Genomic DNA, 555,402 nt, shown 5'->3' on the forward strand with positions numbered 1-555,402 from the left:
AGAGCAGGTGTCTTGTTCACAAACTCTGTCATTGTCTGTTTGTCAGAGAATATTTTAAGCTCTCCCTCATATTTTAAGGACAGTTTTGCCAGAAATAGGATCCTTGGTTGGTGGTTTTTCTGTTTCAGTATCTTAAATGTATCACCCCACTTCCTTCTTGCCATGCCTAGAGAACAGAAAACTACAACCTACACTAAGAAAAATGAAGATATGGCCCAAAGGAACAAACTTACACTTCAACTAAGATACAGGAATTTTAACAACTAATAGTAAATCAGTTCAAAAAGTTTAGGTTTCTATTGAGAAATTCACGCATAGTCTTGTCAAGCTTTCTTTGTATGTGATGGATTGCTTTTCTCTTACTGCTTTTAGGATTCTCTCTTTATCTTTGATGTTTGATAATCTGATTATTAAATGTCTTAGCATAGGCCTATTCAGATCTATTCTGTTTGGGGTATGCTGTGCTTCTTGGGTCTGTAATTTTATGTCTTTCATAAGAGATGGGAAATTTTCATTGATTATTTCCTCTATTATTGCTTCTGACCCTTTTCCCTTCTCTTCTCCTTCTGGGACTCCCATGACATGTACATTCCTGCTTTTCATTTTGTCCTTAAGTTCCCAGAGAAGTTGCTCATATTTTCCCACTCTTTTCTCTATCTGTTCTTTTGTGTGTGGGCTTTCAGGTGTCTTGTCCTCCAGTTCCTGAGTGTTTTCTTCACTTCTTGAGATCTGCTGTTGTATGTTTCCATTGTGTCTTTCATCTCTTGTGTTGTGCCCTTCATTTCCATAGATTCTGCCAGTTAGTTTTTCGAACTTTCAATTTCTACATTATGCATGCCCAGCATTTTCATTATATGGTTCATCTCTTTTGGCATATTTTCCCTAAGTGTTTTGAACTGATTTAGCATTAGTTGTGTAAATTCCTGTATCTCAGTTGAAGTGTAAGTTTGTTCCTTTGACTGGGCCATAACTTCATTTTTCTTAGTGTAGGTTGTAGTTTTCTGTTGTCTAGGCATGGTTTCCTTGGTTACCACATTCAGGTTTTCTCAGTCCAAAACTGGCTCAGGTCCCAGAAGGAGGAAATATTTAGTATCCAGTTTCCCTGAGGGTGTGTCTTAGAAAATTGGTGCAACCTGTGAGGCCTCAAGTCACTTTGCTTTTCTGTCTAGCAGGTGGTGCCTGTCAGCCTGTAGCTCCAGACTGGTGTAAGGAGATGTGGCCTGTGGCTGTTTTCCCCCAGCTCTGGGGTCTGGTTCTGAATGGAAGGGGGGTAGTAGAGCTGGGCCCCACTTCTTCCCTCTTAGGGAAGATAGAACCCCTAGGGTGAGGTAATTAGCATTTGAATTGTCTCTCTGCTAACTTCACCCTTGTCTGGGTCAGAGCACTGGGAACTGAGAATGGCTGAGGCTTTCTCCACTGAGCTGAAATAGGGACAGAAAGCCCTCTTCAGGGCCAGTCCATGGCCACCTTCTGGTTCTCCAAGGTCAGTCATCACCCTAAGCCTGTGTCTGCTTATTAGGGATTTGTAGCTTGTATTGAGCAGTCCACGTTTGTTAATTAAAGCCCCAATTAGAGCTCAGCTGAGCTGTATTCACTTGCTTGGAGAGAGCTGCTCTCTAGCACCATGAGGCTTTGCAGCTCAGGCTGTGGGGGGAGGGGACTTCTGACTTGGATCTGCAGTTTTTACTTACAGATTTTATGCTGCTATCTTGGGCATTACTCCCAATTCAGGTTGGTGTATGATGAGTGGATGGTCACGTTTGTCCCCCCATAGTTATTCCAGGCTATTTACTAGTTGTTCCTGGTTGTTTGTTAGTTGTTCCAGAGGGACTAACTAGCTTTCACTCCTCTGTATGCTGCCATCTTAGAGCCCTCACCTTCATTGTTGAAGAATGGTTTTGCCAGATATAGAATTCATGGCTGGCCGTTTTTCTCTTTCAGCACTTTAAATATGTTGTGCTACTGACTTTCATCTCCATGGTTTCTGATGAGAAATTAGTACCTAATCTTATTGAGGATCCCACAATAGGTGATAAGGCTTAAAGACAAAAGTCATTCAAGCAAACATTATATCCTGCTACTCAAAGTGTCCTTAGACAACCACATCAGCATCACCTGGCAATTTGCTAGAAATACAGTGTCAGGATCCACCCCAGACTTGCTGAATCAGAATCTACATTTTAGCAAGATCTCATGTGAATCTTGTGCGCTGCACTAAAGCTGTGGTTCTCAAACTTCAGCAGGCCTAAAACTCATATGAGAAGCTTGTTAAAAGTGAAAGTTCCTAGATCTTTACACAAAATGCTAATTCAGTAGGTCTAGGGTGAAGTCTGGGTATTTTCATTTTTAACAAACAATCTAGTGGATTCTGATAGAGGCAATTAAGGACCACACTTAGAAGAACACTCTCTGTTTTGGATTCCTGGCTGCTGAAACACCTACCTTACAATGGGCTGGATTAAATAATGGGAATCTATTGGCTCACCATTTTGAGGCTACAAGAAGTCCAAAATAGAGGCATCATCAAGGCAATGCTTTTCTCCCCAAAGACTTTGGCATTCTGGGGCTGGCTGTTGGCAGTCCTTAGTCTTTGGCTTTTCTATCACATGGCAGGGCACATGTTGACATCTTCTCCTTTCTCTTCTGGGTTCCATTGATGTTCAGCTTCTGGCCACTCCTCATGGCTTCTCTCTTCCCTGTCCAAGTTCTTTTGCTTATAAGAACTTCAGCCATCTTGGATTAAGGCCTAACTGTGGTGGTTTGAAGCTGTATGTACCCCCAGAAAAACATCTTCTTAAATGTAATCCATTCCTATGGGTGTGAGCCCACTGTAAGTAGGACTTCTCGATGAGGTTACTTCAGTTAAGTTGTGACCCACCTCAATTGGGATGGGTCTTAATGCTAATATTGGAGTCCTTTGTAAGCAGAATAGAAGGATAGCAGAGAAAGCCAAAGGAGCAGCCAAAAGCTGAAACTCAGTGGAACCTGGAAGAGAATGAAGAGGTAAGGAGAGGCCACCATGTACTGTGTGCATTACCATGTGACAGAGGAGCCAAGGACCAAGGATCACCAGCAGCCAGACCCAGAATGCCACAGTCTCTGGGGAGAAACCATCGCCTTGATGATGCCTTGATTTGGACATTTTTCTGGAAGATAATAAATTCCCATTGTTTACCCCAACCCATTTCATGGTATTTGCTTGATTAGCAAAGGAAAATAAAACACCACTCTTGTTCACTTTGGGCATACCTTAACTAATAACATCTTCAGGGGTCCTATTTATAAATCAGGCCACACCCACAGGACTTGGGCATGCTTTAGGTGGGGGCATGTTCCATCTCATACACTGTCCTAAGATGTAAATAATGGAAATCAAAACTTTTGGAGCAGCTGGTCTGCACAAGTATGAGAAACTCTGAATGCCTTAAAATGTCAAATTGGGCTATAAAAGGAAAGACCCAATGAAGCTTTAGGCATAAGTAGGTGGGGCTCTGGTCCTGGATGCCCTCCTTCAGGGCAAAAGGATCTTTGACTAGATCCATGTTACTAGATTCCTCTGCTTGGTGTCTACCTAGTCTTCCACCTAGCTAATGACTCCCCTGGGAGATCAATTATTTTTCAGCCCACAACATTTAGTGAGAGTTGAATATTACACAAGTGTGCATGAAAGAAGGAATCCCCAAAGTATATCTTAATATATGATCTAACCAATCTACTACAGGAAAAAAAAAATATTTTTAATTGTCAAAAGAAATATCCAAGGATAAAAGCTTAATTCAGCAGTGATCCTTGAAATCTGAGCATTTTAAGTAAAAAAAAAAATAAAAGAAACTATGAAATGGCATCCCCTCCAACCTTAACACATTTAGCCTGTCAGCCAGGCTAAGGTGCGTGGAATGTTCAATAGGAAGGGGCATTTGAGATGTCTTAACTCTTTAGCTTACTGCAAATCTATCAAATGATTTTGGGATTGTGTGGTGGACTGGGATCCCCCAAGGAAAATCTAATCATCTCAAACTATATTGTGTCAGCTGAGTAAAAACAAAGAAAAAAATCATCTATTTATTGAGAAAAATCAGTCAAATTGAATTTTTGTATTACATAAATTAAACAACTAATTCACTCATGAAACATTTCCCTACTCTCCTAATTGTGCAGGAGTCATAGCGGGTTGGCAACCCAGGGAATGGAGTTGATGACAATATAGTGCTAAGAATAGAAATTCAGCAGATTGGACTGTTTGGGCTTAGACAAGATACTTATATTCTCAGCTTCCTTTTAGGGTTGATGTGATGATTTAAGAACATAGCACATGCAAACACACAGTACCCAACAAAAAGTAGGAACTTACAAATTATTCAGAAGGATCTTCCATACCAGAGTATAATATAAAATTAACCACCATGTTATTTTTTTTCACTTGTAGAAACAACTTGCGTGAAAATAAGTTAATATTTCATTTACAAAAAGTGATTGCAAAGTTATGTTTAATGAAACAAAAAAAAAAGGCCAGGTTAATTTATTATCACCATTATATGAAGTTCTCCAAAAAGAGTAATTTTTGTGTGAATAATTTATTTTTCCTTCTTAAAATGCAGCCTCTGAGGACAAGCTATACCATCAAAATGTTAGGATATTTTCATTCAACTAAGTTTTTGTAAGGTGAAAATGAATGAAGGCCAGGAAGCTGATAGCTTTCACACTTTGAGGTATTTAGTTAGAATTTTCTTTGGGAAATAAAAATAGTGTTATATAGAAATCAGTTGTATCTAACCTCATACATACAGCTATAAATGACTTGCAAATCCTACACTCTGAGTGACTGTGACAAATCCCACAGAAGGAAATATTACAGTAAAACATGGCTATCCTAGAAAGTTTGGGAATGAGTTGTCCAGTATAGCTAAATGTTCTAGAAAACTGATTTAAAATAGCAAAACATTGAACATTATGACTATTTGGATCAAAGCATTTTCTAATTGTATCATGTACTTATTTTGTATTAAACAGGTTATATATGAATTATGAAGCAATTTTTTCTTAATGGCTCATGATATGTAACTTTTTGGCCTAGATGCTAAGAAATCAGGTCCAGATCTTGGTATTTGAATTATTCCCTTCACTTGGTTTCCCTTTTCTTCTTATGGATTTTCCAAAAGCACAAGATATAATGATTCCAGTGACATTGTCCTGGCAGGAGTACTATCCAGAAGAGCAAAGATGGAGGTTTTAACATACCAATTTTGTACCATATTCTCCTCTTGTCATTTCTGCAAGGTCCTCCATGATCTGGCCTCTGTCTTCTGATGTACAACCAAGAAAGGAACTCAGGGATTGATGAGGAGGCATAAAGAACCAGGGTCATTGTCTTCAACAGTTTCTTTGGGTCAGTTGAATGGATTTTGCGCATCTGGAGAGACGTCACTTAAACTGCTCCAGTCTACATACTCATTGTTAAGTGCAGATGTGTGAAACCATTTATCATATGTTAGCAGGTAGAGAGTGGGGTGGCAAAGTCAATAAGTTCGACTGGCCTTGGCTGCTGCCATCCCATATTGACTTGCATCACAAATGGGCATGGGGGAGAGAGGAGATTAAAATCTTCTCTAAATAAAAAAGAAGATCTAGGGCAAGAATTGGCAAACGCTACCTTGTGGGCCAAATCTACCCTGCCACCTGTTTTGTATAGTTCAGAAGTTAAGAATGGTTTTTCCATCTTTTAAGTGGTTGGAAAAAAATCTAAAGAAGAATAATAGTCTGTGACAGGTGAAAATTATAAGAAATTCAAATTCCAGTGCCCATAAATAAAGGCTCATTGATAGAATGAGCCATGTCCATTCGTTTATGTATCATCTGCGGCTGCTTTTGTGCTACAACATCAGAGTTGAGTAGTCTGACAGAGACCATATGGCCTGCAAAACCTTAAATATTGATTTGGCTTTTTTAAATAAAAAATTTGCTGACCACTGGTCTAGGAGAATAACTTTTCTTTGTCTTCTGCCTAAGGATTTCTTTTTCTGGGCTGGGAAGTAGGGCCACTTCCATGCTTATAAAGGCGTACCCACTCATAAAAAATGGTGAGGAACTGTCCTGGAATCTCACAGCGGATATACCAAGTATGCATGTGCATGTGTGTGTCTGCGTGTTCAGGCACTGAGTATTTAAAATAGGCTTAGGAGACCACCATGTGTGATGGTAATTATGGACATGAATTACTTTTGTAACAGGATAATGCTTATTAAATTATGTTGATAATTTTTTAGTGTTTTTTGATTTTTTTATCTTCCCCTTAGTCAACCAAGGGCATCTGTCCATTTACCTCAGAGTGTTCAGAATGTGTTAAAACAGGAAAGAAAAAGAAAGGGTCAGTGCCCAGGATTTGATTACCACCAAGGGATATTTTTTAAGGCCACAGAGTGAAGGTCTTAAGAACCTTGAGAAGTTTCTAAATTCCTTACACTCCCCTTTACTTACTAAGACCTATGACAGTGTGACTTTGGGTTTATGATAAGTCATACATTAAAAAAAACCAACATTTTAAATGAGGTAAGAGAAGTCCCTGGTCCATGGGAAGAAAGAAAAGCCAGACCCATCCAACCCCAGTGGAGTGTGGGTAGCAAAGGGTACAAATGTAAAGGAGCAATTGATGAGAAAAGTGTGTTTCAGATACTCCTTTCCAAGCCCAAATCCCACAATGGAGCAAAGAAATGAGAGGGTATTAGAAAATTCAGCATAAAGTCAGAAGCAGAGCAGGGTTTGCCCCTTTTTCTTTATGGGACTCTTGGAAGAGGCTGCCATGACATGTGTCCCTGCTGCAAAGTGGGGACACCACCTAAAATGACAGTGTGCAGTGGACAGGCAGAGAGAGAAGGTGCGTTAGCACTCTAGAGTCTCTTTGGCACCGTGCATTGTGGAAGGATCCAGAAATTCCCTCACGCTCTATGGGGATACGTGGAAGATAGTTGATAATGCTGGCTGGCAAGGTTACTGTGTTGAGGATGATGTGACCCTGTATTCAATGGCCAGGGAGTCAGTGCTCATCACAAGCAGGAGTCAGAGGAAGGTGGAGGTATCTACGTCACAGTGAGAGCCAACGAGAGGCCAGCTAAGAAGTCAGGGGTCATGGGCTCTTTCCAAGCCTAGGGAACAAGCCACATGTTTGGCAACCACAGTAGATCCATCCCAGAAACCAGAACAGACCAAACCCTCTGCAGCAGATAACAATGAGGATTTGAAGAGCAGTATGTGCATCCCAGACTCTCTCCTGCCCTCATAAGAGGAGGTTCTGCTTCTTGCCTGCACCCCATACATCCGGGGGAGGACCAGGAGAACAAACAGCCTTGATAAACAGATGAACTTTGAACTAACTGAATAAACACCTCAAAGGAAGAAGTGTTAAATGAGAAGAGTCTGACACACCTTTAATTAACAATTATAATTCTGTATGTCCTCCCACATGCAGGTACTAGCAAGAGGAGAGCTAAAATATCAGTTATGGAAAATAGGCAGCTACATTTTTGTAGAATTTATAAATAGTAATGTGCTAAATTTTTTTGACTCTTCTACTCTATTTAATGTTGTAATGCAGTGCTTAGACAAAAGCAGTGACTTTCAAATGTTTTGATCATGACTCTCAGTATAAATGAAATTTTATATCACTACCCAGAACATACATACTTACACATATACCTGAAGTAAAATGTCATCAAACTTACCTTTACTATGTGTAGTGCACTATTTTCTATCCTATTGTTTTTTTTAAAAGAATAAAATCTTTTAAAAACTGCTACTCATGCCCACTAAATTGATTTCATGACCCACACAATGTGTTGTTACCTACAGCTTGAAATACATGGCCCTAAGGACCTAATGAGGTGAATTGAACATTTTTCCCTTCATGATGCAGTTCCACATTCTGTGCTTTCATTATCATTCTGTTTTGACAGTAAGTATCCCCAAGTGCTGGCAGCAGTCATTTATTAAAGTTGTCTCCATAATATTTATTGTAGCAGTTAAGATGCCTTCAGTTATATGTGATCAAATTCCCACTTAAATTGGCTTACACCAAAGGGAATGTATTGCCTCATGCAACAGGAAAGACCAGGATAGCGCTAGTTTCAAGCACAGTTGGATCCAGGTACTCAGCTTTTTTAGGTCTCTCCCTTTTGCTCCTTCCTTTTTCCCTGTGAATTGGTCTTGTTCTCAAGAAAGCCTACTCTACAATGCAGGGATGGTGCTTTTGACTGCCTCAAACAAACATCCTCGTGTTCAGAGTCTAAAGGGAAGAGAAGGGTTCTCTCTTTCTCAGGCACATGCACACGCACACACACAGAGTCCACACTTCAAATCTCATGGAGGGATTCTGGCCATGAGTTATATGCACACCTGTGAACCAATCCCAAAGTCCAGAGAAATAAGGAACTCGGATTGGTTTACTAAAATATCAGGTCCAACAGGAGTGCTATGATTGACAGTTCTACCAGGCCTACAGGAATTGGAGGAGGGGAAGGTGGGGAGGGGAGTACCCCAAGGAAAAGTGGGGCACTATTACTAGAATAAGGAGGAGAAGTTCTGCTCAGGCCAAGATAAAAAAACAATTCAGAGATCGGGGGAGGGGGTGGGAAGTAAGGAAGAAGGAAGGAAGTTTGGTCAGTCCTGAGTTAGGATATAAATCATTCACTTATCAATAAAGCTAACTTTAGTACTTGTGCTGGTTTGAATCTGTTATGTAACCCATAAAAGACTATGTTCTTTTAATCCACTCTTGTTGGGGCAGACCTATTGTGGGTGGGACCCTTTGATTAGATTCTTTCCATGAAGGTATGACCCCATCCATTCAAGGTAGGTCTTAATTAGTTTACTGGAGTCCTTAAGAGAACTCAGAGAGAGAGAGAGAGAGAGAGAACTCAGAGCTGACACAGACCCAGACATTTGGACATGCAGACAGAAAGATGTTTGGACATGCTAAGCTAAGAGATGAAGCCCAGAGTTTGCCCTGGAGAAGCTAAGTGAGAAACCACAGATGTTTAAGAGAAAGCCACTGGAATCAGAAGCTGAAAGCCACACAACCTGGGAGCGAAGGACCAGCAGACACCAGCCACATGCCTACCCAGCTGACAGAAATGTTCCAGATGCCGTCAGCCTTTATTCAGTGAGGGTATCCTCTTGTTGATGCCTTATTCTGGACACTTTTATGGCCTTAGAACTATAAATTTGTAACCTAATAAATCCCCTTTATAAAAGCCAATCCATTTCTGGTATATTGCATTTTGGCGGCTTTAACAAACCAAAACAGCACTGGACTTTGGCACTTTTATACCTTTTTAGGAAGACTGTGGTGAGGATGAGTGTGCAGTGAGGGTTATTTTCTAGTTTTCCCCTCTCTACAAGAAAGTTGAGGTTGCCAAATAGCTAAGTTCTAGATGGAAATGACAGTACAAAATATAAATGTAAGACACCGAATTCCAGTTTTTTACATGCTAAATGGAACGGCAGTGCAGACAGCCAGAGATTTGGTCTTTACTTTCAAGCTAAATTCAAGTGGAGAAGTAAAGAAAGATGCCAAGGAAGAATTTTCTTATTTTCCTTGATTACAAAGAGCACATTAAAGAAGTATAAAGTGGGAATGCAAGAGAGACTTCCAGGGAAGATGGCAGAGTAGGGTGTTCCCACCCAAACAGCTATTAAAAAGGCAGAAATGTTTGAAAAAATTGTTCTGGGGCTCCAGAGACCAGAAGAACACTGTATAGCATCCAAGGGAGAGAAAGAGGAAGAGGTTTATGAATGAAGGTGAGGAACAGTGAGTTGCTTTCTCTGCATGGTGGCTACCAGCACCCATCCTTCAGTCCCATGGCAGGCCACCTTGGGGTCCAGTCCCAGGCTAGCTCACTGGGAAAAGAAAGGGACATAAAAATCCTCTTCTCCAAGAAAGGTGTGGGCATGGTGGGTCCTGGATCATGGCTTTTTATTAGTGAATTTGGATTGTTGGGTCCTGGCTTTAAGCTAGTGTTTTGACCAGCCCCCCAAAAGGGGCAGAGACAGTGGAGATTTAAAGATGCAGGCCTCCATGGGACTGCTAGCGGAAGGGCTGCATTTTCTGGGCAGGTCAGGAAAGCACAGATTTGAGGAGCTGTCAAAGAGGCGCCCCTCCTGATATCCTCCCTAAGGCACTTTGGAACCAGTCAGCATCATGTTTGTGAGTTCCTGACCCTGTTTTGGTTGAGAAATACTGACTTGGGAAAGTCCTCTCCTGGGTGATGCTCTTCCCAGCATTTGCCCTCCGGGCAAAAGCAGCTAGGGACAAAGAAAGGAGTATATAAGAACTATAGAGGCAAAACAAAAACAAACAGAACACATCAAGATTCCCAGAGAAGGAATAGAGGAAAGGAAGCTTTCTCCTGGAGGTGAAACAGTTGCACAAAAAGTGCAATATTAAAAATAGTACCGCATATCTAGGGCATGAATCAAATGAAGAGCAGAAAACATCTGATCGGTTAAACATGGCTATTCTAAAGAATAGAAGAAGGCAGTCTACACATTAAAGAAGAGCCTTAACACAAAGCCAGTCAACAATAAAACTCTAGGAAAGAGAGAGAAATTGACTTTCAGAGTAAACTCTTCAAGATAATCAGATTCCTAGAATTGGCAAAAAATTACAAGCCATACCAAGAAATGGGAAGATACAGCCAGTCAAGGGAACTACTTAAAACTTCAGAGGAGAAACAGAATTTGGAAAAATTAATCAAAGAAGTTCAAACAAATGTCCTACATCAGCTCAAGGAGATGAAGTAAACCATGGCTAAAGAGATAAAGGATATTAAGAAGACACTGGATGAGCATAAAGAAGAATTTGAAAGTATAAAAAGAAACATAGAAATTATGGGAATGAAAGGCACAATAGAAAAGATTAAAATACACTAGAGGCATACAACAGCAGATTTGAGCATGCAGAAGAAAGAATCAACAAGAAGACAGGACAATCAAAATCATGCAGACAGAGAACAGGTAGAGAAAAGAATGGAAGAAATGAGCAGGGTCTCAGGAATTTGAATGACAGCACAAAGCACACAATCATACACATCATAGGTGTCCCAGATGGAGGAGAGAAGGGAAAAGGGGCAGAAAGAATATCAGAGGAAATAATGGCTGAAAATGTACTAACTCTTAAGAAAGACATAAATATACATATCCAAAAAGTGCAACACACTCCAAACAAAATAAATCCTAATAGACTACTCCAAAACACATACTAATCACAACTTCAAATGCCAAAGAAAAAGAGAGAATCCTGAAAGCAGCAAGAGGAAAGCAATTCACTACATACAAGACTAAGTGTTAATTTCTCATCAGAAACAATGGAGACAAGAAGGCATTGTTATGATATCTTTAAGGTACTGAAGCAGAAAACGGCAGCCCCAAATTCTTTATCTAGAAAAACAGAACTTCAAAAATGAGGGAGAGTTTATAATATTCACAGATAGACAAAATTTGAGAGTGTCCATCAATAAGAAATCTACTCTATAAGAAATACTCAAGGGAGTTATATAGGGTGAAAGGAAAAGACAGGAGAGAGTGGCTTGTAGTGGTGAGAAGAAATGAAGATCTGCAGTAAGGGTAACTAAAAGGATAAAAAGAGACAAAAAAAAAAAAAAAAAAAGAGAGAAAGATTTGACATATAAAAACCAAAGGATAAAATTGTGGAAGTAAGCACTGCCTTTATAGCAATAACCTTGAATGTTAATGGATTAAATTACCCGATCAAAAGACACAGATTGGCAGAATGGATAAAGAAAACATGATCCAACTATATGCTGTTTATAAGAGACTCACCTTAGACTCAAAGACACAAATAGGTTGAAAGTGAAAGGTTGGATAAAGATATTCCGGGCAAATAGTAAACAAACAAACAAACAGAAAACACAAACAGCTAGAGTATCTACACTAATATCAGATAAAATAGACTTTAAACGCAAAACTGATAAAAGAGACAAAGGACACTATGTGTTAATAAAAAGTGCAATCCACCAAGAAGAAATAACAAACATAAATATTTATGTACCTAACCATGGTGCCCCAAAACATATAAAGCAAACACTAGTAAAACTGAATGAGGAAATAGTTGCATGTACAATAATAGTTGGAGATTCAATACACCACTCTCATCAATAGAGTATCTAGACAGAGGACCAATGGAAAACAGAGAACTTGAATAATATGGTAAATGAACTAGATATCACAGACATATACAGAATATTGCACCCCAGAACAGCAGAATATACATACTTCTTGAGTGCCCAGATAGTTCTCCAGGATAGACTACATGCTGGGTCACAAAACCAGTCTCAATAAATTTAAAAAGATTGAAATCCTACAAAGCACTTTCTCTGACCATAACAGAATGAAGTTGGAAAACAACAGCAGTCAGAGAACTGGAAAATTCACAAGTATATGGAAGTTAAACAAGACACTCTTAAGCAATCAGTAAGTCAAGGAAGAAATTGCAAGGGAAATCAGTAAAAAGCTTAAGATGAATAAACATGAGAACATAACATATCAATACTTATGGAATGTAGCAAAGGCATGCTGAGGTGGAAATTTATAGCCCTAAATACTTACATTTAAAAAGAAGAAAAAGCTAAATGAAAGACCCAACTGCACATCTGCAGGAGCTAGAAAAAGAACAGCAAACTAAACCCAAAGCAAACTGAAGGAAAGAAATAGCAAAGACTAGAGCAAGAAGAAATGAAATTGAGATTAAAAAAACAATACAAGAATTAACAAAACCAAAATTTGCTTCTTTGGGAAGATCAACAAAATGATAAATCCTTAGTTAGACTGATGAAGAAAAAAAGAGAGGAGAAGCAAATAAAATAAGAAATGAGAGAGGGAAATATTACTAACATCTCAGAAATAAAAAGGATTATAAGAGGATATTATGAACAACTGTAGGCCAACAAATTAGACAAGTTAGATGAAATGGACAAACTCCTAGAAACACATGAACAACCTACACTGACTTGAGAAGAAACTGAAGATCTAAATAGACCAATTATAAGTAAAGAGATTGACTCAGTTATCAAAACCCTTCCACCAAAGAAAACCCAGGACCAGATGGATTCACAGACGAATTCTACCAATCATTCCAAGAAGAATTAACACTAATCTTCCTCAAACTCTTCCAAAAAATTGAAGAGGAGGAGCATTACCTAACTCATTCTATGAAGCCAACATCACCTTAATACCAAAGCCAGATAAACATACTACAAGAAAAAAAATTACTAACCAATTTGTTTTATGAACATAGATGCAAAATCCTCAACAAAATACTTGCCAATAAAATCCAACAGCACAATAAAAGAATTATACATGATGATCAAGTGGGTTTTATCCCAGGTATGCAAGTGTGGTTCAACATAAGAAAATCAATTAATGTAATAATACATCCATTAACAAAACAAAGGGGAAAAAACCACGTGATCATCTCGATTGACACAGAGAAGTCATTTGACAAAAGCCAGCATCGTTTCTTGATAAAACACTTTGAAGGATAGGAATAGCTTCTTCAACCCACAGCTAACATTGCATTCAACGGTGAAAGAATAAAAGCTTTCCCTCTACGATCTAGAAGAAGACAAGGATGCCCACTGTCACCACTATTATTGAACATTTTGCTGGAAATTCTGGCCAGAGCAATTAGGCAAGAAAAATAAATAAAAGACATCCAAATTGGAAAGGAAGAAGTAAAACTTTTTGTATTTTCAAATGACATGGTCTTATATACAGAAAGACCCTTAAAAACCTACAACAAAGCTACTAGAGCTAATAAACAAGTTCAGCAAAGTGGCAGGATACAGAATCAGCACAAAAAAAATCAGTAGCATTTCTATACGCTAGTAATGAGCAATCTGAGGAGGAAATCAAGAAAAAAATTCCATTTACAATGGCAACTAAAATAATCAAATATCTAGAAATCAATTTAATCAAGCATGTACAGGACTTATACATAGAAAACTACAAAACATTGCTAAAAGAAATCAAAGAAGACCTAAATAAATGGAAGGACATGTCATTTTCATAAATTGGAAAACTAAATATCTTTAAGGTGTCAATTTTACCTAAACTGATTTATAGATTCAATGCAATCCCAATCAAAATTCTAACAGCCTACTTTGCAGAAACAGAAAAGTCAATTATCAAATTTGTTATTAATGGTACGGGGCCCTGAATAGCCAAAACCTCTTTAAAAAGAAGAATGAAGTTTGGAGGATTCACACTTCCTGACTTTAAAACGTATTTCAAAGCTACAGTGGTCAAAACAGCATGCACTGGCATAAAGATAGATACATTGACCAATGGAAATGAATTGAGAGTTCAGAAATAGACCCTCACATATATACCCAACTGATTTTTGAAAATGCAGTTTTATTGAGATATATTCACATACCGCACAGTCACCCAAAGTGTAGAATCAATTGTTCACAGTATCATCATATGGTTGTATATTCATCACCACAATCAATTTTTTGAACATTTTCATTACTCCAAAAAATAAAAATGAAAATAGGAATAAAAATGAAGGTAAACGAGAACACCCAAAAGATCTCATACTCATTTTCCTCCCCAATTATTCATTTACTATTTGTGCCGGTCTGAATGTATTGTGTCCCCCAAATGCCATTATCTTTGTGGTCTTGTGGGACAGACGTTTTGGTGCTGGTTAGATTTGCTTGGAATGTGCCCCACCCAGCTGTGGGTGGTGACTTCGGTGGGATACTCCTATGGAGGTGTGACCCCACCAATTCAGGGTGGGCCTTGATCAGTGGAGCCATATAAAACATGCTGACTCAAAGAGACTGAACGGAGTGCAGCTGTGAGTGACGTTTTGGAGAAGAGCAAGCTTGCTAGAGAGGAATGTCCTGGGAGAAAGCCATTTTGAAACCAGAACTTTGGAGCAGATGCCAGCCACGTGCCTTCCCAGCTAACAGAGGTTTTCCGGATGCCATTGGCCATCTTCCAGTGAAGGTACCCGATTACTGATGTGTTTGTTACTTTGGATACTTTATGGCCTTAAGACTGTAACTGTATAGCCAAATAAACCCCCTTTTTATAAAAGCCAATCCATCTCTGGTGTTTTGCATTCCGCAGCATTAGCAAACTAGAACACTATTTGTCCCCCCTTTTTTCTACTAATCTTTCTATATATTGGATTAAGGGAGTATAAGCCACAAGGTTTTCACAATTGCACAGTCACACCATACAAGCTATATAGCTATATAATCATCTTCAAGAATCAAGGATACCAGATTGCAGTTCAACAGTTTCAAGTATTTCCTTCTAGCTATCTTAATAGACAAAAACTAAAAAGGAATATCTATATAATGCATAAGAGTTACCTGCAGAATGACCTCTCAACTCCAACTGAAACCTTTCAGCCACTGAAACCTGATTTTGTTTCATTTCTCTTCCCCCTTTTGGTCAAGAAGACTTTCTCAATCCCATGATGCTGGGACCAGGCTCATCCCCGGGAGTCATGTCCCGCATTGCCAGGGAGATTTACACCCCTGGGGGTCATGTCCCACATAGTGGGGAGGGCAGTGAGTTTACCTGCTGAGTGGGCTTTGAGAGAGACAGGCCACATCTGAGCAGCAAAAGAGTTTCTTTGAGGGTGACTCAGGCAAAATTATAAGTAGGCTTAGCCTCTCCTTTGCAGTAACAAGCTTCATAAGAGCAAGCCCCAAGATGGAGGGCTTGGCCTACTACAACGGTAGTCCCTGATTTTTGTGAGAATATCAGGAATTCCCTAGGTGGGGAAGTTTAATATTTCCACATTTTTCCCAAGGCCCTCAAGGGGGCTTTGCAATTACTTTTTATTCTCTGCCCAAATTATTTTGGGATGTATCAGGGTTTCACACCAACCTGTACAAACCAACCAGATCTCATCCCCATTCAAGGTTCCATGTAATTATGGTGTGGGGGAATCCTGTATTTTGTACATGATTGTTTTGTGAACCTACAACTTCTCTAATAAAAAGCAAAAAGAAGTATAAAGTGAGATTACTGTGCAGAATGAATTGTTGAACAAAATTAAGTGGTGGGGCAGATAAAGCAGAATCCCCAAAGCACAGCTCTGCAGATGGAATGAAGGGTATACGAATGCTAGGATTAAAATGGCATCATCATTTAAAAAGATAACAATGTTTATTGACTCCTTTGTTATAGGGATGTATAGGATTGAGTTCATTTTCCACTCTGCCTATTTGTGTCTGTTATGTTAAATCCAAGTTCTCTGGCTGATGTCTTCAAATAACTCTCAGCAGGTATCTGCATACCAAGGTCAAGTGTGCACTCTGTATTCCTGAGACAAAGGACACTTAATTGACTCACAGGGTCACTAAAACCCCACTTTGCCTCGTTGGTCCATTACGTTCCCAACAGAGCCAACCAAACACAGACAAATTGAAAGGGATAAAATTTTTTTAAAAAGACATCTTTGACAGCAATTATATGGTAGCTTTTAAAAGAACTCCCCAAGAATTAAAAACTCTAAAGTTGACAAAAATTTTCAAAATATTTTGTTATGGCTGGTAAAGGTGAGAAGGGGAGTAAGAAGACAGACATAAGACAAGAATCCTCTGTGTTTTCTTTCTCCTCTAAAAACTTTTCCCTCACCAAATGAACACATGGCCACTGAGCAGCAACTTGCCATTTTTCCAGGGTCAGTTCACTTTCTGAGTTGCTCTAAACCCTGCTGAAAGCCAGTTCCTTGGGGAGCTCCAGGAATTGCGGCCAGCCTTTCTTCTGTGTCTGCAAGCACTCAGAAGGAAATGCCCCTTGCTGAGAAAGGGGTAGCATTGGGGGAGAATCCATCTACTGTCAAGGAAGTTTCAATTAAATATGGATGCCAATTAATTTAATTTATATTTCTGTATGAAAAGTGTCATTCGATTATACATATATTGGAAGGATGCCAGGAGCCTAGGCTAATAAATTACACCTCTACTGACATAATATGGAATCACAGACTAATCAGATACTTATTAAATGCCCACCTGTGCTTGGGGCTACACCCTGTAGAAATCCAGCTGAAATAAGGTCTGTCCAGCAGGGACTATTCCTAAACTGTGATCATCTGACACCCACCCTCATCCCCTTCTGCTCTTAGTAAGGCATGTCTCAGGAGAACAACTCTAAAAATGAATAATCAGTATTCAATTGCCAGTGGTTATGAATGGGCACAGTGAATGAATAAGGGAATGAATGATGGGAAACTGTAAATAATCCACCCAAATTAATCAGGGCATAGGCCTGTTCTGGTTAGAGGGAAACTTGCCATGAGGATTCAACTATAGATTCAAACCAGCTGGAGTGAGTAACAATAATAATATCTACCAGTTTTGAAGCCCCTACTCTGTGCCAGACTCTATATGTTGTATTTTGAGTCCTTACAATGGTCCTTCAGACTAGGTCTTATTCCCTCCCCACTCCCTCCTTTTAGAGACAAGGAAGTGTGGTTCAGTAAGTGGAAATGACTTTCCTTGTGGTCACATGATCCTAAGTTGTACCCTCAAACCCAGCCTTTTCTGACTCAAAACCAGAGTGTTCTTCTATTGTGCTGACAGGCTTTCTCTGTGTATAGCCCTAGTCTCTTGGACAAATGTCACCAGTTGTCTCCATGGGGAATGGGCTGGTGACTGCCCGGTTTTGACAGGGCTGACACACTGCACAGTTCTTGATGAGCTATAGTTAAATTTAATTCATCTGGGGTTGACTCTACACCCCTTACCCCCAGCTTTAGAAATTCACCTTGCTCTCCACCGTGCAGTTCCAAGATACTCATTTGCTGCGGATCTATATAGTAAGCGAATCAGTTGCAACAAGTTCTCAACCAATCATCCATGGTTTACAGTCAGTTATTTATTCAACAAATGTCTAAGCACCCAGTATGTGCCAGACACTCTTCAAGTTCCCACAATTCAATAGTGAAAAAAGAGGTCAGTCTAATGGGAAAGGCAGACACCATAACACAAAATTAGAACACGGTGTATTAAATGCTGTGGAATTACTAAGGGAAGAACATTCATTTATTCAATCATTCATTTATTCACCCCATGACTATTTGCTGGGACCCTACTGGCCAGGCAGTAGGCCCCCTCTAACATTTGTGAGCAAGGACAAGTGTGGAAATGGAGGCCACTTCCAGCTTGAGTCTGCCCCACCCCTTTTTCTTCCCATCTCTGACTCCAGCTGACACTGTGGGGGTAAGTGTTTGCGCACTCCAGCTTGCATCTACAAGTTTTCAACTACCTCCCTCTAGAGCCTCTTATGACAACGGAGAGGCTCCAGCGGGTCCTAGAAGCAAGTTTTGGCCTCTCTGAGTAGGGAGTTTTGGGATCCCAGCTCCCTGGAGAGTGGCACAGAAAGGGAGACAATGGCCTTCGGGTATGCATGTCCCTTCAGCCCCATCCATTCCTTCCCCTGGGCACAGGTAAGGACAGAGGGAGGCTAGAAAGGGCAGCGTAGGGTGCTCAGATCAGCAGCAGCAGGCATCACTTGGGAACTAGTTAGAAATGCAGAATCTCAGACCCCACTGCAGACGCAGTGAATCAGAATCTGCATTTTAACAAGACTCCCAGGTGATTCGTATGCACATTACGGTTTGAGAAACACGGTGCTAAGGGACCTAAATCTAAATGAAGAGACTGCGGCTGGCTAAAGTTTAAGGTGGGAGGAGGGGCCTGACTTGGGGCTCAGGTTGCCAGGGCCAAACAGTCTACTTCTGGGCACCTTGCTATTTTCTCATGGCGAATAAGTGCAAAAGCAAATTTGAGGAAAAAATACCTTTCCAGTAACTCAGATTGACAGGGGCTTGGAATAAGAGATTTTTAGTGAGTGATCCAAGGGAGAGAATTCCATTAAGTCAAGGGCAAAGTAATTAAAAGAAGGTAAGCGATAACAAATCACTCCAGGGAAGGAACTTGAGGCAACGTTGAGGAATTTTTTGTTTTCTATTTTACTTTTTAGGTCCAACACAAATGAGCTGGAGGGGACTTCCACAGCCAAAGTTTTTTGTCCTTTTTTGTTTTCTTTTTTTTTTTTTTTTTTTACTTCTGCATTCCTTTGGCCTTTTCTCCCCCTTTCCTTAGTATGAGTTGAGTTCCCACCCTGTTCTGAGGCATGTATTTTGACTTGTTAACTTCACTTCTCTCTTTCTGCTTTCCTCAAATCTCTCTCACTCTGTTTCCTTGATCCAATGAACATAAAGCAAAAAGAAATGAACTGAACACGGTTTAGAAATATGGTCCAGAGCTCGTTTCATGCTGCTACAGATTCCTACTGATATTTTCCAAAAAAAACATTTTACCATGTAGTTTCTATCTATACAGAAAAATAGAGAGGATAGCCTATCCATTTTGCAAGAACCCCTCACCCAGACCTAACAATAACTATTATCAGTTGTGTATGCTGCCGGTTGTGTTTCATCTACCCCCTCACCACTTTTCCCTACTTTTTTTTTTTTTGGTTGGTGTTTATTAAAGCAAATCCCAGACATCATATCATTTAACTCATTTCCTATAGAATTTCCTGGAGTCAGGGCCACAAGAGAGTGTAAGCTAGGGGAAATGATCTCGTATAATGTATTCTTCCCCAAAATATCAAATTGTGTTACTGAGATAAGGAAAAATATAGAATTTCTAAAACCTTTATGTAATATCCCTCCCAGATGTTGTAGATTTTATTTTCCACCTCCATGTCCACTCCCTAGAGTCTTTGAGGGGGGTCTATGAGAATTTTTCAATTGTTCTTTACTATTAAAATAGTAACAGAATAACAGAAACTTCTGGTGTTTATAAACCTAAAAATAGTTGTATAGTCTCTGGTTGTCGAAGTCTCAGAACATCATTTTTTTGACACATTAAATTTTGAGTAGATCTTCTATGACAAGGAACCACTTTTCCTTTTTCTTTCTTTCTTTTTTTTTTCTTTTTTCTTTTCTGTGCAAACCCCCTGAGCTGATGGCTGGAATGTTTTTAAAAGCACTTTGGATCAAGACCTAGAAATGATAGCATGGTGCAGTTTTAATGCTCACACATGTCAGGTCTATGCAGTTATCAAGCAATTTTAACGTTTAGTTATTTTCCATTAGTAAATATCATCCAACTAAATTTGGGTAAAATGCCCTTTCAATAAGTCAAATAGACAGGGGCTTTGAATGAGGGAATTAATTATAGCTGGTGTCCTAAGGAAAGGAATCCCACTGTGGGACCGAGAATGTAATTAATGGGAGGTAAGAGCCAACAAATCACTCCTTAAAATATTAATGCTATCAAAGAACAGCTGGATAATGAGAGAAACTTGACCCTTGGGGGGACCAGCAAATGTTGCTGTGGCTGCTGCAGAACTTTATACAGTTGTGATGTAATGAAATTCCTCTAAATTTAACAAAAATAATATTAAAAGGTGTGGTTCTGGGAAACTTATTAGCAGTAAACATGTCTTCCTAGTTTTATCACCTTATGATCAATATATCTCACTTTTGTTTGTTCCTAAATAAGTTTTCTCCTTACTTGCTCAGGATGTATTTACAATCCAAGCAATACTTCTTAAAGACAACTAAAAAAAAACCTTCAAGTCTGGCAATTTTCTTTTTTGTAAATAAAAACACAGTACTCAAGAAATTTCTGTAAAACAATTTTCCATATGCTTAAATTAAATTCTTTAAGTGAAGAAAAACTGTCCACTGTTTGTGGATAAAAGCTCAAACATAACTCGGTTTTACCTACTAGTTTATTATTATTGTCCCAATAAATATCTATTTCCAGGACAGCAATAAAGTTAAATATTTACACAGTCCGTCTAAACATGTGCAAAATTGGACATTTACTCTCCATTCTTATAACTGAAAGCTAATCCCAATATTTAGAATTAGAAATCAGAAGTAAATCTTTACTTGGAATATACTTTAACTTAGATTTTAGAAAAGAAATCGTTGTTCTCTAGACCCACTGGGACAATAAGGAAGCTACGGGCGTGATAAATGCTTTTGACCGCACGCTTTTATTGCTGGTGACCAGCACACTTTGTTCCTTTTGTTTCCCTCAACTTGCCAACATCTAAATCAGAGACACGGGCATTCAGCGCGTTTGACACATAGGTTGAGATACGCCGAACATAGTCACACATATCAATAAACGATGAGAGGAAGTTCAGGATGCAGTAAAAATAAATTCTTAAGTTAAGCCCAGGTTTCACATAATACCAGTTTCATAAGGCACTTACGTAACGAAAGGAGAAGTGCCCCTGAAAATGGCACTCAGGGGACATATCATTTAAATCAATGTGTTTCTTTGCCCGAACAGAAGTTCAGATCTACTCAATTCATTAATTTTGTTCCTTTATTTCCTTTGCCAGCGTGAACAGAGAAGTCATGCTCTTTGAGGTTTTGCGAGCTGCCCTCGGCTGGTAGAGGTGACCCGCTACTCTTCAACCAGCGGCGTGCGGGTTAGGCGTGGGAGAGAGAGTGTGAGGGCTCGTATATTTGTGTAATTGTGCTGTTGCACCCAGAAAAAAAGTGGAAACGAAGGTGGCAAGCTCAGGGCAAATGTTGGCGACCCCTAAAAAATTATGGTATCCGTCCTGAACCCTTAAAACCAGCGTCCCAGGAACGAGTCCGGATGTGTGCAACAGGCGGCAGATGATTCGACAGACCTCAGCCACCAGGCTTGTTTTTGTTGCATCCATAAAAGGGAAAACGTGGGTCTGGACCCGCGCACCAACGCGCGTGGATAGATGCAGAAAGCCGGAGACCTCTTATCCTGCGGAGTTTTCTGGGCTATGTGAGAGTTGGGGGAGCATGGCCTGATCCTCTCAGGTTTAGATTCAAGTCCTAAGGGAGTGCGGTGGGCGGGGGTGGCCCGCAGATGCAAAGGATGGAGCTCGAACCAGAAAGCGTAAAGGACACAGCGGCCCGCGCCGCGCGCTTGGTGATTAGCTCCAGCGGCACGACCCAGGAGGGCGGACTCTTTTAACCCTCGCTGTCTTCCCCTCCCTCTTCCTTTTTAAAGGACGCCTTCCAGGCAGAGCTGTCAGCAGCCGGAGAGGCCGTTTGTATTTGGTTGCTGCCGGGCCTACTCCTACTCGCCTAACAGACGGGCGGGGCTGAGCGGCAGCTAGTCCCCGGGACCCGCACGTGAGAAAGTCTTTTCCCTACCGGCTCCGCAACGGACCCACGAGTCGGGGTGCTGTGCAGCCCTGCAGCTGCCACTTCTGGGCGCGACGGCTCCTGTGAGGGGTGGGGAGGAAGGTAGCAGGGGGGTTGGCGCGCCCCTTGCGCCAAGAGAGCTATGAGCCGGGCAAAGGGCAGCAGCAGCCTCAGCAACAACCTCGGCCGGCGCCTCCCGCGGTCCCTCCGGGCGCCCTCGCCAACACGCCCCCGTGCACCATGCTGACCCCCGGCCTCCAAAATCCGCTCTGCTGTTCTTGCCGCCTCCCCGGCCCCTGCTAACCCGCGCGGAAGAGGCCTCGCCGCCCGGGGAGGCGGAACCGAGGTGCGTCCGGAGTCGCCCGGTCCACGAGCCCAGGCTCGGCCCCTCGTTCTCCAGCTGTGTTCCCCTCCCCGCCGCCCAGGGCATCCTGCGGCGATGGGGGCGCTGCTGGCACTCTGCCTTCTCCTAGGCTGGCTGCGCTGGGGTCCGGCGGGCGCTCAGCAGTCAGGAGAGTACTGCCATGGTTGGGTGGACGTGCAGGGCAACTATCACGAGGGCTTCCAGTGCCCGGAGGGTTTCGACACGCTGGACGCCACCATCTGCTGCGGCTCCTGCGCGCTGCGCTACTGCTGCGCCGCGGCTGACGCCAGGCTGGAGCAGGGAGGCTGCACCAACGACCGCGGGGAGTTGGAGCACCCCGGCATCACCGCCCGTAAGTGCGTGGCCCTCGAGGCCGGTCACCGCTAGCCTCCTGGAGACTGTGTGAGCTGCGCGAGCGGGAGGGCGGGAGGACGCACCTGGCCTTCCTGGATCTGTGCGCAGCCCCTCTCCCTGTGCGTAAAGTGGGGGAATCAAAGGACAAGTGGGCAGTCGCGTTTCAACTTCCGGGAGACCCCATTCCTTTGCATTCCCGCTTCCCACCACACGCCGTCTCCGCGGCTTGGCCCAAGGGAGAGTTTGTAAGGGACAGAGGGGACCGCGGGGCTGGCGCGGGTAGCCTTGGGGAAAACAGCTGGGACTCCTGGGAGCCCCCGCAATGCGAGGAAAGGCGGTGGGGGCAGTGCCAGTCTGGGCTTAGGGTTTTCAGGGGTGGTAAGAGCACTTCATTGAGCGCCCAAGTCACTCTAGGAGCTTCGGGAAGTGCCTACCACTCCGGGAACGTAACTCTTGTGCGCTCATTCCCAGCACGCAGAACTGGAGAACTTCAGCCACGTTCTTTCCACCCCTTCGCCTTTGGTAGCGTTTCTAAGCCTCTGCCCCATTCTCCCGATTTCCTTTCATTTCTTTGCATCGAATTACTTTCTCTTGGCCCACCCCCTATTGTCATGCCTTTCAGAAATGTCCAGACTCTCGAGGTGGAGATTTAGGAACCAGGGTCCCAGGAGCTTCCCCGCTCCCTAGTCTCACATCGGAAAACAAGGGTCAAATTTCCGCTCACTTCAGAGCCGAATAAATCACGACCTAGACAGGGAACTTTACACCTAAAAAATAAAAAAAAAAAGTTTTCCACCTGAATCGGAATATCAAGCAAACACTTTAGAGCTCGAGGCGATGGTTTTATGACCTGGAAACCGGAGGAGCCGGCGGAGCTGAGAGCGGGTGACACCCCAGGACACCAGAGCGGAGGTCTGAAGCCGACGAGTGAAGGTCCCCGGAGAAAGGCGAGGAGGGGCTGGAGAGAGAATTAATGGTGCAGGAGGGGGCCCCCGAGGAGACTTATAACTCAGAGGAAATGGGAGCCTGCTCTCCTTTAGCGCTCCATTAGACTCTCAAGGAATTTAACTTTGGGGGTTAAATTTTCCAAGATAAAGGAGTTGGGGAAGTGGTTTCTGGAGGAAAAAAATACTCAATGGAAAGTATAGAGCTCCACATCATCCTGGTCTGTTAGAAAAATACAGACCGTTCCCCAGGGCTTCAGTCCAGCACCCGGGGGGGTTCCTTTCCTCCCAGCAGTGTAAATATAATTGCCCTGACTGTAGCCAGGGCCTCGGAGCGTCCTCATTCATCTTAGAGAACAGCAGGGAATAGGAGACATCGCTGCACTCACTAAGGCTGGGACCAGGCAAACCCAGATGAACCTTCACTCTATTACTTGCTAGCTGTGCAACCTTGGGCAAGTTACATAACTGTTCTGGGCATCTCTAAGAAGTTAGGATCAAATGAGTGCATGAATCAGTAAGTGGTAGTTGGCTTTCCCCTTGCCTTCCACATGGGTGCTACTAAACATGGGAGAGTGGGTGGTACACTGAAAATTTCACCCCTAGGAGTGGACAGATCTTGGGGGTTGATTAGATACCTGTCACTCAATGACTGTATGTCTTTGGGAAAGTAAAAAGCTCTCTGGTTTGTTTCCTTATCTGGAAAATCAAGCTTATTATGCCCAACTTACAGGCTCTTTATGAGACTTGAATCAGACAATGAATAAGGAAGAGCCAGGCATACAGGATTTTAGTGCAGATTTTCTTCCTTCTACTTCTAATTCGGGATAAGTCCAGTGTGGCTCTCAGTCAGGGCAGATACCTGGAGAACTGTCCAGGTGATGCCTCTAGGGTTTATGCCTTCCATGCAAATAGAGGAGGAAGCTGGGTTTGGCTCTGTTTGAAGGATGCTCCATAAACAGTCTGTGCTGCCAACATCAAGAACTGCATCCTGGTCTATCCGAGGTTCAGCCTGACCCTTCCAGAGATTGGAGGGAATTGAGAGACCGAGGTGTGGCAGCTGGAGTAGGCATCCCAAACCATTTCTGGAAAGAGGTGATGGTAGTTGACAATTTATGACAAGGTAGGAAACACAGTAAATTGGGACCCACTATGAATTTCTTTATACTGTTCTTTCCAGAGTCCCCCTCTCCTGGGGGTCTCATTTAACAGGTCTGGGCTTCTTTGCTTAGATTGGAGATTATTGGATGGGAGGTGGAGTTCAGTCTAAGAGATGGGTCAAAGCCCTAAATGCCCAACAGTGATAAAACTACTAAAACCTGGATTTAAAGCCAGAGCTATAGTAACCCCCCAGATTCACCCTTTCCCTCCATTGCATGGACAGGAGGATAGATTCCGTTCTTTTCTGATTTCCAGATGTGCAATAGGAGTGCTAATTGCTAGCAGAGACTACAGTATCAGCTTGCTTCCTCCCCCACTAGGAGTAGCCAGAATATTCCATCATCACAGTTTGCACTTCAGAGGTTACGAGTAACAAGGTCTGAAAATTGACCTGACAGCAGCAGTATTACTGAGAACCCCACTCCCAAACCTGAGCTGCCCCAGCAGAGCCTGCAGTTTGGGAGACCCTTGTCGAGCATCTGTGTATGTCTGTTTTTTGCCTTTTAGAGCCTGTCTATGTCCCCTTCCTGATCGTCGGCTCCATCTTCATCGCATTCATCATCCTGGGCTCTTTAGTGGCGATTTATTGCTGTACCTGCTTGAGACCCAAGGAGCCCTCGCAGCAACCAATCCGCTTCTCGCTGCGCAGCTATCAGACAGAGACCCTGCCCATGATCTTGACTTCCACAAGCCTCAGGGCACCTTCTAGGCAATCCAGCACAGCCACCAGTTCCAGCTCCACGGGGGGCTCCATCCGCCGGTTCTCCTTTGCCAGGGCTGAGCCAGGCTGCCTGGTGCCCTCACCACCCCCACCTTATACCACTGGCCACCCAATCCACCTGACCCAGCCATCTGGTTTCTTGGTGTCACCCCAATACTTTGCTTACCCCCTCCAGCAGGAGCCCCCTCTGCCTGGGAAGAGCTGCCCAGACTTCAGTTCCAGTTGACTGGCCCCAGCCATGAATCCACCCCATAGTAAAATGGTGGACAGGTGCAATGCTGCTGCCATTGTCACGTGCATTTCTGAGGAAATTCCCCTTAAACAGAGCAGTGTCATGGAGGAAAGTGCACCTGCTGCTCTTTAGGTTCCTGGCTCCAATCTTGACATATCCATGTTAGGTAACGGCTTTCTGGCTTCGAACACATGGTGGTCATCAGATTTCAACTTACATTACTTTCACTCAAAATATGCAGCAGTTCAACTTTAAAGAAGTAAACTGTCTGAAAATGTTTTACTGGAATACTCAGCTATACGTTTTAGAAAAGGGCTTAGAAAAGTTCCTTTTTCAACATAAGGTGTTTATTGAGTTGTAATTCAATAAATGTATACATAGATAAAGAAAAATACCTGATTGTAATAATCAAAGATTCATTTAAAAAATTAATAACTAAGTAAACTGAGGGGGCAGTGAATAATCTATTTATGATTTGGGGATTAACCTAACCATGAATAATACTAGCATGATGGGAATTTACTTTAAAAATTAATAACTAAATTTTGCTTAAAATGAGTCCACCCAGAAAACCAGGTTTGAATAACCATATGAGATGTTTAAGGTTTTAGATATTTACTCAGATATTCACTGTAACACAGATCCTATGTAAAAGCATCACACCACCCACCTGAGGGAGTATTTATTTCAGACTTTTTGTTCAGCAGCATTTAATGTTTAAATGAAAGTTGGACAGCTGGGTCTTAAAGCATTTATTTGTAAAATGAGTTATGTACAAATGTAAAGATTTGTAATTTAATGTATTTACCACATTGACGGTACTAATTATTTAGTAGTCACACTGTAATTTTTTTTATGTTAATAACTCTGGTGTTCAAAGTCCAGCTATTGGCTATAACCATCTAACATTATATAGTGTCACTGAATCCATGTCTGATGACCACATATATCCTGCTGGGTTTGAATGAATGAAATACTTTATGTTTTCATGAAATCTATTTGAAATTTTAAATCAAAGCACTTCATATTACCTCTCTAATGATACTCCTTGCTATTCAATAAAAGGAAATGTCTTTATTTAACACATACATGTATCCTACCTTGATTTTGAATTGCATTAGAAAGCTGTTTTTCTGTATCAGCGTTTGTGAAAGCAGCTGAGGAAGTGAATTTTTATAGTGGTCTCGATTTGTGGACTGATACAGCCCTGAGATGTGACTTTTGGCCTGCCCAGATGTAAAATTCAGGACATTTCTCGTAAGAATCTGGATTTCTGGCTTCTCAGACACACGGTCAGAAGAGTGGCTCACAGAGCCTGCCCTGCAGCAGGGACAGGCCAGCCTTCTTTGGACAGGACACCTGCCATTTGCCACCCTCCTCGGCCTCCCCAGCTTGCTCACCTCCATTTATGTCACCTGCCTAGTCCCTGGGGGTATGGCTTGGGAGTCCAGGTTTTATGTGAAATTCATATTATCATAGTCATTCTTAACAGTTCCTTTCAAATATAGCTGGTTAGAGGTAGAATTCCAACATGATTGAGCCCCTTGGCCCTGCCTCTGTTTTCCAGTTGAGGAAACACGTTCAAAGATATCGTGCCTTTGCCCAGGGTAATGGCAGAGGGGCCTCTGACTTCTGGTCTCCTGCTTTCTCCTGTATCTAACAGTGGCCTGACTTCCCAAATTATTCAAAATATCTTATGAGAGGAAAGAAAGAAGGAAAGAAGGTATGGCAGGTTGAACATAAATGAACATTTGTGAGCATGTTCTAGTCTGCATCATTAGACTCATGTTTGCTGTATGCTGCTGCTTTTATATTTTTCAGCTAAATATTTTGGGCTCTTATCATAAGCCAAGTGCTGTTCTAAGTATTTATATGTATTAACTCATTTTGTCCTTCAAACTACCTAACAAGGAAGTATTATAATCTCTATTTTACAGATTTAGAAACAAGGCACAGTGGTAAAGTAACTTACCCAAGGTCCCACAGCTAGTTAGTATGGAGTTGGCATCTCCAAACAGATTCAACTATCAGGGGAACACCTGCTTTGAGGTTCTGATGCCCTCTGTGCACAAAATCTGCTGGAGATTTTGAGTATGAGGTCCAGTCCTTCCCTTTAAGAAAGGAAGTAATTTCCAATGCTGCTGGGCCCAATGATCTCTCCTTTAAAACAAATACTTTGTCATGTCCATTTACTGTCTGAAAATGAAATTCATAGATAACTCATTGCACATGTAATTTAAAAAATCATCACAGTGCCCTAACAGGAAAGAGAAAGAAATAAAAGTCTTGGGCAGACTTCACAAAGGACTCAGATGCTAACCCCTTATGTAGTCTCAACCATGATGTGACAGATTCAAATGCAAACTGATGTAGGTTTGTTAGACTGGCAACTCAAACCCTATAGTCACGCTGCTGCTTTGCATGTGATTTTCCAAACAAAGCACAGCTTAATTTCCTTTTATTTACACAGTAGTTATATGTCTGGAAAATTCAGTGTATGTTAAGGTAGTGCAAAGAAATGCTTTATAGGTAAAACGGAGTTAGGTCTTTCACTGAATTGAATAGTGGGATGTCCTAAGTCATGTAAGATGGACCTCAATTCTGTTGCATGGACTGTCCCATGCATTGCAGGATCTCTGTTATAACCAAGTCCCATCCAATGAATTCCAGTAGCAACCTGTCCCTTGCACCTCCAAACATTCTAATGCCAAAGATGCCCCTGCCCAATGCAAAAATGCACTCTAGGGGCAGAACTGTTCATATGGAATTCCATCCAGTTACTTTCTCTAGTAGCTACACTTACTTGCCATCCCTTGGGGAGTAGTCTACGTCCATTAAGCAGAATAATGCTAAGGAATTAATAGAGGGCTCTTGTCTGCAGCCTTCCTCTCTTTAGAATTCCCCAACTGGCCGCAGACTACTTAAAATTAGGGAGATATTGTGTACCTTATTGTGATAAGGCATTCAGTGGCACTGAATCATATCCCGTCCTTGTGCACTCGGCATATTGTATGTCTTTGAATTTCTCTCTGGAAGCTACGTACATGATGATAATATTCAATTCCAATGTAAAAAGGCCATCCTGTGATAGATTTCTAGGCATTGTTCCATTCAGTGAGCATTTGTTGAACAGTGCTTGGGTCAGGCACTGTGCTAGGGTTTCAGAATATCAAGGTGAATAAGAAGCAGTTCTGACTAAGAAGCCACTGTCTACTACAGATATGGAATGACAAAAAATACTTGTTTATAGTAAGTGCTTTATAAAAGTGTGTGAGGCGCACAGTCATGTAGGGGAAAACGAATCCATAAAACAACACTTAGGATTCATTATGTGCCTGTAGATTTATTTCATGTTTTGCCTTAGAAAAATGTATTTTAATATAGTAAATTTGCTTTAAAAATGGTTATTCATTTCAAAACCAGCAAACAGATATTCCTTTGTTTATATGGATAGATTTTTGCTTATTTTGCTCACCTGTTAACTCTCTATTGTTGTTACTATCAGCTACTTGTCATGGTAGAGAACTTACCAGATTGACTTGAATCCATAGGAAATTTTCTAAAATGAGATAACCAAAAAGCTTCTTGAAGATATACACAGTAGCAATTAGCAATTTGGTACCCATTTCACTGGGTTGGGATCAGTTTACCTTTGCACAATCTAAAAAGTTTATTTAGAACATCTTCAGGAAAAATAAGGATTCATGGACTTGTTAAACTATTAAGGGAAGAAGCTATCAACATATTTTTATGTGTATTTTAAGACTGCAATGAAACATTAGTTTTAATGAGATTATACTGACAGGAAATTTTTATTTGAATTGCTGGTTACATAGTTTGTACTTGAAAGTAATAAAAATTGGTAAAAAAAAATTCATATATCCCAACAGTTTTTATTAGCCTACCTGGGAAATTATCCAGGTTAGGAAGGTTTTTCCTAATTAAAATGAGGTAGCCGAGTGTTACTGAAATAGGAGCTTTAAGTTAGAGATGCCCTAAGCATATAAAAACAAACTGAAATGGGGATGACGTATTGAATTAATGAGCAATATATTTCTAGTTTGCTTTTCTTCATTAGAGGCATCTTAAAACTACAGTCAGTATAAACAGTGCTTTAAGGGGAATAGAACTGAATGTGCAAATTACAATCATATACAATGCAGAGGTAACTTTACTGTAAATTCTTTCGCTGTGGTTTTGTAGGGGGACCCACACCTAATCTGTGTCCCTGGAAACTGTGGGAGAGGACAAGGGACCCCAGACAGCTAAGCACATTTGACCTCATTCTAATAAAGCCAAGGGCTCCTCAAATTTTTCTCCAGGGCCTCAATATGAACGAATCCTACTCTTTCAGGTTACCAAACTGTAGCTTCAGCCATTTTTCTTTCTTTCCTTTTTTTTTTTTTAACCAAAGGACATTTATTTTTGATAAAGCTATCTACCGATTTCTGATGTTTCCTGTGAGTTTTGTCTTATATGCTCAATTTTATTATTTCATATTAGTTCCTTCTAATGTTATTGGCTAACCGTGACCACTTTCTCATGAACTTAAAAATTAGTAGGTTTATAAAACTTAAGATTCTCATCCTATATGAAAGGATAAGGATGAAGCATGAATTGTTTACTTGCAAGCTGATTTAATATGTAATGGGGACAATCCCAGGAAGCTTTTCTTACAGAAGAATCAAAATAGAGTACTTTTATTAGAAAATTATTTTTTGATACTTAATTATCAAAGCTATTCCTCCTCCCAAATTAGAGTTAATATATACCATTTCATGTTTCATTTGGCTGGATAAAAAAAGGGGATATTTTATGTATCACTAGAGTTGCAAACAAAACAGGTTAAAAAGTTATTAAATGGATATACCTTCTCAGACTGTAGTCAAAGTAGGTTATGAAGGTTTTATAAAGTGATATAGTTTTTGAAACTAGCAATCAAAACTGCAACAATTTTCTTTATGTAATGGTAAAGTTTATTTCATTTTTAATAACAATTAGAGGACAAAATGTTTAAAATTTGCAGTTTAAAACATGCACACTCACAAAAGGCCAATGACATGTAACACTGCATAGAACTGAATGCCACTCAACTTAAATAACTATTTATTAAACACAGTGCATTGAACATTGAAATAAACAAACCTGAGAAAACTACTATAATCACAGATTCAAAACTCTCCACTCATGCAGCGTCAGAATTTCTACAGCAGTTTCATCAGGAATGGTTTCTCATGGAGCTGGAAATACTACTTCATCTTTAATGCAAACTGTAGTTTTCCATAGTAGCTCCCTTCTGTGGCTGCCTTTTTTTTTTTTTTACCTAATAACCTTCAAAATGTCAAAAATGAAGCTTGAAGTATTTGAACAAACAGTATTCACTGCATTTATGGCTTCTATTCTAAAACATAAAAAATATGCATATTTTAATATTCTGCTCACATCTTCGCAAGAACAGATTAACCTATGACAAGTTGCTATTAACTCAAAGTAAGCAAATATGAAATCTAGCATTTTTTTTCCTATTTAAGGGAGATTTATTTGCTGACAAATTTTGTGAACCTTTTTTACAGAAAGTTCTTAGAGGCAAGCTAAACAAAAGATTCAATTAAACTTGTTCAAATTAATTTGTAAAATAATTTACATATGAAAAAAAAGTTGTGCAGAGGACCAATTAATTTGTCCACTGAAAATTAAATTTCAGGTAGGCCATGAAAGAATTTTATAAGGCAGAAATCAACATAAAGATTTACAGCAATAGTCATGCATTGGCCTAGATCACTTTTAAATATTTCATGCAAACCATAAACCCATCAAAAACACAGCTGCTCTCATACAGAAAGTAAATCAAGACAAAAACGGAAAACATTCATTTCCTTTCCTTCAAAATTTAACTTACATTCCACTTTAATAGCTGTTGAAGGTTAATTAAAATGCAGCAAAATACAACTAAGTTTCACAACTGACTAGTTATTTTAATGTGAGAAAAATCAGACTAGGTATCTTTAAGAGGCATTATAGAAATGTTCATCATTGGAAAGCATTTATTAGGCACCACACAGCATGGTGTTACATTAAGTAATTTACAAAAAGAATTCCACAGACCTGGTCCATGTGATATGAACAGGGTAAGCATTTTTCTTGGAAAATTTTGTGGACACTGATTATTTATAAGAATGTAGATTTATTTGATGAAATAGGCTTTAAAACCAGGAACTATCAAAGAGCAACCACACAAAAATAAACACTAATGATTATTTAGCTTTGTAATAATTATGACACTGTTATAAATAATTTAAAAACTGCAAATATACAATCTATTACTTTCTAGCTAGCATTCATTTCCCGAAAGAACATTTTAAATGACAGCTTGTGAGTGTTGAACAGTGTATACAACGCAGAACAAATTATCATGTGACTTTCATTTTGGATATTAGAATGCTGAATTGCAAAATTAAAATCTAAAATGTAATGATCAGAATAAACATATACTGGTTTCTCTAACTCGTTTTCCCTGGAAGTTACAAGGAAACACTGATTCCATTTAAAGACCACACAATTCATGTAAATGGCTAACATTATTTAGAATACATGTACACCTGACTTGATTAGAAAAAGTTTTCCATTAAGTTAGCAATACTGCTGAAGCAGTCTCACATTAGAATGCAGAATGGGGTGGGAGGGCAGGAGCCATGAACATAATTTTCAAATTTACTTCCTGAGAAACACCATTTTTATGCTCATAATTTCTGCCATATAGCATCTTTCTGGGTGCGAGACATCAATATATTTTTATATGTATAAATATAACATTTTACAAGTCCATGATCAATACCACTGTTTACTATTCAATATTAAAGAAGCAACTTTCAGCTTCTCAATGCTAAATGAATGAGGAGCGTCCACAGTAAGTAATAACTTCTGAATTGTAAACATTGTAAAGCAACCGTGTCAGCATTTGCCAGCATCCTTACAAGGGACTTTTTAATTGAAGAGGACACGTCCCTTTATTTCAGAAAATACATATTAAAAGTCACTTCAACTCTTTATTGTAATCCTGGTAAAATCGTGTTACTTTTTCCTCTATTAGGAAGGTTAAAAAACACACAGAAGGTTTTCTGGAATTTAAACTAACACTACAAAGTCACTGCAATTGCAATGGTGTATTTTAAGTTTTACCAAGGAGATTAAACTCTCACTGTCCCCCCCCCCCAGCCTGCCCCCCAGTAACAAGCAGAGAATGACAATGCTGATCATTCAAAAATAGGACTATAGGACAAAAGGGCATAAATTAGTCACATTTCACGCTGTGATCCTATACATTCACTTATTAGCCATAAGCGTCATGTTGAAGAAACAAACGTTTCAAGATAAAAAGAATACATTAAGTTTTCTTGAAAATTCAGTTCTGTTATATTCACAATGTTTTGATGTTAAAATTTTTAAGAAGGCTGCCACTGACAAGCTGAGGGCCAATGGCAGCAGCTCTTTGCTGTAACTATGAGCTACAGCACCTCATTCCTGTACCTCATTCCTGTTTTTTTATTTTTGTGGCTCGACTTCAACTATCACGACTGGGAGGCCCAAGAAAAGCTGCTTTGAATATCTAATTGGTAGACAAAGCCTGCGACTTTAGACTTTTGAAGATGACCTTAGATTCTTAAACAGGTGGTCTTGCTAGATGTTTTGATTCACAATTCCCTTATTCAGAACATCAAATGGGAAGACTCTAGGAAGTGAAGTATGTAAACTCCTTGCTCCCTTTACATTAAAATTATGTAAGTGTTACAATTTGTAGATGTGGGAGGCATACTGGTAACTAAATAGCTGAAGATACAGTGAAGGAAAGGATGTATATACTAATTATAAATCTAGATTAAGAAAAAAAGGATGTAACATTAAACTCATGGGTGATTCAGAAAACCACCTCTCTTCACAATTCTAGTCGCCCTTTTTTTTTTTTCAAAAAAAAAGGAAGCTCTGCCTATTTTGCTGGTAAGTCCACTTAAAGGCAAACAGGCTTTTGAATAAAAGGCAAATGTTTGCTTCACTCTCTGAAGTGTATCTGAAAACTAAAATTCCTTTTTGTTTTTTAAAAAATGAAAGCAATATTTTTAAGAGTGTAGAAACTGTGGTTTTTAAAACAGCCCTCATCATTTATTGGTGGGTAGCAAAACAGGCATTTTCAGGAGATGTTTTGGAAATGCTGAAAATAATTAAACTCAACATACATTTTTAAACATATTAATGATACCTACTCAAAATGAAAAAACAGCCTTTGTTAATTAAGTTATAACCTTGAGTACAACAGGTGAGTTTTTAAAATGAGGAAATGTATAACTTACTTGTCCCAATTACAGCACGTGACTAATTTTAGGAACTCCTTGACAAAGTGAACTGTGAAACAATTCTCAGTCTTAAGCAGAGGGGCAGTCACTCTAATACCGGCTGTGCTACCTAAGACAGCAGGAAACTTTAGTGGAAACAAATAGGGAGAACATAAACACATTACAAATGCTGAGCCTATGGACATTACGAAAGCCCACGCATTTATCCAATATGTGATTCCAAACACTTGACAGAAGCTTTGGAAATCCCAAATAAACATGTAAGCATATTTTTCTTAAGAAGAAACTTGAAGACAAAATGACATAAATCAATCTAGAGCAGAAGCCAGATTTTTAGAAAAATCTCAGGGATGATGAAACCTTTATCAGGAATGACTGAGAGACATAAATACAATATCAAAAATCAGTATTGTAACAAAACAACAGAGTCACATTAACATGTGTGCCCCCTAACTTGAACGAATTAACAAGACAAACAAGAAGCATTTTTAAGGCCAAAGGTGCAACATCACAGATTTTAGTAGCAAATGCCTTGAAATACTCATTTTTGCAAATCACTCTTAAATTTGAAAAGTCAAGCATGCAGATCTCACAGCAGAACTGGAATTAAATTTTCTTTTAAATTTCTGGGCAAATGACTACTGAATGAGAAATACACTTACGGAACTTCTTTGGCAAACATTTATCAAGACAATTTTTCACACAACACTTATTAATGCCTTGTTTAGAAATTTTGCTCAGTAAGGTGAGTCAGTTTCTTAAGAAGGCTGTTTTTTTTTTTTTTTTTTTTTTTTTTTTCAGCATATCCTGAAATCTGAATTCTGGATATCAAGAGTTCCTTTAACTTAATACACCACTGTAGAATTTTTAAATGGTTGGTCGCCTCATGGTATGTCTAATAAATTGATAGTTACAGCCTAGAGTGAAGGCCTAAGAGCACTGACCTCTCCTCAATTTAAGAAAGCACTCTGGCCGGATACAAGGTCATTTCAATTTCTGTTTACAGGGACTTAGCAAATACTTTTAAAAATCTGGGAGAGATGGTGTTACAGTAGAGTTGCACAGTGCTTATGTCTATAAATACACATGAATCTGAATGTCAGTCAATGAGATGAGCTCAGATCCACCTCTCCCCACGCAAACCAGACTGGAGTCGGTCAGCAGATTCCAGTGAAGACGTGGAAGCTGGTCTGAGAGATGTAGCAGAGTCTGCTTCTCAGCCATTCTCCATCACCATTCTTCTGGTCTCTGTTTTGTGGTATCGTATGCTCTAATCACTTCAGACTGTGAAACGATTCCATTTTCATCTTGAGAGAAAGCATACCCATCTGTAGATTAACGATAAAACAGAAATTATCATCACGAAAGTGCTGGAAATCCCTTATTCTGCATTTTGAATATGCATTTTCTAATTTGGGGAACAAATGCTTGCTTTCAGCATCACGCTATATATTATGCTCCCCGCAGACTAAGCAGGCGCCCTCAAGCCCCCTTGATTTTCTGTTCAGTGTCTCCAGTCCACCCCATTTAATTTTTGCTTTCCTCCGACTTGAGGAAGTGACTGGGTGCAGTCAAGCGGGCACGTGTATTTCCATATGTGCCAGGTGAAGTGAGAGGGAAGGCAGAAATACAACTGAGGAGGGGGGGAGAAACACACAGGAATGTTAGTGGTGGAAAAGGGGTCTCCTTCCCTCAGGGAGCATCTTCCTTTGCTCTCAGCATCTACAAATAAAGCCACTGATGCCCCCACATGGTTGGAGGGGGTGTGGGGATAAGAAGTGATCCCCAAGGCGGGTAATTATTCATGGCTTTCTCTAGTCTTTGGATCACATATTTAGAGAAGGCCATGTGAGGTTAAAGGAACAAAAGCATTAAACATGAGTATATATAAATCAAAATAAATTACATGTGGAAATAACATGAAACAAAAGATATATTACCAACACAAACAAATTTACTACAGGGCTTTATATATTTTATTTCTTTTTAGATCCTTGAAACATTAAGAGGGGGTGATACCTAAAAATTTCTTACAACTCGAAATATTCATAAATATTTTTGAAAGGAAAAATATGTTTCATCGTGCTGTAAGAAAGCTGAAAAAACTCTTGCAAAGTTATTCAAGTAGAAAAATACAATACAAATGCTTTTAAGAGTTAAGATTTACTTGACTATTCTTTCTAAGTCGTAAGGAAGCAGGGAGCATGTGGAAATATTGTCTTTCTTTAAGTGAAACTAAAATTTTAAAATGCTCCCAAAAAGTTAGACGGCTGTGGTCAAAGGGGTCTCTGACTATTTTAGTCAGGTGTTCATTTTAAAGAGTTAAATACCCCTAAAGTCAAAATACTGCTCTGATAAATGGTATGATGAAGTAATGGCAGAGAATTTTTTGAAAAATAAGAACTCAAATACTTACGGAGCAGGTTTTGTTGCAACGATTCAGACCGGTACAAGTTCATGTGGTTCTTCTTAAAGACATTCTTGAGCAATTGTGCCCTCTCGGTGAGGCTGCAGGGCAGGTGCAAATGTGCGAAATGAATTATCAACTCGGCTGAGACCCCAGAGTGCCCACAGGGCCACCAAAGAGAGGGTGGACTTAAGCAAAAGATTGCATGAGAAATCTGTATTCTAGCCATTCTTTTGACCCTATTTTCCCAGATAGAAATGAGATTTCAAGTATTTAGACAGACACTTTTGAGGCTATTTTTTCCCAGAGCTAAACATTAGGAAACTTATTTCCAATACTCTAATCAAAAGTAACATTTTTGTACCTCCCACTTACGTTTAAGTTAAATGGAGATACAGAATTGCATGACACAATCAATAAAAAATAAAAAATCTTCTGGTTGTGGTGTTAGCTTCTAAAAACCTGGTTGACTTATTGCATGTATTCTAAACATAGCAATTTTTAGAATAAAAAACTTAATTATCACCATGCATTTTTCATACTTTGCACATATTTTGGTGCAAAGTATATTTTAGCTATGTTAAAGAATCCTTAAGAATTATGCAAAGAAGAAATCTTACCTAGATTTTTAAATTAGCAAAATTAGAAAAATATGGTATGAAATGTGTTTCTGAATTTCATTTTAAAATAAACTATTTTCAGAAAATAGTTATACTAGGAAAAATGACAGGGAAAAATTTATTTTTCAATTCAAAATTCAAAATTCAATAAATTTTTTTTTCAATTCAAAATTCAATAAATTTTGAGAATAGTCTTCTCCAAAGATACAAATCCATATAATTATTAATTTCTAAAAACACATTGCAAGACATAATACATCTGCTTCTTTCCACTGCACATAGAACAGTGCCTCACACAGTGGGAGCTCAAATATTTGTTGAATAAATGAATTTGAGTAATAATTCTGAAATGCACTTATAAACATTATCAATCTTCTCAATCAAGCCATTTCTTCATTGGTTGATTTATAAAACTTTGCTATCAAAGAACATAAGTATGAGGAACAAATAAGTAATCCACATGCTTTGCAGCAAATGTTTATGCAATTTTGTTTTAATCACTGGAACAGACTCAGTTGAAAATTTTCTATCTTGTATTTTCCCTACTATAAAAGCTTAAGTTAAGTCGCTGTAAGTTATGTTAGCTCTGTATTTTGCCAAATTTTTTTGAGACTCTGAAACATTCTTTATCATATCCAAAAAAAAAAAGGATCCTCTGCATAATGAACTCATAATTAAATAAACATTTAGGCAAAATTTGAAGGAAAAATATTTAGAAATGTTGACATTTGTAATAATCCTCCATACATATTTATTAAAGTCAAGGGATGTTAACTGGCACTTCTTATTAGACATACTTTTTTGTCATTGGGAATTAGCTACATTAGGCTAGAAAGCTAATTAATCTAAAACTCCAGTGGTTCTGCAAATAGTTGTAAAACTTGCTTTTGCTAGTGAAATAAACAGATATGGGGAACGAGAAGGGGCCATTTTTACGGAGTCACTTTTCCTATTCTACTCTTTAAATGATCTAACATTACAGACCCCAGTACCCTGAGGGACACTAAAATGTGTAACTGCTTTGAGGAAGTCCGCAGCTTTAGCAGCAGGTGGTCTGATTTTGTTAGCAGAACACTGTGGACGAGGTGCTGGGAAGTCTCTGGTGTTTAAAACTGAAATAACCACAGACGGCTGGAGGATGGCAATGTATCATTATGCAGCTTCTTCTTCCCCAAATACATTTTCCAGGTTTCATGCTCGCTTTTCTAAATGCGTAATACCTTAATAATAAAACACTAAAGTGGTAAGAAGGCAAATGTGAGAATTTTATCCTACATATTATGGCAACCTCAATATGTAAGATAATTTTGTTTTGTAATGGTTCTTATAATGTTATACTCTCACACAGCAGTTACATCTAGTTAAAGTTCAGTGTTCAAAAATAAAAGCAGAAATAACAAAGTCTCTTTCTCGGGAAACCTTTTTCTCAGTCATTTTCCTATATAACAAGAGGACAAATACGTAACCCAGGCAGACTGTGAGGATGCAGGGAGTTATGTACAGCACCCAGCACAGTGAGTGGCAATTAGGAAGCAGTCAAAGATGCCAGTCCCTTCCCCTCTAATACCCTCCCTGCCACCCCACCCCCCTATTCCCAAGGAATTTCTTATTTAAAAAATCAGCTACAACAGAGATAATCAGAAACAGAAGATACTTTGTGAGGATCATTTTTGATGCCTTGGTTTACATTCTACTTTATTACAACATGAGATATCTATTGCTACATATGAGTTTCAATTTATAAAGTCCCCACTCTGTTTTTAGCAGGAAGACAAGTAAGGTTGGGTTTTTGTTTTGTTTTGTGTTTGCCTTAGCTATGCTGAACGTCTTGCTTTAGTCCTTGTTGAGCAGAGTTCCTCCCATGGAATAAAAATGCTATTCTTGGGAGGATGCTTAATAAACAATAAGTGATGATGAGTTGTAGTTCTCTAGTCTTATTCTACCCTTAGGGAATTACTCATTATTTAAACATGCATGCAATTCTATGTGATCCATGCTTATGGGTACTGGCAATACTATCAAGTTATATTATAAAATACACTGTGGTAACAATAACATTGAGAGATTTATTAAAAATTTGGTTTTTGTTGAACAACCCAACACAGTATGAGAAGAAATATTTCCACTAGACACAAAGATACCCTCTCACTAAAACCACATCTTTTTTGCAAACCTTTGGAAAAACCACAGACTTAAGGAAAAGATTTGGCCAGTGGTTTTACTCAATCTATTATGGTCTTTTGTTTATATACCAAGTTGTACAAATTATGAATCTGTTTAATGCAATTATACAACTGTATATAATACTGTTACCTTATTTCCAAACTTACTAATTATTGCAGCTTAGATATTTGGTGGAGTTGAGGTGTAAAAATATTATTTTAAAATAACATTTTGTTTAGAAACACTAAAAAAGTTAGTGTAGGTAAAAAGCCATTTACTGTCCCGGAACATGTGGTCATCTTTGAAGAGTGGTGAATTTACATTTGTCCTTATATTGGCTTGGCAAGCTATTTTGGTTGACTCATTAAAACAGGTCTCTAGAAAGTAAATAAACATTCATTCAAAGAATGTTTTAATATGTATCAGGTAATAGTTGTCCTGTTTTAGGTGGTGGTGTGGGGGTGATGAACGATGAATACAACAGGCCTAAAACCTGCTCTGAAGAACATGACATTTTGTTGTTCTGTCATTTTTCATTACAAACGTTGGACAAAATTGTTATTATAGTGATGAAAGTAGGCTGGAGGAAAATATTTGAGAGATCCCTCTATTCTCAAACCCCACCAAGAGATTTATATAATATTGATGTAAAATCCAGTGTAAAAACCAAGAAGCATAGTTTTTTCCTATTAATTCTGGGGCAATGTTGAAATTGCTTTTCATTAACATAAACAATGTAGAGAAAGATCTGGAGAGACCATCATCACCATCCACATGACCTCCCCTTACTTCCCCACTCTCTACTTTAAAGCTAAGGCTATGGGCCAACTAAGGTGATGGAACCAGTTAATGAGGACTGATCTGAAGAAGTTGGGCTAAAAGTCTGTTTAGTAATGGCTGATGATGAGAAGCGGGCTAATGTCTAGTTAGAAATAAAAATTATTAGTTTCATTATCATATTTTCCTGTTGGTAAGATATATAGCTTCATACACACAAAAAAGAGATTGAAAAATAAGTATCTTTTCCCAATTAATCCACAGTACCCACAAGCCCTTATTTTAAACCTTTGGGTTTTTAAAGTTTACTTCTTTTTTAGCTCAGTTTTGTTTTTAAAAAGGTAAGATGTTACATGATCCTAGATATGTAAGATACCCAATTGGGGGATGGGGACCCATATTAAAAAACTTAGCATTTCTGATGTAAGATGTGTAAACATTTACATTAAGTAGAAAAAATAAAACACTATAAATGGTCTTAAATTCATAAAACCATTAATACAGATTATTCTTTAGTCTCAAAGCTTCATGTAGAAGGTCAACGGCATGAGCAGCATAAGGACATTAGCTAGCATATTGAGTCTTCTCAACAAAGATTAATTTTCTTCAAATTCATGTTGTGGAAATAATGGAACCAAGTCATAAAATGCAGGGGACCTGGAGCTTTTCTTGAAGACTGCTGTGACTCAGATACAGGACAAGGTAGGTAAGAAGGAAGGTAAGAAGTCTGCCAAAGGCCTTAGAATGTGTATGAATTGATTTTGGCTAGAGGTGTTCTAGTATTGTTTAAATTGCAAAGTACCTGAAGGCAAAACATATTTGTTCAATTTTATAAAACAATGCTTAATGATTAGTTTTCATTTTGAACATAAAATCATGTAATGGACTTCTGAGGGACCTTAAAGAGTATTACTTCATCTTATACTATTTATTAAGACTACCAACACAGTTATGTAGTGCCTACACTGTTATATTTAATTAATTGCTATTTAATAAAGCCAATATAAAATTGGCGCCAACTCAGGTACCAGGACTGATTCACCCACGCAACACTCAGTCATCCATTCACTACCCACCACTTAACCATCCATCACTCAACCATCCACATACCCACCTACAACCATCCTTCCACCATTTCCATCCATCCATTCACTCATCCTTTCATTCATTCCCTCATTTATTGCTTCCTTCATTCAACTATTTATTTAACCATTTGTTCACTCAATGACTATTTATCCAGTGCTACTCTAAGTTCCAGGCTCTATGCTAGGTGCTGGGTTAGAGCCATGACTAAGACATACTAGCTCAAACTAGTAGAAATGTACATGTAAAGAAATACATTGTAATACAATGCAATAAATTTAACAATGGAAGTTTACACAAATACAGTGACAGCAGAGTAGGAATTAATTAATTTCATCTGCGGAGAGTTAAGGACATTGCATCTGAATTGGGTTTTGCAAGCTGGGAACTGGAATGCCCAGTCTGTAAGAGCAGTATGGGCTCCTAGACAAGAAAACAGTGTATATGAACGCTTAGGGGGTATAAAATAGCGTAATGTCTTGGAACTGAAGGAAGTCTGATATTGCTAGAATACACAGAAATCACATTTTCTAACATTTTGTTAACTTTTTTGAAATTTGACATCAGTCTTATTCTCTAAGATTCCTGGTAGTAAAATCAGACCTGCAATTTCTTTAACTGCCCTAGAATGTCTTAGCATGAAGACTTTACCATCAGTTGCAGTTTTCTCCTTTCATAGATATCATGTAGCTGGAAGGGACTATGCTTATCCTGACGACCACCATCCTTTCTGATTACCAGTGGGCAGCAGAGACAATGCGGGGTTCCCGTCATACCAGGTCTGCGGTATTCAGCTAACAGCTAACATTTCCATGTTCTTGATGAAAAGTTGAATAGCCATTTCAGACAAATGAGCAGGGCAGTGGCAGGAAATTTATCTGATAGCATTTTCTTAGGAGAAGTTGGTGGTGATTTAGGGTTGAATCCACTTTCCCTTTTAGGCGCTCTGACTTATTTTAATTTGTGGGAGGGGCTCTGTGCATCCTAGACTCAGGGAATCATTAGGACCTAGAGAGCATCACATTCACCCCTCAGCCTGATTTACAAATTGTCAAAGTCACTGATACACTGAGCAAACTAAATATCATGTGGAGGGGCAAGTTTTACTCTTGCAAATATGAGAGATTTATTCCTACAGATAGTAACACTGATAGTATTATTACTTAATAATTGTCTATAAATGATTCTATTTATACTTTTGTGAGCTAGAACCTTTACCGTATCTTTTTAAAGGTGTGTGTGTTGTGTGTGTGTGTGTGTGTGTGAGAGAGAGAGAGAGAGAGAGAGAGAGAGAGGGAGAGAGAGAGAGAGAGAGAGAGAGAGAGAGAAATTTACCGAGGGACAATTTGTGGCAGGCAATTGGATAGAGATCCTTTCCTACAACAAAGCCTGTGATAAGGTTTCAGATGAAAGGATAGAGATGAAGGGGATGGTGGAGGCAGGAGGGGAAATGCTAACATTTTCTGAGTACTCACTCTGTCTCATAGACTGTCTAGGCATTTACACTCTTCATTTTACTGAATCCTTACTACAAGCTCAAAGGTAGGTATTACTTTTCCCATCACATATACAGAGAAACTGATTTAGGGAGGTCAAGTACTTCATTAGTTTTATTCTCTTTTTGCTGCTACACCCCATTCTTGAAAATGCAGCAAAAGGAGGCAGGGCAGTGAATGAGTAGGAGCTAGGGCTCTAGAATCAAAAGACATGGATCTGAGGCCCAGCTCTGTCACTTACGACCTTGGGAACTTAGTCACACCTAACTCCAGTTTTCTCATCTGGGAAACATGGGCTGTTGTAAGGATTAAATCAGATAGCACATGTGAAATGTTAACTGCAGACCCTGGTATGAAGTTAAGTGCTCAACAAACGCCAGTGACATTATTTTTAAAATGTGTGATGTGCCCCACAGGCCTAGTGAGAGGAAGTGAGAGGTGGAAGTGAGGGTCTCAGCTTGAGTTCCCAGTCTGACACTTACGCCATTGTGTCAAATTGAGTAACAGTGAATCCTGATAAAGGTGACATATACTGGAGCAAAACATTTGCTATGATTTAGGCAAAACCAGGCTAGCTCATTCTAGCATGATGGAAGAGATAAAAAACAAACAAATAAACAAACAAATTCTTGGTGCTATCTCCACAGTTGTATTTTATTATTCTCTGCTTTCAACTAATTTTTATTTCTTTTTTATAATGCTTTGTGAATTTAATGAATTTGAGTAGCGTTCTAACCTTGCTTCTTTTGGGGGGGAGAGTGGGGGAGTAAGGAAGAGGATTTTGATGACATAACTTGCTTCATATATGATATATGTCTAGGTCAGTTCCTAATAACAGATTTAATCACAAATGCAATTGCATGGCAGTTTGGCTGATTGTCAAGCTCTGATTTTGAGTACATGCTATGTATTTTGGATACTGTTTCAAGCTAAAAAAAGTCTTCTTTTTCCTGTTTAGTTTTATAACACAATAACATTGTTCTCTACCATTCATTTAATGCTCATTAAGCACCAGGCACTACCCTATGAGCTTTATCTACAGTATTTTACTCAATTTTCACAACTAGCCATGAGGGAGATATTCTCACCCCCATTTTATACGTGAGGAAATTGAGGCTCAGTGACATCAAGCAATTGGCTAAGGTCACACAGTTTAGTGAGTGACAGATTCGATTTTGAATCCACATCTCTCAGATTCTAAAATAAGCTCCAGGTTGACTGATCAAAACAGGTTTACCACTTACGCCCAACCACTGGTAAAAGACAAATCGAAAGTTCACTGGAGAAGAACACATTTAGTGTATATTTTACCTTTTTCCAAGCACAACTGCTCCTGGGTCTTGAGACTTTGCCTCTAGCTCCTGCACTTCATCTACTAATGTTTTAAAAGCAGTCCTCTTGATACTGAAAAAAAAAAAAAAAAGTTGCACGGAAATACTCTTGTGAAGACTTAAAACTTTACAAAATTAGATATCTGGTTTACTATCATGCTGTTGATAAATACAACAGTACCCAAAGTACAAGCAATTTTTCAATAGAATCTAAAAAATTAGTCACTTTTGAGCACTATGTAATTAGAGAAATGTCTTAAAATAACTGGTTTCCATTTGCAATATTAAAACTTTAAATATTAAATAAACATATAATTAACTTTAATGATACCTTTTGTTGTGGTAAGAGTTAACATTTTAAAACATAACACGTGAGAAAAATTAGTAAGGTTTTTGTTTCTTACAGTCTATATTTTACGTATGTTTAGAGTCAGGCAAACACAACAATTATTTACTAAGAAAAAATTATGTCTTTGGAGATAATAGAATCCTTTCTTCTACCTTGTATTGGTTTTCAGGCTAATTTCTTAAAAAAAAAAAAACCTCTCTAATATAATTCTCTCCAATGCATTTCTTCCTGGTGTTAACTAGAACTACCTGCTTTCCTTCTCATTCAGTCTTCTAAACTAATTCAGTTTTCTAGTTCCTCAATGACTCTTTTCTTCTTTATTAATTTATTTATTTAGAATGAATTAATATTTCCAGTTTCTATTCTGCAAACTACGTTCTTAAGCTGATGTTAAAACAGAGAAGGCTGAGAATGAATATGCATCTATATTTTTTGCATACATAACTGAGTATTATACTTACACCTTATATGCCACATCGAGAAGCAAAGAAGCCACAGGGATAAATAACAGGCCCATCCAAAAGACTCCCGAACTAAACAACATGGCTGCCTGAGAAAATCATCAAAAGCAATATTACTTTAAAAACTAAGACAAATACCACTCATTTAATTTTTATATGATTTTAATACCACTCACATTTAATTTTTATATGATTTTAAGTAAAATCATTTTAAGAATATTATTCTGCAAGACAGTAATATAATAACTCTGAATTCAAATTTGTGAAATGTGTTAAAATAAGCATTTACTACCTATTTTTTTTCCTCAAGCAGCTAATATAGCAAAGATTTATTATGTGCCAAATCTTTTCATAATTTAAAGTGAAATTCTTATTATTGTGGCCAATGCATGGAGGATTAAACATTGACTTTTTATTTTTTTATAATTTAGAATATCAAAATCAGTGTTTTTGAGCCAGCTTCAAACATATTCTGGATTACATTCTCTTATAATGCTAGCACATAAAATAAATCCTATTTTGAAACAAGTTTACTTTTCTGGCAAATGAAAAATAACTTTACTTTTGTAAAATATTATTTAATAAATCATGCAGATACATCATGAAAGTAGTATAATCAAATTATCTCTGAAAATGAAGTAATTTGATTATTTTTGGCTGATATTAGGTAGGAATAATTCTAATATTAAAAATAACTTTAATCCTTCATTGTGTGTTAAATCTCACATTGCTTTATTAGAGCCTTTTGGGTTGCAAAGGAAATGATTCGATGATGAAAAATTAATAACTTCTATTCGTTGTTTGCAATTACAATAAAAAATTTCTTTGTAATGTAATTAGATTATAAAAGGTTTAAAAGGAATAGTGTATGATAAAGCTGAAATATTTTGTTTCTCTTCTTTAGTTCTATTAGTTTTATCAAAAGTAAATTTGTAATATCTATTTAAATTCATAAATGTATTGCTATAACTTCTTTAAAAAGTAGCCAACCAATGGATGCACACTGACAACCTACTGGAAATCACACAGGCAAATTTTCGTTTTACCAGGGATGATTCAGAAATTAAGAGTAATCTCGAGTTTAATTCTTATGTAGGCAGTTTCACAATTACACACAAACAATTACACACAAACAATCCTCATCAATGAATTCTTATCAAATATAAAGATTTCTAATTTAAAATTATTTTTCAGATTACCTATTCATTTGGACTCTCAACTGAGGACAAGGAACTGTTAAAATTCTTTTGTACATTGACATGGGCTAATGGTAGAGTTCAAGGATGCTAAGTTTTTTCCCAGATAGCATAAAATAGCTCTGAACACTTATTTTAAAAATAAAACCATACCATTACCAAAAATTTCAGAAAATACATTTTGCCACGTGGGTTCAATGGAATAATACCCATATTCTAAATGAAAACCAGTCACATAAAAGTCACTTTATTTTATAAGCAAAACATGAGCTTTGACACGTTTGCTGACATCCTCAATAGTGAAAACCAACAATAACTATGTAATAGGAAATGTCTATCAAGGCAATGGGTTTTGTTTAAATCGAAAGAAGCTTTCTAGGAAGGTAACAACTGTAAAAAAAAAAAAAAACAAACATTTCTTTTTCCTTCTGGGGGGAAGAGGTAAAATCAGATTCTAAGTCATGTAACTGAAAATACGAAGCTTACTTGGCTTAATTTTAATATATTTTAATTTGGGGGTAAGAGAAGAAAGATTTATGCTTGCCTTTGCTACCTTGCATTAAATGTCCCCTGGTGGAAAAGGCAAAAATGGTGGTGGAGCCTGGAGGCTGCTAATTCTGACTATTGTGATGCTAACTATCAATGGAGGAACAACTGGCACCCACTATTCAGTCCACCCAGCCTTTGGCTTTACAAATGAACCACATGAATTGAGGGGAAAAAAAAAAAAGGTTTTCTGCATCATATCTGAAAGCCTGTCAGATTTTTTTTTCTTGTGCAGAGGTTAATCCAAACCTAAAAGATTTAAAGCCGACATTCGCATTAAAGACAGAGTCTCTTTGTATTTTTTGGATGAAGAGGGGGAAAAAATAAAATCCCACAGAGGTATTTCCTTCCTTTCTGGACCAAGAAAGCTCCCCCTCACTCTGTAGAAACCATTTTTGTCTGTAACTTTTCACATCTCTCCCCTCGCAGGCAGGTCATCTGGGAAAAGCCGAACGGATCCCCACAGACAATGGTGGTAACAGGAGCAGCTTGTTTGGGGCTGGGCTCTGACTCCCTCCAAGAGCGGTTTGCAAATTGCTTCTAATGTGGGGGACTTGTGGGTCATGCCAAGCAGCCCCCATCACCCCTCCTCTGGGCCCTGTGAAACCAAATGGAATCTGCCACAAAAGTGGCTCCTGGAGGGAGCTGAGAAAGGCTGAGTCAAAAGCTCTGCAAAGCTGGTAAACTGGAGGGCACAGGCCCTGAGTGGGGAACAAACAACCGCTTGTCTCTGCAGAAATACGTTGGCACCACACGGGCTTCAAAAATAAACCTACGCTGCCCGAAAATGCACATTTCCGCAAAGGAATTGTTCTGAAATCTCCCTGTGAACTTGCAGAGAAAGGAGGTTTGCGAAAGCATGAGCTCATCTGCATTTAGCTAAGCCAGGGAGGCTTGACCAGATAAGAGGGGCTTACCTTCTGACCCACAATGGGGTGAACCCTGAGCAACCTAGATTCCCACACCAGGCAGAGAAGCACTTCTGCAGCATTCAGTGTTTCCAAGTTCAATCTTGTACGAGACATAATTTAAATGTGGTACTTGTCTAAAAGCCTTCAGCGATGCGGTTTTAAAAATCTACCTCTACATTTTACGTTATAAATGTCAGAGTTGAGCGCTGTGACTCTTACTCTTGGGTAATATATGGACACCTTCTAAAAGAGAAGCCTTTTGGGGAACTCCAGGACTATATCCCTGGACTCCAATTTGAGTAGGTCTGGCGGTAAACAACCCTGGTAACATCTGGCTTGGCCCTTCTCAGCTAACACACTTTGTGGAAGTAACTTCTGAGTCTCAGTTTCCTCGGCTTTAAAACGTCCCCCCTCCCAGGATTATTAGAATTCAACCAAAGAATGTTTGTAAAGCGGCTGCTTTTATTATTAACATTGATTGTAACAAACTCTCAGTTATTCATTTAATTTTCAATTGTTTTTAAACACTCTTATTTTTCTAGTGATCTGTCTAGCCATTTCCCATACCATAAACTTCAAGGAAGGAAATCTTTATCATATCATATTAAATGTAAGTCATTTTATAAATTTCATGGTTTTCATCACAATAATATCACAATACATACTTGTCTCAGCTAATATTTTGAAATGCAGTATTGAAATGTAGACCGAGGTAACTGATGACTAATAAACACGCATCTTAATTTGCTAATTTTGGAAATGGAGATAAATTATTTTTTTCATAGAAATTATTAAAGACTGCATGAGCATAACAATTTGCGAAGGGAATATTATTCAAAAAATAGTGCTGCAAAGCATGCTTAGTTATTTTTTTCTGGAGAGGGCAGGAAGATAAATTAAAATACATTTCACGACAAAGAATTAATGTTAACAACAATAATTTAAAAAAACACCAAAAGTGGTTATTTATTAAGTGCCTGGATAAAGCTTTAGTTAAGGTCTTTCCAAGCTTAAAAACAGCGAGAAAACTACCAAAGGAAATGCTTTAAAGAAATGATTTAAATTCCCACACATTCAAAAAGGATATTTCTTAAAAGAAAATGATAAACCAGAAACTAGGAGAATGACAGCTACAAATATATGAAATTCTGGGTTAAAATCTGATTATAAAAATAGCCCATTCATCTTCATAAAAATAGCAAAGATCTCAACAGATAGGCAAAATATCTGAGAAGGTATTCACAAAAGAAGAAACAAGTAATAAATAAAATGGAAAAGCACTGAGCCTCTCTGTAGTCACAGAAACACTGTCAAACTAGACTGGATTAAAAAATTCACTTTTACAGATGGGTGTAGGTGGGGATGATGCTGAAACAGATATCTGTAACAATTTATATTCCCACCAACAAAGTACTAGCCTTTGGGAAAGGTAACTGGCAATGTGAACCAAGGTCACAAACGTTCATTCCCTTTAATTTGATGATTCAATTTCTGGAGTAAGGTGTTTGTGTGGCTTGGAGTTACATACCCCCAAAAACATGTTCTTAATCCATTCCTTGGGGTGTGAACCCATTGTAAATAGGACCTCTTAATGAGGTGACTTTGGTTAAGGTATGGCCCAATGGAATCAGGATAGGGTCTTAATCCTATCACTGGAGTTCCTATAGAGAAAGCACAGATGGAGAAGCCACAGGGCACAGCCAGAAGCTGGAAACCAATAGAACCCAGAAGAGAAAGGAGAAGATGCCGCCTTGTATGCTGCGATGAGATGGAAAAGCCAAGGAACCCCAATGATTGCTGGCCATCTAGAAGATACCAGCCCGGAAGGAAGCAAGCCTTGAAGCCTCTGAAACCGTGAGCCAATACAGTCCTAATGTTAAACCAACCCACTGCATTGTATTTGTTTTAGTAACTGGGAAACTAAAGCAGTGTTGAAATTTGATACAGCTTTTGCATTTAGATTAGTATCTAATTAGACTGTCTGTGGGCACTAGTCTTGCAAAATTCTCCCCCAAAATGGGCCCCCTGGCCAAGATTTAGTTAAAAGCGTAAACCATGGCAGTCCCTTCTTAGAAAATCACAGTGCTGAGTTACAACAGTTAAGGCTTTGAGAAATCAGAGTAAAGAACAGTATCTGATAGTTTTTTAAAGCAAGGTTTCCCAAATGTATTTTTTGACTATGGAACCCTTTTCCCCACATGCTGCTTCCTAACAATCAAGGAATTAATATCGGGGAATGCAAATGTTCACAGTGGGTTCTTTTAAATAGCAGAACATTAGAGAAAACTAATATGACACTATTTGGCTGGTTCAGTAACTGTACATCTATATGAAAGAATATTATCTGAGCTGTTAAAGATGTTCACAGAATGCAATTATTAGAAAACTGATGGTTCGGAAGAGACCCGAGTAAAGGGAAAGATAAAATATTCTTGGTATTCTCTCTGGAGCCTTAGCCTTCTGTTATCATTTTTAAACAACCTCCCTAGGAGGGCTGGCAGGTTCCATTATCATCTAATGGGGCTCTCCCACAAATCCTGTGGCCAAGGTCTCACCTGTACTTCAAAGACACTCTCCAGCTCTGAACTTGAATGTTGCCCAGGCACTTCGAATCTGACACATCCCAAACTGAACACAGATTGTCTTCCCCTAAAAGCCTTTTATCCTCCCTATTCAGAGAAAGATATCACCATCACATACCTCAGACAGAAATATGGGCCCCATTTTTGAATCGCCTCTACACCACATACAATATATTGCCAAGTTCTTTCGCGTGTACTCTATAATAACTTTAGACCTACCCACTTCTTGCCAACCCTGCTGCCACGATCCCAGTCCAAATATCCGGTCTTGCTCCAATAGCCTCATAGCTGGACTCCCTGACTCCAGTCTTGTTCTACTTCTAGCCATGGTCTATGCTACAGCCAGAGGGATATTTCTAAAGTACAAATTAGATTTTAGCAGTTTCTACATGAAGCCCTTTCAATGGCTTCACACTGCACTCAGGATAAAGTACAAAATCCTTAACATGGTTTCAAGACCTCTCCTAACTGACTTGATTGCTTCCCCAATATCATCCATCTCTCAAGCCAGCTCCCATCTCCAGCTACATGTATGTGTTTCAGTTCCTGGGATGTCCCCTTGCTTACTCTTATCCCTTTTATGACTCCTACATGCCCTTCAATGTTCATATCAGATGTCACTATCACTTCCTTCCTCAGACGGGGTTAGCTGATCCTACTCTGTGCTTCCATTATGGTGCCATCTATCTCCCATTTTCTAAAAGCTCCTTATGATTTCTGTAAGGGAAGGAAATATATGTTGATTAATTCTCATAACCCAAGTGCTTAACCACCCAGTGGCTGCTCAAAAAATAACTTGTATAATTCATTTCTTACAATCTAGCATTTAGAGAGATTAAAAGTCAAAAACACCAGTGCCTTGAGACTAGGTTTATGAAATTTGGTGGTAGCAGTTTGCTTGGTTTTCTTGTGCTCTGGCATAGATTTATTCAGGATGGAGTTATAGCTTGCCATTTGCGTGACCCGGGAGAGGGAAGAAGTTGATCTGATTCCCTAACCATTCCTTTCCAATGTATGTTGTCTTTTCTGTTAAAAAAGCTGAGCAACATGGATTAAAAGCTAAACATGTTAAGCTATCTTTTTTTTTTTTTTTTTTTGCAACATGAATCAACAGAACTATTTCATGAATCCAGGGAAGGTATGTTACCTAGAAATAATGGTAGTGTGTGTTGGGGGGTATTGAATGGGCAGGAAGAGAAGGAAGATCTGGTACAAGTATTAATGAAGACTTTACTAGCTACACAACACAATACTTAGCTATGTTAAACAAAAAGCAGCAGAATATAAAATCACACAATCTTCCCTAGTCCCAAATATGAACTTTAGACTTCCAGCCACTCAGGCCCAAAACTTAGAGGAGTCATCCTTGCTTCCCTCTTTTCTCTCATACCACACGTCTCAGCAAATCCTATCTGCTCTATTTTAAAAGTATATCCAGAATATATCCACTTCATACCCCCTCCGCCCTTGCCCAAGCACCCATCATCTCTTGCCTGGATGACTACAAGAGCCTTCTGCATGGTCTGACTTTTCCCTGTCCCCCTAGGGTCTATTTCTAACAGAGCAGCCAGATCATGGCTCCTCTATTCAGCCCTCAGGCACTTTCCAACCCACTCAGAATCAAAGCAACAGTCTTTATTCTTGGCCCCGAGGCTCTGGATGATCTGCCTCCATCTCTGCCTCTGCAGTCCCAACCTCTGAACTGTTTTTACCACTCTTCCCCTCCCTGGTTCTGCTTCAGCCACGCTGGTCTCTTCAGGGCCCTTGGCCTTTGTACCCCCTGATAGCCGGTGTTCCTGCTCACACACCTTGAGACCTCTGCTCAAATGTCATCTTTCCAGCCCCACTCCCACTTCAGTATTCCTCTCCCCTTCCCTATGTTATACTCCACCATTTGGTGAGCAATGTAATATACCTATATCTGTTTGCTTTCTATCTTCTCAAGAATATAAGCTCTTCGAGGGCAGGATTTTTCTTTTTGTCACTGCTTTATCCCTAACTATGGTTAGGTGCTTTGCAGTATATTTGTTGAAAGAATAAACTGTTTAATCAAAGATAAACATATAAAGTAAGGGTAGAAAAAGACTGAAAATACACTAATATATCTCTTATATTTCTCTCATTTTTGTTAAATTTTCTAATTTTCTCTCCAGTGACTATATACATGTCTGGCTAAGATTTCTCCATACTGCTGCTGTGAGACCTTTCATCTTTCTTTGTGTTGGGGGCTATTTTGTCTTTGAAGATTTAGGGCTTTTCCAAGAGAGTTAATAACACATTAGGGAAAAAAGCTGCAAAAGTGTAGAAATCATCCATTAGTATTTCTTATCATTTGATCAGGTATGGTGTCAGATCCGATTATTCTTTCTGGCTATCGCTCCTTTGAAACATCTTGGTAATGTTAATGCTTCAGAGGTGGTTTGTACTATGGTATTTAATCCCCCCAAATCTGAAACTCCCACTTTTCTCTTTTTTAAAGCTATCTACCCTGTTATAGGATTAATCAACTTCTCTTGCATTTTTCTATGTCTCAGTTAATCCTTCCGGTCTCCTCAAGAAAATCTGCTTAGCATCTTCTTCATGAAATCATCATCAAAAAAAAGTTCAATGCACAACTGCAGGGTTGCAGGTATTGTTTCTTTTCATAAAAACTTTCTGGATCTGCCCAACCAAATTGTAGCTCTTCTTCACCTTCTTCTCCTTTAGGCTTCCTCTGCGCTCTATCGGCTAGACATCTCTTCAGAAAAGATATCATCTCTGTTGCTATATTCCAATTTAAGCCCATCTCATCCAACCTCAGGGATACCCATAAAGTCTTTTCTCCTTGCGTTCCCTTCCTCAGTTTCCCACCCTCAATGGACTGGGATAGAAGAGCTGATTCACCAAAACTGAGAAACAATGAGATCCTTTAGTACCGTGAATGCTGACATCCACAACTTTAACACATTTTTCTGGAAAAATGTAAGTTTTATATATATAGAATGCTATCGTATCAAGATGTGTCCTTTCCTGGAACCACTACTACTGATGTATGGGAACTTCACATCAGCCCATCAAAAATCAGTTCTGCTTTCAGACATTAAAATATTGTGCCATCTGAATTTAAACTTGCAAATATTTCTGACAGTGTCTTTGGTTCAGGCCTCTGAAATACCATGATGTGACATGATGTCTAAGCCTTTCTCAGAGGCATGGACCTGTCTGAATTCACTGCAGCACCTGGGCATGGGGTTAACTATGGTGGTGCACAAGCATCACTGGGTGAGCACTAAGTGGCAAACTGGCCCCTTTGCACTTTAATCAGAAACAAATCCCAAGCGCATATGAACTGTGGCTTGAAGACGTGAACACTGGATTTCTTCAGTGTCCCCACATCTTGGGTAATTTGGCTCAAAACTTCCTTCTGATAAAACCTAAAGACAGAGGACTGCAAACCTGAAGTTCTACATTCTGGGGCTTACCATTGAGTAATGTCTTTGACGTGTCCTACTTTAGCTGAAAAGAATTTGTGCACATTTTCAAGTATATTACATAATATATATACACACCTGTGTAAAAATTAAAGAAAGTTCTTCATGACACACTAGTTTATCACTCGTATTTAATTACCACTTCTGCTTCAAATCTTTATTCTATGGCTTCAGATACTTTCTGGAATACTCTGTATCTTATAACAAAAAGCCATCCTCCATGGCTTAAAGTAATGACATTAATGACATGCATGTAACTTTCTGTGACCTGGTTTCTGCTTAACCTGCCAAGTCCAGCACCAGCCATTCCCTGCTTCCTACCTTAGCAACATCAAACTCCTTCTTTGCTTGAGCTGTTCTCTACCTGGAAAGTCCTTCTTACTTGTCTTCTTGGATAGCTTTGGTAACAGCAGCACCAATAAACCTTTCTAAACTGCTGCTTGTGAGGTGAGTGTCTTCTCTCTTTAGCCCCTGTATATCCCAAGCATAATGATTAGCAGCATCTCAGATTCTAATTATCTGTTGATCTATGTGTTTGCTCCAAGAGACTCAAGCTCCTCAGAGTGGACTCTTTTTTCCAACTATTAAACCACTGACACCCACTCTAGGCCCTAACACACAGGGCATTTCACAGATCTCAGCTGAATTGGAAAATTATACAGGATGAATTATTACTTTCCCCTAAAAATAGAGCAGAACACCCAGAAAATAATTAAAGAGAAGGGTGTTTTGGATAAATCCCAATATGTTTACAATTATTCCCTGCAGCTCTTGATTATCTTGATTACTCAGAGACAAAGAAAACCATTGTTTGAATTACTCCAAACAAACAAAAATCTTAAAAAATATACAAATTGTCCCAAACAAAGAAAACCTTAGAAAATATGTAAATTTGATACCAGTCCACAGCATTTATATGCTTTTTTTTCCCCTTGGAAATGTCTGGGGGGTGGTGAGGGGTTGGAGGAGGGGCATTCACCCTAATAATAAGCCAGTGGGGTTCAGAATCAATATTCAGTCTAGCTGAATGATACAAGAAATAATTAGAAAGACATCCAGAGGAAAAGTAGGAAGAGCTAGCTTGACCTGGATCAATTAGAAGCTAATTTTTCCACAAAAAAGTAAAATTTGACTATATATCAATAGATGGTGAGAACTAAACACTCCAAAGAAAACAGTTTTTCTAAAGAGGAATTAAGAGCACTAGGTAATGTGTGGTTCTGGAAATTTCTTTTCTAGGAATGTAGTTCCCAGAAGAGTAAAAATAATTAAGAACAGAATTTGTTTTGTTTTATTTTACTCTCCTTTATCGTTTTATTTAAAAAACTTAAGAATAACAGAAAAATGAGGACAGAATGAGTAACAAAATATTTATTATGACAAATACAATTAAAAAATGTTATATTTCTCAATAAGGTTGTATAAAACAGGGTACATTATCTCAGTGCTCAATATTTTTAGTTATTACATCATTCTTACAGGTTTCCATAATTTTGTGATGGTCTGTATTTTATAGTTTTAAAAATCATCTCATAAAACATCAATTGTTTGATTACTAGTAATTTAGTGTGGAAAAGAGAATGCGCTATATTTTAATATTGTTGAAAATTATTTTTGAAAAACTCAAAACTTCAAAAAGCACTCAGGTATAAACAGACATATAAAAGCTGATATATGGCTTTATTCTATGGCTTCAGGTACTTTCTGGAATACTGTGTATCTTATAACAAAAAGCCATCTGTATTAATACTAAGTGTATGTCTATCGTGCAAGTTTCTAGAAATGATTAAATAGACAAAAGCAAAAGGCTATAAAGGAAAGGGATAGTAGATATAGTTCAACAAATAAAAGTTTGTCTGAATCAAAGAAGAAAAATCACTGACATCCATGTCTGACACTTCTAGCTGCCTCCCAACACATCCCCTCTTCCCTTCTTCCTTAGATGCAACCACTCTGATTCTTGGATGGAAACACTGTCCTCCTTGTCACCACTATATTCCTCTGGCTCTCTTCTTACACTTGGATGTGGCCATGTGATTAGCTTTTGGCCAGTGTGGAAATGCAATGTCCAGGAAGGAGCCTGTGGTGGTGTGAAGCTGTATGTACCACAGAAAAACATGTTCTTAAATCTCATCCATTCCTGTGGGGGTGAACCTATTGTAAGTAGGACCTTTGATGAGGTTACTTCACTTCAGGCATGGCCCAACTAGATCAGGATGGGTCTTATTCCTCGTACTGGAGTCCTTAACGAGAATGAAATTTATACAGAGAAAGAGAAATCCACAGAAGCAAGAAGCTAAAATCAGTGAAACCCAGAAGAGAAGGGAGAGACTGTTAAGCACTGCTATGTGCCTTGCCATGTGAGAGAAGAACCAAGAATTGCTGGCAGGTGGTCACTGGGGGGAAAAAGGCATCGCCTTGATTTGGACATTTTCCTGGCTTCAAAACTGTAAGCTAATGAATTCCCATTGTTTAAGCTGACACATTTCACGGTGTTTCAGTTTGCTAAAGCTGCTGGAATGCAAAATACCAGAAATGGATTGGCTTTTAAAAGGAGATTTATTAGGTTAAAAATTTACAGTTCTAAAGCCATAAACGTGTCCAGACTAAGGCATCAACAAGAGGATACCTTCACTTAAGAAAGACTGATGGTGTCCAGAACATTTCTGTCAGCTGGGAAGGCACATGGCTGGCATCTGCCAGTCCTTTGCTCCCAGGTTCTGGTTTCAAAATGGCTTTCTTCAAAATGTCTCTGGGCTTCTGTCTTTCTTTGTTTCTCTTTTTCAGCTCCTGTGCATATTTGCTTCTTCTCCTAGGACATTTCTCTCTAAGCATCCGGGAGTCCTGTCTTAGCTTCTCTGGGGTAAACTCTGGGCTTCATCTCTTAGCTTAGCATCTCCAAGTATCTTTCTGTCTGCATCTCCCAATGTCTCCAAGTGTCTGGGTCTGTTTTGACTCTTAGCTCTCTTAACAACTCCAGTGATCTAATTAAGACTCACCTATTCAGGTCATACCTCCATGGAAATGATCTAATCAAAATGTCTCACCTAAAGTTGGATGGGTCACATCTCCATGGAAACAACCTAATAAAAAAGTCCCACCCTAATCAAAAGACTAATAAGTCTGCCCCCACAAGAATGCATTAAAGAACATGGCTTTTGTGGGAGACATAATAGATTCAAATCAGCATTTGAATTTATTTCCTTCAGCAGCCTAGGAAACTATAACAAAGCCTTAAAAAGAAAAGGCTAATCCTAATCCCTTTCTTGCAGCTGGAATTTTTGTAAAATGACTAGAGCTTATGCAGTGATTCTGGACCATGAGTAAGCACATTAAGGTTGGTAATGGAGCAAGATAGAAGAAACCTGGTCCATGATGACAGTACAGCTACCATACCAGGCCTGGACTGCCTGCTACCCACCTGACTTCTTTTAGAGAGAAAGAAATTTCTATACTGTCTAATCCACAGTTACCACATTTTTTAAAATACTGAAAAATATGTCATAAAATAACTTGCTTTGGGTGATACACACTAAGAAGCCTAAGTGATAATGTGGAACAAAGATGCTTTTGAATGCTCGTTGATGAACTCTTTCTCTTATTATACCATGGAATACAAGAATTGTGTCCAATTATGAGCAGATGGCACAGTGACATCCATGTCTCCCTTTATGAGCATTCTGATAGAATCCCTGGCATGTAATGCAAATACAAGGTATATTGGTCTTCCGAGTTAGAATGGTCAAGGGGTGACCTGCAGTCTGCCTGCCTTGCTGAGCCCATCGCATAGTGCTTCTTCCTGCCCTCCCTGCTCCAGCCACCCTGACTTTCCATATCTTCACCAGTAGGGCTCATTCCTGCCCCAGAGCACTGGCACCTGTTGTTCCCTCAGCCTGAGATGCTGCTCTTCACACAACAGGTATCTCTGCCTCACTTGGGTTGTGCCTTCTTCAAAGAGCCCATTAGGGTCTTGTCCCTCTATCCTATCACCCTACTCTCTTCCTGTCACTTACTACTTTGTGAAATTATCTTTAGTCATTCCTCATTTAGTCATTTGTTAACTGATTAAGTGATTGTTTCTTCCTCCTATTCTCTGTTCCCCATGATCCAAATGCCAGTGGGAATCCTGCCTAATAAACCCATGTGCTAGGAACAATGCCTGGCATGAATTAAGCCCTCAGCACTTACTTATGGAATGACTGAATGTGAGAATGAATGCCTCTGAAGGAGTAACTAAAGCTATGCCATATTAAGAGCAGGCTCCATTCAGCTTCCCATGCCTTGCATCTCACATCTATGACATCGATGCCCCATTACTGACAAGACCGTTAAGGGCAAGGACCAATTCTACTAGCGTACCACACATCAGACGCTCAATATACATTTGTTCAATAGTGTAGGAAAAGATGCAGTGCCTATAAAATGCAATGCTAATTCCCATAATGATTCTAAAGAGAGCTCTAACTTTCAAGTGTGTGCACATGTCCTGATTCATGATGACACTTGTCACACCTATGTCTCTCTTTCCTTCTAGGTGTTTCCGTAGAGGCCTCTCTTTACCACACGGGCTCAGAAGTACCTATGCAGCCAGCTGTCTCAGGAAGTGTGAGGGTCTGCCTGTGTCATTTACTGTCAGGGGCATGAGGACTGTGACCAACAGCATGTTTTACCGGAGAGGCTCACAAGTGCTGGCTCATTGACGAACATCTGACAAGAAAGAGTTCAGGGTATTGTCCCCTGCAGGCTAATTGGCTAAACATAGAAATCTTGGATGAAACTCCATCGTATCATAACACTGACCCACCCCATCAACAAGGGCTGACCTTATGACCAATAAATTATTCTATGCTATCTAAGTAATTAAAAGCTGATAAGACAAAGAAGGACTGCTTTAACCAGGAAATTCCTCATATGAAAAGTAATTTATTATGCCGGATAAAACAGGCAACAGCATAATTTAAGAAAATCACATCACTAATGTAGTTTATTAATACCTTTCCTACATGGGTGACACCAAAGAGTTCAACAAAGATTTTTATTGTTTTTTTTCAGAGACTCTACAAACCTCAATCAAGAGATCTGAAATTCGGTAAAACACATGCTCATTCCTTAACTTCAATTTCCTTCAATAGTTTTATAGATCCCTTAGGCCAGGGGGAGCAGAAACAGATGGTGCCCAGGAGAACTTTACAGTGCCTGTCTGCAATGCCACCATAAATTTAAAAGGTTTGCTGATTCTAAGCTTCTGGTATTAATCCTGATATGAAATGATCCTTGATGTAGCTTGTTTTTTATTTTTTAATCTGGTTTACTAATCACATTGGTTAGAATATTTTCTTCTGGCAATTCAGAAAATACCCAGTAACATCATTTACACAAGTCAGAAAAGCAGGCCAGCATATGTTTATATAATATAGTACTTTTCCCCAGGGCCTGCCTTGCCCCATAAATTGTTGTACTGGTGTGAAAAAAATACAAGCAAGCACTGAAAAAAAAAAAAGTTCCATATTTGTGAAAGGACAGGAAGACAGCGACATATTTAGTCGCAGCTAAGCTTGTCACATTATTTTCTCTTATTTTCTTTTCCAGAATAATCTCTTATTGTTGTATTTTCTAATTGTCTACTTATGCATAATCCATGTTTTTTGTTTTTGTCATAATTCCTTTTTAAAAGGGAAATATTTAAGTAATTTGTGGTACTGGGATACTTGCTAATCATTATCATTTATTTGAATCTGTATTATAGGCAGATATGTAGTCACTGCAGTGGAAACAAAGCACAAAACTTTACAAGGGACTGTTTCTCAAATGGGAACACCCTGCCCAACAACTGAGAATGACCCACTCTGGCTGTGGCTAGAGTTGCTGAAGTCTGTACTAAACCCTGAGATATTTGGGGAACAGCTTTCTGGTAACTTCAGACATGCAGAATGTGCTGCAGTAAGGGAGACAAAGAAACTATCTGGTTGTGTGAAATGATCAGTGATAAAGGCAGCTAAGAAAAGCTGAAGATGGAAATATTATATGTAGACAACGAATTGCTTAGTTTACCAACCAGATGGAAATAAGTACTTTGACCTGTGGCAATGACACAACAAGGCGCTCGAACCTTTACAGTTGATGAGGCTCGGAGAAGGGCCATATTGGTGAGGAAAGAAAAGGTGAGAGAAGAAATGTAAAGGAACAGATAGCAGTGTGGACAGTGGTTAATGGCAGACTCTGGCTGGCTTCAAATCACAGCTCCGACGCTTACTAGCTACATGACCTTGAGAAAGTTATTTAACCACTCTATGTCTATGAAAAATGTATAATAGGACCTCCTGTCCAGGGTTGCTGGAATATTAAATGAGGTAACACATGTAAAGTATATGTGGTCCTCAATAAATGAGGTCCTCAATAAATGAGGCTTTATTATAGCAGAGTCATAACTGTATGTTCCCTGATGATGTCTGATGACTGGGATTTTCAATTTAATAGCGTTTTTTTTTTCCTTTTTAATACAAGGGGTATTATTTATATTAATATTGCTGTTAAAAAGATGTGAGAAGCTAGGATATGAGATGGAATTTCTACAAATGGGGTAGGGCATTGAGAGAGTTAGGTGGGTGTCAGAAATGGGGGGTGGGCACTTTTTAAAAATGGTGGGAACACTTTTGTATCTGGCTAACTTAGAACTGATCCTGGGAAAAAAGCAAATAAATCAGGGAAATCAATAGAATGCAAGGAAGATGGTTGTAGGAAGAAAAGAGTTTCCACTTGAGAACAAGAACCTCAATAGACCCCAAAGAGAAGATATTTATTTCCTTAGGATGTTAGAGGAAAGGCAATGGGATTTGAAAAGACAGACCTGGGTTGAATTCGCTGGGTCACTTGCTATTGCTTTGTGATATGGATTTAAATAAAACAAGGAATGCCTAGCACCAAGCATAGTGCCTGGAGAACAGGGTGGGTGCACAATAAATTTTGGCTCTCTTCAACCTCCCCATGCCCCAGTTTTAGTGAGTAAGGATTTTCTTTCAACATCTTGAGTGAACTGGCTCTGTCTTTGGGTGGAGGGTGCAAAGGTGAACCAGGAACGTAAACTAGAAATGACTATAAAATCCTGATCTATGTGTGAAGCTACATCAGGCTGAATATAGAAGCATGAGACCTGTACTTGCAAGATGCCTAATTTGTATCTAATTTGCACCCTGAGATTCTGCTAACTAGAGCAAAATAGTCTGTGCCCTTTAAATGTTTAAGATGTTCCTTTGGAACAAACAGAGTGAAGAGAAGCACACAAGGCATTATTTCAATTTTAGGAGTTGGAAGGCAGCCTCAGAGGTATAACATGGATAAACCTCTGCTTAAGTATCACTAGCGGCCAAGGGCTCACTGCTGACTGGCAGGGGAAGGGTTAATTAAGGGAGCCCAGCATCGTGTTCTGCTGTTGGAAATCTCTAGATGTTGGAAAGATTATCTTATTTGAGTAAAATATGCCTCTCTGTTACTTCTATCCACTGCTTCTCATTTTTTTTTTTGTTCACCACAAATAAGCAATTAAAAATCATCTACTAACAATCTATTTATTTACTGGGCATTATGTCAGAGTGAATAAGTGAAGAAACGAGCCAGCAGACATCTGCAAGGAGTTTAAGCATTCTGGAAAGGTTACTTGGCATTGAGGTAGAGGTTGGACTAAGGAAAACAAGACCAGTGCAATGCCTGTAGCGAGGAAAACAGTGGAGAGAAGAAATGTGGAGGAGGTAATGCTTCAGCAATACAGAAAGCAGAGATTTTCCATTCTACACAAATCCCTGAAGTACCTGCAAAGAGTGATAGTCCCTTTAGACTCCTAATTTCCAGGTTAAATATCCTGGCTTCTTCTCAATAACTATTATCCAAGAAGCAGCATAGAGAAGTGTTTAAGGTATCAGGCTCTGGAACCAGACATCTAAGTCAAAATCTCATCTCTGACAATAACAGTGTGATGTCAAAGAAGGTTCTTAATTCCTCTGTGCCTCCATTTCCTCATCTGTAAAATGGTTATAATAACAAGCTTGCTGTGAGGGTCAGGTGAGTTAATGATCCTCACAGCATTTCAGGGAAACACAATGGACCTCACCTTGACCTCTTTTTCTCTCACTCCTCATATCCAATCTGACAGCACATTCTATTGGCTTTACCTTTAAAATATATTCAGAATCTGATCACTTTTCACCACAGCTGCCCTCGTGACCCACACTACCATTATCTCTCACCTAGCTTATTTGCAATAGCCTCCTAAATGGTTAGTAACCTAACAGTCAGAGTCCTGCTATGCAAAAATAAGTCAGGTCACAAGTATTCTCTCTCAAACCCCTCTAATGGCTTTTCATCTGACATGAGTAAAAGTCACAAGGCTCTAAGGAAACAAAACTGAAAACTTGGCTCTGGGTTCCCCTTACCTGCTGTATTCTTTTCTATAGCACTTATATCCACCTACATATTTCACTTAATTAATTAATTAATTTTCTCCTTCCACTAGAAAAGTCTGCTACAAGAGGCCAAGGACTTCAGTCTATTTTAATCACCACTGAGTCCCCAGTGCTTAGAACCGTGCACATAAAAGGATCTCAATCAAGAGTTGTTCAATCGATTGAATGTATGTAAAATATTTGGAGCAGTACCTGGGGTTTGTTAAGTGTTCAAGATGTATTAGTTATTACCGGTGTTTTTATTCTTACTAGGTCTTGGTGGCCTTCTTGAAGAACTCCCGTATTGCGTCAATGCCTCTTCAAAACCACACAGTATCCCACCCTCCGATTGCCACCCGAACCAACACAGACCGAACAGGGCTGCTAGTTTCAGTCTGTCTGCTCCCCTCTGCTACACCACCTTGAAGCCCTCAGTAAACTTTCAGGCAACAGAAACATGTATTTATGTATGTATTGTGTGCCAGTTTGAATGTATTATATCCTCCAAAACGCCTTTATCTTTGATGCAGTCTTTGTGGGCAGGAAACACATTGGCATTGATTGGGCTGGAGACTTTTGATTGGATGTTTCCATGGAGATGTGGTCACTCAACTATGGGCGAGATCTTTCATTGGATAATTTCCATGGAGGTGTGTCTCCGCTCATTCAGCAAGGGCCTTGATTAGTTTAGTGGAGCACTATATAAGCTCAAACAGAAGGAGCGAGCTTGTGACAGCTACGAGGGACACTCTGAAGAACGCACAGGAGCTGAGAGTGACATTTTGAAGAGGAGCTGCAGCTAAGAGAGGACAAAACGCCCCAAGAGCAACTGAGAGTGACATTTTGAAAAAAAAGCTGAAGCCTAGAGAGAAACACCCTGGGAGAAAGCCATTTTGAAACCAGAACTTGGAGCAGACGCCAGCCACATGTCTTCCCAGCTAACAGAGGTTTTTGGACATCATTGGCCATCCTCCAGTGAAGGTACCCGATTTTTGATGCGTTATCTTGGACACTTTAGGGTCTTAAGACTGTAACTGTGTAAACAAATAAACCCCCTTTATTTAAGCCAATCCATTTCTGGTGTTTTGCATTCCGGCAGCATTAGCAAACCAGAACGTATATGTATATGTATATGTATATGTATATGTATATGTATATGTATAGATTTATTTATTTTTGGAAGAATGGCTGCCAAATCAAAACCTAGGAAAGGACTGGGATCCTTGAGGTACAGTCTTTGGTGGAGACACTTATGACCCTGTTAATGGCAGTGACAGAAATGTTACTTCCATACCAGAAATCCTATGGTAACCTCAGGTTCTGAGGGATGCCCTTGGCTGTGTTTCATTATGTGGATTACATAAAATATGTCAAATCAGCAAATGCTAATATTTCTACATCTCCCGGTGTTACTTATATAGAGTCTACATGCTGCTTAGACTCACATTTTCCTCCAAATAACAATATATTGCTTTGAAAGTTAAAGATGAATAAATGAATTTTATTCAAGATGGTAGGCTTATTTCACATATTTACATACAGATATAAATACTGGCCCATAAATAGATTTTTCATACACACACATAAACAATTGGCTATAATCTTAAGTGGAATACAGATTTTTTAGAAGGTTATAAAAAATCGGAGCCTAAAGGTAGTCACTTCTTTCTGAAAACAGAATTAGTGACTCTGTACTTATACTAAAAATGTTCAAAAATTAAGTATAGCTACATCATTTTTTGGGACCTATTTTCCTAGTGCCCAGGAAACAGTAAAGTGAGACAATCAATTCTTGGAATTTGAGTGGTATTCTTGTTATCTCCCTACTTTGGATTTGTTGTGAGGCTTCATTCCCCTCCTTCTAGCCCTCCCACCCTACTCTGTATATACATCAAAATGCTTTGCAAGCACTGAAGTACTACATACCTTTTAAGTATTATTCTTTCCTTTGAATATATTAAACTGATTTACATTTTGGACAAGCTAATAAAATCAGCTGCATGAATCCACATTCTTCATAATTTCAATGAAGCGCCAGCTACTTACACATTATATTCAAAATACCAGTAGTAACAAAACAATAAGAAAAAGAACCTCCTGTTAGCACTTCCCACTGTATATGAAGTGAACAGAAACGTGATGGAGCACTGACATTCATTTCACGTTGAATTAAACAGAGCATTACCAGTCTCAAGAGATGATATTAAGTTTTGTGTTTGGGTAATACTGGAATTCTATAGGCAAGGGTAGAATTATATTTGGCTGGCAAAAAGCCAGTCGAACTTCACACTTGTCCTAAAAGTAGGTGGTCAAAAGCTCAACTCCTGTCATCAAAGCCATTGGCCATGGCTGCTTAAACTACCTGGATCTTGCAATCTTTTGTGCTACTCATTTTACAGATGAAATAAACATTAAGAAATGAGATAAAGTTGGGCAAAGATCATTAGGTCTAGTGAAAAAGATATTAAGTTAGAATCAACCTCTGGGCGGGGGATGTGTAGGGAGAAAAAAGGCCGAATCAGACAGAGCACATCAAATAAAAACAAAGAATAAAATCAGATTTTCCAAGAGGCATCATCAGATGTCTAGTCTGATTTTATTTCTTCAGGAAAAAGGACTCAGAAACCAAGGCAAAGAGGGAGATGTATTCACAGCTTTCTCTCTACCCTTCTCAAAATACATGCTGTAAATTTTCTAGGGTTCACAGTACATGTTTCAAAAGAAGTCTTTACTTTTGGGGGAAGGAAGTACATGTTCCTTGATATGTCTGGTTTCACTGTAGTAGTATCTAATGCCTCTCTCTAATAAATTTAACCAGAATTTTTTTTTAACATGCCTGCATTCTGCTAATTTATAAAAAGCAGGATGCTGTCAGATAAAATTTCATGAAAATGATCTATAAACCAGACTCTCAAAAGTGAAAGGTACTCAGGCAGTACTTAGGGGCAACTAATACACAGAAACCACTGAAGGGTTTCCGGTGACTGTGGTAAAACAATGTACTGAAACGGAGCTCACATTACCTTGATTTGCAAGTTACTGTGAGGTCACAGGAAATCCTGAAATGTTTTCCACATTTTCTTCTATACATTTTATGTCAAATTTCCTGAAATTGAAATCACAAACCCTCCTACTGCTGGAACCTCTTCTGAAGGAAAGGAGATCTTCTGACACTCCCCCGTGAACACCTAATAACTCAATTCCTACAGGAGACTGAAAGAATTGAAAATGGACTTTGATAAGGCTGAAATGTCAGATGCCCTAACTGTTTCAACATGAAAACCAAACTGATGCCATTAAGACAACTCTAGAAGTGCATTTAATCTAGTGACAACAGACTTTTCTTTACAACAAGAGATAACAGAAGAAATGACTGACTGAACCAAAGACGCAAACTTACTGTTTCCCCAGATCTCTTATCCAAAATCTACTTGTGGATTTATGGTCTAATTTTAAAATGCCATATTCCATCTAGATATTCTTAATCTGATTCAAGCTCCTTACAACCATATTTTATTGTTCCAGCTATGTTTGTGAAAGGATAACTCAGATTTAAGGGAAATGTACAAGTTTAAATTATTCTCTGAAGATTTACCACTCCCAACTGTGGAATTTAAGAATAGCTTCTAAATGGTCAATGCTATTTTGATACAAATCAACAAAATGGAAAGTTACACCGAAACGATTACGGTTCATTGCTGAACGCCGATTTTTAAGGTTTTGTTGGATAATGAGTTATTAGCACACATTACCTCTCCTGACATATCAGGGGCCATCGGAACAGCAGGCCACAGAGATGAGTAGATTCCAAAAAACACCACCCAGAGAGCGATGCTACCCCATATTGCGATGTGGCTGAACTGTGAAGGAAGGAAATCCGAGTCAAAGAACTTTTAGGTAGTCTGTGTACACAAACACGAATCATGCTTTTACAGATTCCCTTGTTAACTTCTTATTACATCCCTAAAAATACTATCTACAGGAATTTTTAAATATAGTTTTCTGTTTTTACTGGGTCTTTCATTAATTGCTAATCTTCTCCACAACTGCTAATGTTTGTGGTACCGGAATTTAGGACTCACCAAAAAACTTCATTTTGTGTAGTAAATGAAAAAGGAAGAAATGTCATTTCATGTACGTTCCCCCAAAAGTCCCCTCTGGATTAAGAGACAACTGCCAAGTGAGAGCCTGTGTGCGTGTCTCTGTGCATGTGAGTTAATGAGGCAGACGGCTCCGTTTCATTCTCTCTGCCATTGAAGACTGTCCCAGGCTCTTGACTTGGTATCCACCTTTATTCCCCTATTTCATAGCCATTCCTTCACAACGAGCACTTCTTTTATCTCCTCAATATCAGTGTTTGCTACTCTGCAGCTATCTCATTGTCTCATGGTTGTATTAACTTAAGAGCCTTAGAGGAGAGCTACCTTGCCCCATCTCACCTGCCACTGAATCCTCCCTCACATTAACACAATCAGTCATAAACTCTGTTTTTAAAAAGCTGTGGCTCCTCTTCAAGCACCTACAGGCTTTTTCTACTGAGAGAGAGTGGTGTTTCCACAGAAGAAAAATGGCGGGCTGAGGAGACTTTCTGGGACTGAAAACAGCATCGACAAAGAGTTAAAAAAGTCATTTTTATAGGGACTGAATGTCAGGAAATTTATAAAATACTATTTGAATAATTAGCTTTTTTAAGATAAGAAAATTACACTGATTTAAATAAAATTTTTCTGGGGATAAAGACATGAACATCTCATCAACAGGTTAAATATTTCATTTAAACAAGGCATTTTTATATCACAGAAGAGATGATATATTCCATTTATGTAGGAAAAATTTCCATTGTCTTTGTCCAAATAAAATTTTTCTCATTGTATCAATCTTCAATTTCTTTTTATGAACTAATGGGCTTGAGTACATTTCAGAAGACAAAGAAAAAGATTACTATAATAATGAAGTATAATAAAAGTCTATTATTTTTGTCTTCATAAAAGATTATGAGGCTATTATTGCATTCTCTTTTGGAAAGTTAGAGATGATGGTAAGACTCAAAGAACCAGCTTTTAGGATATGAACTTAGCATCTACATAGGACCTATCTCAAAATGCCCCACAATGATGTGGGAGGTGAGAAGGTTCAGGGAAAAGTGGTCTGGAGCAGAATGACTTGGCTTTGATTCTCGTATCCATTTCTATGCATCTAGGTAACTCTGGACAAATTACTTAACCTTGCTGAGCCTCCGTCTCCTCGTTGGCAAAATGGCGTAAAAAATAGTTTATATAGCTGTTGAAGGATTAAATCAGGCAATATACGTAAAAACAAGCTGAGTACCAGGCCGCAGTAGGAATAAAATAGTGGTGCATGATTATTTCCTGACTTCTTCATTCTCCTGGACTTCTCTAACTCTTGGTGCTCTTCCTGATTTAGCATTTCCTAAAACACTCCCCCTGTGTAGCTACTAAGATGCAAATCTCTTGGCTTTCCATCCACTTCCAAGATGGTTCCTTCTCTCTCTTTAGTGGTTCTCTCTTCTTATCTTTTTGTATTCTCTATCACCTCCAAACCTCCTTTATTTTTGCTCTGTATGACATCAGTGAAAGATTTACTATACCCATTAGAATATGCCGATGACTGTCAAATCCAAATTTCTTGTGCCAGCTTTTCCCTTGAGCATCAAATTTTAATTTAATTTTGTTACTGGGTCTTTCTACCTGGATTTGCTGAAAATACTTTAAAACTAACTTTTCTAAAATGCAAGGTGCTTTATCCAGACTGAGTATTTACAAGTCTGAAGACAAATCTTTCACTAATATTATTGGTTTTCAGACTCATTTTCTAATGGGTTTTCTGTAGAATGCCAGTCTTAGGGCACATTCTATTAAAAAAGGACTCCTTGTCAAATATTTAAGTTTGAATGCCTTCCCCTTTTGCAGGATATTCACATTATACAATAATATATTAAAGGCTCTGAGATGTCTTGTGTTAAATAAACTTTTTTACGTTTATTCAAATTTAGTGTTTCCAAACCAGAATTCCCAGTTCTTCTCTCCACTCCTTGCAACCCACCCCCAACTCCCACAATTAACAACCTGTGGAACTAGGATAATGGGACACATGAAGTTAGAATGAAAAAGAAACAAACAAAATGGAGATCATGCCTAAGTAAATGTGACATTTCTGGGTTGTGGGTAGAGATACTCTTACCCATGTCCAGTATGATGTCTCTAATCCAGCTTTCAAACACACAGTTATCACCACGAACTAAAAGAGAAGGGAAATGTTATTTCATGAACATGCCAGTTTGTCAAATAACTGTTCTTTGAATGACTGAAAGTGAGATCTGTAAACACAGATATCTTTGGATCAGACCATGGGACCGGTAGATGATTCACAGCCTGCTTTGGTCTCCAACAAGCGGGGGAACAAGTGAATTAGCTGGGCAGTTATGGCCGTCATCAGTCAGGACAGCCTCTGGCAGCACTGCACACCTACACCTGCCCTTCCCGCCTCTCCCCACCTTCACAGCCCTTGGGTCCTGGCCAACTGTGAGGCTCCTGAGCACAGGCTCCCTGCCTTTTTGTACAATTTTCATGAAACGGCAGTGGAGGGTATACGTCTACATCAACAAGGGTTTTTGAGTTTGCTTTAACTTTATTTGATGTCATCTTTAATAGGTAAAAAGTCCAACTTTCTGGATTTTAAAGATGAATTATAAAACTAAAATAATAGATATTTAGAAATCTAAGCACTCTGTAACTGCAAAGTGGGATGTAATAACCTTTTACTCCCTCCATGATATACAGACCCCATTGGTGGTAATTACGTCACTAATTCTGAGATAAGGGAACAAGGGCTTAATTAACTGCTCTGTCTTCTAGTATACAATAATGATTAAATACACATGTGCTGGAGGTGGATTATCTGTGTGTAAGACTCCATCACTTATTAGCTGTTTAGGTTAACTAACAAGGCAAGCTATTTGACCTTTCTGTGTCTCAGCTCCATCATTTGTAAACTGGGACTAATAAAGCATATTTACACAGTTCTTTGAGTGTTAAACAGTAAATGTAAAAAACTTAGAATAGTGCCTGGCACTGGAATAACTACAGCCCATTATTATTGTTATTATAATAGGCATATAGTAATAACAATAAAATTATTAATATTAATTTAATAACATTAAAAATACAGTTAGTAGTCAAGTGACCTCTGGGCACTTTTCAATTATTGGTGGCACTGGGAGTGTGAGGTTTGTTTAGCACTGGTGATTAATAAATGCTTGAAGTGCCTACTCATACTTTCAGGCACTTAAGGGTTTGTGCATAATATTTGCTTAGAACTTCCCAGTGGGGTTGTGAAGTTAGGTTTAAGTTGGGCTTCCTCAGTGAGAGATCTAATGGCAATTTAGGATTAATATCTGTGAAAATAAAACTCATACCAAAATGTAAATATTAATTCACTTAAGCTATATAAAATGCCTGTAAATAAGAGGTATGGCTGAAAATAAAATTAAAGAAACACACCCTCTTGGGACTTGTGTATTTTAAAATAGCCCCAGGAGACATCCATGATGTATACTCTGATTAGTTTCTAACCTACTCCATCAAGTATTTATGTATTTATGTTTTTGCATTCATGTTGTTAGAGAACAAACCAGCAGACCCCTAAATATACTTTTGCTTTTCTTACTACTTCAGTGGATTGATGTCAATGGAAAGGAGACCCCAGAAAGGACAAAACTTTTAATCCCTCTTTTGTCTACCAAGCTTAACTCCCTATCATTCAGTTATTTATACACATGACACTTGAATACCATATTTAGTTTTCCTACCAACCGAGTCAGCCATACTGAGAGCTCTTTAGCACGTAGAACGGGATGTTGCCCTCCCATACAGAAGGAGCTTTATCACAGAGCAGGGCCCAGGAGTACAGAGAAAAGAGCAATGGATGGAAAATTCAGAAAGGAAAGGTGGCATAAAGTTTTATCAGATACTAACTGTATGATCTTGTGCTTTTGTATTCAAGTAGTAGTGCTTTTGACTTTTAAGGGAAAAATGGTTTAAAAGCGTTTTTTGTTCATCGATGGTGGGGATGAGCTCTCACGGATCTGTGTATCCCCCATGAGTGCTTGCCTTAGTGACTCACACAGTGGGTTCCCTACCATGTAGGGGTTCAAAGCCCCCAAAGCTTAGAGATTTCTCTCTCATTTTAGCTATCATGAGGCTCCAGAAGAATTACTGGTTACATGCCCAAGAACAGTTTGATAATATTTGCTATAAATTCACAAAAGCAAGAAAGTATTAACAACAGGGGTAAAATGACACTGAGGAAAATAGACAAGAAAGTGAAAATGGACAATAAGAGTAAAGAGGGAATACTGAAAACAGCAAGTGAAGTCCTATAAAATCAGACATTTAAAAACCTAATGTAAAATAATCTCTTAAAAGTCAAAACAACTAGGGTGTAAACAACCCTTAAATCTAGAAACGCACACATTTAAATTTGAAGAAAATAAAAGCACATATGACAGGATTCAGTTTTACATGCAAACCAGGCAAATGTTCTGCACTCACAGTGTAAACGAAGTTTCCCAGCAGCAGATAATCGGAGGTCTTCCCATTTCCAAACACAGTACCTGTAGGAAAAGAAGAGGTTGTTAGGGAAGAAAATAGATGAAGTTCTTTCAGAATCCTTTCAAAGGTAAAGATGGGCCACAAATTAAAACCAATTTCTAATAGCCAAAGAAGGACACCTGGGTTATTAACCAAGTCTCAAGAGTCCAGAAGATTTAAAAAAAAAAAAGAAAAAAAAATCAAACTAATTGTTCAAGCAAAGGGCACTCTGAACCCTAATAAGGAACTTTGTTAACAGCTTGGATGAGGGTCTTAGGGAGCTTTCTTACTATCTCAATAAAGTTGCTGGAATTGGACCTGAAAGAAGTCATAAAAAAATTCACAGAGGGCTGGGAAACAGCAATATGATTCCAGATAAATGGCTCTTTGAGGGCCTGGTAGAATTCAGAGATCTATTTTCAAGTATTATGTTATTCCAGTAATGACAAACAAACATGGCTCTAGATAAAGGGAGTGGTATCTTACAAACAAAAAATTACTATTACTGATAAAAAAATAAAAATAACTGAATAATTAAATTGAGAGTGCTGATAAATTTAAAGAACCCAAGGTATGTTTAATGGAATACTTTATTTATTCACATATTCAGAAATATTTATTCAAAGCCTAGTATGTAAGGACAAAGTGTGTTGGAATAAAGTATGAGATGAGACAGGGTGAGTGGTGCTGCTATGAAAAGGAAACATAGTCAGATAAGCTTTGGAAACAGACCAGGTTTAGTTCTGTCACTAGTAGTGTCAACTTCGGTTATTTATAATCATCCCCTATTTTTTCCTAAAAGATAGAGTAAAACCAGCTACCCTTGAATGAGGCTACGGATGTTATGCACCAAGTGCAGGGCGTGGTGCATAGCAGATGTTCAATAAATGCAACACCTTCCCCTCTCTAAAGGTTTTGGTTAAACGTAGCCAGGAAGGGCTGCTTAAGAGCCAGCCATGGGCAGCCTGGGAACCTTTCTCTGCTGGGGGTGGTTCGTGATTCAAGACATAAGATCTACGTCTTTTGGGTACACTGTGTACAATTTACAAATGAACACCTACAATTAATCTACAAATTTCCAGAGAACTGAATTAACAAAATCAGAAATCCACAAAATACCTGAAAATATCTTATGATTACTTCCTGCCTTGCATGATTCTGCTATGTGGTAAGATGCCTTGAACAATGTATGCAAATTATCAAAAATAATCATATTTGGGTCCAACTAAGCTGCCCAGTCACAACTGATTAGATAATGATTAGGATGATTCAGGTAAATCAGTGGTTCTCACAATTTTTGGTCTCTGGAATCCTTTACACTCTTAAAAGTTATTGAGGACCCCCAAAATGTTTGCTGATGTAGGATGATGTGTATCAATATTAATCAAGTTAGACATTAAAACAGAAAATTAAAAATTTACATTGATTCATCTAAAATAACAGTGATAAACGTAATGAAAGGAAATTTTTGAAAAATAACTATTTTAAAAAATTTAGTGAGAAAATCGGTATTGTTTTACACTGTTATAATCTCTTTAATGCCTGGCTTAATAGAATGTTGTTTTGGTTGAAATATATGAGGAAAATTCAGACTTATGGAGTTATAAAGAGGAGTAGTATTTCAATAATATTCTCCAATAATTGTGGATATTCTTTGATACCACATCAAAACTTGAAGGTGGTAAGCTTCTTCAAGGTTAGCTGCAGTATGGAATCTGAAATTAAATCAATGAACATTTTATATTCTGTTACATTTAAATCCATTGGTCTGCCTTACACTTTGAGTGGATCTTTTTTAATCTCACATGATTCTGTGACACCTGCAGTGTTCTTATGAAAAATAGCAGTTCACTGAGTCATGCAAATTGTCCATATGTTGACAGAGGTCATTATATAACATCAAAATATCATGATCTTAGAAGTCTTTAAGTATTGGGAAGCTGTGAAATTTATGGTACTGGATACAAGTTTTCTAAAATTCTAATTTTTGCTCAGAATTAGAATTTTTGCTCACATTTTATCATTGGCAAAAAATACTGCCAGCTGTTTTCCTTGAAGTGATGGGCTCACTTCATTTATTTCTGAGAAAACATCTGTCAAATATCCAAGTCTGAACAATCAAGGTTGCCTGTCTGTTCTTTGAAGCGAAAATGGTGTTTTTTGAAAAAGCAGCTGGTTCAGCTCACAACTCAACCATAATACTTCAGTATGCAGAAGTGCTTTAGACATACTTCCAATTTTGCCAAACAGAATATTAATAAGATGTGTTCCAAGGTTCGAGGTTTAATAAAATTATTAGTTTCTACTGCGTCATCAAGGACATTCTCAAGTGAAACTAGATTTTTAAAAAATGTGAATGCATGGTGGTGAAGTATATAATGACTACTAGTACAGTGATAACACTGTTTGTGATAAGACACCAGCAATTTTACCCATTATTGCTTTTGTATCATCAGTGAAAATGATAAACGATGTCATAGGAATATTATGAAAATTTTGAAACCATGAAATTTTGACCTCATGGATTTTAAAAGGTCTTGGATATTTCTCAGGGGATATTTCTTGGGAAACACTGAGGCAAGTGAATAAATGAATATTTAGCTAAACATTATACAGCATGTCTATATATATATTTTTGTATCTCCATCCTTTCAAAAGCTAAAAACTAAACCTTATTTAAGGATGAAAAACAAAACAAAACAACTACAAAACCCTCAATATCAGAATGGCAAAACAAAATTTGTTAGATACCCATTTCTTAAGAAAAGAAATCAAGTGCTCTTTGAACTTGGCAACGTGTGAGTACCCCTATGAACTCCCTCTGCAGAAGCTGGGTGGCTTAGCTAGTTTCCCAAAAGCAAAGGGAGACCTAGGATCTGCTCTTCAGGAGCAGAAATTACATGGGAATTTCTGTCAAGCCCTGTTATTGCTAAGGTATTTTAGATACTATGCGGTTTGAGCCACTTTGGATATTAGATTTATTTCTTCTAATTTAGAATGTTGAAATAGCAGTTTACAGATGGACATACGTATTCATAATACCTACATTGATTTTGAATCTTGAAAATAAACTTTACCTGGAGAATTTATCTAAGACCAGCATATCCTGAATTGTACCTTGGGACTTCAAATCCCATTGCTTGCAAAAAGTAGAAACAATCCAAATATCCATTAACTGATAAATGAATAGAATGTGGCATATCCAATCAATGGATTATTATTCAGGCATAAAAAGGAGTGAAGTACTGATTCATGTTGGAACATGGATGAATCTTGAAAACATTATAAGTGAAAGAAGCCAGACAAAAAGGGCCACATATTGCATAACTCCATTTATATGCAATATAGGCAAATCTATAGTGACAGGAAGTAGATTAGAGGTTGCCAGGGGCTGGGGGTGTGGGGATGGGGTGGTGGGGGGAGGGATAAGGAGTGACTACTAATGGGTACGGGGTTTCTTTTTGGGTTGCTGAAAACATTCTGAAATTAGGTAGTGGTGACGGTTGCACAATTTTGTGAATTGTAAAACCCACTGAATTGCACGCTTTAAAAGGGGGAAGTTTTATGGTCTGTGAATTGTATCTCCAAAAATGTACATCCCATTGCTGTTCTCTTAGCCTCCTGGGTCAATATTCTTTACTTGAATTTAATTTTCTTATCACACTCATTTCCATGGCTTAGACATTGAGAAGTATTTACTCTTGCACTGGTGGAAACATTAATTAAGAGATGAGATTAAAGTCCTATCTAGGACATGAAGCTACTGCCTTCTCTGTTATACTAACTCATCTCACTTGTCCCACATGCTCTTATTAGTTCATTGACAATTTATTGAGGGTCTACAGTGAGTCAGGTACTGTTCCAAGCAGTGTGGATATAATAGTGAACTAAACTGGAGCTTTGATTCTAACAGAGGAAATTAAATAAAAAAAATAAACAAATATACCCTGTTAGGTAAGTATTATGAAGAACAATGAATGATGACAAGAGGCTAGAGTGATAGCGGCAGCGGGGAAGCGTTGGCCGCACTTTCGGATGGAGATAATCTGGGACGGTCTCTGTGGTGAGTTAGAGCTATGTACCCCAGAAAAAGATATTCTTAAACTTAATCCATTTCTGTTGGCATGACCTCTCATAAACAGGGCCTTTTGATGAGGTTTCCTCAGTTTAGGTGTGGCCCAGCTGAATCAGGATGGGTCTTAATCTTAATACAGGAGGCCTTATAGGGAAGGGGTGTGTGTGTGTGTGTGTGTGTGTGTGTGTGTGTGTGTGAGAGAGAGAGAGAGAGAGAGAGAGAGAGAGAGAGAGGGAGAGAGGGAGGGAGAGAGAGAGAGAGAGAGAGAGAGAGAGAGAGAGGCAAGGAGAGGCCGCCATGTGCATTGCCATGTGACAGAAAAGCCAAGGACCACGGATCGCCAGCAGCCACCCCAAGCACTACAATCTTCGGGGGGAAAGCATCACCTTAATGACACCTTGATTTTGGACGTCTTCTAGTCCCAAAACCATGAGCTGATAAATTCCCATTGTTTGCACTAACCACTGCATGGTATTGATTTAGCAGCCAGGAAACTAAAACAGCCTCCCTGAGCAGAGTCCTGAGGGAAGTGAGGCTGAGAGCCACCCGCATATGTGGTGAAGAATGAGGGAGCAGCAAGGTAGGGTCAGTGGGCGGAAGCACGGTGAGGAGGAAACATGGAAGAAAATTCAGGCTGGGGAGTTAGCCAAGATCAGGGTTGTGGATTTTGTTCCAAAAGTGATAGAAGTCTTTGTGGGTTTTTGAGGAGGGAAGCACCTGGTCTGATTTACGGTTTACAAGGATCACTCTGGCTGCCTTTGGAGAGAACTGTAGGTGGGCAAGAGCAGACTGCACGCTCTTCTGTTGGCAATCATTAACTCAGGCAGTGAGGTATGGCCTGTACTCATAAAGGACTGGCACATCCTTGGGTAGAGGGTGTATCGTGTTTTTAATCATGGCAGTTTTGAAGCAGAGGTACTGAATGGTTGGCTGTCTTCCCCACGATCTCTCCGGGAAACCTGTTCAAGCATTGCAGGGATCTCTTTCTTAAGGTGGCTACTTAATCATTTTTACATGTATAGGAAATACACCACAGTCCTCTCTCTCAAAACTGACAGAAAATCACTCCCTCAAAATGAGCAGAGAAAAAGCTTACTCTCCAAGATGAACATAAAAACATATTAAAATCTCATTCAAAACATTGGCTCCAGTATACTTGAAAATACTAGCATGTCTGATTAACTTTAGTATAAAGAGCTTGAGACAAGCCTCATAGGTACAATAAATAGACTACATAAAATATTATCACTTATTGTCTTCAAACTATACATTGACAGAGGGAAAAATAAGAACCCTAAAATGTAACTCTCCCAAGTTTGGAAAACTTGAGAAGCAAAGAAGAAAGGCTTTGCATATATTAAATCACTTTGCTCCCAAAGGAATAATAAAAATCCTTAAAGTGTGTACAACTTTTGCACGCATTTTAGTTAAGGAAAATATCTTAAAATGAAACACTGCTTCAATTTTTAACACATATTGGCAATGAGATATTTTTCTTAAAAAAGTAGAAAAGTCATCTCTTAGCATTCATATCCTTTCTACTTACCATACTGAAGGGCTTTTAGTGGAAACCAAAACAGAATAACTGAGTGGAAGAGGCCATTTAAACAATGAACCCAGAAAACCTGAGGGAAAACAAAAATCCATGAGAACCATTTGCGATAAACTAGCTCTGTGACCTCTGACCTTTCTTTTTATCTGTGAGCTAGATTCACAAAATGTGTTTCTGTCGGGCCACCACAGTGAATTAATAGAACTGACAGACACTTTCTGCCTCTTGGACCTTCATGGGTCATTTATTTATTTTTATGCTTATCAAAATGTTTTTTCAGCTTCAGCTTAATTTTTCCTACTTTTAAAAAACCAAGTCTTAAAAGTTTAAATTTTTGCCTGAAACAGAAAATAGAATTTAACATAAATGCAGACCATTAAATTCCTTAAGTGGGACTATTTTCTTAATTCCAGAAGAACAGACTTTTGGAAACATCGTCCTTTGGGGAAACCTCTACTTTCTCTCTCCTTGTGCAGTAAAAAGTGTACACTTTTCAGTGGTAAGAATGGAATGCATTATCTCTCCCTAGATATCCACATATTACATACTAAAACACCAAGTATAACATTTAAAGTGGGTAAGCCTTAAAATAAAGCCTTGTGACTGCCTATATTTATAAAAGGGTCTGACAAATTTTTAACACCTGTCAATATGGAGTTTCATATAATTATAACATCAGGTAATAGTTATTACTTTCCCACATCAATTGCATTTTAAGAACAAGAGAGCAAGTATTACTGGTCCTTTCTTTGTAAATCTGGATGTGAAAGATTAAGTCATAGAAAAAACTGTTTAGAATTTTTATGGCCCTCTGAACAGTTGTAGTGTTGTCATTTAAAAGTGCTTCTTGCAAACAAAACTTATGCTTAATAAAATGGGCATGTATTAATAGTTTAAAGCTGTTCAAACAACAGAAATTAAGTTGCCTGCCTTCCAAAATTTTCCACTGTGATCTCAATCTCCTTTGTTAGTTCGCACAGCCACACTGGATTGTATGATCCAATTTACGCTCCAATACATTACACATTTGAACTTGTGTTACTCATTAACCTTTGTCTCTTCTCCTCACTATGTCATTACCACAAGTTTTTATTTGACAGAAAGCACAGGTGGGTGCAAGAAAAATTAGTTCTACTTTTCCATTTTCCTGACCGATACTTATTGTCACATGCTAATCCTTTAACCCCTGTCACGACCTCAGAACCCCTGACCCTTTTTACCATAACAAACGTGAGCATCATTATTCAGGGTAACAATGCTGCTATACTTGGACCGCAGCAACTGCTGTGTATACAACTATGCATTTTGTAGCCACTTGTCCTTGAATTTTAAAACACTTTCATGGGATTTAATCAAAGAATTTTGATAGAAATCATTAGAACAATCCACAAACCCTCTAAAACATGGTTGGCAACTTGTGCATATAAATAGGATATTCAAATAGATATGGAAATTACATAACCTATTTTGGTTGATCTGATGATTTTCTAAATGCATGGGCTCTACAGATAATGACATACTTTTTAAATAACAAAAGAGTAGCAAAGGATACTTTGCTAATGATGCTCTCACATTAAAACTCTATACTACCTGCTATACACTTTCCCTGGCGGCAAAACTGTATCTAAGTTGCCATGTGCAGAGGTGTAAGGGCATGAAAGGATGTGGTTTTCCGGGAACAGCTTTAGGTAATCCTGTGAGGATCAATTTATGTTTTTAAGCAAGAGTGACATGGTCAAGTTTGTGGCTGGGAAGTTAACTTCTGAGACAGCACCTTGGAGACTGAGCTACAGTAGACGGTGACCTGAGGCTTAGCTTGATGCAAATGTCCCAGTTGGTGAGAATTACTGCTAGAATACCAGTAGGTCTGGAATATTCCTAGCCCCAAACCACTTTTTCAATGAAACAAGAGCTATAATCCATTGTATCTAACCCAACCGTGGCTTCCCCGCAGTTGAAAAACCCTACTATAGGTAATGAAAAACATTACAGCCATGTGGCAGAATTTAATACAAACTAGTCATCATAAATAAATTCAAAAATAAAAACTCTAAAAATAAGAGCATAGACACGGCATATTATAAAGACTAAAAGAGACCACTAAAAATACTTTTCAAAACCAACAGTATATGTCAAAGTACTCTTTGGTCTGTTTTATTAATTGGCTACAGTCATGTAAAACAATGTCATCAAATTGTGTGAATACATACTGGACACGCACACACAGCACATTTCATTAAGACCCAGTCCTAGAAGAAGAATAACCTTCTGGCTATAAAGTTAGCACTATCATTTACAGTGGAAGGTCAGAGGTACTAAAACACCTGTTTCCCTTTATGCTCTTGACATACTGAGGATAAATGTCATTGGGGGGTTTAATGAATTAATAAATATAAAAATATCCTACATTAACTATCATAAATTCAAGATATGGGATTTGGTCTACAACTAAGTATTATTAACATGCTAATGTAATAAGTATTAATATCGGTAAAATGCAAATCTAAGTATTAGTAACATGCTAATAAACAGGCACTATATTAAATGAACAATTTTAAGAAAGTGTATTTATTTGTTGCTTTTATAATACTTATAAAAAATACACAAATCTAAAGTTTGAAAATGGCATCTACTTTGTTTTAAAATTAAAAAAAAAAATCTACCTCACATTTAACAGGTAACTGAATTATTAACAACACCAGAAGAGACACTTTAGAATATATACTTGCAGGAAAGTGAACTGCTCAGAAAATGAGATATTTTTGTTGCTGGGATGAATAAATACAATGATTCACAAGAGAAGACCACAGCCCACAGCTAGTTATGTAGAACATAAACTCAGAATATGGTTGCAGATAAAATACTGGATTTTTTAACTTGTATTTTTAATCTTAGGGCTTGGAAATACTGAGTATTATGACTAAGTAAGTTACTTCCCAGCAACTATAATTTTAATACCTGCCACAACCTAAATTTCCAGTCAGGGCAATGTTATTTCACAAAACATAAAATTAATAAAGAATGATATAATACCCCTGACATCTTTATAATAGTAAAGATACCCTTTGTCAGTCCTGGATTACTGAGACCCAGGAGAAACGAGCATTTCCCTGTGACAATCATATCTGTATCCCAGGCTCAGATTTATTACTGCCTAGCAAATCTCAGTGAGTTGTGGTTGCATTTTAATTTTATATATAAAATAAAAACAACAACAACAAAAAACTCCAAACAAACAAAACCTTTTCAGGCCATAGCAGAATCTTAAGCAAATATGACTTTTGCCATAGGCGGTCACCTGGAGTTATTTCTGGCGAGAGTTGCCTTGGCTTTGGAAGATCAGATGTCCCACATAATCAGAACAGTAAGAACGAGCCCCACCAAATGCATGTCCTACCTTAGTGTTGAAGTCCAGAGCGCTCTGAGATGTTTTGTATAATTCAGGGTACTTGAGCATATTCTCTTTTCTGCATGATCTCTCAAATATCCCGAGAGTTAAGGGAGGCATTGCTGTAAACATCTGAAGTCACAAACTGGTCATTATGCCAAGTTGCCAAATGCAGACGAAACATTTATCTTAAAGTTTTCAATAATCAAATGTCTCAAACTTACCACATTATAAAGGCCTATACACCATCTTTCAAAGAGAATCTGTCCAGAAAAGCCATTAACAAAGGCAAACCAGATCTAGGAGAAAAACCCCAAAATTAGAACATAAAAACATAAATACATCACCTGAAATCTCTTGTATATTCAACCACTGCATAACAAACAACAGCACTGACATTATTTTCACAACTTTCTTAAAAATGACATTTCCTTGCTTTATCTTTTAATTTATCTTTTAAATTAAAGTATCTTTAATACTTTCATAAAGTATTTGCTATTTATGTCAGAATTTGTTCCACTTGAATCAAGAAAAGAACTATGTGAACAGGCAATTATTGGTTTTAAAAAAATAAATACAACTTTTAGGCACTTTAGGGAATATATTTATATGCTGTTAAATATTTAGGAGCTTTAATTCCTTTTTAAAATATCAGGATGTAGTTACTAAAAGTTTTTTTTTGGTAATAAAAGTAACACTAGCTTATTTAAAAAATACAGAAAATAAAAAATAATTTCCTGTAACAACATAATCATTATTTTCTTCTGTATTGGCAGTATTCATATAATTCAGTTATGTACATTCACAAATTTACTTTCCTGGAAACCTACTTGTATAGTGCTATATCTTGTTCCTCCCCTCAAAAGTTTATAAAATGCATTAAGTTGCTGCATATCCTTCCCAATTATGTTAATGAATGTATAACCTTTACAATATGAATAGAACAATTTATTTTTGAACATTTAGCTTGCTTCCAGTTTTTGCTAACATAAATAATTTTGAACTGAAAATTCTTGTACAGAAATCCTATACATCTCTATTTCCTTAAGATGGATTCTTAGAAGTAGAATTAATGGGTCAAGGTAGATGAGCCCTTTTGTAGTTCTTGATAATCACTGCCATCAGAATGTTAAAATTGAATTTAAATATTAAAAATAATTAACTTAAATTTTATGTTTTGATAAAAAATACAAAATTTTAACTACTAGCTCATAACATTCTTACATATTTTGTAATTGTCTTAAAAACATAAACCTTAACTATGAATACAAAAATAAAGGGCATCATAGACAAACTTTTCTCCAACATGCTTAAACCAAATGGAAAATTACAGTGAACATTAGTAAATCAATAAGACCATTATTTTTTAAAAAGCAGACCTAAAACATAATTAAAAATCACGTTGACCTGGAAGAATAAAGAGGCTGCCCCAGCAATGACATTACATAAACACAAACACAAACACAAAATTTAACAACAACAACAACAACAACAAAAACTGTTAAAGGAAAGCTGTCTTGACATGATGGTCAAGCGTATTTTTGCATCTGAGTTGCAGGGTCTTGACTATACTTCACGTTTCATTTAACCTCATTATAGAAGCATGAATTGCTACAAATTCACCATTTATCAATATGCACCCAGGCTGGCCGCCTTATGAACAGGTTCTATACTCATGCTCATTTTCTTCCTTTTTATAGTGGGAGGGAATGATTGAACATGTATAAAAAAAAGAATGTCTGTTTCATGAGATGGAAAAGAAAACAAAGGAGCAATAGCACATGAGAAATAAGTTCGAATTGTGTTAGGGTTGTAATACACATAACGACAATCATAACAAAAGCATAGAAGTCCCTAGTCAAACCTGAAATTCTTATTTCCTTTGCTTCATATATTTACAGAAAAAATATGGACTTTTGACTTAAATTAGGGGCACGCAAACTTTAAAGAACCTAAGTAGGTTTACTCCTTAGGGTAGTGTTGCTGACTTTTTTTTTTTTAAGCATAAGTATGCACAAGTTGACAAGACAGACTTTAATGCTCTCTATTGTGTTTTCACATTTGGCCTTTTTGGGATGTGGATTATGTAAATACATATCTGCGATATTCAGGGTGAAGGCAATGTTCTCCCTGAGGGCTACTGATCCGTTGTAGTAATACGTATTAAGAAGCTCTTGCAGATTTCTTGGGGATTGATGAAATAAAAGGCGTTTTTAAACACAAACTTTCAGTTATAACCTCTCTAGTATAGAAGATGTGGTCCAATTTTTGTTTGTCTGAAGAAAGCTGAGGCTCTATGCATTCCAAATTCATCTAATGGACATGATTTGGCTCAAGGGTTGTACTTACAAATGCATTTGCAATGATCAATACTGTATTATATGAGAAGTTTATGTTGTTATATTTGTAAATGTGGATAATTTCTTAGCTTCCTTGTACATAACATTTGGTGCTGATTCAAAGGCTACTCCGAGCCTGAAATTTAAGACACTCTTTCAAACCAATGAATTTTTAAGGGAAGTTTCAAGTTAAAATAATTTGCAAATAAACTGACATATCTAGGTTCAAAGTTAATTTTGCAATGCATAAATTAAGAGCTTTACAAAAGAAATGCAGAAAATTTTAAGTGGGATGCTATCAACACATTTTTCTACCTTTTTGTTTCTCCTATTGAAAAACATGTAAACATGTTTTTAGAAATTCTCTTCCTGTGTTTTTAAAAGTAAATATTCTAAGTTCTATTTTTACAAAAAGGAGGTAGAAATAATGAGATAAGAACAGAACTTTTCAATATAGTACAAACACCTTCACATAAATATTTTGGCATTCAAGTTTACATATTTTAAAGGAGGAAAAATAGATCTTTAACAGGGAAGAAACCTACTAGAAGGCTGATTTCAGGTTAGTCTGACATTTGTAGTTAAAAGACATATTAGAAATATATCTCATGCTAAATAAAACATGTAAATTACTGTAAACACTTAGAAGCCCCTCCTTAGACTCAACCCAAACCACAGATGCAGAAAGGAAACACCAGCCCCTTTGGGGAGGTAACCAGATTATTTAAATTCAGGGAGAATCCATCTTCCAGCACACCTGGCTGGCAAATCATCAATTTATCAACTTTAATCAAAGCTTCTGAAAATTAGAAGTGTTACATTGTCTTAGGATCTTACTGGAAGGAAAATTTAGATGTGACCAATCATTTTAAAGAAAAGGCCTTACTTTGTTAGGAAGGAGTTAGTCGTTTCAGAGAAATAAAATTTCTTATAGAAAGACCCAAAAATTGAAATGAACACCTAGGGGGGGTTGCTGGGTGGTTACTGTAAGTAAGTGCTCTATACCAGCCATATCAGATCTATATTCATTTGTTTGGCTATAATTTAAGGCAACGGAAGAGTGAGATAGTGACATTCCTGGAAATACAGCAATGGGAAAAGCAGTTTTTGCAGATATTCTATGACACCCATAGTATCTGAGACTATTCCTTTATCAGCAAAGAAACTTCAGACCTTCCTCTGTTGGTATTATTTTCTAAGTTCCACGTCCTAGCAGAGGCGTGGCAGCTAAAGCTTCACAGACATTTTCCTGATGGAGCATTGCTGCATATTAAACAGCAGCTTACAAATAGTCAATGAGTCTTTGGCTCCCACGCCTGATCAGCACAAAAAACTGAAAGGAAAGACTCAAGACTGGCAGTTGTCCTCACTAGAGACATTCAGTGATGTGTTTTCTGTCTATTCATTCACAGTATTGACATGATCCATTAACATCTGCAGAGCTTGTTTTAGCTGGCAAAGGTTGGGTATCTGGGAATTGATTTGAAAGGTCAATTCCTTTCCAAGTTAGTTGAATTATATTCAAAATACATTACCATAAAGCACCAAGAGAAAAATAGCTTAAAAATGAGATTTCCAGTAAAGTTCAGAATATACTTCTTTTTCAAAGTGTGAAGAATTTGATCAGTGTTAAATATCTCATGAAGAGCCTTTAAATTAAAAGCTAAGTGAAATTTAGGGCTAATCAACCACAAGTCACATGACTGGATGTGAAACAGTGTTCAGATTTACTTTTTCATTTGCGTTTAACTTACTTATTTCCCCCACCAGCACTTAAGTTTTTCCCATTTCATTGTTGCTTGTCAAATAACCTAGATCTAAAAAGTGGCCAGTTGAGTACTCTTATTTCATTTTACAAAATTAAATTTTTACAAGAATATTTATTGCTGGCAGTGGCTTTAAACTCCTGCTATCTCCAAAAGTCTATTTAGGCAAAGAACATAAATTGATATTTCTTTGCACGTCAATGTTTTGGGATGAGAAGAAAACATAATTTGAAAAGCTAAAAATATAGAGGAAATCAGGAATGAAAAATAATTATTTTAGGAAATAATTACAACTTTTTTTTGGATATTATAAGCTATTTTGGAAGTGCATTTTGTTTCAAAACATAGAGTGATCCAGACCAAATACAGCAGTGATGAACAAAAAAGTTCATGAATTATCCTGGACTAAGTTCCAGAATCTGCATGATTATTTTATCAAATGAGGCGTAACTTAATTACAGATTTTTTAGTAACAGAGAACAGAAACTGCCTGTATACTTCAAAAGTAACTTTCAGTTTTACTTGCCTAACTCACAATAATGACTAGGTTCAGTCAACATTTTAATACGGAGGCATAAAGAACAGCTAAGAAAAACATACAGTAATTTCCAACTGAAATGTCAGTAGGGTAAGTATGGGATCTACTGATTACTTTTCTCCATTGTAAATAAGGAATGTTATTTCCATACAGAAATGATTAGGCTGTGTTTCTTCTGATAGATGTATAGAAACAGTCAACAGATTAGAGGACAAGGTGGCACAAACAAACATCTGTTTGGGAGCCCTTGACGGATTTACAAGGGTATGGGCGGCTCCCCTGACAGCAGTGCCAGCTGGGGGAGGGGTTTCTTAATAAGCTGTGGAGAACTTACTGCCATGCTCTGCAGAGCTGGAAGAGGAGTATGAAACTGATAACACCTATAGCTTAGGGATTACAAATATAGCCTCTGATGATAAAAAGCTCATATTTTTAAAATAAAAGGTAAAGGTTTATTTATCACATCCTAATTGATTAATCATTCAGTTCACTTATTTATCTACTAGTGTTGCGTTAATACGGTAGCCATTGGTCATATGTTGCTCTTGATTATGTGAAACATGATTGGTCCAAATCTGTTATATTGATTACCTGTTAAAATGATGTTTTGGATATATTGGATTAAAGGAAATGTTTTATTAAAATTAATTTGACCTTTACTTTTTGCTAATGTGGCTCCCAGATAAGTTTAAATTATACATGCCCTTATACTGTATTTCTATTGGCAAGTTCCTGAAACATAGATACTATGCTTGATGTACTGGGTAGCCCATTGGACCAAGGGTAGTGCCTGGCACCAAATATGTGCTTAACAAATCTCTGAAAAACAAAACATGTCCTTTTAGAAGTTATATTCCTAACCCATGTTAAGTTTTCATTTTAAAAATGATGTCATATTTGATACATGAAAGGAATATAGAAATCCCTTGCTATGCAAACACAGGATCTGAATATTCCGATAATTTTCAGAGGAAATCCTCAGTATCTGAACTCTTGCTGCTCATCAAACTCAGAAACCAAAAGAGTTATGGATAACAAGGGACACTCGTATATCACATACATCTAAGTTGTGAAATCTAAAAGAACTAAGACATGACAAAGCTACCTGAGTCCTTCCTGATTCCATCCCACTGCCTCCCCCGAAACTAGAACCACTCATGTTTGTGTTTATCATTCCTTTATTTTTCTTATTTAATACAGTTTTCCACATATGCATTATCTCTAGACAGTGTGTTTTTTTCAGTTGTGTGGTTCTGAATTTCACAAAAAGAAAGCAATACAATTTGTACTTTTTAAAAACTGAAAATGCTATTTCATTTAGCAATTCTAATTCAACATTTCTTACTTAAGCAAGATAATCTTTTTAGCTAGAATTTGAACATTAATTATTTTCTTTGGCTGACAAACCTTTTAATACCTTTAGAAGTTATAAAAAGTAACTGGGCAAGTATTAAGAAAAACAATGAAAAATATCCTCTTTCTTGAAATACATCTGTAAGTAATAAGGACTTTAAACTTAACATGCTAGTACCTCAATAATATAGAGGACGATATTCTTGTAGAAGCAGTACAGGATGCACTTGGAGACTCTGTTATAGTTCCAGGCACCATGAACCATCAATAAATTCTTCAAATACTTGAACTAAAATAAGAGTAGAAAAAAATTAATAGTTTCCTCTTCCTGGTGTCAGCTGACTGAAACGAAGGGTGTGTTTTGCAGAAATGATGCTTTACCTGAGCTATGGAGTAATCAGAAGAATTAGCTGCCTGGAGACCTTCGTTGCCACTTATCCCAACACCGACATGTGCCGTTTGTATCATGCTGACGTCATTTGCGCCATCACCAATTGCAAGTGTTATGACTTTGACTTGTTTCTTAACCATCTCAACAACTTCAGATTTTTGAAGAGGAGAGACCCTTAAATTAAAACAAATGATCAATTACTCTGTTTTCTGGAAGGAAAAAAAGGAATTTTGAAATGTCACTGTCTCAAAAAAGATAAAGGCCGTAGAAGAGCCAAATGAATAGTTCTTTGAAGAACCATTACAGAAAAATCTTAGGTTTGCAAATGTTTAGTTGTCTGTTAATCTGGTTGCCATGTAAACAGATGAGAGCTAGACGCTAGGATGCCTTGTTAAGTGCTCCCTTACCAGGATGTTTGCATTAATTTACTGAAGAAATAACATTTCAGTTCAGAAATTCCCCTATGTTTTAACAAAATAGTATCAGAATTTCTAATTCTCCACTTTTGATTTAAAAAAAAATCATAAAGACTGTTAAATAGTTGGAAAATAGAAGTTTTGAGTCACTGCAAGCTGGCTTAGATAATATACCATAAGCTTAAAACAACCTAAAATTCTATTTAAATCAACAGCAGAGAACTGGCTAACCTTCTGACCTATTCTCAGATACCACGAAGAACTGGGGAATCTCAACCTAAGTAAATACCAAGTATTTGATTATAGTTCATGTTCTTCATTTTTCTTCCAAAGTTAATGCTGGCAAAGTAGAAATCAGACAACTTTTTATACAAATGTGGGTCAGAAACAGAAAACACCAGCATCCGTACCAACATCAATTTTTGGTACTAACTTTGGAGCAACTTTATAACAGACTTTTAAAAGGCCATTTAAGAAGAGAAATAAACCCAAGACAATAAGAGAAGGGTTGAAAGGCAGAATGCATCATTAGTGTAATTAATTTAATATAGTGCCCATATGTAATTGGAGGTTGTAGAGAAAGAAAGGAAGAACAAAGAAAGAATTGCCTAGTAAAGTATTAAGACAGTAATTAAATGGTAGGAAACAATTAATCCATAATGTTAGTGGACAAGAAAAATATTTCAGAGCTATAGTCTTTAAGAAAGTTAAGTGGAATAGGTGTCTATTATATATTTGCTGGAACATCTGGTAAATCATTTATTATTCTATTTATTATTATTTCTGTTTAATGAAGATTATTACTCTGAAAAAATCTACACACTTTTGTACATTTTTCTGATTATTTCCTTAGGAAAAATTTCTAGAAGTAGACAACTTGTGCAAATATATGGCTTATAGGGGCCCCACTGCCCCCCTGAAAGGCTGTGTCCAGGGAAGCGCTGGTTTTTATTTCAAGTTTGAGAATCATCGCATTAGACTGCGAGCTGTTTGCAGAGTGAATGAGTCTCCTCATCTCAGTACACCTAATGCCTGATCCAGGGTAGGTATGTGATAAATGTTTGCTATATAAAGAATTATTTTTAATTTTTTCTTTGGATTTCCTTTCTGAGTCTGGCAGTAGTACAAAACGACACAACTGTGAACACAGCAGGGGAATGAATGAGTACCAGGCCATTAATGGGCAATTTCACTGTTAGCCCCCATTTTTCTTCAAAGCAATTTTCATTTCATTTTCACATTGTATTTAATTTTTCTTAACAGGCTAATATAAATTGGTAAGTCCACTGGCTCTAGGCCCATATTCTAAACATGGAATACAGCTGACATTTAATAAAATGTCAAGAAAGAATGCTAACCAAGAAGCGCTCTAAAAAGCAAATGGGAAATGGGCATGAATAGAGTGAAGCAATAAAAAATATTTATCAAGTTCCCTTCACAGTTTAACAGGTTCACAACGTAAATATATTATGAAGTCACACCATGGGATCGGTGGAGAGGGAACAGCAGTACTTTTTCATGAGCTGAATGTATAGGAAAGGAGAAATCTCTGCATGGTGAGCTAATATTAGTGATTTAAAGAAGCATCAGAAAAGAAGTGGACTAACTTTGTTTTCTTTCTTCATGGCTAGCACACCCAGCTACGGCTTTCTCAGCTTGACAGTGCAATTTTCAATACCTCAAATTAAAATCTGCACCACGATTTCCACCTACCTTCGTGGGTCTGGTTAACTCTGGTGCTAGAAATAAAGAGTATGAATGCCCTTGGCAAGAATGCTACCTCAACAGGTGGCTGGTTTGTATATATACACCCAAAAAGATACTGTAGTGAGACATACCCAAAACTACACCATAGCTGCAACTAGGGAGGGTGTTTGTGTCCATGACCAAGCTAAAAGATGACTGGTTTGGAACAAGATTCAAGAAACAATAGATGCCCTTGTATATGATGAGTATGAAATAGCAAGATGGTTGTTAGACAAAGATGTCAGATTTAAGTGGGGATGCATAAAAAATAAAATACCAATATTTAAAACATTTAACAAAATGTAAATGTACAAACTTGTGATGTAAAGCAAAGAAAACTGCTTTGGACAGGGGTCTGCTATTTGAAATATGCATATCTTGGCTGCAGGAACCTTACAAATGAGGCAGCGTCCATGATTTCTTTCATTAAAGTGGAGACTAGAATGTAATGGTTCCCCCTCCACCTTGGTTTAAAGTTATCTTACCTACACCAAGTTCAACAGCAAATTTTTTAGCAACTCAAAAAGTCTTTCTAGAGCCTTGAACTTGTTTTTGTTAGCAACAGCAATTTTTACTAAGTTATTATTTCAGTGATTGATGAAATATTTAATTAAATGATGATTACTTTAAGAAGGACAACAGGAATAGGGAACAAGCATCAGTTATTTCTGATTAGCACCCAAGTCAAATCACAGAAGCAAAAGTGCGAGCTCCCATCAAAGAATGTCCTCCTAGCTCTGAGCACTTGGTGTGCCGTGAGCACCCATCGGGATGTCTTATGGCAGGAATGTGGTTTGAGGCTACTCAAGTTAGACAGCCTAAAGTCAGGAAAAAAGATCTTCTACTGTTTTTACAATCCTCCATTAAAAAAAAAAATGTTCCTTGCTACAAGGACCTACAATTTAGCAAAATGAAATTAAAGACATTAAATAATAAGTGTAGCATAAAGCTGTTGGATATGATTGCCAGTACTTAATAATTTCAGAGGTTGTAGAAATCAGCATGGGCTGAGAGAGGCTTCTCTGATGAGTTAGAATCTGACTTGGCCTGGACAAGGACAGGAGAGCTCTCACTTCAGGAATAAGAAATAGCACATATTAAATTTCTTTAACTTCATGTTCAAAATTCTCCAGACTATATTCTTTTTCTACTGCTGTGTTTTCACCTCTTAAAAGTCACTCACTTCACTCATTAGGGTTTATTTACTTTCTTTACTTTTGTACTGGCTTCTATATTTGTACAATTTTCATAACAGTCTAGAACAACCTTACCACACAAGTGAGTTCTTCCAAATGTCTTTCAAAAACAACATATTCATGACTGAGAATATCTAACACTTAAATTTTACAAACACCAATAAATGACCCAATGCATAATTCTGATTCATAAAAGCTCTCTCTCTTCTCCCCTAGACATTTTTACCACCCAAGGGTCTGCATCAGAGCTTAAATTATTCACAGTTCTCTTTTCTTCCACTGTTGCTCTTTCTTCTTTGGGAGAAGTAAGGGCCTCTATGGAAAAAGACTACTTATCCAGAGCGTACTGTAAAGGTCCAGTTTTCTTCCCCGTTGATCCACAAATAGAGGGTGGTCTTTTACAAAACAACCTGGAAGTGCCGAATGCAATATGCTTTTCAGATATTATTTTGGCTGTAGTTTCTGCACATGTTATTCATTATTTTTCATATTTGCTAAGTAGTAACTCTCACTGTGCTGTGAACATGAGAATAGAGCACTGGAATTTTTTTACTACTTAAGCTGAGAAGTATATGGGGTGGCCAATCTTCTATAAGCCTCGTTTTGCACTCTTTTAATGGAATTAACTAAATGAATCACCTTTTGGATGGAACATGGATGAAGATTATATGTGCATGCATATAAACAGACACACAATAAAAAATATTTTGATGGATTATTTTATAGGAAGCCAAAGGATAAAATTATTTATCCTATGGGATTGTGTTTAGGAAGTATTAACCTAAAAAAATTCTGATACATGAAAAAGTATACTGATAAAACAGTATTTCCTCAAAGATATACTGTAAGTTTAAATGTTATTAAGCATTTGCATTTCGAAGGCATATCTAGCAAAATTTTTAAGAACAAAATGAAGGGAGATAGTATGTATTACAGTATTTATTTATTTACTATAATCAGCATTATAGTATTTCTTAATTATCTGGAAGTGTCTCATATAGTGACCGAACACCTATATTTACTAAGCTTGTGGCCCGTCCCTGGTGACTATTTAGATGTCAGGATTTTTTTTTTTGGTGTATCTGCTATACTTCGCTTCACAACAAACATCTGTAGGTTTCTCTTATGATTATTCGTCTATTCCCCATTCAGTCACTCTGCTGACCAATAAAATAAATTATGAAAAGGTAGAAAAACCTAACTTATGAGATTTTCCTCGAGTCTTCTTTGAACTAAAATTTGTTAGGTTCATTTATGAAGTTTTGAGTTAAGAAGGCATTAAAATATGGCAAAAAATCTGGGTTATATGTATGAAAATTACATAAATATTGTAACTCTTCTAGAAACTCACCATCAATTTATTACTGGAATGAAAACAGCAACTTATACAGCAAGTCCTAAAAATGATACTTAGTGTAATGGTACATAATGATACATTCAACCACTTCTAGGTAAGAAAACTGTGTTATTCAAATAACTGATGAGTAAGTGCTTTCCTAGCCTCCAAAACCAACATATGCTGATATGCTATACAGTTACAAGTATCAAGGAGACCTTACAATATAAAGATTGAGTCTAACAGAAAGAAAATACAGATAGTCTTTCCACAGGACAAAAAAAAATCAACTTTTAAAAAGATTCCCTTTTGTAATGCATTTTTGATACAAAACTTCTCTTTTGTGGAATTTTATATTGTTATAGTAAACTACCACTACCTTTAGCTCAATGGTTATGGTAATATTTAAATAAGGACCGTTCATATTGATTAGTGTGTATTTAAGTACACGTGTGTGTGTGTGTGTGTGTGTATGCACACAAGCACCCCAAAGTACTAATTGGCAAATATACCTTGAAATAAGAAAAACTCTTATGACCCCCAAAATACCATTTTGATGCAGTCTTGTGTGGGCAGACGTATTAGTGTTCATTAGATGGTAATTCTTTGATTGTTTCCATGGAGATGTGATCCACCTAACTGTAGCTGATAACTCTGTTTGGATAATTTCCATGGAGGTGTGGCCCTGCCCATTCAGCCTGGGCCTTGATTAGTTTACTAGAGCACTGTACAAGCTCAGACAGAAGGAGCAAGCTTGCTACAGCCGAGAGGGACACTTTGAAGAACGTGCAGGAGCTGAGAAAGGAGCTTTAGCTTACAGAGACATTTTGGAGATGGCCTTTGAAATCAGACTTTTGCTCCGGACAAGCTAAGAGAGAACAAACACCCCGAGAGAAACTAACAGTGTCATTTTTGAAGAGTTGAGAGAGGAACGTCCTGGGAGAAAGCCATTTTGAAACCAGAATTCCAGAGCAGATGCCAGCCACGTGCCTTCCCAGCTAACATGTTTTCCAGACGCCACTGGCCATCCTCCAGTGAAGGTACCCGATTGTTGATGCCTTACCTTGGACACTTTATGGCCTTCAGACTGTAACTTTGTAACCAAATAAACCCCCTTTATAAAAGCCAATCCATTTCTGGTGTTTTGCAAAAGGGCAGCATTAGCAAACTGGAACATCCTCCTATTAGAAACTTTTATTATAGTTCTCACATCAGAGAACATAGCTTGTCTACAATGCTAGTTTCATTTTCTTTTTTTAACAAGTATCATCTAATTTTTTGGATCTAGCACTGTACTTGGCACACAGCAGATGTAAAAATATTAGAGGAACTGAATAAATGGAAATTTTACAAGAGAGAGAAATTCATATCATCATCCCATGATACTAACATTGAAAATCATTCATTTTTAATTGTTCACTGTTAGGAGGCAAAGTCTGTTTTAATCTGCTTTCTGTACCTAGAATACTCTGTAAAGGATATTAAATTCTCTAAGACTTTCTTACATGGGTGGGAAACACAGGTGAAAAATTATTAGGGGTAGAAGGGAATATATTACTTCTTCAAGGGAAAGTGGACTTATTCAGAGTAGATTTGAGCCAGATGATAGGGTGATTCTGCATGTCACGATAAGAAATTTTCTGCATCATATCTAAGGAAGTTTCTACATCATAGCTAACTCTAAGCAATAGGAGATGTTAAAAGCTTTGAGCCAAAAAGAACATGGTGGAAGCAGATTCTTAGAAATTAAGTGTCAAGTTTATACATTGCTTAAACACATCTGGGTTAAAGACAACGAAAATGAAAGGACATATGGAAGTGGGGGGGATGCATTTGAATGAAAGTGAATTCAGAGATGACCCTGAGGTTTCAGATTTGGGTGACTGAGAGAAAGATGGTTTAAACATAAATAGAAAAGGCAGGAGGAAGATTTACAGAGGAAAGTGACCAGGTAAGTTCTAGACACTCTGAAGTTCAGAGAATAGTGTGGCATCTAAGTGGAATCATTAAGTAGGCTCACTGACAAGGTGGAACACAGCTTAGAAAGAATACAGAGCTGAGTGTCATTCATTTATCAAATATTTACTGATCTTTTAGTATGGAATGAAATTTCTATGGAAGAATATAAGAACTTAGAGGCCTTGGGGCCTTCCTTCTGCCCCCTAAGAGTTTTTAATTTCAGGACCTTTATTAGCAACTGTCTCAGGGGTTAAATGTTAAGAGCCTATTTGGCAGTGGTCTCTCTAAGGTCTCTGGCTTCAAGGAGACAGCAGTGGTAGAGGGAGAGACAGGAAGTGCCCAGCCATCTCTCTCTTCTGGGGGGTCTTGCCATGGGACTGTTGTGTTCCATACCGGGAAGCTTCTCTACTCAAGTATACCTGGAGTCCTTTCCTCTTCTTGCTCTGTGCTTTCATGACCTTGCTCTCAGCGTGTAAGACCTATGATCTCCATCTTTTCCCATTTTCAATATTTGAGTGGAACCCATGGAGACTTAGCTCTCTTCCCTTTTCCCATGAGCCTGGATAGGTGAGGAAGGGCTAGAGCTTCTTTAGTGGACAAAAATGAGCTCTCTTTCTCACCTACCCTTTTTTTTTAACCCTCTCCTGTGTGGACTTGTTTCTCCAAGGGGACTTCTTTCATCTTAGAAATACTTAGTGGAAGATGGAAAAATCGGTAGCACAGGCTACTGACAAGAATTGCAACACAATTCTGAAGATGCCAGGAGGAAAAATAAGGAGGCTGACAAATTTCAGGACAGCCATTAGCAACTTACACAAAATCTCTGAGAAACCTTTGGGGAAACATAAATTCTCGGAGACCTGATAGAAGGTAAATGGCATGGAGGGAGAGCGGTGTGCCAGGGGCTGCAGATGAACAGACAGGTGGGAAAAGCATCCAACTCCACCCATTTCCTCCCCATTGTGCCCTGTGTGAGCCCACACTGACTACTGTGAGGGGGTAAGACCAGGTTAGATGGACTAAGGGACTCATCCCTCAGTGCAACTGTAAACTTCAGTTTGGCTTTGGAACTTGTGTAAACTCAACACCCCCAAAATAAAGTATCTGTAAAATAAATCATAAAGCCCCAATTGCAGAAGCATATTTAGTGTCCTAAAGCTAAGACCCCAGGAACAACTCCTACCTCATGCCTTGGAACAGAAAAGTCAGATCCTTCTGGTTAACCTAAAGCTTGGGGACACGTGCCAACAGTGTGGGTGTGTTAAGTGACCCTGAAATGTTACCCTACCCAGGCAACTCAATCAAATGTGCCCACCTCTCAGAAGGCAAAGCTTGGGATAAAGGATCTGGGGGGAAATAGGAATTCACTGAGGTCAGACTCAGCCCCATCTCCAAATTTAGTTCAAGCTAGAACCTAGGCTTTCACCCCTTCCCCAAAGAAGGCATTACTGCCTGTTAGGGCATTGGGAAAAAATGGTCTTGCAAGGAAAGCTTTTACGACAGGAGAAAATCTTGGGCACAAAAATGGATGCAACAATGTGAGAGGAAGCAGAACTTGTAAGGACAGACAGAACAAGAATTTAAAATAAGCATGATAAATATTACTGGAGCAATATGGGAAGATACTAGAAACACGAAACTGGAATAAGTTATGATGAAGAACCAATGGAAAAGAACACATTAAAAATATAACTGCTTAAAGAAAAACCCAATGATGAGGTGAGTAGCAAAATGATAGAACAAAAGAGTGTATTTTTAAATTGAAATTAAAAAACTGTCCCTGAAGTTAACAGGAAAGTAAATGAAATACTGAGAGAAAAATGAAAAGAAATAGAGGATAGAGGTGACAACACATACAAAATGTGAGTCCAAGGTGAGAATAAAAGGAAAAATAAGACAAAAAATAATGACTAATAATTTTCCAGAATTAAAGAAGGCTTATCTTTAGACTGAAAGGGCTCATAGAGTGTTAAAAAGATAGATAAGAAAAAGACACCTACAACTAGATACATCATGGTTAAATTAAGATTAAGGAAAATTTCTAAAGCGTCTAGAGAAAAAGCAGGTTACTTACAAAGGAACAAGATCAGACTGACACTGAATGCACACACAAAAAATCTAAATATCATCATTTATGATCTACTTATTTAGGGGTGTATGGTGGGAGAGGAAGTTATACAAAAACATACAGACATCTAAAGAGGAAAATAAGCACAGGTATGATTATCAAAACTTTAGAAACAACCAGATAGAATAAATACAGAGTATAAAACTTTCAAACCAGCAGAAAATTTGATCTAGACAGTGGAAGGCAGAAGACAAAAAAAAAAAAAGAAAAGAAAAGAAAAATGAGGCCTAATACAGAAACAATTATAACAAATACAAATGGGTTAAATTCATTGATTGAAAAACAAAAGATCCTCAGGTTTGACAGAAACAAAAAGATTCAGCACTGTGGTCTAAGAGAGACATTCTTTGTAATAACAGCTAATATTAGATAGCTCTTATTTGCACTTACTATATTCTAAAATCTTTACTTGTTTTAACTCATTCATTCCTCAGAAGAACCCTGTGCCGGTTTGAATGTATTATGTCCCCCAGAAAAAGCCATATTCTTTGACGTAATCTTGTGGGGCAGACAGAATAGTGGGGATTAAGTTGGAACGTTTGAATTAGGTTGTTTGCATCGAGATGCGCCCCACCCAACTGCAGATGATAACTGATGGGATATTTCCATGGAGGCGTGGCCCCACCCATTCAGGGTGGGCCTTGATCAGTGGAGCCATATAAATGAGCTGGCTCAAGGAGAGGAAACGGAGTGCATCTGTGAGTGACCTTTTGAAGAGGAGCAAGCTTGCTAGAGAGGAACGTCCTGGGAGAAAGCCATTTTGAAACCAGAACTTTGGAGCAGACGCCAGCCACATGCCTTCCCAGCTAACAGAGGTTTTCCGGACGCCATCGGCCATCCTCCAGTGAAGGTACCCGATTACTGATGTGTTACCTTGGACACTTTATGGCCTTAAGACTGTAACTGTGTAGCCAAATAAACCCCCTTTTTATAAAAGCCTATCCATCTCTGGTGTTTTGCATTCTGCAGCATTAGCAAACTAGAACAAACCCTATGAGATAAGTTCCTATAATTGCTATTTTATAATGAAGAAACTGAGGCACAGACAGGTAATAGAGCTCATCTAAGGTAACACAGCAAGTAAGTGGTGAAGCCAGGATTCAAGCCTAAGCAATGTGGATTCAGAGACAGCATTCTTACCCACTATATTGTACAAAAAATAAGGATTTAGGAAAAAAGAGAAGGTATATATGAAACAGAGGAAAGCCAGGGTAGCCATTTTAATATCATATAAAACAGACTTTAAGACACAGGAAAGGCCATAATGATAATATTCCTCTCTCCATAAGTAAGCAATTAGGCAATATAAAAGATAATTAGGTAACATTTGTAAGAGCAAAAATATTTAATAACAGCTAACATGTATTGTGTATATGTATTAACTCATTTATTCTTCACAACTCTATGAGAGCAGTTGCTATTTTTATCTCCATTTCAAAGATGAAAAAACTGAAGCAAGAGAAGTTAAGTAACTTATCAAAGGACACTCAGTTACTAAGTGATGAAGTGTGGGTTTGGACTCCGGGGAGTCTGGTCCCAGAACCAATATTCTATACTGTATGGCACCACAAGCAGAGGGGAAAGTGTGGACTGTTTAGTCATAAATATTGGAAGAATGTGTTCATTATGTAAAATGAATAACACTGGATTCCTCTTCCTTTCTACCATATACAAAACAGTAACAACACAAAAAATCTCCATATGGATTAAAAAACTATATGGAAAACACAAAACTATAAAGTCAACAGAATAAAATGTAGGAGGATATATTTGCGAGTGAGGAATTCTTAAGTAATATCCAAAAAAACACAAACCATATAGGGAAAATTAATGGAGTCTGACCATGTCAAAATCAGTGATTTCTGGGAGCCACACTAGAAGCTATCTGCCACATCTATAATCAGCAATGAATAGAGATCCAGAACATACAAAGAATTCTTGTACTCAAGGAGGAAAAGTTAAGAAACTCAACTAAAAGTTATGCATCTCTATTCCTCTTCAATACATTATTTTTCTTCATAACAATTATTACCATTAACTTTATATATATAGAAATTATTACTTTTTGAATATATATGTATATATGTGTATGTACATTTGTATATTTTATTGTGTAATAGCTACAATGTAACAGCAGGAATTACTTTTTCCTGTTGTTAACTGCTCTATTTGTAGCACCTATACAAGTACCTGGCACATCGTGAATGCTCAAAAAAAATTTTGTTGGGTGAATGAATGAATGAACAATGAACGATTTCCAAAAGAAGAAACCTAGAGAGGTAAAAAGTTATATGAAAAGATGCTCAAACACCGAAGTAATCAGTGAAATGAAAATCAAAACAGTGAGGTACCATTTTACGGACCATCAAACTGGCAAAATTATACATTCAGGAATGCCAAATGTTGGTGAAAAAGAAGGGAAACAGCAACCCTCCTGCATGGATCATGGGAATATACACTAGAGCAGCTGTTTTGGAGCAATCTGGCATCTCTTTTAGGAAAAAAGAGAAGGTATATATGAAACAGAGGAAAGCCAGGGTAGCCATTTTAATATCATATATAACAGACTTTAAGACACAGGAAAAGCCATAATGATAATATGCATCTCTATCCCTTTTCAATGCATTATTTTTCTTCATAACAATTATTATCATTAACTTTATATATATAGAAATTACCTTTTGAATATATATATATGTGTACATATATGTATGTACATTTGTATATTTTATTGTGTAATAGCTACAATGTAAAAGCAGGAATTACTTTTTCCTGTTGTTAACTGCTCTATTTGTACCACTTATAAAAGTACCTGACACATAGTGGGTATAATATAAGTAATACTTGAGTACTCACGTACCTCAAGTATTACCATTATTGGGTATATATCCTAGAAAAACTTTTGCATGGGTGCACAGGAGAATATTCATTGCAGCATTATTCATGGTGGTAAAGATTAAGAGCCAATGTAGATGGCCATCACTCTGGGAACAGATACATAAATTGATACATATGTTTACAATATACTACTGAGCAGTGGTCAGAAGAAATAAACTTGCTCTAGACATGGTAACATGGGCAGTTCTCAAACATGTAGAAAAATAAAAATCAGAAACATTTTATGCTGGAATAGCATTATGCATGTTTGCCTATCCCTCAATTCAATGCAGTATAAATTTTCATATACACATATATGCAAATAAAGTATGGCAGCTGGATGGGAACATAGTATGTGAGAACGTTTTTTTAAGGTAGATTGAGGAGAACAGGACTGGGGATAAAGGGCGAAAACTAAAATAAATATCAAAGAGGAGCTTACTTTAATTCAAGAGTCTAGGATGCTCCTAGCTTAGGTAGAAGGCTAGCTTGCATATCTCCCTGCCTGGTTCATTTGCTGACACGTCCCCCTGGGACACAGGGAAGGCATCGTGGTGACAGAACAGGGTCAGGTGGTCATGGTCCTGGGTTCCTCATATTCCTCTTGCTGACATATGTAAATATCTATTAACACCTCACTTTAAAACAAATCAATCTCTGGAAATATCTTTATTTTAAGGTTTTTTTTTTTTTTTTTTTTGGTTCAAGTGCACAAGGAAATTTAATGGGACCATCAGACTGTGCATCTGTCACCACAGAAAGAATATTAATTCTTTTTGATGAATCATGGAAAAAGAAAAACATGCCAGGTGAGTAGACATGGGGAAATATCTCAGTTTTCAAGAGGAGAAAAGAAAGGATCTGGAAATTACAGACTAGGGAGTTTGGGGTGAACTCTACCAATACTCTACAAAAGTACTGTCAGAAGTGATTTCCTCCATATTTACTCATGAGCCATAGACACTCTCTAACAGAGTTCAACAGACTATGGCCTGCAGGTCTAATTCAGGCTGCAACCTGTTTTTGTACGTAAGGTCTTTTTGGAACACAGGCATGCCATTCATTTACATATTGTGTAGAGCTGCTTTCATGCTATAATGGCAAAGTTGAGTGGTTGTGTGACAGAGACTGCATGGCCTGCAAAGCCTAAAATATTAACTAACTGGCCCATTACAGAAAAATTTTGCCAACCCCATGTTTTAGAAAATGCTTGTTTCCTCTAGGGAATGTTACCTCGAACTATCTCCTTTGTCATGCATCAATTTACAGACTCTTGTTTTATGTCCATTTCTAGTCTCTGCCTATTCCCTTCTTGATGTGTCTTTTGGTTTCCAAGACCATCTTTCCCCTAGGATGCTGTCTCTCCTTTCTTTTTGCTCCATGCCCTAGTCTCCTGCCTGGTCTTTACTCTTGGAACTACACCCTGGTTCAAAAAATGAAGCCTTTAACTTGCACTGTGTGGGGATTGTTCAGACATGTTCATTAAAAAGAAGGTAATTACTGGAAACCATCACTGGTTCATGGGAAACCAGACATGCCAAACTAACTCTGCTTCCCTTTCCAATAATGCCATTAAACTAACAGATAAGAGATGTGGTAGGTTCCATATAGCATGACCTTAGCAAATCATCAGACGAATGCTGTCATTCAAGCGCTGCAGCCATGGGGAAGAACAGAATCCATCTATCAGGCAGATTTGCATTTGACTGAAGCATATACGAGAGTGCCAAGAGTGCCGATTTACTGATTTATGTAAAGCTGTAGGGAGGACTTCAGTGGAATTCTGCAGAGCTTTGTATTTAAAATTGCTGAGCAGAAAAGGATCATCAAGAATTTGGATGTAGTTATGGAAGAGAAGTTTGTTCAAAGTTAGTAAAATGCAAAACAGAGATAATTTAGAGGTGAGAATTAGGATTTTACAAGCTCTACAGTTTAGGGGGAAAAGACTAAAATAAAAAAGATATAATGTAGGAGGGATGGTGATGGAAAGAAAGATAGTAGTTACTCTTAGGGGAATAATAACTGAAAGGAGTGTGAGGGGTCTTCTAGGGTGATGGCCATGTTTGGGTGATGGATACATGGGAATGTTCTCTTCATGATCATTCACTGATCTGTACACTTATGCTTTACTTTTACTGTCCACTACAGGCTAACTCTATTCTTGCAGAACTACATAATCTGGCATTGTGATTTGTGTGTGTGTGGCAGGGGGAAGGGGGCTGGTGATAGCGGAGGTGGTGGTGATGGGGGTTTAACTAATTTTAGTGATACCTAAAACTATATAATGTTGAGTTACAATGGGATTCTATAGCATTTAGATTTCTCATATATTTTTAGAGTACTATAGTCAAATTTGAACTTTGCTGGTAGCATACATCATAATTGGCTACTAGGCTGTAATACAGCCATGCAGTTTGTTTAACATTACATTATTCAGTAGAGCTGGAATAGCAAATGAGATGGGTAAGGCTAAACAGCTGATTATTATATTAAGGCAAAATATGGGCATTTTATAAAGTTATAAAATGTATTCAGTGTCCCCTTTCAGCCAAACACGTATGAAAGAAATATTCTCTCAACATTTTCAGCATTTATTCATATTTTCTTGGACACAAATATAGGGTCGACATTCATTAACAGTTTGTAAGACTTCTCAAAGCCAAACATCTGCTTGGCATCCTATGGTGTTCATAAATTTTTTTCTTTAAAGGAATGTCTGTTGAGCCTTTATTAGCTTCATTTGTGCTTTCTGACTTCCCTTTAAGTAGAACGTTTACTTAGACATTCTTAAAGTTAAAGATAATCCCAAAAGACTCAAAAAGTAGATCTGCCTTGGCCCTTTATTTAAGGCACTCATGCTATGACGTGAAGTATTCAAAGTGTCCCTTTAGGCTGCTCCTGGAGAACCCCTTGATCGGGCTAAGGTGAAAGGTTTTGCCTGGAATGCCACTCCCAAATGACAACACTCACCGAAGTCAAGTATTTTCTTTTTATACACTATGGGAGAAATGGCCTAAAAAGGGGTTAAACTTTGATTAGAAATGTTGCAAAGTAAGGAAAATTGCTTACTTCATTTTGACTTCTGCTTCTGAGAAGACATGAGTACATAAATTATGTAGAAGAACGGTGATTACTAGACAGTCTAAAAGCTGGAGGCTCTAAGCCAATTTTCAACCAACTGTCACAGAATGTAAGTCTCAAAATATGTTTAAACTAAACTGACAACTACAGAAAAAATGTAAAATTCTTTGAAAGGCTGGGATATGTGAACTGACTAGGACCTTAGGACACACATGCTATTTAACACACAGCAAGACTTCACTGTAACATTCCCACTCCCTTCTTGAGGGAATATTAAAAGAGGTAGAACAGATGCTTCCCCAAATTAAGCTGATCCAAGCAGTAGAAAGACTATTCCCAGCACAGAGTAGCCCAGTAGAAGTAGGGTTCATCCAAAAACTGATAGGGATATGAGAGGTTCACTGATTCTAAAGTGTTCAAATTGGAAGGAGATAATCTAGGCAGGGTGCATGCATCTCTCTCCCTCTCTCTCCCTCTCTCTCTCTCTGTGTGTGTGTGTGTGTGTATTTCCCTTTTTCTATGCCAGATAAGCTCCACTCTTAGGTGCTTTATATATCCAGGACCCCTGCAGGATTTGAATCACTGCTATATTCCAATCTCTTTATCTTAAATTTCACACAACCAAAGCCATAGAGATTTTAAATACCCAAAGTGCTCTTGGGGCAGAGCTAGAATAAGAATTTCATGAATCCCCAAATGCCTTTACACCAATTATAAAAGCTGCAAGAGCTTAGGACATAAAGCATTTGTAACTGAGGTCAGGAATAATTTATCTGGTACAATTACTCTCCAAGATCACTCTTGATTTTGGTTGTGTACACAAAACTTCCACATGAATTTTAGAGCAAGCTTCCCCCCCCCCCCACCTGGTATTCAAGGAGTTTCAGGGAGTCTGAAACCCCTAAAACGGTGCATTTAATTTTGAATGTGTTGGTGTGTATGTGTATCTTCCTTGGAGAAAGTCTGTAGCTTTTGTTTATTCTTTAAAAGTATCTGTGACCACCCCAATGATAAGATCAGTGTCCCTGTGCAAGGAAATAGAATGGACGTAGGAACACAAAGGAGTTGTTTATGTCTATAACCAGGAAAACTTACCAGAAACTACCCCCAAACCTGGATGCCTGTTTCCTATTAACTACTCAGGTGACACAGGTCAATGTGCACTATGGTAAAAACCTAAAAGCTACAGAGTATCTATGAAAATACAGTACTTGTTAGACAGATAAAAACCGATTTCATTATACTTCTTGGTTTTACATACTTAAAAAATTATTTGAGGTATAACATGTAACTTTCACTTTGTAAAACAAAACCAGGACTCCAAAGCCCTAAATAATTTTGGGGTGGGGGATTAGTTCTGTCTCTGAGTATTCCTTTCAGAAAATGGTGCTGAATGAAAGACATAATGCCACCAACTGAGAATAACAGTCTCTTTCAATTCAACTGTAGACTCTTCAGGGAAATCTCTCATCTTTGTAACTGTCTATTAGGCAAACACTAAAATCTGTCTTTGCCCTTTATGTTGACAATGCCAGGGAAGAAAGTGGCTGATGCAATCCTGAAACTGGAACTACTACTGAGAGCCTCATTATCTATTACGGAAAGGCTTTCCCTCCACTTCCACAATAGCTACAATTAAAGAGAAGACTACAGGGGAAGATCGGATTCTGAATTGTCTTCATGTGTGGACGGACCAGAACTAGATTGGAATGTAGTTTAAATTTGAGGAGGAAACTCGAAAAGCCAGAATGAACACAAACAAATTTGGGAAACAGTACTGTACTGTGTTTTGAAATAATATTCAGTATTTATCTGGAGTGTCTGTCTTATAATGGGGTAAAATAGAGAATTTCCTGAGGCTGGGAGATTGTAATCATCTGAGAAACATGGAGTGGCACTTTTGTTTAATTGTATAGAATGACATACAGAGTCACCTACCAATTCCTCTCCAGTGGTAGACGCATTATCATGGAAATTATACTTAGAGGTCAGAAAGCAAATGACAAGAAGATGGTCTGGGCCAACAGTTTAAATGCCAAGAGGCACCAGGCCAATGCTTTTGGTGCCAAGATGGTGCACAGACATAAATCCTGCAGTGGCACTGATGTAATTATGAGCTTAGACCGATTCTCAAAGGCAGGCCGGAAGCTGAACCACAGTCCTTATGGGAAAAGAGAGCGTATGAAGGCAATTAGAAGGAAAAAGCCAAGGAAAGAAATTTTACTTAAAAAAACAAAACAAAACAAAAAACCAAAAAAACCCCCACAACTCTAAATAAAACTCTAAATAAAACTCAGTGTCTGCAGAGGGACCTTCATGGTCTTCAAGCATACATAAAACAGGGCTGAGGCAGGAAGGGGCCACACACATCTTTATAAGCTCAGTTTCAGAGCTGAGCTGCACGTGCACAGCAGAATGATTCCCTCCCAGGGGTCTGGGGCCTGAAGAAGCCCCCACCTCCATGTGACTTGTGAGCATCCAGAACAGGAATCTCGGGAAGAATTTCATAAGCACACAACATATTTTTTTTCTCCCTTGACTCTGCTTGCTAGTTTTTCTCACCCTCTGCTATTGTTTAATGTTGTGGTTCAACTTTTTGAAGAATGGTGGGAGGTACTGTGTTAAGCAATGCTCTAAGAATGAGCTCAGCTGTGATGACTGAAAATGGGCCTCCCACATCTTTCAAACCAATTATGATTCCATTTAACACAAATCAAGAAAGATACATGGAGGGGGCAGGTAGAAAGCCTCATGTTCATCATTGTATGTGCAACACCTACGGTCAGCACGTAGTAGGCACGATAACAGATACTGAATGAACTAAACCGGTCATTTTATCTGAATAGCTTTGTGCTCTGTTTCCAAAGAGGGGCCAACAGCCATGTTAGTTATGTGCATTTAAACAATCTTTTGTTGATCCTTATTAGTGAAAGTGTCAAAGCAAGCAAATCTGGCACAGAATTTTCCTGATGGAAGAGTCAGAGTTAAATATTACTACAACTCTATCAAGAGTTTAAGAAGGAACCATGAAAAGTCACTGCAAAAGCAGATTTTAAAAGACATGAGGATAACAAAGTGAAAATGCAAGTCAACATGAAATAATTTCCAGCTCTTTTATCATGTTTAAGCAAAAAGCCTGATTGTTACTGTTTTCGTTTCCTAGCTACTAACACAAATACCATTCAATGGATTGACTTAACAACGGGAATTTATCTGCTCACAGTTTTAGAGGCTAGAAGTCTGGCTTCATCTTGGATTTGGTATGAGCTGGCTGGCTGGCAATCTTTGGGGTTCCTTGGCTTTTCTGTCACATGGAAATGCACATAGTAGTGTCTTCTCCTTTGTCTCCTGGGTTCTGCTGACTGCTAGCTCCTGGCTGCTCCCTGTGGATTCCATCTCAGTGTCCAATTCCTATGCTCATAAGGACTTCGGCCATATTGGATTAAGCCCCCTCCACCCCTCCTCATTCAGTTTGGGCACATCTCAACTAATAACATCTTCAAAGGTCCTATTTACAAATGGGTTCACACCCACAGGACCAGGGGTTGGGACCTGAATATGCCTTTTGTAGGGGACATGATTTTGTCACCAACAATTACTAATATTAAACATCTGTGCAATATATTGGCCAAGAGCTTTATAGTGAGATTATTTATTAATATATGCCATGGAGAAGAAAAAAGAACTTAAATGACTAAAATAATTAGATTCCTGGGAATAATAAGCAACTCTTAATTCTCTCAATCGGATATAATTTTGTAGGCTGAAATAATGCTTAGAAAGGATATTTATTGAGTATGATTTAAATTATATTAGAAAAAGCACATTTCAATTCAAACTTAGAAAATACCTATAAGGTGTGGCTTATAAGGTTGAAGGAAACATTTTATACAGGATACTTACGTGAATAAGCCTTGACAAAGAAAGGTTTGAAACGTCTAACATTCCTTTATTAGTAAATACCTTTCTAAAGACAATAATAAAAGTAAATAGAACAGTTTTTAAAATGCTGTACACAGATTCAGAGAAGTTCTTCAGAAGTCCTGCTAACAATTCATCTCCCAAGAAGAGAAAGCATTTCGAGACATCGCTACCCTGGATCTAGTTTGAAGAGTTGGTAAGATTCAATTAGTGAATGGAAAAGAGGAATGTCCTTAGACTTCATGGTAACCAGAAGGGAAGAAGAAAGTACGCAAAGTCATGCACATACTTTAGACTTGAGAAAGACATAGTTTAAACAATTTAGAGACAAAGAGATAGGAAAGGTTCCCTGTCAAGAAACTCAGGAAGGATTGGAGTGAAATTGTTTATAAAAATCCCATTCTATGGATTAGGCCTTGATAACTCAAACCAGATTTTAATTTAAGATATTGGCAATATTATAAATTAGAGGGTGAAGGACAGTATAGTCAATAACCAGTCCTCAGAAAAATGCTCTGCTATTTGGAAAATGACTGAGTTAGAGTCTCCCATCACGCCCTTCCCCCAAATAAGTGCTCACAGGAAGATCAAAGATTTAAGTGCAGAAAATAGAACCTTTAAAAAGGAGCCTGGAGGAACACACAGCTAAATAATCCAATTCAAACACAGAAAATAGCAATAAGACTGGCAATACAAATTATGTATAATAATTGTTACGACTGACTTCCAAAAACTCTGCTAACAAATTCTATTTCAGTTTATGAACCTTGAGTCTTGAGTGAATTAATTAATAAATAACCCCAAATTTACAAATTCTATGCAGAGTAACTTCAAGGAACTTTAAAAATCAAGGATTCAGGATCAAGTCACTCTTTACTGAAGTCTGACGATATTAAGGAGAGTTGAACTTACCTGCAGCAAATCACAGCTTTGCACGACAAAGCTAAGTCCAGGAAATACTGTCGTACACCAAAGGTTAAGGCGTACTTGAGGGTTTTCCCGTCAATTATAAGAGCAAAATCATTCTCTTTCTGAAGAGCATCACCAAGGGTAGTACAGTGATGACTGAGAGTTTCCCTTGTCCCCTGTAAAATTAAACAAAAAAAACATGTACCTCAAAATTTATTTTGAGTTTGTTTCAGTCTATGAAGATGACTTAAGGATGTTTAATAATTAAGTTTATTTTTCGTGCTTTATATGCTTCAAACTGCTTTCACGTACCTCTGCTCACCTAATTCTCACATAAGCGCCTCAGAGGAGATTGGATACATGTTATCAGAAAAAGTAAGTTATTCACTTGAAATCACACATCTGTTTCTGGGCGGGTTGAAACTAGACTATAAGTCACCCATTCCTCAGTTGTCTCCCACTTTCTTAGCTCTTTATTCTAACCACACAATCACAACACTGCAAAAATGTTTTCAGTAAATTATCTTGTTAAAAAAACAACATTGTCCTAATTTATTAACTAGTCAAAATTGCTTAGCCAGGAACCACGGGAAAAGTTATAGAGGATAATTTAAATAATTTATGTGTATTCTTTCAAAAGTACTCAATGCTTCTGAAACTTAATTCCCAGTGACTGAGAAGAGGAAATGCAGTATCTGTAATCTCTTACCACTTCATGGATTGGCTTCTATAATTTAACTGTGATTTCACCATGTTGTATTTTAACTGGGGATGGTGACATTTGGCTTGGTAATCTTGATGGATCAAATACGAGAACCCCTTTCATCAATGAAGAGTTCACTTGCTGGTACAATAAAAACCTCTGGTGTCAAGGAAAGCTTTGTTCATGTCAACTATACAGAGGAGATGCATTTGTCTCCCTCTGTCAAGAACTGCTTTCCCAGCTCTTCAAAGGGAAAATGTAACAAGATGTTTAGTTTTTCTCCCCAAATTCTGTAGACTCTTCCTATAACCTAATGGAGCCAGCTTTCTGTTTCACAACAGCCCTAACACTGCAAAGAAACAGAACATTGGCCTTATACAAGGAAATACAAGGAACGATTTCCTTCCTATTAGATGTGTTTCCTAAGTGTTAATATCTTAGCCTGTAGTTATATATTTATATAATACATGCAAATATATTTTTATATAATAAATACAAATATACATAATGGAAATATAATTATATGATAATTTTTATTATGTTCATGGAAAATAATTATTGTTCCAAGTTGAGAATGCAGTACAATTATTTTCCAGTTATTTTCACAAAGCAGGAAGTAAAGGCATAGATAATTAAATTTTTATACTGGGCATTTTCAAAAGTGTTTCTGCATTTATGTTTAAATGTGGTTCAAACTAAGTTTGGGAATTTCAGAATCTGTAATCAAAACAATAAAACCATGTTGTACTGTAAAGTCAGGGTGCCCAACTTCTCCTGTACTGAAACTTCATTTAATACCTCCCCTGTTTCCCTTTAAACAGCAAGTGACCCAAAGGACTAACATATAGCAGCATTCTATGCAAATGAAACTTACAATGACAAATCTATAGACTATCCTGGATTATTCTAAAAGCAAATTTACATAGATTAAATGAACAAGCAAATGAACTGAGGAAAAAATTAAAAAATAAAAAAGAGCAGGTGACATTAATTTAGCATGTACTACATACCAGACTACACATATAGATACAACATTTTAACACTTGCTACAACCCTATGCTGGAGGAACAGCTGTTATCTCCATTCTGCAGGTGGGGAAGAGTAGAAGAGATTTTAAGGTCCTTACCCAAGAATATATGGCCACCAAGAAGTGAAATCAAATCTAGAAATAAATCTGTATTATCCTGTCTTTATCTAATTCGGCAAAAACAAATCAAACTTTAGACAGTGCCAGGCATAACAAGTTAGAATGCCCACTCCATTCCTGCCGGTTTTCCCAGAGCTCTCACCATCTGTCTCTCGTCTTGCCTTTACCGCCAGAGAAGAATTCTCTTTATAAAACAAATTTAAAACAAAAATCATGTCACTTCTTGCTTGAAAATCTTAAAAAGGCTTTTCACTGCCTGCAAAAGTCTAAACTCCTTAAAAGGGCATCTAAAGCTTTCCACCATCTCACCCAACCTGACTTTCCTTCACATTCCCTTCTGCCTCATCTTTCCACCAGTATGCACTTCACATGACTCCTTTCTCTAGAATGCCCTTCTCACCAGCAGTCACCCCCCTTCTAAAACCAAGCTTACCCTACCAAGCCCTCCAAGGCTCACTCCACTGCTACCAAGCGCGACTTCCTCTATGTTAGCAAAATCCTTAGTTCCTTGAGGGGGGACATTGAGTCTAATCTTTTCCCAGCAACGAACACAGTGCCTGCACATTACAGATGCTTGGGAAATACACACTTATTGAATGAGAGCACTGATAAATTCTTTTCATCTCATGGGCAGCATGGCACCCCCCACCCCCCATTATCACTTCTGATTTTAATGAGAGAAAAAATGTCTTCTCCTTCTTGCTCTCTGATTTTCCAGAGAACAAATAATCCATTACTTCAAAGTCTTTCAAACCAAGGCATTGTTCACTAAAATGCCTCTGTATTTTTTTAAAGCTATTGCCCAAGTGACTCCTGAGCTGAAAACTTGAAATGAGACCCGAGATGGACCTCAGGAAGATTTCAAATTTCTTTAAAAATGAACTACAAAGCAAGACTGAAAGTGAGGTAAATTCTAGAACCTTGCAAAGGCCCTCCTTAACCAACCTGTCGGATGCAGTCCTGTACTCCCCACTCCTTTCTAAGGTGTTCTCGAACACCTTTATATTTGTTAAAAACTCTCTATTTCTGGCATCAGTGTCCCTGGGTTTCCTTGGTGATTATCACAGATCTTCACCAAATCAAAAGGTGTCAGGAGATGTAACAGAGATAACGTTTCAGACAGTGAGTCAAAATTTCCCACTGTGAACTGTCCTGCCAGCCCACCTAGGGTGTAAGATAACAACAAAAAAGCTGCAAAATTTTTTATTTTAGTTTACAGTTTTATTTTATAAGTAGCTCTGTTGTTGGCAGTGTGCTACCTGTTACAAGTTATATTTTACTCTTATTTACTGCCAGGAGTATTTTAAAATTCTTTTATTTATGGAAGTTTATTGCTTCCCCTCTAAGGTCAGGAGCCATACTTTAAGGCCATATTGCATTGGAGCTTATCTCCTGTAGCCAGAAATAAATTTATTACTACATTAGCTGTTGCTTTGTTTCCTTTTTAGCTACTGGAGGGGGAAATGTTTAAACACTTAAACTTAGTGACTTGTGAAAGTGAAAATATATAAATGAGAAGCGAAATTAGAAAAAGGATAAGACCACATAATATGACAAAGTAAAAGATCGATTTATTTGTGGGCTAAAAGAAAAGGAACATTTGTTGCTAAAATCAGGGACATTCTGAGGTAAAGGCAACTTGGGGAGATAGGTATGCAAGGGGAAAACAGAAAGGATAAGATTGAGGCAGCCAGCCAGGTAACCGAGGGAGCCACAGGGAAAGTGGGATTTGCTTGCACCTCCCCCAGCCAGCACCCCATTTGGACATTCATTCAACTCTTCTCTTCCTACACACAAAGCCTTACACCAGCCCGTTGCCTTCTGACCTCCCCTACCTTGCCAATTCCCAATTGAAGCAACACTTTTCCTTGGTGCTTAGACAACACAGAGAAAAAGAAAAAAACCCATCTCACCATGAGGGCAGGCTCTACTACAGCTCTCTTTTCTTCTATGGGTGCTCATTACCACTGATCTATACTTATTTCTGTGCCTAGTAGATTCCATTTTCCTCTACTGCTACCACAGGCCTCTTCTTCTCTCCTCCAATGATTCCAGGTTTGATCCCTGTACCGGTTTGGATGTACTGTGGCCCCAAAATGCCATTATCTTTGATGCAATCTTGTGGGGCAGATTCATTACTTTTTGATTAGTGTGTGACCTTCTGATTGGATGTTTCCTTGGAGATGTGACCCACCCAACTGTGGGTGATCACTCTGGATAATTTCCATGGAGGTGGGTCTAAATTAAATCATTGGAGCCATACAAATGAGCTGACAAACAGAAGGAACTCAGTGCAGCTGTGAGTGACATTTTGAAGAGCAACTAAGAGTGACATTTTGAAGAGGTGCTACAGCTAAGTGGGACACTTTTAATACTGCACAGGAGCTGAAAGAGGGGCTGTAACTTAGAGAGACATTTTGAAGACTGTCTGCCATTGAAAGCAGACACCAGCTACATGCCTTCCCAGCAAACAGAGGTTTTCCGGAAGCCATTGGCCATACTCCAGTGAAGGTACCCTATTGTTGATGACCTACCTTGGACATTTTATGGCCTTATGGCCTTAAGACTGTAACTTTGTAACCAAATAAACCCTTTATAAAAGCCAATCCATTTCTGGTATTTTGCATAAAGTAGCATCAGCAAACTAGAACAATCCCCATCACTTTAACAAACATGCATTTGCTTTACTGAGGAAATTCATATCAGAAAGGGCTCAATTCTCCTCCCCTAACCTCAAAACTTTCCTTTACTGAATCCCTCCTAACTTTTGACCCAGGGGAAAGATCTCACTTCTTTTCTTCACTTGTGTTCTTCCCACTTCTCTCCTGCATCTTTATTCTCCCCACTGTCACTATTTCTTTCCTTTTAAGTCTACATAAAAAGGTCATTGATTTTCTTATTCTAAAAACAACAAACAAATATATAAATCAAGAAGCTTCCCCTTGGCTCTGCTTTCCCTGACTTCTCCAGGTGGCGTGAATATTTCCATTTTCTTAGTTCCCAATATTTTGTGCGTACCTGCGCAAGGTAGCACAGGATGTATACTAGCTTACCTGTCTGTCTCTCTCCCTATCCTTTGAGACCAAGGCCTGTGATGAAAAGATGAAATAAAATGAATAAAAGCTTCATAACTGAAAGAATAGCAAAGTTATTACTGATTGGAGAATACCCTGTGGGAAGTTAAAATGGTTTTCTTGTGTGACCATTGTGAGGATTGTTTTCCTGCTGCCTATAAAACTCCTAAACAATCTTGGAGACACTGAACTGGAATAATGAAGAAGTTTATGTGCTTATCTTATTACAGAGGATAAGGAGAATAAAGAGAGAGTTATGATCCAACATCTATTTATGCCTCAACTAATTAATAAAAATTGTCTAATGAACTAATGGAATGAATACCTAGGCTACCTATCCAGTGATAAAGCCACTAGTATTTATTTGGCTTTTATGAAACATACTTGAAAAAAAAAGAGAGAGAGAGAGAGAGAGAGAGAGAGAGAGAGAGAGAGAGAAGAGAAAGAAAATCTCTTGGCAGATAATTAGGCCAACTATAATTCCTCACTAAAGATAAATGTGACCAGAAATCATTAATGAAGTTCCTGTTGAATGTTTAGGGTAAAGCCTGGTAAAATAGCCAATATGTTCACATAACACCCTCCAATAAAATAAAATAAAACAAACAACAGCAATCTTTAAGAAATCAGAGCCTGGCAGCTTTATGGTAATCTTTTTTCATCACTTTTACATGAACTTGAGTGAAGAAACTCTTGATAAAATCACAGAGAGCGCCCTAGACAATGAAATCTGACACAGTTTCATAGTGAAATAAACAGAAATCCCTGGTTTGTTTGGAAAGTATCAAAGTATACAAGTTGTCATTTTAATTTTGGCAAAACTCTGCTTAGAACAGTCTATAGAACCCAGAGGCCAGATGTACAAAAAACATGTTAGGCCACCTAAGAACTCAGTTTTTGACAGCCCAAACTATAATTCTGCAGACAGCACCTGCATAAAAACAACACTTTTCAGCTTTTAACTTTTTGTTTTTTTTTCCTGATTCCTTTCAGAGGTTTACAGGACAGTTTTACTTAGGAACAAGTCCAAGGAATGTCCTAGGAGAAAATGTGAAAATATCCCTAAGGGAAGGCAATGAAAAGTCTCTAGCTTTCAGTTAGAAGACCGGCTAGCCAAGTGGTCACAGAGCAGAGATGAAGTGAAGACTATGAATCAACAGTCCAACATGTAACACCTAACACCTTGCTCCAGAGAGGCAGTGATTTACTTGCAGTGACAGTAAGTAACATGTCATCACTTATATACATCCCAGAGGGCATAATCAGTAATGCTCACCCCAAATAGTGAATGTTAAAGGAAAAAAGCCTGCCATATTTATTTGGTTCAGCATATATTGGTGTTTGGATCTGTCTGTCCCCGACATTTATATTTCTACCTGGGAATGTGTTAAATGTCTACAGGTCAAATGGTAAACTTAAAAGGGGGATTCTGTTCCCAGAAAGAGGAAAAATTGATCAAAATTCTGAATTATGCTTTGACTCTGAGACACAATATTTAACAATGAACTTCACTGTTCTCTGCTTTGTTCTTTTTCTTCACAACTGTACAGAGTTCACCACCTGTTAAGTCCCATGAGCATACAGCTGGGGCTAATGATGAATCACTTTTGTCAGACCACATAGCTTTCATTTTGTCAGAACGGACACAAGTTTATGAAGTCTGCAGTTACTAGTGTAGTATCAGCCCCACAGGTTTCTGTTTTCATTTACTTTCCACAGAAACGGCAAAATGCAACACAAGTTACAAAACACCTGCAGAAATCTTGCTGAGCGAAAAGAGCCACTGTGCTGAAACAATGTAACTGGCTAAACTCTTCAGCACGTCAGTGGATGTGCAGAAGTCACTAGCAGCTTAGAGAAAGCAGCTTTTCATCATGGTATAATAGGCAAATGAGCACCTATATAAAAGTGAAGCATGAGAAAGCTGAGGCTGGTCTGTGAGGGTACATTTGAAACCAAATGATGCCAGGTGGTAAAGAACTAAAGTTCTAGAAGCTGAAAACTAACCCAGTGGCTCAGAATCAAGGCTTTCTTCAATTTCATACTCACGTGGATGCAAAGTATCAACTAAAGATAAGTTAATCAAGCTATTTTTACCTTCTTTGAAAAGGAAAAACAGTATTTTATTTTGAAAAAATTTCCGTAATGATGTGAAAGGGAAAAATTAAATGAGAAATAATGAACACTTTCAACTGCTAACTTAAGTCAATACAGCAAGATCTCCAAATCCTTTTTGGATCAGGTGGCTACACAGGCTTAGAGTTCTGGAAAAGATTATATCACACACTATCTGAAAAAGTATCATGTGTGAGTCCATTTCATTCATGGTCTATTAATAAACTTTTCTGCCTGGAGCATACATGTAGCTTACATGTAATCCAATCTATGTTATGTTATGTTATGTTGGTGGGGTGAGGTGTAATGTGATATTTTATTTTATTATTTTATTTTGTTTTATGCTTTCATTTGACTAACTCTAAAAGGCAATTTGGTATCAGAAAGGCTAGGATTGAACCCTAGCTCTACTACTCACCGGCTATCTTTCCTGAGGCAGGTTCCTTAACTTCTCTGAATCACAGGTTCTCGTTCTTTCATTCACAACAGTTGGTTAATACCTATTTTGCAGGGAGACTGTGGTAACTCCTTTATAAATACATAAATAAAATGTGCTTACTCCTTTGTGAGTAAAGTGCCTGCTCAGCATCTGGCACGGAGTTTAAATCCAAGAGAGACTAGTTCCTTCCCTTCCTCTAATGTCAGGTCTAACAGAGGTACCAATATATGATGAAGAAAGAGCTTCAAACTGTCAAACACTGTACATTAGTACAATCCAAGTCATGTATTAAGATAATTTAAAGTTTCCTTCTGAAATCTCCCAATTGGTAATTTTATTTCAATCCACCTTTTGATTGCTAACACTCAACTCTGCCAACTACTTGTATTATATAAAAAGAATCGAAATCCATCTTCCTTTCAATTCTAGAAGAGACAGTACTATCTCCTCTCAAATAGCATACAACTCTTGGTGCATGATAGGACAAATATTTACATAACTAACCTAGATTGTTTCTACTTATCTCTTACTTTTTTTCTCTAACTTGATACAATTCTTAATTTGAAAATAACTTGTGAAGTTACAAATTGATTTGCTATTTCTCTTTTACTATCTGTATGTTTTTTTGCATAGATGATCATATCAACATGTCAGACTTTATATATTCCTATATTAAGAATATAAAATCCCTTATATATAAATAGAAATGCAAAATTACATAAAAATAGCACTACGTGCAAAAGAGTTTCATAAATATTTGGCATAAAATAATGATACAGAAAACATACAGAGTTTGTTTTGCTGGCACACTTCAGATATTATACCATCAATTTTAAATTCTTGGGTATTGATTTGTTTTCAAAAGCAGAGAAATAAATAATCAATGGGGAAAACAAACTGGTGTGTTAAGTCTACATTTTAAAACCTACTATAAATTAATTTAGAATTTCAAGTAACAGGATCTATATGTAAGAATCTTACATTAACATATTTTACTAGCTTGTTTTGGTGGTTTGTGACCCTATGTCATCTTTTAAGACATGATGTTGTCGCAGTCCATGAGGGCCATGCCAGTCCAGAGGCTAAAGAAGACAACAAGCATTTTCTGATACATGAATTTTTATTCAGGGCTTACTTACAGGGTGAGAAGTCGTGTTTGCAGGGAGGACGACCCAACAATGCAAAAAGGGCAGAAAGCCTTTTATAAGGGTTTAAGACAAAGGCCTTCCTAAGGGTGGGGGGTGCATAGATGCAGGAATAGGTCATTCTGACCTGGGGGGTGGTGCAGGAAGGACTAGAATAACACTTGAACAATCACATTTTGCTCTTTTTGTGAGACTTAAGAGCCTCTCACTTCCTGCCTGCTTGCATAAAGTTACATTTTAAGGTCAATTTACCCTTTTTGTCTTTACTGGCTTAGAAAGACAATAGGTTAAACATTTAGCTGCCTAGGTCATGCAGACTGCTGTGCACCAAAGATCTGCAGGCCTGTTTTGCTCAGGCCATGGATTGCCACAGATGTATTCATGAATTTATGGCAAATAATGTTTCATTCTTTTCTCTACATTTATATTCTCCACATTTTCACACCCTAAAATTGCAAATTAATGGAACATTCCAAGTACACGCTCAATAATACATTATGACCATTTCAAGTATGGACAATATTAGCACATTCTTTAAGAGTGAGTTATGACTCCCCAAGTAGCCACATGGATAAACCATTGGGTTTTACTTATTTTTCTACAACCTGTTACTGATTTGGTGGAACACTGGACATTCCATATACTCCTATGCAATGCATCTATCAACTACTCTTCCAGCTACTGCAGACGGTAGTAAGAGAATACTTTTAAGGAACAGATGTCTGAGAGTTGACATATATATACCTCCAAATGGGCCATCCAGTCAGGATCACACACTATGATGGAGCTTTTGATTAAAAAGCTTTGGTGTTTCTAAACTACTAGCCTATACCAGAACATGCCTTTTAAAAACATATTCATAGAGAACCAACGAAAACAAAGTAATTTTTCCAAAATAGGTAGTAAGGGGAGACAGAAGGTGAAGTCATTAGAAACATATGGTCAAATAGGTCCTCCAAAACAGTTGGTGGAAAGCAGCCAAACAAATGCATTTAATCAATATATATTGCTAACGATAATGGAGAGGCAAAGAGGTAAAAAAAGATTTCCATGCTTTGTTGCTACACAGATATTGGATTTCCAGGGCAGGGTTAGATATAAAACACTATAATTGAGGAAATGGTCCAATCTCCCAGTAGGGCTATGCCATCTGAAAAAGGTCAAGGGTCACAAAATGGGAGCTGGTAAGAAGAGGAAGCTGTAGAGCTGGATAAATTGCTCCTGGCCCCTCAGCTGAGGTTTGGGATTTGGGATTATGATAGGTTCCATCAGGCAAATAACGCCTCGTGAGGCATTTAGTCTCAGGATACACTAGAGAGATGGACAGAGACGTGCCAATTCTGTGTGCAAGTCTGTGTTTTATTGTTAACAGGGTTGGGGCACATAGCAAAGAAAGACAAATCCAGGGAAAGGAAGGAAGAGTGAGGTAGGGGATATAATCATATAATTAAATAGTTTTGTGGATAGAAGCTTTTACCAAAGCCCTCATGGTAATTATTTTAAACCACTACTGAAAGCCTCCTAAGTACTTAGTTTGAGCTTTGTATGAAATCCTCTCCAGAGGTGGCAGTGACTGAAATTCAGAACGAAGCTTTCTGGGAGGACCTGGGTTGGCAGACATTCAGATTCCTGCTATTCCCTTCAATTCAGCTAGGAAAAGGCTGCTCAGAATACTGTATATAATCAGTTGTCTGAAAATAATAAGTAAATGACCCAATCATTAGTCTGAAGAAGGTAACAACTGGGACCTGTGAAACTGTTTCCCAGGATCACATTCTTGTATCTGTAGGAAAACAGAGAAAACTAATGTTGGGTCCAGTTTTCTTAAAACGTGAATTAATTTAGGAATACAGAAGAATTATTATCTGCTGTATTTTATTAGTGCAAACAGCAAGGCACACACCATTTCCATGAATACATATGTAAGATTGTTAAAAGAATGTTTATATTCAATTGCTATATTAGTAAAATTCAATGAAGGCCTTTACTGAATTCCATAAATACAAGATGCCCTAAACATTGCTATTTCTAGAAAGGCATTTCTCTTTCAGCTGCTTTTCAGTCCTAGTGGTGAGTGGGAGAGGAAGTAGGAAGGTGAAAAAGAAGGGTAAAGGGAGTTTAATGAAGTAAGTCGGAAACTCTGGAGGCTGGAAAGGTCACAAGGTGTAGCTAGCTTTCTAAAAAAAGCTTTGGACTCAGAAAAACCTAGGTTTAAATTCAGGGTCCTGCACTCACTAGCTATGTGAATTCAAAGTGTCTATCTGTAATTAAGACAAATGCCAGCCATGTAGGAGTACAGAACAACGCATGCAGGCACAGATGGTATATAGTAGATTTCCTATAAAGTGTCATTCCCCTTCTCTCATGATTGAGTGACTTATCGAAAGATATGGGTGACAGAGATGCAAAGAAGTTATAGGCACAGCTTGCTCCCCTCAAAATGTCAACAAGCTATGGGCAGAGTAGCAAGGGGGCAAACTGGTTAGAAAGCATTTATTTGTAATTCTAGGTCTCAGGGAGCTTAAAGACGAGTTCTGATATTTAGCCAAAAAGGAGATAAAGAATATTCAGGCTTGGGTGGAGGAAGAATTTCTCAAAACAGAAACACTATATAACTTGTGAACAACTTCACTTAGTTTTCTGCACATGAGCCAGCCTTAACACATTTTGTTTTAAAAAAGGGGACACATTTAGTTTTTATGAGACCAAACAATGGGTCGATGGCACTTTTTCAACCACATACTTTGGCTTAAGGCAGTCACAGTCTTAAATCAGGGGAAAGGAGAACAGATTATTCGTTCATATGCTATATTCATTTTTTGGGGGTAGTGTTTACATTTTTTACTAACCCATTTCTAACAAATGTCGCAAAGTTGGCTTTCTTCACTGGGAGCTACTTGGAGCAAGCTACTTGCCAGATTGTACTTGAGCAATCTTCTTATGACAGAACTTTAAAAATAAAGTGTCTTTCCTTCTGGTAAGGACACATTAGCACATTGAAAATTAAACTAAGATCTTAACCAACATTTCCAGGGCAAAACACTGAAACAGCTTTGTTAATGGTAAAAGAAAAATTCATGGTACTTCAGCACCAATTTTGGCAGTGGAGGAAAACTCCATGTGGTTTAAAACCTGCCTAAACTATTTTTCAAAGCAATACAAAATGTATTGTATTAGACTCATGGGACATATCAAAACAAAACCTGAGGTAGCCCAAATTCTTTTTTTCCTTCCTTTTCTGGAGTCAAGTCAATAACTTGCTTATTCTGGATTTCTTTCAGGAGCCATTCAACAGTGGCGGGTTCCCAAAACAGTGAGGTTTGTCTGCATAATACATATATGCCGAGCTTAAAAGGATACAGATGACAACTTTAGCATTTATGTCCTGAATGTCCTATAAGTTAAATTTGAAGCTTATATGGTGTTAGAAAATCAAATTCAGTTAGAAAAATTAGCAATTCCATAAAGGACTTTCTTTTACCATGGTGTTGAAAAACATATATTCTTGGGCTTGTTAATCTAATATCAAATGTGGTTAACAACCCATTTTCTGTAACATGTAACAGTGAAGGGAAACTTTGATATCTTTAATAAAACCTACAGCTGGTTTGAGGTCACATTCTCAAATTAAGCAGAGAAATTTAAATAGTGAGCTGGTAGGCTGTTCAAAATCACCTCTTAAAGCAGCTGAGAATGAGGAACTTTCCTCCCCCAGGAAACATATGTTAATATAAATAATAGAAATAATAATAAAGAAGATCTTGAGAATGACCAGTAAATTTTGAATACTTACTATATGCTGGGCACTGTTTTTTTTTTTTTTTACACATTTTTTTTTAAACGCAATATATTCACATACCATACAATCATCCAAAGTGTACAATCAATTGTTCACAGTATCATCATATAGCTGTACATTCATTATCATGATCAATTTTTGAACATTTTCACTACTCCAAAAAAAAGAATAAAGATAAAAAGTAAAAAAGAACACCCAAGACATCCCTTTACCCTTCCTTCCTCCCCCCATTATTCATTTAATTTTTGTCCCCATTTTTCTACTCATCTGTTCATACACCGAATAAAGGGAGTGTGAGCCATAAGGTTTTCACAGTCACATGGTCACACCGTATAAGCTATACAGTTATATGAACGTCTTCAAGAATCATGGATACCAGATTGCAGTTGAACAGTTTCAGGTTTTTCCTTCTAGCTATTCTAACACACTAAAAACTAAAAAGGGGTATCTATATAACGCGTAAGAATAACCTCCAGAATGACCTCTTGACTCCATTTGAAATCTCTCACCCACTGACACTTTATTTTGTTTCATTTCTCTTCCCCCTTTTGGTCCAGAAGGCTTTCTCAATTCTACCATGCCAGGTCCATACTCATCCCTGGGGGTCATATCCCACATTGCCAGGGAGATTTATATCCCTGGGAGTCATGTCCTACATACGGGGGAGGGCAGTGAGTCCACCTGCCCAGTTGGCTTAGAGAATGGGCATTGCTTTTAAGTATTTAAGAAGTATTGTTTTGTTCAGTCCTCACAACATTCGTTAGTATGGATATTTTACTGTTGTGGGGTTTTTTTGTTTTGTTTTTTTAAATGTGACAACTGAGGCTTAGAAAAACTCATTTGCCTAGACTCTGGCATTGAATGACTTAGAGATAGCTTCCAGTATGGCTTAGCTGTCTGTGACAGATTCTTCTCTGTAAAATGGGCATAACAGTACCTGTCTACCAATCTTTTCAGATGCAAATGTGGCCGTTTCGGTAAAGTCCTTAATTTAGTTCCTAGTACAAAATAATAAGTGCTTAATAAACATAAGCTATTGTTTTTGTTATGACTATAGCAGTAAAGTTGAAAACCCCTGTTAGGGGTCACTGAATTCCCTTCTCACTGAAAGTCAGAAAGTTGCATTTTGGGGTGGATACACTGTTCTCCATGCCTCTTTCCATATATTAGATGGTGGTCTGGGATCAGGCAGAATGTGAATGTCGAGAGCAGCAGAGACAAGCTAGGAAATCACTGCCCAGATAATCAGGAGAGGTAGGTGGGCAGGCTTCTCAGGAGTTATACGGACTTTGATTTCTTCAAACTATCTATGTACTTAAGCTATCATTCTTGCTGATTCAATAAATGCATAGTGACTCTTTTTCCTCCCTGCCCCTTTTCGTTTCCTAAGAAAGCCAGGCAGTAGAAAGGAGGAAGGAAAAACAATAAGAATGGATTTGAGATTCATCTTTACCTGCCAGGACAGATCCCACACTCTCCCCCATGACGATGCTGGAGGAAGGTGACACAGGCTAAGGATATTACCATGTGGGATGCAAGGTAGATAGCTTGGGCACCTAGAAGGCATCTGTTTCACTAAGCAGCACTGTTAATGGCTTAAGAAATTAGGGTCCCTCCCATTCACCCTGGCCTTGACAGATGAAACAGTGATGAAATCCTGAGCTATCGCAACAAAACAAGTCTTCAAAATTTTTCTACCTTCTAGAAGAAACTTAAGACCATAAAAGTTAAAAATATTTATATATATTTTGAGTGCTTCAAAGTATTTCCAGACATGCTAGACTTGGAGTGTTATAAGGGATTGGAACAATATGACAACAGTACTCCTTAATATGATATAAATCCAATCCTTCCAGAACTGTTTTAGTACATTCTAAAAGACCTTAATTAGAAACTGAGAGCTAAAGATAGGTTACAGCATGAGATTGCCTAGTTCTTAGCTAACATTTTAGATGTTTCCAGCTTTAATAAACTTTGAATAAATTATTTTATGACTAAAATTATAAAAGACCTGCAAGAATAATCCCCTGGACCTAGGTCACTAAGTGGAAGTGGTACCAAGAGGTTCACAGCATATTTCCTGGGTGCTGCTGTGCAGTTAGGGAAGAAGTACATATACACTTCAAGTCAGTAATTCAAAATTCCTGCCTCTGCAGATTCTTCAGGAAATGTCTCCCATCAAGAACATAATCGGAACTAATAAAATGGTTCAAGGTGGCATGACAATGAAAATTACACAAATTTATTTGCAAATACCTGGCAGTCACGTTTTGATCAAATTTAATGTTTCTTCATGATGCTTACCCATGAAATTCTTACTTTCTAAATTAAAAAAAATTTTCCATCAATCCTCCTGCCTAAGAAATACTTTCGCTGACACTGTGAATATTGACATAACCTGGCAGGTAACTGGAGAGAGCACCGGCTTTGCTCTTGGGCATCAGCCTAGCAGCCAGCCGCTCATTTACAGATGGAGCTGGGAATGAGCAGAGGCAGAAAACCCCGCTGGGTTTCCATATTAGACCTATAGAACAAGACTTCCTTCTGTTCACTGTATTTCCTATTTCCAACTGTAGATCAGTTTTATCTGTTTATCTAAAGAACTTAAAAAACGCTGAAGAGCTATTAATGTTCCAAGTAAGACAACCACATTGAAAGTCAAAAAGAGAAAATTAGAAAGTCAAATAGTCTTTTTTGAGATGATCTGGATCATCAAAAGACCATCAACACCAGGAGAAAGGTTTTTCTATTTTACATTTTAAAAGCCTCAAATATGATATTTTATTTATAATAGTTCAACACAAGAAAAGGAGATTCAGCTTTTAAATGTTAACACTATTACAAATAATATTTTGATGGAAGATCTGTACAGTTTATAGCAATATGCATCACTTCCACAAGAGGACCTCCATTTATAACTTGCTACATTGTGAAAAAATTGAATGAAGGAAAAATAATATAACCTTCATAATAAAGTGATCATTATGCAAAGCCACTTGCAAACTATTTTTCTACTAAATTTCGTAACATCTCCTTTTTACCTGTGCCATGCGCTGTGCTAATCATACCTATCCTATGCTAAAGGTAACATAATCCTCACTTTATGGGTGGCAAAACTGAGGCTCAGAGAAGTTACTTAATTTTAATTTGCCAGGTGAGGGCAGAACTGTGCTCCTTACCTCTGTGTTGTTTCACAGAATTATTTGAATACACATTAAAATTATCACCTGCAACACACACACACATTTACAATGAAATCTGTTTCCTATTATATAATTTCCCAAGATATATGTTCCTAAGGTAATTACTTAAATGTTAATTATTCTTTGGGCTGATGGAATGACAATCCTATTTCTTATTCTTTGCTGTTAGTACAATTTCAACACAGACAGAATTCTTTCCTTTTCCATGACAAAGAAATAAAAGTATCGATTTACTTACAGGCATTCTAACACATCTCATGATTTGCCTGAACTCAGCCATGGATTTTATGACATGATCTGAAGTAGCTATGCAAAGTGATGTTTCCTTCCTGCTGAGAAACAAATGAGTGCACCACACTGGGTCTGACCCCAAACAGCTAGATTTGTAAAGTCACCACTTAACTCCCTGGAAGAAAAACCTTTCCCAGGCAGCAGTGCTAGAATGCTTGTCAGACCAGAGCTGAACAAATGAGCGTTAATCCATTCAGCTATGGCCTTTGCCTGTGATATTCCAAACCAAACTGCCACTTGACTTGCTAAGGAGATTTTAACCATCTTAGTTTTAAATTATCAGATGAGATAAATTACCAACAAACTTAAAACTGATATAAAAATTTTTTAAAAAAGGGGGAAGCTCTTAATTTAAATTTACTCAGAGACTTCTCAAATATTTATGGAATACTTACTACGTGCTAGGTAATTGGCAGGACATTGAAATAGAAAAGTAAACCAAAACAGACACAGTCTCTGCTTTCATTAAAATCAAGAATTCACCTGAGACTCCTTATCTGTCTGCTCTAGTTATAACTGGCAGTGTGAGTACCTTTAACGTATTTGTTAATTTCTAACTTCCACCTTGGAAAACTCGAAATAAAAATAAATGCCTTAACAATACACTGATGAACTACATTAAATTATTTTGGCACTTCACTCTTCTTTTCCTTTTTTCTTGAGATTACCATTTACACTACTTGATTCTTAAAATACTTAAAGAACATTCATTTATCTAAGAATTGGAGAAAAATGATGAAATATTTAAAAAAATAGAAGCAATGATACCACACACTACACAGGGTAAAAGCCTAAATCCAAACAAAAAGGAACACGTGTGAAATCAAACATGGCTTGTCATGTTTTTTTTTATTTCAACACGACAGGTCCTACCTCTTATTTCCAAGTGTGAGAAAAAATGTAACTCAGGTGTAATCCATGTTAGTGACAAAGGCATAAACTTCTACAGGGACTATGGCAAGCATTCATTTCCCTTTTCACAATGCCATGGACAACTGCAACCCAGTTCTGGAATCACCCTCGATGCTCCTTCTCCAGAGACTACTTTGGAGGATGCACTTTAAATTTCTCTCATTATCACTGGCATGATGCACTTTAAATTTCTCTCATTATCACTGGCATTGGTGCACCCAGGTTTTTATCTGACTCCTGTCCTGGGCTCCTGCCTGCGCTCCGTGCCTCTCTACTCTTTCAAACTAGCCTACGTACAATTGCCTCTACATGCTCTTCAAGCACAAGGCTGATGAAAGGTGCTTCCCCTGACCATGAAGGCAAGTCCTCAAACCTGGCCCAGCCTTCCACAATTAGACTCCCTTTATGGTTTTAACTTTGTCATGTCTTGGCAGGTACCTTATCAATACTGTGCAACCATTAAAAAAGAATGTTAGCTTTATATATACTATTACAGAACAATCTCTAAAACACATTACATCAAGTGAGAAAAACAAAGTGCATAGGAAGGAGTGTGTCGAGTGTGCTATAATTTGTATTTAACAACAAAGGATATGGACATACACATATATCTTTCAAATATGGCATAACATCTCTGTAAGAACTCACAAGAAATTGGCTGTATCTGGGGAGGTAAATTTGGTGGCTTGGGTATAAGGGTGGGGGGTTTTCTGTTTTGCCATCTAGATTTTTTCCCTTTTGTAACTTCTGAATTTTACATTATGTGCCTATATCTATTCAAACAAAAAAAATTACAACCTTGGGTTCAAACCAAATGTTCCTCTTTCCATGCTACAAACATGCCTTAAGCTTAGGAACAATAACTTGCCTCAAGCCATTTTTTCTGCTTGAAATAATCCCCTCTACTCAGTTAATCACCTCCATCTAATTAAATGCTATTTAATTCATAAATATTTCCCTAAACTTTATAATATTTTCATAGCAAACTATATGCTTCAGTTATATACCTGGTTTATACTAGTGTTTGCAGACATTTTATTTCCCTTATTATTTTGTAAACTTTGGGATAGCAGAATGGTTTTAGTCCTAATTTGTCACAGCATAATAACTTGGATATAATATACATAAATCAATATACAATGGGGTGGAGAATGAAGACAAATATAAGCTATAAGGGAGCACAGCCCTTTATGTTCTTGGTTAGTTACGCATTCTCAGTGCCTAACAGAGCCTGGTGAACGAATAAATAAAAAGGAAAGACTTATAACTACAGGCTGGATATTTTTGGTTTGTGTTTTAGGATTAAAGCTTGGGTCACTTCTCCAATAATTAATGGTGTAAACGACTTACTAGTTGAGAAACCATTTATTATCCTTTAGGCCACAAATTACTCAAAGATTTCACAGTCAAGGAAATGGTATCAGCAGGATTGTTTTGAGGACAAATAATTAAGAGATCACTATTTCAATTTTAAAAATCTGAAGTTAAATTCTTCTTATATATCATTTCTGTTCTATACCTGACTTCTAAACATTCCTTCTTCACTTACCTCTTCATCATCCCTTCTACATATTTGGCCTCTCAGCTTCACCAATATTCCTAATTATCAGGGTTTCTTAGCTTTTCTCTTTATATACAGTGACACAAAGGGAATTTTAAACAGTTGAACAATCACCTCTCCTGTTCTGTCTTCCACTTTGAATTACAAAGAGTCACCTTTATTTTAAAATATATACAGTTCATTTGACCTATATATTTTTCTGTTAAATTTTACTTCACACTGCATTCCTAACAAATCTTTCCCCTTCTTTCGAGTATAACTTCATGTCATCATAAATATTTAACACAGCCATAAAAAAATACACACTAGAAATTTATATTTCAGCCAAGAAGTTAGGAAATTTAAAAAGAATCTTTCCTGTTAGGAACAGTTATTTTGTATTGCTCAATAGCTTTTACAAAAATTTTTAAGACGCAAAATAGATATCAACACTGGAAGCTAAAGCCAATATAACATGCTTAATATATTAAATACCCAAAAATACATGAAAGAGTTGCGGTCACTCAGCAACCACCTTGCATAGTCCTTTTAGAAAGAGGCTTTTCTGGCCTCAAAACATTAAGCCAATCATTTAGCAATTTCTCATAGCTTGAATCTATTCATATCAACATGGCTCAAAAGAGTGTACATATTAAATATGAAAGCAGAACAATGGTACTAAGGTATTTTTTTTTAACTTTTTATTTTGAAACAACAGACTTACAGGACTGTTGCAAAAATAATAAAAATCCCATATGGAGAACTCCAACATACTCCCACCTCTCGACACCACCCCTGCACCCCCCACCCCCGACTGCCACCTTTTTTCCCTTCTTTCTTTACTTTTTTTCCTTCCCTCCCTCCCTCTCTCTTTTCCTTCCTTCCCTTCTTCCCTCCCACCCACCCATGCACCCGTCCAATTTATGAACATCTGAGATCAGGTTGCAGACATCAGAATCCTGTATGGTATCTTTTAACCTCAGGACAATAAAGTATTTCTACAGTTATCTGAATATAAAATAAAACCCTATAAGATGATTAAATTATTAAAGTTAAAAAAAATACTTTTACTTACATCAAGCGAGCCTTCATTTATAACAATCATTCCCATGTTCTTCTTCAGAAGTTTGCAGGAGTGTCCTATGTATAAAAAGACAATACATGAGTTGATGTATTAATTTTTCTGGAGAGAAGAGGTGAGGAAGTTAAAGTAATAAAACTTCCAAAATATCTAGTCTTTTATTAGGATTTGTGATGGTTTGGAGGTTTTATGAACCCCAGAAGAGACCATGTTCTTAAAGCTAATTCATTCCTGTAGGTGTAGACCTATTGTGGGTGGGTCCTTTTGATTAGGTTATTTCAGTTGAGGCATGCCCCAGGTGGGTCTTAATCCTCTTACTGGAGTCCTTTACAAGAGATGAAATTCAGAGACGCACACAGAGAAGCTGAGAGAGAAGGACACACAGAAAACAGAGAAGCTACAGAAACAGATAGGAAGCCACTGAAGCCAGAAGCTGGAAACAACACCTGGGAGAGAAGGGAGAAACCAGCAGACATCACCATGTGCCTTGAGGATCGCTGGTAGCCTGTCTTCAGGGAGAAAGCATTGCTTGTTGATGCCTTGATTTGGACATTTTCACGGCCTCAGAAATGTAAGCTTGTAAATTAATAAATTCCCATTGTAAAAGCCAACCCATTGCTGGTATACTGCACTTTGGCAACTTTAGCAAACAGAAACAGGAGTGATGGAGTTAGCAGTTTTCCAGGTTTAAAGGAAGTTAAAAAAGAAATGCTCTTGTGTTCTGGGAGGGATATGATACAAGACCAACACCTAGCATGTTAAGGCTATCTTCACAAACAGATATGGAAAGAGATTGTAGTAGTGATTCGCAATCATAAAAACTGACAAATGTATATGGACTATTCTTCACCATGACCAAGCCTGCCATAAGCCCAGTCTCCCAGCTTTTACAGACAACTGCAGATGGGAGATGAGGTAGGCAGAGATGCACAGGTGAGAGAGGGTATTACATGGTTACAAGTGCTAAAGTTAGGTCATACCATAAAACCACTGCAATTTTAAAAGGGGCACTGGGGCCACAAGTAAATAGATAAGCCCAATAATGTTACAGCTGTTTCAAATCCTGAACTATTTCAAAACCATTCTTCTAAAGTATATCAACCTGTTAAAAGCATCAAGATTTAAAGCGTGAATTAGGTGAATTACCAATATTAATAGCAGTTTCTTGCTTGTCTCCTGTAAGGATCCAGATTTTGATGTCTGCTTTCATTAGAGTTTCTATGGTTTCAGGTACTTGATCTTGTAATTTATCCTCGATGGCTGTAGCTCCAAGTAGTTGAAGATTCTGGGGAAAATGAGTGATAAAATTTTTTTTTCTCATTTTTTTTTTTTTTTCTGAAATAATTTCAAAGTTTCAGGGAAGTTGCAAAAATAATACAAAACCCATTTAGAGAACTCTAACATACTCGTTCCCCCAGATACCCAGATCCACCAACTTTTAAGATGTTGCCACATTTGCCATATCATTTTATCCATCCATCCATCCATCCATCCGTCCACCTGTCTATTTTCTAAACATTTGAGAGTAGGATGTATACATCATGCTGGTGAACACTTAATTCTTCCATGTAACTTTCCTTAAAACAAGGTAACACTTATGTAACCACCTTAAGTACAGTTATAAGCTCAAGAAATTTAACACTGCTATAAAATTTACAGTCCATATTCCAATTTTTCCATATGCCCCCAAAATGTCCTTTTGGGCCTTTTCTCCTCCATTAGATCTAGTCCAGTATCATTTATTGTATTTAATTGTTATTTAATTGTCTTTGGTTTCTCTCTTTTTTTTTTTTTTTTTTGCAATTGTGGAAATACATGCACAACATAACCTTTCCCATCTCAACACCTCCAAGCATGTCCATCAGTGGGATTAGCCACATTCACAATGTTGCGCTGCCCTCACTGCCATCCTAAATAGGACTGCTGGGTCATATGGTAGTTCTATGTTTTATTTTATTAGTAACCGCCAAACTGTTCTCCAGGGTGGCTGCACCATTTTACACTCCCACTAACAACGTAATAAATAAAGTTCCCATTTCTCCACATCTTTGCTAGCACTTGTTATTCTCCATTTTTTTTTTCACTTTTTTTAAAAAATTCAGTTTTATTGAGAAATATTCACATACTATATAATCATCCATGGTGTACAATCAACTGTTCACAGTACCATCTTATAGTTGTGCATTCATCACCCCAATCTATTTTTGAACATTTTCCTTACACCAGAAAGAATAAGAATCAGAATAAAAAATAAAAATAAAAACAAACAGAAGAGGCGGGGCAAGATGGCGGACTGGTGAGCTGTATGTTTTAGTTACTCCTCCAGGAAAGTAGGTAGAAAGCCAGGAACTGCGTGGACTGGACACCACAGAGCAATTTGACTTTGGGCATACTTCATACAACACTCATGAAAACGTGGAACTGCTGAGATCAGCGAAAACTGTAAGTTTTTGTGGCCAGGGGACCCGCACCCCTCCCTGCCAGGCTCAGTCCCGTGGGAGGAGGGGCTGTAAGCTCCCGGAAAGAGAAGGGAGAACTGCAGTGGCAGCTCTTACCGGAAACTCATTCTACTGATCCAAACTCCAACCATAGACAGACTGAGACCAGACACCAGAGAATCTGAGAGCAGCCAGCCCAGCAGAGAGGAGACAGGCATAGAAAAAAACAACACGAAAAACTCCAAAATAAAAGCGGAGGATTTTTGGAGTTCTGGTGAACATCGAAAGGGGAAGGGCAGAGCCCAGGCCCTGAGGCTCATATGCAAATTCCGAAGAAAAGCTGATCTCTCTGCCCTGTGTACCTTTCCTTAATGGCCCTAATTGCTTTGTCTCTTAGCATTTCAATAGCCCATTAGATCTCTGAGGAGGGCCCTTTTTTTTAATTCTTTTTTCTTTTTCTACAACAATTACTCTAAGAAGCCCAATACAGAAAGCTTCAAAGACTTGCAGTTTGGGCAGGTCAAGACAAGAGCAGAACTAAGAGAGCTCTGAGACAAAAGGCAATAATCCAGTGGCTGAGAAAATTCACTAAACACCACAACTTCCCAAGAAAAGGGGGGTGTCCGCTCACAGCCATCATCCTGCTGGACAGGAAACACTCCTGCCCATCGCCAGCCCCATAGCCCAGAGCTGCCCCAGACAACCCAGTGACGGAAGTGCTTCAAATAACAGGCACACACCACAAAACTGGCCGTGGACATTAGCCTTCCCTGCAACCTCAGCTGATTGTCCCAGAGTTGGGAAGGTGGAGCAGTGTGAATTAACAGAGCCCCATTCAGTCATCATTTCAGCAGACTGGGAGCCTCCCTACACAGCCCAGCAGCCCAGAACTGCCCTGGGGGGACGGCACTCACCTGTGACATAGCACAGTCATCCCTCAACAGAGGACCCGGGGTGCACAGCCTGCAAGAGGGGCCCACTTGCAAGTCTCAGGAGCCATACGCCAATACCAAGGACTTGTGGGTCAGTGGCAGAGACAAACTGTGGCAGGACTGAACTGAAGGATTAGACTATTGCAGCAGCTTTAAAACTCTAGGATCACCAGGGAGATTTGATTGTTAGAGCTACCCCCCCTCCCTGACTGCCCAGAAACACGCCCCATATACAGGGCGGGCAACACCAACTACACACGCAAGCTTGGTACACCAATTGGACCCCACAAGACTCACTCCCCCACTCACCAAAAAGGCTAAGCAGGGGAGAACTGGCTTGTGGAGAACAGGTGGCTCGTGGATGCCACCTGCTGGTTAGTTAGAGAAAGTGTATGCCACGAATCTGTAGATCTGATAAATTAGAGATAAGGACTTCAGTTGGTCTACAAATCCTAAAAGAACCCTATCAAGTTCAGCAAATGCCAAGAGGCCAAAAACAACAGAAAATTATAAAGCATAGGGAAAAACCAGACGATATGGATAACCCAAGCCCAAGCACCCAAATCAAAACATCAGAAGAGACACAGCACCTAGAGCAGCTACTCAAAGAACTAAAGATGAACAATGAGACCATAGTACGGGATACAAAGGATATCAAAAAGACCCTAGAAGAGCATAAAGAAGACATTGCAAGACTAACTAAAAAAATGGATGATCTTATGGAAATTAAAGAAATTGTAGGCCAAATTAAAAAGATTCTGGACACTCATAGTACAAGACTAGAGGAAGCTGAACAACGAATCAGTGACCTGGAAGATGACAGAATGGAAAATGAAAGCATAAAAGAAAGAATGGGGAAAAAAATTGAAAAAATCGAAATGGACCTCAGGGATATGATAGATAATATGAAACGTCCGAATATAAGACTCATTGGTGTTCCAGAAGGGGAAGAAAAGGGTAAAGGTCTAGGAAGAATATTCAAAGAAATTGTTGGGGAAAACTTCCCAAATCTTCTAAACAACATAAATACACAAATCATAAATGCTCAGTGAACTCCAAATAGAATAAATCCAAATAAACCCACTCCGAGACATATTCTGATCACACTGTCAAACACAGAAGAGAAGGAGCAAGTTCTGAAAGCAGCAAGAGAAAAGCAATTCACCACATACAAAGGAAACAGCATAAGACTAAGTAGTGACTACTCAGCAGCCACCATGGAGGCGAGAAGGCAGTGGCACGATATATTTAAAATTCTGAGTGAGAAAAATTTCCAGCCAAGAATACTTTATCCAGCAAAGCTCTCCTTCAAATTTGAGGGAGAGCTTAAATTTTTCACAGACAAAAACAAACAAACAAACAAACAAAAAACAGATTCCTCCCCTCTCCATCCCACCCTATTTTTCATTTAGGTTTTGTCCCCATTTTTCTACTTATCCATCCACACACCAGATAAAGGAGTGCGATCCACAGGGTTTTCACAATCACACTGTCACCCATTGTAAGCTACATTGTTATACAATCATCTTGTCAAGGCTACTGGGTTGCAGTTTGGTAGTTTCAGATATTTACTTCTAGCTATTCCAATATATTAAAAACTAAAAAGTGTTATCAGTATAGTGCATAAGAATGTCTACCAGAGTGACCTCTTGACTCCATCTGAAATCTCTCAGCAACTGAAGCTTTATTTTGTTTCATTCTGTATCCCCCTTTTGATCAAGAAGATGTTCTCAATCCCATGGTGTGGGTCCAGATTCATCCCTGGGAGTCATATCCTGCATTGCCAGGGAGATTTACACCCCTGGGAGGCAGGTCCCACATAGTGGGGAGGGCAGCAAGATCACCCGCCAAGGTGACTTAGAGAGAGAAGGCCACATCTGAGCAACAAAGAGGCACTCAGGGGGAGACTCTTAGGCACAATTATAAGCAGGGTTAGCCTGTCCTTGCAGCAACAAGCTTCATAGGGGCAGCCCCAAGACAGAGGGCTCAGCACATCAAGCCGTCAGTCCCCAATGTTTGTGAGAACATCAGCAATAATCCAGGTGAGGAAGTCCAACACCTCTGCATCCTCCCCCAGCTCTTCAGGGGGGCCCTGAATATATATTTTTATTTTCCACTCAAATTACTTTAGGATGTGTTGCTATTTCATTCTAATTTATACAGACCTACCATAGCTCACTTCCTATACAAAGTTCCATGTAATTGTAGTGTTTGAACCAACTGACTGTTATTCTCTATTTCTTAATAGTAGCCATTTGAGTGGGTGTGAGGTGGTATCTTGTGGTTTTGATTTGCATTTCCCTAAAGGCTAATGATGTTGAACATCTTTTAAGTTGTTTATTGGACATCTGTATATCTTTGGAGAAATGTCAAGTCCTTTGCCCATTTTAAAATGGAATGGTTTGTCTCCTTGTTGCTGAGCTATAGGAGTTCTTTACATATTCTGGATATTAAATAGTTAAAAATATATGTTTTCCAAATATTTTCTTCCATTCTGTTGGTTGTAGTTGAGTGATAAAAAATTTAAGAGGAAAACCAGTTTAGATTCTTTGTTAAGAACAAAGAATTGAAGTGTGTATAAGTTTTTAAATCAGACTAAAACCATCGGCTTTGGTGTAAAAACGAACTGTCTCGGTGAATTTTCTCTCTTAAGGATCTCTGACTTTCATCTAGTACTTTGGCATGAGACTAAGGCTCCCCGAAACTACTGTCTTACCTTATTCCTCCCTAAGGTCAGGAACTAATTCTAAAAAACACATATAGAAGGGGGAAAATTGAAAGTCATTTAAAAAGCAGCAGGCAGATTTAAAAACCAAAACTAAAACCCCCAAACCGTGGAAGATCACCACAGGGAAGACGCAATTTTGGTGCCCTGTTTCAAAAAGAGTAAGAATATATGTTGATGCTATTAAATTGTAATTTGATTTAGTGTTAGGAAATTTATACAAGTGATACAATTAGAAATTATGAGGAAGAGAACAATAAAGTGATAGCATCTGTTTCTGTTAAAAGGAACAGGTTGAGTGTTTTTCACATTTTCCCACATTTGAGTGGTGGAAGGTCAGAATGCATTAAAGACTCTTGCTCATTTGAAGATGATATCTTTCAAGCAAGATCTAACATGAATGGATTCTATTCTGATCTTCCTGAATGAAGGAAAAACAACAACAACAATCTCTAGGCTATTAGAGAAACTTGGCTTGCCAAATGGACACAGGTAATGGTGATCACCTGGTTCTGATACATAGGAATGCACAGTGATGGACTAACATTTAAACCTCTCTTTTAAACCTCTCCTTCCATCGTGTGACCACACCCTGAAACTAGCTGGAAACCCTTCCCAGCAGTGCTCTGCAGAGCCAATACCGATTGATTCTCAGTCTTACCCCATTCTCCCCATAATCTAACCTCCAGCAAGATCCACTGCAGCATTCATTTTTCTTATCAACCTTTCTTCTCCTCCTTCCTTTGCCTTCATTTTTATTTAAAATATTAGATAAGGAGAAGATGGATGCAAAGGAAATTAAGTGCTCAGAATGGTGTCAGGGTTGGTATAACACAGAAAACATTACAGTTTTTATTTTCCCTCCAACTTTAAGCCCTCTTTAGTTTTCAGCAAAATTGAGGCTTAAACATAGTCCCAGTCTTGGTGGGCCTGGAGAATAAAGCTAAATATGTATACAAACACTCACAAGTGTGTATGTGTGTCTGTGAGTGTAATTTATATGTGTATTAGTTAGGAATGCTTTTGACTGCATGTAATAGATAAGTCTGACTAATGGCTTAAACAAAGGTTTAGTTTTCCCTCACTTAAATAATACTGAATTAGGCTGCTCAGGTATTAAGTAGTGGCTCAGCCATATTACAACCCATTCTCCTGGTCTCTCAATGTCTCAAGTTGGCTGTTACTATTATAGCTGTAAAAGCCATGTTCAAGGCAAGAAGAAGATAATAAAACTGTATATGTCTCTTATTTGAAAAGCAAGTGTTTCCCAAAGCCCCCAGCATATTTCTTATTATGGCCAACTGGCCAGATTGTGCTACATGTTTACCCCAGCAATGAGTATTTAGCTTTCCTAGTCTCTATAGTAGACATGGCAAGGGAAAAGGAGGTTGGGAATGGGTGTTGAATTAGTCACCCAACAGTGATATACCATGCAACAATTGCAGACAAATGGACATGCATACATCTCCTACCATCTTGCTCAGTGAAACTCAGCTAGTACTTTAAGGCCAAATTCAGAATTTTTGCTCCTTTGAAGTGTTCTCTTACTGTTTAAAACATGCTTTTCCCCTCTGCTGTGCTCCAGTTGCACTTTGCTCACCTTTGCACATCTTAAATGTCTTCATATTAGGATTAGTTGTTTAAATGTATGAATCTAGCAGATGTGTCTTCACGTTGTGTTCATATTTATATCTCCAGAGCATTGACAGTGAACATTCAGAGTGTGTGCTGTGAGAACTAACACCAAAAAAAATTAATTCAAATTTTATAAAATAATGCTGCAATCTTTCTTTCCAATATATTCCAAAATCACTGTACAGCTATTAAATACATTTGATGCATGCCAGCTTAAAATACAATATATAAAACAGGAAGGCAAATTTCCTTCTTTAAGGAGATAGTATTATTTTATTATCTTTAATGAGGAGTTTTGAAATCTTTCATAACCTGATGAATAATTATCATCAAGAAGTTCAAGAATGAAAAGGAAGAACAGTTCAGCATTGACATGCCGACATCATAATTGCTGTATTTCAACATTTAGACAATGATCTAATCAACTCTTTAAACTACTTTTAGGACATTTGCAACTAAATCATTCTGGCCCACATCCCAGTTAGGATCAGCATCTAGCTGTGTTCAAATATCAAATATTCTAAAAAAGTTATGATGCAGTTCTTTAATGATCACAGGGATAATTCATTGAGTAATACAAGTCCTCAAAATTTTCTAAATTAAAAAAAATTCTACATAATCTGCTTGACAAAACACTTAGAACACTGTGAGAGCTGAGACTTGGAACACGTTCATTAGAAATACATAAACAAACATGGCTGTATAGTTGTTAGCACTACTCTAAGGGAAGAAATGAACTCAAGGTATACAGGTATGCATTACGATGCACAAATCTAATACAAATAAAATGACTTCAGTGGGAGATCATATTGAAAATATAATTGAAAGAATGAAAGCATCTGGTTTGACACAGGTAAAAGGGAAACAGACTTCAAACCAGAAAATAAATAAATAAATAAAGGACTGCAGGGGTAGAGCCAGCAAGGCATCTGCTAAGGAAAGTTACAAGTAGCTTTACATGGAGTGTGTTGGTGGTTACGACAACAGGGAATTTCTAAAAAGGGTGAAAAAACATTTCTGAATATTAAGCAAAATTGTAGTGGGTCTACTTTGATTCCTATAAAGGAAATGCTCTGCCCCAAGTCTGTTAATTTTCCCTTTATCCAAAGAGCTCTTTGAGTGCAGCACTTATTAATTCCAGTGGAAGGCTCTACCAACTCCTTTCCTTTTTCCCTGGTATCATTTATTGTGAGATTAGGATCTTAAGTGATAAGCTGTTCTGTCTCTGTAAATTAATATCTTTGGCTACAGTTTACAATTTCATAGTGATCGTTAGAAAAAAAGACTTGAACTTTGCAGGCTTTTCCTGATCATGACACAAGAGTGTTTAGACCGTAATCAGTTTCTTCCCAAATATGTGTGCCTTATACAGATGGCCACTAATGGGCACTATGGGAATTAGATATTTAGCAAGTGCTGAAACATGATAAAATTCCCATGGCATTTATGGAATTAAAAAAAAAAAAAATCCCAAATGCTAATTTTACTTTCAAAATATCACTGTGCCAAAAGTTATGAAGGTTTCAGGTTGACAATTCTTTGACATAATATAGATTTAGTTATCACTGAAAAATCATGAAATAATATTTATTCACCCAGTAAAGTCCCCAGTAATCTTATTTTCTCTTTCAGATATTCATAATGCTGGCAGAATTTTTTAAAACTGCATATTAAATGTAAAATTTCTACCCTAGTGAAGATAAAAAACAGCTTCATGGACACTATTCAACAAATTATATGGCAAAATATGCCATGAAAACCTTAGAAATTATGTTTTTCCCAATACAGGTATATTTTTGTAAATATCAGAGCCTCAAAATGACAGATTTCCATATTAGTAAATATTTTGTAAGTCTTAGATCAGTTATTTTTTAAAAATTGTAGTATGTTCCTAAGCAAGAAAAAAATACATAAGAAACGCATAGCAAGTTGGCTTCAGATTACAATGCGGGCTACTTGGCAAGTTTCTTTAAAGGCAAATAAATAAAGAAAAATTTTCCCACTGTAATAAATATGGATTGAAAATGTGTAAAATATATTAACCTTTATTTCAATATGAAATAAAATTGTGACCAGGAGGATGAAGATTAAGAAGCAACTAACATTTCCTGAACACAGGACACCTGATATTGCCAAATGCTTTACATTTATTAATCTAGTTAAGAGCTTTGGAGAGTAAAGTAAATTGACCAAGGTCAAAAAGAGATAGAGCTGAACTATGATGACAAGAACAAGGTACCAAGAATCAAGAAAAACCAAAAGGAAGTGAATGGAAAGTAAAAGTGGATTAAATAAATGTTAGAAATGTCTTCTGATCATTAGGTTTTTAATCTTTGTCTCTATCCTTCAGTCTTCAATAACACTTTGTTTCCATGAATAGGTTTCAGCCTCAGCCATGAGCCATTCCTGATAGGTATACCCATTTTCCTGTTTCTACCTGCAGGTCCCAGTGATTCATATTTCAGGAATGGTTTCTTTCCCAGCATGCCTGCCTGCAATCATTCATTCATTTACAAATTCACACTGAGTATGTAGTTCTGGGCAGCCTGCTGGGGATACAAAGAGCCCTTCCTAAAATTTATATTTCAGTATGCATCATTAGAGACTCTTTTTTGGACTCCTCCTGCCTTGGCTTCTGATTGTATCACCTTGCCTTTTACTGCTATCTGCTTCTCCTAGCTTCTTCCCGGCTGCTGTCATCAAGCCCCAAGTAATAAGCCTCTTAATTGTAATAGAGAATTACCATCAGAGAGAAACAGCCCCTCCACACCAAAATAATTACATTACTTTATGTTATACATTATCTTAAAATTAAACACAAACTTTTACAGGAGCACAAAGGATAAGCAAGGGAAAAGGCATCTTAGTCTGTGTGGCTCAAAAACCAAAAAAAAAAAAAAAAAAAAAAAAAAAAAACCATCCAAGAGTCAACACATGACTTAGATCTTAAATGATGAATCTGAGTTAGCCAGACAATCGGGAGAGGTGGGCAGGGCTTGGGAGAGGGAATTCCAAACAGAAAAAATCACATATGCTAAGACAGGGGTATGAGAAAGCCTGAGTTTGAGAAGTTGCAATGTAGTCAATATGGAAACAATAAATGAAGTGAGGTGTGGCGGTGAGGAAGATGAGGCTGGAAAAACTGGAAGGGAACAGAATTCAAAGGGTCTGTGTGTTATGCTCAGGATTCCAAAGACAAAGGGCATCCGGTGAAGCATTTTATTAGGGGAGAGGCAGGTCAGAGTCACAGTTCAGAAAGTTCACAGGTGACCCATAGGGGATGGGATGGAAGAACAGAGAATGCAAGACCAGTGAAGAGGCTACTGCAGTCTTCAGTCTTCTTCAGCTTTAAAATATGGATGTGCTAACGGCTACGGGATTCACAGAGTCATTCCAAAACGCTGGCTCTCCAGGATCTCCAGGGATCTTCTCTGCTCTGCATTCCACTGGGAATCATTCACTCTTGTACTTTCTCTCCTTGACAACTTTTAGCACACAAAGATGGGGTTTTATTTAAAGAAGAGAACCTCATATCTCCTTTCCTTTCTGATCAAGCCCAGCTTCGTATTAAGACTAAGAGCAACAAACTTTGGCATGGCTCATTTGCCTGGTTCTGGAGAAATCACATGCTCGATTTTATTTTATTCTTTGACAAGGCCAAGGTTTTAACTTGCTGCTTTTTGAACCACAGAAATGACATCTGAACTCTCAAAAAGTCAAGAGCTTGGCAAATAAAACCAGAATTCTCACACACAAACACAAGCTGAAGGGAATGAGGATTTGAGAGGCACTTGGGTGTAGCTTGCAAAAACAACACATCCATCTTATCTGAGTGAGAAGACAGCAATATGCAGTGTGGAAAGTCCACCAGGAAGCATTTGTAATAAGGAATCTATCATGCCAGATAGGAGGAATGGGTTGGAGATCTAAAGAAAGCATAAATACTTTAAATAAGAAGATCCTAAAGAGCAGTTGAGGAAAATCATGAAAAATGCATTTCACCTTACAAAATAAATTTCTAAGGAAAACAGAGTACATTACATTACATAGAGTACATAGACGCTGCCTGACACTAATTAGATGTGTCCTGAACATGCCAATGCCTCCCTGCCCCAAGTATGTACTCAGAGACTATACAACTAAACAGTTGGTGACGTTCTATTATTCCAAGTCTCCAACATTTGATGGACATTCTTGCTTTCTTCTAAACCAAGTTAGCAGTAAAACATACTGATTATTAATATGGGATTTGGAATTAAGGCAGAACTGGGGCGTCAATCCCTGCTCTGCCAACCACCAGATACGTGTCCTTCAGCAAGTAGCTTAACTTACCTCAGAATCAATTTCCATATCAACATAAAGCTAGTGATACTGATTTAACGGGATCTGTTCTGAGTATGAAATTAGATCAGTCATCTCAAATTTTTTTGAGTATTGTATTAGGAAAAAAAATTAAACCTCTTTCTATGGCATTATAGTTTTGTAGAACATACGTGTTCTAATATTAATAAATTATGCACATTATAAAATCTCCAGAGATTAGACAAAACATAAATAGAAACGAAAGTTCCAAAATTTTCTTCCTCACTCCAATGTATTATCTTGTGTATCCCACTTTAGAGCCCCTTGGACTAAATAATAAGGGTAAAGGGCTTAGCAGTGCTTGCAGCTTAGTAAATGCTCCCCAAAGTGGCACATTTTATTAGTAGATGACCTAACAGCAAATGTTCTTAAGCAAGTAGTGTACAGGAAACTACTGAAATTTTAACCACAAAATCAGCAAGATCATGTAAATTTTCATCTAGTTTTTAGTACAAATGCAAGTGGTAATTGCAGCTACTAAGAATAGAAGTTGCAGTTTCATCTGAAAGAGCCTTCCATTCTAATACAAGTTCCTATGAACTTGGCAGTCATAAATGTTCAAGAAAAGTAGTGTTTTCTATTAAGTTTTATATTTCTCTAGGAATCTTCTAAACCTCATTGCCACATGTTGCAGAGAGAGCAAAACGGTTGTATTTAGTCACACTGAGTGTAATGGTTGGTCTGTATTATACCACATCAAGGCAATCTTTAAAAATCTCAGAAATATCAACACTATTTTGAGGAGGAGTACAGGAAATAATGTTAAAAAAAGGTGTTCTTAAAATTCTTGGTTAATAAAAAGGGTTATTAAGCCAGTCAGCACCGTACATGTACCTACAAACCAGCTAGCTTTTTATTCTAGGCCCTTTCAGAATTGGGTTTTTAAATTTCCAAGTGACTCAGTTTAGATACTTTATGATTTTAATGTACAAGGTACAGATGCATTTTGCATGAATCTCATCAATGTTGTGCCCTTTCAGGAAACAGTAGTTTTGGGTTCTTGTAAGAGTAAGATGCTGGAAGATACTCACTCAATAAAGATTTACAGAGCACCTACCATATGCCAAGATCCAAGCTACGTATTTAATGCTGCCATTTTTTAAAAACCTTTAACTGAAATAACATATTTAACTTTTATTTTGAAATAATTTCAAACTTACAAGATAACTTTTAAAATAATAGAAAACCCATAGAGAACCCCAACATATCCACCTCTTCGCCAATACCCTGATCTACGAACTTTTAACAGTTTGCCATATTTGCCATATCGTTTTTCCTATCTATTTTCTTAATATTGAGAGTAGGTTGTATACATCATGCTCGTTTAACACTTAATAATTCCATGTACATTGCCTGAGATATGTTATCATTTTTAATATTCCTACTAATCCTGTGAGCTAGGTACTCATTTTGGAGATATGAAAACAGTTACAGAATTTAACTGTCCAAGGTTATAGGTATCAAGAGTAGGGACATTACCCCACATCTCCCTCTCTCCAAAGCCCGTGACTTTTCCCATTAAGTCAGACTGCTGTCAGGAGACCCTAATCTAGGAGGAGAGACAAATATGGAAACAGATAAACTACAGTTTATCCTGGCAGATGCCAATGGGACACAAGGGATGTTCCTTCTGTAGAAGACAAGGAGATTTCATCTCTGGGATCTGGAAAAGGCAGCACTTCCTTCAGCAGGGTCTGCCATACAGAGATAGGTAGGAAGGCCATCCCAGATTCAGGGAGCAGCAAATGCAAAGGCCCATTTTCATGAAAGGCTCATTCCCATGAAGCAATCAGGGGTGATGAAAGTTCTGGGGTTCAGTGAGGGGGTGAGAAGGACTAGAGGGTGAATGGGAAGTGAGAAGGTGGGAAAAGTAGGGCTGAGATTAGATTTCAAAGCCCTGTATGTCCCGCATGTCGTCTCTGTAAGTGATGGAGAGCCTCCCAAGGTTTTAGAGCAGAGACATGCAGGAACCATGTTTGTTTCTAGGAAGAATAGGAAAGACTGTATGCATTAAGAAGAGGTGGGAGGTAGGAAGTCAGGCTTCCATTCTGGCCCCACTCCAGGCTCACCAACCTAGTTGGCACTCCAGCTGCCTTTCCACCCCTCCTCACTTCTCTGGCCTCAGGGCTTTTGCATATGTTGTAAGCTAGACCCGGCCTGCTCTTCTTTCCCTCCGTCTCCTACTCATTGAATTTGCAGCTGAAGTATCAACTCCTCTTCTGAGCTCCCTAGTAAAGGAAGAGTGCCCATCCCTCCCCAGTCATTGCCTTACTGTGGTCACACCCCGAGTGCCTTATCTCATGCCCAGGGCACTAAATGCTGCCTGGAATTATATTTCTTGTTTACAAGTTTACTGCCTATCTTCCACTACTAACACAAAGGCAGGGATTTTTTTTTTTCTCTTTCTTTGCTGCTGTGTTCTGGGGCCCAGAGCACAGCCTGCCATGCAGTAGAGTTCAACATGTGCTGCTAAGTATTTCCAACCATATCCATTTGCATTTATACATTAAAGTAACTTTGAAGACAGGTTTTAAAATTGATGAGTCTAAACTTCTAAAGAATTCATTCTGTAAATTTATTAACTCCTTTTCTAACATGTTCCTAAATGACTTCCATAGTGCCATCACCTTTGATGTTAGCGTCCTGGATGTGCAGAAAGCATGAACTATATCAGCAATAGTGGCCAGGATTTCATTAAGCGAGTACTTACTAAGCTCCAGCATCTAAATAAATTATTTGAGTCATTCATTTATTCATCAAATATTTATTGAGTTATTCCCATGGGCCAGACAGGCACTGGTAATACAGTGATGAATGATAAAATATGGTCCCTACTCTCATAATGCTTCAATCTAGTGAAGGGTGTACATTAATCACACATTATCAAGTGCTTGTCAAATACAATATGCCTATGTGATTCGAAGGAAAGCTAGGTGATGACAGAATTACATCTTTCTGATTACTCTTAAGTAATCAGAAAGAGTTCTTAAAGAGTAATCAGTGACCCATAATCTATAAAAAAAATTTAACAGATAAAAGCATTATTTAAGTTTTAATTAAAAAAAAAATATTTCCCAATCCATGCCTCATAAAAAAAGAACAATTTTATCACCAGGGGAATGCCGCTTCAAATCACTGCCCAATCTGGATACGTACTATACCTCACATTGTTTTCTGTTTTTCTGCAATGCCCAAGATAATTTACCTTTGTAAACATTAGAAGCTATTAATAGGCAATCTACACAATGCTAAAGATATATTTTTCTATTGAAGCAAGTGAAATGAACAATTCTCAAAAACTATATTTACCATGAGGGCTCACCTTCACACTTTAACCAATTATTTAATTATAAAATCTTCTCTGTTATGTATGATCACAGCCATCTGTATTTTATTAATTTTCAAAGGAATTCAGCATGGCACGAATATAATGCAGAAAATAACTTATGTGTTTTAGAAATATGTTAGAATAAAAGTAAAGTGGCAGATTAAAAAGGTGAAAAATTTCTGAGAAACCACTGCTAATGAGATATTAAAGCTTTGTTATTCTGTTACCTATTTACAATCTTTTCCTATCCAAATACAAATGAATTTTTAAAATAATCTGATTTTTAAAAGATATAGACCAATACTAGCAGTGGTTTCATAATTTAAAGTTATGAGGCCAAATATGTTTGTTGTCTTTGAAAAGAATGAGGTTAAGAAAGGTAAAACAGGTCAAGTAGTTTGTCATCTGAAAGAATGAGACAACTGTAAATTCTCTCAAGTGGTAATGAAGAGGGATTGCAAGGTGTTACTGTCCACAATACCCAAGGCAAAGCTGTAATTCTCCTCCTAAAATTGGGTCAAGACAACTGAAGCATCTGATATGATTCTAATAACCCCTTCGGTGTTTACGTGAACTTTTTTGTTCCTGAACAAGTTAGGCACCCCTAGTAATACATATCTCCTCTTAGCTTATATTTAGTAAAAGAATAAAGACGCTTCAGTAACTGATTCTTGAACCTACTATAGCCTTAAATATATTTTAATATCCTGAAAAGTTTACCATAAGACTATAAGTGTTCGAGTTCACACCAAACAATTCTGTAGCAGAGATGATGATTATATCTTACAGATGAATTTAAAAGCCCAATTCCTCTCCTCTAATAATGATTGTTAATGAGGATGACAATAACCGAGAACTATTTCAAACCCCAGGTAGAAAACTAACAAAGCACTGCATCAAGGGACAGATATCAGCATCTTCTTAGAATCTTCTTGGCATATGTGAATACTTTTTCAACTTATGCTAGGAGTTATAGCTCCCAAAGGAATAATGCTTTAATTAAATTTTAAAAACTGAATTATGGGTTGGAACAAACATTGGAGGGATAAGATAGAGAGCAAAGTTTAAAAGTACAACCTTAATCATTTTGTAAAATTTTCATTCATTTTGTAACATATTAAAAACATTCTTGTTTGCAGGAAAAGCTCTACAAATCTTTCAAATTTTGAATATCTTTAATATAATACAGTCTCATGGATTAATGTGTCAAGGGCATTTTGTATCATTAATTCAAATGTTCAGAAACATATTTCATGTAACCACAATGTTCTGATCTTCTGTTGACAAGTGAGGGTAAATGTCAATAGTCATGCTACAACATACATTTTCTAAAACACACACATATGTAATATTATACAGTTTTCAAACTGCTCAGTGCAGCTCCAGAGTTGTTCAGATCCCCTCACTGACCACCAGGATGGCAAGACGGAGGGGGTGGGGAGAGCTAATTAGGGGCAACTTCCTACTCCCTCTACTCTTAAACCAGAGCAGCTCTGCTTTTACCAGTTACATATTATGATCCAGGCAAGATTTTGTTTGGAAAATGGGCTCTGCTCTAACAAAATACACCAGACTTGAAAACCACTCTCAGTTTAAAAATTCACCATCTTCTATGCCAAGTCCAGTATTATTACGTCTACATAAAAAATTGATTCCAACCACATAAAAATAGATCACATAATCAATATGTCTAAGATAACACAGCAAAGTAAAAAGCAGAAATGGCTGAACCCTAAGACTGTGGCAGCTAAACTGAAAGCCAGGGTGATACTGGACCCTGAGCTGGGTCCAGGATCGTGGTCAGACAAGCTGATGGTGCCTGACCACGCTGGTTTCAATGGCAGTAACCCAGACTTCTAGTTAACACTAATCCCAGGTGATTTTAACAAAAACAAAAACAAAAAACAAACCCAAAAAACAAAAACACAAACACACACACACACACACACACACACACACACACACACACACACACACGAAAAGCTCAGACCAAGAAAGAAGTGCTATCACCCTGGCTGTAGATATATCAAAAACCCCTGAAGTCCTCAAATTATCAGGCTAGGAGAAGTGTTTTCAGGAAAATCACTCTCCGTCTCAGAGATCACTGTGTCATTATTGCCCATCCTTCTCCCTGAAAAGCCCTTCTGTCCTCCTCTACCTGGTAAAGTAATCTTTTGAGGCCCATTTCAAAAGTTACCACTTCTCTGAAAACTTCCTTAGGGCCAAGTTCGTGGGTCCTTCTGTTCCTCACTTAAGGAATCTGTTCAGACCATGACACCCAGTGGGCCTTTTTTGCTTGTGCAGCCCCAATAACTAGCATGTAAAGCTACTCAGTGAGAGTCTATTAAATGAATAACTGAGTGAAACTCCAGTTTCAGGGGCAGGGATGGTATTGTGGGTTGAATTGCATGCCCCCTAAAAGATGTGCTGATGTTATTTGGAAACAGAGGCTTTGCGGATGTACTCAAGTTAAGATGAAGTCACAGTGGTTTAGGGTGGGCCCTAAATCCAATGACTATTGTCCTCATAGGAAGGCCATGCCTCACACAGGGGCACGAAGGAGAACACAGGCCGAGGAATACGGAGAATCACCAGCAACCACCAGGAGCCAGGAGAGAGGCAAGGAACGGTTCATGCCTCAGAGTCCGCAGAAGGAACCACATCTGCCCACACCTTGATGTTGGACATCCAGCCTCCAGAACTGTGAGAGGCCACATTCCCGTCATTTTAAGCTACCCAGTTTGTAGTAATTTGTTTCAGTAACCTTAGAAACTAATATAGATGGATATAGAAAGCCAGTTATTTAGAATGAGCTGGCTGAGCAAGAGATCTCTTTACTTTTCTGGGTCTTAGAAGTTTCAACAAAAGTTAGAGAGCATGGCCTATCATAAAGTAAAGATGAATGAGCTATAACTTCTCTTTTTCATTTATTTTAGGTAAGAGGGAATCATAACGGAGGTGTCTGCATTTGGAACCTAAAAAATATACATATACTTTCACTGGATTTCCACAAGGCAACTTAAATTTCATTGTGACTCACTACTGCCATCTGCTGGAAAAAGGTTGATGTACTGCAGGGAAAGGAGTTACAAGACTTCACAGATATTTAAAAAAAACAAACCTGTTAAATGTAGAAAATCTAATCTATAAACTCTAGGACATTCAGATTAAGAATGCTAGGCACACTCTATATGCAATACCTCGAATATTTTTTACAGTGGGCTTCCACTGGAAGCAATTTTAATATATTTGGAATCCATTTTCAAATATATTTGTATTGACACTATATATTAATTCTATCTCATTAGATATGAGGGAAACAGCTACATTATATTCAGACTGGGTATAAAAGGAGACAAAAGCCATTTCCAAAGAGGGTAATTATATATTTATTTCTTGAGAAAGGAAGAAAAGCAAAAGTTTAAAAGTCAACACCATGAGTGCTTTATGACAGTATGTGTCTTTCGTTGGAAAGAGATTAAAGGAGATTATGGTCACAGCCTCAAATTATTTTTGCCACATAATACCTCTAAGAAAGAATCATATAAAAGTATGTTAGGAAGCGGCAAAAAAAAAAAAAAAAAGATTTAGTATGTTGAGCAATAAGCCCCCTGCTGTGAACACCTCTAAAATTGGGGGTGGGGAGCACCAAGTTGTAAAGTACCATATAAACTATCACAAATCTTCTTGGAAATATGCAGGATACAAAATTAAATTCAAGTATAAGGAGGTATGAGAAACCACCAGCTTTTAAAGCAATCACAATCTATTGAGGACATAGGAAAACAAAATCTAAGTAACATGTAGCGAGTGTAATCAACAGAGAAACCACCTGCAGTTGGAGCATGGCATTTCCCAGCAGTGTACAGGGGAAAGGGCAGATGAAGAGGGAAACGGGGTGATAATCCAGGGAGCTATCTGTAGCGCCGCTACCTTTAAAGATAGAAACACCATGGTTTGAGGAAGGAGGAAAGAAATGGCAGCTTTACTTACCTGGGCACAAGATCAAGTCAGCAGTGTGGCTAACAGGCAAGCTTGAGCATAGCTGAAGGAATTAAGTAATTGGGGAGTTATTTAATGGGAGGCTAAAGGTCATAATGAAGGTATCTGAGTGGTTAAGGGCATGAACTCTGGAGCCACAGGGGGAATTCTGGCTCATACTCTTACTAGCTGTTGTACTCTTGGTCAAGTTACTTAAGTGTCTCTGCTGCCTTGATTTCTCTGTCTATAAAATAGGGCGACTCCTACCTCAAAGGGATGTTGTGAGGATTAAATTGGTTAATAGATGTATGTCCTTTGAAGGGCATCTGGCATGTAGTAAGTAATACATAAAATGTTTGCCATTCTTATTTAAGGAAGCAACATGTTTTGCTGTTTATACAGTATCAATCATAGGGTAGCCATTGCTTTCTTGCTGAATAATTGTTTCCTTATTGTTAAAATGAGGATATTTATAGTTATGCACAGAAATGATATATGTTTAAGTGTAACACAGTGACTACTGGTCAGGTGTAAGTACTCAATTATTCACAACATTTATTATCAATTACAATATATTATATTCACAGCTATATCATGTAATTATTTTACATTATGTATTATACATATGTTTAAACTACATATGCAAGCATGTGCAAGTAACGTGTATAGGTATGCATTTGTGTGTATGTGCATGTATGTGTGTGTGGGTGCGTGTGTGTGTAGGAATGCTCTGTATTCTCAGTAATGCAGAGTAATGGAATATGTTGGCAAGGAGATTGCTAGCCTAACCTTGATCTAAAAATTGTGAAAACGGTGAAGATCTACACTCAATAATGCTGAAGTCCAAAGACTTTTCAGCAAAAACTTCAACCTGTATTAAGAGTTGTCAGTGGTTAAACAGACAATGAAAGGAAAGTCCACAGTAAGGAGCGTATCAAGAAATTTTGGTTTTTATTCCATTGGTCCCTTGAATAAAGATAGAAAATTCCCAGAAACAAATCTTCCGATACAATGAACAAAATAGTCTCCCACCTACCTTTTCAATTAACTCGTAACTCTCTTCGAGTTTGAGTAGCCTGTTCTGTACAGACGTTGATGCACGCTGATAGACTGCTCGCCACTCCTCAAAGTCGCTCTCTGAAATCTCAGCCACGGCAAAACATAATGTCCTCAACCCTGAAAAAGGTAGCATACACCACCACCAATACCAAATAAGATTGTATTCAGAAGTCTGAGGTTTCCATAATTATTTAACAACGTCTCATTCTGGAAAGACTCATAAAATTCAAATAATAGGCTGAAATTCATGACAAGGCCCTAGAATAGAATACATACTAAGGTTTCCCTAGTCTTTACAACTGGCACTCTGCTTTCATTTTCCAACCTTTCAAATTCATCCCCCAGACCTGGAGTGACTTTTCTAAAATCTTAATGCTAACAGGTTATTCCTTCACTTGAAATCTTCCAACAGTTCTCCAGGATGAAGTCCAAACCCCAAAGTATGGCTCATATACATTTTATCAACTGCCTTCAACCCCATTCCCTGTCATTCCCTTCCTACATACCAAGGGTCTTATATTCTTGCTTTGCACATACTGGTCACTCTTTCTCCTTACACTCCACCTCCCTCCAGTACCCACCTTTAATCTACTCTAAGATCTAGATTAATAATCATCTCTTTGAAGCCAGCTCTCCCCACGAGACCCCATAGGCTGAAATCCCAAAACACTCCTGTGTCGTGAACGAGTTTCATACTGTTTTTCTTGTGGTCTCTTATTGTCAATAAAAGCTCCTATGGGGTAAGGTCCTTGATTTCTTTATACCTTTAACTCAAGTACTTTGCGCTGGCTCTTAAGTGGACGGCTTGTCATAGTAGTTCACAGAAGCTTATGAAGGATAGAAGTGGGGGACCCTCGTGGGGAGTCTCTTGGGAAAGCCACCTTTCTCTTGCTGGGATATATGACTGTATTTAGCATTGCTCTTTACCACTGTAAATCTGTAGTATAAAGAGTTTAAGTATAGTTGAGGGATAGTGGCAAAAGAGAACAGCTTATCAGAAATGCCTTGGGAAAACAGTCAAAGATGATGTCTGACGTGGCCTACCCCCAGTGCTATCAATTTCATCACTTACTTGGAGACTATTCTCAGCCAGGAAAAAGTAAATGAACTGGAACAGTTAGGAGGAAAAGCATTTGTCAGCCACAGAAGGAAGCAGTTATCTAGGTTCACAAGAAGACATCCTCACTCAAGGTAACTGAACTCTTAGAATGACTATGACCAGATGCATGCCCTAAAGATCTCTAGTTGAATCAAACATGGCTGGGAGACTAGGTCAGAAGGAAGAAGCAAAAGGTAGACATATGGTAGTCAGAGGACTATACCTTCTATGAAAGGAGCAGAGTTGTCTATTGCCAGATCACTGAGCATGGAACTTAAAACTTTCAGGGCCATATTTGTAATGCTTTTCTTTTTTAGAAACTTGGCTGGAGAACTTAACTCCAGGCTGGCTATGTAGTAGAAGTGTCATTCAGCTCAGGGCCAGAGAGAATGGGGTGCAGGTGGGGACAAAGCCAGTTCAAATCTGTCTAGGAATTGGAGTATCTTTGTTTACCATCCAACCAGAGAGGAAAAAAGACAGTCCTCCCTCACACTCCCAAAAGAACCTGTGCTGTGTGCTGGGTAGGTTATACATGCCAGCCTGTCTGAGGCTGTGCCTTATGGAATCTGAACTCTAGGGACATGTGTGTTTCCAAGCTCCTGCATTTTGGAGGAAAATTGTGAGCGGGTTCTTTGTGGGCTTGCTTTCAAAAGCCTAGTACTTTAAAAAACATTCCTATCTTTTCCCAGCTTGGATTAGGAGGAAAAAAGATTTGATCAAAGGTCAGGCTTGGTGCCATAGACAACAGTTCTAGCTGAAGCAAAAGGGTGAAACCTTAGATGGAAGATTTAGATACAGCTCTGACCACCGTGATTAAGTTTAAAGGTAAGTCTCTACACATTCTTCTAAGAACTAACCATAGAACTTAACAACCCTCACTTACTTTCATCTAATGTAGATCATCCCACTTGACTATCTCCTGTTTTGTCTTCCAGGTCACATCATTTCAGGACAGAGACAATGCTAATTTTGTTCATGATGGATTTCCAGGCCTCACACAAAGTCTGGCATGTGGTAGGGGCTTTACAAAAAGTCTTGTGCTGAAACTAAATTGAATAACTATTCAATAGTTATCTAGTTTAACTGATCTCTCTTTCTTAAGCAGAGTAGACAATCTCAGTTGTTTGACTTTTACTTTTTTTCCTAATGAATTGCCCGAGAAATTGTATATTTAAATTGTAAACAGTACCCATTCTAAAGAGTGAATCAGATTTCTAGGCCCTACCCCACAAAATGTGGGGACAAATCTCTCAACATTTTAATCAATACACTTTTAGGAAAGTAAAATAAAAATACTGGCTGGGAACAGCAGATAGTATAATCTAAACTATCAACAATAATCAATATCCTACTTTAAAAATCTCTAAGTGAAATAAAAATGATCCTGCAACATAACAAGAGTAATGATTTTGTTTTATTTTAATCACACTTTATTGCCATGTTACACTCACCTTCTGTAGCAAACTGCTCCAAATGTTTCAGGGTAATTTCTTTGTATTTTGAAGTCTCAGCCAGTCGATCATAAATTACAGTGTCCTGGAAAATAAACAGATGGCAATTAATTAAGCTTAATTAAGCCTTATGAGTTTAATGAAGTTGATGCTGGCAACATTATTAGTAGCAAAGCAGTATAAAAACAACCAATCACTTTTAGCATTAATATGAAAGCATGAAATATTTTTCCTAAATATATATATTTAATGATATATTTCCTAAATAAGGTTCTAAAGCTATATTTTTCCATGTTTCTTCTTACTGAATAAATCCCTAATTACTCTAATATTAAAAATCTCATATTCTAACAATACCTCACAACTCCCACATGCTGCAAGATCTACCCCCATTCCTGAAGGTTTGGTAGAACGCTGCAGGGTGTTCACAGGTGTGACAAAGAAGGGTCCAGCAGTCAGTGAAGTTTTGGAAAATGCTGGACTGAACAAAGCTAAAGAGCTTGCCCTGCTGCAACACTTCTAAGAGTCTTTAAAATGCTAGTGTATATGGTGGATCTCTAAAAGGGCAAATTGCTATATGTCCTAATCTCTTTTGATCATGGAATGTTTTAGGGGTTAGAGCATCTTTCTTTACACAATGATACAGAGGAAAAGACTGAGAAACACTGAGCTAAATCCACTGCAAAGGCCAGTTGGGTATACTAGAAAAGAACCCGAGCAAAACTGTGTTATTTCTGACTGAATCACTCAAGACTTTAAGATTTGATTTACTTAATCTGTAAAATGCAATTACAGGGTTATCCTGAAAGTCCTTTTCAACTTTTGCTTTAGGTACCACTTATGTTCATCCAGTTTTTCCTCTCTTTATAAAGTGCCTATTGATCCTTTAGTTATTCTTTTGCTTTGGCTTAATGTCTTAAGAATTTTAGTGTTCAGCCTTCATGGTTTTATTAGACCAGGAAAAAATAAATCGTTTACCTGCAATTACTTTCTCAGTGGTATTACCCACTTTTTTGGTCCCCAGTCTCAAGGCTGCAATTTGGAAGCAGACTAATGGAATATGATTTAGAACCCAGGAGAGCAATAGAACATAGTGACCTCAGAACAGATGGAATAATCCAGGTCCCAATTATGAATTTCTTTTCATTTTTCAGTGGCAGAATGGGAAGGGGGCGGGGCAAAGCAAAAGGAAATGATAATTTCCCCTCATGTCTCCCTGAGAATATGAGGTATAACTTATGAACTCTACTTTTTCCGGAGGCTAATGAAATTTTTAATAAAATTAAAATGAGCCATTACAAAACTATAAAAATCTTTAAAAAATTTTTCTAAAATCTTGTAAACAAAAGTGATAACTGAAAAGGTCAGGAAGATTACATTCTGCAATGTATCCAAACATTCTAATGGAAGAAACTGATGTTCAGAATAGGAGAAATTAATTTTCTACTTTTATTTACGGTATCAGGAGAAACAGTGGCCTTCTGCATTAAACATAAGGTATGTTTTTACAATGAAAATCACAATTGGGTGTGCTTACATGTGAAAAATGAGAATAAAGACATGTAGACACTTTTCCACTCATAGTAATACTCACGTGTTCAGAGGGCTACATCAACTATTTGGTCCATTGTTAGGAACCGAAAAAGGTTTCTTTGCAAGAACTAAAGCATGTGCATCCCCCCACTGCCACCCCCGGAATAGACTTAGAACCTAGTGAGGCTACTTTTATGAAAAACCCTAATTGGATTTAGTTATCTAGTGTTGTGGCCCTTGGCAACATAAAAATAGAAAATAATGGTGAGGGGATATTGTTGGAAAGGCACAGCATAAATTATAGTCACTTACGTAAAGAGCCTAGGGCTTCAAGGAGAGTCAAAATCCATGGTTAGCAATTCATCTTAGGTGAATTTTTGTGAAAAACTTATTTTCCTACTTATCTTTCAGACTGACGTTTAAACACTGCTCTGTCTTTATCACCTACGGTGCCTTGTAGGTGTTCAATAAACATTTGTTAAATGAATAAAATGCCTGATGTGATCCTCAATCATCCCAACATTTCACTTGAATGGCATGCTACATATAATATTGCCAAATAAACAAGGACTGCACAGTAAAATTCAAGAGTCAACAAAAAAAAGGTAGCTGTGAAAAAAAGGAGGTCTTACATAGTTCCTTATCCAAGCATGCAATTTATACTGAAGTAATCTAGATAATCTTGCTATAAATTAGCCAGTTATCATCCAGGAATCTGATCTTGCTGTCAGGTTAACCAATGACACAAGAGTGACCTGCAGCATAAAGCTTGGTCCCCTGTGAACTGAAATGTTTGCTAAAAGCATTAGACACACCCATATTTAAAGACAGACAAACATTTTCTGTGTTTATATGTGTTATTCAGAATCCTCTATCCTTTGCCTCTGATGTGGTGGCGAACTGCTAAAAATAACTACTTTCAGATGTGGTCTTCTATGTATTATGGCACTAAGTGTATTTAAAGGACACTTAATTTGAAATTTCCAAACATTCCTTCAGTCACTTTAAAGTCTCTAAGGCATTAAGTTTATTTGCCAAGTTTCTAATTGCCTATAGTATATAAGTCTTGGAGTAGAATTTTTATTTTTCTTGAACAAACTAAATTTTTTATTTATGTAAATATAGCTTTTCCTAAATGGGCTACTATTACAGATGTAATTTTTTCCCTTTTTTATCACTTGAAAATTAACAAAGCCAGAAATCTTCATTGTAGAATATCTGGGAAGAAGCAGAAAGACAAACAGATGTACACACACATACACACACACAGTCACCCTCTCTTTGTGCTGTATTCTAGATGAACTCTTCAATACTATTTTCCAATTCTGTAACAGCACCCCCATCCCTTCAACGGTGTCTAATCGAGTTTGTTCCATTGAGTGGGTTTTTTTTTTAAACATGTTTACAATTTCTAATTTATTTTACATAGATTCCCACTTTTATTTCCTGATGTTTTACTATTTCAAAACAGTTGTAATTTCTGTATCATGTTGAGCTGTAAATATTCTTTGTCAGACTGGTCTATACAACTGATTTAATCTGGAGTGAATTCATGTTCCAGTTGTTTACGTTGCTTTTTATTTTTCTTGCCATGAGTTTCCTCATGTGTCTCTGACCTATGTTCTCGCTATCTCCCTTTCTGCCTGCATCCCAATCTAGTGGTTTTATAGTTGCCTCTTCTTTGCTTCCTATTTAGAACCCAGACTTCAGTAGTGAGCTGAAAAATACTAAAGGTATTGCTAATTCAATACTCAGTCAGAATCTGTTTCTACATCTCTAGCCCCACAGCTGCCTTCCCCGAGAAAGGCTGGCATGCGTTTCCCTCAGACTCTTCTCATGACTGGGAAATCTTGCCAATGTCTTAGGTTTCAAAGCAGGGAGACTGGTTCCTGTCTACATTTTACTTAATGTAGGAGTTACTTCTATTGCTCCACAATAGCCAAACTCCCAGCTACTGCTTCAATTTTGAACCCAGAGCCTGAGACCCCCACAACAACCAGCTCATTCAATGTGTTGCTTTGATTTTCTATTCTTATTTTGGTCTACAAAGACATTTATGTCCTTTTTGAGCTTGGCTTTACCTTTCTATTTTCTCTTCATACTATATCCATCATTGCCATGATTTTGGAATAGAGGAGATACATCAAAGTATGAACATATTATGCTACCTTAACTGAAAACTATTATCATATTGCTTCCTAATTTTACTACTTAAGTTTTCTGTGGCATTTGTCATTTAATTATTTACCCTTCCATGGAATCAACAGACCCCCAAGACTCTACTAATTGCAAGCTCCCTTCTTGGATCTTATACTTTTCACCTTTAGACCGCTCCTCTTTTTATGAAAAAAAATTTTATTTTGAGATAATTTTAAACTCCAATATACCCCCACACGAATATCTGGATTCACCAACTTTTAATGTATTGCCATGTTTGCTATATCATTCATTCTGTCTACCTACCTGTTTATCTACCTAGATTAGGTAGATCTACCTAGAGCAGACTGCATACATCCTGCTCCTTTAACACGCAATACTTCCATGCATATGACCTAAGAACAAGGATATTCACTTACGTAACCACATTAAGTGTAGTTACCAAGTTCAAGAAATTTAACATGGCCATAAAGCATATGGTTTATATTCCATTGTTTCTGATTGTCCCAATAATGTCCTTTTGGGCATTTTCTTCTCCATTACTTGATCCAGTCCAGGATCATGTATCACATTGTCATCCCTCTTTAGTCTCTCTCTCTCTTTTTTAAAATTTTGATAACATATATACAACCTAAAATTTCCCATGTCAACCACTCCCAATTCAATAGGATTAATCACATTCATTATGTTCTGCTACCATCACCAACATCCATAACCCAAACTTTCCCATAACCCCAAACAGAAACCCTATACCCATATGTTTTAATTTCCCATTCCCCTTCCCCTGCCCCTGGCAAACTATACTTTACTTTCTGTCTCTATGAATTCACATATTCTAGGTACTTCATAAAGTGGAATTACACTATATCTGTCCCTCTGTGTCTGGCCTATTTGGGTAATCATGGACACACTTAGCAGCTGTTTCCCAGCCCCTGACTAACACCTACTTTCCCCTCTTGTTGTCTGCATGCAGGTGCTTGGTATGCTTTCAATCTTGATGCTTTGCCTGCAGGTGTTAGGTTTGTTTCCATTTTGCAAGCTTCTGCAAGCAGCCCAGGGGAAGATGTTAAATCTCAAAGAGCTGCAGCTGCCTGCCAGGGCATAAAGGTTGCTTGATGAATGTTTTTTTGCTCACTGCCAGGGACTCCTCACTCTGAGGTGTATAAAAGCGCAACACTTGCATGGCACAAGTGTCCCTTATCTCTGACATAAAGTGGGGTATATGGAGCTGCCGTCCAGACCTGAGCAGTTGGCCTCCCTGGGGAACTGGCTACAGTGAGACCTCTTCTCCTGTTCTTTTGGACCCTTTGTTCTGTGTAAATAATAAAGAAGTCATTTGCTGAAAGTCTCTGTGTGCCTGGGCCTATATTCCCATGATGCACTGTATAAGATCTCTCTCTATACTGTTCACTAAACGTGATGTCTCCAAGGCTCAACTATGCTGCAACACGTGTATCAGAACCTCACTCCCTCTCATGGCCAAAATATACTCAACTGCATGGACATACTGCATTCTGCCCATCCACTCGCTCACCAATGGACACCCAGGCTGCCTCAATCCTTTGGATATCATGAATAATGCTGCTATGAACATTGGGGTGCAAATATCTGCTGAAGTCCCTGCTTTCAACTCCCCTGGGTGTACATTCATAAGTGGGATCATGGGGTAACACTGCAGCAATATGGTTACCTCCCAAAGAACCACCAAACTTCCCCCCACAGTGGCTGCACCAGTCCACATTTCCATCAAAGCTGTTGGATTTTAAGCATGGGAGTAAAATTTCAACCCTAGTTTTGTCACATTGGGATTCATAATTTTTCCTTAATTTTTCTAATTTTAGAAACTCAAAATTATTTATTAGTTGTTTTATTTTGCAACTTCTTTTATATTTGTTATAGGTTAATAAATCTTCTCCCAAATATCAAACTTAGAAGAGTGGTCTACAACTTTTTACCTTTACTTCTTTAATACCTTATCCCTTTCTAGTCTGGCTTCAGGCTTTGCCTTTGAAATTGCTCCTTTATTAGCCCTCTTCTCTTTTCATGTAGTATCTTCTTTATACTAGATCCTATCAAACCCTTGCTTTTACTTTCAAGCTACACTTTTTAGCTCCTACATATGTATGTGAACCCCAGGTTTCTTCCCCCTGAAATTCAGTTATCTCTGCCTTGGTGGTCCAGAGGTAACTCCCAGCTCTCTAAGTGGCATGAATTGATCTACTCAGTCAGCCAAGCAAGGTTCTGGTAGTAATCCTTGATAATCTTTTTTCCTCATCACCCACATGCAATCAAATACTAAGTCCTATATCTCACTCCTCTCAACTTCTTGCAACCATCTAGGTTCAGATCCTAATTGACTCCTGCCTGGACTATAGTCAATAGCCTCAACTGACAGTTCTGTATTCATCTCTTTTCAGCTCTAAACCATCTTCTTAAGTGGCATCAGAATGATCATGAAAAAGAAAATACAAGTTCTTGAGTCTGGAAAAAAAAAAAGCATGAACTATTACACAGCCACCTTTCATCCTACTATTCTGTTATTATGTCCTCCCAAGCTACAAATAGTTCTCGAACGTTCCATGCTGTGTGTGTGTGTGTGTGTGTGTGTGTGTGTGTGTGTGTGTGTGTGTGTGTGTGGTTAGCTACATAGTGTTTTACATGTTTATGCAATTTTATTACCTAACCACATTCCATAGCCCATTTGGCACTGGGGGGAAACAATGTAATAAACAAGTTAATATATGCAAACCATCCCCATAGTTATTCAAAAAGGAGGTTAAATGCTTTTATTTTTTGTTCAATGCCTCAACAAAGTTTCTAGGTAGAAGACTACTAAAAACTAACAGAAAGGATGTGAGCTGGTTGCAGTAAACTGGACATATATCATCTATATAAAACGAGAGTTCTTAAAGGCTCTTTTTATTCCCTTATCACTGAATGTTACAGTTTGCAAAGACTGTTTACTTTTTATGTTTTATAAAAAGGATTCACATTGGGATGTGGAAAATCTATACACTATCCCTTAACATAGTCTCTTAATAGTCTCTTTACATATATTTCCCTGACTCATCTTAAGCTCCTGACAAATCTTGGGACTTACTTATCTTTGTATCTCCAAAACCCTGTTCAAAATCTGGTAGATAAAATGTACACAGAAAACATTAGATGTTTGAATCAATCAGGATATACAACCAAGGGAATTCTAAAACTAAATTCTTGCAACATCATGAAATAACTCTACCAAAAGTCTTTAAAGCCAAGGCTTTCAAAAATTTTATCTCAAGTTTTTAAAATCAAGGCATCAAAAAACATTTCAATAGAAATTTTTAAAAATTGGCTTTATATTTTTAGTAAACTCAGTTTCCAAGTTTACATGTATAAAGCAAGGTTACTGATGCAATTCAAAATTGGGAAGTTCCAACTGGGAAGTTCATAAACCAGGTTCCCAGAAAAGACTATTTAACAAGAAAATTTATCTTAATAACAAACAAACAAAAAGGCCCTGGTCAATGGATTTCTCATTTGTCCATGATTTTAAACATCTTTTATTAGGAAAATTCCATTAGAATGACATATTACTATTTCTGTCAATACCACCTGCCAATATACAAATGCCAACTAATTGTTAAAAATTCAGTTACGGCTTATGGTTGATCAAGATGGTAGCATAAGCAGGGGTGTTGGGCTTCCCCACCTCCATGGTTGCTGATGTGCTCACAGACATAGGGGACTGGTGGTTTGATGGGTTCAGCCCTCTACCATGGGACTTGCCCTTGGGAAGACGGTTGCTGCAAAGGAGAGTCTAGGCCTCCCTATAATTGTGCCTAAGAGCCTCCTCCCGAATGCCTCTTTGTTGCTCAGATGTGGCCCTCTCTCTCTAGCTAAGCCAACTTGGCAGGTGAAATCACTGCCCTCCCCACTACGTGGGATCAGACACCCAGGGAAGTGAATCTCCCTGGCAACGTGGAATATGACTCCCGGGGAGGAATGTAGACCCGGCATCGTGGGATGGAGAACATCTTCTTGACCAAAAGGGGGATGTGAAAGGAAATGAAATAAGCTTCAGTGGCAGAGAGATTCCAAAACGAGCCGAGAGTTCACTCTGGTGGGCACTCTTACGCACACTTTAGACAACCCTTTTTAGGTTCTAAAGAATTGGGGTAGCTGGTGGTGGATACCTGAAACTATTAAACTACAACCCAGAACCCATGAATCTCGAAGACAGTTGTATAAAAATGTAGCTTATGAGGGGTGACAGTGGGATTGGGAATGCCATAAGGACCAAACTCCACTTTGTCTAGTTTATGGATGGATGTGTAGAAAAGTAGGGGAAGCAAACAAACAGACAAAGGTACCCAGTATTCTTTTTTACTTCAATTGCTCTTTTTCACTCTAATTATTATTCTTGTTATTTTTGTGTGTGTGCTACTGAAGGTGTCAGGGATTGATTTAGGTGATGAATGTACAACTATGTAATGGTACTGTAAACAATCGAAAGTACAATTTGTTTTGTATGACTGCGTGGTATGTGAATATATCTCAATAAAATGATGATTAAAAAAAAAAAAAAAAAAAAAAGAAAGGAAATGAAATAAGCTTCAGTGGCAGAGAGATTTCAAAAGGAGCCGAGAGGTCACTCTGGTGGGCACTCTTATGCACAATATAGACAACCCTTTTTAGGTTCTAATGAATTGGGGTAGCTGGTGGTGGATACCTGAAACTATCCCACTACAACCCAGAACCCATGAATCTTGAAGGCGATTGTATAAAAATGTAGCTTATGAGGGGTGACAATGCTATTGGGAAAGCCATATGGACCACACTCCCCTTTGTCCAGTGTATGGATGAATGAGTAGAAAAATGGGGGAAGGAAACAAACAAACAAACAAACAGACAAAGGCACCCAGTGTTCTTTTTTACTTTAATTGCTCTTTTTCACTTTAATTATTATTCTTGTTATTTTTGTGTGTGTGGTAATGAAGGTGTCAGGGATTGATTTTGGTGATGAATGCACAACTATGTAATGGTACTGTGAACAATCGAATGTACACTTTGTTTTGTATGACTGTGTGGTATGTGAATATATCTCAATAAAATTGAATTTAAAAAAAAAAAGATGGCAGCATAAGGCTCTCTGAGGTGCCATTGCCTGACAGAATCATTGAACAGCTAGTAAAAACTGGCAGAGCCATATTCCTCAAAACTCCAGAAAACAGTTGGTTGCAGTAACTGGGTGAGTGCCAAATCAAGAAACACAGCTTTAAAACTGGTAGGAGAAGCTCATGGCACCCTTGCTGTCCCCTCCTTCATACCTTGCCTGGCACTGTGTGAAGCAAGCTGCCTACACTCCCATAGTGGGTCCTGACCCTCTTCTGGAAGGAACAGAGTAACCCCTGTGCACATACCAGGATGCCTGTATGCTAATCTACTGGGTGGCAGCCTGAAAGACTGAACCAATACATTCCTCTCTGGCTCACCATCCCAGAACTTGTCCTACAGAGAGAAGCAGAGGACAGTTAAAGCAGTGTAAGAAACAATTAAGTCAAAGTGGCCTGGGGCAAAGGATTACCTCCTTTAAGACAGTCAACAGAGCACCCAGATTTGAGGAATTCTATTTCATAGGAAGTAGAAGAGGCACTGGAATTCCTGTAAATGGGGGAATTCCTAAGGCCACAAGGAAGCAGGCACAAGCCCAAGACAAAACACAGTCTCAGAAAACAAAGGACTCTGCCTTTCACTTTCACCTGGGAGCTTGATCTTCTTGAGAGGAGGGTTAATCTCCGAAAGAAAGCACCAGCCAATGCAGAACCAATTTGCAAAGACTGTGAAATGTGTTTTTTGCATTGATTCCTTTGTTTTTATTGGCTCTTGGCACTAAAGAAAATCTCTGTCATATCACTGGCTAGATACCAACTTAAGAAAGAGATGGCTCAGAGACTAAATCCCAGAGTTAACATGTTAAATATTAAAGTGTACAGTGTGCAACAAAAGGTTACAAGACAAACAAAGAAGCAGGAAATGATTCTCATCCAAAAGTAAGATAAAAATCCAGAAGCCATCAATGAAGACCAGACTTTGGACATATTAGACAAAGACTTTAACAAAATGATTTTCAATATGTTCAAGGAGATAAAGTAAAACTGGGAGAAAGAACTAAAGGGTATCAGGAAAGCAATGAATGAACAATATGAGAATCTAAATAAAGAGCTAGACTTATGAGGGGTGACAATGGGATTGGGAAAGCCATAAGGACCAAACACCACTTTGTCTAGTTTATGGATGGATGTGTAGAAAAGTAGGGGAAGGAAACAAACAGACAAAGGTACCCAGTGTTCTTTTTTACTTCAATTGCTCTTTTTCACTCTAATTATTATTCTTGTTATTTTTGTGTGTGTGCTAATGAAGGTGTCAGGGATTGATTTAGGTGATGAATGTACAACTATGTAATGGTACTGTAAACAATCAAAAGTACAATTTGTTTTGTATGACTGCGTGGTATGTGAATATATCTCAATAAAATGATGATTAAAAAAAAAAAAAAATAAATAAATAAATAAATAAAGAGCTAGAAATGTTGAGAAAGGAACAAATCTGTTGGGAGAGATTAAGACATTCCCAGATAAACAAAAGCTGCAACAGTTAGTCACCATTAGACCTGCTCTACAACCAATGCTAAAAGGAGTTCTTTAGACTGAAAGGAAAGAACACTAGGCATAGACTGAGGAGGTATAAAGAAATAAGGACCTCCAGAAAAGGTTCTAAAATGCAAATGCATAAAAAGTAATGATAAATCTACTGTTTTGGATATAAAATGTGTAAAGAGGTGTAAAATGTGTAAAGACATTTGTACAACAAAAAGGTGGGGGGCAGAGATATAGGAACAGTGGATGCGAATACTATTCAAGTTAAGCTGGTATCAAATCAAACATGATGTTTTAGATTTAAGGTGTTAAATTTAAGCCCCACGGTAAATACAAAGAAAATATCTGAAAAATATATACAGAAGGAAATCAGAAAGGACTCAAAATGATACACTACAAAAAAACAAATAAATATGAAAGAAGGCATTAATGGAAGAATTGAAGACAAAAAAGTATGATACTTTCAAAGCAAATAGCAAAACCACAGAAGAAATTCTTGTGTTATCAGTAGTGACTTTAAATTAAATAGATTAAATCATCTTGTGAAAAGGCAGAGGCCAGCAGCAGAATGGAAAAAAAAGCACAACCCAACAATATGGGTCTTTTTAAAATCAGGGATGCATGTATGTTAAGAGTGAAAGGATGGAGAAAAATATACCATGCAAACAGTAACCAAAAGAGAACTAGAAAAGCTATACTAATATCAGATAAAACAGACTTTGTCAATAACTGATGTAAGGATTAAAGAAGGTCACTATATACTGATAAAGGGGTCAATTCAACAGGAAGACATAATAATTAAAATATATGCTCACTTTATGGCAGAACCCTACAATATATGGAGCAAATATTGACAGATTTCTCCTACTACATTAATAGCGGGAGACTTCAATACACCATTTTCAATAATTGATAAAACATCTAGACAGAAAATCAGTACGGAAACTTCAATAATACCATAAACCAACTAGACCACACAGACATATATGGAACACTTCATCCAACAGCAGCAGAAAAGAAATCAAAGAAGCCTTAAACAAATGGAAGGACATTCCATGTTCATGGACTAGAAGACTAAATATTGTTAAGACGTCAATTCTACTCAAAGCAATTTATGAAGCTGAGGATTCATACAAAACTTTTTACAAAGGTATAGTCATCAAAACATCATGATACTGGCACAAGGACAGACTTATAGACCAAGGGATTCAGAGTACAGAAATAAACCTTCACATCTATGGCAAATTGAATTTGGAAAAGGGGCCATATGCAAGACAAATAATAATCACTACACAAAGAAATTATTGCAGTACTTTTGATCCTTTTTTATTTCTATGGTCTTTAGAAAATTATTCTCAAACTGGTGTAGATAACTACTTTCTAATATAATTTAAAATATTTACTGCATTTCAATGTTTTCTAACATAGTTTATATAATGTAAGCCTCAAATATTATATGTCAATGGGGAAAAAATAGTCTCTCCAACAAATGATGCTGGGAAAACCGATCTCCAAAGCAAAAGAATGAAGGGGGACCCCACCTTATACTATTTACAAAATTTAACTCAAAATGGATCAAAGACCTAAATATAAGAACCCAAACTATAAAACTCCTAGAAGAAAACATTGGGAAGCATCTTCAGGACTTTGCGTTAGGCAATAGTTTCTTGGACTTTACACCGAAAGTATGAGCCACAAAAGAAAAAATACATAAATGAGACCTCATCAAAATTTAAAATTTTTGTGCAAAGGACTTTGTCAAGAAAGTAAAAAGATGACATTCACAATAGGAGAAAATACTTGGAAACGACATGTCTGATAAAGGTTTAATATCCAGTATTCATAAAGAAATCCCATAATGCAACACAAAAAGGCAAACATCCCAATTTTAAAATGGGCAAAAGAACAGATATTACTCCAAGAAGATATATGAATGACTAATAATCACACGAAAAGATGCTCAACACCATTGGACATTAAGGAAATGCAAATTAAAACCACAATGAGATAATGTTTCATATCCATTAGAATGTATACTATTAAAAAACGGAAAAATAACAAGTATTAGAGAGGATGTAGAGAAATAGGAACACTCATTCATTGTTGGTGAGAATGTAAAATGGCAGTTCTTCAGAAAGTTAAAATTACAATTACCATATGACCTGGCAATCCTACGTCTAGCTATATGCCCCAAAGAACTGAAAACAGGGACTTGAACAGACATTTTCACACTGATATTCAGAGCAGCATTATTATTCGTTACGAAAAGATAGAAGCAACCCAACTGTCCATCAACAGATGAATGGATAAACAAAATGTGGTATATACATACAATGGAATATTATTCAGCTGTAAAAAGTAATGAAGTTCTGAAGACATCACATTGAGTAAAATAAGCCAGACACAAAAGGACAAATATTGTATAAACTCATTGATTAAAATATTGAGAATAAGTGAATACACAGAGTCACAAACTCGAATAGAGGTTACGAGGGGCCAGTGGCTGGCGAATGGGGAGTAAATGCTTAATAGATACAGAGTTTCTGTTTGGGGTGATGAAAAAGTTTTGGATGGTGGAAATAGTAGCACAACATGGTGAATGTAATTAACACCATAGAATTATATAAGGGAAATTTTAGGTTACATATTTGTTACTAGAATAAAAATTAAAAAAAAAATAAGGCAGTAGCTTTCTCAAAAAAATTCTGTTATAATTAAAGCAGTGCAAGACAAATAATAATCACTACACAAAGAAATTATTGCAGTACTTTTGATCCTTTTTTTATTTCTATGGTCTTTAGAAAATTATTCTCAAACTGGTGCAGATAACTACTTTCTAATATAATTTAAAATATTTACTGCATTTCAATGTTTTCTAACATAGTTTATATAATGTAAGCCTCAATATTATATATCAAAAATTGTATTACAAAAATAATGTAGGCCAAACTTTTTCACAGCACCAAATTCACCCAGAAGGAATTCCACATTTCACCAAAAGCAGCTGAACTCTGTTACTATAAAACACCAACAGAAGTGGATGTCAGCAACTTCATGCTAAACACCTGGGATACATTTCCATAGCAGAATGGTAACAGATACATTAAAAATAACCATAAATCAAAACTGTAAAAGACAAAAGTAAAAACTTACAGCTCCTTTGCAGTAAAGTCGTAACTTCCCGGATGGAGTACGAACAATCACTGACATTCGTTTTCTAGAGCTGAAAGAAAGAGATTTTCTATAATGTGTCATCATACTGGGAATGTGCATATATATGTTTGCCATGCCTCACATATTTTAATACACTCAGTGAAAAAATAAATTTGAGCAAATTATGAGTCCTATTCTTCTCACAAACTATCCACTCAATGTATAGTGGACATCTTTGAATGTTATATTACGTTATTTTAGGCACCAGGGTACCATCTACTGCCCTGGATTAATAATTTACAGAAAGGCTCCCTGGAAACCTGCAAGAGTTAATACCCACCACAGTAGAGACAAGCTCTGGTTCAATGTTTTCAGATTGGGAAAAAAAAAAAATATTTAAACTGGTATCTTAAAGATGAACCGTATGTCACAGCTTTTATTTAAAATAGAAATGCTAACTAATTTTAAGTACATATCCAATCACATATAAAGGCAAAAACTTTAGAAAGTCTTAACTTAAGCATTCACAACTACTAATTTTCAGTGAATGTTAGCAAACCTCTAGCATTATGCAAAAATTCAATTTATACTAGTGAAATAAACTAATGAGCATAAACATTTCAACATTGTGGCTGCCAATATAAAACAGTCTAATAAAAACTTGTTAGTCAAACACACAACATCTTTGAACATATTAGCAAAGAAACAGCAAAGACACTGAGAGACCAAACTGACACAACAGCATTTATAGTATTGAGTCTCATTCAAAACTGTGTGTATAAACACTGCCTCCAGAACTGGGGGGCAAAAGGGACTTCTCAAGTGTGTGTATCAATTTGTTTTACTTTATGACTTTCTGTGCTAAGGAACTGAGATGAGTCCAATACGCAGTAGTAGTCAGGTATGATAACATAGCAAACAGCCAGGAATTTTTTCCAGTGGTATCTACAAATCTTTAGGTTCTCTCTTTATCTATAATCCCGATTGTATTATTGCCTCCAACCTACATCCCTGCACATTATGAATACATTTAATTGGGCCTCATTTACAATGAGGCCTATACATTCTCTACCTTCTATTCTTGATTTAAGCCTCTTTTAATCCAGTTTTGATAACATGGTCCTCAAATCCTCAACTCCTCTGATTTTCTCTCCTGGCAAAGTCCCCAAATCCTGGATCAACGGGATCCCTTTTCTGTGGCTAGATGAGAGCAAGTGGACCGACATTGCTAGAGAAAAGTCACCCAGCAATGGAGGTTAGGAAACGTGACATTCAACATCCACTGGGGATCCCATACTGGCCAACAATCCATTATATTACTCTAATAAGCTTGCTCTTTCACTTTCTGCAGGACTATGGCATACCTTCTCCATTTCCCAAATTTTAAATGTTCCCTCATCACCAGAGACCCATGGAATTTTCACAATTAACTTGTTTGGAAGCCTCAGATAGGAAATCTCTTTTTGCCTCAAAACCTACACACCCATCTACATGTATACCATCCTCTATGTCTTTTTCCCTGGTGTAATGGAGGAAATATTTCTCTTCCTATCAGAGGCCTTCCTTCCACATGTGCTGTGAACCTTCTCCATCTCAGTTTCTCAGTCACTTCACTCTAAAGGTTACCCCACTCTCCCCAGAGCCTGTGTTTTCTTCCATATTGGATCTTTCTCATCAGCATTTAAACATGTTCTTACATGTTCCCTACAAATCTGGCCCCAATCACCAACCCCCTCCGTCTGCCAACTCCATACCCACTTTCAACTCTCTCTATTCTACTTCACAGCTTAACTTCTCAAAACGATCATTATACACACTGTCTTCAGTTACCTCCTCTTCATTCTCCAGGCCATTCTCCTCTTGCTTCTCTCCCCACCATTCCATTGAATGGCTAAACCCAACACACAGTATCAGCCTTCAGTGTACCTAACCTTGCAGCAGCCTCCGATGTAGATGACCGTGCTCTTCCTGAAAGCCTCTCTCCTCTTGGCTCTGTGGTACTATCTGTGTGATACTATCCGTCCTCTACTTCCTCAACCACAAACCAGTCTCTTTTGCTGATTCCTAGTTTTCGAATCAGCCATTAAAAGCTGAATTATTAACAGCTCAGTCCTCAGCCATTCTTTTTGCCCTTACTCTGCATTTTATCTCTAGGTGATCCAATTCATTTTCATGGCTTTAAACACGATTTACAGGTCAACGACTGCCAAATTTTTATTTCAGGCATGGACTTCTCTGTTACGCTTTAGACCCTTATATACAATGTTATCTCCAATTCTATGTCTCACAGGCATTCAAATGCTAATGATTCTTAATATCTCATCCTCCAAATTTGCTTCTATTTTAGCTCTTCTATCTGTGTAAATAGTATCTCTAGCTACCCAGTTGCTCATGTTGGAGATTCTAACTCCTCCCTGTTTTCACCCTCCACATCCAATCCAAGAGAAACCTCCACTGACATCCCTCAAAAATGTATCTGGATTCTATTCACTTCTTTTTATTTTCACTACCATCATCCTGGCCTAAGCAACTAACTTAGAGACTAATTTAACAGCATCATATGCAGTTTTCTTACTTCCACCCTTAAGCCTACCCTCTTCATAGCATCCTGAAAGAACTTAAAACTCCTAATCATGCTTTATTTTTCTTCATGGTACTTATCACCTAGCACAGTACTTTCTAAGTGTGTGTTTAATAAACGAACATTTCCAAATTCCAATTAGTATACTGGAAAATGGCAGGTATAGTACAAGTAGGCTTAGGGAAAATAGTCACTTTGACACGAAAAGAGACAGGGATGCACTTTGGGTTTACTCAACTCTAGTTTCCTCTTATTCATCTTTCCTTGGGCCTTTCAGGATATACAAGCAAAAAAGAATAGTGTGCAAATAATAAGTTGGACACATCCCCTTGTTTTTGTTATTAACCCCTGGCAGGTGGTCACTCTAACCAATTCAGCAACCAAAGTTGGCTAGTCAGCATGCTAGTTTGCCCTACAAAGGAGAAAGGTCAAGAGAAAAGGTGAACACTTATTTCCTTGGGCAACAGCACTACTTCTTGATCACAATCATTAAGATAGTTAAAAGTGCCCATGAATGGTGATGCAATCTTTAAACACCCTCTTGCCTGTAGCTGAGGCTGTCTGCCTCAAGAACATAGAGGCAAGAAGTCCCCACACATATAGACCCTGAATCCAAGCAAGAATTTCCCACAAAATATATCTGAATGTAGTTAAAAGAGAAACTGATAGGTTGTATATGTGGTAATAGAATAGAACCTAACAAAAATTCATGGAACTGCACCATATAAATAGCCTGAGTTAAACCATGGACTACAGTTAATTATATAAAGATAAAAATGCTTTCGCCAATTTTAACAAATGTACCACACCAATACAGAGTATTAATAATAGGGTGGTATATGGGAATCTTGTATTTGATGCATGATTGTTCTGTAAACCCACAACTTCTCTAATAAAAGAAGGAACATAGGTTACTTGGGAAACTGCATGGTCACATAGAAGTAATAAGCCAAAAACTCAAAGAAGTATCACTGACTATAATTGAAGGCTTCTATTATTGACCTTAAGAAACAAAGCCAGTAGAAGAATCACCGTGCTCTCTGTTCTTTCCTTCTAAGTAACTGGTTTATACCCAATAGAGAAATGGATATGGTTTCTGAAATCATTATATTTAAGGACAATTAGATATAATGACCACATTATTAGAATGGTGGGTTCCTGACTCTGATTCACCTTCATTTCACATAAATCTTAGCATCTGTAAGTATAACATTTTCACTTCTGGGTCCTATATACTAGAGCTGTGATGCAGACCATTATATTTCAGAAATATTTTTTAGTTGCCCTCACAAATCATGTGTTGCAACACTCAGAAGACAAGGCGTTTATGACTTACCTACAGAAAAGCCAATTAAAATCTGTACTGAAGATTTTAATCTAATATTTTATTTAAACAAAATTAAGTTAAATAAAAACAAAGCATACCTTCTAGTTATTCAAAAGGGAGAAATAAAAATGGGCAGCAATTTATCTATGCATACAAATTGCAGGGCAGATGTCTTACCTAGTGAACTCCAGGACATTGAGCAATTCATATCTTTCTTCCTGCCCCAGCTATGAAAGAAAAGGAAGCAGTATTACATAAAGCCAAATACGTACAGCAGTGGTGGGAAAAGCTAAGCACCAACCCTACTGGTATCACATAATCCTCAAAAGCCGTAAGGAAGTGAAGTACCAGATAGACCTAGATTCATGGGATAAAAGAGAGGTCTAAAATAGGAGGACTGGGTCAGGGCTAAGAGCCACAGGTTTCTACTCTATAAGAGATAAAACAGGACCCTTCACCTGGAAATTGGTAGGCATGGTTGAAGATAGTGGCCTTATGATCATATTAAATGATACATATATTATCATTATACTATATGCTGGATGGACTCCAATCTCCTAACCTACTCAGCTCCCTACATTCTGGCAGCCAGACCTTTCCAAAAAGAAATTGGGAGATTTCTCTCTGAGGAATCCAACCAGTCCAAGAGAAGACCTAAAGATACAGAGACCAGGACTTCACAGATGAATCCCACCCAAATCAGCTTTCAAGTTCTCCATTCTTAACCATGTGAAAACCAAAGATTGACACATATCTGAGGAAAGTTTTGAACGTGTTAAGATAGATACCCCAAATAAACAGATTAAACCAACTTAAAGGAAGCAGAATTCAAGAAGAAAACTTCAAAAGACTATCATTATTCAGAGATAACATAAATACAACATTCATGAAACAAGAACAGGATACTATAAAAACAGAAATACTGAAAGAACAAAAAAGCCCTTGGAAACCAAAACTTGATAGGAGAAATGAAAAAATAAACAGAAGGCTAAAAAGATAAAGTAGAGGAAAACTTCCAAAAAGTAGAGTAAAAAGGCAAGTACATGAAAAGCAGAAGAGAAAAGATAAAAGATTAGTCCAAGGACTCAAGAAAAAGGGAGGAGAGAAAATAAATAGAATAATTAAGAAAAATTTCCAGAATGGACAGACACCAATTTCCACACTTAAAAAGATCTACCCTGTGCTCAGTACAGGATGAAAATACTTGCACTAAGTCACACTGCCATGAAAGTTTAGAACTCTCAGGACAAAGAAGATCTCAGGACAATCTTCCAGAGAGACAGGGAGGGAGAGGGAGGGAGAGAGAGAGTAAAGTAACAAAATATCTGCAATCACAGTAATGGCTTCTGACTTCTCAACAGGCGCACTGGAAGCAACTTGATAGAGGAGAAATATCATCAAAATTCTCAAGTAAAATGAGTCCTCCCCTGGTGTTCTATATTCAGCCCAATTACCAAGTAAATATAATGGTAGAATACAAATATGTTTAGACCTGGAAGGACTGAAAAAAAAAAAGTTACTTCCTGTGCACCTTTTCACAAGAAGCCACTAAAAAGTGTGTTGCACCAAAACAAGAGACCAAACCAAGAAAGAGGAAGAAACAAATATAGGAAATAGAAGATCTAACATATGAGAGACATAAAGGAGGAAGTCCCCAGGTAGGATGAGAGAGCAGGTTCAGAATGGTAACTGCGAACCTTAGTTAGAAGTCAATTAGTCCAGATAAGAGCTGGGTGATTCAGGAATCTGACACAAGAAAGTGTTCCATCAAACAAGGGAGATGACTAAAAATGAAGATTTGAGATTCAGGAAATAGGAAATCAAAAGCAGGATAAAGTCAAAAGAAATTCCAGCTGCTAGAGAAGCAGGACTTAGAAAGCAATCAGCCCACAAGAAATAGAGTGGGGACTTCAAGACGGTGTCTCAAGAAAAGAACTGCACACTGATATATGACCTGGTGTGACTGTATTGAAAAAAGTTTACTGAGAAGGTATGGAAACAATTAGTAGTAAGTACAAAGAAAATTAAGCAATTAAAAAAAGGCAATTAATTTTAGGAAACACAAAAAACATTAAAAAAAGAAAATAATTATTGTATATGAAAATGCTCAGCTATGATTATACTTGCATTGGCATAATAATATAAGGATTGTTTAATGAAGCAAAATTTATATGCAATGAAACATACAAATCTTAAGTGCACATTGCAACAAAAATTGTATGTTCTGTGTAACCACAACCCCAATTAAGAAGTAGAATATTCTCATCACTCTACAAGTTCCCTTGTGTCCCTTTTCAATCAATCTCCCCCTACCCTTTTCCCTGAGGCAATCACTGAGTTCCATCACCATAGACACATGACTTTTGATGGATCTTGAACTGCATATTAATAACATAAAAGAATATACACTCTTTTGTATATGGCTTTTGTACTCAATATAATGCTTTTGAGATTCACCCATGCTGCTGATGAATCAATAGATCATTCTTTTTTACTGTTTAGATATTTCTAAACAATATATGAATATATCACAATTTGTTTATCCATTCTCCTGTTGATATATATTCGGATGTTTTCAGTTTTTGACTATTCTGAATAAATCTGCTATGGACATTCCATTACAAATATTTTGGTGGACATAAGTTTTCATTTCTCCTGTAAATACCTATGAGTATTTACATTTATTAGAAAATGCTAAAAAGGTTTTCCAAATGGATCATACCATTTTACACTTCTATTAGCAATATATATAATTGTTCCAGCTTTTCTACATTCTCCTTAACATCTGGTGTTGTCAATATTTTTAAGTTTAGCTCCTCTGGTGAGTGTGTAGTGGGATCTCATCATTGTTTTGATGTGGGGTTTTTTTTCATGCACTTATTGGCTTTTCCTATATATTTTTTGTGAAGTGCCTGTTCAGGTCTTTTGCCCATTTTAAAAACTGGGTCTGAATACTTATTTAATAAAAAATTGTAATAAAATTATATTGGGAATACGGGGAAGAAAAAGAAAAAGAGATGGTGATCCAAGAGACACAGATCCTCATTTAACATAATGGAATAGCAAGTCAGTAGATATGACTCAAATTGAAGAATCAAAATATATATCATTAATCATTACTAAAAAAAAAATTCAAGATGTATAAATGCCTGGGAAAATAGCTGAAAGAATAGGAAGTGGTTGCCTCTGAGGAGGGAAACTGGAGTAGGGAACTTCTATTTCATCATGGACCTTTTACTTACTTTATTTTTAAAGCTGTATATACATATTACTTTGATTAAAAAAAAAAAAAACCTTAAAAATAAATAACTTACTGAATCTATAATCACTGAGTCAGGTGTTCTTCCAGTAAAAACAAAATTCAATTGCTTGGCTGCTCTGACCAATGCTCCCTCATCTGTGTTAGGAAAACAGGGGAAAGCAAATTAATAATGATGATAATTATCCAAAATGCAAAGAAATACATTAGTGAAATACAATTTTCTGTTTAACTGAAATTATTTTTATTCTGGCCCCTATTTTTGTGTGTGTGTGGGTGTGTGTTTTTTTTCAATTTTATTGAGATATATTCACATACCATACAATAATCCAAAGTGTACAATCAATTGTTCACAGTACCATTACATAGTTGTACATTCATCATCACAACAAATTTTGAACATTTTCATTACCGCAAAAAAAAAAAAAAAAAAAGAATAAGAATAAAAATTAAAGTAAAAAAGAAGACCCAAAATATCCCACCCACCCCCATCTCTCCCTATTATTCATTTATTTCTTGTTGCCATTTCTCTGTTTATCTGTCCATACACTGGATAAAGGGAGTGGGAGCCACAAGGTTTTCACAATCCAGTCACATAGTCACATAGTGTAAGCTATATAGTTATACAATCGTCTTCAAGAATCAAGGCTACTGGGCTGCAGTTCAACAGTTTCAGGTATTTCTTTCTAGCTATTCCAATACACTAAAAACTACAAAGGGATATCTATCTAATGCATAAGAATAACCTCCAGAATGTCCTCTCAATTCCATTTGAAATATCCCCAGCCACTGAAACTTTATTTTGTTTCATTTCTCCTCCTCCTTTTGGTCAACAAGGCTTTCTCAATCCCATGATGCCTGGTCCAGGTTCATCCCCGGGAGTCAAGTCCGATGCTGCCAGGGAGATTTACACCCCTGGAAGTCACGTCCCCTGCAGTGGGGGGGGGAGGGTGGGGCAGTGAGTTTACCTGCAGAGTTGGTTTAGAGAGAGAGGCTACATCTGAGCAGCAAAAGAGGTTCTCTGGGGGTGACTTTTAGGCACAATTTTAAGTAGGCCTAGCCTCTACTTTGCAGTAACAAGCTTTATAAGGGCAAGCCCCAAGATAAAGGGCTCTAAACTGGTAGTCCCCAATGCTTTTGAGAATACTGGTAATGTCCTATGTGGGGAAGTTTAGTATTTCCACATTTTTCCCCAGTTCCTCAAGGGGCTTTGCAAATATATTTTTCTTCTCTGCCCAAGTTACTCTGGGGTGTAGTGGGGCTTCACACTAACCTATACAAGTCAACCAGATCTCACTTCCTATTCAAAGTTCCATATAATTATGGTGTTTGAATAAACTGACCATACAAGTTCAATTATATAAAGTGCTACAGAAAATATAGATTTTGCAGCAAATAAACATCTCTTCCTTTGGTCTCACAAAGAAAAGTTTTAAAACACTGTCCCTGGTATAATCACATAGTTATGCATTCACCACCACAATCTATATGAGGACATTTCTGTTTCTTCCACAAAGAAAGAGGAAGAGGAGAAAAAAGAAAAAAAAGAAAAAAAAATGACAACAACAACAACAAAAAATACAATAAAAAGTTCATACACCACCACCAATGCCAAGAGTCCCACACTTCTCTCTTATATCCCCCTCTTATAGACATTTAGCTTTGGTATATTGCCTTTGTTACAATTAATGGAAGCATATTACAGTGTTAGTATTAATTTTAAGCTCTGGTTTGCATTGATTGTATTTTTTCCCCAATGCCATCCCATTTTCAACACACTGCAAAGTTGACATTCATTTGTTCTCCCTCATATAAAAACATTCTCATATTTGTACATTTAATCACAATCACTGACCTCTCTAGGTTTCACCAAGTTATACAGTTCTGGTCTTTATCTTCTATCTTTCCTTCTGGTGTCATACCTACCCCTAACCTTCCTCTTTCAACCATACTCACAGTCATCTTTGTTCAGTGTACTTACAATATTGTGCTACCATCACACAGTATTGTGCTATCTATTGCTGGATCTATGCAATCAGTCCTCTTGAACATTCTATACTCCTTCAGCATCAAATGCCCGATCTTTACCTTCTTTCTATCTCCTGAAATCTTCATTTCTATGTTCATCTCCAAACCTCTCTCTCCTGTCTTTTCCTATCTGCCTATAGCACTTAGTAGCTTGTAGAGGAGGTCTCCAGTTCACGAACTCTCTCAGTGTCTGTTTATCTATAAATATTTTAAACTCTCCCTCATTTTTGAAGGACCGTTTTGCCAGATATATAACTCTTGGTTGGCAGTTTTTTTCTCTTTCAGTATCTTGAATATATCATACCACTTTCTTCTCACCTCCATGGTTTCTGCTGAGAGATCCGCACTCAGTCTTATTAAGTTTCCCTTGTATGTGATGGATTGCTTTTCTCTTGCTGCTTTCAGAATTCTCTCTTTGTCTTTGACGTTTGAAAATCTGAGTGTCTTGGAGTAGGTCTATTTGGATCAATTCTGTCTGGGATATGCTGCGTTTCTTGGACTTGTAATTTTATGTCTTTCATAAGAGTTGGGAAATTTTCATTGATTATTTCTTCTATTATTCTTTCTGCCCCTTTTCCCTTCTCTTCTCCCTCTGTGACATCTGATATTCTTCTCTTTCTTCAACTTGGCATTTTCAGGGTCCTTCTCCAGTCTATATTCTCTTCCAGAGTTTCAGACAATTCAGAATTGTCATTTTTTTTTTTGAATCTCTAGAGAGAAGTTTTCAGTAGCTGTTTATGTCACATGTTGATGTCAGCCCTCTCTGGCCCCTCTTTTTGAAATCTATTTCTTTTAAATTATATAACAATCCCAAAAGAAATGAGCAGCATAAAAGAAATGCCTAGATACTTATAGATGACAGGATTACATTTCTGAATATTAAATCATATTGTTAGTCATACATTACCTAAAAAGGATGATTTACATGTATCATTGGTCAAAAGCATATTCTCTAGAAAACCTTTCTCAAAATGAATGGCACAAAATTGCTTTCTTAAGTTATATTGTTTTTCTTCTAAAAAGTTGAATTGAGGATTTGAATTAGGTGGATTCAAATGAACTGACAGTTTCATTATATTATACATTTATTACTTTCATTACCACGATATAGCAAACCTTGTCTTTGGCAAGGGTGAGGTGTGGGATAAGAAAACATTAATATGGTTTGTATCCTAACAATATGAAATGTAATATTTCTTATATCTTTAAGGAATTTGATACATTATACAAGATTACTGTTAGGATATACTTTAAAATACTTTTTCACCATTACAACATATAACAAAATTCTCCAAAGTGTGCTTCTTCTTTTCTAAAATGTTACAATCATCAAATTGACTAGAGGAGGTCTTAATTTTATATTGAAACTAAGTCTAAAGTTAAATCTCAATATTAAATGTTAATAACTATACTAATAAATACATTATGGAAATTCTTCAAATTTGTATACTCTCTTCACCCAAATAAATATACAATAAGCTCCTTGATCATCATGTTTAAAAGAGGAAAGTAAAATTTGGGACATCAAGTCATATATACTCACTGATTTTAGGCAAACAGCTCTTCCTTTTCCTGACTGCTTATATGCAAAAACAGTTTATGACTAGTATTTTAGACCTAGTTATTTATAAAGAAGGGAAAATTACTATATGTATATAATTAAGTACATTTTTCTCCATGTGTGAATTTTAATTAAAATTTGTTATTCAAATCATCACTGAAATTTCCATGTAACTTTAATTATATACCAAAAATTACATCTATAAAATAATGTACTTTAACACAATGTAAATTTAACCCTGAAAGCCAAGTAAATACAACTTTTATCTAAAAAACATACTCAATTTGGTTATGTTATGTTTTCAAAAAAATTGATTTTTTTTCCTCCCAGCAATCCTAAATTTCAGAACAGCTTTCAAAAGAAAAAGAATTCACAATGGCTTCATTTGTACCTGGGGATGCTGCTTGATAAATAATTTTATCACCTTCTCGCTCTGGTACTGCTGTGTGACAGACTGCCATCATTGTAAGAAATTCACATATTATAGGTGCAGTTGGCTGTAAAAAATAAACATACTTCAGCCCTTTTCATTAAACGTTTTGACACTAAAGACAGTAGTAGTATTTCATGTCTATCTATTTAGACTATAGCTATAAAGGGATGGGATATGTAGCCAACTAAGAAGTCAATATCTATTACAAATAAAATTCATTTTATCTCAAATCATTCTTGTAATTGTTCATTTACTCTCTAAATAGTTATAAAACAACTTTGTGTTGTCAAGATAGCACAGTAAAAATGCAGATCTTGCCCTGATAGGATAGAAGAGATTCTAAAGTGTTAATTTTATCTGGTTGTAATTCCTGATTTAAATTTTAGGCATCTAATCTCAATGTGGTTTTATTAGTCTGGGTTGGAGGGATAATGACAGGGGATTCCTCTGCAATGCAGTCTCCCCCATAACCCCCTACAAAAATGGCCACTTTAATCTGATACATATTTTACTAAAAAAAAAAAAAATTAAAAGAAATTGATCAAACAACTTCTATGTACAATGGGTTATCAGAGGCTATGGAAGACAAGTAGCTTAGATTCTAAAGGAGAAAAGAAGCCTGATGTTCTTAATTAAACCTCTTCCTGTCTGGCAGGTGAGGGGTAGGGATGTGAAGTGATTAGAAAAAGTAAATTAGAACATTATTTCAATAAACTGTGTTAGGGCTAGAACAGTGGACAAACCAGACATGGTCACTGACTCCACTTAGACTCATAGGGAAGATAGTACACAAATAAATACTGGAGTATTATTTAATTAAAGTATATAGGGCTGTAAAGAATAGAATGGGCAACGATCATGTAATGAGATTTGGGGGAGTCCATGGTTGTTGGTTGTTCTCAAGTTAATATAATATTTAAGCTTATGAGATTTTGGCCTCATGAAGAAATGAACAAAGAATATTCCATCAAACAGGAAAGGGTCAGTGACTGCAACGATCCTGAAGAAGGAAAGAAAGACGTGTGCTTGACAAATAAAGAAGGCCAGTGTATCCCGATGAGAAGGGGTGAAAGGGAGTCCAGCTCAAAGTAAGGCTGGACTTAGGCAGGGACCAGATCATGTAACTTTGCAAGTTCAGAGGGAAGCCAGAGAATTTTTTTTTTAAGCAAATAAATTAGCACGTTTTATTGAATCTATGATGTCATCACTTTCAAGGAGTACCAACACATCTAGCACCACTAAGAAAGAAAAAAAATATATTGACAATTAAATTATATGATTATAGAATGCAACCAGACTTTAGGGATGTTCAAGTGTGGAGAAAAAGTGTGGATCTGACAATCTACAAGATACAGTACATGGCTGTCAGAAGGAGGTAAGCGCTGTAGAAAAAGCAAAAATAAATCAAGATAAGATGGGTCACGAGTATAGCACATTGGAGGGTACAGGCTGTAGTACAGAACAGGGTGTTTCAGAGTAGATTCCATTGAGAAGATGAGATTTGAGCAAAAAATGGAAAGAAGTGAGAAATGTAGCCAGTCAGGTGTTGGTGAAAGAGAACTGCAGGTAGAAGGAAGAGTTAGAGCAAAGGTCCTAAGGCAGAGCACGTGTGGCATGTTGAAGGGACAGCAAGGAGGCAGTGCCACGGGACTAGGGAGAGAGACAGGAGAATAGTCAACTATGAGGTCAAAAGACAGGAGCCACATCTTGTGGAGTAATGCTTCTCAGACTTCCATGTGCATGCAACTCACTTGGGGATCTTGTTAAAACGCAGATTCTGACTCAGTAATCAAGTGTGGGGCCCGAGATTCTGCATTTATAGCAAGCTTCCAGGTGATTCCTGTGCTACCTTTCAAACTAACTTACTGCCCCTAAGGGATAGATCTAAATTAACATGTATCTCTCTTTCTCTCGATGCTGAAGTATTTTAAAGAGGATATAGATAATATAACACTATTGTTTGCCTTAAATCTGTCTCATTGGGGGATCGATTGCAAGGTGATTCACATGCACTTTGAATTGAGAAGCAATTCACACTTCAGAGGATGCTAGCATCTGAAAGGTTTCCATCAGCAGTCTATACCCCATTTAGCTATCTATAACTCAGATCCAATACCAGTGGCTTTAAGGATGTCAGAAGTGAATTTTCATTGCCAAAATGAGTAATTTTGAGATGAATAAAATGGATAGAAATACAGAGAATGGTTTTTAAAGGGGAAGTAATCAGACTGGATTTCCATCTGTATCATTCCATCTGCCACATGCAACAAGAACTGCAGGGGAGTCAAATGGAAACAAGGAGACTATTAGGGATCTGCTACAGTAACCTACACCGGGGATGAGGATGGGCTGGCCAAGGGTCCCGGGGGTGGGGATGAAGTGAAGCAGGCACACTCAGCACATATTCTAGGAGTCAGTGTCGACAAGGTCATGGTGACTAATTACAGATCCAGAGTGAGGGAAAGGGAGGCATCCAAGGCACCTTAAGTTGCTAGAATAGGATGGGTGATGGTGCAATTTTTTGAAACAGAACACGAGAGGAGACGGTAGGTCTAGATACTGGTTTTGTGAAGCTAATTTTATGTTGGGGTGTCTCTTTAAGGAAAAAAGATACAAAAGGATATAAAAGCTCCCATGGGAACACTGCTCCCGCCCCTCCCTCAGCCAGGGAAGGGGCCTTAAGGCTTCATTAGTTTTAGGGTAAATCTGACTGTGCTTGAGAAGGGGCCTGCTTTGGCAATGCTCATGAGTTCAGGTTTCAACTGGAGGTGCTTGTTAGAACAAGACCTGGTTGTTAAACTCCAGGAAACCACATAATTTGAATGAAACGTTAGTAATTTCACGAACACAATGGGTTCACAATGGCGACAGAAGTTTGGAGCTCCTGGCACTACACTATGATTTGGGGCAAGTAATTCACTTCTACAGATATTTTTAAATCATCAATAGTGAGTTAATTATTCTATAATTATTTAAAGTAAAATATTTTGAAAAGATAGAATACCACTTAATGATAATATTAAAACTATATTTCTAACAAACAAGAATTCTATGTTGGCCAGGCAATAATAGATAAAGCGATAATAGTTTTTATAGTTACTAAAATGATCATGAATGTAAAAAAAAAAAGGAAAATACAAACATGGAAGACAGTTCTTCAAACACTCAGTAGCTTTCATTTATTAATGAAAAGATAATGGCTTTCTGTCACTTACATGATTATTCTGAAGATTTTCCAGTAATGATGAATCACTAAATGTTTTTTCATCTCCAAACTGTGAGCTCTGCCTAAAGGGGAAAAAAATGGAGCATGTCTGATTCATTTACATAAGCACACTGATCTATTTGCAACTCACTTTTAAAATAAATTTTATGCCTGCCAACCCTTAATAAATTAAATGTAATTTGGTCTGTATTTCTAAATAAGATATCTCAGTGCTCATGATTGAATGATAAAATGTATTTAAGGATACTAAAATGTGACAGACTTCAGCCATGTAATGAAAAAGTATTTTATAGTTCATTTTCCCTCAGTAAAATTATATTGTCATATAAAGTTTAAAAAATTAAATTAAGAAAATGTAAGCAATAAAACTGCTGAAACACCAGGAATTGGACTCCTGTTAGTTCCATAATTTTTAAAATTTTAGAATTAATGAATAATTATTAAAAAATAAATATTGATAAATTCTTTTACCTAAGCCATGAGAAATCTTTACTTACACTGACTGACATTGTATGATTATCATATGAGTAACTTTAATAATAAACTGTTTACATTACACTTTATCACTAACACATATCTGAGCAAATATTTATGCCCATATTTTTTTTTTTAATATGTATAAGGACAATAGTTCATAGAAGTGTATAGGATAGTTTGTGTTGTGGCCTTCTTTGGATCATGTAACACATTATGTTCCTTATGCAAAACAAAAGGTGTTACAGCTAACTGTAATCTAGCTATCATTAATCTCATGGCCACACAATTTAATACATCAAAATACTGAGATTCAAAGGAAAAACAAGGAAAATTTAAGTTGGAATGCCAAACCCAAAGGGTATACTTTGCAATGCTCAGTCAAATATCTATATCTATCTATCTATCTATCTATCTATCTATCTATCTATATCAGAGCTTTTATTCTCAAGAGAAGAAAATTTCAGAATTAATTCATTGAGGAGAAAAATGATGTGTCCACTACCAAATAAAACTATAATCCAGAAAGCTTTAAATCATTTTTTAATAGGTTAGAAAGCATAACAAAAATGCCACGATGTGTCAAAAATCAAGAGTTTCTTATTTTAAAGCCAGCAGCTTGAAAGGAAGGAGAAATTATTGAAGACAATAGAACTTGAAATAATAGACAATAATAATAACAAAAGATACACAGTTTCTTCAATGAAATACATAAACCAAAGGAGGAAGCTACAATGTTGATAATAAAATACATCTTTATTTACATGTAGTTCAGAATTCTCAAAACATCCCGGAAAGGCAGAATAAAGACATTATATTATTATTATTATTATTATTATTATTATTATTATTATTATCATCATTATTGCTGTTTCTATAGTTTTAAGATAGAAGTCCACTAAATTTTAAACAACTTATCAAGGGCAGACAGAAAAATTAACATAAATTTCTCCTTCACATATTATCATTTCTTAAATATAGTTTATTACTTGGAGTTCTAAGAAATTTCTCTTATTACAATATATGCATTAATAATTCCTAGGTATACTTTCCTATTTGATAGACATACTGAGATATCACAGAATATTCTCAGTAACATTTCAGATGCAGAGGTCTATTTCCTATCCAAAGCATTCCAGATTAAAAGACCCCATAAATTCTGGAGGATATGTTTGATTATCTCAGTAATAATTCTCTAATTTTATAAATCACAGGTTCCATAACTGATATAACTTTCAAATATATTCATAATCAAGTAACACTAGATATACAACTGAAATACTTGTGGCATGTTCCACCCCTTGGCACCAATGAAGGCTTCCACCATGGATAATGCTAAATAAGAACTCTTTTCCTAAAAGGTGACTTCCTTTTCAAGGTCATAAAAAACAATAAACAATTCATTGGCTATTCAGCCTGGGCTGACAGATAGGCTGGATAACTCAGTCCTGGCGCTCCCACCACCTTACCCAACATCTTACGAAATGATCACTTAAAGTAAAAATAAACAGATAAAATCAGGATGTTCATGCCATTTATAAATAAGATCTAACTTCACTAAAAGTAAAAATAATAGTTTGCAAACTGCTTACAAATAAAAGTGCAAACCAACATCAATATTTTGTTAAATATTCCCCTAGAAATTTTCAAGTGGCACTTTGCCCCAAGGGGAAAAAAAAATTATAGTGTCTTGCAAGAAGTGAAGAGGCAGGGACAGAGGAGTTACAGTAAAGAGGACTATGAGCAGGTAGCTTACAATGCCCTATAATTTGCAGATTCTCACAGACTGATTTAAAAGCTATAATACATTCTCAATAATTATTTCCTGATCATACAAAACTGAAGAATTCCCACAACAAAAAAAAGGGGGATAAAATTTAGAAAGTATATGGCTTAATTAGTATTAGCTATCTTTCAAATATGACAGTATGAACTATAAACTTTTTTTCAAAATTCACAATTGACATCAATAGGATAGCTATTTGAAAAAAAAGAAGGAAAAAAAGTTGAAACCATACTTTTCACCTTAAACCAAAATAAACTCCAGATGTTATCAAAAATTTAATAAAAGTACTAAAGTTATGGGAGAATTTAAAAAATAATTTGGGAGTGGGAAAGGCCTAGATATCATATATAATTAGAAAACATAACAAATAGATACACCTGACTGATGAAGTTAAGACATTTCTTAGCAAAAACTACCATAAGCAAAGTCAAAAGACAAATGACAAATTGGAAAAAATATTTTCAACTCATATCAAAAGTTTAATATCCCTGAAATAAAAAGAACTCATAAAAATCAGTAAGAAAAAGACCAATAATGCAGTAGATAAATGGCCAAAGGATACAAAGACTCAGTTCAAAGCAGAGGAAATACAAATGGCTTTAAATATACACTCAATACTACCTCATAACGAGAGAAATGAAATTTAAATACACACATAGATATGTTTAATTATCAATTTGGAAAAAAATGTTTGATTACACTGTGCTATTGTGGTTGTCAGAAAACAATTAAGTCCTAAATCACTGGTGAGAATGTAAATTGGCACAACTTCTAAACAGAGCAACTGGGCAATTTCTATCAAAATTTAAAACTCACACATCCTTTGATCCAACAATTCCAGGTCTAGGAATTTATACTAATTACACACTGAAAAATGCTGTATGTACAAATTTATTCTTTTCAGCACTTTTTTAATAGCAAAAGATTAAAAACATCCTAAATTTCTATCAGGGACGCTACTAGAATAAATTGAGGAACATGCACATAACAGAGTACAACACAAAAAATGGGAAGCTCTTTATGAAATATAGGAAAATCTTAAAGGTGTATTGTTAAATGAAAAACTGATTCAAAAGAGCACATACAGTATGCTTCACTTTCCGCAAAAATATGAGAGAAAAAATACAGGTTAAGTATATGCATAGAATAGACATGGAAGGATACATCTGACATTGGTTACATTGGCTGCCTTCAGTAGGGAAAATGGATGTCCCTAAGACAGGGATGGGAAGGAAACCTTTTCCTCTTTTCCCCTTTTGAATTTTTAACATATTAATGCACTATGAACTTAAAAAATACATCAAATTTAAAAGTTAAAAACAAAGAAACAAAATCTATGAAAATCCATGGTCGCCACCTGAAATATATACATTCTTTATTTATATACACACACTACACATACGCACACACAGGAAAACAAAGGCCATGTGACTGCAAATCATGGTTTTTTGAAAGGGTCTGCACCTCATGGTTTTGAATGGCCTTCCTGGTTTCAAATAAAAATCACTTGAAAGGAGATCTGATTTTTAGAAATGAATGTGTTATTCCAAGTTGAGTCCAGTGAATATGAGCAAGTGATTGAATTCAATAATAATATTTTGGTCAGACAGTAGTTTTGAGCAAAGTAATAAAACCCTGTTTCTTGTGGGGTTCAAAGTATTTCTGACAGCAACTACAAAACAGGAGTTTCAGAAATATTCTGTGAAATGGCAGCATCATTGGAATAAATAAATTACCTACCGAAGTGACTACTTTGAATGTGCTAGATCTCATTACTAATCTGGATGTGTTAGATCTCATTATTATACAGTCACACCTGAAAAGAATATTTTAGTGTGCCTTGCTTTTGCAACAAAATAAATAAATACCACTCACTCCATATATAATTATAGATGAGAAATTTGAAATTAAAACCAGAAAATAGTAAAATCCACTGACACTGTGATAATACTAAAAACCACAGTGAAATTGAATGACTTAGCACAGAACACTTTAAGGCAATCCCTCTGGAGAATCAACCCCTCCAGCATTTACTTTAAGAAAAATCAGAAAGAATAATGTGGAACCATGTTAAATAGATAAGAAAAACTGAAATAATGTTATCTGGCATTTGCTTCAAAACAATAGTGGTGGAAAGGTACAGATGAATTGAAATTGGCCTTGAGTGCCTATTATTGAAGCTAGGTTATGAGTACATCTGTCTAAATCTGCTTATGCTTGAAAATTCCCACAATAAAAATGAGGAAAAGAAAAAAAATGGTTATGGAAATAGACAGTTTGGAAAATAAGCACATCTTAAGGTTACAAGGATGCTGAGAATAAACAAAACTTTTCCTCAATTCCAAAAATATTGATACTATGAATTTAGGTATCAGTGGTAGATTCGTAATCTGTAAGGTCCTATGTTAGCTGGTGGCATTGGCAATAACAACAGAACTGTATTGATTTGGTGGTAAGTGGCTACTGGTTGGGGCAATTATTTCATCTCTGTAAACTATATCAATAGCATTTTAAGAGAGTAAAGCTACAGCCATCAACCATTTACCTTTAATGTCAACAGGGTATGTTTGAGAGGGTGAATACATTACAGGTTAAAGTCTAGTAAACTTAAGAATGTCAAATAATCTATAGACATCAACATGCTAAATATTATGGGTTTTTTAACTTGACATTTTTGTGGCCAATACTGGTTCAAAGTAGAGCAGTAAAATACAGATAGCCCACGGATGTTATATATGAAATTCAATGAACTTCACATCGCAAGGTGAAGCTGCTGAAGAGGCAGATGGGGATGCACTTACAGAAGTAACTTTGGATTTATAGAGTTATCTACACTCTCAAGTTTACCCCTGAAGAACAGAAGCACGAAGATGTGGTCAGGTGCCCAGAGCTAAATAACGGTATTCAACCAGGATCACACTTTTGATCTTAGTTTCTTTGGCAACATGAATCCAATTGGACGAGTTTGGGCAAAAGCCAGATTTATGAAAGTGCAAAGTTGTGTCTCCCGTGCTAACTTTCCTCAGGTCAGTTGGTTAAGTTTTACCTGCTTTGCTACCTTAACAAAACAAGAAAAAAGAAACCAAAAAAGTTAAATGACTTTGAAAATGCAAGGCTATCCTGTGCCCTAAAAGTGCAGATGCTCTTTAAAGTTCCTTAAAATCTGTAGACTGTCATGTACATAACCAGGCTGAGCAAGGTTTTAACTTGGGTTTCCATGTCGACTGGTTATATAATTTGGGACAGGTTACTAGCTTCTTTGCCTAGATTTCACATCTTTAAAATGACAATGCCCATAACAACTCAAATATGTCATGAAGATTAAATGAGAGAGATTAAAGCTAACACTGTGAGCTCACTATGCCCAGGTACTAGTCTAAGCACTTCGAAAATAATAGCTACTACTATGATCCACATTCTACTAGATGAAGACACCCAAGCAAAGAGGTTTGGTAACTTGTTCAAGGGCACTAACAGGACCACGATCTGAGCTCAGGAGGTCAGAGGCAGAAGTCGTTATCCCGGCAGAGCTGAGTAATTGAAACAGAGACCACTGGGCCTGCAAAGCCTAAAATAATTACTGTCTGTCCCCTTACAGACAAAGGTTGCCGGCCCCTGGTCTAGAGCTACACATATCAACATGGGTAAATCCCACACAAATATTTCATGAAAAAACATGTTGCAGAGGAACATATACCATATGATATCATTTGGCTAAAGTATAAAAACATTCAATACAATACTATATATTGCTTAACTATTCACGCATATGATGCACCAATATAAATAATGCTTGGGAAGGGTAAACATCAATGCAGGCCAGTGATTACCCTAGTAAGGGGGGAGCAGGTTGCAAATGGGGACAGGAGCCCAGGGGTCATCTACAGTGTTGAGTGGGTGGGTGATGGAGGTAGTACATGGGTACTGATTACATTGTTATTTATACTTTTACATAGGTCCTAATTATTTCATTATAGGAAAGCAAAAAGAGTTAGGGAGCACAGATGGTGATGCAGGTATAGGGGCATGAGAAAGATGAAGCCTTCGTTGACTAGAGTGGCCGAAGCATGAAATGCATAGGGAAGTCAGAAATTCAGCTTCATACCAAGGAAAAGGGAAAATTTAAAAAAAAAAAAAAAAAAAAAAAAAAAGTCAGTATCCTTGACCACTGCATACAATAGTAGACACCCCCAAAACAGTTGTCCTCAACTACTGAATAGATGGCGTATTCAAGCACACATTTAAATTAAAGCTCGTTTTATTATAAAGGTAGCTTAAGCCTTCCCTAGTGCTTATTTTTAAAAATAAATGATTTTTTAAAAAAAATCATTAATATCTTAGTTTACATTTTAGTTAATTCTGCAAGCAGAATTGCACCAACAATTTATGGAAAAGCTGGCATTTTTAAAACTTGGAATTAATTAGAATGCCAAATCTCAAATTTTTCAGAACACTGTTAAAAAAAGAACTCATTAAACTAGACTAAAATAACATTCTTTCTTTCCAAGAGTGATCAAAAGCAGAATATTTTAAATGATCTGAGTAAAGAAACACCAATTTTTAACATTTATATCCAATCTTAAGACAAACATAGTGAAGGTAAATTTCCTCTGTAAGAATGAATGAGTTTATGTGAATATATCCCAATAAAATTGCATAAAAAAATGAGTTACCTTAGAGAAAATGTGTATCAATTCTACATTAACAAAAGATGCTTAAAATTAAGAGAATAATATTAATGTTACGGAAAAAAACAAACAGATATTTTAACTACATTCTCAAAGGATTAAATAAAAGGGTATATGTAAATCATTAAACTTGAATTATTCACCAACAATAAGATACTTTGGCACATTTTTAAAATACTAAAAATGATTCAGTGGTACGTGCCAAAATATATGATACTCCAAGCTTAAATATGATGTCACACTAACCAAACAGCTGCCTCTGTCATTAGCCACAGGTATTAGGAGATTTAATGCAAATTTTTACCAAATCTCCATTTTACAGAAATACATTCCAGGTTGAAAAACATTATATGATGGTTACTGGACTTCAATGCATATTGGAAATGTGGCTTAATCATAAAATATATGTGTAATGTGAAAATAAAAAAGTAACCATTTATAAAGCCACATGTTTTCTAAATTTACCAGCTTTTAAAGGAACCTATTTTCCAAAAGTTCATTTGCTAAGAAATCATGATAAATTATGGAAATATCAAAATAAACTTATTATATCATAGGTGAAAAATGTAAATCCATGGGGAAGATTTTAAGGTAAAATTAGAAACATCTCCAAAAAGTATTCAAATTAAATCTATAAAATGCAGTCTTTAAAAATTCTATAATGTCCTTAATAGTCCTTGGTAGCGTAGTCTTCCAACATTTTCCACAGATCATTTTTTTAATGTTAATTTTCTAGCCCTCAAAGAGACATTAAATTGATGAAAAGAAATACAAAAGGGAACTTCCTCTTCTGAGGTACGTTTCAGTATACCACCTTTTTGCAGCTGCAAGTGGATACATAGTGCCAGAAGGTGGCAGTGCTGAGTTAAAAATACATTAAAAAAGTGTCAGGCGCTTTAATAGTCCACAGCCCAGGGACTCTGGAGTTCATAATTACAAACCTTATTATGGACATATAATGTAAAGCTCTAGCAAGCCTAACCTTTAAAGCAAATGTATATAAAATGACTAAATCAATATATTCAACAGACTTCAAGAAACACCTACTATACAGCATTGTCACCCTACCTATCAGTAATGTTTTTTTAAAAGTAGAGAACTGTCTAACAAAACAATGAAATGCAAGTATTTTAAAGAAATAAATGAAGAGACAGGAAGGGGCAAACAGCTTACCACTCCTCAGGAGAGCAGCCATAATCTTCAGGTTCAGGGACATGGCTTCATAGAAAGCAAGGAGGTGGACAGAAAGAGAGGAAAAATAATCACAGACAGGCTAGAAACATAAAAACATGAATACAGGAAGTATCGAAGGATGGATTGCCAAAAAGCTAAGAAAATGAATGTTAAGTTGATTCTGAAAGAATGGCAATTAGTACATTAAGAAGAACATGATAACGTGTGGTAACTAAGCAGTTTGAAAAATTACCCTAAAATTGGATTACCAAACTTACCTCTTCGCCATGAAATTTGCTGATTTGATACATAGAATTTCAAGGGTCAGTAGGCAATATCTGAACTTAGCAGTTTAAACGCAAACTAAAGCCAAAGGAAAATTAATCAGATATATTATATAACCAGAATAAAGTGACTGAATGAAGGAAACTTGCTAATACTTAGGAATAAACTGTGACACTGATAAAATGTGCCAAATACATTTTAGATGTAGCTTTAACTACCATAAGATAATGGTTTTTTAAACAGGCACATTAAAGTGAAAGTTAGTTACATTCCTATTATTAGAAATGAAACCACATTTTACAAGATTAAGTGATACTCAGAAATTTGGACAAACACAGCACACACACTCATCACGTTTTATCCATCAGTTCCTCTGAGCGTGAGGAAAGTCGGATCAATGTTCAGATTTCATTTTAACCAGGCAGTCATGCATTCAGTGGGAAGTGGCCCATAGACATGACAGGGCAGATTTTACTTCCCATTTCTTTCACTGTATATGATCATTCAGTATTTTTCATTTAAATTAAATTTATTAGCCATATATGAAAATTTTAAAACGAAGCATTCACACAAATGTAAAGTCATTGTTTTTGATAAATATGCAATGCACTTTGTTGAAAACTCATGGCATCCTTCCACTCCTTACATGCCCATCCCACTTTCTTTACCCTTTCTCCAACTGGGCTACAACATGGATCTTATCATCCCAAAGAACCTCTTCTAGCTCCAAAACATCAAACTGCCTCCAGTGCAGTGTTTAATTGTCTTCACTTCAACCACACAGGAGGTGGTCCCTTTTACACACCATTTTCTCTGCTATCAAAGAGCTTTTATACATGCTTCAGAAGGGCTAATCAAAGCCCCTTGTGGGCTGGACTCCCAGAAAAAGGGTTGGTCTACTGCAAACCTTTGTGAAAACTGCCTACAGCCCAGAGCTCATGGCAATTGCTTCTGATCAACCTCAGGGCTTAGAGTCCATCCTTAGACTGTGCCAGGGGTGCCCCTAGTGTTTCCAAGTCAACAAACACTGAGCCAAGGTGCTGCCAGGTCACACTGCTGTTGTAGCTCTGCCCAGGGCAGGGGCCAGTGCTTCCACAGTCATGCAGCTTAAAAGCTCCAGAGCCCAAGGGTCCCTCTCCCAGAGTATGCTCCAGCCCTGGCAGAATGCCAAGCACGATTCGGAGTGTGATGAGCAGCAGGCAACCTGTACATCAGGAAATGCTGTCTGCACGAGTTTCCCCACCCTCTGGTGTGTATGCACCATCTCTTTGGGGCTACTTGCTCCTGTTGCATGTCAGTGCTATTGTACCTGCCTGGTAAGTTCTTCACTTAATCAAATTCATCCTTAGATCTCATCTCAAGTAACACTTTCTGAGGGAGCTACATAAATTTTCACATATAGCTAATAAATTTAGTTTAAAGGAAAAATATTGAATGATCATATCCAATGAAAGAATGGGAAATAAAATCTGCTCTGTCATGTACTATGGGCCACTTTCCACTGAATGCATGACTGCCTGGTTAAAATGAAATTTGTCCCCTCAAATCATATAGACCTGTGTGCATTGTGTCAGAACTTTATATGTCTCTATTTGATTACTTGAGTAAGAACCATTAACCCCCAATTAGACAATAAACTCCAGGAGGACAGGTAATTTTGCTGATCATTACATCCCCATCATCTAACAAAGTGCCATATTCATAGAAGGTGACTGATAAACATTTGTTGAGTTATGTATTAAATGAACGATGTTTACCAATTTCTACCACCAGTCATGGTGAGCAGTAAGACAAACCTGTTAGTTATAACCTAGACCTAGCAACTAAGTATTATGAGACTTGTGAGGTTTCTCTCTTGGCAAATCTCTTCTTGGGGTTAAAAAAATAGCTGATCCTCTCAGCAAATATATTGCCAAATAGAATACTGCCAAAGTAAAGCTACTCATGTACTACATTATCTTGTTTTTAAGCACATCTACTTTTTTACTTAAAGGAAAATGTACATGAAATGTTTTCAGTACTGATTAAATTCCCTGCCCATGAAAAAACATCCTGTTTAATTTACTTAATTTTTTTTTCTTAACCTCAGAGACTATACCATTATTAAGCCTCAACCGGCCCGTCACTCCATTCTAATAGTAAGATCTAAATTATCGATAAAGATGGTACTTGGGATTGTATCCCCGAATCACCACAGTGAGAATCATGGCCACTGAACATAAAAGCATGCTTATTTCTGATATTCAAGTAGCTGTGATAAAACTGACTTATTCCTCCAGGAAGTAATCTGCTGAAATGATACTTTAACAAATATTTAAGCACAGAATTTTTAGTTTGTAATAAGCTAAACTTCAAAGGATATCACAACTCACTTATATTTAACTATACTCACCTCATAGAAGAAGACCTAATGAAATAATTTGATAAGTTAAGCACAGTGCATCCCTGATACAAAGTTCGACTCTACCAAATAACCATCATCTGTGAGTATGGACAAATCTTTTTATTCTGCTGCCTCTCATGCACACAATTGGAGCAAAGTCTATTTTGAATGAATGAAAATTGTCAAGATTAGATTTTTGAAGTATTTAGTTTTAAAAGTTATCTTCTTGCAAACCTATGGGATATACAGAACTAGCTAAAGATCGTGGTATCAGGAGACTTCAAATCTTGCCTTGTAGATGATAAAACCCAACCGAACTCAACTTTGCCTCTATTGAGGGTAAAAACTGGGCTTTATTTTCTTAAAAATGCTGAAGAAACATCAGCTACTTGAAACCCAACGGCAAGTGTCAATGTATGAAAGTTCCCATTCCTCTCCTTTGTTTTGCCATATCCTGGGGGGATTACATCATGCTTTCTTCTGCTGAGCTGGAGGTGCACATGCATAATATTTCCTCATACTAAACAACCATTCAACACAGCCATGGGGCAAATGGGATAGCAAAACCATGTTATTACCCTGCCTACGTTCCTATAACCCAAGAGTGCCCAGTGAAAATTCCCACAAAAAAGACAGGTGACAGTAATTCCTGTTTCCTGTGTCCCTTACTGGAGAACATGGTTTCTTCAAAGCCTTCATGTATCAACAAGTCTGTATAATGCTGACATTGCAAGTGTTCACTGGACACAGAGGGCTCAGGGAAGGGGATGTTGATAAAAACGTCATCAGGGTCAAGGACGCCCAAGAGTATACACACAAACAACACAGGATTATGGAAGTGTTTAACAACTAGCTTCACTGGGCATGGATCGTGGTATTTCAAAACACTGACGTATGATCTAAAGAGGAAACATAGTTCTGTTTGTATAGTGTATAGTTAAAATTTGGAAACAAAGAAATTCCTGATTTTTATTTCTAAACATACTAGAGTTTAACATATGAAAAAGGATGTTAGAGAGCATCTGGTCTCACGGTCTTCATTTTAGAGGGTCAAGAATATTTGAAAAGGAATTGGGTAAGGTCACATGGTGAATTACTGACAATCAAGACTAGAACACATGCCTTATAACTTATTGATTGAACTGAACCTCCATATTAGAAATGTTATTTTCCCAAGAGGAAATCTGTTTCACTAGGAGTTTAATCCAAAATGATGACAATACTTAACTCTTAATATTATTTTCATATTTACCAGTCTAAACCTACCCTCTCCTGTAACTGGTGTTGATGATAATGTAACCAAACAGACACGGGAAGAACATAGCTCTTTAGTACTGCCTCCAAATGTTTAAGGACCTATTCCGAGAATAAGAAAAAACCTGATAAAAAGCAGAGGAAAAGAGAGGCTAGATATTAAGTTTAGCTTTCTGTTCTGATAACTTCACAATCAGTACTACATCTGAATACTTGCTTACTCAGTTGGAAATTGGAAAAAGTAAAGAAGTAAAGTGATCAATTATTAACCAGATCACTCTGGAAATAGCACTCATGAATGAATGCAGAGTTTGTGCAAAAGCAAATATCATGCTAAATCTGTAAGCAAGTATAATACAACAAACTCTAGAATCACAGTAGGCCTTTCTTTCCTCTGGACAATTATGGGCAGAATATACAAGCACAAGATGTCAAAGAGTGTGGCCGTGATTCTGTTGCTCCAGCAGCTGATCAAAGAACATGGGTCTATAGCAACTGGGATTAGGGGACAGAGTGATAAGACTATCTCTCTTCTCTAAGAGAATTAGGAAATCTTCAGATAAAGAGTAAAGATGCAAAATAGCATCCCACCCCAGAAATGGTAAGTTTGCTTCTTACATCAACAGCCAGTCCTTACATTGCGAAAAAGCCATTCAATAATTGTCTTTTTAACTTCATTTACACACATAGTTTGAAGTCATTTTGTCTCCAGGGTATCTGACTTGATCTATTTATCCTTGGAGACCCTATGTAAGGCAGTAACCATATACATTTAGAATTTTTTATCAAATGGTTACTTCTTTATAACTTTAAGGCATTTTTAAAATTCAATACACTATTTTTATACAGGCGCACTGCTTAGAGGCAAAATATGAGTTGGGAAGAATGGGTGCAAGCCAGAAAACCCCAAAGCAAGTGCCCTTGCTAGTCTGGTTAAGAGATCGATATTTAATCGTCTCACTTGCAGAGAAGGGTAACTGGAATATCCAGTAACAGGCCAATGTCAATCAACCAGGAGGGTGTTTCACATTTTAATCATGTTTTCTAGGAAACACAGAAATTAATTTTCTCACATTACCCAATAACGAATTTCAAAATGAAGTAAGCATATTTGCAAGTAAAGGAAATAAATTAAATGGGTATGCAACAAGTACACATACTAAAGGGCGTTAATAACCTGAATGGTTGCGATGATATTCATTATCCCCTTGATTTCAGAGTTTTATGTCCCTAGCTCCTTCTTGTCACCAGAATTTTAGACTGCTCTGGGGTTGCGAAGAGGTGAGATGGTAGAAGAGAAAAATAAATCAAAGGGATTCAGAGAGACAATATTTTAACTTGAAAAATGCAAAAGGCCAGATGACATAATTCTTACTACGTGTAATCTATAATAGTGAAGTGCATTTGTACTTTATTACCAGGACCACGTAGAAACCATCAGCAAACCTAAACACTGCAAAAATTATTGGGCAGAGGCTCCACCTCTGCAATTCTAAAGGAAACAATACCAAGCTACAAAATACAAATTAAAACAGCTGCTTTCTAGTTTAAAAAAAATAAAAAATAAAAAAAGAATTCCTAAATATATCAAACAGTTTAAGCACTAATTAAATGTGTATTTCATATTTTAATTAAAAGGAAAAAACTCACCCATAAGCAACTCCTGCTATGGTGCACTTCTTAAACTGCATTACATTGCATGTCAGAGTACCAGTTTTGTCAGAAAATATGTATTTAACCTAAAAAGGGTTTAAATATCTCATTAAAATCACAAAAGTCTTTTTATGCCAGGCTTTATACAGAGGGGGAAAATTCCTTAAGATTATAATTTTTATTAATCATATTACATGTTAGGGTTACAATGAATGTGACCAACTACTTTCTGCACATTCATCAAGGAATATGTCCAACTCCTTTTTAGTATTTTAGCCATGAATCATTTCATATATGAATACTAAAGACTATCAAGATATTAGAAAAACTACAGTCACGTAGAAACCTGCCTTGTACGGTTTGCATATCCATTAGAAAGTGCCACTAGTACTTAATCATAGCGCTCTAAAACATTTCTCAATGTAACAGCTGTACAACTGACAATAGCTTGTGTAATTAACTTACCTTCATACAAAAACTTGAATTAATAAGAAAAAGGATAACTCAAGTTGCTATTTGAAAAGTAAGAGGTGGCAAATGGTAATGATATGAAAAAAGAAAAATCTTTACCCAGCTAGCATGTATAAATGGATTCCAATGATATAGATATATGTGAATACAATATGAATTAAAAATCTAGAATTTCTATTGACTACTAGTATACTTAAGGCTCATACAACTTCATCGATGGACTTGAACTTTTCCTTCCTTCCTGGCTGAAAGTTATGAACTATCCTAATACAACTAAAAAATAGCCAAAACTTTACATACTAATCAGACTATATACTGAGGGACACTCCTACCCTTGCGTAGTGTATAGTACCTTTATCCTGAGAGCAAAATCTGTTTTAAATGTTGTTTTAAACTTTATTTACTAAAAATGAAAATTTAGTCATATACTAACAAATGCATTCAAACCAAATATTCAAATAATGGAAAAGTAAGAGCGGTCAGTTCATCTGAAGTTACTATGTATGACAGAAATTACACTGAATACGACTGCTAATTCAACATATTAACAAGAGCTTGAGTTTACCTGGCCAAGTTCCTCGTTAAGATTAGATGTTCGAGCCATGGCAGAAGTGTCTGTGGGATCATAGTGCATGTCGAGATCCTATTTTTTTTAAAAAATAAAAGGAATAGTTTAATACAGCTGGTAATAAGAGGTTGGGTGAAATTTTAAAAGAAAACAACTAGTATTTTCATTCAAGCCACTGTTTGATGAATTATATATATATATATATATGTATATATAAATACATATATACACATACACAACTCTCATCTCTTGACATACTCATACAATTTCAGTTGATTTCCCTGAAAAGTATTCAATTGAGAGTATTGTCTGGAATTAGGCAATCTACATTTACTATCATTCCACCATTTACTAGATATGAGCTCTACTGTAAGGGCTAAAATAAGATAATGCACATAATAAGGTAAGTGCTTAGTAATGTGAGCTAAAAACAAACAAACCACCAACAACAAAAAAACTAAAATTACTCAAACAATTAGGACTTCAAACTCCTGTAAAATTTACCCAAGAGATTCTGTTTGGTTGTATTTTTTTGGCCAAGTTTCCTGCTCTGTATATACTTGAAAGCAGAACAGTGCACTTCTTAAAACTAAAATGAAATCATGTATTTTTTTTTAACCAACTTGTATTTGCCTCACATTCATAGTGGTTTGGGTATGTTATCTTATAAAAATTCGTGTTTTCTATTGAAAATTTTATTTTATTGATAAGGCAGGGTTGTAGTTTATTATTTTCACATATCAAATGAAAAGGACAAAATCTAAATCAAAGCTGATCTTTCATATCCATGTTCTAGACTGATCAATACCTCTTCTGGAATCAGCTACTGCGGTTTAGGCGCCACGTTTTACATTTTAAAAAGGATATTAACCAACTGGGTCATGTTCAGAGAAGAGTGACTGGAATGGTAATTAATCTGGAAATCATGTTAAATGCAGAACAGTGGAAGATGGGGATAGTTAATCAGGGGAAAAAAAGATGATAGAAGAACAGTCATGATACCTGAGTTCAAATATTTTGCAAGGCTATAATTCAGAAAGAAGATTAGGCATTTCCATAATAGACCCTTTGGGCAGAATGATAATCAAAGGAAAGCAGTTACTAATCTCACTTCCACAAAGAAGCTGCCTTGTAAGGGAAGACTAAAAAAACCAGTCTTCACTCTGTCAGATATGTTATAAAATCTCTATATATTATATAGCTGGTTGAAAAGATTAAGCCTGCTGGGTTGATCCAACACTAAAATATAATTATTTGAAGCAAATATTATTTTTGAAAACCCAAATCAAAAATAACAAGTGAAAGACTAGTTCTTTGACTTTCACAATCACAATAGGTTACCTTATTATTTGCATAACGAGTTCTAACTGAACTCAACGAGTTCTAACTGAATTTACACAAGTTTGATTACACAATTTTTTAGCAACACACTTTCTTCCACATGAAGTGAGCTATGTTTGCAGCTCATTTTAGATTTCTAAATTATAGTGACATTTTGCCAATGAATTAAGAGATTGACAGTTGAGGTGGATCATTTACCATCAGAAGATAATGAGCAGTTACAAAATTATTATCAGTTATCTTTTTACAAATCCAAATACTGTTCACATCAAAACACTTTAAAATTTGCTAAAAAAGAAATATCAAAAGATAGTGACAAAATTTATCAAAATAAAAGAAAAGTTATACTTTCTGGCAGATTAGGCCTGAAGATGTATTCAATTTTCACAAATTCATTAATTTTAACTTTAGTAAAAATTAAAACATTAGAAAGGCAATATATTTCATAAACAAAACATTTAGGATATAGATATCTTGGATATTTTTTCCAAGATTGAAAAAATATTTAAGAAGGAAACATTAAGAAGAAATATTTAGTCACAGTGAAAATTGTTTATGGTATGGAAAAGTAAACTGCATAGATGTATACAACATGATAGACAACCTTGTTGTTACAAGTAGTGAGTACTACTCGTAAATAGTATTATTTGTATAGTGCTTGAAAGTTTATGAAGCTCTTTGCCATGTTATGAGATTCTTTTGATCCATACACTCACTGTGAGATGCAGGTAAAGCATGTTTTATTATTCCTGTTAGCATCCAAGAATTGGCAAATTTCACACATAGGTAAACAATAAAACTAAAACTACAATTCAGATATTTTGAGTCCGAACCCCAGGGCCCTCCTTTCTCCCTGTATAGTCCAAAATAGGGTTCCTGAACTACAGACTTATTTTCCCCAACATGTCTGTTCTGTAAACTTGTGTGATTCTGAAATGGGGGGGGCTTTGTTACAATTATATGTGGCTCAAAAATATTGTGAAATGTCATCCTGTAGCCAATAAAAGATAGGTATAATTAATATTTTTTTCCCTGAGAGACCAAAACATTCTATGATAGGAAACAAGACAAAACATATGCTTATGTTGATGAAGAATAACAATAATAATTCATATTTACCCAATTTATGAAATATGCCTGGGTAAACTTTACCACTTCTAATGTGACCAATAAGCTGATGGGTATAAGATTGTTGAAAAGGATGATGAAGGTCAAGAAATTCAATCCAAAATTATTAGCACCACCATCTGTTGGAGGACGTGGGAAGAATGCCATTTAGTTTTATATTTCATTTGCATTGAACAAAACTTTAACATAAAAAAGAATTTTCCATATTATACAGCATATATGTAGATAATTTGAGAGGAACACTGTGCTGATAACATATCTTTATTTTCAAACATATTCTTCTGGATGGAATAGCATTATTTGTGTTCAATTTGTTGTTAACCTTATTAAGAACTGCATGATGATATTAAAAATGAAAGTACTATCAAGTATTTCAAATCCCATTCCAAACAGGAAGTTTAGAAATAATAGGGATAGGATAGGAATGCAGGTTTATAAATGTAAAATGTAAGTTGAGTAGAATCACCTTTATATAAATTTTTGAAAAACATTTCCAATTTAAACACACTTTAAAAGTGTGTTTAAAAAAAAAACAACAGGAGCAAAAGCAACACAAACCATATGGTACTTATTCAGCCTTAGGTAAATTATATACTTCCTCCTCAATAATGAAAATAAAAAAGCTAATCTAGATACACTGTAAAGTATATGAAGAAACAAATTGATGGTAGTGGTAATGGTTTTAATGTTGAAATAGCAAGTCAGTGATTTTAAAAGCAATTTAGAATAGTTGCAAAGCTAAATAAATAATTTTTAAAAATGGGAAAGTAAGTTTTTGCTATAAGATTTTACTAGAATTTGTTTTCACACCTTTGGAAATGAAGTATTTATTGCTAAGTACTCATCAATTGGAAATGTGAATTCACTTCCTACAAATATCCAGAGACAGCAGATTAATCCAATAACAGTAAAAGGATAGATGCTCCAAAGCGAATCTACTTTATAGTGTTTTCTCTAGGACAAGATGACCTCTAACAAAGAAATTCATTGCATTCATGAGTTCAAATTAAAGTACATTCAATTTAAATACTTTTAAAGTATATAATCTTTTTATTGCTTTAAAATATATTCACATATATTTATTACTACCTCCACACATACTCGATCTGTTTTACCAGATAGCTACATATCTGTGCTAAAAATATTTTTAAAGAACAGTTTTATGTATGCATATTAATGGGTATATTTACTGACCATTTGCGTTTTTAAGAAATTTTTTTTTTTTGAGATTCTAAAATTTTACTTTTACTGGAAATCTCATTGTAAAATGAGGAATAAATGCCCACTACCTTTGCAACAAGATGTTCTTTTTAGACACAATAAGAGATTCCACAAAATAAATCAAGATCAATTGTGAAACAAATACATGCTTTAATGAAAGAAAAAAGTGTTTAGTAAGTACTTTAAAGCTTACAGTTTAGGTTGAGATACCAGTCCTTTCCAGAATGCCTTCGATTCCAAATGGCTGAGCCCACAGAACAGATAAGAGACATGGCAATTAAGATACAAAATAAAATCAAAATTTGTACATTTGTAATCCGTTCCACATTTGAGAGCTTAAGTGGCGGACTTGTTGAATTCTGTGAAAACAAATAAAATAATAAAAAAAAGTGTACAAATGATTCAGCATGTATTTAGTATTGATGACAGTGACAAAATAAATCATATCTCAAGATGGGACATGAAAATTATACAGGAAACAATCAGATGTAGTATGTTGTCAATGGCTAGCCACCTCTCTTTTTTTATCGCTACTTACTATAAAACCCAAGTCTTCTTCTAGGAAGTAAAACAATAAGAAGGAAAAAGAGAAAAAAATAACATTCCTTTTGTAGACATAGTTTTTACATTATGGCAGGTAGGATGAACAATGCACTACTCTGCTATTTAAGCAGACAGAGTCAAGAGGCCTGGAAATTTCCAAAGTATGAAGATAATACTTTAAGGGTCTCTGATTTTCAAGTAATCCTGGCTATAAAAAAATATAAAAGGCATGTTTCCTCAGTTATACCTGATGATTCTGTGCCAGAATTTGCCAGCACAGATTCTGCTAGATCTGTGCTAACTAAGTCATCCACAGGAGAGAAAATTAAATCTGTCATAATCAATATACAGGCAGACCTCATTTTATTGCACTTAACTTTATTGTGATTCTCAGATACTGCCTTTTTTTCTTTTTAACAAATTGAAGGTTTGTGGCAACCCTGCATTGAGCAAGTGTATCAACACCATTTTTCCAACAGCATGTGCTCACTTTGTGTCTCTGGGTCATATTTTAATTAAGGTATACACATTGTTTCTTTAGACATAATGTTACTGTACTGCACACTTAACAGACTACAGTATAGTTTAAACATAACTTTTATATGCCCTGGGATGGCAAAAAAATTTGTATGACTCACTTTATTGTGGTGGTATGGAACCAAACTTATGGTGTCTCCAAGACATGCCTGTTAAATGATTTATAGAATCCATAGAATGGCTAGGGGTGGAAACATTAATGGCAATCTTGGCTGGCTTATGTTAACATCTTTGCACCTTCATAATGTACAAAGTTACTAGTCCTTAGAGCAGATTTTCATTTAGTATCTTAAAACTGAGTTTCTCACAGTCATCTGAGCACCTAACACGGATTAGGTTATAATGCAGAGAAGAGTCTGCACGCATGCATAAACAATCTACGGGCTGGGATTAAAGTTGCTGGAAAAATGGCCTACATATAAATGCTGAAAAAAATGGTCAACATCTGATTCAAAGGTTTTTCTTTCAATTTTATGAAAATATATTTTAAAATTTAATCATTTATTAAAATAAAATTATAAAACAGAATAATGCACAGCACTCACTGTTAAACGGACAACTTATATCAAACTCTGCAATAGTTAGTAAATGCTGCTAATAGACTGTGGTGGTTTGGAGCTATTATATACACAAGAAAAGGCCGTGTTCTTTTAATCCATTCTTGTGGGTGCAGAGCTATGGTGGATGAGATCTTTTAGCTAAGTTGTTTCAATCAGGATGTGAACCTGCCCATTCAAGATGGAACTTAATCCTTTACTGGAGCCCTTTATGAGAGGATAAAAGGCAGAAACACACACAGAGAGAGGGCACAGAGAGAAACGCCCAGAGAATCAAGAAGGACCCCCAGGAACTGAGAGAGAGAGAGAGCCATTGAAACCAGGACCCAGGTGAAAAGGACCAGCAGACATTGCCATGTGCCTTCCCCTGTGACAGAGGAACCCTGGATGCCAGCAGCCTTTTTTCAGAGAAGGTATCCTCTTGTCAATGTTTTAATTTGGACATTTTTCATGGCCTTAGAATTGTAACTTGTAACCTAATAAATCCCCATTGCTAGAAGCCATTCCATTACTAGTATATTGCATTCTGCCAGTGTTAGCAAACCGAAACATAGATCAACATACAAAAATATCAAGAATTAATGCATCAGATGCTCTCTGGTGAAACTTTTCAGCTTTCCCATGTGAGGTGAGCCATTTCTGGATAGGGAGGTAATTTCAGGGTCTCACCCACAGGAGAAGCTGATTCTGGATATGTGGAGTGGGGCTCAGGAATCTGTGAGAAATGGCCTGCAATATTAGGGGCTACTAAACAGAGAGCAACAAAGAATACATTTTCAAAAGATTAGGTCCAAAAGATTTTCATAGATAAAAATCCCACCTGCATCAGCTTGGTGTCATGTCCAGTGTAGACAACTATTCCATGAACCCACTGTGTATTTCTCAACTGAGCTCCTCGCAGAAGAATCTGATCTGCTCCCAGGGGAACAGTGCTGTGACAGATCATGTTAACATTAGAAACAACATTTTCTAAAAGGCTTAAGAATTCTATAACCATTATATAGTTATGAAATGTTTTGTTATTGAAAACTTCTTACACTTACTATATTTTTTGGAAAAAAAGTAATTTTTATACCAATAAAAATAATTTTCTTACACGAACAGCTGGAAGGAAGCATTTAAGTTGCTTCTTTTTAAATACAAAACCCACCATTTCCTACAACTTCACTATGCAAAATTATAAGCAATGCTTTGTAATTTAGAGGCTGATTTTCAACCCTATTTATGACTTTTCCTGAATTATTAAGTCCATTTAGCTTTCTGGGATGTTTAGATGTGGTGGGATAGGGGCTCTATTCCCTCTGCCCACACATACACACATTTCCTTTGAAAAGGTTCAAAAAAGGCAAGATAAATCTCTACTTTCCAGAGACAAGTCCTTGTTCGTAAAACGTCCCTAACATTCATTTTATCGTATTTGAAAATTAGTTCTCCAAGAACTGAAAGTTTTTCCAATGGATGGTAACCACTTAACAATTCTTAAATGTCTCCAAATGACTGCAAATTGAAGCTTCCATTCTATATAATTTAAACCATATTTTTTATAAGTAAGGCTCAAGTTAGGTCCTTTGTGAGGTTTCTGCAAGGCTCCCCACTTTGGGAGGTTGTTGGCTGATAAGACGTCACACAAGGCTATCGGAAGGGTACAAAATGCATGAAAATAATGGACCAAGGATTCTCATTAAAAAAAAAGGCAAAAAGCAAAAGTCAAATATAAAGAAAAAATACATTAAAAATTTTTTCCTGGGAAAAAAAAGGAAAAGATTCCCCAAGAAAGGTCTATGAACAAAGAACTTCTCTGTCACTGGTAGTAAAGTGAAACTAAAGGCTTCATTTCTGGTGGGCTTCTATGGTCTAGAGGCTCTAAGGCTAGTAGTAGCTTGGGCTTCAGACTTTGTTTCAGGAACTACCTGAATGCCACTGGCTCAGATGAAATCAATCCAGATACGTGGTTAATAACAGCACTGAAGGCTTCCCTTCTACATTTTTAGAATGCGATATATTTCAACTTAGAAAACAACAAAGCAACTATAACCCTTATTCATTGTGCACAATAGCATGACTTCAGGGCCCCTATAGGAGGGGAGCCCCTTTCATGCATGTTTCAATATTTGGGGTGCATTTCAAACTTGGGAGGTGCCTCAGGACTAAAGCAGGTTTCCAAGAGGTTCTTGGGAAGTTGCTGGACTATGTCCTAGATAACATCTCTGCCAACTGTTCCTCACCCATCAAATGGGGTATAATATGGCAACTGTCACCTAAGTATTTGTGGGGTGGATTGACTGGAATTAGGCTCAAATTTTCAAAAGCAAAAAAAAGTACTACTTTCCAGTTTACAAGGACTCAAAAAGAGTTTGGTTATTATTTGTCTTCATCAGAACTGTAATTCCAAAGTTTATGGCATTAGACAATGACACTTATCCTTAAGGAATCAGTGTATACCTGTTTCAAACACAAAGTCTCCAAAGAGCTCTGGACAATCACAGTGAAACTCAAATGTGCTATAAATACAAAAATCAAATCGGCTTCTATCTTTCATACAAAGTTAAGCATATTATATAAATTCTATCTGCACCCTAAATCTTGGCACCATCACACAAAATTTCTCCTTCGCAGCATGGATTTGCTAGGCATCAGTTTGATGGGGAACTGATAACAAATGGAAGTTGGCCAGTTAGGAGTGTCAGAATACAGAAAGAGTACTGGTATAAATGGCCAAATCTATCATTAGCCTATAGCCATATATTAATGGAAAAATCACTCTGCTATTTGTGGAACAATTACTTAAAAAATCACATGAAAGCTTTTGGTGAGTCTGAGTGAGAATGAGGGTTCAGGGTACCTTGACCTGTCCTACAGAATTCAAATAATCTAATTCAATTACAAAACAATGAAAACACTGATAACATTCTCTCAGGCAAGTAGGCTGAACTAGTGCATTTAGCTGACATTAAATTGGCCACTACAAAATGCCTGGTTGGTATACTGTAAAGTAGGGGAGGCAGGAAAAAAGGGGAAATGAGAGAGGGGGGAAGCAGAAAAGACCCCAACTTCCCTGCCAGCTACCACCCCATTTCTTTGCTCCTCTTTGTAACAAAATCCCTTGAAAAGAGCTGATTTTACTTGCTATTTTCAATTCCTTTCCTTCCATTATCTCAAACTCATTCTCATCAGGCTGCACTGAAATTGTTCTAATCAAGCTCAATGATCTCCAATTGCTAAACCCAACAAGTAATTCTGGTCTCATTGTACCTGACCATCAGCAACATCTGACCCAATTTATTTACTACCTTTACCTCGGTGCAGTTTCTTCAATCTGTTCTGATTTCCATGCTACCAACTTGGTCTCAGTCTCTTTCATTAGTGGTTCCACTTTTCCCAACTTCTTAATGTTAGACTCTCAAGACAGCCCTTGGGGTGCTTCTTTTTCCATTTATACTCATCACCCTTGGTGATCTCTTCCCGTCCCATGGCCTTAAATATCTAGGCAAACAATACCAAATTTATCTCATGACCCAGACCTCTCTCCCAAACTCCAGACACATTCAACTGCCTCCTTGACATCCGTTTGGACATCACAAACTTACTAAGTTCAAAATTGAACTGCATATCTCCCCCCTCCAAAGCTCTCCAATGGATTCACTTTCAGTCAGAATATAACCCCTACAATGCCTATAAAGTCTTACCTGATCTGGCTAACTATTTCTCGGCCCCATTTTAGTCACACTCTTACTTGGTCATTCCATTCCAGTCATACTGGCCTCCTTGACATTCCATAAATACCCCAGGCACCGTCCTACTCTGAGATCATGTAATGTTATAATAATGAATAATTTCCTTCTGCCTGGAATCCATCCTCTCTGCAGATATTCGCATAGCTAACTTCCTCACCTCCTACTCACTTTTGCTCAAATGTTTCCTTCGCAAGGAGGCTTACTTGGGCCACTCTCCCAAGGACTTTCAATCTCCCTTATCCTGTGCTATTTTTTCCAAACCATTCTTCACTTTCTAACATACTATGGAATTTACTTATTTATCATTTAATTGTTTATCTGTTTGTGCTTCCCTCAGACAAGAAAGCAAGTTTGCAAAAGCAGGAATATTTATCTGCTTTGTTTGTTGCTGTATCTTTAACACCTGGAACTAGGCAACCTACAGAGTATTGGTTGAATGGAAGAGGCAGAAAAGAAGAGAGGATGAGAGAAGGGCAGAAAGCAAGTGACAACCAAAGATGACTATAGATGATAACATGGCGTAGAAAAGAGCATATGGAACTATATAGAGAAGGTGGCAAAAAATGATCCAGTACAATGAATCCCTTAGGGGTAGAATCTGAACTTCTTGACGCTTCTGAGGATCACAGGAAAAGAGTCCAGACCATGGAGATTGTCTATAACTACACCGAGAGTTACAATGTAACTATCTGGGTCAAATAAAAAGTCACAGGTTATTTACCCACATTTATTTATAATATTCCAGAAATCTGGACCCATATATCCCTGTAAACATCCACTTATCAGGTTGGCAGGAATCCTGAGGAGGTCTTCAGCTATGCCTTCTACCTTTTGAGTCTAAAAGCCTAGTATTTTCACAAATGCTCTAGACTCTGGATAGCATACAGTAATCCTTAAAAAAATTTTTGAGTAATCAAACTCAGAGCACAAGAAAATATGTACATAAGCTTGGAAGAAACTCAGCAATACAATGTCACAAAGAGAATTCTGTATTTTTATGAAGACAATTTTACATACCTATGTCCATCGAGCCTTATGTTTCCAACAAAATCATAGAGATGTCTGTTTGGACTTTCACACTCAATTTTTCCAGAAATTCTCATCAAACTGTCAATGTCTTTTATGTCTGATGTTGCTGGTAAGCCCTGTTTAAAAATTTTTAAACAAGTAAAGAGCATATTAAATAAGTTGCAGGGCAGGGAGGGAAGGCTTCTGAATTCATCTAGGCATACAGAAGTCTCATATCTAAGAAACCCTGCTATTTTATAAGCAATTCTTCCCCCTTTTACAGTACTCTCCCTAGAACACAGAGTTTAGCATAAGAATAGCGCAGCTTTTTGGAAAGCTGTAAACTATATTTAAAGAGACTATATACTAGTCTGTAAAGATATTTTGAAGTAAGTTCCCAAAGAACTGTTTGCCTCCAAAAAATAAAATTAATATTGAGCATTTAGTGCTGAATCACAAAAAGGATATGAATAACAAATGAAAAAACTCCAAAACAGTTCTTGCCTAAATGATCTAATTCCACCACATCCCAACTTTTCACAGTTCATTTTCACCATTGACCTGGAAACTAAGGGAATACATTTTCAAAGTCCATTTTAAATCTTCAAAAAGAAAACCTTACAGTTGTTTCATTCTAGGGATGGTATGAAAAGTAAATAAAGAAATCTAACTTGTTTTTTGAGATCAGTGAAAATTTTAAAACAGCAATGGGAACTACATCATTTCAATCTGGCAAAGCAAAATAGTAATTTGGGTCAGGTGAACAGGAGAAAGTAAGTACACTATGACTTAGAACTATTATTCTATCATCAGTGTTGGCTATTATATAAAGCATTTTTTAGAAGTACAAATAGTATCTTTATGATAGACCATGTCTTATCAGGCAAGTGAGTCTAAGTCTTCCATAGTAGTTAATGATACCAGTTTATGAAACTTCAGTTAAACTGGTTCAATGAGAAAATATTTGTAATTGGTACACTAACACTGAGAAACAAAGCCTTTAATTCCACATAATAGAACAGCAATAATTATGATAAACCTGTATTAGATCTTACCTGTCTAATTTTCAGGTTTGTTTCACCATCTAAATTGGATGTTTCAATGTAACACATGGCCTGGGGCTCACTGTTGTTTAAAATAGAGATGCACAAAGATTTAGAGGGGATGGGAAAACATAATAAAAATAAACACTTATTTAAATGCTCAGACCACTGAAGCCTTTCATTCTAGACAGCACTATGGTCGCCTAGCTTCTTGACAATTTTCAGTCTAACAGCAAGATGCCATGAGGCAGAGCCCATGCAGGACAACTTATGGATCAGTTGTTCAGCCAGGAGGACTCAAAAGCAATTTCCTTACAAAAATCACTACTGGTCTTCAAGATAATGTAAATGAATAGATTTGTCACATTATATCTAATTTTTTCATCTACACAGACACAACACAGACCATGTCTGAAATGCAAAGCAGCTCTGTGTCCAAATGTATCTCTAGCTCAAAAATATCAAATGAGATTTCATGCTTATGGTCCACATGTAAATTGGTTACAGAAAGTAGTTGATTAGAAAATTCCAGCTTGTTGCTTCTACAAACTTATATTTACTACTCTTTCAGATATGATGAATAATATCATAGGAACTGTAACATTAAATTGTATGAACAGATTTTATAATCAAAGTGGATATATACTTTTCTCTCTCATATTTTTTTCTGTTCCTGCTCTCCTATTACTCTTATTTGCTTCAGAGATTCCTGTGGCAGCAAAAGCTAAAACTCAGTTCAGCCAACCTGACCATATTTTCCCTTGACCTGAATTAGAAGATGCACTTGATGAGCCCCCACCACAGTGTTTTAGTAAAACCTGGAGTGGAATGACTATGGTAAGGGGAATGGGTTCTCCAGTCTGACCACTGGCACCACATCCCCAACTGTCTTATATCCTGCCCATTTTCACACAGACTTTATTTGCCCAGAAATGACAGACATGCAAATTTGTAGCCCAGCTGTATAATCTGCTCGATTATAAGGAGACGCATTCTGAAGTTAAATCAATCTTATTAGCACTTGGTAATATAATAAGCCTAATTGGCTAATGTCATGTAAGTAACTATGAATGTAATTTGCAATAAGCAGGTGTACTCTAAAAACAAAGAAATTTTCAAGTCATAAACACCAGGAATTTTCTAATCAGCTTCCAATTTGTACATGTGCAAAAATAGACTATTCCATGTTTTAGAAATGAGCATTTAGCTTAATTTTGTGACCTGAAGATTTGTGAAATATACCTGGACATTAATCAATATTTTACACTCATTTTAAAATTATGCTGCAAGCTTTTCAGTTTATTTGATGGACTTTTCTTTCTTAAGGGCTACTTTTCCCCAACTAAAGAAATCGTTCAATATTTTCCTTATCACTCTATCCTTTAGTCAAAGTTTTACTTTCTATCGCTGTCACCATGGCAATTTGGCTGCAGCAATTGCTCCTAAGTTGTAACTTGCTTATGTATATGTTTAAATATAAATGGCTTGCACAATTATAAAATACATCTTCTGATAATATGGAAGCATGATGATGAACAAATGCTAAATGAACAATATTGATTCCATGTTCTGGCAGGAAAACGCATTAAAATTTTACTGATGAATATACTTATCCAAAGCCATTCTCACATTAAAATGAGAATAACATTCTAATTCTACATCTATCTTTTTTTCATAAAGCAACTTTTCTAGGAAGTTAAATGGCTGACTTCTATTTCAAGTAGGGCAAATAAAAAATATCCATCCAAATTCAGAACATTGTAAATAATTGCCTAAGACAGCTGTTACTGAAGCAGTTCTTAATAGTGCTGTGAAAAGGTAGCAAGAAGTTTCAGATAAGGAATCATGCTAGATAATAAATATTTCAGCAAATTATGACATCCAAAAACAAACTACAGTCAGAGAGGTAAAGCAGGCTTTTGAATTAGTTAAGTGGAGAAATTAAACAAGATGCATATCACAATACAAACACTAGAAGACAGCTGAAATTTATCACAGTAACGTGCACTTTGCCACTAGTTACAAGTGAGATAAAAACTGATCCCGAAGCATGCGGTACAAAATGTACAACATCCAGCTTTGTGCAGGGGGTCCTCTATAAACCCTATACAAGCCCAAATTATAGTCTCAATCACTGAAGGGACTCTATAGAATTTATAGAAATTTTCAAATGTAAGAATAAAACAATTATATTGAAAAATCTTAATTTCTCAATAACCATTTGCCTCATGAAAGCTTAACATAGTTACAAACAATATCCTGGGGTGGTAATAAATTAAGCCTTAGTATTTCAGGCATGTTGCTAAATAAGAATACATATTAATAAATGTAATAGGAAATCAAAATCTCTTCAATGTCTTTAAAATTAATGTCTTTTGGACTCCTATTGATACCAATAGGAGTTGAATCAGCCCAGTGAGGGACAAACACCATCCAAGATTGTAATCATAAAAGGCCTTTAAGATATCTGTGAAGTGCCCATCATGAAGAAATATTTTTAAGTTTATGTTTTAAAGGAAGAGGCCCAGAACTCAACCGTATTTGGGTACAACTAATCTCTGGTTTAGGGTGAGGACCCACATACACGCATCCTGTACAACTTGGTAGGTTCTAACCTTGAGGACAGACTGATGAGATCTGCTGGGAGATGCTCCCCATTGGTCACTTTCACTATTTCCCCTACTGCCACCTATGTGTCCCAGTTTAAAATAATTAAAACGGAAAAAAAAATGAATAACAGAGGAAAAAAAACACACAAACAAATGGACAAAAGAGACAGGAAGTTTGAAATTATTGTAGAAAATAATACATGTTAATAAAATGTCTAATGCCAATTTTTTCAAAACTTATTTTGATCAGGTCTAAAAGCATAAGAAAACATTTAATATTTAAGGAATATTCATTTGCTATTAAGCTCAATTTTCAATTTTTAGTGTGAAAACTTTTGATTGTTAAATTTTTCTCAAAACTTATCAAATTAAAATAAAAACATTTTTATAGCGAGAGCAAATATATTTTATATCTTTTCCCTCCTCTAACTCCTCACCCCCATGCCACCCACTTTATGCCCCTTCCTACCCAAGAAGGAAAGAAATAATTGTGGAAACCATTTTTAGGTTTTTGAAAAGCAAAGCATACTAAACTCGGTTTTCCTCCATTAAAACAAGAAATTTGTTAAAAAAATTTCTGAGTCCAAAACATTTTCGAAGTTAATTACATAAATACCATATTAATGTCAATGTAAAGCTGCAGAGACATGGATCACAGGAAATTAGAAGGAATAACTGCAGTCTTGTTAGTAATTTAATAATAAGTTGTTTTGGGAGGGTAAGCCTATTCTTAAATCCACGGCAAATTTTTCAGAAATGGTATGAAAGAAACATTCCAAGAACCTATCTTAACTTGAATTATTTTATTCTATTTTATACTTTCTAAATACATAAATTTGTTTGTTTGTTATATGTGATATTTTTCATTTCTTCATGTCAAAACTGAAGTCAATGAAACACAATAACTTCCAACCATTTTCATGCTTTAATTCAAATTACTTCACCAAAGATGCACTAGTAGTAATTAATAACTGAAAAATTAAAATATTAATATTAATAACAGGGAAATTAAAATATTACAAACTTGTTTATTCTTACTGCTAATTGGTTCTCACTTACAGGTGAACATTATTTGATAATGGACAGCACGGCATAATGAAAATGACAGATTAGAAGTTAAGTATTCTAACCTTGACCTAGTCATTAACTACAGTGGCTAAAAATAAGACTTGAAGTCAAAATTTCTACATCTGTAAAATGATGATTAAAAATCCCTTCAAGAAAAAAAAAATGACTGTAGGGTGGTATTTGGCCATATCGATAGAAATTTTTGTCTAATATCACAACTTTTGTACTATTCTTTGAATCCCACTAAATAACAAAAAACAATGAATCAGATAATGTTTTTAAAAACAATAATCTTTGGAGGAGATTTGGATGATGTATTAAGATACAGAAACTGCTCTAATCTACCAATACTGATAACATCAGTCAATTCTTTTAATGTTTAGAAAATAAATCCAGTGAAAATGCTTTAAAGTTTAAGAAATATATGCACTAAGCTTGCTGAGGAGTTTCAAGGATTAGATAGAGACAGATGACAAATATTTTGAAAACTTTCAACTTAGAATTTAGTATAAAGTCAGGGCAAGATATTAATTATCTTCAAAATTTTGAGCAGATAACAATATTGTAATTAATAATTCAGCATATATGGTTCTCTCTATGATAAAAGAAGGGGTCTCAGAGTTTAACCAATAAACACCAACAATTTCTTAAATTGCTGAGAGCTTGACTATCATTTTTAACTTTCTTAGATAAATACAACATTCAATTGGTCAATCATTCAATACAATTAAACTGTTACTTAGTACCATTAAGTGTAAGTGATTCCATTGGTTACATTTTCTTGAAGTTTAAAATAAAGATTATCAATTCAAAGGAAAAGAAGGCTCAGGGAATATTAGAGTTTGATGATTTATCCATCGTCTTCATTTAGAATATGCGAGATCAAGGCATAGAGAAATATGTAGTTTGCTCAAAAGCACCAAGCCAGGATAAGAACCTTGGCCTCCTAACCCCCAAGAAGAGCTCTTTCTAGTACCCCATGCTAATACCTAGAATGTCATGTGTGGACATTATCTTTGCTTCAGCTTTAGAAACTTACCCTGATAATTATAAGCAAAGAAACTAATAAGAGACAGATTGATTAAAAGTGTCTGTAATAATTGCATGGAACTTTGAATAGGAAGTGAGATACGGTAGGTTAGTATAGGCTGGAGTGAAATAGTGACACATCCTAGAGTAATTTGGGCAGATAATAAAAAATATATTTACAGCCTCCCCCTCCCCAGCCCTGAGGATCTGGGGGAAGGTGCAGATGTGTTGGACATCCACACCTGGACTGGTGCTGATGTTGTCACAAACACTGGGACTGGCGGTTTGATGTGCTGAGCCCTCGAGCATGGGACTTGCCCTTATGAAGCTCATTACCACAAAGGAGAGTCTAAAGTTGTATGTAATGGTGCCTAAGAGTCTCCCCCTGAGTACCTCTTTGTTGCTCAGATGTGGCCCTATCTCTCTCTAACTGAGCCATCTTGACAGGTGAACTCACTGCCCTCCCCCCTACGTGGGATCCGACTCCCAGGGGTGTAAATCTCCCTGGCAACGCAGAGTATGACTCACGGGGATGAATGTGGACCCGGCATCGTGGGACTGAGAGTATCTTCTTGGCTAAAAGGGGGATGCAAAATGAGACGAAATAGTTTCAGTGGCTGAGAGATTCCAAATGGTGTCGAGAGGTCACTCTGGTGGACATTCTTATGCACTATATAGATAACACCTCTTAGGTTTTAATGTATTGGAATAGCTAGAAGTAAATACCTGAAACTACCAAACTCCAACCCAGCAGTCTGGACTCCTGAAGACAATTATATAATAATGTAGATTACAAGGGGTGACAGTGTGATTGTGAAGACCTTGTGGATCACACCCCCTTTATCTAGTGTATGGATGAGTGGAGGAATGGGGATAAAAACTAAAGGACAAATGGGGTGGGATGGGGGGATGATTTGGGTGTTCTTTTTTCACTTCTATTTTTTATTCTCGTTCTGGTTCTTTCTGATGTAAGGAAAATGTTCAGAGATAGATTGTGGTGATGAACGCATAACTATGTTATCATACTGTGGACAGTGGATTGTATATCATGGATGATTGTATGGTGTGTGAATGTATTTCAATAAAACTGAATTTAAAAAAAAAACCCCAATAAACCAAAAAAAAAAAAAGTGTCTGTAATAATTTTTCCTGTAATCCAAGTCTCTAACTCCATCAAAATTGAAAACCTACAGGAAAAAGGCACTAACTATAAATATGGAACTATAACTACCTGCAGTTACTTTAACTACCTATAGACCAACTTGTTTAAATATCTGGATAATTTTTCTTTATTCAATTAAGTTTTAGTAGTTTGCCATAAATTGATCCACTTTAAGTAATGACCTGATTAAACAGATTTTGAAAAAAAAGGCACAGTCCATATTCATATGTGGGTTTTACAAATAAAACTGTCCAAGGAAATGATGATAAACAACCTTGAAATATTAAAAATGTTTTTCTTAATTTATATTAGTACTAGTTTTACAACATTTAAACCTAAAACCATCTGAAAGTCACATTCTTTAAAGAGGTAGAGTATCATATGTTCTGTGAATACTAACTGCTATCTTTAAATGAGTAAAACAAAAATTATTTAATTTCAATAACTACAAGAACTTAAAAGAAAGAGCAAAGTACTTATTTTTTTCTTAGAAGACTATGGCAATTCAAAATGTATGATAAAAAAAAGGAATCATTTATTCCACTTTCTTATTACTGCTTCACCATTAAGAACAAGAAACTTGGCAGGGAGATATAAAGGAGTTTAGCATGAGCAAAGATTACAAGATAAAATCAATAGAGCCTAATGCATGTATTATATAAAATAAATGATAGGAAATCTTAAAAGAGTTTGTGACCCACATAAAAGGATCTGGACATACCCTCCCTAGAGGGAAAGTAAACTCTTAATTATAAAATATAGTTCCTATCACTTATTTTATACAGTAAACAGCAAAGAGTCCTTTGAGTCCAATCAACACATTTTTTAATGCTTAATTCAAAATCATTAGAGAGGTTCAAAATTCTTCGTTTATTCCTTATTTCCTTGGAGCAATCACAAGGTCAATGCAGGGTAGAGAAACCATCCTCTACGCTGTTTGAGCATCAGTAGGTATCTCTACCTTGATGAGAGAAGTACAGTGTCAGCAGGTATATACTCTTTGCCTTTTATTATAACTATATCTCCAACATTTACCTGAAAGAAAACTGGGAATTGGTTAATTATCTGCATTGAAAGGTAGTTACAATTCTAAAACCCGTTGCAGCACAGAATACAGTAAAAAAGTTTATTGGCAAACAAGAGCCACTGATCTTCTCAAAATTTATCTTAATAAACTAATCTATCCATTCTTTCCACTCAATTGACATCTCAACTTCTCATATTCTCTTCCTGATGTAAAAATAAAAAAGAGGAATTTATTAATTTAGATATCAACGCTATTTAAGTAAATCTCAACACAAGCGGAGAAAATATCAGTGACATACACATGGTCAGTACTCTTCACAATGACACTATGAAACAGGTATCAGTTATAATTCGTAATTTAAAGATGAGGAAAGTGAGTTGTATATTAAGTTACTGACCCAAGATCACAGTGAGTGGAAAAGCTTAAACTCAAACCCACATTTGACTATCTGCAAAGCCTGATCTTGCACAAGTATATTTAATGGGACTATCACTGTATTTTAAATTAAAAATAAATTCTTTCTCACTTTACTGTTAGCATTTTCTAAGAATGGCATGAAGACAAACTAAAGATGCAGGAAGGCCAAAAACTACTAGAATTAATTCAGATAATAGGTTTGTCATATAGCTTTTGGCAAACAATACAGCACCAAATAGGTAATGCCTTGTCTTAACTGAATTGACCAATGTGCTGGTTTTAAGCTGTTATGTACCCCAGAAAAATGTCATGGTCTTGAAATCCATTCCTGTGGGTGCAGATCTATTGTGGGTGGGACCTTTTGATTAGGTTGTTTCAATTGAGACGTGACCCACTCAATACAAGGTGGGTCTTAATCCTTTACTGGAGCCCTTTATGAGGATAAAAGCTAGAAAAAAAAGCTGAGAGCTGAGAGAGAAATACCCAGAGAGCTTAGGGAGAGAAACACCCAGAGAAGTCTGGAGAGAGCAGAGAGAGAGAGAGAGAGAGAGAGAGAGAGAGAGAGAGAGAGAGAGAGAGGGAGATAAGGCCCCTGAGATGCTAGGAGAGAACCCACAGAGGCTCAGAGAAGAGACCACTGAAACCAGAAGCTGAAAGAAAGGAGACTCGGAAGCGAAGGGCCAGTAGATGCTGGCCATGTGCCTTCCCAAGTGACAGAGGTGCCCGAGATGCCCACAGCCTTCCCTCAGAGTCCAGGTATCATCATGGTGATGCCATAATTGAGACATTTTCATAGCCCTAGAACTGTAAATCTGTAAACCAATAAATCCCCATTGTAAAAGCCAACCCATTTCTGGTATATTGCATTCTGGCAGCTTTAGCAAACTGAAACAACCAAGTTATACTGATTGCCACTCACATTACATTATGAAAGTTGCCTTCTCTCTTGGTAGCCAAAGGAACCTCAAAATAAGTTTCAATACTTAACCAAGAGAAGAAAAGCCTCCTTAGTTCTTCACCCTCCTTACATCTCCTTGAACCCTAAAATAATTCTTTATTTGGGGAAGGAGAGAACAGGGCTTTCAGTGGGAATCATGATAAGAAATCACTGCAGAGACAGCCCACCGAATTCTACTTTATACACTGGTGGAGGACAAGATTAAGGAAGAGGAGTGCCCTTCCTATCTGTAGGATGCACACTGATTATCCAGGTAGGGAAGCTCTGGATACCTTGATTCAGAAAAGATCAATTTCAGCATAAATCTGAAATTTGGAGTATCTGAAATTGACAAATTGCCAGGGGCCTTGGAATCAAATCCTCCCTCTTTCAAAAAGGGGCAAACAATAAAAATAAAAGAACAGCAAATATTAATGTAAACCAGTCCTTCAAATACTGTGCTGTGAAAATGCTCTGATAGTACTAACTGAAAGCAAGGTAACAAAATAGAAGTTCTCTGCAGTCACTGCACTTAGAGAAGATGAGACTCTGGTTACCATTTAACTGTTCTTAATCTCCTCCTGTGTGTCAATGTTTTCTCTCCCACTATACTACATGCTTCAGAAAATCATGATCAATTTGTCTATAATATGGTATTAAAGTCTAACAGACTTACAAAAACCCCTAAATGACTGCACTGCTTTCCAAATTATTCACTGTATGACAAAAGAAGGACTTGTGATTATTAAATTAAAGGCTAATATGGTATAATGTAGTTGGCTCCGTGACCTGAGAAAATCAAGGGCTCCCTTGCTATATAGTTGTTCTCCTCACATCATTGTAAGGAAAGCAGGAACTTAACTCACTTCCTCCTTACGATGCCTACGTTTTAGATCACTTTCTCAAAGAGACCCAAGACTTCTCTTTCCTTTTGGGTTCTGGGCCCCTTATATGGTATTCTCCAATCCATATAAATCTGCTTTGTGCATAAGAGGAACAGACACAAGCAAACATCAAGATGGCAAAAATGCTTTGAACACCTATTTCAATTGGAGGACATCAATGACAAAGCAATTTTAGTCCTCAAATCATGGTAGCTGACCAATATTTAGAGCTTTCAGTCTACTATCTAGAGATTTCTCAAGTCACAATAGCAACTATGAGATTATGGAAAGAGCAAGAATATTAAACCATAATAAACTCATATAAAATCAAACCGTTTGTCTAATTCTAGACCTCAACATATTTATATTTTTATTAAGAGCTTTTTATTAAGTCTTTATCCAAGGACATATATTTCATGGAGGACACTTCATGCATTAAAGCAGCTTTGAAGAGTGACTTTTATACATGCATACACCCTACCACTTTTATGTTTCTCTACATAGCCAGAAGAATGTGTTGATTCCAAGATGCTTTGCCTAAATTCTCCACCTGTACCTATCTCAAAAACCTATGAACAGTATCAGTTGCATCTCAACTTGAAGAACTTTTCTTTGTGGCGAGGGCAGTGATGGCAGCTGGTTGCATTTCAAGAGTGGAGATGTGGTTCCTTGTGCATGACTTAATTGCAATATTTTCTTTTAAAGTTGGATATTTGCAACTTAACCCTTTGCAACAGGAAAAAGGCTTCAGGGCAATAACTGTAGAGATGAACTGTTAATGTTTGAGAGCTGAAGTCTGCCCAAATCTGAATGACTAGTGCATCCTGGGCAAATCTGTAGGTTCTTTGAGGACCATTAAAAAGCAACCACAAACTGAGAGTATCTTCTTGACCAAAAGGGGGATGCAAAATGAGACGAAATAGTTTCAGTGGCTGAGAGATTTCAAATGGATTCGAGAGGTCACTCTGGTGGACATTCTTAGGCACTATATAGATAACACCTCTTAGGTTTTAATGTATTGGAATAGCTAGAAGTAAATACCTGAAACTACCAAACTCCAACCCAGCAGTCTGGACTCCTGAAGACAATTATATAATAATGTAGATTACAAGGGGTGACAGTGTGATTGTGAAAACCTTGTGGATCACACCCCCTTTATCTAGTGTATGGATGAGTGGAGGAATGGGGATAAAAACTAAAGGACAAATGGGGTGGGATGGGGGGATGATTTGGGTGTTCTTTTTTCACTTCTATTTTTTATTCTCGTTCTGGTTCTTTCTGATGTAAGGAAAATGTTCAGAGATAGATTGTGGTGATGAACGCATAACTATGTTATCATACTGTGGACAGTGGATTGTATATCATGGATGATTGTATGGTGTGTGAATGTATTTCAATAAAACTGAATTTAATAAAAAAAAAAAAAAAGCAACCACAGTTGCCACATATTTACAAAGGCAAAGAAAGAATGCTAAACTAAATCCATTTGATTTAAGTTTATCATATTACAGTGGCTTGTGGATCAGACTCCTGGTTTCGTTTTATTGATTTTATTTTTAACTGTACAAAATATTATATAAGCCAAAAAAAAAGGAAGACTTGTTCCACAATCTGGCTAATCCAACAAGTAAGTCTGCTTTCAAACCTGTCCACTTATTGTTCAAGAAACCATTTTTACATAGCTGACATCTCAGTGTACACGATTCTCTTCTTTTGACCTATGATTACACTTTATGATGCAGGAACCCTCATATGTCTTGCTTGCTGCTGTGAGCTCACTGCCATGAGCTCAATAAATCTTTGTTGAATGAAATGAATAAAATTTTTCTGTGTTGCCACAGCATTTGAAATTACAATATTGACTTGTCACAAAATAGACCAACCATAATTTATTTATGAAACCTTTTCTCTGTTGTAGGATATCCATGTATTCTAATTTTTCACTATAATAAATAATTCTACAAATAAACATTTTTATACATGAAGGGATTTTCCCCTACTTCTGATTATTTTCTTAGGATAAAATTCCAGAATGCCCTTATTATGGTTCCTAATACGAATATCCAAAGTACTGATTCATAATAGTGTACAAGTGAAATATCCCAGAAAAATAAAAATTATGAAATATAAGTTTCTTTTCATTTATTGAACAGAGAGCAAATGAGACCTCTCTGTTGTTTTAATCTGCAACTTTTATTATGTTGAATATGTCACTGAATCTGGTTTCTTTTCATATTTCCTATTTATATAACAACAATCCTAATCTTTTGTCAGATTTGATGCAAATATTTTCTATTCTCTGCCTACTTATTTTTTGTATTTTTTGTTGTGTTCTAGTTTTAAAATTTATATAATATTCTATAGATCTTGAATTATAGAACTACTTCTATTAAAACAAAATTTAGAACATTTTGCCTCTGCAGATATTTAATAAAGTCTTTATTCAATTTTGTATATTTTTTAAAAACAATATTTTAACATTTTACTCTTTTAGTCAGCTGGAGTTTATTTTAGCATAGGCTGTGAGTTAGGTACAAAATGTTTTATTTCTGAAATCTGTGATCCCACTATCATTTATTAATCCTCTAAACAATTATTTTTGCCTCCACTATCAAATACTAAATGGGCTTTATTCCAGGGATATCTATTCTATTCTACTAATCTATGTCTATTTTTGCAAAACAGATACATACACACTATTTTAATTACTTTTTCTCTCTATTCTACTTTCAGCTAATCCTTACTCATTGTTTTTTGTTTTTTCAAATATTTTTCTATTTTCTCAACTGTTTGTTTTTCAAAATAACATTAATAATTTAGTCAACTCTTGAGAAAAAAATTATAATTTCCCTGGGATATTACATTAATAATTTAGAACAACAGATATTTTTATCTTTTTTTTTTTTTTAGGAATATGGTATATCTGGATATTTATGTGAATTTGTATAACTAAGTTTTGATGCTTTCTTTAAAAAGTTCATATGCATATTTTAAGTTTCTTTGTGAGCATTTCATAATGCCACTAGGAATGAGAACTCTTTTTCACTATATTTTTATAAATCTGATATTGCTGACATAAGAATGCTACTAATTCCTGACTATTTATCTTGAATTCACCACCAAACCAACTTCTTGTTAATTCTAATAGTTGGAGCAACTTCTCTTTGCAAGTGCATTAAGCCTTACTGCTTTTGGGAAATCCTGATCAAAAAAGGTAAAGACCAATAAAAAAGAAAAACATTTTTTCATCATATTCTGAGTTAATGCTGCTTTATCTTTCATGTGAAGAATATTTACCACATCTTGGAGGAATACCATGTTAATCAAGATAGACTCTTAAAAATTATTTCACTAAATCATTTAGGCTCACTTTGGTCAAACGACCTTTGTTAAGAAATTAAAATCCATCCCTGGGTTTTTCTGCGTCTCAAAATGGAATGTACAGGCAAGGTGTGGCAACAATCTCCAAGATGACTGAAAATGCTAACATTATGGGTAATTGTGACTAGTGACTTAATTTTTGTCTGAAAAATTGCAAACGTAAGAGCTACAACAATCCAGTTATCATAAACTTGAAACAATGATTGTCTAGTAAGAATTAAGACATTTTACAGGTTAATTTTAGATTGAAATAGTATACAATTATCTTCTGACTTTATAACTGTTTATTTCTGAACAAGCAGTTTAGGGTAAGAAGGTAAGAAACTGATATATCAATTTGTTAGGAAATGCATTATGCTAACTGAATTGACCAACCCCAGTATAGAAAATATATTTATAATAAAATTCAATTTATCATACTTGATTATATCTTACCAGTCTTCTCTCTATAATGATTAAATTTCCGAGTGTCACAAAAGGAACTTTTTTTGGAACAGTTCTCAGGCTTTTTTAGTTTTTAATCTTACACTTCAGAAAAAGAGGTGACTATCAGAGATAAGAAAAGCACAAACGAGGCATCTTCCTCTTTGTTACTCTTACGTCAAATACCAAAGAGAGGGATGTGAATTTTCAAATATGTAGAAGAGGAGATGTCAATCTCTATTCTAGCTTGTGATTAATAATCAACAAAAATGTAATTAACTCAGAGTTGACTTTATTCCTTATAGGGATGTAAAGTGACCATGAACATCACATAAAAGACTCCAGAATAGGGCTTTTAAGCTGCTGGGAAATACTGGAGTGCAGATAAATACCTTTATTTTCCTGGAAAAGATTCTTCAAACCCAGAAAACAAAGTCCTGGGTAGAACGCCCTGGCCTCTAAAAAACCTTTTACCAAGATACAAATATTTTTCAGTTGTGGATGACTACAGGTTAAATGTTCTTCCAAAACCAAGGGAGAACAAATAATAATTGCTTACCTTTTGAAAGTGAGGTCTGGAAAGAATAAACACTAGAATAATACTTGTTAAATTAGCCTCAACTCATTCACTGCCACATTAGAGGACCTGTAAACAAACTAAACCCTTGATATTATGGAACTGATTTCTGGCTCATTAAAAGATGATGTTTAATTTTTAAGATTTATTTTTTTTAAAGGACTTAACAGTGAGCAAATATGATTAGTCACAATACAAGAATTTGAGTAAAATATACAAATATAAAATATCAGAACTTTTCTTTTTACTTGGACAATAGATGTTCAAAGCAAAAAATTACAACACAAAACAGTTCATGGTTGAATGAAATCTATGAAAACAGTACTCAAAGGTATACTATGAAAGAAACAAAAAATTCAAAATACTACTTTTAAAAATAATAGCCTTTCTATCATATTGCAGATAAACTAAATGGAGGTGACTACCTGAGGACTCCATGTGTGTCTGCAACATAAATTACTAAATAGCTTTCATTTCAGAATTCTTAGCAGTGGCTCATATCATATAAAAAATTACATTTACTAGAATATACATCTAGGCATTTCTTCTCCCATAACAAAACAAAAATCAATGCATACCTTTTCCCAGTGAACAATTTCCCAAGCACCATTTCTCAAAACTGGAAAGAGAAAAAGTGACAGTGTCAAGGAGAGTTTCACCACCTGTCAAAAAGCTATTTCTGATGAAATGACTATTTTAAATGAATAGTTGCAAATAAATTGACTAATTAGCATTTCTGTGGGTTTAAAAACTAATTATGACAGCAAGTTATAAGTAAACTTACACAAAGAATTAGAAACAGCCAATGTACATTTTAGATCCCACAATGTGCATCACTAACAGAGGGCAATCTCACTGGCAAGGGCTTTCTTCAATGCACAGAGGAAATGTTAGGCTTGACTGCAGAGAAAGTCACAAAAATGATATGAACAATGGAGTGGCAAACTTAAAAATCTTTTCATATGCTACAATAGCAACAATGTTAAAAAAAAATAAAAAAAGGATCACAAGTATGGAAGGAAGTAGATTTCTAATTGGTTAATAAAAATTTAACACATAAAGCCAGCAGATAAAAAGTCTGTACCCTCGGGTTTATAATATTGCATTCTTGTGGAAAAGTGAAAGAGGAGGCTACTACCAAATTATAATAGAAGGGCAGACATTTCTTTGTATTTCATTACTGCTTTGCTGCAATAAAATTACTTAGTATGCCATCCCCCGCCACCCCCTATTATGGATCTATGGAATAATACTGAATATACCAATCAAAACTAAGATAAAAAACAAATAGTAGGACAAGAAAATAATGTAAAGTAGGTGGTACAGCACTTGGCACTTAGGAAAAGGAGTAAGTGAAAGTCAGTCAACAAGTTATCCAGACAGTAAATTCCAAGAGGGCAAAACTACTGTTTTCTTTGTTTACCACTATAATACCTGGAAACAGCACAGCACCCTGCACAAAGTAGCTGCTCAGGAAATATTCGCTGAATGGATAATTTATAGGTACACAAACAGTAGGTTCAGTTTCTTTGGATGTTAGGGAGAAAAAGCCTGAACTCTTTGACATAAATCATAAGGATAATAATCCCCAAAATGTGAAATAGAAAATCTAACATTAATTACATACCAACAAGTTTTCAAAGCAGTAATATAATACAAATTATTTTAATCTGAATATAATCACTGTGTTTCAAAATTTTCAGAACATATGGGCCATGTCTTATTAACTCCTTTATCTCTAGCCTTCCCAGCACTCTTGCTACATAAGAGACTCAAATTTTTGCTAAACAAATGAATAAATGCAAACGCATTTTGGTTAATCAACTTTATTAATTTAAAGCATAACAATAATTCCAAGGTGAAGAGGTAAAACCAAAATATTTTGGTGCAATACCAGTTACTAAATAAACGAGTCAAGTTAGGGGTCAAGGATCCAAACCACAGGCACCTAAAACTGATCAGTCTATCCTAATACACAAAACTTGAATCCCCCATAGCATTTACCCAAATCGATCCCAGGAGTAAATATGCTTCTTGATGTTGTTTGAGTTCTAAAAATTCAGAGCATGTGATTTGGAAACAGAAAGTCATGGGTTTGGATGCCATCTCTGCCACTGAGTTGGGGAAAAACACTTTCTCAAAATTAGTTGTCAGATCACAGTAGCCAAAAAATGAAACCAAACCAAGCGTTCACTGACAGATAAACGGATAAAAATGTGGTATGTACATAAAATGGAATATCATTCAGCCATGGAAACAATGAGGTTACCACACGGATAAACCTTGAAAACATTACATGAAGTGAAATAAACCAGACACAAAAGGATAAATATTGTATGACTCCACCTATATGCTATATCTAGAAAAAACAAATTCATAGAAACAGAAAGTAGATTAGAGGCTACCAGGGGCAGAGAGGAGGGAAGAATGGGCAGTTAGTGCTTAATGGGGACTGAGTTTCTGTTTTGGGTAATGAAAAAGCTTTGGTAGTGGATAGGCGGTGATTGTAGCAAAACACTGTAAATTTAATTGGTGCCACTGAATTATACACTTAAAAATGGATTAAATGGCAATGTTTTGGTATATGGATGTTACTCCAAAAAAATAAAATAAAATAAATTAGTTGTTAGAAGAACAAATTAGAGTGGTCTCCCTTTAATGCATTTAACCCAGTGCCTACAATTAAGTACTCAACAAAGAAAGCAGGCCAAATGCTGCTCAAATAAACTACAGCCAAGATTAACTGACACTGAATGACTGGGCTATTAAGTTTGCATTCATTTAAATGAGAAAAATGTTCAGTAGCAGCTTGAGCTATTTATTGCTGTTTTTTCTTCTGATTCCATCTCATGTTAGTAGTCATTCCCTACATGCTATACTTGTTTGTTTTTTTTACATCAGTCTCCAATATTTTTAAAATCAAGAGATTTGACATGAAATTTAAGATTTCAGGCTCATCTGGAAAGCTCAGAAGCTCAGGCAACACTGGTTTCAATTTGTGTACTTCAACACATGCCTGGCACAAAGTGATGGACAGCTGTTTACATGGGGCTTGTCAGCCCACCACTGTTTCCATGGTCCCCTGCTGTCTTACACCCAGGCTGCTTTCTTTATTTAGGGCACTTGCCTGGCTCGTGCTCATGAGGAACTTACAACAAAATGCATAGATCTTCAGCGTTCAATGAGTTTTGAAAAATTTAAATACCTATGTATTCACCAATCAAGACAAGATAAAGAACTCCAGAAAGATCCCTGTGCTGGTTTGGATATATTATGTTCCCCAAAAAATTCATGATCTTTTAACCCAATCTTTTTGAAATCTCTTGACTGAATATTTCCATGGAGATGTGATTCACCCAACTGTGAGTGATACCTTTGATTAAATTATTTCCATGGAGGTGTGGATCCCGACCACTCAGGGTGGGTCTTGACTGGTTCACTGGATTACTAAAGAGAACTCAAGAGCCAACACAGACACTTGTTGACACTGGGAAATGCAGACAGAAGAACATTTGGAGGTGCTAAGCTAAGAAATGAAGCCCAGGGTTTGCCCCCCAGAGAAGCTAAGAGAGGACTCTCAGACGCTTAGAGAGAAATGCCCTGGGAGAACAAGCAAGGATGCACAGAGGCTGAGAGAGAGATGCTGAGAGAGACAGAAGCCCAGAGACATTTTGGAGAAAGCCACTTTGAAACCGGAAGCCGGGAGCAAAGGACCAGTAGACACCAGCCACGTGCCTTCCCTGCTGATGAGGTGTTCCAGATGCCATCGGCCTTTGTTCAGTGAGGGTATCCTCTTGTTGATGCTTTAGTTTGGACACTTTTATGGCGTTAGAACTGTAAATTTGTAACCTCATAAATCCCTTTAATAAAAGCCAATCCATTTCTGGTATTTGGCATAATGGCAGCTTTAGCAAACTGGAACAATCCCTTATGCCCTTCTTCAATCCCTCCATCCCCCAGATTTCTATCACCACATATTACACATATTAGTCTTGCATTTCCTATACATTGACTCACATGGTAAATATGTATTTTTGTATTAAGCTCTCAATCAACATAGGTAAGATTCTGCTTAAAAGATTTTCTTTCCCCCATTAAACTGATGTGGCACTATGATGAATCAATTTCTGGATTCGATCCACTGATTCCATGGCTCTATTTGCATATCTTTATACCATCTTGATCATTGTAACTTTATAGTAAGTCTTGAATTTGGATGGTGTAATTCCTCCAACTATGTTCTTTATCAATATTGTTTTAGCTATTCTAAGTCTTTTGCATTTCCATTTAATTTTAGAATCAAACTGTCAATTCTTGAAAAACAAAACTTCCTGGGATTTTGATTTGGGGAGAAGGCATATCTTAGCAATCAATATTGAGTCTTCCAATTCATGAACAAGGCATATCTATCTCTCCATTTATTCATGTCTTTGTTAATTTCTGTCAGATGCATTTTTGTAGTTTTCAGTGTACAGGTCTTTCATTGGATTGATTCCTTGATATCTAATGGGTTTTTCCTTAATATTGTAAATATTTTGTATTCTACTTTCCAATCAGCCTTGACAGTATTTGAAAATGCATTAAACTTTTAATCCATACATCCTTAGACACACACAAACATACACACACATGATTAGGTCACCCCTCTGCTCAAAACCTTTCAGCTGGCTTCCCTAGGCTCATAAAACTAGGTCAGACATCTACAGGGCTTTTTTTGAGGCAGCCTTACCTAGGCCCCATCATCACCTCTTGCCACTCCCATCCTTTCTTCCCATGGTGAAAGTGCCATACCTTTCCCTACTTCAAACTTTCACACATTACCCATGTCCAGAACACTCTTTCCCTCTATCCTCACCTATATAACTTCTATACATCTTCTAAATCTCAGCTTTACATCACTTTCTCAGGGGAGCTTTGGATGACACCCACTCTTTCACCACTACCCCCAAATCTAAATGAGCTCCCTGCACTTTTCCTTCCGAGAACTATCACAGATGCTGTAAACATTTATTTGAAGGAGGATTTATCTAAGGCCCATGTCCTCCCACAGACTCTATTTTGCTCAGGCCGTATCTCCAGGGTCATGACGCAGCAATACAAAGGTGTGCAGCAAGTACTTACTGGATTGAAGGTTGGATCCACTAATAAGCCTGTGTTTGGGACTATATGAAACTATAATGATACTTATAAAGATTGACTCAAGATACAATCCACTTCCTACTAGATATCATGTTAAAAACAATATAAACATGATACTTAAAAATAGCTATAAAGGGAAAGTTTGACAGTTCCTCAAAGAGTTAAAGAATTACCACATACCCAAGAGAACTGAAAACATATGTTCCTGCAAAAACTTGTACATGAATGTTCACAGCAGCTTTATTCATAATAGACAAAAAGTAGAAATAAACCAAATGTCCATCCACTGAGGAATGGACAAATAAAATGTGTCAAAAATGTAGTATAGCCATACAATGGAACATTATTGAACCACATAAAGCCTGAAGTACTGACACATGCTACGACATGGATGAATCTTGAGAACATCATGCTAAGAGAAATAAGCCAGACACAAAAGACCACACATTTTATGATTCCTTTATATAAAATATCCAGACTAAGTAAATCCATAGAGACAGAAAGTAGATGAGCAGTTGCCAGGGGCTGGGGGAAAGGGGAATGGATATGACTGCTAATCGGTATGGGGTTTCTTTTTGGGGAAAAAAAAAATGATCTGGAATTAGACAGTGAGAATGGTTGTGACAACCTTATAAATATACTAAAACCACTGAATTGTATACTTTGTGAGTTTTATGGTATGTGAATTATATCTCAATTTTAAAAATCTATGTAAAAAGATACCAAGCAACTATTTAAACATTTACTTAAAATAGACTTCTCAGTTTTGTAAGTTACTAAAATGATTTCCAGTGCAAACATATGAAGACCATTGTGTAACCACTGGATGCACTAACATGAGCTGTCCTCCCATGTCAGTGAAGGGCACCCCTTCCAGTTCTGTAATCCAAACTAGCCCTTTCCTGTAATGCTGCCACTTCTCAGATGTTTATTAGTTCACATCTAAAAATAGCCCCAAACCACTCTACTCAGTTCACTTAGCATGACAGAAGTGTCACCACAGGCCTCTACAACTCAACAGACCACCCTAGGCAGTCTACACTCCACTAGGAAGGGTGGAAGCCAGTGGTACAGAACCATGGAAAACCACAGAAAATGATCCTCCAGATCTGCTTCACTTCTCCATCCTCCACACCTCTCCTTTCCTCTCAGCCTTGCTCTGATTGCTTCCTTCTCCAAATGCAAACCATCTACCCCCTTTCCCTAAAAGACCTTTCCTGCACATCCCTCTCTCTCAATTAAAGTATCCTCCTAAAATATCCTAAGGGATTTCTGCCTCCACTCAAGCAATACATTCTCCTATTCGCCTGTTCTCTGCTCTCCCCACAAATGTTGTTTCTTTATTAATCACTGAAGAAATGCACTGGAAAATGAGGCCTGCCGCAAAAATATGCATGTCTAAGGAACTTTTCAAATATATACTAAGTTGCTGCATTTTTATTAAACTACAAAACCAATATATGTTTGCATCAAGATACAGAAGTATACAAAGTAAAAGCCCATACAGCTTTCCTTATCTCAATTCCACTGTTTCAAGATAACAAATACTAACCAATGATGCATACATGCACACCTTTCTCTAGAGAAACAAATATATATGCACATTCCTCCCCTTTTTCTTTCCTTTTGAAAATTCATTTATCTGCAACTTGCTTTTCCACTGAGTATCACAGACACTTTCAGGACAAAATAGAAAGATTCAACTCATTTTTGAAAAAGATCTACATAATAGCCCATTAAATGGATGTATCAACTACTTAGGGTCAGAAAATTGAAAGGACTCACAAGGTTCCTCAGGATGGACTCAAAGGAGGTTTTAATCAAGGTAAAAGGAGCTAGTACAGTGGGAAAAAGAAGGTTCAGGCAAGCAGCAGGGGCCTGAGAGACTTCCAGGCACAGCTCCCCAAGGTCCCTCATTCCCACAGGGCAAGGATGATGAACCCCCATGATACATTCCAGGAATCTTGGTTTCAGAGAACTCAGGGCAAAAGTTTCTATCAGGGTCTTTTACAACCCACCAATCAGTTAGCCAAATCAGGCTGTGTGGCTAATACAGGTAAGCTGTCAATCTGTAGGCCTTAAACAAAGTAGAGAAGCCAGTCACGGGTGCCTCCAACGGAGTTTCAAAGTTCAAACGGCACGTTACACATCACCAGCTAGTTCTTTTCCTCCTTTTCTTGGCCAAGGCACAGCATAGCTCCTCCACACATCCAGGAGATGAGCACAGGGATGTCCCAGTCCAGCTGTGAGATAACTCTATTTTACACAATTGCCATATCATAATTTATTCAACTACTCTCCTCTTGATGGGAAATTCTGATTTCCCTTTCTTTTTTTCCACCACCACAGACAAAACTGAAATACATTTACATGTTTTTCTCCTACTTGAGAGAACCAAAAATAAGCATTCAACTGTTGGCTCCAGGACATTTGTGTTTTTATTTTTATCAGATACAACCAGATTGTTTCCTTAAGAACGTACAGCCATCCACACTCGCCAGCAATGTATCAAGTTCCACTGACTATAAACCCAGATCAGAAGAAACTGTTAATCATTTGAATTCTGTCAATGTGATGTATGTTTAGTATTTATGCAATAGGCTACAATGGCCTGAATTAATCAAACTGTAAATTACCTTTACATCCCTAAACTGAGTTAAAATCCTGACTAAATAGAACAACACGTCCTTTAAAGCACCACAGAACCCTGCTTTTCAACATGTAGTTTATGGACCAGCAGCATTGCCATCACTTGGAGACCTGTTAGAAATGATGCCATGTTTTTTACCTCTAGCCACTCCCCCCATCCCTACCCCGCCCCCTCAAGATTCCTTTTGTTCTTGAAATACAAAAGCAGAACACAGAAATAAAGAATGTAAGTGCATAGCTTCTTCAAACTTGAGGCTAGACCCATCTTAGGAAAAAGACAGAATTCTGGTGAAATTAAAAACCAGCTCACAATATACAAAAAGTTTCTGGGCAAATCAAAGCTTGAACTTTGGCCAAGGATAAAAGTCATTCATAAAACTCATTGAGGTCTTCCTTTGCAACTGCTTCCTAAAGGCCCAACTCTTAGAACAATCAAAATAAACAAGATCACATGTATTAGGCTGGTGACTGAAATAGCAACCTTGTTATTTTTAATCACTGATCTCCTCTGACCCAGCTTCAGCCACACTTAGAGGAAGCAAGAAAGGATGCTGGGTCTTGGTTTCAGAGTTTCGCTTTCTCAGGCTAAAGAAAATAGCAGTTCAAAAAAGTGAGCCACAGCAGAGGAAATGATAGTGATGCCTGGTGAAGGGGAGCAAAAGGAAAGCTGTGACAATTACCAGAATGGCCTTTCTCTTCATACAGTGCTATAACATCTCATTCTTATAAATGTAAAAATCCTCCCCCTCTCCCCAGTTCCACCCAAACACACCTGCTGTAGTTTCCACACTGCCTAATTAGTCTGACAGAATGCATGGGAGTTCTGAGACTTTAAACACACACTTCACATGTAACCTGTTTTTACTTAGCAGGATACTAGTCAACAGATTTGTTATAATGGGCTTATTTTTTGAAGTGAAAACATTCTGGGAATTTCCTAATCAAAGGCCCTTGAGGAAGTGGCAATCTCTCAGGACTCAATCAAATGCTGTGCAGATGCAGGTGCTCATTCAGCGTCTAACACTGGATTCTCAAAGAGAAGCATGCAATCACCCCAGTCAGAAATGGTCTACCACTGGGACATTACCAAAAGAGTTCCTGGGATGCTGGGTGCAACCTAAGTGGGTCAAATGAGGTGAGTCATCCAAAAGGACAGCGGGAGCTATCAAGGTCACAGAAGACAGAAAAACCCATAGAAAAGTTAGTATGCGCCAATATGTATCTGCGAGTAAGCATTTAAGAATTTTAGTGCATCAAGGAGGGTTGGAGTGTGGCTGAGAGTGTGGTTTTGAACTGGGCAAAGAAGGTTAAGCAATGTGCCTATTGTTAATCCATTCACTGTTTATACCCTTACCTCCACAGAAGATTCTAAGGCAAAAACGTCATTGTAGCACAAATTGACATTGCACAAGAGTCTTTTCCATAAACTTGCCTATACAGTCAAAATTAAACTACTATCTGCTTGGCCAAAAGACAAAGGGAACTCTCAGAAATCCCCCTCTCAACCAAACAAAACGTATGGTATCAAATGAATTGATACTGCTTCTATCACCCCCTCAGAAAACTTTAACAGTGGTCCTCAAAGGTGGTCCTTTACCAACAGCATCAGTATCATTAGGAATTTCTCAGAAATATAAATTACAGGGTCCTACCCCAACCCACAGAAACTCTAGGGTGAGACCCAGTCATCTGTGTTTCAACAAGCCCTCAAAGGGGATTCTGATGCACATTCAAGTTTGAAAACCAATGGCTTATGAAACAGACATCAGTGAGATGTGATCACAACACAAGGGTTAGCAAACCCCTACTTCCAGAAAGCTTCCCCTCAACCTTGCTCACACTCATGAATCCTTTTTTCCTTTTTAAAATTTCTCAAATAAATACCTCTCTCCACTGCCTCACCAACTAATCACTCCACAACTCCTTGCAATCTGGCTTCTGTTCTCACAACTCCTATACTGCTCTCCAGGTTACTTCCTAAACACAGGATTTTGTGTCTTAGTCTTGGTCTTCCTTTACTTCTGCAGCATTTGGTGTTTGACAGTGTTTCTGCTCCCTTCCCAAGTCCAGCTGAATCTATCCACGGTGTGTTTTCCTTGCCTTCTCACTTTGCCATGCTAGTTCAAGCCCGTAATTACCAGTGATTCAGACCTCCTCCCTAGTTAATCAAAAATCAATCTCTTTGATTGTAAAGTTTTGGTAATGGATGGTGGTGACGGCAGCACAATGTGGTTAAAAGGGGCAATTTTAGGTTGTATGTATGTTACTAGAATAAACATTAAAAAAAATAAGGACTACGACACAGTGAACTCCTTTGTAAGCAAAGGACTATAGTTACTGGCACAATTATAAAAACGTTCTTTCATGAATTGTAACAAATGTACTACACTAATGCAAGGTGTTATTAATACGGTGTAGGGAAACTGTATTTTATGCATGGCTTTCTGTAAACCACACTTTCTCTAAAAAATACAACCAATCTTTTTATCTGTGCCCTAGGCCCCTTCCACCTACTGCCACCAAATTCTTCTTCCTAAAGTACAACTAGGAAACTATGACCGTTCTTCATTAATTTTCTCCAAGCTTCTCGCCCAGGTTTTCAAAGGCCTCTGAGATAGGACTCCAGCTTGCCTTTTATCCCTGCCCTCACTGCTCCTGACATCTATACTATGTTTTGGCTGAAATAGACTACTAGCTATTCCCAGAACATACCAAATATTTTCCCACTTCCACAATAAGGCCTATATCTGTGAGCATTTTATCTTCACTGTCAGATTATCATTTCCTGTAGGGGCTAAAGTAAAGACTTCTTTCTCTCTGCATTTTTTGCACTAGGTCTTACTTACACAAGGTCAAAATTCAATAAAAGCTTACTGACATGAAATAATAAATGTTCTAACTTTGACTCATAACCTGTTTTCTCCAGGAAATATGGAGATGCAATATATTTGGGTTTGGCAAAAACAGATGGGAGGATACAAAGAGGATAGAGATCAGGCATTTGATGCTGAAGGACTACAGAATGTTCAGCAGGATTGACTGCATAGATCCAGAAATAGATAGCACAATACTGTGTGAAGGTAGCACAATATTGTAAGTACAGTGAACAAAGATGTCTGTGAGTAAAGCTGAAAGAGGTGGGACAGGGAAATATAAGACACCAGAGGTAAAGATAGATGATAAAGACTGGGACTACAACTTGGCAAAAACTGGTGTGGCCAATGACTGCTGCTAAATGTACAAATATAAAAATGTTTTTACATGTGGGAGAACAAATGAATGCCAACCATGCAGAGCGTTGAAAAAGGGATAGTATTTGGGAAAAAACATAATCAAAGCAAACTGGAGTCTATGGTCAACAGTAGCACTGTAATATGCTTCCATTAAATGTAACAAAGGCAATATACCAAAGCTAAATGTGTATGAGAGGGGGATATAAAGGAGGGATATGGGATTCTTGGTAGTGGTACTGTTTTCTGTTCTTACTATTATATTGTATTATATGACATTTTATTATTATTATCTTTTTTATTACTCGCCAAAAAAAAAACTTTTTCATAGTAATCGATATATTCAAGTGCTGACTGTGGTGATAAATGTACAACTATATAATGATACCATGAACTGGCTGTATACTGTGGATAATTGTATGGTATGTGAATATATCTCTATAAAATTGTAGGAAAAAATGTAAGTATGGGTAAAAGTGCTGGAGAAAACATGGAGAGAGGGATGTACCCATTTACAGTTGATGAGACAGAATGGTGTAGCCTTTCTGGAGGTCAGTGTGGTAGTTCCACAAGAAGCTAAGTATGTGGGTGCCATAAGGTCCTGCAACCTCATTATGGGGTATGTACTTGGAAGAACTGAGAGCAAAGACATGGACATTTGCACACTGGTGTTCATGGAGACAGTATTCATGATTTGCAATGTATGGAGGTGGCCTAAGAGTACACCAACTGAGGAAAAGAATGGTGAACTGTGGTGAATGCATACAATGCAATATTGAGCAACTAAGAGAAAGAGTGAAGCTGTGAGACATGCCATGAGGTGAATGGATCTTGTAAAGAGCATTTTGAGTGAAGGATGCCAGAAACCAAGGCAAATAATATAATGTCTCACCAATATGAACTAACTACAATGTGTAAACTCAGAATTGAATCTTAGAGCACAGCCTAACAGGGAAATGCTTATAATTGTGCCTAAGAGTCTCCCCAGGTGCCTCTTTGTTGCTCAGATGTGGCCCTCTCTTCCCAACTAAGCCACCTCGGAGGATGATCTCGCTGCCCTCCCCTCAACGTGGGACCCGACTCCCAGGGGTGTAAATCTCCCTAGCAATGTGGGACGTGACTCCCAGGGATGAATCTGGACCTGGCATCGTGGGATTGAGAACATCTTCTTGACCAAAAGGGGGATGTGAAATGAAATGAAATAAAGCTTCAGTGGCTGAGAGACTTCAAATGGAGTCGAGAGGTCACTCTAGTGGACACTCTGACGCACTATATAGATAACACTTTTTAGGTTTTAATGTACTGAAATAGCTAGAAGTAAATACCTGAAATTATCAAACTCCAAACCGGTAGCCTTGACTCGAAGATGACTGTAGCTTACAAGGGGTGACAGTATGATTGTGAAAACCTTGTGGATCGCACTCCTTTTACCCAGTATATGGGTGGATGATTTAGGTGTTCTTTTTTACTTTTATTTCTTACTCTTATTCTGATTCTTTCTGGTGTAAGGAAAGTGATCAAAAATAGATAGGGGTGATGAAGGCATAACTATATGATGGTACTGTGAACAGTTGATTGTACACCATGGATGACTGTATGGTATGTGAATATATCTCAATAAAACTGAACTTAATGAAAAGAAAAAAAGTAAATCAACAATGGAGGAGGAGGGGAATGGAATGTTTTGGATGTTCTTTTTTATTTTAATTTTTATTTTATCTTTTGGAGTAATGAAAATGTTCCAAGATTGATTATGGTGATGAATGCACAACTATATGATGATACTGTGAACAACTGATTATACACTTTGAAGGATTGTATGTTATGTGAATATGTCTCAATAAAATTGCATTAAAAAAAAAAACACAAAAAACAGATAGGAGGAAAGTGCCCATGAAAGCAGAATACCTGGTTTAAATTCAGGAATAAAAGGCAAAGTGAATGAGGTACATGTTGGAAATGTAGCCAAGAGCAAAGTCATAAAGTCTGAATTTTGTCCTCTCATTTTAACTGTGTCCCTAAATCTCTGAAGTGGATTTTGCTCCTCTGTATGCAACTTTTATTTATCTTTACTTTATATTTACTTTTATTCATTTTTAATGAAAAACAATCTAGGTCTGTACTTCCCCACAAATAAATATCATCTCTCTATCCAGAGCCCTTGCTGAAGATACACCTAAGCAGCTCAATTTATATAATCCTAAAGTCTCTGTGATATTTTGAAAATACTAACAATCTTGTAGGTGCCTGAAATTATTTAGGCTGGTATTCTCTTCATATATGTGCTCCTATATTAAGCCCTAGGATCATGGAAATACTACACTCTAAGAACTATTTATAGCTAAGTTGATATATGGGTGGCAAAGTATATGTTCAGGCCCAATGGATGGATTGATGTAGGGAGCACCTCTTGGGAAGCCAAAGGCAGCAGATTCTCTTGTTCAATACAACCAGGAAAGTGGTACTATTCTAAGTCTCTTAGCATAATACCATGGCTCCTTTGTATAGCATGGAATGAATTAAACCGAACGAACTTAGCCCTACTCTATTAGTCAGAGTTCCCCAGAGAAACAGAACTAACATATGTAGGTAAATATTAAGAGATTTATTATATCAGGGTCGGGCAAGATGGCGGCATAGAGAGGAGTGGAAGCTAAGTAGTCCCCCTGGAACAACTACAAAAAACCAGAAACAACTAGTAAATAATCCAGAATAACTGCGGGGGGACAAACGAGACCATCCACTCATCATACACCAACCTGAATTGGGAGGAATGCCCGAGAACACAGCATAAAATCTGTAAGTAAAACCTGCGGAACCAGGTCGGGAGACCCCCTCCCCCATAGCCCGAGCTGCGGAGCCGCGTGGTGCCAGAGAGAAGCTCTCTCCCAGCAAGCGAATACAGCTCAGCTCAGCTCCAACTGGGGTTTTAAGTAGCTAGTGTGAACTGCTCACTACAGGTACGTAGCCCCAAAAAACAGACAGAGGCTTTGGGTGACGACTGACCCGAGAGAGCCGGAGGGTCGCCTTGGACTGGGTTTGAAGGGGACTATCTGTTTCTTTTTTGGCTCAGTGGAGAAAGCCCCAGTCATTTTCAGTTTCCAGGGCTGTGACTCTGGGAAGGGTGGAGACAGCACAAGCAGAGAGCGAGACCATTGAAATACTAATGACCTCCACCTGAGGGGTCTGTCTTCTCTAGGGGCCCTTTCCATTCAGAACCAGACCCCAGAGCCTGGGGCAACACAGCCATACCTCCTCACACCAGTCAAGAATTATAGGCTAACAGTCGTCACCTGCTGGGCAGAAAAGCACAGTGACCCCAGGCATCAAAGGGTGGAGCAATTTTCTAAGACACACCCTCAGGGAAACCAGATACTGAATATTTCTTCCCTCTGGACCCTGAGCCTGTTCTGGTCTGGGAAAACCTGATTTGGATAACCAAGGAAACCATGCCTAGACAACAGAAAATTACAACCTACACTAAGAAAAACAAAGTTATGGCCCAGTCAAAGGAACAAACGTACACTTCAACTGAGATACAGGAATTTAAACAACTAATGCTAAATCAATTCAAAAAGTTTAGAGAAGATATTGCAAAAGAGAGAGGCTGTAAAGGAAGCACTGGACATGTATATGGCAGAAATCAAAAGTTCAAAAAAACAACTAGTAGAATCTATGGAAATGAAAGGCACAACACAAGAGATGAAAGACACAATGGAAACATACAACAGCAGATCTCAAGAGGCAGAAGAAAACACTCAGGAACTAGAGAACAAAACACCTGAAAGCCTACACGCAAAGGAGCAGATGGAGAAAAGAATGAAAAAATATGAGCAACGTCTCCGGGAACTCAAGGATGAAACAAAGTACAATAATGTACGTATCATTGGTGTCCTGGAAGGAGAAGAGAAGGGAAAGGGGGCAGAAGCAATAATAGAGGAAATAATCAATGAAAACTTCCCATCTCTTATGAAAGACATAAAATTACAGATCCAAGAAGCGCAGCGTACTCCAAACAGAAGAGATATGAATAGGCCTACGCCAAGACACTTAATAATCAGATTATCAAATGTCAAAGACAAAGAGAGAATCCTGAAAGCAGCAAGAGAAAAGCGATCCATCACATACAAAGGAAGCTTAATAAGACTTTGTGCGGATCTCTCAGCAGAAACCATGGAGGCAAGAAGGAAGTGGTGTGACATATTTAAGATACTAAAAGAGAAAAACCACCAACCAAGAATCCTGTATCTAGCAAAGCTGTCCTTCAAATATGAGGGAGAGCTCAAAATATTTTCTGACAAACAGACAATGAGAGACTTTGTGAACAAGACACCTGCCCTACAGGAAATACTAAAGGGAGCACTACAGGGTGATAGAAGACAGGACTGTGTGGTTTGGAACACAATTTTGGGAGATGGTAGCACAACAATGTAAGTACACTGAACAAAGGTAACTATGAATACGGTTGAGAGAGGAAGATGGGGAGCATGTGAGACACCACAAGAAAGGAGGAAAGATAACAACTGGGACTGTGTAACTTGGTGAAATCTAGAGTATTCAACAATTGTGATAAAATGTACAAATACGTTCTTTTACGAGGGAGAACAAGCAAATGTCAACCTTGCAGGGTGTTAAAAACGGGGAGGCATTGGGGGAGGGATGCAATCAGCATAAACTAAAGACTGTAACTAATAGAAAAAAAAAAAAAAGAGAGAGAGATTTATTATAGGAAGTGGCTCATGCAACCTTGGGGATTGGCAAGTCCGAATTCCACATGGCAGGTCGCAACTTGGGAGCTCCGATGAAAGTTCTGAGGAATTCCCCAGCAGAAGCTGGCTGACTGATCTAGAGCTAGAAGTTCTTCTTTCTGACTGCTGAAATCAACAGTTCTCCCTTTAAATAAAGCCTTCAAGTGATTGGCTGAGACTCCTCTCAGTGTTGAAGGCAGTCTCCTCAGTTGATCATAGATATAATCAGCCACAGAGACAATCAGCTGATTGGTGATTTAAATCCAGGAAATATCCACACAGTAACAATCAGGCAAGTACCTGCTTGACCAAACAACTGGACACCATAATCTGGCCAAGCTGACACATGAATCTAACCATCACACCTGCTAAAAGGTCATTTCAGGTTTAAAAATACAAAACATATTCAATTCACATCAATTTAACGTGTTTTTCACAAAGGACATTAAGGGTGAAACGGTCTCCAGTCAGAGATAAGCAGCTATGTGCCCTGCAAGGAAGTAGCCTTGTTAGTAGCTATCAGCCACTGCCAACTCAATTCTACTTCCGAAAAGGCCAGTATAGCTCAGGGAAGGAAGATGTAGGTGGATGAGTAAGTTTACTATTTTAAGCTATGTGCCTGGTTTTAAAAATTTCATGTTGCCCTTTTAAAAATTAAATTAAAACAGCAAAATTGCTTTATTAAACTGTGCTGGTTTGAATCTGTTATATACACCATAAAAGACTGTTCTTTTAATCCAGTCTTGCAGATGCAGACTTATTGTGGGTGGGATATTTTGATTAGGTTGTTTCCATGGAGATGTGACCCACCCAATCGTAGGTGGGAACTTTTTGATTAGACTGTTTTCATGGAGATGTGACCCTGTCCATTCAAAGTGTGTCTTAATTAGTTTACTGGAGTCCTTAAGAAAGCTCAGGGAGAGAGAGAGAGCTCAGAGCTGACATAGACCTAGAAACTTAAAGATGCAGATAGAAAGATGTTTGGAGATGCTAAGCTAAGAGATGAAGCCCACAGTTTGCCCTGGAGAACCTAAGTGAGAACCCACAGGTACTTAAAGAGAAAGCCACTGGAATCGGAAGCCGAAAGCAACATAACCCAGGAGGAAAGGACCATTAGATGCCAGCCATGTGCCTTTCTGACTGGCCAGAGGTATTCTGGACACCATCGGCCTTTCTTCAGTAAAGGTATCCTTTTGGTTGATGCCTTAGTTTGGACTTTTATGGCCTCAGAACTGTAAATTTGTAAGCTAATAAATCCCCTTTATAAAAGCCAGTCCATTTCTGGTATATCGCATTTTGGCAGCTTTCACAAACCAGAACACAAAGCAAGACTTATTCTAATGTAATACCTACTGTCATATTAAAACAAGGTTTTTAAAAAAAATCTGAGTTTGGGAATGGTGGCCTTCATTCAACTACAGTATCAAACCAGGTGATCAGTGTGCTACAAGACGTCACAGCCATTTCATCCATACATGCAGAATGTTCACACATCATCCTTCAAGGAATACATCTAAACCTGGGATGATTTAAAACCAAATATATTTCATTAGGAGGTATTTTTAATTTTCCAAAATATTTACCTTGGTTCTGCACTTGAACCCCATCCTTTTCCCAAACCTCCATGCTGTGTTTTTAGGTGAAAGTATGTCATTCCACTCGAAACACTGGCACACTAGCTATATTGGCATTTCATAAAAATTAAAGCATATTTTTACAATTTTAAAAGTGAAGTAACTCAACCACCACAATAAATTAAAATAGGATCAGCTCCAATTTACATATTACATTGACAATTACAAATGTGTAGTTTATAAATATCTGTAGGGATAAATTTAGTAAAAGAACTCAGTTTGGGAGGAAAAAATGAGAGACTGCGTCTAGTGTGTGTGTGTAGACACATGGAAGAAGATATGTCAAATTCTGAGTTAAAATATTGAGGGAAGAAATAGAAGATAATGAAAATAAATTTTGAACTGGAAAAACAAAGGTATTCAGAAAATGACAATTCTCTGGGGGTTTGGCTAATGGAAATGATAAGGGAACAGGAGGTAAAGCAAGGATAAAATGATAATAGAATCACTTCAATAAAGAAGGTAAAGAGGAAGCAAACACTTCTGCCACATTAGAATTTAACCAGTGCCTATGAAACAGTCCTGGAACAAAGTGTTATGAAGATATTACTTATCATCTCATCTTGCTCACACACTAGAATATTAATTTTCAAGAAGGCCCCTTTCTATTTCTAGTCTCATTTCTCCCTTCTTTATCTGTAGTAGAGTAGGGGAATGGTTCATTCACTTGTTTATTTACCAGGCATGTATAAAGCACCTGTGAAGAACAGGACCCTGAGCTAAGAGCTATGGAGAACACAAAGGTTAAATAAGAAGTTGGAACTGTCCTCTGCAGTGCTCCAATCTAGTACACACAAACCATTACAGAAAAAAATGTGGAAATAAAAAGTGTTCATAGTTGTTTGGGAGCAGTAGATCAAAAACTCATGAAGACTCACACTCCCCAAATTTCTATTTACTCTGCCCTCCCTGGAAACTAGATCCTCATTAAGAAACAGACAATTTTGTATTCGCAAGTCCAACCAATGATCTACTGAACCAGCTTATGTATCTCCAGGGCAAGAAATGTGTGATTTTCAAAAGTGATTTTGACGATAGTCAAAATATAAACTTTCTTTTGACTCTGTATCAGAACATGAATTTCTGAATTAGATACAATATCCACAATTTGAACCCTGATTGAATTCAATAACTGGTGAAAACAAGACATCAGACAGGCACCAGTCTACAGTTAAATGGTTGAAAGTGTTGGAAAGAAATTCTGAATTTACATTTCTAAAGTTGCTAGGGACTGACAGCAGCAGCAGCAACAACAAATCACTCTTTAATAACTCAATGCAAAATATGAAGTAAAATATTCATTTCTCTAAGAATAACAAGGGTTAATATTTACATATGAGAGAAAAGTGTCCTCTGACATATTATGTGGTTTTTGTAAACATTTGGAAAATGAAAGTTGAAGTTTAATACTTCAAATACCTGTCAAAAATTATCTGTCAAAAATACCTCCTGCTTACTCCTTCACACCCACTCCTACCTCAATTCAGGAAAGAAAACTGAATTTCATTCTGGTCTAATGACAACAGATGGCTTTCATATTAAGCAATTTGAGTTATCTGACAGCAAACAATATCCTACTCAAACATTTTGCTACCTCTTCTCAACTGCCAAACTAAAAAGAAGACCAATACTCAAACTAGGCAAATAAAGATTCTATTTTCTTAGAAAACAGTAATTTCAATTATCAACCTAAAAGTCATAATTTCTTGGGTATGAGATTTCCAAAGTAATCTGCTAATTAAAATGTTTTTTTTCTTTTCTTGCTGTTAAGCCCTAATATTTTGAAATGAATTTTATGAATTTTATATATACTTCCTATAGATGTCTTCCCTCTCATTTTCCTATTCTTCGTGGAGAGCAAATTTCAGTGATAGGGTTATTCCTGTTAATTCATGAAGCGGATGGATGTACCAAATACGATAACCAAGAAAGAATATCTTCTCTGCTTGGCAACAAAGGGGGTATTCTTAGAAGAAAATAGAAGCACTCATCAATGAAGCTGCAGTAGTCTAAAATCATCATAAATATGATGGTTACTCTTCAACTGTACCAAATTGCCTTCATGGGCCAAGACTTGCAGATAAACAACTGCTGGTCCCTGCTACAAGAAGCATTGTATGTTGGGGATTGGGGGTGGGAATTACCTATTTTTGTGTAATAAAACTAAAACCACATACGGCCTAATATACCAGCCCCCAAAGCATCTGGTTTACTTCCCTTTCAATTCCTATGGTTATCCCTTCACACCTAAACTCATACTCATGGAATAACTCTGTCCCCATGCTTCTAACAACCTCCTACTCAAATTCATTCTGTTCTCTATCCTTAACTAACACTTTTATTCTGTCTCTTTTTCACCCTTACACCTTCAACAGCTACTCAGCATACTAAAGAATAGTGGGAATCCCCTTGGTCTGGCGTTCAAGGCCCAGTAAAATCTGGCCCCACCTTGGCTTTTTAATCATGTGTTTGCTTCCTTCTGATATGAACTCCTCTCTTCACCTGGTGTGCCAGTTTGAATATATTGTGTCCCCCAAACGCCATTATCTTTGATGTAATCTCGTGTGGGCAGATGTTATCAGTGTTGATTAGATTGTAATTCTTTGAGTGTTTCTGTGGAGATGCACCCCACCCAACTGTGGGTGATGACTCTAATTGGGTAATTTCCATGGAGTGTTGGCCCGCCCACTGAGTGAGCCTTGATCTGTGGAGCCATATAAATGAGCTGACGGGCAGAGGGAACTCAGTGCAGCTGTCTGTGAGTGATGTTTTGGAGAGGAGCTACAGCCAAGAGGGACACTTTGAAGAAAGCACAGGAGCTGCAGATGAGAAAGCAGACTCTTGCTCTGGAGAAGCTGAGAGAGGACAAATATCCCAAGTGCAACTAAGAGTGACATTTTTGAGGAACTGCAGCCTAGAGAGGAACGTCCTGGGAGAAAGCCATTTTGAAACCAGAACTTTGGAGCAGATGCCAGCCACATGCCCTCCCAGCCAACAGAGGTTTTCCAGACACCACTGGCCATCCTCCAGTGAAGGTACCCGATTGCTGATGTGTTACCTTGGACACTTTATGGCCTTAAGACTGTAACTGTGTAACCAAATAAACCCCCTTTTATAAAAGCCCATCCGTCTCTCGTGTTCTGCATTCTGGCAGCATTAGCAAACTAGAATACCTGGCATTCTGATAATGGTCCCACAAAGCAATCCAACAGTCTTGTTCACCTCTATTTATGATAACCCCTCCTCTCTCTTCCTAAACTCACATATATATGATGTCTTCCCCATGACTCTCTGCTCATCCAAATACTTACCATAATTCAACATCTAGCTCAAGGTGCCCCACAATTTTCTCTGCTCTTGAATTCCTATAGCGTTTGACATAGGAACCATTATTTGCCACAAAAAGCTAGAGACTTTGAGATCATCTAGTCCCAACCCCTCACTTTCCACAAAAGAACAGGAAGCTGTTTCTGACGTTGAGCTTTTATATGTCTCTTCATGCACTTATCTCAACAAGGTAAGGTTCACCTCTTATACTTACTTGTATGTCCCACAACAAAAAATACAATCTCAATAAATGTACTGTAAATTTATTAGGTGATAGTATATCAATGTACTTCCTAAAATGTATCAAAAATTCTCTTGATGGTAAGAAGAGAAGCAGAGCATTTGACAGGGCCTCATAAAAATAACAGCTGTACAGTACAAAAATACTGTTCTTAATTACCATATAATGTTTACAGACATTGCTGATCCTTATCACATCAGGAGACTTGAGAGAAAAATGAGACTCTTAGATGGGGTGAGGTTCACAAATGGGATAAGATGCCTGTTTTGCACATTGCTGGGTATTTTTTTTTAATCTGAGAGTTTGATGGTCTATGCTTGTGTTTAGTTTCTGGCTTTGTCAAAGTGTCACTCACAGCAAAACAGTCACATCAAAATGCCACGCAACCCCAAAAAACCAGTCTGGTTTTATTCATTTATTTCTGGAGCATAAATCATTTGCAGGTACATTATAGCAGATTATTTCTAATATGCCTTTTACTCAAATAACATTACATCTGATTATTTTCTATAAATCTTTCCTAGAATAACATCTGTGATCACAAACAAAATATAACAATGTTATAGAATCAAAGAGTCAAAACAACTGCAGATGTTACGAACAGTTGCAAGTACAGCCTTGCTGTGAGGCACCTTAATATATTAAAAAGGCTGCTGCCTTTGAAATGTATTACTACTGTAAATTACTCTAATGCGAATTTAAGTGACATGAGAATAAGGGTTACAAAGCAGGAATAAACCCCGGAACAAAAACTTAAGAGGTAGACCACATACTCATTGAATTACATGTAATTGATGTGATTTGAATATATTACTGTGAGTGTATTTGGCAAATATGAGAAGTAAGTTGTAAAATTCTTACCTTGGGTCTGTTTCCTGTTCACAGCATTATCAGCTTTATGTCGTTTCTAAAGTGTAAAAACAAAAGGAACAACTCTGAAAAAGTGAATGAGATTAATAAAACAAAATAGCACCCTCACCAAAAAAGAGATTTCTTTTATGTTTCTCAATGCTTTTCTCCTTTCATGTGCATATTAGTTTTATAAGTAAGCATCAACATGGGTGTGTGATAATGGGAAGAATCAGAGGATACTCAGGAATTTAAAAATTGAAAACACAATCCACAGCACTTTTATACAGTACTTTCCTACTGGGAACACAGGCTTGAGTTCTCAGAAGGATCTTAAATTAGTCTATAGGTAAGATTAAAATTTTAATGCACTAGAAAAGTTTCAGTTGAACGGCTGATTTAGACTTTTGCTTAAATAACTCACCTAAGAAAAATTAACCAAGAGAACAATCTATAATAACTATCATTTAACAACGGTATTGAAATATTTTCAGCTTCTTATAAAATTCACTATCTAATTAAGCTGAGTAGATCCTCTACAATTTAATGATGCGCCGATGTCTCTCAATGACTAAAACCATATACGTCTGCTATTTGCATACAGCCTCTTCTGTCAGCTGCTCCCCAGTATCATCCCCACCCCAATCAATAAGACATGGAATCATATGAGCCTACTTTCTCCCTCCTCCCAAAAGCACCTAAAAAAATTACTTGGTAAATAGATGAGTGAGTCTAAGTCTAGGTGCGTGAGTTTGAGGAGTCAAATAAACCCAGATTTTATAACAAGGAGTATGAAAAAGATATGGAAGGTCAAAGGAAAGGTGAGAATTCGAGTGGCCAGGGCAAGCTACCTTCTCAAAGGTTCAACAAGAAGTTTTCCATGGCTTCCATCTAAACTTACAGCATTGTGTATATGTAACACATCCTACTCTGTTAACAATGCAGAAAAGTGCTGTGCAATAACTGGCTCTGTGCTCAAAGATTCTATCACAGAAAGCCCAAGGTCAAATTCAGCTGCACATACTTGCCTCTAAGGTGGATAGGAAAATATGAAGTACAAACAAGTTCCTAAATTTTCCATCTGAGAAGAGATAGGGTGTTAGAATCATATGGCATTAGAATCACAGTGCACAACTGGGAAAAGTCTCCCCGAGAAAAGTCTAGAGCTGTGGATTTGCTCTTCTCCAAGACACAGCAATATTCAGAAGAGGCATAATTGCTGGCAGTGTGAATTCAGCCCATCCAAACAATCAGCTTCTGAACTGCACAAAATGCAAATAAGGCATTCAAAATGCCTCTGTGGAAGAATTGTTGACAATGATTCTTGTCACATCCATACACAGAAAACAACAGAACAGTTTCTCAGAGTAAAATAGTCACTAGTAAAAATGTAATAATATAGATTTTTGATAGGCAGTTTATTGCTTCCAAAAGTCAGCACATATTCTCACCAGCTAATCTTCTTACACGAAGTTTTTCAACTCCGTTAAATTTTCTTAATCAGAATATTTTATCATTGATAAAACTGTAAAATCCTTACTCTTTATTAATAAAAACATTAAGAAAATGATGAAGTAACCAAAAACAAATTTTGGTCCAAAATAATGGTCCAAAATAAACTTAGATATTTGGATAAGATACAAATATTTCAAAAATAATGCACATCTATTACAAACAATGGTTAGATTTCAACTGAGGGAGATAAATAAAAGCTAATTAACTAAACAGTCCACTTCAAACAGGAAACCTAATCTTAGTGAAACCTAAGGAGATTCTAAACATCACTTTTCATTTACAGAGAATTCTTGCACATGAGCATCACTTTCCTCAACCTTCCTGCCACAGAATAAATTAGGTTACTTGTCAAGAAACAACTATATTGAATGTAAATGTAAGGATCCATCTAAATAGGCAGATTTTTATCTTATGACTACAAAAAAGAAAGCAACTCATCTCTGTATCCTAAAGGAGGTAATTTTTCCTTCTAAAATTAATGGTTTAGGAAAAATATAGCTATTTTCTGAGCTCAAACACTACCTCTTCCCACCACCACTTGGTCTGTTACCAGAATTCATCCAGTAACACTGAGAGCTAGTAAATTATACCATACTATCACTATTTGATTGATACTACAGCAATAAACTGCATTGTAGAAATAATGCCGTGAGCTTTTAAAAAGGATATTTAAGTGTGCTAAATGTTCATTGCTCCCCCTTTCTGGAAATCCTTCCCTTTCTTGGCATTACTTACCGTATCACTCCCAGGCTTCCTACCTGCAACTCGGGTCCCTTCTCTCAATCAGACCTGCAACTTCAATTATAAATGAAACCTAAATATATATATCTGCCATGACTCTCTTCTGTGCTCCAGACAGCTCCTTGACATAATCCTCTGGCATCTTCCTCAAGATACGTCAAATTATGTCCAAAAAGCAACCTATGACCTTAAACTCCCAACACTTTTTCCTTGTCTGACATGGAGCCATAGACCAACCACTTGCACAAAACAGGAACTTGAGAGTCATCTTTGTACCTTCTTCTCCCTCTCACTCCTACCCAATCCATTCCTTCACTCGATAAACAAGATATTTATTGAATACTTAGATATTAGTATTCAATGATATATTAGTATTCAATACTTAGTGCCAGGCACTCTTCCTAGTGCTGAGGATTCAACAATGAACAAAAGAGACAAAACCCCTTGTTCTCAAGGAGCTTACATTCTAGTAGGTGGAGACCGAATATGAACAAAATAAGTAAGACATTCAACATGTGGGATGGTGACAAGTTTTGTCAATTTTATTCCTATATATAGAGAGAGTTCATCTTTCTACTTTGCTCCATCTCCACCATTCTACTTAGTCTAAGATACACTCATTTTTCACAACTACTAGACTATTATTCTAATTTGTCTACCCAAATACTGCTTCCCTTTCAACCCATTTTCCATATTTTAGCCAAAGTTATGTTTTAAAAATGTAAACCTGATCATACCATCCATCCATTTAAAATTCTTCCAGTTTGATACTAGGATGATGACAACATAGTTGATATTCATTCATCACTTACTAAAAGCCATGCATCGTTCATAGGACTTCATCTGCATCATTTAACTCTCATAATAGGCCCATGCAGTTACTAGATTAATGTCTGTCCCTTCTTCTGGACTGCAAGCCCCATCATGGCTATTTTACTTCCTAGCATATCCCCAGTATTTGGTCCTTGCACCCTGTAGACACTGAATAAATGCTTTATAATGAATAAAGTCTACCAGTGTTTAAGTTAACCAGCGTATAGCAAAGTAGACATAATTTTAGTGGTGAATGTTTTTCAATTCAACAACCTTGATCCTTAGCATAAGAATTAATATTTACTATGACACAGCTTTTAAAAGAAAACATAACAAAACTAAGCATTCTCTATCAATTTTAGAGTATTTTCAAGTAAGAATATAAATCATTTGTTACTTATATGTAAAAACTGGATATTATGTTAAGTTGTCCAAAGCATCAACAGTTAAAATGCACTAGGGTGGTTAAGCCTGAGTGTTTCACCTGGGGGCAATTCTTATGTTTTATTCTAAATTAAAAAAAAATAACAATAACCTTATTTAATAGAATATGAAGGAATGTCTCCTAGAATGTAAGCTCGGTTTTATTCACTGATATAAGTCTGGTAGATTTTACTAATCCTCATCCATACTCAGTTCTCCTTTACTTCTGTGGACACCCCTCACTCCCCCCTTGCCATGTCACTAGTTTTAATATTGAGCCTTCAGCACATGCATGGATCCTTTATATGCCAGAGCATCGAAGGGAGATCTTGATTCTCTCTTTCCACTATTGCCAAGATCACCAGTGTTTCACACAACAGAGCCTTAAGTCAGGCTGGATCCCCGAGGAACTTCATGGAAGACAGGCATCTCCCAACCTACCTCTCTCCCCAGGAAAATCTGCAGTGTCCTTGAGTGAGTGGAAAAATAAACTTATATGTTAAGCCACAGACATTTGGGACAGGATTATTACTGCAGCAAAAGCTTAACCCAACCTAATTACATATCCTAAAGAACCCTGGCACTTAATAGTGATTTATTTGTTGAATGAATAAATGAATATATACATACGCATTACAATTACCAATACAGATAGTTCTTGATTATTCAACTACCTAAACTACAATTTTTTGTTTCCTTTTCTAGGAAGTAGTATTTCAAAATTTCTAATACTTTAGACTTTGATATAAACTTCCTAAATCATTCTTTTAGACAATGTTTTTTTTAAATTTCTTAACTCCCTAACTTCACTGGAAAACTAACTCACACAATACTATCATTACATTCTTCCGGGGCTGCCCGATTAGCTGCTTTCTAATTATATCCTGTGACTACATCTTGCCATTAGGGATACTATTTAAAAAAAAAATCTTCCTGGATGCCATTTTATTTACCATATATTTTCAAAGTCAGGTGTACAAGAAACCACAGTTAGAGAGTTTATACCTTCAAGAAGAAAAAGGAAAACAGATAGGGGAGGCAGTTTAGAGTAGTAATTTTAGATCGAGGTAGGGCTCTAGAGCTAAAATGCCAGGTTTGAATCCCAACAGCCCCAGTTATTAGCTGTGTGACCTTGAACAAGTTACCTTACCCCTCTGTGCCTCTTCCCCCTCATCTGTAAAATGGGGATAATATCAATACTATCTTAGAGGATTGTTAATCTGATTTAACAAATTAGAGTCTATAGAGCAAGCACGAGACCCCCAGAAGCTCAACAAATATTATCATTGGCGGCTCTTTACAATACCATGGAAAGAATTCAAATTACATTCTTTCATTACTAAACTTCAAAAATAAGAGAACACATTAACAAAATTAATCTCACAGAAATCAACAGGGATTAATGCTGGGGACGGATTCTATGTACTTTTAAGTCAAATGGGCATTTTAAACAGCCTGTGTCAACAATTAAATAACTTAAGAAGAAACTAATATATTTGAAAATACGTATTAAAAATAACAAAAAGTCACATTTGTTTATGAAAAAATTAAATACTTACAATATCTTCTATAATCTCTTTGACAGCTGCCACAGCTAAAATAAATAAGAGAGGAACCAGTGTTGTGTAACGACCTGTAGGTGATACATCAGGTATTTGCTATTTCAAGGGAAAAAAAACAAAAGAAAAAGAAATCCAGTGAAAAATAGTTTATAATAGATTTTAAAACAACAAAGTCATAGTACTGTCTAATATACGCCTCACTGATTTTACTATCTTGGCAGACTGACACTGGGCTAGGCAAATTGTTTACACCCATTATTACACGAGCAAAGCAGATTACAAAACAGTATGAATTATATGACCCCATTTTTGTAAACTGAATCAAATAAACTCCTTGGGAGAAAATTTTAAAAATTAGAAGTATATACACTCAGATTTTAACAGTAGTGGTTTCTGGGTGGTAGGATTAAGAGTTTTTAATTTTTTTCTTTATGCTTTGTTGTATGTTCTAATTCTTTTTTACAATGAACGTATGCTACTTTTAAACAAAATATAGCATTCTTTTTCTGAAGACAGTGAACTCAAATACAAGGAGAAACAAGAATTAAAGTGGTAATAAGACCTTATATTCTAAGGCTCAGAATTGACACTTTGTAGTTATCAAAATAAGTCAATATTTTAAGTAAAAGTCCCAGCCCCTTCATGACACAATATAACCAGTCCTAGCTATTATCAAATTTACAGAATGTTTAAACTAAGCTGATGAAAATAAATCAAATAGGCTCGACAAGGTAGTGGGATTCTGACACTGCTTGCAGCAGAGCCAGAAATGTCTGCCAAAATCAGCTTATCTCTCTGTGTTAGATAAGCTTCAGAGGATTAGTCAGGGGCTTAACAAAAACATTTATTAATACCTGAGCATTTGACTTTGAATTCAAATTTACAATGTGACTTTACCTGAAGCAGTGCAATAAAGAGAAAAAATGAATTAGCAGCTCTTCTGAACTGAGAGTAGAGAAATCTTGGAAGGAATGTGATTATGTTGTATTTTGCAGTGCTGGAAAATAAAAATGAAAAGTAGTATAAAACCAGATTACTCTGCAATCAGCACCTAAATTTACAAAGTTCTGCTGTCACTTATAAAAAATTAGATCATCAACATGTGCCTGCTGTTTCAAATTGGGAGAATATTCCAAAGGGTCATGAACGTAAAAGAAAAAAAGTGAAAGGAACTGGCTAAATAGTAAAGACCAAATACCACAGGTTTTATTTGCTGCGTATTATCTTTTGGCCTCTTTGGGCAAACTCGCTTAACTTTATTGGGAGTAGCCTACAAAGAAGAGCACCTTTAGTTAATATGGTGTGTATGATACGTTAATAAAAATAAAAACTTGCAAAATAACATCAGTAATTTGAGCAGGACCAGAAGATTGTAAACAGAAATACCTCCCTTGGATAACTTCAAGGAAATGGGGCATTTTCTGGGGTTCTGCCTGAATTTTCTTCATGGCCCCTCAAGGAACTTGGCCAGGACTCCACACTAAACACACCAGACATGCCCACCGACCGTCAGCGAGTTTCACTGCTCAGGTCTTAGACACACCCAGATCTTCCTCTCGTTTATCAAAGGGAGAGAGCTTTCCGTTACACCAGTAATGTTAATCTTGAAAGGAGATTAAAGAAGACACACGGGACACTCCCTAAACTGAAAAGCGTTACTACAGAATCTGAAGTAAACGTCAATGTTAAATCGTCATTTCTCAAATCCAGGAATTCTGTCACTGGAGAAACGCTCTATTGGTGCCGGGAACGGTCACTTAGTCCCAGAGGCCACAAGGCAGTATTGAGTGACCAGAGCTTATGCTGACACTGTTTATATTATTACTCAAAAGAAAACATGACACTGAAGTAATTCTCACAGTCCTCCAACCCTCAACACTACAGTAAATGTCCCAACTATCAAAAGTCAATATTTAAAGACTATTGAACCTAAAGGAGTTCTCAGTGGAGCTGCAACGACTTCTCCTAATGTTAAACCCCCTGTTAACTGTTAGGCAAAACTCCTCACTCTCAACACATACACAACACACCCTTAGAAGCTCTCCCACAACAGACATGACTGTTTACATAAAACCCACTCTTAGCTAAGGCAGCAGTCTGAGCAAGAACATAAACAAAAATTTTCCTTAATGTAATAACCTCCCTGATGTCAACTCCTTATCTTACCCTGAGCAAACCAATCCCCTGACATCCACTCCTCACTCCTCTATCTTACCCACCAACAATTATTCCCCCAATCCCCCTCCCAAAAAGCTATAAAACTGTACTCCTACTTTGTTCCAGGCTGTCACCAATTTTAGGCTTCAGTCTGCTTGTGCATGGCTACAATAAAACTTTCTCCAATTGAGTTTTGATCTCTTCTCTTCCCAGTGAAAAGACCTAACATTAACCAAAACCAATAATATGCTGTTCCATTAACAAGTTTAACACAAAGTTATTTACCCATGAGCAGCTTTCATTATTCAGACACTATATATAGAATCGGTAGAGTATGAGTGTGTGCTTTTTCAGCTTCTTCCTGCTTCCAAGTTCTTATTAACAGCTCATTTATTGGCTAGAAGACTGGAGAAAGAGTCTATTCACTGAGCCACCAGTGAGCTCTTAACATATTAGCTGGAATAACTGAAAGCCCTTTGCAAGCATTTTCTTCTGGGCCGGCGCCAGGGGAGGTGGCCTGGGGAGAGAGGGCACGTCCTATGGGGTCCTGCTGTGAGGGCTGGCCCCACAGCATCCTTTGGTAGAGCCTACCTGACGTGGTTATTGCAGAATTTTGTCAGCTGGGGCTGGTTGATGAATATAGTCCTTACTTCCTCCTGATCAGCTAGTGAAGTCTTCTCTGAAACATCATCAGTCTTCTCATAACCTTAAAAAGGGATAATTTTCTTATTTGATAAGAAATATTTCATTTTATTATTGGGAGCAAAAACATTTCATAACTATTTGAGAATCTAAAATATGTTGAAAGTTACATGCTTGTTTTTTAATAATAAAAAGGAAAATGTCCACACCTAATATTTCTACTAGATTAAAAGATAGCATTTAATAGTTATGTAAAAAGTTGATTCATTTTCAAAAACAACAACACCAATCTTCATTTTTTACCCCCATAGATGCTCAACTTAGTTCCTCCGATTACATAAAAGATGTCCAAAAGCAACAAAGAATTTTAAACTGGTTTATAGTTTTAGACAAGACTGAGATAAAGGAAATAAAAAGTATATTCAAAAATTTTAACACAAACTTTTAATATTTTTTGTGTTTGGTTTTTTTTTTTTAATTCTTTTTGGATGAAGAAAGAAGCAAAAATAAATATTAAGATTCATGAAGGCAACTGCCACAATTATCTAACTTACCATGATCAACTAATCTTTTTCCTCCAATTAGAACTTATGTTCATAAATTTTTACATTTCTTAAGATTCTGAGATTACAAATCATCTCACAATCACCTTAACAATGCAACAGGTTCAGGCTATTTCAATCAGGTACGACTTTGTTGCAATGTCATCAATGCTTTTTAAAATATATGGAGTTCTAGAAATACCGAGAATGAACAGGAAAATTTTTAAACAGTTTATTTTACTTTCTAGTGAGAATTAAATGAGATTAGATTAAATCAGTCCCTCACTCCTTTACTAGAAAGGGACAGCAATAGCACTCACCCATTTTTTTCTCTTTTCTGCCAACCCAATGCCAAGTCTTCCCCTAAGACCCACCAAAATGTGTCAAAGTCAGCGAACCTTCTCTGTGCTCCCAGCCTTCTGTGCCCATCCCCTCCCTAGGAAAGCACTTACGAGAAGGTTCTACTGCTGTTTTTTTATGAGTCTGCCTCCGCTTACCTGAATGGGAACTCCCTGAGACAACAGATGGTGTGTTACTCATCTTCCTAACACCAGTATTAACAGAGAACAGGCACTTAATAAATGTTTGACAAATAAATAGGACCAAGTGACAAAGGAGTGGTTACTTTTTTTTTTTTTTTGAGGGCAACAAGCAAAAGGTTCTCCACCCACTGATAAGGACACAGGGAAGGACAGCCAAGTGCTGTGACAAATTCTACCAGAAAAGCATGCCTTTGGGGGTTCTGTTATAATATGAAACCAGAAAATCATTTAATCTTTTTACAAAAGAGAGGAGCGTGAACAAAGGCACCAGGGGTGTAGGGGGATATGGGTCTGGGGAAATTGTGGGGTGTGAGAACATGTGAAGGGAGCTATGAACAAGTTGGCATTACTGAAGTACAGAGGGCAAGGTAAGGATGGGTGAGACATGACGCTGAAAAAATACACAGGGCCAGAACACAGGACTCATGCTGGTGAAGAAGTCTGGATCTCATCCTGCAGCTGGCAGCGAGCCCCTGAACGCCTTCCAAGAACAGGTGCAGGATGAGTGTCACATTTTATACTCCTTGTAACAGAGGCCATGGGCCCAAATTAGGTATGGCCATACCCATTATACCAGCTTTGCCCAAGGTCCCATACACATTAATTATAGTGCCAGTTTGAATATATTGTGTCCCCCAAATGCCATTATCTTTGATGTAATCATGTGTGGGCAGAGGTATCAGTGTTGATTAGACTGTAATTCTTTGAGCGTTTCTTTGGAATACGCCCCACCCAGCTGTGGGTGATGACTCTGATTGGCTAATTTCCATGGAGGTGTTGCTCTGCCCATTCGGGGTGGGTCTAAGTTGATTACTGGATCCATATAAATGAGCTGACATATCAGAAGGAACTCAGTGCTGCTGTGAGTGATGTTTTGCAGAGGAGCTACAGCCAAGAGGGACACTTGAAGAAAGCACAGAAGCTGCAGATGAGAGACAGCCGTTGAAAGCAGACTTTTGCTCCAGAGAAGCTGAGAGAGGGCAAATACCCCAAGTGCACCTAAGAGTGACATTCTTGAGGAACTGCAGCCTAGAGAGAAATGTCCTGGGAGAAAGCCCATTTTGAAACCACAACTTTGGAGCAGATGCCAGCCATGTGCCTTCCCAGCTAACAGAGGTTTCCCAGACACCACTGGCCATCCTCCAGTGAAGGTACCCAATTGCTGATGTGTTACCTTGGACACTTTATGGCCTTAAGACTGTAACTGTGTAACCAAATAAACCCCCTTTTATAAAAGCCAATCCATCTCTGGTGTTTTGCATTCCCGCAGCATTAGCAAACTAGAACAATTATCTTTTACTCTATCATGTTTGAGATACAACAGAAGCTTTTCCCCATTTTATATAATCAAAATTATACATATCAATTGTCAAATAGAGGCACAGCAATTTTAAAAACTCTTAAAAAAAATCCTTTATTAGACTGTCCTTAACCACAGTCCAGACGAGAACCACAGGGGACTGTTTCAGCACCTGGAATGGACAGACAGCTTCATTTAAACCAGCTCTCTGCTCATCACTCTGCTCTGAGCTGACTGATGTCTTCAGGTTGCACCTGCTTTGTGTGACTGGGCTTTTTTTTTGCCTGGTGAGGGTCTGGCCCTCAGATGTTCTTAGCTGAGGAGTTAGGTGTCACTTCTCACCCCACCATTACACTTACATTGGGGTCTCAAATGCTGCCTGGTCGAGATGGACATCATATCTCTCCCTCACTTATTAATTTGTGTTCAGGAATCTCTATGGGGCAAAGGACCCTCCTGGGACAAAAGGAATCAACCCCTTCCCTTAAATGGGAATCAGAGTAATTATAAAGCAACCCTAATGGACTTGTAGTATCCCAATCAAGGTCAGATAATAAGAGACCCTAAGGAAAAAACTCACCAAAATGAGAGGGACAGTGGTGACCTGTCCTCTCTTGCTCTCAAAGGTAGGGCCATTAAAGTGGGTTGATGGTTCTAGGCACAGAATACTGCTCTTCACCCAGGCACCTGCGCAGTATGGAAAAGTCTCAGGAAGACAATGTACATGAACCTGAATTTGTGGAATGAAAATCTTCCGGCTCAGCTAGTTCAGCTCCGGTATGCCCTAATGAAGTATGACACCAAGGAAGAGCAAGGAAGAGATCTACAGCAGAAGCAGGGAGTGAGGTACTCGGCCAATGGGAGCTGACGGCCACCCTGCCCTGTCTCCAGAGGGTTGTCAGAGCTTCAGTGCGCTCGGCTGCACAGGCACCCTCACCAGAGGTGACACGGTGATCCCATATGTAACTGAGGCCCACTCATGGGACGTCCAGAAGGCCAGAGGCTGCGGGCACCTCCTTGTTGTATGCATCTTGATTTCCTATTTATTTGTAACAGGTGGCCCCAGCTAGCAGTAAGCAAGCTTGATAACCTCAGGGCCTCAGGACTATTCAGGTGAGGGCACCTGGGAAAAAGGCCAGCACTCTTACTAATTTGCAAGGTGGGTGTTCACAATAATTATAATTTGAATCTTCAAGGAACTCGTATTGCACATTGTAGGAATGGGCAGGTTAGGTCTGGACATAGGGGTAACAACAACCCAGACTCCTTCCAGGATGAAGAAAAATAAGGCTCTTCTATTTGAATTAATAAGACAACACTTTGATGGAGATGAGAACAATCTGGATCTCATTCCGCTTCTGGGTTAAAGGTGAAAACACATTCCCTATATTCAATTTGAAAGTCACTCATTATGCACCAGACAACTCTATTTTATGCTTCTGTTTTTTTCTCTATAGCTTCCTTTTCAGAATTTATAACATTTATTGCAATCACCACCCTCGTTAGCTTTGATGACCATGTGAAGAGCTCTGTGCTCCCACTCGGGCAATGCCTTCACTGAGATATTGCTATATAGTGGTGGCAAAGGCAGTCAAAGGGAGAATCCCCTCACCACCCCACCCCAAACCCCAAAGAAGGTAAAACTAAGGTGGTTCAGCTGCCATTCCTTGCCATATGCAGTTCTTTCTACGGAACCTTTGTTTTGAGGAGGGAAGCCGTGTCTCTTAGAGGTTCGTTGAATAATTTAGAGGGCTTCTTCACATAGGTCATTAAAATTTACTAGTAGCTCTGAATCCACCTTAATGCTCCTAGGGTGTCCTAAGAACCGAGTCTGCTTTTGTGTCATCCCCTCACAGACTGAGGGGCAGGGAGGGAGCTAGCGGCAGTTCTCACTGAGTCTTCCTGGAAGTTCAGGCCTTTAGAAGCCTCCTTTGTCATTGGGTCATCCTAAATGTGAAGTATTTTGAAAGAAAGAAATACATCTTAAGCATGCTCTCTGGGATCCCTTAGAGCTTTTCCTGGCACAATGTTGCACCTAGTGGGCATGTAATACTCTCACCTTTAATGGAAATGGACCCCAAGGGATTTGGCACACTGATTCTGCGATCTCCTCGGTAACCATCCTCATTGGGTCAATACCAAGGCAGTCCAGAGTGACCTCTGAAGCCCACAGTAACAATCTGAATAATGGCCCCCCAAAATATCAGGTCCTAATCTCTGGACCCAGTGAATGTTATCTTTGCAGGTGTGATTTAGCTAAGGATTCTGAGATGGAGAGAGTATCCTGGATTGCCCAGGTGGGTCCTAAATGCAATCACAAGTGCCATTAAAAGACAGAGGTGGAGGGAGATTAGACAACAGGAGAAGGCCAAGGGAAGATGGAGGCAGAGACTGGAGTGAAGCAGCCACAGTCAAGGAAGGCCAGAGCCACCGGAAACTAGGAGAGACAGCAATGGATTCTCTCCTAGACCTCCTGGATGGAACACAACCCTGACGACATCCTGACTTTGGCCCAGGGGCACTGATCTCAGACTTTGGCCTCCGGAACTGTGAGAGAATGAATTTGTTTTAAGGCACCAAGTTTGTGGTAATTTGTTACAGCAGTCACAGGAAACTAAAACATCACCATGGAATGAGTTCAAACCCCACATCAAGTAGAGTCAAATGGATATTATTTGGTAAATGGCAAAAACCAGGAATAAAATGTGATCTTAGACAAGTTATGTACCATTATTAAGTTTCAGTTTCCTAGCCTATAAAGTAGAAATATATTGTATGCACCTCTTGGTATAGTTGGTATTAAATGAAAAAGTATATGCAAAATGCTCAAAAAAAGTCAAAAATTTATTAATTACATAATAAGTGTGTCCTAGTTTGCTAATGCTGCAGAATGCAAAACACCAGAGATGGATAGGCTTTTATAAAACGGGGGTTTATTTCGCTACACAGTTACAGTCTTAAGGCCACAAAACGTCCAAGGTAACACCTCAGCAATCGGGTACCTTCACCGGAGGATAGCCAACGGCATCTGGAAAAACCTCTGCTAGCTAGGAAGGCAGCTGGCATCCGCTCCAAAGCTCCAGCCTCAAAACAGCTTTCTCCCAGGACGCTCCTCTCTAGCAAGCTTGCTCCTCTTCAAAACATCACTCCCAGCTGCACTCCGTTTCCTCCCCCCAAGTCAGCTCATCTATATAGCTCCACCGATCAAGGCCCACCCTGAATGGGCGGGGCCACGCCTCCATGGGAACATCTCATCAGAATCATCTCCCACAGCTGGGTGGGGCACATTCCAAGCAAATCCAACCAGCACCAAAAACTTCTGCCCCACAAAACTACAAAGATAATGGCATTTGGGGGACACAATACATTCAAACCAGCACATTCCACCCCCTGGACCCCAAAATGACACTATCTTTCCAAATACAAAATGCATTCATTCCATCACAATATCACAAAAACTTAAATCATTTCAGTAACAAAAATTAAGCACAAAATCCCATCAAAATCAATTTAGGCGTGGTCAGTCCCAAGGCACAATCTTTCTTTAGCTGTGGATCTGTGAACTTAGAACAAGTTATGTGCTCCCAATATACAAAGGAAAGACATTCACAGGATAAACATTTCCATTGCCATAAGGAGAAACAGTAAGGAAAACAGTGTTAACAGGACCAAAACAGTTCCTAAAACCTGCAGGACAAACTCCATTAGATTTCAAAGTCCGAGAGTCATTTACAGAACAATGTTGCATCCTTGGGGTTTGAGAGAGCGGGAGCCTAACCCTTCCCAAGGGCCTTTTTGGCAGCTGTTTCCTCTCCAAATGCTTGGGTGAGTGCTCCAACATATCCACACATTGGGGAGACCACCTTCTTGGCCCCACCCTCCTCAAACATCGGGGCAGCTCCAGGATTCCCTTCCATCTCCGGGGCACACGCTCAACCCCTTCAGAACAGTATGGTGGCAGCCAGGCTCTCCGCAATTCCCTGGGAATGTGCTCCGCCCTCTTTGGGACCTCAGATGGCAAAACTCTTCCAGAGCATCGAGGCGGAAAGCCCGCCCTCAACCTCCAGGGCAAATTCACCCTTTCCATGCATGTGGGCTGCTCTGCTCTCCCAGCCCGAGACCTCCTGACTCCAGACCTCACCTCCATGGCTCTGTCTTTGAAGAGATTTTTTCTTTAATTTTTTCCTTGTCTGTCTCCTCCAGTCCAGACCGGCAATGGCTCTGTCTATAAAGATCTCGCAAAAATTCTGTTGGCTTTGCATGAAGCACACAGGGGTCAAAGCCATTAGACAACAGGAGTTTCCACAAATCCTTTCTGCTTAACTCCTTTTCCAATCTTGGCTTGTACTGAAATGGTGGCTGGGTTCCATGTTTGGTTACATCCTCACATTGGGCTATAGCTTCTGGGATTCCACTCCCTGGAAGCTCATAATTTTCCAAGCCATAAGCTTCTGGTTTCTTTGAACCCAAGAGTTCAGTTCTAAGTTTATCTCTCTCCGCTCGCATTTTACTATAAGCTGGAAGGAGAAGCCAGGTTACATCCTCCACACGTAGTCTGGAGATCTCCTCAGCTAAGTATTCCAGGTTGTTGTTTTCAAATTCTTCCTTCCATCTGACACCAGGACTCAATTTTGCCATTCTCTGCCACTTTAAAAGAAGGATCACCTTTCTTCCAGTTTGCAACAACACATTCATCATTTCTGCTCAAGTCCACATCAGAAGTATCTTTAGAGTCCATATTTCCATAAACAGTCTCTTTAAAGCAGTTTTGGCCTTTTCTATCAAGCTCCTCACAATTCTTCCAGAATCCTCCCCCTATCCATTTGAAAAGCCGTTCCAACATGTTTGGTATTTACAAACTCAGCAGCAAAAGCACCCCACTCCTCTGGTACCAAAATCTGTCTTAGTTTGCTAATGCTGCAGAATGCAAAACACCAGAGATGGATAGGCTTTTATAAAACGGGGGTTTATTTTGCTACACAGTTACAGTCTTAAGGCCACAAAACGTCCAAGGTAACACCTCAGCAATCGGGTACCTTCACCGGAGGATAGCCAATGGCATCCGGAAAAACCTCTGCTAGCTAGGAAGGCAGCTGGCGTCTGCTCCAAAGCTCCGGCCTCAAAACGGCTTTCTCCCAGGAGGTTCCTCGCTAGCAAGCTTGCTCCTCTTCAAAACATCACTCCCAGCTGCACTCCGTTTCCTCCCCCCGAGTCAGCTCCACCGATCAAGGCCCACCCTGAATGGGCGGGGCCACACCTCCATGGGAACATCTCATCAGAATCTTCTCCCACAGCTGGGTGGGGCACATTCCAAGCAAATCCAACCAGCACCAAAAACTTCTGCCCCACAAAACTACAAAGATAATGGCATTTGGGGGACACAATACATTCAAACTGGCACAAAGTGTATCCTATTATATTTAACATTGGTGCATAAGGATAAGTTCACATGCTGAGCCTCACAGAAATGGGAGGCTAGGGTATTGTTTCAGAATGGTAGTTCTTAATTTTTATTGTAATTGCCATTTCACCTCTTTCCCTTTATGTTGTAAGCCACCTAAATAGTATAACTCTGGTTCATAATAAACACTCAATGTCTGATGAATGAATTAAGAAATGAGCAAAAACATATTTTAACAATACCAATAGAAGATCTTTCTCTCAGAGGTAGAGATTAACCAAACTCATAAGACATAAATTCAAGACAGCCATCAGTTAACTTACGATGAGATAAAATTACCACAGGACTAAAGTAACTGACGTCCCATAATCAATTCAACTCCCCCTTGTTGGCCAACCTTGAAAGTCAAGTGACCAGGCGATAGTAAGACTGATGAGAACTGAATCCACTGATGGTTAGGGGAAATACGAGTCTAACAGCATCAGGCCAGCACAGCCTGATACACACATAAGGAGTAGATGCACCCATGGGACCAATATCTTCAATAACCTTGGCAATGCAGCCATTAATACTTCAAGTCTGTTGGCTTAAGCTTCTCCTCCTCTTCATGTAGCTGGGAATGGTACTCCCACTGTTTAATTCTATGACTCACCCTTTCCCTGACCATCCCTCCCTCCAAATTCAAATTGACATTTAATCTTTCAATGGGATTATAGTCAAACCCTGTAAATCCAGGAACCATTCTGCCCCTCTTGCAAGTAACTTTGGTCATATCATGTATTGATTTTACAAAGAAATGAGAAGGCAAGCTCATTTCCCTCATTTCCAAGTGCCTGGGGGACATTTCAACACAGCCGCCAAGGACAGACCATAAACTCAGGATGATAACGACACCAGATACACACTCCTATGTTACCTTCACCACATCTTGGATTCTTCTGGAGAATCACTCAGGCATTCACCCCAGTGTCCTTGGTGCTCAGTGAGACATTTGACATCCACCAATAGTATCATCACTCTTCTTAATCTCAAAGTTCTAAAGAGCAAACACAGGCAGGAACCTTCACATGCCCCTTACTTTGAGGAATAGACTTGAGTAAGGCTCTTACTCTAATACAGCCCATTTCTCTAGTGGCTTCTGAAACACCTTAGCTTCATTCAACACTGTTCTCTCCAAGGTTGTACAACTCAAAGCCAGCCAAAATCAAATCAGCTCCCAGATAAATTATTCTGGCCTAGTTTTTCTTGAAATGAATGAGAAGACTTTTTCTTCTTCATGCCAAATGAAACAGATAGATAATGAAATAGCAGTTCAGAACCCCAGCTATATTGAAAATTCTGTATTTGGTCTGTAATGTCCCACTTGATTTTTTTCTTCCCCCACAGTAGAAAAACGGTTTTGTGGTTTATTTTGACAAAAGATAAAATCACTTCGTATTTCCTAGAAACACACCAAAAAAACCAGGGTTTTATTCCAGGCCAAAGTTTGCACTTTTAGTTATAAAACAACTAAATGCCATTTCCAGACCTCTGAAGGACTGACAATTTTGGAGTAGTAAAATTAACAGTCACATATTACTTTTAGCTACTGTATGTGCTGCAGTAAGATATTACTGAGTATTACTAAATAAGGATGTACAAGTAACGCCATCCTGGAGACTATATCAGCTACCAGCTGCACTGTCAGGAAAGCATAAGCATGCTGATGCATCAGAATCTTCATTCAGGACCCTGAAGCTGTGCAAGTGTCCATCATCCCCTAACAGTGTTAGTCATTAAACCCATTCTCCACTTAGTGGCTGTGAGGAGAGTTCTGGCTCTTCTACCAAGTAATTACATGATCCTGCAAAAACTACTTGATCCCTGGGGGTTACTCTCTTCCCTTGTAAAATGAGGAAGCTAGGCTAATAACCTGACATTCTCTTTCAGTTCTAAAACCCTGTGAAATCAGTATCTGCTAGACATCACGCAGAAAAAAGGTCAACACCTCATCTGTTCAGAAGAACAGGGAAATTTAGAAAACGATATTAAAAAAAAAAAAAAGTTTTCTCCTTGAGACTTCTGGTGGTTTGAAGCTGTATGTAACCGAGAAAAGCATGTTCTTTAATCCATTCCTGTGGGTATAAACCCACTGTAAGTAGGATCTTTCGATGAGGCTATTTCAATTAAGGTGTGACCCACCTCATTCAGGATTGGTCTTAATCCTGTTACTGGACTCCTTTATAAATGGAATGAACACAGAGAGAGAAGAGAGAAAGCCACTGTGGGAACCCCAGGCACAGGGCATTCACCAAGGGCCTTGAAAACTGCACACAGCAGCTTGCATGACCTAGGTCAATTGAGGTTTGACCTATTCTTCTTGTAATACCCGATGCTAACTGTAATCCATTCCTGAAACTAGCTCCTCCCTGAGATTCCCTGAGATACTGTTATCTCTATAATCCTCTCCTCCTCCTTGTTGATTACAATCACCCCCTCCCTACCTTGCATGTCCCTGGCTCCCTGCCTTATGCTCTCCTACCCAATGGAATGTCGAGCCCCTATAAGCAGCTTATTCAGCCCCCCAAAGGGTGGACTATTTTCACGTTGTGCTCTGAACTGGCCGCCATTCAGAGCAGCTCCTGAATCCATTCAGAGAAGCTCCTGAATTCTGGGCAACATGACCAACTTCCATTTTTCCCCTTGTAAGTAAGCCCTGAATAAAAAGTTCATGCCTCTGAACACGCCTGGCGTCTTTGGCCTCTCAGCAGCAAAGGCCCACTTGGGCCATGACAGCCACAGAAGCAAGAAGCTGGAAGCAACAAAACCCAGAAGAGAAGGGAGAGACCAGCAGAAGCCACCGTGTGCCTTGCATGATAGACGAGCCAAGGATCGCCAGCAGCTGGTCCTCATAAAGAAAGCATCACCTTGATGATGCCTTGATTTGGACATTCTCACAGCCTCAAACTGTAATAAATTCCACTGTTTAAAGCCAATCCATTTCATGGTATCTGCTTTGAGCAGCCTAGGAAACTAAAATAAGCCTTTATTGAGACATTCTACAGCAAGTTGTCTTACTTAATCTGCACCCAACACTCAGTCACAAAATCAAATGATGCTTTGTGATCATGGCTAAATCTCCCTATTTGAAAAGATAAGCAATGACTATAATCTGTTGCAACTGCCTGGTACCCACTGACCAGTAACTACTGGGTCACTGAATATGTTGACATATAGTTTTCCTTTCTTCCTCTGTCCAGAGTTATTGCCACATGATCATGTGCATAAAGAATAATGCAATGGGGGAGGGGGGAGAGGGCGGAGGGTGTGTGTGTGTGCTAAATAGCTATTTAAGTGTAAAAGCTTTGGGCCCTCTCATACAATTACAGCAAAAGTGCCATCTCTGAAATTTTCCATTTCTCATCACAAACATCACTGTCCAACAGTAAGAGCCATTGTTCATTAGATTGTTCATTTGTTCATTCATTCATTCAACATATTTAAGTGCCTACTAGGTACCAAGTGACTAACAGAACTCTCTGTGCCTCAGTTTCATCATCTATAAAATGGAGACAATGAAAGTACTTACCCCAAAGGAGGGTTGCAAAGACCCAGTGAGTTAATATATGTAAAGGACAATGCCTGAAAAAAATAAATAAATGAAAGAACAGCGCCTGGCACATAGTCAAGTAAGAACTCAATAAATATTAGCTATTTTCATTGTTGTTGCTGTTATCACTGCTGCTGTAGCTACTACTACTGCTTTATACTGCGTGGCAGAGGCTTCTCCAAGGAGACCACTGATTTGAATGACACACAAGCAAAGGTAAGGGATAATACAAACCCAGGAAGGAAACAGGAACAAAGCCCTTGAGCCAAGAAGGAGCTTACGATGCCTGGAATAATAGGACCAGTGACAGCTGAATAGGCAGAGCATCTAAAGAAAGGCAGGACCAGATGGGAGAAACACTAACAAACTTCAATTCTTACTTTTTATGAGCTAGGAATCCACCGAAAAGTTTTAAACAGGAAGACCATTTTGAGGCTATTGTGGAATTCAGGTAAAAGACAATGGGGCCTGATGAAGACGATTGTATAACAATGTAGATTACAAGGGGTGACAGTGTGATCGTGAAAACCTTGTGGATCGCACTCCCTTTATCCAGTGTATGGATGGATAATAGAAAAATGGGGACAAAAACTAAATGAAAAATAGGGTGGGGATGAAAAATGGGGGAGGGGATGATTTGGGTGTTTTTATTTTTATTTTTTATACTTATTCTGATTCTGGTGTAAGGAAAGTGTTCAAAAATAGATTGGGGTGATGAAGGCATAACTATGTGATGGTATTGTGAACAGCTGATTGTACACCATGGATGACTGTATGGTATGTGAACATATCTCAGTAAAACTGAATTTAAAAAAAAAAGACAATGGGGCCTGGATTAGTTTATGGTGGCAGATAAGAAAAGTGATAGACACATGACATTTTGTGGACGCAGAGATGGCAAAACGCTTCTAGACTCTTAACATCTTTCATTATCATTCCACCATTTATGATGCCACATGTACCCACACTCTGACACTACTGCAAATTAAAAATCCAAGACTTAAATGAAATTTAGTATTTTAAATAAACAGATGATTAATAATTTAATGAACAGTATTTTCTTTATAGCCAACCAACCTTTGCCTTAGGTATCAGTTATCTTTTTCTCATTTATAATATAGTAATCAATAACATTTAAAATATAGAATATAGTCAAGAAAGGCATTAGGGAATTATATCTGGAACCACAGACTACAGAATGAGAGAGACAGTTAAGGATCATAAGTTAAGAGCTGTCACCTTGGAAAAATTACTTAACTCTTAGGCCCCCTTCATAGCTTTTTGTGGGGATTAAATAAAATAATGCAGCAAAGTACTCAGGACAGTTCCTGGCTCATCATACATATGTAATAAATTCTAGTTATTATTTTGTAATCTACTAGCACCATTGGTTTTATTGCTGACAAAAGAAAAAAATCTTCCTTTCATTTGGAAAAGGTATTTGCTTTATTTAAAGTAGTATTTTTTTCCCATTCTTTATATGGGTTGAAACTATTTTTTCCTTGCAAATCTGCTTTACCTTTCTTCAAATAATAATATCCACCATGGCTACATCTTGTTCTGAAGGGAAAACAGGAGGTCTATCAACAGGTTTGATCAGGATGTCTCAGGCAATGGCTCCTTTCTTCATGAAGAATCTTTTCATGTTAATTCTGAGCCTGGGGAGGTTGGGTTGGCTGAGTTGATCATCTTGGTTGGCCATCACCTCCTCTACGGAGTTCAAGCCTTTGGTTGTGGGTACCTGTTTTAGTTATCTAGGCTGTTCAAAGCAGATACCATGAAATGGGTTGGCTTTAAGCAATGGGAATTTATTAGCTTACAGTTTGAGGCCATGAGAACTTCCAAATCCAGGCATCATCAAGGCAATGCTTTCTTCCCCAAAACCAGCTGCCGGTAATCCTTGGCTCTTCTGCTACATGGCAAGGCACATGGCAGCGTCTGCTGGTCTCTCCCTTCTCTTCCAAGTTTCACTGCTTTCAACTTATTGCTTCCATGGCTTTCTCTCTTCTCTCTCTCTCTGCATTAATTTCATTTATAAAGGAGTCCAGTAACAGGATTAAAACCAATCCTGAATGAGGTGGGTCATACCTTATCTGAAGTAGTCTCATCAACAGGTCTTACTTATAGTGGGTTTACACCCACAAGAATGGATTAGATTTAAGAACATGTTTTTCTGGGATACATACAGCTTCAAACCACCACAGTACCTTCTTCCTCCCACACCTTTGTCTGAATGGGCCTGATGTTGCTTAGTAGTACCTCTTCATGGTTTCCATAATTAATGAATTTAACAACTACTGTCATCCACAAAGAATGGAGAGCTTCAACTTTTGCTCGATAAAACCTGGTGTCTTCCCAATAAAGTGCAATGTATTCAACTCCAGGTTTGCTTGTTTTTGCACACTCCATACAAAGAGATGATTCTAGTACTTTTCCTGGTTTAATTGGCTCAGATTTTCTTTTGGGCCCATTATTATAAAATATTTTATCATCACAGGATGTAGCTGTGATAGGTCTTGCAGACTTAAGTCTTACCTCTGCTTCAGGGCCATGTCTGTCTCTCCACTTGTGACACCAATGAAACTAGTTCTAACAGAATTCTGGTAATCAGTATTTACATTACATTTTTTTTTAAAAAAAAGACTAATTAAAAGCTTCATTATTTATTGTTTGTGGTTTCCTGTCATAAAACTGATAAAGATTTGCTGTTCAGTGTTCTGGTTTACCATGTTTTTTGTCATTATAATCTATGGTTTCTTGAGGAAATGGATTTTCCTTTCCCTCTGCATAGAATGGACTTTTTCCTGGTGTGCTTTGCATACAACTCTCTCTCTTTTTAAAAGCACCATCATTGTACTGAGAACTCAAAAGAATGTGAAGTATCTTTAGTTTTATCAGATCTAAAATATGGTCTACCACACTTGTCTTGATTCTCTCCTTCCGCCCATGCTTCAGATCCTGAAGAACTTTGTCTTTCAGGACCTCTGTTTCTAGGTAATCCACTGACTTCTAAAATTGACTTTGAATTTTGAGTGTCTCTTTGAAAATGAGGTTTTTCATTTCTTGGCTGCCTGGTACCACTTTGCAGACCATGTTTCGGTTAATTATCTTTTACTCCATTTTATTCAGTATTTGACAATCCATGTCACCAGTGAGGAAGCTGATGCGGCTGTGATTTAAGTTTTTCCACATTCAAAGTTCCCATATAGACCCAAAAAATCAAGTAACGGGCTTGGTGCTGGTGGCCTTGCATTTCCCAGATCCTCTTCATCTTCAGATCTTATCCGCCCACTGCCTATTCCTTTACCTTTCAGAGGTGAACCCATAACAGGTTTCTGTTTATTGTTATTAAGAAATATGTATGATGCTGCCTCTAAATTATTGCCATCATCCATAATATCTTGCCACGATGCTTCTTAACTGAAGTCCATTTCTGTTACATGCTTCATAGCTTTCTCATCAACCAGTTCTCTATAGACACCTTCAGGTTTTCCCTCAGATTTGGCTGACTTTTTTTAGGTAAAACTTCCTTATTTAGATTTGTGATATTACAAGAGCTGGGATTTCTATTGATGACAGGGTCATTGGTATTGTTTATACCACTATAGTTGTTGCCTAATTTCATAATCAAAGGAAATGCTCAAGTTCAGAGGAGTTAGTTGAAATGTAGATGTAATTTTTGTCCAATACAATTTTATTGACCCCCTAGCCTACCTCTCTCTGATTTCTATCCACAGACCCCTCAGTAATCCAATGATCCTAGGTTAAGAATGCAACTTTCATACCAGGTGAATTCGTGCATATCTGTTTTTTAGAAATAACACTCATTTTTAGGATGTCATTTTATGTTGGCTCAATTTTGTGAATTTGGAGTTCATGACTCAAACTTCCTATTTCTGAACATATCTAAACCAATGTTATAAAGAAGCACTTGCACATGCTTTTTTAGTACTCATTTTTTAGTACTGAGATTACTTCTAGCACCACCATCAACTCCTCTTAATGTTTTGGTTTCTTTGCACTTTGCAACTTCTGCAATGGCAGCAGTCCTTTGCTTTAAAAACTCACCATTACCATTTATAGGTTTGACAAACATAATAAATTGTTCCTCTGCTATCCACTTGTAAATGAGATACACATTTCTGTCGAAAAGGCACAAAAGGATGTTTTCTACCTTCGATTACAACATTGCTTCCACTGTATTTTCACAAGCTTCTCTGTAATTTCCCATTTCTCAATAGGTGCTCCACTTCACCACCAAAAACTGTGATGTTAAGAGTCATTCAAGAGCAGGAATCCATTTTTTTAAGTCAACAATGCCTGAGAGCTTAATTTTAGTTCCAGGTGGGGTGTTAGGCTTATTCTTGATATATTATAAAATTTTACTGCTGGGCAACTTATATGACCAACAGTCATCTGTGAATGCAGCATTCTTGGTACAGCCTGAGATTCTTCATTATCCTTTGGTGTAGCAACAGTGCAAATTTTCTGAATCTGCAAAACACATGAACCTTCAAGCTCTTCTACCTTTACACCACTGACGTCACTGAGGAGGAATTTCTTGCCAATTGTTCTTAGACACTGAGAGCAATCAAGATGATGTCACTTATTGTGACTTTGTCAGGAGAACTTGTGCATACTTCAATGCTGTCATCTAAGATACCCACTTGCCTGGGAACCCTGGCCATGATAAGTGCTTAGGCGAGGAGTGGTAGAGGTCTAGGGTGGGGGTGGAGAGAGGACTTCCCACTAGAGACCAAAAACTAAAAAATTCTAAATTCTAGCTATTATTTCTATTACTGAAATCAGAAAAACAGACCATGATGGGGGGGGGGGTAAGGGGGAGAATAGGCTTTGTAGTCAGTTCTGTGTTTAAATTCAGATTATGACACTTCTAAATAATACTGGGAAAATTATTTATCTTCTGAACTTTAGCTTCTTCATTCATAATAATTGGGTTAATATGAAGATGAAATGACTTTATGTTAGCAATGTAGCATCATACTTACCACTCAAAAGTTCCTATCACCGTATCCTCCTCAGAGATGATAAAGTCAATCCTCTTTAAAAATACTTATTTTGGGAAAAACAAATCTTAAGGACACCAATATAGGTACTAAGATTTCTTATTTATTTAGCTAATATTTAAAGTTGTGACCAGTGAATAAATCTAGACAGTAAAAAATGGATTTTCCCCTACAATTTTGCAAATTAATACTAAATAAGTCCATGTTTCCCCCAAATTTGTCATCTCTATAGAGGTTATGCAACAGAAATGCAGAGGTGGGTAGGTGGGAGGGAGAACAGAACAAGATACAAAACCATTTTGTTGCCTGGTAATATGGTTATAGAACAATTAAGTTTTTGCAGACTCAACTTTATTGTAATTATAAGTAAGAGTATAATTGGAATCAGGATATCTATTATATTATCTCCCAAACATATTCAGAAAAGTCCAATTATACATCCTTTTACTCAATGGCTTCCAATATTAGACATGAAAGCAACCATACTAATTGCTCAAGCTTCTTGACCTAGATTGAGGTCATTAAACAAACAGTCATGCTTGCAACAGCAACAGACTCTAATAAAAGAATATTAATTGCAGAACTAGCCAGAGACTTTAGAGGCACACTGCAGAACTTAGGTGTGATTCAAGTTAGGTGCTACTTTGTAGGACATTATGAGTGCTACCCATGGTCCTTTTCAAAGACTTAATATGTTTTTTTTTTGTTGTTCTCTAGGGAAAATAAATAATAAATTAAAAGCCCTCATCTAGTAATTTTAGTTCAAGTTTCTGTAACAAAACAATCTTTGGCTGAACAGTTTAGAGGTTTACATGTTATTTATTTTGTTTTCAGTGGTAACTTATATCTATTGTTTCTAGAATTAGAAATACAGAGATAGTTACTGGAGCTACAAAGGAGTTCAAGAAATCTCGCAGACCGTATTGCTGGAACAGAACTCCGAATGTTTGACTATGAACCTGACAGTAGCTGTTCAGACAGAGAGGGCAAAAAAGGAAGGAATGCCAGTCTGGGAAACAAAGACTGGGTGTTCTGAGGTTAAGACTTTCAAACTACATTTTCAAAAGTGGCATTGAAAAAAATCAAACACCTTTATAAGCCTCAGAATTAAATGGAAACTGTTCAGCAATATGTCTCAAATTTCTAGACCACAACTGCAGTAGCCAGAGGGGAAATGGAATTTTCAGCGGTATCTGTATACCTTCCCTATACTGTGTGCTGATCCAGGCTCTGTATAATGGACATCTACTGCTCTTTCCAGCTCAGCATCCACTCCTCCTGGAAACAGTCCACAGGTTTCCTTTGAAGAACTCCATTTACCCCCAATGCAGGCAGTTTGGGATGGATGGTCCATTATCCTGCCTCTCTTTGACTTAGAGGTGGGCAGATGGTTCACACAAGGCCAATCACAGTCACTTTGCAGGTTGGGCAGATGGAAAGACTGAGCATAGAGAGGGCTGATACAACGGCATCATGAAGTGACCGTCCACTAGTCAAACTCCTTCAATCATCCTCGACGTGCCTGGTAAGCTTTTCCTTTGATTCTGGGAACTACTCCATCTACTTAAATGACCAGAAGCAAAGTCCTGTCTTGATGTTCATCTAACGTAGGTGGGCACTGACACCCTATCTGAACTGGCCAGCCTTTTATTCCAGAAGCTAAATCCTGTTCCCTGTCTCCCAATCACTAGCTGAAATCTGCATGGAATGATGACCTGGAACCACAATGCAACCAACCACCCTGCTCATGGGATCAGCAGATTGCCTGGAGTCTCCCCCAATAGGCCCTACTTGCTAAATCAGATCTGCTCTGATATTAACAGATGACCTAAGCAAGCCCAGAGTCCAGCAAGCCCTGGGAAAATTGTGGGTTGCCACCCCAAGGCACCTGGACAATAGACAAAAAACCTTAGATATCCTTTGCCCTCTTGCTTATGCATCTGTAATCCTAGCTCATTACCGTCAAGTCCACATGAGTTATAACAAAAGTGTTAGAACAAGAAATCCACTTGCCCTTTGTGCTGGTTTGAATCTATTATGTACCCCAGCAAAGCCATATTCTTTTAATTCAATCTTGTGGTGCAGACTTATTGTGAGTGGGATCTTTTGATTAGATTACTTCCATGGAGATGTTACCCTGCCCATTCAAGATGGGTCTTAATTAGTTTCTGGAGTCCTTAATAAAGCTCAGAGAGAGAGCGAGAAACAGCTCAGAGCCCACACAGAACCCGACCCAGATGTTTGGAGATGCTAAGCTAAGAGATGAAGCCTAGAGTTTGCCCTCTAAAGAAGCTAAGTGAGAACCCACAGACACTTAAGGAGGAAGCTACTGGAATTAGAAGCTGAAAGCAATGCAACCTGGGAGCAAAGGACCAGCAGAAACTAGCCACATGCCTTCCCAGCTGATAGAGGTGTTCCAGAGGCCAACGGCCTTTTCCTCAGAAAAGGTATCTACCTCTTGATGCCTTAATTTGGACATTTTCAAGGCCTTATAACTGTAAATTTCTGAACTAATAAACCCCTATTGTAAAAGCCAACTCATTTCTGGTATATTGCATTTCCAGCAGCTTTAGCAAACCAGAACATTCTTATAGTGCAAAACACCGTTATTTGTTTCAAAAAGTAGATTGTCTTTCATCTCACAAAAGGGTGTACTCTTTTAAAGGATTCTTCTCAAAATGATGAAGGTGAGCAAACCCTGTATCTAATATGGAGACCGGCTCACAACCAGAGAGCCAGTGTGCAACAGAGCCAGGACAACATTTGGAGTTGGTCCGTCCCACCTCTAGAGCCCTTATATTGACAGACGCATTCATTCATTCATTCAACAATTAAGCTTAACCTCACCTCTCTCTCTTAACTGCATTTCTCCTTTCCTGACACTTTTCCATCTCAACACAGTTTTTCCAAACACTACTCTCTCCCTCCCCTCATGGCCTTCTAGCTGCTATTTAGATATTAAAGCACCCACCCTGACCAATCTTCCTTAAAGCATTCTTATAGAGATTTCGTATATATCCTATTCGTTAAAGACTACCATACCCCCATACTTAGATTCTGGCCGAAAACTTAAGACATATAGCAACTGAGAATATAACAGATGTTACTGAAGCACATAACTTGTACACTGAGCATGGGACAAGCAGAAAGGCATGTGTTAGTGTGCCATTTGAATATACTATGTCCCCCAAAATGCCATCATCTTTGATGCAATCTTGTGTGGGCACACATATTAGTGTTGATTAGATTCTAATTCTTTGATTGTTTCCATGGAGATGCAACCCACCCAACTGTAGGTGATAACTCTGGATAATTTCCATAGAGGTGTGGCTCTGCCCATTTGGCGTGGGCCTTGATTAGTTTACTAGAGCACTATATAGGCTCAGACAGAAGGAGCTCACTGCTAGCTGCAGCTGAGAGACACATTTTGAAGATGGACATTGGAAGCTGACACTGACATTTTGGAGAATGCCATTTTGAAACACAACCTGGGAGCCAGCAGACGCTGGCCACGTGTGTTCCCAGCTAACAGAGGTTTCTGGATGCCATCGGCCATCCTTCAGTGAAGGTACTCTGTTGCCTTGGACACTTTATGGCCTTAAGACTATAACTTTGTAACCAAATAAACCCCCTTTATAAAAGCCAATCCATTTCTGATGCTCTGCATTTCAGCAGAATTAGCAAACCAGAACAGTTAGTATCTATCAGGTGAGTCACTCTAACATGAAAAAGCAACATAAATAACATTGAGGCTGTCCCTTCCATGCAAGAAATATTTACTAACTTTTTAATTTTAATATCAGATATTCAAAAATTCCCTGCCCATATGCACACTATTATATTTTCCTCTCAGGACTTGTCATCATACATGGTAAATGATATTTTTTTCTTTAAATGTCTGCTGTGAATTGATCTAAAAATAAGCAAGTGTGAACACACATCAACAGCATTTCTTGTCTACAACAGAAAAAAAATAATGGCTTAACACTTCCTGAACGCATGCTGAATTGCTCAAGCTCAAAAAGTAGTACTACAAATTCTAAGTGGTGGATACCGGAAAAAAAGGATCCTTAGCATTCAGAAGAAACCCTATCCTTTCACAGTATTACATGAGAAACTCTAAGGTATGTCTAGTGTTGTGCCTCATACGTAGTAATACTCAGTCTCCTTGGTCTCCAGCCCTGGATATTGACCCAGAAAAATAATCATCCAAGCTGATTTGTTTGGAAATAGTTAATGAAAACATTTACAAATGCCAAGTCATACTTAACTGGAGAAGGGAGAAGAGCAATGAAAGATGGAAGGAATTTAATGATACCTTGAGAATATCCCATAGATCACTTGGTCAGATAGAAGGAATAAATAGCACATTCCTGGTACAGATTTAAAAATTGGCACAGAAGCAGATTACACTAGCAATGAGGAGTTTCAAATACTGGCCATCCACCAACATCTCCTAGAAGTCTCAATTAGCTAAAAGCATGGGTGACTTGCCTTGGCATCAAATTCATCTCTGACAAAGTACAGAAAACAAGATGAAGAACTGCTATTATGGACTGGATTCTAATCAACATAAAAGTGGTAAAGTCATAATGATAGTCTCAAAAAACTAATAATAACTGTACCAAAAAGCTCTCGATGGTTAAAGAGGAGAATACCATACCAAGTCAGAAATGTATTCTAGACCTCAGTACCACATATTTCAAGCTATTACTGAGGCCCAAAAAGGGACAGAAGTCCGGAAGGCCCTCTAAAGCAACATACTGACTAAATGTGAAAGTTCTTGACAAGAGGAAAAAGGGAGGTGTATTTAGACACCACTGTTGCAGCACAGGAAGTCCTTGAACTTGCCAAAGAAGATAACAAGATTATGGGAAAAGGTTGGACACTTGTTCAACAGTGAATAAGAGACACACAGACACATCTAAGAATGGAGGAAAGTTATTTAAAATATATATATTAGACACTAACAAAATGTTATTTTCCTTCCATTTAGAATATTAGGGATTGATGGGATAGGCCTGCTACCTGCAATAGATGGCATAATTTTAACAAGTAAAATTAAAAGCAGAACTCAATTCCTACTTCTACTTTGCTTCATTCTCTATCAAGGACAGTCATATTCAAACTAGGAAGGTTTGATAAACACTAGTTTTAAGAACTGAAGCAAAAGAAAGGGTAGGGATTATTTTTTAAAATGACAACAACAAAACAACACCTAGCTGGCTGAAAATGAATTCATACCTTGTAGCCAAAAAAATTTTAACCTACAGAACTGAGAGGATCGGCAGAATGGTTAAGTGAACTATCACTAATCACAGAAGAACTGTCATGAATGAGAAAGGTTCCAAAAGGTAAGGATAAGAAAATACTGTTTCAGTGTTATAAAGAGGAAAGAAGATGGGTCCTGTACATTATTAGCCAGTTTTTTTTATGAAAATAGGGGTCTAGAGATGTGTTTTCAGAATTCACATATTAATACAATGGGATTTACAGCTTCTAAAGGATTTAAGGTAAAAGTATGAGAATGAACACTTCACGTTCGCAGTGAGATTCAGTTAACATTGAATAAGATTTTATTGTTTTTTAAAGCAGTGTTTCTCATACACAGGATGTATTCTCAGGGGTTAAAGGGAATTTTTCCCCCTTGAATTTTTCCTCCTTTACATTACCTAAATCTGAACAATACTGTTATTGGCAATGAATCTGAAGTCAATTCTGGTCAAAATCTAGTGCAGATTATTAAAAGGATGGTTTAAAGGAAGGTGGTGACCACTGGGCCAGCAAACCTCCCCAGACTAAAGTCCTTTCCTTTTCTTATTTAAATTTATCCGCATCTGGATTTCAACAAGGCTTTCAGCTGGTCCCATACTTATAAAGCCAGAGCCACATGAGTCCATGATTATATAACAATGTGGAATCACAAGTGGTTGACAAATGTACACAAAGGGGCTCACACTGCAGCTATCCTTTGATTCCTCCCCGCCTTCAAGCTCTTCTGAAAGTCTACCTTGCCACACACCCTTGGCTGGGTTCCCCTCTCCTGATCTAGTATAGTGCCCTGACCCTAAGATATCAGGACCAACACTGGACCCCTGACCAGCTGGGCCAATGAGACGCCCTTCTGGGACTTCAGATTTGAGAGTCAGACACACAGGTAGGCAGACAATGTACTGAGAAGGGATGGACATGGAGAGCTGGGCACCGGGGAGGCTGGCCATGGCATCCTGAAGCCACAGGCATGCCAAAGGAATGAAGTGAAGAAGGGAGCTGATAAATAGAGACAAAAACAGAGCACTACTGGGTAGGGTGAGAGGCAGCAAAGTCTGAGCCCCACAAGGCTCAGCTGTGATCCCAACAGCTTGAACTGGAGAGTTCAAGTAAATGCTTAACTCATCTGAGGGCTCCGGCGCCAAACTGCTGAGTTCCAACCTTTTTGGTCTCTGTTTCTTCATCTATAAAATGGAATTGTATGAGGATTCAATGCCAAAAATCATGTAAAGTACTCAAATCATTGCCCATCTACGCTTACCAGTGAATTGATCTAATTAAAAAGGAGACATTGGAGAACCTCAGCACTCTGTTACTGGCCTTGTACACTTGTTTTAAACCATGATCTGATAAGGGTGTATGTGGCACATTAATAAAGTGCAGATGGCATGAAAGAATCAGAATTCAAGAAGATTTTGAGAGAGTGAATAAATTGAAGGTCCTATACTAAGGCTTAAAAAAATCAACTGTGCAAAAACAAAATAGGGGACATTTGTCCTATGTAGAAAATAAAGGTTTTTGTTGCCTCTAAGCTTCATGTACATTAGCAATATGAAATGACTGCTCCTCAAAATTAATTCTGTATTGGGCTGCACTGTTAGAAACAATGCCAGTAACAAGGAAGATAGATAACCATCCCAGTCTACAATGTACCATCAAACGATCGGCATATTCTGTTTATTCCAGCAGACTTTAGCTGGGACAGATTATGGAACACTCAGAGGGGAAAATCCAGGATAACAAGAGACATAAGAAAGTGCCAAAGGCAGAGGGAGATGATACTAAACAACTTCAAATACCTGAAAGACCATTATGAGACAAAGGGAAAAGATATTCTGTGGCCTCAAAAGACCAATGGGAAGAAGGTAGTAGAAAGAATGATTTACACTCAATATATGAAAGAACTTGCTAAGAACTAGAACTGTCTGAGAATGAAATGGACTGTATTAAAATGGGGTTCACCGCCGATCACTGAGAAGTACTCAAGCAGAAGATGGATAATTAATTGCTAGCACACTGTGTTCGGTACTGTTACACTAAATGACCTCTAAGTTCCCTTCCAACTCTAGAGTTCCATGATATCATCCTTTTAAAAAGTTTTTTAAAATAAGACAATTGTAACATCATCAGAGAACCACTAATATAGTGCTAAGGTAGGGAGCAAGTTTTCAACACTTTTTATAAGGAAAAGAGCATTATTGAATGAGTTGATATAAATGCTTGCAGGATAGTTAACTCCCCTGACTTTAGCAGCAATGTGTTCATAGGAAGATATAACTGAATTATAGTTCTGAATTAGTTTAAAGTCAACCCTTTAAAATGTACTGGAAAATATTAATACAAAGCTGTGAAAATTGTCTTGAGTTATTACAACTTTCATTTTTAGAGCTATTTACGCATTTTATAACATAAAAACAGGCTGATACATGTCTAGTTCCATCATTTTATTAAAAGAAGCGGAAAAACACAAATAACATTATTTTGCCGCTGTTTTATTCTCGGAATGCATCATTGGAGTTTGACTGGCACCTGCTTCTTATCTCATTGTGATTTTGTAAGAGAAAAAATAATTCATCCTCATTTTTTAACAAAGTCTCAACCACAGAAAACACCCAGAGAAGAGAGTAAAACCTACATGCCAATTATTACTTTGCTAAAGTCATGCAGCACATATAGCAACACAAAATTTCCCACAAGCAACAGCAACAGCTTTTTACTCTATAAAACAGACACCTTCCCCAGAATAAATAAAGGTGTGACACTCTCATCTATTGATGACAAGCAGTGTCACATCCGGTATGTAAAAGATCCAAAAGTCATCAAACAAGGCTGGAAAAATAGGAAATCCATAAAGGAGCACCTTGCATACAAGCCTGTATGTAAGAACCGCACTATGCCCCAGAACAACCCTGGCTCTGGGATGGCTCTTCTGCCATAAGAACTGTGGGCAGGATTAAAGAAGCCACCAAGACTGGTTAGACAGGACAGGCACAAAGATCTAGAACTCACTTGAGCAAAAGCAAGTAAAGCATGGCTGGCACGCTTCAGTTTGTCAGGATGTGGCTAAAAACGAAGACAGAAACCTACACTGAGAAGATTAAACGGGGATGTGTGAATGACAGCTGGTGGGCTGCAAAGACTTAAAAGACCTAGTACCGTGCTGAGTGACATTAAAGCAATGACACCTACACATGTGTGAGATTACCATCAGCCCTACCCAATTCATATGTAGAACAAGAACAATGAGAGGAGGGATGGTACAGATGCTTCAAGAGCCTCCTAACATCATAAATAAAAACCACCCAGTGACGGAGAACATCTTCTTGACCAAAAGGGGGATGTGAAAGGAAATGAAATAAGCTTCAGTGGCAGAGAGATTCCAAAAGGAGCCGAGAGGTCACTCTGGTGGGCACTCTTATGCACACTTTAGACAACCCTTTTTAGGTTCTAAAGAATTGGGGTAGCTGGTGGTGGATACCTGAAACTATCAACCTACAACCCAGAACCCATGAATCTCGAAGACAGTTGTATAAAAATGTAGCTTATGAGGGGTGACAATGGGATTGGGAAAGCCATAAGGACCAAACACCACTTTGTCTAGTTTATGGATGGATGTGTAGAAAAGTAGGGGAAGGAAACAAACAGACAAAGGTACCCAGTGTTCTTTTTTACTTCAATTGCTCTTTTTCACTCTAATTATTATTCTTGTTATTTTTGTGTGTGTGCTAATGAAGGTGTCAGGGATTGATTTAGGTGATGAATGTACAACTATGTAATGGTACTGTAAACAATCGAAAGTACAATTTGTTTTGTATGACTGCGTGGTATGTGAATATATCTCAATAAAATGATGATTAAAAAAAAAAAAAAAAAAAAAAAAAAACCACCCAGTGAATAAAGAATCTTCTCATGCAATGCTTGTACCTCCAGATGCTACTACCACTAACTGGAATCACACAATCAGTGCCACCCCTTAGACCTGCTGACATACCTGTGGCCATGTCAAGCAAGGTAACATGGGCCTATACATAGTAAGAAAATGCCATGAGATTTCAAAACTATGAGAGCATTTAAGTTCAATCTCCAAAATCTGAACAGCTTGATCTCATCCCAATCACTCACCAGACACAGATTTAAGGAACATTTGCTTAGCACCTGCTTTATATCAAGTGGCTTCATTTAATTTCTCCACTTCCAGAGAACATCCCTGCAATTTGGAGCACCCCAGGAGTCAAAGGAATATGATGAGTACAGAGAGAAGAGTCCTGGCAATAGAATTATTAACCCCAAATAGATTAAATCTATACAGTTCCCAGATACCTAAAATCCACAACAATGAGGAAGAGATAAGACAATAATAGTAATGTTTATTGAAATTCTAAAGAATATTCAGAGAAAAGAAGATGAGGGAAGGAGGAAATGAAAAAGGCTGAAGACTTGATTTTAGGATAAAAGCAATACTCTTTCTGAGAGAATAAAAGAAATGTATAACAACATACATCATTTTGGCACATGTGGGCTTGCACTTTTTTCTAAGATGCAAGCAGGTTTTCAGTCTTTCATCCCAGAGTTTTCTATCTCAGCAAATGGTGCCATCATTTTGGGCACAGGGCCCAAAATGTTAATCGTTCTTGACCAGTCTTTTTCTTTAACACTTCACATCCTATCCATTAAGAAATGTGTTATATTTAACTTCAAATGATATCCTAAATCCAATCTCTTCTCACTCCCCCCACTGACACCACCTAGTCCAAGCCACCATTGTCTCTTCTTGTTTCAGCTCTTATCCCCAAGATACAACCAGAATCTCTAAGGATCATTATATTTAAAGCTCCTTAGGAGATTCCAGTATGCAGCCAGGCTTAGTTTGACGACAGTTTACTCTCTATCCAACAGGTAGGTGATTTACCAGTAGATATTACCATTACCACTTTACCCAAGAAAAACAGGAGTCTCCAAGTTGTTAAATGACTTGCCCAGAGCCACACAGCTTGAAAGGACCAGAACCCAAATATGACTATAAGCTTATCTGGGCCCCAAGTGCCCCATTTCACTTTCCCGCAAGTTAATAATTTTTTAGGGCACTGGCTTAAGACACTAAGGAGGTTGGACTTCCTCTAGGGAAAACAAAAGAGTGGGGACAGCACTAAATGAGTTATAGCCTCAAGTTTTGTTGTGTCACAAAATAAACGTACTCTACTTGTTAAGTGGCTACCATGTCAAATTGTCTGGTACCAAATACACTAAAAACACAAGAAGCATAAACAGTAAAGATGGTGAGTCTATTAGTTTGCTTCAATGGAATTATTTTTAAAAAAAGAGAAGGACAATTCCAGCTGAACATAAGGAAAAATGTCTGAAACCTTATAAAGAAAACTATTAAGTTCAGGCTGAAGGACTTAGTATTGGTATTCAGACTTAGTTAAAATTTAAACATCTAGGAGGAGTGGTTTCCCCAACCAGAAGGATAAATTCCATAGGGAAAGTCACTTATTAAGATCAAAGGACATTCAACTTGGTACCTGGGGAAATTAAAAAGGCTTTTTTTTTTCTCCTTTGCTAATTACTTTCACTTGGAAGTCAACAAAAGGCCAACTTCTATAATGATTCTATTAGTGAACTTTAAACAAAAAGACATAGGAATAAATAGCCATCTGGGGTCAAACTGAGCCAAAAATGTAGAACTTTCCCTCCCTTCCCAGGTCAAATTCTGGCTTTTAAAAAGGATTTCCACCTGTAGAGTTCAAATCACATTACTTGTCACCTAGTAAAGGAAAGTCTAAGTGCAGGGGAAAAAGTACATATTGAAGAGAATTATAAAATCAAAAACAATCACCCAAGGATTGGCCACAATGCACTCCAGCTGAAGCACTGTGGTGCTTGTTTTCTAATCCTCAGAGCTTGAAATAATAATCTTCACCATCAGCAGTGGATAATGTCCTCATCCTTAGCCTGATACCCATCCCAGTGGCCACAAGCAAAACAGATTTGCTGAAGTAAGAGCATCAAAAATGGGCTTCATCTCAGCAGTCAGGGAAGGCAGATAATTGGGACTTCTGGCAAGTTTTCATTTTCTGTACAATAACTTGTAAAAGGCTATTTCATATCCTGTTGGGATAAATCAATAATTGCAGACTAAAGAAAATACACTTCTTGAAAATGAAGTTGCCACAGCAGTTTCAAAGACCTTTACAAAGTTTAAGCTATTATTTCCAGTTGTGAATGACTAAATATATGGACTACAAATATAGGATAGAGATTAATTATTACAACATATTAGAAGTAAGCAGGTTAGCAAAAAAAAAAAGTAATGACACTGCAGAAAAGCTCACATTCGACAAGCTCACAGAGCAGACATAACACCAGCTAAGAACAAATGCAATGTGTTCTCTTCATTTGGATGTACTAATTGAATGTTTAATTCAGAATTTTAGAGAAAGTCTTCAAAACCTCATAATTGAGTATTGTTGTACGTACCATTTCAGAGAAGGGAAATTAAGAGGAGTATAATTAGACACATAAGGACAATAGAAAAAAAAATTTACCAAAAATATCAACGTGCTCTTGGTTTCTTGGCTGGCAATGTATGTGGCTTTATATAATCGATTCCTCATTCTCTCCACAAGCAAGTTAATTCAAGGATCTACACTAGAGTTTCTCAACTCTGCTGCAATATTAGAATTACCTAGGGAGATTTTCTTAAATAATAATGTTTGATCCATATCCCCACAGACTGACTGATTGCACTGATACAGGATGGGCCCAGCAATCAGCATTGTTTAAAAGCTTCCAGTTGGTTTACTGTGCAGCCAGCCAGGTCCAGTACCTCTGAGGAAACACAATGTGGCTATAAAACCACCCACATTAAACAAACCTCCCACTGCCGTGTCCATATTTGTAAATGGATACACTTTGCATGAAAGATGGCAGAAAAAGTCATTCTTCCTCATGTCATTTCTCAAAACTTTACCCACACTGTGAAAATAAACAAACTAAACGTTGGCTAAATCCATCTGAGAACAACTTATCAGAACCGCTGTGGCATAGACAACGGATAGAACCCAGCTGAGCTTCAAGTAAAGTGCAGCACATCAAATTTGGGTAAAATCTATAGAGAGAGACTAGTTTCATTTCTTTGATGAGAGAGATGATATAGTCTGGGATTTAAAAAAAAAAAGGCAGGGTGAGACAGACTAGAAGGGGATTGGAAAGGGTTGACTAATCACAACCATTAGGATGACAAAATAGCTACAGAGCAAGGAATCCAGAGGAAATGGTTACAGACAATAGGTACACTCAGAACCAAAGAGCTCCAACATGGGACAAGTTTGTCCAGGAAAGCTGGCCAAGGGCAACAGTGAGGAAAGCACAAGCCAATGATATTCAGAGATCTTGGCAGGCCACTGGCCTCAGCACTGCTCACAAGCGCACAGACCCATAGCCCAAGCTAAGGTCAGGGACCAGGGTCTCTTCTCTGAGGAGGAGACTGCCAAGAACAACCAGAGTCCCCAGTCCTGGAGCTCTACAAGTCATTGTGACAAAAGGGTGACAGTATGATACGCAATGTCCCTAGAGTGCTAAGTCGGAGCTCCTTAAATCTTTTTTTACCTACGTTTTTAGGAACAGAGGCAGGGCTAAATCATGACAAAGGGACAAGGGGAAAAGAAGGGCTGCAGAAACTAGAAGGAAATTTATTTTACACCAAGTTGGCTTTACCTTGGGGGCAGAGCTACAGGGACCAAAGCCAATCACAGAAGCTCAACTATTCTCCTGGTGTCAGGGCACATCTCTCCGATTCACCACTGACATGGCTGTTTTTGCCTGCTCCACTCAAGAAAGCCAATTCTGTATTGTAAATAGGCCTGGTCCACAAAAGTGTTTCCTGGTCCAGAACCTAGGCTGCCTGTGGACAGTCCCTGAACAATCTATCACCTGGCTAACCTGGTGCTATTAAGTATAGCCCCAGATGGGGCAAAATCATTTATCTTCTTCAAACATGGCTCACACAAAATAATGAATAAGAGACTCAATTTAAAACAGACACCTCTCTTTGCCCAGTCAATAAGAGGTGTAAATAACCAATAAAGCCAAGTTCTATTATCCCTTTAGATCAACAAAAGTGACGGTGATATTGTACATTAAAACATACTACTCAAAGTCACTATCTATGTACACACATTATGTTAACATTAAAATGAAAGCTAATAGGAAGATAGGGCAGGATGGTTTTTGCTTATCAAATCTATTTTAAAAGAGATTTTTTTTGGGGGGGAGGGAAAAAACCCAACAGGCTTCAAAAGATGCCACAATATACTTACATGAAATCCCTCAATTGCCGTAAGAGCCACGTCAAAAGCAGTAATATATAAGCACTAAAATAATGCACAAGAACATTCTGGATTGACCTTCTGTAAAAAGGAAGGAAGTTGAAGGCTTAAGTCTCTATTAAGAAAGAAGTATATCTACACATGTATTTTTAATAAGTCTACTTTGAGCTATGAATTTCTATTATAAAATTTTATATTCTGAAAAACTCTAGTAAATCCTAAGCACAGGCTAGAGGTAAAATCCTCAGCTGTGCTGTCCAGTGTGGTAGCTATTAGCCATATGCACCTAATGGACACCTGAACTAGGACTAGTCCAAATTAAGTAAGTATAAAATACACACTGGATTTAGAGAACTTAGTACAAAAAAGGAATGTCAATATCACATTATTAATTTGTAAAACAATAATATGGAACTGCACAACACAGTGAACCCTAAATTAAACCATGAACTATAGTTAATAGAACAATTACAAAAATGTGCCTTCATCAATTGTAACAAATGTACCACACTAACGCAAGGTGTCAATAACAGGGTGGTATATGGGGACCCTATATTTTATGCCTGATTGCTCTGTAACCCCACAAATTCTCTAACTTAAAACAACAACAACAACGACAACAACAACAAAAAACCCTGCAGGTAGTCCCAAATCACCTGAAACAGGGTGCAGCCCTTTCAAACGAATACACTGGACAGAATAGAAAAAGAAGGTGAGATGAGCCCACTCTGCCAATTGCTCTATCCCAGGTGATATTAGATTTATCAGATTATCCATTGAAATGAAGGGGCCAAGCCCAGGTGAACAGGAGGAACTTGGGGCAGGAGGATTCATTCTTAACAAGTCATGGAAAGTGTGGAGCTCCCAGACTGGTCATGATGCAGTGAAATCTTGTACAAGGCACACTGTGTAACATTAGCCAAAACACTTCCCCGAAAGGAAAAGCTGTGAGAGACCTCCTTCCAGATAGAAAAGGGAACCCTAAACCTAGTATCACTTAGGGTGCAACAATAAAAAAAAGAATGAAAGAATTCAGATCAATGGTCAGTTTCACAATCGATAGCTTCCCTACATGCATTAACAATCACAAGCAAGAAAATCTCATTTTATAAAGGACCCCATTCCCAATACTTTGACAAAATGTAACTCATTCAGGAAAAATCATAAAATGTGCAGGAGTTATTTCAAGAAAACTCTCTTTAATACATGGAAGAAGAGACCAATAAATGCAGAGAGAAACTTAGTTTAAATGACTCAATACATGAAAGATGCTAATCTTTTCAATATAAAGTTATAAATTTGATGCAATCTCAATAAAGTTCACAACACATTTTGTAACTCGACTCAGTAATAAATTCACAAGTTCAAAGAGAAAAACAAACATATGAAAATAACCAGAAAATTTTAGGAAAAAAGAGCAATGAGAGTAGGGCAGTTTTGATTAAGTTGCAATAAAAGAATCTGATAAGGGCCAAAAGACAAAGACCAAAATACAAAGTAGAGGGGAAGGGAGGAGAGAGCCAAAAAGAAATTCCAGAAATGACTCAACTATATATGTAAATACAGTATAATAAAAGTAGTACCTCAAAATCCATATGGAAGGAATTAAATATATGGTTATCATGTCAGGTGAATAATGATTTTGAAAAAAAACTGTTAGATTCCCATCTCATATCTCACACTAAAAGAAATCCCACAGGAATTACAGATGTAGCTGTTTTTTTTTTAAATGAAACCTAAAAGTACTAGAAAAAATAGATAAGTAAAACATTTTCATTATCTTGAAATGAGAAACATGACACCAAAGCAGCAATTTTAACAAACAAGTGAAAGATCATACTTCATAAAAATCAACTTCAATATAAGAGAAAGCACATAAACAACTTAAGTTGACAGATAATCTAAGCACGGAAAAGGGTTATCATCTTTAACATATAAGAAACTTAAAATTCAACACAAAAAATACTCCATAAAGGGACATGATAAGCAATTCAGAAAAAAAAATACAATCACTAAATTTAACAAAGTATCTTCAACCTAACTAATAATCAAAGCAATATAAACTTAAAGATTCAGTTTTTGCCCTGCAAAACTTTTATATCCATAAAAAATACAATTTGACATTATCCAGGGCTGGAAAAAGAGACAAATAGGCACTTGTTCATTTCCATTACCATATACCAACAGTGTAATTTGGTATCATCTTTCTACACATTTTAAAAATATGTATCAAAGGTCATAAAAAGGTATATAGTTTTGATGCAGAAATCCCATTTCTAGGGACTTTTTACAAAGAAATAATCAGAAATGTGTAAAAAGATGTGCAAAGATGCTTATTCAAGAGTTGTTTGTTAAAACAAACAAAGTAAAGCAAAAAAAAAAATGACTTAAATGGGTTCATTTAGGATATCCTTAATAAATTATTAAATACTGACATGAAAATGATAAACTTTTAGAGTAGATTGAGTTATACACCCCAGAAGAAACATGTTCTTAATCTTAATCCCATTCCTGTGGGTGTGAACTCATTGTAAATAGGACCTTTTGAAGATGTTATTTTTAGTTAAGGTATGGCCAACTGAATCAGGATGGATTTTAATCAAATTACTATAAGTCTTATAAGAAATAAAGGCCAAAGGGAGAGGCTGAGAGTCAGAGGGAACACAGAAGAGAAAGGAGGTGATAGCACCATGTGACGGGAAAGCCAAGGAACCCAAAGACTGCCAGCCAGCCAGAACACTATTGACCCCAGGAGGAAACAAACCTTCCAGTCTCTGAAACTGTGAGAATAAATCCCTATTGTTGAAGCTAACTCACTGTGTGGTATTTGCCATAGCACCCCGGCAAACTAAGACAGCTGCCATTGAAGCAATACTATAGATTTGTCCATAACAAATAATTGTTGAGCCCCTAAGTACCAAACACTGTTGTATGCACTGAGGAGGATACAACAGTGACGAAAGATCAGGAGTCTATCTTTTATGGAGTTTATATAAATTTATATTTGATAGGCAAGGATGTCCACAAAATACTATTATGTGGGGAAAAAGATTTAAAGTAATGTAGAGTATTGTTACCAGACCAAGGTGGAAGATTCTTTTGCCTGATGCACTCCAATGACCAATTCCTGAGACACCAGGGTTTCAAAGAGACAAAGAGTTTTATTGCTAGGCAAAAAGCAGGAGAACAGATGGCCTATTGCTATAAAATCTGTCTCCCCAAACTGCAATAATTCTGATAGTTTTATTGTATCAAAAGATGCGCAGGTTTTAGGATAATGAGTACAATGGCCCCAGATGATGTAATTAGAGGTGATCTAATTATTGAGCATGTGCAGATTGATTACATGCTTAGTCACAGAACGTATGTAAGAAAATGGCGGGCTTAATACGATGATGGGCATGATTTTTAGTATTATAATGCGGTATAGGTAACCTGTAGGTTAAAGTCTAAGTTTCTGCACATGTCAGGTAGACCCATTTTGGTTAGATCCAGCTTCGGTTACCAAGATAACTTTGAACTTGGGGTGGGCTAGTTCTGGGCTGACCCAAGACCCTTCATTAATAAACATTAGGGGCTGACTGCGGTGATCATAACAATTTAAAGTGGAAAAACTGGATAAATGGGTACAAGTGAAGGTTAGTCACAAAGTTTTTACAATCACAAGGGCACAAGATAAAGGCAATGCAATCATTATCAGAGATCAAGGATTACAGTTCAGGTTTCAAGTATTTCCCTCTGTCTACTCTAACAAACCAGAAAGTAAAAAAGGAATATCTATGTTCAGTAATCATAATCAGTCCTTAAATCCTAACTTCTTGGTTACAGTATGATTTTGTCTTTCTTGACAAATAAATATATTTCTCTTTTTCTAGAAAATAATTGGAAAGGATCTATATCAAAATGTTAACAGTGATTATCTTTGATGGCATAGTTTAGGGTGATTTTTACTCTTCTCTTTAAATCTTTTTGCAGAGTGAGTTTTTCCAATGAGCAGGTATTACTTCCACAATCCAAAGAAAAAACTTAAGTTCCCTCCATCAAAAACAAATAAAGTTCAAAGCTATCCATTCATTTGACAAATATGGAAGATGTCTGGATGTAGCTCAGACAATTTTACAAATTGAACTGCAGGACATTCTCATCTCTTGGTCATAGCATTCACTCATTCATTTGACCAATATTCAAGCTCCTACTGTGTGCCAGGTAATCTCCTCAGAGGGAGGAAAACATCAGTGAACAAAACAGAGCTTGCTATCAGAAGATAAGATCATTGAAAGGTTTGTCCTCCACTAAAGAGTAAGGAGTGAGGGTGAACATTGTTGCCTTCACAACACTTACGATCTAATGAGACTGTGAATAGAGACCCAATAACGCTTCACTAACTTCAAAAGCATCCTCTGACCTGTGCAAGCTTTTCCTATGGCTGTAATTTAAGCCCAAGCTTCAATTCTCACTTTCATAAATAATATAATAAGAAAATGAGTGATATACTCCAGATTAGAAAACCTAAAATAATTTAATTTTTGCACTTAATATTTCCTGAATTACATTAAGTAAAATGGCAGATATTTTGAGATTCTCAAATACTGATTACATGAAGTATTATTATATTTCTGCACTTTCTCTTTCATAGTGTCACATCAGTTATAAAGCTTTAGCTCGTCTCTACTTTTCCTTTGGGGTCTCCATTCACTACAACCTTTTCGTCCTACAACAAAAACAGCAGGTGTATATCAAATGCTTATTAAAGGAACAAAGATTCTTAATCACTTTCTACCTGGACAACTGAAATAATAGCCTCCTAGAATTTTTATTTAATGGTTCTTAAGGAAATTACTCTTACTGTGCCTTTTGTTATATTTTAAGTGAATGGAACAAGTACTCTACATAGTTGCAAACATTTTAGAGTTGCCATTATATAGAGAGAAAGCAGTTCAAAACAATCCCTACAAAATCTCCTAAACATATCACTTAGTACATGTTTTACATAATCAGGTGAATGTTCTTACATTTTATAATAGTCGGCAGAAAAAAGTGCAAATCATTTAATAGGTGTGCTTTTGTGCATTTCCTTAGTTTTGAACAATTTAATGCATATTATTTTGTTAGGTACGAGCTCTAGAACATACTGTTCCTATTTTAAGAGCCTTTAGAAATTTGAGTACTTGACTGACTTAGCCTGTTAGTTGACTATCTAATAACCATTCTCCATTTTTCCTTTGGTAACACAACACTGAGCAATGGATTCAGCTGGAAAACTACCTTTTCCAGCTCCCCCCTGGCTGATGGCGACAGCCAATGAAAAATAAGCATTAGTCTTTGTAAGGGGCTTTGTGGAAAATCCTCACCTCCCTTGTCCTTCATTTTTTCCCTGCCTGGAACTCCTACATGATGGTTGGAACTTCAGCAACCGCACTGTGACTTTCTAAGGATGGGGAAGGAGAAAGGCATTGAAGAGCCAGGGTTCCTTATGACTTTGTTAGCAGGCATGGCAGCCCCAGACTACCTACTACCTACTTGTTTTACAAAAGTGAGGAAAAACTCTTACCTAAGTCACCATTATTCCATTGTTAGTTTTTTAACATTCTTACAGCTGTTTTCAAAGACCCATTTGATTTAGCTGCAGTAGGAGTGAAGAGACCCAAAATTCTTAGCCTTAAGTGAGAGCTTTATCTACTCTCACTTGCTTGGCACATTTATCTACTAGGAGGATTTCAACTATTATTTCTGAACTCAAGAGTTACAAGTTTAATTTTTCTCATCTCTGACCTCTAAATTTCTAAGTATCTTCAAAACATATCCATTTGGATGTTTGGTAATTACTTCAAACTTTCATTTTATATCTTCTCTATTGTACTGTCCCTCTCTCTCTCAATTTCCTTATTTTTTTAACAGATTTTACCAATCAATCAGGTTCAAGACTACAAAGCAGAGTTCCTGAAAATGTATTTCACCTGCACCAGAATATCCTAGGAAGCTTATGAAAAAGGCAGATCCCCAGTCCACCCCAGATCTACTGAACAGAATCTTCATGAGCCAGCCAGGAAAGTGCATTTTTAACTGGATACCCAAGATCTCGGAAACATTAAAATTTGAAATTACTGCCTGAGAACTGCCTTTTCAAAAAATTTATTCATATCTTTCCTGCTCAATATTCAGGCTATTGCTAAGTCCTATGATGTAATCTTTATGGCCTCATTTCTTACTATTCTCTCCCACCCTGTTCTTTTAACCTTCCATATTCTTTCCTGCCTTTGGACCTTTACTGTGGCCCCTCCCTCTTCCTGAACACTCTTCCCCTAGGCCCCCACCAGGCTAACTCCTGCCCCTCCTTCATGTCAACTTTTCAGTGAAGGCCAACCTGTTTAAAACTGCAATCCACCCAGGAACCTTAGGCATCTTGCCTTCTCTTTTATTTTTTCCCATACTACTTACCACATAACAAAGCAAGTAATTTACTTATTTGTTCTGTTTGCTTTGTCTCTTGCCTCACTAGAATGTTAAGTATCACAAGGGCAGGGATTTTTCTCTTTTGTTGACTGATGTATCCCAAGTACCTAAAACGGTACTTGTAGAAATTTGATGAATATCTGTTAAATGAATGAATGATTTCCTCAGAAACCTCTCTCAGGTTCCTTCCTTACCATTCTCACTGCTTGACTCCAATATTTGTCCTGGTTGTCATATTTAGGCTTTTTTGAAATAGCCTCCTAATTAGTCTCTTTGAAGTGCCATTCCCTCCAAACCATCCAATGCACTTCCAGACTTAGCTTTCTAGGACCCTTTTATAGGAGCCCTATAATGATTTGGCTCCTAACTGGCCCTCTCAGAGATGTTGTACATTGGCATTGTAATTGATGCCAATGTACAAGATCCTGTTGAAATATTTACTTCTATATCCAAATGACTCATCTTGGCATTCAAAATGCTCTGTAATATAGCAATACTTTACCTATTCAAACTTACATCCTACTCCTTCCAAGTTTCTCTCTGCTCCCAATTTCCTAAAGAACTCTGAAATAAGCCATGTTCATTTTCACCATAGTTTCATGTAGTTACTCTCTACCTTCAGCACACACCCCACTACTGAAATGGATGGCGATATCCTCTAAAACCTTGCTACTCAGAGTGTGATCCATGGGCTAACTTCCTTCAGCATTGCCTAGGAGAGCTTGGAGTACAACAGCTCCAGCTCCACCCCAGACCTAACAAATCAGAATCTGCAGCTTATCAAGATCCACAGGTCAATCATGTGCAACTTAAAACTTAAGACTGCTTGAGTGCTCATCTCAAATCATTCTTCAACAAAGCGTTCCCTAGGCAGGCCTCATGCTCTCACATCGCGATCTTCCAAGGGACCTGGGCCACCCATAACAAGTACAATGATCATTTAATAAGATCCCCTTTTAAAATATTTTTTCTCATTTTTATGTAACTTCTTATGCCCCAATTTGGTCTTGAACAGCTCATTCGCAGGACACTGCATCTGGCCAAAGAAACCCATTCAATCACTTCAAGGAAAGAAAAGAGCTTTAGAAACCCAGGGAGAGAAAGTGCTCCAAGGTCTCTACACCCTCTCTTAGTACTGGTGTCTCTTTCCCCATCCATTCCATTCTCTCTCCCATCTTTCTCTGTTCACTAATAGTTTCTGCTTCCACATATCAGCATTCACATGACCCACTACAGCCAGCCATTCTTTCCCCTGTGCACCTCTGCCCCTTTATGCTTCGATTTTCACTCTATTTTCACTCTAAGCTTAATGTTCCCCAAGAGAGATATGATCAGCACAGAGAATCCTTTTGAGCCAAACCACAAGGTTACAAGTGTCTGAGCAACCTATGGATTGGCTACACTTGGATCAGGGGCTCACCCTGATCCAATCAGCTGAGGCCAAGGGGGTGGCAGTATAGAACAAGGCCCTTTAGGCAGCAGGAGCTATGAATGGAGAATATTAGGAAAGAAAGCTGTGGGCAGAGCGGGCAGTGAGCAACACTGCCAGTCCAGAAGCATTGTTCTGTCTTCACCACAGTCCAGAGCAAGATGCTGAGTACATAATAAACTGAAACCAATCAATACAGGAGGCAAGGGCCATTCACTAAGCAACAGAATGCTCCGACACTGTGCTGGATGCACTGAGAATATATAAAAAGCAGTGCTAGTTTTCCAGGAGCTCCTAATCCAAATGGGCCACTGACCTAGCTACTCAACCTTGGGCAAGTTATTAAAACATTCTTGGTCACAGTTTCCTCATCTGTCAGATGGGAGTCCATTTACATCTACATCCCAGAGTGCTGTAAGGTTCCATGAGGTAATCTTTGTCATAGAGCTTTGAAAAATACATATGCCAATCAAAAACAATACTGCAGCCTTTCAATGGTAATGAAATCCTGTCACAAGTCACAGGTTTTGTATTGCTTTCTGATCTTTTCTTTTTTCCCTTCTTCCCAGAGTATATAGTCCATCAATTGCTATTATTTGAAAGACAACCTCAACTACTACCAGTATATTTTCATTACCTGTATGGCCAAATGGTGATCAGGGAGATTAATTCATTTCAATCAGTGTGAAAAAAATGAATGAATACATTCTTTTTTTTTTTTTTTTACTGTGCTGCAAGTGATTTTTACAACACTATTATCTATTCAACTGTGCCTCTAAAATTGTAATGGCCTATATAAATATTTTTTGGTATATTACAAATGACAATAAACGTGCTAAATTCCTATGTAGGACACAGTTTAGTTTTGACTTCTATGTGGTGGTCTTCTCCCCAGAAAAGTTTCATTTAATATTTCCTAAAAGCTGGAATCAGAATATCATATTATTGAAGCCCATCACCCCCATTTTTTACGTAAGGAATCTGAGTGGGAAAAATAACAAAATGGCCTGCCCCGAACCCCTAGAATCCTATTCTCCAAACTTCCATATCTTTTTTCTAATACCACTCTACCACCTGCCTCACATCAAAGGGTGGGAGGTATGTTGAGAATCAGTGAAAACTGCAAGATAGACTAGTTCTCAAAAACATGCTATTCCACACTTGCAGAATGCAAGTATGGGTTTATGGGAGATTAGGAAAAAAATAGATAAAATAAAAACTCAAAATACGTATAATCTGAGCTCTACCCTGAACAAAATCAAGGAATATTTACTAAGTACATGACAGGTAGGGTGCAGAGTGCTCCTCAGACAGGAAGAAAAGAGTATCTCGGCCCTCCAAAAGCTTACAGGCTTGCCCCCGCAGGCATCTCCTGTTGCTCAGTGGTGACAAGTGCAGCCAGCCATTCAACAGCTGGCCCGGGTGGAGCAACGGAAACAGCATCCACCTTGCTAGAAAGTCAGCTCAGCTGGCCTAAATGCGGGTTTCAGGCAAAAGGAAAAAACAACAACAAAATCTCAAACGTGAGCTGGGTAAGACCCCGCTGCAGGAGGCAGAATGGCACAGACTGTAATGCAAGGTCCCTACTGAGCGCCCAATCCCAATTAAGGATCCTCGCGCTCTGAGAGGCAAAGCACTGAGGCTCAGGATCCTGCAGTCTGCGAAAGGCAAACCCCCTTCTCGGGGATCTGTGAGGTGAGGGCTGCAAAAGGTGGGCGGCGGGGTTGGGGATCTGTGCACAAAAATGGGGAAGCTGAATGGCAGTGGGGAGGTCTGCACGCTCCTGGGGAGAGAGGAGGACAGAGAAAAAGGTGAGAGATTCCGAACGGACACGCTGCGGTGGAAAAATGAGCCTTGGGAAATGATGTTTTCGGCGGTTTTGTAACCAGCAAAGGGTCTGCGAGTGTACTAGAAGCAGGCGCAGGGTGAAGGATCCGCCAGGGACAGGGCGCGATGGCCAGAATGCACGGGTGGGGTGAGGTGGTACTGAGCGCCTCTTCCCGGACATACAAACATAAACACGCACACACGCAAGCTCACTGCCGGACCCCAGCTCGGCCACAGCTCCCCCCGCGCTCGCTCCGCGCACAGTCCCGCGCTGCGGCAGCCACTCACCCTCCGCGCGGGAGCGGATTTCGGACACTGTTCTCCGCATGGTGGGCATCGCGGCGACGGCCGCAGGTGGATCCTCAGCCGGGATCTGCACCTGTCATGGAACGGCGCTTCGCCGCGCAGGCCCTGCCGCCCACCCAGGGTAGCGCCGCCGCCGGGCGCGGCTTCCGCACACTCGCAGGAGCAGGGGGAAGGAGAGGAGGCGGCGGCTGCGCCGCAGAGCCGAGCAAGCTCTCCCCGCAGCCAAGGGGGTGCTCGGCGAAGGGCGGAGCTCCGGCGCTGGAGCCGGGGGAGGGTCTCCGGAGCGCGCGCTCCCTAACTCCAGCGGCCGCGCCGCGAGGCAGGCGGGACAGGGGTGGGACAGATGCGAAAAACCTCCTACGCCCCTCCCCGCCCCGGACCGTACCACTCTGAGGGTGGGGGTGGAGAGGATGTCAGCCATTGCCGGGCGCTCTCGCTGCTCTCGCTGCTCTCGCTCTGCCCCTCGGCCTTGTTTCGCCCTGTTTCTCGTAACCGCAAATTGAGTTGCTCAAGTCTTGGCCAGAGGGGAAGGGGCGTATTGGCTCCCGCATCCCGCAAATATTCTCCCCTGTCGCCAACCTCGCCGCCTTTAATAGCAATGGAGCGGCCTGTCGCCTGGAAAGGGGTGTTGGGTACGAGTGGGCAGGCGAGAAGCGAAACAGATTGGGACGCCAAGGGTTAAGTCCCAGGGGCAGCAGTGGAAAGAGAAAGCGTCTTAGCGGCTTGGGTGGAATTCTAGCCTTCCTGCAAGCCCAGCCGCCTTCGGGCTTCACTTGCTGCTCCCTAGCCTTGCCCCTGAGCAACAGGCTGTAAGGCTGGGGATCTAGGAGCCCTCCTCTCCCTGCCTGCGGAGCTCGGGTGCGTCTGGGGCCAGCCTGCGGGCCGGCCTGGTGCATCCCAGGAGTTTGTGTTCTGCAACCTGGCAAAGCCTCGGAATTGCAGTAAAATCAACTAACTATTGTCCCAGGTAGTTCAAAAGGACTTTTGTAGGTTTGGGTCTTTGTTTACGGTCAAACCTGCAGAAAGTTGTGTGCAGTTTTACCTGAAAATGAGAAGACTGGTTTTAGTATAAAATTCATAAATATATTAAATTTTAGTTTGCCCCACATCCTGGAGACCACCATAACCTCATTACCATTATTTTTGTGTATGGAGCTCTATGTTAACAAGTTACCAAAACGAGTATTTTTTTTATTTATTGCTGATTTCATCTTGAAGTTAGAAGGTAAGGTTTTCTGCAGTTTCTGGTGAGCTGCTGAAATGGCAAGAAAGGAATAAACTAAATTAGAAGCAATTTGCTTCCTTCTCTTCCTCCAGTACCCGGTAGAAGAGAGCCTCACATGGAGGCCTTTTATGTGCGCTCTTCTCAGATCCTGAAGGCAGAGGTCAGGAGAGGTTTGACTCAAGAGAGAAATGATTACTCCCAAGCCTCAGGAAAAAATAGAAGTGTGCTAATAGCATCTTATCCCAGTTCCTGGCATTTCCTCAGCTTCCTGCAGGTAGTGTTTCCTAATCAGGACCCTGCCGTACATTAATACTCAGTCAGGCGGTCAATGCATATTTATAAGGAACCCCTCTACTTAAATGCTGAGGTTGGAACAAAGAAAATGTATTCCCAGTATTCATGAACCACCACAGGGTAGAGCAGGACTCAAATATAATGTGTCTGCTTCGGTGATGGACATGATTTAAAGTAAGGTCTTCTAAAAGTAAAAAATGAGCAAACAGCCTTTACAGGACAGTCATCACTGGCCATTTTTATTCCTTCCAGGCCCTGGATCTCCCTTCCTATATAAAGCAGGTTTCCTCTGGCTTGATGAACAGGAGTCTGAAATAAAATTAAATAATAAAAAAATCATCTTTAAAAGTTAGTGAGCAGAAGAAAGCAGAGAAAATGCAGTGCTATAATTATTAAGATTTTAGGTATAATTTTATATAAAGTCAGGACTAGTTTTTATTCAGACTCTATGCACAGCAGCATGACAACATTGTATTTATTAAGCAATCACCTTTGTTATTCCTAACGATTCCTCTAATGAGGTTCAGTTCTGTTCATTTACAAAGAATAATTAACTGACAAGGAGTTTCAACGATCACCTCCCTCCCATTTTCTGTAGAGAAATCTGTTTTATATGTGCATATGTGTATGTATATACCATTAGCAATGTATTAGCAAAGTTGACATCTGTTATTCCACCCAGTGTTTTTTACAACCATTTTTTATACAAAGAACGTTGCATGATATATTCCTTAGTTTACTGTGTCTTTTCCCAGATTATACAATCACATTATCCATAATGCAAGAGTATCCCAACTACCTCAATTCTGAAAAACCTCTCTTTCATAAATGCTAGAAATCACATGTTTTTATTGGTTCAAAAACCTGATTGAAGTTGAGTATTGCACTAATCTGCAGCTGCTTGATTTCAATGCCCTCTCAAATCTTCTCATCTTCCATTGTCTGAGAAGCCCAATGTGCCAGCCCCTGGCAAGGAACTCTAGTTCTGGCAACATTACCTTGTCACAGAATCTGTAGTACAATTCTGATGTCAGCAAGATCATTTTAAGACTTTCAGGTCTTATGACCACACTGCTGATGGACTTAGAAGAAAGAGAGTTACTCAAGGCAGTTTCTCCAAGGATGAGGATTTATTACCCTCCACAAATCATACATTGAATGTGTAATATGTTTGACGTGCTGAGTCAGAGTGCTAGGTGACAAATACACCTAATGCAGAGGTGAAAGTTAACCAACAATGCAACAAGATGGCTGACACTAAATGCCAAACAGACAAGCAGCGACAACTACAGACACAGAGAAAGGGAGCTTCCAAGAGGTGAGGGAGCAACATAGTTGAGCTAGATCTTGAAGTAGGGGTTAAATCTGTGAGTAAAGGAAGCCTCATTCCAGGCAGGAATGCTTGGCATATAGTAAGCACAATGATGGTTTAATGAATGTTGATGGTAAAGGAAGTGATCGAATTGCACATATGTTGAGGGAGGCGGGGCAGCAAAGAAGACAATTTGATTACAACAGAGCTTCTCATTGGGTACCTGTGGATGGAGACTAAAAGTGCCAGATTTGGGGAAATCTTAAATGTCGTGCTGAGGATACTTTCTTTTGATGTTTCTAATGAGCCATACAAAAGAACATGTTAGGGGTCCCAGAATGCACGCTTATAAGAATAGTGTGCCAGTTTGAATATATTGTGTTCCCCAAACGCCATTATCTTTGATGTAATCTTGTGTGGGCAGACTTTATCAGTGTTGATTAGATTGTAATTCTTTGAGTGTTTCTGTGGAGATGCACCTCACCCAACTGTAGGTGACAACTGTGATTAGATCATTTCCATGGAGGCATGGCCCCACCCATTCAGGGTTGGCCTTGATCAGTGGAGGCATATAAATGAGCTGACAAACAGAAGGAACTCAGTGCAGCTGTGAGTGACGTTTTGAAGAGGAGCTACAGCCAAGAGGGACACTTTGAAGAAAGAACAGGAGCTGTAGATGAGAGACATTTTGAAGACAGCCATTGAAAGCAGACTCTTGCTCTGGAGAAGCTGAGAGAGGACAAATACCCCAAGTGCAATTAAGAGTGACATTTTTGAGGAACTGCAGCCTAGAGAGTAATGTCTTGGGAGAAAGCCATTTTGAAACCAGAACTTTGGAACAGATGCCAGCCATGTGCCTTCCCAGCTAACAGAGGTTTTCTGGACACCATTGGCCATCCTCCAGTGAAGGTACCTGATTGCTGATGTGTTACCCTGGACACTTCATGGCCTTAAGACTGTAACTGTGTAACCAAATAAACCCCCTTTTATAAAAGCCAATCCATTTCTGGTGTTTTGCATTCCAGCAGCATTAGCAAACTAGAACAAATAGTTATGACATTTATGACATTTTCCCTTAAAATTTCCCACAAAACTTCCCTCAACTCTACTAACTAAATTATGCTTTGAGATAATGAGCATTACATGATGTTCCAGTTTGCTAATGCTGCCGTTATTGAAAATACCAGAAATGGACTGGCTTTTAAAAAGGGGGTTTATTTGGTTACAAATTTACAGTCTGAAGGCCATGAAAATGTCCAAATTAAGGCATCAACACAAGTATACTTTCACTAAAGGAAGGCCAATGGCATCCAGAAAACCTGTGTTAGCTTGGAAGGCACATGGCTGGTGTCTGCTTGCTCCCAGGATGTGTTCCAAAATGGCGTTCTCCAAAACGTCAGCATCAGCTTTCAACCACCATATTCAAAACGTCTCTCTAAGATGCAGCAGCTCTGAGGTCCTTCTGTTTGTAAGCTTTTATAGGGCTCCAGTAAACTAATCAAGACCCACAATGAATGCACAGGGCCACACCTCCATGGAAATAGTCTAATCAAAGTTATTACCCACAGTTGGGTGGGTCACATCTCCATGGAAACAACCTAATCCAAAGATTCCAACCTAATCGACACTAATACATCTGCTCCCACAAGATATCCTTAAAGAACATGACATTTGGGGGGACATAATACATCCAAACCAGCACACGTGGCAAGTGTTCATCACTTTCTTGGTACCTACTTTGCTATGTAGGAATTAATGGAAAATATGTTCTTTTTTCCCTTTGAATTAGAATGGCTTGCATTATTGAGTAAGTGGAGAAAGTAAAAGCACATAAACACACCCAGTCTATTCTACTGTCCTGGCAAGGTACTGGGGTCATTAGAACTTGATTGGTCATAAGGAACCAAGTTTAAAATTCGAACAGGTCAGAGGTGACTGTGGTATCCAGAGCCAAGTGAACGGTAGTTTAAGTTGCATGGGAAGAAATACAACAAAAGGACCAAGAGGCTATCACCACTACTGTTAAGTATGTTAGAAATCAGGTTGGTCTCCATGTCAAGATAATTAAGAGGGGAAAATAATAGTGTTTTCAACAAATGCTACTGGGACAACTGGATTACCACATGCAAAAGAATGAAGATGGACTACAACCTCATACCATATACAAAAATTAGCTCAAAATGGATCAAAAACCTAAATGTAAAAGCTAAAACTATAGAACTCTTAGAAGAAGAATGAGTAAATCTTTTTGAACATAGATTACAATTTCTTAGATAAGATACAAAAAGCACAAACAACAAAAGAAAAAATAAGTAAACTGGACATTATCAAAATTAAAAGCTTGTGCTTTATAGGATACCATGAAGAAAGTAAAAAGACAGTCCACAGAATGGGAGAAAATTTTTTAAATTGTATATCTGATATGGGACTTATATCCAGAATACATAAAGAACTATTAAAACTCAATAATAAAAAGACAAATAACCCAATTTAAAAATAGATGAAGAATCTGAATAGATATGTCTTCAAAGAAGGTGTACAAATGGCCATAAGGATACAAAAAGATGCTCAAGATCATTAGCCATCAGGGAAATGTAAATCAAAACCGCAAGATATCACTTCTCACCCACTAGGATGACTATAATCAAAAGACAGATAATATCAGGAGTTGATGAGAATGTAGAAAAATTAGAATCTTCATATACTGCTGTGGGGATGTAAAATAGTGCAGCTATTTTTGAAAATAGTCTGGCAGTTCCTAATGGTTTAACATAGAGTTACCATTTGATCTAGCAATTCCACTCTTAGGTATATACCAAAGAGAAATGAAAATAGACATCCACACAAAAACTTGTACATAAATGTTCATTGCATTATTATTCATAATAGCCAAAAAGGGAAAACAGACAAAATATCCAACAATTGATGAATGGATAAATAAAATGTGATATATCCATGAAATGGAATATTATTCAGCAATAAAAATAAATAAAGTAGATACATGCTACAATGTGGATGAACCTTCAAAACCATATATTGTATAAGTCCAGAATAGGCAAACTTATAGGACAAAAAGTGGTTATCTAGGGCTGGAGGGATGATAGCTGCCAGGTGCAGAGTTTCTTTTGGGGATAATGAAAATATTCTAAAATACATGAATGCACAACTCTATGAATTGTATGTGCTAAAGGATAAATTCTATAGTATATGAATGTGATGGTCTTAAGGTAATCCAATTCCTGTGAGCGTGTTCTCAATTAGGATCTTTTCTTGAGTAGGATCTTAACATGTAACCCAACTCAATCAGGGTGGGTCTTAATCCTCTTACTGGAGCTCTTTATGAGAGAATGAAATTCAGACACAGAGACAAAGACACAGAAGAGACAGAGAGTCATGGAAGCAAGAGGCTGAAAGCAACAACATCTGAAAGAGAAGGAAGAGACCAGCAGACACCACCGTGTGCCTTGCCATGTGACAGAGGAGACCAGGATCACTGGCAGCCAGTCTCCAGGAAGAAGGTATTGTCTTGATAATGCCTTGGTTTGGACACTTTCAGGGCCTCAGAACTATAAACTTGTAAACTAACAAATTTCCGTTGTTAAAAGCCACCCCATTTCTAGTAAGTTTTCGCATTATCAGCCAAGGCAAAATTATCAAGCCCAAAAATTAAAAAAAAAAAGCTATTAAAGGAAATTTCTATATTGGTGGATATGCCACTTTGAATGTATTATGTCCCCAAAATGCCATTATCTTTGATGCAGTCTGGTGTGGGCAGACTCATCAGTGTTGATTAGATTGTAATTCTTTGAGTGTTTCCATGGAGATGTGACCCACCCAACTGCAGGTAATAACTCTGATTAGATCATTTCCATGGAGGTGTAGTCCTACCCATTCAGCGTAGGCCTTGATTAGTTTACTAGAGCACTATATAAGCTCTGACAGAAGGATCAAGCTTGCTACAGCCAAGAGGGACACTTTGAAGAATGCACAGGATCTGAGAGAGGAGCTGCAGCTTATAGAGACATTTTGGAGATGGCCTTTGAAAGCAGTCTTTTGCTCCTGAGAATCTAAGAGAGGACAAATGCCCCAAAGCAACTAAGAGTGATGTTTTGAAGAGGAGCTGCAGCTAGAGAGGAATGTCCTGAGAGAAAGCCATTTTGAAACCAGAACTCCAGAGCAGACACCAGTCACGTGCCTTCCCAGCTAACAGAGGTTTTCCAGACGCCATTGGCCATCCTCCAGTGAAGGTACCCGATTGTTGATGTGTTGCCTTGGACTCTTTATGGCCTTAAGACTGTAACTGTGTAACTAAATAAAAGCCAGTCCATCTTGGATGTTTTGCAAAATGACAGCATTAGCAAACCAGAACAGTGGATTAATTACTTGATAATGCTTGAGTTTGGGGTCCCTGAGGAATAAGAATTGGTCCTTTTTAGGAAGAGCTCATCCTCAAATATGTGAGAGCTGCTTAGTCACTAACTTGCTAATTTACAATACAGCCAAAAGTGCTTTGGCCACTTGTGGTCTGAAGTTAGCTGAAGATACACCAGAGAATCCTGCTTCTGAGAGAGACTGAGGCATGGAAAGTTGATTACCACACTATCATAAAGTATGGACAGTGAACAGTGGGGGCCACTGTATTTTAAATTCCTTTGCAGAAGCACAAAATAAACAGGTAAATTAAATTGAAATTTTATATAATTACATCTTTGAGCTTAAAATTGAGTTTGACATGACCACAGACATAGCGGACTGGTGGTTCGATGGGTTGAGCCCTCTACCACAGGTTTTACCCTTGGGAAGACGGTTGCTGCAAAGGAGAGGCTAGGCCTCCCTATGGTTGTGCCTAAGAGTCTCCTCCTGAATGCCTCTTTGTTGCTCAGATGTGGCCCTCTCTCTCTGGCTAAGCCAACTTGAAAGGTGAAATCACTGCCCTCCCCCCTACGTGGGATCAGACACCCAGGGGAGTGAATCTTCCTGGCAACGTGGAATATGACTCCCGGGGAGGAATGTAGACCCGGCATCGTGGGACGGAGAACATCTTCTTGACCAAAAGGGGGATGTGAAAGGAAATGAAATAAGCTTCAGTGGCAGAGAGATTCCAAAACGAGCCGAGAGATCACTCTGGTGGGCACTCTTACGCACACTTTAGACAACCCTTTTTAGGTTCTAAAGAATTGGGGTAGCTGGTGGTGGATACCTGAAACTATCAAACTACAACCCAGAACCCATGAATCTCAAAGACAGTTGTATAAAAATGTAGCTTATGAGGGGTGACAATGGGATTGGGAAAGCCATAAGGACCAAACTCCACTTTGTCTAGTTTATGGATGGATGTGTAGAAAAGTAGGGGAAGGAAACAAACAGACAAAAGTACCCAGTGTTCTTTTTTACTTCAATTGCTCTTTTTCACTCTAATTATTATTCTTGTTATTTTTGTGTGTGTGCTAATGAAGGTGTCAGGGATTGATTTAGGTGATGAATGTACAACTATGTAATGGTACTGTAAACAATCGAAAGTACAATTTGGTTTGTATGACTGCGTGGTATGTGAATATATCTCAATAAAATGATGATTAAAAAAAAATTGAGTTTGAAATATAGCAGAATTCTATCAAACTGTAAAGCTGCCTGGTTATTGTAAAAGAAGATGCTTATTACCTTTGGCATATAACTGTTGCTATGTTGACTCCATGGATAGTGTATAGCTAAGGTATTATGAAACTATCTGTTCCAACCCAGATTAGCCCTAAGACCAAAGAACACACCTGGCATGGAGTACCCATGAGTTTAATTAGGTACTTACAAAACAGGAGAAGATTCTTCCCATAGGTGGTGGTAAGGAAAGTGAAGTCAGCATTCTGTGCAGAGGGAGAAAGGGAGTGGAGGGCCACAGAGGGGGGCTTATAAAGGTTTGTAACAACAGATTGGGTCTCCCAAGATTTGGCTGTAACAGGGTCTCACGTGATTTGGTTACAAACAGTGATTAGGGGAGGGAAGTTTTAATCTTTCCTGGTCATGCAAGCAGCTGCATTTATCTCATAATGGAGGAGGGGGCTTGCAAGATACTTTCCCCCAGGCTTCTCCATTGTAATTCCTCTCATTCTGTCACCATCTCCACAAACACAGTCCTCCAACACACCAGCAAATTCTTTAGACTCTATTTCCAAAACCTATCTCAATTCTCATCACTCCTCTTCATATCCACCTCTACCACTCTTGTATAAGCCACCATCATCTCTCTCCTGCAAGAGCCTCCTAACTGGTCTCCCTGCTTCAAATTTGGCTATCATTCATCCCACAGCAGCCACAGATATTATTGTTTTAAACCACAAGTCAGTTCATGTCATTTCTGAAGACTCCTCCTCAGCAGCTTTCCCCAGTACTTGGAAAGAAACCCAAACTCCTTCCCATCCTAATCAGGGTCCTGTTTGATCTGGTCCTTGCCTGCCTCTCAGACCTCACCTGACATGGGTCTGCAATGATTCCAGGCCACCCTACCTAATTTTGCCCCAATTCCCCCACCCCAGCCACCACCATATTACCTTATTCTATTTTTCTCATAGCACTTATCACTATCTGAAGTTTTTTTATTTGTTGGGTTACCTGTTTATGATAAACTGGTGTCTTATTTTCTTGCTAATTGCAAGAACCACTTGTCCCAACTCCAAGAACGTCTTTCATATTAGCACCGGATCAATGAATGTTTATTGAATGAATGAGTGAACTGAAGAGTGTGTGCATTGTGAATGCTCTGGTTCCCTCAGATTGGAGAGTTGAATGAGTAGGAGAGGTGGCACTCCAAGTGAAGAAATAAGACATGCTCTTCGTAAGCATATATACTGGGGTATGTTAACTATAATTAAGAGCAAATTTTCTTTCAGGTTTTTGATATTAGAAAAACCATGTGAGAGGACCGTATTGACTTTTGTGAAAATTAAGTGGTCAAATTTTAATAACAAGCTGATTTTAAACAAAAGCTCTAAATCTGCTGTCACTGAATAATCCAGTCACTTATTCTTACTCATAAAGATAAATAAGCCAATACTTTTCCTCATGCTTGTGATTCATTTTTCATTACTGTATTACCATTCTCTTTTCAAACACCTTAGAAAGATCTTAATTCACAGTTATGATGTCTTTAAACATGGTTATCTTCTTCATATACTTCGAATTTCCAACAGAAGGGTACAATGTTGTTTTCTTCACTATAATTAAAAATGTTTTGCTCCTGTTTAAAAACTTTTAAAATTTGGATTTGTATTACATGAAAGGATCCTGGTTGGGTTTTTAAAAGAATAAATTCCTCCAGTATGTTTAAAATCAAGCCACATGCCCTCTAATTGAAGCAGCTGCAATCTAATACCTGCATAGCCCCATCCACGCCCATTTGTTGAATTTTATGCGTAATCCTATGTGTTATCCTTAGGCTTCCCCTGACTTGGTTTTGTAATTGACCTAGAATGACAGTACAGGGGCAAAGGAGATACCTATAGGTTGGGAAATACTGAGAAATGAATTTGAATAAGTACAGGAAAACCAAATTATGGAGCACCATGAAAACTAGCAATGATAACAGGACTGAACACACAAGGTCAAAGTAAGCCATTTAGGCTCTGGGACACAGGATCAAATTTGTGTTTTTAGAAGATTCTTGTGATGGTAATAGGATATGGAGCATGGATTGAAGGTAAAGAGACAAGGTTGGAGATGAAAATGACTGTTCAATTAACAGAGGAAATGGTGTTTAAAAAATATGCTTGATTGCAATGTGAGAATTTTTAGTAATGTTTAGGAGACTATGGAGCGTAAAGGGCAATTGTCTGCTTAGCTGCAGGAAAACTAGGCAGTCTTCTAGTTAAAGATATAAGTCTATAAATGGATATGGATATATCTGAAGATGGTAGATGTTGGGTCAATTTCCTATTGAATCAGAAATTCTGGCATTCAAAGGGGAGATTACCATTGTTACTTACTTTGAAAGATGCTAAATGTTATGTTATATTTGAGCATATGCTTATTTACTAAGTATTTTATTTATATTTTAATGCTAGTAGACCCTTTTATAATCTGAAAGAAAAAATGTATAATTAATGTAAAACCTTGTCGGTATCAAACCTGATTTAATGAAAAAAATTGGAATCAGAAGACCTGGGTTTGGGTCTCAGCTCTGACCTATTTTAGTGCTGTAATATTGGGAATGTCATTAAAAAAAGAACTTTCTGAACTTCAAATTAGCTTAGTGAGTTAACATGCAGGCTCTGCCATAAAACTGCTAGAATCAGATCTACTTACCAGCTGTAACAGTTGGACAAGTTACCCAACCTCTCTTCCTCAGTGTCCTCATCTGTAAAATGGAGATAATTATAATACCTGTTGGGGATTGAATCATGCCCCCCACAAATAGCATGTTCAGGTCCAAACCCTGTCAATACCACTTTTGAAGATGTTATTACTTAAGGTGTGCCCAAACTGAATGAGGGTGGGCCTTAATCTCATATGCCTGAAATCCTTTAAAGCAAAGTAAATTGGACACAGAAGGTAAAGTCATGGGGAGCAGCCAGAAACTGTAAGTCAACTGAACCTGAAAGAGAAGACACTGCCATGTGCATTGTCGTGTGGACAGAAAAACAAAGGACCAAGTATTGCCTGCAGCCAGCCCCAGAATACCACAATCTTCAGGAAGAAAGCATTGCCTTGCTGATACCTCGATTTCAGACTTCTCCTAGTCTCAATACCATGAGCCAATAAATACCCAATCTTTTTTAAGCCAACCCACTGTGTGGTATTTGTTTTAGCAGCTAAGAAACTAAAACAATGTCTATCTTATGAAAATATTGTGAAAAGTACACAAGACAATTTAATCCAATGTACTGTACAAATCTAAGCTGTTGTTATTATCATTTAGTGTACCCAACATCTTTTTTTATTCTGTGACATTAAATAAATGATTTTAGGTACTAGTGACATTTTCCTCAATACTTCTCCCTTTATATAGCATGACAAACACAATTTTACTTGCTGTATCATTTGCATGACATAATTTTAATGCAGGATTCTACTTATTGGGATCAAGTGAATTGATACAAGAATGCTCACTAGGAATTGTCTTAGTTTGCCAGGGCTGCTACAGTACCACAAACTGGTCAGCTTAAACAACAGGAACTTATTGCCTCACAGTTTGGAAGTCTAAAATCAAGGTATCAGCAGGCCACGCTGTCTCCAAAATTTGTAGTGTTCTGATGGTGGATTGCTAGCAATCAATCTCTGCCTCTGTCACGTTGACGATCTGCCTCCTTCAGTCTCCTGAGGCTTCTGCTTGTCCTTCTCAGTCATCTCTCTGTCTAGATTTCCCCTCTTTGTAAGGACTCCAGTCTTAATGGATTAAGGCCCACCTAATTCAATTTGGCCTCATCTAAATAGGATCTCCAAAAATCCTACTCACAAATGAGTTCAAACCCACAGGACTTGAGGCTTAGGACTTGACTATGTATTGTGGGAGACATGATTCAATATCCAACAGTAATATTTATTAAAATGTTAAAACAAATATGCCTCTCTATCTCATTCAGAATAAGGTACAGCTGCATACCATGGAAAATTGCAAAATAACAGCTTAAATAAGGTGGAAATTTATTTTTCTCTCACTTAAAAGAAGTTTGAAGATAGGCCCCATAATGTCATCAGAGATCCAGGGTCATCCTTTTTTTTTTCTTTTTTTTTCTTTTAAATTCAGTTTTATTAAGATATATTCACATACCATACAATCATCCACAGTGTACAATCAACTATTCACAGCACCATCCTATAATTGTTCATTTATCACTCCAATAAATTTTTGAACATTTTCCATACTCCAAAAAAGATTAAAAATAAAAGTAAAAAAGAACAACCAAAGCATTCCATCCCACATCCCACCCTATTTTTCATTTAGTTTTTATCCCAATTTTTCTACTCATCTCTCCATGAGTAAGGGATAAAGGGATAAAGGGAGTATGAGCCACAAAGTTTTCATGATCACACAGTCACACCACGTAAGTTACATAGTTATGCAATCATCTTCAAGAATCAAGGCTACTGGGTTGCATTTCCACAGTTTCAGGTATTTCCTTCTAGCTATTCTAATACACTAAAAACTAAAAAGGAATATCTATACAGCACATAAGAATGCCCTCCAGAGTGACCTCTCAACTCCATTTGAAATCTCTCAGCCACTGAAACTTTATTTTGTTTCATTTTACTTCCCCCTTTTGGTCAAGAAGATTTTCTCAATCCCACGATGCCATGTCCAGGCTCATCTCTGGGAGTCATGTCCCACATTTCCAGGGAGATTTACAACCCTGGGAATCATGGGTCACCCTTTCTGCTCTGCATGGTAATACATGGCTTTCATCCTCAAGATCACCTCATGGTCTTAGATGGCTGCTGGTGCACCAGCCAGAAAGTTCACATTGGAATTTGGGAAAAGGAATAAAGATATATAAGGATAAAAAGGTTAGTCAGATCCCTTTAAGCATACTGAGTCAGATCTTTTTAAGCATACATCCCTGAAGTTATGCTTGTGACTTATTGGCTAGAACTTAGTCACATGGCCATACCCAGCTGAAAGGAAGAGTGGGACATAGGATTTTTTATTCAGTTGGCAATGTGCCTAGATAACATCTGGAATTCTAACACCAACAAGGAAGGTGTTAATAGATTAGTGAGTAGGCAGCCAACATTCTCTGTTACACTTTCCTATAAATCTCAGAAACCATTCTCAGGATTGCATTATTAAACTTCTAGAGTTCTTCATGGACAGATTAAGAAAACTATGTTTTGTTCAAATTGTGTTTTTTTAATATTTAAAAGAATAAAACTTGTTGGCTCCATCTTAGAAACAGGCTAGAGAGAATGGTTTTAAAACTTCTGGGGCTTAACAACTTACTAAATGCTAACTGAATACACTATCAAATTGTCTACAGTAGCAAATGAAAGGGGAAATTAATTTAATGAAGTGGTAACTTAGTTATTAAAGTGACTTTCTGATTAAAAACAAATAGTGTATATGTTACCAGAATAAAAATTTGTAAAAAAACCATAGAACTCTACAAACCCTAATGTAAACTATGGGCTACAGCTAATAGTATAATTATAATAATATTGTTTCATCCATTGTAACAAAGGTATCACATTAATGCAAAATGTTTACAATAGGGAAAACTGTGTGGGGGGGAGTAGATATACAGGCGCTCTACTTTCTACATAATTTTTCTGTAAACCTACAAATGCTCTAATAAAAAAACGAGAAAGAAAGAAAAGAACAATGATGGCAAAAAAAGACAATAGAATCTTGGGGGATATTTTACTGTCCTTGGTTGCCCAAGCAAATGCCATCCCTTAGATAAAGCAAGTAAAATTGCTAAACAATAGGAATTTGTTAGCTCATGGTTTTTGAGGCTGGCTAAGACAGAAATCCAAATCAAGAAATCATCTAGGTAATGCTTTCTCCCGAAGACAGTGGTGTTCTGGGGCTGGCTGCCTGTGATCGTTTGTCCTTAGCTTGTCACACGGCAAGGCACATGGCAGCTCTCCTGGCCTCTTATCCTCCAGCTTCCAACAACCTTCACCTTCTTGCTTCCCATGGCTTTTTCTCTCTGTGTCTGAATTTCGTTCTGCTTATAAATGACTCCAGTAATAGGATTAAGACCCATCCTGATTGAGGTGGGCCACACCGTAACTGAATTAGCCTCATCAAAATGTCCTACTTACATTGGGTTCACACCCACAGGAATGGATTAGGTTTAAATACATGTTTTTCTGGGGTACGTACAGCTCCAAACCACCACTGTATCTGATGGTGTGTTTTGTTTACATTTTTAATACATCTTACATTGTAACTTCACTTTGTATAGTTAGAAAAGAGGGTTCGTTGTTCTTATTTCTCTTTCCTGTTTTTTCCAAATCTATTACTCAGTTGTCTACTTCGCTACTCTCTGCTGTGCCCTTGGTACCCTCAGTTCTTTGTTGTTCCAGAAGTTCTGCAACCTGTCCTCACTGGCCTTAGCAGAGCTGTGATGGGGGGAAACCCACAATTCCCATTACTTCCCCATCTCCTCAATCCTCAGAACACCTCTGTAAAAACTACATGAAATGTACTCCAGTGAGGATTTCATGGGTTACTGAAAATAATTACATGAAATTGAAAAATAAGCAGATGTTCCTTTTAAAATTTATGACATAAAAAGGCTTTTTCTACTGAATAATTTACCTAATACCTTTGCTTCAGAAGACATTAAAATCATTTGTTCTATAGGCCTTACGTACTCCTCTTCTGTTATGTGGGAAGCTTAGTTCTGGCATGAGGTCAAAGGAAGGAAACTTAAAAAATACTATCATCAAACTTAAAAATAGGTATTAATTCCTTAATGTTATTACAGATCATGTACAAGTTCAAGGTGCTTTTACTTTCAGTGACTTTCCAAGTAGGTTTGGAAAGCTAGGGAGATTTTTCTTATTCTAGAAAAACTCTTTATATTGGCATAAATGAACAGTAACAGCTAAAGGTAACATTTTACTCTGACCTAAAAGTAATCTTGTTTCCTCTAGTTTTTCCTCTGTAAACAGATTAGATAGTGGAAGAATTTATACAGTAAAGCATAGGTAGTTCCTTTTGAATGTCTTTGTCCATAATATATTAGATAAGATTTTCAGGGAGTATGTGTATGAGCAATTAGATGGCCATTTTCAGTAAGAGCAAACAAGGAGTAGCACACTTATTGATATTCCCATTCTGCAAAAAATACCTGGTCCAGTGAATATGTCATCTTAAATAATGAGAGGAAAAGCTAATCTCATATTTGTCAATTTCATTTTAGATTGTTTTCTAGTATTGGGAAGTAAAAGAGAGGTTTTTTGTTGTTGTTGTTTTTGTTTTTTTATTGCAACATGGAATTTCTTGAAACTATTGTCAATTGAGTGTGTTGAAGCAGTGAGTGAATTATCTGGATTGGTCTCCTTGAAGAACCTAAAGAATTTGGCAGGCATTCAGAAGCTGGAGATTGAATGAGTTAAGGGTAAAATTGATCTGTCTTGCTGCTTTCTGTCCAAAAGACTGCCTCCTTTTGTAGCATATTTGGAGTTTGAAGGGTCTTGTTTGGAGCATTCAGAAGTTTTAAATGTCCTGACAAATGCCTGATAAAATCTATCAAGCAAAATCAAGGAACCTGCTTCTTCCCATCCAGAGATAGGCACCCAAGCCATTTGTCCAGGCACGTGGAGTGCAACTTGGAGCAATACCGTCTGTTCCCCTTGAGCTCTGTTCATTTATTTCCTCCTAGCACATTCAATTGTTTGGGCATATGAGTCAGACAGAGCAGAGATACTGTTGCTACCGGAGAGCAATAGTTTGTTCTGTTATCCTGGACTGCCCTTCCACTGAGAAAATTAAAAGCTGGAAAACTCAATGAATTTTCTCATTGTGAGCATCTCTCACTACCTCTTCCTGCTTCTGTTTCTTCCTACCATTTTAGAGGGAACAACCATCCCAATTTTCAAGCTACCAGCTGGTCCATGAAATCAGTTGAGTGTGTGTAATACAAACAGAAAAGATGTTTACAGAGCAGGTAGCAGAAAAAAGGATAGGGATGTTTAATTTTCTCAACACCTTGGAAAAAGAGATACTTCATGTAAGTGGTGAACCTCTTCCTTAAAGGAAACTTATTTTTAATTTTTGAGAAATAGTATAGCATAATGGTTAAGCATGTGAACTCTGAGGAAGATTGTCTGGTTTTGAATCCTGACTCTACCACTTTTACCTTTGAACACTTTACTTAGCATCTCTTATCTCAATTTCCTCATTTCTTAAGTTGGGAGGGGGGGAGTAATAACAGATTGTACCCTATAGGGTTAATATGAGGATTAAACAGGATTAAATGAGTTAATACATAAAGCATTTAGAACAATGCCAAATACATAGTAAATGCAATAGAAGAATTTTTAATTCAATGATGTTCTAGTGTGCTAATGCTGCTAGAATGCAAAATACCAGAAATGGATCGGCTTTTATAAAACGGGGTTTATTTTGTTACAAGGTTTACAGTCTTAATGCCATAAAGTGTCCATTAACAAAAGGTACTTTCACTGGAGAAAGGCCATTGGCATCCGGAAAACCTCTGTTAGCTGGGAAGTCACGTGGCTGGCATCTGCTTGCTCCTAGGTTGCATTTCAAAATGGTGTTCTCCAAAATGTCTGCATCAGCTTCCAATGGCTGTTTTCAAAATGTCTGTCTCAGCTCCAGTCAGCTATGAACTCCTTCTGTCTGAGCTTATATAGTGCTCCAGTAAACTAAACAAGGCCCACACTGAATGGGCGGGGCCACACCTCCATGGAAATTATCCAGAGTTATCACCTACAGTTGGGTGGGTCACATCTCCATGGACACTGAACCAATAGGTTCCAACCCAACCCACACTGATACATCTGCCCCCGCAAGAATGCTTTAAAGAATAATGCTTTTTCTGGGGGACATAAATATACAAACTGGCACAAATGACTTGAATACAAATAATACTCTAAAATGGTACCTACTTCCTTGTTTTCTTTTATAGAGTATATTGGATGTTGAGTACTCTGACTTAGTATACAGAGAAATAATATAGTCATGTTTTCAGGAAGTGCTACAGTGATGTTTATGAGTATTTTATTTTCTCAACTGCTAAAACAAATACTGTACAATGGGTTGGCTTAAACAATGGAAATTTATTGGCTCATGTTTTGAGACCAGGATAAGTCCAAAATCAAGGCAGCAGCAAGGTGATGCTTTCTCCCCAAAGACCATGGCGTTCTGGAGTTGGCTGCCAGTGATCCCTGGTCCACGGCTTTTCTGACACATGGCAGTGTCTTCTCCTTTCTCTTTTGGGTTGCATTGACTTCCAGCTTCTGGCTGTTCCCCATGGCTTTTCCCTCCATCTGACTTTCACTCTGCTTATAAAGGACTATGGTAATCCAGATTAAAGTCAAACTGATTCAGTTGGGCCACACCTTAACTGAAGTAACATCCTGAAGAGATCTTATTTACAATGGACCCATACCCACCAGAATGTGGACCAAGACCAAAACATGTCCAAACTGGGGTGCACAATTCAATCCACCACAATGATGAAACAATAGCTAATAGTATTTATTAAGCTCTTTTCATGGCTGCTATTGGTTAAAGTCTATAATAAACCTCTAGAATTTAAGTACTTTTCCAACTTCACACAGTTAGAAGTAGAAGATCTGAAGATGCAAGGCTGGTGCTGTTGGCCATTTCATCACATTGCCTGGTGGCTAGAGCTCCTCGTCCTATATCAGTGGTTCTCAAACTTGAGTGTGTATCAGAATCACCCGGAAGGCTTGATAGACTATAAACTGCCAGCTTCCATCCTCAGAGATTTGGATTCAGTAGGGCTGGAGTGGAGGCTGATAAGTTGCATTTTAAGTTGCTAGGTAATACTGATGCTGCTGGTCCAGGGATCATGCTTTGAGAACCGCTATCCTGCACTAAATGACTTCAGACTTTTAAAATACCAGTTATTTATTATTTTCTTTCTACCATCATTTGCCAATTCTGGATGCTATCAGTGCGTTTTTTTCTTCCAAAACCCACTGTATACACATTCAACTGTTTTAAAATCCTCTGTAAGTTCAATTAGAGATATGAATGAAGCTGATCTGGTTAGGAATAAGGCAAATCAGACTAAAGCATAAAGAACGATATTGACTGTGTTTTAAAATTTCTACTTATGTGTTAGACCAAAGGAAGATATGTTTATTTGGTACAAAATTTATATTTTCTGTAGCACACCCTCTAATTTAACTTGTAAGTTCAGTTTATTTGAACACTGTAATTACATGGAAACTTGAATAGGGAGTGAGAACTTGTTGGTTTGCACAGGTTAGTGTGATGCCCCAATACATCCCAGAGGTATTCGGGCAGAGAATAAAAAGTATTTGTAAAACTCCCTTTTGGAAATATTAAACTTCCCCACCTGGGGAATTACTGATATTCTCAAGCATTGCAGACTACCAATTTAATAGGCCAAGCCCTCGATCTTGGGGTTTGCCCTTATGAAGCTTGTTACTGCAGATGAGAAGCTAAGCCTACTTATAATTATGCCTGAGTCACCCCCATAGAACCTCTTTTGTTGCTCAGATGTGGCCTCTCTCTTCAAGCCAATTCTGCAGGTAAACTCACTGCCCTACCCCCACTATGGGGGACATGACTACCAGAGCTGTAAATCTCCCTGGCAATCCAGGACCTGACCCAGGAGATAAGCCCGGCCTTGGCATCATGGGATTGAGAAAGACTTATTGGGCAAAAAGAGGAAGAGAAATGAAACAAAATAAAGTTTCAGTGGCTGAGAGATTTCAAATAGAGTCAAGAGGTCAATCTGAAGGTTCTTCTTATGCATTATATAGATATCCCTTTTTAGTTTTTACTGTATTAGAAAAGTAAGAAAGAAATACCTGAAACTGTTGAATGGTAATACAGTAGCCTTGATTCTTGAAGATGACTGTATAACCATATAGATTTTACAGTGTCACTGGAAATCATGAAAACCTTGTGACTGACATGCCATTTATCCAGTGTATGGACAGATGAGTAAGAAAATAAAGACAAAAATAAATAAATAATGGGGGGGAGGAATAAAGGGTATGGAATGTTTGGGTGTTCTTTCTTATTTTTATTTTTATTTATTTTTTTTGGAGTAATTAAAATGTACAAAAATTGTGATGATGAATGTACAACTATATGATGATACTATGAACCTTTGATTGTACACTTTGGATGATTGTATGGTAAGCGAATATATCTCAATAAAATTGCATTAAAAATTAAAAAAAAAAACCCTCTGTAGCCCATTTCCTTTGGTGTTGAATAAATGGACTTTACTGAAGCAGTGCTGTTTAGAGGCCCTTTTCATTTGCTACTCAGTTCTCTGATGCATTTTGTTTGTTAACTGTGTTAGAAATTTGAGTTAATTTCTTGCATATTGTTTCTTTTCATTTTGATGTAGGAAAAGAATTGAGTAATTAAGCTTAATGAATTCAAAATCTCTATCACATGCCACCTTTCTCTCTTTCCCCATGTAGAAGGTTTTACCTCATTAGGGATTTTCTATGACAGAATATAGTAAAATCTAGCAGACTACTTTGATCTCGCTTTTTAACCTGATCATCTCAGAATCCAGTTCCAAAGACCTGTTATTTTTGTAATCTACCTTCTCGTTTTGTAACTATTACTTCAATTTCAGTTCTGTTTTTGTGTTTCATTTGTTTGTTTTGTTTTGTTTACAACCAATACAGTTCTAAAATCCTGTATAGGTCATGGAATGGTTACCAAAAGAGGTCTATCAGGATTTTTTTTCATGGGTTAACAGCTGCTCATCCCTAAACTAATTATATAAAGGGCAGGAAGTTCACAATTGTGGTCTCCTCTGATGTGATGGATTCCTCACTCTTCCAAATTGTAGATAATTTTGGGTGAACTTCTGTGAGAAATTAGCTATGTTGACTTGCTTGTTTCTTTCATCTTATGTTTATCTTTTGCATTAGCTGTTCATCAGTAAACTGAAGTGAACACATTAAAAATAGCCCAAGTCATCATTCTTTCAAACCAGGATGAAAATTTGTTGTCTGGTTAATTCTGTACCCTCACATTTTTTTCCTATTTTAAACCTTTATTTTCCTTTCTATATTGCTAAATGCTTTTAATTTAGACCCCTTCTAAATTACTCTATGACAGTCATCTTAACATCCCACTCTGTGCCTATCTCTGGATTTTGTGTTGCAAGAGGAAAAAAAAAATGTTTAAACCCTTGTTAGTTGGGTTTCTTATTACTTGCAAGTAAATACATTCCTTTGCTGATTCCCTCCCATAATCAGAATTCTGAAACTATTCCAGAGTTCATTAATTCAGTGGCTCAACAAAGTCATCAGAAACCAAGGATGTTGTCATCTTTCTAGTGTTCCATTCCCAGTGTGACAGCAGATTACCTCATGACTGCCAAATGACTGCAGCAGTTCCAGGCATTATATCCTCCCATAACAATGTAAAGAAGAAGGGAAAAAATATTTCTGTCTTTGCTTTCCTTTTAAGAGAGGGGAAACATTTCCTTGTTTTTCTTTGTGTCTCTTTGGTCAGAAATTGGGTCACCTGTCCATGCCAAACCAAATATCTGCCAAGGGGGAATAAAACAACCATGATTTGCTCTGCCCCACTGAGTTACCTGCTAGAGAGGAGCCCTATCTCTCCTGAGAGAAATGGCTATTTGTAGGGCAGTTAACAAAATCAAGGGTCTGTTAAAAGGAAGAGAGGAGGAGATGAGTAACAGCTGTTGGGATAGCAACTGACAGTGTCTACCACAGAAGTAGGATTTGCATCTTTGGTCTGAGACACTTGCATGGATTCTTGGATCATTTGCAAGACAGTGGTCCTTAGAAAGTTACTGGATATTATGATAATCTGACATATGTGAAACAAAACTAGTTTTTTATTTGGACAAGTTAATTTAACCGGAAAATGAATGTTGTCATATAATCTTATAGATTGGTGCATGATCATGAACTCTGGCATAAGAGAGATAAAGGTACAGTTAGAAAAGATTTTTTTGGTTTTAAAAATAATCATTGGAGATATGCCACAAAGCATGCCATATAGAAGACTTACTTTCACTTTGCCTCTTGATTAATCTTAGTTTTGTTGGAGAGAAATGACATTCTATGGAAGATACATTAATAAAAGTATCAGAAAAATGAGAGGTTACAAAGAATGTGAAGAAAGTGAGATGGTGTGATTTCCTAGCTATTGTTTATTTTTGAGGTGAAGGTTTGAGATGATTCTCAGTTAGGTTTTGCAGAGCCTCTGAGAATTTTCACTTCATCCCTCAGGTTAGTTTCCAGTGGGAGCTCATAAGCTTCAGTGATTTCTAACGATGAGAGAAGTCTGGCAACCTAAGAACCATGAAGGCTGGGTTCAAATGAGCAAAAAGAAGGACCCTAGAGTTTTATGATTAGAAAATAATTTTTAAAAAGCAGAATTAGATAAGTATAAAATGCATAAATCAAATGTACCTATCTGAGAAAAATTACAAAATGGACAAGAATAAACTATGTATGTTTACTTTGGAGACATCAACTTAAATAGATGAGTATAGTGAGTTCAGCTATCACTCAAGGCAGAATTAACAATAATTAATTTTTGTCTCACAAAAAGATTAATTTTTCCCAGTGTCAGTAGTGGTGGCCATCTACATAACTTCCTTAAAGATCTGCATCAGCATGTTTAGTATAAGATGTGCCCTTTTCCATTAGAATCTACCTATAGAACAGAAAAGTTTTGTTCTTTCCACAAATCTTCATTTTTAAACAATTCAGCCCTTGTTAGATGGCAAGGTAGATATAAAATGATTTAATATTGTAGATCAAGACTATTCTGAAAGGGTACATTTTTATCTCTTCATGTTTTATACTTTTTAAAAGAAATTTTAAACCTGAGTCTGTCATGTTAACCAAAAACAATGAAAAAAACAAATAGAACTTGTTTTAATTAGAGAATTTGGGCAAGAAAATGCTCTTATTTGCTCCATTCATTGCCCAAGTTCTATTTCAAACTTTCCCCTGGGCCTCCTGCCTTCTGGCAACATAAGGTCAGGGTATCATAATTCACTTCTAACCCGAAGTCTATATTTTTAAAAAGACAAATCTTGAGCTCAAATTCAAGGTCTGCCACTTACTAGATATGTGAGCTGGGCTAAGATATTTAGCTTCAGAGGGATTGGATGCCAGAGCAGGAAGTTTCAAGAATCAGTTTCTCCACCAGAACAGTGATTAAACAGGCAGAAACTGTCTGAATCAACTATTTTGAAACTCAGAAGTCTAGTAGAACACTGTGCAGCTTCCAGGAAAGAGTGAGAGGAAGAGGCTGGTAAATTGTGGCAAATACCTGTGAATTTTACTCTCCTTTTAGTGGCTACCATCGCCCATCCCCCAGCCTTGTGGCAAATGGCAGTGTGATCCTCAACCCACTGGGTTGAGTGCAGCTTTCTGGTGCCAGGGTATGACATATAGACTTAGTTACCCAAGATCCAAGGGTGTGCAGTCTGATCACTGATCACTGCTTTTGATCAGCTACCTCAGATTGCTGGAGGTCAGGCTCTAAGGGCATCCAATGTACCAAGCCGCCTTGGGCAAAAGCAGCAGAGGAGTCCTAAAGACAGTACCTTTCTTCAAAACAGTTAAAGGGTTGCATTTGTTGAGCAAGTGCTGAATCAAGAAACCACACCTTCAAAGAGCTATAGGAGAAGCACCCCTCACTGTTGCCACCCAAAGTGGGCTCATTGCCCAGTGTACACACAACTCAATGCTGTGACACTAGGATTTCAAGAAGAGAAAGTGTTTATTGCATAGTCAACCAGAAAGGAGCTTCAGATCAGTCTCCCCAAGCAAAATGGGATCTTTGGTTTTATACCACCTGGAGAAGGCAGACTTGAGGGAGTGGCTGAAGATAGGATGAGATGACATGGGGTAGTGGGTGGACTAAAGTGGAGCATTCTCAGTTTCAAATCATGCTACTTCATGCATCACATGTTCAATAATCATGGCATAGCATGATCAGTGGGAGTGATTTTCACAATGGTAACTTTAGGTCAGGGCTTCTGACTGCACATGCACCAGTGACTTGAACTGGCTAGAACCAGCCTTAAGCAGGTGCTGCAAAGGGAGAAGAAACAATAACTTTTCTTGCAATGACACAAGCTTCTTCTGAATAAACATGTAAAGGAGGGACCTCAAGCAAAAGAAATGGCAATTTTTTCAGAACACTAAGGGAGGGTCTACTTCAGTGGGAAGGAGGGTTGGTGTGCTGGTTTCGATGTATTATGTCCCCCAAAATGACATTATCTTTGATGCAATCTTGTGTGGGCAGACATACTAGTGTTGATTAGATTTTGGAATCCTTTGGGTGTTTCCACTGAGATGTGATTCAGTCAACTGTGGACAAGACCTTTGGTTGGATAATTTCCATGGAGGTGTTGCCCCACCCATTTGGGGTGGGTTTGAGTTAAATTACTGGAGCACTATATAAGCTCAGACAGAAGAAGTGAGCTTGATACAGCCAAGAGGGACACTTTGAAGAATGCACAGAAGCTGAGAGAGTAGCTGCAGATGAGAGACAGTCTGAAGACAGCCATTGAAAGCAGACTCTTGCTCCAGAGAAACTAACAGAGGACAGATGCCCCAAGAGCAACTAAGAGTGACATTTTTGAGGAGCTGAAGCTTAGAGAGGAAAGTCCTGGGAGAAAGCCATTTTGAAATCAGAACTCTGAAGCAGACACCAGCCACATGCCTTCCCAGCTAACAGAGGTTTTCTGGACACCATTGGCCATCCTCCAGTGAAGGTACCCGATTGTCGATGTGTTACCTTGGATACTTTATGGCCTTAAGACTGTAACTGTGTAACCAAATAAACCCCCTTTATAAAAGCCAATCCATTTCTGGTGTTGTGCATAACAGCAGCATTAGCAAACTAGAACAGTTGGTAAGTGGTGGTTTCATTACTCTTATTGGTCCTTCTCTCACCATCTCCTCAGGGCAGCATGGAGGCAGCTAGTGCCCCCTTTGTGAATCCCTGGCCTCCTTTAAGTGGGAAAGATTGGCCTAGGAAACAACTCTCCAACTCCCCACCCCACCCCCACCCCCAGAACTTGTCCTCCAGGCAAAAGCAGATTGGGACAGCTGAAGTTACTTAAGAAACAATTGAGTCTGGTGGCATGGGACAAAGGCTTACCTGCTTTATGTCTTGAGTGGAGCACCTGGGAGAGGGAGAGTGTCTGTTTCCTAAGGCATAGAGGACATGTTCAAACTCCTATAAACAGGGCAACACTTTAGGCCACTAACAAGCAGAAACCCAGGACAAGACATAGGCTCAGAAAAGTTGGGAAAAACCCAGAACTTTGTATTTGCCTTGGGGAGACCTTCTTGACAGGATGGCTGAACTCTGAAGGGGAGCACAGGACAAAGCAGTGCCAATTTGTGAAGACTGTGAATGGTGCTTTTTGCATTAGTTTGTTGTTTGGTATTGTTAACTCTTGGCACTCAGGAAAATCTCTGTCATACCATTAGCTGGATACAAACTCAAGAAACAGACCAGCTTGGGGACTAAAGCCCAGAGTTAACATTTTAAAATATTTAAATGTACAATGTGCAAAAGAATAATAAAACAAAGAAACAGGAATAGACATACCAGACAAAGACTTATAAAAAATGATCTTCAATATAACCAGGTTGATGAAAGAAAAATAGCCTAAGAGACCTGTGGGACACCATCAAGTGTACCAATATACACATTAAGAGAGTTCCATAAGGAGATGAAAGAGGGAAAGGGGCAGAAGGAATACTCAAAGAAATAATGACTGAGAACTTCCTAAACTTAGCAAAAGATATTGTCCTAGTTTGCTAATGCTGCAGAATGCAAAACACCAGAGATGGACAGGCTTTTATAAAACGGGGGTTTATTTCACTACACAGTTACAGTCTTAAGGCCACAAAGCATCCAAGGTAACACCTCAGCAATCGGGTACCTTCACCAGAGGACGGCCAGTGGTGTCTGGAAAACCTCTGTTAGCTAGGAAGGCAGCTGGAGTCTGCTCCAAAGCTCCGGCCTCAAAACGGCTTTCTCCCAGGACATTCCTTTCTAGCAAGCTTGCTTCTCTTCAAAACATCACTCCCAGCTGCACTCTCTTTCTTCCCCCCGAGTCAGCTCATTTATATAGCTCCAGTGATAAGGGCCCACCCTGAATGGGCGGGGCCACGCCTCCATGAGAACATCTCATCAGAATCATTGCCCACAGCTGGGTGGGGCACATTCCAAGCAAATCCAACCATCACCAAAACGCCTGCCCCACACAAGACCACAAAGATAATGGCATTTGGGGGACACAATACACTCAAACCGGCACAGATATGAATATGCACATCCAAGAAGCCCACCAAAACCCAAATAGAATAAACGTGAAGAGAAATATGCCCAGACACATAGTAGAAAAACTGTCAAATGAAAAGGACAAGAGGAGAGTTCTGAAAGCTGCAAGAGAAAATCAGTGTGTTATGCACCAGAGAGTTCCAATTAGAGCAAATGCCAATTTGTAATCATAAAACATGGAAGCAGGAAGGCAGTGGGATGAAATGTTTAAGATGTTGAGAGAAAACAATTGCCACCAAGAATTTTAAATCTGGTGAGACTTTCTTTAAAAAATGTGGGGAAGATTAAGACATTCACAGATAAACAAAACTGAGGGAGTTCATCACCACTAGACCTGCCCTGTGAGAAGTACTAGAGAGAATTCTTCATAGTTAAAGGAAAGAGCACTAGACAGTAGAACAAAATGCTATAAAAAAAAAAAAGACCTCTGATAAAGGGGTAATTTTAAATGCCAATACTGTGGTATTATATTTTTTGGTAGGTATCTCCACTTCTTACTTCTTACATGGGCTAAAATTCAAATGCATAAAAAGTAGTGATAAATCTATGGTTTTGGACATACAAAATGTAAAGATACAATTTGTAATAAGTACAAAAATAGTTTAGGGGGACAGAGGGGTATAGGAGCATTGCATGTGGATGCTATTGAAGTTCAGTTGGTATAAAATAAAAAATGATTTTCATGTATTTAGGATGTTGCCTTAAAGCCCAATGGTAGAAGATGGAGGAGTTGTGAGGTGTGGAATCTAGTTACTCCTATAGGGCAGCTGGTAAATAGCCAGGAACTGCACAGAACAGCCACTTCAGGGACTTCTGTGACAAGTCACACATCATACACAAATATGGAAAGGGTGGAATGGCTGAGATCTCAGCAAAAAACTGTAAGTTTCCCTGGCTCAGGGGATGGAATCCCCACCCCCACCCCAAGGCATGGTAGACTGTCTTATAGCTGGTTCCCCAATGGAAAAAGGAACAATCTGTGCTGGGAGCAAGGAGGGGGGCTCAACCTGGCACCAATTAAAGAATTAATTAACAAATTCAGATTGCTGAATAAAAGCTCCAAGCACAGTTAAAGCAGGAGCTGACACCAAAAGAGCTAGGAGGAATCCATCCAGCAGAGATGAGGCGGGGCTGACAGCATAAACAAAACAAACCAAAAAAACACAGACTTTTGGAGTTGGAGGTGTTCAGAATACTGGAAAAGGGCTGGGCTCCAAGAAAAAGGGGCACATACAAATTGTTACAAAATTGGGTTCTGGCTTCCAAACCCAGGGAGCTGGATCCTTCTCTGAAAAGGGTTTTTTTTTTTCTTTTCCCCTTTCTTGCTTTCTGACTCTCTATCTTTTTAATTTTCAATAGCACATCAGAGCACCTACTTCAGCACTGCCCCAAGCAAGGGCAGAATTAAGAATTAAAGTTGTCTGAGAGTAACTATTCAGGTGAAAGACATAAGAGCCTAAAGGGCTTATCTTTAAATAGCCCATACAGGACTGAGAAAACTCGGGGGCTGGGGAAAGGCCTTGAAAAGGTTTTTCTTTCTTTTTTATTTTATTATTATCATGGAAATAATTATTCTAGGTAGCTTATTAAAGAAAGCCTCAGATATTTGCAATTGACCCCTGGATCCAGGCAAGGGTGGAGCTAAGATAGGTCTGAGAGACAAAGCAATGAGTCTAGTGGAGGAGACAATTCTCTAAAGGGTGCAACTTCCCCAAGACAAGGAGGGTGGGGCCCAGCTCCTGGCAACCCTCCCTCAGAGAACTCAGACCCCAAGGGCTGGAAACCAGAAACCAGCTTGAGTCAGCCGTGCCCCTGGCAGGGAGAGGGTTTCTGGAGAATTAAAGGCACTTGTGGCACCTCTACACTGTTGGGGAGCTGTGGGCTGACAAGTGCCACCTGCTGGACACAACAGGAAAAGCACAGAGTCTAGAGGTTTCACAGGAGGGTCTAACAACCTGCAGAATCTCATTCTCAGGGAAACTTTAAACCCTCTTCCTGAGACCTGGGCCTATGTGGACAGCAAAAATCTGATGGGGTCGATCATATTTGGGGAGACCCTCTCACAAAAAGGTTACATAGAGGCAGAGCAAGAACAAGAAAAACAAGAGGTGAAAAATTCTGATCAACTAAACAGAAGATAGGTTAGAAGTCTAGAATAAGTTGAACTGCACACCAAAGAACAGATCGAGAACAAAGCCAACCAATAAGAAAACCATATGTAAAAGTGGGAAAATGAATTCCAGAATAAATCAATCAAGAAAATCAGATGCCTAGACAGCTAAAAATAATAAGCCATACTAGGAAACATGAAAATATGGACCAGTCTAAGGAATAAACTAACACTTCAACTGAGATACATGAATTGAAACAACTAATTAATAATCAAACAAATCTCCTAAATCAATTCAAAAATCAAATTATTGAGCTGAGGGAAGATAAGGCAAAAGAGATGAAAGATATAAAGAAGAAATTGGGCAAACATAAGGAGGAAGTAAAAAGTTTGAAAAAAATGGCAGAACTTATGGGAATGAAAAGCACAATAGAAGACATGAAAAACACAATGGAAACTTACAACACCAGATTTGAGGAGGCAGAAAGAAGGATAAGTGAACTAAAAGACAGGATATCTGAAATCCTGCACACAAAGGAACAGATAGGGAAAAAAATGGAAAAATATGAGAAGTGTCTTAGGGAACTGAATGACAACATGAAGCTCATGCATATATGTGTTATGGGTGTTCCAGAAGGAGAAGAGAAGGGAAAATGGGCAGAAAGAATAATAGAAGGAATAATCACTGAAAATTTCCCATCTCTTATGAAAGACATAAAATTACAGATTCAAGAAGTGCAGCATACTCTAAACAGAACAGATCCCAAAAGGCCTACTCCAAGACACTTACTGATCAGATTGTCCAATGTCAAAGACAAACAGAGAATTCTGAAAGCAGCAAGAGAAAAGCAATCAATCACATACAAGGGAAGCTTGATAAGACTATGTAGAGATTTCTCCACAGAAGCCATGGAGGTGAGAAGGCAGTGGTATGATATATTTAAGATACTGGAAGAGAAAAACTGTCAACCAAGAATTCTATATCCAGCAAAAATGTCTTTCAAAAATGAGGGAGAGATTAAAACATCTTCAGACAAATATACACAGAGAGTTTGTGACTAAGAGAACTGTGCTTCAAGAAATACTAAAGGGAGTGCTACAAGCTAATAGGAAAAGACAGGAGAAAGAGGTTTGGAGAAGAGTGTATAAATGAAGACTATCAGGAAGGGTAAAAGGAGAGAGAGAAAAAAATAAGATATGACATGTAAAAACCAAAAGACAAAATGGTAGAATGAAGTACTGCCCTTACAGGAATAACACTAAATGTTGATGGGTTAAACTCCCCAATAAAAAGAGAGAGACTGGCAGACTGAATTAAAAAACAAGACCCATCTATATGCTGTCTACAAGAAACTCACTTTAGACACAAGGACAAAAATAGGCTGAAAGTGAAAGATTAATAAACGATATTTCATGCAAACAACCAGAAAAAGTGGAAGTAGCTATATTAATATCAGACAAATTAAACTTCAAATGTAAAACAATGAACAGAGAAAAGAAGGACACTGCATATTAATAAAAGAGTCAATTAATCAAGGAAACATAACTATCATAAATATTTATGCACCTAGCCAGATTGCCCCAAAATAATGAGGCAAACCCTGACAACACTGAAGGGAGAAGTAGATGCATCTACAGTAATAGTTGGAGACTTCAATACACCATTCTCATTAATGGTTAGAACATCTAGATAGAGGATCAATAAGGAAACAGAGATATTGAATTGTACGATAAATGAACTAGACTTGATGGACATTTCTTGAACACTACACCCCACAACAGCAGCATACACATTCTTCTCAAGTGCTCATGGATCATTCTCTAGGAAAGCCACATGTTGGGTCACAAAGCAAGTCTCAAAAAATTTAAAAAAGTTGACATTATACAAAACACCTTCTTGGATCATAGCGGAATGAAGTTGGAAATCAATAACAGGCAGAAGGTTGGAAAATTCACAAAAATATGGAGGTAAACAATGCACTATTAGACAACCAGTGGGTAAAGGACAAAATTACAAGAGAAATTAGTAAATACCTCAAGGCAAATGAAAATGAAAACACAACATATCAAAATTTATGGGATGCAGCAAAGGCAGTGCTGAGAGGGAAATTTATTGCCCTAAATGCCTATCCTAAAAGAGAAGAAAGAGAAAAAATTGAGAAATTAACTTCTCACCTGGAGGAACTAGAGAAAGAACAGCAAACTAACCCAAAAGCAAACAGAAGGAAAGAAATAACAAAGATTAGAGCAGAAAAAAATGTAATCGAGAACAGGAAAACAGTAAAGAGAATCAACAAAACCAGAAATTGGTTCTTTGGAAAAAAATCAATAAAATCGATAGACCCTTAGCTAGGCTAACAACAACAACAACAACAACAACAACAACAAGAACGGATGCAAATAAACACAATCAGAAATGGGAAAGGGGACGTAACTACTGACCTGGCAGAAATAAAGGAGATAATGAGAGGATACTACAAGTACAAGCAACTATATGCTAATAAACTAGACAACTTAGATGAAATGGACAACTTCCTAGAGAAGCATGAACAACCAACATTGACTCGAGAAGAAATAGATGACCTCAACAAACTAATCACAAGTAAAGAGATTAAGTCATCAAAAAGATCCCAAAAAAGGAAATCCCATGACCAGATAGATGTCTTCACATGTGAATTCTACTAAGCATTCAAGAAACAATTACTACCAATGCTGCTCAGACTCTTCAAAAACAACAACAAAAAAAAAAATTGAAGAGTATGGAAAGCTACCTAACTCATTCTATGAAGCCAACATCACCCTAATACCAAATCAGACACAGATACTACAAAAAAAGAAAATTATAGACCAATCTCTTTAATGAATATTGATGCAAAAATCCTCAACAAAATACTTGCAAATCAAATCCAGCAGCACATCAAAATAATTATACACCATGACCAAGTGGGATTTATTCCAGGTATGCAAGGCTGGTTCAATAGAAGAAAATCAATTAATGTAATATACCACATCAAGAAATCAAAGCAGAAGTACCATAAGATTATCTCAATCAATGCAGAAAAGGCATTTGACAAAATTCAACAAGTTTCTTGATGAAAACACTTCAAAGGATAGGAATAAAAGGGAAGTTTCTCAATATGATAAAGGCAATATATGAAACACCCACAGCTAACATTATACCCAATGGGGAAAGACTGAAAGCTTTCCCTCTAAGATCAGGAACAAAACAGGGATGCCCACTGTCACCATTGTTATTCAACATTGTGCTGGAAGTTCTTGCTACAGCAATTAGGCATGAAAAAGAAATAAAAGTCATGCAAATTGGAGAGGAAGAAGTAAAACTTCCATTGTTTGCAGATGGCATGATCCTAAATGTTGAAAATCCAGAAAAATTTACAGCAAAGCTACCAGAGCTAACCAATGAATGCAGCGAAGAGGTAGGCTACAAGATCAACAAGCAAAACTCTGAAGTGTTCCTATGCACAAGTAAGGAGTAATCTGAGGAGGAAATCAAGAAAAAAAATTTCATTTACAGTAGCAACCCAAAGAATCAAGTATTTAGGAGTAAACTTAACCAAGGGCACAAAAGATTTATACAGAGTAAACAAGAAATTGCTGAAAGAAATCAAACAGGACCTAAAAAATAATGGAAGAATATACTGTGTTCATGGATTGGAAGACTAAATGTAGTTATGATGTCAATTCTTCCTAAACTGATTTATAGATTCAATGCAATATCAATTAAAAATCCCAACAACTTACTATGCAGAAATAGAAAATCCAACAACCAAATTTATTTGGAAGGGCAGGGTGCCCTGAATAGCCAAAAATATCTTGAGAAAGAGGAACGAAGTGGGAGGTCTCACACTACTTGACTTTTAAGCATATTACAAAGCTACAGTGGTCAAAACAGCATGGTACTGGCATAAAGATAGGTATACTGACCAATGGAATCAACTTGAGTGTTTAGAAATAGACCCTCTAATCTATGGGTGATTGATCTTTGACAATGCAGTCAAGCCAAAACAACTGGGACAGAGAAGCCTCTTCAAAAAATGGTGTTTGGAGAACTGGATGTCCATATTCAAAAGAATGAAAGAGGACTCCTATCTCACATCTTAAACAAAAATTAACTCAAAATGGATCAAAGACCTAAACATTAGTGCTAAGACTATAAGACTTTTTGAAGAAAATGTAGGGAAATATCTTAAATATCTTGTGATAGGAGGTGGTTTCCTAGACCCTACACCCAAAGCATGAACAATGAATGAAAAAATAGACAAATGGGATCTCCTCAAATTTAAACACTTTTGTACATCAAAGGACTTTTTCAGAAATGTAAAAAGGCAGCCTACTCAATGGGAGACAATATTTGGTAACCACTTAACAGATAAGGGCTTAATATCTAGACTATATAAAGAGATCCTACAACTCAACAACAGAAAGACAAACAACCCAATTAAAAAATGGGCAAAAGACATGGACAGATACTTTTCTGAACAGGAAATACAAATCACTCAAAAACATATGCAAAGATGCTCAAGTTCACTGGATATTAGGGAAATTCAAATCAAAACCACAATGAGATATCATATGGCCATTATCTATTTCTTGCAAAATAGAAAATTAGAAGTGCTGGAGAGGATGTGGAGAAAGAAGCACACTTATTCACTGTTGGTGGGAATGTAGAGTGGTGCAGCCACTCTGGAAGGTAGTGTCACATTTCCTAAGGTAGCTAAGTACAGAATTGCCCTATGATCCAGCAATTCCATTGTTAGGCATATACTCAGGTGAATTGAAAGCTAAGTCATGAATGGACTTTTGTAATCCAATATTTATAGCAGCATTATTCATGATTGCCCAGAGACGGAAACAGACCAAATGTCCATCAATGAATGGGTGGATAAACAAACTGTGGTATAGACACATGATAGAATATTATGCAGCTGTAAAACAAAACAAAGTCACAGAACATGTAATGATGTGGATGAACCTTGAGGACATTATGTTGAGTGAAGTTAGCCAGAAACAAAAGGACAAATACTGTATGTTCTCACCAATATGAACCAACATTAATGAACAAACTTTGAGAGTCAAAAGCTGAGAACGCAGGTTATCAGCAGATAGAAAGAGGGTAGATATCAGTCATTTGATGCTGACGGAGTATTGAATGTTCAACAGGATTGATTGTATAGATCCAGAAATGGATAGCATAATACTGTGTGATGCTAGCACAATATTTTAAGTACATTGAACAAAGATATCTGTGAGTAGAGCTGAAAGAGGAGTGCTAGGGGCAAGTATGATACCAGAAGGAAAGATAGATGATAAAGATGGGGACTTTATAACTTAGTGAAACCTATAGTGGTCATTGATGATGACTAAATGTACAAATATAAAAATGTTACATGTGGGAGAACAAATGACTGTCAACCTTGCAAGGTGTTGAAAAAAGGATTGTATTGGGGGAAAATATAATCAAAGCAAACTGGAGTGTATGGTGAACAGTACCATTGTAATATGCTTTCGTTAAATGTAATGAGGACAATATACCAAAGCTAAATATCTATGAGAGAGGGTTTTAAGGGAGTTGTATGGGATTCTTGGTAGTGGTGTTGATGTCTGACCTTATTATTATATTGTATTGTATGGTATTTTAATTTTTTTTTTGCTTTTTTATTATTCTTTTAAAATTTTTTTGAAGTAATGAATATGTTCACGTGCTGATTGTGGTGATGAATGCACAACTATATGATGATACACTGAACAATTGATTGTACACTGTGGATGATTGTATGGTATGTGAATATATTTCTATAAAATTACAGGGAAGAATATAAACAGAGAGATACAAGAGCTGGAGAACATATGGAGAGAGGGATGTACATATTTACTAGTGGTGGGGAAGTAGAATGGAGCAGCCTATCTGGAGGATGGTGTGGTGGTTCCACAAGAAACTGTAAGTATGTGGGTGCCATAAGGTCCTGCAACCTCATTATGGAGTATATACTTGGAGGAGCAGGTATATACTATTCATGTCATGCACATGAATAGACACTTGCACACTGGTGTTTATGGTGGCAGTATTCATGATTTGCACTGGATGGAGATGGCCTAAGGGAACACAGACTGATGAACAAAATGTTGGACTGTGGTTTATGCATACAATAGAATATTGTGTAGCTGCAAGAAAGAATAAAGCTGTGAGACATGCAGCTAGGTGAATGGATCTTGAGGACAGCATTTTGAGTGAAGTATAATGGAAACAAAAAGACAAACGTTATAATGCCTCAGTAATATGCACTAACTATAATGTGTAAACTCTGAGAATTGAATCTTAGAGCACAGCTTATCAGGGGAATGCTTATTGTAATGGTCCCTAGATTTTAAGCTCTTAAAGCAGTCACATCTATTCCTGAGTTGTAAAGATTATCTCTAAGTTCTGAGGTGCTGAGCTCTTTATGTATAACCTGGTCAGTCTGGAACTTTCAGTATGTGTGTGACACCTGAAACTCAGAGCTAGAGCTTTGCAGCTGTGAATATCAGTGTAACTTTATACAGCAATTGTTAAAAAAGCTGAAAAAGAGTGAAGACCTCAATTAGAGATATGAATGAAACAGATCTGGTTAGGACTAAGGCAAATCAGACCAAGAGGTAAAGGATGATATTGACTGTGTTTTAAAACTTCAACTTCTGTATGAGACCAAGAGAAGAGATGTTTATTTTGTGCAGGATCTATATTTTCTGCAGCACACTAAATATTTTAACTTGTATGGTTAGTTTGTTCAAATACCATAATTACATGGAACTTTGAAAAGGAAATGACATCTGGTAAGTTGGTACAGGTGCATGTGAAATTCCAATACATCCCAAAGTAATTTTGGCAGAGAATGAGGATATATTTGCAGAGCCCCCCTGGGGAACTGGGGAAGAATGAAGAAATGTTGGACTTCCCTACCTGGGTTGTTACTGGGGTTCTTGCAAACATTGAGGACTGACAGTTCGGTAGGATGAGTCCTTGATCTTGAGGCATACCCTTGTGAGGATTGTTGCTGCAAAGGAGAGACTGAGCCTACTTATAATTGTGCCTAAGAGTTTCCCCCAGAGAACCTCTCGGTTGCTTAGATGTGGCCCTCTCTCTCTCTCTCTCAGCCCATGCAGCAGGTAAACTCACTTCCCTTTTCCCTACATGGGATATGACACCAGGGTTGTAAATCTCGCTGGTAACATGGGAAATGATTCCTGTGGATGAGCCTGGACATGGCATCATGGGATTGAGAAAATCTTCCTGACTAAAAGGGGGAAGTGAAATGAAACAAAATAAAGTTTCAGTGACTGAGAGATTTCAAATGGTGTTGAAAGGTCACTCTGGAGGGCATTCTTATGAGCTGTATAGATATCCCTTTTTAGTTTTTAGTGTATTGGAATAACTAGAAGGAAATACCTGAAACTGTTAAACTGCAACCCAGTAGCCTTGATTCTTGAAGATGATTGCATAACTATGTAGCTTACATGATGTGACTGTGAGATTGGAAATCCTCGTGGCTCACACTCCCTTTGTCTAGCATATGGACAGATGAGTAGAAAAATGGGGAGAAAAACTAAATGAAAAACAGGGTGAGATAAGGGGATGGAATGTTTTGTATGCTCTTTTTTACTTTTATTTTTATTTTTACTTTTTTGGAGTAACAAAAATATTCAAAAGTTGATTCTGGCGATGAATGCACAATTATATGATGGTTCTGTGAATAATTGGTTGTCTACTGTGGATGACTGTAGGATATGTGAATACATCTCAATAAAACTGTATAAAAAAACCCAATGGTAACCACAAAGAAAATCTATGAAAAATTTATCAAAAAGAAATGAGAATGGACTCACTATAGTACAGTATAAAAAATCAAATAAATATGAAAGTAGGCATTAAAAGAAGAATTGAAGTTGAAAAAAAGTATAAGACTTACAAAAACTAAGACCAAATAGCAAAGTGTCAGAAAAGGTCCAATATTATCAGTAGTTACTTTAAATGCAAACAGATTAAAAATTCTCCTGTTAAAAGGCAGGGGTTGCCACCTTGATGGTTGCTAACATGACCACAGACATAGGGAACTGGTGGTTTGATGGGTTGAGCCCTCTACCACAGGATTTACCCTTGGGAAGACGGTTGCTGCAAAGGAGAGGCTAGGCCTCCCTATAATTGTGCCTAAGAGCCTCCTCCCGAATGCCTCTTTGTTGCTCAGATGTGGCCCTCTCTCTCTGGCTAAGCCAACTTGAAAGGTGAAATCACTGCCCTCCCCCCTACGTGGGATCAGACACCCAGGGGAGTGAATCTCCCTGGCAACGTGGAATATGACTCCCGGGGAGGAGTGTAGACCTGGCATCGTGGGACGGAGAACATCTTCTTGACCAAAAGGGGGATGTGAAAGGAAATGAAATAAGCTTCAGTGGCAGAGAGATTCCAAAAGGAGCCGAGAGGTCACTCTGGTGGGCACTCTTATGCACAATTTAGACAACCCTTTTTAGGTTCTAAAGAATTGGGGTAGCTGGTGGTGGATACCTGAAACTATCAAACTACAACCCAGAACCCATGAATCTCAAAGACAGTTGTATAAAAATGTAGCTTATGAGGGGTGACAATGGGATTGGGAAAGCCATAAGGACCACACTCCACTTTGTCTAGTTTATGGATGGATGAGTAGAAAAATAGGGGAAGGAAACAAACAAACAGACAAAGGTACCCAGTGTTCTTTTTTACTTCAATTGCTCTTTTTCACTTTAATTATTATTCTTGTTATCTCTGTGTATGTGCTAAAGAAGGTGTCAGGGATTGATTTAGGTGATGAATGTACAACTATGTAATGGTACTGTGAACAATCGAATGTACGATTTGTTTTGTATGACTGCGTGGTATGTGAATATATCTCAATAAAATGAAGATAAAAAAAAAAGTCAGGGGTTGGCAGAATAAATTAAAAAGTATGACCCACTTATATGCTGTTTATAAGAGACTCACCTTCAATTCAGACACAATTAAGTTGCAAGTGAAAGGATGGAGAAAGTACACCATGCAAGTAGCAATCAAAACACAGTTGGGGTAGCAAAACTAATATCAGATAAAATAGACTTTAAGTAAAAAAACGTTACAAGGAAAAAAGAAAGTCATGATATACTGATAAAGGGGTCAAATCAACAGGAACACATAACAATTATAAATACATATACACATAACAGAAGATCCCCAAAATATATGAAGCAAATATTGACACTTTTGAAGGAAGAAACAGACCACTATGTATTAATAGTAGGAGACTTTGATGCATCACTTTCAAAAATAGATAGAATATCAAGATGGAAGATCAGTAAGGAAATAGATGACTTGATCATGTTACTCTAAACAAACCAGACCTCAGAGAAATATGGAACATTTTAATCAATAGCAGTTCAATATATGCTCTTCTCCAGTGTTCATGGAACATTCTCCAGGAAAGGCCATAGGTTAGGTTACAAAACAGGTCATAATAAATTAAAATATATTGAACTCATACAATGTACCTTCTCTGACCACAATGTAATGATGCTAGGAATAAATAAGAGAAGGAGAAATGGAAAATTTGAAAATATGTGGAAATTAAACAATGTAACCTTAAACAATGGGTAAAAGAGCATGTCACAGGAAAAATTAGAAAATATCTTTAGGAAATGAAAATAAAACATACCAAAACCAATGGGATGCTGCAAAGGCAGTACTGACAGAGAAATTTATAGCTCTAAATGCTACAAAGATGAAACTTCTCAAACCAGCAGCCAAACCTCAAAACTGAAAGATCTAGACACAGAAGAGCAATCTAAATCCAAAGTAAGTAACAGGAAGGAAATAACAAAGATAAGAGTGAAATGGAATAGAGAATTAAAAAACAATACAGGGAATCAACAAAACCAAAAGTTGGTTATTTGAAAAGACCAATAAAATTAATAAGCTTTTAGCTAGACTGAAACGAAAAAAAGAGAAAGAACACAAACCAGTACAATTAGAAATGTAAAGAGCGACATTACTACTAATCTGACAGAAATAAAAAAGATTATGAGGCTACTATAAGCAGACATACACCAAAAAAATAGGTAACCTGAACAAAATGGGCAAATTCCTACAAACTGACCAACTGCCTACACTAACTCAAGATGAAATGGAAAATATCAACAAAAAAAATAACTTATAAAGCGATTGATTCAGAGATCAAAAACCTCCCAACAAAGAAAAGCTCAGGATCAGATTTCACAGGTGAATTTTACAACTCATTCCAAGAAGAGTTAACACAAATCCTGTTCAAACTCTTCCAAAAATTGAAGAAGAGGGAACACTACTTAACTCATTCTATGAGGCCAACATCACCTCTTACCAAAGCCAGTTAAAGATGGTATAAGAAAAGAAGCTTACAGACAAATAACACTCATGAATATATATGAAAAAATTCTCAACAAATTTACTTGCAAATTGAATTCAACAGCACATTAAAAAAAATTATGCACCATGATCAAGTGAGATTTATCCCAGATATGAAATGGTGGTTTAATATTTAAAAAATCAATTAATGTAATTTACCACATTCACAGAATACTTGAAAAAACATGATCACCAGAATTGATGCAGAAAAGGCATTTAACAAAATCCAGTATCCTTTCTCAATAAAAACACTTATAAAACTAGAAATGGAAGGAAATTTCCTCAACACAGTAAAGGACATATATAAAAAACCCACTGCTAACATCCTATTTAGTGGCGAAAGACTGAAAGTTTTACCTATATAAACAGGAAGAAGACAAGAATTCCCACTGTCACCACTGTTATTCAACATCACAATGGAAGTTCTAGCTGGAACAATTAGGCAAGAAAAAGAAATAAAATATATCCAAATTGCAGAGGAAGAATTGAAATGTTCCTGATTTCTAAATGCCATAATCCCATATACAGAAAATCCTGAAAATTCCATGACAAAGCTACTATCGCTAATAAGTGAATTCAGCAAAGTGGTGGAGTACAAGATCAACATGCAAAAATCAGTAGTGTTCCCATACCTTAATAGTGAATAATTGGAAGAAAAAATCCATTCACAATATCAAATAAAAGAATCAAATAAGTATGTAGGAATAAACCTAATCAAGGATATAATGGACTTGTACTCAGAAAGCTACAAAACATTGCTAAAAGAAATCAAAGAAGACCTGAATAGATGGAAGGACATTCCATTTCATGGACTGGAAGACTAAATATTAAGATATCAATTCTACCCAAAGGAGTTTACAGATTCGGTGCAATCCAAATCAAAATTCCAACAGCCTTCTTTGCAGAAATGGAAAAACCAGCCATCATATTCATATGGAAGGATAAGGGGTCTGAATAGTCAAAGCCACTTTGTAAAAGAAGAATGAAGTTGGACTACTCACACTTCCCTATCTTAAAACTTATTACAAAGCCACAGTAATCAAAACAGCATGATACTGGCACAAAGACAGACATATAGACCAATGGAATTATATTGAGAGTTCAGAAATCAACCCTCATGTGTATGGCCAACTGATTTGTGGCAAGGGTGCCAAGTCCACTCAATTGGGAGAGAATAGTTTCTGAATAATTGGTGCCTGGAAAACTGAATGTCAAGAATGAACATGGACCCATACCCCACACCATATACAAAAATCAACAGAAACGGATCAGAAACATAAATATTAAGAATCAGAACTATAAAACTCCTATAAAAAAAAACAGAGGGAAGCTCTTCAGGGCTTTGTGTGAGGCAGTGGTTTCTTAAATTTTACATCCAAAGCATAAGCAACAAAAGGAAAAAAATAGATAAGTGGGACCTCATCAAAATTAAAATATTTTGTGCATCACAAGACTTTATAATGAAAGTAAAATGACAACCTACACATTGGTAGAAAATATTTGGAAACCACATATCCAAAAAGGGTTTAATATCCAGAATATATCAAGTAAATAATCAACTCAAGAACAAAAAGACAAACAGACTAATTTAAAAATGGGCAAAAGGCTTAAATAGCCATTTCTCCAAACAAGATATACTAATGGCTATAAAACACATTAAAAAATGCCCAACATCATTAACTATTAGGGAAATGTAAATGAAAGCCAGAATTAGATGCCATTTCACACCCATTAGAGTGGCTACTTTTATAAAAATGGAAAATAACAAGTCTTAGAGAAGATTTAGAGAAATAGGAACACTCATTCCTTGTTGGAGGGAATGTTAAATGGTGAAGCCACTGTGAAAGATGATTTGCTAATTCCTCATAAGGTCAACTATAGAATTACTATATGACCAGGCAATCCTAACTCTAGGAATATACTTCAAAGACTTGAAAGCAGGACTTGAACAGAAAAGTTTATTAAGAAAGGAAGCAGGATTTTGTCAAATGTCTTTTCTGTGTCAATGGAGATATTGTAGTTTTTTTCCCTTTGTTTTGTTAATGTAGTATATTACATTAACTGATTTTCTTATGTTGAACCACCCTAGCAAACCTGGGATAAAACTCACTTGATCATGGTATGTAATTCTCTTAATGTACTGTTGGACTCAATTTGCAAGTATTTTGTTGAGGATTTTTGCATCTATATTCATAAGAGAAATTGGCCTTTATTTTTCTTTTCTTGTATCTTTATCTGGCTTTGGTACTAGGGTGATGTTGGCCTCATAGAATGAGTTAGATAGTGGTCCCTCCTATTAAATTTTTTGGAAGAGTTTGAGCAGGATTGTTATTAATTATTCTTGGAATGTTTCTTAGAATTCACCTGGGAAGCCATCTACTCCTGGGCTTTCCTTTTTAGGGAGGTTTTTGATGACTGATTCCAAATCTTTATTTGTAATTGGTTTGTTGAGGTCTTCTATTTCTCTAACATCAGTGTGGTTTTTTTGTGTGTGGGTTTCTAGAAATTTTGTCCATTGCATCTAGGATGTCCAATTTGTTGATATACAATTGTTCATAATATCCTAGTATGATTCTTTTTATTTCTGTGGGGTCAGTAGTAATGTTTTCTCTCTCATTTCTGATTTTATTTATTTACATCTTTCGTTTTTCTTTGTCAGTCTATCTAAGTGTCAATTTTATTCATCTTTTCAAAGAACCAACTTTTGGTTTTGTTAATTCTCTCTATTGTTTTTTTTTCTCAATTTCATTTATTTCTGCTGTGATCTTTATTATTTTTTTCTTTTTTCTTGCTTTGGAATTACTCTGCCATTATTTATCTAGTACTTCCAAGTGTGCAGTTAAGTCCTTGATTTTAGCTCTTTCTTCTTTTTTAACGTAAAGTTTTAGGGCTATAAATCTCTCTCTCAGCACTGCCTTCTCTGTATCTCATGTTTTGATATGTTGTGTTCTCATCTTCATTTGTCTTAAGTTATTTATTGATTTCCTTTGCAATTTCTTCTTTGAACCATTGATTGTTTAATAGTGTGTTTTTTAACTTCCGTATTTTTATGGATTTTTCCTGTTTTCTGATATTGATTTCCAGCTTCATTCTATTATGATCAGAGAAGATGCTTTGTATAATTTGCATAATTTCATTCTTCTAAATTTATTGAGACTTGTTTTTGAAGAATGATCCATGTGTACATTGAGAATAATGTATATCCTGCTGTTTTGTGGTGCAATGTTCTGTATATGTCTCTTAGGTCCAGTTCATTTATCGTAATATTTAAGTTCTCTATTTCCTTCTTGATCTTCAGTCCAGATGCTCTATCTATTGATGAGAGTGGTGTATTGAAGTCTCTGACAATTATTGCAGAGGTGTCTATTTCTCCCTTTAGTTTTTTCAGTGTTTGCCTCACGCATTTTGGGGCACCATGGTTAGATGCATGAATGGTTATGATTTTTATTTCTTGGTGCATTGCCACTTTTATGAATACATAGTGTCCTTCTTTGTCTCTTATAACAGCTTTTGACAAAGTCTACTTTGTGTGATATTGGAATTGCTACCCCAGCTCTTTTTTTGTCACTATTTGCATGGAATATCTTTTCCAACCTTTAACTTTCAATGCATTTTTTGTCTCTCGGTCTAAGGTGAGTCTCTTGTAAACAAAATATTGTTGGATTATGAGTTTTTAAATAGATTCACTCTGTGTCTTTTAATTGGAGCATTTAACTCATTAACATTCAGTGTTATTACTTCAAAGGCAGTACTTACTTCAGCCATTTTGTCCTCTGCTTTTTATGTCATATCTTTTTTTTTGTCTCTCATCCTTTATTGCCACCTCCTTTTCTACATAGTTGATCTTTCCTGATGTATCTGATTGATCCCTTCCTTATTTCTGTTTCTGTATATTTTTAAAATATTTTCTTTGTGGTTTCCCTGAGGTTTACATTTCACAGCCTACATTTATATCCTACTAATTTGAAAATATACCAACTTAGCTTCAATAGCCTACACATTCCCTGCTTCCATATTCCTCTCTTTCTCCATCTTTTGTTGTTTTGGTCCCACTTTACCACTTTATGTTTTGTATGTCCATTATTAGGAATATGCCTTTTTCTTGTTCAATTATATTCTGATTCTTATAAGAATTAATGAGTAGAGTTGTATATTTAGGATATAGTACTATTGGGTTTTGCATTTTTCCTTTTAATTACCCTTACTGAAGATCTGCTTCAGTTTGCTAAAGCTGCCAGAATACAATATATCAGAAATGGGTTGGCTTTTAACAATGGGGATTTATTATTTTACAAAGTTACAGTTCTAAGGCCATGCAAATGCCAAAATTAAGGCATCAACAGGACAATATCTTCTTTGAAGGAAGGCTGCTGCATCTGAGACACCTCTGTCACATGAGGAGGCCCATAGCCAGCATTTGCTGGTCCTTCTTTGCTGGGTTTCATTGCTTACAGCTTCTGCCTTCAGTGGCTTCCTCTTTCAGTCACTCTGGGTAGGTCCTTGTCTCTCAGCTTCTCTGGGGCTTCTTTGAGCTCTCTGCACTTTTTCCATTTGTCCTTTTTGGTCTTATAAAGGGCTAATAATGTAAACCAATTAAACTAAGTGCTGGCTCCTTGAAAATATCAATAAAAAATGATAGTCCTCCAGCAAGATGACAAGTAATAAGAAAAGACACAAATTACCAATATAAGGAATGAAACATGGAATATCACTGCAAACCCTGCAGACATCAAAATGTCAATAAGGGAATACAATGAATAATTCTACACACATAAATTTGACAACTTAGATGAAATTGACCAATTCCTTGAAAACCTCAAACTACCACAATTCATCCAGTATGAAACTGACAATTTGAATAACCCTATGTCTATTAAGGAAGTTGAATTCATGATTTAAAAACTCCCAGAAAAATTAATATCCAGGCCTACTTGGTGTCACTGGAAAATTCCACCAAATGTCTTCACAGTGTCTTCCAGAAAATAGAAGAGAAAACTTAAGAATTCATTTTATGAAGTTAATGTCACCCTGATAAAGGCAGCATAGAAAAAGAAAACCATAATGTCTTTCATGATTAAAGATATGAAAATCCTTAACAGTGTATCAGCAGATAGATTTCAGCAATACATAAAAAGAATTGTATATTCATGACCAAGTGTGGTTTACTCTAGGGGTGCAAAGCTGGTTCAATATTCAAAAATTAATTGATATAATCCACTGTATTAGGAGAGTAAAGAAGAAAATCACATGATCATATAAATTGATGCAGAAAAATATTTGAAAAAATTCAACACCCATCCATAAATAAAAAGAAAAAAAAAAAACCTCTCAGACAAATAGGTATAGAGGGACTTTCTTCAACCTGATAAAGAGCATCTACAAAAAACCCACTGGTTATATTAGATGTAACGATGAAAGACTAAATGTTTTTACCCTAAGGTCAGGGACAAGACAATAATGTCCACTCACCACTCTTAATCAACATAGTGCTAGAAGTTTTAGCCACTACAATAGAAGGAAATATTAGTCATATAGATCAAAAGGGAAGAAATAAAACTATCCCTACTTGTGGATGATATGATTATCTATGTAGGAAAACTTTATATTAGCAATGAATACATGGAAACCAAAATTTAAAGTTACAATTCCATTTACAATCATTAAATAAATGAAATACATACATATATATACATATATACGCATATGTATGTATATATGTATGTGTATATGTATGTGTATATATGTATATATATATGTGTGTGTGTATATATATAAATATACATAACAAAACACGTGCTTGTATGGTGAAAACTAGAAAATGCTGATGAAAGGAATCATATAAGTTCCAAATAAATGGCGAGATGTACTGTCTTCATGAATTGGAAGACTCAAGAGAGTAAAGATGTCTATTCTCCCCAAACTGATATACAAGTTTAAGCAATTCTTATAAAAATTGCAACAAGGTTTTATTTTAGATACAGAAAAGATTATTCTAAAATTTATATGGAAAGACAAAGGAATTAAGAGCAGCTAAAACAATTTTGAAAAAGAAGAATAAAGTGAGAGGAATCAATTTATCTGACTTCAAGAGTTATTAAATAATTAAAGTAATTAAGACTCTGTGGTATTAGCGGAAGGATATACATGTAGACCAACTGACGAATAGAGAACACACAAAATAAACACAAATATGCCCAGCTGATACCTGACAAGGTGCAAAAGCAATTCAGTGGCGGAAATATAGTCTTGAACAAATGGTTCTGGAAAAAACCAAAACTTCATCCTGACTCACACATATCCAAAAAGTAACTTACATATTCAAAAATTAATTTTTGGACTGAAATGGAGAGTGTGAAACTATAAAACTTTTAGAGTAGGAGAAATTTTTCAGGATCCAGATCTTGGTAAAGAGTTCTTAGATTTGACACCAAAGGCACAACCTATAAAAGGGGCAAAAAATGATAAATTAGACTCTATCAAAATTAAAAATTTTTCTATCCCTGTTAAGAGGATGAAAAGACATGCTATGGACTGGCAGAAAACACTTGCAAACCACATATCTGACATTCTAATATACACAGAATATATTAAAAACAACTTTCAAAATGAAACAAACAATAAATTAAAAAAGTCCAAACAATGAAGTAGAAAATGAGCAAAAGATATGCGAAGACATTCCACAGAAAAAGATATACAGATGGTAAATAAGCACATGAAAAGATGTTCAATGTCATTGACCATTAGAGAAATGCAACTTAAACCCACAATGAGATATCAATACACACCTACCAGAATGGGTAAAACTATATATATATATATGTATATGTATATGTGTGTATACATATATACACACACACATATATATATATAGTGACAACACCAAAAACTAGGAAGGATGTGGAGAAACTGGTTCACTCATACATGGCTAATGAGAATGTAAAAGGGTACAACCACTTTGGAAAACAGTTTGACAGTTTCATAAAAAACTAAACATGCAAGTACCATAAAACCCAACAGTTGCACCCCTGAGCTTTTATCCCAGAGAAGTAAAAATTTATGTTCACACAAAACATGTACACAAATTTTTATAATAGCTTTATTTGTAATAGTAAAGTCCTGGAAATAATCCAGATATCCTTAAACAGGCAAAAGGTTAAGCAAAGTAGAGAACATCCACGCCATAGAATACTACTCAGCAATTAAAAGGAAGGCACTATCGATACAGACAACAGCCAGGATGAATTTCCAGAGACGTAAAGTGAGTGAAAAAAAGGCAAAAGGTTATACACACTGTATACACTGTATAACTTCACACTGTATAACTTCATTACATAACATTCTTGACTCGACAAGCTTATAGTAATGAACGGTTTATTGGTTGCCAGAGATTAAGGAGGGAAAGGGGCAGGAAGGAAGTGGATATTGATATAAAAGGGCAAGAAGAGGGATTCTGGGGGTGATAGAAATTTTTCATATCCTGGCTGTGTCGATGTCATTATCCTTGTTGTGATTTCAATTTAAAGTTTTGCAACTCAGTTGGGGGGAACTGAGTAAAGGGTACACAGGATTCTGTATTATTTCTTCTTATTGCATGTGAATCTACAATTATCTCAAAATAAAAATTTAATTAAAAATGTGTGTGTTTAGATAATTTTATAAAAATCTGATAGAATTATCTCTAGGAAATAATTTTTCTCTAGGAAATTATTTTAATTATTTTAATTTTCTACAGAGTCTTGTCGAGATTAAAAACAAACATACATGACTGGCTTTTTTTTTTTTTTTATTAAATTCAGTTTTATTGAAATACATTCACACACCATACAATCATCCATGGTATACAATCCACTGTCCACACTATGATAACATAGTTATGCGTTCATCACCACAATCTATCTCTGAACATTTTCCTTACATCAGAAAGAACCACAACAAGAATAAAAAATAAAAGTGAAAAAAGAACACCCAAATCATCCCCCCATCCCACCTCATTTGTCCTTTAGTTTTTATCCCCATTTTTCTACTCATCCATACACTAGATAAAGGGGGTGTGATCCACAAGGTCTTCACAATCACACTGTCACCCCTTGTGATCTACATTATTATATAATTGTCTTCAGGAGTCCAAACTGCTGGGTTGGAGTTTGGTAGTTTCAGGTATTTACTTCTAGCTATTCCAATACATTAAAACCTAAGAGGTGTTATCTATATAGTGCATAAGAATGTCCACCAGAGTGACCTCTCGACTCCATTTGAAATCTCTCAGCCCTGAAACTATTTCGTCTCATTTTGCATCCCCCTTTTGGTCAAGAAGATATTCTCAGTCCCACAATGCCGGGTCCACATTCATCCCTGGGAGCATGACTGGCTTTTAATATAATATTCCAGTACCAGAATTATATGCCTATAATATCTACAAGGAAAAAAAGACTCAGCATTAAATGGTTTAACTATTTTTTTACTATTAGTTTTCTAGAATTAGCATCAGCTAATTTTATGAAACAAGACATTTAACAAAAGTAATGCTGTAATGCACAAGGCAGAATTTTATAACCCGAGACTTTCTTAAGAAGTGATTAAGAAAAAAACATATAGCTGTATTTCTGTAATAGGGGATTACTGAATACTATAGATTAGTGGGGTTTTTTTTTTTTAGAATCAGGATTCCTATTTACATTTTCTATCCTGTATCCCTATCAGCCCAGAAGACTTTTTCATGTTCATTTAAACTCTCCATTATATATTACAAAAGTAGTGGTTATTTTGAATATGCCCCTTTCAAAATACATTCATACTAGTGGTCTCTGATATGTAATTGTTTCCTGTACTTCTTTATCCTCTGCTTTTGTGAAGCAAGACCGTAGGCCAGTGCTGCCCAATAGAACTTTCTGTAATGATGGAAATATTCTGTATTTGCACGATTCAATACAGTAGCAACATGTAGCTAATGAGCATTTGAAATGTTGCTAGTGCAATAGTTTAATTTAATTTAATTTAAAATAATTTAATTTTACATAATTTAAATAGCCACATATGATTAGTGCCTGCTGTATTTGGGACAGCACAACTTTAGGTACATTTATGTCATTGTGATGTAACTTATTGTGTACGGGTTTCTGATCCTTTCAAAACTGTAATTTCGTCAAGAGCAAGAACAATTTTATCTATTATTGCTCCCTCTAGTCCTGGAATTGCTATATGAAAGGATGTAGAGGCTAGTCAGGTATATAAATGATTTGGCAGGCTGGTGGAAGACAATGGGTACTAAACTGCTTGTTATATATATCAGTTAAAATTGTTTGGTTAAGAGTAACAGAATCCCAAAATGGCAGTGACCTAAACAAAATGGGTATTTGTTTCCTTCTCAATATCAGCTTGTTCAGCTCTGCTCCACAAAGCCCTCCAGGACCCAGGCTCCTTTCATCTAATTGTTGCAGTAGGCATAACCTTTATTCCCAAGGTCCTTTCATAGTCCAAAATAGCTGCTTTAGTTCCTGCTGTCACATCTTCATTCTAGTCAGTAGGAACAAGGAAAGGATGATGAAGAAGAGGGGCCCAAGGGCAGATATCAGTGTCTTTTAAGAAATCACCCAGTAAGTTGCCATGTATTATTTATGTCTCATTAGGGTATAGATTAAACAAGACTGACAAAATGTTGAAATTTTTTGTAGGTGGATGATGATTACATAGAGGTTCATTAAATTATTCTCTTTACTTTTGTGAATGTTTGAGAATTTCCATAATAAAAAGTAAAGCAAACAAAATTTCCAAAATACACAAGAGCCACCATTTTGCAACCTGTGCCTACCACACTGCCTGGAACGTGGACACAATGCATTAAATAGTGAGAGATGGTTGAATGAAAGGCTATTTGTTTTCAAGACAAAATATGTTTAATGTCAATTCTATCTCACAGCCATAGAAATGTGAGAGAAAACTAACCCACTGAGAAACTCAATGAGGAACATAGAAGTCCAATGAATGCTTTTATTTCTAAAAAGATTTGAACATAGAATAATTTAAGCATAATATAAGACTATGGGAAATTTTTGCATTTGCTAAGTTTCTTTTTTAATACTGAATGTGTTCAACAGAACCATAAAATGCACTATGCTGTTATTTGGTGAACTGCATGGACCCAGGAATACAATTTTATGTAGTGTTGAGTCTATTTTCTTTTACCAGTTATATAACTTCATCTAAGTCAAAACTTACAGCAATTTTGTATATGAATTTTTTCATAAATAGTATTTTTTAAAGAAACACAATTGCAATATTGTTTTCAAAATGTGATATGCACATTTCTACTTTTTAATCATTTCTTAGTAAATTATGATACTTACAAATATAACTAGTTGAATCATTGACTCTCTTGAACACTGAGTAATTAAACACTATCAGTTATAAAAGGTCTTGAAATCATAGCAGTCTTTTTTCTACTCTTCCCTTGAAACAATTATGAAAATGAAAGGACTTGCAATAGTTTTTATCCAAATATAAAATTAATAAAACTCTAGGAAATAATTTTAAATATTCTACAAAGTCATGTCGAGATAAAAAAACAAACACTTCATGACTGGTGTATAACATTCCAGTACCAGGCATCAACTTTGTTTTTCTACATGTCTGTGTAGACATTATTTCTAGAAGTTCTATGTTGTTTGTATTAAACTCACCTATAATGCATCGCAATGATTAGCACAAAAATACAACTTACCTGCTGAATATTATAAATTTTCAATGGTAAAAAGGATAAATAAGAATAGAATAACAAACAAACAAAATGACAGAAGCAACAACAAAAACAAAACAAATTTTAAATCAAAAATTACATTTAATTTACCAAGGAAAGACTATTTAAAAAAAATAACTTTAGAGAGGAATACAATACTGGTAGGCAAGGATGTGAAATAGTTTATTATCATGTGTAATAGTCCTTAATATAAAACAATATTTTTTCATCTTAACTGAAAAACCAATTAAAATATATAAAAAAGTACAGAAGACAATGTGAAAGGCACCTCCATTCCCCTTACTTAGATAAAATGCATGCTAATATTTTGTCTTATTTATTTCAGTTCTCTCGCCTTGTTTATTCAAAAACCAGAATGTTACACATTCATCTGAATCCTCACTTTCCCATCTTTCTCCCCAGAGGTAGCCACTCTCCTGAAGCTGGTGTATATTATTTTCATGAATGTTTTTGTACTTTTATTATAGATAAAGCCTCCATAAACAGCACTATTTTTAAATCTTACATAAATGGATTATACTTAAATATTCTTTGCAGCTTGCTTTTTGTACTCAGTTTTGTATTTTTGAGATTAACCATGGTTATACATGTAGCTCTAGACTATTTCATATTATAAATCTTGCATAGCAATTTTTTGACTGTTAAACCATGCTTTATATATCGGTTTATGTAACCACCGTTAAAGTGGATTGTTTTCTTTGTTACAAACTTGCTCAAAGAATCTCCCTGTGCCAAAGTGCCTGTGTTTCTCTAGGGTAGAGAATAGCAGGATTATAAATAATGTGTGTCTTCAAATTTACAAGGTAGTCCCAAATTGCTCTTCAAAGTGGGTGAACCAGTTCACACTCCAGTGAGCACGCATATGGTTTGCATCACCGCCCCCATGCTCACTAACACTTGGTATGATTATACATACACTTTATATATTACCATATATGTTGAATATATTACTATAAATTGAATTTTGCCAACTTATTATTGCTATATATTTTCACACCTGCCAGAACCAATCATATGCCAGGAATCTCATTAATATCATTTTCTGGGAAAAGTCTCAGTAAATATTACAAGAAAGAGTGAATGAAAACTTGATTCTAAGAGTTCAATAATGCATTGAAGGATAGTCTCTTAAATAAAAAGACGAATAAAATCAAGGAACAAGAGGCCTAAATCAACATCTGAAAATGTAAATATAAATAAAAATCAGGTTCTTCTTATGAGATTCTCAAAGGTAAACCAACACTAAAGAAATCTTAAAGTTTGAAGCCTACTCTAACGTTTAGGTTCAACTGGATTGTATTAATTTTTTAATAAACCACAAGAACTGTATTTCCCTCTTCGTATCTTTCAGAGGAAGGATAGAATGTTATTAAGTCCTCATAGAAATTAATAAATATTGCCTGCTGAGATATCATTTCATATTCCATTTACCTAGCAAATCAAGATTAGCTCAATAATTTGTGTATGAATTGAAGGTAAATTAATGAGCTCTGTGTACTAGGTTGCTTTTACGCAAAGGAAATTGAGTTCAATTCTTTCATATTGCAAATGTGTTTGCTACTGAGTTTTCATAAAAATAAAAACCACAGTGGCCCTCTGAAGGTGACTGCCAATATTATGTATATATTTCCTAATTGCCCACTCTGTGAAGGGCTGGTTTCAACCAGATGACTGTAATTCCCACAGTGGTTAAAACTGAAGTCAAAGAATGGAAGAGGTTTTATCCTCAGCTAGCCAAGTTGTAGCTGGGGAATTAATTTGACAATCAATAAATTCAGAAAATGGACCAGGTTCAAACGCTATTCTCACGCGAATTTAATCTATTCTAGTATAGTCTTCTTTAAAGCAATCTTTGGAAGCTAACTTCTTCAATGGTCATATTTTTTCAGTAATGAAAATAAAGATAATATCATGTAACATTTAATAAGCACTTACATTCAGGTTCTGCTAAATGCTTTGTGTGTTTTCTCATCTAATCCTCACAACAACTCTATGAAGTAGGTATTATCATAAGCAACATTTAGAGATGGGCTAAATACGTTGCCTAATCATATCATTGTTAAGTAGCAGCACTAGTATCTTGCTCGCAATACTCACCATTAGAATCATTTATTGTATGCAAATAGCAAATTAAGAAGTAAATAAATGGAATACTAAAGGTAATTGGGATTTTCTTTTGACATTCCTTCTCTCATTTCATAGTGGACCTCTCACTGGTTGCTACCTCTTGAGTATTCCAGTTAACTTAAGGAAGATCAAGCTTCTTGCACTGATAGGTCCTGTACCACACTGAATATTAAACTTGACAATATGTTTCTTTTTGTTTCCATGTTAGTAACCAAAAAAACTAGCTTTTTGCACATGTAAGCGTGAGTTTATATTAATAGACAGCCACCTGAATAGAAAAGGCATGGCTACCTCTAAATTCCCTTCCAGTTCAAAAAATTCTGTGTTGGTACAGTTAGATCGATTAGATGTTAATTATCCTCCTGGGAAATAATAATATTTTTACTAAGAAATAGAAATTGCTCATTTGGATATTTAAAACAATTTCAAATTGAGAGATTGTGTAGGTAGAGTTTAAATGATAAAATCAAAACAGAAAAATTGGCTAAAATATCTTTAAGTGTATTTATTCGCTCTCAGAAATAGAAGAATACTAATGAGGATAGGATGGGATTTTGTATGGGACTGGCAAAGCTAAGTTTCTGGAGTTATTTGGGAAAAGCTTACCTTATTTATTAATATTGCACAGGGATATTTTTAAAGAATAAATTACAGTTAAATTTTTTTGAGCCTTCAAATGTTCCAATAAGCAATCATTAATTTCCAGGCACTGAATTATACCCCTTACAAATATAACATTATGTAATCCTGACAAAAATATTGTGAAGTAGCTATTAGAACATCAGTTTTGCAGATGAGGAGACTGAGGATATGAGAGATTGAGTAACATGTTCAAGGTTGCACAGCTTGGGAATGGCAGAGTCATGTTTCAGCCTAGAGTATGATTTGAATCCATATTCGAGCTCTCCACTCTCATCCTGTACTGCCTCCCATAGGCTATAAAGGGGACTCAGTGTGAAGCTGGTGAATCTGAGAACTGAAACTCGCAACACTGTTTCATGGTAGGGTGACCATATTCTGCTTCTTTATGAGAAACAGTCACAATTAAGAACAGTCACTAAGAGCATCTCAACAGGGCGCTTTTTTTTTTTTTCAGTTTTATTGAAATATATTCACATACCATACAATCACCATGGTATACAATCAACTGTTCACAGTACGATCATATAGTTATGCATTCATCACCACAATCTATTTCTGAACATTTTCCTTACATCAGAATCAGAATAAGAATAAAAAATAAAAGTAAAAAAAGAACACCCAAACCATCATCCCCATCCCACCCTATTTGTCATTTAGTTTTTATCCCCATTTTTCTACTCATCCATCCATACACTAGATAAAGGGAGTGTGATCCACAAGGTTTTCACAACCACACTGTTACCCCTTGTAATCTACATTATTATATAATTGTCTTCAGGAGTCCAGACTACTGGGTTGGAGTTTGGTAGTTTCAGGTATTTACTTCTAGCTATTCCAATACATTAAAACCTAAGAGGTGTTATCTAATAGTAAATAAGAATGTCCACCAGAGTGATCTCTCGACTCCATTTGAAATCTTTCAGCCACTGAAAGTATTTCGTCTCATTTTGCATCCCCCTTTTGGTCAAGAAGATATTCTAAATCCCACGATGCCCGGTCCAGATTCATCCCCAGGAGTCATATCCTGCATTGCCAGGGAGATTTACACCCCTCAACAGGGCACTTTTAAAACACTGGGATAGTGTTTAATGGAAAAAAGAAAAATCTTCTTCTTGGAGGACAATACTAGGAAACCGTGAATGGGTTTTCTTCTGGCTGCCTATAAAAAATATTAGGAGTGTAGTGTCTGAATTATTTTCCTGGCAGAGAAATGTAAAGGCATGCGAGACACAGAGGGAAGCTGAATTCAGAATATTATGTTTTGTTTATTGTTACAAAAGCCATGAAAGCACATGTAGAAAATCAGAAAGTACTGATAACCAAAGAAATGAAAATTTAAGAAAATCCATAATCTACTACTAAGAGATAAATACCATTATTACCTTACTATGCACAATCATATAAATGTTCTTTATAAAATCAAGTCAGGTTCTGCAACCTGTCTTGTTACATAAGCATATTTCCTTGAGATTTTTTACTCCCTTTCCAAAACACTCACCTTAATGCAGCATTATATTCTTCTGTTCTCCATTCTTCTTTTTTAAAAAAAGTTTTATTTTTTAAATACTTTCAAACTTACAGGACAGTTACAAAAATAGTATAAACCCCATACAGAGAACTCTAACATAACCCTATCCCCCCAGATATACAGATGTTGCCACATTTGCTGTATTATTCTATCTACCCATCTCTCTCTCTCCTCTATCTACATGTGTCTCTATCTAGCTATCTAGTTATCTATCCATCCATTTTCTAAATAATTGAGTCTAGATTGTGTACATCATGCTCCTTGAACACTTAACACTGCCATGTAAAATTTCTAAGAATAAGGATATTCACTTATGTAACCACCTTTAGTGCAGTTATCAAGTTCGAGCCATTTAACGTTGATACAAAGCTTACAGTCTATATTCTAATTTTTCACATGTTCAAATAATGCCCCTTTGACTCTTTTCTTCTTCCTTACTAGATCCTATCCAGGATCATGTATTGTATTTAAATTTCACTGCCCCCATAGTTGCTCTTTGTTTGTTTGTTTGTTTAACTGTGGGAACAAGCACACAACATAAACTTTCCCATATCAGCTACTCCCAAACATACCATTCAGTGGGAGTACTCATATTTACACTCTTGGGGTACCCTCACCACCTTCCATTACTGAAACTTCCCAACTCCCCAAAAGAAATCCTATACCCCATTATACATTAACCCTCCATTCCCCTGTTCCGTTCCTGCCCCTGGAAACTTTGCTCTAATTTATGTCTCTATAAACTTGCATATTTTCTGTTATTTTCTTTACAGTTACCATGGGGCTTAAATTTAACATCCTAAATCTATAATACGAACTTAACTTCAATGGTATACACAAACTATCTTCCTATGCTCCTCTATCCCCCCAATCTTTATGTAGTTCTTGTCACAAATTTCATTTTTATACATTATGAGTTCAAAACTACTGATTTATCACTACATTTTATGCATTTGCCTTTTATGTCCTGTAGGAAGTTAAAAAGTACAGTTATAAACCAAAACACAACAGTACTAGCATTTATATTCACCCATGTCATTACCTTCTTCACTGGAGAGCTTTACTTCTTCATGCAGCTTCAATCTATTGTCTATTGTCCTTTCAATCTACAGAACCCTCTTTAGCATTTCTTATAGGTCTAGTACTGACGAACCTCCTCAGATTTTGTATATCCGGGAATGTCTTAATCTTTCCCTCATTTTTGAAAGACAGTTCTGCCAGATAAAGAATTCTTGCTTGGCATTTTTTTTTCTTTAAGCACGTTAAATATGTCATCCCATTGCTGTCTTGCCTCCATGGTTTCCAATAAGAAATCTTATTGAGGCTCCTTTGTATGTGACATGTTGCTTCTCTTGCGGCTTTCAGAATTCTTTCTTTATCTTTGGCATTCTACTTTGAGTACTTATTTTCAAAAAAGGAACAGTAGTGCAATTAAGTTAGTACAGCTTGCATGTTTGCTTGGCTCCTGGATAAGGAAAGGTTTATATGTGTTTAGGCTAAGGCAGGGATGGAGTGGTAAGGGCCTTCCAAGCAAAGAGAAAAAAGTGCAAGTGCACTCTAAAGGTTAATAAATGTCAACCTAAGAGGTAGCAGACCAGCTTTCTCTCTGTATTTTACAGAGAGCACACACACATTTTTCAGTTTGAATAGCTACAGTAATAGCTTAAAGTACAGTCCCCATACTGAAAGCATCAGAATCATCTGGGAACTTATTGGAAATGCACATTTTTGGGCCTACCCCAGACTTACTGAGTTAGAAACTCTGGATGTGGAGACAAACCTTCGAGGTGACTGTGATACAACCAAGGTTTGAGAACAACTGATCTGCAGCATTACAGTATTTCTCAGCTCAGTCTTTCTAGTTAAGTATTACTAGCTTTGCTTTACAGAAGAGAAATCCAAGAAATATCAAGTTAATGTTAAGTGTCATGCCCAAGATCATACAACTAGTAAATGGCAATATCAAGATTAAAATTCATTGTTTTATTGCTCTGGAGTCTACGCACCATTCTGCTTCCAGGCAATTATAACAATTAAGTGAATTGAATTGAAATTTTTTGACATTTTCTCCAGAGTTGACTATATTATTTAATTAATTTATTATTGTATCATATGTTATATTATATCATATTATAGTTTTATTTTGTCTTTAATGTAGCATTTAAATGATAAAATAGAACCACCTTCCACAGGGAATTATCTGGAAGAGCTTCCAGACCAATCAACTCTCCCTCCCTCTCTTTACCTCTTTTTCTTCCTCTATTTATTTGAAAAGGTTCAAAGCTGTAAAAGTTGAAAGAGTAGCCCAAAAAACACCACTAGATTCTTTACCTAGAATTACCAGTTGTTAACATGTTGTCATATATGCTTTCTACCTCCTTCTGTGTGGGCACATGCATGTGCATATATTTGTGTGTGTATTGTGTTTGTGTATATGTAGTATATGTACACACACATGCACACATTTTTCTGGACCATTTGAAAGTAACTTGCAGTTATTTTAATAGTCTATCTCTAAATAATTCAGCATGTATCTCTAAGAACAAGCACTTCCTCTTACTTAATCACAACCAGCAAGTTTAACGTTGGTTCAGTAATAAAATTGAATATATAGTGCACATTCAAATTTCCACAATTATTCAAAAAAAGGCCTATATAGCTTTTTTTTAAAATTTAAAATCCAAACAAAAGTCACATAATGCATTTTTCTGTCATGCCTTTTTTATTCTCCTTTACCTAGAGCAATCCCTTTGTCTTTCCTGTCTTCTTTCATGCCTTTGACATTTGCAGAGTCCAGGCTAGCTGTGTAGTAGAATGTCCCACTTCCCGTTTGTGTACTTCCTGTTCCATGACATTAGTAGGCATATGGCTATTAGTGGTTCATTTTTTCAATGATATAAGTTGTATGATGTGTGTTTGTCCCATTATTGTGATGATCACTTTGGTCATTTACTTAGGTGATGTCTGCTAGATCTCGGCAACAATCTGTGGCTCAATGGATTTAGCATCCATTTAGGATCTTTGTCTGAATCAATGATCACATTGGGGATTGCAAAATGGTGATTTTTCTAATTCTATTAATTCTACATTTATTAATCACAGTCCTCTCTATACAGAAGACCTTCCCTCCATCATTTTTTCTTTTCTTTTATTTTTTAATGTGTGCATGAATATTTGGCTGTATCTGTGTACTTGGATTAAATTTTCTTAACATTTTCTTTTCATTGAATATCTCAGGTTAAGAAATCTATTACTGTTTTTTTGAAGCAGAAATACATCTTAAATCGTGATGAATGCTGTTAACTATTTGGTCACTGGACTCATGCTCATACAGAAAAAATAGAAGAGATTAGATGATTGATACATACAGTGGGACGGTTCAGCTCTTTATTGTTCTAGTCTGTCACTCCTTAGAACTTCTTTGAAGTATTCTGAGCAGAGAAGAAGGATGGTGTTTCAGTTTGCTAATGCTGCCGTCATGCAAAACACCAGAAATGGATTGGCTTCTATAAAGGGGATTTATTTGGTTACAAAGTTACAGTCTCAAGGCCATAAAGTGTCCAAGGTAACACATCAACAACAGGGTACCTTCACTGGAGGGTGGCCAATGGTGTCTGGAAAACCTGTGTTAGCTCAGAAGGCTCGTGGCTGGTGTCCGCTTGCTCCCATGTTGTGTTTCAAAATGGCATTCTCCAAAATGTCAGTGTCAGCTTCCAACAGCCATCTTCAAAATGTGTCTCTCAGCTGCAGCAGCAAGCTCCTTCTGTCTGAGATCTTAACATAGGGCTCTTGTAAACTAAAGAAGGCCCATGCTGAATGTGCAGGGCCATACTTCCATGGAAATTATCTAATCAGAGTTATCACCTACAGTTGGGTGGGTAACATCTCCATGGAACCATCCAATCAAAAGGTCACACCCTAATCAAAAAGATTAATTAATCTGCCCCCACTTGATTGCATCAAAGAACATGCTTTTTTCTGGGGGACATAATAATATACAAACCAGCACAGATGGTCAGAGAGAATCTTTATAGGTTCGAATATTTTGCAAATTCTTGTCATGTAACCTGCTCTTAAAGAAATCTGCTTAGCATTTGGTTCATAGACTTGATCTCTGGTGGATTTTAACATCTCTCTGAAGAATATTATTCATATACATGTGAATATGGTATATTCATTATATTAATAATATGCTTTACATACACATATTTAGTTTTTATGCAAAAAATATCTTCATATTTTCTCTGATAATGAGTCACCATCAGGTTTTAATATTGTTAAGGGGTAACGAAATGACTAAGATGCAGATAACCTGCTTTGTTTCTTGAATAAAGTTGATAAAACAGATCACAATTACTGGAAACTGAACTTTTAAAATGCATGCAAAGTAATACACAATGAGTCATGAGAAAATAATGTTTTTGATTTGCTCTATAGTGAATGAATTGGGATTAAATATAGTAGATTATATTCATTATACTAAAAAGACTCAAAACCATTATTTAAAATTAAGTAAAAATTCCATTTTAAAATTAAATTATTTAGAAATAGTCAACTCATGATCATTTAGACCTGTCTTGTGAATTAATATTATATATATATATTTAAAGTAGGAATAGGAAAAGAAAAAACTGGGAAAATTTAAGATTATCTAAAAAATAAATATTTAGAAGAATTAAAGAAACTGAATGTAATATTTTTTAGCTGTGCTCTTTCTGGTTTCCTTGAAAATTGTATCCTCTCAGTGCTGGAAAGCTCAGAAAAAAGCCCAAACCAGTGACTGGATTAGTTGGTAGAATACTGAAAGTTCATTTGTAAAACTTCAAATCAGATCTGTTGCTTTAAATTAAGGCTCCCAGTCTTCTTTTTTCTTTAACTTTCTCCTTGATTCTTCCATTAAAGCTTGTATATGTGCAGAACAGCCTGTCTCGTACCATTCGCTAAGGGGGAAGAAATTTCTCAGTTTTTCCATCAAAGGAATTTGAGATAAAACAGCTAGACCTTTCAGGTGTAATCAGGGCCACCAGGTTTGGTTGAGCAGGCTGTGCTCGGCATTAGGGCTCTTGGCCAAGAGGAAAGTGGGGGTCACACTCTGATTGCCAGGCCATGCACCCTGACAAAGATCAGCTGGCTGCAGTTAGGAGAAAAGAGTACTTTTTTGTAATTTGCACAAAGGACACATGTGGGCTAGCATCAACCCTGCCCAAAGCTACAATGATGGCACATTTTGAAGACATTTTCCATTAAGTGCCTGGACCGGTTTGTGTATATTATGTCCTCCAGAAAAAGCCGTGTTCTTTGATGCAATCTTGTGGGGTAGACATTAGTGGAGATTAAGTTGCAACGTTTGGATTAGGTTGTTTCCATGGAAATGTGCCCCACCCAACTGTGGGTGATAACTCTGATTGGATAATTTCCATGGAGGTGTGGCCCAGCCCATTCAACATGGGCCTTGATAAGTTTACTGGAGCACTACATAAGCTCAGACAGAAGGAGCAAGCTTGTCATGGCCAAGAGGGACACTTTGAAGAACGCACGGAAGCTGAGAGAGATGCTGCAGATGACAGACAGTTTGGAGATGGCCGTTGAAAGCAGACTCTTGCTCTGGAGAAGCTAAGAGAGGACAAACGCCCCAAGAGCAACTGAGAGTGACATTTTGAACAGGAACTGTGGCCCAGAGAGGAACGTCCTGGGAGAAAGCCATTTTGAAACCAGAACTTGGAGCAGACACCAGCCACGTGCCTTCCCAGATATCAGAGGTTTTCCAGACGCCATTGGCCATCCTCCAGTGAAGGTACCTGATTGTTGATGTGTTATCTTGGACACTTTATGGCCTTAAGATGGTAACTGTGTAACCAAATAACCCCCCCTGTTTTTAAAAGCCAATCCATTTCTGGTGTTTTGCTTTCTGGCAGCATTAGCAGAACAGTGCCATTCCCATGTGACTGTATCAGGAAGAGAGTGGGAAGGAGCAGGTGGTGGCCCAAGGGCTACGTTCCTTTATTAAAAGTACAGGTATTGATCATTATTTTTTATCTTCCCTGATCCCTTAAGAATAGGAAACTGGTCTTTCAAATTCCTTTGTGGTGAAAAAAAAGTGTCTATCTTTAAAGAAATATTTCTAGTGTTTAAAATGAACAATACATTATTAATGGAATTTTAGTTTGGGGAATTTGTGCTTTGAGTTTTAGCTCCAAAAATATTAGAATTTCAAAAGAAAAACATTAAAAAATGTCATTTATGGTAGGTTTTCACCTATTTTAAAAACTTTTTGTTCTTTATTTTTACTCTCTAAAATCATGTTACTTGGAACAAGTAATAATCAGTGACTTTTGAGGAATCATAAAAGTATTTCTTAAAAGAGGATTCATTGCTCTTTTCTTGTTCTCATTCCATTGCTGGCTATTTATTATAAATGTGGCCAGTTCTCACTGTCATTTTTTTCTGAGAGATTCTACAAACTATTCCCTTTGGAAGGAACCAAGGCAAAGCAACAGTTAAATAGTCTGTTTGCTTATCAGACATTAATATTTTAACCATTAACTGAAGAATTTTTATGTAAATATATATTACAATTACTGTTCTCTCAGGGTAATTGTTTAGCAATCTCTAACTAATTTTGCATTGAAGTTAACTGTCTTTATATCCCTTAAGGAGAAAATTCTTTTGGGACATGGTGGTGATTCACTGAACATGACCCTTCCATTTTTTTGTTTTCTTTCAGATATGCCTGTTGACCTAATACATATATTACAAAGATTAAAAACATAGCATTGTTTTGTCTTCCCAAAGTTATCCAAAAGTAATTTAGGATATATATGGTGGATCATACAACTGAGACAAATGTTAGAGTCACCGACCTTAACCTTTTGAAATTAGTTTTTCTTTTAGTAATTTATTTCTAGAACTCAGGCCTAGAGAGACTAGGAAATTTATATAACAGCTTCTTCTCTTTTCATACGCTCCAGTTGGGGCATGTTTTTGTGGTTACAAAGAAATTTTCAATGCATGTTAATCTAGGCCAATTGCCAGATTTGTTATGGCACTGTGAAGCTTTACAATTGATTTTTGAAAGTGCTATGTGCTTAATTCTTCTTATATGATCCAGGAGTCTAAGTTAATTCTCCAAAGTATGCTATAAAATAGCAAAGACTGCTTTCTCATTGAGTCAGCAGAGAGGTGACTGAAGGACTTTCTTGTAATACAGGATTTATAATTTGGAGAACAAAAAAGGAGAGAAAGGAATAACTGAGGTTTTTGAGGTCTTGTGAATGTTGCTGATCTGTTATACTGACTCTCATTTCAAAGTCCTTTAATCATATGTTTGCTTTTCTATAGTAGATTTTATATTGCTTACCTTCCTTTTTGATCCTATTGGGAACATAGAACAATTACATATTTTTGATCTTTGTAATATTTAGGATTGGAGAGACAGAAAGCCCAAAGTAATAGTGGCTTGAAAAAGGCAGACATTTATTTCTCTTTCACATAAACAGGAAGCACAAGTAGGTAATTGATAACTAATAAGGAGGCCCCACCATCATGAGGGATTTAGGCACTTTCTATCAGGTCTGTTGGCGGTAACACCCAGCTTCCAACTCAAAGTTCACAATGGCTGCTCCAGATACAAACCTCACATCTGCATTCAGCCAGCAGGAAGGAGGAGGGGTGGAGAAAGAAAGAATACTTCCTGGAGCTCATGTACAACACCTCTGCATATATCCTATTGGCTAGAATTTAGTCACGTAGCCATGTCTAGCTGTAAGGAAGTCTGAGAAATGTAATTTTTATTCTGGACAACTGTGCGCCCAGCTAATAACAGGTGGTTCTATTACCAAAGCTGTAGGGGAAGATGGGTATTGGGGACAATTGGCAATCTCTGTTACAACCCTTTAATAACTTGCTCTAGGGCTGTGCTGGTTTGTATATATTATGTCCCCTAGAAAAAGCCATATTCTATACTGCAGTCTTGTGTGGGCAGAGGTATTACTGTTAATTAAATTGTAATTCTTTGAGTGTTTTCATAGAGATGTGACCAGCCCAACTGTAGGTGATAACTCTGATTGGATAATTTCCATGGACGTGTGGCCCCACCCATTCAGCATGGGCCTTGATTAGTTTACTGGAGCACTATATAAGCTCAGACAGAAGGAGCGAGCTTGCTACAGCCAAGAGGGACACTTTGAAGAATGCACGGGAGCTGAGAGATGAGTTTCAGCTTACAGAGACATTTTGGAGACAGCCTTAGCAAGCAGACTTTTGCTCCAGGGAAGCTAAGAGAGGACAAATGACCCAAGAGCACTAAGAGTGACATTTTTGAGGAGCTGAAGCCTAAGGAGGAACGTCCTGGGAGAAAGCCATTCTGAAACCAGAACTCTGGAGCAGATGCCAGCCACTTGTCTTCCCAGCTAACAGAGGTTTTCTGGATGCCATTGGCCATTCTCCAGTGAAGCTACCCGATTGTTGATGCATTACCTTGGACACTTTATGCCCTTAAGACTTAACTGTGTAAATAAACCCCCTTTTATAAAAGTCAATCCATCTCTGGGGCTTTATTTATCAATAATTACATGAGGCAATTGTCAACTTGTAAACTTTTTAAACCACTGACAAATCTTCTTAAAAACTTGATCTGTTTCCTGGAAATGGATGAAAGCATTTTGTTAATGACACTATTTTAAAGAACAAGAAATGTAGCCTCTGATTTCTTTCTTACATGGTATAAAAAAAAATGAGACCCAAACCTAGAAGGTGATGTTTCTCATCCCTGTGCCCTGGCACACAGATATATCACAAACCTTCGTAAGTATGTTCCTAAATTTTTATTAATGAGCAAAACGTATTATTTTTTGGTTAACTGTTATGGGTTGGATTACATGACCCCCAAAGATATGTTGAAGTTCTAATCCTCAGTACCTCAGAATGTGTCCTTATTTGGAAATAGGGTCATTGTGGGTGGATTAGTTAAATTAAATGAGGTCACACTGGAGTAGGATGGTGGGATGGCCCCTAATCCAATATGACTGGTGTTCTTATAAGAAGAGGACAAGAGACACAGAGGGAAGACAATGACCATGTGAAGATGGAGGCAGAGACTGGAGTATGCGGCCTCAAACAAAGGAATGCCAAGGATTACTAGTTACCACCAGAAGCTAGGAAAAGGCAAGGAAGTATCTTCTTTTAGAGCTTTCCAAAAGGCATGACTCTGCTGACAACTTCATCTCAGATTTCTAGCCTTCAGAAGTGTGAGAGAATAAACTTCTGTTGTTTTAAGTTACCTAACTGGTGGTACTTTGTTATGGTAGCCCTAGAAAAATAATAGAGAGAGAGAGAGAGAGAGAGAGAGAGAGAGAGAGAGAGAGAGAGAGAGAGAGAGAGACATTGAGAGAGAGAGAGAGAGGGAGAATAGATCATGCCCTACATGAGATGAGGTTCTAGCTGATATGGGGGACTCTAGGTGTTGGGGATCCAGGCTCTATCTTGTGGATCTGCTATCATCAGCATGGGGCTTCCATCTTCCTCCATCATGCCAACATTCTTTCCAGCGGGAAGGGGAAGAGTAGAGAGGGACATTCTTTCCCTCTACTGGTTTGATTTGGAAATTGTACATATTACCTGAGTGGATCATTTTTTGTAGAACCATCCTTTATTATTAGACTTTTACATTGTTTGCTATTTTTCATGTTTTTAAACATCAGCATACAAATTTTGAAATATTTAAATCTTTGAATATATATCATGATCACATAGTACATAAGCATTTAAATGTATAAATTATGTCTGTCTTTTCAATGATTTCTTTAGTTTGTGTTCTTAGAATTGGAACAAGCAAATTTGATAAATATTAAATTTGCTTTTTAAAAATTTTTGAAATGTATACTCTTACCAGCTATGTTTGAGAGCGCCTATTTATTGCAAACTTGCTAGCAATGGGTTTTCTTATAATGTTTTAAAAAATATATAAAATTGTCTTCATCAAAAGTGAGGGTGAATTTTATTGTCTATTCCTAGCTTTTTCCATTTTCTTTGTTAAGTACTTTTTTAACTGTGAAATCCAACACACATACATAACAGTGGTAACTCTCAAAGAATGACTCAACAGGTAGCCAGAGAGCAAATTTCAAAGAATGCTATGGGTTACAGTTGCACAATTTCAGTTATTTTCTTATTGTGAAATATAACATATTTCTGTTATATATATGTATATATAATATATATAATTATAACCCATAACATTCTTTGAAATTTGCTCTATAGCTACTTGTTAAATTGTACTTTGAAAGTTACCACTTTTCTGTATACATCTTGTATTTTACAATAAGGAAAGAACAGAAACTGTGGAACTGTAACCCATAACATTGTTTGAAATTACCTATATAACTACTTGTTAAATTGTACTTTAAAGTTATTACCTTTCTGTATATATATTATAATCCATTTTCTTTTGTTCTTATTGATTTTCTAAAAGAATCATATGAGATATTTATATATAAATGATACTATTTTTTCTTGTCCTATTTATTACTTATAAATTTCTATTTGTTGTGAATCTTTTAAATTCAATTAATGCTGCTTATTGAAGTACAGAGATACAAAGTGCTTACATGGTCAAATTTATTAATCATAAACTTTGTGATCTTTTCCCCATGGTTTTTAAGTGGAGAAAATATTCCCTATCATGAGATCAAACAATTGGATAAACATTCACCTTCATTTTCTTCTATTTTATTTTTTCTTTAATCTACCTGAATTTAATTTGGTTCAAGGTATGAGGTAAGGTTCTAATCATTATATTTTTTTCCAAATAGCCAAATGTGAGTCCCTGCTATTTCTTAATTTCTTCCTTTTGCATTATTTTTTACTGTTTCATTAATTATATAAACACTCAAACCAAAAACTAATAAATATTTTCAACCTATCTATTCTGTTTCCTTGGTACCAGAAATGTTTTTGTAGCAGAATGTTTGTATGTAATGAGAAATTTTGTTATCAAGAGTATTTGGATGTCCTTGTAGCACAGGGCCATTTTGAGCCTAGAGACAAAAAAAAGGGCATTTTCTTTCTTTTTTTAATGCGAATTTGGAAAGTGCCTCTCAACATGAATATCCTGCAGGCACTTCAAACTCAGGAAATCCAAGGGAAACGCATGGTCTCTAGCCCCATTTCAATTCTCTTCCTTCGATGTTTCCTAGTGCCGTTAATGGCTTCCATTCAGTTTCCCTTGCTACAAGCCTCAGTATCATTTCTGACTTTTTCCTCTGCTTTACACCCTACATGTAAATACTCCCTAGTGTTTGCAATTATATATTGCAATGTTACTGGAATCTATTCTCTCTCTTTGGCTGCCACTGCCTCTACTCTAACTTATGGCTGTGCTATCTTACCCCTGGACAATGAGAAGAGCTTTTGGTTCTTGCCTCCAGCCTCCCACATGTCCATCCCCTGTTATCTCTCTAAATTATGAATCCAAACTCATTACTCCTACTCCTACTCATTACTCCTACTCTTACTCTTTGGGTGACTTCCCAACTCATTAATGTGATATTCAAAGCTGAACAGAGGATGACTCTCCATCCAACTTTCCTTTCTCAACTCCCATCATTCCTGGTCACCCATGAACTCTGTGTTTCTGTGACCTACGTAAATGGCTCACCTTTACTTTTAAATATTTACACATCCTTTTCCTTGGGCTGTTTTGCCCATATCTCCCTTTGTCTCTCTGTCTTCATAATCCACATTTTAAGTCCCAGATCGTATATTATTGGCTCTGAAAAAGCCTTTCTATTCAATCAAACTTAATTGAGCCATACTCCATGGTTCCATTGAATTAGTATACACATTTATCAAAGCCCAGATGGCTTTCTGAATTATTTAAGCTGCACTATATCTGGTGAGGCAGGACGTTTTAAGGGGACCAAAGTGAACATCTGTCTTTGTTGACACAGAATATCATCTTGTAGCAGATTTTCTTAGTTCTGGGAGAATATCTTAAATATTCCCTTTTGGTTGTACAACTACAAGTGAGTTTTCACCTACAGCCCTGACAATAACTAGTCCCAACCCGTCTCGAACCCCTCACATGCAGAATGAATCTCTTGGAAAGAGGTAGGTAAGTTTGCAGAGAGGTCAAGAAATATTCTGGGAGGACATAGTGAGACTCCATCCTCTTCCCTTCAGATATTTAATGGTATCACTTTTCTGATGGTTTGAGATGGCCCTGCTGTGGTCCCCTGTGAAGAAACCCATGAAAGCCTTGAAGGGAATCTCAAAGTGAAGAAGGGCAAATCTTACTAGTGACCTAGAATCACTACCGCTGTCTGTATTTGTGGTTGATTGACTCTGACATAGCTTGAGCCTGGGCCAGAAATATCTCTGACCAGGCACCCTGGCATGGTAGGTGGACTGGTGAGTGCAAACATAAGGAGATAAAATTTTGGAAGTCTAAACATGAGGTGTCACTATAGTCTCTGCAAGGATCTGGCCCAGCAAGAATGACAGCAGCCGCAGGCCAGGACCAGCTTTCAAGAGTGACACCAGGATATAGCAACAGAGGTAATAGGAATTATAAACCAAGGTTCACAGCACCCTCATCAAACTCTCCAATTTTCTCTTGTGCACTATGAATGATGGTTCTCCTAGAACTAAGTAGGCAGCTTTCTCCTCAACTCACTGAAGGGAAAGAGTTTAGATAATTCAGAGATGGGGCAATTGGATTCTTTAAAGTTGGGATCATATTTGTACTCCCACCAGTTTAGGCAGTTGTCTCTCCAAGGACACTGTAAATATCTACAAGATGGAGCCCTTGCATAATAAGCTTTATATCTCTCTGGTGACATTGTAATTTTAACATTGTAAATGTATGAATTTCTTCTACCCCATATTTATTTTAATGTTTATAACTAAAATTATAAAGCATATAATATTTTTAAATTTTGTATAAAAAGGTATTTTCTATTTGCAAATATGCCTGGAATAAAACACAAAGCAATGCTGCCTTTGCTCTTTGGGTCTCAAGCTGAAGCTACTACCACACAAAACCCTTAGATATGTAATGTCACTACATTTTAATCCCCACAAAATCAGCCCTAAACTCTCCAGTTTACAAATTTTTCAAATTTACTTGGTCATGCTCTTTTATATAGAGATTGGTTACCCTCCATTACAATATAAATATCATTTTTCTTGTTTAGAGAAGACAGTTCTGAGGGTATCCGTCTAGTGGAGAATATTATGCTAACTGTCTATAATTTAGAATACACAAATGTGCTCCCTGGGACATGTGCAGCCTCAGCGTTTCTTTCCCAGTTCTTCAAAGGGACTTTGTGCCAGTTCCATACGGCTTGTATTGTTATTTCCCTCTCCATATTGCTGTCTTTTTATGTGAAAGGAGGTTTGGTGTGTTGTTTGAGTTTTACTTTTCATGCTTGTATATGAAACCATGTATTCTATAGTCCAATGGGAAATATATATAATATGCAATAATGTTTTACTTAATTTATTATAATTTTTGCTTAAGAAAATACAAAAATGCAGAAGTATTTCTGTAACAAAAACAGAATCTCTTTCATCAATTATCTCTTCTTCTCATCTATCTTGTTTATCTAATCTAATCAATATAATTTATCTAACATCTAATCTATCTAACACCTATGTATCTGTATTGGTTTCCTAGGGTTACAGTAACAAAGTCCCACTAACTGGGTGACCTAAAACAGCAGAAATGTGTTCTTTCTCAGCTTCGGAAGCTAGAAGTTCAAAGTTAAAATGTCAGCTCTGAAGGCTCCAGGGAAGTATCCTTCCTTGTGTTTTCTCTATCTCTGGTGGTTGCCAGCAATCCTTGATCTTTCTTGGCTTATGGATGCATAATTCCAATTTCTGTTCTGTCTTCACATGGCCTTCTCTGCCTCTCCTCTATTTCCAAATCTTTCTCTACTTATCAGGACACCAGTCTTTTGATTAAGGTCCATCCTAATCCAGTATGACCTCATTTTACTTGGTTATATCTGCAAGGACTTTATTTCCAAATAACATCACAGTCACAGGTTTCAGAAGTTAAGACTTGAATATATCTTTTGGGGAACACAATTCAACTCACAACTTTATCTCTATCATCTATCTGTTTATCTGTCATCTATCAATATCTGTTTCAGTTTGCTAAAGCTGCCAGAATGCAATATACCAGAAATGGACTGGCTTTTATAAAGGGGATTTATTAGGTTACAAATTTACAGTTTTAAGGCCATAAAAGTGTCCAAACTAAGGCATCAACAAGAGGATACCTTCACTGAAGAAAGGCTGATGGCATCAGAACACCTCTGTCAGCTGGGAAGGACGTAGCTGGTGTCTGCTGGTCCTTTCCCCCAGGTTGCGTAGCTTTCAGCTTCTGATTCCAGTGGCTTTCTCTTTAAGCATCTGTGGGTTCTTACTTAGCTTCTCTGAGGCAAACTCTGGGCTTCATCTCTTAGCTTAGCATCTCCAAACATCTTTCTGTCTGCATCTCCATGTGTCTGGGTCTGTGTCAGCTCTGAGCTCTCTCTTTCTCCCTGAGCTTTCTTAAGGACTCCAGTAAACTAATCAAGACCCACTTGCATGGGTGGGGTCACATCTCCACGGAAATAATCTAATCCAAAGGCCTCATCCACAACTGGGTGGGTCACATCTCCATGGAAACAACCTAATCAAAAGATCCCACTCACAGTAAGTCTGCACCCACAAGATTGGATTAAAAGAGTATGGCTTTTTTGGGGTACATAACAGTTTCAAGCTGGCACATCATCTATTGATCATCTATCGATTATCTATCTTTAACTCTATCCATCTATCTATCTAACGGTGTGCCGGTAAATGGTTAAAAATTGGCTCTCTGGGGAGAAAAGCTTTTAATTTGTAATGCTTGCCAATTTCTGTGACATAAATACTCCCACCACAGCCCATATTATTTCTAATGATGTTATGGGACGCAGAGTTAGGAAGTGATACACAGTAGAACATTATCATATAGTATTTTCACCATACAGATACAATAGATATAAATAACTTTGCTCATAGATAATAGTAAAATACATTAAAATAACTAGGAAGTAATGAGTTTTGAGTATTTATTACCTTTGTTTTAATGTAAGTTATTTAATTGTACGTTTATAAAACTTAGTTTTAAATAATGGCTGTGTTTAACAACTGCTCAAAAAATTTCTGAAAATTTAGCAATTGTCTCTTGCAAGCTGGTGCAAGCTGGCTCCAATACAACACTGCATTAATTTATCTATTAATATCCACCTCTTTCTTTTTCTAAGAAGAGTAGGTTCTTATGACAGGGAAGATATTTGTTGAGCCTCGTGGTGAATATAGGTAAGCATGTCTGGAGGTATAAGCAGGACTAATTTGCAAAGCATAATAAAGAATGGAAGCTTTTGTGTGTGGGGGGGTCGGCAGTTGCTAAGATGATGGGACAGGGTGGTTGGAGGCAAGAGTCAGCTTGCTTTGTGGTGGGAGGTTGGAGATGAACATTTTCCCATGCCCACAGAGAAAGCAGTAGGAAAGATATATAAATGTATTTGTTTTATGCAAATGTGACATTCAAATTTGAAATAGTATGATATAAAAATATCAATGAACTTTTCCGAAATAAAAATTGAAAATATTGTAATCTGATGTTATCTTTATTTCCATGGGCTAATTGTTCAATTTGCCAGAATAGAATTATAGGAATCTTCAGAAATGTGTTCATTGACTACAACACTGTAGTTGGCCATGGTATACTTGATGCAAATCCCTTCTTATGTCTCATAAATGAAATCTTTCATAAAATCTAAATTGCTTGGTAATGTTTTTAGTGAGAACGGATTCGTTTTGGAGAGGGAAATAGTGTGGAGTTCTACATTAAAGTTGAGGCAGGGCAAAACTGAGATTGCTTGCTGGATTACAAAATGCATTTGAAAGTAATATACCTAAGATACCTAAGACTGAAAATGAATTCACACTAGATGAAGGACATTTGTTAAAATCTAAATTTAGGCAGCATAGCTTGGTGCTTCAGGGCACAGATTCTATAGCCTAACTTTTGGGGTTTCATTGATGCTTCTGCTACTTATTAGCTGTGTGACCTTGGGCAAGTTATATAAATTCTCTGTGTTTCATTTTTCTTGGCTATAAATAGGAATCTTAATAATACATATGTTATTGTTTTGAAGATTAAATGAGCAACATGTAAGTACTTAGTACAAACCTGGCAAAACGTAAGCTATAAAGTTAGCTATTATTTTTAATTGATCTAGTGACTTAGGAAGAAGGTTAATTAGAATGTAATCTATATGTATAGTACATGCTGGGGTTTCTAAGGAGTCTCGGTAAAGACCCTCTGCACTGTTTGAGTTCTGAAGCAACTGAGATATAAGAACCAAGAGGAAGGCAGATAGAGGAATAGAAATCTTACCTTTATTACTGTTAAAGCTGATATGGCAGAATGTGCTTGAATCTGTAGGCAAGTGGACTTCTTAATCTTGAAACATAAATCCATAAGCAGCTCTGGAAACCTGGAAGCACCACTTTAGGCCAGACCCTCTTATCATGTTGCTGAAAGTAGAGCAGAGCACACACTGTCTGAGGGTGGGCTGACTTCCAAAAGAAAGGGGAGAGGAAAAGGCTGGGTTCTGCATGCCCTATTTCTCCTTCCAAACTCCTCAACCAAATTAAATTCTTCCTTCCTTATAAATGGGGAGGGGCAGAGAGAACCAGGACTATTTCATAGAGGAGCCTCTTCCATACGGTAAGAAATAACAGGAGAGGGAAAAGCATTCCCCCCTGTACCCCTGTTTAAGCAGCAACACAGAAACCACTTGTAGTGTTTTTAATAGAGGATACTTTATTTGGATACTCAGGCAATGAAGGAGTGAGAGGGCCAACTGGGATGGCAAGGTTACCCAGAGATTAGTAACAGCAGGAGGACACTACTCTTCCTAAATAAAAGGAGGAAGTAGTGTCACCAGAGCCTAAGGACTGGAGTCACCCAGCAGAAGCTGGACTGTGGTATGAGCTCCAGGGAGCTGGAGTCACAGAGAAACTGCCTGACACAGAGAGGGAGGGGAAGAAATGCCCTGACTTCTTCCTCCAGCCTGCCAGTGTCTTTCCAGTGCCTGCCACTGGCCCTGCAGCCTACTGACAGAGAGCCCAGGAAACACCAGCCTGAGGGGTCAGCCACCTTGTTATAGAAAGTAGAGACAAGAAGGGGGGTTGGGTAGAGTGGGGTAGATCTGAGGGCAAAATGGCCCAGGACCCATGCACACACACATATGCACACGTGCACACACATACACACAAACTCTGCACTTAAAATATTTTGTGCTTTTCTGTTTTTGAGCCCTTCGGATGATATAGCTCAAAATATACTTTCAGATGGAGGCTGATTTTAGCATTATTTGGAGACATGTCTATGGAGGTAAAATGAAGAAGATTGAAAATCAATATATAATTTGTCCCATTTTAAAAATTCTGGCCAATATTTAGGAAGCATAGTTTACATGAAGTCACGAAGCAGATCATTGGTACAAATATAAAAATTATGCAAATATTAAAGTTACGGCTACAGAGTTTTACATCCTGAGTGAAAGGTATTGTTTTAATGAAAACAGAAGGAGCTAAGATATAACATTAAGTATACCACATATTATTATGTCTTTATTATGAAAAATGCATATAAAAAGAATGGAAAGAAATAGAGCAAAAACTTTAGCAATAGTTTCCTCTGAATATGAATGATTAATATTTTCTTCCATGTATTTTACTGTATTTTCTACAATGAGCATGTATTACCCATAATTAGCGAGGAAACAATTTAAGAAAAAGTTAAACACTTTTCTTAAGAGGATTACTTAGCTTCTATTCTCTAAAGATCTTCCATCTGCTTTTATTTTTCATATTAAAAAAATCAAGCTACTACGATGTATAGCTTTTTGGGTTTCTAAGGTTTCAAAACTACAATGAAATATAAAGGAATTTGGTGGAATTTTTTGTTCTTTTTCCAACCATTACAATGACAATACATTCATAAAAGGCAATTTTCTGGTCTCTGGAAAACTAAGTACATCCCATTAGAAATGGATTTCTGTAGGGTGGCTCAGAACATTTTCTGCTGTTCAAACAATGAAGTTGTATTGGCACATATTTTCTGATACGTGTCTTTTCTTTTTTACAGTCTGGATTTCTTATCAATTATAAAATCTGCACTTCTGCTGGGGGCTATACAAAATACCTGCTATTTGAAAGGCAGTAGGTTAAGGACTAGATAATGAGTAGAATGAAAAATATCAACACCAGGGATTGGGAAGCACACTCGTGGTCTTTTTGCACCTTTTGCAGATTGTCTGAGTGCCTTGGGGGCAACTCTTTGAATAATTAGAAGCTAATGGGGTATAACATCTCATATACACATATATTACTTCAGGAAAATGTAATACAGTACTCTGTTAATACTTCACACTTGCATGCATATAGAAAAAATTTTTACATCTTATTTTTTTCTGATTGTTAAAATAATACTCATTATTGACAATACAGTGAGGGGTTTTAGTTTCCCATTGCTGCTATAACAAATTGCCATAAATGTAGTGGCCCACTCAAATAATCCAGAATAATCTCCCTATTTTAAGGTCAACTATTAGCAATTTTAATTGCATCAGCAATTTTAATTCATTCCCCTGTCCCATGTAACCCAACATATATGTAGATGCCAGAAATTAGAACACGGATCTCTTTGGAGGCCATTATACTTTCTACCACAGGGGAGTACCAGAAAAATAAAAAGAAGTTAAAAAAAATCTTTAATTCAGACATCCAAAGATAATTTATGTTATTTTGGTAAATGCCCTTCCTTATAACATTGTTAAATCATGAGCCAAACTGATTTGAATACAAATGGGGACTTGAAACATTTTAATTTCATTTCTTTGACTAGATAATATATATTCACATAATTCAAATATTAAAAAGGTACTCATTTTAAAGTTTCTTGTCTTTTTGACCATAATTAACCACGTCTACTGGTTACTTATATGCTTTTACAAATTTCTTTATGCAAATACTTGCAAATATGAATATATATTTTTATCCCTCCCACCTCCTTCTTGACTAAGTTTGTATTGTATTCATGGTTTACATTTTGTTTTCCTCTCTTAATAATATATCCTGGAAATATTCCATATCAGTCTACAGAGATTTTCTTGTTGCAACAGCATAGCATTCCATGATGTACCATTAATAACTTCACTAGTCCTAAAAGGAATTCTTAACTAATTTGTTTATATCCTAAAACATTCTAAGGAGGAGAACCTTGATGTGACATTTATGTTTTATTGAAATACATCTTATTTTCAGAATATAGCATCTTTGAAATAGGAGGAAACCTATTCTTTGACCCAATTGGATTTACCAAATTGCCACATAACAAATACTGATAAAAGAAATTCAGTTTAATTTGCATAGATAATCTTGTTAAGCCACAGACAATCTCCTTGTTCTCTTCTCTCTGCTAATACTGATGGATTTAGAATGAGATTGAACTATTAGAATTATTTTTTTTCTTTTGTTTTTCTTTTGAACTATTAGAATTAGGAGACTGGGAAAAGAGAAAATTGTTTATTATTCAACCTTGCTTGCCTGCATTTCCTTCAAGCTTACCTGTGTGTCTCTTATCACAAAATTTGGATATATCTATCTTTCAACATATTTAGGAAGCATAGTTTACATGAAGTCACGAAGCAGATCATGGGAATCTTGAGAGTAGACATGAGATTTTAATTGATTGAAGTTCAGTCTGAGTCAACAGTATGATGTCTGCTAAATCTGTGAATGCAGTTTTAAACTGTATGTGTGGAATATCATATCTCATTAAATATGGTCATTTTGAGGTGGGGGACTTTTTTGTTGTGGTCACTTCAATGCTACTATGTTAAAAAGATGGCGTCAAACTGTAAATACAAGGTTTTCATCACCAAGTAAGATGTGCAATAGACATCCTTTTTCCTTGTTCTATTTCTGCTATGAGTAGGTACCATTATTTTTATTTTTTAAGATGTGGAACCTGAGTCAAAGAGAGGTTAAATAGTTTACTCACAATTATCCAGCTGGTAAGTTATTAGCTGGGATTTGAACCTAGACAGTTTGACTTCAGAGCTCTCATATAAAATAGAGTATATACTATGCTCTATTCCCTATCATATATGAGGTGCATGTTACTTACCAATTTAAAGAGTCCATTAACATTTCTTTGTCATATCTAAAAAGATATCAGAATTTGTCTGCCTGAAAATGTCACGTGTTTCTGGGAAGGTGTGTCTGCCACTCTTGGTTGACTGCCCAGTTACTAAACCCAATAGCAATTCCTAATCCTCTTTTCCCTTGCCAGTTCCCACAATAGGCTGACAAAGCAAGAATTTGTATCCAAAGTCTCTATGGAGCTAGGAATTGCTATATGGCCCAATTCTGGCCAATGAGGTTCATGGGAAAATTTTCTGACACTTCTGGGAAAGATGTTTTCTTCCTGATGAAATGATAAAGGTAAATTAAGACATTTCTATCTCACTCCTCTGTCCACCCCCTGCCCCTACTCCACTTTGGGCATGACAGTATGAAGATATGATTATTCAGAGTTAAGTCAGACTTCTTGCAACCATGCTGCAGATCCTAAGAGAATTTTGGATATTTTTATATAACCAGACATTGTCAAGTTGCCAGCTTGTTAAGCAAACAATACATAGTTTTACATTTTAAGTCACTATTACTCAGCTTTTCTGTTGCTTGTAGCCAAACACAACCTAATACAGAATTCAATAGTATTACTGAAGATAAAACATTTGGAGTCCACAGGAAAATCTTGGCCCTGCCTTTTAAGGGGGATATGGATGAGTTGTAGTGCTATGAGAGAATGGCCTACATGCAAGGGGATTTGAAAGCTTGTTATAGGAACTGGATGACTTAGCCTGGAAAGAATGATGAAGGGGAAGTATACAGTCAGTGTTATATGCTCATAGGACTCTCTGGAAGATTGGCCCAAATTCTTCCCATCCTTGTGTGCATACCACTTTGCAATGTGACATTTCAGTTTTTATCATTTACCGATGAAGTTTTGCTCTCCATCTTTTGAATCTCCACGTGGCCAAAAGGACTTTAGAGAACAGGGCACACCAGAGGTTTGAAAAGTACTGCTCTCTGGAACCCTGAGTCTACAATGTGAAGAAGCCTAGTCTGTCTTGTTGGAGGATGAGAGACCACGTGGAGCAGAGAGTTTTCCCAGCTGAAGGCACTCTTAGAACAACCAGCCTGAGAACTGCCAGACATAGGAATTAGGCAATCCTAGACCATTCAGCTTCAGCTGAACTGGCTAGACTGGAACAATCATCCAGCTGGTCCACAAAATCATGAGAAATAATAAATGTTTGTTGTTTTGGGATGATTTGTTATGTAGGTTCTAATGTAGAATGCTATTTAATTTGTTTGGGGAAGCTCCAGGGAGCAGGATAATTTTGAGATTCTTGCCAACTCTGAAATGCTGTGGTCTTAGGATTGACTTCTGACCAGCACCTGAAGTTACAGAAAGGCAGATTTCAGTTGGTTATAAGTAAGGACCTTCTAATAACTGGATTTGCCAAACAATGTACTCGGCTGCTGCCTGAGGGGAGTGCTGAAAAGGTGGGTGTTATTTGAGAGACTGAATTAGATCCCCTAATATCCATTTCAATTCTAAGACTATTTACTCTTAAGAATAAAGGATTTGTGTGTTAGAGTGTTAGAAATGGGGGGAAAAATCATTGATAATTCTGTATTCTTTTAACACATGGTTAATGTGAGAAATTGTGGAAAGGCCAAAAATTACTCAGCATCCTCCATAAAATTCATAGTCTACTGGTATTACTGCACCATAGTCCTCCTAAATTGAATTTTGTGTAAGGAGTTGGAAGTAAGCCTTTGACTGTGGGTTTCTACTCTGCCATCTCCATTTCATTTTATCTCCGGCAGTTCCCAGGACTAGAAACATTCTGATATCTTGCCAATTGGTGACTCACTGTGGAACTAAACTTGGGATTGGTCCAGGACTGAATGTGGTAAACCGTAGCCAGCAATAGGGCTTGCTGTGAAACCCTCTGGGATGATAAGTGATATATGTATCTCTTGCCATAACATCCAGAAGGAACAAAGTGAAAAGAGCCTGGGAGAAGTGAATAACCTGACATAATATGATGCAGGTATCTGGTATAAAAGAGTGCTCTTAGGATGTGATATGTTGAATACAGTTATGCTAACTAAAACGTGAAGAGGATTTAATTCATAAATGTGCTAGCTCTGTCTTTTGGACCAATATTAGACCTTCATTGGTCTTTAGTTATAATAAGATTTTCTATGCTATCTCAGGCAAGTAAAAAAACTTAAGTCACAGTTTCTTGAAGGAATTAGTCTTAGATTATCTTTCAACTTCTATGTAACAGTCGAATTCTCTTATTGCTAGATACAATTATCTTTATTAAATTGAGGTCCTAAAAATTCTTATAAGTCATTTATATTTCATTTGGAACTTTAAAATTATAATTGATGGAGTCATTTCTGAATATCCAGCATTGAGTAAAGAACATTAGGTCTATATCCTATGTATTTATTGCAATGACCATAAAGTACAGATGAAAAAAATCTGAGCCTTAGAATGATTTAAAATCTTGTCCAAGGTCACAAAACTTTCAGTAGATTTCTGTGCTTCAACATTCTTATTTTTCAAAGAGATGCTTAATTATTCTAGTAATAGCTTAACAATTTTGCATAGCTTGACAATTATTGGCATACAATGCACAGAAGACAGTTCTCTAATATTGTGTTGTCTGTAATTTACTTTAAAATTGTTTCAGTAAAAACAGTGTTATCTGTGTGCATTGGCAAGTTGACACCTAGCTATACCTTAGGGGTGGTGAGATGTCATTTGAAATGTCCTAATAAGAATTAGCAACCCTCCAGAGGTAGCGACTTAGTGTTTTAAATATTATTATCAAAATTTATACCAGAGCATTTGCCAACTGGCATAAGGATGGTAGAAATAGCTTTCTTTTGATGAATGAGTGGCATTCAGCACATCTGTTGGTTACATGTTTGCACAGGCTTGCTATTCTTGTACTAACTCTGCTGTCTCATACCTCTAGTGGTGGGGGATTAAATTCTGGCTCCCTTCACCCTGCATCCCTATGATTCATGGAGGACTCTGTTTCCTCACCCAACATCAAGACTGAATGGTCATCATTATATTTGCTGCAGAGTAAAGCTTTCATGCAAGGTAAGAATCAGTGTACCAGGGACAGAGTGGCACTCCTCCTGGAGCTATAAAAACAGGTGTATGATGGTTTACACATTTAGAATATTAGGGCTAAATCTTGCTTTCATTGTCACATGCCACTTGATAATTAAGTTGTAGCAATTAAGGCATCTCCCACTTGCTTCTGACTGATGGACTTTTCTGATATTGGTCTTCTGGTATCTTCTGATATTTGGTGTATTAAAGAACCTGACAATTCCTACATGGAGAAATTGATACAGGGCTGTTAAACAGGGAGATAACCATAAAAATATACAAGAAGACACATCAGGTGAAGGAATTTGGAGAGTCCAATTTTATTCTTGTCACCTTCCACCTACTGAGGCTAGCACTGCTTCTCATTTATCTTAAAGGAAAAGAGTCTTCAGCATAACATCATGCCCAGTCATCTTTGCTATGTGGCTCTCCCTCTACCATTTATATATCACAGAGTATAACATAGAGAAGTTAGCATTTTATATTCAAGATTAGGAGAGAGAATCTTTTTTAAGAGAATAAGAAGAACCAAATAGAACTGGATTATGAATTTGAATGAAGGCACTCAGGTGTGACAAATGTCATATTCCTTTATTTTTTCTAAATCAGCTTTGCTTAGCTCAGGGTTTGTGGAGAAAGCCACCCTCAATCATTTTAAGAAAACTTCCCCATTTTAAGAAGCTCAGGACATTTGAAAGTTGCCCCTGGTGTTAGCTCTTCATGGTCACTGCTGAGCTGTTCCTTGTTCCTGTTAATGTCAGGGGTTTGTTACTCATAGTCCCACAATCTCCTCTTGCTTTTGTCTACTATCAGCCATAAGGGCTGTTTGCTTAGTGTCCGAGGTATCTATGCACTTGCAACTATCAGAGGTTCTGCCACACTTGTGGGACATTGGTGCAGTATGGGAATTGGGCACAGGCACCTGCTATTCACACAAGTGACACCTTCTCTCAACCCCTTCATTCTTTAGGAAACCAACCCTCTCCAGGACAAACCCTCTCCCACTATTTAACCATCAGAGCCTCTCCTTCTCAGAAAATCAGTTAGACTTCATAGCTTAAGCTTTTAAAACAAAGGCCTGTTGATTTTCCAATCCTGTAGAATTCCTGAACTAGGTGAGTCTTGCAGCAAAAGTAAGGGGATAGGGATGGAAAGGAAACATTTTTTAACTCTTATTCTCAAGATCCTTACAGTAAACATTACAGACAATTCTCTCAAGAAAGTATCCAGCCATACATGTAATGCCATGCAAGAGCAAATTTACATAGCTTTTGGTTTATTTGACATTTAGTATTAGCCATGTTCCCATCCATTTGATAAAAATTTACAAAGAGAGCACTCAGAGAAAAAACAAAACAAAACAAAACACACACACACACACACACAACCCCCCCCAAAACCAAACCAAAACTCCTTCTTGAGTTTCCTCTTGATATCTTTTGAATTTTGAAATCCCCACCAAGTCAAGTTCCTACTTCATTATGTTTTGTTCCAGTTTGCTAATGCTGCCATCTTGCAAAACACCAGAAATGGATTGGCTTTTATAAAGGGGATTTATATGGCTACAAAATTACAGTCTTAAGGCTATAAACTGTCCAAGATAAGGCATCAACAACAGGGTACCTTCACTGAAGGATGGCTGATGGTGTCCGAAAACCTCTGTTAGCTGGGAAGGCATGTGGCTGGCATCTGCTTGCTCCCAGGTTGTATTTCAAAATGGTGTTCTCCAACTGTCAGTGTCAGCTTTCAACAGCTGTCTTCAAAATGTGTCTCTCAGCTGCAGCTTCTCTGAAGTCCTTCTATCTCTGAGCTTTTACAGAACTCTACTAATTAAATCAAGATCCAAGCTGAATGGGCGGGGCCACACCTCCATGGAAACAATCCCATCAGCAGATCACACCCTAATCAAAGGTGTTACTAGTCACATCTGCATGGAAATAACTCAATCCAAATATTCCAACCTAATCAACACTAATGCATCTGCCCCCACAAGATTGCATCAAAGAACATGGCATTTTGGAGGACATAATACATTCAAATCAGCACATGTTTGATCCAGTACAAATTCAAGCCCACCTGCCCTAAATCCACCCCTTCAAGTTGAACAAGCCCTCATCCAATCAATAGGATTCAAGCTAACTTCTTTTTATGTCTCTAAAAATCGTTTGCCAGACCTAGAAGTTCAGAGTTGCTTTCATTTTTGCAAATGCCCCAGCTTCCTTGCTGCAACAAAACTTGGTGTCCCAAATAAAATGCTATAATCTGTAATTTCAACTCCAATCAGTCTTTTGACAAATTTGGAGGTCTCCCGATATCCAAAAGGTGCAGGACTGCAGCTTCCATCGAACAACCAGGTGAGGCACCCATGAAAGACCCTTTGTGTCCATTGTACGATTGCCACAATTCTGCACACACTAGGTAACTCCCCCGCCCCCCCTACATACTGAACTCTGCAATTGCTTTTTATTGGGGAATTTGGTTTAGGTGCTTCTGGTTTCAGTTTGGTTTCAGTTCCACTGTCAGACCATCGATTTGGTTTCAATTCATTTCTCCCTCCTAATTTTTGGATTGTTTCTCTTGGAGACATAGGGTTTGGGAATGATCAAGGCACAATAAGTCAGCTCCCAACCTGTGTCATATTGTGAGCAATTTGCCCGTCTCTTGCTCCTGTAGAATTAGCTTCCTTTCCTACCCCTTATGCTACCTGTGTTCAGTTCCAGACATCCATCAGGCACTTGCACTCACCGGGGGATTCTGCTAAGGCCAAACCGGTATCCAAGAGGCCCCCGGGGCCGCGCGCGTGCTCCCTGACCCACCTCAGTTGCTGACGTGCGGGACGGAAGCGGGCGGGCTCCCGGGTCGCTGCGGCCTCGTGGCGGCGCGGCTCCGCAGTGCTTTGACCGCCTCCGTCACGTGCCCTGCGCCCTCTCACGGCGCCCGCTGGGGCCTGCACTTCAGCCAGAGAGCCGTAAAAAAGGCGAGTGTTGGCTGGAGCGGGATGGGACTTGGCCGGAGCGGGATGGAACCCATCCGGCGCGCGCTGTGCTCTCCGAAGTATGTTGGGGCGGTGCGGGGAGGGGCGGTGCGGGGCGGGCACGTACGCGCCCCTCCCCCACCCTGGCCGGCGGTGAGGAGGCCCGACCCTGTGAGCTTCCTGTCTAAGGGGAAGGAGAGGGGCGAGTGTCTGCAGAGAAGAGAGGATCCCGCGGAGGAGCCTGGATCCAGGTGAAGAACGAATTGAACGTCATCATGTCTGGAATCAACAGAACAATCAAAGAAACCGACCCTGATTAAGAGGATGTATCTGTGGCCCTTCCAAATAAGTGGCATAAAGCAATCGAGAATTCAGCTCGAGATGCCGCTGTGCAGAAGATTCAGACTATTATCAAAGAATAGTTTGCTCTTGAAATGAAGCATAAGGAACATGCAATTGAAGTCATTGACCAGCGACTGATTGAGGCAAGAAGGATGATGGATAAACTCCGTGCCTGCATTGTGGCAAACTACAGATCTTCTAAAAGTTTCTGAGGGATCAAAAACATGTGACACAATGGTTTTTAATCATTCTGCTATCAAGAGATTTTTGGAATCGCCATCTAGGTCATCTCCTGCCAATCAGAGATCAGAAACACCGTCAGCCAATCATTCAGAAAGTGATTCTTTATCCCAACACAATGACTTCTTATCTGACAAAGACAATAATAGCAATGTAGATATAGAGGAAAGACTGTCAAATAACACAGAACAGAAACCAAGCCAAAATGCTGGAAGAGACACTTCTAGTATTACTGGCTCCAATAAAACAGATCAGTGGAATATTGATCTCATGGGGGATGAGATTTCACTACTTTTTGTGAAGAAAACAATAGTAGTGGGCAATGTGTTCAAGTATATACCTCCAGATAAGGGGGGAAAAATGACCAGTCAACCCATAAGTGGATGGTATATGTCCAAGGGTCTCGCAGAGAACCCAGCATTAATCATTTTGTCAAGAAAGTTTGGTTCTTCCTTCATCTCGGCTATAAACCAAATGATCTTGTGGAAGTTAGAGAATCCCCTTTTCACCTGACTAGAAGAGGCTGGGGTGAGTTTCCCGTCAGAGTTCAAGTTCACTTTAAGGACAGCCAGAACAAGTGGATAGATACCAATACATAATCTGAAGCTGAATAGAACTTACACTGGCCTGCAGACTCCTAGAGCAGATACGATCCAGTGAAAGCTTCCTCACCAATAAAGCAGTCACTTGAGACAGTACCTGATACTTCTGTAGAGAAAGGAACTAACATTGCATTTTATTCTTTACCATCTTCATTGGAACAAACACCACCAAAATGACAACATCCCAGAAAGTTACCTTTTGTTCTCATGGCAATTCAGCGCTCCAGCCAATAGCATCAAGCTGCAGAATTGTGCCACAAAGTCAGATTCCTAATCTCGAGTCACCTGAAAAATCCTCCAGCCCATCACCATGAGCTGCAAGATTGTCTCAGGTTCCCCAATATCAGCTCCAAGTCCATTACCCTTGCCTCAAACCCCAACTTCTGCAGTCCATGTGAAGCAAGGCACTGCCAACTCCATTATTAATAATCCTTATTTTATCGTGGACAAGCATGGGCAGGTTGTTGGAGCCACTGCTCCCAGTACAGCAGGAGGATTCTTTGTTTGCATCTATGCCACCGCTTTGCCCAGTAGGTAGTCACCCTAAGGTTCAAAGCCCCAGTTGCTATAATTGAAGGACTTGGAGCTTTCACAAAGGTAATCATCAAACAGGAACCTGGTGAAGCCCCCCACATGCCCACATCAGGAGCTGCCAGCCAGCCACCATTCCCCTAGTATGTGACTGTGAAAGGGGGTCACTTGATAGCAGTGTCCCCTCAGAAACAGGTCATATCTGCTGGAGAAGGGACTGCCCATTCACCAAAGATTCAGCCCTCCAAGGTTGTTGGAGTGCCAGTTGGGTCTGCTTTACCTTCAGCAGCGAAACAGGCTGTGGCAGTTAGTGGTGGCCAAATCCTTGTAGCTAAGGCCAGTTCTTCTGTCACCAAAGCAGTTGGTCCAAAGCAAGTTGTGACCCAAGGAGTTGCCAAAGCAATTGTGAGTGGAGGTGGAGGAACCATTGTTGCTTAGCTGGTGCAGGCCTTAACCAAGGCTCAGGTCACTGCTGCTGGTCCTCAGAAGAGTGGATCCCAGGGTTCAGTGATGCCAACATTGCAGCTATGAGCCACTAATTTGGCCAATTTAGCAAATTTGCCTCCTAGCACTAAACTTTACCTTACCATGAACAGCAAGAACCCTTCAGGAAAAGGAAAACTGCTGCTGATCCCTCAAGGAGCCATCCTTTGAGCTTCCAACAATGCTAATCTCCAGTCTGGCTCAGCTGCCAGTGGTGGTGGAGGAGGAGGAGGTGGTGGATGAGGAGGCCACAGAGGTGGTGGTGGAGAGGTGGAGGAGGAGCAGCGGGAGGAACCAGAGGATCCCAGAGCACCACAGGCCCTGGTGGGATATCCCAGCACCTGACTTACACATCTTATATACTCAAGCAAACTCTGCAGGGCACATTTTTAGTTGGCCAGCCATCTCCCCAGACATCTGGAAAACAGTTGACTACTGGGTCAGTAGTCTAAAGAACACTAGGAGTCAGCACATCTTCTGCACAAGGACAAAAAACATTAAAAGTCATCTCTGGACAAAAAACTACTTTGTTTACACAGGCAGCTCCTGGCGGGGGCAGGCATCTCTAATGAAAATATCCAAGAGCACACTGAAATCTGTGCCAGCAACTTCACAACTCTCAAAGCCTGGAACCACAATGCTGAGAGTAGCAGGAGGGGTTATCATAACTGCCACCTCCCCAGCTGTGGCTCTCTCAGCAAATGGTCCTGCACAACAGTCTGAGAGAGTAGCCTCCAGTTCATTATCTGCTATAGGGTATGCAATGAAAACTTCTGGGCAGCAGCAGGTGTGTGTAAGCCAGGCAGCAATGGGAACTTGCAAAGCTGCTTCCCACCACTGTCGTAAGTGCCACATCCCTGGTGTCCACACCAACACCCATCTCCGGAAAAACCACAGTATTGGGATTGCTAAAGATTCATCCCAGTCAATCCAGTCCCCAGCAGGCTGTTCTGACAATACCCAGACAGCTAAGACCACTCAGTGTAAACACATCTGGAGGTGTACAGACTATACAGATGCCCATGAATAAAGTGGTTCAGTCATTTTCTACCAACAAATCTACCATTCTGCCTGTAGCTTCCCCAACTCCAGTCATCCCCAACTCTACTCCACAGCTATTGCAGAAGTGAAGACTGAACCAGAAACATGTGGGCTGAGCTGCCTCTCTCAGGAGGGTCAGACAGCAGTGAAAACAGAAGAAGATTCTGAGCTGGGAAACGATGTCATCAAGATAGACCATTTAGAGACCATCCAGCAACTCTTAACAGCAGTAGTAAAGAAGATCCCATTAATCACTACAAAAATTGAAGATGCCAGCTGTTTTTCTGCAAAGTCTGTGGAGCAGTATTATGGCTGGAACATTGGAAAAAGGAGAGCCTCTGAGTGGCAAAGAGCAACGACAATGTGAAATGTCTTATAAGAAATACTGGAGAAGAATTCAAGATTTCATCACCTGGGAGAACCTAAGATGGCATCTAGGTGACACAGGGCAAAAAAAAACCTCTGTGAAAAATACTAGATAAAAACCAGAAAGTGACCCAGAACACCAGTTTCAGCGATGCACCAGCTGGACAAGGTCTGATAAAACCACAGGGACTGTGCACTTGGTGAAACCGGGAGTCTGCATTCTGAAACGAGTGAGTAACCTGGCTGAAAGTACCGTGGCTGTGCTGTGGTGTGGGGAAACCAGGGGTTGGTGTTTGGAGACAGACTAGTTCTTTTTTAAAAAAAAACAAAAAACCCAGGAGCGGCTGCAGTTATGATGGTGAGAACCGTGCAGTGAAGCACAGCAGGAGCGGGCTGTGCCAACCTCTCAGTGTCTGGCGTGGAGGATAGACTGCTGCTGATTCCCTCAGGGCCAGGGGGGTAGAGGGGAGAGCCAAAAGGAGAAAGAAACCGCGCTGCTTGCAGCCAGCTCCCCAGCAGGCTGGAGACACTCCTGCTCAGGGCCATACCCACAGCCCAGAGCCACGCCAGGAAACCAAGTGTGACGGGGAGTGTATCCCATGGTGCTGTGCACATGCCACAATATCGGCCGTGGACAGTGGCCTTGGCTGCATACACAGCTTGTTGTCCCGGAGCTGGGAAGGTGGAGCTGTGTGAAAAGGGGAGGGGGCATTGAGATGCCCCATTCAGCCATCTTTTCATCAGGCTGGGAGCACCCCTGCATGGCCTGGCGGCCTGGGGCTTCCCTTGAGGGATGGCATGCACTTGTGACATAGCACAGCCTTCCCTCAGCAGAGATCCTGGAAGATCACAGCTGATAAGGGGGGCTCACTCAGAAAACCCAGGGATGCTACGTCAATGCCGTGGACTTGTGGGTCAGTGGCAGAGAAAATCTGGGGCAAAACTGAAAAGAAGGCTTAGACTCTTGCAACAGCCTTGAATCTCTGGGAACACCTGGGAAGTTTGATTATTAAAGCTGCCCTGCCTCCCTAACTACCCAGACACATGCCCCACATTCAGGGCGGACAGCACCAACAACACCCCCAAACTGAGTTCACCAATTGAACCCCACAAGAATCATTTCCCCACACACCATAAAGACAAAGTTGAGGATAACTGACTTGAGGGGAATAGGTGATTCACAGACGCCATCTGCTGGTTAGTTAAAGTGTACACCACCAAGTTGTAGTTCTGAAACATTAGATTGGTATTTTTTATAACTTGAAAGAACCCTATCAAGCAAAGCAAATGCTAAGAGGCCAAAAACAACAGAAAATCTTAAAGCATATGATAAAACCAGACGATATGGAGAACCCAATCCCAAACACCCAAATCAAAATATCAGAAGAGACACAGTATTTGGTGCAATTAATCAAAGGACTACAATCAAAGAACGAGAGCATGGCACAGAATATAAAGGACATGAAGAAGAACATGGCACAGGATATAAAGACGTAAAGAAGACCCTAGAAGAGCACAAAGAAGAAATAGCAAGAGTAAATGAAAAAATAGAAGATTTTATGGAAATGAAAGACACTGTTGGCCTGGATACTCATAATACAAGATTAGAGGAAGTTCAACAATGAATCAGTGTCCTAGTGGACCACAGAACAGAATATGAAAGAACAAAAGAAAGAATGAAGAAAAAAATTGAAAAAATTGAAATGGATCTCAGGGATATGATAGGTAAAATAAAACATCCAAATTTAAGACTCATTGGTGTCACAGAAGGGGAAGAGAAGGGTAAAGGTCTAGAAAGAGTATTCAAAGAACTTGTTGGGGAAAACTTCCCAAATCTTCTACACAATATAAATACACAAAGCATAAATGCCCAGCGAACTCTTAATAGAATAAATCCAAATAAACCCACTCCAAGACATATTCTGATCAGACTGTCAAGTACTGAAGAGAAGGAGCAAGTTCTGAAAGCTGCAAGAGAAAACCAATTCACCACATACAAAGGAAACAACATAAAACTAAGTAGTGACTACTCAGCGGCCACCATGGAGGCGAGAAGGCAGTGGCATGACATATTTAAAATTCTGAGAGAGAAAAATTTCCAACCAAGAATACTTTATCCAGCAAAACTCTCCTTCAAATTTGAGGGAGAGCTTAAATTTTTCACAGACAAACAAATGCTGAGAGATTTTGCTAATAAAAGACCTGCCCTGCTTCAGATACTAAAGGGAGCCCTACCAACAGAGAAACAAAGAAAGGGGAAAGAGATATAGAGAATTTTAACAGACATATATAGAATCTTACATCCCAAATCACCAGGACACACATTTTTCTCTATTGATCATGGATCTTTCTCCAGAATAGACCATATTCTGGGACATAAAACAAGCCTTGATAAATTAAAAAAAAAGAAATTGAATATATTCAAAGCACACTCTCTGCACACAATGGAATACAAATAGAAGTCAATAATTTTTGATTTGTAACTCCACTATTTACTTCCTACATGATATAAAATACACAAACTCTAATGACAAATCAGTGGTTTTGGACTCAATCTAAAATATGTAATTTTTGACATGAACTATATAAAGGTGGGGGAATGGAGGAGTATAGGAGCATAGTTTATGTGTCCTATTGAAGTGAAGTTGGTATCAAAGAAAACCAAGATTGTTATGGATTTAAGAGGTTAATTTTAAGCCCCACAATAAACACAAAGAAATTATCAGAGAATATGACCATAGAGATGAAAAGTAGAGTATGGGTTATGAGAAGTGGGGGAAGGGGCAATGGGGAGTTAAGAAATGAGTGTAGGGTTGCTGTTTGAGGTGGAGGGAAATTTCTAGTAATGGATGGTGGGAAGGTGATAGCATTACAGCATTCTAAATGTGATTAATACCACTAATGGAATGCTAGGGAGGGGGTGGAATGGGAAGATTTAGGCTGTATATGTTTCCACAATTGAAAAAAAAAAAAAAAAGACAGTCTTAATAGATGACAGTTGAATGCCAAGGATGATCCTGGATGGGATCTGAGGATGGAGGACAGGAGGCTCAAAGGGACACAGCTGAGACATGAGAAGAAAAATAAGGAAATAAAGAATGTAAGCTTTGTATCAATGTTGAATTTCTTTAACTTCTTAGCTGTGCTTAATGGGATTGCATAAAAGAATGTTCTTGTTCATGGGAATTGTATATGTGAATTATAGTGTTTGTTCAAGGATGTGTGCAGCTAGCCTCATATGTTGATAAGACAGAGCAATAGACGATGGATGATCGATAGGCAGGGAGGGAGGGAAAGAGAAATGGTGGTGTGACAGCATGTTAAAGTTGGTGGATCGGGGTTTCGGGGGAGGGGTCAAGGTATGCTGGAGTTCTGTGTATGGGGTTCATATTGTTCTTGCAACTGTTCCTATAACTTTGAATTTATTTCAAAAAAAAAAAAAAAGATTTCACCATCTGACTCCCCTTAAAACCAAGCACATTGCTCACTGGTGCCGTAGCCATGGCTACACCCCACCCGATCCTGAAAGCCTGAGAAATGACGGGGACTCAACTGAGGGTGTGTTAATCCAGATCGACAGTGAACCAGAGTGCCTGTCATCATTCTCCTCCACTGACAGCCTCTGCTGGAGGCTGGAGGACCTGCAGCAGTTTCAGAAAAGAGAACCAGAGAATGAGGAGGAGGTGGATATCCTCAACATTTCAGAGCCATTAAAGACAAGCATCAAAAAAAGAACAAGAAGAGAAACAAGAAGAAATGAAATTCTATCTGCCAGCAACATCAGGGTCTGAATTTATTGGTGATGTCACACAGAAGATTGGGATCACCCTGCAGCCTGTGGCGCTCCACAGGAATGTGTATGCATTAGTGATAGAGGACATGATTTTAAAGGCTACAGAGCAGCTGGTAAGTGATATCCTGAGACAAGCTTTGGCAGTTGGCTACCAGACAGCATCTCACAACAGGATTCCCAAAGAAATTACAGTGGGTAATATTCACAAGCCATTTGCAACATTCCTTTTTTGGACTTCCTCACAAACAGATACATGGGGATATTGAACGAGGATCTGTGAATGGACTGAGGATGGCCTCAGAATAGCAGGATTGGAAGCAGCATCCAAGTCATGGGAACTGTGATGACTCTTCTGCTTGGGGATGGAGGTTTTCTATATGCCTCATGGTATCATTGCTGCCAAACCATTGCCTCCACCTAACTCAATGTTAACATCAGTCCCAGAAGAAATCCCTTTAAGACAGATGTTTGTTTCCTGATTGTAGAGTGAAGCTGTGAGTGGATACGTGCTCTGTCATTTGCATCTGTATTCACCATCTGTAAAGGCTCCAGGAGAGAGTCACAAGAGCTAGGCCAGACCATGGGTGTCAGGTCCTCCCCTCCTCCGGGTGTCCTTGAGGGGGCATCTTGGGTGTGGTGCTCCGGGGGTGGAAAACGAGTCTGGCAGGCTACACAGTTCACCTGTTCTGTGGGCCAGAGTTACAGGCAGCCCCAGTGGTTACCCTGGTGACATCTGAAGAAGGATTGGGTGTTAGCACTCCGCAAGTGGTTCTCTGTTCCTGCCCGGCCTTGGTGTGGTGGGCTGAGTGGGAGTCAGCTACAGGAAGAGGTGATGCTGTGTGAAAAGCCATAAAGGCCTAGTAGCTGCAAACTGACCAAAATTCTTTTGTCATGGAGCACATATCCCTGCCTGGATCAGCATCCACAAATCCTGGGCACTTGGCAGAATCTCTCTACCAGCTCTGGGTGTGGGTGGCAGATGACTGTTTCCACACCATTCACGTGGTCAGCAGGACCTGCTGCTGCCAAATCCACGTTGAGTGGCCACTCGTGAGCAAGCAGCCTTTGGAACAGGCTCTGCTGAGGTTGTTTATCACATCATTGGATTCAAATCCTGTTCTTTTCTGTCAATGCAGTTTTTCCCAAAAAGGAAAGTGTTTGAAATAAATACCCGTGTGTGCCTTAAAGGTAGAGAAATAGGTGCTCAAGCCCAGAGATAGGGATGTCTGTGCTCGAAAGTAGTAAGAGTAGACTATGTTCATGAGCAGAGCCATCTCAGTGGGAGGGAGAAGTGTATACAAGGAGTTGTAGCAGTGCCACTGTGTGATGTCCAGGTCCACCGAAGATACTCTGTCACAACCTTCCTAACGTGGTCTGTATGGAGGATAAAGAAAAGAACTAGTTCTCAGTTAGGGCTCTGCTCTTACTCTATTCAAAGAAAAATTTGAAACCTGTGAGTTGGAGTCAAAGAAACTTGTCCAAGCAATGTAATCCAGGTCTTCATGATTTCCATAGATGTTTGAGACAGGAAAATAAGGTGGACGGATGACTGGATGAGATATCTTGACTTTTTGATTCTACATCTAAGGGTTGCAGATGTAGAAGGAATCTGTTCAGTAGGGTATAGGGCATGCCTTGGCCTAATAATAAAATAATTTAGAACATAAAGTCTCAAATACTCTATATATGCACTATTTCAATCAAGATTAATAGGTAGGTGTGTAGGTTCATTCAGCAGGTGGACTGTGATTGAGATCCACAGGATGGAAGGTTTGATCCAAATGAGAACACATGCATTTATTACAGGTGTGAAAGCCTAAAGAAATTACCTTTTGCAAAAGAAATATTAAATGATTTAACAGTCTCCATGTGTATTAACATTTCAAATGTTTTTGTATCATACTGTATAACATAATTGTGTAACAAAAATGTCTACAATAAATCTTTTAGTATTTGTGATGAAAAAAAAAAAAGGTATCAAAGAGGATCAGAGAGCTGAAAGGCCAGGGGCATGGGAGACATTTCATCTGACTGTAGCATAATGAGGTCTGTTTGCTCTAAACCTCCTTTCCTTTCTTCCCCCTTGCTAAAACTCCTATTTCTTATATATAGTCATGCTGTGGACTGCTACCTGTGACTTTCTATTCTTGGATGGATCTGATGAAGGACCATTTGTCTTTGCCACTTGGAGAAACTTTTTATATGAACAAAATTGTGCATTTGGGAGGTGCCTTAAAAAAATAGTATTCAAGATTGGAAGGCTGATATGTAGAGGTAGCTAGAGGACAATCTGCTGCCACCATAGCTTCACTTAAAGGTTCGTTAGAGAAAAGAAATGCCAAAGAACAAAGGGGAATGAACTTCCAACCAAACTTATAGTTCCCCCAGCTTCCTGTACCCAGTTCTTCTCCCTTAGCTGCCCTAACTGGTTCCTCTTGACACCCTGAGAGATTAGGCCTTCTTCCCCAACTGACATGTCCACTGAAGCAGAATTTAAACCCTGAACTTAATTAAGAACTATAATTTAAAATTTCCCCAAATAAGACTGGTAAATATTCATAGAATAACCTAGAATTCCTTTGGGTGCATATGATCCAGGGTCACTATGCTGATATGGAGCTGTTATGTATGGTAGAAAACACCATGTTCTTTTAATCCATGCTTGTGGGTGCAGACCTATTGTGGGTGGGACCTTTGGTTAGGTTGTTTCAATTGGAATGTGACACACCCAGTTCCAGGGGGTCTTAATCCTTTACTGAAGCCCTTTATGAGAGGGTGAAAGAGAGAGCAGAGAGATGAGAAACACCTAGAGAAGAAAGAAGAAACACCCAGAGACATTTGGAGACAACCACTGAAACCAGAACCAGGAGAGAAGGACCAGCAGGCATCACCATGTGACTTCCCATGTGATAGAGGAAGCCGATGCCAACAGCCTTTCCTCAAAGAAGGTATCTTCCTCTTGATGCCTTAATTTGGATATTTTCATGGCCTTAGAACTGTAAATTTGTAACCTGATAAAACCATTGAAAAAGCCAACCCATTTCTGGTATATTGTATTCTGGCAGCTTTAGCAAACCGAAACAGTCACTGGACCTATGTCTGCTAGCACACATGTTGGTCAGAAACTCAGATGCTAAAGCCTGAATAGCAAAATCTGATTGGACTGATCTGGAAAGGGACCTACAAGATCTCTCTTCCCACAATAAATTTGAGGATCAAATAGGCCTGAGAAATAAGGCAAACTTCTGTAAGATTACACATCAGGGCAAAGAAAATCTTAAAACTCTCCTGAACAAATCTCACCGGGAAAGCTTTAGCTTCATATTAAATAGATAACTTCAACTTCTCCAATCTGCAAAGAAAAAAAATTGGATAAAAATATAAGAGTGGGGCAAGGAGGGAAAGCCAGCTTTTTTATGTAAACTAGTGAGCTTTGTATTTCTATGTTTCTGTATTTCTGTGTTTTATGTCTGACTCATGGCTGAAAAAATTTTAAATTGAAGCTCTAAGTTCTCTATTTATGTCTGTCAGTATGTTTGATATATATTTTCCTTCCTCTGGATGGTATTATCAAATTAACATATAAAACTCATTAAAAGAGCTGTATTCAAATCGGCTTAAAGATAAATAAGCATTTGTATATTAAATAAATACTCCCCAAATCCCCAAAATTAAGGAAACTGAATTTCTAATACTTCCAATATAAAAAGAGTATTCATAAAGCTAAGTTAAATTTTTAAAATTCAAGCGCACATAAACTTGGAAAACCTTTGATAAACAGCTAGTTTAATATTGTTAGTTAAATAAAAACAGCTATATATCCTGAGTTATCAGTGTATAGTACAATACAAGACTATAATTTTATTCTACTTGGGTATGATTTTCCTAAATTTATACAGGTTTACTGATAAAATAAGCCAGCATTATATCTATTAGATGTTTAAAATGATGAAAACTATAAATTTGAGCTTAACCAAATTGAGTTATTGTTCTGACAACCTTTATTTTTAGAGTTACTGAGTTTTGTAGGATGGCTTGAAGAAACTTACCAAGATCATTTTGGGAACTTAAATATAGAAGGTATACAGGATATGTTTTTGATAAGGAAAAAAAGAGTAGTTTTGTCCTAAAGATTTGATAGGTTTATTTATAAGATTTTTAAGAGCTTTCATATCAAACAGTATATCATGCAAAATTAGAATTTGGTTTTCTCTTTGTTAAAAATGATGAAATTTTCTTGAGTTATTGCTCTGCTTTTAGTAAGAGGTCGTAAAAGTTTTTTCTTAATCATCTGAGTAATCTGCCTATTCTTTGCTTTATATTGAATTTATCATCCTTTATTGTTTAAAAGAACAAATCTTCTCACTTTTAAAACAACTAAGTTTTTGTTTTTGTTTGCAATCATGTTACCTTCTAAGTTTACTTTTAAAATCTTTTATTGCCACTTTGGTTAAATGGGTAGCCAACTATTGTTTGTCAGTGACCTATGATACTATTTAACCAAGTGTTCAAATCTCTTGATGACTTTTGAGACATTTTGCCTTTGCAAAATCAGAACCTAATTGATATCTTTTTAATTTAAACTTGTCTTTGGGATTTTCCAGAGAGCACTTGGAAAATCAAAAAGGATTTGTTCTTTCACCTTATAAAAAAGTGAGAGATAACTAGGCTTATCTGACATATTATGATATAAAAGTAAGAAATAGGCTTATTTGATATATTATGAGTTGTATGGGAAGTTTTGTCAATTCAACAGAATTTTCTAAACTTCTGTTGTTTAAATTTGTATGGGTAAAATGATATTAATTAATTTAAATATTTCAGAAATTATACAGAACTCCTAGGGAATTGACAAGTTCCTTACTGTCTGCTGATCTGCCTGATATTAGATAACAGCATCGTGCTATTGGTCATGATGTTAGTTATTCTTAAAGTTACATGCCATAAAAACAACCAATTTTCCTTATCAGTTACATTGTTTTACTCTGATGCTTCCCTGAAAGTGCTTGCAATCAACTACATAAGCTTTCTCAACCTTAGCAAAAAACGGACTTCAAACAAGGAGCAAGGTGAGTATATAAATCATGTTCCACTCGTCAATTACTATAACCCTGGTAAAACTGTTAAGGTGGGATAGGGTCAAATACCTTGACTGACAGGGTCCTTTTGAACATCTTCAAACTCTGTAAAGCTACCCCTTCTATGGGATATGTCCTTGTTATCATGTATAGATAAATGCTTTTCCTTGTTGCAAGGCTACTCCCCTCACAGTAGCTAAAAAACTATTAGACTTTGTGTTCCCCACCTGGGGAATTCCCACTATTCTCTCAAGTGATAGAGACACTCACTTTCCTTGAACTGTAATCGGGGAACTTTGCAAGGTCTTACCCATCAACCAAAAGCTTCACTGTCCCTAACATCCTCAATCATCAGAAAAGGTAAAAAGAACAAGTGGTATCTTAAAACTTAAATTAGCTAAATTATCTGAAACTCTTCTCTACCTTGGCCTAAGGCTCTTCCCTTAACTTTGATGACCATAAGACCTAGCTCCTTGAGAGAACACCAGCTGCTCCCTTTGAAATCATAATGGGAAGACCCCTGAAGCTCATTATTTTTCCTACTGTACCAGGCTCTAATCTATTACAATATGAAATTGCTAATTATTGTAAGGGACTAATCTCATATACCCAGTTCCACCATTCACAGAACCAGGCTGCCTTTCCCAAGATTCCTCTACAGCTGACTCTACTGACCTTCCACCTGGACACTTGGTATACTGGAAGAAACGTCAGTGAAAGACTGCTACAGAACCTAGATGGCAAGGATTTTGTCAAGTCTTATTGACTACCACTAAGGCAGTAAAACTCCAGGAAATTGACCCCTGGGTCCATGTGTCACAACTAAAACATGCTCCAAGCCCTTTCGAGGTCATACCTCAACCTAAAATTGACATGAGGATTCCAGAAGCAGACAATATCTGATATAGACAGCTTTTTCCCAAGACATTGGAACAAGTGGATGATGCCCAAGATCATGAGTCAAGACTTATCTGGATTTCCTTAACTTACTCCCTGTCTCTTTTTTTTTCACTGTCTATCTAAACATTATCCTATACCTCTTGTGAGGCCCAATCACCATCCCCAATAATCTACTTTCCCCATGATTTTCTTTCCTCTCCTCTTTACCTTATTCGGCCTTATGTACTCCTACTATGAATACAATTCCTTCATTCTTCTAGTATACCATATAGCAAATGAAACCAGTCAGCATAATTGCTGAGACTTTGCCCACCCCTACTTTGTCCACAAACAGGTATTCCTCTTACCATCATCCCTCTTACACTTGTAGACTTTGCCCTGCCAGGAAACATCAGATGTACTCAATTGGATCTCCTTTTTGGAATGACTGGGCAGTACCTTCACAGTCCCTGAGACTGGGATTATGATGTGGCTTCTTTAAACAAGGAATGTGGTGTTATACTAGAAATCAGGCAGATAACAATGACCACCCTGTAGGCATTTTCTATATGGCGATACTCTGTTTTACTTTCATGAGACAAGAGCATACTGCAGGGGACAGACTCCGACCACATTTATAGACACCATTTTTCTTTAAGCACCCCAATGTTTTGTCAACATAACTTATTCCACTCAAGGCACAAATTTTGGGCTAAAGGGCCAGGCAAAGGAGATTATTGGTTAAATGGGACCAAGATATTGGATAACAAAGAAGATGATGATTATGATCCTCCTTTCAAAATTTATACCCAATTACCTTTACAAGCCAATATCCCATTCCTTAAAGGCCATAGATATACTTATTGTGCTCTTCAAGAGCATTATTTTGTATGTGGACACAGGCAAGAAGAGTGCTACTCATATATTGGGTTGGTTCCTCTTATATTGCTTATGCTCTCCCCACAGTGCCTTTATGATAAATGTTCAAATGGAAAATTAGATACATGAGAGGTCTTAAAACTTCTTCCCATACTATAAAAACTGATAAACAGACTATTGCCTGACTATGGACAGCTCTAAATAGATCATGGAAAAACCCATTAACCTAAGCTAGGCTCATTGGGTATTCTGCTCTTGGTGTTATTCCTCCTGTTACTGGGTCAGCTATTTCCTGTTTTGTAAGATACATCATAAGATTACAGACAGTATTAGAAAAGGTAACACTATATTCTAATAAAAGGGACAATTCAACCAAGAAGAAATAACAATCATAAATATTTATGTACCCAATCAAGGTACTCCGAAGTACATGAGACAAACATTGGCAAAACTGAAGGAAGCAATAGATGTTTCCACAATAATCACTGGAGACTTCAGTAAAGCACTCTATCCAATAGATAAATCAACCAGACAGAGGACCAATAAGGAGACTGAGAGCCTAAACAATGTGATAAATGAGTTAGACTTAACAGGCATATATAGAGTGTTACATCCCAAATAATCAGGATATGCATTCTTCTCTAGTGCTCATGGAACTTTATTCAGGACAGATCATATGCTGGGCAAAAAACAAGCCTTAATAAATTTAAAAAGATTGAAATTATTCAAAGCACATTCTCTGACCACAATGGAATGCAACTAGAAGTCACTCACCATCAAAGATCTAGAACATTCACAAATATCTGGAGGTTAAACAACACACTCCTAAACAATCAGTGGGTCAAAGAAGAAATTGCAAGAGAAACTGCTAAATATCTAGAGATGAATGAAAATGAGAAAACAACATATAAAAACTTATGGGTTGCAGTGAAGGTGGTATTAAGGGGGAAATATACCTCTAAATGCATACGTTAAAAAGGAAGAAAGAGCTAAAATTAAAGAAGTAATGGAACAACTGAAGAAGCTAGAAAATGATCAGAAAACTAATACTAAAGCAAGTAGAAGAAAAGAAATAACAAGGATTAAAGCAGAAATAAATGATATGGGGAACAACAACAACAACAAAAAACAATAGAGAGAATAAATTAAACTGAAAGTCATTTCTTTGAGAAAATATTGACAAACACTTCGCTAGACTGACAAAGTCAGGAAGAGAGAAGACCCAAACAAATAAAATAATAAATGAGAGGGGGACATTACTGTGGATTCTGAAGAAATAAAAAAAAATCATGAGTATATTATGAACAACTGTATGCCAACAAACTAGACAATTTAGAGGAAATGGATAATTTCCTGGAAACACATGAACAACCTAGACTGACCAAGAAATAGGAGACCTCAACAAACCAATCACAAGGAAAGAAATCCAATCAGCCATCAAAAAGCTTCCTATAAATAAAAGTTCAGGGCCAGATGGCTTTACAAGGGAATTTTACCAAACTTTCCAAAAAGAACTGACAGCATTCCTACTCAAACTCTTTCAAAAAATTGAAGAAAATCGAGCACTACATAACTCATTTTATGAAGCCAACATCACTCTAATACCAAAACCAGATAAAGATGCTACAAGAAAGGAAAACTACAGGCCAAACTTCCTAATGAATATAGAGGCAAAAATTATCAACAAGATGCTTGCAAATTGAATCCAAAGACATGGTAAGAAAAGTTATACCCCATGACCAAGTGGGGGTCATCTCAGGCATGCAAGGGTGGTTCAACATAAGAAAATCAATCAATGTAATACAACAGATTAATGAATCAAAAGGGAAAAATCAAATGATCATCTAAATGGATGCTGAAAAAGCATTTGACAAAAGTCAGCATCTTCTTTTGATAAAAACACTTCAAAAATTAGGAATGGAAGTAAACATCCTCAATATGATAAAGGGCATATGTGAAAAACCCACAGCCAGCATTGTACTCAATGGTGAGAGACTGAAAGCTTTCCCTCTAAGATCAGGAATCAGACAAGGATGCCCACTATCACCACTATTATTCAACATTGTGCCAGAAGTTTGTTTTGGTTTGCTAATGCTGCCCATTATGTAAAATACAAGAAATGGATTGGCTTTTACAAAGGAGTTATATTTGGTACAAAGTTAACAGTCTTAAGGCCATAAAGTGTTCATGGTAAGGCATCAACAGTAGGGTATCTTTGCTGAAGGATGGCCAATGGTGTCCAGAAAACCTCTTTTAGCTCTGAAGGCACATAAGTGACACTGCTTGCTCCCAGGTTGTGTTTCAAAATGATGTTCCCCAAAATGTCAGCATCAGCTTTCAATGGCTGTCTTCAAATTGTCTCTGTAAGTTGCAGCTGCAAGCTCCTTCTGTCTGAGCTCTTATATAGGGCTCTGGTAAACTAATCAAGGCCCACTAATCAGGGCCACACCTCCATGGAAACAACATAATCCAAAAGTTCCAACCTAATCAACACTAATAAGTCTGCCCCCACAAGACTGCATGGAAATTATCTAATCAGTGTTATCTAATCATGTGCTCCAAAGTACATGAGACAAACATTGGCAAAACTGAAGGAAGCAATAGATGTTTCCACAATAATCATTGGAGACTTCAGTAAAGCACTCTCTCCAATAGATAAATCAACCAGTTGGGTGGGTCACATCTCCATGGAAACAACATAATCCAAAGGTTCCAACCTAATCAACACTAATAAGTCTGCCCCCACAAGACTGCATTAAAGAATATGGCTTTTGGTGGGACATAATGTATCCAAACTAGCACAAAGTTCTAGCCAGAGCAGTCCAACAAGACAAAGAAATAAAATGCATCCAAATTGGAAAGGAAGAAGTAAAACTGTCATTATTTGCATATGATATGATCTTATATTTGGAAAACCCTGAGAAATAGATGACACAACTACTTGAGCTGATAAACAAATTCATCAAAGTGGCAGGAAACAAGATTAATTCACATAAGTCAGGAATGTTCCTATACACGAGAAATGACCTAACTGAATAGGCACTCAAAAAAAAAGATTCCATTCACAATAGCAATTAAGAAAATCAAGTAACTAGGAATAAACTTAATCAAGGTTGTAAAAGACCTCTAAACAGAAAATTACATAGCTTTACTAAAAGAAATAAAAGGGGATGTAAAGAGATGGAAAGACATTCTGTGTTCATGGATAAGAAGGCTAAACATCATTAAGATGCCAATCCTACCCATGCTGACCTACAGATTCAATGCAATTCCAATAAAAATTCCAACAATCTACTTTGTAGACTTGAAAAGCTAGCTATCAAATTTATTTGGAAGGGAAAGGGGCCTCAAATTGCTAAAAACATTCTAAAAAAGGAAAACAAAGGGGTATGACTCACACTTCCAGACTTTGAAGCCTACTGTAAAGCCACAGTAGTCAAAACAGTATGGTATTGACACAAAGAGAGACATACTGATCAGTGGAATCAAATTGAGAATTTGGAAATATATCCCCAGCTCTACAGTCAACTGATTTTTTAAAAAATTTTATTTTGAAATAAATTCAAACTTACAGGAACAGTTGCAAAAACAATACAAACCCCATACACAGAACTCCAGCATACCCTGACCCCCCATCCCCCAATACTCCCATCCACCAACTTTAACATCCTGTCACACCACCATTTCTTTCTTTCCCTCCCTCCCTCTCTCCTTCCCTCCCTTTCTATCATCCATCATCTATTGCTCTGTCTTCTGAACATATGAGAGCAGGCTGCACACATCCTTGAACAAACAATGTAATTCATTTATACATTTCTCATGAACAGGAACATTCTTTTATGCATTCCCTTTAAGCGCAGCTAAGAAGTTCAAGAAATTCAACATTGATACAAAGCTTATATTCTATATTTTCTTTTTTTTTTTTTCTTATGTCCCAATGGTGTCCCTTTGAGTCTCCTCTCCTCCGTCCTCAGATCCCATCCAGGGTCTTCCTTGGCATTTAATTGTCATTATCTATTTAGACTGTCTTTTTTTTTTTTTTTCCATTTGAGGAAACATATATATAGCCTAAATCTTCCCATTCCAACTCCTCCCTAGCATTCCATTAGTGGGATAATCACATTTAGAAAGTTGCAATGCTATCGCCTTCCCACCATCCATTACTAGAAATTTCCCTTCACCCCAAACAGAAACCTTACACTCATTTCTTAACTCCCCATTGCCCCTTCCCCCACTTCCCATAACCCATACTCCACTTTTCATCTCTATGGTCTTATTCTCTGATACTTTCTTTGTGTTTACCATGGGGCTTAAATTTAACCTCTTAAGTCTATAACAATCTTGTTTTTCTTTGATACCAACTTAACTTCAATAGGACACATAAACTATGTTCCTATACTCCTCCATTCCCCCACCTTTATGTAGTTCTTGTCAAAAATTACGTATTTTACATTGGGTCCAAAACCACTGATTTATCATTACAGTTTATGTATTTTAGATCCTGTAGGAAGTAAATAGTGGAGTTTCAAATCAAAAATACAGTAGTATTGGTATTTATATTTACCATGTGATCTTTACTGGAAATCTGTATTTCTTCATGTGGTTTCAGTCAATTGTTTAGTGTCCCTTCCTTTCAGCCTGATCAATTCCCTTTAGCATTTCTTATAGGACTGATCTACTGGTGATGAAGTCCCTCAGCTTTTGATTATCCAGGAATGTTTTCATCTCCCCTTCATTTTTACCCTTCAGGTGTTTGTGAATTTTCTAAGTCTCTGATGGTTATTGACTTTTATTTGTATTCCATTGTGGTCAGAGAATATACTCTGAATAAATTCAATTTAAAAAAAAATTTATTGAGGATTGTTTTATGTCCCAGCACATGGTCTATTCTGGAGAAAGATCTGTGATCACTAGAGAAGAATGTGTGTCCTGGTGATTTGGGATGTAATGTTCTATATATGACTGTTAAATTTTTTTCTCTCTCTCTCTCCTTTCTTTGTTTCTCTGTCGGCAGGGCTCCCTTTAGTATCTGAAGTAGGGCAGGTCTTTTATTAGCAAAATCTCTCAGCATTTGTTTGTCTGTGAAAAATTTAAGCTCTCCCTCAAATTTGAAGGAGAGTTTTGCTGGATAAAGTATTCTTGGTTGGAAATTTTTCTCTCTCAGAATTGTAAATATGTCATGCCACTGCCTTCTCACCTTCATGGTAGCCACTGAGTAGTCACTACTTAGTCTTATGTTGTTTCCTTTGTATGTGGTGAATTGCTTTTCTCTTTCTGCTTTCAGAACTTGCTCCTTCTCTTCAGTATTTGACAGTCTGATCAGAATGTCTTGGAGTGGGTTTATTTGGATTTATTCTATTAGGAGTTCACTGGGCATTTATGCTTTGTGTATTTATATTGTGTAGGAGGTTTGGGAAGTTTTCTCCAACAATTTCTTTGAATACTCTTTCTAGACCTTTACCCTTCTCTTCCCCTTCTGGGACACCAATGAGTCTTAAATTTGGATGTTTTATTTTACCTATCGTATCCCTGAGATCCATTTTAATTTTTTTTTGTTTTTTTTTCTCCATTCTTTCTTTTGTTCTTTCATTTTCTGTTCTGTGGTCTTCAAGGATGCTGAGCCATTGTTCAACTTCCTCTAATCTTGTATTATGAGTATCCAGTGTCTTTTTAATTCGGCCAACAGTTTCTTCTATTTCCATAAGATCTTCTATTTTTTTTATTTACTCTTGCAATGTCTTCTTTATGCTCTTCTAGGGTCTTCTTTATGTCCTTTATATCCTGTGCCATGCTCTTCTTCATGTCCTTTATATCCTGTGCCATGCTCTCATTGTTTGATTTTAGATCTTTGATTAATTGCACCAAGTACTGTGTCTCTTCTGATCTTTTGATTTGGATGTTTGGGTTTGGGTTCTCCATATCATCTGGTTTTATCATATGCTTTAAGATTTTCTGTTGTTTTTGGCCTCTTGGCATTTGCTTTACTTGATAGGGTTCTTTCAGGGTCTATAAAATACCAATCTCTAATTTGTCAGATCTACAGCTTGGTGGCATATATTTTCTCTAACCAGAAGATGGCATCCGCGAGTCACCTATTCCCCTCAAGTCAGTTCTCCCCAACTTTGTCTTTGTGGTGTGTGGGGCTCTGATTCTTGTGGGGTTCAGTTGTTGTACCAAGTTTGGTGTGTTGTTGGTGCTGTCTGCACTGACTGTGGGGCATGTGTCTGGGTGGTTAGGGAGGCAGGGCAGCTTTAATAATCAAACCTCCCAGGTGTTCCCAGAGATTTAAGGCTGTTGCAAGAGTCCAAGCCTTCGCCTCAGTCCCACCACAGATCATCTCTGCTGCTGACCCACAAGTCCCTGGCACTGGTGTAGGGTCCCTGGGATTTTGAAGCAGGTCCCCCTTCTCAGCTGTGCTCTTCCAGGACCTCTGCTGAGGGAAGGTTGTGCCATATCACAAGCGTGTGCTGGCCCACCAGGGAAGCCCTGGGCCGCCAGGCTGTGCAGGGGCCTTCCCAGCCTGCTTTAAAGATGGTTGAATGGGGCGTGTTAATTTCCCCCTTTTCGCACAGCTCTGCCTTCCCAGCTCCGGAACTTTTAGCTGTGGGTGCCCTAAAGGTCACTGTCCATGGCTGATATTGTGGTGTGTGCGCGGTGCTGCGGGAACCACTCCCTGCCACACTGGGACCCTTGGCATGGCTCTGGGCTATGGATCTGGCCCCAGGTGGGAGCGTACCAAGCCCACTGGGGAGATGGTTGCAAGGGGTGTGGTTTCTTTCTCCTTTTGGCTCCCCTCTGCTCCCCAGGCCCTGAGACAATCAGCAGTGGGTGTGGGAAAGGCTATGCTGCATGCCAGACACTGAGGCGTTGGGACAGCCCACTCCTGCCATGCTTCACTGTGTGGTTCTCACCATTGTATCCATAGTCGGTCCCAGGTTTTTTTTTTTTTAAACGAACTAGTCATTCTCCAAACTCCAACCCATGGTTTCCCCACTGTCCTAGTTTGCTAATGCTGCAGAATGCAAAACACCAGAGATGGATAGGCTTTTATAAAATGGGGGTTTATTCTGCTACACAGTTACAGTCTTAAGGCCACAAAGCATCCAAGGTAACACACCAGCAATTGGGTACCTTCACCGGAGGACAGCCAATGGTGTCCGGAAAACCTCTGCTAGCTAGGAAGGCACCAGGCATCAGCTCCAAAGCTCCGGCCTCAAAACAGCTTTCTCCCAGGACATTCCTCTCTAGCAAGCTTGCTCCTCTTCGAAACATCACTCCCAGCTGCACTCACTGAGTTTTCTCTCTCTCAGTCAGTTCATTTATATGGCTCCACTGATCAAGGCCCACCCCGAATGGGCGGGGCCACACCTCCATGGGAACATCTCATCAAAATTATTACCCACAGCTGAGTGGGGCACATTCCAAGCAAATCTAAGCAGCACCAAAAACGTCTGTCCAGCAAGACCACAAAGATAATGGCATTTGGGGGACACAATACATTCAAACCGGCACACCCACACTGCAGCGTGGCCGCCAGATTTTCAGCCAGCTCACTCACTCGTTTCAGAATGCAGACTCTCGGTTTCACCAAATGCATGGTCCCTGTGGATTTAGCACACCTTGTCCGGCTGGTGAATCACTGGAACTGGTGTTCTGGGTCACTTTCTGGCTTTTATCTAGTATTTTTCACTGAGGTGTTTTTTTACCCTGTCTTACCTAGCTGCCTGCTTGGGTTCAGTCCCTACAGTCAACTGATTTTTGATCAGGCCCCCAAATCCACTGAACTGGGACAGAACAGTCTCTTCAACAAATGGGGGAGAACTGGGTACCCATATCCAAAAGAATGAAAGAGGGCCCCTACCTCACACTCTATACAAAAGTTAACTCAAAGTGGATCAAAGACGTCAACATAAGAGACAATACTGTAAAGCTTCGAGAAGATAATGTAGGGAAACATCTTCAAGACCTAGTATTAGGAGGTAGCATCTTAAACCTTACACCCAAAGCACAAGCAATGAAAGAAAAAATAGATAAATGGGAAATCCTCAGAATTAAAAGCTTTTGTATCTCAAAGGAATTTGTCAAAAAGGTGAAGAGGCAGCCAACACAATGGGAGAAAATATTTGGAAATAATATATCTGATAAGAGACTGATATCTTGCATCTATAAAGAAATCCTATAACTCAACAACAATAGCACAAACAGACCAATTATAAAATGGGTGAAAGATATGAAAAGACATTTCTCCAAAGAGGAAATACAAATACCTAAAAAGTACATGAAAAAATGTTCATCTTCAACTAGCTATTAGGGAGATGCAAATCAAGACCACGGTGAGATATCATTTGACTTCAATAAGAATGGCTGTCATTAAACAAACAGGAAACTACAAATGCTGGAGAGGAAGGGAGGAATTTGTAACTCTTATTCCTTGCTGATTGGACTGTATAATGGTACAGCCACTCTGGAAGACAAGTTGGCGTTTCCTCAGAAAACTAGATATTGAGTTACCCTATGATCTGGCAATTTCACTTCTCAGTATATACCCAGAAGATCTGAAAGCAGTGACACAAACAGATGCTTGCACACTGATGTTCATAGCAGCATTGTTCATGATTGCCAAGAGATGGAGACAATCCAAATATCCTTCAACGGATGAGTGGATAAACAAAATGTGGTATATACACATGATGGAATACTACATGGCAGTAAGAAGGAACCAGGTTGTGAAACATATGACAGCATAGATGAACCTTAAAGACATAATCTGAGCAAAATAAACCAGACACAAAAGGAGAGATATCATATGTCACCACTAATGTGAACTCCATGAAAAATGTAAAATAAATGTCTTATAATTTAGAATATAGGTGAACTAGAGAGATAGACAGAAGTAGTGAAGGGGGAATCATAATCTAAAATGAACAGATATAATGAGGGTGAACTTAATGGTATGGGAATGGTCAGGTGTGACTATGGTTTGTTAATGGGATTATAAGTATCAGTGACACATTGAAGGTGAACATGTTCATAAATGTTTAAAGACATGTAACCCACAAACCTAGTAAGTGTTAGCATAATGTAAGGTATGCCCCAGTGCAGAGGGGGCATACCTTATATCATACAACAGAATGATATATGGAAAAACTACCCATTACATATTAAAGACTATATTCGATAGGAATATCTTACCAACACTATACTAATACTAGAGATAAATATTTAGCATCTGATAAGAGCTCTGGGATGTATTATGTTATGATAATTGTTTAAAGTTGAGAGTGATGATGATCATCCAACTAAGTGAAGATAATGTAAGAAACTGACCTTTTATTTTGGGATAGAATATATATTAAGTGAAATTAGGAACACACTACTTAATAAATCAAGCTCTTAACTTGAAGCATGCTTTTGTGAAACTTAGGGTGGTAAATGGGAGGCTGAGCCCTCCCATAATTATGCCTAAGAGGTACCTCCAGGGAACTTCTTTTTTGCTCAGATGTGGCCTTTCTCTTTCTAAGCCCAACTCTTCAAATAAATTCATTACCCTCCCCTACCACGAGGAACTTTGACTCCAAGGGGAATGAATCTCCCTAGCGACCTGGGACATGATTCCCAGGAATGAGCCTGCCCCTGGCATAGAGGGATTGAAAATGCCTAATTGACCAAAAGGGGGAAAAAAGAAAGGTAACAAGCTGAGGTCACAGTGGTTGAGAGATCCCAAATAGAGTTGAGAGGCTATCCTGGAGGTTTCTCTTATGCAAGCTCCAGCTAGATACCCCAAATGGCCACAGTATGCCATGCCCTTACCAAAAGTAGTCCCTAAATACCTAGGTCCTTACCTGAGATTCTATAAAAGATTCACTCACTAAGTTTTATCTCTCAGAAACTTAAACCTACCGGAGTGTTCCTATGTCAGACAAGTCCTAAAACCCAGAGGCAACAGCCTCTTTAAGAACAACAATCAAATGCAGCCCCTTCCACATGCTGCTTTCTGTATGCATGTTATATTTTACAGTGATGGAAATAGCTAAAGTTGTGAAACTGTGGCCCATGACATTCTTTGAAATTTGCTCTCTAACTACTTGTTAAATTGTACTTTGAAAGTTATCACTATTATGTATATATGTTAAAGTTTACAATAAAAAATGCATAAAAAAAGAAAAGAAAAGGTAGCTTTAGAGTTATAAAACCTATTTCCTGCTCAGGGTAGTTTATCAGGGGCCAAATCACATACTTCCTGAATATGATTGGTCTGAGTCCTTTTTTGTATTAATATTCTTCAGCCATTGAGCTCACAAGTCTTAAATGCCACTATGTAATCTCTAACTCGACAAATGGTACATCTAAGGATACAAAACCATGTGACTGGGATAACAAAAATCTTAAACCTCAGTGAACCCTTGAAATCAGCTATGAAACATGCAAAATTTTAGTGGTGAATGAAAGACTAGCAACATCTTAGGTCAAGTCCTCGTAACAGAGGCAATGACCAAAAGGAGGAAATTTGATAAATTATATAGGAAAAGCCCTGGGGACCCCTCAGAGCCAAAACCAAACCAAACCAAACCAAAACAAAAACGAAAACAAAAACAAAAACCTATGCCGTACTCCCTCTTTGATCTCCCTCTTGAGATATTTTGAAATTTGAAATCCCCAGTAAGGTGGTGACTCGGAAAGCCATTCAAGCCCCTAGTTCAGTACGTTTGGTCCAATACAAAATAAAGCTCACTTGCCCTAAACCTGCCCCTATAAGATGGACAAAACCTTGTCCAATCAATAGGAGTCAAACTAACTATCTTTTTATGTCTCTACAAATCTTTTGCCAGCCCTAGAAGACTGAAGCTGCTTCTGTTTTTTTTTGCAAGTGATGCAGCAAAACTTTGGTGTCCCAAATAATGCTGTAATCTGCAAACTCAACTCTGGTTTGTTTTCTGAAACTTTAAAACAAGCAAATCTGCCTAAAACAAAACAAAATAAAAGTTTACCATTTTCTGCTTCTCCTAAGAGGGAATCAGCAACTCTTTCTTGACTAAAGGAAAAAGTTCCAAATTCCCAAGCTTGGCTTTTAAACTCCTTTAGCAATCTGATCTCACACTAATCTTTGTCCTCTCATTACTTTCTTTCTCTCCTGATTTGCAGAGACAACTCACCTGACTTGGCCTTTCTCAACTGTATTCTCACTGATTGCATATGAATTCTTTGCTTTTTATTTAAACAATACCCCATCTTCAACTTCTGGTCTATGCCCCTCCTGCAGTGACAAGGCCTGCTCTTGTTCATACCCACAACTGTTTCCCTCTGTAGTGCTTACGGCTTCTAGCATTCGTTTTGAAATTTAACTGTTACCATCTTGCTCAGTGACTTACTCTTTTCATCAGTACAAGTTTTATTTTTCCAATTTTCCAATCTTCCAGGGAAGGGACTCAGAAATAGGCGTTCCATTTTACCTTTCTCTGTCTTTAGCAGCACCCATCCCACTGCTGCACACATAACTGAATGGACAACTGACAACGAATTGTATTAATTACTAACCACATTCAGGAACAGGCAATGACTCCCCACTCAGGTGTTTGCCAATTCAGGGGCAACCCATTTCCTTCTTGTCAACCTAATAACTCTGGGCACTACAGATCATATAACCTGGCAAAGGAAATAGATGGAATTAGTTTCGATGGAATATACAAGATCACAATCAAAGTGAGTGGCAAAAAAATTATTCAGTGTAAAGTTGTGAATGATAGACTATTGTACATATGAGTATTCTCATAATATAAATTCTCACTGTTTAGTCCTAACCATGAAGACTGTAAATCTGTCTTGATGTCCAATGAAATAAGTAACATGTATCATTCTCTTTCCATAGTATATCTTTATATTTGTAATGGGTGCATGGAGGTGGTGAGTGAGTGAGTAGTAAGTGAGTGGATGAATTTGTTTTCAAGACATCCATGCCACTTTCTTCCCTGGAGGATTCTATAATATTCCTTGACAGTCACTGCGACAGTGAGCCATTGTTAATGTTGGAAATGAGTCTATTCCTTACTTCTATTAAGGCAGATAAAACGTTGCAAACCATTGTCACACATTCTTCTAGACCCAGTTCAAATGCCAGTTACTTTGCAGAATCTTCGTAAACTTTAGTCTGTTTGTTTTCCATTGTCCACCCCCCTCCCAGTAGGTGGTAATTTCTCTCTGACATTCTTGTTTGATACTTTGGTTCATCTTCTTGGGGGAATTTATAATTTGTGGCCTTTCATTATAGTTTTCTGAAAGTATTTACTCATTTTACAGTTACTGATATAGGCATCTTTGAGTGGCTGGATTAGGGGACCATTTTAAGGTCTATCTAAGGTTGGATAAAGGCTCTTCCTTGGATTTCAGACTTGTTTAGAGGTGTGTTTAAGGTTCTTGTAAATTTTGTTTGTGCCTCACACCAGGAAATCTACATAGACACCACTTTCAGGTTAAACGATTACAACACAATGAAAAGTTGCCCTCCATCATCCCTTAATCCAGGAGGGGATGGAGGGAAGGTCCCTAGTAGAAGGTGGCATCCACAGTCTCAACTGTCTAGCAAAAGTCCATGTGTGTTAATAGAAGAGAACTAGGAGGCTGCCTTGGTAGCCCATGTGTGCCCTAGGATGCTGGGCCCTTTGATTGTTAGGAAAGTGCTTTCATCAACATATCCCACAGGGACAGCATGGTCAGAACTGCCATGTAGAGAGAAAATAGTGTTTCTCTTTTTAGGAGTGTTACTGGGTAGAAATCTGTGGATTAGCTGCTTTACAGCCCACTGCATTCCAACTAAGCAATACATTTGTTTAAAGTTCAAATCTCTACTTAACCTTATGACAAAATAGTTTAGAGCTCAACTACAGGCTTCCAATAAAATCTATCACTTGTGCTTACTGTGTGCCAATCCACAGTTCATAACACTTTTAATTCATGCAACATTCCATGCTGTAAGTACAGTTGTTATTGCAATTTTGACAGAGATTAGTGACTCTCTTGCAGAGTCTGTGCACTACTATGTTGCACGCTTGATTTCCGTGGTGTATAAAAGCTAGACCACAAGGATGTTCTGGGTATTTCCTCCAACTACAGGGTAGTTTCTAATCTTGAAATTCCCTGATTATGCTGTCATTTTCCCCTATTAATTTCTCGTTCTAAGCTGATTAAGGGTCAGGTCAGACAAAGAGTTCCTGGGGCTCTTAGTCATAAGGGAATATGAAAATCTCACTGGAATGAATGGGAAATATGGTGTTCATTAATTCATGTTTCCACAAATAATTCTTTATAACTGGAAAAATTCATATTGTTCCTACTTTCTGCCTCTGAATATACAGAGTCAACAACTGGAAATTTTTAAGAGGTTTATCATAGACATTCTTTCATCTCCATCTAGTATTTTTGGGATACACATGTACATCAGGCTGTGCCACCCACATCAGGCTGTGCCACCCACTGAAACCCACGAGTGACAGTTCCCTAAAGTTGGCAGTCATAGTCAGTTGAAATTCTGAAATGGGCGTAGTGCTGTTTAATGAGAATAAGTGATTTCTTTCATTATCTAAATTTCGGGTCTTATAGTATGACTCCTAAGACTTTATCTGGTTTGAATTGCACAAAAAAACTAAAGAGCTCAAGAACTAAGGAAAGCAGGAAGTTTTTTCCAAAATAATAGCCAGAAGAAAAAGAACTTTTAAATACTTGTTGAGAAGTTGTCTGTAACTATAATCCTGTAGTCTACTTTGCTCCTTAATGAATGTGAATTGTTAACACTAATCACGAGTGACAGAAAACTATGAATGAGAAGAATTTCCCAAATGAAAGGAAATTTATGTTAGATTTAATAATGCTGCAAGGTGCTGATTTTGAAAATAAAGTATATAATTTTATTAAGAGAACATCAGTTTCTTCCCACCACCACTAAATAAATGTTGGACAAGCATTTGAAGAATTATTCATCTGTGTAGGACACACAGCAGACAGGTCGTGTTGGCCCTAAGGCTGTGTATGTTCCTTTATCTCCGATTGTGCCTGTGCACTGTTGGCATTAGTCAATAAGTTTCTGCAAATGCATGCATAAATGAATTATTGAAATAGATCTATACAACCTTGATATGTAGGGCAACTCCCTCTAATTTGATTGTCTTTTTCTTCCTTTGGATATATCCTGGAGGGTTGATTATGTGTACCACATAAAAGCATTTCCTTAATGCCCATCCTTTAATAAAAGGAAGATAGATTCATGTGACCAAGGTGGAACGACTCTGGTATTTCCTCTTTTTATTTGGGGCATCATTTGATTATACAACTACTTTCAAACTGACATGAGTTTTAAGAGATTGAAGCCAGAGTGGTATATGGACTTAGGAGTTCTGGGTGTTATGGAGAGCTTTTGTGTGGCTGAGGGTTTAAAGATACATTTTTATTTTCTATGTACAAGTTGTTGCAAAATTTTCTAGTATTATATATATATATAATTTAATTTATGTTTATTTAGTCTGCTAAAGATAGAAAGGCTGATTGATAATTTGCCTTCATTTTTCTTCCTGGAAATCTAACATTTCAAACTTTTATCAGCATGGATGTTTTTATGGACACTAAAGTTTAACAGTGCAAATAATTTGCAACTGGAATGTATTTGTGGCATGTGTGGTCAAGAGCCTGGGGCACCTGAAAACAAATAGTACATTACAAACCAGCTTTTAAAAGTACCCTGAGAACACTTTGGTTTTTGAGGGTAATGGTTAGTAAGCATAGGTCTCACAAGCATTTTTAAGGTCTCTGTAAGTTATTGAAAAGATAAAGCCCTTCCTTCAAACTATTCTTTGAAAAAAAATAGAAGGATATGGAAATTAAAAACCTTTGTATCCCTGAAAATGCCTGTTTTGCAATGGAAAGAAACAAGATTTCCTCTCATCAAAGCATGTAATGATTTAGTATTTAGTTTAGAATTAAAAAAAAAAAGGCTTCCTTGGTTTTCTGATCTTTAACTCCTGAGCTCTTGTTAGAATTTGTGATGATATAATTTATGGTTGTGATAGGTGATTATCTATTCTTTGTGGCCTTTACTAACACTTGGTAGGGCTTGTAGCATGTTCAAGATTTTCTAAATACTACTATTCACTATATACTTTATGCTTACAATTTCCTTATTTTAATTCATTGTCTGGATGAGTTAATTAGGAGGGAACATCTAATGTTGTCCATTACATATTCCACAACATTTTCACTTATTTTTAAATCAGGGATTCAACGAGTGTTCTTTCTCTGTGGTCTGCTACTCCTTTAAGTATCTTATACCAATTAAATATTTGTTGCACATGTTCTACTCTGTGCAACCTCTTCTGTAAGGTGCTGGGGAAAAGATAGGGCCCAGTAAAGAATACACCAGGTTATGGTCCTCAGAGAATGTATCTGGGGCCATTAAAGGAAACATATAGAAAGATAACATGGCATGAAAACGTGCTATAGACTGGTTATGTAAACACTGTGAAAGCAGGTATCAGAAGAGGGATTTGTCACTGAGTCAGGGTGATGAGAGAAGATTCAATGGAGGAGGTGAGATAGATCTACAGGAAGGTGAAACAGAGAGAGAGAAAGGACAAAGAAGCAAAGCAGGCTTTAAAAATGAATACAGATTTCTGATGATAACAAAAGGAGAAGGATGTGTCAGTTTGGGAGGGCCAGATTTTTGCGGAGAGCCTTTAAGAAACGCCATAAAAGGAAGGGGACAACTCTTTAGGCATCAGGCAGGAAGAAGTAAAGCCTGTGCAGTGAGACCCGAAAGAGGCTTTACACGAGTTTGGGCTTAAGGCTATAAAGATGGAACCTAAGGTGGTGGTTGGAATGGATCTGGGTGATGTTACAAATGAAAACATCATGAAAATATCTTGACCAATCAATCGACTATGGAATTGAGGAGAAGAAGGAGTCAAACCAGAATTATTAAATAATGACTATAATTATGGAGCCAAGAATACCTTTATTTAACAACTTTAAATAATTCCTTGTCTCATGTTTTATAATTCTTGATGACTGAGATATATATTACAAAAACAATAAATTCCTATCAAAGGCGTATTAAAGAAAATTAAAGTGCTAAAAATTCCAAAGGTATCAAGATTTAGTTCACATCCAGTATTGTCACCTAAATCTCCATCTTGGATATTGTATAAGAATTTATGTAACTGCTGACTGCAGGGCCTTTACTTGTAATTGTTATTTAGTTTGTTCCCATTCCTTTATTTGTTATTGTGGTTGTTATATATATATATATACACACACACACATACACACACACATATATATATATATAAAAACCTTGTATCTTATGTTAATTGAGCAACTTATAAAATTGCTATAACGAAATGCATACCCTTCTTTACAGCTTACAGCCCCTTTGTTTCACTTATTTACATTCCTATGACTTACAATACTGCCGAACCAAATGCTTACCTTTTTTTACAGCCCTAATTTTACAGCCCCTTTGTTCTTACTCCAGCTATCTTTTGTCAGTTTGCAAGGACTTCTCAGGTCTGCTTGCACATTTGTAACTGAGATGTTAAATAACTATCTCCACTGTCCCCACCTCCCTTTGTTTGAATCCCATAAAAACCCTAAACTCTTTAGACTTTGGAAGACAAATCTGAATTGTGGTTCCTGTCTCCATGCCAGGTGACCTTGCATTAAATCTCTTTCTTGTCTCAAAATCCCGATATCATGACATTGACTTCTGTGCACGTTGAGCAATACCTTGCTTGGTAATTATATTTAGTAGAATTCTATAAAGTCATAAGATTTAATTCAATAAGCACTGTGCTGGACTGGGGATATAAAAATGAATACAATTTAAGTCAGGGTATCCATTTTATACCTTTCTGTTTGTTTAAAATTTCTGAAGCACAGATAAGATTATTTTCTTGCTTGAAAATCTTTTTGACCCCTCATCCCTAAAATGTGGTTCAAAATCCTTAACCACTATAGGGTACAGGGTAAACATTGAATTCTGGAGTCAGGCTATTCAAATCTCGATTTTCTCACCAGCTATATAAATGTAGGCAAATTATTTAATCGTTCAGAGCCTCAGTTTTCAATAACAAAAATGATAGTTATGAAAAATTATTATGTATATAATTAGGTCAGCTACATAAAAGGTTTAGCAATGGGCCCGGTATGTAATTAGTGTCCAATAGATCTATTATTTAAAGAGATGTGTATTCATCTCAACCACCATGATCTGACTTCAACATATTTTTCCTAAAATAGTTTCTTCTGCTCACCTTAATCCTATGTATGCTGCAGACTAGCTGAATGATCTTTAAATCTATGTGCTATGATTTCTGCTTTTCTGCTTTTATTTATACTGTACTCCTTGTAAGATACCTTCCCCATGTCCCACTCCTCACTTCAGTGGTTTTAGAATCCTACACATCCTTCAAAAGACCAGCTGAAAGATCACTTTCTCAGAGAATTTTTCTGATATGACCAGCTCTTCTGGTGAGTTGCATCTCTTGAGGGCACTATATGACTCACTCTTCTTAGTTGCAAATAACAGAATCCATGCTACTTTAAAGGAGAAAAGGTATTTATTAAATGATATTTAAGAAGTATAGAGAATCACTGGGAGGCCCAGAGAGCCAGATTCTAAAACTATGCAGCTGGAAAGAATGTCCACCTGCATCATAAAGTCTGATTTAATGCAATCATTGCTGCTGTGACCACTCGGGGCAAAGTTTTAACAGCCCCTTAGCCAAGGAGATTAATTTTCCTGGTACTCCTTGTATTGATTAAATCTAGACCACCTGCCAGCAATCTAGCTGCAAGGAGTATGAGAATGGACATTTCTCCCTTGTTTTGGTTTCTGTCTTGGATGAGAAGTTACCAAAATGTACAGAAGATAATAAAGATGTTGTGTGATTACAAATAAAAAATGTCCCAAACAGGCACCTTAACACTTAAAAACTTTTTTATTATGGTAATTTTCAAACATATATAAAGTAGACATATATAAAAGTAGAGAGGGATGGTATATCTACCCATTACCTATCTTAAACAATCATCAAGTTATGGCCACTTTGGTTTCATGTCTGTGCCTACTCACTTCTATCTCTTCTCTTCACCACCTCATTATTTGGAGGGAAATCACAGACATCACATCATTTCATACAAAAATATTTCAGCTTGTATGTCTAGAAGATAAGGAATTGCTAAAAATAAAGCCTCAATAACATTATCATACCTAAAAAAACCTTAATGATAATTCTTTAAAATATCAACAAATGTCCAGTTGATGTTCACATTTCCCTGATTGTTTTCAAAATGATTTTTCAATCTTGGTTTGTTTGAATCCATTTGCAAACAAGGTTCTTACATTCCATTTGGTCATTTGGTACGTAAGTCTCTTATCTCTCTTAATCTGCAAATGTCCCCATCTCTTTTTTCCTCTTTGCTATTTATTTGTTGTAGAAACCATGCCATTTATCCTGTAGAATTTCTCACATTTTGGATTTTGCTAACTGCTTCCCTATGGTGTCATTTAACGTGTACTTTTGTCTCCTGTGTTTCCTAAAAACTGGTAACTAAATCTAGAAGCTTGGCTTGATCAAATTTAATTTCTTTCTTTCTCTCTCTCCTTCCTTCCTCCCTTCCTTCCTCCATCCCTTCCTTCCTCCCTTCCTTCCTTCCATCCTTCCTCCCTTCCTTCCTTCCATCCTTCCTTCCTTCCTTCCTTCTTTCCTTCCTTCTTTTTGTAGGAATGCCTCTTACATGATGTCTATTTGTCTCTCTTTTTTTTGTGATGTTAGTAGCCTTTAATGATCATTGACCACATTCATTATTTCAGGAGGGGTTTAAAAAAATGATGATTTTTTAATTCTAACATTCCTTCATCATTTAATTCCCACTTTATACTAGGTATTTTATTTCTAGAACTACACAAGTTTTCTTGATAGACCTTAAGCTCTTTGAGAGTTTACATCATCTCAATTGATTCATAAAACAATCCTGTGAAGTGTTTCTGGCAAAGTATTTCTATTACCATTTTAAAGTATTACTAACCTCATTTGGGTATCTCTAAATCATTGGGCCATATTGATTCCTGAGTGAGGTACACAATGCACACAATCTTGTTCTTTGAATATTGTACTCCCACTTTAACCAGCACTCTTATTTAGAGAGAGATGACTAGTATTATTCTGTAGTTCATTTTTATAGGATGTAGTAGAAAAGTTAGTTAACAAGATGGGAAACTCACATGGATTATCAGCTCCATCCTTAAATGTCCACTCTGGAGAATGTACAGAAGAAAGAGGGAAGCAGGATCTGAGAAATTACCAGAAAAAAAAATGGAGAACAACCAGTAGGGAGACCAAAGGCTTAGGCTGAGGGTGACCAGAAAGATACATAAAGGATAGACTGGGGGAGAGTCCGAATGGTCTTTGGACATTCATTACTTGCCCCACAGCCACAGACAGCAGCAGCAACAGCTCAGGCCACCCGAATCTTACGGGGCAAAGATGAAAGTGTTGGTCGCATAGTATCTTCTCTCCTCTCTGACAATCTGCCTGTTTTATAAGGATCCTTTTGAATACATCAAGATCCATAACTGAGTCACACCTGCAAAGTTCCTTTTGCCACATAAAGCAATGATTGTATTTCCAGGTTCTGGAGAAGAGGATGTGGACATACGTGGGGGTTGATTTTTCAGACTACTACAGGTATATATTAGTAACACAAATTTACAACAACTGCTGCAATAACAGTAACCAAGTAGGAATATCGAATATGAAAAAAAGTTGAAATGAAGAGCCCATTAGATGGAATAAATAGCAGAATTCCTAGAGCCAAAAGAATGAGTTGGTGAGAAGGAAGATCAGAATCAGGAACACCTTCAGAAGGAGCAGAAAAGAATGAAGAAAGAGAATGTATAAAGTTCAAGAGTGCAGAGATTGGAAGTAGAAGTCTCCAAATCTGAATAACAGTGTATTCCAAAAGCAGCAGATGGAATAGACAGGGCAAAATATTTATGATAAATCTCCCAGACTTAAAGAAAGATGTAAGATATTAGATTAAAAGGACCCAGAGATTGCAACACAGAATAGATAGGGAAAAATCCTACACATAGATATATTGTAGTAAAAGTTAACTAAATCATTGTAAGGACAAAATTCAAAAAGCTTCCACAGAGAAAGAGCAGATCAAGTACAATAGAAATGAAATTTGATTGACATCAGACTTTTCAACCTCAGTCCTGGATATATGTTTTAGGGAAGAAAACTTGATCTAGCAAATGGAGAGTGAAAAAGGCAGAAAAGGTACATAGGAAAAATAAATAAATATGAACTAACACAGTAGAAATAAGCCCTAACAATAATTCTAATAAATGTAAATGGATAATCTCATCAGTTAAAAGATGGAGATTTAGACAATATTTAAAAAAATAAAACACCAAATCAACTTCACATTACTTAGTCCCAATTCAGGCAATAAGATACAGGAACTTTGAAAATAAAAGGATTCAAAAACATACCATGAACCAAAGAAAATGCTAGAGTAGCAGTCTTAATATCTGATTCAAGATACATCAAAGCAAAAAATATTATATGGGAAAAAGGGTGATAGTGAAATATACTGGTAAAAAATAATAGACCAGGGTGGTATAATCAGCATAAAGTTTTATGCTTTATCAGTATGCCTCAAAAATGCACAAAGTGATAATGGCAGAATGGTGGAAAGAAATAGATATATCAACAAATGCTGCATGAGATTTTAACATACTCCTCTCAGAAATTGATAAAGCAATCAGATAAATACTAAATAGAGATATAGAAGAACCAAGCAATATAATAAATGAGCTTGAACTGAGAATACAAATTATCACACAAATTGTCAGACTGTTAGCATGCTGCTTCCAGTGCCAAGTTGTCCGTCAGAAAGAGAGAAACCTATTACACTTCCAGGAGAGGGAGTCTTACTGCAGGAGAGTGGAAAGAACATAATAATGCCTGCTACCACAAACAGCAGTCATAGGGTCCCCCAACCCACTCCATGGTTTGCAAGTGTAGGGGTCGCCAGCAAAACATGACTCACGCAGGCACTGCATGGAACAACATTTTGCTCACATGGAGAAGGGACAGAGCAAAGTCAGCTTCACTAGTGGTTATCGGTTCCCCATGGTCAGTTGGTCTCAATTCATGGCCGACACAGGGATATGCTCCTTGTACAGCCTCTGCTGTAGTAGAAGAAGGTGCTCCTTCCTTGCCAGGAATAGATATACCAGTGGTGGTAAGCCAGTACCGTAAAATGGACATACTTTAGCTAGACTGTCTTCAGTAAGTGTTTACATATGCTTGAGGCAAAAGGGGAAGGAATACGTGGGTAGTCCCTTATGTGCTAGGGGTTGTGTTTTACCGCGAGGCGCTCCTGAGAAGAGGTCAGTCCACATTCATCATCCTAACCTAGGAGCAGGCCAACACAGTCCTGAGCACAGGGTTTTTTTGTGGGTCAGAGCGTAAGGTGGCAGGTTTTGATCAGGCCATCTCCTACCACGCAAATCATTTGCAAAATGTTCTCTCACATGAAAATTTATTAGAGGAAGCTTCAATATATTCCAAGGAATCATTATCATATGGACCATGTTCTCTCACCAAAATCTATTAATGCTAGAAATTTTACAAAGGAAAAAGTGTAGCTTACATAATCCTAAGAGTCAAGTTATATATTAATAAATAAGCCTCAGGTTAAAAAGGAGATCATAAAGGGGATCATGAACCTTTATCCCTCAAAAATAAAAGCCCCACATGTCACTTTTTCTAAGACAAAGCTAAAGAGTCCTTTGAGGAAAATGTATAGTTTTGAATAAATTTATCAGGACAAAATAAAGTTAGAGAACAAATAAGCTGAACATTCACCTCAAGAAGCTGAAAATGCAACAAAAGCAAATTCAAAGAAACCAATGAAAAGAAACAAGGAGGAAGGGAATACTAGAGGTAAAAGAGAAATAAAAAAGAGCTAGAAACAACATAACAGTCAACAAAATTGAAGTCTTTATAAAGTCTGAGCAAGAAAAATAAGAAAAAAATAAACAATGAAAAAGGGAAATAGCCATAGATATAATAGATTAAAAAAAACAATATTATGAACACTTATGTAAGAATACACTTGAAAACCTATAAGAAATCATTAGTTATTTTGAAAAATATAAAGCTCCCCAATTAGAATAAATGAATAAGTCAAAAGCAATAAAAATATCCAAATGGTCACAAAAGACCTCCCCACCACCATAACTTTGTAGTCCACTGAGTTACACAGGGAATTTCTGCTACACTTTTCAAGGAAAAATTCATTTCATGAATTTTTTTTTTCCAAAAAAGTTTATTTAAAGAAATTAGTGCAACCTTGAGCGATGGTTAAGTTCATGTGTCAACTTGGCTAGGTTATGGTGTCCAGTTGTTTGGTCAAACAAGCACTGGCCTGATTGTTACTATGAGGGTATTTTGTGGATTTAAATTATCAGTAAATTGATTATATCTATGGTTGATACATCTACAATCAATTGAAGAGACTGCTCTCAACAATGAAAGATGTCTCATCTGATCAGTTGTAAAACCTTAAAAGGAGAAGTGATGATTTCAGCAGCCAGAAGAGAGAATTTCCTTCTCTACTTCAGCCAGCCAGCTACTCCTGGGGAATTCATTGGAAACCTTCATCAGAGTTCCCAGCTTATGGCCTGCCCTATGGAATTCAGACTTGCCCATCCCCACAGGCACGTGAGATAATTCCTATAATAAATCTCATAATACTTATGTTACATATACATATCTTGTCAGTTTTGTTTCCTTGGAGAACGCTGATTAATGCGCCTTAATTCAAACTGCAGATAAGAGCAATAAAAGAAAAGAAACAGATAAACTAATTTCACTTGTGAATGCATGCTCTGATATTCTAAATAAATTAGAATTATTTCATTTAGAATATAGAAATTGTTTCATTTAGAAATTAGAAATTAGCTATTCAAACATTTGGCTTAACGAATTCATTTTCAGATCAAACTTAAACCAGGAATGCAATGTGGTCTCAATATAAAAAAATGTGTCAATAGAATTCACCATATTAATAGAATTAAAAAGAAAACAATATGATTATCTCAACTGATGCAGAAAAAGTATTTGATAAATTTAAGCTCTGTTGAATGAAACAATATATATAGAAATACATTAAAAGCTTGAAAGGCTTTTGTAACATAGTGGAAAATTTTGGAATGGATTGTGGCTATGGTAGCACAATATTATGAATAATTTAACAGCACTGAATATATATATATGAATGTGGTTAAAAGGGAAAATGTTAGGTTGCATTTATGGTGATAGAATAAAAATTTTTAAAAAGTCCACAGAACTGCGTAACACAGTTCCATGAGCCCTACATTAAACTATGGACTATAGTTAATAGTACAATTATAAAAATGTGCTTTTATCAATTTAACAAATGTACCATACCAATGCAAGGTGTTAGGGAGTATATATGGGAATCTTCTATTTTATGCTTTTATGCATGATTGTTTAGAAAACCAACAACTTCTCTAATAAAAATTTAAAAATAACAAACTGAAGGGCTATGCTAATGTAATGAAATGTAAGAGAAGTTTTGAATTTTGTTGGTGGCTTGGTCCCTTCACTTAATTCACTGTACTTTTATTGAAGTTGCTATTCCATTCCCAGAAGTCCATTTTAAAGCAGTAAGAATCTTGCTGAAACACAAAATGACTGGTGGAAAAATGGTCAAAGGAAAGGGTGGGTTTTAGCTGCAGTCTTTCAAATAGCTTAGGACAGATTAGAATGAGGACCAGGGATATCAATACAAGCCAAGCCTTCTGCTTGAATAAGCTTTCCCATTCATTTACAAAACAATAAATACCCATAATTTTAAGTTTTTGCTCTTCTAAAAACAGAAGTTTTAGAAAAAGATCTTACTATTTCACTAGAAAAATGATCCTAGTATCCAGACACAATCACAATTAATGATTTGGTGTATAGCCAAATATACATACTGTAGAAGAGGAAAAAAAAATCATAACCAAAATGGACTAACATTATATTTTGTTAATCTAAGCTAATGCTCTTAAAAAAAATTACCACCAGCTTTAAAACTAACAGTCTTTCTTTCTCCAGAGCCCATGTTTCTTATTGTTTAGGGGTCACAAACTCAAGTGAGTTTGGGGGCCAAGCAAGTTAGGGGAGATAGCTATCTTAGTTTGCCAGAGTTGCTATGACAAATACCACACAATGGATTGGCCTAAGTATGGAAATTTATTGTCTCACAGTTTGAAGGCCAGAAATCCAAAATTAGGCATCAGCAAGGCCATGCTTTCTCTCAATGTGGGCAGAGTTCTGGTGATGGCAGTCCTCTGTCACATGGGAAACTGCATCATTCTCTCCTCCTGTGACTTTCTCTGAGTTCTGGCTTCTATGTCTTCTGGCTTCTTCTGGTCTCCAGTTTCTACTGACTGATTGACTATGTCCAAATTTCCTCTCCTTACAAGGCCCCTGGTGATATGGATTAATACACATGCTGATTGAATTTTGTCACATCTTAACTAATAATAACATCTTCAAAAGGTCCTCTTTACAAATTGGTTCACACCTACAGATATGCAGGTTAGGATTAAGAACATGTCTTTTGTTGGGGTACATGATTTAGTTTACTACAGTAAGGTAACAGGGAGTGGTTGGATTGTGTGCTCTACAGACAATATGCTGGTCAGAGACAATAAAGACAAAGCACATCTATGGGTCACCAGTTTGCAATCTCTATTTATGCTATACCAGTTATCCTCAGGGTACGTCCTATATGGCTTGGCAACAAACAAGATATTTACATATGAGACAGAAGAATATCTGGCAAGAAACAGTTGACGATAAACTATGTGGTACTATTTATATGGCCTATAAATAAATAAAGAAGAGAAATTCCTTTTGGTTTGGGGCTGCTATATCATCATCACCATGATCCTCCTTTTTATATTTATCTTGCCTTTTAGTTTTCAAAGTGTTTGTGAGTCCTCATTGCATTGCTTCTCACAGAAAACTGGGATGAAAAATAGAACAATGTTATCCATATTTTATATATGTAGAAGTTCACTATTGGAATGGTTGAGTGATTTATTTACCCATTACTTCACAGATATTAAGTGGCAGAAGTGGTACTCACAGCTCTTGTGCTAGGACCTCACAGCGGACATCTGTGGGATTAGTTTTGTCTTTAATTGCTTGTCAAAATATCCCTCCCTCCCATTCTACCTGGTGCCTCTAAAGTGGCCTTGTTACAAGTTGACCTTGACACTTGGCCAAACTGGCCAATGTGTTCCATCTCTGGAAGTTGGGGGCTTGCAGCAAACAAGCTGTGATGGGTAAAACTTTATAACCTTTCCACCCTGTAAAATGAGGCAATTTATGGATTAGGGAATAGAAGAAGACAGTACCTGAGAAATAGATGAGAATGACACATACTTTTAATAGAAAGCAGAGTCAAGAGATGGAGTGAGAAATTCTATGACATTTCAGCCCCTGGCCTAAGGGCCAGTTGCATTCCTATCCTTCACACAGTTTAATTGTTCAAATCTCTCCTGGATTTTACTTGAGATAAGTATGTCCAATAAACTTCCTTTGTGTTTAAGGATTAGATGCAGGAAGTTTCCATTTGACTTAAACCAACTTCAGCAACATTCAGAAGGTGTTTAAAGATGATTTTTTCTCTCATTAAGTTTGGAGACACCCCTATCCCATATTTAGAAACTTCTCACCTGTAGGTCTCATGATGTAGGTGATACATATTCTTCTAGCTTATCACTCAATCCCCCCTCAGCTACTAGGAATTGAGAAGGTAATCTGTGGAAGTCCCATTGCCCATCCCAGTGGGTCCAATTGGTTATGACATAATACAAGACTGCACTGGTTCTCTCTCTCATGCATTACCCATATCTGATCCACTGGAATCCTCCTTGTCTCCTTTGCCCTGATAAACTCTGCAGTTGATGTAGATTGCACAATCTTTTGGTGTACTCATCACAGCTAACCACCATCCCTCAATCCATTTATATTTTTCAGGTGGGAGTCAGATTCCAGTCTATTGGATTTTCCACACTGCATGTTTATCCAAGTAGTTCCACTGAAGCTCCCCCAACTAGTCTTGCGGTGAGCTTTGGGCACATCCAATCTCTCCCCATTAGTGGCAATATATTTGCACAGCTCTTTCTTGAGAAATCATCTTTAAAAATTATCTTCCCATTGAAAGAATCAAGCATTTAACCTGCTTTTCCTATATAAACCATACATTAGAGTTACCAAATCATTGCAGTGGGTAAATTTCTCTATATAAAAGTATTACAGATAATAAATATAGGAATAGTAGACTGAAAATATCACTATTTTGTCAACCTTATGATACAGTAGATGTTAGAAATGATCATTAACAGTTGTTACTTCTACAAAAAGGGAGACTGATAGATACATTTCTTGATAGAAGTACATTCCACTACCTCTAAAATATTCTTTCCAAAAATTTAACTCAAATCATATCAAACATCTAGAATTAATTACCAGTTTACAGGAAGTACAGGAGAGAGAAGAACATGTCAAAAGATTCTGTGGGGAAGTAATCAGCAAAATTCAAAATGTGGGAACTTTACAGGACAAATGATCTGATTTTTAAACAAATGAATTGAAAATGGGTAAAAACAGAAAAAAATTTAAAGGTAAAGAGAATTAAAAAATACACCAACTGAATGCAATGTACCATTTTTGTTTGGATCTTGAATCAGTCTAAAACTGTAAATAAAAATGTATAAGAAAATCAAGAACATTTGAACACTAAATATTTGATGATAGTAAGGAATTAATAATGCTAACATTTAGGTGTGATTATGAATGACATTGTGGCTGCTTGACAAAAGATGGCCTTATATTTAAATATACATCCTGAAATATTTATGTATAAATTGATACTGATATCTGGGGCTTGACTCAAAATAAGACTGAGGAACTTGAACTCAGGCAGTTTCCTTTGGAGCCTAATGCTAAAATTATTCTGTTGCCATATAGAAATAAATGCATGAAAATAAGGGATTTGTCAAAGAAAAGTGAATTTCTTGGTTTTCTTGGAATGCAGTGCCATATAGAGGGATATAATGATATTGTAAAAAAAAAAAAAAAAAAAAAGAATCACGGTTTTCAAAGTTGGGCCTGCCTGATCCAGCACCAAACAAAGAAATGAGTCTTTTAGTGAGAAGGTGAGTTTTGTTGCGAGTGCACACACAAGGAAGGAACTGGAGGAAATTTTCCAAGACCAGTTCAAAGTGAGAAAGGGGACTCAGGCTTTTATAGCCCAGGAAGACAAAGAAAGGGCAAGGTCAAGAGAAAATAAGAAAAGAAAAGCTGAGTAATAGTCAGGATTCATTGAAATTGAGTAATGGTCGCCTGGTTCATTCTTGTTTGGTCAGCACATCCTGTTTTCCCAGTGCAGGTCTCGACATTGATGTAAAGTTCCTACATGCAGAGACCCAGTCCTCCTTTCTTTGTGGACCGTGAGGGTATCTCAGACCTTTGTCTTTCAAGGCAGGAAGATGCTGATTTACTGGTTCATATGGTGTTTCTGACACCGTTCCATCCTGCTTTAGGATGTTACCTCATTCCTGCAGGTAAAGCTAAGAAGGTCTGGTTACGTAACTAGGAACAGAGTGTAAACTTTTGAGATTAGGTCAATAGCAAGCTATTCTGGCAAGGGCTTTAGGCTTTAGATAATTCAAAGCTGCATGAGTGATGAGATTATAATAAACATTTTCTAGCTGCCAAAGGCTACACTAAGCATGTTCCAGCTAAAGGATTATATTGAGCATCTTTCCAACTATCCAGCTATCAGTAAGAGGTAAGTTTAGAAAGGTAGGTTACAGCCAACAGTTGGAGAGCCTTGAAAAAAAGGCCAAGGAGCTTGAATAGATACAGATATTTCAATATGGAGGGCACCATAATGTTCTGTACCAAAACTCTGTGATGAAACAGGGCTAATTCAGGTACTAATTATCATGGTCTGTCAAAATTTTGGAAGCTGTTTTTAATGGAAGATGAGTTTTGAAAAATACTAGACCTATGAAAGATATGTAATGAATTTTAATAACATTCTTTTCTTAATAGTCATAGTAGATCCTTTTCTCATAATTTTATTTTGGTCACCTAGATAATAATTTTCTTATCTTAAAGCAAAGGAGAAATAGATAACATGCTTTCTTTGTGTCCTGACTAGAGAAGAATTGAGACCATCAGGGTTGCCAGTGTTACCAATTATCAATTAATATTTAAATTCTCTGAAGTATTTTTATTTTTGTTTTCTTCAATTCATTGTTTTTTGAATCTGTGAAATTAGTTATCATTTCTAGAAATATTTCCCCTGTGGTAGAATGCTAAATTGTGACTTCCTTTGTAATATATTTTTTAGTTGGACTTTGTAGAAAATCACCTGAAGAATAGATTAGTAAAAACAGAATACATTTGTGACACAGTGAGAAGTAATTCAAAAGCCGTTCTTTCAGTTGTAGGTGGCCTCCATTGAATTTCCTTGGCATACAAAAACACTAATTTGAAAGTAAAGCTCTCTGTATGATTGCATATTTCCTGCCTTTTAGGGATAATAGGGATTTTGGAAAGACATCATCAGAACAGAACTTTAAAGCTTGTTGCCTCTTCTGAATTAACAGTATTTCCTGCTTTCCTAGCTCAAGTAATATGGAATATATACAGTTGGTGACATAGAATTTGTGTTACCCCTGGATTTAAATTGAACAGTTTGCCTTCAAGTTTCAAATTTTATAGAAATCTATCAAGTTTCACAAGACACACAACAGAGCTAAGTTATAAGATTCATAATTTAGGTTTTAGGTTGGGTTTCCTAGCAGCAGAACCAGTGATTGGGATTCTTATTAATGTGGTTTATGTGAGAAGCACTTTCAGATGAAGCAATTTGAGGGAAAGAGCAGGAAAAAAATCTAAGCAAGAATGTGGTCTCAGCTAGAGACTAGCTTCAGTCTGATCCCATAGGGAATTCATGGAGGACAAATTGCACCACAAAATTGCACTCCCTCTATGAGGCAAGAGGGTAGACTGTTGGCCCATCGCAGTTAGTCATTGCTAGCATTCTTCTCCTAGGGGCAGGGGTAGTCATAGCCTGCCGGATGAGGCTGCTTCTGTTTGTGTTAGGGCAGTGCTCTAGACGAGAGAGATTAATTGACCACTGCTGCTCCTCCTTTGCTGAAAAGTGGATGCCTTGGTCTGTGGTAAAGTTATACAGGATCCCATAGACAACAAAGGACATAGAATGTCCTGTATAACAGACATTCTATGAGCTCTTGGTAGTGGTGCTGGCTGGGCCAGTATGGACAGGAAAGGCAAAACCATACCTGGAAGGTCTAGACAGGATGAAACACTGCCCTTTCCAGGGTTTATGTGCCTGGTTCATCTCATTGAAAGAAGGCATCATATTGGGGGCTAAATGTTGTTCTCTACTGTGGGAAAGTTAGGCTCTCAGCAGTGGCAATAGCTAGATCAGTATCTGTGAGAGGGAGACCTCTCTCCCTCTCTGCTCCCTCTCTGCTGATGGGCACAGGCAAAGATCCATTCCTTCAACTATAGATGTTCTAGTTCATGACTAATCCATTGTTCAAGCTCTGGAGTGGCTGAAAACAGAGGCTGGGTGACTGAGTTATCCTGTCCATTTGGTTGCTTTGTGCCTCTTATGAAGTAGATTTTCTTAGTAGACATTAACATGTCATACAAAGATCCTGACCTAACTTAAATATTTTTAGATGTATTGTTTTCTTTGTGGTTACTCTAGGTATTTCAATGTACAGTATGTATACAACTTGTATCAGTCTACTGGAAATGACATTTTATCACTTCAAGTAAAGTGGAGAAATCTTACCTCCTGTGATGGTTCGGTTCATGTGTCAACTTGGCTAGGTGACCCAGCTGTCTGGTCAAGCGGGCACTGGCCTGACGATTGCTGTGAGGATATTTGAGGCTGGTTAATAAACCAATGGGCTGGTTTGTTGGATCATCAGTCAGTTGACTGTGGATGACTGATGACTCATCAAGGGGCGTGCTTCCACAGTGAGAGAATGCAACTGGCTGGATTTGGTCTGGGTGATCAGTTGAAGGCTTATAAGCGGGATGGTTAGAGAACCTTCACTTCTTCTTCGGCTGCCCAGTGAAGCATTTCCTGGGGAGCTCGTCGAAGTTGCCAGTTCGTTTCCTGAGGAGTTCATCGAGCACGTTCGTCGAAGATCCCAGTTCATTTCCTGAGGAGTTCGTCGAATTTGTCAGTTCGTTTCCCGAGGAGTTCATCGGACATCTTCCTTGGAGTTGACAGTTTGTTGACGGCTCTGCAGAATTTGGACTCGTGCATACCCACAGTTGCGTGAGTCACTTTTACAATTTGATGATCAGAGACATCTCTCATTGATTCTGTTTCCCAAGAGAACCCTAACTAATACACTTCCCTTTAGGACCCTTAACCCTCACCATTTAAAAAATATATTTCCTCTATGCACATTGAACCCCATTACCAGATAATGTTAATAATTTTTGCTTCAACTATCCAGCATAATTAAAAATTTCATGAGGAGAAGGATAGAGGGAAAGTCTATTATATTTACCCTGAGGTTTTTTTTTTTTTTTTACACCTATTTCATTGTTCTTCCACTTTGAAGTTTCAAACCTCCTTTTGTAATCCTTTTCCTTTTTGTTTGGAGAATTTCCTTTCGCCAATCTTTAATGATAGGCTTGCTGGCAACAGATTCTCTTAGTTTTTCCTTGTCCAGGAATGTCTTTATTTTCCCTTTATTCCTGAAGCACATTTTTGCCAGATACATAATTTGGGGTTGAGAGTTTTTTCTTTCAATAGTTGAAAAACATGCCAAATTTAATATAAATCAATACTCCCGAAGATACTAAGGGAAATAAACTACCTAGAACTAAAATTTAATTACACTAATGCAGCATAAATAGTGAGTTTCAATTGGAAAAAGAAATGGCAGGGCACAATTTTAGTCCTCATCTCATATGGCAAAAAATATTTCCTTTTGACTGAGGGAAAATATACATGAGAACTTTTTTCCTTTTTTCGCCCTCACAATGGTAGTTGAATACTGTGTTCTTCTGACATATGCAGAGAAAAGAAGCAATGGTTTTGTGGATGAGGTGGAGGAAAACATTAACACTTTTTCTGAGTGCAGCCTTGTGTGGCTGACAGCCAGATATACAAAAACAAAGAGCTATCTTGGGAAGCAGCAAGATGTGGTGAAGAGTGTGGAGTTAGGAATCAGGTGTACGTGGGTTTGAATCCCATCTTGGCCACTTACTAGGTGCATGATATTTGATAAGTGATTTAACCTAAGTATTAGTTCTCCTGTACATAAATTTGGAATAATATACCTATCTCTTTGGGTCACGGTGAGGATTAAAACAAGATGAGATACAGAGACTGCCTGGCATGTGATAGGCACTTAATTAAGTTCTTTAATGTTTTTTTTTTTTCCCCTCTTTTTCAATGTTGAGGCAATTCAAAGGTTAAGGAAAATTCACCAGAAAGGGTATTTAGCTCAATCTTGGGAAACATGGTGAACTGGCCAAGTTAAGATTTAGTGGGAAAGGTAACAGTTGAATCACAGGTATTTATTTCTTTAAAAGTTGTGATGCTATCATCTTTGAAATTTGTGGGGAGGTATTATTTAAGTTTAGTTTATTAGTTTAGTCATTTTAATAAAGGTAAAACTAAATGAAGTTTATCAGTCTGGGTCAAATTAGGGGGGAGAAACCACACAGTAATTTGAATAGGGAAAGTTTAACAGAAAGAATTATTAACTATAATAGGAGATTGGAGCAATGAGGGTTTGACGAATAAGGAGTAAGGATAACTCAAAAGAATATAGTATAGCAGATATAAGGAACAGCCCATACCCCTAGGGCTGAGGTAAAGCACCCAAGGAGGAGACTCCTTCTGCCTCCTTTCCAACCAGGGCTGAAATCCAGACTGTTAATAGAGAGCACAGCCATGGCTTACTGTCTCTATAAAGGAGTCACTATGATGCCATTCTGAGGGAACTTGCTGGAAATATGCTCTCAGGAACTTGCCGGAAATCTGCTCTCTAGGGTGCCAAAAAAAGCTGTTCATGCGGAGGTGTCTCACCTGAGGCAGTACTACAAAACTGCCCTAGGATAATGCCAGGGTGGGTTGCTGGCTACTGGGTGCTGTTGGCCACCGTGCTTTACAGGAACCTGGCTCTGGAGAAATTCTGCATGCCGCAGGAAGCTGGCACTGGAGCAGCTGTGAGTGCTGCAGGAGCCTTGTGCTGGAAAAGTCATCTGCCCTCTAGGAACTGGACATTGGCATGCTCTGCAGGAGTCAACTCAGGAAACTCGAAACAGGAGGCCAAGCCCTTTCCTACTACAATGTCTCTCCAGCGCCCTCTGCTGACAAAATTTAACATTGTGCAGACAATGGAAAATATTTCAAGTGCCCAGATTCATTTTCACAGAGCTGGCAAAAAGGGATAATTGGAATTGAGAGGCAATAAATCAATGGCTGGCACATAGCAGTGGGAGATTCCTGATTGGAAATCTGTAGGAGGATTCAGTAAGAGTGGTGGTCTTGATATATATTAAAACCTTAATGTAATGCTTCCTAGTGAAAATTTACTGAAATTGTATTTCAAATCTTTGAACCAGTAAGAAGCATTTTTTTTTTAATAATTGAACCTGTACAACATAGGCTGTAAGTTGTAGCAAACAATAATTCTATAGGTCTATAGCTCCTAAACAATATATTTATAGTTAGAGGTACTTGGCCTGTAGCATAGGTATTATTGCATTGGAATACGATTTGATTTGATCCTGGAAGATTTATCTTAGAATAAGCATCAAGAGATTGATGGGACCTCGAATGTTATCTCCTCCAACTGCTCAGGTTGGAGGAAGTCAAATCTGTTACAATGGACAAGTTAACCAAAAGAGGAGATCCAACTTTGTTTCAGACTTGGAAAAGGGGTTAGATACATGGGTTCTAGAGTAAAGTTATGATGCTAGAAACCAAATTGCTGCTGAGCATGTGAAAGGGTCAGCAGCACTGAGTATCAAAGTTCTTGCAACTTTTTTGTGTATCTGACTATAGTTATGAATGGACTTTAGAAGTAGATGCAACGTATACTTCTTGGGTTTGTATAAAGGCAAATTTTTGTACATAATTTATATTTACCTTACTTCTCTATGACATTTGGAATTTTTGACAATATGCTTCTTTTTGAAATCCCCCCTCTCCTTTGTCTTATGTGGCCCCATTTCTTTTCCTCTTCTGGGCTCTTTTCTTCTGGAAAAGTGCCTTCTGGAGTGCCTTCTTAAATGTCAGTATTCCTCAGAGGAATACTTGTTGCTCTGTCTCATTCTAAATAGTCTTTTCAAGGTAACAGTGTAAAATCACACTTAAGAGCATAGAAATTTTGTTGCTCTGTCTCATTCTAAATAGTTTTTTCAAGGTAACACTGTAACATCACACTTAAGAGCATAGAAATTTTGTTGCTCTGTCTCATTCTAAATATTCTTTTCAAGGTGACAGTGTAAAATCACACTTAAGAGCATAGAAATTAGAGTTAGAGAAATCTTGAATATTATCTTTGCCACCTCCTGTTTTATGATCTTGGACAACTTAAGATCATCTCCAGCCTCAATTTCCTCCTCTGTAAAAATGAGTTACCTTTTTGTACCTCCCAAAGTTGTTAAGATGTTGAAATGAGATATTGCATAAAGCCATTTTTATAGTGCCTATCACATAGAAGGTGCAGAATAAATAATACTTATCTATTTCATCAACTTCAAACTATATGCTTATGATTCTATGTCTTTAGCTAAACTTCTCTAGTGGGCTCTAAATCTCTACGTGCAGCTGTCTAATTTAGTAGTTTTCAAATGCCAGTTATAGACTGTTGTAAGTCACTGATAAGGTTTTTGCTGCACAAGAGGGATTGAGAGAAATAAGGACAACTTAGTTAAGTTTTAAAATGAACCCAAGTTTATTTAATTTAATAAGTTGCCCTTTATATTGAGATTCAATCCTTAATTTTTGGTGTTGAAATATCCCTTTTTAAAAATGAAATGTTGGTATTAGTAGATGATAGATTTTTTTAATACCCTGACTTAGCAAAATAAAAAATTGGCAGTCTTCAGTTACTTCCTCAAATTTATTTGGAAATTTACTAGCATATGAAGCCTGAGTGTTTTGGAACCTCTGATCCCTTGGATAACTTTACTTGGATAAATGACAAACACCTCAAACTCAACACTGACAAAAGTGTATTTGTCAATAGACCCTCCACCCCGACCCCCACAAAACCCAACTCCTTTATATTCCCTATCATAAATGATGTCATAATTCTCTGTCCCAGTTGATTAAGTCAGAAATTGGGAGTCATCCTCAAAATTCCCCCTCAACTGACTGCTAAATCCTTCGGTCCTATGTGTTGCATATTTCTTGATTCATACGCACAGTCATTTCCATTGTAGTTGCTTGTCAGAATTACTGTTTATCTACATTCAGACTCTCACCAATCTGATTGCTTCTGTACTCAGCTGCCAAAATAATCTTTTACTTCCCTGCCTAAAATCCTTCAAGATCTCCATGTCACCTTCAGGGTTAAACTTCTCAGTACAGTCCCAAAGTCCTTCCCAACTCATCTGCTGCTTCTCCTTTACATTGCTCCCTGTAATGGTTAGGTTCATGTGTCAACAGGTGATAGTATCCAGCTGTCTGGTCAAGCAAGCACTGGCCTAACCATTGCTGCGAGGATGTTTGTGGCTGGTTAATAAACCAACAGGCTGGTTTATTAAATCATCAGTCAATTGGCTGCAGCTGTGACTGATGACTCACCAAAGGGCATGTCTTATACAGTGAGAGAATGAAATTGGCTGGATTTAATCCAATTAATCAGTTGAAGATTTATAAGGGAGACAGATAGAAGACCTTCACTTCTTCGGCTGCCCAGGGAAGTGTTTCCCGAGGAGTTAGTCGAAGTTGCCGGTTCCTTTCCTGAGGAGTTCATCAGGCATCTTCCTTGGAGTTGACAGTTTGCTGCCTGCCCTACAGAATTTGGACTCGTGCATACCCACAGTAGCGTGAGTCATTTTTATAAATCTGATAGTCATAGACACCTCTCATTGATTCTGTTTCCCTAGAGAACCCTAACTAATACACTCCCTCACACCTCCCATAACTACCTACTTGCCTCTCTATTGTATTTTTGCATATACAGTTCCAGTTCCACCTGCTGGTAAAGATCTCCTCATCTGGGAAATTCCAACTTGTCCTTAGAGAGTCAGTTCAGTGTTCTGCAATCCCAAGCCTTCAGGGACACAGCTAGTTTGAGTCGTGTGTCTGTCATCTCTGTCCCCAAACTTTTGTTAGCGTACTCAGCCACAAGGTGATATAATATTTTGGGTAATAGGATTTCCTTCTCATCTGTGAGAAACTGTTGGAGATGTCATACTATTTCAGTGCTTAATACAATCCCTGGAACATTGTAGGTGTTCAATAACTATTACCTGCATAAAACACTATAAAATTAATATTGCTGAGCTGATGGTTTTGTTAGAACATGTTTGTGTTCCTAAGAACCCCACAGTGTTAACAGAAAAAATAGAGGAGGCCATAGTCATTGTATATATTTTATAACATTCCCAGGATTTGTCTGTGAATGTGAAATGTGCCCTCTCCTCTCATGTACTTAGGAAGAACTTTTATGCAGTATATAATAATAATCAGAATTATAAGAAGTATTGGATTATCAAGTAGGATCATTTGATCCAGTAATCTGTCTTCTTGGGTAAAAGTCATAAAACTTCAATGTCATCCAGTATTTTCCTAAATGGTGGTCCTTGTTATGAATTACATCTCAGTCACCAGAGGAGACCCAGAGCAATATCCTGTTTATACATAACTGAGCCTCTTACCCTTAGTCCTGGTGCCCAGAGGGATGGAGAAGAGAGAAGAAACTCCCTCACTGACTCAGAGAAGGCAGTTGGGTTTGATGAGAAGCTTACATTATCTAAGCCTAATTAAAGGCTTACATTTTCTTGTAACTTGTTAAAGCATCTATGTTCTTCATGGTATGAAAATGTTCTGACACTGTTTCAGTTAGAATATGTAGGTCTGCAATTAACAAACATCCAACTGAGCATTTGAGACGTTTATTTCTCTTCCATTACAAAGAGTCTGGAGTTAGGCAGTAAGTCTAGTTCACAAGCTCAATGATGTCATCAAGGACCCAATTTCTTTCTAGCATTCTGTTCTTCAGCGTATTTAATTTTTGGCCTCTTTTATTGCCTCATCATGACAAGATGGCCGCTGAAGTTCAAAGCATCACTATGACACATCATTATCCCAAGCAGGAAAGAATCAAAGAAGACTTTGGAAAGACTAATCAGGATTTATTCTTTGGGACTGAGCTTATTATCAACCCCAACACAGCTGGGTTTCTCCTAACAAGAAGGGAGACAGTGGCTGTTGGGCAGGCAACATGATCTGCTACATACAATCCTTCCTGTTTTAACTGCATGATGTATAACAGTGTTGCATAAAAGCTCTACCTTGGGGTTTTACTCCTACTATGTCTGTACCCAGAGCTACCTTTTCTTTCCTCTTTCTTCCCTTTGACTCTCCACAATTTAACCTTTCCTTCCCAGGGCCAATCCCCATCACCAACCAGTGGATTTAATTTGGGATTCATGGAAAATGAATAATAAATACAGATAGTAAGTTAATAAAAGCTGCTTAAAGCCACTAAAGAATGTCTTTAACAATGCTGAAATTACATCTAATTTATAAATGAAACAAATGAATGCTATTTGACCTTTCATTTAGACAAAAGAGAAAAAGGAACCTGTTAATAACATGCAATCACATTGCTAGAGTCTGGCAACAGTGGACAAGGAGATGTTCATTTTTATTTCTTAAATTTGTGTAAGTTAATCCCACCATGTCCTCCAGAGGGAGAAAATGTGTTACCTTTATGGCTTTCTTTAGTGTGAACTGCCATTTACCTTGTGCATTTTCTCAATCCCAGCTGGGACTATCACAATGGCTGCACATATTTTCAAAAAGACATGAAACTCAATAAAGAAGAATTAATCTTTCTACAGTAAGACACTTAAAATTAAAAAAAGATGAGTTGAAAAAGCCAGCACAGAGGGGAGAGACAAGATAAGTGTCACCCGAACATGGAGAAGATCCAGGACTTTGCAGAGAGCTGGAGCTAGACGTTGTAATAGGAGAAAAAGTCATATGGAAAATGGCATTTCTCACATACCTGCTGTAAGCCAATCTCCCAGGTAATAATACCAAGTTAAACAACCCTTGCCAGTCTCTCATGTCTATAAATGTAATTAGATTCCAGCAATAGAATCATTCTTTTGTTCTGTGGTTTCCCCAGCAGCTGCTCACATACTGCTAAACTTCTCTTCTTTCCCAAAGTCTTTCCCACCAAGATTCACATGCTTAGTCCCACATGTCCCTTTGGTGGACAAAACAGATCAATAGTATCAGCCTTAACAGATCTTAAGTCTGTTAAGAAATGGGAGAGATGAAAGAGAACTAAGCACAAATAGAAAAATGGCAAAAAGAAGTGAGGATTTTCAGAAAATAAGGAATTAAAAAACCACATGTGTTATGCATAAAACAACAGCAAAGAGAAAAGAATTGTACTAGCTGGGAAGGTGTGGATTCCAGTTCTGGCTTCACCAGCTGTTCACATAATTTTGAATAAGCTGCCTAATTTTTTTTAAAACATTTTTATTGAAATATATTTCACATCTGTATAGTTTCTTTTTTGATCACATTTTTATTGTGGAATATAACATATAAACATAGAAGTGATAACTTTTGAAGTGCAATTTAACAAGTAGTTACAGAGCAAATTTCAAAGAATGTTATGGGTTAAAGAATGTTATGGGTCACAGTTTCACAGTTTCAGTTATTTCCTTATTGTGAAATATAACATGTATGCAAAAAGGTGATAACTTTCAAAGTATGATTTAACGAGTAGTTATATAGGAAATTTCCAAAAATGTTGAGTTACAGTACCATAGTTTCAATTATTTCCTTATTTTGAAATATATATACAGAAAGGTAATAACTTTCAAATTACATTTTAACAAGTAGCTAAAAAAAGCAAATTTTAAAGAATGCTGTGGGTTATAGTTCCACTGTTTCAATTCTTTCCTTCTAACTATTCTAATACCTGCAATTAAGAAAAAGAAAATTATATAGAGATTCAGTATTCATAGTCCTTTGTTAAATTCCATTTTGTCTGTTGCTACCCTTTCCTCTAGTTTAATCACTTTCCTAATCTTCAGGGATGTCTAGGCAGTGACCACCCTAACTTGTTCATGTTGAAAAGGGGTGTCAACATTATGGGAAAATGGGACATATCTGGTTGATGTTTTTGAAGAGGCTGTTGCCTCTGGGTTTTGGGACTTCACTGGCATATGAGCTCTCTGGAGGATTTAAGTTGCTGAAGAGTCTCAGAAAGGGATCCAGGTATTCTTTAGGGTTTTCAGGACTACTGTTGACTTGGGCTTATCATACTGTGGCCATTTGGAATATCTAGCTGAAGTTTGCATAGGAGTAACCTCCATGTCGGCCCCTCAACTCTATTTGAATTCTCTTAGCCACTGAAACCTTATTTTTTGCCTTTCTTCCCCCTTTTTGGTCGAAAAGGCATTCTCAATTCCTTGATGCCAGGTTCAGGCTCATTCCCGGATTCTGTGTCCCACATTGCCAGGGAGGGTGATGAATTTATTTGCAGAGTTGGGCTTAGAGAAAGTCCACATTTGAGCAACAAAAGAGGTTCTCTGGAGGTGACTCCTAGACATAATTATAGGTGGGCTTAGCCTCCCCATACAACCATAAGTTTTATAAGAGCAAGCCTCAAGATTGACAGCTTGACTTACTTATAAAGTAGGGGGTTCCTAATTTCACATAGCATATGTTATGTCCATGATAATCCATCCATATCTCACGTTATCATCACTTAGTTGTACAGTCCTCATTCTCCATTTTAACCAATTCTCATGACCCCAAAACACCTGTATTAGTTTCTTATTGTTGCTGTAACAAATTATCAAAACTAGGTGTCTTAGAGCAACACAAATTTATTACCTTACAGGACTGAAGGTCAGAAGTCCAAAATGGTTTCATTGGGCCAAAACCAAGGTGTCAGCTGTGCTGTGCTCCCTCCTGAGCTTCTAAGGAAGAATTCCTTTCCTTGCCTCTTCCAGCTTCTAGAGCTACATTCCTCGACTCATGGCCCTTTCCTCCATCTTCAAAGTCTGCAGCCTAACATCTTTAAATCTCTTTCTGCTTCCACCTTCACATCACTTTCTCCTCTACTATTGTCAGATCTCCTTCTGACTCCCTCTTATAAGCACATGTGTGATTCTATTTAATCTCCCCAATTCATGATTATCTTTTTTTTTTCCTGACTACTCATGTAACTTACTGCCACTTATAGGTCACATATCCTGTACCACTTTAGTAACAGAATCTCCCACTTTATAAGTAAGGGAAAGTAAGAGAGGCCTTCCTAGGAAAAGGGGTCTCATTTCCTAGGCCATGGAAATGGTTTCATCAAGTACACAGCCACCCTTGTTGGGAAGTAGCATGAGGTAGGGTACTGGAAAAACTCTCTTTTTACTAAATAACGCTGGAGAAAAATCAAATGACCTTAAAGATATGTTGTTATGAATTCATGGTCCTTTGGCTTAACTGGGCCCCATCACTGCCTAAAATCTTCCTATGAAATCTGTTCAGTTCTTTCTACACTTCTGTCTAGGAACCATTCCAAACATTTTCTGTTTTCTCAAAACTCTAACCCACCACCCTCGTTCCTGCCAATAACATCCTTGTTCTAAAACAGTGAATTTACTTTAAAGATAATAAAGAAAATTTGATTCATTAAGTCACAACCCTCTTAAATTCCTCCTAACATACCTATAAACAATCCTATAGCTACGTTCATCTAATCTCCTACCCTCTTGTTAAAATTGAAAAGGCATTACATCTTTCCAAATCTAATATTTCCCTCTGTGCTCTAGGTCTTTTTTATATGTACCCTTCTCTGTGTCTTGAGAGACTAACCCATAATGACCTGCACAGGGGCTTCTTGCCTTCTGGCTTCAATGGGATTTGTCTAATAGAAAGCACCAGCAGTAGATTGGAGGACAGAAGGATGGTGAGGTCAAAATATTCTTTTCTCTAACTGCCTCTTTCCCCAGCTAAGGAGTCAGCAGTGGCTGTGTACCTTTATCAAAGGCCACAGAATCCCTCTGGGAACTTGGCTCCTACAACAAGTTTCAAAGGGCAACCAACCCCTCCCCTTTCAGGCTAGTTGAACTACCTGTTGCTTGCCTCAGGAGTGCTTCACTATCTTCGGTTTCTTTTTCTTAATTCTGTTCATGATTTTGTAAATAGATCGTTCATTAATTCTCTTCACTCACCTTTTCTTTGAATGTTTCTGCTTCTTGACAAGACCCTGACTGACACACTGCCCCTTCTACTTCCCCAGTGACAATTCTCTGTCAAGAAAAATTCTCCAAAACTTGGAAATAAGACCAAGAGGTGAGCAGAATGTCCTTTTAATGTCATATGTGAGCATTATTTTACTGGTCCACCCACAGATTACCTAGGGGAATATACTTTGTTCAGCTTGCAGTTTATTGTGGACTAGGGGTCCAGACTTAGTGAAGTTATATACTAATATATAGATTTTTGTCCTACAGTGAGGCAAATAATTTCTGTTTACATTGTTTCTTCCATCAAATGTAACTCCAAAGGCTTTAGTCTTTTGCTTTAGTTTCATACTGACTTAGCAAACTTATCTTCACATTCTTTTATTAAATTCCTTATAAATTAATCAGCTCTCCAAATAACTTCTTAACATCTCATTGGCTTTCTCATTAATTAATGAATAGAATAACACTTTGAAATGTTTTTACTTTATATTTGCATAAGAATCATGATTTTACTTTTCTGAAAAATCCACCTTTTTTGATGATCTCTCTATTTGATAATCTCTTAACATCTCTTTTACTTGCCTCTCCTGGCTTACCTTTAAAATCTTCAATCTTTCCTTATCTATTGTTTCCTTCTAATATGCATTTAAACATACTCAAATCTCTCTTATCATTAAAAACAAACAAAAAGCCTTTTTTGATTTCATCTACACTTCACAATTATTGGAAGTCAGCTACACACACGCACACACACACACACATACACTCCTCATTTCTTCATCTCCCATTTACTTTTCTTTTTATTGACATAATTTCATCTTCCCTGTTTCCAAAACAGACAGCTTTTCTTAAGGCAACTAATGACCTCCTTGTTCAATTTGATGAATGCTTTCAGTTCTGAAGTTATTGACATTCACCATAGCATGTGACTCCCATATCTCTTTCGGTCAGAAAGTGAGACACCTATTACCACTTCCAGAGGTGGAGACTCACCACCTGGAAAGTAGCAAGAGTGCAACAATGCCTGCCACCAGGAACTCAGTCCTGGAGAAATCAACCTACTCCCTGGTTTGCAGGTACTGGGGTCACAAAAAAGATATTTATAGTCGTTTATTTGAGCAGGTTATGATTCATGAATCAGGTAGCATCAAAACTGCTTGTAGAATGGAGCCCCACCATGGGTTAGAGAGGAGAGATAATATAGAACAAATGCAGAAGAAAATGAGGAATTGTTCTGATTGGCTGACAGTTAAGATTCCATTTTACATAGGGTTCTTCTTACAGAGTGGGGAAAAGATATACATTGATTAGCATGGTATGCTTGTCCATTACGATAAACTATCTCGACTGGAAAAAAACTAGTTTATAACTAGGAGTTACTTAGTTGTTATTCTGTGGAATGCATTCCGTTATTTCATTTTCTCTGAAAGCCCTTTTTGTTGGTTAAGTTCATATGTCAACTTGGCTAGGTTATGGTGTCTGATTGTTTGGTTAAGCAAGCTCTGGTCTCATTGTTACTGTGAAGGTTCTTTGTGATTACATTTATGACTCATTATATCTACAATCAACAAAAGAGATTACCATTAGCAATAGGAAAATTTTCAACCAATCAGTTGAAGTCCTTAAAGGGACAACTGATGATTTTAGCAGTCAGAAAGAATTTCTATCTCTACTTCAGCCAGCCAGCTTCTCCTGAGGAATTCATCGAAATCTTCATTGGAGATAACAACTTGTGGCCTGCCCCACAGAATTTGGACTTGCCAATCCCCTTGGTAGTGTAAGCCAATTCCTATAATAAATTTCATATTATTTACATACATATATATCCTGTTGGGTCTGCTTCTTTGGAGAACCTTGACCAATACATCCTTGAAGGTCAACTATTTTGTCTTCTGGAAAATTCTTTCTCAGAAAGGGATCCCTCCCACTAAGGCCCAACATAGGCAGCCATTTTATTTTACTTAACAGTTCACTCCTTTGATCATTTTCCCAATGATCTAATTGGAAACTTGACCAAAACACTAAGGTGACCACCACTGATTTCTTGTCAGGCAGTCAAATAGGCTTGATCAGTCATTTCGTTCCTTTTTTTTCCTTTTCATTTTTTTGTGTTTCTTTTCTTTCTTGCTTGTGATGAGGTTCTTGGTGGATGTTCTTATATTTAAGACTCTTGGAGTGGGGTTACTTTTTCAATTGAATGGATTACGTGTATGACCTTCCTTCTAAGTCAGGATGTCTATCATTTTTATTTTTACTGCTATTTTTAGTCTTGGTTCACAAGAAACAGTCCCATTTCTATCTCACTTTTCCTTTGATTATCTTAAGAGAGAACATCTAGTCTTGTGGGATGCAGAGAATTTGAACAGAATCTTGAAATAAAAACAAACACTATTTGTCCCCATATTGCATTAAATCAAGGACATAGGTCAGAAAATAGGTCTGAAATGTTTGAACCTGGCTGATATCATAAAACACTTTAACATCATTCTTGAAAATATTTAAGTTATCACTGTGCTAGGCTTACTAACATAAAAGCAGCATTGTGCATGGGCGGTCAGGGTATCTAGAGCCCATCTGTTTTGTAAGACCACAAGTTAAACTTTCAACTTTAGCTTGTAGAGCTGAAGAGCATTGTGTGGTAGGAACGCTCTGTTTCATACCCCTAGCTATATTTATAACTGCTCAATGCAGGTCATATGTTCCTTGGGAAGGTATCATGGTGTGCATGAAAGAATGGAACTCTGTATTTCAGTAAGTCAAGAGATTAGTGATACTATCCCCCTTTTGATGGTTTGAGTCCTGATGTACCACAAATCCTAAATTAATTAACTGTGGCATTAAGGGTAAGTAATATATGCAAGATGACAGGATCCAGTCCAATTCACAGGTAGGTAAAAAACCCATGCAGTTATCTGCGGTTTACAAAGGGGATACAAAATAGCTCAGACAATGAACAGGAACAGAATCTGTTAGCCCACAGAAAAGCGGTATAGTTTTCCATTGAAACATAAAATTTCTCTCTATAGTCACCCTCCTTTTCATTAAAGACAGCCTCAAAGAAAGATTATTTTTGATCATAAATATTGCTGATTTCATTCATTTGGGCCTGATTATTTACATAGGTATAGCAAGAATGATTTACCATTTTGGCCCTCTAAGTTTGCTTTGCTGGAGTTTTTATAAGGAACCTCATATTGGACTTTAACAAACCTCTCAAGGCTAGGAAGCCAAGCCAAGCCAAGCCAAGCCAAGAAAAGGACACCAGATTTTACCTGCAGTAGTATAGATTTGGATGAATTACTTTTTCTTGAGGTCGCCAAAATATTAGGTGGTTTCTATGCCTGTCAGAAAGTGACCTTCCTTACTTACCTGTGAGGCTGGGAATACTAGAGCATGTACCATACCAGTTTTTTTCCAAGAGGATTTTGTGAGCATTGCTCCATAAAGTCAATGGAAAAGTATCTGGTCATGTCTGATTAAATGAGCATCATTAGCATTATTCTCAAACATGATGTTCTAGTCAAAGCTTTGGTTATGTAACAAATGTTTCCAATTATGTCTTGTTAATAAGGGGGATAGATTTTTATTGCACCTATGCAAATTATTATATTACAATAAAAAATAAGAATACTCAATAAGAATTTCTGAATTCTGGAGAGATCAAGCAGGGAGAAAAAGATAAATGTTTTCAGAATTATAGATAGTTTAAGGGGAAAAAGTAAGGGATTCCTTGTATTTATAACGCAGAACACTAGAACATCAGCAACAATCCAAGAAAAACCTATACTCATTCTTTATCAATTCATTGAGTCCTAGGAGATTAATCCTTATTCCACTTGGTCTTATGTTAGCAACCTCATGAATGAATTTAGTGAATTATTCTTCACTAGAATCTTGAGATATTGACTTGGCCAGTAGTATGGTCTCAAAATTATTTAAGTAATGTCATTAGAAGCCTTTGCCCCAGAGTACCAGGCAAAGTCCTTTCCATGGGTCTCTGAGACAGTCCTTTCTGTTGAAAATGAAGCAATGGCCTGTAGCTCATTGCAACTGTTTTTAGGGAAGCATCTGAATAAAAATTATCTGTAGAGGACAAAAGACTAAAAATGGTTGTGGTTAACTTACTACTGTTTTACAAACATGAAAGTTCTGATGAAAGTTCATTACAAAAATAATGCAGTTGAGGGGAAATTGGTTATTTCTGTGATATGTAATACTTTTTAAAGAATAATTAAAATTATGACCAATACCATCATACTGATATCAGGCAGGATCAGTACTAGGACATCTTATGGACAATGAGGATACTGGAAAATCTCTGGGAACTTTATATAATTTCTGAAATGTCTATATTAATAACATTTTACCCATACAAATTTAACCAACAGAAGGTTAGAAAATCCTTTTTTAATTTGACAGCACTTCTCATGTAAACATAGCATACCAAATAAACCCAATTGCTTTTAGTATCTATTTTTTACAAGGCAAAACAACAAATCCTTTGTGATTTTCCAGGGGCCCTCTGGAAATCTCAAAGACAGTTTGTAATTAAGAAAACATTACATTTAGGTTTTGATTTGGGGAAGGTGTAATGTCAAAAGTTGTCAAGTTTGAACATTTGGCTCACTGTTTAAATAAAGGCATACAAGATTTCAGAAGTAAATAGATGCAAATGGAATGAAAGCACAACACATCAAAACTTACAGGATGCAGCAAGGGAAGTGCTGAGTAGTAAATTTATAGCTCTAAATATTTACTTTAAAAAAGAAAAAAAGATTCAGAGAAGAAAGATCTCAAACCAGAGACCTAACCTCAAAACTGGAGGATCTAGAAAAAGAATGGTAAACTAAACCCAAAGTGAGCAGAAGAAAGGAAATAACAAAGATTAGAGTGGACATAAATGAAATAGAGAATACAGAAACAACAGAGAGAATCAACAAAACCAAAAGTTTGTTCTTTGAAAAGATCAATAAAATTGACAAACCTTTAGCTAGACTGACAAAAATGAGAGAAGACATAAATAAATAAAATCATAAATGAAAGGAGGGGCATTACTACTGACCTGACAGAAATAAAAAGGATTATAAGAGAATAGTATGAACAACTTCATGCCAATGTTAGAAAATCTAAATGAAATAGACAAATTCCTTGAAATACACAAACACTGACTCAAGAAGAAGTAGAATATTTCAACAAACCAATTACAAGTAATGAGATTGAATCAGTAATCAAAGTTCCCTAACGAAGAAAATTTCAGATCCAAATGGCTTCACATCAGCCTGCTCAAACTCTTCCAAAAAATTGAAGAGCAGGAAACACTTTCTAACTCCTTTTATGAAGCCAACATCACCCTCATACCAAAGCCAGATAAAGATACTATGAGAAAAGAAAATTACAGGCCAATATCCTTTGCAAACATAGGTGCAAAACCCTCAACAAAATGCTAGCAAACTGAATCCAACAGCACATTAAAAAAATTATACACCATGATCAAGTGGATTTTATCCTAGGTATGCAAGTGTGGTTCAACATAAGAAAATAAATAAATGTAATACACCACATTAATAGAACAAAGGAAACAAAACACACATAATCTCAATTGACACAGATATGGCATTTTTACAAAATTCAGCACTTCTTGATAAATATACACAGAAAACGAGGAATTGAAGGAAAATTCTTCAATATAATAAAGGGCATAAGTGAAAAAACCAAAGGTAGCATTGTACTCAATGGTGAAAGACTGAAAGCTTCCCCTCTAAGATCAGGAAAAAGACAAGGATGCCCACTGTCATCACTCAATGTTATTCAACACTGTGCTGGAAGTTCTATCCAGGGCAATTAGGCAAGAAAAAGAAATAAAATACATCCAAATTGGAAAGGAAGAAATAAAACTTACCCCATTGGCAGAAGACATAATGATATATATACATATATATGGAATACCTTGCAAAATACATAAAAAGCTACTAGAGGTAAAAAAAAATTCTACAAAAGAGTGGGGAACAAGATAAACATGCAAAAATCATTAGCATTTTTATAGAGTAGTACTGAAAAATCTGAAGAGGAACTCAAGAAAAAAATTCCAGTAACAATAGCAACAAAAAGAATCAAACGTTTAGGAATAAATTTAATGAAGCATGCAAAGGACTTGTACACAGAAAACTATGAAACACTGCTAAAATAAATCAAAGAAGATCTAAATAAATGGAAAGATATTCCATTTTCATGGACTTGAAGACTGACTATTAAGATGTCAATTCTACCTGAAGCAACAGATTCAAAGCAGTCCCATTCAAAATTTCAGTAACCTTCTTTGCAGAAATGGAAAAGCCAATCATCAAACTTATATGAGAGGGCAGAGCGCTAACTTTCATCTTTCCTGGCAACCATCATGGAACCATAACTCCATATCTCTAGGAAAATTAAGCCAGTCTGCATCCTCCTTCTCCTGGGGAGGCCAACAATGGGCTTTTACTGTGCTTCCCCAAGGCTATCTACATAGCCTGACCTCTGCCATCGTTTTGTGGCAAAGGACTTGGCTAAGTGGAAAAGTCCTGCAAGTGTAACTCTATTTTCACTAATCAGTAATTCTCTTTAAGGTGCAATGTTTCCCTGTGCTGCAAATGCCAAAGCAAGAAATTGGGATTGTTGAGGGGCGGATATTGGAGACCTTTTTTCCTCACTTAGCCCAAATGTTAAAACCTTTGTCTTGACTAAGAAAGGCCATCCCTGGGAATGTATTATCTCCCAATAGGCTGTGTTTACAAAGGCAAAAAGGGCAATAACAGATCTATGCACTGGAGGGGCATAGATCCAGACCTTCCCTGTGAATTGGATGTAGCCAGCACTGGCTTTGGCTTTGGGTGGGGTCTGTGGCAGAGGTAACATTCTAAGTGAATGCCCCATGGCTTTGGTCACCTTTATGGAAAGGGGCAGAACTGAGATACAGCCCCCTAAAAAAGCAGTTGTGTGCTGCATATAATGCATTATTTCAGGTGGAGAGACTGATGCAAAGATGCCCAGTCATCTTAAAAACAGCCCTGCCTATACTGGGTGGATTATTGACAAGCTTCCAAGCCACACTCTGGCAGTGCCCTCTTGAGCACACTGGTCAGGTGGAGAGCCTACCTGCTACAGCACAGTGTTTTCAATACCAGCTCTCTGAATGCAGAAATGCATGAGATTCACGGACAAGTGACCTATATAGAGGATTCAGCAGCTAAAGTTGCTGCACCTGAGGTAGCTGTTGAACTAATGAGAATTGTAGAAAAACATCTGAGATGCCAACCAATGATGAAAGGTAACTTGCTAGCAGCTAATGAACAACACTTCAAAGTGCCCTTCATGCTCATTGTGTTGACCTTATGGACTACCATACCAGATGGAACATGGGTCCCCTTCTGTTCTTGAGGGTTCTCAAGGTATGCTTTTACTGCCATGGGCATGGCTACAAAATCTGGTGGGGAAGGCAAAGCAGCAGGCCACCATCAGCTATTTGGAAAAGGTGTGCATTCTGTATGGCATGCCTACACAAATAGACAATGATCAGGAGACCCTTTTCACTGAACAAATGGCCCAAGCATGGGCTATGGACTATAGAATCTCTACAACAAAAAGGTTTTATCAGGCCCTAACCAACCTGAACTCCGCACTTAGAGCTGCAGCCCCTGCTGCTATTGAAATGCTAACAGCGGGACCAATGCAAGCATTGAGAATCCAGGTTAAGGGGCCAGCTGCTTTACAGCTTATTTGGGGAAATAGTAATAATTTGCTGTTGCCTGTGTATCAGACCATACAAAATGGGGAAAACAAGGTTAATTGGCCTTGGTGCTGGCCTATGCAGCTGCACTGGTTAGGAATCCTAAGTCCCTGGGGAATAGGAGTTACCCAAAATATTGTAATAAGACCTAAATGACTGTTAAAATCTTTATCACCAATCTGGGGCCTTCTATACCCATGGGAACCTTATGCGTGATTATGTGGACACTTCTTATGCCCAGATTAACAATTAATGTAATGGTAGAAAACTCAAGATTTTCAGAGGGAGAATGGCTGGTATTTAAAACCTCCCCATAATGTTCCTCTGCCTGGTACCTTGTCATCAACCAATGGAACTCTAGCATGTATACTGTTAAATCAGCAGGAATTACCCCTAATTTTTCCCCATAAACATCTTTCTTTTCACCTAGCAAACTCCTTCCTGCAGTGGGCCTCAGCAGTAACTCATGCCCACAATTGAACCCAATGTTGGATTTGCACAGACTTGCCACCTTTAGTTGCTACTGGTCTTTCTTGGACTGTGACTCCTGCAAATTGGACTGTGTGGAATATCCCACTGACCTGGCAAAATTCAGCGATTATCAGTAGACCCTTGTCTAAATGGTTTAATTCCCTTTCTTGGCCATGGTGGCATCTCTTTGTGAATTTGTTGTCTCTGTGGAAGGGGGATGGGCATCTAGTATTCTGTTGTCTATGGATGCAATGTCTATCCTATGGTCAACATAGTCTACTATGTGGGGCTGGACTGTGGAGGCCCACGGTCCAGACCCCCTCCCCTCCATAATCATTTCACAGTAGCTACCTACTCAGTTAAAAGGTGTTAAAAGTCATCAGACCTTCCCAGGGGGGGAAAAAACGTATTGTTAACAGAGCATTGAATCTCCCCTCCCCTGATCACTGTTGATAACAGTCTCCACACCCTTGTGTCACGAGACCCTGCTGAAACTCTGTTCTTAAACCCCTCCTTGTCCTAACCATTATAAACCACCCCCAGCACCCCCTGTTTTTGCAGAGTGATAATTTCCATCTTTCTCGCCTGCCACCACCATGGACCCATAACTCCTGTAAGTAAGTCCTATTAAACTCATGTCTAACTCTGGAAGAAAAATTATATGGAAGGGTTATGGGTTCTGAATAGCCAAAATAATCTTGAAATGGAAGAATGATGTTGAAAGGCTCACACTTCCTGATTTTAAAACTTCTTTCATAGCTACAGTAATCAAAACAGCATGGTATTGGCACAAGGACATACATATGGGTTAATGGAATTGAATTAAGAGTTCAGAAATAAACCCTCACATCCATGGCCAATTGATTTTTTGAAAAGGGTGCTAAGTCCTCTCAATGGGGAAAGAATAATCACTCCAATAAATGATGCTGGAAAAACTGGATATCCTATGCAAGAGAATGAAGGTAGACCCATACCACATACCATATAAAAATTAACTCAAATTGGATCAAATACCTAGATTAAGAACCACAACTATAAAACTCCTAGAAGAAAACATAGAGAAGCATCTTCGGGACCTTGCGTTAAGCACGGGTTCTTAAGTTTATACCAAAAGCACAAGCAGCAACAACAACAAAATAGATGAATGGGACCTCATCAAAATTAAAAAAAAGTTTTGCACATTAAAGGATTTCATCATGAAAGTAAAAAGAAATCTCTATAGTGGGAGAGAATATTTGGAAACTTTATATCCAATAAGGATTCAATATTTGGAATATATAAAGAAATCCTTCTACTCAACAACAAGACAAACAATTTAAAAATGGGAAAACACTTGAATGGCCATTTCTCCAAATAAGACGTATTAATGGCCAAAAAAGCACACGAAAAGATTCTCAACATCATTGGCCATCAGGGAAATGCAAATCAAAACCACAGTGAGATACCATTTCATACCCACTGGAAAACCTACTATTAAAAAAAAAGGAAAATCATAAGTATATAAGTGTTGTAGAGGATGAGGAGAAATAGGAACACTTGTTCATTATTGGTGGGGATGTAAAATGGTGTAGCTACTGTGAAAACAATTTGATAATTCTGCAGAAAGTTAAGTATTGACTTGCCATATGATCCAGCAATCCCACTTCTAGGTATCTACTCCAAAGACTTGAAAGCCAGGACTTGAACAGTTATTTGCACCCCACTATTCATAGTGGCATTATTCACAACTTCTGAAAGATGGTGTGGCAGTTTGGATGTATTATGTCCCCTAAAATTCCATGTTCTTTAATGCAATCTTGTGGGGGCAGGTGTATAAGTGTCGATTAGGTTGGAATCCTTTGATTGAATGTTTCCTTGGAGATGTGACTCAATCAACCATGGATGAAACACTTGATTGAATTATTTCCATAGAGATATGGACCCTGCCATTCAGGGTGGGTCTTGATTTAATCACTGGAGCCCTGTAAAAGAGCTCACAAACTGAAGGACCTCAGAGCATCTGAGAGAGACATTTTGGAGATGGCCCCTGAAAGCAGACTTTTTTTTTTTTTTAATTTAATCTTCATTTTATTGAGATATATTCACATACCACGCAGTCATACAAAACAAATCGTACTTTCGATTGTTTACAGTACCATTACATAGTTGTACATTCATCACCTAAATCAATCCCTGACACCTTCATTAGCACACACACAAAAATAACAAGAATAATAATTAGAGTGAAAAAGAGCAATTGAAGTAAAAAAGAACACTGGGTACCTTTGTCTGTTTGTTTCCTTCCCCTATTTTTCTACTCATCCATCCATAAACTAGACAAAGTGGAGTGTGGTCCTTATGGCTTTCCCAATCTCATTGTCACCCCTCATAAGCTACATTTTTATACAACTGTCTTCGAGATTCATGGGTTCTGGGTTGTAGTTTGATAGTTTCAGGTATCCACCACCAGCTACCCCAATTCTTTAGAACCTAAAAAGGGTTGTTTAAAGTGTGCATAAGAGTGCCCACCAGAATGACCTCTCGGCTCCTTTTGGAATCTCTCTGCCACTGAAGCTTATTTCATTTCCTTTCACATCCCCCTTTTGGTCAAGAAGATGTTCTCCATCCCACGATGCCAGGTCTACATTCCTCCCCGGGAGTCATATTGAAAGCAGACTTTTGCTGCCATTTTGGAGTTGCTAGCCCAGTGTTTGCTCTGGAGAAACAAAGAGGACAAAACACCCCAAGAGCAACATTTTGAAGAATGCACAGGAGCTGAGAGAGGCGCTGGAACACAATCCGGGATCAGCAGATTCCAGCCATGTGCCTTCCCAGCTAACAGAGGTTTTCCAGACACCATTGGCCTTCCTTCAGTGAAGGTATACTCATGTTAATGCCTTAATCTGGACATTTTCATGGCCTTCAGACTGTAAATTTGTAACCAAATAAGCTCCCTTTATGAAAGCCAATCCATTTCTGGTGTTTTGCATAATGCCAGCATTAGCAAACTGGAACAGATAGTAGCAACCCAAGTGCCCATTAACAGATGAATGAATAAACAAAAAATGGCATGTAGCTGAAATGGGGCATTATTCAGTCATATAAAGAAATGAAGGAATGAGTTTCTTATATATGCGACCACATGGGTGAACCTTGAAGACATCATGTTGATTAAATAAGCCAGATACAAAAGGCAGCTATTATATGACCTCACTGATATGAAATAATTAGAATAAGCAAATTCATGGAGACAGAAACTAGAAAACAGGACCAGGGTAGAAGTAGGGAATGGAGAGTTAATGCTTAATTGGTGCAGATTTTCTGTTTGGGCTGATAGAAAAGTTTTGGCAATGGATGTTGATGATGGTAGCACAATTTTGTGAAGGTTATTAGCACCACTGAATTATATATTTAAATGTGGTCAAAAGAGGAGATAATAGGTTATATATATGTTACTAAAGTAAACATTTTAAAGGAAACATACGACTGTACAACACAAACAATGAGCCCTAATAAAAATATGGAGTATAGTTAATAGTGTAATTATAATATTATTTGATCATTTGTAACAAAGGTGCCACATAATGCAAAGTGTTAAGAGTAGGGAAAACTGTGTTTGTGAGGGAGAGTATATGGAACACTGTATTTTATCCATGATTTTTCTATAAACCTACATCTTCTCTAATAAAAATAAAGAAGAAGTAAATAGAGGAGTTAACGTGATTTAAAAAAAGAGACTTAGTTCTTTTAAAAGTGAATAGACTTGTTTTCTAAAACAATAAATTATAAGGTCAATATTAAGCTGAGGAAATTATTCTGATATGAAACAGTACCTTTGCCTTCTAGACAGATTACTCAGATTGTTAAGAAAAACTCTTTACAACCTCTTATTCAGAGCAATAATCAAAGAAAATTTTGTCATTTTAATAGAGAGAAAACCAAATTGTAGTTCTGCATATATATACTATTTGATAAGAAGGCCCTTAAAAGCATCTTATAAATAACCTATCAATTCTTAGCCAGCTTTGACCATGACAAATAAAATTTATTTCTACAAACCATCTAAAACTTTCTATATACATTCAGCTTTGTCCTACACTTCTGTTTCTCATTTTGCAACAATTGACTCTAGGACAAATCTACTTTCTTTTCCCTTAACAAATGCACCCTTTGCATATGTTACATATTTAAATTACCAATAAGATCTTGGAAACTGTGTTCACGTTGATGTCCTACAAAACACAATTATTCATGTAATGAAATCTATCAGAGTAATAACCCAAATTACATTTTTTATCATCTTAAACATCAAGTATAATGATAGCTTATTTGATCAATAACCCTGTATAAATTTAGAAAGAATGTACCCAAGTAGAATAAAATTGTATGCTTATATTTTACTTAACTGATAACTCAGAAATCATAGCTGTTTTTGTTTAACTAACAGTATTAAACTTGTGCTGTTTGCCACATATGTGCCTCAATTATGTGATCTTGAATTTCTTTTTAAGCTTTGGGCTTAGTTCTACAAATACTCTTTTTTGTTCCTATTGAAAATATTAGAAGTTCAGTTTTGAGGACTTAATTTCTGGTACTACAGGAGTATTAATTTATATATAAGTATTTATCTTCAAGCCAATTTGAATAGAACTCTTTTATGGGATTTTATAAACTAATGTGTTAATATAATATGGAGGTAGGAAAATATCACACATCAAACATATGGACAGAAATAAATAAGAGAACTTAGAGCTTTGGTTTAAAAATTTTCAGCCAAGATTTAGACATAAAAACACAGGAACTCAGAAAAGGCAGAAATACAAATCTCACTAGTTTATATAAAAGAACTGACCTTGTGCCACTCATATTTTTATTAGAATTTTGTTCTTGGAAGGTGGGACAAATTGAGGTTAATTGCTCAATATGAGGGCTAAAGTAATCCCATTGATATTTGTGGAGGAGAATGTCACGGTTTTCTTTGCCCTGACGTGTAATCTTACAGAAGCTTTGCCCTATTTCTCAGGTCTATTTGACCCTCAGATTTATTGCAGAAAGGTATATTCTGTAGGTTCCATTCCAGGTCAGTCCGTTTGGCTTTTGCCTTCAGGATTTAGTATTTGAGGTTCAGACCAACATGTTTATAAGCTGATGTAGGTCAGGTAACACTGTGTTGTATGCACCCAAGAGAATTCTGAATTATTCTATGAATATTTGCTGATATTGTTTGGGGAAATCTTTAATTGTAGCTCTTAATTCACTTTCCATCCAAGGTTTAAATTCCATGCTACAGGGTGGTAGAGGGCTTAATATTTAAAGGATCGTGCTCTAGATCATTTTGCCTCATGAAGTCAGGAGGAGCCAGTTAGGACAGCTATGGGTGAAGGACCTGGTAAAGGGAATCTGGGGAGCTATAGAATAGGTTTGAAGTTCCTTCCCTTCTAACAGTGTTTTGGCCTTTTCTTTTTCTAATGAACCTTTAAGTGAAGCTACTGTGGAGGGAGATTGTCATACAGCATCCTCCTGATGTCATTCTTTGATCTCTTTTTTAAATTTTATTTTTTATTTTTTAAGGTATTACGGTGGATTGAATTGTGTACCCCATGTTCTTGATCTTGGTCTGCATTCTGGTATATGTGGACCTATTATCAATAAGAACTCTTCAAGATGTCACTTCAATTAAATTGTGACCCAATTGAATCAGGTTGGGTTTTAAGTTGCATTACTGGAGTCCTTTAGAAGTGGAGTGAAAGTGAAAGTCAGAGATCTAAGCCATGGGGTGCAGCCAGAAGCTAGAAGTTAAAGGAACCTAGAGGAGAAAGTATAAGACATCATCATGTGCATTATCTTGTGAGGGAAAAGCTAAGGAGCCCCAAAATGATTGGATAGCCAGAAGATAACCAACCCTGGAGGAAGCAAGTCTTCTAGCCTCTAAAAATGAGCTAATAAATTCCTATTGCGAAGTCCACCCACTGTATGGTATTTGTTTTAACGGCTAGGAAATGAAAACAGGTGCCTCTCAAGTGAATAACCTTGTCTAAACTAAAACTTACCCATTGCAGCCACTACAGCTCCAAGCTATTTTGAGCACAGAAGACCTATTTTTGTAAAAATAAGCAAGTTTAGTGTCCATGGTTTTTTTAAAAAAGAATCCAGCCAGTATCTCATAAGGGCAAATAATTCTATTTCATAACTCTTGTGAGATTCAAAAGATAAACTGAATTCCTGAAGAATAAAATCAGCTTGGAGCTAATGATTTAGTATTTTGAATTCTAAACAGATAAGATCTTGGCTGAATTTGAAAAAATTTTATGTATTATACATGCATTTTGGAATTTCAAAGAAGTGCCATTAATTTGATTACAATACATAGCTCATGTATATTAGAATATAACTTTGAATGGATCAGTACAATAGCACACTAAGTGTATTTGCCCCCAAAGAAAATTTCACATGAAAGAATATCTGTCTGCTCCCAGACCACTGGAACATGACTGCCAAGTATTGCCCTCTTCATTAAAGGGTGACTCCAGTCACAAAGATGTGACTTCAGAAATATGAGTGTGGTGAACAGTATGGTTTGTTGACTCAATTCCCTTGTACAACCTTTTCTCCCTATATAATGTGGTAGCGGCCAGTTAGATGTAAGTAGATCTGCTGAATGAGGCTTCCTGGAAAATGGTTGTTTTCCTGATAAGAAGGACAGGCACAGCTGGAATACCCTTTCAGTCTCCGTTCTTTGCTGCTTTGCTCTACTCCTTTCTTTCTTCCTTGAACATAGACATAGCCTGAGGGTTCTGGAGCTATCTGGAGACCATGAAGGGGCAATTGTGAGAAGATGGTTTAGAGAAAGACCATAAAAGTTCCTGAGTTTCCTCACACATTATTTATTAGTGACTGGACACCACTAACTTCATATTTCCCCTTAACTTCATGTTCCCCTTAACTTCTTTCCCCTTAACTTCATGTTCCATGAAAATAAGAGATTCTTTGTTTAAGCTACAGTTAATCATGCTTTCTTTACTTGCTGCTCAACACATTTTTAACTGATAGAGTAAGAAATACATATTTCCCTTCCTAAATGAATATTAAACTTTTATTGAGTCTTTAAAATTATGAGAAACTTACAGCTCAGAGCTTATTGTCCTTTGACTCTTTAGGGAAATTCAAAACTAAACATTGTAGGGCAACACCACAGTCCAACTTTAAAAGGAATTAGCAATAATTGCCTAAAATCTTTTAAAAGGGGATATAACTCTTTGAATCTCTTGCTGTGTGTTTTTTTTTTTTTCTCTCTCCTGTTTCCCTTCTCTATCTTCTTGATCTCTGTTGTTTCCTCCTCTCTATTTCTACCTATTGCTCTTTGGTCTTTCTATTTCTAATCTAAACAAAGACTATGCTAATTACTGACTATATTCATTGAATATCTTCATCTTCTGCTTCCTGTTGAAATTAAAAACAGATGAGTAAATGTTTTAATTTATAATCTTGCCTTGTTTCAGAAAAGATTTGTATTGACACATTTTACAACTGTCTTTCAAGAAAAACAGCTGCTACCTTAACATCTTTATGTGAATTTTAATTTTTTTTTCTTTTTTGAGTTAATGATCCTTGAAAGAGAAATAAGTTATAATCTCTTGTCTGGAAATGACTAAGATAATTATAATTTGCTTTCATGAAACAGAAGAAAAACAAACAGAAAAAGTCTGTGACTAGTTCCTGAAATGTAGAGGAAACATAACCTCAGACCTTGTTTACTGAGGTACTAACATGAGCAAAGAACTATGTGTTCCTATAGTACTCCCTGAGAAGGGATGTGTGGACATCTGATGTAGTTTCCTAGTCTTTTTAAGCAAATACCATGAAATGGAATTCGCTCACGGTTTTCAGGCTGCGAAATGTCCAAATCAAGGCATTGTCAAGGTGATGCTTTCTTCCAGTAGACTGGTGTTCTGGGGCTGGCTGCCAGTGATCCTGGCTCCTCTGTCACAAGGCAAAGCACATGGTCACATCTGCTGGTCTTTCCCTTCTTTTCCAGGTTACATTGACTTCAGCTTCCTGCTTCAGTGGTTTTCTGTCTCTCTGTCTGAATTTCACTCCATTATGAAGGACTCTAGAAATAGGATTAATAGCCATCCTGATTATTTATTAGTGACTGGACACGAGCTACTTCTTTCCCCTTAACTTCATGTTCCATGAAAAGAAGAGATTCTTTGCTTAAGCTACAGTTAACTGAAGTAGCCTCATCAAAAAGTCCTACTTCCAATGGGTTTACGTCACAGGAATGGATTAAATTTAAGAACATGTTTTTTTTTTTTTTTTTTTCCTGGGGGTACATAGAGCTCAAAACCACCACAATATCTAAGACATAATTAATTCTTATCAGAATCACCCATCCTGGCAACAAAATGTGCTGGGTAGTTTAGGTTAAATTTAAAAGATATGCAGAGACTATAGAAAGGGTTCAAAGGAGCATCTCAAAGAGAAATAAGGGGCCTGTGAATAAAGAAGAAAGTCTACAAAGAAACCATCATGCTATTATTTGTGATGAGGAAGAGATATTCCATAAAGATGAGTGAATGGTTATTCTCTGTGGGTACTAAGTAGAGGATAATTATAAATATACTTTAATAGCTGAGAAGTTTAATATTAAAAGAATGGATTACCAAGAAAAGGCTTGACATTTCTTGGTACCTATATGCCTATTTGTATGAAGTCAAAATAACTGACTAGATTGATTCAAGTTGGTAAACCAAATAGTTGATTCAGTAAAAATTGATGTACTGGGCAAACTCATGTGAAATTTATCAAGGAAAAAGAAGAGAAAGGAACATGACTGCAAATGCAGAAGAAGTTTTAAAATACTTAACACTTGCCCATCAAAAGTGTACTTGAAATGGAAGATTTCACAAAGAAAATAACTTAGCAGAACTGATACAAGTAGAAATAGATACAGAAAAACTTACTAGATTTATAACCTCTAATGAAATTGGATCAGTATTTAAAAATCTACTCCCTCCCCCTCAGAAGAGGCAGAATGAAAAACCAAACAGACGAACCAACAAACAATAACAATAACGAAAAACAAGCTTAGATCAATTAAAAGGCAAAATATAACAGATCATCAAGGAATAAATAATTGCCATGTAAATCCTTCCAGACAATAGAACAAATTACATTTTCCAAATTATTTAATGAGGCTAATAGTATCATGATCCCCAAACCAAATAAGGGCTTTTTGATAATGGATAATTAAAAGTCATTCTTCCTTGTGAATATGGATACAAAATTCCTAAACAGAATATTAGCAGACCTAATCTCACAATGCACTGATGAAAAAATATTATTAAAAAATTGGTTTTCCACCAGCAATTTAAGGATAACAATGTTAAAAATTTAATTTTTAACATGCATGATATGGCTGTTGATTTAGAATATCATTACCAAAAGTACTTACTACCTTCTTCCTAATCTGAGAGCTCCATGAAGGTGAGATTGTGTCTTTTTTATTCTGTTTTATCCTCAGTTCCAAGCATGCAAGCTCATAGTAGACACTCAATGAATATTTTTTTCTAATTAAATTAAATTGCATTTTTTAGAAATTGTAAAAATAAAGTTTTAAAGGTTATTTATAAAATCCAAAATTTGTCAGATAGTCCAACTCAATTAAAAAGCAGAAGAGACTATTCTTTAATCTTTTAAAGGTAGAGATAATACCTAAGGAATTCTTTCAAGTTCCTTTTGAGACAAAATAGACAAAAATATGTATTCAGTCCTTCACTTATGGCTAGTATTGGATTGTATCTATCACTGAACCACAGACCCTTCCTCAGAATCCTTTTCAACACACTCCTGGAGTTACCCATTACCAGAAATTTGGAATTGACACATGCAACTCAACCTATTTGCTACTTCTGCATTGTCTCAGGTGGAAAAAATCACATTTTATACTCTAACAAAATATCTAACTCCATATTGGCTGGTGATACTAGCATAAAAGTAAGCTCAGGAAAGCCTACCTTTTCATGTAGAGTCAATCTCTCTATTTTGCTTTCCCATCATAGTTTGGATATCTATAGTTTGGGTAAAGTATTTGTTCATCATTTTTGATTCAGATAAAATCATTTCTGTTTTTTTTAACTATAACAAACTGAATGATTTGGAGAAGAATTTGGATTCTAAATGCAGTTTGATTTTGGCAGAGCTAAACATAGGTTATAATCATTCATGTATCTAGATGCTACATCTCAAAATTATTGTCCTTAAACTTCTTAAACAGGATCCAGCTAGAAAAGGAAAACACATTTCAGTTACTTTTGAAAAGTCATAGGTTAAGGTGGCCAAGGGATTTAAAATAGTTTCAATAAATCACATAATAGAGACAATCTTAAATTGTAGAGAAGTGATTACCTTACATAATTAATTTGAGTTCAGAGGCAAGATATTCAGTGTCATTTTCTCTAACAATCTGGTATCTTTAATTGCATATTGCTACTCTATCCTTAGGGGAACTTTTTTTCCAATTTCAACAATCATAAAGTAGAAAGTATCAGTTTCAATAAGTCTAGTGCCAGAACCTACCATTTAGCCATAGAAAATCATCAAAAGAGATATAAATATTCTTTTGTTACGAAGGTTTAGATACTAAACTTCCTCGATGAACTTGTCATTCTGTATACATTGGAGTCTTGATTTCTTTGTAAGCAAAGACTGAAAGTATTTTCTGATTTTAATTTGACTTATTATGTACTGATATGATGCTTTTCTTATTTGAATTAAAAATGAATTAACAAAGGTTTATATTTTTCATCTCTGTGTAAGCAGGGATAATGTATATTTCTTAGCATTTGTGGAGCGGCTGGCTTAAAAATTTTTCTCTTTAAGTTAAAAGTAATTATAAACCTTACTAAAGACAATGGAAGCTGTTAGAAATGTAACTCTATTAAAATTAGAATAATGATGAAACTTCCTGGAAATAATTAGAAACAGAACGCAATAGGACTTGAGTGATGAGATAAGTGTGTATAAAATTACAACCGAATAAAAATATTACAAAATACTCAAAATATTAGTGTATTTTTGACAGTTTTTATGGTCAGATTTTAAAAAGCAAGCGATTATGTAAGTTTTCATTAAAAATTGTAAAACATTGTTTAGTTCAGCAAATTATAAAAGTGAAGAGTTTCAATTATAGTCTTGGTGAGGATCTAAAATTTCAAATAGGTATACTATAGAGAAATGATAAAATTTAACTAAAAATATCAGAGCTTTTAGGAGGAGCTAATTCTATCCCTTGGGTAAGAGTTATTTCAAGATTAGTTTAGAAACTTTTGTTGCCAGAAAACAAGTACACTTTGAAATATTCCGATGTGGTGTTGACAGGACTCAGAAGACAACTTAAAAAGAATTCCTGTTAGCAGCTGTGGCAATTTGAGCATCAAAAAATATATATAAACTAAAAATCACAATCGATTAAAACAGCAGAGCTAGAAAAGCCCATTATCCATAGTGGTATGAGACTTTATTTTCCATACATATAAATGGTTAATTTATTCTGATGAAAATGACTATTTTTCAAGTTTAATTATATATATGTATAAATATATAAAATGTATATGTAATATTATATATATTATTTTTAATTGGTACAATCATTCATACAGAAAGGAAAATAAAGTCATCACCATTATTATTTTATGGAATATATATATTTTTCAGTATTCTTGTGTCCTTTTCTGATTTTCCTTCAGGGATTATTTGTATGTTCTTTAAAAATGCTTTTAGTTAGGATCTATTTGTGGTAGACTCGGTTTTTGTTTGTCTAAAAATTAACTTGCTTTGCCTTCATTCTTGAATGATAGATTAGTTGGATATACAATTCTAGATCAATGATTATTTTCTCCGTATTTTCCAGCTTCCATTGTAACTGCTGAAAGATTTGTTTTCAGTACATTTTTTAAAAGATAATCTTTTGTTTCTGGATGCTTTTAAGTTCTCTCTGTTTTTGTTATTTCTATGAGAATAGTGACTTTCTGTTCTTTGCTTACCTTTGTATCTTCAGAACCCAGAACATATGTGATAGTAGGTGCTAAATAAATACTTGTCAAATGAATAAATGAAAGGTTTCCTGCAATATAAATATGATGTGTCTGATTGTGTCTGATTGTGGAATTTTATAAAATAGATTCTCTCTTTAGGATTCACTTGGCTTTCTGACCTTGACGATTTTCACCTTTCATCTGTTCTGGAAAATTCTCAGTTATTATCTCTACAAAATGCTCTCCTGAATCGTCACTTTTCTCTTGTAAAACTTTTATTAGGCATAGACTATGTATTTTTCATTGTATTTTCTGCATCCATGATCCTCTCTTCTGTATTTTACCTTATCTAGTTCTCTGTGCTGCAGATTTCTCTAGATCTATCTTTTGCTTCATGAAATCTCCATTATAGCCCTGTCAGTGGTGCATTGCAAGGTTAATTTCAATTATCTTTTCATTTTCAGACACTCCATTTGGCTCCTTTTTCAAATTTATCCAATTTTTCTTTTTACTTTAATAGTATCTTGTTCCATAGTCATTTTTTCAAGTCTCTTTTTTTCCTACACATATTGTAAATGTGATGATTTTATATTTTGCATACAGTAAGTCCAATTTCAGAAGTCTTTGGGCCCAATTCTGCTGTATGTGGTTTCTGTTCTCACCTGTTTTGTGTTTTTTTTAATCTTTTTTAATTTTAAATTTTGAGTTATTGCTCATCTGGGGTCTATTTCCGGGAATTTTTCAAGGTTTGGGTGAGTGAATGTGCTTCCAAATTCCTATCTTTGCTTTTGCTGGATATGGCTTGATTCTACCAATCCAGGGCCATTTTATGAAACTTACTTGGCTTGGGGTTTCCCAGACCACAAGGGAGTAAAAATTCAAAATCACATCTGCTTGATGGCAGAGCTGTGGTTATGCTTTCTCAGGGGACATTTTTTAACCCTTCCCCAGAGGCCAGACCAAAATAGATTCTTGTCATTTTCTTTTGCTGATGGGATTGGGGATTTTTTTCTCATCCGCTGTTCCTCTGAGGGTATTTTCCTTTGAGAATCTGAAATTTATGAGGCTGAGGTGAGGGTAGGTCTCCCTTTTCTCTTCTTCATTAAAACCCATAATCCTTAGGATTATACAACTTGGCAAATGACTCAAAAGTAGCCACAAATTCAGTTTCCATTTTCCACTTTCTTTGGAGGGCCTTCTTCATATTTGGACCCAGTAAACTATCATTACATTAAAAAAAAAATCTTAAATCCACACCCAAAGGAATGTTTGGTTTATCTGGTATTTTTAGGTGATTTACAGTGGTGTATGAGGGGTGGGGAGAAGGAGTAAGGGGAATTTTTATGGATATCTACTTTTATTTTCTAATATTGCCAGAAACCAGTGTTGCTTTATATTTTAAAAAGGCTTTCACACATTATCAATGACAGCAAACATTTTTTTAATTTTAAATTTTATTTTTTATTAGAGAAGTTGTGAGTTTGCAAAACAATTATGCATTCCTGTACACCACAACATCTTGCATTGGTGTGGAACATTTGTTACAAATGATGGTAGCACTTTTTTTTTATAATTGTACTTTTTTAAACTGTAGACATCTTTGTTACAATCGATGAAAGATTATTATTAAAATAGGCCTATCTATCAGCCATTATTTATATTAGGTTTATTGCATATTTAGTGTAATTCATGAAAGAATCATCTTGCACTTTGACTGTTACGTATAGTCAGTCATCTACAATAGAGTTCACTGTGCTGTACGGTCCATGTTTTATCTTTTAGTAATATATACAACCTAAAGTTTCCCCTTTCAATGACATTCGTCTACGTATTTCAGTGCTGTTGATGACACTCACAATAATATATTCCCATCACCACCATCCATTTACCAGCAGCCTAAATAGAAATTCTGTACAAGTTAAGCATCAGCTCCTGTGGTGGTTAGATTCATGTGTCAACTTGGCCAGGTGATAGTACCCAGCTGTCTGGTCAAGCAAACACTGGCCTAACAATTGCTGCAAGGACATTTGTGGCTGGTTAATAAACCAACAGGTTGGTATATTAAATCATCAGTCAATTGACTGCAGCTGTGACTGATGACTCACCAAAGGGCGTGTCTTCCACAATGAGAGAATGCATTGGCTGGATTTAATCCAATTAATCAGTTGAAGACTTATAAGGGAGACAGATAGAGGACCTTCACTTCTTCTTAGGCTGCCCAGTGAAGTGTTTCCTGAGGAGTTCGTTGAAGTTGCCGGTTCATTTCCTAAGGAGTTCATCAAACACGTTCGTCGAAGATCCCAGTTCATTTCCTGAGGAGTTCGTCGAAATTGACGGTTCGTTTCCTGAGGAGTTCATCAAATACGTTCGTCAAAGATCCTAGTTCATTTCCTGAGGAGTTCGTCGAAGTTGCTGGTTTGTTTCCTGAGGAGTTCATCGGACATCTTCCTTGGAGTTGACAGTTTGCTGACTGCTCTACAGAATTTGGACTCATGCATACCTACAGTTGCATGAGTCACTTTTATAAATTTTATAGTCATAGACACCTCTCATTGATTCTGTGTCCCTAGAGAACCCAAACTAATACAGCTCCCCATTCTCTAACCCCAGTATCTTTCCTGGTAACCTATATTCTAGATTCTAACTCTATGACTTTGCTTATTTTAATTAGTTCATAACAGTGGGATGATGTAGTATTTGTCCTTTGGTGTTTGGCTTATTTCCTCCAACATGTCCTCAATTTTCATCCATGTGGTCACACACATCGGGACTTTGTTCATTTTATGGTTAATAATGTTTCATTTTATGTATAACCACATTTTGTTTAGCCATTCGTCAGGTGATAGACACTTGGGTTGCTTTTATCTTTTGGCAATTGTGAATAATGCTGCTATGAACATCAGTGTGCAAATATCTGTTTGAGTCCCTGCTTTCAGTTTTTCTGCATATATACCTAGTAGCAGAATTGTTGGATCAAATGGTAATTCTATACTTAGTTTCCCGAGGAATTGTCAAACTGTCTTCCACAACAGCTGCACCATTTCACATTCCTACCAGCAATGAATGAGTATTCCTATTTCTCCACATCTTCTTCAATACTTGTAGTTTTCTGTTTTTTTTTTTTTTAAATAGTGGCCATTCCAGTAGGTGTGAAATGATATCTTAAGGCAGCTTTGATTTGCATTTACCTATTAGCTAGTGATATTGAGCATCTTTTCATATTATTTTTAGCCATTTGTATTTCTTCTTTAGAGAAATATCTGTTTAAGCCTTTTGCCCATTTAAAAAAAATTGGGTTGTTTATCTTTTTATTGCTGAGTTGTAGGATTTCTTTATATATTCTGGATATTAAACCCTTATTGAATATGTGGTTTCCAAATATTTTGTCCCATTGAGTAGGTGGTCTTTTCACTTCTATGACAAAGTCTTTTGATGTGCAAGTTTTTCAATTCTGAGATCACATTTATCTATTTTTTCTTTTGTAGCTTGTGTTTTGAGTGTAAAGGCTAAGAAAACATTGCCTGCCACAAGATCTTGAAGGTGCTTCCCTATATTTTCTTCTAGAATTTTTATAGTCCAGTATTTTTATATTTAGGTCTTTGATCCATTTTGAGTTAACTTTTGTACATGGTGTGAGATAGGGGTCCTCTTTCATTCTTTTGCACATGGATATCCAATTCTCCTGGTACCATTTGTTGAAGAGACTATTCTTTCCCAGATGAGTGGACAAGGCCTTATCAAAGATCAATTGGCCATAGATGTGAGGGTCTGTTTCTGAACTCTCAATTTGATTCCATTGGTCAATATATCCTTATGCCAGTACCATGCTGTTTTGACCACTGTAGCTTTGTATTATGCTTTAAATCAGGAAGTGGGAGTCCTCCAACTTCTTTCTCCTTTTTCAAGATGTTATTGGCTATTCTGGGTCCCTACTCTTCCAAATAAATTTCATAATTCACTTTTCCATTTCTGCAAAGTAGGCTGTTGGAATTTTGATTGGGATTGCATTAAATCTGTAAATTAATTTGGGCATAATTGGCATCTTAATGATATTTAGTCTTCTGATCTATGAACATAGGAAGTCCTTCCATTTATTTAGGTCTTCTTTGATTTCTTTTAGCAATGTTTTATAGCTTTCTCTGTACAAGTCCTTTACATCATTGGTTAAACTTATTCCTGATATTTGATTCCTTTAGTTGCTATTGTAAATGGAATTTTTAAAAATTTCTTCTTCAGATTGCTCATTACTAGTGTCTAAAAACACTAGTGGTTTTTGCATGTTGATCTTCTACCTTGCCACTTTGCTATAATCAATAATTAGCTCTAGTAGTATTGCTTTACATTTTTAGGGACTTTCTTTATATAGGATCATGACATCTGCTAATAGTTAAAGTTTTACTTCTTCCTTTCCAATTTGGATGTTTTTTATTTCTTTTTCTTGCCTAATTGCTCTGGCTAGAATTTCTAGCATAAGGTTGAATAACAGGGGTGACAGCAGGCATCCTTGTCTTGTTCCCAGTTTTAGAAGGAAAGCTTTCAGTCTTTCATCATTGAGTAAAATGTTAGTTGTTAGTTTACCTCATATGTACTTTATTATGTTGAGAAAGTTTCCTTCTATTCCTAGTTTTCTGACTGTTTTTATCAGGAAGTGGTGCTGGATTTTGTCAAATGCCTTTTCTGCATCAATCAAGATGGTCATGTGGGTTTTCCCCTTTATTTGTTGATTGTGTTTTATTGCATTAATTGATTTTCTTGTATTGAAACACCTGTGCATACTTGGTATAAAACCCACTTGATCATGGTATATAATTCTTTTAATGTGCTGTTGGATTTGACTTTCAAGTATTTTGTTGAGGATTTTTGCATCTCTATCCATTAGATTGGTTTGTATTTTTCTTTTTCTTTTTTTTTTTTTTTTTTTTTGTAATGTCTTTTTCTGGCTTTGGTATCAGGTGATGTTGGCCTCATAGAGTGAGTTAGGTAGTGTCATCTTCTCTTCAATTTTTTTGGAAGAGTTTGAGCAGGTTTGGTATTAGTTATGCTTGGAATGATTGGTAGAATTCACCTGTGAAGCCATCCATCTGGTCATGGGCTTTTCTTTGTTGGGAGGATTTTGATGACTGATTCAATCTCTTTACCTGTAATTGGTCTATTGAAGTATTCTATTTCTTCTAAAGTCATGTGGATTGTTCATATGTTTCTAAGAACTTGTCTATTTCATCTAAGTTGTCTAATTTGTTGGCATACATTTGTTCATAGTATCCTCTTATGATCCTTTTTATTTCTGTGGGCTCAGTTATAATGTCTCAACTTTCATTTTTGATTTTATTTATTTTCTTCCCTCTTTTTTTTCTTTTTCAGTCTAGCTAAGGGTTTGTCAATTTTATTGACCTTCCCAAAGAACCAACTTTTGGTTTTATTGATTCTCTGTGTTTTTTTTTTTATTCTAATTTTTATTTATTTCTGCTCTGATCTTTGTTATTTCCTTCGCTTGTTTTGGAATTATTTTGCTTTTCTTTTTCTAGTTCCTTCAGGTATGCAGTTAGGTCTTCTATTTTACCTCTTTCTTGTTTTTTAATGTATGCATTTAGGGCTATAAATTTCCTTCTTAGAATTACCTTCATTGCATACCATAATTTTTGGTATTGTTTTCTCATTTTTGTCTTGAGATATTTACTGATTTCCCTTGCAATTTCTTCTTTGATCAACTTATTGTTTAAGTGTGTATTGTTTAAATTCCATATTGGCATATTTCCAGTTCTCTGCCTATTATTGATCTCCACCTTATTATGGGCCAAGAAAGAGCTTTGTCTAATCTTTTTTAAATTTATTGAGATGTAGTCTATCCTGGAGAATGATCCATGAGCACTTGAGAAGAATATACAACCTGCTGTTTTGGGTGCAATGTTCTGTATAGGTCTGTTGGGTGTAGTTCATTTGTCTTATTATTCAAGTTCTCTGCTTCCTTAAGGATCTTTTGTCTAGATGTTCTATCTATTGATGACAATGGTATATTGAAGTCTGCAATTATTATTGTAGAGGTGTCTATTTCTCCCTTCAGTTTTGCCAGTGTTGGCTGCATGTAATTTTTCACCATGGTTAGGTGCATAAATATTTATGACTATTATTTCTTCTTGGTGGATTGCTCCTTTTATTAATAAATAGTGTCCTTCTTTGTCTCTCTTTTTGTGTGGGTAAAAGACACAAACAGACATTTCACTGAAGAGGACATACAGCTAGCAAATAAGCACATTAAAATATATTCAATTAGCTGTTAGGGAAATGCGAATCAAAACACAATAAGACATCACAACACACCCACCAGAATGGCTAAAATGAAAAATAAAAGATGATGACACCAAATGCTGATGAGGATGCAGGAACACTGGATCACTCACAAATTGCTGGTGGCAATGAGAAATGATACAGCTACTCAGCAAAACTGCCTGGCTGTTTCTTATAAAACTAAACACACATCTACCAAACAATACAGAAATTGCACTCTTGGGCAATTATCTCAGAGAAATGAAAATTTGTATTTACACAAAAACTTGTACATGGATACTTACGGCACCTTAATTTGTAATAGCCAAAATCTTGGAACAACCCAGCTCTCCCTTGACAGACAAATGGTCAAACAAACTATGATACAGCCATCCATAGAATATGTCTCATTAATAGAAAGGAACAAACCATTGATACATGCAACAATTTTGATGAATGTCTATAAAATTACGCTTACTGAGAAAAGAAAATCACATAATATTTAATACTGTATGATTACATTTATTTAACATTCTTGAAGTGACAAAATTATAGGAATGTAGAATAGATTGGTGGTTGCCAGGGGTCAGGGAAAAGGGTTGAGGAAGGCAAGGGATGGAGGGAGGTGTGGCTATTAAAGGGCAACAAGAGGGATCCATGTGGTGATGGAACTGTTCTTTATCTTGAATGTATCAATGTCAATATCTTGATTGTGATATTGTGCTAGAGTTTTGTAAAATGCTGTCATTGGGGAAAGTTGGGGAGAAGGGTACCTGGGACCTTTCTGTATTATTTCTTAAAATTGCACATGAATCTGAAGTTACCTCAGAATTAAAATTTAAAATACAAAGTTCATTTTCAATAATGTGCCTGATAATCCATTAAATTAAAAAAATAAAAATAACGCCTCCTCTAAAAGTTCAAACTATATACATACATAGATACATACATAAATACATACATACATCTGTATATCACTTAACTAGTTACTGAGGATACAGAGAGAATGGAACTAAGGAGATGCTTATACTTTATTTTCTAATTGTAGATGATTTTTGAAGCATTTTAAGCAGAAGAATACAATGGTCAGATCTGTAATTATGAAAAATTATGACTTTCCTATGTGATACAGGTTTGCAATGGTGGAATATTAAGGGCTCAGGTAGGGAGACTACAGAGAGTAAGACCAGATAAAGGGTAAAAGCCAGGAATAATAATAAGGGACTGATCTACCAAAGCAATAGGATTGGGGATATTAAAAGAGGAGGAAATTCACAAGAAACACATAGGTGGTAGGCGGTCTTAGTTTCCAAGCTGCTATGACAAATACCACACAATTCATTGGCTTAAGCAATGGGAACTCATTGGCTTGGAGAAGTCCAAAATTGAGGTGTCAAGAAGGTGAAGGTTTTTCTCTTCAAAGTCTGTTAGATTGTTCTGCTGGCTGCCAGTGATCCTTGAGGTATTTCTGCATTGGATAACATGACAATGACCTCTTCTTTCTCTTCTGGCACCAGTGACCACTGGCTTCCATCTTCCAGATCCTCCTTGTGGTTTTCTCTTTATACAGTAAGAGGATTAAGACCTTTCCAGATTCATTGAGCCACATCTTAACTGACAACATCTTAAAAGGTCCTATTTACAATGGGTTCACACCTACAGGAATGGGATTAAGATGAAGAACATGGTCTTTGTTTTCATTTTTATTTTTTTCTGGGGTATATAATTCAACCTACCACATGGATCAATAGCATGTAATGGTTAACTATGAATTGAAATGGGGCCTCTTTGACATCATTAGCATCATCTTTTCAGGCAGTGACTATGGCTTCCTTTCTCATCATTTTTAAATTTTTTAAAAATTCAGTTTTATTTTATTATATATTCATGTACCCTACAGTCATCCACAGTGTACAATCAGTTGTTCACAGTAGCATCATATAGTTTTGCATTCATCACCCAAATCAATTTTTGAACATTTTCATTACTCCAAAAATAAATAAATAAAAAACAAATAAAAACAAGAGTAAAAATGCAAGTAAAGAAGAGCACCCATAACATCCCATCCCCTCTTCCCCCTATTATTCATTTACTTTTTGTTCCCATTTTTCTACTTATTTGTCCTTACACTGGATAAAGGGAGTGTGAGTCACAAAGTTTTCACAATTACACAGTCATGTTGTAAGCTACATAATTATACAGTCATCTTCAAAAATCAAGGCTACTGGATTGCAGTTCAACAGTTTCAGGTATTTCCTTCTAGCTATTTTAATACACTAAAAACCAAAATGGGATATCTATATGTCCTAGTTTGCTAATGCTGCAGAATGCAAAACACCAGAGATGGATAGGCTTTTATAAAACGGGGATTTATTTCACTACACAGTTACAGTCTTAAGGCCACAAAGCATCCAAGGTAACACCTCAGCAATCGGGTACTTTCACCGGAGGATGGCCAATGGCGTCCGGAAAACCTCTGCTAGCTAGGAAGGCAGCTGGCATCTGCTCCAAAGCTCCGGCCTCAAAACGGCTTTCTCCCAGGACGTTCCTTTCTAGCAAGCTTGCTTCTCTTCAAAACATCACTCCCAGCTGCACTCTCTTTTCTCCCCCCAAGTTAGCTCATTTATATAGCTCCACCGATCAAGGCCCACCCCGAATGGGTGGGGCCACGCCTCCATGGGAACATCTCATCAAAATTATCACCGACAGCTGGGTGGGGCACACTCCAAGCAAATCTAACCAACACCAAAACTTCTGCCCCACACAAGACTACAAAGATAATGGCATTTGGGGGACACAATACATTCAAACTGGCACACTATATAATGCATGAGAATAACCTCAAGAATGACCTCTCAACTCTATTTGAAATCTCTCAGCCACTGAAACTTTATTTTGTTTCGTTTCTCTTCCCCCTTTTGGTCCAGAAAATTTTCTCAATCTCATGATGCCAGGTCCAGGTTCATTCCTGGGAGTCATATCTCACATTGCCAGGGAGATTTACACCCCTGGGAGTCATGTCCCACATAGGGAGGGGGACAGTGAGTTTACCTGCTGCGTTGGCTTGGAGTGAGATGTCACATCTGAGCAACAAGAGATTCTTTGGGGGTGATTCTTAGGCACAATTATAAGTAGGCTTAGCCTCTCTGTTGTAGTAACAAGATTCATAAGGGCAAGCCCCAAGATTGAGGGCCTGGCCTTCTAAATTGGTGGACCCAATGCTTGTGAGAGTATCAGTAATTCCTCAGGTGGGGAAGTTTAATATTTCCACATTTTCCACCAGTTCCTCAGAGGGGCTTTGAAAATACATTTTTCTTACCTACCCAAATTACTTTGGGATGTATGGGGGGTTCACAGTAACCTGTACAAACCAACTAGATCTCACTCCCTATTCAAAATTCCCTTATTTATGGTGTTTAACTGACCATGTGAGTTAAATTTTCTGGTGTCTTACAGAAAATATAGATTTTGCACTAAATAAACACATCTTACTTTGGTCTCACACAAATTTGAAGTTTTAAAATACAGTCAGTATCATCTTTTACCCTTTAGTCTGAGTTGCTATGACTTCCTTTCATTCCTCCTGGCCATTGATGCCAATGCTGTCCCTGCAGTTTAGAACAGTTTGACTCCCAACTCTATACTCCCCATTGTATCTAATTCACTCTTCAGTTCCTGCCTGCAGAGTAGACAGCCAGGAAGAACACATTGTTATTTTCCAACTGCCACACTCAGCTGAGGCAGGATGCTCCCAGTCTCATTCATGTGGAGTAATTCTTTTGTTTGTTAAATCACTTAAAGGACCACATTCTTGGTGCTACACTTCGCAGTCCTTAAACAAGCAGCCAGGACTCCCTGTGGGCAAGTAGGTGGTGACCTTGGGGCACCCTGGCCCTGGGTGTGGATGAGTCAGCACCGCCTGTCATCTGTTCCATGCTGTAGAGGCGACCACGGAACCTGTATCTTCTTCCTTGGCTCCATCAACTGGTAGTTTCTCTGTAGCCTCCATGGGAGGCTGGCCCTCCCCACTATCCCTGAGACCTCAACCTCCTCAGGCCTGGTCTATTCATGGCCACATTCTCATCCCTGCCTGATCTGTGTTTAGAGGAGCCAAGTGTTTTTGGCAATGGGTTGGCTTTCTGGGGCTGGCTGCTGGCCATCCTTAGTCCTTGGTTCCTCAGTTACATGGCAAGGCACATGGTGGCCTCTCCTGGCCTCTCCCTTTTCTTCCAGTTCCTTTGATGTTCAGCTTCCAGCTTCTCCCTCTGTGGCTTTCTCCCTTCTTTGTCTCTTATAACAGTTTTGCATTTCAAGTTTATTTTGTCTGGTTATAGTATAGGCTACCCCAGCTCTTTTTTTTTTAATTACTGTTTGCATGGAATATCTTTATCAAACCTCTCGCTTTCAACCTGTTTGTGTCTTTGCATCCAAGATGAGTCTTGTGTAAACAGCATATAATTGGATCTTGCTTTTTTATCCCTTCTGCCAATCTGTGTCTTTTGTTTGAGAGTGTTCTAGTTTGCTAATGCTGCCAGAATACAAAACACCAGAGATGGATTGGCTTTTATGAAAGGGGTTTATTTGGTTACACAGTTACAGTCTTAAGGCCATAAAGTGTCCAACGTAGCACATCAGCAATCAGGTACCTTCACTGGAGGATGGCCAACGGTGTCCGGAAAACCTCTGTTAGCTGGGAAGGCACGTAGCTGGCTTTTGCTCCAAAGTTCCGGTTTCAAAATGGCTTTCTCCCAGGATTTTCCTCTCTAGGCTGCAGTTCCTAAAAAATGTCACTCTTAGTTGCTCTTGGGGTGTTTGTCCTCTCTTAGCTTCTCCGGAGCAAGAGTCTACTTTCAACGGCTGTCTTCAAACTGTCTCTCATCTGTAGCTACTCTCTCTGCTTCTGTGCATTCTTCAAAGTGTCCCCCTTGGCTGTAGCAAGTTTGCTCCTTCTGTCTGAGCTTATGTAGTGCTCTTAGTAAACTAATCAAGGCCCATGCTGAGTGGGTGAGACCACACCTCCATGGAAGCTATCCAGTCAGAGTTGTCACCCACAGTTGGGTGGGGTGCACTTCCATGGAAACACTCAAAGAATTACAATCTAATTAACACTGATATGTCTGCCCACACAAGGTCACATCAAAGATAATGGCATTTTGGGGGACATAATACATTCAAACCAGCACAGGGAGTAAAATCCATTAACATTCAATGTCAATGTATAGGCAGTATTTACTTCAGCAATTTTAATCTTTGTTTTCTTTTTAATACATTTTTATTGTGAAATTTAACATATATACAGAACAGTGAAAAATTTTCATAGTACATTACATTTTCACAATTCCAGTTATTTCCTTATTGTGATATATAACATATATACAGAAAAGTGATAGTTTTCAAAGTATTATTTAACAAGTAGTTATATAGATGATTTCAAAGAATGTTATGGGTTACAGTTCCACAGTTTCAGTTATTTCCTTATTGTGAAATATAAGATATATACAGAAAGTACAATTTAAAGAATAGTTCTACAGCATATCCTTTTGCTTTTATATGTCATATCTTTTTTTTGTCTCTCGCTGACACTTTTAGTTACTATGCTGGTTTGAATCTATTATGTCCCCCAAAAATCCATGTTCTTTAAATCCAATCTTGTGAGTGCAGACTTATTACGGGTGTGATCTTTTGATTAGGTTGTTTCCATGGAAATGCGCCCCACCCAACTGTGGGTGATGCCTATTGATTAGATTATTTCCATGGAGTTGTGACCCTGCCCATTCAAAGTGGGTCTTGATTCATTTACTGGATTTCTTAAGAGAGCTCAGGGGCTGACACAGACCCAGATGCTTGGAGATGCAGACAGAAGGACATTTGGAGGTGCTAAGCTTATAGATGAAGCCCAGAATTTGTCACAGGAAAGCTGAGAGGGCCCCCAGATGCTTAGAGAGAAACACCCTAGGAGAACAAGCAAGGATGTACAGGAGCTGAGAGAGAGAAGCTAAGAGAGACAGAAGCCCAGAGTCATTTTTGGGAAAGCCATTTTGAAATGCAATCTGGTAGCAAAGGACCAGCAGACACCAGCCACGTGCCTTCCCAGTGACAGAAGTGATTTGGACACCATCGGCCTTTTTTCAGTGAAGGAATCCTCTTGTTGATACCTTAGTTTGGACACTTTTATGGCCTTACAAGTATAAATTTGTAGTCTAATAAATCCCCTTTTTAAGCCAATCCATTTCTGGTACTTTGCATAATGGCAGCTTAGCAAACCAGAACAGTCACTCTTACTCATAATCTTTATTTCTTCTTACTACTCCAAGCCACTCTTTCCCATTTTATCCTTTCAGTCTGCAGAACTCCCTTTAGTGTTTCTTACAGGGAAGGTCTCTTGTTGATGAACTTTTTCAGTTTCTGTTTTTCTGTGAATATTTAAAACTCTCCCTCATTTTTATAAGCTCTGATTTTTTTTTTTCATTACCCTTTCAAATTCTTCTTTATTCTCTTGTAGAGTCTTCCTGATTTCCTTTATGTCTTTAGCCATCTTGTTGAGTTGTTTTGGAGATTTGTTTTTACTTTAATTAATTGCTGCAAATTTTGTGTCTCTTCTGGCTTTTTAACTTGTTCATTTGGCTTGTCCATATCTTCTAGATTCTTCAAGTGCTTTGTAATTTTCTGTTGGTGTCAGGGCATTTGCTTGTCTTGGTAAGGTTATTTTGGAAAATACAGGATTATTTGAGCATTTATAAATAATTTGGTAAAGCTACAACTTGCTGGAGTGCAGTTTCCCTAACCTACCAGCAGGCAGCGCTGTCAAGCCAAACTTCTCCTGTGTGATGAGTGCAATCCAAACCAGCAGGAGAACCAGTCAGTGCACTGGTTCTCCATGTGCCCTGGGGACTGCTTGCCCTGGGGCTGTGATGAAGGCCCTGAGCAGGTAGGCAGGGAGTCTACACAAGGGCACTCTGCAGATGGAATATGGTTCCTTCTCCCTCATTTTAAAAGGACAGTTTTGCTGGATAAAGAATTCTTGGCTGTCATTTTTTCTCTTTCAGTACCTTAAATATATAACACCACTGCCTTCTAGCCTCTGTAGTTTCTGATGAGAAATTGGCATTTAGTCTTATTGAGGATCCCTTGTGTAGGACAAATCACTTTTCTCTCACTGCTCTCTGGATTCTGTCTTTATCTTTGACATTTAACATTCTGATTAATTTGTGTCTCAGAGTAGGTCTATTAGGATTTATTCTCTTTGGAGTATGTTGTATTTCTTGCACATGTATATTTATGCTTTCTGTAAGAGTTGGGAAATTTTTGGCCATTATATCCTCAATTATTATTTCTGTCCCTTTTCCCTTTTCTCATTGTGGGACACCCATGATGCATATGTTTGGGTGCTTTATGCTGTCATTCAAATCCCTGAGACCTTGATAAATTTTTTTTCCATTCTTTTCTCTATATGTTCCTCTCTCTGTAAAATTTGTTTTCCTGTCTTCTATTCACTGATTATTTCTTCTGCCTGTTCAAATCTGCTGTTGTATGCCTCTAGTATATTTTAAATTTCTTTTATCATGCTTTCACCATAATTTATGTTATGTTTCTTTTTTCCTTGCCTTTTTATTTTTTTAAATTTTATTGAGATTGTTCACATACCATACAATCATCCAAAGATCCAAAGTGCACAATCAATTGCCCATTGTAGCATACAGCAGTGCATCCATCACCACAATAATTTTTTTTCAATTTTTAGAACACTTTCATTACTTCAGAAAAGACATAAATACAAAAAACAGAAAACTCAAGTCCTCCCATACCCCTAAACACTCCCCTCCATTATTGACTCATAGTATTGGTATAGTACATTTGTTACTGTTGATGAAAGAATGTTAAAATACTACTAGCTACAGTTTGCAATAGGTATATTTTCCCCTATATACCCCCCTATTATTAACTTCTAGTTATAGTGTCATATATTTGTCCTAGTTCATGAAAGAGATTTCTAATACTTGTACAGTTAATCAAGGACATTGTCCACCACAAGATTCACTGTTTTACATATCCCTTCTTTTAACCTTCAACTTTCCTTCTGGTGACATACGTGACTCTAAGCTTCCCCTTTTCACCACATTCATGCACCATTCAGCACTGTTAGTTATTCTCACAATAACATGCTACCATCACCTCTGTCCATTTCCAAACACTTAATTTTGACCTAGTTAAACACTGTGCTCATAATAAGCAATCACTCACCATTCTTTAGCCTTGTTCTCTATTCTGGTAATGTATTTAATGTCTATGTGTTTACATATTATAATTAGTTTATGTCAATGAGATGATACACTGTTTGTCCTTATGTGTCTGGCTTATTTCACTCAATATAGTGCCCTCAAAATTTCTTCATCAACCTGTTTTTTTAAGATGGTTTTGCTCACCCCCCCAATTCCATCCTAAGTAAACAATCAGTGGTTCCCTGTATAATCATGTATTTGTGCATTTACCAGCTCACCACTATCTGTATAAGAACATCTCCATTTCTTCCACAAAGAAGGAGGAAGAGTCAAAGAAGGTAGAGAGACAAAAGAAAAAGAAGAAAGAAAAATAATGATAGCTAAAAAGCAACAATAGGAAAGATAGAATTAAACTAAAGTACAATAAAAGAGTCAAACAACATCACCAATGCCAAGAGTCCTATACCCCTCCCTTAAGTCCCCTGCCTATAGGCATTTAGTTTTGGTATATTGCCTTTGTTATATTAAAGGAAGCATAATACAATGTTTCTTTTAACTATAGTTTCTAGTTTGCATTCATTCTATTTTTTCCCCAGTACCACCCCATTTTTAGCACCTTGCAAGGTTGACATTCATTTGTTCTCCCTCATGTAAAAACATATTTGTACATTTTATCACAATTGTTGAACACTCTAGGTTTCACTGAGTTATACAGTCCCAGTCTTTATCTTTCCTCTTTCTTTCTGGTGTCCCACATGCTCCTAACCTTCCTCTTTCAACCATACTCCCGGTCATCTTTGTTCAGTATACTTACATTGTTGCTCTACCATCACCCAAAATTGTGTCCCAAACCTCTCACTCCTGTCTTTTCCTTCCTGTTTATAGTGCTCCCTTTAGTATTTCCTGTAGCACAGGTATCTTGTTCACAAACTCTCTCATTCTCTGTCAAAGAATATTTTAAACTCTTCCTCATATTTGAAGGATGGTTTTGCCAGATACAGGATTCTTGGTTGGTGGTTTTTCTCTTTCAATATCTTAAATATATCACATCACTTCCTTCTTGCCTCCATGGTCTCTACTGAGAAATTCGCACATAATCTTATCACGCTTCCTTTGTATGTGATGAATCACTTTTCTCTTGCAGCTTTCAGGATTCTCTCTTTGTCTTTGGCATTTGATAATCTGATTATTAAGTGTCTTGGCATAGGTCTATTCAGATCTATTCTGTTTGGGTTACTCCACGCTTCTTGGATCTGTAATTTTATGTCTTTCGTAAGAGATAGGAAATTTTCATTGATTATTTCTGCTATTATTGCTTCTGCCCCCCATTCCTTTCTCTTCTCCTTCTGGGACACTCATGACACATACATTTATGTGCTTCATGTTGTCATTCAATTCCCCAAGACGTTGCTCATATTTTCCCATTCTTTTCCCTATCTTTACTTTTGTGTGTAGGATTTCAGGTGTCTTATTCTCCAGTTCCTGAGTCTTTTGTTCTGCCTATTGAGATCTGCTGTTGTATGTCTCCACTGTGTTTTCAATGCTTGTGTTGTGTTTTTCATTTCCACAGATTCTGTGAGTTGTTTTTTCAAACTTTCAATTTCTAACTTATGTTCACCCAGTGTTTTCTTTATATCTTTCATCTCTTTTGCCATATCTTCCTTGAAGTCATTGATTTGGTTTTTGATTTGATTTAGCATATTTCTTTGAAAATCTTTAATTGATTGTTTCATTAAAATGAAACAAAATCTCAACTGTATCTTAACTGAGGTGTAAGTTTGTTCCATTGACTGGGCCATATCTTCATTTTTCCTAGCATAATTTGTAGCTTTCTGTTGCCCAGGCATCTTGTTTCCTTGGTTACCGCAATCAGATTTTTGCAGACCAGATTGTATTCAGGTCTCAGAAAGGGTTTATATTCAGTTTTGAGTTTCCCTGAGGGTGTATCTTAGAAGAATGACATATTTTTCTGTGAGGCCTCTAGCCACTGTGCTTTTCCTAACCTGCCCAGAAGATGGCACCTGTCAGCCTTTTGCTCCTGACTGGTGTAAGGAGGTGTGGCCCCTTTGGTTTCTGATTTGGCTCTTTTCCCCCAGGCTCTGGGGTCTGAGTTCTGAAAGGAAGGCCAGCAGTAGAGCTGGGCCCCACCTCCTTCCTCTTAGGGAAGATACACCCTCTAGGGAGTTATCTTCTGCATTTGAATTGCTCCTTTGTCTCTCTGACTCTGTTATCTCCACCCCTGTCTGGGTCAGAGTGCTGTGAACTGAAAATGGCTGAGGCTCTCTCTTCTGAGCCACTCAGGTTGAGAGAGAGAAAAAGGGAAAGAAAGCCCCCTTTCAGAGCCAGTCCAGAGCCCACCATTTTTATCCATCAATCAGAGAGAGCAACTGGTCTTCTGGGCTCCCTTTCCCAAGGCACAGGAATTTTCTCTCTCTTTAACTTCAGTCATCTCTAAAAGCCTGTGTCTGTTAGGGGTTTGTCTATGTTTGTAGTTTGTATTCACCAGTCCGCATTTGTTAATTAAAACCCCAGTTGGAGCTGGCCTGAGCTATATTTGCTTGCTCTGGGACTGCTGCTTTCTCCTGCAGCAAGGTCTTGTAACTCAGGCTTCCATGGGGGGAGGGTGCTTCTGCAGTGGTTCTGCAGTTTTTACTTACAGATTTTATGCTGAGGTCTCAGGAATTCCACTCAATCCAGGTTGGTGTACAGTGTTGTGGACAGTCACAGTTGTCCCCCAGCAGTTGTACCAGATTATTTACTGGTTGTTCCTGTTTGTTTATTAGTTGTTCCAGGGGACTAACTGGGTTCCACTTCCCTCTCTATGCTGCCAACTTGCCCCTCCACTATGTTTCTTTTTGTACTTTCAAATTCTTGTTTATGCCCACAGATTGTCTTCTTAATGTCCTTTATTTCTTAGCATATTTCCCTTCATCTCCTTAAATTGATTTAGGAGATTTGTTTGAACATATTTGATTAATTGTTCCAAATTCTATGTCTCCCCTGAAGTTTTAATTTGTTCCCTTTCTTGTTTCTTAGTATGACTTGTAAATGTTTGCTGTTTTCCAGGCATCTGATTATCTTGATGAGTTTATTCTGAAGGGTTAGTTTCTCTTTTGTAGGGTTTATTGTTGATTTACTCTGTGTTAAAGCTCTTCCTTGATGCCTGGTTCAACTTATTCTAGACCTTTAGGATAGCCCATGGTTAACTGATTATATGTATATTTTAAATTCAGTTTTATTGAGATATATTCACACATCATGCAATCACCCATGGTGTACAATCAATTGTTCATAGTACCATCATATAGTTGTGCATTCATCACCCCAATTTATTTTTTGAACATTTTCCTTATACCAGAAAAATTAAAAATAAGAATAAAAGATAAATGTAAAAAAGAACACCCAAATCATCCCTCCCACCCTATTTTTCATTTAGTTTTTGTCCCCATTTTTCTACTCATCCATCCATACACTGGATAAAGGGAGTGTGATCCACAAAGCTTTCACAATCACAATGGCACCCCTTGTAACCTGCATTATTATATAATAGTCTTCAAGAGTCAAGGCTACTATGCTGCAGTTTGATAGTTTCAGGTATTTACTTCTAGCTATTCCCATACCTTTATAGTGTGTAAAAGTGCCAACCAGAGTGATCTCTCAACTCCATCTGGAATCTCTCAGCCACTGAAACTTTATTTTGTTTCATTTTGCATTCCCCTTTTGGTCAAGAAGATGTTCTTGATTGCACAATGTTGGGTCCAGATTCATCCTCAGGAGTCATATTGTGCATTGCCAGGGAGATTTATACCCCTGGGAGTTAGGCCTCACATTCGGGGAGGGCAATGAGTTCACCTGCCAAGTCAGGTGAGCTAGAAAGAGAAGACCACATCTGAGCAACAAAAAGGTACTCAGGGGGAGACTCTTAGGCACAATTATAAGCAGCTTTAGCTTCTTCTTTGCAGTGATGAGTTCCATAAGGGCAAGCACCAATATAGAGAGCTTGGTATACCAAACCGCCAGTCCTCAATGTTTTTGAGAACATCACCAACAATCCAGGTGAGCAAGTCCAACACTTCTGCATTTTCCCCTGGCTTCTCAGGGGGTCCTGTATGTATATTTTTATTCTCTGCCCAAATTACTTTGGATGTGTCACTATTTTACACTAACCTGTACAAACCTACCAGGTCTCACTTGCTATTCAAAGTTCCATGTAATTATGGTATTTGAAAATTATGCATGACTTAAACTGTTCAGGAAATATAGATCCTGCACCAAACAAACATCTCTTCTCCTGGTCTCACATGGAAGTTGAAGTTTAAAAGTTAGTATAGTCCTTTATGCTTTGGCCCGATTTGCCCTAGTCTTAACTAGATTTGCTTCATTCATATCTCTAATTGAAGTCTGGACTCTTTTTCCGCTTTTTAAACAGTTGCTGTATGCACTAAGACTGACATTCATATCTGCCGAGGTCTAGCTCTGAATTTCAGGTGTCACACAGATACCCAAAGTTCCAGGGATCGATCAGGTTATGCACAAAGGGATCTAACTGATTATATTTTTTCATCTTTTCTTTATCTACTTCTTGTACTGGATAACCTGTATAATTTTTAAGATTGCATTCTTTATGCAGTTGTTTCACCTCCAGGAGGAAGCTTCTTTTCCTCTGTTCCTTCTCTGGGAATCTTGATCTGTTCTGTTTGTTTTTGTTTTGCCTCTGTAGTTTTTTACACTCTGTTTGTTTTCTCTAGCTGCTTTTGCCTAGAGGGCAAATTCTGGGAGGAGGGTTACCCTGGGGAGGACTTTCCCAAGTCAGTATTTCTCAGCTGAAACAGGGCCAGGCACCCATGAAGAGAGTGCAGACTGGCTCCAAAGTGCCCTGGGTAGAGGATCAGGAAGGATGCCAAAAGCCTCTTTGATGGTTTCCCAAAGGTGTGTTTTCCTTGCCTGCCCAACAAATGCAGCCCTTCAGCTAAATATTGCCACAGAGCTGAAGGAAGCATGGCATCTTTAAATCTCCATAGCCTCTGCCCCTGTAGGGAGAGGGGTTGAAACAATGGCTGCTGCTGTCTTTGTTGAGGATTTTGAAACATAAGCTCAGAGCCAGGACTCGGCAATCCGTCTTTGTTAATAAAAGCCATGATCAGTGATTGTCCATGCTCACCCCTGTTCTTGGGGAAGAGAATATTTTCCCCTTTCTGTCTCCAGTGAGCTAGCCAAGGAATCACCCCAAAGTGGCCCACCATGAGAGTGGGGATAGGTACTGGCAGCCTCTACATGGAGAAAGCAGCTCGCTGTTTTCCACCAGTTTATCAGCCTCTTCCTCTTGCTCTTTCCTGGATGCTGTACAGTGTCCTCTGGCTTCCAGGACCCCCAAATAGTTGTCACAGACAGTTTCTGCTTGTTCAACAGGCTTTTAGTGGAAGGACTGAGTCCCAGAGCTGCTTACTCTGCCATCTTCCCCAGAAGTTGCTCAACAGCTTACATTTGAGTGGTTACTTGTATGTTAAATATCACTTGTAATTCTCACATACCTTTATTTAGTAAATATTGCTAATACCCCAGTTTCATCAGTGAGAGAACATAGAGACAGTAAGTAACTTGCACTTGCTTAAGGTCACACTTTTAGGTAGTGTAAACATGGTTTGACTGCAGGGAGTCTAACTACAGAGCCATTGCTGTATCTACTTTTCTTCATAATAAGTATGTGAGGAAGGGAGTTAGGTTGAATAGTTGCATTTCAGAGATGAGGGCAAAAATTGAAACTCAGAGAAGTTAACTGAATTTCCAACGTCATAGTATGGTAAGTGGTACAGAGAAGACTAAAATCTAGATTTTCTTTTTTAAAATTAAGACTGTTTATCAAATATACTACCCTATCATGTATAATCATGCCAAAATGATAATGATAATTATGGATATCTGTTTTAGTTTCCTTGGCTGCTTAAGCAAATACTATGCAATGGGTTGGCTTAAACAATGGGACTTTGTTAGCTCAAGGTTTTGAGGCTAAGAGAAGGTCCAAATCAATGCTTTCTTCCTACAGACTGACAGTTTGGGACTGGCTGCCAGTGATCCTTGGTCCTGGGCTCCTCTGTCACATGACATTGCACACGGCAGCCTCTCCCAACCTTTCCCTTCTCTTCTGGGTTCCATTGACCTTCAGCTATTTTCATCCCATGGCTTTCTTTCTCTCTGTGTATTTCATTCTGCTTATAAAGGACTCCAGCAGTAGGATTAAGACCCATCCTGATCGGGTTGGTCTACACCTTAACTGTAGTAACCTCATCAAAAGGTCCTACTTACATTGAGTTCACACCCACAGGAAAGGGTTAAATTTAAGAACATGTTTTTCTGGGGTACGCGCACAACTCCAAACCACCACACTATTTTTCTGTTCAAAACTTCCACTTGGAAATAAATGATCTTTCAAGTATTATGGGTGGGATAATAATATGGAGGCTTGGAGTTACATGTGACCACACTTAAATGGGAGGCAGTAGAATAGGGTTGAATGATAAAGTATTGGTAAAGTGTTGGCTTAAGTAAATTTAAGTAGCAGTTCTGCCTCTTTCTAACTGTAGGGTGTTACCTCTTTTGCCTCATATTATTGAATATAAAGTGAGAGTAAAAATACTACCTGTGTCATGGAATTTTCATATGAGTAAAATGAAACAAAGCATCTATAGATGTTAGTACAGTACCAGGCCCAAAGTAACTGCTCAATAAATGGCAGCTTATATTTTCATTGAGAGAAAGAAATTATTTCTCTCTGTAATAAGATGATAAGGGCCATCTGTAAGTCTCTGTATCATAAACTTCAATTCTAGAGAGTGGGAAAAAAAAGCCACATCATAATTGCCACGTTTAAATACAAACATTGATTTCCTTTCTTATTTTTTCCTCTTTGACAGCTGTAATAAAGGGTTTGCAGTAGTAAGATTTACAACCAATTGATTATATTGCCAGTTGTAATTAGTGGTGACACAAATATGAAATCAGAACTGCTTGCTTAAAAATATAATATAGTATTTATGAATCAAAGAGAAGTTTGTTCTGTAGAAAGGTCATTTGGAGGAATGTCTGTTCAGGCTGTATAAGCATTTGACCAACATTAGAAACAACTTGTAAATGGAAGGGATAAAATAATGACTCTCATGGTAAAGATGAGATACTTGGATCATCTCACAATAGATGTCCATTCCTGCAATGTCTGAATAGATAGGTCCAGTTTCTATACCAAGACTTGTACATTTCTCTCTGGCCATCTTCAAAGAAAGGAATAGAAATTTCTCTTAGGGTGTTCCAGATCTATCAATAATTTCATCTGAGATTACTGAGGAGATTCTATGCCAATATTTTCCTTTCTCTAATATTGTTAGGATGATCAAACCCTCTAATTGGATATAATTCATTTTATTAGATCATTTATAATGTTTATGTGATTCCAAATAGTCAAATGCTCAATTTGATAAAACTAGTCAAATTAATTTGACCAAATTATCTTTAGTTACTTTACTAAGACTTAAAATTATGAAGCCTGCTTTCTTTCCATCTTATACATGATGAAATTCAGTTGTCTTTGATTTACATTTGGGCATATTCTACAGGACTAGGTTATGAGCATTGCTAGAAGGAACCTATTATATTCCATAAGATGGCCCTCAAGTCTGTAACTTCATGATGTAGTACTGATTTGAACTCAATTCCTGCTTGACATAGTCCCTGGCAGTGCTCAAAAATGCTTAGTGAATGAATCTTTCAGCCCTGTTGTGGGGAGAATGCTCTTTTAAAAATGTGAGCGCTTGTTTGCACGTAGCAGAGAACATTGAAAATATAATTTAATCCTCCTGAAATGCACTCCAAAGTGGTACATTTGTATTGCATCTTGTCTCTTTTATGCAAAACTGTGTAGTATCTTGGGGCGAATGGTAAGAACTCCAAGGGATGCAGTAACCTATAGCCATGGCTTCCCTCCAAAACTCCTGCACATAATGTGCCACTCTTGAGACCCCTTTTTCAGAAAACTGTGAATCTAAGTGTCCAGACCAGTTTGTTCCTTCTCTTTTTCATTAAAAGTGAAAAAGTGCCAGGGTGATGAAGGAAAGCCTGGTCCCCAATCAATTCACTGCATATATATTATTTTGAGGTAGAGAGAAAAATTAAACTGATTCTGAACTTTTTTTTCAAAGCTTCCTGTTGTATTGCCATCCACAATGATCGTTTAGACTACTCCACATGCCAATCGACTAATATTCTTACTTAGCATAATATGAATGTTTCTTGAATTTGAAACTGTTAGAGATCATAGAGATGATATTTGTCTCCGTATTCTTTGCTTACAGTTTGTATTTAGTGAGACATCTCTAATGCATTGTCTAGACAGTGTTGCTTTTGCTTCCTATACCTAATGAAAGATGAATGTTTGTCTGCCAGATGCTATTTTCATTAAATTATTATGATACTTCTATTTACACAAAATTAAGTGAAAATGATCTCAAAGGTCCCTATCAGCTCTGGAATTCAATTTTCCAAATGACTCATGATTTTACCTTAAATTGGTGGCACTAAAAATAATTTCTGAATCAGCACTTGAGAAATAATTTTCACATTTAATTTTAGGAGGCAGGAGCTATCATATGTATTAATAGGTAGGTAATGGTTTAATATAACTGCAAATTGAAGAAGAAATGCACTTTATATTTTAATACTTACAGTGCATGTCCTTTACAGAAACAGCATAATTTATCACTTTATTGTTTGGGTGTAGGGCTGCCCTGGGTTGAGATTTGGCTTGGTAAAAAAGTTGAAGAATCAAATGTTGACTAACTTAAACTAAAAGGAAATTTACTGATGGACTATCAAAATCTAACAGATTTGAAGGTTGGAGAACCATGTCTTGAAATAGGCAAAAACCGGTAACTCTGTTTAGGGCCATGAAGCTAAAACTGAAGGAAAATTTTAAAGATAAGGGCAGTTGAATTAGGGTGCTGCTTCTGAATGGATGTAATCTCATTTTTTTTTTTTTTATCCATAGACTACTTTCTCAAGGGTCAAAGCCTGAGGAAAGAAAGTGTTTGGCTAAATTTATTCCCCCTTCCAGTACCAGTCTAGTAAAAAGAAAGACCTAGTCTTTCAACTGAATTTGCCACCTAGTTAAGACTATACTTAATGAATGAGCTGTGATTCCCCAAAAGGAGATTGGAGGGCTGTGAGAAAGGGTCAATGGATACTGGGGACCAAGAAATAAATATTTATTGTGTTTGGCTACATACTAGCATTGCGAGAATTGGCAAGTTACTTAACCTCTCTCAGCTTCAATTTTATTCTTTATAAATGGTGATATGAATACCTATTCATTGGATTACTAAATGAGATAATGCAAGTGCTAAGTAAGATAATGTGTGGAAGATTCCAGACATATAGTAATCACCCCCAATTAATACTGGCTATTACTATGATTATTTTGTTGTTTCTACAGTTCTTCTATATACATGTGCTTCTTTGAGACCTCACAATAGGTGAATGTAATAGATTTTATTATCCTTGTTTGATAGATGAGAAACATGGACCTAGTAGGAGTTGCTCAAAGCCTAAAGTCTGGTGTTTTTCCAAATACCATGTACTTCTTTCCATAGTGTGCTGGTTTGAATCTATTATGTCCCCCACAAAAGCCATCTTCTTTAATGCAATCTTGTGGGGGCAGAAGTATTAGTCTTTTGATTAGGGTGGCACCTTTTGATTAGGTTGTTTACATGGAGATGTGACCCACCCAACTGTAGGTGAGACCTTTTGACTGGATCATTTCCATGGAGGTGTGACCCTGCCCATTCTGGGTGGGTCTTAATTAGATCACTGGAGTCCTTTATGGGAGCTCATGGAGAGAGGGAGCTCAGGGAAGCTGAGAGAGACATTTTTGAGAGAAGCTAAGATACGTAATTCAGAGTTTGCCTCCAGAAGTAGCTAAGAGCCAACACAGATGCTTGGAGGCACTGGGAGATGCAGACAGAATGATGTTTGGAAATGCTAAATTAAGAGATGAAGCCCAGAGTTTGCCCTGGAGAAGCTAAGAGAGGACCCACAGATGCTTAGAGAGAAATGCCCTGGGAGAACAGGAGGCACAGAGGTTGAGAGAGAGAAGCTAAAAGAGACAGAAGCCCAGAGACATTTTGGAGAAAGCCATTTTGAAATGCAACCCAGGAGCAAAAGACCAGCAGATGCCAGCCACATGCCTTCCCAGCTGACAGAGGTGTTCTGGATGCCATCAACCTTTCTTTAGTGAAGGCATCCTCCTGTTGATGCCTTAGTTTGGACACTTTTATGGCCTTAGAACTGTAAATTTGTTACCTAATAAATCCACTTTATAAAAGCCAATCCATTTCTGGTATTTTGTATAACGGCAGCATTAGCAAATTGGAACACACAGCGAACTTCTCTGCCTGCAATATCATCAGTTTGGGACCAATGCAAAATTTTCTTTCTAGGTTTGAGTCAGATCTAGATGAAATTCAGAGAAACATTCTATAGTATGAGGACTGTCTCTTCACTGCTTGGCCACAAGTTAGACTGCAATGTTTATATTTACTAGAAGTGGGTATTTTGAGAATGAAGCTCTGAAGAACATTCATGGGATGGTATCAACATTGTCATTAAATTCCATGATCCTGTTGTTTCATTGCAAAGATATCTAGGTTTGTAAAACTGCACTTTGAAAATACAGCTTTAATTCTGTTAGCCTCTTGACAAAATGTGAGATTACAGAAAAACAACCTGTCACACACCATGAAATTTTCCAAAGCAATTCACTGCTGTGTGTGTGTGGGCAGATCTGCATCTGTCTTCGCCTTCAGCTAGACACCTAGACACCTACACATATGAGTGAGCCAGGCTGTTTCATAACAAGGATGGTGTTTTGGCCTGATAGTTTTACTATATCTGCAAGGTGACATCACAGACATTGTGAATACTTACCCAGTGTAGGAGGCTGTTTTCAGAAACCATTAGGAAGCAAGCATTCTTCATCTCCCTCTACTGCTATCTTTCTGCTGAGAAAGCAGAAGTATGCTTGTAGTAAACAAAATCAGCATTCTCCAACCAGTGCTATGAAAGCAAGAAGGAAAGGGACCAGAAAGTTGGGAGACCATATTAAATTTCTTTTGGGACCTATTGACTGATTTTTTGTGGGTCCTCCTGATTTCTTTTGTTATTTTCTTTAAGTACCTGAAGTGAGATTTTAACAACTGCCCACGTTGGAAATTTTCTACTAAGACCTCACAGCGACCTGATTCTTTAGCATTTTTTTCAGTAGTCACCCTTTGCTGCATTGAATTTGAGTTCTTAAGGTTTAGGTCTGTGCCGCTCATGAGAGTTTGGGGCTATATCTCACTCGAATTTTTGTATCCTTCAATGCTTTTCAAAGTGGATTCTGTAGATAGCAGCACCGGCCCCATCTGGGAGCTTGTTGGAAATGTAGACTATCAGGTATTGCTCCAGACTTGCTGAATTAGAGTCTGCATTTTAATAAGTTCTCCAGGTGCTTCATTTGCATATTAAAAAATGAGCAACACTTCTCTATAGCACTTTTAACACAATGCATGTTAAATAATAATGAAGAGATTAAAACATAATAAAGCATGTGAAATGGATACTGGTATATCAGTAATGGAACCCTCGCCACTGCCATTTCTTTCCACCTCCTCAACATCCTCTAAACTCAAAATTCTAAGAGTAATGAGAACTCAGTACTTCTGAATGCAGATGAAGTTGGCAGAACCCCTTGCCCAAATAAAAAAAAAAAAAAAGAAAAGAAAAGGGAAGGAAGTAAAGAAAGTTGAAACACGTGATCATCCAATGGTAAGGGGTGGATGAAGAGAGTGATTGCACATTAAGGTCAGGTTTCTTGTGCTCCATCCTGTAGGACAGTGCTTGCTGCCTATTGATGGTTTCGATAGTGAGTGCCACCGAGAGAAAGGGGTTCTGAAGCACTATCTCAGGTAAGCTTACCAACCCAACCCAAATTCAGCTAGCTCACTCACTTTTCTCTATATCATTTATCAGTTTTCTTCTCATCCTTTATATAGAAAAAATGAGAGAGAGAATCATGTCACCAAATATATGCACAAAAAATAAACACAAACCACCCCAATCCCAAAACACAAGGTTTGAAAACTACCTTGTTCAACCATGCAATGTAGTATTGTTAATGTGCCCCATGCACAGTATACTGATTTTCATTTAAAAATTTTAATTAAAGGGTGATAAGTGACTTTAACTGTAGGCATTTGCCAGTGGTCCTTTCTCTATTCCTCACATTTCCTGTGTAGGATACCCACAGATTCTGTGCTGGTGGTGATTATGATTATATAAACTCAAAGTTCTGTTCTAAGAAGTTAGTTGAGTTGAGTTGATTTGGGTTCAAATATTTATTGATTGCTAAACACTGTAGTAGGAGCTGAGCATACAGAGATGAATATGATACATTCTGTGATCTCAAAGAATTTGTAGGCTGGTGGGCTGGACAGACATATAAACAGATTATTTCAAGAGAATATTTTATATGTTACAACACTCAAAGTGTGTAGGTCTCAGGAGAAGGGGCATCATGTGTGGAGAAAAATCAGAAGATGCTCCCCCTGAGAGGTGGAACTTGACCTGTATTTTGTATGAGGAGTGGGAGTCAAGTGGAGAAATGGGTATTGGAAATAAATCTAGATAGATGTTATAGCAAGACAAAACTGCTGACATATGAAACAGCATGGTTTGTTTTGGGAACATAGCCAAGATGCAAATTATGATGCAGGAATGGCAGATAAGCTAGGCGGTCTCTGGCAAATATCTGCCAAACTCACCATGCTTAAACTCATCTGCAGACATGTAAGTGACATCATGAATTCTACATTAGAAAAAAAAAATCCATTGGCTCAAAACAAAAATGTAATCATTTCCAACCTTTTGTGAAAGAATTTGTTCTTTTTCAATAGTGTGGGGATGTCTCTCAGTAGGGAAATGGCTTATGAAGTTATGTCCCATCACAGTGTAGCGTGAGAAGGAGGCATGGCAAAAGTGGGAAAAAATCCGAATCCAATAGGGAAGTATCTCAGTGGACACTGCATTTATTAGGAGCATTAGAGTACTCAACAGTCATGTGGACCATTGTGACTTAGATTTACACAACTTTAATGGGTGTAGAGTGGGTGGGTTACCTATGGAAAAGGAATAAACCTTAACTCTTGGCTTTTGCAGAAACTACTGCTGATACATTGCAACGTCTACAGATTTATAGCAATGGATATCAGAAAGACTGGCATGTTATTAATTACTTTTACTTTTTAAGACGAAGGGAAAAAGTACTTGTGTATCCCCCATATTTCCTCTGTGCTCCTCTTGGAAAAGGGAATGATTTACACTAAAAATTAACTTCCTGGGTTTTTTTCCCAGTTGAATTCATAACACCTAACCACATAATAGGCGCACAATAACTATTTTCTGAGTAAAATAAATGCAATAAATAATTTATTAGTCAGAAAAGAGATAGACTGAATTTTATTAGCAATATCTTATTAGGTAGCTTCTACCATTGACAAAAATAATGAAAACTATGAGAATAATATCCCTGGGATATGAAGATGAGTAGCATCTTCTAAAGATGGGAAATTCTGTTGGAAGTCTCGTCCTCTATTAGGCAAAGTGAGGGGATGGGTTGTGGGTGGTGGATATTTAAAATTTGAATTGAAAATATAATGTAAAATGTTATTGGGGATTCTGAGAAATTCTCAGTGGTATTTTGAAAATTATAAAATAAATTAATACTTGCTTTTTGATAAAATCTAAGCAAGTTCAAAGACGTAGTATGGCTCTGGTAGAAGCACAGAACCAAATAGCAAGAACCAAATAGCAGGCTCAGATTCGACCCATGTAAATATGGGACCAGAGGTGGACTGGGAAGGAAACAAAGCTTTGGCTTCAGGCATCCTTAGTTGCCTTGGGAGGGGCCCTCCCAAAGCATTAACATTATTATATGTTTTTGTGAAATTTGCATGAGTGAGCTGTTTTTACTGCAATTAGTTAGGACTGGTAGCTCTTCTTGCTCTGACTTTCCCTTCTTGAACTTCTGTTTTTCTCTTATGGTATTAGAGATCCCATGGACAGTTTTGAAATTCAGCTAAGAGGAAGGTGAGTTAGGAATGTGCCATTTAACTGCAGTTTGGAAAATGCATAAAGATGTAAACAACTTAGAGAAGGAAAAAAAACAACAACAAAGGTAACAATCATTTGACAAGTTGCTAACTGGTAATTGGAGGATCCAAACTAAAACGAGACACATCTATTGCAAATATGATCCCCAGAAAGTTGGATAATGGCAAATGTTGGCAGAAATGTGAGAGTAGGAGTCCCTCGTGCCCTGATGAGAGGATAGCCTGGATATATTCATTTGGAGATTGCCGTAGTTAATAGAACTAAATCTATTCATACCATAGGACGCAAGATAATAGTCTGGGAGTATATATCCCAGTGAAATTCTCACATCTAAAAATGTTGATTGCAGCATTGTTTGTGGTAGTGAGGATGTGAGACAAGGTGGTTGTCCGTCATTAGGAGATGGGATAGATAAAACGAAGTAATATGTAGCAGTTAGAAGCAATGGTCTTCCAGAGGCTGCTATGTTGTGATTTCTTATCTAAGGAATCCTTTTAGTAGTATATAACTGGTCTGCCTGGATTGTTTATTATAAATATCTTCAATTTATGGTTTTAAAAGCCATAGCTTTGTTGAGTAATGGAAATTAGTCACATAGTTCTTCTTACTGCATGATTAGAGAGTATGAAGGCTGAGAGAACCACAAAACTAAGGGGTTTCCATGTGTTATTTTGTATTGGACATAGTGCTTGTCACTCTGAACCCAAAATGCATCCCACTGTGAAAAACTGTGTCTTGATGTGGGGTTCTCTGTGGCTCCTTTCTTGTAAACTTTGCTGACCATTGTGTCTAATTGACACTTTAGGCCATTGTGTTAGTATAAGCACATTATAATAGTCGCTTATAGAGAAAGGAGAGAGATATAAGAAGGGGATAAAAATTAATAGATAAATAAATTAGAAAATAGTATAAATAAAGGAATGCCTTACTAAGATGAATTATGATGTTCTATGAATTGAGGATGTGATTTAATAAACTCTCATCAAATGAAGGTCAAAGAAAAATAATTCAAACAAGATAAAGGTATAAAAGTGAAAGTCCCTTTCATCTCCCTACAAAAGATAAGGCTTATTTATAGTTTGTATCCTTCAACACTATTTTTGTATGCTTTTATACATTTTATTTATTTTTATAGATAATATACTATTATCTTTGTAGAGCATTATCTTGGGAATTCATATAGACCCATTACCTTCTTAAACTGTGTATAATTAGAAGGTTTATATATGGAATATTTGGATTGATGCATTCAACACCTAGACACCCATGATTGCTACTCGTGGTTGCTCTAACCCTCAGGAGTTGGGGAAATGACACCCTACTTCTTGTGGGAAAACAGAGACCCTCCCTTTCCTTGAACACTATGTAGAGGCATTAAATGATGTAGGTGCTTTAAAAACAGTGCTTTCTCTTCTTGAGATCTGTCCCTCCTTGTTATTGGTCTCATATCTAGGATAAAATCTCAGTAAACCTGACTGAAGTAGCACAGAATATATAAAGGGAGGGGAGAAATTACACACAAAGACACTGTAGATCTGTCTCATACATACCAGTGGGAACTGGGCGAGTTTGCCTACGTGTAGATTCTGAGTGCACTGGGCCAAGCAGGGATGGGATAGAAATTTGGATAAAGAAGAGTTTGCAAGAGCCTAGAAATAGTCCTAAGATGCAGCTGAAGTGGCTTTGGGAAGTTTGGAAAAAAATCGATGACCCATATGTCAGGAGTCTTAGAGTAGACAGTGGAAGAAGGGATAAAAAGGCTCAAAGAATGAGCGTGCTAAAATGGATTTACTAGCTAAGGCTAGGAAGTCATCCACCTGACTACGTTCCTTGGGAAAGCATGGAGGATTCTCTTATTTATCAAGGCAATTAGAGATACACTAGTGAGGAAGCACCAATGTCGCTGAGAAGCTCAGCTACAACTATCCTCCATAGGCCAGGGTTGATGGGAGGAGATATTGTAAGACCAGCTCCATATAGCAATGGGGATGATAGAATCCCAGAATAGCAGAGGCCAAGTGGCACTTAACTGTCAGAAGCAGGCTGGGCATAATAGTTTTAACTGTCAGCAAATTTGTAATGGCAGCCAGCAAGTCCTGTCCCAGGAAGTCAGGGCTGGCTTCATGGTGTGTGAACTATGCTTAGAAGGCCATGAACTTGGTTTAATGCTATGCTTTCACTGTCTGGAAATTCTTCATTATTATTCTAACAAGGGGCCCCACATTTTCAGTTTTCACTGCGTTGCAACTTATGTAGCTGATCCTGCCCATAGAAATATATGGAAATGGCTCACAGAACATTGTGTTCCTAGGGGTAAGATATACGGACAGCCAACAGAGGTATTACTTAAAATATGTACTTCTTTATCCAATGTGTCCTCAGCTCCACACAGAAAACAAGCCTCCAGGTCCCATATTCAATTGAACTTCATAGTTCCTAATGCTTTATTTTTAGTTATTTTTTCATTGAAATAAGGCTCTGTTTGTTCTCTCCAAATTCTGGAATCTACTTGCCATCTTTAAGCTTATGGATTATTAAACAAAAAATGGAAACACATTTTGATTTGAAGGCTATTGCATACTAAACTTTAAACTAATACTTCCCCATGTTAGGTAGGGCTTTATGTACTAGGTTTCTCCTATATCCTAATATTGTATCTTTTATTAAAATCTTTAAATTAAACTTTATCTCTTTTGGAAAATATAGATTTTGCACCATTTTCCTTCTGCCTAAACCAGAGGAGGAAGCAGAATATTTAATAATAGATTATTCTGAGGCCTAAGATCTCAACAGGCTTCATAAACTAGCTGTCTGCTTTCCCTGTGAGGACTGACATCCATTTTACATAGTGGAAAACAGATGTAGGGGACAGGATCTTTTGTTCTTTCTCAGAATCATTTACAACAGCATTAATTGAACAGCGGATTTTGTTTTAGCCACCTGTTTTCTGTATAAGCCATTATTCTCTGTATAACACATATTCCTGCACTTAATTCCAAAGGTTGTCACCTGGCTTAGCCAGAAGGAAGGCAGTACAATGACTACATCTATTATCTTGAAGAGAGACACATTTTCTTCTCATATCTCTAATGACTAATCCTTTCTTTCTGTTCTTCAAATCATGCAGCAGCAAAGTGACTCATATACCAGGGCAAATCTACGGATTGTCAAAAATGCAAAGTCCAAGAAAGAATTTTTGGTGATTTTTCCAGCAATGAGACAAATATTTAATAACATTTTAATTTATGATGTATTCAGAAGTTAGTTTTACTGATAATTTACTACAGTCCATAACTTACTGGGTTCTGGCACTGATGGTTGATTTACTGTCCTATCAGTTACTTAATTAAAATGAATTATTCATAGTTTTTCCTGATGAACAACCTAATTATTATGCTAATCATAATAATCTAAGTCTTCAATGTTTTCCAAAGCATCCTGCCTAATGGGGTTATTAAATATGTATATAATTATAGTCTTATAAAAATTCAGAAACATGCTTTGACAGACATTTTTATTTATACTTATACTTTCAAAAACATCAATTGGAGGATATCCTTTGTCCTGAACTCAATTCCTTAAATGTCAGCTTCTTTTCCCAATATAAAACTGTGAACAAGTGTACTAAATTAAAGAGTAATCAAGTTTTTTAGTAATACTAAGAAGGGGAACAGAATTTTATACTCAGTCTTCCTTTTGAGGACTTTGGTTTCAGCAAGAAAATTTCCTTGCATGGTTTGTTGATTCTTTCAGAGGCAAAAGGAGTGAACTGACCTGAATATTTATTTTTATACCGTCAAATGTTAATTGTTCACAGGGGAAACAATTGTGCTATGGGTTAACTGTTTATACCTGGAGCATGGTGCCGGGTTGGATATATGATGTCCCCCAGAAAAGTCATATTTGTTAGTGCAATCTTGTGGAGGCAGATCAATTAGTCTGTTGATTAGGGCAGAACCTCTGATTAAATTATTTCCATGGAGGTGTGAACTCCGCCCATTCAGGGTGTGTCTTCATTAGTTCACTGGAGTCCATTAAGAAAGCTCATGGATAGAGGGAGCTGACAGAGATGGTTAGAGATGCTTGCTGACACTTAGAAATGCTGGGAGATGCAGACAGAAGGATGTTTGAAGATGCTAAGCTAAGAGATGAAGCCCAGAGTTTGCCCCGGAGAAGCTAAGAGAGGATCCCCAGATACTTAGAGAGAAATGCCATGGGAGAAAGAAGCAAGGATGCATAGGAACTGAGAGAGAGGAGTGAAGATAGAAGCCCAGAGACATTTTGGAGAAAGCCATTTTGAAACACAACCCAGGAGCAAAGGATCAGCAGATGCCAGCCATGTGCCTTCCCAGCTGACAGAGGTGTTTCAGATGCCATCAGCCTTTCTTCGAAGGTATTCTCTTATTAATGGCTTAATTTGGACACTTCTATGGCCTTATAACTGTAAATTTGTAATCTAATAAATCTCCTTTATAAAACTCAATCCATTTCTGCTATTCTGCATAATGGCAGCATAAGCAAACCAGAACAAGCATCGTACCCCTACTTCTCTCTCCGTTTAAGGCCTCAGTTGCAAATCAGTAAGTTTGCATGTGCTTGCCTTACTTCATGCCAAAAACTTATTTAATATTTGGAAAAAAAAGGGAAATTCTGTTGCTTTCAGTAATAATAACTATATTAATAACCAACTCCCTGAGGTATCTAAAGCTTGAGCAACTAACACACAATCAAGGTAATAGGAAGTATTAATTTAGTATCAGGTCTCAGATAAGCAATTTGACAGCCCATGACTGAGTCTATATAAACAAAAACTAATTAGGGTTAAAAAATACATTATGTTCAGTTTTGTTACATTCTAGCTGTCCAAGGGATTTATTTTTTTTTTAGACTTGAAGACACCAAGTCATGGCTTTCCTAAAACATTAAAGTTAATCTGAAGAAATAAGACAGATATCCGGTTGTGGTCATGGCTTATTTTGTCGTTGAGGACACAGATGTAGATGATAAAAATGAACATTTTCCATTATTTAATTGCTAATACTCTCTGTAAGATCTCTTCTTCAGTTTTTAACTCCCATATTCTCTACAATGTTTTCAAACTATTGATTTCCCTTTCAAGCTCTGGAAACCAATGATTGTGTCCCTCCAGAACTTAGTGACATCTGAAGACCTTATAGTTTTGCTTCTCTTCCTTCCTGCTATTCCTTTTACATGTCTGTGGCCTAGCTATTATGTGAATTGAACCTGTATGCTGTGGTCTGATACAGAGTCTTCAGTTCCTTCTTTCTGGAGCTGCTATCATTGTATACATTATTGGATGGACCAACTCCTAATGCCCAAGAAAAGAAGTTGGTAGCCTCTATACAGAGATGTTGATTCTCGGGCTGTGGGGTGGCAGTGGGGTGTCGAAGTCAGAAGAGAGAGACTAATATTAAATAGTTTCTGTTCTTCTTGTCCTAAATAATTTTTAGAACAAGGTGGAGTACAAATAGGGAAAAATTAAAAAAGTTCCTCTTTGCAGCATCTTGTGAGACAGTTTCAGCTTACCCACTGTGATGGTTAATTTCAAGTATCAACTTGGCTAGGTTTTGGTGTCTAGTTGTCTGGTCAAGTGAGTCCTGGCCTGTTTGTTACTTTGAGGGCATTTCATAAACGGATTTAAATCATTGATCAGTTGATTGCATCTATGACTGATTACATCTACAGTCAACACCAGAGACTGGCTTCAGCAATGACAGGAATCTCCTTTTCCAATTGGGTGGAGACCTTAAAGTGAGAATCGAGTATTTCAGTACTCAGAAAGAATTTCTATCTCTATTTCAGTCAGATAGCTTCTCCTGGGGAATTCAACATCACCTTAACTGGCGTTTCCAACTTTCAGTTTCTCCTGAGGAATTCAACTTCACTTTCATTGAGTTTCCAACTTGTGGCCTGCCCTACGGAATTAGGACATGCGAATCCCCACGACTGCATTGCATGAGGCAATTCCTATAATAAATCTCTCCCTCTCCCTCTCCTTGTCTCTTTCTCTTCCTTCCTTCCTTCCTCCTTCGTTCCTCTCTCTCTCTTTCTTTCACTCTAGCTCTAACTCATCTCTTTCTCTCTGTCTCTCTATAGTACTCTGACTCATCTTCTCCTCTCCCAAAGCAAAGACTTGATCTTGGCCTTGATTGTTTGGAGAGTGGTACGTTGTAATTTATCTCCCAAAACCTTCTTTAAAGTTCCGTTTCTTTATTTCATTGGAATAAAAGGAGGGAGGGGGAAAGAGATAATGACCTCTTTCTTTAATTGGTCGGTAGTGATAGCATTCTTTTACTGCTTCTTCTGATTAACAGTACCCTAAAAGCAATGACCTGTCTATGGGGGGGTGGTGGTGGTGACCTAATACTGCCTCCTCATGGAACACACGTGTGGGTTCTTGAGAGAGTTTTCTGGAATGATCACACTGCACTGTTAACAGTTTAAAAAAGCTTTTGGTCCCTCAGGGTTTTCATGAGTGTGTGTGTTTCACGTGTCTATTATTTCCCATAACCCATAATTCCCTCTTACTTTTGTATCTCTCTAGATTTGGGTCAAGCAACCAAGAAGGCCATACTATTTTGCCATCTGTTTTGGAAGTAGGAGATCAAGATTGTATTTTCTATTTGGTAATGTGCTGATTTAGCTTAGTAGTAATGATGTGCTCTGGGATCATTTACTCACGCAGAGAGAAACTTTCTGTATTTGGCACATTCCCAATGCTGTGACAAATGACACAGCCACAGCTGATTTTTCCACTGGGCTTTTACCAGGGACCTTGTTATTAATTAGCCTCAAATGAAATTTGAAAATAAAGTGATATTTCTCACACTGGCATTTGAGAACTTGTGCTACAGGAAGTGGTATATATTTGTCCTTTTGCTTGATAGAGGACACAAAATACTTTGGATTATTTATGATTACCTCAACACATTTCAGTAAAAGAAAAGCTGACATTTTAAATTTACTGTCAAACCTAGGAGTAAAATTTATTGAATTCTTCAGTTCAACTCAAATGCATCTAGTAAGCTACCATTGATTATAATGGTAGCTATATAAGTAGGCTCTCAAGTAATCAGCCATTAAATTTAATTGAAACTTTCTTCTGAGTTTCTTTCTTATATTTGGTTTGAACCTGATGGCTATGTATCAAACACTGAACAACACAGCCATCAGCCATTATCAAATAAGATCCATATATTATTATACATGAGTATATTAGACCTTTAATTGGGGTACGTATGGAATATAAAGCAAGAGGTATAATGCAGTTGTATTTCACCCTGACCTAATTCCTCCCAAGTACAGATATTACAATTTTCCTTTTCATGTCATCATGATTTCTTTGGATGTCAAAGACCTCATTTTAAATTTTAGGTACTTTATTATTCTCCTGGGTTATTGCAAAGGGTGAGTACATCCACCTAAGGCAGTTCAGATTAGGTTTAGCACAATCTCACCTACATGTGGACATCACTTCAGCAGGTATTCTCTTGTTAAAAGACTGTTCTCATCATTGAAGACCCAGGTTAGACAATGAGAAGAACAGCCCAGATGGCTCCACAGCCAAGGTGACATTCAAATATCCTCTTAAATTTATTAATTTAATAGTTCAACAAATGTTTATTCAGAATCTACTATGTACCAGGCATTTTTGTAGACTCAAGGGATACTCAAGGGACTTAACAAAATAAAGTCCCCTGCTCTTATTATTAACAAGGAGACAAAAAATTTAACAAAGTATAAAATAGTAATAAGTTCTGTGACCACAGTAAAACAGGGTAAGAAGGAGAGCAACTGGAGAAATACTTTAGTTTGGTTGGTTAAGGAAAACCTGGTTCTGAGTATAATCTCTGAGCTGACATCAGAATGATACACAAAGATCTGGAGACAGTTTATCCTAGGTGGAGAGAGGAGCAAGTCCAAAGTCCTGGAAGTGTGTATCTTCAAGGAAGAGAAGTAGAATCAGAATGGATTGAACCAGGTGGCTAAGGGGAACAGTAGTATGAAATTAAATTGAAGAAGTAAGTAGGGGCCTGTTCAGTTGTGGCTTGTGCCCCCTGATAAGGAGTTTGGGTGTTATTCTAAGGACAATGCAAAGCACATTCAATATAATCTCAGTCCTGTTGTCTATCCTTTTAAAATATATCCCAAATGTGACCATTTCTCACTATCATTTGAGATTGAAGATGAGGACCTGGGGACTGAACCTCTGGGGACTCCAACATTTAGAGGGTGAGCAGTGGAAACTGAGAAGAAGCATCAAGCAAGGTAAGAGAAAACCAGTATTATGATCCATAGCAAACTATGCCAGATACCCTTGAGAATACATGAGTGAGGACCCAGAAGGGCAAGATGGAGATTTATGATTGACCTTGATAAGAGCAGCTCCATGGCGTGGTAAGGATATAAACTGGGTTAGAGCGAGTAGAAGAGTGAATAAGAAGTGAGAAAGAGTTGCTAGCAGCTATAGGGAAATCTTGTGAGCATTCTGCTCTAAAGTGAACATAGTTTGGGTAAGGATATTTTTAGGGGATACCAGAGCATGTTTGGGAACAATCCACTTGAGAGTGGTGGTACTTATAACAGCAGGGTCTTTGAGAAAGCAAGAAGGGGTGGACTTTAGAAGAGTTGGCCTTGGCCTTGGCAGGGAGAATTTGTCCATTGTAAAAGAAGGGAGGGGAAGTTGGATGGAGATGCAGGTTAAAGGTAGATGTGTTGCTGGGAAGTTAATGAAATTTCTAACTTGCAGGTCTCTGTGTTCTTAATGAAATATGAAGTAAGCTGAAAATGAGGAGTAGAAGCAAGTACTGGGAGTTGGAAAAGAGGGTAGGGTGTGTGAAAAAAATTTTTTTAAAGTGAGATAGTGAATTTATTAAGGGAGTATAATAGGATTGTAAGGCAATGTTGTGTACCCAGTTGAGATACATAGTATTTAATTTAATGTGGGATTAGTCAGTAGGGCCAGAAACCATCTTTAGACCCAAGGAAGAGGCACACCTGTCTTGAGGCTCATCTTTTAAAGGGCCCTGCTCTGGCCTCTTCTGGTGATGACCTTCCTCTGGGTCAAAGAATTCATAGGCTCGAGGGGGCATGGCTGCCTGGAGCCTGCATCCTCCTCTTCCCCTTCTAGATTATGTGCTCAGTAATTTGCATCCTGGGATCCACATGACCCTGAGCCTGCTTCCAGGGGCCCTCCTCCTTAGGATGGCCTTGCAGCTGCAATCTTAGGCCCCTGTTTGCAGAGCTGTGATGGAACTTGGATGTGCAGGCGGGATGTCCAGGTACATGTTGAAGGCTCTTCATGATGTCACTTGCAGCTACAGGTGAGACAAAAGTGGTCTGAGTTGTGAGTTGAAGGCTGGGGGCTGGCTCTTCTGTGCCATCACATTTCAGTTAGTGTGGAATTTGGAGGGGTCTGAGATTTCTAAATTTGCTTTTGGGCTTGTTAAATTAGGAGGCTAGGATGCACTTTAACAGTTTGTTAGCTTGATGCATAAATTTTAAATATTTAGACATATGACATGTATCTCCTCTTGCCTCGGGCTCCACAATGTTGGGGGTGTACCTGAGCATGACCACAGATCTTCTATAACAGTATTGTTCAATAGAACTTTCTGCAGTCATGGAATTGTTTCTGTGCTGTTCAGTATGGTAGCTTCTAGTCACATGTGGCTCTTGAGCCTTTGAAATGTGGTGAGACTGAAAAAGTGAATGTTTAATTTAATTTAATTTTAATTAATTCAAATTTAAATAACCACTTGGGGCTAGTGGACACCATTTTAGACAGCGTAGGTCTATGGGCTTGTCTCTGTTCCCAAGCAGCTTCCTGGTGCTGGAGATCAGTTGAGTTCAGTTCTCTCTCGTGGTTGACTCAGTTCTCCTCCACATGGTCTCCCCAGGTATGGTCAGGTTTCAGGACTCACTGTCCTCTACCAGGGTCACACTCTCCTCTGTCTGATCTTGATTTCCTTTCTCAGTCCAGAGAGTCTCATTTGCTCTTCCTCGAGCCAGGATGATTTGAAGTCCTGCTCTAATCCAGTGTATTGTTATGAAATAAGTTATACACTACTTCCGTGAGGACCTTCCATTTTGAAGCTCAAGGGTCCTTTCTTGTCTCAACAAAACCAAACTCTTGCAAATCAATGGCTTTGACTTTCAAAACTATAGCTTCTGATGAAGACTTCAGGAGTATTTTTTGAACTTAAAAACAAAATCGAACATTGATTATTTCTTTCTCATTGCTTTCCTGTTACAAAAATTCTAACTCCTCTCAAGGTTGTAAGAATTCTTCTCACTATCTCTACATAGGTTCACTTGCAATGTACTTTCTGAAAAGAAAAGCATAAAAATTAATAGTTCACAATAAATCATTACAGAGGGAAAGCAATGGAACTTTTTTTAATGTGCTTGTATAAACCATTTTGCTATAGCTCTAAAGAAAAGCCCATCCTTGTGTCAGGGAGAGTGAATCTGAGGCAACTTGGAATAGAGATGGAAAGATGTGGATGAGGTTAGGCATGGCCCATATAAACCTCCAGTGACAGAGAGCACTGGGGTATGTGCAACTCTCCCTGGTTGCACCTTAGGAAAGCTTGTCCATGAGAGCAGTGAAAATAGCACAAGACCTAGAAGAACTGTGAAGGAAGTAAGTGAAGATTGCTTATTCCTTCCCACCTCTGGTCTGAACTACTCAGGCACATGTCCCAGGTTCCCAGAATTTTGAAAGTTCCTCTTATTCCCCTGCTACTTGACCTCAAAGCACTTAGAGTCAAGTTGGGGTGACAGATACTAACAAACACACAAATATATCAGTATAAATTGTCAAAAACATCATGAATGAAAAGAAAATGGTGCTATCAGAGAGAATCATGGAGCTTTAGAAGAGAGACTGAATGTGAAGTGATCTTTATATGAGCTTGTGATAGTTGAGTAGGGCTTGAATAGGCAAAGTGTGGAGGAAGAGAGTTCTAGGCAAAGCCCTGAGGGAGCATTGGAAGAGAAATATGGATCGTTTGGTTTAGGCAGACGGAGTAATGGGAAAGTGAGGTCACAGATGAGGGTGGAGAGATGGGCAAGGGCCCAGGACTTGATTAGAAATTGGGCTATCCTTCCATGTAGAGAATACTACTTTTCTTATAAGAAAGAGAGTGGGGCAATCATTGCAGGATGTCATGGTGGGGTTGTGGGTGGTTTTAACAAGATCAGATTTACATTTTACAACTATTACTCTGGGTATTGTGTGGAGAAGAGAATGAAAGGGTGGGGGACTGAAGTGTAGAAAGTGAGACCACTTAGGTGGTCACTGCAGGAATGAAGCCAGAGTGCTGGCAATGGAGACTCCAAGAACTGGACAAATTCTTGACATATTTTAGAGTAGAGTTTTGCAACTTTGGCCCTATTTTAACGTTTTGGTCTGGATAACTCTTCCTTGTGAGGGGTGGTCCTATTCATTATGGAATGTTTAGCAGGATCCCCAGCCTCTTCCTCTGCCTGAGCCATACCCTCCCCGGTTGTGAATACCAAATATGTCTCCAGATATTGCCAAATATTCCCTAGGGGACAAAAATTGCCCCAAATATAGACATTTTGAAACCACTGTTTCAGTGGAACAATTCACAAGAATGGACAATGGATTAGATGTGGTAGATGAAGGGAAAGGAAGTGTCATGAATGATATCCAGGATATCTCATTTGAATAAGCAAGTGGATGGGTGTGTGATTTATGGAAATACAATGACTTGAGAAGGAGAATATTTGCGAGGTGTATATAAATATTTAGAGTTCATTTCAGACATGTTAATTCTAGATGTCCATAAGATTTCAAGGGGAAACATCTAGGAAATAGTTGCCTATAAGCACAAAGAAATATTGGCTCGATATATGAAGAGCCATGGGACTGAACACCATTGCTGATAGGGAAAATGCAAATGAGAACAGAAGAGGACTGAGGACTGAACACAGAGGAAATACAATATTTATAAAATCCAGGAGAAAATGTTATAGAAAGGGAAAAAAAATCACAGCACATTTCAAGAAGGAGGGAGTGGTAAACTATTGAATGTGGATGAAAGTTCTGATAGATGAGAATAGAAAGGTGTTCTTTGAAGTTTGCAAAAATAAAGGTATTTGTAAAACATAGCTGAAGGCTAGAGGACATCTAGCGGAGAAGTAGGGACCAAAGCCACAATACAGTGGGTTGGAATGAGAATGGAAGTTAAGGTGATGAAGACCCCACGTGTACACAAGTACTTAAGCAGTAACTAGAAGGAGATGTGAAATTGGGGTGGAGGGTGGTAGCTGTAGGGGTTAAAAGAAGGCAGATAATAAAACATGATTAAATGTTGATGAAAAATGATCCAGTAAAGAAAGAGAGAGGTTGAAGGTAAAGGAGAAAAAGGTAATAACAGAGTCACCCAAATCCTCTGGTATGGGTGGAGATACTGGCCTTTACCAAGGAGCAAAATAATTCTGTCATTGTAGCAGAGAGAATGATAATATTGTTAATGACAATGATGATGATGATGAATAACATTATTGAGGGCTTACTGTGTACCAAGCCTCTTGGTTTATTTAATCCTTCCAGCAAACTTGTGAAGTAAATCCTGTTACTATTCCCGTTTTAGAGATGGGAAAACAGGTTTAGACAGGTTAAGTAACTTGTTCAAATGGCAGAGCTTAGAATGTAACAGAACTCACTCTAGAACTCATGTAAGTCCCCTTACTCCAGAGCCTAAACTCTTTACAGAAGGAGAAAATAGGATCTTACCAATTAACCTCCCAAAGAATTATTAAAATATATCAGCTCTTGGCTATTACCTTTAAGTTACAGAGCCAGCTTGACTTGAATGAAGATTGTCTCTCACGGGGAAATACTCCATGATTTCCTATATTTAACCCTATCCTGAAATGATGACTGGTTTTGTATCATCTTTTATTTTTTATTTAGTTCATAAAATTTGTTTTCCTTTAGTGTTGATCTGGAGGAAATCTCACAGACTAACAGGGGAGCCCATCTGGGCTCAGTCAGGACAGACTTGTCTCTCAAATTACCTGCTCTTACAACTCAGAGCTGGGTCCTGGATGGGACTCATTGCCTTCTGGGTGTCCTCCTTTTCAGGAAGGATCTACAGTGATACTTTCAATGAAAAGAGTTTCCAGGGATGTCTTGTCTTTGAATTGGATTCTCTCCACAAGTATCCTTTTTTGGACCAGGAACAAATTTGACTCCTGAGCAGGGCTCCAGGCCCTGTTTGCCAGACTAGCTATGAACGTGTGTTATAGTCCTTCAGAAGCTGCTCACAGCATCCCTGAGACTGGTAATTGGCCATAGAAGAAAATTCCTTTGGCAGCAACAGGAATTCTCACTTGCTGATGGTGGGAATCCAAAATGGTTACAGCCACTTTGGAAGATAGTTTGGCAGAGTCTTACAAAGCTAAACATAGTTTTAACATATGATCTAGTAATTGCACTCCTAGGTATTTACCAAAATGAGTTGGAAACTTATGTCTACACAAAAACCTGCACATGAATGTTCATAGCCCAAAATTGCCCAAAATTGGAAGGAACCAAGATGTCCTCAATAGGTGAGTGGATAAACAAACTGTGGTACATCCATACAATGGAATATTATTCAGCCATAACAAAGAAATGAGCTATCAAGCCACAAAAAGACATAGAGGAAAATTTAAATGCATATTGCTAACTGAAAAAGCCAGCCTGAAAAGGCTATATACTGTATGATCAACTGTATGGAATTTTGGAAAAGGCAAAACTATAGGGATATTAAAAAGATCAGTGGTTACTAGGAGTTTGAGGAAAGGGGAGGGGTGAGAGATGGAGCACAAAGCATTATCAGGGCAGTGAAACTATTCTGTATGATACTGTAATGGTGGATATATGACATTATGCATTTGTCATAACCCATACAACTGTAAACACAGAGTGAACCCTAATCTAAACTATGGACTTCAGTTAATAATTAATAATTGGTCCATCAATGGTAATGAATGTACCACACTAAATGCAAGCTATTAATAATAGGAGAAACTGTGTGTTGGGGGACCAGAGGGATAAATAGGGACTCTCTGTACTTTTTGCACAATTTTGCTATAAGCCTAACACTGCTCTAAAAAAATAAATCTATTAATAAAAATGTCATTGTTCTGCCTGACCCTGGGCCTTTGGTTTATGATCCTAGCTTATTCCTAAGTCCTGGTGGTAATTCAGCTCTAACTGAATCCCTGATACTTGACCATATCATCAACCTGTCTTGACTTTACTTTTCTTTTTAAGCATTTCCATGAAATACCTCCGTGTGTGTGTGTGTGTGTGTGTGTGTGTGTGTGTGTATGTATGTGTGTGCGTGCGTGCAGGCAAGTATGTAAGGTGGAGGTCATAGTTTAAGGGAGTTTATCTAACATCCTAGTCTGTTACGAAAAAATATAATTTTGACCCTTTGCTGAAGATAAGCGAAGAAAAGCATTTCAAAGTTTTATCTGGATAGATAAATCCATAGTGGTGACTTTTTATCTTGTAGTACTTACTCCTCAGATAATTTAGTTTCTTTTTTAGTCTTAGAGGGTAATGACATACAAATAAAATAGCATTTCCACCTCTACTGCTTTCTTTAGCAAGAATAAAAGTCTTCTTGTCAAGGTGAATAAAGAGGAAGGCGGAGATCCAGAGAGAATGGAGAAATGGGAGTGTACTGTGCAATTTCTCGAGGTATGCTTGACAATTCCCTTTTAATGTTAACAACCACCAAAAAAAAAAAAAAAGAAAAGAAAAGAAAAAAAGCATTGATTCAAAGTAAAGTAAACGTGAAAAATTAACAACAATTGCATGGCTCAGATGTTTTGGGTGCAAAACACGAGAGAACTCTTCAAAACTTATGGGGTTGGAGGAACTTGTGGGGCCTTTCAAGTGCTGTTTACTGAAAGGTGTCTGCACTAGATGTGTGTGTGTGTATATATATATATATATGTATATATATACCCAGCCCTTAGACTTTTCAGTTACGTTTCTAGATTTGTTTTCTGATGTGAAAGGAAAATAATCTGATCTTAACTGGCAGTCAGAAGTCTTTTTTGCCTCACAAACACTGTTACAGAACCCACATAGCGGAGCGGGGCTTGTCCCCTCCTGTGGTAGTTTATGAGTACTGCAGCAACAACCCTGCACACTGGCATCCCGGACGTTAAGGATGTGATGGCTCCATGCCCCAGGACAAAGCAGTTTTCATTTGGGTGTTAAAACCTGGTGACACACGGAGGGTATGTTTAGAAACCTAGATCCTGCCACATGAGATGTTTGAAGATATCCCGGGAGCAATGAGTGATGCATTCTAGCAAATACGTGCTGACCTTCCTTTTCATTCTGAATTAGAGCTTCACACCATCATCAATATTTTGCTACCCGTGAAATACAAATTTGAATCAATACCTAGAGGCAGAGCCAGTTCTATGTGGCTATCCACGGCCCAGCTGAGTGACTAACAATAATATTTTTTGAATGATTTAAGGAAACCCACAGGACTGATGATCAGCAGGACATGCCAGCATTATTAGTTTCCTTTTGATGTGTTAGGATTGCTAGGAATTTTAGTTTTCCCAGAGGTTCTTTCTGATTTTGGAGGCAGTGCTGGATGAGCTGTTAACAGGTTTCTAGGCTCTCAAATTTGTATTGGGTTCGCCTGACATTTCTTTTTAAGACTTTAAAGGATCATAAATCATAGCAGGCTTTTTGGTCCCACAGCAGTCACAGGCTTCAGCTGAAGTAGACATGCATTTTGTTGGACAATGCTTTTGCAAATAGCACTCCAGTTTTGGAAGGACTAGAAAGGAAACCTTATAGACATAAAGAAATAAAGCATTTGCTTTATAGAATAAAAATATAGTTTATCAAAAGAAAAAATATTCCAACAGTTTGGTTGCAAGCTGAGACTTCTAGTGAAAAATGTCTTACATTGCATAGTAATTTTATAGTAGTTTTGTAAAGTTTCTCATAATCTTCTCTGACCCTCACAGCAACATACAATCCTCTTCCATTTAATCTCTACTTAGTGATGCTGTGACTTGATTGAAGTCACAAGTCCTGCTATCCCTGTCTTAGCTGCATTAACCTCAATGTTTCAGGTCTCTAACCCTTATCTGCTTGTATAATGAACTGTTGCTACCAACTTAGAAATACTCAAAATTTGGTCATGTTAAATAAGAAGGATGATACAGTAGTTAGAAAAAACTGTTAATGTTGGTTCTAAACAAGTCATTTAACATTCTGTAGTGTAGTGGAAAGAATCCTGGCTTTAGAGTCTGACACTCATAGTGGTAAGATATGAGTTTGCCTGTAACAAGATGGGTGACCTCGGGCAAACTTTTTAACCTCTTTGATTCTCAACTTCAATGTCTGTAAATGGAGGATAAAAATATTTAGCTTCTGGGGTATCATTTATTCAATCCAGAAATATTTATGTGGTTAGAGTACCTTGGCTAATGCAGACAGCCTTCCATTAGACAGGGTAATCAGGGAAGGTCACCCTCAGAAGGTAACATTTGAGGGTGATCTGAATGATAGGATGGCACTAGCCTTGTGAGGAATCATGGCAAGAGCAGTCTAAGCAGAGGGAGTAGCAAATGCAAAGGCCCTAAAGTATGTGGAAGCTTGGAGTATTTAAAGGGCAGAAGTCTAAAGCACTTGGAGTCCTAGAGGAAGACAGGGGCCAAAGCATGTAGTGCATTCCAGTCATAGTAAGGATTTGGGTATTCTCTAAGTGCAATGGAAATCAGAAGAGAGTTTCAAGAAGTATAATGACACAGTTTGATTTATATTTAAAAAATGTAACTCTGGTGGATGTGCAAAAAGTAGAACATGGTATAGGTGTCAAGAATGACAATAGAAAGAATTAAGAGGCTATTACTATATTCTATGATGGTAATTGCAAGGTAGCAATGGAGATGGAGACAAATAGATGGATTTGGGACGTGTTTTGGAAGGAGAACTACAGGACCTGCTGATGGATTGAATGTGAGGGTTTCAAGAAGAAATCTGGGACTGATCTTAGGTTTTGATTTGATTGATAGGATAAATCAATCAAATAGGGAAGATAATCATTTGAGCAAAGAAACCAAGAGTTCTGGGTAAGCTGCTTTTTAGGCATCCAAGTAGAGATATCAAATAGGTGTCTGTGAATGGGGTGACAAATGGAATATACAAGTTGGAGCTCAGGGCAAAGCTCTGGGCTGAAGATATAAATTTGGTAATCTTGAGCTTTGCTTGTATTAAAAGTCATGGGACTAGAAGAGATGACCTATGGAGAGAGAATGAATAGAGAACGGGAGAGAGTCCAGAACTGAGCCTTAGGGTACTCGAACATTTAGATGCCATGTTGAAAAGAAGGAGCCTGCTGAGGGGAATGGAAAAGGAGTAGCTAGCAGATAGAAAAAACATGAGAAAATGTTGATGTGTCTAGGTAAGGGCTAATTGTGTCTGCTGCCATTGAGAGGTAAAATGTAAGACCAGAGAATGATCTTTAGATTTGTGAGCCCCCCAAAAGTACTTTTATTGGAGTGGTGGGGACAAAAACACACTGGAGTGGGTTGTGAGAATTAGAGATAATCTGCACAGAGCAGGTGCCTGGTGCATATTATGTGTTTAATATATGGTAGATATTACTAAGAAAACAATTTGGTGACAGACATTGTGAGTTGTCTGTAGCAGCCATTCTCCATGCTTCCTTCCAAGTTTTCCATCCTCCCATATGCCAAGGGGAGGGCCATTATCTATTTAGGTTGCTCCTGGTAGTCTCATTCCCCTTGCCAGTGACTGGTTTAGGCTTGGGCATAAAACTCAATTCTGGCCAACGGGATTCATGGGTAGATGGTAAGAAATTCTGGGAAAGATTTTCTTAATAACGGGACATTTGTGGGAAGAAATGCATCTCTCTTTCACTAGACATTATTGCATCTGCTTGGGATATCTGGAATTGCTGCAGGAGTTTTATGACTGAGAGGACAACTGTCAACAGGCTGTGGATGGCAGAGGGGAAACAGGGAAAGCTATCTTTGCAGACAGATTTCAGTCTCATAGGGGTTCTAAGACATAACCCTTAAATCAATGCTTCTATGGGTTTGAATCCACTGAGCTCTGTGTGATACTGCTATTACAACTTACCTAGTACCAGGCATTGTTCTAAATTCTACTTACTATTTTACAGATGAGCAAACTGAGACCAAATGAAGTTAAGTGATTTGCCCAGGGATATGCAGCTAGCCAGATATAGAGTGGGGATTCAAAAGCAGGCACTCTGAGCTACCATGTTGTTGCTGAGTCTCTGTAGGCTAAAAAGGGCCTCTGCAAAGGTGTATTTATTTGGTACTGTATATAAAATGAGCAGTGGTTTTCCAAAAGTGTCAACTGATTTGGGGCTGTTTTACTACTTTTGTCAACTCATGGGCCCCCGAATGCTGGGGAAGTGTGTGTGACTAATCCTAAGGGGTCACTGTGCATATTGGGTGACAGTTTTCATGCCTGGAGGTACAAGAATCCAGGCTTTCAAAGACTGACTCAGCATACATTAACACTGGAGCTGTATACATTGCTAATTTTAAAACACATATGAAATAAAAATAACTACTATTAATTTAGTGCTTAATAGATGATCAATCCTGTATGCAGTGCTTTAAGAGCATGGTTTCAACAAGTCTTCACTATATTTTGAACTTTAAGAAGTAGCTATCATTTCATGCATGTTGTAACTGATGAAAGTAAACCATGGAGAGTTTAAATATTTTGCTCCAAATTACATGGTTTTTAGCCAAGATTTATCTCATTCAAAAGATGATGTTCTTAACCATTGAATGGATGGTTTGATTTAAACAAAAGCATAGCGAAAAACTTGGAAGCTTCCCAGTATATCAAGGTAGCATATTGTCTATAAAAGGTCGATGCATTAAAAAAAGACTGAAAGTATATGAATAGTGATGAACAGTGGTTTTACCCTGTGTTGGAAATTACAGTTAATTTTTCTTCTCTTCAATATCTCACTATTATTAAAGTTAAAACTGATAAATCATATTGTCAATAATCAGTTTTTTTTTTTTTTTTTTGGCTTTTATAAAGGGGATTTATTAGGTTACAAATTCACAGTCCTAAGGTCATGAAAGTGTCCAAACTAAGCATCAACAAGAGGATACCTTCACTGAAGAAAGGCTTATGGTGTCCAGAACACCTCTGTCAGCTGGGAAGGCACATGGCTGGCATCTGCTGGTCTTTTGCTCCCAGGGTTGCATTTCAAAATGGTTTTCTCAAAAATGTCTCTGGACTTCTGTTTCTCTTAGCTTCTCCTTTTCAACCTCTGTGCATCCTTGCTTGTTCTCCCAGGGCATTTCCCTCTAAACATCTGGGGTTCCTTTCTTAGCTTCTCTGGGGCAAACTCTGGGCTTCATCTTTTAGCTTAGCATCTCCAAACGTCTTTCTGTCTGCATCTCCAAGCGTCTGTCTCTTTGTCGGCTCTTAGCTTCTCCAGGGGGCAAACGCTGGATTACATATCTTAGCTTCTCCCCAAAATGTCTCTCTGCTTCTCTGGAAAGTTGTACTTCTTAAGGCCTGCAATTGTTGGCCTCTATGATGCTGCACAGCTCGACAAGCCATTGCATGAAAATAATTCCCTGCAACCCTGGAAACTCAAGGATCTCACCGCAATCTTGAATAATTTTCCAATCTGGGATCCCATAGTGAGTCATATCCCTAGACAAGTTTCCCATCGGTGCTGCAGGCTGCAGGCTGCCGGCAGAGCTGGCGGATGGCAGGGCACGCTGGGCCACAGGTAATGCTCCCGCAGGATCCGCAGCATCGGGCCCTGGAAGGTTCTCAGCAGCAGCACCTTCTCCCTCCTCTGTAGCATGATGGCGACGCTCAGCCAGCAGAGCTCAGGGCCCGGAGAGGCTGCCCCCAGCTGCCCGGAAGCTGCGGGCGCGGCGCAGGAAGGACTGGCCATAACCGCCCTGGTCTGGTGACAATAATCAGATTTTACATCTAGAGACTGGTGGTCACATGCTGGGCAGAAATAGATTTATGAATGTAATGTGGGCTTGCCTTCCCACCAACCATATGGCCGGTCGGTCAGATGTCGGCTCCTGTGTATCCCGCTCCAGCCTCTATGCTTGTTCTTGGTAAGGAGACAGTCACTTTCCTCTTCCTGCTCAGTAAACCGTTGCAGAACTTCTTTCTGTGAATCATAATGTCTTTTTTCCACCTCTATGGGCAAGACTGAGTAAACAGATTTTTCATGCCCTTGCCTCTCTGTTCCTAAAATAGTTCTAAAGGCAAACAGAAAATCAATTGCCCGGCTATTTATTTTGATTGGTACATTAAATAAGTGAAAGTGGCATTTTCTGTTTTCATCATCCAAAGATAAGATAGGTATGTGTGTTGAGTTCTTGGAGTTCTTTTTCTGTTAACTCTAGTTAATGTCACATACTCAGCCAGAGAACACTGGGTGATTACTAAGTAAATAACCACGATCACCTCTTAGATTTCCATTTCATCAGTATTTGTATAACAAACAGAACCTGGATAATTCCCAAGTTGATTGCAAAATGAATTTCCTGTATATGTTGCCAACAAATTCTTTTTCCTGATAGCCTAGTTATATTTTGCAGGCTTATATGCTATTCAAAATTTGCATTCTACTACCTTCCTGTAAAACTTTGAAACAAATTTAAAGAATGCTGTTAGTAATATTGTAAAATCAGGTGGCTAGGTTAGAATTGAAACACCTCTACAAAAGATTGAAGTGTAAATTGTATAACTTAAAAAGTATTTCAGCCAGGAAATGACAACTCTTTGTGGTAAGAGCTGAAATACTGTTCAAATTCAAGTGATTAATTCTGTTGAGAGGACTTTAAAATTCTATACTGTATCTTGAAATCTGAGTTATAAAATAGATATATAATGAATGATACTGCCCTTCACTACCATCTGTCCAATAAATTTACTCTGTTTTATTAAATCCATAAGCACAGTTTTTTTTTTTTTTTTTTTAAGTTAAATTAAAGCCCTATTCACACATTGGCTACTTTTCCTTATTAATGCATTGCCAATTTTGGTCCCCATACTGCTTTTTTCTTCCTCCTTACAGTTTGTAGTACAAACCAAAATGGCTTCCTGGACCACATGGGAAGAATGCTCTCCTCTCTCTTTTTTCCCCAGATTTTATGCCTAAATGATTCTCAAAGAGAAATGATCAAACTAGGAATCTAAACAGTTGACTCTGTCCAAGTGCCTGATTGGCCCACCTCATTCAAATATTAATGCCTTGGTTTTTTATCCCTTCATGGAAGAAGTGAAAGGACTCCACACTCACCCACAGTATGAAAATGTGAATGGTGGGAAAAGTCCCTGCTTTTTCTTTCCCTGGTAAATTCTCAGAGAGTTTAGCTCAAAGGTTTATCTAATTCTACTTTCTAACTTGCAGGTGGATAAATGGACTCTTGATTATCCACCCAAGTTGTATAGTATCAAGAATATTGGTGAACATGTTGAAGGAAAAAGTAGCTGGTTAATTCAGAAGGGCTGGGTTGCTCAAATCCTGCACATTCCCAAGAAAGACCTGTTTTGAGGACTAGTTGGTCCTTAGCCAGCTCCTGGGAGCTGAGCTCCCAGTCCTTGAAATGCTTTGTCTGCTAAGAGTCTTTTTCTTTCTTTTTTCTTTTTTTTAAATGTCTGAGGTCTTGGGCCACACTGTACCAGTTTAATCAGATGGTTTATGCTAATGATGTGATTTAGAGTGTACACCTGTTGTTGCTCTGGTGGTCTGGAGTCTGCGTAGATGAGGTCAGTCATGCAGACGCAGCATGCCCACCTGGCTGACTCCAGTAAAATCCCTGGTCATGAAGACTCGGGTGAGCTTCTTACACCTCATTGCTGGGAGAACTAAGTGTATTTCATGTGACTCCACTGGGAAGGGACACCTGGAAGCTTGTGCATGGTTTCTCCCTGACTTCACCCCATGTGCCCTTCCCTTTTGCTGATTTGATCTCTATCCCTTTGCTGTAGTAAACAGTAACTGTGAATATAATAGCTTCTGGTGACTGATCGAGCCTGAGGGTGTCTTGGGAACCCCTGGATATAGCATAGATCCAAATTACTCCACTACAGAATTTCTCCTCTTTAAAGTTTTTGGTGCATTTTCTTTCAATGTTTTTATGCATACAAATCCACAAACCCAAAAATGAACATTATTGAGAATTTGCTCTCTATAAAATTTTGTTTCCTTTTTTCAGATGTAATAAATATTTTATCAACATTTTCTTCTTTTATCAATAAATATTTGGAAGTATTTTTAAATTGGTATATACTATTCTATTGCATAGAAATAAACCATTTTTTTTAACTATTTGTAAATTTTAGGGAATTAGGAATTCCTGTTTATTTTCTATTATAAGTAATATTGCAATGTATATGTTGGTTCTTAATAACTAGAATTTATAAATCACTGACTATGTGCCAGGCATCTTCTAACCACTTTACATCCTGCCAGCAGGCTATGAAGTAGGTTCTATTATGATATTCTTTTTATAGTTGAGGAAACCGAGGCATGGAGAAGATAGCTAACTTACCCAAGGGCACACACTTGACAATTGATAGAGCTAGGATTCCAACTCCAGCAATCTGATTCCAGGGTCTCCAGAGTTACCATAAAATATTCATCTTATCTTTATGACTTCCTCAAGGATAGATTTCTAAAAGTGAAATTAATGGGTTAAAGAATATGAATTTATTGAGGCTCTTAATTAGTTTATTGAAAGGACACACCAATTTAAACTCTCATAGTACTTCATAGGAAAGTGTGCTTTACTAGGCTTTTGTAAACATTGAGTACTATATTAAGCAAAAATCTTTGGTCAATCTGATAGTTGAAATTTATTTCATGTTACTACATTTGGATATTCTTCTGAGCATAGTGTTTTAGATTACATACAGCATGAGCTCTAAATTCAGTTTATCTGTGTTTGAATCCTAGCAGTATCTGGTTTCAATGGTTGTGAAAATTAAATGAATTAATATGTTCAAGGTGTATAGGCCTGGTATACGGTAAGCATTTGATAACTGCTGATTTTTGTTGCTGTTATTTGGTAGTAAAGTTGAACAATATCCATTGTATTGGTTGACTGCTTACATTTTTCTTTTGTGAATGTCCTATTCATATACTTATTTTCAGAAAATTATTATTTATTGACAAAAGTTTCCCTGCAACATTCCTTTAAGCTATACTGCAGTATTTTCTTTTTTATCAAGGAAGGAGAAGAGGCTGGGTATTGACTGAATCAGAGTTAACATTTGAATGTGGTTCTTAAGATTTACAGAGTGCATATAAGAAATACAATACTATGAGAGAATGTCTCCCTTTGCTTCAGCAAAGTATAGACCAGAGCATGTATTGCTTTTGTAAATGGAAAAAAAAAAAAAAAGATAATGGAAAAAGCAGCTTTTAGTGTAATAAGAAATATAACAAACACATTTCATTATTAGACCTCAGAGGACTATGTAACATTTCTTTGAGTTGCAGAATCAGTTGTGAATTAGAGATTTTTTGATGAAAACACTGAAATGCTGCAGCTGGTTACTAGTTGGGGGAAATGTGCTTAGTGCATAATTAATAGAGACAAGCTATTATAGAGAACAGAAAATAAAATTAAATCAAATAAACATACACATCAGCTGCTCAGGGGAAAGTAGAATGTGAATCATCTTACTTTGGATTTAAATGGTATGCTTTGATTGTAGTGTGAAGCTTTGTACCCAGTCTATTGTATTTGGTGCTGCATAGCTTCACAAAGTTAAAGAAATATTAGCTGTGACTTTAAAGCGATCAATAAGATTAGCATGAGCCTAGAGCCAAAATATTTCAAGCAGAAAAAAAAAGCACAGATTTGTAGTTCTCCAGATTGCACACCGAATTCTTGTTCTAATTGGGTATATGCACAAATGCACAGTTAATGAAGAGGAAACCCAAGGGAAGGAAAAGGGTCCATTAACCTAGACTATTAATAACACCAACAACAGCAACAATCGGCACTGAAGCACTTCCTCTGTGCCATGCACTGTGCAGGCTCTTTACATACGTTACTTCATTTAACCACCACTACAATGCCAGGAGGTTTTATTATGAGCCTCACAGTAGTTGCAACTAGTGAGAGGTATAGCGGATATTCAAAGCCGTGTCTGTCTCCAAAGCCCATGTTTGCATTCACTTGGGAATGCTGCTACCCTATTAGTTTTTTTTTTTGCTGTTGTCTACTTTGGACAGTGCCTTCATTCTTAATACGCATTTATGGCTGTCCAATTATTCTTGCATTCATTCACTCATGCATGCATGCAGTCACTATGCATGCATTAAATACCACAATAGTTATGGGGTTCTTATTAAGTTCTATGCCCTGTGCAAGTTGCCATTAAGAGAGGAAGGAAATCGATATGCATTTCTTCCCTTCATGGAACTTAGAGTTGATTAGAGGAGACTGAGAGCATTTATTGTTTACCTAGGAAGTGCCAGGCTCCTTTCTAGGCACTTTCTGTACAGTTTTAATAATTTTTGCTGTAATCCTTGACTATGGTGTTTTCAGCTCCACTTTGCATTTAAGGAAACGGGCTCAGATACATTTGGCAGTTTGTTCAAATTTCAATTAGCTGTGAATTATCTGATCTAAGACTAGAGCCTCAGCCTGCAGGATCTTCTACTGCCTAAGTACCACCTGACACTGCCTCATTACTATGTCCCTCATTTGTCATTGGATTTCTTACTAGGAACATAAGTCCAGTGCTGCCATCTTTTGTATTTTTTGCCATTTCTACTTTTCTAGGTCTCTTTTTTTTTACTAGAATTCCTCACAGATAGGACTGTTTTAGAGCAAGTTACCCTAATGTGCTAATACTGTCTCTAACAGTGATAACACGCATCATTATCACAGCCTCATACCTTTGCTTCCCACCGGAAACACACATACACACTTTGGCCATGGGGAATGCATTAGATCAATTAATATTCAGCATGTTAACAGTTTCAAGAAAAGATAAACTATAGGAGCTTTTTGCTTTTCAAGGCACATATATGCAAATCCAAAGCAATTTTTCAGCTGCGACATTAGCCGTATTGCCTTTAAATCAGTCTTCTTTAAGGATACCTCATAATCTTTGGTGATGCGACACAGCTCAGACACATATTTTGAAATAATTTCAGTCACTCCTATAAATGTCATAACCATATGCTAGCTCTGACAAAGTAATAAATCTCACCTTACTGTAAACTATATGCTCAGGCTTGTGGGGATATCTGTCTGAGGAATACATGACCTACAGGAAGCAGCTCTGTGCGTTGTGTGAGTTCTTTGAGGAGCATTAAAAGATTTCAACATATAGCATTTTAATTAAACAAATAATGCAGAGACCTTAAAAGTCCAGGCCTTGGAGTCCAATTGGCTGACACCCTGTCCTGGAATATAGTTGACCTGCTGCCTGATTCAGGGCAAGTTATTCTATCCCTCTGTAAGTCCTAGTTTACTTATTTTCAGAGTGGGGATAATATCTGTAGTGGTTGTAAAACATGGCCACAAATTCTGTGGCTTACCTCCCATCAGGAGTTTGAGTCCATGCCCCTTTTCCTTGAAATAGGTGGGCTTGTGATGGCTTGACCAATAGAGTAGGGTGAAGTGGCATTATGTGGCTAGTCATGAAGGTCGTATAGCTGCCATCTTGTTTATAGGAAAATGTTTGCTGTTGGAGCCCTGAGCTTCCATGTAAGACACCCTTTCACTCTGAGTATGCCAAACACCCTGCTTGACAGTCTTAAATGAGCCTAGCCTTCCAGTCATCCCACCATCCCCATCAAGTTGCTAACATGTGTGTGATGCCATCCAGGGGTCTCCAAGTCAACCCACCTGCCAGTTGAATACCACCTGGTCAGGTGGTTTCATTGACATCAGGTGAAAGGGCCACCCAGCAGTGACCTGCCTGAATTTCTGAATGATAAAATCATGAAACATAATAAAATGTTATTGCTTTAAGTCCTTTCACTTTGGGGTAGTTTGCTGTACAGTAATAGGTAAGTGAAACACTATCTCATACTTTGTGACCTCTGGTAAGCAATAAATGTTAGTTATTTTTAAAAAAATTATCGAAGGTCTTCTGTGGTCACAAAAATATGTAAAGTGCTTTAAGGGATAAAAAATAGATATAAAATATAGTCTTTGCTCTCTTGCAAATTAGGAGTAGCCTCAAAGACAGATAGATATGAAAGGATGATGTATGTATCATAAAAGTGGTAGATGTAATCAACTGCAGTTAAGAGTTCAAAGAAAGGAGAAGTCAGTCTGAGTCTCTCTTCCTCAGGGAATGGGGGGGAATATTTTCTGAATAGAGGCAAGGCAAGATAATTTATCTGATTGGGGGTCATTTTATTTTAATATCCATTTTATAGATTATAAGACAATAGTGAGATGATGTATAACCTTCCCAGTGTGTCATAGCCAATGAACAGTGAAGGCTGGATTTGCACCTGAGGGGGTCTGGCCCAAAGTCCATGCATTGGATGCAAGTGAAGCAGGGGACTGAGTTTATGAATGCCACTGAGTGTCTGCCTTGGGTCTTCTTTCCATGTCATCCTCCTCCTTGTCATTGGATTTATTCTAATCCTAAGGCACCCAATATGCTAAGAATGCTCATGGGTATTGTACTACAGTTATGTAAGGTAACATTATTGGACAAAGCTAGGTGAAGGGCACATGGTACCTCCTTGTACTATTTTTGCAACTTCCTCTGAGTCTATAATTATTTCAAAATAAAAAGTTAAAAAAAATGCTCATGGGGCCTAGGGCTGTAAACTGTGGTTCAGGATTTGGAGACAGTCACTGCGGGGCAGCTGAGAAACGTTTGTTCTCACCATCTCCACTAGCATTTTGTACTGTTTTCACCCACCTCGTGCCTACGTTCCCCTCTGTATCAAACCTAATTACATGGTATCATTAAAATCACTCTCTTGCACACATTCCCAACTTCTTTGTCTCTTTTGCTACAGCTTCATTGCATTCACTGGCTAAATGACAATCCTTGTTAAATCAAACTCTACTTTGGCTGAGACTTTACCTGGAGACCCGAATCTTGCCAACGAAGAGCAAACAGACAGGCCGGCTGGTCTTATTTTAAATGCATGATCCTTAGTGCTACCTGGATCATAAGAGGGTTATTCTGCACCCTCTTATCGTTCACTCTCCCACATTCCTCCTTCTCCAATCCCACTCTTTGCCTTTTATTTTACTGTTAAAATGAATACAACACAAGAGGACTTCCACAAGCTCCTAGGACTGTACCAGTAGTGTACCTGTAGACTGTACCTTTCCTCCCTTAAGGGTGATTGAACTTCGTAGCTCCTCTCTAAAGCCAACACTTGCTTGTGTGGGAGACTCAATCCCCTCCCACCTACTCAAGGACAATGCTTGGGTGATTATCTCCTCTCTCTTCTTGGTCTTCAATTGGTCACACTTGACCAATGCGGAATGAGAGCTGGTGGAGAAAAACTCCCCTCTTCCAGTGGAGCAGGTGATTCTGAGGTATGTTCTTTGTGCTCCCCTCAGAGGGCCCCCTGCAGGTGGACCCCAGTTGCTCCCAGCAACTAGCTTCATAAGGCACTCTTGTGGCTAAGACTCTTTTTCTTTCTCTTGATCAAGCTGCCAAGCCTTGCTCCTTGTGTCCCTACCTGCTCCCTTCCCTGTCTTGAATACCTTGAAACTAATTTTGCAGCTGTGAGACTGCAGAGAAAAACAACTTGGACTGCACTTTAAAAAAAAAAAAAGAGGAAAAAAGCCAACTTCAGACCCTAAGTGTTCTAAAAATCAGTTTCTCCCCTGACCTCACACTCCCCTCTGCTTCTCACCCCAGCTACCCAGGTGCCTGAGAGGCTCCTAACTATGCAGTTTCTTATCTCTTTCTTGGCCCTTCTAGGCTCCAGGTGGCCTAATTGTCACAAAGGAAAACATTCAGAACCTAGTGTTTTTTGTTGTTAATGCAATTTTATTGAGATATAGTCACATACCAAACAGTCATCCAAAGGGTACAATCAGGTGTTCACAGTGTCATCATATAGTTATGCACTCAGCACCACAATCAATTTTTTGAACATTTTCATTACTCCAAAAAATAAAAATAAAAATAAAAATAAAAATAAAAATAAAAGTAAAAAAGAACACCCAAAATATCTCATACTCCTTTCTCTCCCTATTATTCACTTATTTTTGTCCCCTTTTTTCTACTCATCTGTCCATACACTGGATGAAGGGAGTGTGAGCCACAAGGTTTTCACAATCACACAGTCACACCATATAAGCTATATAGTTATATGATTGTCTTTAAGAATCAAGGATACTGGATTGCAGTTCAACAATTTCGGGTATTTCCTTCTAGCTGTTCTAATACACTAAAAACTATAAAGATATATCTATATAATGCATAAGAACAACCTCCAGACTATCCTCTTGACTCCATTTGAAATCTCTCCACCACTGAAACTTTATTTTGTTTCATTTCTCTTCCCCCTTTTTGGTCCAGAAGATTTTCTCAATCTTACAATGCCCTGTCCAGGCTCACGCCCAGGAGTCATGTCTGATGTTGCCAGGGGGATTTACACCTTGAGAGTCATGCCCCACATAGTGGGGAGGGCAGTGAGTTTACCTGCAGCGTGGGCTTAGGGAGAAAGGCCACATCTGAGCAACAAATGAGGTTCTCTGGGGGTGACTCTTAGGCACAATTATAAGTAGGCTTAGCCTCTCCCTTGCAATAACAAGCTTCATAAGGGCAAGCCCCAAGAACAAGGGTTTGGCCTACTAAACTTGTAGTCCCCAGTGCCTGCAAGAATATCAGGAATTCCCCAGGAGCAGAAGTTTAATATTTCCACATTTTTTCCTAGTCCCTCAAGGGGGCTTTGCAAATAGTTTTTATTCTTTGCCCACAATACTCTGGGATGTAATGGGGCTTAACATTAACCTGTACAAACCAACCAGATCTCATCACCTATTGAAGGTTGTAATTATGGTATTTGAATAAACTGACCATACAAGGTAAATTATATAGTGTGCTACAGGAAATATAGATATTTCCACCAAATAAACATCTCTTCCTTTGGTCTCACACAGAAGTTGAAGTTTTAAAACACAGTCCATATCATCCTTTACCCTTTAGTCTGATTTACCTTAGCCTTAACCAAGTCCATTTCATTCATATAGTTGTCCATTGTTCACCCCCATCTATTTTTTTGAACATTTTCCTTGTACCCAAAAAAGTGGAGATAAGAATAGGAAAAAATAAGAGGAAAAAACAGAACGCCCACATTGTTCCCTCCCACCCTACCCTATTTTTCCTTTAGCTTTTTGTTCCTGTTTTTCTACTCCTCCATCCATACGCTGGATAAAGGGGAGTGTGATCCACAGGCTTTCCCAATCACATTGTCACCCCTTGTAAGCTACATTGTTATACATATGTTTTCAAGAGTCAAGGCTACTGGGTTGCAGTTTGTTAGTTTCAGGTATTTACTTCTAGTTATTCCAATACATTAAAACCTAAAAAGGATTGTCTATTAGTGCATGAGTGCCCACCAGAGTGACCTCTCAACTCCATTTAGAATCTCTCAGCCACTGAAACTTTATTTCATTTCATTTTGCATCCCCCTTTTGGTCAAGAAGATGTTCTCAATCCCACAATTGGGTCCAGATTCATCCTCAGGAGTCATATCCTGCATTTCCAGGGAGATTTACACCCCTGGGAGTCAGGTCACACATAGGGGTGAGGGCAGTGAGTTCACCTGCTGAGTTGGCTTAGCTGGAGAGAGAGGGCCACATCTGAGCAACAAAGAGGCACTCAGGGGGAGACTCTTAGGCACAGTTGTAGGCAGGTTTAGCCTCTTTTGCAATGACAAGCTTCATAAGGGCAAGCGCCGAGATAGAGGGCTCAGCATACTGAAACATCGGTCCTCAGTGTTTGTGAGAACATCAGCAACAATCCAGGTGAGATAGTCCAACACTTCTGCATTTTCCCCCAGCTCCTCAGGAGAGCTCTGCATATATATTTTTTATTGGATTTTTTTTCAATTAACTTTATCAGAAAATTAAAAAAAAAAAATGAAAAAAGCAATGAAAAAAGCATTTCAAACAAAAACAAAATAAAGAGATAAGAAAATACTAATAACCTATAATAACTATGTTACTTCCAATGTGTTCCTACTCTACCCCAAGAAAATATTTAGATCATAATCCAGCAAAGGAATAAGAAAAACATGTAACCTAAAATAACTACATTTCTGTGAACTTGTTCCTACCATTCCCCCAGAAATTAACAAACCATAGTCATTCCTGAGCATTCCCAGAACATTAAGTTTACCCATGATAACTTATTTGTTCTTGTTAGATTATTGTTCCCCCTTCACTATTTGCTGTCTATTGCTAGATCCCCTACATTCTACATTATAAACTGTTTACTTTACATTTTTTAGTGTTACATTAGTGGTAAAATACAATATTTCTCTTTTCGTGCCTGACTTATTTCGCTCAGCATTATGTCTTCAAGGTTCATCCATGTTGTCATGTGTTTCACTACCTCGTTCCTTCTTACTGCTGTGTAGTATTCCATCATGTCTATATACCATATTTTGTTTATCCACTCATCTGTTGAAGGACATTTGGGTTGTTTCCATCTCTTGGCAATTGTGAATATTGCTGCTATGAACATTGGTGTGCAGATATCTGTGTCACTGCTTTCAGATCTGGGTGTATACTGAGAAGTGCAATTGCTGGATGGAAGGGTAACTCTATATCTAGATGTCTAAGGAACCACCGGACTGTCTTCCAGAGTGGCTGAACCATTATACAGTCCCACCAACAATGAATAAGAGTTCCAGTTTCTCCACATCCTCTCAGCATTTGTAGTCTCCTGTTTGTTTAATGGCAGCCAATCTAATTGGTGTGAGATGATATCTCATTGTGGTCTCAATTTGTGTTTCCCTAATAGCTAGTGAAGCTGAACACTTCTTCTTGTGTTTTTTGGCCATTTGTATTTCCTCTTCAGAGAACTGTCTTTTCATATCTTTTGCCCGTTTTGTAATTGGGTTGTTTCTACTATTGTTGTTGAATTGTAGGATTTCTTTAGATGTGCAAGATATCAGTCTTTAGTCAGATACATGGCTTCCAAATATTTTTTCCCATTGAGTTGGTTGCCTCTTCACCTTTTTGACAAATTCCTTTGAGGTACAGAAGCTTTTAAGTTTGAGGAGTTCCCATTTATGTAGTTTTTCTTTTGTTGCTTGTGCTTTGGGTGTAAGGTCTAGGAAGTGACCTCCTAATACAAGGTCCTACATTATCTTCTAGGAGTTTTATGGTGCTGTCTCTTATGTTGAGGTCTTTAATCCATTTTGAGTTAATTTTTGTGTAGGGTGTGAGGTAGGGATCCTCTTTCATTCTTTTGTATATGGATATCTAGCTCTCCCAGCCCCATTTGTTGAAAAGACTGTTATGTCCAAGTTCAGTGGCTTTGGGGGCCTTATCAAAGATCAGTAGGCCATAGATCTGGGGGTCTATCTCCAAATTCTCAATTTGATTCCTTTGATCAATGTGTCTATCTTTGTGCCAGTACCATGCTGTTTTGACTACTGTGGCTTTATAATAAGCTTCAAAGTCAGGGAGTATAAGTCCTCCCACTTCATTTTGCTTTTTTAGAATGTTTTTAGCAATTTGAGGCATCTTCCCTTTCCAAATAAATTTGATAGCTAGCTTTTCCAAGTCTGCAAAGTAGGTTGTTGGAATTTTGATAGGGATTGCATTGAATCTGTAGATGAGTTTGGGTAGAGTTGACATCTTAATGACATTTAGTCTTCCTATCCATGAACATGGAATATTTTTCCATCTTTTTAGGTCCCTTTCTATTTCTTTTAGTAAAGTTACGTAGTTTTCTATGTATAGGTCTTTTACCTCTTTGGTTAAGTTTATTACTAGGTACTTGATTTTTTTAGTTGCTATTGAGAATGGTATCTTTTTCTTGAGTGTCTCTTTAGTTCAGTCACTTCTAGTGTATAGGAACATTGCTGACTTATGTGTGTTAATCTTGCATCCTGCTACTTTGCTAAATTTGTTTATTAGCTCAAGTAGCTGTGTCGTCAATTTCTCAGGGTTCTCAAGATATAAGATCATATAATCTGCAAATAATGACAGTTTTATTTCTCCCTTTCCAACTTGGATGCCTTTTATTTCTTTGTCTTGCTGGATTGCTCTGGCTAGCACTTCTAGCACAATGTTGAATAACAGTGGTGACAGCGGGCATCCTTGTCTCGTTCCTGATCTTAGAGGGAAGGCATTCAGTCTCTCACCCTTGAGTACTATGCTGGCTGTGGGTTTTTCATGTATGCCCTTTATCATATTGAGGAAGTTTCCTTCAATTCCTACTTTTTGAAGTGTTTCTATCAAAAAAGGATGCTGAATTTTGTCGAATGCTATTTCAGCATCTATTGAGATGATCATTTGATTTTTCCCTTTTGATTTGTTAATGTGCTGTAATACATTGATTGATTTTCTTATGTTGAACCATCCTTGCATGCCAGGAAGGAAACCCACTTGCTCATGGTATATGGTTTTTTTGATGTGTCTTTGGATTCGATTTGCAAGTATTCTTTTTGAGAATTTTTGCATCTGTATTCATTAGGGAGATTGGCCTGTAGTTTTCCTTTCTTGTAGCATCTTTACCTGGTTTTGGTATTAGAGTGTTGTTAGCTTCATAAAATGTGTTAGGTAGTATTCCATTTTCTTCAGTGTTTTGAAAAAGTTTAAGCAAGTTTAGTGTCAGTTCTTTTTGGAATGTTTGGTAGAATTCCCCTGTGAAGCCATCTGGCCCTGGGCATTTATTTGAGGGAAGCTTTTTGATGATTGATTGGATATCTTTGCTTGTGATTGGTTGGTTGAGGTCTTCTGTTTCTTCTCTAGTCAGTGTAGGTTGTTCATGTGTTTCCAGGAAATTGTCCATTTCCTCTAAATTGTCCAGTTTGTTGGCATAGAGTTGTTCATAGTATCCTCTTATAATTTTTTAAATTTCTTTGGGATCCGCAGTAATGTCGCTTCTCTCATTCATTATTTTGTTTATTGGGGTCTTCTCTCTTTTTGATTTTTTTAAAAATTTTTATTGGAATTGTTCAGATACCATACAATTATCCAAAGATCCAAAGTGTACAATCAGTTTCCCCCGGTACCCTCATACAGCTGTGCATCCATCACAACACTTAATTTTTTTCATTTTTTTAGAACATTTTCATTATTCCAGACAAGAAATAAAGTGAAAGAATAAAAAAAAAAAAAAAAAAAAAGAAAGAAAAGGAAACTCAAATCCTCCCATATCCCTAACCAACCCCTCTCAATTGTTGACTTGTAGTATTGTTATAGTACATTTGTTACTATTTATGAAAGAACGTTGAAATACTACTAACTGTAGTATACAGTTTGCAATAGGTATATATTTTTTCCCTATATGCCCCTCTATTATTAACTTCTAGTTGTATTGTCATACATTTGTTCTGGTTCATGGAAGAGATTTCTGATATTTGTACAGTTAATCATGGACATTGCCCACCATAGGATTCAGTTTTATACATTCCCATCTTTTGACCTTCAGTTTTCCTTTTGGTGACATATATGACTCTGAGCTTCCCCTTTCCACCTCATTCACGCACCCTTCAGCACTGTTAGTTATTCTCACATCTTGCTACTGACACCTCTGTTCATTTCCAAACATTTAAGTTCATCCTAGTTGAACATTCTGCTCATACTAAGCAACCGCTCCCCATTCTTTAGCCTTGTCCTATATCTTGGTATGTTATATTTCATGTCTATGAATTTACATATTATAATTAGCACCTATCAGTGAGACCCTGCAATATTTGTCCTTATATGTCTGGCTTATTTCACTCAGTATATTGCCCTCAAGGTTTCGTCATCAACCCTTTTTTTTTTTAAGATGGTTTTGTTCACATGCCATACATTCCATCCTAAGTAAACAATTGATGGTTCCCTGTATAGTCACATATTTATGTTTTCACCACCTTCACCACTATCTATATAAGGGCATCTACATTTCTTCCACAAGTCAGAAGGGAAAGTCAAAGAAGGTAAAAGGGCAAAAGAAAAATAAAAAAGAAAGAGGAAAAAAAATGACAGCTAGGAAGCAGCAAGAGAAAAGATAACCTTAAATCAAAGTAGAATAAAGAGTCAGACAGCACCACCAATGTCGAATGTCTCATATGCCTCCCCTATCCCCCCCTCTTATCTGCATTTACCTTGGTATATCACCTTTGTTACATTAAAGGAAGCATAATACAATGATTCTGTTAGTTACAGTCTCTAGTTTATGTTGATTGCATCCCTCCCCCAATGCCTCCCCATTTTTAACACCTTGCAAGGTTGACATTTGCTTGTTCTCCCTCATGAAAGAACATATTTGTACATTTTATTACAATTGTTGAACACTCTAGATTTCACCAAGTTACACAGTCCCAGTCCTTATCTTTCCTCCTTTCTTCTGGTGTCTCACATGCTCCCAACCTTCCTCTCTCAACCATGTTCATAGTTATCTTTGTTCAGTGTACTTACATTGCTGTGCTACCATCTCCCAAAATTGTGTTCCAAACCACACACTCCTGTCTTCTCCTGTCACTCTGTAGTGCTCCCTTCAGTATTTCCTATAGGGCAGGTGTCTTGTTCACAAAGTCTCTCATTGTCTGTTTGTTGGAAAATATTTTTAGCTCTCCCTCATATTTGAAAGACAGTTTTGCTGGATATAGGATTCTTGGTTGGCAGTTTTTCTCTTTCAGTATCTTAAATATATCACACCACTTCCTTCTTGCCTCCACGGTTTCTGCTGAGAGATCCACACACAGTCTTATTAAGCTTCCTTTGTATGTGATGGATTGCTTTTCTCTTGCTGCTTTCAGGATTCTCTTTTTGTGTTTGACATTTGATAATCTGATTATTAAGTGTCTTGGCCTAGGTGTATTCAGATCTATTCTGTTTGGTGTACTCTGCGCTTCTTGGATCTGTAATTTTATATCTTTCATAAGAGATGGGAAATTTTCATTGATTGTTTCCTCTATTCTTGCTTCTGTCCCTTTTCCCTTCTCTTTTCCTTCTGGGACACCAACAATACATACATTCTTGTATTTCATTTCATCTTTAAGTTCCTGGAGATGTTGTTCATATTTTTTCATTCTTTTCTCCATCTGCTGCTTTGTGTGTAGTCTTTCAGGTGTTCTGTTCTCCAGTTCCTGAGTGTTTTCTTCTGCCTCTTGAGATCTGCTGTTGTATATTTCCATTGTGTCTTTCATCTCTTGTGTTGTGCCTTTCATTTCCATAGATTCTGCTAGTTGTTTTTTTTGAACTTTTGATTTCTGCCTTATGTATTCCCAGTGTTTTCTTTATAGCCTTTTTCTCTTTTGCCGTATCTTCTCTAAACTTTTTGAATTGATTTAGCATTAGTTGTTTAAATTCCTGTATCTCAGTTGAAATTTTCCTTTGACTGGGCCGTAACTTCATTTTTCTTAGTGTAGGTTGCAGTTTTCTGTTGTCTAGGCATCTGACCTCCTAGGCCACCCCAAGCAGGTTTTCCCAGACGAGAACAGGCTCATGTCACAAGAGGAAATATTCAGTGTCTGGATTCCCTAAAGGTTTTTCTTAGAGGATTGACACACACTGTGCTTTTCTGCCTGGCAGGTGCACCTGTCAGCCTGTCATGGGCTGGTGTAAGGGGGTGTGGCCTGTGGCTCTCCTCCTCTAGGCTCTGGGATCTGGTTGCAAATGTAAGGCACAGTAGTGGAAGAGCTGGGTCCCTCTCTTTCCTCTTGGGAAGCTATACCCCCTCCAGAGAGGTCATTTGCATATCAATAAGTTCTTTGTTTCTCTGACTGCTGGTCAGAGTGCTGTGATTTTAAAATGGCTGAGGCTTTCTCTACTGCAAAGTGCTACGGGTTGAAAACAGCTGAGGCTTTCTCCACTGAGCCGCCTAAGTTGACAGAGACAGAAAGGGACAGAAAGCTCCCAGATTCACCCTTTGGCCAGAGATAGCACCCAATCCTCTGGGCTCCCCATCCTGAGACAGATATGTCCCCTGACTCTCCCAACGTCAGTCATCACCAAAAGCCTCTGTCTGCTTGTTGGGGATTTGCTGTCTGTATTGAGCAGTTAACATTAAAACCCCAGTTGGATCTGGGCTGAGGTACACTTGCTTGTTCAGAGAGTTCTGCTCTCTAGCACTGTGAAGCTTCTGTGAGGGAGGGGCTCTTGGCTCTCAGCTCTCAGCATGGGTCTGCTGTTTTTACTTACAAATTTTATGCTCCAATCTCAGGCATTCCTCCCAATTCAAGTTGGTGTGTGATGAATGGGCAGTCACATTTGTCTCCCTGCAGTTATACCAGGTTATTTACTAGTTTTTTGGTCATTTATGAATTGTTCCATGGGGACTAATAGTCATCCACTCCTTTCTATCCTGCCATCTTAGCTCCTCCTCTCTCTTTGATTTTGTCAGTCTAGATAGGGGCTTGACAATCTTGTTGATCTTCTCAAAGAACCAACTTTTGGTGTTATTTATGCTCTCTCTTTTTTTTTGTTGTTGTTCTATATGTCATTTATTTCTGCTCTCATCTTTATTATTTCTTTTCTTCTACTTGGTTTAGGATTAGTTTTCTGCTTAATTTCTAGCTTCTTCAGTTGCACCATTAGTTCTTCGATTTCAGCTCTTACTTCCTTTTTAACGTATGCATTTAGAGCTATAAATTTCCCCCTCAGTGCTGCCTTTGCTGCATCCCATAAGTTTTGATATGTTGTGTTTTCATTTTCATTCTTCTCTATATATTTAGCAATTTTTTTGCTATTTCTTCTTTAACCCACTGATTGTTTAGGAGCGTGTTATTTAACCTCCAGGTATTTGTGAATTTTCTAAGTCTCTGCTGGTTTTTGACTTCTAATTGTATTTCATTGTGATCAGAGAATGTGCTTTGAATAATTTCAAGCTTTTAAAATTTACTGAGGCTTGTTTTATGGCCCAGCATATGATCTATTCTGGAGAAAGTTCAATGAGCACTAGAGAAGAATGTGTATCCTGGTGATTTGGGATGTAATGTTCTATATTTGTCTGTTAATTCAAATTCGTTTATCAGATTGTTTAGGTTTTCAGTTTCCTTATTGGTCCTCTATCTGGTTGATCTATCAGTAGGAGTGAGTGATGTATTGAAGTCTCCCACAATTATTGTGCGAACATCTATTACTTCCTTTAGTTTTGCCAATGTTTGTCTCATGTATTTTGGGGCACCTTGATTGGGTGCATAAACATTTATGATTGTTATTTCTTCTTGCTGAATCGTCCCTTTTATTAGTATGTAGTGACTTCTTTGTCTCTTATAACATCATTGAATTTAAGGTCTATTTTATCTGAGATTAATATTGCTACTCCTCCTTTATCCTGCATGAAGTATTTTTTGGCTGTATCTTGCATGAAATATTTTTTTTCCATCCTTTCACTTTCAATTTCCTTGAGTCTCTATGTTGAAGATGAGTCTCTTATAAGCAACATATTGATGGTTCATATTTTTAAATCCATTCTACCAATCTATATCTTTTAATTGGGATGTTTAATTCATTCACATTCAATGTTATTACTGTGAAGGCATTTCTTGAATCAGCCATCCTATCCTTTGGTTTATGTTTGTCAGATATATTTTCCCCCTCTCTCTTAATTTCCTTTAATGTACCCTTACTAAATCTCTAGTTCTGAACCTTTCTCCATACTTCTCTCTCCTTTCTTTGTTTCTCTGTCAGTAGGGCTCCCTTTAGTATCTCAAGGTGGGCAGGTCTCTTGTTAGCAAATTCTCTCAGCATTTGTTTGTGAAAAATTTAAGCTCTCCCTCAAATTTGAAGGAGAGCTTTGCTGGATAAAGAATTCTTGGTTGGCAATTTTTCTCTTTCAGAATTTTAAATATGTCATACCACTGCCTTCTCTCCTCCATGGTGGCCACTGAGTAGTCACTGCTTAGTCTTATGCTGTTTCCCTTGTATGTGGTGAATTGCTTCTCTCTTGCTGCTTTCAGAACTTTCTCCTTCTCTTCACTCTTCAGCATTTGACAATCTGATCAGAATATGTCTTGGAGTGGGTTTATTTGGATTTATTCTGTTTGGAGTTTGTTGTGCCTCTATTATTTGTGTATTTATGTTGTGTAGAAGGTATGAGAAGTTTTCCCCTACAATTTCTTTTAATATTCTTTCTAAACCTTTACCCTCCACTTCCCCTTATGGAATACCAATGATTCTTATATTTTTGTGCTTTGTGCTGTCCATCATATCCCTGAAGTCCATTTTGATTTTTTCGATTTTTGTCCCCATTTTTCTTGTGCTTTGTGCTGTCTATCATATCCCTGAAGTCCATTTTGATTTTTTCAATTTTTGTCCCCATTCTTTCTTTTGTAGTTTCACTGTTCATTCTGGCCTCTTCCAGCTCACTGATTGTCTCCTCAGCTTCCTCTAATCCAGTACTTTGTGTATCCAGAATCTTTTAAACTTGATCAACAGTTTCTTTTACTTCCATAAGATTGCCTATTTTTTTATTTACTCTTGCAAATTGTTCTTTATACTCTTCTAGGGTCTTCTTCATGTACGTTATATCCTGTGCCATAATCTTATTGCTTGTCATTAGTTCTTTGCTTAATTGCTCCAAGTACTGTGTCTTCTCTGATCTTTTGATTTGGGTATTTGGGTTTGGGTTATCCATATCTTCTGGTTTCTCCATGTGCTTTAGATGTTTCTGTTGCTTTTGACCACTTGGCATTTGCTTATCTTTATAAGGTTCTTTTAGGATATGCAGATTTATTTAAATGATTATGTCTAATTTGTCAGAGTTACAGCTTGGTGGTGTGCACTTTCTCTGAGTTACCCTCAGATGGCGCCGGCGGACCACCTATTACCCTCAAGCCAGTTCTCCCCAACTTTGTCTATGTGGTGAGTGGGGGTCTGAATTCTTGTGGGGGTCTAATCAGTGCATCAGATTTCCTTGTATAGTTGGTGCTGCCAGCCCTGAATATGGGGGTGTGTAGCAGTTAGGGAGGGAGGGTGGCTTTAAGAATTGAATCTCCCAGGCATTCCTGGAGACTTAAAGCTGCCACAGGAGTCCAGACCCTCAGCTCAGTTTCCCCACAGTGTGTCTCTGCTGTGGAGTCACAAGTCCCTGGTGACTCCACAAGTCCCTGGGACTTCCGTTCAGGTCCCGCCTCCAAGGGTCTCTGCGGGGGAAGACAGCATAATGTCATGGGGAAGCACAGTCTCCAAGGGAATCTCTGGGCAGCTGTGCCTCACAGGGGCATTCCCAGCCTGCTGAGAGGTTGGCTGTATGAGGTGTGGTAAATTCTTCCTTCAGCAGACCTCTGCCTTCCTAGCTCTGGGACAATTAGCTATGGATGTGCAAAAGGTTATTATCCATGCCAGATACTGAGGTGGGTGCCTGGGGTTTGGATGGTGCTTCCTGCTGCACTTGACTGTGCAGTGTAGCTCTGGGCTGCAGTGCCATGCAGGGGCATTCCCAGCCTGCTGAAAAGATGGCTGTATTGGGCATGGTAATTTCCCCCTTTTCGCTGACCTCTGCCTTCATAGCTCCAAGACAATTAGCTGTGGGTGTGCAAAAGGCTATCATCCATGCCAGATACTGAGGCGGATGTCCAGGGTGGGGAAGGCAGTTCCCCCCACACTCAACTGTGCAGCTCTTGCTGCCAGATCCACAGCCGCTTTTGGGATTTTTAAACTAACCCCTCTCCAAATGCCAACCCCCGGTTTCTCCCAACTGCAGCATGGCTGCTGGCTCCCTAGCAGCGTCATTCACTGGTTTCTGAATGCAGACTCTTGGACTCATCAAGTGCACACTCCCTGTGGATTTAGCAGACCCTGTCCAGTCAGTGCAGCAATGGAACTGGTATTCTGGAACACTTTTTGTCTTTTATCTAGTGTTTTTAATGGAGATGTTTTTGGCCCTGACTCTCCTAATCTGCCATCTTCCCTCCTTCCTTCCCCATTTTTTGATGGATAGTTCTTCCAGGTGCTTAAATATATCATACCACTGCTTTCTCACCTCAATGGTTTCTACTGAGAAATCCACACATAGTCTTATTGAGCTTCCCTTGTATATGATGCATTGCTTTTCTCTTGCTTTCAGAATTCCCTCTTTGTTTTTGACATTTGATAATCTGATTACTTAGAGTCTTGGGGTAGGTCTACTCAGATCTATTCTGTTTGGGTTACACTGTTCTTCTTGGATCTGTAATTTTATATCTTTCATAAGAGATGGGAAATTTTCTGTTATTGATTCTTCCATTATTGTTTCTGTCCTTTTCCCCTTCTCTTCTACTTCTGGACATCCATGACATGTATATTCATGCACTTCATGTTGTCATTCAATTCCCTGAGACCCTGTTCGTATTTTCTTATTCTTTTCTCTATCTGTTCTTTTATGTGTAGGATTTCAGATGTTCTGTCCTGTAGTTCATGAATCCTTTCTTATGCCTCTTCAGATCTGCTGTTGTAAGTCTCCATTGTGTTTTTCATCTCTTCTATTGTGCCTTTCATTCCCATAAGTTCTGCCAGTTGTATTTTCAAACTTTTGAGTTCTTTATTATGTTTGCCCAATGTCTTCTTTATAACCTTCATCTCTTTTGCCATATCCTCCCTCTACTCATTGATTTTATTGTTGAACTGATTTGGAATATTTGTTTGAAGGTCTTTAATTAGCTGTTTCAACTCCTGTATCTCACCTGATGTGTGTGTAGGTCTGTTCCTTTGACTAGGCCATATCTTCATTTTCCCAGTGTGATTCATAATTTTTTGTTGTTTAAACATCTGATTTCCTTGATTACCCCAACCAGACCGGACGGGCCCAGGTCTCAGGAGGAGGGTGTAATCAGTATCAGGTTTCCTTGAGAGAGAGACCCAGAAGATTGATAGACTTTCCTGTGAGGCCTCTAGATGCTGTACTTTTCCTCTCCTGCCTAGCAGGCAGTGCTTGTCAGCTTGCAGCTCCCCACTAGCATAAAGAGGTGCAGTTCCTTTAACTCTCAGCAGACCCTGTCCCTGCCAGGTGAGGAGGGTGTCAGAAGCCAAATTTAAGCTATTTCTGTTTTTTTTTTTTTTCCCCTTGCCTTAGGGTCATTCTCTGAGAGAGGGCAGCCACTTTAGTTGGACCCCACTTCCTTTTCTTAGGGAAGGTACTCCTTTAGGGAATTATCTCCTACACTTGACTTCTCCCTTTGACTCTCTATCTTAACTCCACCCTTGCCTGGGTCAATGCTGACAAATGAAAATTCCTGAGTCTTTCTCTAATGAACTTCTTACAGTGAGAGAAAAAAAAGGGGAAAAAAGGAAGAAATCCCCCTTTCAGAGCCAGTCCCCAGCTCCCAGTTCACCAGTCAAGAATCATAATTGATACCTGGTTCTATATGCCCCTTTTCTCGGGACACACCCTTTTCTAGTATTCTGAGCTCAGCTGACTCCAAAATCCTCTGTTTTTATTTATTATGCTTTTTTTCCCCATTAGCCCTGCCTCCTCTTTGCCAGGAGAAACATCTGGGTTCCTTTGCTGCTTGCTCCGGGTTTATCTGTTCTCCTAGTTTTTATTTAGTGGTCCAAATTTGTTAATGAAAACTACAATTGGAGCTTGGTTGGGCTACCCTCCCTTGCTCCTAGTAGACTGCTTCTTTTTCCCTCTAGGAAGTGTTCCAACTTAGCCTGCCGTGACATTGAGGGAGGTGTGACAGCTCCACAGTTTGGGGAGCTTTACTTGAACATTTGTATGCTGTGATTTCAGCCATTCCACCCATTCCAGACTGGTGTACAATGTGTGTCTGGTCACAGAACTCCCCCAAACAGTTGTTCCAGATTATTTACTAGTTGTTCCTGGCTATTTGCTAGTTGCTCTATCCAAGTGGTCTTAATGGCAATCATGGGAAATTCCTCACCCATCTCTGTGGAACCAAAGGGTCCTAAGTGCATCCTTAGTAAGTCATACCCCTATCATTCTCCAGTGCTTTTCACAAATCCACCTCAGCCCTTAAAAAGCTTGACATACTTTATTTCTACTCTCTCTCCCCTGCCCTGAATAAAGCCATCCTTGCCTGTTTAACAATGCCCAGAGCAGTCTTGTCTTTGACACTTGGGTTGGTTTTCTCTATTTTTGTTTCATTCTTCCCAGTTCCCCAGTCTTCTGGGGAAGATCACTTTACAAAATAAGCCCTTATGGGCAAGCCATTCTCTCAGGAACTGCTTTTGGGGAAGCCCAGACTAAGTTACCATCAAATTGGTCTCCCTCTTCTATTCTTGTTCCATGTACTCTTCTCAGCTGCTTGGCTAAAGTCATTGCTTTTAAAATAAAAGTTCAATCCTGTCACTCCTCTGCTTTATGCCTCCTGTGGCTTTCCACATTATGTAGAGTAAAAGTGGAATAGTCTTATAATACCTCTACAGGCCTCACACCATCTGGCTTCCCTTTCCTTTTCTGACTTTATTTACTTCTATGTTCACTCTTGGTCACTTCATTCCATTATCACTGGCCTCTTTGCATGTGTATCATTGTATCAGTCAGAGTTCTCCAGAGAAATAGAATCAATCATATATATATATATGTATGTATATATATATATATACATATATACATATATATGTATGTATGTGTATATATACATATATACATATATATGTATATATGTGTATATATATATGTATATGTATATATATATGACTATGACTTATTTTCAGGAATTGGTTCATGTGATTGTGGGGCTGGCAAATCTGAAGTCTGTTGGGCAGGTTAGCAGGCCAGCAGGCTGGAAACTCAGACAGGATTTCTTCTTCAGGAAACCCCAGTTTTTCTCTTAACCCTTTAACTGATTGGATGAGCACCCTGCCCCTCCTATTATTGAGGGTAATCTCCTTTATTTACTTAAAGTCACCTGATTGCAGATGTGACTTGCATCTACAAAATACTTTCTCAGCAACATGTAGTGTTTGACCAAACAACCGGGCTCCATAGACTAGCCAAGGTGATACATAAAATTAACTATCATAGCATGCTTCCACCTAAGTGCTTTGCACTTGCTGTTCCCTCTTCCTCCAATTACTTGCACAGCTCACTTCCCTCACATCTTTCAGGTCTTAGCTCAAATGCTGCCTTCTCATGGAGGCCTACCCTAACCACCCTATTTAACGTTGAACTGTTTTCCAACATACTATTATTTTTATTGCTTTATTTTTCTCCATAGTACTCATCTCTTTTTAATATTCAATTATTTAATTATTTTAGAATACTGATTTTGTTGTTGTTGTTTGTTTTTGTATTTCCACACAGGATGTAAGCTCTTAGTAGGGGCAGGCATTTTTTGTTTAATTTCTTCACACCTATATCTCCAGTGCCTAGAATAATGCCTGTCACATTGTAAGCACTGATGGTTATTTGTTGAAGGAAGGGAGGACAGAAGAAAAGAATGAAGGATCATCTCTTTGGGGACATCAGGGAAATAGGCAGCCATAATTATGGTTGAATTAGATCATCTACAGATTCTCCCATTCTCTTCCTTCAATTTTCTTCTCTTTACACTGTCTCCTAAAATCAGAAGTCTGAATAGAGCCAAGGGACATCAGGAAAATCTGTAAAAGCCTCTGATAATTTTTTTATTGGCCACTGAGTGAAATTGTTTTATATGTTACTGTGAGAGGTAGAACCTAGTAGAAGGAGATGTTTGTTACAGACATTATTTGATTTGAGAGTGCCTTCCCCTTAGATACAGAACTTAAATGTGTAAATGAAATGATAGAAGACATTAAAGGCACCATTGTCTTCAAATGTATTGATGTTCTTAAAACTGGAGGAGCACTTAGCAGTTATTTCCATGTCATTGTGAGTTTTTTCTATTAGTATTTGTACCCTATTTTTTCTCACATTGTATTTTAATAAACTTTAACACATTGTCTTTCTGAATAGATTGTCTTTTATTCTAGAAGAACACAGACTACTTCTTCATACTTTCCTAGTGCCTAGTACGGTGTGTGCCACATAGTAAGGACTTGCCAAATGTTTGCTGAAATAAGTACAGATGTGAATGAATTTGCATGCCCTCACATGTTATGTCCCACAGTCCTCTCAACAGTCTTGCTACATAGGCAGCTCGTATGATTTGAGATGGGTGGGAAATATACATTTCTTTTATAAGTTGGGAGAAGGAAGGTTATGAAAGAAGTAGAAAAGAGAACCAGCATGTCCAGGCCACTGTCATGTTCTCAGATGGGACAATTTTAGGAAAGAGAACACATTGAAATTAAAAATCTAGAAATTGATTTTCTTGACTATCCGTGTCAATGTATGCAATGAAAAGCGATCCTATACTCAAAGCTGTGATACACCAGACTGAAAACTGCTTTCTAAAGGGGAAGCTCTTGAAGACTGTCTGGGTCACCATTATATCCCCTGAACTTAAGACAGTGCTGGACTCATAGTAAGTAGTCAGAAAGCCTTTGTTGAATGAATGAATGAGGTGGACCCATCATTGATATGCTTACTTCAACTCTTCTGGACCCGATGTGATGCCTGATTGAAAGCCCCATTTACTAACTCATTTTAATCCTGTGTTATTTCTTTACCAAATTCCATCATACAAGACTCAGTAATGGCACTTTATTGGCTTACTGTTTTATTGTCTTCCCATATTTAAACAAAAATGATAGAACACCCTTGATTTTAGTTAATGGTCTAATTGAACTTATGAAAACTCTGCATGAGTAGGAGATCACTAAAACATCTGGGACTTGGTTTTCCTGTTCTATATTTATTCAGGTGACATGTTTGGAATTGTTTTTCAATACATGCCAATTCCCTTTGATAACTGCATATAAATTCATATTGTTTCAATGTCTTCCATGGCTAATTCAAATAATCATTGAATGAGGACATTCACACTACTCATTTTCCCCTTGAAAGCTGATTCCTTCTTATTAATTACTATTACTGTATTTTACCAAGATAGTGTTGCAAAGCAAAGATTTTCATGGTGCTATTTTTAAAGTTAGCACTAACCTTAATCTCAATTAGGTTGTCACCAAATCATTTGTATTTATAATTAAATTGGAAAATCAAAATCAGAGTCTGATTCATTTGGGGTATGTTTATTTATGCCTTCATAAGATCTAGAGTTTATTGCTCTTCATTTTAGAACCCCTTTCAACATCATTTACCATTGATTGGGAAATTTTGAATTCAGTCTTTTGTTTCTTTTCATGTCATTTCATTTCTTTCTTTCTTTCTTCTTCTCCCCCCTCCTTTTTAAACCAATTTTAGCTTACTTTGCAATATATTCAAAATAACCTCATTTTATACAGGTTACATGTAGTGAGGGAAAAGCAAGCATGATGTAACACTTTTGGTTCAGAGTAGAGGTTTTCAGAATGTCTGGTTATTATGCTATCTTAAGATATAAAGGCAATTGGTCTAAGAAATGCTAAGTTTTCTTTAAGGAGGTAGAATGTAAAACATCATTATGAAAAACTCTTCATTTGTATGTCTTAGGATTCTGCAGATTATACTAACCTCAGAATTTCTTAATGATCATAAAAATAGTAATAGCATTATTTTAGAATCAGGTCTAACCCACTAAATAAGAGGAAGCTCATACCCAGATCTCTTCCATCTAAACTGGAGGTGTGGAGTTTTCCACATGTGCTCTGAATACTCTCCTTCTAGATGGAGAATAGCACATTCCCATTGAGGAGAAAGGGAAAGGGAGGAATAGGTCTCTGGAAATGGGAGTACTAACTGATCACTGCTGACATTATAGCATTATGGAATTATGGCTCTGTTTGTTAGCAGAAGTGCAGCATGGAAGCATATGGAAAGAAGCCTTATGGAAGCATAGCTCTATACGTTAGCTAACATGCTGTATGTTAGTAATACTCTTACTATCAAAATCTTTCTCTTCTGCTTCCCAATGACCAATGCTTTACTTTTAGAGTTTCTTTTAAAAGTATCCTACCCTATATATGGGGTCAGGCAGGGATGGGGCAGGTGGTGGGAGGGAGAATTAGGAAAGAACTAGGCTCAGGCAGCAGAAGGTATGGAAGCTGGAAGCCAGGTTGCACAAAGCCAGGTGAAATAGGTGGAGAATGGTTAAAGTAAAGTGAGGGACATAAAGTCACAGATGTTCAAACCAGCAGCAGGTTGTCCTGAATACATAGAGACTGGGCCTGCTCATGGTAACACTGTGAAGCCCATAGAGATTGTGAGTGACATCCATATTATTTTGACCCCGGTCTTGTGCCCTCTCTGGGATCATTCTCTTGCAGCTCTTCTCTTCTTTATTGGGTGTCTGTGTCTATTGCAGGCTTGTAGTGTTCACACTGTCTCACCCAGGTTGGGATGCTCTTGATTCCTTCCCCTAAGTCAGAGCTTCTATGCCTGGGGTCCTAAACTTTCAGGGATTTGTTCTAGGTGGTATATTAACCAATATATGCCAAAGACTCAGTAGGTGCCACTGTGTACTGTGTTACCTTTTCCAAGTTAAGTCCACGAACCTCATATGGACTCGTTTGGAAAAAACAGGAATTTCAGGCAGATCAGAAAGGGGATCATTTGGGGCAATAATTTGGTCTTTGATGTCTCCCGAATCCCACCTTATAAGAGGTCTTTCTAAAGTATTCACCATTCAGAGAAGAGATCTCAGAATCACAGGAATTTGTAGCAAAGAAGTGATTATCTCTGCAATTAGCTCTTTTCTTTTAATTCTTAAGAAGATTTTTATTGCACTGAATAAAATTTACATATATTTGAACTGGAAAGGATATTGTGAACAATATAACATTTTAAAAAGAAATAATAAGAAATAAACAATTGTAGAATATTACCTCCTAAAAATGAATCATTGAATTGAGGGTGACATTAACAAAATAATAGTATAGTCTGGAGAGTTGTTGTTTTGTTGTTTATTTCTGTTATTTTTTAAATAACTCAACATTTATTGCTGTAAATATTGTTATTTCTACAATGTTTTAATCCTGCCTCATATATACAGGAACATACTTGAAGGTTATAATGATCGCTAACTAGTCATGTTAGATTTCATTTTGTGAAATTGATGGTGGAAAAATTTACTCATTTAAAATGAAATCCTTGGGATCTAAGTCTGTGAGGTTCAATGTAATGTAAATAGTGTATTGCTATGAATAATTTTGCAACCATCTGTATTATGGAAAACTTTCTTAGATGTCTAAATCTATAAAACTTCAACAAAAATGCAGATTAATTAATAGCAATAACTAAATGGACATTGAGCCCAATCACTTTGAAAGAGCGAAGTGTGACTTAAGTCCTACTCTGCAGTGAATCCTGAGGGACTGGGTGAGATAGAGGTGAGTCAAACGTGAGCATCACCCTGGATCCCTGAGTCCTCCCTGCTCTCCCCTCCTCCTCCCCTGTGGATCTGAAGATGCAAGGGTTGCCCTGAATCTGTCCAACTCTTCCCTGGGCAGCTGTGGAATAGTTGGGGCAAAACACACTTGGGAAAACCTGGATTTTACCAAACATTTCCCACAATGCAGTTATTTCTTAATCACCAAATGGCTCCCAGAACATGCTCTCCACAATGGGTACTCATTAATAAGGATCATGAACAGAGAAAGAAAAATTTCTGTCCTTTAATGACATCTGCTGTCACTCTTTGTGACATGCACAAATGCAGTTGATGAAATCCATAGTTGAAATATGAAAGTGACTTTTAACAGATTTTGTGGGGCTAAGTTGTTATAAGATATGGGCACTGCAGTCCCTTTCATTTTAATTTGTTTGCTATAGGTTTAGTGTTTTCAGAGCAGGCTCTTTCTATGAATGGGAGAAATAAAGTTTTTAATGCTGCTGGGAAAGCCTTCTGCCATCTGGTACCTAAAATAGCTCCTCTGCTTTCTGTTGCCTGAAATTCCACAAATAGAGCTCCAGAGTTTTCCTCATGCTTCCTTTCTCCATTAAAATGAAACTGTGTAATAGATTTACCTGGAATTATTAGAAAAGTCCCCAGGGTTGGTTGCTACCACCAGACAGTCTGTTTTTATTAGTTTGGATTGAGCCCAGGAATGGGGGTGGGTATTGAAAAAAAATACTCCCAGGGTAATTTTAATGTGCAGCCAGTATTGATAAACACTGTGTTAGTGGAACACTAAAATGTAATTCATTTGCACCTGAGATATCTGACTGTGAGCATTTTGTTTTTATTTTCTTGAAAGACAGCACAGCAAAGAGAGAGAACTCTGAACTCTAGAGGAAACTGAGAGGTCAAATCAAAGAGAGATTCAGCGCGGGAGATGCAGGGAGTCCGAAAAACAAGCCCCTGTACACAGTGTTAGAAGGCTGGGCCTTGATAATCTAAAAGGCAAACAAGGAGGAAATGAGGAGTATCATCCCATTCCTTCCTTCCCTCCCCTCTGGCAGTTAGGGAGCCATCTACATTTAGGTCAGGGGTCCTGGGAAATGGCGCTCACGCTGATCAGTAGGCAGCAGGAGAAGTTTTAGGATGCTGCGGCTACAGCTGCGGTTGCTCTAGAAACTAATCAGGGAGCCGCAGCGTCCCTCCTTTGATTTGAAGTTCCAGATTAATGGGCCTGAAAATTGAATTATCTCAGTGACTGCTCAAAGATCCATGGCGAAATGAAAACAAGTCAGAATTGGAACAACCCATGGCTAGTTGTTAAGAAGGTTTTAAGCTTGGTGTTGTCAGTATTAAAATGAATCTGAAACAGTAATACAACATAGGGAAATCAACGTTAGGACTAAATATATTCTCAAACGTCAAAATGTCATGGAATGGACAACGAATTAGTAGAATATTTTTTCTTCCAAGCTTTGAATCTTTGCTTTTCTTTCATCAAGGGTTTCAAGGCCACAAGGCTGGTCAAAGAAAACGCCAGTTAAAGTGGAGACAAAGGTAGTCTTTGTACATTTAACTTGGTAAGGAGATATCCTTTGATATGACTTGAGAGTTCTAGAAATACTTTATCGCTCATAATAAAAAAGTGAGGCATCTGATTAAATTGCTTCCCTGAAATTGCTTTAGGGTAGGTCTCTCCCAGAGGTGGATTTTCTGTGAAGCTCATGAAGCTTAAGTTTGGCCCTGGGGGGAGGGGTCCTAGCAATGAGTTCTAATGGTCTTATGTTTTGTAGAGCTTGAAAAACATTCAGATATTTTAAAAATAGTTAAGTCTATTCCCTCCACTCCAAATTTTCTTTGCTCATACTTCCTCTCATGGTGTATGGTGTTGGAGGGACTGTATGCATATGATAATGTGTGTAGTTTGCAGTCACTTCCGAGTATACCTAAGTTATTGCTAATTATCTAAGTGTTCAAATAGCTTACAGGAAAACTCGTCTGATCACTGTCAGACTCATCTGGCATCATGACCCATAGGTGCAATATCATGATATAAACTTTGCTCTGGAAGTATGATAATAGTAGTGGAGAAACAAAGCTTGAAATGTGCAGAGCCAGAAAACAGTCTGTGAAAATCAATTGTCAGACATATCAAATTGTAAGTGGAGGATTCAGTATGTATTGATACCTAATTAAAGCAGAATTTCTTCCTAATTAGTAACACACCATCTTTTTTTTTTTTTAATGAGAATGACAAGAAATAGATTTTATTAGAATCCTTGTGTTTATAGGGCACAAATCTGTATCAGTACTACACATGGGTGGAGTTGCATATTTTATGCATTCTAATATGGCCTTTAGGGTATCTGACATATCTTGCCTTAAAGTTTAGCAGTTCCAGACCAAATGGCGGGTAAAATTGCCTTCAATAAAGTGGAAACATCAAATATGCTAGATGAAATGAACTAGTCTTCTAATCTGCATACTTGGAAAATGTTTCCAATTTGATATATGAAGAGTTTGCAGACAAAAAATGTCAGAAAAAGATAATATAGAGGTGTGTTTCATAGCTAATTAGTAATATGTTATGTTTTTGGATTTTGTAATGTTTGGGTTTTAGTCAGGTTTTTGACATTTATAACTTGTGATTGCTTTTCTCACTGTAAATCAATAGCACATTTATATCTAATATTATATTCTCAATTTTGTATTCTTTTCCTAAAAGAGGGAACCTCCCAATTGTACAAGCTACAGGCTGCATAAAATCTGGATCTGCCTCTACCTCTCTGTTGAAAAAATTTTCACATGATACTGACATGCCGTGAAGAGGGATACTTAAAAGGGAGTTTCGTCTATGCATGGATACTTTTCCATCGTCTCAGGAATCAAAAAAGCTGGGTTCTTTTCTGAGCTCTGCTGTTTATTAGCTGGGTGGTCAGAACTAGCTCTCTGAGGGAGAGAAAAGGGAGAGAAATGATATTTATTGGACATTAGAAAATGCCAGGATCATACCAGGGCTTTATATACTAGCAAATTTATATTTGCATTTATATTTATATTTGTATCATTTAATTCTCTCAACAGGTTTATGAAATTGCATATGGGCACAAAGAACCTATGCCCAGTGAATACCCTTTAATTAGAATGTAGTTCTGTCTGACTATGGACTATGATTTTTGCCAGGACTTGTAGATTTAAGATCCTATGTTTCCTTAGCTGTTAAATGAGGATAATTATGTTTTATTTACCTGCTTTCCAGGGTTGCATCAGCCATCAAAGAGGAGGTCTGTGAAGAAAGAGTTTAAATATTATTGTATAATATAAAATGGCATTTATGGCCTGCAGGTCTACATCAAATTCGTATGATCCAGGGCATTAGATTGTTTATCAATAACAGCTCTGAGATATTGCACCAGATGGGGCTATTTAAATGCCTTTCATAGGTACTGCCACGATAGGCCTTTCTGTGTCCACTGGGTTAATTGTCTCCTGCTTGGACCCCAATAGGGATGGGCACTTACCACAGTTGTTCCTGAGCCCACACAGAGCAGAGGGTGGAGGTGCAGCAAAAAAATCACACTAGTAAAAGGAGACAAAGGCTCAGAGCCAAATTTGGAGAAAGAAATGACAATGCAGAACATTCTGGAGGAAGCCATCTTACACCAAAAGCAATTATTAAGGATCTGGTCACTTAATTGTGTGTTGTGCTTTTGCATAGTCTCAGAGTAATATATTAAAAGTATGACATGCTGAAATATCAGGGTACTAACAGAATTTGGAAGAACATAAATCCAAACTGGACCAAAATGGAGTCTATTCTCTTGGCCGGGCCCAGCAAAAAATAACAGTTCCTTATTAAGAAGGGACTTTTGGTTCATTTAAGAATGAATTTGTTTCATTATGTATAGAAAGTCATGCACATTAATGTTCAAATAAACTGTATAGTAAAATGTATGGAATTTTCATTAGCAAGTGTGTGAATAATGGTACTTAATCCCCCCCCCCCCCCCTTTTTCTGGCTTCAAAAGATAAGAATTTAAAAACCACTCAAAAAGAGATACTTGAATTAGGTAGATTGTACCTGATTACTGTAGTCAAGATTCTGGTTTGTGGAAAGGTAAAACTGGGTTAGAAGAACTGCTTTTGGATTGCTGCTTTAACAAGATTTAAGGCCAGACTGACATATGCAACCTGCCATGTGGGTTAAATAACTTGGGTTTTCAAATGGAAATTTAAAAAATATTTTTAAAAAACTTTTATGTAGTGGGAGTGGGAAAAATTCTTCAAAAACTCTTATTTAGTGGGAGTGGGGTGAATCCTTTTTTTAAAGAAATTATAGCAGACACAGAATCACATATTCATTCATTAATGTTATCCAAAATATTTGCCAAAGTATTTCCTATTTTCTCTGGTTCATGCTACCTTTCCATTTTTCTTTCATAATCTTTTAACTTATAGACATTACTGAATTATAGAATTCCAACATAATTTCTTAGGGGTCATAGTACAAGTTTTCAAATTTAGTAAATAAAATTACTCAATCCCCATTGACAGATTTATGACAGGCTTTATTTGGCTTTAGAACCTCATTTGACTTTGCTGACTTCTAACTCGCTGAAATTATGTACAAGTAGGGAAAAATACTCAACAAGATAGAGCTGTGAAGTAAGAGGTGTTTGAATTTTGACTCAGTTCTATGTACTTTAATGGGAATGGGGCCAGTTTATATTTTGTGGATTTATTCCAGTGATGCTTTATTATCCACTGGAGAGCAGTGTCCCAGGCAACAGCCTATTAATCCAATTCTAGATAAATGTTACTTAACTCGTTTTTTTTCCTTGTCTAGATCTCCTCTTCTAAGTTATGTTTTGCCTGGTTCTTATTTTTTTATATCTGTTTATATTTTGCTATTTTACTGCATGTGTTCCTGCTCTAAGTCATATTAAATCTTTTGTGGAAAGTGATAAGGTATTAAAAAAATAATACGGCTGTTCCAATCCATTTTGCTTTGCTTTCGCCTTTGTTTATATCTCTTCCATCTACCCACAGATTTCAAGGTTTTGATGAGAGGGTGGCCTGAATGCACTTCCCTGCTCTCTTAACATCTGATTCCAACCCTAAACCAACTACCAACTCCATCAGCATAGAGGAACAGACTCTAATTCTGACCAGAACTGGCTGTTTAGGAAAAGTCTTGATTCAGAGACTAACAGTGGACCTGGGCAGAGGATCTGAACTCTTTGTTCTTGAACAGAGACTGCACATCTGGAATCTGTGGATCCCTGAGAGGAAAGGCACTGCTGGTCTATGCACGCCATTCTAGGAGGACCTGCTGTCTCTAGGACTCCAGAGGGGCACCGAGTTTCTCCCTCTGTCTAGGAAAGCATTAATCAGTTTTCTTCCTGTGCTTCCAGAAGGGGCTGAAGAGTTTCCAGTGTTCAAATCCCTGTCTGTGAACAGCAGTGCTTCCTCCAACTTGTGGGTTTTCATCACTCCCAGGTGTCCTACTAGCTTGGTATGTACATAGATCACATTTTTATGGAAAGGAAATAATCACGACCCAAGGGGAACTGGCAGTCCTTTAGAGGTAAAACAAATGAAGAGGCAGAGGGAGAGAGAAAGGAAATGACTAGAATAGAAAAGCTCTTAATGTGATAAAACTATTAGAGGAGAAAAATAGCTACTAGAATAATCAAAACAAAATGTTTTTAAAGAAGACTATAGCGTTAAAGAGATTCCCTGAAACATAAAAAAAAATTTATGATTTTAAAATCTAACCTTAAAACTAGTAAGCTGGAAAGTTGAATGGAAGAAACATTTCGAAACACAGCAAAGATACAAAGAGAATGAAATCATGAGGAAAAAGATTTGGAGATTTGGAGAACAGCAGCAAGAGTCCTAAAATGTGAATAATAGAGATCTCGAGAGGAGAAAAAGGAAGCAATAATAATTAAAGGTGTGATAATAATTAAAGTAACCATTTGAGAAAAATAACCCTGAATTGAAATAAAGGCTTGTATATTCAGATTGAAAGTGCTCTGGCAGAATTGATTTCCGTACTGAGAGTTGGAGGTGAGGGGTAGAAGAGATAGCAGACTAGGAGTTACTGGCTTTTCACTGTCCTCCTAGTCTTAGCCCTTTAGGATGTACATGGTGTTTTTGTCATGTGGTGGAGAATCTTGAAATTCTCTGATAACACCATCGTTATGTCTTAAGCTTTTCATGTGATATGTCAGCCCTTGTGCCATTGACTTCCACATCAACTATCATTATCTAGTGGATGAAAAAGTTATATGTAAGAACAATTACCAAATAAGGAGAGTGGTTCTTTTTACTTGAATTATCTTTTGAATAACTGAATATACAATATTGGCTTTAGAATTAATTGGGGCTCAGAAATGAGGAGAGTGAATGTCTCAGCAATTAGGGTGAATTTAGAAAATCAGATACAATCTAGAAAGGAGGGATGAGATTATATGAAGCTGGGATTTGATGTGGCATAAAGTATCCAGTGAAAACCCCAACAAAGGGTTGCTCCAAAGACAATAATCAGGATGTCTGATACTCAGTTAGAAATTGTTTCTGTTTCATAAACTCTTCAAAGCTCTGCTCCTTTCAATCTTCAATGAGTTGTACATATTTATGAATACCACTGTTTTAGTTTCCTAGCTGCCAAAACAAATACCATGCAATGGGTTTTCTTAAACAATGGGACTTTATTTGCTCTTGGTTTTGAGGCTAGGATACATCCAAAATCAAGGCATCGACAAGGTAATGCTTTCTCCCAGAAGACTGTAATATTCTGGGGCTGGCTGCTGGTGATCCGTGGTCCTTGGCTTTTCTGTCACATGGCCATGCACATGGCGGCCTCTCCTGGCTTCTCCTTTCTTTTCCATGTTCCATTGACTTTTAGCTTCTAGCTGCTCCCGGAAGCTTTTTCTCTCTCTGTGACCTTCCCTATAAGGTCTTCCGGAATCGGAGTAAGACCCATCCTGATTCAGCTGGGCCACCTTAACTGAAGTAACCTTATCTAAAGGTCATATTTATGTATAACTATATAGCTTACACCCTGTGACCATGTGATTGTGAAAACCTTGTGGTTCCCAATCCCTTTACCTAGTTTATGGACAGATAAGTAGAAAAATGAGGACAAAAAGTAAATGAATAATCGGGAAGGATGGGCAGTGGGTATGGGATGTTTTGGATGTTCTTTTTTAGTTTAATTTTTATTCTTATTCCTTTTTGTGTGTGGTAATGAAAATTCAAAAACTGATTGGGGCCTGGGTCTCCATGTCAAGGGAGTGGTGGGAGCCTCCGCAATGAGGCAGAAGCACTACCTTGAGGCTGTGGTGTGGGCTAGCTGCCCAGGCGAGGTCTGCTATCTCCTATGATAAAAGCACTTTTGAAGAAATGTGTCCATACTGTTTCCAGTTGCTGTTTCCATTTGCTGGTGCTGGATAACTCTCAAGTGTGTCTCAAACCCAAGCCCAGAATGACACCCAAAATACAGAAACTTCTTCACTGAGAAGTAAAAAATTATACACTCAGTTTTAAAGAAGCAAAAATTGTGAAAAAGTACGAAGACACCAAAAGAATATTGTTGATTACTTATAAAACATGCAACAGAACAGTTAAACATGCTGGTAAAAGTAGAAGCTTTTTATCAGCACTGAAGAGCAATCCTACCACTCCTACAAGGAAACTGAGCTCAAGACACCAGGGAGAAAAACTATGGTTGGCAAACCTAAATCGTGATATGGTTGGTTCCAAAGGCAAGAGTCCAGTACTGATTTTCAGAACACCTGCATCTGGACAGTAGACACCCATATGCTCTTTAAAGAATGGGAGAAAGCAAAGAAACACTTCTCTCAACTAAAAATGTTACTTAGTCAGAAAGAATCCCCAAATAATCCAAAGGTGGACTTCAGAAATTTCTTGTCTGCTCCATAAAGGATGGATTTTGAAAATAAGAAATATCTAATGCAATTTCTGAAACTAAAGTTAGAAAAAGAACATTTTTCACTTATACTTATTCTTTGAAAACATGAAAATTAGGTCCTAGGGCAAACTTTTCTTGGCATCCTTCAGTGTTTATGGAGAAGATACCTCATTGGATTGAATAGCTGAAATCTGTCCCCCAAAGGGTGGTTGTGAGGATCAAAAAAGTAAGTGAAAGGTCCTCGCAATTAATATATATATACAGATATTGTGTCATTATTTCCCCCTCCCTTAATTAGCAGTTTTCATTGTTTATGTTTTCTTTCATAAGACAATTGAGACCTTTATGAGAGGGTCTACTCACTAATGAAGATTACTTCCAGGTGTCTATAGCTTTATTGCTAACTCAGAAAAAGGATCAATTAAGTGTGTCCTTTTTTCCTTCAATCATCTACATAACTGTGTATTAGTAAAATTTGAACATTTTTCCTATTTTGAGTGCAAAAGTAAATATCTGGAACAGTCTTGATTATAGATGATTCAATAGACTACTGAAATTTTCATTTTTACAACTTTCTATTGCTTCTGTAATAATATTTCACCTTAGTGATATTTGAATTTGCTATAATAAAGACTTATTTGTAGGTCTAAAAATTACATCAGAACGTAACATAGTAAGCAACAATTTATCTATCTTAAATCTTTTCTGGGACATAAATACACTTATGTATTTTAATGATAAACTAGGATTGTATTCATGCTGTCTTTTAAAATCTCTTTAAATAAATAATGTAGATACTTGAAAAAATTGGTTGTGGTGATGAATACACAACTATATAATGGTACTGTGAACAATTGATTGTACACTGTTGATGACTGTATGGTTTGTGAATATATCTAAATAAAATAAAATTAAAAAAATATAGGTCCTATTTACAAGAGTTCACACCCACAAGAATGGATTAAATTTAAGAACATATTTTTCTGGGTACATAGCTCCAAACCACCACAGCCACTCTATGTATTTTAAGCAGTGAGGGGTTTAATACAGGAAAATAGATACTTAGAAAATAATTAGAGAGTCTGAAGGAATGGCTCTAATTTGCGCCTCCAGAAAGGTCTTGAGGAAGAATGTGTAACTGTCTCACTAGGCGAGCCACTGGAATGTGGAATGCAGATATAGGAGGATCTCAGAGTTCCATGACATGTCTTAACAGCAGCAACAATCAAGACTCATGGGAATGTAGTATTCTCTTTATTTCTGCATTCATAATATTATGAGAAGGCATTTAATGGGCAGAATCTAATTGGCATCCAGACTACTGCAAAAGTTGAGAGATGTAATCCAGAGTATGGGGCACAGTGCTGGTTTTCCCAGAGTCAGTGAAAGATGACAGAGAACTGGTGTGGGGGATTTGGGAGACAGAATGATTGTGACCTCTCAACCTAGGTTAAAATTGTCATTGCTTGACTCAGTTTTCTTTAAGGTGCCTTAGAATGACTTAGGACACAGCATGGCTAAACTGTCTCTCATTTACAATTTAATTTTTGAACATCTAATAACTATACTTTGAAGTATTTTTTCACTTTGTTTCTCCTTCTGGAAGCCCCAAATTGCTAAATACTTTCTGCATATTTTTTTCTAATAGTATGCATACTTTCTTCGTAACAAAAGGGCAATTTCAGAAATGAGAAGGTATTTTAGCTTTCTTTTCACACAGTAAAATCATGATTATATTTTTTTCCCCCTTGGAAGAGTTTACATGCTGCCAAAAATTATCTCACATTAGTCAATAAAGGAGTATGTCCAAGTGGGAAATTATTATATACAGGACGATATGAGGATTATTTTGCTCTAAGTCCAAGAAAGAAACCATGAAATCCTTGGTATTATTTTGAAATAGAACTAAAGATTATTTTGAAAAGTTGTTTAAACATTTGTATGAAAATGGTTAATAATAGCTATCATTTATGGAATCTTTTTAAATTACGTGCTTTAACCATTATCATACATACAGGGGTTTTGGCGAGGACCAAATGAGATTTGTATGGGGAAAATTTGGTTAACTGGAAAGTTCCAGATCTCAGAAACCTAGGACCTGAGTCCACTGTCACCAAGCGACATCCCTCTTTATGTTCTTTGTTTACGTGTATGAATGTGCTAAGAACCCCCCAAAGTTTGTATCTACTCAAAGTTAATTAAAGGTGGTAAAAATGTGAATTGGAATGTTATCCTGTTTGGATTGTAAAAGACATTTAGTATAGTTTATTACTGACATTGAGGCAGCTGGAGTCATTAATAAACCATACTGTAGGACCCTTAATCACTCTGGAAGCATACTTAATGCAATTCAGGTAGTACATCACAAGGTATGTGTATAGATTGTAATAATCTTACAAATAATTATTTATTAAATGTATTCTGTGAAGTTTACGTGTGTGTTTTACTAAAACAACGAGGATGTACTCAGCATAATTATTTTGAGATTTAATTATTTTGAGATTCATCCAAGTTGTGGTTATCAATAGTTCATTCCTTTTTTATTGCTGAGTAGTATTCTATTGTAACAATAGACTACAATTTGCATATACATTCACCTATTGATGGACATTTGGATTGTTTCATTTTTGGCTATTACAATAAAAGCTTCTGTAAACATCTATGTACAAATCTTTGTATGCACATTTGCTTCATTTATCTTGGGTAAATACCTAGAAGAGGAATGGCTAAGTCATATGGTAGGTGTATGTTAAGAAACTGCCAAACTGTTTTCCAAGTTTTGCCAGTTTATATTCCCATAAGCAGTGTTTGAGAGTTACAGCTGCTCCATAGTCTCACAAATACTTGGTATGGTTGGTCTTGTTAATATTTGATATTTTATAGGTATGTAGTGGTATTATGTTACATTTTTAATTTGTATTTCCCTTATGATAGATGATGTTGAGCATCTTTTATGCATTTGTGTGTCATCAGTAGATCTTCTTTGGTGTAGTATCTATTCAAATCATTTGCCCATTTTTTATTGATTTTTTTTTTCTTAGGTTTTAAGAGTTCATTATACATTCTGGATACATGTCCTTTATCAGATATGAGATTTTCAAGTATTTTCTCCGAGCTGTGGCTTGGTCTTTTCTACCAAAAAAAAACAAAAAACAAAAAAATAAACAGAAACAAAAATGGTGTTTTTTGAAAGCAGAAATTCTTCATTTTGATGAAGTCCAATTTATTGATTTTTTTCTTTTATGGATTGAGCTTTTTATATCTTCTGTAAGAAATCTTTGCCTAATCCATGGCACAGAGATTTTCTCCTGTGTTTTATTTTAGAAATTTTTATAGTTTTGGATCATATATTTATTTCTGTGATCCATTGTTGACTTAATATTTGTATACAGTATGAATTGAAGTCCATTTTCAAAAGTGCAAATTCCTAGTTGTTTAAAAATGATCCTTTCTCCTCTGAAACTTTGTGGAAAATTGGTTGACTATACATGTATAGAGTAGAATCTCTATTTTATTCCATTGGCCAGTTTGTCTACCTTGGAACCAATACCAGAGTGTCTTGATTACTGTGGTCTCATAGTAAATCTTGACGTAAGGTAGAAGAACTTTGCTCTTCTTTTTTAAAGTTATTCTGGCTATTTTAGGTCCCTTGCATTTCCAAATGAATTTTAGTGGCAGGTTGTTTGATTGCAATTGTGTTGAATCTATGCCTCAGTTTTGGGCGAATACTACTGTGCCGGTTTGAATGTATTATGTCCCCCAGAAAAAGCCATATTCTTTGATGCAATCTTGTGGGGCAGACAGAATAGTGGGGATTAAGTTGGAACGTTTGAATTAGGTTGTTTGCATGGAGATGCGCCCCACCCAACTGTGGATGATAACTGATGGGATATTTCCATGGAGGCATGGCCCCACCCATTCAGGGTGGGCCTTGATCAGTGGAGCCATAAAAACGTGCTGACTTAAGGAGATGGAACTGAGTGCAGCTGTGAGTGACGTTTTGAAGAGGAGCAAGCTTGCTAGAGAGGAATGTCCTGGGAGAAAGCCATTTTGAAACCAGAACTTCGGAGCAGACGCCAGCCACGTGCCTTCCCAGCTAACAGAGGTTTTCCAGACGCCATTTGCCATCCTCCAGTGAAGGTACCTGATTACTGATGTGTTACTTTGGATGCTTTGTGGCCTTAAGACTGTAACTGTGTAGCTAAATAAACCCCCGTTTTATAAAAGCCTATCCATCTCTGGTGTGTTGCATTCTGCAGCATTAACAAACTAAGACAACTACCTTAACTGAATTGAGTCTTCACAGACATGGCAGATCTCTCCATTTAGTTAGGTCTTCTATAATTTCTCTTTTCTATATTTTGTAGTTTTGAATGTTAGGACTTGCACATATATCTATGGACAGATTTATTGTAAGGTAGTTCATATTTTTAGTTTAATAGAATTGTATTTTTTAAAGCAGTTTCCAGCTGTTGATAGGATATAGAAATACAGTTAACTTTTGAATATGGGTATTTTATTATGCAACCATACAAACTCACTTATTAGTTCTAGTAGTTGAACAGATTTTCTACATAGATGACCATGACTTCTGTGAAGGACTAGCTATGTGTATGGATGGTGGGATGATAAAGGAAATTTGGGATGCCAATCATGCTTCTGACTTGGATTGTATCAAGGCTTGAGTCTGGTCCACTACAAAAGATATGTGTAAGTCTTAGCCTGCAATCTTGCAGGGGTTAACCCATTTGGAAATAGGACTTTTGAAGATGCTATTATTAGCTTAAGGTGTGGTCAAATTGAATTACTGTAGGCCTTAATTCAGTATGGCTTAATTCCTTACAAGCAAAGGAAATTGGACAGGGAAGTAAAAGCCAGAAGTAGGAGAAGCCAGAGAGAGATCATCATGTGATGTAGGATTGCCATCACCAGAGTGGTACAGACTTTGGAGAAAGCGTGACCTTGTCAACACCTTGACTCTGAACTTCTACCCTCCCAAATTCCTATTGTTTAAGTCAACCAGTGGAGCAAACTAAGAGAGATTGCTAAATTGATTGTGGTGTCATTGATAAGGGTTAGAAATACAGAATTGAGTATGTTTTGCAGGAATAAATGTGATTAAATTTAATATTGGAAATTTTGAATTCTAGGTTTACCATGAAAATCCAAATAGAAATGTTTAGCAGGTAATCAGTTTCATGTTCAGGAGAGCAATCAGGAATGAAAGCATACATTTCAGAGTTATTACCATAGATTGTTATCTGCTTTGTAGGAATATATAAAGTAAAAAGAAAAAAGAAGAGAGTCAAGGATAGAACTGAGGGGAGCATCATGTTTAATTTAGGATTGGAAAGAATTGAATATTTTTATGGACTGAGAGAAAAGAAAATTAATTTAGAGACAAGCCTCTTCGATTTCCTTTTCTGTAGTACTTCATTCAGAATCATTAATATCAATGTGAATCCATGAGAAGCATATTGATTCCCTCTGGGGGTCATATCTCTGTCTCTGGCTTCTATCTGGACTCAGGGTTCATTAACATGACTTTGTTCCTCAGCCTAACATCACATTTCTGAAATTGAAAATCTAAATCTGAGGAACAGTTTCTAGATGATTATGAATCTACCTCTATGTCATAATTTTTTTTAAAAAAGGACTTATTTTAAAATAACTTGAATATTTACAAAAATAGCAAAAATCCACCATAGAATATTAGAAACAGAACAAGCAAAAATGTAAAGAAACATCACATTTCCACCACTTCAGAGTCATCACTCTCAGTACCTTAGTGCATATTAATGCTGTACATCCTGTTGGTAAGTTTCTTTCCTTAGCCAATGAGCTTCACCTTTCCAGTTCAGTAATTTTTTAATTAATCTTTCTGTTAGAGAAGTTGTAGGTTTATAGAAATAGTATGCATAAAATATATAAAATACAGAGTTCCCATATTTCTCCATGGTAAGTGAATTTTTATCTCTTCTAATATCCAGATCATATTCAGATTTCCACAACTGACAAAAAAAGTTGTTTTGTCCAAGTCAAGACCACATATTTCATCTGGTTATTAAGTCCCTTAAGTTTATTTTAATTTGGCACAATTTCTTTTTCTTATGACTCTGACTTGTTGAAAAGACTGTTACATGTCTCTTAAAAAGTAACCAGTGCATTTTGACAGAGATGTGCATTGAGAAACTCTATCATCACCAAAATCACTGATTACTAGTCGGTTTACTAGTGCTAGTCAGTAATTTGTCAAATCTGACATGTTTATACAGGATGAAGACTACAAGAACAACATGTATGATGGAGTAATTTGGATTGCACCTGTGGGATCACTAGATTTGGAATGACAAGATTCACATTTCACCTCTCCCAGAATGTGCCAAGCAGTGCCCCTCTTGGTGATTTCAGCACAGCCTTTTCCTTGTCTCCAGCACTGGCTTATGGTTCTTGGTTCTTGTAAAACTGACTCATCCTTTTCTTTCTCCTAGTCATACTGGCAGTAGCTGCTTCTTCTGTGTGGTAGTTTTAAAACATGTCCACAAATTCTCTGACACTCCTACTACTAAGAGATGGGGTCTGTGTCCTTTTCTCTTGAATCTAGGTCAGCTTTAGTGATGAATCAACCAATGGATTATGGCAGGAGTGGTACTATGCTATGTTTAAAGCTAAATCATAAAAGCTGATCCATCTTCTGCCTTATTCTCTTAGATCACTTGCCCTTGAAGCCCGGAGCTATCATATAAGTCTGATACCGTCATGTTGCAAGGAAGGACAGGCCACATGGAGAAGTCATGCATGGGTGTTCCAATTGACAGCTCCAGCTGAGGTCTCAGCCAGCAGCCAGCATCAACTACTGGACAGGTGAACATGGAAGAATTAGAGATGATGCCAACCTCCACCACCATCTGATGATAACAGCGTAAGAGAACCAAAGTGAGAGCCATTTAACTGAGTCCACTCAACTCACAGAATTGTGAAAAATCATGGTAATAAAATGATTGTTGTCTTAGCCACTAAATTTTGAGATTTTTTTTCATACAAAATAACTGGAACCCCCAGTTAGTAATTTCTGAGTTACCTACCATACCTGTTTTTCTCTCCTAACTCATCTATCAGCTGTGTAGCCAGTCTCCTCTATTAAATTCTCTCCCTTTGAAATACCTAGGGTTGTTACTATTTTACTGACTGGACCTAATCTTACTGATTAACTTCCCAGGCAGGGTCTACCCAAAAAAGTTAGGAAACATTGGAAACAAAAAACTCCAGATTGCCTGTTGGTCATTTTTAGCTTATAGCTTATGATGTTTTATTATCATAGCTCATGATGTTTGTTAACAACTGTGTTTGCAGAACCAAGATAGTATAATATTTCTGTTCTCTTAGAAGCTATGAATGTAGACTTTTCCTCATATGGGGAAAACTGTGCTACGTTTGAATAAGTACAAGACACGAGAATTTCAGCATTTATTTTTTAAAGTTCTTACAATATACATGTGATTCCCTAGTAATATCTTTTTCTCTTATCTACAGCCCACTGCATGTTGTTCTTGTGCCTACCTATTCAAGAGGGAAAGATTTAAAAACACACCTTTAACTTTGTTTCTACTTTAATTCCTTCTTGAGAAGGGTATAAACTGTGTGTATAAGTATAGTGAGTATCATTCTGGTATACAGGTTGTCTTTGGTTTGATCTGTAGTATATGTGGTAAGATGCCTACTGCATCTGAAAGTGGTGATCATGAATTATGAATTGTAGGGTACTTAAGACTAGGGGCTTAGATTTAAGTGTAATCTATCACCATCATCTTTCTCTATCTCTCTCTCTCTTTCCCCCCCTCTATCTCTATCCCTATTTCTATTTCTCTATAAAAATTATTTTGTAACATAGTGCAAAGTATCACTTTAATATAGTGAATAAGAGCACAGCATTCATGGTCAGGCTTGTTGGCTGCCAGTTTTGGAACTGAAAATGGGAATCAACTAGTACCTAAGTCATAGGGCTTTTGTGAGGTTTAAATGAAATTGATCATGTAAAGATTTTAGCATAATGCCTGACTTATGGTAAGATTCAACAGACTTTGTTATTATTATTATTTATTATGGATAATAATAAAAGTGAATGAACCTATGAACTGAAATCCCTGAATTAGAAGATTGAAACAGGAATAAGATGTGACCACGTGGGATGACACCTTCTCAGAGTCAAGCAGTAAAGCTAGAGAAGAGGAAGAAGCTAGAAACAGAGATGGTAAGGAATGTAGAAAAGAAAGACAGCCTGAGAAAGAAGAACTGGTTCTGACTTTCAAAGGTGTACTAAAATGCATTGCAAGGACTTCTGAACTACAAGGGAGTGGGGCCCATGAAATGGAGGGAAAGCAAGTTTTTCAGGCAGGAACCCACATTCACCAGCTCAGGGTGATAAAGACGATTTTGCTTCTAACATTTTCGATCAGAAATCAGAGTGAGTGGATCAAGGGTCCAACTGGAAGGTTTCGCCTTAAGGTTAGAGAGTTAATATGGGTAGATTGATCTGGGAAAATTGGGAAATAGGGTGCAAAGTTCCTTTCCCATTTTTGGATCTTACTTTGCTCATCTATAAAATGAGATAGGTGATTTTCAAATTATCTAAGGCAGCATTTAAAGGGAACATAATAAGAAAGCCCATTATATAAAGCAGACAGAATAGAGGTTTTCTGTTTGTAGGAGAAAGTCTGGGTACCTTGAACACCTTATGATTCTGGGGTTATAAACAAAGCTCTCAGGCAGTAGCTGGGCCTGAGGTGATGGGGAGTTCTGGGAAGGGACTTTTAATACCTTTGCTCTGGTGCCATCTTCCCTGAACTGGGGGCTGTGAGTATGGTTTACCAACATTGAATACATTTTATGCCACAAGCTTCAGCTCTGGTAACTGATGGTGTATGCAACACTTGATAGAAGAAGAAAGGAGAAGGTCCAGAAGCACGGTCTTCAAAGGGCATAAACTCCCCAGTTTTTGCCCTTGGGTAGATATACTAGATCCAAAATGGGAAAATTCCTCTCATGGTGTTGGTCTCTGCTGGCTGTGGCTGGGAGTTAGATTTTTAAACTTTGGAGCCCCTGGGTCCTGGGCTGGCCAGATTCGGGCAAGCTAGACTTGGGTAACTGTTATGTGGAGATTTGTATAGAAACATCTCAATGCAGTCTCTGACTTAAGTTTCAGAGCTCTGTTAATTTATGGGCAGCGTGTCTGATTCCATTATTATTAGTGCAATATTAGTTCAGCTGTCGTGTTTTCTATTGCCATCAATTTCTTTGTCTTTCCTAACTTTGGTCTGCATGCTACACATGACACAGGTCTGCCTAGCTTAGCTTTGGGCACTAAGGCCCCACTCACTTCCCTAGCCAATATGGTGCAGTAGAGACTAAAGTAGGAGACTCTAGTCCATCAGGCAGTAAAGGATAAGACAAGTTTTGGTGCCCAAAGCCACAAAACAGTGCTAGATCCCAGGACTCACTGTACTGTGAGTCCCTCCCCATGAAACTGGGATAAGACAAGTTTTGGTGCCCAAAGCCACAAAACAGTGCTAGATCCCAGGACTCACTGTACTGTGAGTCCCTCCCCATGAAACTGGGCTTCTGTCTGTCTCAAGTTCATTGCATCTGTCCCTGCTGGTATTGGAGTTTGGACCCTTGAATATTCAGATGAATCTCTGACACCCTGCCTACTTCTGCCCAGCTTTTGCTAGCTCCCTCCTTATTATCTAAGGCTGAAAACTGCTTTCCCATTTACCTAGGCACAGAATGAGTTTATTTCCAAAGAACCTTGACTCATAACCCTCTCCCCCATCTCATTTTATCCTTGAGTAGAAAATGATTCCTGCCAGGGCTTTTCTGTTGCCAGGCCCCACCTACCGCACCCCTCACTTAATACAGGTGCTCATTTTAATGCAGTGAACTGGACACTGATCACTGCTCTTGGCCTGTTTTTTCCAACCTTGGTGCTGTCTCTTCCTGGTTTCTTCTCTTTTCATTCCGCTCTCTCTTCTCTTCTCAATGGGTCCCTTGGTTGAGCTTGCCTGAATTATGGCACAGTATTTTGGTTTTGACCTTTTTCTTGGCCCCTACCAGGTTTTGCTTTCATTCTTGTTGTTACAAATGAAAGGACATAAAAGCTTTGCATTGCAATTGGAGAGGGGAGGAAGATAAATGTCTAGGTAAATTTGTAAAGCCACCTGGAGCCCAACAGGTGTGGAATAGAAGGGAAAATAATGGAGAAGCAGGTGACCAGTATATGTCAGGAGAAACTAATAGGAAAGCAGATCCATGACAATACTTAAAGCCTTAGGTGACTATATTCAACTGCATACAGAGCACAATAAATGGAATCAACTTAAAAGTTAACCCTAGGGTGTAAATATGATCTCATAGTGGTGTATAACAATGGCAATGGAAGGATGATGCCACTAGAAGCCAGTCCTTTTTTGGGTGCTGATCTTACCTATCCTTGTGACCACTGTGGAACTCAGTTTTCTCCTTTGAAAACTAATGAGACTAAGGTTTATCTCTAAGCTCCTTTCTAGTTCTGACATTCTATGAGCATTGCCCCTGGCCCATTCTCTCACAAATGGGCCTGCACATTATGGGTCCAGCAAACTGCTGTTTACAAGCTTTTTAAAGAGCTACATAGGTCCCAGAAATGAAAAAGAAATTGTAATTATTGGGTGGTGATGGTATATGAAACCATCTTCATAAATGGTGAAACATTAGTCATCATTGTGCAGTATTTAATTTCTAGTCCTATAAAAATCACAACATTTTGCCAATCAGCTTATGAATGACATACCACTATCAATTGTGTATTTCCATCTCCACCCTGAAGACTTTTTTTCACATGATGCTTCTTAAAGTTTCTTTGGAGATATTTGAATTTGAAAGCATTTTATTGCACAGAAACTGGGCGGTGGGGCAGAGGGGAGCACAAGTTACTGAATAAGGAAGCATTAGGAATAAGAAGCCTTTTGTATCTTTCAGAAATGGAAGCAGGAACCTTATTTCATCCTGAAACTCAAGGGAAAGAAGCACCAGGGAGTTGTTCTTTCAGTTATGATGCTGAAGGTGTTTGTGATCTAGAATACATGATTCAACCAGATTTACATTTGAATGCCAGATCTGCTTTATAAAGTAAGCAGTTCATGTTTCTAACCTCAGCTTACTCATATGTAAGATGAGAACTATTATTTATATCATAGGCTTATTATAAGGAATAAAGGAGACAGTGTGGAGCATTTTGGGCACATAGGAAATATATAAATATTTAATGAATATTTAGCACTTAACAAATGAGTATTTTAGTTTCCTGGGCTGCTCAAGTAAATACTATGCAATGGGTTGGTTTAAACAATGGGAATTTATTAGCTCACAGTTTTGAGGCTAAGAGAAAGTCCAAATCAAGGTATTAGCAAGGCGATGCTTTCTTCCCGAGGACTGGCATTCTGGGACTAATTGCTGGTGATCTTTGGTCCTGGGCTCCTCTGTCACATGGCAATGCACATGGCCACCTCTTCTGGCTTCACTGTTCTCTTCCAGGTTCCACTGAATTTCAGCCTCTTGCCTCCTGTGGCTTTTTCTCTCTATCTGAATTTCATTCTGTTTATTAATGATTCCAGTAATAGGATGAAGACCCATCCTGATTGAGTGGACCACACCTTAACTGAAGTAACCTTATCAAAAAGTCCTAGTTACCATGGGTTCACACCCACAGGAATGGATTGAGTTTAAGAACACGTTTTGTTCTTGGGTACACAGAACTCCTAACTATCAAAATGATAAAAGTTACTTTTATCATTATTGTTTATTATTTATCCAGCTTCCAAAATGGAGGCTCTTCAGTAGAATACACCTTTATACAGGCTAGAGTGAGTTTCATGCCAAATTACACATTCCATGTATCTAAGTTCTTGTCCTAGACTGTCATGAATCCACAATTTAGTATTACAAAATTTGACTTCCAAAATATTATGGAAAATGTAGTTTAACAAATGAAAAAGGAAGAATAAGAATATTTAGATGTTCAAAGTAGCAAACAGTCTGAACTATTTAAATAGGCCATGAAAGTGGAATATGCTTTTGTATCTTTCTAGTATAAGTAGTGGCTTCTCAGTTGCAATTTCTAGCCATGATATTATTTATAAAATAACATAAAATATTGCAGGGACATTTCTATTTAAAGAACTAATCCTATTTATTGAACAGTAAATCACTACCACTGACCATTTTATTTGCCTTCTCACATTGTTTTTTTTATAAACTGAGTAGGTAAGCAATAGAAGTGATAAGAACATGACTTTGTAAAAATAGTGTTTTGGGATACATGTCCTCTAAATAGTAGATCTAAAAGTAAATACCATTTTATAAAGGAAATGAGGAAAAATGAAATGTGGAATATTAAGAGCTTTTGGGAAGGAAGTACTTGGGTAGATTTGCTAATCTACAACTTGGCTTTGAAAAAAATAATGAAAACAATGGCTTAGAATGATATATTTTATAAGTATTTACAGGATAAATGCATTTATTCAACATTCTTGGGGGATTATAACTACAGCAATTATTAATTTCTTTGCAGAAACTATGTCTGACCTTATAAACCTGAGTTAGGCATCACGTCTACCCACTTTTATTTTCTTCTCTATTTATCTCTATGATGATGCATTTTCAAACTATACTGGAAGTTCCTCAAGGGCAGGTCTTCATGAATTTTGAATACCTGTTGCTTAACGCAGCACATGGCACATGGTACATGCTCAATAAAAATGGGTAGAATGAATAATTGAAAAATTGTACCGAACAAAGTGTTTTGGGGAAGAGAAGGGGTAATTTTCATGCCCACAGAGGGAATGCTGGAAACAACCATGTGACCAGGATTCTTATTTAGACAGGACCTACTGGGAATAGAGGTATCTGAGAATCCTAGAGAATCAGAAATGGCCTGCTTGGCATTCAGGCCTGATTTTATCTATTTCCCAAATGTTTCGAAGGCTGGTGTGGCCTGGGAGAAACTGAAGATAAATGAGCTCAGTGGGTCTCAGTAAGGGAAGTACTGCTCCCTTGGGGGACATTCTGGAAATTGTGGGGGGTGTCTTCGGTTGTTAAATGATTGGGGGAGGGAGGGATGTCTCGCTGTCATTTAGTAAAATTGGGACTACAGATTCTCCATTCCTGCATTGTGTAGGAGAACGAGCACTGCACTGCAAATAGATATCTTATGTCCTATACGACTTTATATTATCTTAGCCTAGAAAACAAACTCCATCTGGCATAAACACAAAGTGTTTTTTACAGTTTTCCTATAGATTTTATTTTCTAGGAAATGCAACCAACATGTAAATTGTGAGAAGAATATAGCATTTTATTTTGTTTGGAAAGTAATCAAATGTTATCCATCATTTCAGAAAATCCTGCACTAACGACAAAGCTGGCCATGCAATTTAGTCACTGACATGACACCTGTATCAGTTTGCGTGTGCCCCTGCATGCTGCCTGTGGGTGGGTCTATGTGCTCTCAGTTGGATTTCAGTGCTTACATGATGTAGTATCCTTTGATTTCTTCTTCATGCTAGGCTAAAGGCATTTTATTGAATTTTTATGTGAAGGTGGGTTATGCTGTTTCAAAAACACTGTTCTGAATCTCTTAGCCAAAAGAGTGTTCAATCTTTTTCAGATTTTTGAAAGGTAATGAACTGCATATACGTCAGAAAATATAATGCCCCCAGTGTGATATGGGATGGGCCCCTGTAACCAAACATATGATATTGCTGCAGCAAATATTTACAGTTGGTGGGACGAATAAAGAGAATAGTCTCCTGTTAGTTCAGGTCTGGGGATGCAGCCAGGTGAGGTTTGGCAACAAACTTAGATAAAAGGTTTCAGTTTTTAGAGCTTTCAGACTTTAGAATTGTGACAAAGAAATGGTAGAGTGTACATTTATTTCTGGGTTTATATTATCCATGAATTTCATTTCAGAATATTAAAAAGGGCATTAAAAGTTGGTAAAAAAGGAGATTTGGGGTCTGATGCAGTTAAGGACCATTGATATAGTCGAAAAAACTCAGACTTTTAAAAAGCCATGTGGAGCGAATTAATGACTGAATTATGACCTAGACTCGGAGTCTGAAACAGTTTTCTAAGGCTAGGATCCATTCATAAAATATGAAAATGTATAAGCCAGGTTATTTACCTCTACAAGCTTTTACAACAAGGGATTGAACTCAGGGCCACTGGTTGCTTTGTTGAAATGAGAATCTTATTTCATCCTCTAAAAATGAAACATAAAGCTATAGTCAAAAAAGCCACTGAGTCCAGATGAGCTCTCCAGGTTGTTAAAAGAGGTTTTGTCCTTTTCCATTTCCCATAAAAGCCCAGCTGTGTCACCTTCGAAAACTGGAACTTACTCATGTGTTCACCAGGTACCAGGGCAAAAAAATCAAAAGTGGAGAAAGCTGAAACAAGATATTGCAGAAATAGAAATTGGAAATGGGAATAGGAAAAGAGGCACTTAATGTAAAGAGGGTAAATAAAAAGTTAGAAAGGAAAGAAAAGCCATCTGGAAATACTTTGATGGTGCAAAGTGCACACAAGAATTTTATTAAACAGAGTGAATTTATTGTACAAGAAATGACCATTAATCCACCTAATTGTTTTAGGTGTGTCGGCTGCTCTTGGTTCATCCACTCAAATTCTCTGACATGTTTTTATATTTAAAAACATAGGACCTAAAGCCAGTTAGTGGAGGACTTTGGTATAATCCCCGAATAATTCCCAATTCTGAGTGTAGTTTTCTTTTCACACTGAGGACTTGGGCATACGTGGAGACTCTGAGAAGGAGAAGTGACGCACCTGAGAGATGCTTTACCTGGAAGATGCTTTGCAAAGGGCTGGGCTCAATTTGTGGCTTTTAATTTGAGAAGCCCTTTTTGTCTGGAGACTTGTGAAACCAAGTCCTGATGGCTGCTGCAGGATAAACCGCTGCCTCTTTTTTCTTGGTGCACTCTTGCCTCACACCTGAGCCTCTGCTTCTAGGTGTCCTCATGGAGCTAGGGTAGTTCACCTTGCTACTGTTGGCGACACAGTTCAGTACCTCGAGCACCTCACTGAGGCTCTCCTGCTGCCACCTGTTCTCCATTCCTGCTCAGCTCAGTAGGATCATATTCTGTCAAGAAACCCCATACTGCGGTTTGTAAGCTGGAAGAGTTCTAGTCCCAGCTTTGCCAGCATCATAGTAGCTTGGGGAGGTTGGACGAGTTGCATCTTATTAACTCCTCCTCCTCATCACGAAGTATCTACAGGCACAAAGGTATTGTGCTGGGTAACAATGACAACAACAACAAGGTTGATAGCTATTACTCATTGGGGGCATACTTTTGCCAGATACTTGGAAACGTTAACTCTAGTCGTCACTTATCTGTGTGACCAGTATAATATGACTGGGTTGATCCATATGAAGTCCTTTATATTCTATCATTTTTAACATACAGAAATGGCACTTTCATATGATTAGAACTAGTATTTTACAGGTAAAGAGAGGAAGTGCATGCATGGAAGTTACTATATCTTGCCAATGTCACACTCCTTGTATCAGAGATTAACATTTTAATGCAAGACATTTAGCTCCAGGGCACATGGTCTAGCAGTCAGTGCCTCGCTGATAGCTAGAGACTGTGTAAAGTAAATTAATTTGTTCCTTCTTTGGAGGGCTTTCAGGCTAGAGCACACAGATGCAAAAGGGATGTGTAGAGCCTTTGAGACCCCCTAATTCTGCCAAGCACTGACCCACTGCTGGGCATTTGAACTGAGGTCGAGGCCCTAATACCCAAGTGTCTTAGTTTCCTGGGTACTAAAATAAATAACATACAATGGGTTGGCTTAACAATGGGAATTTATTGTTTCATAGTTTTGAGGCTAGGAGAAGTCCCAAATTGAGGCAATAGTCAGGTGATGCATTTTCCTCAAAGACTCTGGAGCTGGCTGCTGGTGATCCTTGGTCCTTGGCTTTCCTGTCATATGACAATGCACATGGAGACGTCTTTTCCTTTCTCCTCTGGATTCCATTGATTTCTGGCTCCTTCCCATGGCTTTCTCTTATGATGTCTGAATTTCATTCTGCTTATAAAGGACTCCAGTAATCTGGATTAAAGCCCAACCTGATTGTAGGCCACACCTTAACTCAAGTAACCTCTTCAAGAGAACTATTCACAATGGTTCACACCCACCAAAATGCAGAATGAGACCAAGACCAAACTGGAATTTCAATTCAATCCACCATACCCAGGTGAGCAACTGAAGAGGGAGCTTGGAAATAGGACCTAAGAGGACACTGCTGTTGTCTGGGTGGGAAACAGGAGTTTTTTGGAAGCCAGCATCATTTCCCAATGGGGATTTCTTTTTTTCTTTTTTTTTTATTAAGATTTATTCACATACCATACAATCATCCAAAGTACACAATCCATGAATCACATTTCCAACATACAGTTGTTCACCCACTACCCCGATCAATCTTTTTTTAACATTTTCCTTATACTAGAAAAAGTGAAAGCAAGAATAAAAAAAAACAAGAGTAAATATAGAACACCCAAATTGTTGCCCCCCCCATTCTTCCTTTAGTTTTTTTTGCCCCGGTTTTTCTACTCATCCATCCAGTAGTGTGATCCATGTGGCTTTCCCAATCACATTGTCATTCCTCATAAGCCACATTGTATGTGTTGTCTTCAAGATTCAAGGGTTCTGGGTTGTAGTTTTATACTTTCAGGTATTTACTGCTAGCTATTCCAATTCATTAGAATCTATATTGTGCGTAAGAGTGCCCACCAGAGTGACCTCTCGGCTTCTTTTGGAATCTCTCTGCCACTGAAACTTACTTCATTTCCTTTCATATCCCCCTGTTGGTCAAGAAGATGTTCTCCATCCCATGATGCCAGGTCTAGATTACTCCTCAGGACCCAATGGGGATTTCTAAGGTCCCCCAAAATGTCTGGAGTCAAATCGGTGAGGAGACTGTATTCTACTACAGTTGCACTGGAGCCAAAAATAGGAACAAGAGCAGGAACTAAAGTTCCTCTGTCTTTCTTTCCTGCCTTCCTCCCCAATTCTGCTGCTGTTTTCTTCTTTCCCTCTCATTACAAACAGTTTTTGCAGCTTCTTCATGCACATGAAGGAAAGTTGTCACTCCAAGAATGCCCCCAAATTCCAGTGCCTACAAAGATTGATGAAAATCTTGACATTCCAGTTGTAAATTACCCAGAGAGACAAGCTGGTTGATAAGACTTGGGTCAGGGGTCCCTCCTTCCCTCCCCTACTCCCCTCACCCCGGTCCTGAGGCCAGGGGTAGTTTCCATAGCCTGTGCCTATGCATCAGGGGATAAATGCACACTCTTTGAGGAGAAGACACACAGCAAACAGTTTGCTATAGCTGGCATCAAGCCCAAATGGGAAAGTAGAGAAATTTGTTTCCATGCTCTTTTTCTTCTGGTGTGTCCCACTCAAGAATCTTCACAGCCTACCCCCAGTACTGAGGTCTGCCTTCTCTCTTTGCAAGCTGTCCCATGAGGTTGTGATGTCATGTGTCCAAGCTCACTGGTTCTTCACTGAAAATTTCCAGTAGGAAATAAGTCCAATGTTAAAAGAGGGAATTAGTTCTAGAACAAGACCTGTGCTGATCTTAGATAATGTGAGGAATGGTTATAATTAGTAAGATTTTAAAACAGCTTATAAGCACATAAATTTTAAAAATAATAACAATAATAATAATCCCTTAAGATTAATGAAAAAATAAATTTTTAGAGCACCGTAAGAGTGGCCACCCATCCTGGTTAGTCCAGGGCTGTCCTCATTTTAGCACTGAATGTCCTAGGTCTCTGAAAAGCCCTCAGTCTGGGGGCATACCAGGACTGTTGGTCACTCTGAAAGGGCATGTCTTCCAAGCCCAGTGGAGGCCTTGTTTTACTTCCCAGAGTAGATGCTCAGGGATAAGGAGTCTGCTTTCCTTCTCTTCTTTATAATGTATTTGGATTAATCTGCATTGTTTATTCCTGCAAAACTATAACAGTTTAAAAAAAAGTGTATTTCAATGAATTGAGGTTCAATAAACATTCAACTATTGCAGGTGTGAATTTATTATAGAATGCATAGGTATAAAAACTATTCTACTGTTTTACTTGTTCTGAAACAGCATTTCTCCAACTGTCATGTGCCTAAGAGTCCACTAGGGATCTGGTTAAAAGGTAGATTCTGATTCAGTAGATGTGGATGGGGTCTGAGGTTCACATTTCTAATACTCTCTCAAGCTACATGATGCTGATGGTCTGAGGACCACACTTTGAATAGAAAGATTCTAAGTCTTAAAATCTGTTGTCTAAAATCTCCACACTTGATTGACAAGACTTCAATTGAAGTAATATTTTGGGATGTGCCTCTCTAGGATCATCTAAGAATCACCAGGGCTCATCTGGTGATTGGAAAATGAAGGTGGTTGGGGGCAGTGGGTCTGAGTTCATGGCGTTTGCTCCTGTACATGAGGTAGCTGTTGCTGCTACTCTTCCACTGTCCTTTAAAAGAGCTCACAGTACCCCCACTAGTGCAGACACCCTCTCAGACCATCTTTGCACCACCCCCAAGGCTGTGACTCTGAGTAAGCCTTATCTGCCTCCAATGACTGCTGCAGGCATCTTCCCTTCGTGCACTCCAGGGTGCAAGTGTGGCTTCTGCTTTGGTTCCAGTGACAAACAAATGAACAAATGAACAAACCAGCAAACAAATGCATTTTGCTTTGCCTGGCTCTGGTAATCCTTGTCTCATTCTCCCTGGTTGGGTTGAGCCATTTCTGCCTCTTCAATCAACTTCTCTTTGCTTCAAGAACTCCACCCCCCAAACAGAAGCCTGGCTTTGGGGAAGACCTGCAACAGTTTTGGTCAGAGGGCCTTGAAGATGTTAATAAGAGTCTGATGAATGTCTTGCCTACTTTCTTGATTTGAAGAGGGACACTACTCTCCTTACTTACAGCAGCAAGAACAAAAGAGAAATTGATATTGCCATAAATTTTCCTGTAACACTAGTATATCTTTTGGGCATCAAATTTCAAACTTGTTTATGAAAACAAATTGTTTAATGTTTAAAGCACTAATTTGCTCTGTTATATGTATAGAACTAGCTGTGATTCAGATAAGTGGCTGAATTTGCAAAAAATTACTGGTGAATAATCACTGGACCTATTTGACTACTGATATCATCATCTGATTGTAAATTAGAATTTTTCTTTCACTGTGAAGCTACTTGGGTGATCATTTTGCAAAACATTCTTCTTCAATCCTATTTTCATGACTTAATGTGTAAGACTTAGCATGTGAGAGCCACTTGGAAACTAAAGCACTAAACAAACGCAAAATCTTATTAACATAACTTCATAATGAGTTAAGTGCGGTCTGGATGGCTTAGCAAACATGCTACTTAAATTTTAGTCTCAGCTGCCCTCAACCTTCTGGATTACGGAATATCACTTGCTGATCTTTGCAAATTTCTAATAGGAATAAGAAACCCAATGAAGGAATAAGCATAAAGGTGATAGATTATTTTCTGTGATCTGTGATTGATATTCTTTTGTAGTGTGTATACTGTGCAGGCTGAGCCTGGGCAGACGTGGATCTGTTTTGAACAGATGCCTGTTAACAAAAAGTAAGCTGGGCTTTAGGGATTGCTAGTGTCTCTGCAGGCTGCAGAATTTTATTAAGGCTTAATTGCAATCTCCTGACATGACAAAACTGAATTAAGGAACAGGAACTGCCTGCTTGGCAGCTCTGAGGGCAATTGGAAAGCTCAGAGAAGGCACAGACATTAAGGAAGAAAGAATGCTGACAGAAGCTGGGCAGGCAGACAGGGTATTTAATGCAGAGGAGTGGGTGCTAACTAATTTATTTTGGGTGAGGGAGATCTGATTTCCAAGCTAGACTACAAGCTGTTGCCAGTGTAGTCGGGTACAATGTCCTAACAGCTGCCTGAATATCATCCATCGTGGGGGTGGCTGACCTCAATATCATATCCATCTCCCTGTGCCCAGACTAATCGTGCTCTGAGAGTTGGATACCAGCAGCTCATTTTTCTTACCCTACAATGTTACTGTTATTGTATGTGCCTGTCTAGATGCTTGTCTTGCTCTTACCTTCTCCACAAACTCCCCTGGGGCCCCAAAACTATCCTTGGCAGGTAGAAACAAGGAAACCGGGAATGCGTTGGAAGTTGTCATTACTGCTAGAATGGCATAATTATAAATGTATGAAGTCTCATCTTCCTACATTTTAAGATGGGTCAGATGCTAGTCAGAAAAAGAGCTAGACCTTAAAATTCCCCAAAGTAAATGTCAGGCTCACAGTGTCCTGATTTCCTGTATAGTCTCTGGTCTTTAATTGCCCTGAATTATTTTCTCTCAGTTCCATTGTGTCACATAACAAAAGGCATGTCTAATAATATCCTCCCACTTGCAGTTCTAGGAAGGCTTTTATCATAGTAATTATTTTTCCAAGGCAAAAAAATTGCATGATGAGTTATGAAATACAAGTAAAAATGAATAAAATTTTTTTTTGGAATCTTTAATGGCATTTTATTATAGGGAAAGAGTGCTAGATTTTGGTACAGAAGATTTGGTTTAAGTAAGTCACTTAAAAATCTAAGGGATCCTGTATATATTTTTCAAAAGTTACCAAAAAGTGTACACTTTAAGAGGATGAATTTTATTGTATACAAATTATACCTTGACAAACATGACTTGAAAAATCTAAGAATAACCCTGCTTTATTAAATATGAAGATAATACATGCTCACTTGTGAATATTGAAAAGTACACAAAAATCAAAACTGGCCATACTTCACAGTCATGAGATAGACAGATTTATTTTCTGGGTAGAGAGGATAAATTAATCAGCTGCTCATGGTGATGTATCAACACTGATGTATGCAAAGTCCCTCTTTTTCCTTTCATCCCCCAATTCCACTCCCATTTCCCTCCTTTATCTTATATGTACCTACTGCATATACTTCTATTTATATCACCTTTATACAATACTCAGTGTTGCTTTGAATGTGGATTTGGTTTTTGCTCCACTTAAGTGATTTTGTGTTATTGCCTATAGAACTCATTTCTAAGTTTTTTTGCTCAACACCATCTATTAAAGATAGATGTGTTACTATGTGTCAATTCACATAAAACACCATCTATTTTGTGAATTTTTGTAAATTCATAAAAAAAACATCTATTAAAGATAGACGTATTGCTATGTGTAAATTCAGCTCGTGATTTCAATTTCTACATAGCATTTAGCAGTATTATTGTTTCCAGCTCCCCACCACATGATATTGAAATGAACATCCTCTCACATGTCCCCTCATGGATCTGTGAGACAACTTCTCTTGTGAATATATCCACAAGTTCCCACTTACTGGGTCATAGAATCCAGAATGTTTGCATTAGCACATAGACCAACAAGCAATTTTAGGAGGCTCTCTGTTTCCCCCAGATCCCCCAACCTTTATGTTTTTAATATTCTTTCTCTTTCTAATTTTTAAAAATAGAAATTCTCTTGTTATATAATTACTTTTAAAAACTGTTTTAAACTATTTTATTATGGACATTTATCTATGTTTTAAAATAGCATTATGATGTTTATATTTCAGGATAGACCTTGTTATGGGGCTGTCATCATTTGTTTACCTGATATCCTATTTTGTGATATTCAGGTTAAATATCCTCCTAAGATAGGGCACAAACACATCTATAGTTAATATAGCATAACTATCAAATTAATAAATTGACTCCCTGATATTTGGATGTGAGTTGGGATCTACTTCTTACCAAACTTGGCATGTTCCTCTGTGTAACTCTTTGAAGATACTACTGAAACTTTGAATGTTTTAAGAGAAATGAAAAGAACTAGAAATCTGACTTCCAGAGCAATTCTCTATATTCTTTCATTGGTCACTGAAAGTCAAAAACAACTATGAGGTATATCGTATCTCTTATGTAAAGGGACTTAACTGCCTATACTCATTGGTCAGAATTACCTCTAGACAGCATGTAATTAAAAAAAAAAATTCCCTGTTTTAGCAATATGTATACTTTTCATATGCTAAGATTCCTTGAAGATTTCTTTATGAAGTTGAATGAAATTGAACCAATATTTATTTGTTACATTATACAGTGATTCAATATTTCCAGGTGTTGAATACATATATTCATTATTCCTCCATTATCCCACACCATCTCTTACAAGCTTATATTGACAGCTAGGCTAATACTTTCATATCATCAATGATTTGCTATAAATTGGCTTTAGAGAATTCAATATTGGTGTAATAAGCATAAAATCTGATATGAAGAAGGGTTTATTTCAGTATACAAAAATTAAATAGACCCATAGACACAGAATAAGAATTCATGTTTGAAGGAGAGTCTTCAATCTTTAGAGTCAAGATTTTCTGTATACACATAGCACAAAGTGATATACGTAAAAGAAATTTCATAAACCCAAGTATAAGTAAAGGGAAAGAAGAGTGTTGTTTATAATTAGTTTCTGAAATATAACTGTCTGCATTTTTCTGATGCTTAGTTGGACTTTAATGTAGGGGAAAAAAATCTGGAAAAGATGAAATAACCTTCCATGAATATGCTCTTTTCGATGAAAGGATGTATTTGTTATGCACAATGCTTTGCCTCAGGATGGCATAATTTAAATTACTTATTTATGAAAGACAAATATATTCCTTAATAAGGGAGTTCAAAGCAGACTATAAACTAGGAAATGTCTTGCTCTTTTTCTGTTCACTTAATTGGAACAAAGGGATTTATTTTGGTGAAGAAATAGTGTCTTTAGAATACTACAATTTTAACTTGCAAGTGATTGCAGGAAATTTTGGAGATTAAGAAACTGAGGTTCAAATGGTCCTATACTGGTGTTTGAATTAGATGGTGACTCAGAGAGAAAGAATCCAAGAAGACCACTTCTACATGGGTGAGGACTGGCCTTGTTCATATTTGTATTGGCAGGGCCAAGGGCAATGCTGGGTATATGAAATGTGATAAAAAGTATTTTCTGAATAAATGAATGGGTTGGGAAATTAAGCAATTGGATTTGATTAGGCAAAGAGTAAGGGAATGTGTGAAAGAGTAAAAATGGGGATTGATTTTTTGACTTTCTGTATTGTGTTACAGGCATTCAATTTCATTTCATTCATTTCATTTATGTAAGATATAGAATGGTGTGCTAAAAAATAAATGAGAGGAAAATTTTATCTCATTGTGCTTCACATTCTTCAATCTGGATATATATTATATATATTAATATCAGTGTATAAATCAATATCCACCTCCTATCTTTATTGTTCCTATGCCTCCTTTTTTCCTATTTTAAATTTCTTTTATATTGCTATATTTTATGCATTTTTGTAAGCTTTATAAAATCTTTCTCAAAATGGAGTAGAGTAAATGTAAATTGAATAATGATAGCTGTTTCGTTTTGAATCAGACCAGGTCCCCTCTAAGTAAACCTTCTTAAATTATTTGTAAACAAACATTGTAAACATATATGAGGGCCATTATTAACATTCACTCTGCTTATTACTATTAAATAAAATGTAAGTTTATTTGTCCCCAATGTAAGTGATAGTTAATGTATTCCCCTAGTTCCTCCTTCTCCTGGCCCATGTAGCTTTGGTGTACAATGCAATCATTTAGTTACAGTTTTCCCATCTTTAAAATGGGTTTTTCATAAACCCCTACTCTCAGAAATGTTCTGTCTCTTCCAGCCAGTTCATTCCTTCCATTTTCACTCCTGCTGACATGGTGTATTGATTTGTTTTGTTTTTTTTTTCCCCACAATAACACATTGCATTTATGCTGTAAGATTTTATCAACATTAGTAAGAAAAAGTCTTGTTGGTTTCAGAGAAGCTCCATTCCAAAATATTTGAAAGACCCGAGCCTGTTCCAATAGAAGGGTGGAATTCTACGGGTAGGAGCAGGATTTAGGAGCTTTGATCAGACAGAGTGACAATCAAATGGAGCTGAGACCCTGGGATGAGGACAGGGAAACAGAAAAGAAAAGAGGGAGAGAGGGCTAGGGAGACAGGCCTCAGGAGATGGAAATCCTTGACACCGCTCTGAGGCTAGGCTTTGTTGGATAGAAAGGTGACCCTAGGGTTATAGTAAAGAAATTAATGTCCCATCCTCTGGAACCTAGTGTGTTCCTGAAGGACCACAAGTGAGAATGTATTCTTTCTGGTAATAAGTTTTTCCTTGCCTGTTCCTCTGGATGTTGCATGAAATTAAATAAAGATCACATATGTATGAATATTGTGGCATATGCGCACATTTCATTGAAACTAAGATGCTCCCAGCAGTAAGAGAACCCTTTATTTTATAAAACATGAGGAAAAGAAATTTAACCATGACACAATATTTTTTTATTGTCATTTGAAAATTTTACTTTAAACTTATGGAAAAAGCTCTTTTAGATGTATTTATATATAGATTACTCTCGATCAAACTATAAAGGAAAATAAATGTAAAATAAATTAATTAGCATATTTGTAAAAGTGTTCACACTCAGAGTTTGATTCTGCTGAATTGTTTTTCCACCCAGGGTCATCAATGCGCATATTTTTTCACATTATGTAGTTGTTGCAATCAAGAACATTGATGACAGCATTTCTTAAAAGTGTGCTTTGCTATTATCCCTGGGATTTTCTACCAAGCTAGTGACACTGACTCAGCAAGTTTTGATGCACATGTGTAGGTCATGCAACTATGTCATGATTGCCTCTGACTTATTGAATGGTTAGATGCAAACTGATTTCACAGATGTTAACATATGTGAAAAAATTCATGTTAGATGAAATACAGTATTAAAAACTCTACAGTGCTAAGATGCTCAGACTTCTTTTTTAATTACCTGGGCAGCATTTCAGGTTGTTGAGCCTTTACATTCATGTGGTAGGGAAGATATGTTGTAGGCTTCCACAAACTGAGAGAACTGATTTCTAAATTACAAAGGCTCTGAGCCCTCAACTGATGGAATGCAGACCCAATTCCCAACACCAGAGCCTCCACAATTATTTCAGGAAATTGGGGGAGGGGTTGGAGTGAGTTACACATGGAAAACTACAAAACAGTCTGTGAGCCCAGCCCCATGAGACAGGCTTTTGCCCTCTGGCTTGTGCTTATCAGTGTCCACTGCACCTGAAGCTGCCTAGATCTGTCATACAGTTGTCAACTGCTGCCCTTGTCCCTTATGATGCCACAATCTCCACACCCAGGGCGCTCCCAAGTGTTGCTAAGTCCCAGAGATGTAGGAGTTTCTATCCGGAAGTTGGGACAAAGGTCTCTTCCTGAAGTGCACATCTCATTTTGTTTCCCGGGTCCCACAGCAACAAGGCTCATCCCTAGAGTCCATAGAGTTTTCCAAGAGACTCCCAGCTTCTGGCCATCACCCTTCCAAACTTAGGGCCTCCAAATCAGTCCAAGGTCCCAAGTGGTGGACAGATACCAAGATGCCATCTCCATTATTTCTCAGCAACTCCTACCTAAACTCTCCCTTCATTTCTTTGCCAAAAACACAACCACAACAAATGATATCCCTGCTCCTCACCATACTTCTTTCAGCACAAACCAGGATGATCCCTGTGCAAACAGAGAAGACAGAGGAGGCAGAGTGAGCCTGTCACAAGGGGCTCTGCCCAATGGGGGTTACCCAATTTGCATGCATATGGTCCTTCTTTGCATTGAATATAATTTCAGTTGCAGATTGTCCCCCAAAGATTATATACTTCTGATAGCAAGGATTGTCTCAAATATCCTTTGTGAATATCTTGTAATGATGGACAATCAATATATATAATTAATGATTTTTTTACTTGGTTTTTCATTTGACTTAGTTTTCTAGTATTCATACCAGAAAAAGGTTTTGTTTGCAAACAGAGAAGATCAAAACCAAATCAGATTATTTTAGAGATCCAAGTCTAAATAATCAGAAGCTTTAGAAATTTTGTTAACTCATCTTTCTGCAAAAGGCCTCTGTTCAATGTGTAAATGATTCTCTGTGAGAGTTGACTGAACTCCATGGTTTCTTGGGTGATGCTCTTTCCTTGCCACAGAGCTCATAATCAATATTCCGTTATATTTTCTTTTCAGGGAAACTTTCCTCCCACTCTTCTTTTCAGGGTTCCACTGTGTGCTCTTAAATATCTTCCTGGTGTATTTATAGACTCAAATGATCCTACCAAAAAAGGAAAATCATCTCTAAGTCTCTAAATGAACACAGGTTTTCTCTGTCTTGCTGGCTCCCCTTTTCCCTCTCCTCACGATTTTACATCTCAGACAGCAGAACAGTCCCCTGTTACCTTGGCAACAATGATAGGATAATGGAATTAGAATGTCCCAGGTTTCCATGCTAGTGTCATTCTCTTGGAAAAAATGACAATACTATTATGAAATATAATTTGTGATATTTTGAAGGGACAGAGTCCACTCTTTTTAAATTTATGGCATTTTTGGTAAAAAAATGTATGCTAAACTTTCAGTGATTTTTTTTAAACAATTCAAACACAATAATAAGACAGGAAGTCTGTCTCACAGTAAAGATTTCTCAAATCTGTATTTTCAATCAGCTTTGCATCTTTCACTTGACACTCTACTTTTTCATCAATTTAAAAGTTAATGACTAAGAAAAAATTATCAATAGGATAGTCCCTGAGAGCTATTTTATCTCAACAGATTTGAAAATTCTTAAGAATCTTTATATTTATTCCATAAGCACATTCTCACTACAGAAAAAAGAAATTGATAGTGTAGGGACTTAGACTCCTAATCTATCACAAGCAGCACTGGCTTTCTTTTGAAATCTGCTGCTGATTCAGAAAACTGCTTTTAGCTTCCTAGGCTGACATTTCTAATATTGTGACTCCTTCTTTCTATACTGATTCTGGCAAAATCTCAAGGATAAATCCCAGTCTTTCTGATATACAGGAAAAGAATATCTTTGAGTATCTCTGGTCTGACTCAGTATTTCTGGTGCTTTATTCATTGATATTTATTCTTGAGTGTCTTGACCATTTGCCCTCTCTGATCTTTCACTCTTGATTATCTGTTTATAAGGTAGGAATTAAGAGATGTAGAATCCGTGCACTCATGTCCTAGAGTTACAGTGCAGTTATTTTAAAAATCTTTTTCCCATGAAACACATTCATAAGCATTCTGTGTAGTAACTACACAGTTTAGAAAATCTTATCCACATAATATAGGAGAACCCCCTGTGCTAGTTTGTATCTATTATGCCCCCCAGAAAAAGCCATATTATTTAATGCAATCTTGTGCGGCAGATGTATTAGGGTTGATTAAGTTGGAAACTTTGGATTAGGTTGTTTCCATGGAGATGTGACCCACCCAACTGTGAGTGACACCTTTGGTAAGGGTGTAACCTCTGACTGAATGTTTCCATGGAGGTGCGGCCCCACCCATTCAGTGTGGGCCTTGATTAGTTCACTGGAGCCCTATAAAAGCTCAGACAGAAAGAGCTCACTGCTAGCTGCAGCTGAGACAGACATTTTGAAGATGGCTGTTGGAAGCTGACATAGACTTTTGGAGAACGCCATTTTGAAAGGCAACCTGGGAGCAATTAGACGCCAGCCACGTGCCTTCCCAGCTAACAGAGGCTTTCTGGATGCCAATGGCCTTTCTCCAGTGAAGGTACCCTATTATTGATACCTTACCTTGGACACTTTATGGCCTTAAGACTGTAACTTTGTAACCAAATAAACCCCCTTTAAAAAAGCCAATCCATATCTGGTGTTTTGCAAAATGGCAGCATTAGCAAACTGGAACACCCCCATATTCAGGGGAAATAGCAAAATCTTTGTTTCATACTCAGAGAATGAAGCACGAGCATGAAGTTACTTGGTTAAATGGGCAGGTGTCTCAGGCACTTTGCTTTTTTATTAGTTGAAGGAAACCAAGTCAAGTTTAAACACCTAAGTGGGTAAAGTTGACTCATTTCTCCTTGATTTATTCTGAGACTAGGATTCCATAGACAGAATACATTATTTGCTTTCTAGCATTCGACAGTTTCTAATGTTATGTAGGTGGTGCTTTTAATGAGACCAGTAACATCACATGACACTGATCTTTTGCCTTAAAAGTAAATAAATATTATTTCCCAACTTGTATGTGGAATGGAATTAGAAAACAAAAAGATGGATGTAATTAGCTTAGTTGTCTTTACCTCCCTTCTAAAGGTGAGGTCAGTTTAGTTCTGTTGTTAAAAGTCTAACTTTCTTGCTGACTTGCTAATTTTAATTCAACAAACATTTTTCTGAGCACTGCTTATATGCAAAACACCCTACAAAATACAATGTGGGATTCAACTATGAAAGTTGAACTGCGAAAGTCTATTTTGGGAAGCAGTTGCTCTGGGGACTCTTTATTGATCTTCCCTCTCTGTGGTTGTGTTAATTTTATTGAATTTAGCTAATTATCTAATGGAAATTCTGAGTAGGTGTTGAGTCCACAGCTGATCAACCCCAGGATTCTGAGACAACCCACTCTCACTCAGGATCCACTGTGACAGGAGATAAACCAGCACTGAATCCCCTGCTCCAGTACAGTTCTTACTATAAAGTAAACACTGAGTACTGAACAGCACAGCATGAACAAGGCTGCTGCAAACTGGAGCCCTTTCTGTAGGATCTAAGTGATAACAGACATTTCAAACTTGAAGTCTTAGAATCAGACCAGAAACAGCATGGGCTTGCCTTGATTTCCTGGATCCATTCTTCTCACTGTCCTCCAAATAGAACATATATTTAGCTAGTTTATGTAACTGATAATAATTACCTCTATCATCTGTTGAGCAGCATGCTAAGTCTTCACATGCATCTTAATCTTTCAAAACACTCTGTGTAACAGGTAGTAATATTATACGCATTTGACAGATGAGGACACTGAGGGTTAGGGAGTAATTTGCTCAAGGTCACTTGGAGAATGGCATATCCAAGATTCAAGCCCAGTATTGTGTGCACCATAGCCCTTATTTTTAACCACTAAATCTATCAATTCAGAAATATTTCACTCTTTCTTATTATGTTATACAACAATGGCCTTTTTACCAAGCTGAAACCCTGCCAGTCATTGGCAAAGTAATTGTCTTTTCTCCAGTTCTCCAGCAATGCTGTCACTAGAGAAGCAATAAACCATGACTCACTCTCCAAGTGCTGTTCTCAAAGTATCAAAGAGTACTTTCCTGAATACACTCAGCTTCTTTTCCTATTAGACATTTTCTGTGCTTTAAATTAATAATTGAGCTGTGAATTTTGATTTGTGAATTCATATTGGTTAAGAAAGGCAAAATATTCTGTAAGCCTAAATTTTCAGTGTTAACTTATTTTCCTAATTTCACTAATGGTTAGTAAATCTTTCTTTCTCCTCTAATCACTAATGTGGTTAGAAAATAAAAATTGATGGGTTCTCTCCATCAAAAGAGAAGCTTTGAGAACAGCACTTGGAGAGTGAGTCATGGTTTATTGCTTCTCTAGTGACAGTGTTGCTGAAGAACTGGAGAAAAGACAATTACTTTGCCAATGACTGGCAGGGTTTCAGCTTCACTTTCTTTTTTTTTTTTTTTTTTTTTTTTAATCATCATTTTATTGAGATATATTCACATACCACGCAGTCATACAAAACAAATTGTACTTTCGATTGTTTACAGTACCATTACATAGCTTCAGCTTCACTTTCAATGATCAATTTTTAGTGTTTTCAAGAGCAAAAATAAAATAGTGGACGTGATAGCTCTAAAGTAGCAGTTATTGGAGAAACATATTGAACACATTTACCATGATTCTGAGGGGCTTTTCAAAATTATGCTCCAAAAGCCAGGACTCTGGTCAAAATACTTCTCACCATGCATTGGTGATCTCATGCAGAATAGCATGTGGGTCAATTATTTTGAAGATAGTATAAGTAAAAGAATAATTATATTTTGATGCCATATCTGCTCTACAATTAAGGAAATAATTAGATATTGTAATTTAGAAATACTAACATCAACAAGAAGTAACCAGGCATAGAATTGGAGAATGGACTTTTTAAATTATTTTCCAAAGTCATTTTAGTTCCATTATTGCAACATTCTCCCCTCTATCTTAGTTTCTGGAATTTATGATTTGTTATTTTCAGTAAAAAGATGCCCACTGGGTGTCAAACCTATGAATAGTCAAAATATTTCTGTATTGGTAATAGGGCTTACAGGGCTTTGTTTTATGTTTCCAGGAGTTGCATAAAGAAGGATTAGGTGAAGAAGGAAAAGTCTTACTCGTCTTGTTCTCTTTTGAGAAGAATTTTGTAGAATGGGAGTCATACTCACTGTTTAGCTCCTCTGCCTTTTTTTAGTACTTTGAAAAAAATCTAATGGTTTTCTATCTCAAGACCTTTTCACATGCTACTGCAACTGAGGAACTATTTCCAACTACTCCTGCCTACCTCCTAAATCTTTACATGCTCACTATCTTCTAATTTTAGTAGATACCAGCATGAAGTCTCCTCTTCAGAAAGGGTTCCTGTGATGTTTAATCTAAAGTAGATTCCCTCCTTTTATCAGTTCTCATTGCATCCACTTCTTTTTCTTGGCAATGTTTGTGACAAGTTTATTTATTTATTTATTTATTTACTTACTTACTTATTTATTGTATATTATCTGTCCACAATCAAAAGTCAGGGACCATGTTTATTGTGTTCACCTACATAGACTCAGCAACTCTCTGGCATTTAGCAGTGCTCAATATTTGAAGGAAAAGAAGGAGATTCCAGCTGAATGGAGGAGGCTAAGCTGCAAAATCATTAAAATGTAGAGTAATAAGTTGATACCAGGAAAAGGTGACAAATGGAGTAGAGAGAAGTTACTGTATTGACATTGAACAGCTGGGAACAAATTATAAACAGAATGAGGGTAGAGAGTGTTGAGAATAGTGTTGATGTAGTATATTGGCGATAACTAAAGATTTGATTATTTCAAGGGAAGCCACGTTCTATACATGCTTAAAATATACTGCATTCAACTATAGCTATTTGTTTTAGCACTGTATTGCCAATTAGACAGTAGCTTTTAGAAGGCATGAGCCATCATTTCATATATCTTTATATTTACCATGGTTTCTTGCTATGTCTTACCCTTGCATGGCACTCAACAGACACTTGTGGAATACACATTGCTAAGTGAATGAAGAATCACAAAATTTATCCACTGGAAAAAAACAGATTAATTTT

At 37.6% G+C, this 555,402-nt stretch overlaps 2 protein-coding genes, 1 long non-coding RNA gene and 3 pseudogenes across 8 annotated transcripts; 3 read left to right on the plus strand and 3 right to left on the minus strand.

The window, feature by feature from the left end:
• Positions 1-21,795: 21,795 nt before the first annotated feature.
• SHISA3 (shisa family member 3) lies at positions 21,796-27,021 on the plus strand. Of its 2 annotated transcripts, XM_037828925.1 has the most exons (3): positions 21,796-21,868; positions 22,062-22,914; positions 25,529-27,021. In XM_037828925.1, exons 2-3 carry the CDS (start codon positions 22,638-22,640, stop codon positions 25,966-25,968), a joined length of 717 nt encoding a protein of 238 aa, XP_037684853.1. In that variant the 5' UTR covers positions 21,796-21,868; positions 22,062-22,637; the 3' UTR covers positions 25,969-27,021. The 2 variants fall into 2 exon arrangements, with proteins under 2 accessions (XP_037684853.1, XP_037684852.1); XM_037828924.1 differs by lacking the exon at positions 21,796-21,868 and having other exon boundaries at positions 21,988-22,914.
• A 4,242-nt stretch (positions 27,022-31,263) lies between these two features.
• ATP8A1 (ATPase phospholipid transporting 8A1) lies at positions 31,264-285,453 on the minus strand. Of its 5 annotated transcripts, none has more exons than XM_037829701.1 (37): positions 285,115-285,453; positions 245,068-245,182; positions 243,217-243,316; positions 242,317-242,415; positions 237,278-237,323; positions 216,027-216,067; positions 204,550-204,623; positions 201,947-202,016; positions 200,901-201,028; positions 196,970-197,081; positions 194,706-194,871; positions 193,283-193,410; positions 190,820-190,897; positions 189,781-189,869; positions 184,209-184,253; positions 176,077-176,149; positions 172,820-172,925; positions 168,895-168,977; positions 165,758-165,807; positions 161,673-161,742; positions 148,189-148,273; positions 145,616-145,755; positions 126,325-126,463; positions 125,173-125,237; positions 105,733-105,905; positions 86,151-86,334; positions 85,948-86,058; positions 79,998-80,072; positions 79,783-79,905; positions 76,380-76,458; positions 70,720-70,781; positions 68,351-68,407; positions 65,902-66,009; positions 45,010-45,098; positions 44,180-44,272; positions 36,739-36,830; positions 31,264-35,650 (listed from the first exon to the last, which is right to left on the minus strand). In XM_037829701.1, exons 1-37 carry the CDS (start codon positions 285,161-285,163, stop codon positions 35,553-35,555), a joined length of 3,495 nt encoding a protein of 1,164 aa, XP_037685629.1. In that variant the 5' UTR covers positions 285,164-285,453; the 3' UTR covers positions 31,264-35,552. The 5 variants fall into 5 exon arrangements, with proteins under 5 accessions (XP_037685629.1, XP_037685630.1, XP_037685631.1 ...); XM_037829702.1 differs by lacking the exon at positions 204,550-204,623 and adding an exon at positions 208,764-208,837; XM_037829703.1 differs by lacking the exons at positions 184,209-184,253; positions 204,550-204,623 and adding an exon at positions 208,764-208,837.
• LOC119529036 lies at positions 258,139-261,280 on the minus strand (annotated as a pseudogene).
• Positions 285,454-286,874: 1,421 nt separating the features above from the next.
• On the minus strand, positions 286,875-364,928 carry LOC119529361. The gene is made up of 3 exons (XR_005215848.1): positions 364,703-364,928; positions 354,999-355,138; positions 286,875-286,960 (listed from the first exon to the last, which is right to left on the minus strand). It is a non-coding gene; the product is annotated as an uncharacterized LOC119529361 (long non-coding RNA).
• Positions 364,929-365,135: 207 nt separating this feature from the next.
• Positions 365,136-372,538, plus strand: LOC119530250 (annotated as a pseudogene).
• A 150,918-nt stretch (positions 372,539-523,456) lies between these two features.
• On the plus strand, positions 523,457-524,026 carry LOC119528599 (annotated as a pseudogene).
• The last annotated feature ends 31,376 nt before the right edge of the window (positions 524,027-555,402 follow it).

This window comes from Choloepus didactylus, chromosome 3 (genome assembly GCF_015220235.1).
Source record: "Choloepus didactylus isolate mChoDid1 chromosome 3, mChoDid1.pri, whole genome shotgun sequence".
NCBI lineage: Eukaryota > Metazoa > Chordata > Mammalia > Pilosa > Megalonychidae > Choloepus > Choloepus didactylus.

Coding starts and splice junctions, on each gene's coding strand:
- SHISA3 (XM_037828925.1), top strand. CDS start 22,638: ATGGGGGCGCTGCTGGCACTCTGCCTTCTCCTAGGCTGGCTGCGCTGG. Junction 22,915..25,528: donor GCACCCCGGCATCACCGCCC/GTAAGTGCGTGG, acceptor TTTGCCTTTTAG/AGCCTGTCTATGTCCCCTTC.
- ATP8A1 (XM_037829701.1), bottom strand. CDS start 285,163: ATGCCCACCATGCGGAGAACAGTGTCCGAAATCCGCTCCCGCGCGGAG. Junction 193,411..194,705: donor CTGGTATCTCAACCTAAACT/GTAAGCTTTAAA, acceptor GTCCTCCAACAG/ATGGTGGTGCTAATAATTTT. Junction 172,926..176,076: donor AAAATCTTCAGAATAATCAT/GTAAGTGACAGA, acceptor TATTTTTTACAG/CCAACTGCACCTATAATATG.